Below are 576,716 nucleotides of genomic sequence, written 5' to 3' on the forward strand. Positions count from 1 at the left end.
CACCAGATCTGGATGAGCCGCATGTTCTCTGAAGCCAAAAGGACTCTTCGTGCTGATCCACTGGCCACTCATCCAGACAGACCATCACCATCTCACACGTGGCAGAGCAAAGGGCCAGAAACATACCACCTCCACCACCCCGATACCTAACGTTGGACGCCAGGAACACCGGTAAAAGACAAAACAGATCAGCAAAAAGGACACAGAGCAAGCTGTAGCTGCCATGGGGAGGGACCCTGTACAGGTCTGTGGTGGCTCTCCGTGCACAGCACAGCACAACACACTTCGCACCGGTGTGAGTGGGGATCCAGAGCTCTTTGGCCCCATCTCTCGGACCCGGTCCCTCATCTTCCTCACCACGGGGTGATGCTCCGCGGGGTAACCCCTCTGCTCCTGGCACACAGTGAAGGGGCCATGCCCGGCCCTCGGGGGAGCTGTGCGTGCACGGGCGGACACAAGTTGGCACATGTGACACCACTTAAAATAGCCAGACATACCCGAAGGGCTGCATCTGCCCCGAGGGCCTCCTGTTAAACTGTAACAGGAGTCCCGCATACTTACACAGGTGCCAGTATACAAAATGGTGATCTTTGAACAAGCCTCTAGTTAAAAGTAAATCTGATCTTTTGAATTTTTGACGTTTTTATGACAAAAGCATAGGCCAGCCTGGTCTGGCCAGGCAGGGGGTGAGGTATTCCATCCATGTTTTGCTTCTAAAATTAGCTTTGCATGTTGAATTTAAAATCCCAGTCCCAGATCATCCCTACCCTGGGCAGGGGACTTGGGGGAAGAAATTTGTGGAGGCTCCTCTCACGCCACCTGATTCAGGGCCCAGGATTTCGCCCTGACGGAAAAGGCTGAAGGGCTTCCTTTAGAGGTGGGACCCCGAAGGACATTGAGGGAAGGCCTGCGAGCTCTGAGCCATCACCCCTTCTTCCTGGGACATGTACATTCAGGCAAAATCATTGCTCTTTAAACAGTTGGTTAGTGCAGTCAGGAGACACAAACACTGAAGAGAGCTGATCTTCATATTTCTGTTTGTTTGGTTGTGTTTTTTTTTCATCTGCCTGCCTACCTGCAACCACCTTGCAGATGAATGACAGCCGGAAAAATCACGTTTTTACTGAACCAGCAGAACAGGATGAAAAACCCATAAGCCTCCAATCCTGAAGAAGTTTTGGAGGGAGGCAAACACTGTGGTCCTCGTGATTTTGTGATTTCCTCTTCTAGCACCTCAAGAGACAATGCTGATGGACAGAGAAAACAAAACCATGCTGAAACATCCGTGTGGGCTTCCTACCCTCTGCTGAGCCTCCACCAGCTCTGCGAAGCCGCAGCTGCCCACGCCTGCCCTGGGGAGGTGCCCGCAGCTCGAGGCCTCACACAGCTCCATGGTGGGCATTTACTGAGCCACCGCCAGGGCTGTGTTTGTCCAGCTGCCGTGGGACCTGCCCTGCTCCTGCGACGAAGGGCCAGGAGGATCAGAGCTGCCAAGGGGAAGCACAAACTCAGCCAGAAGCACAAGGAGGCCTTACCAGGCTGCAGAGCTGCTGGGCAGGAAAGAAGGTGCAACCCTGTTGTTTGGCTTTTTTGAGCTCCAACGCCTGTGAGCCAGTGACATCTGGAAGGAGCAAGGTGAGGGCAGCTGACCTTGCACGCTAAGGCTGATTTTTGGATGTCCTGCCTGCGGTCATCTGGAATTTTTCCTTTATTCACTCCCACTGTCCAAGCAACTGGTCCAATCCATCAACACAAAGTCCCCCTCCTCTGCCTCTGCTGTAAGCACGTTCTGACCACACGCTCTTCCTCCTGTCCCAGCGATTCCTTACCCAGCACACAGCCTCTCTCCCCCCATTTTCCCATCACTGGCTGCTGCTCTTCCCACTCATTTCTAAATCGAGACTGGGTACGCTCGCACTCTCCCTCTCCATCCACTGACACCGCTGCCTGTCTCCTCTCTCAGGACTCTGTCGCGCATTTGTCCAGTGCAATCTCTCGTCCTCCTGCCCAGGGCCTTCTCCAGAGCTCTCCCTGCCCCTGCCAGCCTTTCCTTCTCCTCCCCAGCATCTCCCACTCCTCCTGCCCAGACAACTGCTCCCCCGTGCTCGCAGACCCCAGCCGCCGCTGGTGCCGAGCGCAGCAGCGATCGCTCGGGCTCTGACCGGCGCCGGGAGGCTGCGGGACGAGGCCCCGCCGGCGGCCGCGGGGTCCCGGCATGTGCCGGGGGCTGGAAGGCGCTGCCTAGACGCGCACAGGGCTTGTGCCCGCCCGCGGAGCAGGGCGAAATGACCGCAGCAATGCCAGCGAACCGCCTCTGCGGTGTGCAAGCTGGCGCCGAAAAATCAGCAAGTGGACCGAGATCGGCCGACCTGCACCTTTCAGGGTACGGACACAGAGACAACGCAGCCCCGCGGGTCAGGCGGCCGGCTGCTGCCAGCAGCTCGCAGCCCGAGCACCCCCCGGGGAGCGTTTCGGCGGCGGCGCGGCCCCGAGCAGCCGAGCCGGCGCTCGGCACCTCTCCGCCCTCCCTCCCCTGGAGACCCCGAAGCGCTCGGCAGGGGGGGGGAAAGCCGGGGCGCTGCCGAGCCCCCCCCCCGCACCCCCGCCGCGGCTGGGATCGGACGGGGTCGGATGGGCGCGGGGCGGAGCGGCGCGGGGCGGAGCGGGGCGGCGGCGGCGGGGCGCGGGGCGGCGGCGGGCGGCGGAGCGCGGCGGGCGGCGGCGGGGCCGCGCGGGGCCCCCGCTGATGCCGCGCAGGGCCCGGAGCGCCGCGGGGCGGCGGGGCGGGCGGCGCCGCGGCCGGGGGCTCGGAGATGGGGCGAGGGACGCGGCCGCCGCTGCCGCCGCTGCTGCTGCCGGTGGCGGCGGTGCTGGCGGTGCTGGTGCCGGTCCTGCCGGCGGTGCTGGTGCCGGGCGGCGCTGCTGCTGCAGGTGGGTGGCGACCCCCCGGGAAAGCCCCGTCGGAAAGGAGGGGAACGGGGAGAGGGCAGAGGGACCCCGGGGGAGAGGGGTCCCCCGCCTGGCAGGATCCCCTGCCGCTCGGACGGGGCGATTGGGTGCAGGTTGGGGCTGCGACCCCTGGGGAAGCCGAGCACCAGCACTCTTCCTCACAAGGAGAAACCCAGCTGGGAAGCGGGCGCTTGGTCGGGCACGGGGCGCAAGTGGAACATCACAAGGCAAGCGTTGCTAAAATGCTTAGGCAGGAAGCATATGATTTTCCGCGGATGCTTTACAGGTGAGTCATGGTATTCGCTGCGTGCTCTTGCTCCTTACGGAAGATCCCAGTCCAGCAGCACGCGCAGGACAGAGAACGGGGGTATTTAGTCGGGCAGATGCTTTTAGTGCAAGTAAGGAAAAGCACCGCACCGGGGCTGTGGCAGAGCAGTCATGAGCTCGTGGCTCACGACGTGGAAACCTTTATGCTCTCATCTGTCTTTCTGCCAATTCCTCTTGCATGCAGCACTAAACTGGAAAGCTGTCACTTTCCATAGCGTGCGGTGCTCCGCGTCCGTCACGCGACTCTAATTCAAGTGAAAACAAACACCCTTTAGAGGGGGTTCCTTTCCCCCCTTCCTGCCCCGGGTGATGAGCAGCAGGGTCTGCGTGCCAGCAGCCTTCCCCAAATCCTGCTGAAGCCGAGGTCCCTGGCCCCAAATCTGGCCGCAGGTGAGGAAGGGACCCTCCCTCTGTGCCTGGCCCGAAGGCGGCTGCACTCAGTGACTGGAGCTGGAGGGTACCAGGAGCTGAATGCTGCTGGGAGCAGCCGAGTACCTTTGGCTCCCAGCGTCTTGCATGGGAATTCGGTAGCCAGCCCCCCTGGCACAGCCTTGCCCCTGCCCTGGGGACAGCCACCCCCCCAAGGACAGCCACCCTGAGCACTGGCACCACTGGGGGCCCCGGGGACCCTCCCACCAGCCAGGTCCTCCCTACTGCCTCCTCGCTGAACCCAAGCAATAACCTGGACCTGGCTCAGGGTGCTGGCTGAGCCCTGCTGCGTTTGCCTCTTCCCGAGCCCACCTTACGATCCCACGGCTCGGGGAACCGCAGCAAAAGCTCACCTATTTGTTTAGCGGCTAGCTGTGCTGCGTTACGTGTAGCCAAAGAATCTAGGAAAGCAGCCAAACCCATAAATTAGGCCAACTTGCGGCAAGCCTGATAACATGATAATAGCACACACTTGCCTATCCCTCCGGAGAGCTGTGTAGGTTAGTTAGTGTTTACACGAGGCTTTGAAAAGTGTCTTTGGGAGATGTAAGGGACATTACGTGAATTTTACAGTTACGTTTGTGTACTTTTCTGGAGTAGATGTGTGCTGCACAGTTAATACAGATCATCTCAGATACACTTCTACACGTAGTGCTTCTGTCTCTGTAGGAAGCTAACTTCACTGAGCCTTTTCTGCTCACTAAAAGCTTCCCGAGACTTTTTACCTGGAGAAGTCCAGAGACTGGAATCAGGAGTGCTTTGTGATGGGTGCATAACAAGCAGCGGTCCACATCTGTTCTGAATAATCGGCACAGAAAACCTGTATAGATCGATGGTGGTAAAAATGTGTTGTTTCCAGGGTGTTTCTTCTTAAGGAGCAGAAGGAGTGGGGAAATCTGTCAGGCTCTGAAGGCTTAGTCTTTGCTAGTGCATAATATGGCTTAATTGCAACTATGACACTGTAGACAAAGGCTGAATAAAGCCCAGATAAAGGATTTATTGGATGCTAAACTGAAACGACCTTTGGACATAACAAAAATGCCAAGAAGAAGCCATAGTAATTGGTGCACAAAGCTGATTATGTATGATTGGCCCAGTGATAAAGAACACATTATGCACTTCGGATGTTTTGGCCTGCCTGCATCCAAGTCATCAGAGCTTCTTCTTCTTCTTTTTTTTTTTTTTTTTTTAGTATATTAAACAGTTGCGGTTCATAAAATAAAGCCTTGGCCTCCTGCTATATTTATTAATGAAGAGGTGGAGAGCCCCTCATCAAGCGTTCCCGAACCAGGAGGGTTGCTGTGCAGAGGGTTTCACTCCGAACCCCACAGTGATTTTGTTTTCCTTCGACACTCTGACTGTGATCTTTAAACCGACAAGGCTTCCAGAGAAACCTGAACGCAGCCCACAGAGGCTCAGCTGCGAGGCAGCTTGCCAGCGTCATTTCAACCAAAGATTTATTCCTCCCCCCCCCCAGTCCTGCTTTACACACATTGGTGACAGGCTTCCCAAACTTCAGCAGCGTGCCGATTCAACCTGCGCGGCAGATTGGGACTGTGGGGAGATCTGGGGTAGGAAAGGGGGGGAGGGAAATGGGGGTGAGGATTTGGGGTCGCTGTTTAAAGGAGATGCTCGCAGCAGCTCCCGTGCCCCGACACCCGATGTGCCATGGTGAGATGGGGCACACCACGTGCAGCAGAAGCATGCCACCTTTCTTCTGCCTTGCTCCCCGTCCCCAGCACCGCCTGGGTCCCCTCCAGGGCCTTGGTGATGGGTGGCTGCTGTCCCTGAGGGCCTCCTCCCTGTCCCTGCCCAGCTGCCTGAGACAGGAGGGCGAGGTGCAGGCGTCCTCCTCCCGCCCTCTCTCTCTCCCTTCTCATCCCTTTACAATTCTTGCTAGGGATTTTCCCAAGCACAGGGAAGCCCTGAGGGTGGGGTTGCTTTTTTTTTTTTTTTTTTTTGCTTTGTTTTGCTGATTTAGATGTGCTAAGCTGCAAGGAGAGTGCTATGTGGCGGTGCATCTCCTGTGGGGTTGATGGGCACCAGGGACGTAGCTGTGCCCGGGTGGCGGGTGGCTGAGTGCGGCACAGCCTCGGGGTGGGTGGCGGGGCCCCAAAAGACATCCCACGGTCACTTCGTTTTCCTTCCAGGCCTGGGCAATGCAGCCGGGGTGGGCAGCCCGTGCGAGAAGGCCTGCAACCCCCGGATGGGCAACCTGGCCCACGGGCGGGCGCTGCGGACGGAGACGGCCTGCGGGCGCCATGCCACCGAGTCCTTCTGCGCCTACACCGAGGACGCCGCGCGTCGCTGCAAGCCCCCCGCCTGCGGTCGCTGCAGCGGGGCCCACGCGGGGCTGGCGCACCCCGCCGCCGCCATGGCCGACTCCTCCTTCCGCCGGCCCCGCACGTGGTGGCAGGCGGCCGGGGACGCCCCGCAGGAGACCATCCGGCTGGACCTGGAGGCCGCCTTCTACTTCACGCACTTGATCCTGGTCTTCAAGTCGCCCCGGCCGGCGGCCATGGTGCTGGAGCGCTCGCAGGACTTCGGCGAGACCTGGAAGCCCTACAAGTACTTTGCTGCCAACTGCTCCGCGGCCTTCGGGCTGGAGGACGACGTGGCGCGGAAGGGAGCCCTGTGCACCTCCAGATACTCCAGCCCCTTCCCCTGCACCGGAGGAGAGGTGAGTCTGCTGGGGCAGCCCTCTGCTCTGCCTGGGGCTTGTGTTGCTCGTTTTGCTGCGCCAGGCTCCCCCGTAACCCCATTTATTTCACAACGTGTGTTCCAGGTAATGTAAGCACACTCCTGCCCCTCACTTCTCCGGGCTCCTAGTCCCGCTGTTTTTCCCAAAAGGCTGCTCATCCCTCACCTGGTGAATGAACGTGGACACGGTGGGGGCTTGGGAACTGAAAAGGTCCAAAGACGTGTTCACTAGCTTCACACTTACTCCCGTGTGGAAATAATATGAAAAAAAAAAATTGCTGAGAGAAAAAATACACATGAAAAACGAGATATTATCAGTAGCAGAGACGGCAGGTAATAAATGGCACACCTGGAGGCGCTACAAGCAGAACCCTTCCCCATCCTGCTGGGAATTACCGGTAATGTCACGCCGGGCTGGGCACCCAGCCTGGCCGCTGCTCCCTGGGGTCCCCACCCGGGCAGGGTCCCCCAGGACCTGCGCTGGCCGCCGGGGCTGCTGCCTCTAGTGGCCTCGTCCCACCGACGGGGCTCAACGGCGAAGGAAAACCTCGCTCTGATGCCGTGCAGAGAGAGGAGCAAGCCTGGTTCGTGAATGAGGGTGCCGGTTTTCCACTGATTGTTGCTGATAAATGCTGTTATTGCGTTTTCCGCTGATAACGTGTTTTGAGGTGAATGTCCTGTCCTTGGAGACCAGCATCCACATCTGAGAAGAATCCCCCGTTCACAGCTTCCCACCCTACCCCCATCTATTAGGGTAACCTTCGCCATGCTCGGGGCATCTCTCTGCAGGAACACAAGGAGCTGCTCACCAAATTGCGTCTCTCAGTTGCATCTCAGGACGCGGCTGACATCCTGCTCTAGGAGAAGCTGAGTCGTGCCCTTGTCAGCTCAGAAACAAGGATCTCCAGACGTGCCAGACTGGCCCACTGTTGTTCCATTCGACTAGCAAAGGGTTTAGCTCACGTGGTGTGCAGGGGAATCATAGAATATCCTGAGTTTGAAGGGACCCACAAGAGAAAGTGATATCTTCTCTTCTTCTTCTCCCTCCATCCTCTCCTGCCCCCCAAAAGCAGGCTAAATAGAAGAATGTATCAGGCACCCAGAATGAGGGCTGCGTCTGGCAACAACCTGTGCAAATCCTGGCCTTGCGAATCCCTCTGCAGGTTGGTGCAACGTGAGGGCACAGCAGGACTGAGGCTCTTGTATGTCGAAACCATTGCCTACTTCAGGCAGGACAGAAATCTGGTATTGTTTGGTGCGTCTGCGGTAGCCTGCTGCAAAACAGGCTATGTACCGAGCTTGCTCCTGCAGGATCCCTTCTTCTGGCATTGCCTTAGTTTGTGTTATCGCAGAGAAGCTGTAAAAGTCAAGATCATTTAATTATTCCAGGGTTTAAACAAAAGTTGAGTCCAAGAGGCTGGAGCTTATAAGATTTTATTTACATGGCACACTTCAGTTCCCTGCACTTAAAAACCACTTCTATTTACCTGCAAAGTAATAACAGCAACTTTCTGGTGACCAGATGGCAAGCGTGCATGCTTAGCAAATATCGCATTTAATTTATTACAGTGTGCTACATTCCAGCAATTACTCCTAACTGCCAATAGCAACATGTATCTCACCTAAAGAAACATCGGAGTTTTGTGTTCTGTTCAGAGTTATGCGGTGCTTTACTCCCACTTCTGGCAGTACCTAATTCCAGACATATGGAAACAGTAATTTCACTTGAAACAGTGGTTTTAAATACGCATTCATCTGAAATGTCCAAGGGTATTATTTAATTGCAGCTCAGTTCCCACAGTTTTCTTTAAAGCACAAACATAAATTCCGTAAGTGCTACTGGATTTCTTTTTAAACTTTCGATAGATTTTTAGTGCGATGTAACAACTACAACCCATGATCCAGACTGTGTATCACACCATCTATATACCACTTTCTCCCACTTCAAACGTATCAACACCACATGTGCATTTCCAGGCACGGAGTCGGGGCCTGCAGGATCTGGCAGCGTTTTGTGGGACGGGGGGGGGTTCTGCCTGCTGCTGGCAGCTCAGTCGCTGCTGCCCATCCCTTGGGATGAGTAATTTGCAAAGCACAGGGGCGGCCTCAGGAGGTGGCTGCTCACCCCAAAAGAGCATCAGAGCTCAGCAGACCTGGGCTGGTGGTCCCTGCTTTTCACTGTCTGCAAGCTGCGGGCAGCCCAGGGAGGCGGTGGCGTCACCGTCCCTGGGGGAGTCCAAGGAAAGGTTGGACCTGGTGCTTAGGGACATGGTTTGGTGGGTGACATTGGTGGTAGGGTGATGGTTGGACCAGATGATCTTGGAGGTCTCTTCCAACCTTTATGATTCTTTGATCAACATTTCTGGTGCCTGCAAGCCCCATTTCAGGGCAGCAGAGGCAGAATCTCATTGTACTCAGGGGGTTGTGGCCTCTTTTTAGCAAGTCCTATGTGTTAATTTGGAGCAAAGGTATATCTGCTTCATTTTTTACTGTGTGCTTCTTTAAGAAAAGAAAAATCAGACCTTTTGCATTTCCTCTGCCCTCCAAGGACTTGGCAGTTCCTTTCAGGAACCCGAAGCCCTGGTTTTGGGTCTTAAAGGTTGTGTCAGTGGAATTAAGCACGTGCTTACAGGTAAGCGTGTACTCAGAGCTCCTGTGGTTCCACACGTACGGCCAGGCTGCCCCCTTCCCACACGGGCAGGAAGGAGGAGGAAACCCCATTACAGCCAGCCCGGGTTTCCAGCAAGCCTCAGGCACCTGCCAGGCAGAGGGGTCAGGCTTGCACCACTGTGAAAGGGAAAACAAACTCCTTCCCTGTCAGGGAATAATTTTGGATCAGCTGCATGCAGAGAGGTCACTGAAGACTCTCCTCATGCTCAATTTAGTGAATTGTTTCACAGCAGTGGCTCATTTAACCTAGGCAGGAACCTCTAAATGCCGACCTTACATTATCAGTGTTTTAAGAGAAAGGCTGAGGCCAAGTTTTAACCTGGATCTTACAAATGTGCCACAAACCCAGGGTATTTTTGTGGTTTTCCAGGGTGTAACCCTTCAGCCACATTACTTCAAGAGAAATCAGAACTGATTCATCAGCCAAATATAATCTGATCTAAGTAAACAAGACGCAGAAATAAACTCTTTCAGTGTTGTGCTCAGACAGGAATGCCATTTTTATTAGCACATGTAAAAGGCCATCTTCCCTCCCATATTTTGGATCATATTAATATTTCTTCCTTTACAGGCTAATCTTAAAACTCTCGTGGACTAGGGATCAGTGTTAAAGGCTCATCTAGAAGGGGCCCTTAGCAGATGTTGGTTCTTTAACTGTGAGTGAGGGTGACTGTCCACTCTGCAATGCAATTATCTCATTCACTTTAAATTCCCATCTGTGGTCAATTCAGATTAGCTCGCCTGAGTGTCCCCATTTAGACAAGCTCCGGGATAAAAGGACCTACTGAAGCAGAGTCTCCTTGACAAGATTTTAGTAAATTAGTAACTTATTTGAGTGTTCATCTATTCAGAATACGGCTAATAAATCACTTTGAGACTTCAGCCATTGTTACTATTTGCTATTAATAGGAGAGGCGTATTTGCAGCTCGACTGTTTTCCAGCAACAAACTCTACCACGCTGCTGACATGTGAAACATCTCATACCGCTCTTTTACTGTGGGGTGTGCGTGTGTGTGTCTTACTGAGCATTTTATTGATCTCATGTGCTTTCTGTAGCAGAGAAGCCTTCCAGTGCCTTGCCTTGCACTGTTACTGCATGCAGCCCGCCTCTGTTCCCCAACGATTTGCACACCAGCCCTACTGGTTCTACCTGAAATTAACTCTGTACAGCAAAACTTAAGTATTGTCTTGCTCCTCACAAGTTTGACCCTGACAGACAGCGAGCAATTTTAACACTTGGTGACACAAACAGGAGTTAAAGGTACTCAGTGGATTTTATTTTGGTACCCTAATTTTAGGTGGTAGGAACAATTTACTGTAGCCTAGGAGCTTTTGCCCACTTTTTGCCTTTTAGGCCTAAATAAGCTTGGTTTTAAACTTACCATTGACATCATTAACTGAAGGTAAATCTACATTGCTCTGGTCCTGGCTGGTCCTGTTCAGCGGTGCACGGGACAGGTGAGGGCACAGTTGCAGAAGTACATTTTCATACCTTGTCCCATCTCCACAATTTTTAGAAGTACATTTTGAAGGAAAAAAAAAGAAAAAAAAAACACTCTTTAACAGCATCTTCCTGATCATTTTGTCCTTGGGAAAATGCTCCTTACTGGGCTCTGTACAAAAGTGCTGCACGTGAAGGAGAGCCTGTTTACCCAGGAGTGATGGGGGTGATGGCCAGATGCAGCACAGCTCTTTGCATTGTGTCCATGAATTTTGTGAAATACGGGGGGCCTTATTTCATAAGCACAAAAATGAGGATTTCTAGGGAAAATATTAGTGACATGAAGTAAATTAAGTCAGGGCAGAGTCAATGATATGATGTAGGAACCTAAAAATCCCAGGTTTTGGTGGCTGATAGTTCAATGCGGGGCGGATTCAGGTGAAAATGGGAAACCTGAGCTTAGGTTTCATTTGTGCCCGAGAGAATGCAGGACAAGGACAGCTCCAAGCGCATGCAGAGATGAACCTTTGATAACCAGGGAATTTTGCCACGAAAGGCACCTGCCCTCCAGAGTTTGGGCACCACCAGGGGTGAGCAACAGAACAGTTTTCTGGGCACCGACACCTGCTTGTAAAGTTTTCCACAGGTGGAGGAGCAGGGATGATCCTGCCGGGTCTCTGGGCCAGGCTGGGACTACTGCGGACTGCAGCTCTCCTGGAGCAGTGATGTGTCCCTTTTCTGGGCCTCCTGGGGAGCTCAGCGCTGCTGGTGGACAAGAAGCTTGTCCCACCTGCCCAGCGATCCTCTGCTCGATTCCCCCTTTGCAGCCAGCCCGCAGGAAGGCCTCATCGTCTCCTTTTCTCCCTGGCTGTCCCAGGGTTTTTGGCACTTGGAGTTTGGCCCTCGGCTTGGCCAGCTATTGAAATGCAGCCACCTCTGGGATGGAGCATAGCCAGTGTTTAATAGTGCGTGCCGGCAGTCCCCTGTTTGAAACAGCAAGTTTCTAACTACTGCAGATCAGGGCTTCAAGATCGGCCTCCAATTATGGCTAAAACAAATTATTCCTAGGAGCGAGCTTGACCAGTCTGTGAAAGGGGATATATTGTCTATTGTCGGCTGCCAGCAAGAGGAGAAGTGGGCTCCAGGGCTCCAGGAGACCCTTTCCAAACTTAGGTTCTCATGTAGGAAGTAAAGAGCACCATACCCACGTGAAACAACAGGAATTTGGGTAGGGAGAATTTAATTCTCTAAATTGGCATCTGGCCTTGTTAGCAGGGTTATTGCTTCCCTTGGGAAAAGGGCCGCAGGATTTTAGCGGTGAAGCCGGGGCCTCTCTTCCGGCACTGCACCCCACTGCTTCGCTTCACTGCTCCTTGCTGGCATGGAGGGGAGACTGGGTCACTTGTTCAGCTCCCAGCTAGCTGGCTGTAAAGTGGGGCTGCCATATTTCTCTTTGGAGAAATCACATGGATACAAATGGCCACGTGAGAAGCGGGTAACCTAAAGCAGTGAATCGCCACATCTCACAAGTCTTGGATCAAAAGCTGATGGGGACTTAATCTGAGATGAATCAACATGCACTACAGGTACTGGCATGAGGTCTTCAGTCTAAAGACATTCAACATCCCACACGAATGTCAAAGACCTCAAATTCTGCCTGGACAACATTTCCAGGAAGAAAAGACGTTAATGTCCAAAGGAGACTTACCAGAGACACAAGCCATGGCTCTCCTCTCTATAACCAGTCTCTGTGCTGCATCCCCCATGTCCCATTGCCATTGTCAAAATCTACAGCTGTAGGTTGAAAGGGGGATGCTGTTTCTCACGGCCTTTTTGGCCATGCATATTTGCATACAATTCAGACAGATGTTCTTCATCCCCAAATTAACTGTAGCTCCTGGGCACTGAATGGCTTCCACTGCAAGAATAAGCAGCCAGCTCTGCAGACACAAAGCCTTTCCTTTATAGACAAAAGGAGTTGAAAAATATTCATGAAATTGACTTACACTTAGGCTGGAAGCGATCCCCTGGATCCCTAGCACTGTTGCAGGCATTCGTGCCGCCAGGCTAACCTGCTGCCTTGCAGGCTTTTGCAGCAACACAACGTGCTCAGAAGCTGTGAGGGGCTGTCCTGCGTCCCCGGGGAGCCAGCCAGCTGGACGAGCACGTCCAGTTCTTTCTCTGCCTCTTTGGATGTAGCTCCAGGTTTTCTTGGTCTTCCATACCCAAAGCAGGTACTGCTGGCAGGCCAAGGCAGAGCACGTAAATCTTTGTAGGGATAGGAGGTGATCTTCTGGATGGAAGAAAATTGCAATACCATCTTTCTTGCTCATCAGTCAAAGGACTTCATGTGGCCAGCTGAAAGATGCTGGTTTGCTTTCCCATGCAGGATAGCACAGCCTTGAAAACAGGATTCTGTAGATGAGAAAAAAGCAGTAATTCTTTTCCTTGATTGCGCATTGCCAATGATATCATGCATCTGAAGCGTTTTGTGAGCCAAGAAATGGAGCATTGCTACCTGGCTGATGAGTGGGAGTGGTGATGAGGCAAAATAAAGCAATTGCGGAATAACTTACCAGTTCATGGAGAAGCACTGTTAGCTGTGTTGAAGAAATCAAAACGTTTTGAGCTGCTTGCACTGGAGAGAGATTTTGGTGACGAAAAACATTACTTCTGTGATCATCACCTGAAAGAAGACAAGCATGACCTCACAGGGTTTCCTTTTCGTCTGATAAAATTGTGCAGCGGGATCTTGAATGGAAGCTGAGAAGATGGCCCTTGCCTGATTGATTATTGCCAGAGAAGTAAAGGATTCTGGAGGAATACTGGGGCTCTTGCCCAGTTCTCCCTGTGCCATTTTCAGTCCATCACCAGATGGATGCCATGTAGGAGTAGGAGCTTTTCCCACACAGCTTCTCGCTTTTGAGAATGGCAGAGCAATGCCTTGAGTTTTCCAAAAGACAAAAATTGCATTGGTATAAGTTAACTTGTCAAGGCTCCCACGGGGGACAGTTGTTTGAAATAGCTGGATTTTCTTTTGGAAGTCTCTGTAAGATTCTGTAACTCTTGGATGGTGAGGCAAGGGGTTATTTGCCTCATTTTATGTACTGCAAAAGATTGCAGAAGGGCTGTAGGCACAGGCCAAATGTTCCCCTTTGTCAAAGTGTATGAAATGCCCATAACTGCAGGAGTGCCATTTCTCCAGCATCTCTAGGGGCTCAGCAGACTGCTGTTGGTGGTGCACAGCAGGTTTCTGTGGCCATCGCCTGGGGATGTGGACAGAGCGCTTGACACTGTGGTCCAAAAGGCTAGTCCCACTGCTCAGTGCCATCTTAGTTTCTCTGACAGTCCCCTCTCTGCCGTGGCAAGACAGGTCCCCCAGTTTCTCTGACTGTTTCGTCTCACCCAGGTGATGCTGAAGCGCCCGCAGTGAATGTGCTTGTGCAGGGGGTGGCCAGACCTTTCCCCAAGAAACAGAGAGGCTCTTTCTCCCTGCAGTCCATGTGGTCCCACAGGCAGAAAAGCAAAGCTGTATGCTGGAGGAGCTGGTGGGTGCCACCTGCCTGGTTTAGGCTGATGAACTTCCCACATGGTTTGAATTATTTACAGCACCTGCAAAGAGTCTTTTTTTAGCCTCAGGTCATTGAAATGAGCACAGCACATCACAGATATGTGTGGGTTTCTCTACTGCTAGCTCTTTTTCTTGTTGTGGGGGTAATACACTGAATGATAGAGGGTCCCAGCACTGGGGTCCTAATGGCCTTCACAGAGGGAGGAGTCCACCAGGTTTGATTCTGTGAAGGACCAAGACTGTTTCTGTAAAGCTTTTAAGAGCTCAATGCTTTTAAGATATCTGTCAAGTATGGTTGAAGTTAGCTAGTAGTTTCAAAATTTTTTAGAGCGGACTGATAAGCAGCTGCATAGCTACACAGACGGAGTAATGGCACAAAGCCTATTTCAGTAGGAAGCTAACCTAAAAGATACAAGAAGGCTTCTACTGCTCTGCAGACACAGCTCTCCCCTCCGGGAACAGCCAAGGAAGGAACATGGCGGATGTCTCAGGTTGCAACAGGGGAGGTTTAGATTGGACGTTAAGGCGAATTTCTTCACCCATGAAGAAAATGTTGGAAAGAAACCACAGACCACTTCATGCAGTGTCACTGCTTTGGGTTTTATAACCAAATAAAAGCGTGGTGATGTTTTTAATATTTGTTCATTGCTTTTATTTATACTGTTTTACTTGTTTGTTGGCTTGTTTCCACGCTTGTTGACTCCCCCATCCACTTACCCGTTCTGCGTTATTTACTGCTGTTTATTGCTGTTTGCAAACCATCTCCTGATGCCTTCCAGGCTCGGGGTGATGAATTTGGGTCAAGGCCTTTGGGAAGCGCAGTGCACAGGGACAGGGCATGCACGCAGAGCTGTGGGTCCCTGCACCCTGCCTCTTCAGGTGCCTGTTTCTCCTATAGGTGTCTCTTAAACCTCAGGGGCGTTTCTGACCCGAAGAGCCCCCTTTATCGCTGCAGCCACGTGCATCTCAACAAAGGCCTGTGGCGGGTGGAGGCTCTGGTGGCCTGGGATGTGCCCGTGACTCATGTGGATGGCTTTGCTGGCGGCCAACCTTGCATTGGTTTTGTTGACTTCCTTGGGTCTCTATGACTTCAGAGCCTATTTTGTTGTTCTCAGCATCATTCATTAGCATTTTCCTTCCCACTGTGGATATATATATAAAGATGCCCTTTCATTGCCTTTCGAGTGTAAACATAGTAGGGTACTTCTTGCAAAGGGACTTTTATGTATTTATAAATCAAGGTCATTGTGGTGCAAGTGGTTACTTGAGTGCAGCATGCTCGTAGCCACCGTTTTATTTATATTCAGGGCTACATTTTTGCATCTGGGGAATGGAAAGAAGCTAAAGCTTCTTGCGCCACTTGAGCAAAAAAATGTGAAATAATCAACAGATCGAGATCTGTTTATGACAGAGCTTCCCTGTGAGGAAATTGAAATGCTGTGAAAATTAATTAGGGGGTGTCAGTGTTTCCGTGTGCCCAAACCGCAGGCAGCCTGGCTGAAGAGCAGCACGTTTCCAGCCCACTGTGTGCATGGGGTGCTCCCGGCCACCCCATACAGCCCCGGCCATCCCGCTGGGAGCCGGGCACCGCTGTGGGGCTGGCTGGGATGCAGCCCCCAGGACATGGGGAGAGGGGCAGCGCCTGGCCGGGGCTGGCAGCAGTCTCTGGGCACCACACAGCAGTGGCTGGCACCGGGACACATCGTAGGGTCGTGGCCTAATGCGGGGACTTCAGTTTGCATTTCCATTTTTTATTGAAAGCATTGCCTTTTCCTCAGACGTTTTTCATGGGGATGAGAATTCCTCAGCACCCTATCTGGCTGTGCAGAGACACTTCTCCCCCCACGCAGATATCCTTGTGCAAGTCTTAAATCACACCTCTATTGACATTGCTTCATGCAAACATCACATTTATGGACATGGGATGCAGCAGCACAATTCCACTTAGCCTCAAAGGAACATTACCCCGAAAATCACTTAGTATTTTGTTTTGAAGACAGTATTCATTTTGTTTCCCTCCTAGTTAGTGACATTTGCTCCTCAGATACAACCTATTGCTAGATACTTATTTTTAAATGGAAGCTGAGACGAAGATTTGGTTCCTGGGAATGTGCTTAAGAAGAATCCCAAACATCAAAAGATTTATAGTGAGCTCGCAGCACTGGGAATGAAAATACCTTTCTGATAGGATGTATTATGGCATGTGCAGCACAGAAGTGCTGTGAGTTTTCAATTTATCACTTCCTACTTGTTCTACAAAATAGAAATTTGTAGTAATGCACACACTGAACAGCTGCTGACGTAGAGATCCAGTCCTCCCACCTTTTACTATCATGTGCGGTGCTGACTGTCATGTGGGAGAAATCACACCATCTACCTAACATCATAACACTAATTTTTGGCATATTGTCAATAAAGCACTTACATGGAGGCAGGCAGGTCAGAGCTCTGGTCACCATGGGGTGCTTCCTGGTGAGGCTCATTGTGTGCAGAAAGCTAGATTTTGGTGCCATCGCTCCCTCTGCTGAGTAGGTGCATTTCCCCGTGCACGGTGGAGCACCCTCCATCCCTCCAAGGCAGGGGCCTTGCTGTGTGAAAACAGAAATGGCAACATTTATCAAAAAGGGTGCTGTCCTGTACCTCGCTGAGCTATGTATCTTCTTTGTGTAATCACGACATGGCTCTCTTTGGCAGGAGCTTCAGGCACGACTTCTTCCAGTGTTTTGCAATATGAAGAGTAGCAGACACAATGGCTTTGAAGGCAGAGACACCCCATCCAGGCAGCAGGAGGGAGGTGGCACCAGGGGAACAAAGGGCTTGCAGCACCCCGAGGCCAGATGTACATGCACGTAGGCAGTGCACTCACCTCAAATCCTGCCTAAACGCTTCCTTTGTGCCATTAAAACTATTTTGGTTCAGGAGGCCTCTGGCTTCTGGCAGAGCTGTAGGTGTGAAAACCCAGTCAGGTGTGCTGTGCAAGCCATGGTTCGTTCATACACGGGATGCTGCAGCCCAGGGCCTGTCCTTTCGGTGGGAGAGTTGGGCAGCAAAGTCCTAGGAGAGGTGAGAGCAGGAAGCCAGCCCCCACGTGCAGGTGTATGTGGGGCTGGGGTGCTGGGCAGCACAGGGGTGCGGGCCCACCGCTGCTGCATGAGGACGGTGTCACCCCCGTGATGTGCTGGGATTACTCCGGAGACGGGCTGGGGTGAATCAGCAGGGTTAACAGCTGAACAGGGAAATCCTGCTGGGAAACACGTCCTTGATCTTATTGTGCAGCCTCTAGGGGCTCCAGCTCAATCGGCTGGGACAGAGCAGAGAATTGCTATTTGTGTGGCGACTTACATGTTATAATGACCGTTTTGTATTTTATTAAAACAGACCCACTGGCATCGGAGGGTGGGGAGTGGGGGTGTGTACTGCAGTGGCAGGGCTGAGACCAGGCTCCCCCGTTGTTTTGTGCTGCTCGCAGCTCCGCCGAGCCCGGCTGGAGCGATGCGGGGCGGCCGGGGCAGCAGCTGAGAGACCGCTCTTTGCAGCCCCTGGGGACTGCAGATATGGCTCATGTTTAGCATCACTGTTTTCAAGCAGCCATAAAAAGACATGTTTGTAACAATTTAGGGCCAGAGCAGAAATACTGGCTTCATGGAAATCAGTGGTGTAACTCCCCCTGAATTCCACGCCGGCATGATTTAACTTCCTCAGCGCAAAGGCGCTCAGGATTATTGATTTCGTCTCTGTATTGCCTTTACCAGGGTTACAGGCATCAGTCGCATGTATTAAAATGGGACTGATAAACAAACAAACAAACAAAAAATAATCAGAAGAAAGTCTGTAGCTGCATCTAGCATAACTTGTTCCTGTTTTTGTATTTCCTTCACCACTCCCATCTGAATCAGGACAAACAAAGAGTTCTCTGAGATGCAATTTATGCTAGGAACCCAAAATGCTAGATTTTACAGAAAGTTCTCAGCCAGGCATTTTCCATCATCTCCACTAAAAAGGAATCAATGTCTCCAGTGTGGGCATTTTCCAGGGAATTTTCTTTCCATGTCTGAAAACATCTTGTGTTCACAAAGCCACTAGTGAGTATATGCGATCAGAAGGACACTGATGTGCGTTTGGGTAAATAACAAGCCCTGGGGAGAGGCACAGAGCCTGATCGCTTGGTTCATTTGGGTTTCTGTTCATACTGGCTCAATATGTATTTTAGGAAAGCAGGAAAAATGTCTATGCTCCTGAAAGAGAGGAAAAAGACACCTTTTGAAATGCGTTACTATTCGGTAATGCCCCTCATCAGACTCATTGCTGCCGCACGAGGGGCACCACTACCCAGCCTTTTAGGTGGTTTTAAGCCGCTTCTGGACGCAGTGCCTCAGCCCACGAGGCTGTGTCACGCTCAAACTATTGCCAAGAGCCTCATTTAACCGGTGCTTGCAAATACTGTAATTCATCACGCCTTCAGGAGCTAGTCAGCGGAGGGGTATTTAACTATTTAAAAAGCGCAAACCATAAATTAAAAGTTCTGGTGACTAATACATGTGTCATAAATGTGCCATTTCGTGTGAATGGCAGCTGTATGGATCACATGCTGGTTCTGTGTCACACTGCAGGCAGCCAGCCCAACAAGTTTAAAATAAACCTCTTAATGAAAATTAGTTATTTTTATCTAGTGCTCTTGATTTTCAGTTTGAGACAATATTTACCTATTCAATCAGACTGAAGTTAAACTAAAGACTGACTGATAAGTATTTGTTTAAGCCTCTGGAGCTCCCAACTTTTCATTCTTTCTTATCTTGGTTTCCTCGACTATCGGCTTGCTGTCACTAATTGCCACACCGAATCACTTCTCCACTAGGAAATGGCCCGGGACTGACAGGAGCCAAATATTTGGAAATCCAAGCTTTATTTGTTAAAAAATAAGCAGGGAGGGAAGGAGAGATGTCGGCGAAGACTCCGCAGCCTGCTGACCACCCACAGAGCTGCGGTTTGTTAATGGCCAAATTGAGGTTGGTGACACCACAGGGACCAGACTTGGTGCACCCAGGGACACGAGGGGACAGGGGACACGTGTCCCAGGGACGGTCCCACACTGCTGACACCTCCTTTCTGCGCAGGTGATATACCGAGCCCTCTCGCCGCCCCTCGCCGCCCAGGACCCCTACAGCGCGGAAGCCCAGGCGCAGCTGAAGGTGACCAACCTGCGCGTGCGGCTGCTGGAGCGGCAGAGCTGCCCCTGCCTCCTGCCGGCCCCGCAGGCCCCGCCGGCCCCACACTACGCCGTCTACGACTTCATCGTGAAGGGCAGCTGCTTCTGCAACGGCCACGCCGACCGCTGCGTCCCCGTCAGCGGGTTCCGGCCCGTCAAGGCGGCCGGCGTTTTCCAAGTGGTACGTACATGCACGCGGCAGTGGCTCCTTAAAATGTTAATGTTTCTGGCTCCCTTCTCACCCTGGATGCTAACTAGGGACAGCACAATATCTGACTGGTACTAAATGAAGGGCATTTCGATGACAGGGGGAGCAGAGCTTCCCCGATGGCAGCAGGTCCCTTGCGCTTGCCGTTGCTTCTGGAGCATCTTCAGAGACAGGGTTGGGTCCTTAGCTGAGGGGCGGGAGGGCTGGCTCTCGCTCCCAGGCTTTCCATTGCACTTTGCAATACCTTCTCTGGGTAAAAACCCTGTTTTCTGGTTTCCAGGGGACTCCCATCACAAGAGCTCAGAGCTGAAATCCCTTGGGACCGACCAAGACACAAAGCCCAGACGCGGCAGGCCAATGCCAGCGCCTCCCCAAGCAGCAGCATGCCTGCGCCCTGCCAGCCCGGGGACACCCCAATGCTCCGTTTCCTTTCTTCCCTTCTTGGCTGGCCCAAAAGGGACTGTCTGTGCTGGCAGAGAAGCTGTAGGGAAAGCCAGGGCCATTAAACATATTGCACTGAACAATGTGAAAAAGGGGAAGATCATAAAAATGTAAGCCAATTACTTGAGGTAAGGAGGTCTGGCACCTCTCCAGCTCTTCGGGGAACTCTCATTTGAGTTAAATTATGGTCTCAAACATGAAGCAGACATCATGTTTCCCTTCTAATAGAGCTAGTCTTGCAACATCTTGAAAATATACAAATTTGAAAGCATGCAGCGCTATGATTGATAAGCCTGTTTCATGTAGCGCAGCTCTGGTTTTCCCAGATGTTCCCTGAGTGAAAGCCTTTGAAAGGAGCTGTTTACTTGGGATTATTTCAGTGTGATACAATTGCACGGGAGTGTGCCCCAGAGCACTGCTGAGAGTTACAGCAGAGACTGCAGCCAAATACGCTTCTAGTACAGCTATAGCCTATGGAAATCACAGTGCACAGGTAGCAGGCGGTGCTGTGGGAAGGAGCCGCTGCCAGAATCACGCTGAAAAACAAAGCAAGAAATAGCAGCAAGCCCTTGCACCAGCCCCAGGGGACTGGGAAAGTAAACTCCAGTTATAAATGTGGCAAGAGTCCCAACAGTGACGTGTGTGCAGTCAGGCTGACTCATTCTGCTGCGCCTCAGAGCTTACTCTGCATGGCCCATGAGGCACGGGGCAGCCTAAGGGTGACATAGCCCCATGCTTTGCAGCAGGACCTGCTGGAGGGTCGGGGTGTGCTGAGGTGCCTCCTCGAGGGACGAGGTGTTTCCTCTCCCGTTGCCCCTTTTTACACCATAAGACCTCAGGACGCCTGAGGCTGAGCCCCAGCCGTGCCAGGGGCTGGCCAGCACGTTGCTCCAAGGTGGGAGCAGGGGATTGTGTTGCATCCAAGACAGCAACATGACATGTGCATACCTGTGTGTGAGCAGAAAGGTTGCAGGATCTGCAGCTGCTTTGCTAGAAGAAGTCAAATTTCTGAAAAGAGAGTAAGATTTCAGAGAGGGAGCATTTTGGGGCATTTCACCTGAAAAAGCCAGTTACATAAGTGACAATTCTGAAGAATTATGGTCAGTCATTCAAGCGTGAGATGTCCTCTGTATGTAACTGTATCTACGTGGGGTTTTAGCAGAACCTTCACTGTAAAACCGGGGACAGCAAAAGCTGGGAAACACATTACCATTTCCCAATGTGAATACGAAATCTGGCTCGGTTCTTGTGTGTGTTTTGACCAGAGCACTCCTGAAGGACATCCCCTAAATTAGACAGTTAGCATCAAATTTCATGAGAGTTTATGATTCCTCTTCTTCTCCAAAAAAAAAAAAAAAAAGAAACTTTTCCCAAAAAAAGTACGCACAAGTTTTCTCAACCCCCACTTGTTCTTAGCCTAGAGGCAAAATCCTAGCTGCAGGCTTATTTTCAGAGCCTGCTTGGCCAGCAGAAGAAGCGGATGTGCTGTATTTGTGTTTCTGCTGGGCTGTAAGCCGGCGCATCCTGGTAGCACTAGGCGTAGCTGCCAGGTCTCCTGAACCCTGAAGCATTTTGGCCACCTGCCCCGGCAGCGAGGGTGATAGAGTCTGACAAAGCCATGCGGGGATGCGGGGACGCTGCTGGCTGCTGCCCGGGTGAGTTTAGGGCCAGGGTGCCCCGCTCAGCTCGAGACCTCGTCCCGGCCCGCTGCTGCGGCATTCCTCCCATCGCATGAATTTTTCCTCGGTGGCTGGGCCGTCGTGTGCTGGGAATCTGACAGTTCTGAAGAAAAAATGTTCTGAATGGCTGAAGGGAGGCTAAAAGTCTGGCTTGGCCATGAGATAATACTGACCTAGGACATCCTTGGGTGCGGGGGTGGATGTGAACAGGGTGGCTCTGTGGATGAAGATCAGCTCGTTTCACCCCAGCAGAAGCAGGTCCAGCTCTGTCCACCGGGGCGGGATAGGCTCCTCTGGGATCCCTCTGAGTCAGGTCAGAGAAAAGGTGGGCATTGCAAACTCCTAATAGTTGCTGTAAGAGAAAACTATTTCACATTAGCCCCAACAGAAAAAACAACAGCCAAGGCCTGGCAAAAGAAGAGGTTTGTTCCTGTGCTCTGAACCCTGTCCAGCTGCAGACCCCTCTGTGACCCTCCTCTCTGCGTGGGCACCACGGAGCATAGTTTGCCAGCGACCCCCCCATATCCGTCCTTCCCAGCCCGACTCCTCTCACAGCAAAGGGGATTGTGGCGGGCCTTATCCTGAATTCTTCTGCTTCTGTGTGGAAGCGGCTGGTGCCATCAGTGGATGCCTCCATGGCATGTGCAGTTCCACCTGCTGGTGTGGGGGGGGAGGCTCAGGCAGAAAGGCGTACGGAGGGGTGCTTGTAGGTCTGCTGGGTCTAAGTCCATGAGAAAGGATTTGTACAGGAAAGCCCTGGTGTGCAACTAACAGCCATCAGGGTGGTACAGCTACTCTGCCTTCTCTTCCCCACCCCTCCCACATCATTTATTCAAAGGGTCACTACCCAAACCTTGCCAACATCCGCCCAATGCATGCCAAGAAAAAAATACGCATGGAGAAACACACCTCACACCGTACCATGCAATGTAGTTGGATTAGCGTGTGAGCAGGATTGCATGGTGAAATGACAGTGCGAGTAGAGAAAAGGATTCACAGACACAGGAGATCCCCCCCGATGTTCAGTGGCCAATAAAAGACAGGGTTTGGGGGCTGATCCATAGTGCAAGAGCTGTGCACTGAGCGATTTCAGTGCCTACTTTATCAGCTAAAGCATCCCAATGGCCTCCTCGCAACTACGGCAAGGGTCGTGAAAGAGATTGGCCTGGAGTCAGGCAGGATCTTGCAAGGCAGGATTCTGCAGTGGGGAAAGCAAGCGCAGAAGTCCCTCACCTGGGCTTTGCAGTTCAGTCTCAGGGTGAGGGCAGGGCTTCATCTGCCTCAGAGACCTCCTGGCCCTCCCTGACTGCAAAGTCCTGCAGCACCCAGGTGGTTTGCATGGTTGGGCTGAGTTGTTGGCCTCAGAGGGCTGTGTCCTTGCTGGGGGCCTCCTGCTTTTACCCCTTTTACCTGCTTTTACACAATACTGTAGCATCTTTGATCTGAAGAAAGGAAAAGGGAAACTACAACCTAGGGAAGAAGAAACTTCAACATGCTTAAGGAGTGCACGAAGCAGTTTGGTGTGGTGATGCCACCGTACCAAACTGGTACTGTTGCAGATATGCTTATACACATCTTTAGTAGTCCAAGGCTGCTGTGCAAAAGCCCTTCTGCATAGCTGGGCAGCGGGAATATCCCTCTCCCTTCCCATGTGGCCAGCCTGTGGCTGCTGTAAATTGTTGTCGTGTTCCTGACATCAAAAGATGCTGAAGGTCTTCCCCAGAGCCACTGACAGAAGCCTATTGTACAAGGAATAATAATAGTAATAATAAAAAAAAGACAGCCCCCACACCCTGAACAACAAACTTTGTATTCTTTCACAAGAGCGAGATGGGATATGAGAATTTTCTCATGCATAAATTTGGTTGTCTGGTGCTTTGGGAGACAATACCTTCCTGCGGGCGGGCAACAGCCAGTAGGCAGTTTCTAAAATTGGCACAGTGGCTTGAGTGCAACACGGTTTAGAAGCCATTGTTAGAGACTTGGCATGAATGGCATGGTTTTCCTCTAGGCTAACACCGTGCCCGTTCTCCAAGAAAGTAAAAAATGATAATAATAATACATTTTTAACGGTTCCAAGAAAGCAAGTCTATTAAAAACTGTTGCCCCTCCCAGCTATTTAGCCTATTTAGACTATCAGGTCTTTGGGACATTGATCTGCCTTTAGTGTGTGTCTGCTGGGCTCTGTGCAAGGCGTGAGTTCTCGCAATACGAATGAATCGATAACAGGTGACTCGGTGCGTTTTTTCCTCAGCGCTGCATCTCTTTCGCCCTGTGCAACATTTTGCAACGTGATAAATAGCGGGGGGGAGGCATTTTATAAGATCCGACCAAAAAGCCCATGTATTTGCAGTGTGAAAGGAAGCGCTGGAAGGTAATAATTCAGCAACAAAAGGCTATGGAAGGAAGCATGCCCTAGCAACTGTCTTTGTATATAGAAATCAGCCGCTCGTTTATCTTACAGAAGTCAACTTTTGTAACACTGTTTGCATTGTGCCCTCTAATGAGTGACGTTGCGACTGGGCTGTCAGGCTAAGAAGGGAAGCAGTGTGAAAGCGAGCGGGGATGTAAAGACCCCATGACAAAATGAAAAATGGTATGAAAAGGATTTTCTGCTTAAATGAGTCAAGAGCCGTGTGAATGCCTAAAGCGGTGAGACACACTGGGAATTGTGTTTGTATACTTAGCAATGCTCCGTAATGACCCCAAATGGGTACGCCTTACAGTTAAATGTAAATCGCGGTGAATGAAAAGGGAGGAAAAATGTGCTCTTTCCACTGTCAGCCCGTGTGGGTCACATCCTGCCTTCTGAAAGATGCCGAGATGCCAGAGAAGTGCCCCGGGCCAGCACTGCTGCTTTCTCAGCCCTGGCTCAGGGATGCTCAGGGATGCACAGGGCACCTCACCTGGCATCAGGCACTCGCGCACCTCTTACCAGCGTGAATTTTCACCCGGGGTAAACAGCCGCTCGGACGTTTTTCACCTGCTGCCATTTCTCTTTTCCCTCTGCTGCCTCTTCTCCTCCTTTCTTCTGTCCTTAGCTGTCACAGTATTTCTTGAAAACTCAAAAAAATACCTGTCTGCCCATGGGTTACAAGAAAAGGCTTGCTAATATGCAGCTCTTTTGTTGTTTCCGATGCATAAAAACCTTTTCTGTCATGCTGGAATTATGTAGAAGAAAAAAGAGATTTTTTTTTTCAATGGGATAAAGCTAGGATGGAGAGAGTTTTAAAGCAGAGCTGTTTTGGGGGGTAATCATTATAATGCTATTGAAAGAGAATAAATACATCAGCCTGAGGCAAGGTTTTTGAAGTACTTAGGTCTGACTTTCATTACATTGCTGGAAAAAAAGGAATAGGGAAAAAAGGTATTAACTAAACAGTGTCAGGTTCTTAGAGAGCCCACTTCCCTACCCTCCACACCCCCGGGCCCCTAAAACTGCCCTTGCAGTGGCAGGATGAAGCACCCCACCACAGACTGTTGGTCTTTTATTAATTATTATTTTTTACATTTGCACATCCTCTCCCGTGCCTCTCTTGCTTTGGCCTCACCCTCACCAAAGCACCGAGGGACCACCTGATTTTGACTGCAGCAACCTCTGGCAGCCTCAGGGTGCCTTCCCCTCCCGATCATGCACGTCCCGGCTCCGGTGGGTGCCTCTGCCCAAGCAGCAGGGCATGCTGGTGAGGAGCACGCTGCAGGGTTTGTCTGGCCTCAGATGTGCTTCAGGCTACCGTGGCCGGGTTGGCACTAACCACAGGCAATACTGCTTTAACAGATTTCCATTTCCATGCAGCTAGATGCTTTTGAAGTGTGTGTAAAGGAGCTTGTAACGTTGGCTTGGACTTTACCCGAAGCAGATATCAGAGATGGAAGTTTTGTGGAGGGGTGTAAATTCAGGGCAGTGAGAGTTTGAAGAAGGATGTTTAGAAGTGGTGGCAAAAATGAAAATGTAAAAACACGAGACACACTTCGAGAATTAAATATTCCATCGGCAAATACGTTTTGTTTCCTTTCTATATTTGCTTCTCATTCTTTTCACACGTTATCACACATTTAAGCGTGTAGGTGACCTCACTTGGATAAGCCAGACAGACCAATGAATATCTGCAGTGAGGCCAAAATAGCACAGAAAGCAGTGTTATCTTAGCATTTGCCACTTTAGCTCAGACACTTTTGCGTTCTGTCAAGTTCTGTCTGTATCTGTGCGTTGCTTACGCCGTCTAGTCGCTGTACTGTATTTTACTTGTCCCTGCTTCAATGATCCAGATATTTTAATAAGGCAGGAAAGGACCACTTGAAAGGTTTTCAAAAGGTTTCACTATTTGCGTTGCTGCTGAAAAGTCTTTCAAGGACTTTCAAGGCCAGTTTTGGAGTGTTATCTGTACTGGTTATTTCTGACCCCCGTGCAACGGGAGCTGAAATCTGTTCATGAAAAGCAAACAGCCACAAAGTCATCATTAGCCCAGAGCACGTGTGGCGTGCATGCGTGTGCACCTGCGCAGCGAGCAGGGGTTGTTTACTGGGTGCTCGAGCTCCTCTCCTCTGCCGTTTGCTGTTAGGGTTTCTCACAGGAGTGTGTTCGGGGTGGGTCTCAGCAGCAGCCTGTAGGTTTAGGAACAGCACGCCGGACCACGGGTCGGACAGCGTGGCTGGCAGCGTTTTGCAGCAGCAGGAGAAGCGGAGCACTTTGCTGCATCCCCTTGGCCGTGGCGTTCCCCGCAGCTGGTGAAGGAAGGGGCAGCGGGGTGGCGAGGCAACGGGCAGCAGAGGGGCTCTGGGTGAAACTGCACTGAGAAGCAAACCTCTTCTGGGGGGAGGTCAGGGCTCGGCAGGCTGGGAGTGCTGAGCCGCCCCGGGCTCCGGGCCGTCACGTCTGGGGGCTGCCGGCCGCTCTTGCCCTCTGGCTGCGTCCTGTTTTCTTTGCATTTGCCAGCAGCGCGATGAAAGCCAGCGGCTGACCGGGCAGCTGGCACCCGGCTTGCTATGCTGGCTTTTCATCTCTAAGTACCCCCTTGCACTGCGCTCTCTAGCTGGACAGTTGCCTGTCTGTCATGAAGGTATCTGAGTGTAGTCCCTCACGATCTCTGCGCTGTCTCCAGTTCTTCCCCGTGGGGCAAGGACGAGTAGGTATCTGTGTTCCTGGGGTTTTCATTTCTTTTTTCTCGTGCTTGTTGGTGTTGGCAATCGGCGTCGACATGGTGAGCACTGCTGCTGCAGCGTTGCATAGGTGTCTCACTGTCTGGGAGGGAGAAAAAGAGGAAGGTTTGACAGTGTTTCCCAAGGATACTTTGGACCTTGGCTTCTTTTAATCTCTCCTGGAAACTCATACTGCAGCTGGAAACTCTGCTGGTGATCTATTTAGATCAAAAAAGGATTACACGATAGTACGACACACAAACACACAAGTACTAATCTAACCGAAATTACACTGCAGAACTGCCTCTGGGCACCAGGACAGGCTCTGTGCTCGCCCCCGTCCCTGTGACACGGCTCCCCCCGTGCCCGGGTGCTGCCGGTGCCCAGGGGCGCGCCAGGCGCTGCCGCGGGTGACCTCGCTCTGTTTCCCCCCCAGGTCCACGGGAAGTGCATGTGCAAGCACAACACGGCGGGGCCGCACTGCCAGCACTGTGCCCCGCTCTACAACGACCGCCCTTGGCAGGCTGCTGATGGCAAAACCGGAGCCCCCAGGGAGTGCCAGTGTAAGTGGCCGGCCGGGAGCGGTGTCCCTGAGCTTCTGCAGGAGTGAAACGCTTCCTCCTGTGCTTCCCTACGTGTTTCCCAGAGAGCAGATGCTCGGGTGGTGAAGGGGCAGGGGGAGAGCCCATGCCACTGTGTGTTGGTGGGGTGGGGCGGCCCTGTTTGCTGGGACATCCTCACGTGAGTGTTGCGCGTCTGCTCGACCTCAAGCGCAACTCCTCGAGATGTGGTCTTCTGTCGCAGGCAGACTGCCCCTCACATGGGTGCTTTGGTGCCCATGGGGAGCCAGGCTTGTGGCAGGCACGTTTTGGGGAGGTATGGCCTCCTGGTGCTGGGCTGCAGTCGCACCTCGCTGCGGTTCCCCAGGGCAGTGGCAGTGCAGCCCTTACTTCCACCAGCAGCGTTTGGTAGGGGGGTGCAGTGTGTCCCACTTGGCTTCTGACTTCAGGCGTGTGGGCATCTGGACGTCCATCACCGCCAGCGAAGGGAAAAGGGGTGCTCACCCCCTCTCACACCTCCCCTCCACCTGTCTCTGCCCTCCGTCAGCTGCAGGACAGCTCCTGATGGCAGCCGGGTGGTGGAAGTGGCACGGGGCACTGCTGGTTTCTCAGGCGGTGTGAGAAGGATCCCTCCCAGCACTGCCAGTGAGCGTGGGAGGTTCTCCCTGCACTGGTCTGACCACCCTACTGCCCTCATACTGGGAAACAAGAGTCGAAGACATTCGTTTTTCTTGCATGTCATTTCTAGGGGGTGAATGAAAATGCGAAGATACTTCACGTATGTGAATGAATAACAGGTTCATAGGCCACATCTGCCATTCCAAAACACGGTTCAGGTTTTTGCGCCCCTCTCCCATGAACCAACATCTCTCACTGCCTTAACGAGTCTTTCTGTTCCCCCTGGCTTCGTCCCAGCGTGCAAGTGTAACGGGCATGCCGACACCTGTCATTTTGACATGGACGCGTGGCTGGCATCGGGCAACCGCAGCGGCGGCGTCTGCGACAACTGTCAGCACAACACGGAAGGGCAGCACTGCCAGCGCTGCAAGCCGGGCTTCTACCGGGACCTGCGAAAGCCCTTCTCCGCCCCCGACGCCTGCAAACGTAAGTCGGCAACCTTCTGGTAGTGAATTGCTTCTGCTAAGTAGGGTGTCAAAGGAAAGGTGAGATCTTCCTGCTCCCACTTGGAGCAGCCTTCTTGTTTCAGTGAGAGATGGGGAGCTCTCAGGATTTGAATTCCTTTTTGGTGATGTCCGCAAAAAGCAATGGAGAAGTCTGCAGGACAAAAGCCTGCTGATGCTGTTGATAAATCCCTCCCGAGGATCCCTGTAGCTTGGGGGTGGAGGGAAGAAAGGTGATTCATTGGCTCTCCTGCTATTTTTGGAGAGCAAGAGCTGCTTCATGTTTGCGTGCCTCCTTGTTCGGTGGTGCCGCGACCCCAGAAGCGGGGTGCAGCTGACGAGTAGCATCGCCCACGCAGCAGCAGGTGGGTATGGAGGGAGACATGGGAACACAAGCAAAGAGGCATTGCAGAAGGAATCACGTCGGTCTTCATTACTTTCGTAAATAATTATTTCATTGCTGTATTATGTACACAAATCTGTTTTTTTAGACCGTGAATGTCATTACTTTTTCAAGTCTCTTTACCTACTTGTGTACGCTGAGGTTCTGCGTCTCCTTATCTGAAACATCAGCTACTTTACCTCAGCAATTATTGTCAGAACTTATGGAAAGAATTTTTATTTTGGAATCTCATTAGTAAAAAACACATTTAAATCCTACACTTACACTCAAAGCTTGTGGGATGTTTTCAAGTACATCTACTTTGTTCCTCGTCTTTTTTTTTGACAATTTACAGAGCATAAAGTACTCAAGCATTTCAGGGAGGCAACTTGCCCCGGCATAAACTGTTTCTGTGAAGATGCAGGGAATATCTGGATGCTGTCCCTTCAAAGATCATATTGCTTACAAACACACAGATCATTTCTCTCTGGGCTTCTGAACCCCTCACAGATGTTCTCCTCCCTAAGACCCTTTTCAGTTTCCCTCCTGGGCTCCCACTGGCTGATTTAGGGCTGCCAGGAGGGTCCTGTTGCATCCATCCTGGTGCATGCTGCCTGCTGCCCGTGAGCCCTCTCACCCCTCGGGCTGCCCTGGCCAGGCTGCAGGGCAGGGGAGGTTTTTCTCCCACCACGGCGTTTTCCAAACCCTGCAGCAGGTTAGGGCTATTTACCGTAGCTCCCGCTGAACAGCAAATGACTAATGACTGTTAAATTAAATTATATGACTGATTACAGCCCTCAGCTGGAACATTTCCAAGGACCGTGCCGTGGTTTGCAATAACAAGGGACAAGGGAGATGCCCAGTTATTCTTTCAGGGAAGGCCACAGCGTTGCTTACTTGCTTCTGGCTCAAACCCCTGTTATTGCTCAACCGCGGAGTAGCGATGAAAATTTTAAAATACCAAGGTCAAAGTAAATAAAGGAGTTGTTAAGCCATAATCTCTAAGGATACTTTAAAGATTCTTGCAGGCGAAGAGTGTATATAATATTTGCTCAGGAGTAGGTGTGTACCAGATAGAACAAGACGTTCTGCTGTTTAAAAGAGCAATCTGATGACTCTTTCCCCCCGCCATACCTATCGGTCCTTTTCTTTATGTCCCCCATGAATTTTTAAGCCTCAGCTACAGTATGATTACAGACAATAAATCAGCTTTTATAGCTGCCGAGTTTATTTTTGCTTTTAAACTGTAGGTTTTTGAGGGTAAATATTTGTCATTTCCAAAGGCAAGCTGACAGCTCGAGAAACCACACCAGTATCAGCAGTTGGGGGGCGAAAGCCGCCCCTGCAGGAATCCCTCTCACCGCCTCTCAGTCCCCATCGGGGAGCAGGGATGGCCAGTTTTCCGTTCACATGGGCACGGAGGTCTCGTGCCACATGTATTGCAGCGGGGAAAAGTGCCATTTTAATGCTGCTGCTGCTTATGAATGGAAAGGAAAGCGACCAGATGGAGCTTGTGCAGGTTTTCCCTAGTCCCAGCCCAGTGATGCCCACCCCGGAGGGGTGCCAGCGGTGTGCGTGTGGGCACTGTTTCCAAGCCTCGTGCTGGCACTCGTGCTCTGTGCCCATGCATCCTCTCAGTGTCATCAGGACCAAAAAGCCCTAGCTCCCGGCAGCCCATGGACAGTGGGTGCATTTTCCATGAGGACTGCATTTTTCATAAGGACTTTTGTAAATTTAATGTTCTTTCCTCGCCATGGTGTTGTCACTACCATTAAATTTTCCATTAGGGAAAAAAAAAAAAGTATATGAAAAAGCATCGCCTGAAACATAAAAAGCACCGGCGCTAATAGGGCTGGGAGTGAAACAGCTGAAACTCAACCAAGACAGGACTGGATTCCCTCTCTCCAAGCACTGGCAGCATGGGGACAGGAGAGTGTCAAGGCTCAGCATTTCCCCCGGAGGGGCTGAGGAATGCCATAAATACCCACTGCATCTCGGAGGAAAATAGAGCATTTAGATACATGTGTCAGGTGTAAAAAACTTCACAGACTTCAGGAGAAAGGTATGCGACTCTCGCTGAGCGCTGTTGAAAACTATGCTATTAAAGGTACCAGAGTTCACTGCCTGCAGCTAGTTATGCAGTTTGTAGAGAGGCTTTCTAATCTTTTAATTTTATATAATTATATTTGTTTGGGAATGGAAAGGGTGGGGAAAATTTGGGGATTACTATGGCAAAGGTTTTGGAATCGCAGTCTCCTCTAAGTTGACTGCCGATATTAACTCATCCTTTAATATTTTGAAACTGCACTCCAGATATGTCAAAGCCCTGAAACCACAGACATGTCATCAGATCAAAACTAGACATATGTGCACAGCAGTAAGTAGTTTAAAAGAAAATGGGGTTGTGTCACACGCAGTGGCCTTTCTGCTTAATTGCCTTCACAGTTGCAAAATAAAAATATTTTTAGCATTAGGTGAAAATTTTCCCTCCAAATGAAATTTCCTCAGGAAATCCATTTTTTTTATATAAATAGAGATTTAGACAAAAGTATTCTAGTATTCCACAGGGGATTTTTATTTTTATTTCATCTTTTGGGTCGCCAAAATGTAATGATTTTTGAACGCACAGCAATGCCAGAGGTTTCGTGGAGCTGTGGTTTGCGTGCTCTGAGCGGCTGCTCCCCTGCCCAGAGAGGTTTTTCCAGCTGGGCTCTTTGCTCTTTTGCTGGGCTCGGGTGCCGTGGTCAGAGACCTGGTCCGGGCGCAGGATGATGCCACGAGCCTCCCCGCGTTGGGCTTGTGCTTTTGATAACCGTATTTCTGATTTTTAAAAAGATTAATATCTTAGGGGAGAAAACAGTTCTAGTTTTGCAATGGATATGAATTACGCTTCTGCTGAAAAAAAAATGAGAATCAGGCAAGGAAAATTTCAAACCACCTATTTTAGGGTATCCTTTCTGATTGGTGAGTGTGGTCATTTCTTCCAGCACATCCCAGTGCATTCCCAGTTCATCTCTCTGCGGTCAGGGCCACGGGGGAGGACAGGAGAGCAGTGGGCACTGTTCTGGGGGAGAAGCTGGTCACACATGCTCTGCAGACCTGTGCCCCATGCCTCAGAGCGTGCAGAAAAGCACATCTTTGGGCTGCCCGTGTCCCAATCCTTTTTCCTTTAATATTTTGAAATGATGGCTTTTAAAGAATATCAGACTTTAATTAAAACGACTGTTGGGCACGGGTTTCTTAACCTCCTGGCAGCCAGGGAGCCGCTGGTACTCGATGACTGATTCCCCCCGCGGTGTCCCCGCAGCCTGCTCCTGCCACCCGCTGGGATCGGCCGCGCTGCCCCTGGGTCCCCGCACCTTCTGCGACCCCAGCACCGGCGACTGCCCCTGCAAGCCCGGCGTGGCGGGGCCCCGCTGCGACCGCTGCCTGCCCGGCTACTGGGGCTTCGGCGCCGACGGCTGCCGGCCCTGCGACTGTGCCCGCAGCTGCCACCCTCGCACCGGCGACTGCCGCAGCGGCAGGTGAGTGGGGGGTCCCGGCCGCCCCCCGGCACAGGGCAGGCTCCTGCCCGGCTCACGTGCCATCTGAGAAATACCCGCTGCGCGAAATAACCACATCTGGAGCTGTCTGGGGTTGGGGGTGGAGGGGGCATTGGTGCTGCGGCTCTTCTGGGTGGTGGGCGCTGCTGTGGTGGTGTTGCTGGCGCTTGGTGCTGGTGTGAATGTAGTGGGTGCTTTCCGTACCCTTCACAGTTTCTTCCTTTTCATGAGCTTCAGGGAGACCTGAGCACACGGAGACCAAAGGCTCGATATTGTTGCTGTTGCAACTCAGCTTGCATCGACTGCTTTGGGTGGTCGAGCTCTGATTTCTAGAAGGCAGTGTGTTTGAACGATAGCCCGCTGCCTGGATCTCATAGCATGCTTTCCTACCATACTGGTGATATTTATAGCATGGAAATACCTGTAGCAGATTTTAAACTAAAACTGGATTCGTGGCCCACTCTGACAACCCTCAGTCGTCCCTTTCGCTTGTGTGCGTTTATCACCACCAAAGCTGCACGGGCTGTCAGTTACACTGCTTTCTGCTGGCAGCAGGAGGATGGCTGACCCTCTCCCTTTCCCCCAGCAGCGCGGACACCAGCTGGCACCAGGAAGCGCTTCCCTTCCCACCGGCGTTCAACGAGAGCGAGCCCGCCTGGGGCTGGGAGGACGAGCAGGGCTTCTCGGCGCTGCGGCACTCCGGTAGGACCAGGGCCCCGCCTGCCCCTGCCCCATCCCTCCGCCAGCAGCCGGCTTGTGCCCAGCGCCCCGCTAGGCCCCGCTTTGGCATGGGTGGTGCTGGGGGTGCGAGTCGCCGTTGCCCGGTATTCCAGGTGCAGACCCAGCTGGGGAGGCTCCTGCCCCATGCCCTGCTGGGCTGGACGAGGTGATGCCACGGCCTGGTGGCCGCTGATGGCCTCGGCCTCCCACGAAGCAACCAAGCAGGCAGGTGTAATTTCCTGCGTTTGCTGAGAGTGGCATGATAAAATCTTACAGATACGATAATCGAGTTAGTCGAGGAGAGAGCTCCATCGTTTGTCCAGGCAACTTAATTTGAAGCATAAATAAGTATATCATGTTATTCTTTGTTCTAAGATCACGGAAGTCATTAATCTGCCTTAACCTCTGCGACGTTTCCTTCTAAAATCGTGTCTGGTACATTACAGTGTGGAAAATACCACAGGGAAAGACATGCATGTTATTTGCATCCTGAGGCCACATAATAAGGCCTTTGTTTCCCTTCTCTTCAAATTGTAAACAAGGAATGATTGCCCTCGGACCAAGGCTGTGTGTTCAGCCTGGATCTGAAAACAGGGCTTTTTGCAGGGGGTTGTGGACCGCATGAAAACCCCCGACAGGTGCCGGTGATGTGGCCAAGCCCCTTCTGTAGCACAGGGGCTGTGTCTGTGATCCTGCACATCACAGCGGCCACCTCCGACACCTCCTTTTCTCCCCAGCCAGGCCCACATAACTCACCACTGGTGGTGGCAGAGGTCTCCTACCTGCTCGTGACCCCTGCAAAGCTCCCTGCTGGGAGGCATGATTCACAGCCATTTGCTTCATTTTCTTCCCACAGGTAAATGCGAATGTAAAGAGCAAGTTTTGGGCAATCCCAAGGTCTTCTGTGGGATGAAGTACACCTACGGTGAGTTGTGGTGAGGTGGTGGGGGCCTACAGGGAGGTCCTGCAGAAGTATGGTATGGTATGGACCAAACCTCTCTCTGCAGCTGGCCAGGGGGGAGCAGCATCCCCTGAGAGCAAACTCCAGCATACAGACACAGTCTGGCACTCAGTCACTGTTCGGGGGATAATGGAGGCAGTGTCCCAAGCCCCTGTATCCCCTAACATCTCTGCACGCACTCAGCAACAGAGCGTGTCAGCCCTGCAGTCCCATGCGGACAGATCTTTGTCCTTCCCAAGGAATACAGATACTGTGGTGCCTAGTCAAGCTGGGTGAAGCACCTTGCTCTGTTCAGTGCCCCTCTTGCTACCAAAGTACCCTTGCGCCAAAATCATGGGAAGGCAAGAGCTGGAAGGGCCCTGAGCACTGTTAACAAAAATGAGTCATTGAAAATCTCTGTATAGACCGGGTGCCCCACACGAGGTCTAGAAGCCACTAAATCTGACTTACACTGAATGGAAGGAGAGACAGGGATCACCACAGAAGACAACACACAGAGAAGACAGCTCTGGCAGCCACTGGGAGCTTCACCCTGTCAGCAGAGCTCGGCTGATGCAGTGGGGTGGTGTGGGCATTGCACGTTGGATCTGAATGAATGAGAGGAGGCACGTTGTTTCCCAAGACCTCTCTGGTCTGTGCCAGTGAACCACCTCCCTCATACTGCTGCAGAGCAAGGAATGTTTTGTGCAGCACTCCCTCCCGTCAAAGCCTTCCAGAGGTTTCTTGCACCTGTTTCATCTTGCACTAAAGTTGAAAATGTGCAGGGAGATAATCCACACCTCTGCAGGCTGCGGAGCAGCCCACAAAGGGAAGTTCAAGGGGCCGCGAGTTGTTGAAATATAGCTCTGGCTTAGTGATATTAGAAAAAATCTGATTTTGCTTTGCTTTGCTTCCTGGCTGCGATAGTGACTGTGTTTAATCTTGAAAAAGATAAGAAATGAAAAAAAAGGCACGAAAAACCCAAGTTCATAAATCTTATCTAAAGTGCACTCAGGCTTCCCACCCTTTCATCACTCAGCATGCAAAGGTGTCAGCTCAGCTGGAGAGACAGATGAATTATGGGGCTCATCACGAGTTCCAGGAGGCCATACCGTAGGAGGAAAGGTTTCCCCGTGCTTCATAATGTGCAGCGCTGAATAAAGCACCACTGGAGGCATCAGTGTGGTCCAGGGCTGGCTGATGTGTGGGACCTGGGCCCTGAGCCTCCACCACATGGGGACTGCTGGCAGTCACGGGGTGCGCCGCTTCTAACCCCATCCCACAGGGGATACCAAATGATTGGGGTGTGCCTGTGGGTATCCGTGAGCAAAAAATGCTCCATGATTTGCCTCAGTCCCCACCAACGTCTCAGTCTCTGCATTTGGATGTGGCGGTTCTTCAAAGCAGGAGGACCAAGGCAGGATGGGGACAGCCCTTCACATCCCTGCCTGCTGCCTCATCTGCCTGCCCAGAGCCCTGCAAAGCCTCAAGGCCCATCCCTAAAACCAAGGCTTGCTCTGGGGGAAATCTTGGCCCTCACAATTTTTGAAAATCAGGTCGTGGGACCTCTCCCGCTGCCTGCGTGGCAAGTCCAGGGGCCGTGGCCAGACCAGCGGGCGGTGTCCTTGCCCACAGGTGTGGGGACGTGGGCATTCCCCCTGCAGCTGTGCTCCCCAGCCAGGAGCATCCTGCTGATGCCAGTGTAACAAAGTCATTTGTCTCACCGTTTCACCCAGACCTGCACTAGACACAAAAAAGACCACTGTAAATTATTTATATATTGCTGTTTTCTAATTCCTATCTTCTCAGTGATAAAGACGAAGATCTTGTCAGCGCATGACAAGGGCTCGCATGCTGAAGTCAATGTGAAGATCAAGAAAGTCTTGAAATCTACAAAGCTGAAGATCCTGCGGGGCAAGAGGATGCTCTACCCTGAGTCCTGGACTAACAGAGGCTGCACTTGTCCAATCCTCAATCCCGGTAGGTTTGAATCCCTAGGAAGTACATCCCCACTGTATTCATACAGATTTCATCCTCAACCCTCAGTCCCCTCATGCCAATGAGTTTAAAACTGCAACCCAGTGCTCATTAAAGTATTGGCTTCTAAATCATTTGGATTCCAACAGCAATCTCTGTCAAATTTGAATTTTATAGAGAAAACCTTAGTTAATTCTGCAGACTTTTGCAAGTACAATTGCTCTTCCTGAAGCATAGTAACAGCATTACAGCTGTACCAGTCTCAGTGTGTTCCCACAGGGAGGTAGATGGATGTTGCACCATGACTATATGTCATATCTTTCCAAAATTAATGCTAATTTGAATCCATAAAAGCACAGTTAAATCTAATCTGTGTCATTATATTGTACTGAAGATAGAGTCTAATCTCAAGGGAAGATGTCTCTTTCAAACTAACATTAATTAGCATCTGCAAAGTTCAGAAGAGCCTCTCTTTCGCAGTGCAAGGGGAGCTTTGGCTTCATAGTTTTTTCTCATCTTTCACTGAAATGAAGTATAATCAGTTCTGGTTAAACAGTGCATGCAGTCTCCGGTAGGAGGGGAAATCCATAGTCAGGGTTTTCTTCAACAGAGCAAAACTAAGATACGGTTGACACAGCTTTCTTTACAGCGCCAAGATAAACCAAGAGTTACAAACTCAGATGAAGGATTTTCTTTCTCTAAGGTGCATACATTGCTTGGCAATCACTGATCAAAGCGTTGACTTCAGTACTGAGATTTCTTCTACATGTGCAGCATTAGGAGCTTCCTTCAGGGGGAAGGTGCTGTCTGCAAGGCTGAATCACACAGAAAGGTTACTCATTGATGAGGCATTTGCAGTCTTCTTTCATGTCCACCGGAGTATTTTGCTTTGAAGGCAGCCTGCCCTGATAGCACGGCTGCAGTTGGTCAGGTGCAAGGGTCAGATGGATCAGCAGCATTAGGCAGGACTTCACTGTTTAAGCACAGCAAGACTTTGGATAGTGGCAAAACACCATAAATCTGTAATGAAATAGATAAAGATGTTTTAATTTTCTGTATGCAGTGCAAACCCAAGTGAAAAACCCCCAGTGTGGCTGCCTTAACACAAACCAGGAGGAAAGCAACATAAGCTTTCAGACACTGACTGCACAGGGCAGCCCCACACCTGACACCCAGCTTTGTGAGCCTGTAAGCTTCAGGGAGCTTCCCTGATCTCCCCCAGCAGAGGAGAAGAGAGCAGCGAACACAGAGTCCATTAAGATCGCTGCTGCTTAGACACCAGCGGAGGAGTGGGGCTGCGACTGTCTTTATGTGTCTGACACATCGGGAGTTATCCCCTTCCTGGCCACTCACAACATCGCTGCCACACCACACGACCATCACCTCCATGATATTTTAGGTTTCTGCAGAGTGTCCACTGAGCTCTCTCCACTGCAGGCCGTTGCATTTTAGTGGACCAGCCTCTCCCCGTGGTGCAGCAGAGGAGCCTGTTTCTCTCTGCCAGCTGCAGAAGGAGTCACAGCAGCTGGTTCAGGGCAGCGGTGCACGCTGCTTGGGTCCCATCCCAAACAGGGAGCCCATTCCAGTATCTGCAATGTTGCCAGCTCTCACGACTTACATCGCAAAGCTTGATGTTTTCTTGAAATGCAGCTGCTGGAGTCCCATCAGCGTAAAGTTATCGCAGCTTTCATGTTAAAAAGCAGCTGTGAAGTTTGGAATATCTCTTGGTCCTGGTAAGAAACTTGAAAACATCAGCTGAGTGCACCTTAAAGAGTCAATCAATCAATCAATCACTTCAAAATGGAAAAAAAAAAAAGGATCCCAAATATTTTTTACAATCTCATGATTACCTTTAGCTACCACATTCATTACTGGGTGGTTTGCAATACCATATTAGCAGATTTAACCCTCTCTCAGAGTAGAGCTTGTGACCTCCGGATGAGTAAAGCACCACCAGCAGGATAAAAAGCCAAGCTGACATAAAGCAATTTCCTGACATATAGCTGTAATGAAGATCACATCTCCTAAAAACATAGAGGAGATTAAAAAAATATATAAAAGCAGAAGAAAGAAAAACAAATTTTTGTTGTGTTTTGCAGTGCTGAAGTGATACCAAATGGAGGACAGGCTCTTAAAGGTTCTGACACGAAATAAAACCTCCCTGCATTTATCAGAACTCCACGGGCTGTTTCAAGATGATAAATGTGCTGAGGTTCCTGTGAGAGGGTGATCACCACACTGGCACACCTTCCCTCACACACAGGCTCACTGGGGCAGGCTGGGTTTCTGGGAGGACAGAAAGATGCCAACATAGCTGTCTGCGGGGAGCAGGAGCCTGTCCAAATCTCAGCTCTGCCACACACACACACATGCACGAGCAGAGCGCTCCCTGCTAGCAACACAGGCAAAGCGCACAGCCTCTAGTGCTGGCTTGTGGCACCTCAGTTGCTCATTTTGTTTTGGTTGTACACTTCTGTAAAGTCAAATTGACAATCTAGGAGGCTGAATCTTCCTACAGAAAGAGAATCAGCAGCCAAAGCAATATTAGCTTTCTCTCTGAGAGCGTGTGCCACATTTTTCTCTCGAGGGAGTAGATTTAGGAGCCCTTGAAAAGCGATGTTTACAACAGCAGGATTGACATGGCCAAAATGAAGGTCTCACAAAGGCTATTCCTGCCATGCACATATCCTGTGTTTACTTGGCAGAAGAGAGGATGTGTGTGCCCAGAAGCTCAGATGGAGTAGATAACAAATTGTATTGAATTAAAGAAAACATGCTTGACCTTTAACTAGAGGACACTGTCCCCCCGCCACAGTCTTCCCTTATGAGCAGCAAAACAAAAACCCAAGAAAACACGAGCAGACTGCCTGCTGTGGCCGGGCTGGAGCTGGGTGACTGGAAGGGCCCTGGGCCCTCACCTGCCCCTGGGCGGCCTCACCCCATCCTCCCCCAGGCAACCTCTGCATGGCTCCAAGTGCCCCGTGAGCCGTGCCCCAGAGCCAGGAGCACCTTTCCACCCTCCCACCAGCATCCAGCTGGAAAACTGGGCTGGTACATTACATCCCAGCAGTGCCAGGGTGCGGGGAGGATGCTTGTGTGCCACTCAATATATACACACGCAGACAAATGCTCCAAACAGGCGCGATGGAAATCACTGGGAATGTCATTTCTGAGAAAATACAACGTACTTTTACAAGGAGGTTGAAAGGAAAGCTTTTCTCCCCTCTGTGTTCCATTTACCCCATAGCATCAGGAGGATTTTGAGCAGTACACAAGCATGGGGCCACCCTGCACAGTCACTGCTGGAATGAGCTCAACTGACCACTTTCCAGGTATTAAGGGAGGTCTGAGGCAGGTGGCTGCCAAATGAGTGCAACATCAGTTCGTAAACAAGGTATTGAAACTTTTCCTGCCAGCCCCAAGACCTCAACTTCAATTCATATTTAGATGCTGGCAAAATCAAAGCCTGCATATGGCATCTCTGTCACAGCTGCACCTCTGGGATTGTTTTTGCATAGGTACAGATGGAGGTGTAGATATACAGATACAGTTGAAAGTCATAAGTGTAAATATTTATCCATATAAGTGCTTTTTTACTCAGGACTATAAGTTCAGGCTGTTTGCCACATTAGTAGCCCCCCTGAACACAGCGCTGTGCAGTCCCTGACCACTTTGCTGGTTTGCAGGCTTGGAGTACCTGGTGGCAGGACACGAGGACGTGCGGACGGGCAGGCTCATCGTCAACATGAAAAGCTTTGTCCACCAGTGGAAGTCAGCTCTTGGAAGAAAGGTCCTGGAGATTTTAAAAAGAGACTGCAACTAGATGTGCGCGACCCCTAGGGCATTTCTTCATGCACAAAATGCAAAAGCCTTCACAGAGGGAAGATCTCTAGGATGAAAACTGGAACGTAAGAAAATAGTGCCAAAACGCGTAGCGAGGCGTTATGATTTGTAGGCGCTGTCTAATTTAACCCTTCCTGGTCAATGCCCTTTCACTCGCCTGTAGCTTCCTTGCGAGGCGCTCCCTGAGCCCGGCTCTTTGTTGCGTTGAGGGGAACAGAAGGAAGGGGGGCCTCTGGTCTGGCTCCAGGGCAGCGCCAGAGCAACACCCACAAAGCCACCCATCACCCCGACTTATATTTCCACCTACCGGGGGGAAAACCTCCCTGTGATCTGCAGCTGGGAAGCGAAGTACCGCTGCCAGTGCCACCAGCATGGATCTGGAGTCGCTCCCAGAGGCTCCCAGAGGGAGCTGCAGGGCAGGCAGGGCTGGCGGCAGGCGCCCATGGCAGAGGGTTGGGTGCTGCCTGCTCCTCACCTCGCCATCCCACTGGAGGTTGCAGGGGATCAACCCCCTGCTCGTGCTCATGCGGGCAGACCTGCCAGGTGGTGTGAATTCCTCTGCCCTCGTGCACGTGTGATGCAGGGCGGGTGCTGGCTCTCTGCCTTCGCTGCGGAGAAGAGCCGGCTCCGCTGGGCACGGCGCCTCTGAGCTCTTGTCCTTGAAGTGTTAAAATATGAACCCAGCCCCTTGTAAATATTTCATTGTATAAAGCACTTTACTACCTGCCACTTCACGGTGTGGAAGGCCGGATTGTGTTGGGGAACGAAGAGGTTGAAGGTGGCACTTGAGAAAACCTTCTTGAAACAGAAGCACTCCTGAAGACGCCCCAGCTGGACAGCGTTGACGGCATAAAGGGAACAGCCAGCCTGGCACTGGCCGCTCAGAGCATCCCAGGGTGCAGTCTGAAAGATAGTAAGCATTTGCACTGAAGTCCCAGCTTCAGACCAGCGCTTGGACTCCATGGGCAGGACTCCAGCGAGACTTGGCAAGCAGTACGAAAAGAAGAGACTTTGGAATAAAAATGCAATTGCCAGAGGAGGAAACTCTGCCTGCAGGAGAAGGAGTGGATCCGGAGAATGGAAAGGACTCCCATTCACATATCCCTACCCAGTGATTCACGATGGGCCTGGAGTTTATTTTATTTTTATGTTAGTATTTAAAACTGAATGTTTGATTTGTTTTCTTCTGTGTTATTGTTTGCAATATATATGGCCATTATACTTCCTCATTAACACCAGTATGGAATATAGCACAGTTTACTGCAGTTTTCAGCACTAAAGTATATCTTTTCTGTAAAGCATCTTTAAACCACCTTGCATAGAGTGTATTTTGTTCAGGAGTATGAGAGGAAAGAAAAGGCAGACTTACAACATCATAAAAGCTACAAGTCTACCAATCTGCTTTACGTATGTATTTTTCTTTCAAGGTCCTGTGGACTCACAAAAAAAAAAAATGATACTATTTTGGTAATTTGTTTTTATATCTCATCTATGTAATAAATATATTATGATTTCAACAGCTTCGTCTCCTGCTCCTGCTTATGCCACTGGCATTGTGGTCTTCATGCTACTGAAGAGCACAGCTAAGTGTGAAGAGAAGCTGCTGTGGGGCATATGTTCCTCCCTGGGGGTAACGTTTGCCATATGGTAAAAAGCCTAGTCACGTGGATGGCTCACAGAAAGTGAGCTTCAGGTCTCTTTGAGGAGTCTTAATCATAAGCCCCTCTCAAAAGAGGGGGAATTGCTACCTAAATATTTTCAATGCTGGCTGGATCCTTGCATCCGTACAAACCTGGTGGCTGATCTGCAGAGCAGTAACAGATAAATACCAAGTCAAGGACAGCTGAAATCAGGCTTGCTGCCTACATTTGAAATATTTGAAACTGTAAAGGAAAAAAAAAAAAAACACGCTGTAGGAAGCAAACACTGTGGCAAAATGTGTTCAAGAGCACTGCAGAGTGAAATCACAACAGGGCTAAGTCAGGGACTTGGCACACTACTGCAGAAAGGCTGACTGTACCTGCAGCGAAGGACGGAGTTGAGCCATCAGCAAAGCAAGAAAGCAACCCGACATCAGTAGTTGCCTCCATTCATGTGGGATAACCTCACAGCAGCAAGGTGGCCAGGCAAGCCCTTCCCAGCCAGAAAAGCATATTGGGACATAAATCTTCACAACTCAGTGAGTTTATCATAGAATAAATAGAATCATAGAGAATCATAGAGTGGCTTGGGTTGGAAAGATCCTCAAAGACCATCTAGTTCCAACCCCTGCCATAAGCAAGGATGTCACCCACTAGATAGGTTGCCCAAGGCCCCATTCAGTCTGTTCTTGAACACCTCCAGGGATGGGACAGCCACAGCTTCTCCAGGCAACCTGTGCCAGTGCCTCACCACCCTCAGAGTGAAGAATTTTCTCCTAACATCTGATCTAAATCTCTGCCACTGAAAGGAGCCTTGTGTTGCCTCCGAGTGTCACTGTTTCCAACACAGGACTAGAAGTAAGCAGGGCTGAGGTTGGCTGCCGCAGGTGCCATACTCCCATTCCCTGTCAGCACTGCAGGGATGACTCTCAGCTGGCAACATGTGCTTGAGTTGCAGGAGGTAAAGCAGGTGTTTTGGAGCCAACTGCCACTACAGCACAGACACAAAGCAGACACAGCAAACCCGGCCCACCCAGCGTGTCCAGATATGACCCAAACCTAAATTTTCCCAAGATACACAAAGGAGACCTCTTTGCTCTTTCTGGTATGTTCACCCATAAGCTCTTCAGAGAAGGGAGACACCCAGCCCTGCCAGCACGTGTTTACAGGATTTCAGTCCCTCCTTCCACCGTGCATCTCCAAGCCCAAATCCCGTGACATGAGGGTTGTCAGGACAACGTACTAAACTAAATGATCTGCTGAGCACATGGAGATTTCTCCACTGTTGTCTGCCATCACTGCTACCTGTAGAAAAAAAGCAGGACGAGCCACCCAGATTTGCCCATTAGTTTTCAATAACGTGACGCTCGGTGCTTGGAGAAGGCCGTACCCCCATGTCCCTGAGGCACCCCACGTCCTCCCTCAGGGACATGACGTTACACACACAGTTTCTTGCTAAGTAAAAACCCGCCAGCAGGGTGAGTTTTCCCCCGGCTCTGCAGGGCCTCCTGTGATGGGTGCTTCTGCAGGAAACACCAGGCGGTGGGTCAGAAACGTTTCACCTCACCACCTCTGATGTTATACCGTGAGCCTGCACCTTTCTGTCAGGACCACCCCACCAGACACCACCATGCCTACAGGCTGCGAGCACGAGGAGGAACGGGGGACAAGCCGCCTCTGGCCCCGGCCACATCCTGCCTTGCCACAGCAGCTGCCTGAGGGGGGCCTGCGCAAGGCGTTCCCCCACCTCCCAGGCACTGCTGCCAGGCCTCCCACGTCCTTCTCACCTCCCAGCCCAAGCACCGGTGAGCTGCAGAGCCACTGTGCCCTCCTGGCACCACCAGAGCCGTGCAGGGCTCGGGGCTGGGCTGGTGGCGCGTGCGCTGGGCCCGTCCTGGCCAGCCGGCGCTCGCCGCAGAGGAAGGCGCTCCTCCAGCCGCGTTGGAAAGTTACAGGCGTGTTTAATATAGACGTGCTGCGGGGCGAAACCTTCTGGGATGCGACCGTGCTGCTGAACGTGACTGAACATCTGGTACTACCAGACCGCCCAAATGGAGAGCAGGGCCCGTACGGGTAAACATAACAACTCGGGAACAAATAGCTGCAGTGTTGTTGTGTTGTCGGGTTTGCTTTTTTGTTTTTGTTTCGTTTTTTTTTTTTTTTTAATCTCTATTTTTAGTTATCATATTGACTTTCAGTATCAACAGTGGATAGAATAAACATCTCAGAAATGTCCAGTGGCTGCTGCCCCAGCATCCAGAGGAGCACTGGCTCTGGTACGGCAGGAGGAGGTCGGCTGCCTGTGGCCCTCCTGGACGGATGTGTTGATTTTTCGATGACGGTGTTTCCAAAGCATGCCTTTACCCAGGGGTCACCGCTTCTTGCCGCTCTTTTCCCACAGTTCAGCATGGAAACATTACGAATGCCTTTTGTTGATGCAAGGGAGGGCAGTGAGGCCTCGGCAAGACTCACAAGCTGGGAAATGTACTATATATGGAAAACTTGTTGGCTTATTGCAAATGTTAGCGTGGTCAAGAGGGTAACGTGCAGCACCAGGCACTGGGGAGCTGCTCTACGTGCCCAGCCCGGCTCCAGGCTGTGCCCAGCCCCTCACTGCTCTGTCACTCCAGTAGCTTGTTTAGGGCAAGAACAATGCTGGGTGCTCACAGATGTGATGTGTGCACAGACGTGTTGTACTCATGGATGTGATGTGCTCATGGATGTGATGTGCTCAGAGATGAAATATGCTCACAGGTGTGCTGTACTCATGGCGGTGATGTGCCCACAGAGGTGATGTGCTCAGAAATACGTTGAAGCCCCACTGATGCACATAGGCCAGAGAAGATGTTGGCATGCCCAAGTCTTGTTCCCCGCAGTTCAAGGCATCTCCAAGCTCTGTGAGGACACTTTCTGAGCAGTAGGAGAGGCGTACAAGAAGGCTGCTGGGAGGGGGTGTAAGTGTGGGTGTAGGTGGGTGCCGTGCATCCCCACAGGATCCTTGCTGCTGCATTTCCCCGATATCTTTTCTCTGCTCACATTTCTGAGCTCGCTGGCCTGGGCAGGCTGCTTGCACTGCCAACATTTTTTCCTTTTTTCTGTTCTCTCAGTGTTATGCATAGACTTCATGTGCACTCACTGAACACAGGACCTACATTCTAAGTCATCTGGAAAACAGGGCTGGCAAAAGGCCCTTGGATCTGTATGAAAATTAATGAGAAGAATAAAATTGCTTCCTAAAACATTAGTGACGTTTCCCTGAACTGATTTGCTGTGGATGTGCACCCCTTTCAGCAGGTGCAAAATCCAGTCCAGCTTCAGGCATGGGACACATGCTGAGGTACTGAAACAAAGTAAAAAGAGATTAAAATCAGGCATCCATCCATAAGTCTGGCATTAACCTCTAAGGACAGGAGTAAGGATCTTTCATCACTGTATTTCCCATGCCTGTATTTCCCATGCTGGATTCACACGTCTTCTCTATGTGGTTCAGTAGGAGATATCTTTAACATCATAACCTTAAAATATGTAGCTGTAGAAATGCAGTTGCTCTGTTTCTGCTCTTCATAAGAGCTGGTTCTCCTCTCCTTTGTTTGCATCAGGTGTAACTCGTGTTTGGACCTCAAGTGTTTGTATGGCCTCCATGTGGTCACATCTGCTGTGTAACCTTTATGTGGGCTTTCCTAACACCTGCAGAAGATAAGCAAAATTCATTGCACATACAAGGACAGGGACCAGAGCTTTGCCCCCCTGACATGAGGTGGCAGTGGCAGGTGCCAGTCACACAAGAATCCCCTGCACCCACCGGAGCTGTAGAGAGACCCAGGAGCGTGCCAAGAGGGGTGTTACAGCTGCCCAGTTCCCCCTGCAGAGGCAGGTCTGCAGGTCAGAAGACACAAATGTGCTTTGGTAGCTTAAAAAGTGCCACCAAGGGCACTCAGAAAGCAGAGCAGGGGGCTGAATCCACCCTCGCAGGGGCAGGGATGTTAAACAGAGCTGAAGCACAAGTGGGGACGTCAGCATGTGCCCGCACTGCTGCAGGCAGGTGCAGGGACGTGGGACCCCAGCCATGGCTGCCCTCGCCCCTTATGCTCCCAGGGCTGAGAGCTGCAGGAGGGCTTCCTGGCCAGCGAAGCGGGGAGGCCACAAGCTGGTGGCTGGTCACTGACGTGCACATGGCAGGCGGCCAGGCACAGGCTCTGAGCAGGCTCGGCCGGTCGGCACCCAGCGGCCCCCTGCACCGCCAAAGGCCCTCGGCCTCCGGAGCAGCCTGGCTGTGCTGGGGCATTTCGGGAATGACCCCGCGGTGGCCGTGCTGACCATTTCATGGTATGGCGGATCACGTGCCAGCCACCGGAAAATTTCCTGAAAGCCGTGCAGCTGATCCGCGTGTCCGTGCCTCCAGACAAGCAGCACATCCTGCCCCACGCCTTGGCTCTGGCCGTGGCTAATAGCTCCACAGGCAGGAGGAAAAAAACAACAATAACAAGAAAACAGAAGCCAAGTTATGCGGCCAAGGGGACAAAAATATTTTCCTGGTCACGGCGGGTGACCGGCAGAAACCCTGAAACGTGGTGTAAACACCATTCAACGTGACACGGAGGCGGCTGCCTGCAGCAGGCCGGTCTCAGTGCTGGTCTCCCCCTTTTCGGGGGGCCTGGGGCTGTCCCAGCCGGTGCATGGGGTCCAGACCCCTCACCCTGCCAGCAAGGTGGGGTGGCCAGCACCGCCAGTCCTCGGGGATGTAAACAGGACGCCCCACCCCGGCTGATACCGATCAGATGGACATTGCAGAGCGGGGAAAAGGTTGGGCCCCGCCGCCGCCACGCCGGGTTTTGTCGGCCCAGGTCTGTTCCCTTGCCCTCGCTCTGTGCTGGTGACTATTTAACTTTGACACATTAAAAGCAATAACTACCGAATGCTTCTGAGCAAAAAGCACTTATAATTGGATAATGGCCACAGAGCATCAGTTGCTCGGTTGCCTAACGCCTGAAGGAAAGCACGAGAATTTTTTTTCCACCCACAACCCTATTATGAAGCTGACAAGGTCCTGCTCCCTGCAATTCCCATTAATTTTACTGCTGGGCTTAGAGATTTATGACAGCTTTGTCTGACATTCGTGAGCCAGACAGGTATTGTTACATGCCGATATAACCCCGGCAGCAGCCAGGAGTTCTCCACAAATGACTGCGTCCCAGGCAGGCTGCAGCAGCGCTGGAAAACTCCCGGCTTTTGTACAGGGAAATACTAAATAAATGAGAACCGCCCTGAATTGCAGTCTCCCTTTCCACCCCCAAGGAAGCCCTACGCATGCCAGAGAACAGAAATCGCTGCTCATCCTGTGTTCAAACACTAAGCAAGCTTAAATCCTTAGAAATCCTTGAATAGCTGGCAGATGATGACATGCACCAAGGACATACCATACGTGTCATTTAAACCCGCTGTGATTTGGAAAAAGTCAAACACGCACCAGTTATACTACCCAGGAAGAGAGGAGGAACAACCAGCTGGCACTCTCAGACTTCTCCTTCCAGCACTCAGTTCTCTATAGATTCAAGGATTCTTTTTTTCTTTATATAATGTCCAAAATAGAGAGAAAATAAACAGAACTAATATAGCAGCAGTACAAGAGAAAATACCATTGGGGTTCCTGTTCACAAGCCTATCCTGGCATTTATCTGAAGCTGTTGACATATTTAAGAGCTACCCAGGCCCTGCCAGCTGGATGCCAGTGTTAAGCTCGAATACACAACCGAGATAACTTGGTGCTTCATCCTGCAGTTTGTGTGTGAGGTGGCAGCAGAGCGTATTCTGGGGCACGGCGCTTCCAACCAGTAGCACTCTCATGGTGAGGGCACCGCCGCACTCGCTCGCTGCCAGCTTGACACAGGCTTTGTAGGATGCTTGGAAGTCAACTGGGGTCACCCATGGAAAACCAAGGGTGCTGTGTGGTCTTACGTGTTGTGGCCAAGTGGTTTTGTGCTAATGACTGTCACGCTGCTAAGCGCGACCTCCAGTCCCGTTCTGTCCTTTCTGCTACCTGAATGAGCACAATCTTAATAATAATGAGCCACAAAGGTTACTGGCTCATCCTTTCTTTTTTGGTTAAGGAAATGAATTAGTCAATCATCTTAAGTATTGCATAAAAAATAAAATTAAATAAAAAAAGGAAAAAAATATTCCTGTCAAGGGATTTACTGCATTGCCCATTATAGGCCGAGAAACAAACCTCAGGTATTAGTTCCCAGACTTTTTTAATGTGAGGGGTACACAATAAAATCCATTTTGACTCCCTATCATGTTATGTGACAACAGAAGAGAGAACAAACACAGATAGTTGCCCTTACAATGCAAACAGCCACAAAATAACACAGTTTGTACATTTTTCCCTCAGCTTTGCCTCCCTCACATTCCCAGCCTTGGAGCCCTCTGCTATCTTTACCCGCTGATACAGTGGCAGCTCCGCACCCCGGGGAGGTGCCTCCTGGCACCGGCTGCTGGCGCGCCCTTCCCGCAGGACCACCGGCAGAGGTCCTTGGAGCCGTCCGCCTGGGACATTTGCACGGCAGCGGTGGTGATGGGGACACCCTGACAGGCACCCGGGCCTTCATCATCCTGCTGCCGAGCAGGGGGACACACGGCTCTCGCTGGGCATCAGGGTGCTGCAATGGGGACACGAAGGCGGCCTGAACTCCTCCTGCTGCTGGGGCTCTTCTCCAGCCTGGGACTACCGAAAACGACAGGGCAGGAGACGAGACATCCGAGTGGACAGAGCTGATTGCCTCAGGCGGAGACATCCCCCCTGTATGCATGAACAGCCTGTGGGGCACTGTAAACTTCTTAGAAGAGAGAGTGTAAAAATTTGCCTTTAAAAAGAGAAGAAAAGTGACAGCCATCGGTTGGCAATGAGGAAGAATCTACAGAAATAAATCAAATACAGAGGAAAAAAAAAATAAAGGAAGCATGCAAAACAGACAACCACTCGAAAAAACACCTGTCATCATCTCGCAGGAGCAGTACCCACGGGCTTGGGCACCTGAACGAGCTGAACACCCCACGCGGGGCTGGGGGCTGGCTGGCTCCTGGCCGGCCCTGCTGCGGGCAGCCGAGGGCAGCGCAGGGCTCCCGCTGCTGGGTGCCAGCTGGGGGCCCGCGGGGCGAGCAGCAGGCGCTGCCCACGCTCCCTGGGGGGTAGGGGATGTGCGGCCATCGGCCCGCAATTTGCATTTAAAGAATTCATAAAAATTCCAGCTTCTGCGGAGTTTATAACCTTGACATTTTTTTATCACCCCCTGGCTTGTTTCTTTTTCCCTTTGTGACCAAGCAAACCCGTACAAATTAGTATTCGAAAGTATGCAATTAGCAAGCTGCTCCTGCAGCTATGTGGCTCTCCTGCCACCCGGTTTCCCAACGGTGGAAATCAACAATAAAGAACAAAGAAAAGAATTTGCTGCCTCATATTAATGACTGCTTTGGAGGACAGCATTTGTATTTTAAATGAATAGCTTGCTGAGGACAAAAAGGTCAGAACTGCAGTTTACAGTGGCGATAGAGGAGCAGGAGGGCAGAAGAAAGGCAAAAGCTGCAAGCAGACAGGCAGAACATCATGCTTTGCTTGCTGGAGAGGCTGAGACCAGCAGCCAGCCACTCTGAGGCCACGCGTTTAGGGATCAAAATATGGGCATGGTCCCATGAAGTGCTGTGGAGGGTGGTGGGAGTGGAGCACGCTCACCTCCCAGTCAAATGAATGAGCCCTGTGGCACACGGCATGGTTTGGAAACACTCAGCACAAAGGATGTTGCTCAGTGATCCCCTCAAAATCCTTTCCCTATACAAAGCCACAGATCCATCGACCTACACGTAGAATTTTTTTATCAATGCTCATCTCTGATGCCCTGAACGTGCTCTGTCCCCTGAGACATTGTCTGTGGATGTGTCATAAAGACCCTGCCAAGATCCAGCAAGAAAGTCAGTGCCTACACGTTGAGTACAGCTACCTGGGAATGTGTCCTTTACTACCTTAACTTCTTCATATTGTCTAAGGGTAAGATGAATTGAGAAACCCAAATGAAACATGATTCTGGTTCAAGTTATACCACAAAAAACAGCCCTCCTCTGTGGGCATCCATCAGGAGATGATCTCAACCTGCTGGCTCTTGAAACGTGCAAGCTGAAGATGATCCAGCATGGGAATATTTTAACCTATAATATACAATGAGAACGCAACAGCCACAACACACATGGTGACAAAGCCAGCTGGAGAGGAAAGCTGAAGGCTCTGAATGGGCCCCGGGATGCCCCGAGGTGGACACCCGTTGTGGTGAGCGCAGGCTGTGCAGCCAAGGCCAGCTGATCGCCACCTTCTGCAAAGGTGCAGAGAGGACCGTGTGGCTTCTCCAAGTGCAAGGGGTTGTGCCACTCATCTTTCCACAGCACTCCAGGATAAAGCAGGCCCGTGACCCCCCAGGCCACAGGGACTGGCTGGATGTCTGCAACAGGGCCATGAAGCTCTAGTGAGGGCTGGACCATCAGCAAAAGCACCCTGGTGCACTGCTGGGGAGAGGGCAAAATCCACCCATCTTGGGCCACCCTTGGAGGACAGAGGTCCCTTTTGTCGCAGGCTCACTCCAGCACTGGCTCCAGGGCAAAGCTTTTCAGGAAAAATTAGGATATGCTAAAGCTGACTGACTGCTGAGCTCTCTTATTTACTATAATAAGAAGTAGAATAACATTTAATTAAGTGCATGTTTCTGCCAATGCAACAAGCCCCTACCTGTGATTGTGTGTGAAGCACAGATGGCCTGAAGGCATAGTACCTGAAGGAGAAATTCCAGTCCCTTGAATAACATATTAACATTTTTAGCATACATTCAAAGCATTTAATGCAGTAGGAAAAACATGTGTTCTGGTCTCAGTGTCCTTGATAAGAGACAAGAAGGAAGACTGTAGCTTTCAACCAGTAGATTCTTGGTCCACATCCCTTTTTGAAATGTTAGAGCCAAGAAAGCAAGCAGAAAATCAGCTCGAAAATGAGGCTGACCGAGCAAAGAAATGCACCTTTCAAACCAGACCAGTTCTGGACATACTCCTGGAAGGAGTGATTGCAAAACTACGAGCCAGATGAAACCAGCCCTCTGCCACCCTGACCCCCATCCCAGTGCTGCTGCTGCAGCTGAATCACCCAGTGGCTCAGAGCTTCTGGCACCAGGCTTGAGAGTCTCCCCTGGCCTCTTTCTAGGCATTTGGGCACTATCTGAAAAAATCTTTGGCTAGGAAAAGGAGTAGCTAAATAAGTATCTCTTTAAATAGGTGTTCTCAAGGTACAGATTAGTCCTCGTCTTGAGCAGAGCAGGCAAATAATCCTGCATGGAGACGTGGGAAGAGAAAAATTATTTCAGGAACCATCTGGTAGGACTGGCCATTCGTATTGTAGGTGTGATGAAGCTGGAAAGAAAAGGGTGCTTGGAACTGGACAGGGTGCAGGAGCACAGAGGGTGGCAGTCCCCCACTGCTTTGTCCTCTCTCAGTGGCATCCAACATGCTGAGCAGAGCCCTGGCCAGGATGCACCCACCTGAGCAGCCAAACAGCTCTCACAGCATCAGCAGCATTTGCTGGGTGTCCCCAGGTGTGGGGGACCACAGACAGGCAGGCATGTCCTGAGGGCAGGTTCCTCGCCTCTCTTCTGGTTGCTGGAGCCCCCTGAGAACAGGCAGCATCCTCTCACACAGCACTCCTTTCCTCCCCCTGCCCTGCCACAGGCTTCAGGAAACAAAATATTCCTGCTTTGGCCCTGCTTTTTAAATTCACGCAACCTTAAAATCACGACTCATTTCAGGCATGCACAAATCAGTAGGAGCAAGGTGCATTGGTACAGTTAAACCACCTGCAGAGTGCAACTTGCAGAGATGACTTAGAATTTTTGTCTTTTTTTCTGTGCTTGTACCAAGGTTTTGCCAAGCTACAGCCCAAATGCCTGACCGTAACCCCTCTAAATACTCTGCATAAACTGTGTTGAAGTTCAGCAAAACAAATTTGCCTGGCACAAACAGGAGAAGGGAGGCAGGAATTCTTGAAAAGGCCAATAATTTCTCAGACTTGAGCTATTTTTGCCCTTCTAGCTGGGAAATCATTCTGCTTAAAAAAGTACAGGCAGAGAGATGATGAAGATTTTTTTATCAGCCTAGGAAACAGTGGATGTGCATAAATTTTGTTCTGCTTCGGTGGCTTAGAAAACCCATTTAGCTCCCCCCTTTTTGTGTGTGTGTGTGTAGGTGAGCTTTACACTTTGCAGATTGGAAAATAAAAAGGTTGCTGGCCTCTGCTTGCACCATGAGACTCAGTAGTGCTATGGAGATGGAGACACCTGGCCTGCACCCATTTTACTCCGTGTTGCAGTAATGTGAACGATACACATTTGCAGTGTATAAATAGTGGACTTAGCGCTCCCACTCTGCTTGCATGAATAAGTCTTTTAAGCTCCCCTGCCCTTTCTGCCCCACAGCTGCATAGAGGAACAAAGAAAAGGCCTGATTATATTTGTGGTGGCTAAAATTAGAGGTCCGTGCTAAACCTGGTAAACTAAGCCTTCACGCTTGTTCCCTATCACTTTCAGCTCCTTAAATCCTTCAGCTGAGGCTCAGCAACCTCATGGGAGAAAACTTCTGGGAGAGTGTCAAACAGCAGCGGGGCGTTTGCCAGATGTGGTGCCAAAAGCCAACCGAGCCTCCCCGCTCCTGCCCCCGCTGGAGGTCCCCCCTCCAACCCCTTCCACCCACCCCAGCGCTCCCCACGTCTCCTCCTCAGCTCACCCTTATTCCCCCTCCCTGGGTGTTTTGGGCAACGTGTCCCTTGTCCCCTCCCTCCCCTGCTTTGTGCCCAGCAGGGAATGCAAGGCCTGGGCACAGCCTGACACAGTGAAAGACACGCTCAGGGGGGTACTGGCAGCCATCTTCAGGAAGGCCACGCAGGCCAGCCCTGAGCTGAGGAAGGCGTGTGGCCTCCCTCAGCCATGGCCAGGAGCAACAACTGAAATACAGAAAAAAAAATGCATTCAGCAAACTTGAGTACTTTAAGGCCGGCTGTCTTCAATGGAGAATGAGGCCTTCACTGTACATTTCATGATTGGTTTCCAACCGTTAATAAATTACGGGCCATGGCTATGTAGGTGGGTGAAAGTCCTGCACACCAGGGGACTGGCACCCTCTGACACTGGGGGAGATCTTGGCCTGAGGGCTCTTTAAAAAAGCCCAGCTATGTAGGTTTTCATCAGAGCCTGTCCTTGCTGCCAAGACACACTCCTACATCTTCCCCTGCTGCTTCCAAAAAGGACAGTCCTGGAGCTGGCCTGAGAGAATGGGTCCATGGGGCAGCGTCCGACTCAGAGCTGCACCTTATCTACGGACATCCCACCTGCGAGGCTGATGCCTCTGGGCTTCACAGCAAAGACCGAGGCTCACTGAGACCTGTGGTCCCAGAGCTGTGAAACCCCAGCTTATGGCAATGTGTGTCTTTCAGGCAGCTCTGCAGCACCGTGGTCACTGCTGGGTGGAGCTTGAGCTTCCAGGGGACACAGAGCTGGAGCTGGGATGTCCAAAGTCCCATATTGCTATCACCTGCCTATGTAAGATCTTGCTTCTCACTTGTCCGGTCCTCCCTGTAACCGCCTGGGCTTCTTTGTGCTGTACCCATCCTCTCCCCAGGAGATTGCTTTGATTTCTGTTGTGGAGTGGGAGAAACAGCAGGGGATGGACCTACAGCTTGGTGTCCTCAGTCACCCATAAAGTCAAGAGAGTCAAAATAAGAGTCAAAGTTACCCATAAGAGTCAAAATTAGGGGCTGAAGGGCACAGCAGGGAAGGTGCTGGAAGGGAGTGGGATGGACACCGTTAGCATGCCTCTGAAACTCTCAGAAACACACAGCTTCCACAGCCTGCTTCAAACTCCAGTGTTAAGAGATTTAGACACCTAATGGCTAACTGAGCTCTTTGCAGCTTTGACAGGTGCCCAGTGCTGCCATCTGCATCTTTCCCCCACAATTCCTCCAAATACTTCTCAGTTTAGTGCCCGATTCCAGCATATCCATCTGCCTCATAAACCTTTCCTTTTGCAAGCTCAAAGGAGTCAGAAGTTTCTGTAGACACCTGGTCAGTAGCACACTCCTGGCCACAAGCCTTAGCATGACTCTGAGGTGCTCAGCTCCCTGTCAGAGGAGCACAAAATAAGTTCAGCCCAATTTTTTATGTTACTCCATTAATTCCTTAGAAGATGAGACTATCTCAGTGGGTGGGCAAAGACCCAACACTAACACAGTGCTTCTTCATCTTTTCTGTGCTTACTGTCATTACAGCAGAAATGTTCCTGCTTTGCTAAAGGGATTAAAAATATCAGTACCCAGGCACTAAGAATTAAGAAAATACGGGTTAAAAATGCCATGCAGTTGGGTTTTCTTTTGAAATGTCTGTACAAACATACAAATGATTAGCATATAGAGATCAAAACTTCAACAGTAGCAAATAAGAAAATGGACTTGGCACTTTTTCTTAAACTAAAATGTTATGAATGTAGTGAAGTTTATTTGTAGGCAAAGACATTATCATAAAAATAAATAAATAAATAAAATAAACTTTTAAACCAGCCAGATATCTGGAATCATAATTTTGTCCTTCCTCATTAACAAACATCAGCAAATCTGTGATGTAGCCGTCAATATTGGGAAGTGTTGGGTACAGTGGCTTCTTTGTGAATGAATGTGCTTTCTCTGAGAACTGGACCACTGGTAATTAATTATCTCAGTGTCTTTGATCTATTTACTCCGCACATATTTCATCTGTTTTGGTTTGTTACTTGCATTTCAATGATCTCACATTAAGGACCAATTCCTTCAGTTGGGAAAATTGCTTTTCCCTTTCCCATGGGAGCGTGCCAGTGAACTAGCTGCTCCTCCGAGATGACAGATCCATTTTTTACTTCTGTGAGCATGACTGCACTGATTTAAGGAATCTGCCCGTATACAGCTGAGGAATGCCGTTTGCTCTTAGGAAGCCTCTGCGTGCATTTATAGCAAACTGCAGGCTCCCATTTGACTGTGAAACTATTGGCTCACTCTCTCACTTTGAATCTCGATTTTAAAGGTAAAATGGCAGACAGAGGTGACAAAGAAGCACTGTCATTAAAGATTGTCTTTTGCTCATCAAAAGCAAGATCACCTCTATTTCTAACTAATGGCTAAACCTTAGTTGTATTTAAGATGAGTAATAATTACAGTAAGACTCAGTACATATTTGTCTGGCCTCAGATTTTTCACAAGAACAATTTTATTAAATATTTCATGTTGTGTCTTTGAGCTCAAAATAAAAGAATTGCACTTTTTTTTTTTCTTGCCATGGTAGACAAAAAAAATGCTGATGGCATGGGGGTCAAATATCATTTTCCTTCTACCTCCTACCCTCCCAAAAAATCTTGAAATCCATGTAGAGTATTTTTCAGAGTATTAGTGTCAGAAGAGGCTGTGACATTTTTGATTCCTTCCTCCCACAAGCAGTTATTTCTGTGTATCTGGTGTTTTATCTTTAATAATTTATGTTATTACATTATATGTGATAGTAAAAGTAAACTTAAGGAGGGAATATTGATTTTTTTTTGTTCGTTTCTGTTCTTGAAAAAAACACATTGAAAAAGGCAGAGCAAAAAACCCTGAACTGGTGCTACCAAAACCAAATCATAGCTGATTTTGTGTCAGAAAACTATGGCAGAGCCCAGCTCTGTCTATAACCCTGCCTGTTTCTGTATTAAACTTCTGCCTCATCTCAGACAAAGTTAGCTCCAGGTCGAACTACGGTGGAGAGACTGAGTCCAAGACAAGGAAAAACTCAGGGCGTGTTAACAGAAGAGAGGTTTTTCATCCTGTCACTGCAAGAGAGGGACTGCTGGACTCTGCAGACGATGCTGATGCGCAGGGCGAGCGAGGACAGGGAGCAGCGTGCTCGCGAGGCAAGAATACCCTGTGCAGGAAACACCATCGGGCTTCACATACTTCCATGCCTGAGCAGCTGGGGGGGAAACACAGCTCAGAAGTTCATCACCAAATATTGGTAAGACAGGACAAACCCAGAATCAGCAACTTAAACTGGAATTGGGCCTGACTCAAAGTTCCTTTCTGCTTTTTATGATGCACTAAGCCAGATTTCACTGCCCTGGCTGAAGGACATCATTAATTTATGCAGTGGCACTTATCTAGCAAACACACACCTAAGGTTGCAGTGATTGTGTCAGATTCAACAGAGCTTTATTTTCTTAAAACCCGAATTATACCCTAAGTGGTTCTGCAGTGTTTTAGGTGCACGTGTATTGTTCTCCAAGATCAGGGGTCAAACCCTCCCAGTGCATGCTCAAACTTCCTTGCTCAGTAGGTTCAATAACATCACAAGGAGCTATTGCAGCTTTCCCAGTCTGATGGTCTGTTTTAGCACAGCCCAGAGGGCACAGCATTTTTGATTTCTATGAGATCAATTCATATCCTGGAGCTGGAGGCCAAAGCTTTGGTCTCCTGCCCTTGAGTGCTACTGTGGTTTGAACATTGAACCTGCTTCTGTGCTCCAGCATCAGTGTCACCAGCTGGCTCTAGTGTTGTCTCCCTCAGTTGTTCTTCTAGCAGAAGAGGCTGAGAAGGATTATTTTTACCCTCCAGGGTGATACTGGGACACAAACAACATTTGCTCTCTCTTCGTTTTTTAATGAATGAACAGCTGCCCTTAAGCTGTGCTATGAAGCAAATGTATTTGTTTGAGCTAACAAAAGCATGAAATGTACCCTGTATTTGATAAAGAGCATAGAGAAAGGATGTTTTTGCCTCTGAAAGTTTTGGGTTTTGGCTGAGGCACCATGATGCTCAAGCAAAAGAGAGAGGAAGGTGTGATATCACACCAGGACTCACAGCTCTGGAGCTGCAGCTCAGGGTTGCTGAAGCCAGCTTCAGGGTTGTGCTCTCTGCTGGCTGCCCCACCAGTCTCTCAGCAGCACCTAGGGAGGCAGCAGCCTCCACAGCTCTAATCTTTTCCCTTGGATTTACCTACATTTTGTGCCAGGGAATTGGGCAAGAATGGCAAGCAAGGGCTGAATTGTATTATGTATCTGACTGAAAGAGCGGCATCATCAATTTAAGGCGCTCTGTGAGAGGTAGCCAGTGAACGACGCTGTGGGAAGTATCCAGCATCCATTTATCAGGGGCTTATGCTTAGGGGGGGGCAAGTGCCTTGCCCAGCTCCACAGGAAAACAAGTCTGGACTTAAGGAGGATGAGATTTTCTCTTCCAGACCCCAGTAATCAGCCTAGCAGCAGGCAGCCTTTCAAAGCCCTGCACCAGGCTGAGTTTTTCTTTTCCGACATCAGAGGTTATGTGCACTGGGAAAAACTCAGCAGGAACTAGCAGGCTAGTGGTTGCCAGTCTGCTTTCGGCAGGACTCAGCCTCCTTGCCAGGGAGCAAGACCTGAGAGATCCTTACTAACGTTTCTCTGAAGATGCCACAGTAGACCACATAGTTTTTCCTGTGAAGAGACAATTCCAGCCCCATGTTCCTAGTATGAGAATATGACTGTACAAAGTTGAGTCTCTTTCCTCTGACTCCCGAATTCAAGACTCAGACATCACTTTATTTCTCTTCCAGGAAAGCAGGAACTCATTGTATTTACTGTAAACGCTCCCCTTTCACAATCATTCTATGCAACCAATTGCAAAAATTCCCTCTAAAGTTAAAGATAAGGCTTTGTTTTGAGATAAATCATTTATTTCTCTCTCTCTCTCTCTTTTTTTTTTTTTTAATAAGAAAAAATTGTCTGCCCAAGATAACTTATTGTGTGGTTATCTCAGGCTGCCCTCTTATGGCAGAATGTTAAACTGTAGGCTTTCTTATTTTTTTCAAAGGTTTTGCAAGTTTGGTTGTTGAAAACTCTTGTCTTAAAAATTACTGAACAATTACTGAACGCTGGGGAAGGCCTGACCACAAAAGTGCATCTCTCATTTAGGAAGAAGGTGACTGATGGTCTCCAAACTCTGCAGGACTTTCTCAAAGCCCAGGGACAGCTGCTGATGAAGCTTTGCTGAAGCTGTGGACAAACTCTCCCCTAATGCAGAAAGCCCCAGCAAACCAGGGCGGCAACATTGCTGGCCACTGAGATGATTCTAGAAGCTATCTCACCTGGCTGCAGATAAGCCTGTGGCTGTGAGAGAGCTCGGCACGCATTAGCAACCCCAGGGCAGCCTGCAGCCTCTTCCCCAGCCCCACAGAGCTGCTCAGCCCACTTGGGTCCTGGCTGCTCCTCCCCAGGCACCCATCGCTCCCCCACACGTGGGGCTGGGATGGGGTTGCAAGTGAGGAGGGTGATGGTACAAAGCAGTTTTTCATCGTTTTAGTGCAGGGGGAAGGAATTGATCTGATCTGTGGCTGCTTGATGTCCATTCAATGTACAAACACTTTAAAGTATAAAAATAAAAATAAGTGATCCCTTAGTTGAAACACTCTCTGAACCACAAATGGTAGAGAGAAGACTGAAGACCGTGCTTTTGCCATCACCTAAGCCCTCACGGTCCCTGCTGTGGTGTCTGCCTGGACACATGGAGCCTTGCAATGGTGGCACTCCTCACACCTCATGTTCTTCAGCTCTGAGGGCTGTTACTCTTGACTTTGAAGCATTCCCATCAGAGATGAAGTCTTGCAGCATCTCCCGGCTTTTCTGAACCCACCCACTAGAGGACAGCAGGATCTCAACGTAGCGTTTGTCAACGTAGTGTTTGTCACAGCCGGGCATCTATGGCTAGTGCACTCGTGTGTATAAATACATCAAAAAGAGAAGAAAGTGGCGTGTACGTGTGACTGCAAGTAACTGGTGACATTTTTGCAGTAAGGCCTGGCTCAGAGCTGCCCCAGGAAAATGCAGTTCTTTTGCTGGTTTCGGGCTTACTGTGTAATGAAGAAAAAAAACTTTTTAGGACAAAAAAAAAAAAAAAACAAAACTCTTTTAGGACAGTGCCCTAGGTCTTCTGTAGGTGCATAACTATGAAAAGGGCCGAGGACTTTGCCTGTAGCATACAGACCCAAGCAAAATGCTCAAACACCCAGGACCGTAGGGGCAGAGTTACTTGTGATACCAGTGACCTGGAGGAAAACCCTGTCTTTCATTTCCAACACATCAGAGCCATAGGTTATTTAATGCACAGATATTTACATCCTCCCAGAGACCAACAGACTCTGACGTAGAGCAACAACTTCTGCACTGATGAAAGGACATCTATCAGCTGCATGGCAGTACAACCCTCTGGAAAGAGTTATTCCCTCTCACAGATGATTTATAGATAGCGATAGGTGGAGCAGGTGAACACGTATTTTAGTCATTGACATATTTTGCAGTCCCATTTGGCTCCTGGCTCTAAGTGTACATTGCCTTGCCTGAGTTATGAAGTCTTGACATGACTGCTTTTATTTAATTAGCAATCTGGAAAAGCAATACCTTAGACTTTTGATTTCTAAACCAGGAGTAGCATCTGGTTTATGCATTTCAGTCCTGCAAGGAGTGAGGAAGGAGAGCATTTATACCACCAAACAACAATTTAAAACTTTTCTAAGGATTTGGCGTGAGAAACAGTTATATTGCATAAATGTCAGCAGAACATCTTCCTTTGAAATTAAGAGTATAAACAAGAAACCACTGAGTTGCCAGGAGGCCAAATTTCCAAGTATTAAACCACTAAGGAAGCAAAATAAATAAAGGTCTGGTTCCTTTGTAATGAGGAGGTGCCCTGCTGCGAGAGCTGTCCCCACCAGCAGATACCTGCTCTCCTGCTCATTCCTCAGCCGGGGAAATGGGTGGGTGAACTGCCAACATGCAACCCGCAGGGACCTGCAGTCGGTCGTTTCTCTTCCCCAGCCGTCTGTTTTCCTGTGCACAAGGTGGAGATGACAGTCATTACTTTTACTGCCTTTATCCACCTTGGATGATGGATTGAACGAGCATGGGGGCTTTTATGGGCTCTGCTCTGCTTGTGCAGGGAATATAACATTTCAGCCTCTGCTTTCCAGGCCGCCAGCTTCAGGATGTGCAGTCCAGGCTCCAGCCCCACCAGGCACCCCAAAGCAGGTTTGAACAGGACGTTGCCCCTGGGAGCCTTTCAAAAGCTCGGATGCCACCCTGGGGCTCCTGCAGGCACAGTGGCGGAGGTGCAGGCTCTGTGTCGTGACTTTCCCCAGCTGCTTTCTTCCCCCCGTGGCAGCATGATGTGATGTCTCTCTCCCTTTCCCCTTGAAAGAACGGCTGGCAGCCCTCGGTGGTGCCCAGGCAGAGCCCCACGCCTGCCTGCTTCTCTGGGGAAGGGGCCCCACATAAAGATAGCCAAACAAGGCTTTTAAATCACTGAAAATGTGAAATACGTGACATTGTTCCTTGGTTTCCATTCTCTTCCTGGTATCAGTGACCCACATCTTGCACTTTTGACACTAACATCCCAGGTTGGAAAGAAACACGAAGCCAGCGAAGCAGCACGCAAGCACACGCTTGACAGGAAAGGTGTTACCTCACTTCTCAGAAACCGTTTCCAAGTGGAGCCTGTCCAAACCTATCCCAAAGCTCAAAGAGAGCACGGGGCAGGCAGCATAGCCCCAGGAACAACCCCTAAATTCAAGACAGGCCAACTCAGTGTAGTGCAATTGCTGCTTGCAGCTTGCCCTTGTTCCAGGCTAACCTCTCCTCTGGTACGGGCCTGGTCCAGGCCCAGCCTCACCCACCAATGCTCAGGGATGTGCAGCCTTCTCACTCACGCCAACTTTTACATTAACCAACATTAACCAAAAAGACAGTGTTGTTTCCCCATGAAATTAAAAGATTAAAAACCCTGCTCGACCTGCACCGAAGGAAGGAAGCCTGCAGTCCTCGCCCGGCGGCACGCACCGGGGAGCAGGAGCAGTAGCTGCAGCCGAGGGCCCATAGGGGTCAGTTCATACCAGAAAAAAAGGGCAAAGTCAGGATTTCATAAAGAATGCTGGCTGGTGTTTAACAAAATTGCATGGGAAAAGAAAAAAAAAAAAAAAAAGGATAATCACAAGTATTTTTAAATTTAAAAATAGTGCTGTCAACTGAGGACACCATCTAAAAAAAGTGGATGTATTTGCAGCCACATTGACTCCTTTGTTTCCCATACAACAGCCTGGATGTCTTTGCAAATGCCCACAGACTCCTGCTGTTTTACCTTTCACTTTAAATGACTTCATTTTAAAGCTCTTCACTGTGGTTGCCTTCCTCCCACCACAAAAAAAAAAAAAAAAAAAAAAACTTACAGTGGTCACCACTGGAAAGCCCCAGCACTTATCAGCAGTTACCACACCATTTAAGGCCCAGTACACTGCAATTCACTCTGTGGGAGCAAATCAGCAAGTCTGTGTGATGTCGTGTCCCCCCTACACCCCGGATCATGCCCAAGATACCACAGCATCTATAATTGGAGCAGGAAATGCCTGTGGCATTGCCCTGGTGAGCACCACAAACAATTTCCTTTCTACTGCTGCTTGCAGAAGCTGTGCTGACATACCCAAGGAATTAGGTTTTCTTTTTGGGCCTAGTTGGTTTGCAAGAGCAGTGTTTTTTCCTCCATCTTTCTCCCTATTTTACTGCTTGAACTGTTTTTTGTTTTGTTTTGTTTTGTTTTTCTTGTTTTTTTTGTTTTTTTTTTTTTAGTTTGAATGTCTCAGTGGAGGGACCATCCTTTCGTCCTACAGGTGCAGTACCTATGGCCGTGGGGCACCAGTCCCTGGTGGACACAAAGGCAAGATAACTGCCCTGGGTTAGCAGTGTCCATCCTGCCCATGAGGCTGAAGAGCAAGCACTGACCACCCAACACAGCACTGCAAACCCGCTCACCATCAGGCTGGTTCTGCAAGTCACTCAGGTTAAAGCTGACTTGTGAGGAGGCCTCCAGTGCACATCACTGAGGCCTGAGCAGATAGCAATGGTGCGGAAGGCATGGGTTATACAGGAGAACGACTTCATAGTGTAGGAATTATCCCTCTATTTCTTCGTTTAAGCTCTAGGAAAAGAGGTTGGTTTGTTTGTTTGTTTAATATCCCCAAAGATGTCCTCTTCATAAAGATTAAGCCCCTGCAATGTAAGATAAAAATAACACTTATCTTGTTCTTGCCCCAAATTGCACCATCGGGTTCACAACAGTGGCTTTCATGAGCCAGACAGCAGAGAAGATCATGCAATTGCAGGCCCCTGCGACCACTTTGGGGAGCAGTCAAGCCACAAGCAGAGGTGTGAGCAAAATCCCAGCTCCTGATTCCCATAGCCCCAAGGGAGAAATGGAGAACAGCAGGACTAGATGGGCCCCCAGGAAACCCTGAACAGAGGCAGGGGTAAACCACTACTAGATCTGCTCTGATACAAATTAATCTTTTTTTAATTTTTTTTTATTTTATTTTTTTAATTCTTTGGCAACAAATCCATAACCAGTCACTACATTGCACCTCCTCAGCTAGCACTGGTTTGGCCAGCTTGGAGGGAGACACAAGTCTCATCCGTCTCTGCCCCATGAGAAGAGGTTCAGGGACCTGGGATGGTGCCTACGAGGGTGTTATTGAGGACAGGGAGCCAGGCTGCTCGCAGCCTGATGGGAGGCAATGGGCAGAAGGTTGAAACACAAAAGTTTCACATGTAGGATATAAGGAACATATTTTTCCTTGTGAGGACAGGCAAACAGGGCTGCCCAGAATGGCTGTCCAGTCTCTGCCCTTGGAGGTTTTCAGGACTCAGCTGGATGAGATCCTGAGCAACCCAATTCACAGCTGCTCCTGCTTTGAGCAGGAGGTTGGACTGGATGCTTTGAGCTCCAGGGAGGTTGGACTGGAGACCTCATGTCCCTCCCAGCATGAACTAACCTGTGTTTCTGTGAGGCTGTGATCCTCCACGTGACAGAAACAGATAGATATGCTGTATAAGCCATTCTTCATAGAGAGTAAATCTCTAAAGTAGAAATATGTTTGAAAAGAGGACTCCTAAGGGTAGAGGAGGACCCTCTGGTTCAGTGCTTTATTCCCAGATCTGCGTACTCTTCAAAGAAAGGTCTAATAAAGAAAGTCGATATTGGTGAAAAGCCTGGCAAATCAGAAAGATGCAATTACTTTGAAATCTAGTCAATTGAAAATAAAAAATCAAAGTGATTTCAAAGGTCTTGCGTGTCAAATGCCCTTTGCCACCGTAAGTGGTTTCACAATCCCATTTTATTGCATTACTTTCTCACTTTTATTGCACGGAAGTCTCACCCGTTTGGTGGAGAACCAAAAAAAAAAATGAACAATTAGAGAAAGGAGACAAGCAGTGAACTTCCCTAAACCCAGCGTGTCGTTGAGGGTTTAAAGTAAACAAACGGGAAATATGTTTCCTTGAATTGCTCAAGTTATAGTACACCGAGGAGGCGGCTGTTGCCGTATTAGGTGAAATATTTTCAGAACTGCGTTTCCAACTGGTATTTCTTAAAGTGACATCTCAAGTCTCTCCCTGCTGCTGCCTCCAAACAGCACAGCAGCCTGTAATGAGCTCTGGTTCCTGAGCCGCTTGGCAGCAGAACCACGACAATTGCAGCACCACCCCCTCCACGTAAACCACAGCGTCTCATCTGTTTTGTAATTGCAGCTTTCGTGAAACCTTGCAGCAACAGGACTGAGTGCCTCCACAGTAAACTGTGCAAAATGTCATCATTGTATAACTAGGAATGGTCAAAATCCTGGGTTAGGTTGAAAAGTCAAAACTTTTTACTTTTTTCCCCGTGAGCAATAAACAATGGAGGAAAGAGAAGCCTCCAAAAAGTTTCAAAACATGAAACAAATGAAAAATATTCCAATGCTCACATGTTTTGAAATATTCTTAAAATAGGATCAGGCATGTAATTAAAGCCCAGAGACAGTTGTTATATGTAGGAAGGTGTGCGTTCACACATGTATATGAAGTGGGGGCAGGCATTATGTTCCCCTCCTCTGTAGACTGCCTCCTCCACTCCTGGATCTGGCCAGGAAGGTATAACAGACACGTGCACACACACACACGTGGTCCCTGAGTCCTGCCAAAACTAAATCCTGAAGGCCACAGAAAAGAATTGCCAGACCGACAAGGGTGGAGAGCTGCTTTTCTTTGCCCCAGACAGGATGGTCCCACAGCAACACCTGAGGTGATCCTCACGGCATTGCCTGCCCCAGGGCCATCACAGTGCTGCCAGTGCCACCCTCTGCGTTTCCAGGACTGGGCAAGCCAACCATGACACTGTTCTCACCTCTTCCCATCTTGATGGCAGCCAAGGCTGGGTTGAGCAAGGGGAGGGACCCCCCTGCCAAGGAACCCAGCTTTGCCCCAACCCAGCCTGGTGGGCAGGCCCCCAAGGAAGTAAGTGTCCGTGGTGGGGGACACCAAGCTCCTCTTGTGATGTGACTTGGCCCTTCCAACTTTACCTCCAGCACTGTCCGGGAAGGGAAATTCCACCATATGGAGAAAACATAATTAGCTTTCCAGCATGTCTCCAGATGTTCATTATTTTTCTCTTTTCTTTACATGAGGGCTTTCAAAGAGATACCTCAAGTTTCGGAAAGTCAGCTGTCACCCAGAACTTGCTTGTACTTAGCCCCATGCAGGTGAAGCAGCCCAAAAAGCATGACAACTATCATAAATTAATGCCTTACACTTCCTCTCCTATCCCCTGTGTCTATGTAGTCAATTTAAAATGCAGGCTCCTCACTGTAGGAACTTCCTCTTGCTATGCATTTGTACCACGTCTAAGGGAGCAGGATGCTGCTGGCATCCTGTCACATCTTGCGAGAGATGGACTTACGTGGCTGCTTCCTCACATGTGGAGCAGCATCTTCTGCTTCCGCAGGGCTGTGCTGCAGCTCCCCACCTGCCCCATATCCACCCATGAGCCCCGCTATCCAGACACAGCAGTGATATACCAGCATTTTGGGATCCAAGTGGAGGGAGGTAGTGCCACCAGCACATCCTGGATGAAGCACATGCAGAGGGAGACCTGGCACCCTTTCTTCCAGGATCTACTGTCAGCTGCCCACTGCTGGTATCTGGCTGGTGCACACACTCAGACGTCAGCTCGTGCAGAAAATCCACTGTCAGCATCTGAGGCTCTTTAGCCCTGTTCTGATACAAGAGAAAACTCATCTTGCATGAGACACCATCACCCTTCATGGGTACGTGAGCATGCACCAATTCAAATACACAAATACAATGAAAAAAATATATATATGAAAAATAAACCATCTTTCAAGACCATGTCTGTGCTTCTTGCAAATCCTCAAACTCCCACCAGATTCAGCTGGAATTCAGCAAGCACAAAAAGTACACATTGTGTAGGAGATGTTTCTGTGTTTTTATTACTGAATGATGGTCTCATGTGAGGCAGCTGTTGGCTCTCCACTGTCAGTGTTTAGGCAGTAACAGAAAGGAAGCAAAACAAAATGTGGCCTAAAACCCTGGAAACACACAAGTAGATATTAACAGCTGGGATGGAAGAGAACCATTTTTTCTAAGCCCACGCTGAGATTTTAAGGTCTTTGCTTCTTCCACAGAGGGACTGCCTGACCCTGCTCTGGTGAGCGGCAAGGGGAGCTGGAGGCCCCCATCACACTGCGATCCACACCACATGACAAATGCGCTGTTGCGTTGCCTCCCCTCTTCTGTACCGTTCTCTTACACGCCTATCTTACATTCCAAAACTGGGCATCACGAACAGCAACCGCGCAAAACCACTGTTCTGCAGTCAGGGAAATGACAGAAAAATTCACTTTTACAGTTGGTTATCAGAAAGAAACTGCTTTTACAGCAACACTGCTATTATTTTATGTGCTGCTTTCACATTCTGTTTTTTGTTTCCTTTCGCTGTAATTTACTCAGCAGGAGAGAAGCATATAAATTTCCTGTGCATGCTCGGAGCATTTTTGCCCTCGAGAGACCAGATAAGCACGCAGTGAGCAGGGGCTCTGCAGAATTGACACAGGAGCGGCAAAATCAGCACTGCAATCTGTAGGAAGCAAGGAAGCAATGAAATTGCATTAACTTGTTACGGGTGTAATTTAGGAAATCTCTTGTTGTCACATACCTTGGAAAATAACAACCACAAGACCCACAATAAGTAAGAGTGATAGCAGCAGTATATAATGGCATGTTTACAATTCAAGTTCAAAAAAAAAAAAAAAAGCTAAAAAAGCCTTTTATTGTTTCCAGGGGCTGGTTTCTTGCAACTTGAAATAAAGTACTGGAGCAATGTAGTGTTCTCTTGGGGTTAATGTTACATTAATCAGAACTGACAAGCATGAAAATCATTCTTTGTTGTCTTTAAATTGCTAATTTAAGATTGAAATCTAAAACGCTTGAGCACTGATCGTTAACACAGACAATCTTCTCTCCAATGGGCCGCTACACAATTGTTTTACAGTTGGTTGAGAAAACAAATGCAAAGTCTGTAACTAAATCCTAATGTATCATTTAAGTGTTTCCATTCAAAGACATTCTTTGACTAAACTTCACCGAATTGTAATACAGTTTAATTTAGAAGGAGCATTTGCACAGGCATTTACATCTGAAGGCAGAAATACTGTCATTGTGTCACACAGTGTGGTGGCAGCAATAATTTCCCCAAATCCAGATTTTTTCTTTGTTTCCATTTACAGATACGTTTTGTTGAGCTCATTCTCTGCTGACTTACCAAGCAAAGGCTCAGATACTCAATAACAAACAAAATACTTTAAATGCTTACTGAAATAAAACAAACAAACAAACAAGCAAACAAATAAATAAATAAAACTATTAAAGGTTACAGTCCAAATTCAGTGCAATGTGGACAGGCACAAAATACAAGACAGGAGAATAAAGCACCACCAAACATGTGGATAAAAAACATAGTACCTAGTAGCAAAACAAATGGGATACCTTGTTAATGGAATTACAGATTGTGTTGAGGGCCAGATCAAGCCCAGTTTGAAATGTGTGAAAATTTGCAGGTTCGGGTTGACTCTGACGCAGCCCCCGTGAAGGCTGTAGACGTATGCACTCACAGAGATAAGCGGAAGCTCAATCTTCAGCTTGGCTGAAGCTCAAACAAACTCTGTGACCTAAAACCATTTCTTTCACCCCAAGCCCATCAGCGGATCTCATTTGGTGTGGCCCCACGCAGTAAGGAAGGAGGGCGGACGCCATTTTGGCAGAGCCCTGCTCTGGGTGACTGGGCAGGGGCTGCCCTGGGGCTCGCGGGAGTAGGCCGGAGGGAAGGCCCGGGGGAAGAAGGAAGGCCGTGGGGCAGAAGGCATGCTGTGCCCTCATTCCTGCCACCGAGGAGCAGGGGCTGCAGGAGCCGTGGCACCCAGCTGCCATTTATCACCGCTGAGCGCTCTGCCTTTCTCAGCGGTTACAGTGAAGCGGGGTTGAAGCGCGCTTACTGCATCCATTGAGCTCGATGGGAGATCCGCAGCAAATCCCGGGGCAGGACTTGCCTCACAAAAGATGCGTTGGGACACAAGCACTGTCATGCAGAACAAGCTCTTAGAGCAGAAGAAAAGGGCTCAGCATTTGGCCAAGGAGTGGGGTCATGCACCAGGAGTGCTTTGTACTCGGGGAGGACGGGGTGATGGCTCCCCAGGCTCACACCCAGCAGAGGCCGTGGAGCACAGGGTTCAAAGGACGGGAAAATGCAGAGATTGTGTGCAAGGAGGCTTTGGGCACCCAGCTACCAAGCACGAAGGTGCTCATGGGCAGTGCCTGCACCAAGGGGCGCTTCTCTTTCCTTCTTATCGACAGAGTAGGAGCGCAAAACTGCCCTTGGATTTAGAGGGAATCTGAGTAGCATTCCTTTCTTCATTCACTCCAAAATTATTAAGAAATTTGTGCATGGCTAGCCTGAAGGCAAGTCCAACATATGCACGACAAAATACCCATCATGTCTCGTGCTCCTTCACAGCCCCACTGTGTATAGCACTAGGGCAGGCCCCAGAAGTGCAGATCAAGGAAATATTGACAAGAGTGTTGTCACCAGAAGGACACACTGGATTCAGACTTGTAGGGGACTACTCCTGAGTTTGAAAACAAAAACAAAACAAAACAACAAAAAAATCACCATACAGATGTCCTGACAAGGAGCAGTAGCAAGATTCAATTTGGCACATTTTTGTCCCATTAAATCCTGTCTCTCAAGATTTGCTACATGTGTTTATTTGCTTTGTATGGAAGAGCAACAGGAAGAGGGTTTGAGCATCTTTAGTAACAGTATTTGCAGTGCAGCTGAGACTTAGAAGCTGTCCACCTGCACAGAGACAGAAAACCAAATGTGGAATAATGAAAAGAAACCTCCATCTAAGAGTCAAAAGCTATAGTACCTGCCACCTGCCTGAACAACTGTTTGTTAAAGTTCTGCTTTTATTTCAAGCTATTTAAAAATGAGAAAATATAGGGGAAAAAGAAGCTAAACTTTTATTAAGTATTTTGGTGCATTTAACATTGTTAATAGGCCTCAAGAGCCCTGTGCCCAAATAATTCCTTAATGTTAAACCGTTTCAGGTGCAGGGATGAGTTTGTCTTCATTCACCTGGACAAACCAATGTGAAGAAGCAAAAGGAAGTCAAGGGTGATAAAGAGAAGAATCAGCATACCATTAACTTTGTCAATATCAGATTTTCCTGAAATTAGTTTTAGAATGAGTATTTTCTGTTTTCTTGATTCTTATGTAGAAAACTGTATAAATTATTGGAAAAGTATCATAATGCCGCATTTACACATTTATTGACTGACTAGCAGAATTTTTGTTTTTGCTTTTAAACCTGGAGATCGTTTAGAGACTCAGCAACCCTCCCAGACATTCATCCCATTTAAGAAAAACATGTATTTGCAAAATGCATCTTCTACTTTTGGGCCCAACCCAAATTCAGTGAGGTGAGTAGAGGTGGGATCCCGTGCACAAGGCAGACACCCAAATTTAAGTACCCCCACACAGACTATGGGCAGGACTCGGTTGCCTAAGTATAAGGCACCCATTATTACTGAAGGAGCTGGGCTGGGGAGACCGATTCGTTTAAATAATCATCAGCTGTCTGCCTAGAGTTTGCCTAAAGAGATCTCCAGTTCATCTGTCCTGTCAGCCAGTGCCATCTGAGGGGCTGTCAGCCATCCTGTCTTGTCCCCAGCTGCTGCTCCAGAGGGACACCACAGTCCTGTGGGCCATGTGCCAAACTGGTCAGCCCAGTTTGAATGCCTCGCACATCAGAAGTACCTGAGATGTAGCCGATTCAAGCCCCACTGACTCTGATGGGAATTAAAACACCCAGCTTGTATGTACGTGTGTGTCTTCATCTCAAACTGAACTGCAGTCCAAGCTTCACAGATGCTGGAGAAAATCCTGTGTTATCCTTAGTGTCTCATGCACACAGAATTCCTCTCCGAGCCCTGAATCTGTTTATATACAACTTAAAGCATTTTGTTTGTATTGCGGAATATTGCAACACAACAAACGCCCAGTGCAGACATTGCATGAAGGTAAGTATGCAAATATTCCCAAGCAGTGTAAATATTGGTACATATATGTATCAAGCTTTTAGCCAAGATTCCCCTTTTTATGTACAGTTTTTAAATGCTCCCACTGCTTTAGAAAAAAAAAAAAAAAAGGTTTCTATTTATCATCTAGAGCTGAACTGGAAACCATCAAGCTGCTCATATCAGTCTATGTAATTTCGTGATTTATTATTCCGCCCCTTGTCCCATCTATTTTCTGTGCCTCAGATGTGCAATTAACTCCATACCATCAGTCCCATCTGCTTATGTCTGCATGGGACATGTCTGTACTGTCATAAAAGTGAAAGAACAAATTTTCTGATGACCAATATTCCTTAACTATTGCCTCACACTTCAGAGAAGATGACAGGCTCTCTAGGAATAGAAATGTCACATAGGAGCTTCTCAAACTCAGGACAGTCCTGGGGCAAGTAGTGGTGGTCCAGTGGCTTCCCTGAATGCCATTACAGTGCAAACCAGTATCGGTGCTCATATCAACAAGAGCAAAAGGTTGCTCCATATTTGTTTAAAGCTCACTTTTTGTTTAAAGCTCACTTTTCATTTCATTTTAAATTTCAGGCATTTATAGAAGTTCAGATGCTTCATTCAGAATAGCATCTTATGATGTCTTCGTCCGTCAAGCGGACTAAGTAAATATTTTTTCAGTAAGTGCACACACGCTGTGTATATATATATATATGTATATATAAACATAATGCTAGGGGACATTTAAAAATACATTAAAAGTCTTTGCTGTATTAGAAAGGTTTTAACATTTTGTCAGAAGCTGTGTTCTCCCCTCCAGAGAATGTTTTTCTATGTAATAGGAAGACATGAGGTTACATTACTTTTAAGGATTTATTACATTTGTTTGCTTCTTGACAATATCACATATATCTGGCATCCATTTTCATAAATACTCAATGAATTTAAAATTAAATTACTTTTAGGAAATCAATTTCTGGCTGTCTCAATAAATCACAAGCATTCTAGCTATAATGTCCCTGAGGATCCGGCATTCTCTTATCAGCCTTGAATGTTTTTAATGTGGCCATTACCTTAGCAGAATAAATGCATGACTGTGAGAAAGGCTAAAGGAAGGTCAAAAAAATTAAGTGGGGTGTCACTAAAGACATATGTGAGGCAGGACAGATCAGGTAAGAGCAGCACATAGCAATTCAGTGATTTACCTGCTTGGTTGGAGCCAAATCCCAATCCCAAATCAACAATTTGCAATGGATTAGCCAGCATGCAGGAAGAGAGATTGAAGGCTGCCCTGCCCCAGTAAGGGTCGCTTAGTGAGAATCAACTGAAGTGTTGTCCAATTAACATGGGGAACTGATGGGGAGAAAAAAAAAAAAAAAGAGAAAAGGAAATAAAAAGAAAGGGGGAACTTTATTTTCTCTTCATCTGTTCTATGTAAAATCAGATACTGCAGAGATAGCAGGCACGGCAAATCTCTGTTAGTAGAATGGGGTTTTGGAAGATAGGCACTGTCTGGTGGAGGGGAAAGAGGTAACACTGTACACTGGGGACAGCGATGGGTTGCCAAGATATAAAAACCAGCTTAAATGAAAATAAATTTCTGAGGGTTCTTTGAGGGACTTTGGGAATGACCGGTAAAAGGGGCCGTTCAGGGCACAAAGGAGGTTGGTTGCAAGGCCTCGGGCTGTGCCTGAATGAGTTAACCCTTGGCCCTGCGGTGGGCTTAACATCCATGTTGTGGAGCCACCGTGTTCTGCTCTTACTGCTGGCCTTCCCACGAGCATTTCAGGATCAAAGACCCCGTCAGACATCCAAGGAAAATGGGGCTTGGGATATCCTGAAGTGCCCCGAGCCTCACCTTGAGCTCACCACATGAGCAGAGGGCAGCACTGCAGCAGTGTGCTGGGGCATGGGGCTGAGGCAGCTCGGGGGTCACATCGAGTCCATGCCAAGACCACTTAGCTGACAGACAGACATGCAGCCAGGGCTGGACAGGGATACCGAGTGAGAGAGGCAAGAGCGATGCGTCATGGTGGGAGAGCTAGTTTCCCGGCTAGGACTGAAGGAAAAAACACTACTGGTAAAGATGTGGGTAGTAACTTGACAAAAATACATGTGGTAGCTATTTCGAAGTAGTGAAAGTTGTCTTAAAAACACCCAAGGATGTGTAAATACATCCACTGTACACAAGCAGTTGATTTTCATGTTTTGAGTAGACAACATCATTCCTCACATTAGAGGCTAGAAACGCATTGAAATCATGAGTGAGAAGCTTGGTGAGTTTACTTTTTCATACCCTGAGGGCTTCTGAGAGCACCACAACAAAGTGACCCTGAAGGAAAACCGAGCTGCATCGCTCAGCTGCATCCTGCTGCCTGAACCCCTGCAGCCGCCCTGCAAGCAGCGAGGGCTGAGCCCCGCAGCTGGAGGGGAGCGGAGACAGCCAGGGCCGAGATATTTCACCACACATTTTACACCAAAGCGCACTTTCCATGACGACACGAGCAGAAGCGCAGAGGCAGATGCGCGTAGTCTTGCTGCTCTAGGGAAAGATCCTGGTGGACACGGGGGGCTCAGGAGAGGGCCTTCGGTGCTCGTGGCCATGCCCCGTTTGTCCTGGGGGCTCGTGGGACACCACGAGCCTGCTCCGAAGCCCACTGCACCATCTTTTGGGGCACATTCACACAAAGCACGAGCAAACCCGCTTGAGCACGTATGCAAAGTGTATATGTGTATAGATATAGACCTGCCCAGTGAGCTTTCGCCAAGAGTTTATTCCCCCACGCAGCTCTCCCCACAACGCGGGGCTCGCTCTGCTCTTCGGCGCAGGGCTGACACCCGCCCCAGAGAGCCGGCAGCGGCTCGGAAACTCCACGGCGGGGGGCGTGTGGGGGCGGTGGGGCCCGTCCCGGGGCGGAGCGGGGATCCCCGCGGGGAGGGAGGGAGGGAGGGAAGCGGGGGGCGGCCTCGGCTCGGCGCTGACGTCGCCGAGGGGCCGGGGCGAGGCGGCCGCGGCTCGGGGCGCGCAAGATGGCGGCAGCGGCGGGTGACGGGTGCGTGCGGGTGCCTCGGGGCGGCCGGCGGGGGGCGAGGAGCGGGGGGCGGCAGCGGCCCTTCGCCGGGCACGGGCGGGCGCCGGCGGCTCGGTGCCGAGCGGGGCAGGCGGTGGGGCGAGGCGGGCGCGGCGCGGGGCCGTGCCCCGGTTTAGGGGGAGCTGCCCGCCGGTGGCCGCGGGGAGCCGAGGGGCGCGGGCAGGCGGAGCGGCTGGGTCGGCGGAGCTGTCAGCGGGGAGCGGCGAAGGCAGCGCCGAGGGGACGCGGGGCTGCTCCCGCTGCTGCCCCTGCCCCGGTCCCCGGTGCCCCCGCGGCTCGGCTGCAGGAAGCGTGGTGTCGTTCGCCGGGCTCCAACGGGGCGCCGTGCCGGTGGGGGTCCGCGTCTGGGCGGTGGTACGCACAGGGTGGCCAAAAGGGAACGAAAAGTTTCTTCTAAGAGTTAGGCGAAGACCTGTACGGCCTCAGGGAAAGGAGGCTGCGCGCTGCTGGGCGAAGGCTGTGCTACTGAAATGGGAAATCATCCACAAAGCTTCTTTTCGGAGCGCTGTGAGAGCTTTGGGTCTCAGTCTACAGGACTGCGCTGCAGCGTGGAGTTGTGCCCAGCGGTGTTTCGTTGGGTTGGCTGGAAAAAAGGTCCGTCCTAAGGAAGCAGGACGGCTGGCTTCGAGTTAATAACGTGCTCGTTATCTAAAACTTTCAGTTCTTGAGGTACCCGTGTTTGCTCTTGGTGCAGGTGTTAAACAGGTACTGAGCCCGGTGAAAATCGGTTGGTAAACTGCCGCCTGATTGAAGAGCCGGAACATTAATCACGCGCACATATACATACGTACGCACGAGCATCCACCCATGCATGCGAATACATCAGTAAAACTACGCAGTGGAGCCTAACGCTTGAGATACTGTTTGATTTTTTTCCCTATGAGCCGAGCAACTAATTACAAAAGTAGTGACTAAAAAAGAGATCCTTTTGTTTCTATCTGAGTTACAATTTTCAATTTAACAGCTGTGAAAATGAATCTCTTGTTTACACGTAACCCAGATGGAAGAAAAACATCTATGTTGTTGACTTCTGATTTCTTTTTCTTTTTTTTTTTTAGCATCGAGTACTTTTTCAGCTAATAAGTTACCCCGAAGTTTAGTTTGTCAGCCATCATTCAGTAAAACTAGCTAAAGAAATACACCGTGTCTCAGCCTTATCGGCGTGCTTCAGTGAAAATAAATATCATATTCTGTATATATTCTGCGCTAGTGAAATTTTGGCGCAAGGAGACTTTTGTATATCCGTATTTTCCCAGGCAGCTTGCTCCTTTCAGCCGCGCTATTCTGTATGTTGGTGCTTGTTTTCTTGCTTACTGCTTCTGCTCGGGTCTGTGCTAAGAGCACAGGGGGGCTTGATCTCTGGAGTGCTGGTCAATTAATTCACAATTTCTTTGTGTGTGTGCAGAGAACTGAGCCTCGGGAGAGAAGAATGCACAAGCTGGTGCTGAATAACTTTCTTTAGAGAATTTTAATAGTGTAGCATTTGCTTGAACTGTTTTACCCCAGCTGCAGTTTTCTACTAGGTGTGGCAATCAAGATCCAGTATTTTTTATGATATTTCCACCATTATCTGTTACTTTGATCCTGTTTTTTCCCCGACCTAGTCTATTTTGCAGATTATTTGTTCTAAGTTAATAAATTTTCCCGCTTGATTTAGTGTTTTAGTGTTCCACATCTTAAAACATTCATGCCGTCAGCGTGCTGCCCGACGTTGAGCTGAAGTTTTCCTGGTCTTGATTTGGCACTATTAGCTTTTTTGCGGTCTTTTCAGATATTTGTGTCTCTGACCGAACTGTGCGTTTTGCTTTCTTTACATGTTCTTCAAAGAAACTGTCTTCTCCCATGCCAGGCTGGTTCCTCCCCCTCCCAGCCCGGCTCCTTTCTCCGTGCATCGGCGGAGGTGGGAAGATGTCGTGCTGGCTTGGCTGCTGGCGGGGGGCAAGGGCTTTTAGGCTTTTCTCTTCAAGGCGTCGGTCTTGCGCTTTCGTAGAATCCTGTTGCTTTCGCATTAAGAGCTTGGTTGCACAACCCTGGCTTACGCAGCGCTCACCCTGAAATCGGCAGGCTGCTTCTGTCCTCTGTCCAATATACGCTGAAATTCAGCCATGTAAGTAGTATCGCTCTCAATGCTTTTTTTTTTTTCAAACAGAGAAAAAAAATACAATACTATGAAAAAAAAAGGAAAATAAGGTACCGAGTGTCTTTAAAAGTAAGAAAATCAGAAAGGGTTGATCTGTCAGACTCGCTGACTGACGGTATTGCTGTATCTGACAGCCCTGTGGGAATTTAGTTCGGTTGCCTTCTGGGAAGGACTGCTACTAATATATTTTGCAGGAGGGTCTGTCTTGGTTAGCCCGAAAACATATGGATGAATCTTGTCTCTTCGAGTTCTGTCAACCATTTTTAATCATCGCAGCAGACTTTATGTAAGAATTTCTCTAGTATTCCAGGAAGATTTAACATACGTGACAACTCTGGGATTTATGTAAGTTCCTCATATTACAGATATCAGTGTTAGAGAAGCTCAGCTTTGTTGGGGGAAAGTTGTGGGAGAAGACATGGGGTAAAATGAGTGGTCTTATTTATAAAAACAGGATTAAATAGAAACGTAGTATGGACATTTGTAAAAGAATCTCATTAGCAGCCTGTGAATAGACTGCCTTTTAGAAGGAATGAATGTTGTGGACGCTAGCAAGCTGAAAACCTTCAGCAGCTATTATTTTTGTGATCTGTTGACCGTGGCACTCAAGAGATCTTGACCTCCCGTACTACGCCAGGGTTGGTGCTTAGACTGGGAAGTACTGGGTGGGTACCCAGAGGCCACAGCGCCTGAAATTCTTCCCTGCAGTTAGTACGGACTGGCAACAACTCTCAAATAAATTGAATGGGAATGACGAACGTGTAAAACTGTGTGCACTTCACTAGTTTCACTAGAGCTAGCTCAGCCTTTTCTGCGTGACGAGTGATGAGACAAGGCATGCAGTGCTGGGTGCTGGTTTTGTGCTCAGAGCTGTTACAGCTCTTCGGTAACTGTATCAGAACATCTTAAAAGGCATTGACCACAGGATAGTTAACCAATCAAAGTCATTTTTTGTTAAACCTTTTAACTACAGATTTCATCCAGTTACCAGATGAAAAATGAAGCTACTTTCCTATCCAGCTGCTGCTTCTTCACCTGCTTGCCTTCCTTAGTAGTCATGTCGTCAGATGCTAGGATTCCCCCAGTATAGTGCCTGTTCTATCATGGACATTTTCCTAACTCAGTTAACCTATTCTTGTGCATTTCAGGACTATAACAGTGGAGAAATACTAGCGTATTGAAGGATGATAGCTGGAAATAGAGACCTTTGGATTCTATCCAGAGCTGGCTAAATCACTTAATTTTTTTGTAGCTTGGCTTACTCGTCTGTGAAGCCTCGGAGTCCTGGACATTGTACAGCCTAGGCAAGGTCCACAGTATGTATTTGTAATGGCAAAACGTAGGTCTTGCTTGGTGTAACCCGTGTGTTTCACAAGCGCGTGGTCCTCCTCAGGTGAAGCAACTGTTTCATCTGGCAAGTACCGCGCATGATGTGGTTGGTGCTGTGTGCTGTTTAGCCTTCCTAGTCAGTGACATCGTGGGCACAAACGCTCCAGATCAAACATAATCGCTTCCTGACACATCATCCGTCTCCAGATGGTATCTCTCAAACCAGATTGTGAGGTCTAAAGCAAGATGGCAAAAACAAAGACTGAATCACTGTCTCTTTAAGTCTGTTAGTCAGAGCCTGCCTATTTGGTTTAGGTAAATGCACCTTACGGGAGAGAGCTAATACAGCAGCTTTGAACAAATAAATGCTGCCACATAAACTTATAAAAGGATGTAAGCTGGTGTTAGCCTAATTTTCGAAGTGATTTTTTGAAGATACGGATTAGAAAAGTGTTGAAACTGCAATTTTTTAAATAAGGTTTTCAGCAAATTGAGCTAGATACCTAATAGTATTTCTCTCTTATGAAGAAATCAAAGTCTGCTTTTCCCTGTCACCCTTTTTTTTTCGTTTCTTTTTGTTTTTCCCCAGTGGTGCTAGGATGACATGTTAAAATATACATATCTGAAAGTATGTTATTGTAGAAAGCACTGGTACAATGGGCTTGCCTGAGCACAAAGGTGCAGTGATTTAATTAAGGGTGTGGCTTAATTAAGGGCTTGAGTTATACGAAGTCTCATTTGTCTAAACTGGTCATACTGTGTAAACATCATAAATTTAAGTGAACCTTGCACTCCTGCACCTGTGTGCTTAGGGATATAATTAATAGAAACATTTTAAATTGTGTTTCTATCCAAATTCTAGAACGGTGTATTTTAACTTGATCAGTGCTTCTTTGGGGGGAAAAATAAAACAAAAACCAAAAGAGGCCAGCATGCTTCAGTCCTGGCTCAGAAAGTACTGGAAATATGGACAGTGGCGTTCAGCCTGCCGATGGTAACGCTGATTGTGACTCCAGGTAACTGCCTGCCATTATGCGTTTGGTGGGACTTGGCTGGATGGAGATCGTGGTCCTGACCTCAAGTAGTAGTTTGGAATATTGACAGCCATCAAAGTGATACAGCTGGGTATTTGTGCACTGTAACTTAAAACACTTTTTTTTCAGTTGCAGATTGAAGTATCATGGACAGAAGATAGCTTGGACGATGTGTTGTGCTAGTGTCTCTCTGCAATTTCAGTTTTAACGATGGATAAGTGTAAGCACATAGGACGTCTGCGACTGGCCCAGGATCACTCCATTCTGAATCCTCAGAAATGGCACTGCGTGGACTGCAATACCACCGAATCCGTGTGGGCATGCCTCAGCTGCTCGCACGTGGCCTGCGGAAGATACATCGAAGAACACGCACTAAAGCACTTTCAGGAGAATGGTCACCCAGTGGCATTGGAAGTAAATGAGCTGTATGTTTTCTGTTATCTCTGTGACGATTATGTTCTTAATGATAACGCAACGGGAGATTTAAAGCTGTTGCGAAGTACATTAAGTGCAATCAAGAGTCAGAACTATGAGTGCACTACTCGTAGCGGGAGGACTTTGCGTTCGATGGCGGCAAGTGATGACTCCTACCTTGTGCATGACGGTGCCCAAGCCTTGCTTCGGACTCAGGACCGCATGTTCACAGCGCTGTGGCACAGGAGGCGTGCGTTCATGGGCAAGGTGTTCCGATCCTGGTTTCAGTTGACGCCTAGTGGAAAAAAGATTTTGGAGGAAGAAAAGCGTTGGGAAGAGGAGGAGGAAAGAAGGGACAAAGCTAGAAGGAGAAGACAAGAACGAAAGCGCCAGTTGAAAGAAGAGATGGAAAAGATGCCCCCAAGAAAGAGTTCTCGTTTACAAAACCAGATTAGAATGTCCTCAAAAACAGCACCCTGCATGCAAAAAGCATCACAGAACGTGGAATCTGTGGCAGAGTTGAAAGAAACGTATACCTCAGATGAAGTAAGATTGAAAAAAATAAGTGACTCCCCAATTAAACGAAGGCCCACAGTGACTCCAGGAGTAACAGGACTGAGAAACCTGGGAAATACGTGCTATATGAACTCTATCCTTCAGGTATTAAGTCACTTACTTATTTTTCGAGAATGCTTTTTAAAGCTTGATCTCAACCAAACTCAGGAACTGCTGGCAACAGCAGCCAGTGGTAAAACCAGATCTTCATCTAAACACCCTTCAATAACTGCCTCAACGTTACAAGTGAATGAGAACCAAGAGAAAGGAAAGGGATCATCTTCTGCAAGGCGGTCTAGTTTATCCTCTGGATTAAGTGGAGGAGCATCAAAAAGTAGAAATATGGAACTTATTCAGCCCAGGGAGCCCAGTTCAAAGCATATTTCTCTTTGTCACGAGCTGCATACTCTGTTTCAAGTGATGTGGTCTGGCAAATGGGCGCTTGTGTCTCCATTTGCTATGCTTCATTCTGTGTGGAGACTAATTCCAGCCTTCAGAGGATATGCCCAACAAGATGCTCAGGAATTCCTTTGTGAACTTTTGGATAAAGTGCAGCAGGAACTGGAGACTACGGGGACCAGATACCCAGCTCTCATCCCTGCTTCTCAAAGAAAACTTATAAAACAGGTTTTGAATGTGGTTAACAACATTTTTCATGGACAGCTATTAAGTCAGGTATGTTTTTATGATGATTTTAAGATGTGTAATGATTTATAGTTATGAATTTATACTGGTTGATGATCAGCACACTTCAAAGGTTAATAAATTTGTAATTACCAAGGAAGGATGGGAAGGGTATAGTATATACAATTTTAGAAGAAAGGTCATTTGAGTACTCCTAAAAATTTCAGTAGAAGAGTCACCTGATTAACATAAAAGTTATAAATTTGGTATTATAAAGCACATTCCTGAAGCTGCTGAGAAACATCTGACTGCCATTAAGCATCAACTGATAAGCAGTAATAAAGAATTTACGATTTCAAGTATCTAGTTGGCTATGGTGGTACTAGAGAAAAGGTGTTAATCTCGTCTAAATGGCAACTGTTTTTTGCAATGGATGCCAAGCAAGGAATCGTTTATTATTTCAGTAAATAGGTTGAATTTGAGATTCATTACTACAGAGTAATTGTCTGCTGTGGTGCTATGTACAATGATACTAATCGTTTCCATTACAACACAAAGATATAGAAGGCTCTGTCAACACAGGAATCAAATTTATAGGGTGGAGGCAGTGGTTGTTTTCCTCCTTTTACGACTGCTCTTTTTTTATTATTATTTTTGTTTTCTTCTTCATGGCTTCCCGCTAAGTACTTCAGTGTGTCCACATACTCTTAGGCACATCCCAGTTGTGTGTGCGTGTGTGCACAAACATCTGAGAACTGTCTGAACCAACAAATGCTGATTTCTGTTGAATGCATCAAAAAACCTAACCACATTACAACAGGAGCAGAGGGTAGAATGGGTAGATCGTCCTCTACCGTGTGTTTGGCCCAGCGTAAGAGCACTTCTGTTGGCATATTTAGTTTTCTCAGGGCAGTTAACATCTCTGGGGTAAGGGTTGTGCTGGTAGAAGAGTCTTTAATATCCTGTCATTACAGTTTTTTTGTTTGAAAATCACAATCCTCTCCAAAATAGTAACTTCAATAGGAAAAGAAAGTAATTGCCTAAGTATACTGTCATGGTTTGCTTTGCATTCCGAGCCTTTGTGTAGGAGTGATTTTCTGGAAGAATTTTGAAGGCTCTGAAGACACGTTACTTCGCTAGCACCACTCCTTTCACTTGTTTTTAGCTTTATGTGAAGAGGCTTGTGGCTAGAAACCCTCCCACCTTCCTGAAACTAGGGAGGGGAACAGTGAGAATTCACTCAAGTGTCATCAAGCGAGCCTGAAAAAGAACTGAACGCGTTCAGGCTATGCTGCGACTACAGCTCAGTGCTTTTACCCCAGCTGGTCAGTATCTGTATGCAAAATACAGCCCCGGTGAACTTCACAACGCCTAGAGCGAGCAGAACAGGAGGAAGTGCACGAGGCTGTTACCTGCTGTGATGTCTCCCTGGCTCCTGAGGCAGTTTCCACGGGTGGTGTCCAGTACTTCACCTTCTGAGGTTCCCTTTGTGATCTCTCTTGCTCCTCTGTTCCAGCCCAGTCTCACTAACGTTTGAACAGAAGGGATTTTTGAACAGAAGTGGTACTATCGCCCCGTCTTTGACAATGCTAACACTTTAAGGGATGTACTCTTTGTCCATAAGTGCTTAACCCAAGCTACCTGCAAGCTGCAACAGTATTACAATTTCTCTGTAGAAGATAGCTGGAGCTGTAGCCCACCGCCTTTATTCAAAAAATAGGGTGGGACTTTAGAATATTTTGAAATTACATCTTCAGTCAGTGAATAAGGGGCGTTGAGAAGCTGGTTTCTGTGTGGCAGTTGCCTTCCATTTTAGGATCACAGCGAAGCTGTTATACTTACTGCCCATTAGTACCGCAAGTATTAGTTAAAGATACTTGATTCCGTGAGATACTCATGTGCACTGAAGTCAGTCTACTTGACCTTTAAACCTCGGGAACTGCTCTTGATACAGTACACAGAGGATCGCTTACAATGCCGATAAGCTGTCTGTTTACTTAGGTTTTGCTTTACTTTCACGTGTGCGATAAAACACAGTCCTTCTCGTGGGTGCTCTGCCTTAGCCTGAAGGGAAGCCATGATCCGGAGTTTGCCATCAGCCTGTTGCTGCAGGAACGGCTGCCTGCTTCAGCGCCGTAACCCCGTGCAGAACGCGGGGTGAAGAAAGGAGGAGATGGGATGTGTGAGAATCTTCCTCAGGTTTCTTTCTGATAACCAGAAAAAGCTTTAGGTGATGTCAAAATTACACCTTTTAGATGAGTTTCTTTTTGTTTCTTTTTTAAAGTTCTGAGCTGATCCAAAATAAGTCTTCCCCACCTACGACTTCTTTTACTTCTTTATGGAATACAAAACTAGGTAATGAGTAACTCCCAGAATAGCGTGTGTGTAGACAATTGGATTGCCTCTTGGCTTTTTTATTGACTTTATTGACTCCAATATCCTTTGTAGGATTAGAGATTTTTGCTTTGCAGTATTGATTGTGAAACTTCACTTCCCCTAGATACTGTGGCTGTTTAAGATACAGCTACAAAACCTTTCCCCTCTCTTCTTTCCTTTTTTTACATGCTAGTCTTCCTCTGGTGGTTGCCTGGAGAAAATTGTACTGTGGTACTTCTTGGGCAAAGGAGCCTGTATCTTGTAAACCCATGCTTTCAGATGCAGATCTGCCAAAGCAGTGGCCCATTCCTCAGCCCCGATAGGACTGCAAGGAGATGCCAGTACGTCTATTAAAATACCAGTTATTTTCCATCCCTTCATGCTTGTACTCTTGTGGAAGAAAGGATACCCATTCTCTCCTGTCCTTGAGTGGAAAATGAGGAGAAGAGCTCACTGTGAAGTTATGTGCCAGGGGTAAACTGACCTCATGAACTGATCCACAGCTCCTTGACGTACACTTCAGGAACTGAAGTAGGTTAGCCACCATCTCTCTGAGTTTTTTGGCTTATTTTTTTGTAACGGTCCCAGCTAACTAGCATAGTATGCAACAGTTTTTAAAGTATGCTTATTTCATTTTTTTCCCCAACATTAAGCAAGGAATGGTTTTCACACTACAGGGTGAAAGCCTTGCTGTAGTCAAAATAAACATCACCTCTTCTCCACTGTCTTGGAGTAGCACTCTGACTGCAGAAAGCTGTCGGGTTGGTCAGGCGTGATTTTCCCATCCTAAATCCGCGCTGGCAGTTCCTAATCATCTTATCCCTTAGTACATTGGGAAATCTTTTCCAGGAATACTTGCTCCCTCGGCCTTCCCGCAGATGAAGGTGACAGAGAGCGGCCTGCAGTTCCCCGGGCCCTCCTCCCTGAAGACAGGAGCGACACTTGCTTTCTTCCCATCCTCGGGGACCTCCCCCAGTTGCCAGGACCTTGCCAGGACCTTCCCAAGGTGGGGAACAGCCTCGCAGTGCCATCAGCCAGCTCCCTCTGTTCTGCGGGGATAACTCCGAATTCGAGACGAGCAGAAGTAGAATAGCAACTGATATTCCCTGTGGCTCAGAAAGACCCAGTAAGGGAGGGAGGAAAATAGGATTTGTGTGAGAGCTGCTTGGGTACCCAATTCAATGAAGAAAATTGATGTTGAATTGTGGTTGCAGTGTTTCACTGAACTGGCACGCGTTGCAAAGCAGCCAACAGTTGTTGATTTCCCTACATTATGCTGTTGAATAACCCCAAATTTAAAGTGAATGATGAAAAATAGCTAGCCGCTGTAATTTTAAGATCTTTTTTTTTGAGGGAATAGGAACTCTTTTGAAACCATGTTGTTTGGGTATGGGTTTTGAAAGCCTGTTGTGAGGATTCCATTGCCTTTGAGTTTGGTGCCTCAGAAAAAGCTCTTGGCCTGGATTTCTGTTACAGCAGCTGCAAACACAGCAGTGGAAGTGAAGAGCGTTGGCTTTGCTCCTGTAGCTATGAGTTTCCTCTGCAATAAAGCTGTGAGCAGTTACCGTGTCTTCTTAGGACAAACCTGTCTTTGGGGAAAGAGACTCGTTACCAGTAATTACCCTTTAAATATCGCAACACCTCGTTGGGACTGGCTTTCGCTATCTCCAGACACCCTTAAAACCAAACAGGAACCGTTGGATAACTGCCTGACTATGTTTAAGAGGGAATGCGAGCAGAACTCCCCTGCTAAGCGCTGGGGAAGAGCAGTTTGCAGTGCTCAGGGAAATGAATATGCAGGGCCCAGAGAGTGAGGTCGGTTCTAACAAATGTAAATTATGTCTGAAGTTTCAAAAGGCACAGCCTCTCTGTGCAAGTCTTGCTCCATTTACTTGCTCAACTGGTGTACTTCAGGACGAATTGGCTGAGAAAAGGGGAAATGAGCAGTCTTCGGGTTGTTTGAAGGCCTGGGGTTTTGGGGGCCGTGCTGGGAATTAAGGTCTGGGGGAGAGCCCGAGGGTGCCTGTCATGCAGCGCTGGGTATGAAGTCTCGCACTGAGTAATCTGTTAAAGGCTCTGAGAACTTCAGGTCGATAATTGGAGCATTTACACTGAAACCAATCCACGACCTGTGGGCTGGTTTTTGTGTTCTGATCTCTCGAACACGCTGACTTCTGTATTGCCATCTACGTAGCCTGCTTCTCTCTGCTGCCGGAATCAGAAGGGGATTGTCAGTTGCTTTCCAGCTAGACGAAGGTGACTTTTTAAGTTGATCTCTAAGGAGCCGTTGAATCACAGACCGTGGTTTGCTGTAGCTTGGCTTGTGTTATTCTGTTAAATACAGATTGTTTTGATGACGGTGTAGTCAGCACTACAAGGTTGGGTTATCTTTGTAACCGAGGAAATACCGAGTGGCTGTGGTGGTGGAGGTCGTATTACAGAAGCCTGCTAGAAATCAATCCCCCTTCGATTACTTTGCTGCGGAAAAATTGCGTTGCTTTTCGTGTGGATGTCTCCTCTATAGTGGAAACTTCAGTAGCGGTGGAAGCCCAGAAATGGGGCTGTCCATCTCACTGCGCTTAGAGCAGGGGTGGTAACAGTTGCCTTTCTTCCATGCAAGTGTTGTAGGGACCATAAGCAAAGCAGAGTTGGCTCCTGCTGCAGCAATATGTTAACTATTTCCTTTGGTTGCATTTAGGCTGAGTGCCATCCGGGGCAGTGGCTGTCCATCAAATTATTGCGGGCTCAGTGATGCTTGTCTGAGTGGCCTCCATGCTTAGCTTGAATCAAGCAATCTGATCCAGCTCTTTTCAGTCTGGCCTTTGGCCCATGATTGAATGCTGAGCTTTAACCAAACAATTGTATATAGTGCCCGCCTTACAAGGCGGGAGAGGACGGTGCAGAGCATAAAGCAGGGATTTCAGCTGGCTAAAAACAGTAGTTCACTTTCTTTGCTCAAAATGGAAGCTTCTCCTGGAGTTTGTTATAATGACAACATTAAGACTTCCTAAAACAGCAATTACTGAATATAACAGAGAGGTGGGGTTAAACTCTGAATTTGTAACATATAGTAATGAAAAGTAAGCAAATTCACTTCCCTTTTACCCTCACGAATGCTCACACCAAGAAAAGTTGTTGGACAGATGCAAAAAGATTTTGCCAGCTCTTTGAGTTCATATTTTTCTTTGTTTTTTATTTTTTTTAACTCTCATCTGGTTCAACCTACTTTCCTGCAGTTTATACAGTTTTAATACTTTTAATGAAAAAAGGAAATGTGGGTTGTGCTGTGTGAATGCTGGTGGAGTGTGAGATAAAGGGGTCCCGCTGGAACAGGAGCAGAAGTGATGGGAGCATCACCAGAGGACTGGCGCAGGTGGCTTCCGCAGGAGGGAAGGATCCTCCTCCTTGTTGCACCAGGCCTGGCTAAGAAAAATAGTTCTGATCTTTGTTCCAGCCTCTATTTACATCTCATTTACCAGTGAGTGTGTGTGTGTACAGGAGCAGTTATTGCACAATGGCTGGCAGGGTTGGGTGTATGCTTACTCGAATACTTCGGGGTACTTGGCTGTTTGCGAATTTGCAAATCCCAGATAACTCCTAACAGTGCAGCTCTGCAGGGCTGAGGCGGGGAGGAGTGTCAGGGAGGAGTGTCTTGCATTTGAGGAAATAAGTGCAGCTCTGCATCGGTATAGAAGTCAGCCAACACAAATCAGCTTTGCTCACAGTTGCACAAGGGGATGAGAAGCAATACTGTTGCATCAGCTTCTCTTTTCTGAGGAGCAAAATTTGGAAGCTGAACCAGTTACATGTCTTTTTTACTCTGGGATAGCATTTATTAACTAGTTGGGAAAGAGGATCTTAAAATAACCTAGGTTATTAACGTGGCATGCTAAATTTAAAACCTCAGAGCTTGTTAAAATGATCCATTCTTTGTTCATGTGTGTACTTCATCCTAAGCCCATTAATCTTCAGTGTGCATTCAAGTTCAACAAAATCTTGCTTGAGTAACTTGTCAATCAAACAAACTTTTGGCTCAACAAAATCACCCATTTGTACAGCAGAAATCTATTAGTCATTCTGTGTTTATGCTGGAGTTAGTTTGAACTGTGGCCAAACATATCATTTTGTCTCCAAGTCTAGATTCCAGCTCTGAATTACTAATAGTTTGTGGCTTTGAAACGTTGCCAGATGTTAGCGCTTACAAAAGAAGCTCCTGTCAGTGTAAATTAAAACGGAAGATTCTCCTCTTTTCTGCCATGTAAGTTCAAAGTTTTGTTTTCTAAGAACAAGACAGAGACGTTTTCTTCTTAGAAGTTAAAGCAACTAACAGCTTTCCTAACTCTGGTGCTAAGCACGTGTGCCTGTACACAAAAGTCCATGTGCATTAGGAAACTAATGCATAGATTGGATATATGCATTATATAGCTATTGTGGCTAATAAACGTATTAAATAAAGAATTGCTCACAAGAACAGCTTAGAAGGAAAGTACCGTAAGGTGACAGATTTGCCTTTATGTAAATGGTCATGAAATAGCAAAGCAGGGTGAATAATTGTGTAACAGCAAATCTCCACAGGGAAATAAAGGAGCTCTCAACCCCAGCAGTGCATCTTCACATTTGTGTAAGCTTACTGACCTAACTGAAGAGACCTACCTTGAATATACGTCAGGCAGCAGCATTGAGGCATGCCTGAGTAACGATATTTGAATCCCTCATGGATCTCCATTCCTTTATTACTACGTCTTTGCATTAGTTGTTCCAAGCGGCTTGTGGTGTTTCCTGAAGTAGGAAGCATGCTTATAGCGATGGCATTTGGCAATTGTTTGCCCTTGTGGTTGCAAACTTGCATATTCCATTGATATTCCACTTACTGTAGAACAGGAGTGGTGTTGCTTCATCGCACCCAGCTGTTATTCTGAGCTGATAAATAACAGCTATCTCGACAGTAGGTCTGATACGAAAATTTTGAGTTCCTGTAGTCCTCCGTGGGAAAGTTCAATTGTTGGGAAGAGTTGGGAGCGTGTTGGATGCTTATGGAAGTTTTGTCAAAGCTATCTATCTGTCTGAGCTCAATGAAAATCCAGCTTGACACGGAGTTTTTCAGAAGGCATATTTTCTGTAGCAGTGAGGTTAGAGCTGCTGGAGCTGGTGGTCAAGAGCAGCTTTGAAGCCAATTAATACATTCCTAACAATAGAAAACCTCTATAATTACTCTTTAGGATTGTATTGTACTTTGACTATTGCATTGAACAAATGAAGGGGAACTTTTTAGTCTCTCACACTTAAGATTTACTGATATTTCTTTATAACCTTTATGAACTATGTTTGTTATCATCTATACAGAGTTTCACTACCACACAGTAGTAGTAGCTTCAACTACTCATAGAAATTACTTGTTCACATGGATCATAGAAAGGTGGAGGTCCATTGGAGGAAGAATAAAATGATGTGATGCTCTTCTATTAGCAGCTCAGGCTGGCTTTTAGAAGATTGTATTGCAAATCAAATCCTAGTATGTTGCCATTCTAGCTTAGAAGAGCTGCTGTTTTTAACTTACTTTCCTAAGTATTGAATGTTTTCATAGATTAATTTTCCCCATCTGAATTATCTGCATTTTTGAGGTTAACTCACTTCACTTCTTGATATTTTATTTATGTTGTCTTACTGCTTGTCCTTTCCCTAGTGTGACGATGGATCCACTTACTGAAAGAAGAAATAATTTATTTTTACCTGTTAATTTTTCTTTGAAGAAGTGTGCTTCCTAATCCAGGCTTCCCTGGAAGACTTACAAAGTAAGAAGGATATGACTTTAAAACCCCCAGCTGTTTTTTTTTTTAATTAACCTAAGTTATAGTTTCTTTCTTTCATATAATTTTTTGTTTTGGAGTATTTCTTTTTAGAGAAAAGATTCGTGTGATTCTACCAGCTGATTTCTCTTGGACAGTGCCAGACAGACCATTTTGACACTTCTTTTGTTTCTCAGTAAAACATAGGAACACTTAGCCATTTGTGGTAACACTATTGGACATGCTGCTTCAGAGAAAAGAAATTAGGTGCATCATTTTATTTTGTTAGATGACTCTGTCCTTTGTTTGCATCTGTTATCTCTAGGAAAAGAATGTGTATACATATATATATATATACATACACACACAGAGAATTTCATTGTTACAATGCATTTTTAGCAGAGTAAGCTTCTGAGTGTAAGCAATTTGTGAAATACTGTTTTACAGGTTACATGTCTTGCCTGTGACAATAAATCAAATACCATAGAACCTTTCTGGGACCTGTCACTGGAGTTTCCTGAGAGGTATCACTGCAACGGCAAGGAGATGGCGTCTCAGTACCCGTGTCTGCTGACAGAAATGCTGGCCAAGTTTACAGAAACTGAAGCTTTGGAAGGGAAGATATATGCATGTGATCAGTGCAACAGTGAGTAAAGGCAGTATGTACTCATACATATGTTCTCTGTGTAAAATATGATGTAAATTGACAGTAAAAGCATAGAAGTAAAATACTATGAGTCTTAAAAGTATGTTGCATTACAAGGAAAGTCTTTGCTATGTCCTGCCGTGGTCACTGGCAGCTATTACTGTCTAGAAGGGGAATTGTTCAAAGAATGGTTTAACGTGTGATGCTTCTCTTAATTTAAGTCTGAGCACACACTCATGGGGATCTTGCTACTCCCAGCTGAAGAACCCATCCATTTTTTTAATTTAAGAGAATAACCTAAGTGACCCCAAGTATTTCACACTAAAATCATAAAAGAAGCCTTGCAGAATGGATCTCTGAGTGTATCCTTTTTATGGAGATGCATTCAGTAGCCATTTAGGTGCACACAAATACGGTGGCTAAATCTTAGAATGAAATACAAGGCTGTTAATTAGCAAGATTTGTATTATGTAACTGTGTGTTTGGCCTCAGCAAAACGCAGGAAGTTTTCTTCTAAACCAGTTATACTCACAGAAGCTCAGAAGCAGCTTATGGTGTGTCGACTACCTCAGGTTCTCCGATTACACCTGAAACGGTTTAGGTAAGTACTACCACAATAAACGGTGTTGCAAATTGACCCATTTAGTCCTGCTCTTCTGTTGTTTGGGATCGGTCTTCTCCAACAGCTGATTAATTTTCATTTACTACTATGATGAGAAATAGAAACTTATTTTCCTTATTTAATTTAAATATCAATAAGATACAGTGTAAGTAGAGAACTGACCTTTTGGATTCCAACTACTTACTACTTTAATAGTAAAATTATTTTATCCTTCTTTTCAATCAGAATTTATTAATCCTGCTGTGGACTCTGTTGGTAAAAATAGTGTTATCTTCAACAAGAGTGAACACTCATATTCACTAATGTACAAAATGAGATTGTATTCAGTCAGATGTCTCACGTAGACCATCATATAACCAAGTACATCTAATTTAATGCATTAGCCTGAGAGTAAGGAAGTGAAGATTGCATCTCTGTGAACTCTTAGTCCAGGCATTGGCACAGAATCTGTCCTGAATAGGAAGAAAATTGAAAATGGCCTGGAGTATATGGGAAACACCAATGAGAGATAATGCGTGGGAAATACTTCCCACTTAGCATTACAGTCAGATTTTAAGATGTATCTTTCAGAACATGAGAATAGTAGGCATCACTGACATGTTCAAAAGGTCTCGAAATAAAGGAGAAGTGAAAAAGGAAGCCTGGGGGAAAAATATGCAAATTCACATTTATTTTGTGCACAAAGACAATAGCAAAGATAACTTTTTAAGAACGCAGCATTATGAATTGTTTTTTTGAAAAAATATAAGTTTTCATGTGATCTAATTTTCCAGGTGGTCAGGACGCAATCATCGTGAAAAGATTGGTGTGCATGTTAATTTTGATCAAATGCTGAACATGGAGCCTTACTGCTGCAGAGAATCCCTCAAGTCTCTCCTACCTGACTGCTTTATCTACGACTTATCTGCTGTAGTAATGCATCACGGGAAAGGATTTGGCTCAGGGCACTACACTGCCTACTGCTACAATTCAGAAGGAGGTAGGAACCAGTTGTGAATTAAGAAGTGCGGGAGAGGGGTGTTGGTAATTCTAATCTGGTAAATTTACTGTCTCTCAGAACTAAAAGGGGAGTTGCTTGTAGCTGAACTGCCTGGGATGAGAATTTCAGTTTTGTAGACCAACACAGTCTAATTTTTGTATTGGCTAGTTCAACTTGTTCTGGCTATAAACTCTCTTGTAAATCTGAGGAAGTTAAGGTGGGCTTTTAATACTTAGAGACAGATATACTAGATCAACAGAAACTGTATACTGTTTCAAAGCAACTCATGTTGAAAGGGACTAAGCACTAATTAATAAGTATAATGCAGTTGCCTCCAATCAGTGTCGTGATGTGTTTTTATTTGCTTGTTTCTGTGGTGTTTTCCTTCATTCTAGGATTTTGGGTACACTGCAATGATTCGAAACTCAACATGTGCACTATGGAAGAAGTATGCAAGGCTCAAGCCTACATTTTGTTTTACAGCCAACGACTTACTCAGGCAAACGGACATGGTAAAGTATATCCTAGCACAGCTGAAAGTCAGCAGCACACAGAATTAGCTGACTGCTCTGTGGACAACAGTAGCAGCTAATCCAAAGTCAATTAACTGTGTGTATGGTAAAGTTTGAATTGTCATAACTATATATTTTTAAATGCAAGTACAGTATTGTACTTTCTGACTTTGTGTACAATGTTTATATACTTTTGTATTAGGTAAAATACTCTTTACAATTGTTAGTAAAAGTTTTTATTGACAGTAAGTAACTTTTTAAGTAACTAGAATTTCAATACAGCTATTTTTTTAAGAAAAAGATTGCCATTTGCATTTAACTCTTACCTCAGGCTGGTTTTTTAAGCTGTTTTTGTATTTTGATAATCTTTTTGAATTGGTTTAGGAAAATGACTTTCAATGGACAACTGATGTTTCTCTGGTTAATTTTCTGTATATGCTTGTGTACATTTTATAGTGTAGTTTTAACGGTATCAAGACTCTTACTGTCTGCAGGAATTGTTACTAGGTCTTAGAATATTAACATTCACCTGCAAAGACTGTTCTACATGTCAAATAGAAACTGAACTTTTTGTAAGAAACTTTTTGTATGTTCTTCATGACTAAAATGAAATTTATTTGCAGGCTTCTCCCCAGGCTTTCAAGGGAGCTACACTAAAGCTACACTGATAGTTTCTTAAAATCTGAAATTAAGGAAATAAGCACATACTTATTTTCATATAAGTATTTAAGGAGGAGTGTTCAATAGCACAAGAATGCATGTTTACTAAGACTTGCATGTTTTAGCCTTAATGAGTCTGATGATTTAAAATTCAAGTGCCAAATCCAAAGTACTGATTTTGACAACCAGGGCCTTTTTATTCCAGTAACTTAAGAAAGCTTATTAAGAAAGATAACTCCACCCTGCCCAGTCATTGCGACAAGAATGTCAGCATCTCCTTTCTTAAATTGGACAAGCTTATTTAAAATTGTAGCATTTTCTGTTTTACAAGCCATTGAAAAGAAGCTGTAAGAGTTGTAGCTGGTGAAACCAGTCAGGTGCAAAATGCTTTCATGCAACTGCTGTACCTTTTCCATGGTCCTACCACTAGCATTAACAGAAACGTGCATTGAGGAGAATCTAACAAGCAGGAATCATCAGTCTTTCTCCACATGCTGTAGTTAATGCCAAGTAAATTTTAATTGTGAAGTTATTTTGCATAAGTCCTATGCAAATTGTTACCTCATCTTCTGCAAAGTTTATACCTCAATAAAATGCCTTGATGTGGACGGAAAGCCAGGTGTGTACTGAAATTGTTATTTGTTTTAAAAATTTTGTCTAATGGGGGTTGAGGCATTAACTACAAGACTGCTTTGGATATCTGATTTAATGCTAGTGCCATTGTTACTTATGTTACTGGATGGTGCTATATTTTAGCAAGCACATAATCACCTTAGATCTCAAACTTTCTTTGCCTTCTGCTTATCCTAATTAAGTGTGCAACAGCAGCTTGGTTCTTTTCTTTAAGCCTTTACCTAGAGTAAAGCTTAAGCACGATCTAAATCTAGCTGCTTATGTTCTGCCTGCCTTCATTCAAGTATTTTATGGAGAGCTCTGATGAGTCAAAGCCAAGTTCACTTTGCTTTTGCAAACTGCAGTCAAAAGCTTCCGTCTCACTGTGCTCCTTTTGCACAGGTAGAGAGGACAGGCTTCAACAGCGTCAAAAACTGGTAAAGGCTGCCTCAGGCTGGCAGCAACTGCTGCCCACACCGAGTACGTTGCAGTGCTGTTAAGGCAGTTGAATGCAAGGCAAAGCAGCTTGGTTTGGTTATTGTACAGTCAGAAAACTAGCACAAGACTGCATAAAGGTAACAGGAGACTTATTTGGCTGAAAGTATTCAAACAGACGATCAAAAAGCAGGAAGGAAAAAGCCAACCAGCCAACCCCCCCTCCCCCCCCAACAAGAGATGCATATGTGTTGAGTCTAAAATTAATCTCCTGGTTGGAAAAATCTTGGGCCATGCCTTCATCAAAACAAAACAGACCACATGAGGTTAAATTATATTCCCTAATGACATATCTGTCTCACAAAACCTGCATGAAAAGCAATGAACCCGCTGCTTCGACACTTGTAATAAATGTGCTCTGCACACAAACTATTGCCATTTCTGGTGCTGCACGGACTTGAGAAGCTTTGTGATGATGCCAATCTTCTGGATACTTCAGGAAGCCAGACTTCAGTATCTGACTCGAAAGTCTTTGATAAACTTCTGGTTTCATCAAGTGACAAAGACAGTAGTGTCCAGTTATCAGACAGCACGGCCAGGACTTTGTGATTACTTCCAGCAATAGGAAAAGGCAGCCTGAGGATCGTGAAAGCATAGAGGAATATTTTTTGTATGTGGTGCAAGGAGATGAAAATAGAGCTTGCTTTCACCTCTGGCATGTAAATGCAGAATGGGGACCAGCACAGGAAGCGTGCATCCAGACAAACTCAATTACAGTTAATGGAAACAAATAATCCTCATGTATTCTTCTAAGGCAGGGTGCAACAGATGCAAGCCATTTCCGCTAGGATTGGTTACATATGATATTTACTTCCATGTGTGGATTAGGAAACAGTAAGTACATCAAAAAGTTACAAGCCTAGACCCACCATTCCAAGTAATTCTGCTAGTCTGGATCTTCCTGTTATGTTCTGGGAAAAGAAGAGACAAAGGGAGGAAAACACATCTCTGATCTGCAGTACCAAGTGTTCTTCATGAAAATTAAAAAAAAAAAAAGCTTTAAACTGTAGGAACAAATGTCAATGAACTGCTAACAGACTAGCGAGAAGTCTGGAAGTAGTGGCTGAGAACTGAGGTGGGCTTGGCTCCCTTGTTTTTAGCAGTATCTGCAGTAACCACGCTTGTTACAAAAATAGGGTGAGTGAGCTGGAAACTGAATTCTAGCAGAAGCTGTTTGGATGGAGTCAAAAAGTGCAGAAGCAGCGCGGCCCTGTTAGCATAAATAAAAATAGCATCAGCCACCATATCCAGCAACCCTTTCAAATGCCAGTTTTTACTCTGTGATGTACGCGCACAGGCACTTGCTGGTGTGTGCTGGGAAGTTGAGAGACGTGCCCACACAGCTGCTCAGATTACTTGAAAGGCATTGCTGAGATGCCAATACTCCCACATGGCAACAACAAATACAAATTTCAGTATCCTATTACATCCGTTTTTACAAGCACTATAGTTTAAACAATATACAGAGGAAAAAACACATCTACTACGTTTAAACAGTAAACAGTACCTGACACTGAACTTCAGCTCCCATACTGTGGCTTTAAAAGATAACTGCAGCTTTTACCAAAATGTAACGGGGGACAGAAATGCTATTTCTAAAATAATATGAACTTTGTAAGTAGACACAGGCTGTCACTACAAAGGAGCAGGTGAAGTCTCCCTGTTTCCTAAGCAGTTAAGCTTAAGGCACTACTACTGACCTATTAAAGCAACTCTCGTTTTTGTTACCAGTAACTATGTAAAATTTTAATATAAAGGTGAATATACAGCACTGGAAGACATACTGCGATCTAGGCCTGAAGGGCCATGGGATTTAATTCAGGTTTGCAAATGAGACTCACCAGCAAACAGATAACGACCTCTCATGGCAAGGAAACCATGAATTATTCCGATCAGTTTGCTGTATGAAGTATCTTCCAACAGTCAGGGAAAAAAAAAGGAACATCTTCATTTTCCCCACAACTCATCCAATCTAATGTGTACTTTAAGGAGACAGGGAACCACATCACAAAGCCAATTTCACTCCACGCAAAAGGGCAAGCCCGTGACAAAGGATATAACAGGCTAGAAACGAGTACTCACAGGTAGACTTCAGCAAGAAATCGCACATTGCTGGTAACAGCAGCAGAGAGCACAGAATGCAGGCACGTTCCAACACAGAGGAAGTCAAAACTGAAGACTGGCACACTCAAAACCAAATTGTATCACACATCTCTACTTCAGTTGTCACGTTCTGTCCTGGAATGAGGTGGTAACTTATTGCCCTGAATCCCAGCACAGACAATACTACTCAAACAATTGCGGTGCGCTGACCTTGGGCAGCCACCAGGTACCCACCAAGCCAATCTGCCTTTCCTCAGCAAGGCAGAGGAAAACGCCATGAAACAACTTGTAGGTTGCGACAGACAAGAGGCTCTCAAGTTACACTAACACGCAAAACAGACTTGTCTTAGGGAAGATTAAATTAATTTATTGCCCAGTAACAGAGTAGGAGAGTAAGAACTACAAGCAAACTAAAACCACCTCATCCCCAGGCTCAACTTCAATCCCAATTCTTTTGCCTCCTCCCTCCCTGAGCAGCACAGAGGGATGAAGAATTGATGTTGCAGTCAGCTCGTAACACCTCATCTCTGCCGTTCCTTCTTGCCCTGCTCCATGTGGGGTGCCTCCTGTGGGGTGCCGTCCTTCACAAACTGCTCCAGCAGTGGGCTTCTCGTAGGCTGTAGTTCTTCACAGCTGCTCCAGCACAGGTCCCCCTAGGCCATAGTTCCTGCCATGAAACCCACTCCCATGTGGGCTTTCTATGGGCTGCAGTTTCTGCCAGAAGCCTGCTCCTGTGTGGGCTCTCCATGGGCCAGATCCACCTGTTCCAACGTGGGGTCCTCCATGGGCTGCAGCGTTGTTATCTGACCCACTGTGGTCCTCCATGCGCTGCTCAGGGACAGCCTGCATCAGCACGGTCCTCTCCATGGGCTGCACCAGCACCTGGAGCACCTCCTCTCCTCCTTCACTGACCTTGGCGTCTGCGGGGTTGTCTCTGATGTTCTTTCTCTTCTCTCCCAGCTGCTGCAGACTGGTACAGCAGTGTTGTGGTTTGTTTTTTTAAAGCCTTTCTTAAATAGCACAGAGGCACAACCAGAATCACCCATTAGCTCATCTTTGGCCACTGGGGGGTTCCCTTTCCATGCAGGTTGGAACCAGCTCTAACCACGATGGGGCAGCTCCTGAACTCTTCTCAAAGAGGCCACCCCTGCAGCCCCCCTGCTACCAAAACCTTGCCACAAACTGAATACAACGTTAAAATGCAGAACTTTAAATTAAGGCTAAGAGTTTCAGTTTCAAGACAAGAGAGTTCCAGTTTTGAGACAAAAAAATGGCAAATCAAGTTTGTAAAATATTTAATAGAGCAGTTTCCCAGCAGACTCCTGACCAGAATCATAACCAGACTTCTAAAAAGTATATATATTTTTAGATCTGAAAATTTGTCTTTATTTTTTTTTTTTTTTTTACAAAATGGATTCCAGGAAGTTTAAAAGGCAATATCATAGAGGACTTAGGCGCAGAAATCAGGTGTAGTCATTCAAAGCATTCAAGTAGGAATATGGTAATATAAATATTTGAAAAGCATCTTTTATCATAAATGTTCAAAACAAAATGTATAACTCATTCCAAACTAAAAATTGAGCTTTATAGCACATATTTCCCTGAACAGAAAAAATAAGTAACTTTTGAAATATTTCTAAAGGCCTGAAAGCTTTTTCCTTGGTTAGTTACATTAGAAGACTTGCCTTTAATTAAATTACTTCCTTTCCAAATATGGAAAGTATTACATCAGTCCACTGTTAAAACAGACAATGTGTTGCAAATTAATTCTGGTATAATATGTTCCAACAAAGCCTAGTGTATAAAGGTGCTGAGGTGGCTTTGAGTTTAGTAGTCATCTCCTCGGCTGACAACCTCTTTGCATGTTGGGCGCAACAGTATAGTGTGCTCAAACTGTGCTGTGTACGAGCCTTTGATGTCGCATAGGGGAGGATATGGATCCACTATACCTAAGTCGCACAGGTTCTTCAGTGCCATTAGGTATTTGCTCTCTCCCAGGCGATCTAGCCATCTGCGGCAGAAGGCAAGAGTACCAAAGTTTTCATTGATAACATTTAGCAAGTGTTTCGCTCTTGGAAGCCTAGGGGGAAACAAAGAAGAACATGTTTGAGAAGAAAGAGGCATCACCAACAAGCATTCACCACAGAAATAAAAAACACTGATTAAAAAATAGTTCAGGTTCCAAAGTGTGTTAGGACTGCGCAGTCCTGGGATGTTTTTCTACACCAGATAACTCTGTTCACAAAAGAAAATGCATTTTCCTACTGAGAAAAGACATCCTTCAAAACAAGCCTGAATGCTGCCAAGCACACTGGCCAACCATACCAAACAGAGGAAGTTTCATTGTGAACATATCGCCATCTAACTACCCAGGCAAGACGAAACGCAATGACAGGAATTAGTCTCTTAAATATTAAAGGATGTCTTTGTTGTTTTGTTTTTTTAAAGAGAAAAGCAGAATTCCGAGGTGGTTAATATTCTGAACTGATTTGGTAGTAAGCTCAGTGGTTTAAAATTCCCAAATTTTCCTTTTGAAGTCAAATACTTGGTAAGTTTTTCATTCATATTTCTTACAATACATGAATGTCAACATTAGACATTTATAGATAGACTAAGGAATAAACTCGTGTCCAAGTATCAGTGGTTCCTTTTCCAACCACTATGTTCAGTATATTCCCACCCCCTCTTTTTTCATATTATTAGATTGTTCTATGGAGACAGAAGTATCTGGAATAGCATCTCAGCCTGCTATGTTTCTAACCATAACAGTCTTCAGTTCAGAAAATGTCACAGTCCTAGAAATGCTAAAACACGTTTTCAGTGAAAACTGGAAAACAATGTGCCATTTCATTTTATAGCAATATACCAAGCCTGAAATTTAAAAACCACAAAATACCTACACAAACAAAAGAAGTGACCTGAATAGCTCAATATATTCTGGGAACAACACTAAGACAAAGATTATGGCACAAAACCATAATAAAGATTTTTTTTGTCTATACATTTTATATAGACCGATACACCAACAAGGTCTATACATTATTATAATGACCAAAATGCCTGAAGATCAGGCGTCTTCTCCATTTTCAGGTATGATAGAATAGTTCCATGTTGTTCCAGATTTACGATCTGAGCTCAGGTGCTTGTTTCAGAACACATTTCATAACAAGAACATTGCCAACAATACCCTTTGAATCCTTTGAAAGCATTATGAATTAGTGAAGAAACTGTATCTTATCAAATCTGAACCCAAAGAGGGTGGCAACAGTGGCGCAATATACTGAACAGCAGCAACAAAAAAAAAAATCCAACCTTATTGGCACGTGCCCAACATCAAAGTTCTTCATATAATGAGAACACTCCATGTCATCATGAACAACACCTTTTCCTGTGCTACCAAAGGTTTCTATAGCATATACTTCACCCTCCTAAGAAAGCAGAAAAAAAGGAACGTGTTATAATATGAAAATAAGCGACACCAGGCCATTCTGATATAACCATCTCAGTATAACAATCTACGAATACAAGTAATTAAATGCAAATAGACTCAATCACCAAACCAATTTAGAAGAAAAAAATCAATAAGGAGATTTCACATGGTAAATTTACAGACCCCTCCAAATAATCAGCTATTTTTATTAATACCATCTTATTTGTTTCAAGCCATAGGTATCAGCATGTTTCTAGTCACAATTTGTCAAGTCATTGCAGCTAAAATGTTGTTGAAGCATGTACCATAGCTATGAAACTACACTCTGCTGCAAAACATTTGCTGAGTGGGAGCAATTCTCCTTTGCTATTCAGATAGCAGTCCTAAGAAACGTATAGTTTAGACATAGCAAATAGAAGTTGATTACAAAGACTTACTGCACTGAGGAACTTTCTGCCCAATTTCTGCGAGAATTTTCTGGTAGCAGCTGCTAGTATAAACCCTTAACCTGCTCAATTCCATTCCACAAGATGAATTTCTTCAACAAATGAAGGTGATCTACATCTGCAAGGGCATTATCAAAATTCTAGCCAAGAACATGCTGAAATGCCTTTACATAAACTCCTTTATGCCAAGTGCATTCACATATCCTTATTTGCAGGACTGTGAAAGGGACACAAACAGGATAGGGCATCAAACAACTGGATTTTTTTTTTCCCCAATATATCAGACTACTTTGAAAATAAGAAGCCATATGAAAAAGAATAACACAGGCTTCAAATTAAATAAAAACTCTTAAAGATGTCACTGAATACTCAACTGATCTAATAAAAACAAAGACAACCTACTCAAAGTGTCACCAAAAAAAAAAATCACACCCACTTTTTCAGAATAAAGCCTGTCAGAGGCTGTATTCCTCTCTCTCACAAAAAACCTGACTGGGTTGCAGTTTGATACTATACTTAGCACAGTACAGTAAGAGCCTGGCTACGCTCCACATTCTTCACTGGCAAAACTCACTGTCTTTAGTGGTGTCAGACTGTGTCCTAAGTAACCTCCAGAAGCTGAAGAAATTAAAAAACGTCTTCTCCCCAGTGTCTGGATATGCAATTAAAGCAGCCTTAAAGCTCTGAAATCTTTAAGTAAGATTTTCTTAAAGAACACAAGTTTTATATTACTGATATACTGATGACGGATGATGATATGCAAGACCTAGCCATTCATAAAGCCAAAACAAGGAGAGCATGATACAAACAAGGGCTTTTTCCTCCTTGCCTTCCCAGTACTCTTTACCCTTTCTGCACAGTCCTAGAAACAAGATGACAGCTAAAGATAAATTTTTCTGCTCACAACATTAAAAAAAATGATAGAACCTTTGGGTAATGAGAGCAAGCCTATCTCAAAAACCAATGCTGTCCAGCCCATACTTGCTCCTATTTGGCTCTTACAAGTCTTGTTTACTGATAGGCTTACTAGTGATCACTGCTTATCAGAGGTCAGGCTTAGAATTAAATTAAAAGCTTCTTATTGCATTACCAATCTTTTAAATCAGCTTTCTCATCTTGTTAGAACACAAGCTTACATCAAAACAGTGGATAAATCTGAAATTATGCATCTTACTACTGTCTTTTTAATTGGTATAGCTTGCTGCATCGTGTACAATTCCTCTTCCTCGATCCAAAACACCATTCGAACAACACCTTTCACCTAACCTCTCGCGTTAACCAAAATATGCTCAGCTATTTCACATCTGCAAAGAAAAATATACTGGAAGCTTTTCAAGACAGGTATCATATCTAGCTGTATTTGAAAAGTCATCTATACTTACAACACTGCAGAAATATTTCCCACGAATTACCTAGCAAGTGGAAATTGTTATTTTGTCTTTTTTTTACAGAGCAGACAAGGAAAAAGTGAGTGACCAGCAAGTCCAAATATTTTCCGTGCAGCCTCTGGTCCCTTCCGCTCACCCCAGTCCGTGTTCCTGTCCTTATCCCTGCTCCTAAGCGCAACATTCCGACTAACACATACACACAGAAATAAACATGCACAAGTTTCCATAAGCACTAAGGCTGTTCAGATCATTTCTCGGTGTCTATTAAAAAATTAAAAACACAGTCACAAAAGCTATCACTCCATTACAGGAACACTACAAATTTGGAGTTTTCCTCTACAGCTATCAACCACCAGGAACACAAATATGACACATTAGGACCACACAGGAAATACTTATTCTTGAAATGACAGTTGGGAAACTTCACAAAAAAATTTACGAACTCTACTTACCTCCATTCTTGTGGCTTCTCCTCCTTTCACAATGGGCACGGTTTTTCCAGCATGTATCCTGTATGGCCCAATTGAGTGCCCGTTCAAATTACGAATTGGTTTCACTTTTGAAGGAAAATATTAGCATTACAGGCAGCTTCCTAACAAATGCTAAACCCTTCAATGCAATTTGATTTATTAGTCCATATTAAAACTACAGCAGTGCCCCACCATATTGCACAGAAACTAAACACAAAACTATCCATACATCTTGCACAAATTCCAGCCAGGTAAGACTGATTACAGCACAGAAAACTATTATTAAAGACTAGTGACTTCAATAAGAAAAGTTATTAATAAGCCGGACAGAAGGTATCACATTATTTCTATATTTTGAAACAGTTTCTTATCCTTCATCTTATCTACTAAAGATACAGTACTTGGAAGGACAAGCAAAGAACATTCCTTCAAAGTCCAACAAACCCAAGAGAAACATGTATTTATGCAAGTTACGCATACCATGCTTCTAGTAAAGAAGTCTTTTCACTATGATACAAACAAATCGGTGTTTATACAAACATCTATACATAGTAAAGAAAAGAACCTGCCTTGGTATGTTTTGCCATCAATTTCAACTTCGTAGGACTCCATCACTTCTTGTATGGCCTCCCCCACATCACAGAGACGTACGTCTATTCCTGCACACTGGAAATGAAGTACAAATATAAGTGGAAAAATATTTGCAAAGCTCACTGTAAGAGACTCAGTAGACAATTTGCGTAACAATCATACCTTTATTCCAGTATTAGTGGCATCCTTTACAGCTTGTAATAGTCTGTCATATTTTGGATTGAATGTGACTGTAAAAGCACAGTCAATAATACGACCTGAAATCAGAAGTTAATTAGTTTCACAGTTTTTGCATTGAAAAATGTTTTCAAAAATGTAATTCAAATGAAAAACTAACCACTAATATGTGTCCCAAAATCTATTTTGCAAATATCATCGTACTGCAGCACTGTTGGATCTCCAGCGTTGGGAGTGTAGTGGGCAGCACAATTGTTCAGAGAGCACCCAGTAGGAAATGCAAGGCCTGCATTTAAGCCATTTTCCTTTATCAGCTTACGTGAGCAGTCTTCAAGTTTTTCACTAAAGGGCAGAAGAGAAGGAGAAGAAAAAAAAGATGTGTCATTATTTCTTATGGTAACTTCAAATAAATTAAAGCAAGAACAAAACCTCAGAAAAATAGTCTTCATTTGAAATCTTAGAAGTACTTCTATGCTAATTAGAAAGAGACCCTAGACTGGAAAACATAACCACAATCATTACCTTCAACTGTGTTGCTTTTTCTACTCTTTTGTAGAGTAGAAACATCAAGCACTTCACTACTGTTTTTAATCCAAATTGAGAAGATGCATCTCTTATAAGCTACATTTTCCCTGTTCCGGAGTAACACTTATAAAGTTTGCCCAAACTGAATGCGCTACTTTTTTTCCTTAAAGTTACATCTTGGTAACTGTAAAACAACAACAATATAGTCTTCTCATTCATTAAAAAATCAAATTAAAGAAGGTCTGTATATTTATTTAACATTAAGGAATAACTGCAATAAAAATAAAACCTTCCAAGACTAGCATTTGTCCTTGGTTTTTGTCTACTCTCAAGTTTTTGGCCACTGGAAGGCTACAGATGGCTGTCCATCAGTGCATACCCCTACAGTCACTGTGAATGATGCAAACTGCAACTCGCATCAGTGCGGCATATTCTGATTTCATTTAAGAGAGCTATTCACTCAGAGCAGTCTGGAAAAAGAAAAGAGCTTATTTTAATAGGCAAGTCCCCACAGCCTTAAGTATTCTAGGAAGAAAAGTCATGTTTTGAGAAAATTATTGCTTATAACTAAAACAGTCAAACTACGTACTCAACATGACAGATTTGTTTCAGCCAGAGTACTGATTACTAAGGCAGCTGTCTGTCTTTCGCTTTCCCTGATGGCACATTATTTCCTTCCGCTACCCCTCACAGAGTTATCTTGGGGCTCAGCTCTGATAAGCTTTCTTACTATCTTTCCTGTGAGCACAGTCCTCTGCTGTATCAGGCTGAAAGCACCTGTATTTGGAAGCTAAACCGTCCTGGATTTGTGTAATACTCAGACAGAAGACATTCATTCCAGATAAACTGAATGATAGAGAAAGGAATAGTTGGAAGAGTCAAGAGAATCCATCCAGGCATATTATTTCTTTAAGCTTTACCTTAACCAAACTCATGTGTATTTTAACCAATTTGTTCCATTATTTTTTACCAACTGACAATAACACAAGTAGTGTTTCTGTGTTCCTCCAGAAACATTAGTCAGGGAAGATGAAATATAGATGAAATCCCCCTGCCCTGGACTGCACGTATACCTGTGCAGTTTCTTTACCTCTTCCCCAACACCTAGCCACAGACTGCACTTGGGCAATGCTTATCCAGATAACATTTCACTTAAAATTCTGGCAAAATGAGAAAAGCTACCGCTATCGCTGCATCTCTACACTGCTGCAGAACTTGCATGCACGAGTAGCAAGGGCAGAGAACAGTAAAATCAAGCTCAAAGTAACTGAGCATAAATGAAACCTGTTTGGCATTCAGTAAGATCTCAGGCCCTGTAAAGCTGCATAAGCTATGAACCTGCTATAAGAGGAAACTTGAAATAACCAGGGATACTGTTTGCATACTTCAAACCGAAACGTCTACAACACTCATGACGCAGTCAATTAAGCACAAAAAATTGAAACTAAATCCCTCCCCACGATGGAGAAAGAAGAAAAATCAGTAGCAGAAGTCTTTGAGAAGATCTATGTCCTCACCAGATTTCTATCATCGTCATTCCAGGTTTTATCCAGCTCATAACGTATTTCCTCACTTGTCTGTGTGCCTCTGCAGCCTCCCGAAAATCATTCCAGATTTCCTCACTGGCTTGGTCTAGTGCTTTCTTTTCTTCACTGGTTATTCTCCAAGCTGCAGTTCGCCTTCAAAATAAAGCATGTCATGAAAAGTTATTGCAACTATAACCACAGTAGAAGTTATAATTTCTGTCTAAACTGCAAAGTGTTTATTAACCAGTCAGGCCTACATTCTAGCTCAATAGAAGACATCACCATTTATACATTTTTCAGAATAAAGGAAGCCTATAAAAATTAATCAGCACCATATACTGGCACCTGTGAAAGGTATTAACCCTGCAGCCAGAAAGATTAATTATATATACATGTAAGTTTAACTCAGTTATACCGTGAACCAAATTACTCCCTTTTCATTTTTGAAAGCCTTACCTTCCAACCTTCCCCAAACCAGTATTTTTGAACGATGCATGCTGCTCTTCAAGGAGACGGAACAGGCCTATAAAATTCATACCAACACGCTCAATTGTACCTTGAGTTTAGCAGTACAACTCACTGCAACACGCTCCGCTCAGGCAAGAGGTTTCTTACTTGAATGATTTTGCTTTCATTCTAGCAGTGCTCGGAGAAGAATCTTGGCACAGAAGCTACTTGCCCAGAAACTGTCACGGACGCAGACAATAAGCTCCTTCAAAATTTAAAAGCCTGCAGTTTCAGCAATATTTTTGCCCAAGCTCAGAATATTTATGTAACTATACTTCATGCAGTGCATAGTAACGGTGACACCTGCCAGGAAGCTACTTTCTGGATTTGCTGGACTGTGAATTAACATTTGTTACGGGAAAATACCATTATCCTGGAACTTGGTCTCTTTGATAGGTTCACAGAACAAATACAAGAATAATTTTTAACACAACACTAAATATAAGATTAGTTCTGAGTATTTTTTTTTATTCTGCAAGAGACCATACAATTACAGTTCCAAGAGGAAAAAATAAAGTAATTTAAGCACTCTACCAGCTGTCAGAACCTAATTAAAGGACTACTTCTCTGACTATGAAATAGAGATAACCTTCAAATAGTGAAGCTGAAGCCCTGTAATGACAAAGAAAACCCTAACGATGACTCAAAGACCTTTGTACACCTTTTGCAGGAAGAGTACTACTAAAAACAATAAGCATCTGCACATCCTCGTAGGTAAGTCATAAAGGAAAAGCAATGAAGGACAAGATAGGCCAAAGATGCTGAACTATGCGAAAGCTTCTGAAATGTGAAATCAACTTTTACCTTTATATGAAGTGGGCTGATTCCAAGCAATTGAATATGCAGAGTTAAAGGATTACTTTTTGAAACCCAGAAGTGTAGCAACTTATCTGTTTCACAGATATTTAATTCAGCTCCACTGTCAGAGTTTTCTTCACAGCCAAAGAACAGGTAAGAGTGAGCAAAGAGACTCAAAGAGTTACAGTAAATGGGGTTGTATCAGCCTGGCAGCCAGTCACGAGTGGGGTTCCTCCACAGAGCTCCATTTCAGGGCCAGCTCTCTGCTGTGTTCTCATCAATGACTTACATGCAAGACTAAGCAAGTCTGTGGATGACAGTAAATTGGGAGGAGCTGCTGACTCCTTTCAGGGCAGAGGCCACAGAGAGATCTCAACAAATTTGAGGGCTGGGTGATCACCAACTACATGAAGTTTAACTAGAGCAAGTGCTGGATTATGCACCTGGGAAGGGGCAACCCTGGATATACATACATAGGGGGGGATGAGAGGCTGGAGAGCAGCCCCACGGACTGCACTGACATTTGTGGAGTTCAAGAAGCATTTGGACAATGCTCTCAGACACATGGTCTGCTTTTTGGGTGGTCCTGTGTGGAGCCAGGAGTTGGACTCGATGGTCCTTGTGGGTCCCTTCCAACTCAGGATGTTCTGTGATTCTGTGACTATGCCCTGCAATTTTGCTGCATTTTAAATGGAGTATTTATATGGTATTACAAGGCCTGCAATTCTAAGGAAGAGTTATAAACAAAGAAGGACGATAGGCTCTTCCACAAATTTCTTCTTATTCTGAGCAGAGAATCCAAATATTTTGAGACACTTTTGCTTGTCTCCCTTAAACTTCCTGCTCCTTTTCAGATAAAGCAAGAGCAGCGCAAGGGGAGAAATTCCACGGTCACTGTTCTGAGCAGTCTTCTTGCTCAAGCGAGCACCGCAAGTATTGCTCTTAACTCACAGAACTTGCCTTAAAACTGATAAATTCCACCAAAACAAGCAACAGGCTGCAACACCTAAGTCTGCTCGCTGCTCTTCGAAACTGGGCTACAGCCAGCACACTAGTCATGTCACACGAGATAGAAAAGGCACACTGCAGACAAATGATAGGGAGATGGACCCAAGGGTCCTTTCCAGCTGCCCCAGATTCCAGCAGGGAACACCCTCCGGTGGCAAGAGCTTGCTGCCAGCCTGGGCAGCTGCTCTGCCAACAGTCGTGGCCTTCAGTGCAAACTCCAGCAAACTGGCAGGAAACCGTTCTCACCCTATCATACTCCATTTCAGTGGACAGTCACTTTGTGTGAGACAACTAGGGGACAAAGTAACCTTTGCAGTTACAAGTATTTTATCAGACCCAACGTATTTTGCTGCCAAACTGCCACTGGGAGCTTAGGAAAGGAGGCTACTAGAAATCCTGCTCGGGCCGAAGCACTTCAGGACATGCGAAGGTGATAGGAAAGCATAAAACAACAAATAAAGATCAGTTGAACAGACAAAGGTCTCACATCAAATATCCCAACAGCTAACAGGTACAGGAGTAGATAACAAGCTTTTCTGAGGAGTTTCCTAATGTGCTGGCTACCACATAAATCAGCTTAAGAAGTTCACCTCCTGCTCCAAGCTGTTCCTACCTTTCACTCTAGTTCAGTCCCCAGTTTTCACTAGTACAACTTTTTATAGGATTGTGCTGTAAAGCAGATTTTAGTGATCAAAGATACTAATCCTACAAAAGGATTCCCCCAAATGATTTTAACCCAGATAATAGCATATAGACAGAAACAAACAAGGAGGGACAAGAATTTCTTATACCAGCTTTACCAAATCATGAAAAACTGCTTACAGCTTTCCTGCCCTTCATGTAGTCATTTCAATTCAGGCATCTTTAACAAAAATGCAAGCCTTCAAATAGAACTCAATATCTGAGATATAAAAACATCAAAGCTCTTCGTCTGTTGCCTATATAAAAATTGATTCTCTGCTACTGTTTCCCCTGAAAATTGAACGATACCCATTTTTAGTTCAACTTCCCGCACAAAATCCAGAATTCTAGGTTGATGAGGTAACTTCAGGAAGTACGTGACATGAAGAGTTAAGAGTAGAAGTACAGACCTTTTTTGAAATCAAAGACAAAACCTGGCTGACCTCAGCATGAATAGCAGAAGCGGCACAAAGATGCCACACCAATATAAAAAAAATATTATTCAGAATGGGAAATATTTTAGTGCTTATGTCAGCCACTAATTTAAGTAACTGCTTATGCTAGGAAATGCTGAAGTAGCACCGTTAAGATTTTAATATTTACATTAGGAATGAAACTAAGCACATTTAAGCAAATTATATAAAGAACCTAATTCAGGTTCCTTAGAAGAATATATTCTTCTTTCACTCTCAGAAAAAGAACGTTTTCAGTACAGAAAAGATGCTCTACTTATATCCTGCTAGAAAAGCTTCTTTCAAATGAACAGTAGCCAACCCAGAGCTAAACATGTAATCTTCAATAGCTGGCTAAGTAACCGAGGTGTCAAAATCGTATGTCGTTTGTTAAAGAGCTATGAACATGCTTGCAATGTTTATAATCCAATTTCCATAAGTACTTACACGATGCCCTTCTGAATGTGACATATGCACACACAGACAAACACTCGACTCTTAGGCATGAAAGAGTCATTCCTGGATCAGCCCTTCAGGACTATCCTGTGAAAGCCCTATCATCAGCACGCGAATACCGCGCATACAAAGGCAGTCATTTATAAATAAATATGAACATACCCTGTGATCAAATTGGAGTCATTAGAGAGAAGAAAAGGCTTCCTCAAAAAGATGTTTTAATTTCTTGAAAGTGAAGCCATATAATCTGTGAGTACCTGAACACAATTTATAGGATGTACTGGACTCTGAACTACATTGCATACTCTCTATAAAAAAATGGGCAATGGCTTTAAATAACTGTTTCAAATTACTTTTTGAAAAAAACACTCATTGAAAAATAACATTTGTATTTTGGAAAGCATTGTTTAATTACTGCCCTCCCATTTGTACTTGCATTTCCAGAGTTTTGATCCGAAGTCTCCTAGGAAGTTTGTAAAATCTTATTTGGTGTTTTCATTCAGATTTTCATGCATTTCAAGCTGATTGCCTTCCCCCACCCTCCATACAAATAAAAAATGACCTTCCACAACACTTTCCATAGGAAAAGTCAGGAAGCTTGCTCAAGCTGCTTTGTATATTCTATTTCCTAACAAAGCATAAGGCAACAGTAGCACCCTGTTAAAATTTAAGGATGCAGATCTCCATTCCAGTACACTACTAGAAGGTATTGCTTGTTTAGCAAAACTGCACATTATTCCCGTGCCACTATGAAATGTAAAAGACAGGGCAGGTTATAATACCTACGTATTCATACAAAGACAAGCAGTGCAGAAAATGCCACTTAGGCTTTTAAATTCAACTCTCACTAAACTTTCTCCTACTCCGTGACTGACATGTCTCTACAGAGAAAAAAAAACAACAGTGGACAAACTTACTAGGCTACCTTTTCCTCTTTAGTTTAGCCACAGATCCAGTTTGGGACTACAATTATTAGTTTTCACTATCTCAATCAAACAGCCAGATGAAAACTTAGGACAAACTATTTGTTATAAATCATCTTCTCCTTCGCTCATTCCAATAGTTTCAGTGAAAAATATTTTTACATTTTAAGAACATTTTTCCCCCTCCCATTTTTGAAAATAAAGTGTAAGAGGTCTATACATGGAGGAAACAATTATAAGGAATAAATTATATTAATGACAAAATGCTAATTAGCGACATAAGAATAGAAGTCCGCAGGGGAACAGTGAACTGACAGCATGCAAATTCACTGCTGTGTATCTGTTACCACCTTTAAGAGCTTAAAAATGGAAGCTATAGAGGCCAAGGAAATGACTACAGGGCACCACATACAGATCTTCCCTCTTTGTAGCGCACAGCAAAGACAAGAGAGTTCTACACATGAGAGGGATGAGTGTAGGAACTACTTTCAGCTGCCTGTTTGTGCAAACCAGAGCTGGAAATGCATATGAAAAACAGCCGTTTGAAAAGTGTTTTTACTGATCATCCCACAACCATTGAAACTCCCTTCTACACCAAACCTAAAGTTAGCAATTTGATGTGTGGAAAGCAAGACTAATAATAATAAAAACAATAAATTAAAAAAAAACCAAACAACTCAGTAAAAGTTCACAACTAGGAAGAAAACTATTAAGCGTTGGAGTACTTAGACATCCATACAGATGATCTGGTGGTTTTATAAAAAGGAGTATTTTGTTACATTCCTTTTATTTCTTTAACATGATGTGGAACACTTCATTTTTATTTATTTCAAATAGCCACAAAACATGTCCCATAAATTCATTTAATCAGGGGAAAAAAAAGGAAAACTGGTAGGAAGAATCCTGTTAACTAGGGACTTGACTTTGAGTTGGATCAAATCATTGAAACAAGACTTCCTTCTTAAGCACTGACTTACAAAGCAAAAAAACCCATAAAGTTTATTTTTTGTTTATAGCTATTAATATAAATTAATTTCATTAATTCTAACAATATAAGAGTATTTTCCTGGCAGTTTATCGCCTGACACATCACTTAGTACCTGCCAAGAGTCCATCTTTATTATTCACTTTTCCTGAATCCCCCAGGATTGGGAGCATTATTTAGCTAAAAAAAAAAATCAAAAAAATTTAGCCATTCTCCTAGTCAGTTAACAACAGATTTATTCACACTCCACAACTGCCACCTAAGACCCTCTATACAGTTTCTTCTCCCTCTGGAGTTCTCCCTTTTATTTCTTCAATAACAGGGGAGAGGGGGAAAAAAGAAATGAAGAAAAAAAACTAAGCATATCTGTCATACTAGGGATAGACTAGAAAGATGCAGTTATTTTATGATCAAAAGCTCTCTCCAACCTCTACCCTTAGAAAAGTCTCTTGCAAAACTATTTGTGTTCAGAAACTTTCACCTGAAGCCTTTGCTACTGGTGAAAAGAGTTAATATACTATGAAGAAAAGCAGTTAAAATCATATTCTACAGTTCAGTTAGTACTTTTGACTCTACAAGAAAACAAACTACAGGAGTTACTAAAATATGAACTTATTTCTGGCACGCAATGTGAGAAACTCTCCCCCAAAAGTGCTGCATAACTATCTCTCATCTAGCTAAGTTTCAAACCTTCTCACAACTCTACTTTATACTACATTTTTCTTGCAAGCTGTCTACAGACATCCTGTTGGTCCCCTGGTCTTAAGGTTCCCTGCTTCATGGCAATTCTGCTCATAAAGGCCCTACTTCAATTAAAAGGGCAGGGATGGAAGAACTTTCTGGTCTGAAGACCTCCATTCTATAAGTTGTTAGATGATCCAATTAAAAAAAAAAAAAGGCACATTACAACTCAATTTTAAATTTGTTCATTTAGTTCCACGTTAAACGTTTGCAATTCAGCACATCTAGATGACAGTATTTACTTTTTACACTTAAAGTACTCACCCATCTTGCGTTGGTGGATATTCACATTCTTCTCCCTTTGGGTATACGTTGCTGGGAAATAGCTCACATATTGGAATAGAAGGTGGATCCGTCTGGACCTTAGCTGTTGAGTACAATTTTTAGAAGTTTTACACACAGTACACTGGAAAGCCTAAGTATCTTATTTCAACCTTGAAAGTTAAAAAACACGAGTTATTTAAGATCTCCTTTCTAGAATTTGGGCTTCTACCCAGAAGACATCCCATTACAATGCCCTCATATGACTTTATTTAGCCAATGCTCAAGGTGGCATTCAGGAATATCAGAAAGAAGAGAACTCAGCCAAACAGTCTACAGACCCAAACCACATCCCAAAATTTGTTTCACTGTCAAGCACAGCACTTACACAGGCTTAACCAAAAATTTATGCAAAGTCTATATTTATTTTTGTGCTTGATACCTACGTCCTTTCTTCTTTTTCTTCTTCTTCTTCTTTTTCCCTGTTGCTCCATCTCCTTCACCCTCTCCATCTACAGAGAAACAAAGTGATGAACATCAAACAGCTTTAAAGAACCAAACAATTTTGAATGGCATGCAAAATCATCTCGGAAGTCTGGAAACATTTATTTCACAGATAAATTTAACAGATTAAAAATATCTGGAAGCTGCCACCAAACCATTAGCATTTTCAGTCCCTACACTAAGCACAAATGTAAGAAAATACTTCCAAAAGTTGACGACTTGAACATACCGCCAATCATGGGAAGAGTTCTTGAAGTCTTACTTCAAATACTGCTATTCTCAATTCACCCAAAAAGATGTCTGGGGTGGGGAGGGCATCAGAGAGAACTATTTTAGACACAACAGCTAACAACGAGCTAGGGACCAACGCTTCAAACACATCTTCTGATGCTTCAGCTAAAGGAACTTAGTGTACAACAAAACAAAAAAGCAGTAACAAGTACAGATGACAACTCCTGGGTCAGAAAGAATTCAGTCTTGAGATAACAGGAAAAGTCACAACCAGCACCGAGCTGAAGGCACTGATTGTGCATGCAAGCACCAAGACTCAGTCAAAACATATCACATTCGCATTTGGGAGTTAACAATGACCCTGCGGACCTCACATTTGCTACATCTGATGCTTAGTTACTTCATACACGAGGAAGTACTTATCTAACGTGATGGTATCTAACTAAACATTCTGGACCTACCCACAAGTTTATTCCAAAACGGTTAAGTGGTAGTCATTGACATTGAGAACATTTACTTTTATTTAAAGGGAAAAGTAAAATTGAAAGACCTTCTGGAGTCAATCAATTCAAAATGTTACTATTTTTAATGCACTTATACAGAAACTTGCATTTGCTCGTTTATTAAAAAACAAAACTGACCAGCTGTCCCAGTCACTAGATGTCAAGCCTCTCGTGATAGTCAGTGTCACCCAAATATTTATGTGGTAGTGACTGCTGTAATCCTGCAGATGGGGAAAGTCTCAAAAAACGTGTCTACCCTCAGCCTATTTTATCATCAAATAATTTTTTTTTTACTTTGAAAGTTAAAAAAAATTGAAAGCATGAATACTTTATGACTACAACGCAGTCCAGCCTAACAGATTCTCCATTAAGCAGTATTTCATATGCAGCTGACAATACTTAACAGTGCATATGTTATTTGTTTATAATGTGGTACATTTGCCACATTTCTTTCGACCTTGAGCTGTGCTCAAACCAAGAAACGAATTAGATGCGACTCTAGTTTAATCAGTGAATTTTTTTTTTTTTGATCCTCAGGCCTAAACTGCACAAACAAAATAAAACATTTCTTTCTTAAATGTTATCACTGTTGCTGTTTGCTTATCATGGCTTTTTCATACACCACTGCACATGAATCTGTTATTTGCAAGCAAAACTGACTGGGCCTATGCTTTCACGTCCTTGAAGATTGCTGCAGAATAACTGTGCTGCCAGAAACATAACTACCGCATCTGACTAATACCCTGTTTGTCTTCAGGTTGTTTAGCTGGTATTGAAAAAAAAATCTTCACCAGAAAAGCAATTTAAGATCATTGTGAAACTGAAGCCCATCCTTATGCTATTGTGGTATAGATATTTAATAACCTACTCTACCACTATGCATAAATGTTATCTATTCACTGCAACAGAAATCTGAAAAGCACTTCCTAATTGCTCACAGATTTCAAAAAGCACATAGGCTTATTTCTGAGGCCACTCAGTTACGGATTTTTTTTCTTTTAAAGAGGGTGTTATTTTATTGGTTTTGGTCTAATGTCTTCAGGAACACCTCTACAACTACGCTATTACTACAACTACACTATTAAGATGTCAAGTTGTGATTACCAGTACATGCAAGAACATGCAGTTGTCTTCAAAAAAAAAAAAGAGGGGGGGGAGCATTTTTCCCCCCCTTAAGAAATATTGTTCTTTCTCTAAAAATATATCCAAGTCTCATATGTGAAAAATAGGAAATTATTATTTCAGTGATAGCATCACTTTATATTTGCAGTTTTTAAATACTTTCTAATACTGTAATACTAATTGATAATACTGTAGAAAGCATAAAGAAATTAGTATCATTTGTTGAAAGAACATTAGTATTGTTACAGCTACATCTCAGGGAAATATTGTTATTAGTAGATGAAATACAACCTAAGAATTCTTTTCATTGGATGAAATTTTCACTATCTTCCTCAATACTGCCTACTTTAGTATTATAGCAAAGCACGTATCGTATTATCTTTCAATTCTGTAACCTGAAATATGGCATGAAAGAAATAATCCATCAGAACATTCTTCTCAGCAAAATTAGTTATATAAAATTGAACACTATATATAGTTTAATATGTTCAGAATATTCAAAATTTTATGAATGCCAACACTTACTTCTCTCAAAAAAAGTTTCTGCACCTGCTTTATTCAGTTAAACTCTGGAATGCTGAATCCCACCAACAATCTACTAATTAGATTTCTGAGCATGATATGGAACATTTTAGGGTGCTGAGACAACTTTTAATGCTGATCCACAAGAAGGAAACTAAATGAATAACTCGAGAAATGTATTTTCTTAAAAGTCCATTTCTATTTAACACCACCCATCAAAATGAAGAAAATACAGCATTTTTTATTATCTGATATTCCCACAGCCACGTGCATCCAGCCTGGATTTCAATATCAGACACTTCAGTTATTTGTTTAGAACATCACCAGTGTAGCACTGGCAACACGCAAGGTGTATGCCTTGCCTGTGCATTAATCTCTCCCCAGTTCAGTCCTAATGAAAAAAATCGGGATTACGGACCATGTGTGAAGTCACTGGTAAAGACATTAAAGTGCTCCCTTACAATTTTCTGTTTTTTGTTCTAAACCAAGAATAAGAGAGATAATTTTGGAACATAACTTTATGTTGCCCATGGTGATGCAAATAAGAGCAATTTATAGTTTGCCTTATCTTAATATTTCTCTGTGATAATAAGATCCTTGAAAACAAGATGCTTTAACAACGCTTGTGATCACTTACACGTATATTGTGATCACTTAAACATACATGCATGCATGGCAGCTAAATTGTTGCAAGAAAATTAAGAAGTGTATATATAGCTGCACCTCATTTTTCCCAAACAAAAACACAGACCTCTGTAGATTTGTTAAAATGGAAGTCCAGGAAAAGGCTGAAACTGGAAGCGTCACATGAAAAAAAAAGTTACACTTGCCTTCATCATCATCATCTTTGTCTTTGTCCTCCAGTGTTTGCTTATCCAATTGTTTTGCTACATCATCGAGGGCACCTTCCACTTCTTTATCCGTTTCTTGTCCTGTTTGTAAAATTAAAATATGGCTTATGGTACAATTACAGCTCTATGTCAGAAGGCAATAGTCCCCAAATATTTTCCAGAATTCTGTGCTGTACTCATCCTATGGATACCCTATGGATACCAGGACGTAGCAACTTATTTTTTTAAAGCAGATCCAGCGTGTAAGATCGCAGGGCCTGACAAGGACTGTTACTGAAACTCGTGCATGAAGGGCACCTTACCCAAACACTTCTTACTTTTTCCTGCCAGAGCTTAACGCTTGCCCCAGCCTGCTTTTGCGAGATAAAACGGGCGTGAGGCTTACAAACGCCCGACCACGGCGACCTGCCGGCCTGCTAACACAACCCCGGGCCGCGGCTCCCTCACCCGGAGTCGCCGCAGCTCGCGGCGAGCCGGGAGGGCGAGGCAGAGGGCAGCGGGGCTCCCCCCTCCGCCGGCACCTGCCCTGGCCCTGCGGCTCCCCCTCGGCTCACACCGGGCCGGTGCCCCCCCGACCCCCGCCCGCCGCCGCCGCCCCGTGCGAGGCCGCCAGCCGGGGCTCCGCGCGCCGCCCCCTACCCGCGGGCCCCGCTCTGCCCTTCTTCTTCTTCTTGCGCTTCTTCCTGGCGCCATCCTCCGCGCCGAGCCCCGCCGCGCCGCCCTCCGCGCCCTCCTTGTCGTCGGGCTCCGGCGGCAGCTCGCCGTTGAGGTGCTTCTCCGCCTCGGCCGCCTGCCCCACGGCCGCCATCTCGCCGCGGCCGCACCGCCTCCCGCACACGCTGCGAGCGCCCAGCGGCGGGGCCGGGCCTCCGCTCTATGGCGGGCGCGGCGCACGCCGGGAAGGCTGGGGGCCTGCGCCGGGAGGAAGAGGAGGAGGAGGAGGCGGCGGCCTGCACGTGCTCTTCCTCCTCCTCTTCCTCCTCATCTTCTTCCTCCCCGCGCACCGCCCTCGGTTCCTCCGGCGTGAGGCAGCCGCGGGCGGCCCCATGGGTCTGGGGGACCGCGGGCCCGCAGGGCCCCTCTTGGCCTCCCGGCCTTCCCGGGGGGGCTGCAGTTAAATCCGCGGGGGGCGCGAGGTGTGTGCACATAACTGGGTTTGGTTCGGGAGTGGAGTTAGGTGACGAGCCGGCTGCTGCCGGGAGGGAAGGTTCCAGAAGCGCAGCCTGAGAGCCAGCAGCAGAGCGTTACCCGGTCCCCCTCGGCACGTATCTCCTCGGGAAATGCAATAAAAAAAAGGAAAACTAAAGCGCTGAAAGCAGGGCTGGCCTTCTTCAATAGGAACATCTGCAGCGAGAGGTTTTACAGTGTTTATAGACACTATGCGCGAAAAAGTCCAAACATACTAACTATGCCACATGAGAGGGAACTTGCACGGAAAATAAAAATAAATAAATAAAAATAAAATAAATAAATAAATAAACTTGTTCCAAATCCCATGGATCAAAACAAGGAAAGTTCAAATACACAGTAAAGGGCACTGCTTTGACCCATATCCAGCAGGACCTAAGATGCTATAAAACCAAGGAAAAATACCCATGTTACCAGCATTCACTAACGGCTCATTAAATCAGCATAATTCCTAAACTTCTGACAGGTTTTCTACTGATACAACCACTCTCGCCAAAAATACAGTTCTTTTTTCTTCCTTAACTAGTATATTTTAACAACTGTTGCTTTAGCTGTATTTATAGTGGGTAGTATAACATAGTGTCACGATAATTTATAACACATAAAGGTCATAAATGAGCCTTATCCTGCACAGATGGGGTTTAAAAGGCTTTTGCATCCAGGTCTGTGCTTGGGAATAGCGGTAGTGCCTTGCTGAGGCACAAATTCTCCCCCCTCGGCCTCACTGTGACCGGCTGTTTGCCTCCACATTTCCCTCACTGCTTCCAAAGCAAAAGCTCCAGTGCTGACCAGAGGAGCTCCATCCTGGGCTGTGCAGGGGTCACAGCAGCATGTTCTCTGCTGCTTTTGCTTGTGAGAGCACTCAAATGTGGATGCATGCAGCTGGGCACAGGGAGTTACTTAAAAGTTAGATATCTAACACTTTGCTGCCGTTTTGCTGTTCTGTTGTCCAGTCAGATTTAACGTGGCCTGAGGCTGACGAAGAGAGCCATCGAGGCTTGGATTGGGTATTAGGAAAAGGCTCTTCACCGAGAGGGTTGAAACAGTCTCATATGTACCAGGCTGTTCCTCTTACCGCTTGCTATATCCCCTTTGGTGCTCCTGTCAGCTGGAAAGAGAGAATAGTCTGTGTCCCTGCTCCGTTTGCTCTGGTACTTGCCAAAACAGAAGGGTCACCAGGCCATGGATTTTGTTGATTATAGAACTGAAGTCACAGATAAAAGTGGTCACAAAGTCTACAGAATCCCAGGGAATTCAGCAGAATGCTGACCAGAGGTAGATAAAGGTAAAATACAGCAGGTGTGAGCACGTCTCACGCAAAAGCTATAGACGTGATGTCCGGAAGTAAGGACATCAGAGGAAAAAGGTTCATTAAAGCCCTGGGGCAACAAGCACAACATTTTTTTTAGTGTGATCAGCTGAATTGATGGAGCCAGGTTTCCCAGGGGGTTGTTTCACTCCTCCCCAGAACGACTCCAGCACCGTTCATAATCACTGCGGTACCCCAGCGGAGCGAGGGATGGCTTGTGCTGTAGTCATGCGGGTGCAGTTGGCTGCTGGCTGCAGAGTTTGTGTGAGCGGCAGGATTCGTGGTGTCCCTCTGCAGCTCGACTGCATACACCGAGCGCTGTGGCTGGACCCAGGAGCACTCCACTGTGTGCATTAGGCCTGCAGAGAAGAGGGCATGTCGGACGGAGCAAAGTAAAACACCTTTCAGGCTACGCTGCGTCCAGTCCCAGAGTTAGCGCTGTGCTCTCTGTACCAGAGAGTACAGATAGCCAGCAGGATGATTGCACAACAACCAATGTGCAAAAATGGGAATGCTGTATGAAAAAAAAACAATTTGAAGTTGGACTGGCTGCATTAACAAAGTGAGCATTAGCAAGGACAGACTGACAACTGAACAACATATTCGCCACCTGGCTGCTCCTAAGAGAACCTGGTCTCTTAGAAGCCAGGGAAGAGCACCATATCTTGTAGCATGCCCTTACCACTTCAGAAATTTTTCTGCTTCCATTACTGCCAGTCAGCTGATCCTAGCACTTAATATGCTTTATATTAATGAATGCTACATTTTCCAGTTTCATTCTATACCAGCCAGCATGATAGGAAGACAGTATCAGACATGTGGTAGGCCAGAGGAGGTGCATGGAAACTAATTTTGGTTGGAGAAAGATGCTGATTTTTTTTTTTTGGTTTTGTTTTGTTTTCTCACAGTAGCTATTCATTTTTATTTTATTTTTATTTTTTAGCCAGGCAGGCAGGCAGTGGCTGGGGAATCAAGGGAAGGGCTGAGTGCAGTCCAAAACCTGTGGTAACTAAGCAGCAGGAGTTGAAACACTGTCCTGAACGGCAACACAGAGGCTCACCTCCTATTCCTTTTCTGCCAGGGAAGCAGCTCCCATTGCACCATTTTCCTAGCAAAAGAAGTTATGATCTTCAGGAAAAGGCTTCTTTCGGAGTACGTTATGTGTTCCTTTGTTGTTTATTTGTTATTGTTGTTGTTGTTGTTTCCACGCTGTAGTATGTGTGTGTCAAGAAATGGCATGGAATAGAGTGGGGGAGTTGGTTGTCTCTGACAGCTGCAGGTTCATCCTGGAAGGAGAGGGAGGCAGGAGGATTTAGGCAGTAAGTGGCCTGCATCAATCCCGAGAAGAGCTGGAACATAGGGAAGTGATGTTTGTTTTTCTGTTTGTATTTCTGGGGCTACAGCCATTATTTATGTGTTTACAACACTTTAATACTCTTCTTCCTAGCTTAGGGCGAAAACTCGTAGCCCTTACTCAACTCTAAAAATGCACTGAAGTCAATGGGACAATCTTTCTGACTCAGGGTTTAATATCAGGCCTAAAGGCTGGATGAAAGCAAAGAAAAATGTTTCTTGAATGAGAGCAAAAAACCTTGTAAACTCTAGAAGGCAAACTACTCCCTCCTCACCAGTTGCTGAAGGCAGTTGTACTTCCTCTGCCGTCATTCGTAGCATTTACTGTGGGAATGACAGCTGTCACCAGTGTTTTCCTTAGCACGAGCAGGATAAAGGGCATCCTTACTCCTGAAACCACTCCTTCTCTAAAAACCTAGATGAAGTATCTCAATCAAAGTTAAATGTGGCAAAAGCAGATGAGTAATTCCCATTTAACGCTGTTTGCTGCGGAGTTCTTTTGCATCCCATGGTGATTTCCATTTTTTCCATCAGTTTGATTACCGCCTTTTTTTCCATCAGTTTGATTACAGTCTGTCAGCCATAATCCAAACATCCTGGCATGCATCAGATAGCGTCACAACATCAATGTCCTTCAGAGGACAGCTTTTCAAAGGATGCAATGAGTGCTTCTGAAAAGAAGCAAATTTAATCTGCCTTACTCCTTAGAGCTACCTTGAGAATCACAGACTCTTGTTTGTGCACTCAGACCGTGACATAGCAAATGCTCTTCAGTTTGCATGAATAGATGTATGCCGTGAAATACAAAAATAAGTCAGTTTATTGCCTCCTCTGAAGCTCGGTTTTTAAAATTGCCAGTAAGTGACAAGTTTCACATGAACAGAACAATCTGTTGCCTGGACCTGTGCTTGCAAAAGATTTATTACATTTCTGTGACAAGGAGCTATTGCATTAGGCATGTAGACAGACCTGTGTTAGGTTGTGCTACGGTGGGGGATGCCCCAGCAGCAGATCTCTGTGCAGTTTTGGTAGAGGGTGGGAGGTTGCACAGAGTAAGAGGTCACTGCGGTGGTATCTTTGAAATCCATTTTTTATATTTATGGTAGAGTCATAAAAAACCTTTTTTGAATAAAAGCATATTTGATGACAGTCACTGGGTCATACCTCCAGATGAAACAGTCTTCTTTTTCAGATAACAAATTAACTGAGACATTATCTACCATATGAAGTAACAGTAGGCCATATCTCATGAAGACACTAGTTTGGAGTGGTATGAACCTAAATAAGCAAAAACTGATACTTAGTTCTTCAGTTTTGTAATCAGCTTCATATAATTTAATCCCTTGACCTGTGAATGTATTGCCAGTCTTACAGTGGTGTTTCTTAAAATATTTGAAGCACATTTTCAAGGCCTCACATAGAAAATAATGGCTTAGCTTCACTGTTAGTGTAAAAAAAACATAAGCACTTTATTTCTCACAGCCTGTTGACGTAACTATCTTCCTGTAGGTGTGCTCCACCCCTTCCTCACCGAGGAAGTGATGGAACCAATACTTAGAGCAGCAGCACTAGAGGCAGCACCTGTATATTTCTTTGACTAGGTATTTTCTATCATTTCTAGGATATTCTTCTACTTCCCTCTTCACCTTCATACATCCTCCAAAGTTATGATGGAAACATTCATTTTGTTGTAGATTAAAGCTAGAACAAAAGAGGGGGGCAAGCAGATACCAGAAGAACTGTCCTCATATTTCAGTGTGCTCACTACACATCCTCATCCTGTAAGCTTTACTCCCAGGTAAATGTGTTATGCCAGTAGTGGTGGGAGCTAAGAACACCACATAATAGCCTTGTTCTGTTGTTTTGCAATGGACTGGACAACACATTGCTGGATGCAGAGTTCTGCAGATTTCATTAAGTTCACATGTCCTGAGTAATGCAGTGTGAGCCCTTGTCCACAGCATTCCTCAGGGCTGTGACTCCCTTGGATAACTGGGTTTTAAATTCATGTTTCATCACACTTACTTTAAAATGCTCTTTTTGTTCCAACAAGGAGGTAAAGAAACAGGGACGACAGAGGTGGAATCTTCTTAAGTTGACATAAAATATACCGTTAGGTAATCACCACTGCTGGTTCGCTAGCAAGTACATTACTACGTACATTTTCAGTTGTGTTATGTCTTATCAGCTTTTTAGCCTTTTTATTATTGATGTTTCATGACTTCTCAGAAACCACTTCAGAACTAGCTATTAGTTTTATTTCTGTCTGTGTGCAATTGCTGGCTAAAACATAGCAAGGTGACAAGAGTTAGAGAAGGATTAGAAGAAACTGATGGTGTTTTTAACCTCTTTCATACACAGGCTTCTTAAAGTCTGTAAGGAGAAAATAATGAAAAAATAAAAAAGGCATGGAAAAAAATGTATTAAAAATTCTCTTTTTTTTTTTTTTTTCCTGTACTGTGTGAGCTTAGCAATTTTAAAGATCCAATGAAACCCTGGTATTTAAGAGAAGAGAGTAGAAGTTGAGCAGCTAGGAGGAAAATTTTACTTGGAGAGTAATATTCCCAGAAATACCAAAATAACAAAGATATTGGAATTTGTTTGCATTGAGCTCTGTGCCCTTGAATGGCCATGTCACTTTTTTGACAGCCCTTTGCTGAAGCCATGAGCATCTAAGACTGTTGACAACACTGGTTTTGTAAGAAGTAATATTTTTATTAGGTATCTTCCAAAAAGTTTGTTATTTTTTTTTCAGTTATGAAAACTGAACTAAGAAAAACACAGCCTCTGCCTTCACACCTTGCTTTGCGTAGCTTGCTTTTGAAATTCAGATTTCAAAAATTTACTTCAGGCTGTTTTAGTCCTCGAACACATTTGTATGCAGTCAACTACAATAGTGAAAGAAGCTACTATTGAAACTGGAGGGGGTAACCATGTGGTTGTAGCTAAGCTTGTGTGTGTGTAGAGGCCTGAGGACTAAGACATTTTGTAAACTTCCTTTGTATTTTACATTTTAAAACTCCTAAAGCTTGTTAATAGATTTTCCACACTGGCAATCCTCTAATTAGCTTCTACAGTTTCAAATAAAGATGGTCCTCTCACAACCATGGAAGATCTGAGTTCCTGAATTGGGAAACAAAAACAAAAACAAAAAAACAACCACAAAACAAAACACAAAATAGGGTATGTAGAATCAGCCGTTACTGAAAAAGACTCCTTTAGACATTCGGTGTTTCATTACATCTAAAAGCTAAATGTCCACTGCATGTCACTTCTAAGCAAGCGAAGTCTTGTATTTATTTGATTTTCATTTTACTAAGGCAAGAACAAATCATTTTACATAGGAAAGAGGAAATCAATCACCGTGTTATATTACATGGCATTTCAGCAGGCGTACTCCTAAGCATACACTGTCAGCGCAGATGCTCCCTGGCGATGGCTGCACTAAATTGCCTCATGCGGCTCTGCGCAGACATTTCTGAGCTTGATCTAGGAATGCCTTCCTTGGGAGGAAATGTAGCTCAGTCTCAGCTGTCACAGGGACACTGGCAGCCTGTCCACATATGTTTGAGGCAGCAAAACTAGCCTGTCTGTGTTTTCTGTGTTCTTTAGCTGTTAGTGCTCTCACCGAATGATACAGCTGTGTTTTTTCTCCTCAGCCTGACTGAAAGCAGGAATCCCATCTGTACAAGGACATACAGAAAGGCAAGAAGATGGTTTCTTAAATGATGATACACAAAAAGAAAAATGTCCAGTTTTGTGTCAAATATCTTGTCATTCCCTGTGTAAAACCACTAAAGAGGACTACAAGCCAAAGATCTCCCAAGCATCTCAGATCCCGTAGGCAGATAAGGACTCGCCACCAAACATGTTGAATAAGTCTGCGGCTGCCAACATGTTACAGGAACTTGGAGAGAAGTTGCAGCTCCTTGCTAGGTATGAGACTGGTTTCCCACAGGGACTTGTGAAAGTGCTGTCCTACAGCTGGAGAGAACTCACTGGGCGGGCTGATTACTGTAAATGGCACCAGAAGTCCCTAGCCTGCAAAACTGTGAGATCCAGGAGAAGCCAAGCCTCAGAGGAGGTTAAGAGCTGTGCTCTGGCATCCAAATGTAAGGAGGGTGAAATCACTGTCATAAGAAAAGAATGATAAAAGAAAAGCTTTGCTCTGCCAGCCTGCACTACAAAGGCAAAAAGAAATCCTGAGACAGCATCAAACATGCCTTTAGGAAGTGAAGGTAATACAGTGCTGTATAAATGTGCTATGTTGTAATGTTTGGCCACAAAAGGAGAAAAGTGCTTTCTCTTAAGACTACACTCTCTATTGGCTGGGTAGACCAAAGTGCTTCAGTTTATAGGTTGATATACTGCAGTTCTCTGCAAAGCATTGTTTTAGGACATGATGAAATAGCTTTGCAGCTGAAGCAAGAGGTACAAACACTTAGAAGAACAAAGCTGGTGAAACTGGGCAATGTTTCAAATCATTTATCAAAGCATTTTTAGTCTCCTCTTTCAAGGTGAGTGATAGAGTCATAACATATTGCACCAGTGAAGAACATTTGCATCCAGAGTATTTCATTCAGCAAGTGTCAGTGATTCTCAGTGCAGAATCTTAGGTCAGGGACAAGCCTGTTCCAGCTCTCCAGGTGGTACTGCAGTCTTCTTCTTTAAAAATAAAAGAATTTTTGTCCTTAAAAGCTGATTCACCTTTGCATGTGTGCTCATAAGCTCACTCTGCTTTCCTCCTGTCTAGCTCCTGTTGTGCAAAATGATGCTGGCCAGTCACCCATTGCAATCAGCTTCTCACTCTCATACAGCATTTTTGAGGAAAGAGGCAAGAGTAGCAGGCAGCTCCTCTGAAAAGCTGGTGTTTAGCAGAGGTGGTTAGAATTATGCAGTACCTGGACGTGCTATTCTGGATGCCTGAATTAATTAAAGCATAGATTAGTAAGAGAATGGAGTAATTATCAAGAAGTAATACCCTGCTTCTTCAGTACAGTTTGTTTTTAAATACTCAGTCCTTCACTGATTATCTGTGATCATCCACCACTAAGGTTCAGTACCTGTTTGTTGTATGTAGCCACTGCAGGTCCACTACCCTTTGCTAGCAGAATACACTATCAGTCACTGCTTTGGGTTATTTTAAGCCAAAAATAATCTTTACCTGCTGGAAACTAACTGGCCACATGTATTTGAGTTAATAACTTTTGGTCTGAATGGCAACACTAATGCATCAACTGAAATGTTCGTCACAGGGTATTATGTAAGTTTTGCCTAAAATGTGTACAAAATTAAAGATCTGAAGGGAAGGGCTGCTTACTTTGCACCTTTTGTTGGATTTCTTTGAGAACATTGGCATGTGAAAAATATATAAAAAAATAAAAAATTATACATTGTTGAAAGTGCTGCAGAGACATCCAGCATCCTAGCATGGAAGAATAACTCCATAAATCAATATATAGGGAGAGTCCTATAACCTTTCCTGAAAATGCAGCATCCAATTTCTTCTGGCTGTAACAAAGCAACAACACTCCTGGACCATCAGGAAATGCTTTATTGTGGAGTTGCATGCCCTTGGTGTCACTGTGCTGTTAAGTTTGCAATATTATTGATTCCACCTTTAGCTCTTGGGTTCACAGGCAGCTTTATTCTGCTCAATGATCTCAAGATCATTGTTCCTCTTGATCATGCACACTTCCCTTCAGCACTCCACCAGAGGATCTGTCAGTGCACTGTACAGTTAGGCAGCAGCTGGAGATTTCTTAATCACAAATGAATACCTAAGGGGTGGAGATAACCAGCTTCCACTAACCTGTCTCTACCCTTTCCTATCACGGGAGCATTACACTACATCCTTTTTCAGCAGCAATCCTGCACTTAACTGGCTAACCAACTAAACAGTGACTGGAACTCAGATGGGAAGTTGGACATAGTTCGTGTCTATGTCTAACTTGGAATATATCAGAATAATGCAGTTTTCTGGATACCCACCCTCTTCACAGGCATAGATCTCTGTTTTTCAATTAAAGGCACCCAGAATACATGTTCCTTCTTTCTCCCATTGTTTTCTTCAAGGCAAAGAATCTGTATAAGAAGACAATTCCCAAAGTTCCATATGTGTTCATATGAATGAACCCTACTTTCCCGAGACACATACCATAGAACAGGGCCGACATTATCATCAGTCTTATTCATCTATTTCTAAGCTCTTATTCTGTTAGTCTAGGTTTGATTTTCCAGCTTTCTGACTCAAATCTGAAGATACTCATCAGAAGCTGCCTTATGTGTGGGCACAGGAGAGGCTAGAGCAAATTCAAAAACAAATGTAACTGATATTTTTACTTCCATAAACAGAGTTAGAATATATGGCAATGCTTTTACAAAGTAGGACATAAATTATGGGAGACCATTTAACCAAAACAACAAGCTAGTCTGGAGGGTGTTATTGCTCTGAAAACTCTGAGAGTTCATCTTAGCATTTCACTATTCATGAAAGGGAAACACATTGTTATCTTTGTTGCTGGTAATGGAAGATAAGAGTTATCTCAACAGAGACATTTTCAGGGATTAGTGGTGAGACAATATTTTCTGATTATGATTAACCTGCAGATAAACTTCCTGGTAGTTGTGAAAACCTGTTTGAATATCTTTTGCAACAGAAACCATGGCCCATTAAAACCATTTTGCATTTTGATAATATGCTGTGATCTGTAATCTGTTGTCTTGTCAGGGCCTGAGAGAAGACTGCCATAAGATGCAGAGGCCAGAATCAGGCCTTGGGCCTTCTTCATTCTGCTTGCACTAAACCTTCTATTTTTGCTCAGCACAAGATGGCCTTGCCATCCTGGAGGCTCCCCACAGAGAACTGGCCATATGTTTAAAGGTGTAGCAGCCTCCAAATTCATCAATCATTCTCTGAGTACCGACTCTAGTGCTAAAATAATATCAAGTGACAGCAGGAGATACCTGAAATAGCTAGGATCTACCCTCTCTGGATCAATTCTCAGAAGAACTGTTGGAATCTATAAACCAGGCTAAGTTTAAATGAAAAAGTCTTCTCTGATAACTTATTATAAGCATTAATTACTTACAAGGACAGTTATTAAAGTTAACCTGTATAATTTTGTATCTACAGCACAGTTCCTGAATTTCAGCTATTACATGTCCTGCTGTTTAACTGATAGCTCGTGTACACCGACAAAAATTAAAACCATACTCAAATTTCATGAAATCAGCATTGTATCTTAGGAGAAAATTGATGAGAATAGGTTTAGCAGCTAGCGGCTGTGCAAAATCTAACAGTTACCGGTGTGTAAGAATGTACATGCTACAATGCAGAGTACATTGTAAAACGGAGTACACTAGCACACTTTTCATCATGGTATAGGTTATTGTCACTGCTTTAGTCCTTGGGGAACCAAGTACCCCAAAGTCCAAGAGAATTGATACTGGAGCAAAAACTGGAATTGGGTTTAATTGACCAACCTCTGTCTGCCTCTGATAGCTATATAATGTGCTTGCAAAGCAAAGCAAAAGAAAAGCAACAAACAAGCTTAATATTTGAAGCTTATACTGGAAACATTATATTTTCTGATCATTTAAATGAACACTGTTGTCTTCCCACCTGTGAGACATACCATGTCCTATAATCACCTGTTTTAGGGAACACTCTAAAATGTACGTTACTTATTCTTCCGAATTTAGGACTTTGATATACCCCGGCCTGTAATTGTTAGGAACTAGATACAACTCATCCAAACACTGAGAATACCTTCGCGTATCTGTGGCACAGCTGTCCTGGGGTCTACCATATTACTGTTCTCAAGAGCTCTGCAGTCAGCAGACTTAGTCATCTAATTGAAGACAACATTTAAGCCACAAATAGGGTCGTAGGGTCTCCCAACAAGCAAGGTGTTCCCTTTCACAGGATCTGAGCGTGTTTTCTTTGCAGCATTTGCAGACCCCGTTGTCCCATCTGTTTGGAAGTAAAACAATGCTCCTCATCTTGCAGTACCCTGATGCTATCACTAGATTCCTGTGTCAGTGCCATGGGAGTTGGCTTAGTGTTCTTGAATATTTGTGCCTAGCCTGGTCAGCAAAAAGTTTATACTGAGCAATATTTAATGGCAAATTTGAAACAGCAAAAAATATTGGCTTGAAGACAAAAATGTTCTTTTGATTTCTATCAGCTAATGTTTTACATAATTAGCTTTCCTCAAAATTGACCATCTCTTTTGCTCATTTTTTTCCTTTAGTGGTTTCATTTGTCTACTGCTACTGTGTTGACCTGCATATTTTTATAACTGCTTAAAGAGCAGAAGTATGTATGCATTTACTCATATGTACGTGTAGAGGAGTACACATAAGAAGTCTAATTGGAAAGAATGTCAGCCAAAAATTGTCAGGCATAATTAGCTTTCTCCTAGGTTTGAGTCAACTCAGCCAGCCTCAAAGTCTCTGTGAGGTACTGGCCCTCACAGTCAGTGGATCTCTGCTGTGTACGTGTGTAGAGGGTTGGTGCAGTCAGTTCTAGTGCCAACTTAATCATGGGTGACTTGTGTGATCTTGGGCAACTGTTTGACTCCCGTCTATCTGAGAGTAATGCGTAATATTTATCACAAAAGGATTGATTCATTAACATTACAAAACTCCTCTGGATTTTCATGTGAAAGACAATTTAGAAGACTTCAAAATCCTATTGTTAGCTGTAAAGAAGTCCCCATGAAAGGTTATTGAAGAAAGAAAACAGAAATCTGCCACTTCAGTCTGACTGACTGGGGAAGGAATTGGGAGATCAGCAGGTTCTTTTGCATTAACTAGAAAGGAGAAGATCTAGAGGAGAACAAATCTTTGGGCACATTTTACCCATGTTGTGGCTGAAGATACAAACCTAATGACTTGCTAAGGTAATTGTAAGTGTATGATAGCTGAGACTTTAAACCAGAAATTTTCACCTGACATTCACACCGGCCATGCTGATCAGGTAAGAAGTCTGAACCTCCACACTATAGTGCATCTCATGGGCTGAATCCATTGTCAAAGCACTGAAATGTCCATGAAAAAAAACAACAGCCGATGGGCTGTTAACTGCTGTTTGGGAGGCTACTTGAATTCCTAGCTAAATTAGTGGCTTTGATCATTTCTATCGCAGCTGAGAAAGTAACGTATTAAGGTATGTTTTCTGTTTAGGTCAAACGTAATTCTAAATTAACAGAAATCTCACCCAAGGATTCTGCTTAGCAAGAACTAATCAGAGAGATATTTTTTCCTTCCTCGTGTAAACAGAAAAGAGCAAGCATCCAAGCTGAAAGGAGTTGGGTTTGACAAACCAACCGTTCTATGGCATTATGGTGATTACAGAGAAGAAACTTCCCCCAAGACATGGAAGGTTCAGGCTGGCATGACTGTCACACCAGAGCCGCCATATGGCAAACAGCAGAACCCAGTGGTCAAGAAAGCAGACACAGCACAGTTTTGCATTTTAAACAATTTTCAATTAAGATTTAAAATCAAACCCACCAAATTTACCTATACTGGCCAATCTTACATTACAGAAAACAAGCAAAAATACATACATAGAAAATGTAAAGTGCAGGCCTTAAATCTCAGGGTCTTGTGCTTCTTGCTTTGTCCTTGTAAATATCTATGCATTCATTTTCCAAAACCCAGTGAAATCTGAACATATCTTTTATTAAAGACTCAAATTCAGTATTCTTCAGTTAAGATGTGAGAGAACCCAGCAAACCCTGAACCATCCATGGTACTTCAAGCCCCCACATTCTCTAATCCCGTGTGTGCAGGGAAGATCTGGCTGCCAACACACAGATTCCACTTAAATTGTTTTGATGATGTGAAAACCTTTTCTGTGCATTACAAAATTTGTATCTTCTCTGCAGCATGTCACGTGTTATTTACTTGTGGGTAGATAAAAGATAATAGCATCAGAATATGTATTATCCATAATAAATATTAAGGCTAGAGACACAAAAATGTTCCTGAAACTTGTCAACTGAAGGCTGATAGATGAATACCATCTACATGCCATTTATGTTATTTGTTTCTTCTTTTAAATTTACAGTAGAATTTGAAGTGTTTTAGAACTCCTAGGACTGTAGTAGTAAGTGGAAATGGCATTAAAATCACAACATTTGACACCAGCTTCTTTTCTATTTGAATTATTAAAACAAGAATTTAACTCTACTCTTTTGTCCGTAACACAGGGATAATAATTTATACCTGCCTCACAAGCCTACAGCATGAGAAATGCTGGATGAAGGAGTGGATATGCAAAGTGGCTTTTTAATTAAAGACTCCTAGATCAAAGAGAGATTCTTGAATTGTTTAGGTTTTACTGAGATACACCAGGAAAAACAGGTTTCACATTTCTGCCTGTTTACAGCACTGCCATAACAGTGATGTTTAATCAGGAAGGAGGTCTGGTGACTAATAAAGATGAAGAAATGGTCAGAGAATGGAAATGGCCTCGGGATGGCAAGCTTGCCCAGCCAGTTATAGCACAGATAATATTTATTGCTTTATTACTATTGTTCTTACCTCTCAGCCCCCCACGTTTAGTCTCTCTGAGGTGTCTGAATTGCAAGGAACATGAAGCTTATGTTTCTTCTTAAGACATTTTACAAAGATTGGCTTTCCCGACAACTTCTACATGAGCTACCTTTTTTTTTACTCATGTTGCTCCTTAGGGAAGAAAGACAAGCAGATTGCCTAGGACTGTTCTAACTCAGGATTTCAATAAACAAGAAGCCCATCGTCCCTGCTAGATGCATTTTGGAAGAAACCTTTCTGAGCTTGTAAATATGAATGAGCTATTTCTCACTTTTCTTTTGGGTATGGTCAGTAACAGGCTACTGTTTGCCTGACTTTAGTCCCAATCCAATTACCCCTGAAGTTCATGAAAAGACTTCCACTGCTTTGTAGTTACCAAATCTGGGCCTAGCATGCTGCAAAAATACCAGAAATTAAAGTAAAACATTTGCAACCCAAGTCAGTAAGCATGCCTTCAGGCACAGAGTTTGTAAACACACCATTATTTGCTGCGGTTGGGTCAGGTGATTTGTTCTTTCTTGCTACTAATACAGAGCTACTGGCAGGATGCTTGGTATTCTATGCAGGGCATACATTAAGACCCAGACGGAATGACAGGTAGCCAAGTATATAACAGGTTTTCTTTTCTTGGCTCATGCTACCCAGGCTGTCAGCTGATATGAAGGAGTAACTTCAAACAAACAAATGGCAATAAAATTCTTACAGCTGACATTACTGTTTAATATAGATAAATATTCAGGGTTGGATATTTTCTGTAAACTGACCTTTGTTTATTCTATAAGGTCTGCAAGAGTTTGAGACTTCTGAAATATCATGCTATATCTGTGGTTTTGGCTTTTACAAAGTCTGTAAAGGTTATATCAGATAATTATCGAACAACTTTGAATTATCAAGTACGGATTATAGAATGTTATTCCAACTACGTGCTATGGTAAACTGATGTTCTTCAAGAGTCATGTGAAAGTGGCTATGAGTTTAGTAAAGTTGTGCAACATATTTTATTTGAATGGGTAGGAGTGTCAGAGACGGTGCAAACAGGCTTTTTGTTTAAATGTAAGATAGGAAAAGTGGTTCCAAGTCTCCTGCTTGGTGTCACTAGGGCGTTTTTCATGGTCTTTGTGCACAGACAATGCTAAAGGCTTTAGTGACCATGATTTTCATAAATTACATTGTATGTGTCAAAACGCTGATTCTTTACTGGTGGCTAAACTGTCCAAATCCTGCCTACTCTCACCAACAGCAGTAGTTAAAGGGCAAGCACAGACTAGCTCCTCATGAATCTGTCCATGCCTGACTCCACAGCTTCTCTGCCTCCACTAGAAGTAGATCCACTTTCCTGAGTGGTTTGAAATGTTTCTTGTACCTTCCTGCCATACAGCATCACCCTCCAAAGCATGCACAATCTCAGGATGCTCACTTTGGGCAGGAGTCATCCAGACAAAGTGCTGTCTCTGTCCACAGTTCATATGTTAGAAGCTAACTTTACAGGATTCAAATGAGATTGACCAAACTAAACTTGTTTGTAAGAGTAACTCTGATCATTTCCTCACCGATGACCAACTGTCTTGGATAATCAACTCATTGAGGCTTCTTCAGTTGGCCTCTTCCATCTACCATAAATACAAAAACTTGGTGGAGTTAGCAAACCTCCTTTGTTCTCGTTCAGGTTAATGAACACATCACAGTGAGGATTGCAGGGCGCTTTGCAATTAGCTTGGTCTACAAGTGGCAACATGAAAGTGTGTGCTTGTCTTTGTCACCGCTGCAGGGTGCGGCTCTTCCACAATTAGAGGAATTCGTATGTTGTAACAGCTACAGTATTGCATTCTACTAAGGACCTTTGAAAATATTATTTGCTCTGCAAACTCTGGAATCGATGAGCTTTCCTCTAAAGTACACTTTCGAACATAAGCACTATGTGCGGTGCTACAGAGTGATCAAGTAAGAGCTTCCAGAGGCTTGGATATTCATTTCCAGTGGATTTATGCTGAAGTCCACCTACTATAGATCTGGCCCAAAGTGAGGCATCTTTCCATGCGCTTAGGTTCCTATTTCTGCCTTTTTTTTCTGGCTTAATTTTTTAATGTATTTCCTGCTAACACCTTTTGGTGATTAAGTCCTTGTCACCCTACATCCCGTGTTTACTCTATAGGTGCAGCTTTAACACTTTCAAATGTTCATTTTTGCTCAGAAAGGATGGCTAAGTCATATCTATAATTTTCTAGAATTCTGTGGCCTACCAGATAGAATATTAAGTGCATTGACCCATCCCATTTTGAAGTAGTTATATTGTGCTGCAGATGTGGGTATTGAACGAAGCCCTAAGAAATCCTGATCCAAATCTTCCTTGTCTTCATTTCTGTACAGTGAGCTGGTTATTGAGCTGGGTTAATCATCCGGCCAATGCCCTACATCTTTGTGGCAAATACTCTCTTGTAGTTCAAAGTTGGATTGAAATATACTGTTGGTAAAACAGACTTTTTTTTGTGGTTTGGAGGTCAGGAAAAAGATAGTTATGAAATAGTTGTTGGAGAAGCAGAAGAAATCTATCATCCAAGTAAAACAAAAACAAAACAGTCTATGCTTGTTCAGAGTTTATTTCCTTCTTCCTGTTATATATGAAAGTATTTAGTCTAGAAAATATAAAAACATACATTGCAGGTCTGTAAGAGGCATGTATACACGTCATTAGTTTTAAAAGAAAGATTAACTCCTAAACTTCTGAGAAATTAAATTTGTCAGAGTTTTTAAATGGCATTTTGTAAAATCATTTCATTATGTGTAACTCATAGTCTTAGATGTTAGAATGCAACCAATGGAACAATTACAACTAACATCACCATATTAAGCAAAAAAAAAAAAAAAAAGTTTCTCACTCACTCTTATTTCTGCTTATGTGGGAAAGGAAACATTCTAAATGAGGGAACAAAAAAGTAGTAAATGAGCATATTTGAAATCTAACCTATTTCTGATTTGTTTGGAAACAATAATGATTCAAGCTATGTTTCATGAGATGGACCTTAGTTTTTTTAAGCAGTTTGTCAGTTCTTTGTTAAAAGAAAATAGAAACTCTTAATACATCCTTTAATACTGTATTCTAACACTGGGGTGAGAAACTATATCTTATTTCTTCTAATTCTAGGAGTGCCTGGGCTATAACAGAGATAGAACTACCCTTGAGTCCTTGCAAGACTGGTATCTGAAAGGCCACCAGAACAAGTCTTCCTGAGATTAATAACTCACTGGATATCTTTCTCCTGTGGAGTTGGAAGGGTCACTGCTCTGCGGGATTACAAGGAAATAGGGAGAATTGGTTCAGCAGGAGTCACAGTTTTGGCTCATTCACAGCCTTGTGTAGGTGTTTAGAATGCATACAATTCTCAGTTCTGACTTCTCTACACCCAGAGCATTCCTCAACAAAACACGGAGGTGGAAAATTTGACTTTAGGAGGATTTGACTTGAAATAGCTGACATAGCAAATTCCACCTGGATAAATTTTATAAAAAAGGTACAGCAGATGGCTAAGGTCTGAGTCAGAGACAGCCTATGTCTTCAGTTACCCTGCTGGCACAAGGGAGTGTCAGTGAAAACCTATCAAGAAGGTGTGTCCAGGAGCTTTTACTGAGTCAATTTAATCTGTTATGGGTCTTCACCCTCTAAGACTCTGCACTGACTCATTTAGAGACACCTCTGTCACATACACCAGATGTATATGGTGTTCTGCAATCATATTGTCCTCCCTCCTCCAAGCACATTTATTTCTCTTTAAACACTAGTGGGCCAAAAGAACTGATTATTTTGAAAGGCCAGACTTTTTTGAGAATGGATATGAGAAGGTGACATTTGCTTACATCAGTGTCAGCTGTAGTTAGTGGCATTTTAAATACTCGTACTTGTTATTTCATTGTAGATTAACTGACAACACCAAAAATGGTCTAAACTAAGAAATTAATGAGACCAAAATCTAGCATAGAATGAAAAATATATTTTACTCGTTACTGGAGAGAATCTTACAGCTGTGGAGAAAAGTGGGTTATCTGGTGTCTACTCCAATTTAGAACTAGGGAAACAAAAGTAAAACCACAACAGTCTGACAGCTCCCCTGTCTGAAAAAGAAAATCATGATAAGGGTCACAATATTGAAAATGATTATTGTGGATGACTGGCTGAATTATTATCGTACAACCCTAGGTCAGGCATGGTCAGAAAACAGCTAAAGTATGGTTTTATGAGCTTGGTTCTGTCTCAGCAGGTGCCACATTAGACTGAATGGTTCTCTGAAAGCCAGCCCCAGACTGACCATCAGAGAATCTAGACACTGCTGGCCTGAACACCAAACCAGACAGGAGGCCTACAGGCAGCCTGTTTCTCAAATCGGTGAGCAGGTACTTGCACACGTAGTTCCTCTGAGGTCAGCAGATATTTCTATGCTGAGCGTTTCCATACAGCGTGGCACCACAATTACCAGTCAAGTGCTGAAGAAGCCCCCTAGATAACTGGCAGAGTTCGAGCTGCATCGGTGTGCCACTGCGTTTGGACTGGCCAGTCCTGCAGGGACCAGGCAACTTAATGAAGGCCCAGCAGCGTGCTAAGGCACCAAACCCTTTGCAGGGCCAGGCTAGTGCCTCTGCGCAGTACTGCCCTGAGCCAAGCAGAACAACCTGTTGGGGGATCTCTGCAGTGAGGTACGTTGCGCTGTACACGTACCTTGATATTATTCAAGCTGACCACAGACAGTGGATTCCAGCCCTATGCTGAGGAAATTACTGTGGACGCTGGGGCAGGTAATGAATGCCCTGTCTGATTCCCTGCTTCCCTGATACTGCAGCTTTTGTTAGACTGAGACTGTAGAGACAGAGGAATAAAGGTTGGGAAAAGAGGAGGAAAAAAAAAGTGTGGAAGAACCATAAACCTCTTTGGAAGACTGCTCTCTATATTAATTAGATTTAACATTTATATGAACTGTCTGGTAATGTAATCCACTGCAAGTACATTTAACTCCTGACAGCATGAAAGCCAGACCTGGGCAGAAGGTTAATATAAGCTTGTTTTCAGCCTTGAATGGAATGAAATTGATTTAGAGAGCTCATGCTGGTGTATTACGTGCCATGAGAATCATTCTGTGAGTACTTGTTACATAAAAGCCTCCTTAATAATACAAACAAAAGCTATAAGAACATGTTGCTTTACTGAACGTGGGTCAGTGAAAATGGCACTGCCTGAATTCTGTATCTTTTCTGATTAATTTAGCAACAGATACATTCCATACGTTGGAGCTCTTTTATGGGGAAGACAGATTGAGCATCACCGTATTCCTTATATGGGATTAATTTTCCCTCTTCTACCTTGTTGACATCAACACTCATAATATTTTTCCTTGTGACTTGTAATCTACCCACCAGATAAACCTGCCAACCTGCCAATTAGTTATACCTAATCCAACAGTCAGGAACTTGTACAGGGCACGAAGAGGGAAGTGTAAAAGGCTGAGGATCAGATATAAGATCTACATGTGAGTTAAGACTTTGGCCTTAGCAGGTCAAAGGAGGTGATTTTTCCCTTCTGTTCAACATTGGTGAGGCCACACCTGAAGTGCTGCGTGCAGTTCTGGGTTCCCCAGTACAAGAGAGATGTGCTATTGGAGAGTCCAGTGAAGGGCCACATAAATGATTAAGGGACTGGCACATTTTTCACAAGAGAAAGACTGAGTGATCTGGGACTGTTTAGCCTTGAGAAGAGAAGGCTTAGGGAAGATCTCATCAACATATACAAACACTTGAAGGGAGCATGCAAAGGGACCAGGCTCTTTTTAGTGGTACCCGGGGACAGGACAAGAGGCAATGGGCACAGGCTGGAACACAAGCAGTTCCATCTGAGCATCAGGGAACACTTCTTCACTGTGTTAGTGATGGAGCACTGGCCCAGGTTACCCAGAGAGGCTGTGGAGTCCCCCTCCTTGGAGATCTTCAAAAGCCACCTGGACATGGTCCTGGGCAACCAGTTCTAGGTGTCCCTGCTTGAGCAGAGGGGTGGCGCAAGATGACCTCCAGAGGTCTCCTCCAACCTCAGACTTTCTGTGATTCTGTAATTCTGTGATTAACTTTAAATTTTTCCAGTTTGCATCATGCAGTAATTGAGTTACAATTACCAAATGAAGTTGACTCCTCCGTATGGCATGCAGCAGGAACCACGCTCTTATCCTCTCAGGTAATGAGGAGGGGAAAATGAAAGAACTGCTTTTCCCCCAAGTCACTAAATGGTTCTTTCATGATTGCTTATTTATGTCATACAGTAAGAATTTACATTCTTTTTCCATGTTATTATCAGTATTTCAGAGTCTTTTTTACAAACTCAGCAATGTCTGAAAATGAGCAAAATTAAAGGAAAAAAAAGTACTTTTAATTTCATATGACTTGCCTGTACCTCAACTAATGAAGTAGAAATACCATAAAATTCAAGTATTTTATTATTGCTAATAGTATCCTGAAACTCTAATCTTGTTTTACATACACGTGTAGCTGAAAACCAGAATTTTGCATATTCTCCTTTTGTTCATGAGATCATTTATGTTCTCTTTTCCATGATCCATTTATTTTAGATTTATTTCCATTTTCCTTCTGTTCTCTTCAGCACATATATTGTGGGCCTCTGCTCCTCACAGGTCTCTGTTTTAATGCTTTTCTCTTGGCACAACCATTTGGGGATTGATCCAATATCTCCAAACACAGCAACGATCTTTCTGCAATCTTTCTGTTAGCTTTGGAAGGCCTCAGGAGAGGCTTGTGGGTTTTAGAGCCCTTCCCTTCCCTTCCCTTCCCTTCCCTTCCCTTCCCTTCCCTTCCCTTCCCTTCCCTTCCCTTCCCTTCCCTTCCCTTCCCTTCCCTTCCCTTCCCTTCCCTTCCCTTCCCTTCCCTTCCCTTCCCTTCCCTTCCCTTCCCTTCCCTTCCCTTCCCTTCCCTTCCCTTCCCTTCCCTTCCCTTCCCTTCCCTTCCCTTCCCTTCCCTTCCCTTCCCTTCCCTTCCCTTCCCTTCCCTTCCCTTCCCTTCCCTTCCCTTCCCTTCCCTTCCCTTCCCTTCCCTTCCCTTCCCTTCCCCTTTCTTGCTGGTCCAAACCTTTCCCAGGGTTTTTTCTCACTGTGAAGAAGTTGCGTTCAGAGATAACATCACCCAGAGCAGTGTGGCAGGCTTTATTGAAGAAATTATGACTTCGCCAGAAGTGTGAAGGTAAGTCTCTGGATCTTGGCACTTGTGCTGCTTGCTTTAGTCTACAGGACCAAATGACCTACAGACCCCAACTCCCCCAAATGTCAAAGGACTTCTCAAACAAATTAGTTTTCATCACACCTGTGAAAGGCAAATAAAACCAGCACACATAGCACATATACCTGAATATGAAACGAGTATACTACAATCAGCTGTTGGAGGTGCCTATGATACCTTCAGATAGTCAGGGATCGTCCTTTGAAATCTGCTCTTGGCTACCACCAAGGCCTGTCTGTCCAGCCCATCTGGCTGAAGCACACCCCTCTTCCTCCCATCTGCTTGGTTTCAGGGGCTGTGCTTTTGCAGAAGCCGGCAGCTCCACAGAGCCCACATTGCATCAGACCTTAAATACCTGAAACGTTTAGAAGACTGCACACCTCAGATAACAGAGCGTGACTGGGCCTAGGCCTGTCATTTATCGAGGTGATTTAAAATGACTCTTCAATCTGTGCTTGATGTATTCGACAATCTAACCTGCTAACAGTTTCCCCTGTGTTTTCTCTTCCTTGAGACAGGAACAAGCTGTGGGGCACACCGCAGGCTGCTGGTCCTGCTGTGCTTCGAAGAATTATGGTGGGGGAGGAAGGGGAGACATGCAGGTGTAGTGGTCATCAGATTCCCTGCGTGTCAGACCTGGAGTACGATCACCTCATTAGCAATCCAGCGTCCTTTAAGGACAAAGTTATAGTGGTCTGTGCCTCACCTTCATGAACAAATAAGGATCCTAGTGAAGACAAAACAGAGCGGCTGTATGAAAGACAGAACAAACACAGGAGTATGCCTTGTGCCCAGGTGGGTTTTATCAGACAGTAGATAGTTTTTCTAACACATGGTTGAAAATCTTAAAGATTCTTTTGGGAATAATTTTCTATTTAGCTGGTTGCTAAAGTATATGAAAAGTGGTCTCAACAGAAACATCAAACTGGCACCAACTCCAAATACGTATTCTACAGGAAATTTAATAATAAAAACAAAACAAAAACTTCCAAAATGATAAAAAGTCGAGAAATCCTAGATTTTCCTGCAAAAAGGACATTTCAAAATAAATTGTTTCTGAAAATGGAATATTATTTGGATCCAAATCTTTGAAGACGGAGAAAATCACTATCCCTATCTTGAAGGAATTCCTCACATCATTCGTTTTTGTAGGAGAGCTGAGGGAGTAACCCTGAATAATCCCTCAAACTTTAATTAATAAAACCTAGAACTGAGTCTTGAGGGGCTTTCTCCCTCTGTGGCACAGTACCAGGGAACCCTGAGGCAGTGTGTGTGTTAAGGCTACTGTGGCATTGCAGGCCCCAAGGATTAATTACCCCAACAATCTATTGCACCGGTTAACCAAAAACCTGTGATTTGGTAGCAATGTGACAAAGCACTTTCTTTTGGGTTACTGTTGAAACATTTGGGCTTCCAGGAATCAGCACTCTCTAACAAAAATGAATGAAAAAGATTCCACACAGAAACATGCTGATTAAAAATTATAAACCAGCTCATTTTGATTACTGTATAAACTTAATGAGAGATGATTTAATGCAAGACTCAGTCTTCACATTCACATAGCCACAAACTAAGGAAATATACAGCAGAAATATCTTTGTGTAAGTCTGTGTTTAGAAGGACTGGAAATAGGACTAAGATAAAGTTTGGAAGGGCAAAGAAGTGAACTATAAGTAATACAATAAATTCTTTTATAGTAGAGAATGCTTTTTGTTTTAGTCCTCGGGATATTGTTTATTATTATAATTACGTTTAAAATTTCCCAATAAATGTAACAGAGGAAGTGGTAGTATAGACTCCACAGGCACTTTTACCATCTCATCATCTTAACTTTGTGGGCACAACAGTAAACATCAGTGAGTGCTGTATTCAAAATCTTCCCTTTGCCACTAGACATTAGTTGACCTGCACTGAAATTAAAATATTAAGAGGATTTGGGTTGTAGATGCAGCCTCAATTCCAATTAAGGCATCAAAATGACTTTTTTCAACGTGTCTTATTTATCCGTTCCTTCAGAAACTATTTATACAGCAGCTGTCATTTCTGATTTGTATTTGAAAAGTTAGCATAGAAGAGGTCAAACTGTGGCTTTCATGAAGTCTTTGGGAAAAATCTACGCATTTCAGCACTAGCAGGATTTTTAATCCAAGAAGCAGAGGCTAAATCTGAATTAAATATCTATATTTTATGTAAAGTAAGGTTTTATGAAAGTAAGGGTGTTTTCAGATCTAAATTTTCATATTGGTCCTTCCTCCTGAAAGCCTGGCCTCAAAACCCATTTGGGAAATGGGTGGAAAAAACACACGTGGAAAAAAAACCCTTGCGCATTGTCTCCTTGTCTCACCGTGTGGCGTCCTGCAGGTGGCCCCTGTTCACTAATGGCTTTTGAAAGACTCTTGAAAGTGAGGGTTCCAGAGGATTACGACAAAGTCATACAGAAGTTGCACAGCAACTAGCTACCACCCCCGCTATCATAACTATCGATCTGATTTTACAAATCAGAGGAGCAGTTTCTTTTGAGAGAAATAGACTCACAAATAGAAATGGAGAAATTGAGAAGCTCCTGTCACCAAATACATAGTGTGAAGAACCATTGCTACGTGGTCTGACAGAGAAAGGTAATTCAGCTGAGTTTTTAAGGACTTGTTTGGAAGGAATGCACTGGTCAGGCAAAATTGACCACCTACTTAATTATATAATTGTGCTTCCCTTCTTGCTTTAGGGTTGTCTGGATTCCTTTCGCCTCCTCAAATACGACATCGCCTCTGCAGATGCATTTACAGATCATAGAGGTTCCCTATTGGAACAGAGGCATAATGTGGCTCCTGGCATGTTTTTGGTATGTTAAAAACATTGCAGTCAATTATTTAACTTCTAATGCTATTACTGTGATCTGGTTACAAATGAGTGACTCTGGGATTGCCACATGTCGTGAATATTTGTGCCAGCAGGAGAGCAGATTGCTAGCCTGCCTTCTGCAGAAGTACAGGCTGTCACCCCAGCAGCCCTCACCCTTCTCTGTGTGTTAGCAGTTCAGGATTTACGATGCATCAGGTCATTCTCCTTCTACTTGCAAAGGGCAGGAAGCACATGCTACTTGCCACGGCATTAGAAAAGGAACACGATTTCTTCCCGTGGACTCCAGTAATTAGATGTAGCCATCTATGCACTTAACCCCATTTCTGCTTCATCTGTGGCAAAAAGTCTTCAAGCACATCACACAATGGTGTGTTTCAGTATTTAAAGCAACAACAACAAAAAAGCTTTAATTTTCCAACATTCTCAGAAGTACCTTTTGAAAATCAGGAAAATGTCTAAGATGAAGGATGGACTAAAGTTAGTTTTAAGTACTTGTATATCTTTCATATGCGGCCCAAAAGCATTAAAATTCCTTGCAAGTGTTTAATTCATTTTTCATAGGTGATTTGTTCCATTAAAGTTTTGCATGCAAAACATGGGTTGCTTGTCTTGAAATACATTATTGTTGTAACTCTGTGAGAAAAGGATTCTCCAGGTCTTGTTCACTTCTGTCGCAAGCTGTTATTAGGTTAAGAGAATGCAATCTTGTTTTGCATCTCACAGAATTGCGTTATAATTGGATTTTCATAATCCTCACATCTTTTCATAAACAACAGTACAAGTGCTGCTTTACTTGGTTATTTTAATCACTTTTTCCCGGTAGGAGAGAGTCCCCGCTCATTAATGTTTGATTATTCTTTGTCTACCTTATTAATAATGGTAAGGAGCAAGTACTGCTTCCTGTGTTTGCTTTATACCTTTGTAGCAGTGACCATGGCATTAGAAGATCTTTCAAATATCTTCTCATCGCAGCTACTGTAAAATTAAGGCTATTTCTGTCGGTTAGGAATGAGCTATTCCTGCAGCAGGAAAAAAATCTCTACATGAAGACACCCATCTGTGATGAACTTCTCTGTCCACTGGGTGACACCAGCAGTCCATCTGATATTGCTTAGCTGTGTATAAAACCACAGAATACATATCTGAAGAGGATTAAATTCTTAACCACTCAGCTTCTTTTATCCTGATAATACTAATAATGTTTTCATCCTCTCTGGTGGCAAAGGGATATAAATAATTAGAAAACGCAAAATGCGGAAAAACAAAACAAAACAAAACAAAACAAAACAAAACAAAACAAAACTTCTTCCAATCCCACTACTTGTACAAAGTGGGAAAATAGCCTGTAAAGTCACAATCAACTGAGGGTCTGTTGCAGAGAAGATAGAGATTACATTTTTTAGTATGAATAACCCACGATTGAGAAAGAGAATGATTGTTAGCAGCTCTGAGGATCTCGTTTAACCAGTTACAGAGGTGTACTCTGATTCTGTTCTGTTACCTTTTTGCATTCCCGTGTGGAAAGGATTTATTATTTTTGAAAGAAAAATCGCAATAATAAGTAATGTTTTAGGTTTCACAAACTGATTATCCTTAGGACAGCTCTTAACCTTCTTTAGTTTTAAAAACAGTTTAAAGACATCATATGGTATATATGCAACTTTTTTTTTTACTTCACTTTACTTTTAATTCACTGTTACAAAGATAAGACACCAGCATAAGCTCAATTTCTGTCAGTGCTCAGATACAGACAAAAGATATATGAGGAGTAAAACATGAAACCTAATTAGCCTGTTAGCATGGTCTTAATTACTGCTTTTAAAACTGATTGATAAAGGCAAGGTGGCTAGTTGTTCTGCTTGAACAAGACACTAACCATTGTTTAGGGAAGAATGGAGTTTGTTTTTAGAAGAAATATGTTAATAGGTTTTTCTTCGATACCACTAATGCCTCTCAGATGACAAATAATAGTCTGAGCAAACAAAGAGCCTCAAGGGCGTGAGCCTATTTCACTGTGTTACAACCCCTACAACATTTGAAATGGTAACCAAACAGGGAACATCCTATAAGGATGGAGCTGCCCTGGCTGTTTTTTCAATGGAGGGGGTCAACCCATCCTGAAGCAGGTCCCAGTCAGGTCCACCCAGCTGCTACCGTGCTCAGCCAGAACAGCTTTGCCCACCACGAGACCAGCAGCAATTCACAGCCGTTCCACGGGGCTGGCTGCGAAGGGCGAGACTTGACCAAAGCCACACCATCCGCGTACAAGCATCCTCTGTGGGCCACAGTGCACTGAGGAAAGCTGCCGGAGGCAGCAGCTCCACCTCTCCTCGTGTTGTCTGCGTGCTGCCTTGACTTGCAAAGACCATAAGGAAGACAAGAAGCTTTAAGTTGCAACTCTGCCACAAGTCACAAATCAGAAAGGGCCACAGCGTTTTACATAGTTATTTCCAGAGCACTTCAGAAGTAAAATGATAAATATTAAGAAGTTATAGAACCTATAATCAGCCATTGCTCTTTTTTACTGGACAGCAGCACTGGCTCTGCTGAAGATCCGGGACCAGCCTGCCTGCAGTTTAGAAGTAATAATTGATCAGAACGAAGTCACTACATTTAGGGTAGAATACATCTACACCACCACCACGCCGCCCCCTTCTGAAAAATCAGTTGTGTCATAGGGAACAAAATTCCAGGTCACACTCGCCTGTCTGGAATGCTCAAATCTAATCGCAGAAGGCTCCAGAGGGATCGTGCAAGGCCCAGTGGTTGATAGTCAGTTGTCGTATGACATTAGTTGTCAATAAATTTACATGGGGGGAAAGAATCGTAATTACTTATTCGAAGACGGACACCGTAGCTGTTAACACTAAAGTCTAAGATTCATCTGCAGGCATTTCTCTGAAAACTTCTGATCAGTCCTCTGCAGTGGTCACAGTACAAGCCGAATGTTTAGTAAAAGGGTGAATATAACAGGAAACATTCTTGAGATTGTGATACACAGCACGTGACTGTCTTCACCACATCTCAAGAAAGGATTTAACATGGAATGGCTGTTCATATAAGGAAGGACTAAATAGGGTAACTTACAAAAGGAACTGAGATGAGGTACAAGAAAGCTTTATGAAGAAAAAATGGTGTGGCAAAGGAATAAGAAGTAATTGTTCATTGTTTCTTAAATCACAGGCATGATCAAGCACCAATGAAAAGATAAGCAGCAGATTTAAACCAAAAGGAAATTCTTCTTCTCACAGCACATCATCAAACTGTGGAGCTATTTGCCACAGGATGTTGTGGAGGCCAAAAGTATAAATGTGTTCAAAATGGAATTAGATACATTCCTGAAGGTTAGCTCCACTGGCAGCTATCAACACGATGCCCCAGACACAGCTTTTGGTTAAGGAAATCCCTGAATTGTTAACTGCTTAAGGCTGGCATGAGTCACAGAGTAAGACTTTCTTATAAATGCCCTTCCACTCCTCACTCAGCTACCAGCCACTTGTAGCGACAGGATACTGGATGAGCTAGACGAGCTTTTGATATAATCCTGTGCAGCTGTGTTCATACCAGTATATGCGATGTTGTTGCTTTAATTTGGGTAAAACTTCAGTAAAAGCATTAAGGGGCAAAAATGCACAGAGACCATGAGAAGAAGGTTCTTTGCCTCTGGAATCATCTTCAGCTACATATATCAAACATTTTAATTTTGTATTATTTTAGGCAGCAAAGCTTCAATAAAGCAAAAGTAATGTCCCCAGGAGGGGAAGGTCTCTTTCAAATTGTGTAAAAGTAGTATTAAAAATGTACTTAATTTTACATGTTTTCGTCTTGAGGCACATAACTAATTTCCTCTGGTATAACACCCACGGGAATTTCCTCAAATGATCAGAAAAAAAAGATTCAAAATGAAACACAATTGTCCTCTGCATTTAATGAATCCAAAGGCTACCCCTAGTACACTCAGAAGGACAGAGTCCGTCCTTAATTTCCTACTAAAATAACTATTGTTAAACTAAATAAATAGAAGTGAGTTAGAGAGAAGGAATTCGTGGCTTCAAAGAAAAAGAATTAAGTTCAAGTTTTAATCTACATATTAGGCAAGAAGGAAATGTTGTATGACATTAACCATGTGCTTTTAGTCAGCTCTTATAGTCTTAGATGCCTCGAGGAAGTCATTTTACAGAAGCATTACAATAACGCACTTGCTCCCAGGGGCAGTTGCTTCTCTCTGATCAGGGCATTGACTTCCTGCCATACGGACAACCCCCCTCGCTCCCCCTGCCCCCATCTAAAGATCTATGGGCAGTTTCTGTGCCTTCAAAATGTTAGGAAGTTGTAGGTTTGAGGGGCAGGAGGCAGAAGGGAACCAAAGTTTTGTTGCTCTTTTTTTTTTTTTTTTTTAACAAAAGGTGGCTTTTCAACAGCATTGTTTGTGCTGGGTAAAAAACAAAACAAAACAAAACAAAACAACCAAACATTCCTGTTGTTTTCTTTCTTTTTTCTTTTCTTTTTTTTTCTTTTTTTCTTTTCTTTTCTTTTCATAGTATTTTCTTTTTTCTTTTTTTTTTCCCCCAAGGTGTAGTGTTTTTTTCTGTGTAGTTTACCAATTTATAATCATGCATCATTTGTGAAGAAATTACCAGGATAACAAACACGAACCTAACAATACCTAACAACAACAAAGCATGGTGTGCTTACATACGTACACTCACACAAACACACACTGCTGTAAGACCATCACATTCGAGTCAAAGAACAAACTTTAGCTGATGTACTTGCTTCCATCCATCAGTGCTGTACTGTGTGGAATGGCGGTTAAATGTCACGAGAGCTAGCTGAGGAAAACTAGCACTAAATGCTTAGTTCTAGCGCTTTTCTAGATTTATAATTAGCTCTGGATGGGGCTGAGCCGCAATAGCACAACTAAAAGGTAACGCTTCCCAGAGCAGGTGGGACCGACACTGTGATACAACAGAGGGGAGAAGGTAACCTGAGGTCCAGACCCTTGGGGCTGGGAATGTGCTCCTGCACTCGAAGAATGCCGGGTGAGCCACGGAAGTTGCTTATGCTCAGCTGTAGTTTTCACTTGCGCCATGGCCATGCAGCCACAGACTGAAGATGGACATTTTTGATGGCAGACTACGCTTATCCCAGGCAACAACACAGATAACTGGCCTGTCCAGCAAGAAGCAGTGCGCCTGGTTTGTGCCATCAGTAACTGTCTGTTAAGTGTGAAACACAGACAGAAGTCCTCTAAATATGCGAGGAAGACAGAAGAGGAAAAATAAAGAGGAAACAAAACAGGAAGGGGACAAAGCTTGCCCTCAGTTAACACCTGCTGGATTTGCTATTAGTGGTAAAACACATGCACACCTAAAAACAGACAGCCACAGAGAAATGAGCCATCCAAGCATAGGTACAAGGCCCAGATGAAGTGCAGGAGAATTCATGTTTTTTTTTTTTTTTTTTTTTTTTCCAGAAGACGTAAATATGCAGAAGACTCCACAAAAGTCAGGTGAAACCACAGTCTGACCTTAATATCTCCTGAACTTCCCCTTCCCCAGCCAGCATTCTGGCGTGCATGTTTCAGATGAAACAAAGAATTATTGAAATTCACTGGTGATGATGCTGTTGCCATTTCCAGACTGCTACAGGGTGAAAATAGTGAGGTAGCATAGTGGTAAGGGGCGTTGCACACTTCTAAGTGGTTGTGCAGGGCAAGTTAAACTAGCAGTATGAGAAATCTCACAGACGAGGTTTTCATAATTCTTGTCCCTTGTAAAATGGAATACTGTCCTGAAAAAGGTGAGGGAAAGTCACAGCGATCCATCTCATTCCAGCTGATCTTGAGATCCAAAACCTTTAAAGGAAGGCTGGGTTCTATAACTGCATTTGCCTTGCAGCTGACCGAAGCCTTGCCAGCTTCTTAAGTGCACTCATTATGATACAGGCTGAATGTTTTGAGCTGATTCTGCAGCTTATCAACAGCATGAAAGGAATTTGTGCTATATCAGGCCATTCAGTGAATTTGGACTTCTCTGGATTCAGGAGTTGAATGGGAATCTTCTGGGAATACCATTCAAAATCCTTTCTGCCATTTTCTGCTGCAGATAGTCAAGATGGCAACGTTTTTAGTATTTTTTTCTAGTAAAAATAGCATGTACAAAATGAGCTCAGGATGTGGAATCCTCTATTTATACACAGAACCAAACTTTAGCAACTATTTGTACTGTTTTCTGTTTCACAAAAGCTATTTTGGAAAGGCCGTAATCAGAAAGTTAAAGGATAATCAGCCTCTACTGCTCTTGGCTTCTTTGACTAAGAATGCTGGTTTGCTCATTGACTGGTGGTGATTTACTTGTTTGCTTATTAACAATCAAATTACTCAAGATCTAGTTCCAAATTACTCAGCCAAGCAGCCATCAAACAATACCTTTTTTTTTTATTTTTTATTTTTTTTACTGTCATCCTACTAACAAGTAGCTCTGGTGTTCGTATTTATTTAGGCAGACCTTCTGCAATGACAGTTCTCCGTTTCCTTCATAGTCTAGAAACAACCTCAGGAGGTCACCTAGCCTGGCCATTTTCACCAGTACACAATCAGCTGTGTCCGTGCTATTACTGACATGAGAGATGGTGCAATTGGAATAGAAATTCAGAGATCTACAAAAGAGACCTCTAGACCTGCATCAGTTTTCTAGAGTCTTTCATAGCCCCTGACGGGAAACAGGCACTTCCACACTGTGCATCATCTTCTTCCAGGGCATAATGGAAGTGGGTCGAATGAATCACACGCTGGAAATGCCAGTTTCTCTCCGTGGGATTCAGATGTAGGTGAGGTGAATTCAACTCTTGCTGTTCAACCTGTTTGTAAAGTCTCAGTGATAGAGAAGCCACGATATCCTGACAAAATTATACCCAAATGCTTTGTACTCTTATTGCTTGTCAGGTTTTCCTATTTAATTTTTCTTCCTGCAGTTAAAGCCCATTAGCTCTCGCTCTGTTTATCACAGACATGGAAAACAGACTGCTGGCTGTCTTTCTGTAGCAAATCTTATGTACCTTCTGTCTCCCATAACTATGCTCCCACAGTCTTCACTTCTGAACACTAAACAGGCACAGTTTATGCAACCTTTCTTTATAGGTCATATTTTCTGGAGCTCTGGTCATTCTCTGGGCTTCCCTGCAGATTCTTGCTGGTTGAAACACCTTGGCCACTCCAGCCCTGCTGAGCTTACAAGTTATACTTTGTATTTTACAGGTTAGATACCTATTTACAATGCCACAATGATGTAAAAATTGTATGTCATCATCAGCACAGATAATCTGTAACATGAAAAGGACAGCTCAACCATCTTGTTTGTCATTACCAGCCCAAGAAGGGCGGTACTACAAAGCCCAGAAAGATAACAAAGCCTTCATTAAATTTATTTCAGCTCTGGCAATTACATTTAAATGAACTTCACTGTGATCAATTCTTTTTTTTTTTTTTTTCCTTGAACATCTGAGTGCATATATACATATTCATTTGAATCAATAGAATTCTTTCCATAGTACAAATATGGGAAGGTTCCTAATCTGCGTGAAATATTCCTAGACAGAAGGAAGAAGGAAATTAACCTTGAGATTGACTGTCTCAGTCAAGAAAAGAAGGGCAAAGAGACCTTGTGGTAACTTGAAAGACAACCCCATTTCACTCCTTCAGTCAGCTGGAAAGATGCAGAAAGGCACATAAGGGGAAAAGTATGGGCTGAGCTCCCCAAACCCCTCCTGTGGATTGCCTAATGTCTGTGTTTAACATTTAAAAGTTTCCCTTCTCCAAAAGGTTAAAAGGAATCAGAACTGAGATACGTATATATGCTTACAAAACCAACCTACTGTTGCCAGTAACAAAACATTTTTTATTTTGACTTTTTTTTTTAATGTTCTGACATATTGCTGCTCTGAAGTTCAGAATTTCATTAGTATTTAAGTTCATCTTTGACCTTTCACCTTTTTATGTGGAATAATTAATCAGGGAGAAAAAAAACATTCCTCTTTGCCCTGGCTTGCTTATTATGACTCCCTCAAGAATTTCAGTCTGAGGCCATTTGCCAGAACTATGTTTAGCCCTGAGAGGAGGAAGAACCTCCCCCCACTCCAAAATGCAGCTCTCCAAATTTATCTCTTGACCTTCATCAAAGGTTTGAGTTTTATAATACTCTGGATTAAATTTACCCCAGTATGGTTAAATGCCCTTTGCTACAGCAGTTTATACCTATGGAGAGAAGTTGACCTTTGGAGATGCCTGCTCATGAACATTATGATTCTACAGTTTCTGTCGGTTTTAGGCATGAACTAAGCCACAAAGATACCCCATGGAAGATTAAATTCTTACTAATGCCATAAAATGCCAACCTAGGAAAGCGACGTGCTAGAGAGGCCATAAGAGTGACAGGAACTGGAAAAGCACTGGAAAACTTTGACTGGTAACGTTTATATATTATGCAAGCAAAGCAAAGTTGAAAGCAAAACAAAGTTGCAAGCACGCTTGAATTTTATGCTCGGAGGCACAAACTGATGGCTTGTGGTGGCAGGAATAACTAAATTCCTCCACGTCCTAACATCACAGAATCAGCCAGGTGAATTGCAGTGGAGGGGCTACATTCCTCTGACAGGGACGGTGACTGCCAGGGGCAGCCTTCTCATCTGTATTCTCTTAGAAAGGTTTCAGTGCATTCTGAATTAACGCATCAGGTCATCTTTGCAATAGATTTATCCACCACTCCTGTCAGCCTCTTTGTTTGGTACAATTGCAGAACAAATGTAGAAAACAGCAACATTATTTTCAGGCTTTCAAAGCCTCTATGGGCAATCCTGCAGTTGCAAAAGGTTCCTTCCCTATCTACTTGTTACAGTTTTCATTACTGGCCACACTGGAAGAGAGTCAGAGCTCTGAACCAAATAACAAAACTGGTACCTACCCACCGCGTTCGGGCAGTAGGACAGTGCCAGTGGTTACACAAAGCCGAGAGGAGAGGAGTGTTGTTTGTTGCTTCCTTATCAATCTGGCAGCGGGGAGCACTTAGATAAGAGAACACAATGTGTAAGGGCTTGCAGCAGGAAGAGGAAGCAAATTCAGGTTATTGGGATGGGGAACACGACGGCTGGAACAGACCAGGGAGAGGTGCCCAAACCAAAGCACAAATTGCTGCCGTATGAAGCCGAGGTGGTAAGCTGGGCTACAGGTGGCAGAGGTTTTTTGTTCTCTGTGCTCCCACCATGGACAAGGAAAGAGCATGCAGAATTTAGGGAGAACAGTAACAGAGACACAGAGGAGAAGTATGAGGAACTGGATGTCAGATTGGAAGGATCTATATAAGGAAAATACAATAAGGAAGGGGACGTGAGACCAGCCTAAGAAAGTCAGCTATGGGAAGCAAGATAAGGCGTTGATTATGAAACAAGTGAGAAGCAGGGCAAGAAACATATGTATAAGGCATGAGCAAGAAACTGAAATGAGGATAGGAAAATCAAGAGAGAGTCAGGAAAGTCAGACTATATGAAGGCAAAGTTTACCTCAAGGGGAGAACACACAGACATGGAGGGTTACAGCTGCAGAATCAGAAAACAAGACCAAATTTTATTGTCATTTCCACCTGCTGACATACACCCAAAACTTCACCCCAAGGAGATCTTATGGGATTCCCTTTCTTGTGACGGTGACGCTGCTCACAACATTTGATTTAGGCAAGGGAGCACAGAAATGAAGACCTGTATCATCACAGTGCAATGGTGAGCATGTACGAAACAAACCGTTCATTCCTTCTGGATTTGCCTTGCCGTGAATGCAGGTAAATAGAGCTCTTCGTAATAATGAGACAAGCTACTGGACTCAAAGAAAAATGTTTCGGTTATGTAAAATGGGGCTATTATAAGAACTTTTGCCTGGAGAATTGAAAAATGTTTGATAAAAAATGCTTGTTTCTCTATTACCCACACACAAAAGCGATGTTCTGTGTTATGTGCATTGCTGGTTTCATTATGGATGAACACATATTGGTATGATGAAGACAATTCAGTGGTCCTCTAGATTTTCTTCAAGTCAATCTATTGTATTGACTCGAACATGCATCACCCTGAAGTATTCAGAGAGTCTTGACTTGGAGTCCTGCGTACTGAGAGCTTCCATGGGCTGAGCCAGACGTTTCCAGTTGTGTGAACTGTGAACATCCCCCTACACAAGCAGCTTTGGACAGTACAATAGCTTAAATGATTCTTACCGTTTTAAATTCAGTGAAGCCAATTTTCACTTAACAAAGGCCCCTTTACACTGCCAGAACATTGACACAGGCCTCCATGTCAGCGAGAACCTGGCCCAGCTACGTCACTGTTTCTTTGCCGACTGATAAAAGGTTGACCATGCTCTCACCTCCGTTCGGTTTATATCTAAAACTTTGACAGGCTTTTCTTCAAGCCTTAATTTTGAGACCATTCATGTGGATGTTCCACACCTTCTATATCTGTGAGAAACAGTCTTTGCAACATGTTGAAAAAGTATTTGTCTTTTCTTGAACAGGCTCTAGCTGTTTTGAGTACAGGGACAAAAAACAAAGGTACAACCCAACAAACCCATCCAAAACCAACAGAAACACTAAAAATGCAGAAGGCTTTCTCCTTTCAGTTTTTGTGACCTTGCTGCAAATGCATCATAGATCTGAATTGCTTAAGAATTGTAAGTTCCAGCACAAAACCAAATTTGACTTTTAACATTATTTCATTGAGAATACCATGATAAGGTAGTCTTCTGCAAATGCCAGCTGCATAAAACATGCAAATGAACGAGGCGTTATGAAATATACCTCATAATCAAAAACAAGTTCAAAACTGGAAATACAGTTGAAAAATGGTTCTGGATTTTTCTGAACAGCTCTGAATTAGCTTTAGTCTCCTGTTTTACTCTTCCAGGGAGAGAAAAATGCTGTATTTTCAGATTTTGCCCATGTTTTCAACTCTTATGGCTTTGAACATCAGGCCTAGCTAGTTCCTGTAGGTTTAAGATCACTCATCCAGTGATGTTGCTCATCTTCCTTCTCTAAAAACTTGTTTCTACATGAGGTTTAGTATTTATAGTAAGAACATTCATTGCTATTTATGAAAGTTTAGAAGTATAACACACTGTTTCTACTCCTCCTTACAGTGTTGGGGAAGGAGTTAACATGTGGGTGGGGGAAAAAAGTGCATTTTTCCTGTGCCTAGATTATTTGTCTGTTTTCATCTTCAAATATGTCATGTTGGACATCATGTTGGACGGAGTGGATGGTGCTGGGTTTTGGTAGTCCATGGAGCAGTAAACAAAATGTTGAGTTATACACTCCAGATATTAGTATCGGTGTTTTGAAAACTTTGAAGGACAGGAAAGTTGTCTTAATTTCTTAAATGAAACTGAAGATTTTATTTAACAAAGCAATTCATGAAAGGTGAAAGCTGTATGCCATAAATCTGTTAGTCAGGCCTGCTAATAACTTTTTTGTTTGTTCCTCAATCTATCACCTTCATTTAGAGTAAGAGATTGCTCTTGCCAATTTTTTCTGTTTTTTTTTCTTCTCTTCTTTGGCAGATGTACATTCAAGGGAAGCTACTCTTTGCCAACTATATTTTCAATGGGTACAGCAAGTCAACTAAAGACCTTCAAAAATAAATAGCTATGACAAGAAGTCGTTATCGCATGGGATACTGTCTTCCAGCTGATTTCAGGTTCAGGTATTTTACTTTCCATCATCATGGTTTTTAATCACTTTATTCTGAGACCTTTGGCATCTTTGTTCAGTATGTTGACTATAAAGTGCTGTAACCAAAGTAGCAAGTGCAGCAGTTTCAATATCAAAGCAGTTGCACCTTTTTGGTGCATTTATGAGTTCTCCCTCTTGTATACTCCTTACTGTCCCATTCCACAGTTAGGACTGTTTAGTCCCAGCTGCTGAGCTACAGAATAATTTTAAGCCAATCCCTAGTTACTGGAAAGAACAAAATAAGAAAATAGAGGTGACAGTTCTGCGCATGTTCCCCATTCCTTTTGTAGTATGTTTGATAGACTTTCTTGTTTTAGGGGCTGTTATATTTACTTTTTGACGTGATCCATAAAAATTAAATTGCAATTAAAAATAATTACTTTAGTCAGGTGTCTTCTGGCAATGAGCTTCTTCATTTAACTAATAGTTGCAGGGAAGCTGTCGAAGCATAACCCTGGAGAAATAGCAGCAGAGGGTTAAATACTTCACCTCTGCATCCTGAGCTCAGGGAGGGAGCATTCCCAGGAACTAAAGCATATGCTGCAGCAGTTAGCTCTCTTGTAGAAGTTCCCAAAGAAGAAACAGAGACAGGGGCAGAAAGGAGAAATAAGTGCAACTTCTGCAATATATTTACTACAGAACTCGTGGGAGCCATACCATTATTTATATTTTAGTGGTGCTGCAAACCAGTAATCAAACCTGAACTTTGGAGTGCCTGGTGTGATTTAACCAATATCTCTTATAGGGTGTGATGCTGATGATCTATTAAACTCCTGTTAATAACCGAGAAGCAGTTGACAGCAGTGATAGCAAAGAGGAACACATGACATACTCCAAAGCGAAGTGTGCAGTCTTTTACTGAGCTGCTCCTAGCCAGCTTTGACAGGTCACGGAAAGTCTGTGCCTTTCTTTTACCTTAACAAAACAATGCATCTCATTTTTGCTGAGCAGCAGAAAATGGCACATGCTATACAGTCCATTTTTCTCCAAAGAAAACTTGTCACGTAGCATGTACACAAAATAATTACCGGTGTCGTAAAGAAAACAGGGCTTAAAAATGGCAGGTAATTGACAGCAGCTTTTTCAAACACGGTAATTACTGGCATGCTGTGGTTTCCCTCAAAGTCAGTGATAAGCCTTCTTGATTGCAGTCAGGACAGATTAGCTTTAGGCTGGGTGTTTTTGCAAATGCTCCTCTGACTGGAAATGCCGCACTGCCATGTGCAATTTCAAGTGCACGTTCTTGTCTACACTAGAATTTTCTAAACATTTCCCACTGTGGCATCATCCTTAAATTTAGCTTTACAAGGGAAGGTATGTGGTCACACAGATAAGCATTTGTCTAGCCTACAACTAAATATAACTGATGTCACAGGTAGTCAGCGAGCCGGGATGGTTATTCTGCACGCATGTGTCTGCTCCTTGCTACCACAGCACTGTGACAAGAAATCCTTAATGCTACCACCGAGACATTCCACGAGGTTCTTTTATGCACAGGCTGTGAACACACGATCAGGTGCAACTGGGGGCACAAAGGCACCTCTCCTAATGAAGGAGAGGGTGGTGAAGAGCCGGAGAGAAAACCAAGGCTAGGTGACATCGCTATTTCCATATACGCTACTATAATTATGTGGGTGGTGTTAAAGATGTGGTTAATTTCTTCCTTAAATCAGCATCTAATTACAGACCAAACAGTAGGTTCTCCAAGAACGGATACTCACTGTATTTTCTCTCTTGCCAGCCAATCTCCCAACCTCAAAAATTGCCGGATACCCAACAGACAGGTGTACGTGCATGTTCAGTTCACTTTATTTGAATAACCTGGGACCACTGTAATGGACCTGTGAACTCCTTCCTCCTCCGTACCATGCCATGAATTCATTAATATTGAGAACAGGGTTGCAGGCCAAGGAAGATCCTGCACTGCTAAATGGGGATTATTAGCAGTAAAGCTTTGAAGATTCCTCTTTTTCACTGGGGGGATAAACAAAGCACTGTCATTTCTCTGTTCTGTTCATGGAGTGATTTCTATGGGAACAGCATTTTCCTGCTTGCAAAATAGCTGTTTCCCAAATGGAAGTATGCAAACAGGTCCTGCCCTTCTTCAGTTTTTCCTCCTCACCCACTTGGATGATGAGTTAAGCATGGAGACAGCATAGAGAACTGACTGACTTCAGTTGAAGGCCACACTCCCAGAGAAAAAGTACCTTTAGATTCCCCTTCCAATCTTTGCTCAAAGCTTGCTTCACTCAAGAAGACCATTGATTTCTTAGCACGTACCAGCAGAAACCACCATCAATGGGACTCACAGATTTCATCTCTTTTTTTGTGTGTGTGTCTACATCTACACATTTTTTGTGTGTTGTTCATTTGTTTATCCTAGGGGTATCCCATTACAGACCTCTTCTTCACTATCTTATAAAAGTGTGGACTATGCTGCAAAACTACCCTAGGAAAGTTTGATATAGTAGACTAGCAGTAGCAGTATAACTGATTATATGTTGGGATCAGCGGAACAATGTAAAAGAGATCTGAAAGACTGGCTTTTTAAGACCAGTCTATCTCCCTGTCAGCCCGACCCACTACAGGAGACCAGGTTACCTGATACAGTACGAATATATTGCCAATATGAAGCAGCACAGTAGAAGGATGAGAAGAACAGGTTTTAATGAGCGAAAGGAGAAATACAGAGATACAGCTGATACAAAAAAGTACACGATATAACACAAGTGTCTAATAAATTAGCAGAGAACTTGAGAACAGGAAGAAAGGTTCAGATGGCTGAAGAAAGAGGCTTGCTCAAAAAGATACAATCTTAAGTCTTCATAGATATATATACATTCTTGGCAGTATAGGAAACGTACAGTTCTTACATAGAAAATATTGACTGTCTGAAGTGGTCGTATCAATTCCTGAAGAATATTTGCATATGGTACATTATGAAGAATACACACAGGCAATTTAGCATTCAAAAGGTCTCCAGGTAAAGAAAAACATTACGGACCCCTCTTGGTCGACAGGCTTCTTCTAACAGCAGCAATTGGATCTGTTCAGTATCCCATAAGAAAACAAACAAACCAACCAGGAAACAGCAAAGAATAAGCAAGATCTTTTGTACTACACAAAAAAAATGACGCACCAATTAGGCAGCAAGATTCAATACTTAAGAATAAATACTCTGGCCTCACACTCCGGCCTCACCAAGCTTCCCCTTGCCTTTCCAGATCAAATCATTTCCTTTCTTCCCCAGTCATCTCTGTGCATTCCTTCCTGGGGACATGGATTAGGTGACAGTGAGTCATACCTAAGTGAGAAGAGCCAGTGCAGGGAAAGTGTACAGGAAGAGATGCGCATCGGCCACAGCTCCTAACACCAGCAGAAACTAGCATTTGATCTGATAATAAAGCCTAAGCATTATGAGGGAGCCACAAAGCTTCAGCTAAAAGGAGCCAGCCTGTTGCCACTATTTTGGCACTTCTGAAGCATACAGGGGAAGTCTGTTTCTTAAGAATCATACAGATAGATGAGAAAAGGTAACTCGTGCACAGCATCTAAACCCAGTTCCTAGGTTAAAGATCTACCTGTTACTCTCCTCCTAAAGGCCCACCTCCCTAGCCACTTACGTGATGCTGAAAGGGATTTCGGTAATAGCTGCCACATGGCTGCACAGCATACAGGTCTCTGAGAGATCATGGGAAGGCGCAGCTGGAAGCATACGACACAAATTCTTTCTTCCATCAGCACTTATATAGATGAGGGTAACCAGTGTTCATTACTAAAGTGCTTATACTAATGAGCCAGCAAAATATACTGCAGAAACTAACTCTTGCCAAAATTACTTAAAATTAATTTCATCTTCAGGATGAAAGTGGAATTATAAAGGAACTTCTGCATAAAAGATCAAACAGCAATGCTGATACAACATTTATGCGTCCCTGTAAAAGCATTCCCTCTTCCATTCAATCATTACTAATCAAAGGATGGATAAACTATGTTCATGCCACCTAGATAAAGGGATAAAGGGTAAGGAGAAAAGGTCATACATGCAATAGCAAGGCAGATTTTTGTCACAGATGCTGAAGAAATAACAGCAACCAAAAATACTTTCAAAATTATTAGCTTTACAATTGAGAAGATGATTTCTGAAGTTGGGAAAATTCAGCCAAAAAAAAAAAAAGCTTAGAAATAATCACAATGGCGCATATCTTCAAATGTTTAAGAAAAGACTTAAGGTCCTGCTTCATATCTGTGGGGAAAAGGAAGGAGGTAAAATGGGAAAGTAAGAAAGAGAAACCAAAGAATTTGGGACGATATTGCAGGCAAGAAACCCTGTGGCAACGAAAGGGCAGAAGCCCAGGAGCACAGGTGGATCACGTCTTCCAGCTCTACACGCACGCCTCCAACCCCGAACTTTAGTTCTTGGAGCCTTGACACGGATGGACAGGCCCTAGGCTTCATACCTGCTTTAAAGTCCTGCTGATCTAAACCCGCCTGAGGCCAATTTAATCAACGCTGTGCTTAAGCAGTGTCAGCATCTGGCAGGTTCGGTGCAAGGAGGCTCCAGTGGAGCCAAACCACATGGGTTTTCAGCGCAGTCTGAGGAAAGAGACTGACATCACACACAGCTTAAAATAAGAAATATGGAGACTGATTTACATGCAGCTTGAAACACCGGCCCAGCAGAACTGAGGCTTTCTTTGGAAATGTCATGTAGATAAAATGTAGCTCTTTTTTAACAGCTGCTGAAGACTACTTGTCTGCTGAATGTTTCCGGTCTCCACACTGCAGAGGAATCGTAGATCCTTCCCAGCGTCTGAACTTCAGAGCCTGTCACGTGTGGTTTCCCTCTGTAGCCCTGCCAGAAGGCTCTCGCTGCAGTTTGTTCTTTTAAATGTTTCCTCTTATATTTTAGCTTTCATTTATTATCCAACTAAACAGCAGCTTATTAAGATTCTTTTCCCTGTTGCTTCCTTGGCAATCTAGGGTGCCCTTAGGTCCTACTTTGGGACATGTTACGATTCAGTAGGCAGGAAACACTCAGGAACATGTATTTGCTTACACATTTAAGACAGGGCAGAGGGGTATACAGGCACAGAGGCACTCACAGCAGCTCAGGCACGAAGCCTTGGTAAGAGAAAACACAGCTAAGCAGCTTTTCTAAGTAAGGGTATAAAATCAGCGTGCATTTCAAGTAACTCCATGCAGTCTGATTGGTAGAACAGAATTAATTTCTTTTGCCATTAGATAGCAAGAATTAAATCTTTGTCTATCTTCTGATTAACTGGAAAGTTTGATTTGAGAAAAATATAACTTCTTTGCTAGACAAGGCTTTCAATGTGATAGCCGGCAATATGCATGTACAGTATGAAGTATGTGCATACATATAAAAAAAAATATACACAAACCCCTGAAGTTGAGAAACAATCCATTAATGCTGCTAAATAAACATTCAAAATGCTTTGACTCAGAGATTTAGTAGCAATTGTGTTTTGAAAACATACGTTTTATGACAGCAGGAAAGGTTTAAGCACAACTGCCAGATCCCAAAGCTTCCAGAGCTCTGGGCCAGGCAGCTGTGATTCCAAGTTGGGCACATTGGTGATAAAGCAGGTTTTCAGCCCCTCCTGCAGCAAGAAGCGAGCTTATTTAGGGGAACTCAGGCTCAGCCTTAACTGTGCCACCTTCCTGTTGGAAGGAACAAGTGAACCTCAAGTAACGAAGAACATACGTTTAAGGCTCAGGCTTGCTGGTAGATGTTACCATCTTGTGATCACTGAGGGGTGCTCACTGGAAGTGAATGCTCTGAAGTCCAGAAAGGAATAGGAGAGCCAGGCTGAAATGCAGGTGAAGCTCCCTGGAAGGAAAGTCAGGACAGACAAATAACCAGCCCCAAGAATCCTGTTCATGAGCTTATGGCTGGGAACACACATCAGTGCCTCTGTGTGGGTTCCTTCCAACTTGCCATTTCAGCAGGTTTAGGCAGTGGGTTCAGAAACAAAGGGAGAAAGCGGCCAAGTTCCTGCAGAGTTGGTAGCAGGATGCTGGAGGAGAGCTGAAGACTGCGAGGAGGGAAGAGAGACTGCTGGAGGAAAGCAAAGACCTAGCTAAAACCGGAGCTGTGAAAGATGTTTGCAGGGTCAAACAGTCCCGGCTCAGCCCCCGGAGTCAGCCGTCTCAGAACAACTCTTGCCAGAGGTGGTCAAACCAGAAGAGTTTCTCTGGCCCTTGCCGGCCCAGGCCCCATGTCTTGTGGTGTGGCGAGTAACGCTCGTGCTGCTGTTAGGAATGTGTGACCTGGTGCATTACAGGATTGCAACCTAGGTGAGAAACTGGAAAAACCAAACCAAACCAAATCATCATTGGTTCGTGTGGCCTATGAAGAAAGCTGAGAAGGAAAAAAATGATTGGAATTGCATGACATGGGTGCTGCAACAGAGCAAGACAGAGACAAGGCCAAAATGCTTTTGAGCCTTCCTGCTCCTGTACAGGTTTCACTCAGTGCTGTTCTGTGGTGTCTGCAGGTCTCTACAGCCCTTGCAGACCTGAGCACACAGGTACACGCAGGCTGTGAACACTCACATCGGGATGCTAAAAGCCTCGAGCACAATTTCATACCGAGCTGCACAGCAACAGACAGCACGAACTTGTTTGCGTTTGGTCACCTGTGGCTTTGGATGAAAGATCCTGAGGACAATTCATAGAGTTCTGGCTTTTATCCCATATTACATTTAAAGCCTTTTATTATTATTATTTTTAGAAACACACATCAAACATCATAAACAGCCCTAATTTATAGTGCTTCTATTGGGATCAAATGCCTAACTGTTAGTAACGACAACTGAAAAATGATACTAAGCACTGACTTTTTTCTTTTTATTTATATAGGAATGGACCTCCTTTCAATAGCACAAAGTAATGGAAAGCACTGATCACTCTCTACTTGGAAATTCAAGATTATTTTGATTTCTCATCCATGCAGCTGAAGGAGGTCAGGAAGCAGTCTTTAAATATTAAGATTTGTGCACAGGTTGAGCCAACTAATGACAGTTATTTTGGGACCCTGTACTAAAATTGCAGTTATTTCTACAACACAGCCTGGTGTTTTTCAGCAAGACAGAATTACTTACAAAAGCCAGTACACACTGAAAATCTGTATTGCCATACATTATTAGCTCTGTTTTGATTGTAGTACTGCCCATTATGGCGTCCATCTTCCATCCTAGTTCTCAACTGGGAAAGCCAGGATACATTTCTAGATCAAGTCATTCCAATGCTGAAGATACAGAAGAATCAAGCTGTGTTACAAACACATCACAGAAATTGTGTATTTTAAAATCTGAAACTCTTACGAATGGTGATACAGGGAGAGGACTGTGGGTGACTTTTTTGCCAGAAAGGTAAAAATAGTAAGAAAAAAAAAAAGGAAAAGACATGTATGATAGTTTTAATTTTACTGAATTTTACTGGCAGTATAACAAACAATCCTTAGAGGCTGTATTGGGCATGACACAACAGGTCTTGGGTAGCCTAGGTCTGAAGAACAAAGTAGTCAAAATGAGTGAGGGAATTAATGAGTGGCATCATTCTCAATCAACAGAAAATATGGAGATGAAGCGACATATGGAGTTGACTTAATCCCACTTCAGTATAGACACTAATGATGTAATTCAGAGAGTGTAAACATTAATTCAAACTGATTGAAGTTCAGGCTATGGCATTTCTCCTCATCGCCAAGGCATGTATTCCCTCCTACTCCCCTGAGATGCTACCAGTGACCTTTCAACAACACAATTAGTTGAGGGAGCCAGCCCAGCTGAAAGTTAAAGCAGTGGCACATCTTCAGCCAGATCGGGGTCCTAAATCACTGAGTGGTTGCAAAAGCCAGCCTGAAGGAGGCACAGAGGTCACAGGCATGGCAGGACCACGGCAGCCTGGACCTAGATTGGCTTAAGCTGCTACAGAACTGCATCCCCTAAAGCAGACTGTCTGTGAGGCCTACAAGATTGAAGTCTAAGCACATGTAAAGGTCAAAATATGCTGATCGTGTGAAAGCATTCAGGTTTTGGTCCTATTCAACTCATTTAAAATAAGCCACTTTGTAACTGGGAAACAAACCTTTTTTTTTTTTTTTTTTCCCCTACTAAATAATAATCACTTATTCATAATCCTATGGTAATTTCAGAAAGTGTAAAATGGGCTAACAGGGCATTCAGGCTGTTGGATCTAATTTTATTCTGACAAACCTGCCAAGAACTTTAAGAGATGGCAGTGTGACAGGTAGGCAGACTATCGAAAACAGCTACATACTGAGTATCTGCAGCTCAAACTGTACTGCTTTAACTGTTTACAAATATTTTTTTTACCCCTACCTATGGCCATCTGATTACTGTACAAATTTCCAAGTCAAATCGAAGTGTATTTTTTGGCATTTAAAAATCAAGGTGATGAAATAAAAGCATACAGATGAAGGAATTAAATATCAGGAGAATATGAATAAAGCACACCTCCAAGCACTTTCAAAATGAGTCACAGAAGCCTTCAGTTTGACCTCTGATATCCATATATCCACTGCCATGTTTCTTGTGTGATAATCTATTTTGTGATACATGCTTACGCATCAAAGATCAGAACAGCTATGAAAAGTCAAGCTGAAATTTAAAGAAGTGTTGTTTGGCATCTTTAGTTGTGTTAGACCAGGTGGAAGCTGTTGGAAGATCACTTTGATTTAACAACTTCTTGTTTTGTTAGCAAAGAAAAACATTGTGGAACTGAATTCTGGTGACAGTGAATAAATAATTCTCCTCCTTCAGACCAAATCTTTTCATTTTTCATCGTAGTACCTATGGGTAAAAGATCTGAAAAGGTTTTGTTCCTAGATGGACTCAGAAATAGTTTAGCTGTTGATTTATGGGGGTTGATTATTGCTCTATACTCAGCACTGCTGACGTTACACCTGGAGTACTGCAGCACACTTTGGGCATTATACTTCACAACACAGGATGTATTTCTAAGGAGAGCAAACAAAAGGTGGAAAACATGACCTCTGTAGATGAGCTGACAGAAGTGGGCTTGCTCGGTTTAAAAAAAAAAAAAAAGAGAGAGAAACAATATTGACAAATCTTCTGGTTTGTAAAAGACTGTAACAAAGGTGAGCACATACTGGCATAGGAACTACTAACAATCAACCTAACACGAGACTGAAGAAATGTGTGGAAGAAGATTCCATCATGTTAAGCTGACAGCTGCCACCATTGGCTCAGTAAGTCCCTGAGACACAAAATGTTGGGACTTTGCTCATCATTTTATGAGCTCCCTTCTCCTACTCTCCCCTCAGCATCTGCTATTAGCCCCTGTCACAGACAAGATCCCAGAATAGTCGAGCCTTTTACTGACCAAGTGCCTCTCTCACACTGCCCTCTTTTTCAGATGACAGGCTACACAGAAGTGTTAATTCTAAATAGTAGTTAACCATAGGAACAACCCACTTGCAGAGCAACAGCAGCCCTTAACCAATCAATTCAAAAGAAGACAGACAGTTTAGTATGCTTGAGCCTTTGTTTCTGTTTAAAAAAGAAAGAAAGAAAAAAAAAAGGCAGACAAACAGATTACAAAGTTCAGTATAGGCCAACAATTCTACATACTCCACCATTTAGATTTTTTTTTTCCTCTTTTTTTTTTTTTTTAACTGGCAGAGAGATTAATAAGACAATTGCAAATTCTGCTGTCCAGATGCACATAAAATTTCCAATACTGTAAATAATCAGCCTGGTCACACAAATGTGCTCAGGGCAGAGTCTGAAACCTCAGTAAAACTGGCTGCTCTGCCAAATTTCATCCTGTATTTTTATAACGAACTGCAAGAGTTGGTCATCTCCAGTAATCCTCTGTCAGGAGTCAGCTGCCTCATGACTGAAACCAATAGCAGAAGCCCTCATGTTTGCTGATCCTGCTTACAACTGAATGTGACACAGGCGTATTCGACATTTGAAAGATTCTGTGTTGTCTGTAATATTCAATACATGCTTCCATTACACCAGTGCTACATTTCTGTCATGAAGACATACACTAAGAAAAGGAACAATTAATGTCTTTGTATCATAGATCTTCGTCCTCGTTTAAGCCTTTGCCCACCTATATCTGTAGCTGTAAAACCACGCGACATAGAAGATGTAGTGCTAGATTGCAATCCAACTGAAGAAGCAAATACTGTCTTTGGAGTGCCTTCCAGTTAGGTAGGAGAAAAATAAATTACTTAACCACGTATAGTTACTTGTTTCTTTACAACTTCACAGAGCTGCTCATCCGAAATGGAATATGCAGTTATTGTTAGCTCTGCTCTTCGCTCTTGTGAGGAACTCCGGATTATAACAGCATGTTTATATATATAGATAGAACCTGGTTATTAAAGGAAGACATGCTTTGTGTGCTGTAGACTGTTAGCCAAATTTTTACACAGAGAATACTAAATAAATTTAAATAAATGACCTGATAGCAGTTATATATAGATGTGATGGATGAGAGGGAGAGAGAGCAAGTGAACCCAGGTGTTCACATATACAACTTCTAAGACTGCATTAAGTAAGACTGTGCAAATCAGTTAAATTGCTTGTAGAAAATCTCTTTGTTCAAGTAGAATCAGAATTTGCTCCAAAAAGTCATACTTTGATCATACCCATCTCTCATGTCAAGGCTGTAATTTCACAGTACATTGTCATTGCCAGTAATGTAAATGCGAGCAATCCTGAGCCTCATGTCAGCAACACAATATGTGCTGATACAGCTGTTTGGAGGTAAATGCTGTAAATTGCATCATTACAATAAACAAGGTGAAAAATAAACACTAAAAAGGATGTGGGGTGTTTTGTTTTTTTTTTTGACCAAGCAGACTCAGTGGTCTGATTAATAACACGGCCACAAAAACTTGTGTTGACCCAGCTGATGGATGAAAACAAACAATGAATGGTGGATGGGGCTTCTTAGATCAGTTTCATCACTGAGACCAGCATTTTATAAAAATAGGTCCCATGTGAGCTGCCAAGGTCTCTTTTCCAGGTCTTTTGCTAAGGACTGAAGCAAAGGAATAAAGAACTAGCAACTCTTACAGAAGTTAAATCTGAAACCTATTTTAGTAGAAATGCAAAACATTCATGCAACTATTGATATTATCCAAAACTGTGAGGAGAGATGTAACTCATATCCTAAATCTGATGATGTTCCCAAGTTGGTATCATAGCCAACTACATTGTAAACTAAGATCTGGATCCTGTGGGGAAAGTTTAGATGAAAAAAGTATCAGTTTGGGGATACACAATATCAGATCATGGGATGTCCGTGGGTGAGCTTGTGGAAAAATGGTAATGGAACAAACAGGCAGCCAGAACAAAAAATATCTGGGCACTTAGTGAAGAATCAAGGATCTCAAGTCAAGGATGAGGAAGACTTATTTTTCAGAAGCACGGGCAACGCTTCAAACACCACTTATCCAAAACAGTTGTTCCAGTCTTGATTGCTTACCACAGAGAAAATAAAAAATGTGTTTCATCATCTTATCCTAACCTTTATGGATCTAGAGAAGAGTATATCCTACAACTAAAAGGAGGCTTAGCTTCTGAAAGTACTATGAGAAGCATATTCCCTGTCCCCCTCTCCCTAGCCACCATCCATTTAGCTTCCAGTCACTTACAAGTAATTAAGCGCACAAACATGGTTACTGGTTAATGAAGGATGTCAGAATATTCCCTTACCCAATCCTGTCTGTCAGGGGAAAGACAGGCATTATATTGTGAAAGAATAGCATAAATCACATACAACCTCCTCTATAAATTGATATTTTCCTATTTAGGGTTTGTGAAAAAAATATACATACTCAGAGTGTTCACACAAAATCACTAAGAGAAGAGAGGTTGAAAGAAAGCACACGTTTCCTGACATATGGTCAAGAGTCCCACCCTACCCTGCTAACCTTCGTTAGCTTCCCCACATCCTAAGACAGCATCCTAGTAAAAGATATTGCTCTGAACCACTTGCTTCTCCACACCCTGTATTCTATAAAATCAGCAGGCTCAAAGAGGCAATAAATACCCTAAGTAACTGATGAGGCATTTTGTGACTGGAAGTTTATCCAGGTCCACATACATACAGGTCCATACAAACAGGCTGTTCTCTCACCAACAGAGGCATAAGACCTTTGTGTCTGAGGGCAAAAGGAAGAGAAGGCAGTAAAACCACTCCCCGGCTCCTCTGTGAGGTGACCATCTGCCATAGCCACTTGTTGCTCCTCGTAAAACCACCTCAAAGAAAAAACAACTCGCATAACCTCATATCAAACATCCAAACTTAGGTGTCCACCAAGTTACAAGATACACCTTAGAAAAGTCTCGTTCTCTCATGGATCTTAATCACACAGGTTGTGTGACCCTTGTGATCTAAGGAAAAATGGAAGAGCATTAGGGAAGAGCAAATATGCTATTAAAATACCATAGATGTTGTCAGTTTTGCTTTAAGAAAATTACTTCAGGACATAAACAAAAATGTACAAGCAATCATTATATCAAAAATCAAATGTTATATTAAGGTTTAATTTATAAAAGGTTAACAAATAATTAATAGCTGTTTTAATAAATAGCTATTTAATTCTCATCTATTATAAATCCAACAGATAGCTTCTACCTCTCTATAGTACTTTCTACTGATATGCTTAAAGCCCTCCCTAACACGTACTACACCTTTCTAACATGAATTACAACATTTATTAACCCTTCATAAAATTCTCTATAAACCTTAATATGAAGCATGACCAACTTTATACTATTTCAGCCCCATGCCCCAGGACACATAAAATACTAGTTCTTCCAAGTTTTTACTTAAAACTCTACATTTTAGTTGGGAGCATCACTACCCATGGAATCACGAATGCCTGTGGTGGCTTAACCAACTCACTGCAGACATGAGAATTGGTAGAAGATGATCACAGGGAACAGCTCAGGTTCTTCCTTTTTTGTCGGAACTAACATATGATACCATGACAACTATACCAGAAAGCAAAAGACGGAGTCTGTTGTAATTCAATACATTGTTTTTCATTCTTTTTAGAAAATCAACAACAGCACGTTATGATACAAATAAATAAAACAGAAAACACTAAGGTAAATTCCAAAACTCACCACTAAGATCTTAAAAAGGCAGCAGCCGACTGTTTGGTGGATGCAGCCTACATTTGTCTTACCTTCAAATTTTCAATATACTTAGAAGTCCCATTTAGTGTATCAGACTTAGGGAACAAAACATTACATTTAGGTCTCCAATTGTTTTTTCCACCCAGTAATTTCATCTTAAAACCCCCACCTTATATTTCTTTTTCTACCAAATTGCCTGCTGTTGGTTTAACAAAGTTCAGCTCAGACTTATATTTTTCCTTCACTTTCAGAGCCTCTACCTTCATTCTCAAAACCTTCCACAAGGCCTTCATGCTCTTGCCTCTTCTCTTCCTCCTTTTCCTCCTCCTCTTCCTCCTCGTCATCATCTCCAAAAGTCTGTTCTTGCATTGTAGTAAAAGTGAAAGACCTGGCAGCAACTTGTGCAGCCAGACCAGATGTGAAGTTAAAATCTGTTGATATGTGGAGCTGAGCCAGCCTATGCTTTATTTTTGAATGCAATGCATCCTTAGAAGGAGGCTGTGAAACCTCTATTACATCCGTATCGCTTGGCTTGAGATCTTCAACTTCCCCTTCATACTGATAACACATTCTTTCTTCAGCCCCTGCAGAAATACTGTCTTCAGTAGTACTGTCTTTGTTTTTTTCCATCTCAGGATCTTCATACAAATATTCTGTCCTGCTTTTATCAGCAGCATTGACTTTTGGATTAGAGTCTATTTCTTCAGATTTATCACAACTTTGGCTGCAGTTCTGCTTTTCTGTATCTGAATTCATGTGTGATTCCAAATTACTTAGTAGCTTCAGCGATTCTACAGGAGACAAGGGTTTCACTGCAGCTTAAAAAGGGGAAAAAATGAATTGATAACTAAAAGCAAGGTGCTATATATAAATAATATTTGTGTTTGAAAAGGTGCAGGATTGGAAGAGTCAAAATGGATTGAAAAACCAACAAAACAAAACATGACAGTAACAAAAAACACAAATCAAAGAAAACCTAAAATAAATCAGTGTTTTCTAACCACAGAGCTGAAATGAAATGTGATAGCTGCTTGTCGGAACTAAGCCTTAAAATCTGTGATATAAAAAGATGGCACAAAATTGATGATGTTCAAAAATGGCATCAAACACAGACGATGCACTCAACGTTAAAGTAAAAACTACTGCACTGCATACAGATTTGAACTGTCTTTGTTTTAGACAATGGTTTACCTTATCCAATAAATACAGCTGGTACATGAAACAGTCCTTATGTGCAATATCTGATCTCACATCACAACATACAAATACAACATGTATTCATACAGCCAGGTAAGGTGTCCTCACAAATAAAGTGTGGTTTAATTTAGCCTCTCTTGAAGTTAGTAGCAGCAGCGAGTCCCATTGCCAGCAACGGGATGCTTGCCAGGAAGTCTCTCCTCCCAGTGTTAAGGGTTAGTATAACTCGGTACAATCACTTCTTGAAGAACAGACGTCTTTCTTTTTAAGAAAACGATATAATGTCCATTTCCAAGTAACAGATTCCCTAAACTGCAGTAGCTCCATTAGAGTAGCAGCACGAACATAAATGAGAGCAGCAACAGCAGATTCCCAAGTGGCATTTCCCTTTCTAATTCCATTCTGACTTTACCCCTGTAAGCAGAGATGAAAATAACTCTGGGAAATACGCAAACTTTTCACGGGAAACAAAATTTACGGTATTAGGATTTTTCCATTGCATCCTATTGCAGCAATATTTATTTTAGCTAGCTGAAGGCAGGTGCATCATTACGACTGTCACATTGATAATTATTTTCACGAGCACACTGAAAGACTGTGTCTTAGAATTTGTATTGTATTGTTTTAAAAACTCATATACTGAAGGAGCACTGCACCAGACTCATCTCAATTATTAACAGAACAGCTTTCTCCCCTTCTTGCTTAAAAAAATCCTAACAAACCAACAAAAAGCAAATAAAAACAAAATCCTGCCGCTCATTTCTGCCTGTTTGCTTGAAGAGGCAGGAATACACACAATAGTATTATCATTTGGGAGCAAATTTGTTGCCTACTGCCTCCAAAGAACAGTTCCAAAGCCAGAACTCTAGAAACGTAGATACTTCAGGTTGGCATCTGGGCAGTTGGTTGAATCGATTAGTTAATAAACAAGGTGGAATTCACCAATTCTCAGAGTATAGCTTTCCAAATACAGAGATGAGAAAAACTGGGAAACAGTTTTATAAGAACTGTTGCATGGAAAAGACAGCAGATGGGTAAACAGCTGGGTGCAACACAGCCACTGACAGAATGCAATTTTGGTGGCGGGCGAGGGGAGAAGAAAGACTAGAAGTGATTTTGCACCAGAAGAATGTTGTTTGATGTTGTCTGATAAATGAAAACAAATCCCCTAGTAACTTCATGGACCCCTTCAAAGGTACCTCTGTTTTTCTGGTTCAATGGGATGCCCAAGGACCAAAAATAGAAGCACATCAGCACTCCAATATGTAACTGAGTGCCCAGACTGTAAGCATTATTACCATGGTGCTAGGCTTGGGCACATTTGCCTTAGTCTGGTGTTTTGCTAAGATTTTTTCTTCTGGAATACAGCCTATCATCTGTAGTTGACTTCGTGCTGTGTTCTTTGGGCGTATCAACTTGTTGGGAACTGACCTCTTTTATGTAGAAACCCTCACCAGCCCAGCCCTTTCATCGATGAACCAAAAAACCCTTAACAAATCAAAATGGCTTGCTATGTGCCTAAGGCTTTAGCCTTAGCATCTTCCGGGATCTTTTTTCACAACAATTGCAAGTTAGGAGAATGTATGATTTCTGGAATGTGATCATCCTGTAAAAGCAAGATTTAAGAGGGTGATGGAAATGGGTCATATCAAAACCATCCACTGACTTGAGCCAATGCAGACAAGAACACAAACCTTTCTGGTTTAATTCTTATTAATTTAATTTAATTCTTAATTCTTCAAGATAATGCCAACCATCAATATGGGAAGCACAGCTCACAAAAATGTTTCTTAAAGGAATGATAAATTAAAGAGATAAATTAATGTCTGCAAGAGAGATATGTCGGGGTCCATCATGTCATATTTAACTGACTTGTGTTTCTTTTGAAGAAATAATGAAGAAATTCCTTAAAAACAGCAGAAGATGTTATGTCTGCTGTCCATATCAATATTTCAGATTAAGATATACAGAGTCTGAGACAAAAGGAGACAATATTAATTATTTTCACAAACTGTCCTTCCTCATATTTTCAACTACAACATGGAAGAAAGGAAATCACACTTTCCTCCCTCCCCACTGCAGAATCTCTAATCCTAAAACAACGTAATATTTATATGTGAAAAGGAAAGGAACCAACATGCGCCACAAAGGCTTTCAAGTGAATGGTTACTCAAGATCACAGGAGTCAGCTGACTCCTCTTTCAGCTGTTACAGCTGTTCAGGTGAGCCAGTCTATTAATTTCTAGAAAGCTATGGCCACAAATGGCCTGAAGATACACTGATGTGGTCAGGTATCAGCTGCTAACCTAGATAAGGAAATATCCTATGCAAGCTCTCCCGACAAAGAACTTTCTACAACAGTCACTAGATCTGTCAAGACTTGAACTGGAGGTAGGATTCCTCCCTTCTCCTTTCAAATGACATAAAGAGAAAAGTTGTGAAGCACATATTTTTGTGGGTTTGATGTCAAAAGAAACAGTCTTTGTTTCTTTGGTATGGTCTGTTACTGTGTGTTCCCACTAAATTACTGAAGAATGCAATCGATGGTCTTTTTATCTGGTAAGCACTGGCAGAGGCAGTGGATTTGCTGCCAGACTTGAGGGTTGCTTTTCTTAACATAGAACATGAAAAATTTTTAGAGGGCTCTTCCTAACCTGTCTGTAAGAGGAAGGAATGAAAATGGGGAAAAGAACAGAAAAAGGAAAAAACAAACCACTACCAATTTTAAAGATAATAAATCAAGCAGCTCAAGCAGCAAAGGCAATCAGGTTGTATCCAGTCTTGTTGCTGGAACTGAAACAGGCTGTCCTGTTGAGGCAAGAGAAATTTTCATTTTCTTATCTTCAAGTTCAAGTGGATGGAGCTACCCAGCAGTCCTCAGAATTGGAAAGAGTAATTTGGAAGAACTCTTCTTGTTAGTATTATTTATTTATTTTTAAATATATTCTGCATGCTCCCTCTTCCATGGAAACAAAAGCCCATCTTAGTCTTTTATGAGCCTTTAATATTTCGAAGTCCAGCTCTTCACTTTAATCTATCCATTTTTGTAAGTCTGGGATAAATTCTGATAGTTTCTTTAAATTCTGAAAAATAACTTATTTATGAATCCAATTTAAAATTCATGTTTACTGGAAAGCGATGAGAGAAAGTCAGTTCATTTTGTATGGTTTATAGCCTGACAGTTCTCTTTATGCTGTGCTTAATAGCTTTAGCTCAATATTTTTGTTTGAAGCCAAATTCACATTCTTTTGAGTTCCTTTCAATATATAGTAAAATGATTGCTACAAATAATATAAGGAGATGGAATAAAAAACTAAGGCCACACAGCTCTACCAAATGCATTGCTATAGCTGAGCAGTATTTGAATTCTAACACAGTCTGAAGTTGATGGTAAACAGACACCTACCCTTTCTTAGAAAGGCATTAATTTTCAAAAGCAATGCTTACCATGGTCGCTGAATAGCAGCTGCTTCCACTTCTGTCTTTCTGTTTCAGAAGCTTTAAAACCCAGTACAGATTTCAATTCCTGTAACACCCTCTTAGATTCTTCTCTCTCTCGTTTTTGTCTCTCTCTCTCTTCCTGGGAAAAGCAGTCAAAAGCTTCCCTATTATATTCATTGTCCATATCTGAATAATCAACATATGCTTCCAATTCCTGAAAAAAGAAAAAACATATTTTTAATCTTCACTTTCAGTGCAGACACTGTACTTCAAGCCAATGCATGACCAAGTGATCTCAACACAAGACAACTGCAGTAGAAGGATGGAGCCTTGTTTGAACAAAGCCAGTGTATCTGACACCACTCTCAGTTATATAATTTTGGAGTAAGTCCGCTCATTTAAGGTGGACTAAAAACACTACTGCAGTCACCCAAGATTTAGTTTCTTACACAAGAATGACCGAGTGATATACCTTGAAAAAGGGAGTCCACAATGACTGGTGGAAATAAGCAACGCTGATTTTTTTGTTTGTTTGTTTTGTTTTTATTTAATTCACACCATAAGCAATTCTTTCTCAGTCAGGCATTATGCTAATTTAAGTTATATCAATCATTATCAAGGAGAAAAGCAAAGTCCGCCTCCAAATTTAACTACAGTGAAGAACACTACAGTATAAAGAAAAATGAACTCCATTTATGTTATGATAGACAGCTGGTGAAGTTATTAGTTCCAGATCTTTGATATGGGGAAAAAAAACCTATAGAGAAAACAAGTGAGGTAGGCTTGATAGAAGGTGAGGGAGGGAGAGGGTAAGGGAGGGACAGAGCAGAGCATAGGTGTCGATCTGCTTGCAGAATGTATCTGTCACTCAGCTTTAGGACAGAAGACTAACCTCTCTTCAGGACGGCCTAACACATTGCATTACACAGAGCACATTACACAGCAGTTTCCCTGGAGTGGGGAAATGACATGAAGCTGTTCAGCATCACAGTCTGCTTTAGGTACCCAAAAATGCGGACACTATACAAACTGAAGACAGTCTGGTTTGTTCAGAAGCTTCTTCCTTGTGCTGTTGTGTCAGCTCAATAATATGCAAGTAGGACTCAATTTTATGTAATGCCTTTCAGCAATTCACATTTTTTTCGACATTACTCTGTATTGCTGCTCTCCTTTTCTCATTTTTTTTTAACAATATATACAAGAACAAGTGAATACTGGTGCTCTTCTTTCCCCCTCCCCCAGTATGGGAATACATCCTCTTTGATCATCAGAGGGAAGAATACATCAATTTTTTCACTGAGTGCATTTATGAAATGGCACTGGCTACCTACTTGACCTGCCTTGAGAAGACAAGAAAGTCACTGCACAAACAACTGAAAAAGGGATGGATATAGAAAAGAAGCCCATCATTGAAAATGATCCTTTTTTTTTTTTTTACCTGCTCTTCAGGGATTGGATCTCTGTCTTCTATGTATATGGTAGGCTGCATTAAAGGTACTGTAGTACACTGTAGGTTGTCACAGAAAGCTTCAAGCTTGCCTTTAGGGGAAAGGAAAGAAAGCAATGAAGAAAAAAAAAAGGAAAAATTTTGAGCGTTGAGTAATATTTTTGACTTGCTCAGGCAGGGTCCAGGCCTTTTCACTAGACAGGATTGGCACATATGAAAAAATAGTCAGAAGGTTGATTAGAATACATTGAAATACTATGTTAAAATAGCTAAGACACTTAAGTGTTCTCTGATATAAGCTGGGTCTCAATAAACTCACCTTGAACTATACTATTTCAACTAACAGATGTCAATTTTTTTAATAGGCTTTGAAAGACTGCAGAAGACAGACAAAAATCTGTAAAAACAGAAAATAGATTTGTTGCCCAAGTTTAAATGCAGAAGTAAAATACGAGATGGCAAATTATAGGCAAATCAGCTTCAAATAATTGGAAAATACTGGGAAAAAAAAATAAGCAAAACTTATAGAAAGCTACTAGGAAGGCAGCAAGGCGGTAAACGACAGCCAGTGTGGGTTTATTGAGAACAGAAGATGTCAAGACATTCCATTATCCTTAAAATAGAAAGAAGTCAAAGACATCCTGCATTTTGTTTCCAGTATGGCTTTTGACACAGTGTCAATACATACTTTTAAACAAAATACCTAGGCTAGAAGATTTGATACTAGGTGTTGTTTATCTCCTGGATAAATAACATAGTTACCATTTTCAGACAGGAACAATACACTTAGTGAGGATTTGCCCCAAGTCCAATACTCTTCAACATTTCCAACGGGTTAAAAACAAAAACAAAAAAACACCACACACCAGAAGTGTTTAATCTAATTAAATCTGCTGCCATAAGGATGACCTGCAAGGATATTGATGGGTAGAATAAAAAAATAATACTGGAAAATTAGAGACACCCCAGGAAGAACTGGATTTCAGATACAGAGTCCAGTGACAGTGGCTGTGACATTTTGTGTCTTTGAATAGTCAAATGCACAAATATATGACTGACTGGGTAGCAGCACTGAGAAAAAGATCTGAGGAAGCTAGTCAATTATACCCTGCTGCAAGCAAAAAGCCAGACTACATAATAGTACATATAAACAGCAGCACGGATTGTTAGACACAGGAAATCACTTTTCTGCTCTCCTTGGCACTGATCAGGCTGTGGATGGAACATTGTGCCCAGGCTGAGGCTCCCCCATTCAATAATCTTGTAGACCAGCTAAAGGGTGGCTGGAGAAAAACAGCTGAAATGATCAGAGGGCTACATAAAGTATAATCGTCATAGATTTGAAGGAGACAGGGTTATGCAGAGAAGACAGAAATGTTATCAGTTGTCTTCAAATATGTAAGAGAGGGCTATAAAGAAGAAATGGATTTCCATTGTGGGTGGATCAAAAGCACTGTTTTTTTAATTGCAGCAAGAGAGATTTATATTCAATACAAGAAAAAAACTTCTGCTGGTAAGGAGACTTAAGTGCTGGAATAGATGCCTGGAAATACTGTAAAATGTCTCTAAAGAGAAGTTTTTAAGAGCAGGCAAACATTTACTCACACATGGCACAAGTACTAATTTACCCCTGAGAAGAGAAATGGGCTAGGTAGCCTTGCCAAACCCCACCCACTCTTATTCTCAATTCCTTATCTATATATTGCATACTTCGGGATGGTATTCTGAAAGTAGGCAGTCACATTAACAATGACTCTACTGGTGCTCAGTTACCTGCTTTTGCAAACAAGGAAAATATTTAATTCCCTAGTTGCTTTGGTTGAGCTGCAGATTTGACACTCCACATGTATCTAAATGCAGTGATCATTTAAAAGAAAGGGGAAGCACATAGTGAAATCTGAAGTGGAAAACTGACCTGAGCTAATTATTTTACAAATATCAAGATGATTTGTCCATTACATAGCTGTGCCTTGGAATAAAAACATTTTAATAATAACAATAATAGCAACAATAAAAATATGCTTCTGAAGGTATGAAGACAAATTTTAAAGAGTACTATGAAAATTACCAGCAATAAACTTGCCTTCTTAAATCAGAAGAGTAAAACAGCTGCTCTAATATGTACAGGCTGCTGTATTTGTCGTCTGTATGGGAGGATAACATTTCTAAGGATATGTTTCAAGATCATGAATTCACAGTGTTTAACTAAAGATGCTGCTTTAGTTCCTCTCCAATGGATCAAAGGACTGCAAAAACCAGGAGCTTGCAACAGAGTACTATGGTACAAAAAATCTAAAAAAGTTATATACATTTGCAAATGTAGAGACAGTTCTTTCTTTCTAAAAGGAAAAAAGGATGGAATTTAAACTGTTTGAGGGCCATTATTTCAAAAACTGTTAAAACAACAGTAACTAGCCATAAAAGGTGTTCTGTAAAAGTAACGGCAGATCATTGTATGCTTGAATCATTGAGGCCTCAAGTGATAAATCAGTTTTGTGCGTGAAGAAAAGAGGTGAATGGATACACAGAAGCTGGCTGAAAGTCTAGAATCAACTAATGTTTAAAACAAGTAGAGATTGATGTGTTTCCATAAGTCTATCATTGCCCCATGCTTTCAAGTAGAGATGAATTCCCCTAAAGTTGCTAAAACACCACTTCCTCTCAGGCTCTGTTCTGAACGTGGCAGGATCAGTGACTAACAGGACTGGTGGTAGAAATACTGAAGAGTCCTGTAAACAAAAGTAGTCACACGACATTCGTTACTATAGTGGTTACTATACCATAGGCTACAATACATGCCAGTTTCACCATTCATGAAAGGCTGCTGGGAGTGTCTGAATGTTCAATCAGTTAGACCTAAATGTCTTTGACAGAGTTTAACAAAAAGAATTATTTAATATATCTGTAAGAAACCTGCTTTAACATAGAATGATCTAGAGCAAGAAGTATGAGATTCTGGACTGAGATCCATATGTTTACACAGAAAACAAAAATATGCAAAACTGCTCTGAAAATAAGCGACAGGCAGCTACCTAGGATGCCACAACTAGGACAGATAACAGTTCAAAGCAGTGGATGGAAACTTTCAATGCATAATTCAGCAAAAGCATTTTGATGCTGGAAAGAGCAGCGAGTTCCCCATTTACTCCTCTCCACGGAGCAACATGGGCCCTTGGCTGCTGCAGCTGGTGGGCTGTGTGCTGTCTACTCCTTACCCATGCTGAGAGCAGCACGAACCAAGAAGGGAAAGCAAAGCTACATTTTTGCTCAGTACATAATTGTGGTAAGATCCAAACCCAAGGAAATAGTAAATTTAAATACTGCATACCCTTTTCAGTTTCAGATGAAGAAGCAAAAAGGATTGACTTTGTTTTAATACTAAGCACAATTATAAGTTACTGGTAAAAATATTCGCTATTTATAGCTTTTAAGTTATGCAATATTTCCTCTCAAAACTGAATCTAAACCATCAAGAACAGCTCCTTCTTCATCGCTGTTCAAAACTGATGTTGAAAATGGCATTTCTACTGCTCTGCTATGGTTAGTTGAACTAAACACCATTAAATTTATTACACCAAAAGCATTGGGCATCCACTTGACACAAAGCTGTACTATGATAGGGTTCTTGCTACTGCTCTTGTAAAAATAATTCATTTGATTTTACATAACACTATGTAAAAACAAAAGATGTGCTTAGCTGTTACATTATTTCAGCAGGGAGGTATCTTCTTTCAAAGTGCTTTCAGGAAGCATTGAAAAAAGCCTCAGACATAATTTAATGAAGTAATTCACATAATCATGACCGACAGACCAGCTGTTAAGATGTGCAGAAAGAGATCAGAAGAATTATATCTGATTTCATGCACAGCTTGAAAAGTTCAACTCACAGAAGCCGAACTGCACAGAAATACACTAGAAAAGTCAAATGTAGCCACATAAAAACAATTTTCTCCAACCAACCTAATTCAAAAGTAGTTCATGTGGAGTAACTCAGTAAACCTGTTGCAAAATAGAGATTCAAACCCCACACATTTCCAGGAAAGTCACTGGAAAAAACAGAAAGTGAAAGATTTCTTTTTTTAATTTAATTTCTCACACAATCCCTTTTCTCTAAGTCATAGACTAAGTCATTTTTTATAAGACTTTAGAAGGACACAAGTCACAAGAACAGTCCCTGCTGTGCAAAGTCATAAACAAGGTAAAAACATAACTAAAAAAACTAAAAATACTATGGCATGTAGTCTAGAAAGAACATTTAAGAAAAGGGGAGAAAAACAGATCAGGGGAACTCCTGGTTGTAGAGGGCATCAACAAAACACAACAGGCTAATACACGCAAATGTATCAAACTACATCCAATATCTTCACTGATTGTTTTACAGAGCTGCGAGAGGAAATCACAAGACTGGACAATTAGGCAAAGTACACACAAATTTTGTTACACCATGTCTGGACCTGCATGGAACCCTGGTCTGTGTAGGCAGTAGACTCGCTAGTGCTCCCAGTTCTGATGAAGAAGGTCAGCTTGGACATCTTTTGGCCCACAGCAATATTCATCCACCTACTGGATACACCACCTATATATAATTAAGAGCTTAGCTCACTACAGTTTTGGATTTCTGTAGGTAACTTGCTGATATATCCCAAGTCATAATTTTCCTAATGTGTTCTCAATTACCAGCATTATTCAGATGCTGAGATGTACCTTTCTAGGCCAATAAAGACACTCCTGGAAAAAAAAAGATTAGAAATTATATGTTCAACTCTATGTCAGGAGAGCCTAAGTTCACTTCAATTACTTAAGCTAGATGTGATTCACAAGGATAACAGCATGGGCAGTACAGGGCACTAAGATGAGGGACATAAGGCAAAACTTTGGGATGTGCTGCTCACATGACTTCTAAGCACACAGATTAGCTCCCTCTCTCTGAGAGAGAAGGTAAACAGGTATTATATGCTCAATACATACTCTACAATTCAAAATGTTTCAGGAAACATCAGTGTCAATAAAGTTTCATGAAAAGGTAATTGTAATTTCAATTACCTTATTTTAATGTGATAAATACAAGAAAATCTCAAGGATGATTAATCAAAATCCTACCCATTCAACGTGTCATTCACCATTCATAGGCAAAAAGCTACTATTAGTCTACACTTAGAAATGTACAATCTGAACCCACATGTCTAACAGACAGCATGTTTATATTTTTTGCTGAAACAAAAGCTTCAAGGTCATCACAATGAAAAAGCCTGACACACATACAGCTTTTCAAACTGTATGGTTTTAAAACCTCTCTAGCTAAAATTCAGATACACAGTCTGAATGCAGTTTTTGATGCATTTGACCATTCCATCTCTAAAGTGTATTGCGTTAGTTGCCAAATTAAACTCTCATATTTACCTTTTTTATTTGGATTTTTTCCACCCATTTTTTCCACCTGAGAAATGGCTTCTTCCCAGCAGCTGTTGCTTGCCTGCATATGAGGCTGAATAAACTTTAGTTTTTGTTCCAGAACCTGATGGGCTTCCGTTGTCAATTCAGGCGTCTCCTTAGTGCTAACAAGTTTTTCAAGTTCATCCTCAAGAATTATTACCCTAAGTAATAAAATGAGCAAAAAAAAATAATAATAAATATTTGACTTTACCATTCTTCAAGCATGTAATCTAATTAATGTTATTTTATTCAGATTCTCAAGATCTAGTTTAGCCAACTCCTCAAAGATGCCCCACTGTTTTAAAAATAATATCCTCCACATCAAGATACACTGTTCACCTACACTCATTACAGTAATTCTTGGAAGTAAGATTAAAAGTGTAGAACAGTTTCAACTATTTCACCAAGGCAGTGATGAAACCTTAAAAATATTTACTAGATAGTTACTATGAGCTGAACTTATATAGCATTTGGTATGTTACAAAATCAATTAAAGATGTTTATTCTTTTTTTTTTTTCAAGGAAGTGACAAAAGCAAAGAGATATTAATGCACTGATCGCCTTTGATTTTGTCACCAGGTATCTAAAGAATAACCAGGAAACAATAGCAGATTCCACATTGAACCAAGGCTCTTTGACCAAACTCTATGTTAAGACACGCCTAGTAGGTGACATAGCTGAAAGTTCAGACACAGCAATAGGCAGAGCATGAGATTGTAAGTGGTGAAATACTTTTTCAAGCACTGTTGAGAGAATTCTACTGTCAAATAACATCTTTTAAAGTGGAGCTAGTGCCTTGGAAACCGACATCTTCAGTAGAATCAGTTATGAACAGAACAGGCATGAATTACTTGCAATGACTATAGGTATCTGCATTTTTTCTTTCTAATCTGGGATATAAACTGACAACTCAGAGAACTTGAGTTAGAAGCCTTCTTCCCACAGGCATGTTCTCCTAATTCATGTGTAAACTTACTCATTCAGCAGTGCCTTCAGATGAAGCTGCAAGCTGCGTACTGCTGTTTGAAGACTGTTCAACTCCCTTGACCTCTGCTTTGTTCTGGCTGGCCGCTCGAAACCCGACTGATGCTGAGTTTCAAAGTACCGATAAAACTCATAGCTTCGCTTTAGCTCCTCCAAGCAGGCAGCATGTGTATGAGGTAGGCCTTGAGTCACATCAGACAAGATATGATGAGGCAGCCGTTCAGGGGAGATCAAGGGCTTGGGGGACGCATTGGCTGGCGAGAGGAGCAGTACCAGCCTCCTGAAGAATTCTGAACTCTGCCCTACCCAGAGCTGAAACAGAACCTGTAAGACAGGGTGAGGTTAGCTCTGTGCGCCTGGAATACAGCCAGCTTCCAAAATACATGTACAGATATAGAATGCAAAAACATTCCTCGGCCCACTGCAGCAGCTCTGAAAAACTGAGAAAATCCGCTTCATGTTTTTGAAGGGTATCCCAGACCACGTGAGTTCAGATCTTGTGAACCTTAGGTGACTGTTAATTCTTTCATGAAGTCCATTACATGCAATTATCTTCAAAAGGTTGTCAGAGACCTACAATTTCATATTCTCACCAGGTAGTCTCATTATTTGCTATAATCTCCAAATACCCTACAGCTTACAAATAGCAGCCAAAATTCCAGTGGTAGCAAAGACATTTTTTCCTTTATAACACCAAGCTATCAGTTTTATGATCTACTTACTAACTACTGCCTTGGCCCACACCCAACCCTGAAACATGAGTCTAATTGCACTGTACTTCAACAAAAAACATTCTACTTCTGGAGAAAGCTGAGCTGCTAACTCACTTATTTTTGCAGCCAAAGTGAGAAATGTCACCAATGCCATTAAGGGAGGGAAAGACCCCACGCTATGTGAAGAGACGATTCAATTCACAATATTATATATGGTACAAAAGAGGTCAGGCAATTTGGGAACAAGCAAACCCACAACTTTGGTTTCTCAGAAACTTCCACTTCAAATGCAATGAAAAGATCTGTTTTCTTTGTTTATGGAAGACCATCGTCTTCATAGACCATGACAGAACAGTAGTATCTTATACCTCTAAAATAAAAGGATAGGTTATAACACTTTACTCTGCAATATCAGTCCTTATTGACAAGGATCAACTTCATCTAAATACAAGGTGTAGTCTGAAACCTATTCCCAAGCATTCCAGACTAAGGAAGACAAATTATTCACCATGCCTTTTTCTCTGCTACAGAATAGGACTAACAAATTACTTGTTCAGATATATACATATTTTTAAATCTACAGGACTTGCAATGAGATACGTACAACTTTGCACTCTTACTACTATTGACGAGTAATATTTCTTTTTCAGTGCAGAACAATCAAGAGCAAAACACTCAAAACAATAACACACAAAAAATAAATGCCTTCAGATCAATGCGGTCAGATATACCCAAAGATGTATCAAAAACACCTGGATGTGAAATGACATAATATTCCAGAAGGAAAAAAAATATCAATTAAGAAAAGATGTTTATGAGAAGAAATAACAGAGTTTGAGATGAACTGAATGAAGAGCACACATGCAAGAATGATTTGGCTAGGTGTTAAAAAACAACAGCAACAAAAAAACCCACCACAAGCCAAGTGAGGTTAGGAAAGTAGGGGGTGGAGGAAGCAAACAAATTGGCAGGAATTACCTAAGTGTCTCTGAAGGTGTGGTACCTCGGATAAAGAGTCAAGAGCTCAGGTTATAATGAACACAAAAGACAACTAAACCCTTCCTCCAGACAGAAGGTAAAAGCAGTGGAAAGGTAGCACACAAAAGTAGTGAACTTCAGGAAATGAAAACAACAACTCAAAATCCACCTGAAAAAAGGTACAAAGGATGAGAGAAAAGGCAATTCCAGATGTATTTCAGGTTGAAAATAGTTTGTTCTAGCCATAAATTTTGATGATTTTTATCTGTATTCAGACTTCACACAAAACATCCAACTGGCTCTTCACAGCTGGGATCAGTATTTATTTTCATGCCAAAAAATTTTACTCTTTAAACTGGTTTAGTTCAAGGACAAGGTAGCCAAAACACATAGGCTACATTGGTCATATGGCCTAGGCATGGGCTTGAATGAAAATAAAAATATTCATTGAATCTTATACATGTCTGTATTTTACCTTCATTTTAAAATAACGGAAAGTGCTCTCAAAGGAAAAAAAAAAAAAAAAAGAAAAAAAAAAGAGGACTACACGTAGATCCAGGGCTCGCAATACAAATATGCCCCAAGGTTATCTAACTATTTTGTTACTACAGTACAAATCTGCTTAGATTTATGTTAATTTAGCTTGACTCAACTACACCACACCCAGCCTACACCACTGTCATCAGTTAAGGCAAATTCAGATTTTCTAGTTGTGAGTTTAACTCTACCCAGAAAGTATTCCAACCAGTTTAATTAAAACAGATTTCAGTGAAATCACTGCAAATTGCAAGTAAACAAAGTCTTAGTTTACAAGCTTCGGCAACTCTAATTGACTTCTCGAGCTTAAAGAGAACTGGGTAAGTTGGCTTGTGTGACTGTAATTAGAAGTTCAGCTCATTAAAAGGCAAGAAAAAATCCCCAAAACATACATCTGATGTAGCACATAGCTTACAACCAATTAGACAAAACCTCAAAGCTTTGCAACTACTATTGCTGGTGCCATTTACGGTCAGAAGAAAAGAAATCAAGGCCTAGAAATTACGTGAATAAAATGCAACATGAGCCAACCTCATAAAAACAAAGAAGTCACATAATAATGGAATTTTCCATTAAAAAAAAAGAGTAAAATGGAACCGCCTAGGCACAGAACCACTAGAGCATAGAAGGTTTGCATTCAAATTAGATCTAATTGCGAACATTTACTCAAGCACATTAAAAATACTTAACATCTCAAAACAAAATAGATTAAAAAGGCCATTAAATGATTGTCATTCTGCTCAGTTAAACATCTTTTCAAAGATCAAAGAACTTCACTGGATCATGGCAGCAGGGGGTCCAGGCTTATGAATTATCCTTCTCTGTGTAGCCAAATGCATCTATTCCCTTTAACAATTACAACTAATTTACATCTTTGGATGTCTCTCTTTTTATTAAAGTCAAGCAATTGATTAAAAAGATTTAAGTACAAACCTGAAAAATATTTTATTTGTCTGGAATCGTGAAATCAAAGAACAAAAGCTCAGGTTTAAGAAGGAGGTTGATCAAGCTGATTATAAAACACTGACTTGAATTTGTATGATTGACAGAACAAAATCCTCGTGTTGTATTGTGCAACTTCTCTTCAAATACATGCAAAAAGAAATCATGTAATGCCAATACATGTAGAAACACATGATATGAGACAAATTTTACCTCCTTCCTCAGTTGACTGTGCTACTACAGGCTAGTATACACAAGCCAAATGGCCTCATGACAACTGAAAAAAAATTTCACGCTGAGCCATTGTGGATGTGCCTGTTCTTCTAGGAGAGATTACCTTGAGCGCAGGCAAGCTGAAGCCATCTGTGAGATTGTGTGCCTCCTCTTCAGACACCTGCTCTTCACTCAGTCCCAGACCCAGCTCCTTGAAAGGGACTACACAGATGTAGCTGGTCACGTTGTCGCTCTCAGAGTTCAGAGGGTAGGTTTAGCCAGAGTTAAGGTGGGTAGCAAAGCAACTTTTGCATTAAAAACAAAAAGGCAAAAAAACAGCTAACGTGGTTTCTTATTTCTGGTAATTTAAATGAAAGAACACGTAATCCCTGTTTAGTTGAACCCAAATTGAACTTCTAATTGAACTTCTTCCAAACTTTGTTCATTGCACAGGTTTTAAAGGCTAAGAGAAGGATGAGATAAGACCTTGACTAAACACCCAATAATACGATAATATTAATAATATAACACACTAAATACAACTACTTAAAAAGAAACAAATGAAAACATATTGATGAAAATCCCTGCATTCCTTTCAAGTTAGATTGCTTTAGCTTCAATTAGTAAATTCCCAACAATTAGATCATGTCAATCTCATAACAGAAATCATTATAACAGAGGAGAGAGGAAGACAACATTTGTGCAATTTGGAGTTTCAAAGGTAGTCTATGTTATAGACCAAACGTGGGACAACTGCAGGAATTCCCTGCAAGTGCTGCGTGTGGAAGGACTGCTTGGAGACCTTTGCAATAACTGCTCTTTGATATTTCAGATATTACCATGAAGAAGAGCAGCTCCCAATTGTCATGCTGTTAACTTCTCAGACACAGCAACCTGTACAGTAAGGTTTCCTACAGCCAAAGCTCAATTATCTTTAACATATTTTGTGAGGATACGTGTGCTAATATTCCCATCACTTTGCTCTGTGTGTCAGCAGTGACTTTGACACTTTATTGAGTAATTAGCTAAGAAAGTAGATGGAGTATGGCTTTGATCGCCATGCTTCGTTACCTCGTTTACAAAGTAGCTTAGTTAATTTAGGCCCCAATCTTGATAATTCTTAATGATACATACAATGCTGTTCGCCTGAGAAATCTCAGTAAATATGCATTTAATAGAACTATTCACACATAAAAAAATGAGAAAAAAACATGAGAAAAAGTCAATTCTTTCAATAGCACTTTTCTGCTGATGCTAGAATCATAAGACCCATGTGGTAATTTTTTTTTATTTAAAAAAATGTACCTTTCCAACCCTTAAACTGTGGTGAAATGCTTAAAAAATAGGAAACAAGCACAATATAACTCTAATGCCAGAGGAACAGATAAAAATAATCCATAGACTAGCCAGCATTTCTTTTAGAATAGTGCTAATTTTAAGCAAACCTTATGCTGGGGAAAGAGGAGATGGGACAGTTCAAGACTTCTGTAAATTGAGAATAAATATCCAGTCAAAAAACAGTAAAATTTGCTTAAAAAAAGAATTTATCACTCATTGTCATAAGCACACCTTTGTTCCAAAGGGAAAAAAAAGAAATTGCAAAGCATTCATGAAAATACTTTTAATTTAAACTATTTTACTTTTCTTTATGTTTCGATTTACAAACTGAATACTCTCATCTCTTGGGTCACATAAAGCCCACTAGAAGTACTTGTCTCTTGTCCAACTAATATGATTTCTGGGGAAGCTAGAAGTTCCACCCGCTTTCACTCCCAAATTTTTCACGTGCTAAACTCTCGTAGGATTGAACTTGCAATAGTGATTCGCTGAAGAAAATATTTATCACTTGAGTAGAAGAACAGTGCATAAAAGTGAATTTTTTGTGGCTCAGGAAACAGCAATACTACGTTTCCGGGCTCTGAACAAACAAATAAATTTCTCCCTAATTCCTCCCAAAAGTCCAGGAAGAAAGAAGCCTGTTGAGTGTCCTCCAGAAGCATGAATGCAGGTGAAAACCTGCAATGCAATTGCAGGTTGAAGCAATGCAAATGACTCAGGAACATAACATACTGTTGTCACCAGCTGCTGTTGTCACACGGTGTCAGCTGGGTCAGCTATTCTAAATTAACCTGACTGTGTGCCCAGCAGGTGGAGCACAGGGGATGAGGATGTTAACTCCACCAGAGATTGCAAAACCAGGTCCAAACCCTTCAGGACCAATTATCTTAGAGATTGATAATATTCTGCGATAATCTTTTTTTCCCCGCAACAAGGCATTTCCAAAGCATGAGCATCTTAAAAAGCAGTTTGGACACACGTTGATTTCTAAATCATGCTAAAAATTGCAAGAAACCTCTCAAATGGGTGGTTTGACCAAATGAGCCACTTATCCGTAGTACATCTCAACAAGGGATTCCCACCGAACTCCCATGTCTTCTGCCTTGTCCTCTTACTTCCAATCATTTTTGTTAAGAATATACGTGTATTTCCTTATTGCGCTTTGATCTAACCCATAAGATGTCTCTCTTTTTATTCACATTGAGAGATTAGCTAAAAAGATGAAAGTAGAGTAAATAAGCTTACATAAATTAAATGTTTCTGTCTTTGAGGAAGTACTTTAATCATCTGTTCAACTTATGTTCCTTATTAGCTTGGAGTAAGAGAAGACAAAGCTACTTAATAATAAGCTGTCAAATCCAAAATCAAATATCTGTACAATGAATATGTAACCTCTGCCAGGAGGCTCATCTTACTTATAAAAAAGCAACAGTACTAATGTACTCACGTACACAACAATTTCATATTAGCACTTTGCTCTTCAAAAGCACATTCCCGTCTAAAGATCTAATGAGGGCCTCAAAGTATTCCTAAGAAACCCAAGCTGCTCTCTCATAAAATTCTCACCCGTTGGAAGGGATGAGCAAAGCATGTGATGAACTGGCTGGTCAACAAAAAAACATTTAACTGAAAATTTCTCAAGTATCTTTGCTTAGACCTTCCAGAAGCGGATTTCCGAGTTAGGCTTTTACAATCCAAAGAGAGTACAATTATATATATTTAGCTTGTGTGAGGTTTTCTTGTGCAAACTCTCTTTCCCAAATGAAAAAGTGTTTTTCTAGCATTTCCTGAAGCAATAACTAAACTTTTTACAGAGGAGAAGGAACAAATTTCACTAGATTTACAAGGTGCACATTTACAAGTTTTCCCAAGGTCAGTGCATCTCAAATACACAGAATGGATTTTATATTCACTACACCATAATGAGACACCATTCAATTTAGAAATATTAGAATCACAGAATATTCTGAGTTGGATGGGACTCACAAGGATCACCGAGTCCAACTCCTGGCTCCACACAGGTCCACCCAAAAACCAGAGAAGGCCTTATGCTTAGAACAAAATTAAAGTTGCTTGAATTTATATGGTCAAACTCCCAGGTCCTATCTATCAAGTGAGTTGAATGGAAATGGAGTATCACACCATCTTTCACCAGCTGAGAATTAGACTGTTAACATCACCCAGTAACATAAGCTACACAATTTCCTCCATCCAGCTTGAGTATAATTAAATCAGTGCATAAACCATAGATTCTTATGGTGCAGAACCCACAAGGCTCTTAAGCATAAAAATATTAAATGACTGGCACACTGACTGAAGTATTACCTCCAAGTTATTACACAGTTCAATGGAGTGTAGTGCAGAGATTTGCTGCGCTACTAGTGACTAGTTTGCATAACATCCTGTAAATACTCAACCCAAAATATCTGATTTCTAGCTTAAGCTTTCAACCATTGCATCCTACTATACCCTTATTTTCCAGATTAAAGGAGAAATACTCTTTTCTCCTCTATAACTTTTTCTTCTGTGACTTTGAGCAATGTACTCTTCCGTGTACTCTTCCTGACATGAACAAGTCAGAGTAAGGATGGCATGAGAAAACACTGAATTGTTTCTGCAAGTTCACAGCCGTCACTTCCCATGAAATGTAAAGAATCCATCTCATTAAATACTACTGCTCCACTGAGTCTGACAGAAACACCTGGTATAAGCTAATCGTATATTTTTTCTATTTTACATATGAACACATTTTAATTAGGAAGATATTAATTTATTCCGTTCACTGAAATGAGCTAAAAAGTGGCATACTGGCCACAAGCAAACACTACCAAACTTCTAGTACTACTGAGTGAGTAATGATAATGTAGCAGGTTTATGCAATTTGTATTACATATTTGTATTTACATAGTAAAGCTGTGAATTAAGATTTTTAATTCTCTGTAACAACTTCATCAGACAGATCTCCTTCTTACTCATTTGAGATATACCTTACCATAAAAGCCTAATTTGACAGATATATTTAAATAGTAGGAATAATACTGATGGGTATAAAATCTACAATGAATGAATTAGCACAGATCAATGTATACCTTATTATTTAAGGTGTATTTAATCATTTATTTTTACCTTTCACTCATTTATGTCTACAGTTAAGATCAATACTTAAGTCAGCAAGTTTTTAACTCAGCCCAACACTCACCAGCTCAGCCACTCAAGTATATACTCTTCCTTGTCTCTCTTGAAGTTATACATAAAGCGAGTGCCTAAGGTTTAAAGCAGCTTCTCTTTGGCTTCCAATAGCATTAGTCTTACTGATTCAAAGTATGAATTTGAGGCTTATTTCAGAAATAATCAAATACATTAAAGTGTATGTAACAACCTACTTCAGTTACAAGTATTTCTAGTAAGTTCTGAACATATAAGAATGCTTTAAATGAAAACTTTCCTTAAATTGTAGTATACCTTTTACTACATTAGTGAATTTAGCACCATTTTCTGTATTACTTTAACCATTTTATGTCATAATAGACATGTCTCTGTTCAAGAGCTATTGTCTTAAGGCAATGATTATCACCAGATGTACGATAATTCTCAGTCTCAATTTTCCAGGTTCATTATAAGAAAGACAAAGATGAAAGAAAATAGGGCATTCTGCACATTATCATCCTTTTGTATCCACTGAACCACACAGAGGACCTAGACTGTGACTGTGACCTTATTTTGATAACTAGACATCACACAAAAATGACCTCTGGAGTCAGAGATTCACCACTGTTGTTGAATGACAAGCATCATCCCCATGTGACGATATCAACTGAATACTGTCAACCAAGGAAAGCAAACTGTAATATAGAAAATTATTTCCCATTGACACATGCTTCAAAGCTTGGCTCTTTTCTGACTTTTTTTTTTTGAAACATCTTATTTCAGTGTCAGACTCTCATGAAAGAAAAGCAGGCCGCAATATTAGAAGGTTGGTACAGCAGAAGAAAACGTAATGGATCAAATCCTCAAATGATGTCAATGCATACAACACTGTGGAAGAAGATGAATGGTGAGCATTTACATCATGTGAAGATCCAGTTCTACTTTCATATCCATTCATTCTCGTATCTAAGTGCTGTGACCAATCAGCCAACAAATTTTCAGTGTTATCTCTCTTCCCCCATGACGAACTCTCACATTGCATGTACTGTTTATTTGCTTATGCTCTCAAGAAATTACTACTTCCTTATTTTATAAAGAACAAAATGACCCTAAAGAATAATGTCATCTATTAAAATGGAACTAACCTTTGTTCCTTAGTATATTAGCTGGGAAGACTCAAGTTTTACTGTCTTTGAGGCTAGGAGGCATTTCACATATTGAATTTCTACTAAAAAATGTTTCAAGCAAAAAAAACAACCACAGTTTTTCACTTGCATAAATACAGAGATACATCTGCTCCACTACAGAGACACAAGCTAATATCCAGTAAAACACTTAAAAAAAAATAAATTAAGCAGTATTAAGATTAATCAGGAAAAAGGGGGTTTTATTATTTTTAAATATATAATATTGTTCCAAATAGTGAATATTTGGAATTTTTCTCTAATTTTTTTTCCTTAAATAAAGGTATTTTATTTTGTTGATTAATAGTGCTACTGGATTCATGTCTTTCATAGTGCTCAGAAAAAACAACTTTCAAATAGAAATTCATTAGTTCATATTCAGATACCCTAGAGGAGATTAAGTTGATAAAATCTTCTGATTTTGCACAAAGCAGAGCTTACTAAAAATAACCATAGAAGTCAGAATTGGGATCTCTTTTGGGTGGAAATTGCTTTCCTTTAATTTATCAACACTCCTTTCCTTCAGTTTATCACCTTAACCCTTTATTTAATCTCTCCAGTTCCTCCTTCCCCTTGCTGTAGGCCAAATTTGTACTAATGACATGATGATGGACAAGAGCATTAAGGTTGTCACAACTGGCAGGTGTGAATGCTTTTGACATGAAGGCATCTTTGGCCTCTCCAGCGTTAGCATACTATTTAATTGCACAAGGCAGTGGAATCTATTTGAAAGATGCTCCTTGCCATCAATGCCCATATAGTACATGGAGCATCTTCAGGCATTCACGATATGCAGGGAAAACTACAAATTAAGGCAACTGGAAACTACCTTAAAGCTGTTCTTAATTATTTTGTTGGGGAGGAGGAATCATTTACACACCTACCTCACATTTAAATTCCCTGCTTTCAGTTTACAAGCACTGCTGATTTGACCAAGTCTGCATCTCAACTCACACGCTGCCACTCTTTTTTCCACTGTGTTCTGCACGTATATTAAGTTTAGCAGTTAGAAAACTAGTGGACTGTCTAATTCACACCAATGTTCCTTGAACCTGCCACCTCCACAGTCAAAGCAACACACCTTTTCACAACAACTACTAGACCTCCTTTCTTCGTGCTGGAGGATATTTGTGAAGGCCATGTCAACCGATCCCACTTTCAAATCCCTTCCTGTGTTTTTAGAAGTGATTCTTGATTAATGCCAAGTTAGGTACCAGTTGCCTCTACCAACGTTTGAACTGGTCATATATTTTTTTTCCTTTATATCGCCAGTACACCTTAATCCTCAGTGCTAAGAGTTAAGCCTTGAGCTGAGAATGAGGATGCCTACATGAGTTACTACTTCGCAAACAAATACTTATTTCCTTCAAAGTGAGTGCACGCTCTCATAGCTTCATGTGTGCCTGTGTCACATGCTATTATTCAGTATTAATCGAGTATGTTCCAGGAAGGCAAAACAAGTTATTTGTCATGACAGATTTTCAACAATTGCATTACCATCAGCTTTTTTTTCCCCCTACATGAAGTTTCTCAGATCAGAAACATATCTGTTTTCCTTTTTGCTACAATAGAGGGTGAAGGCATTGTTATTTCCTATGTAGTGCAATAAACATAGTAAAAAAATCTTGAAATGCTAAACGCCGTTAAAGTATACAATTCACTGAGTAAATGTAGATGATGCTTCACAATATCGAACCTGATCCAAGTGTTCTAGTTTGGTTCAGGGTAGAAACTCCTTGCTCTTAAACGTGCCCTTTGGCTAATATCGTAATGAGAGTTTTCGCCCAGCTTGTCTGAAACAGAAAATCAACTTATCGTTGAACATGGGGACAATGAGCGAATGGGCTTATCAATCAGAGGAAAGGTTATTTTTGTGCAAGGGAAAACGATGGCTAAAAGTAATTTAAGAACAAAATCCCAAAGGATTCTGAAGTACTTCAGTACTTTCACCAGAGGCATGGGCATCAATAGTTAGAACAATGTTTTCAGTACATAGGATTTTATCTCATATTGCACAGTGCAAAAAAGAAGAAAATTAAGACTGTTCCAAACCAAGCATAAACCCAAATTTACTATGCTACCTTTCCTTTATCTCATTTAGATATGTAATTAGATTGTATGTTTCTAGACATGCCAACTGTAAACATTGGCACAACCACAGGTAGGTAACATTAATGGAATAACTGAACTGTTTTTTTTTGTTGTTGTTGTGTTGTTTTTTTACAAAAAGGATATTTTTTCAGCATGTATAGAGTAGCCAGTCTTGAAGCTCGAAAGTTGGCTCTGACAGATCGATAAACAGCTTTCCGGAGACCAATAAGATGTTGACTAGGATGTTGTCCAGCTTTATTAAATGGGCAAGCGGCACTGACCCTGTCAAGCAAACTTGAAAAGTAAAATGTGATACAACTGTACAGATGTCCTAAAGTATTTTTAAAGACAGTACATCAGTTTTTTTATTCCATTACTTAGATACTATTTCAAATTGCTCAGTAGCTATGACAGAAAAAAAAATAATAAAAAAAATCCATCATATCAATGACTTATTTAATCAAAATCTTAGATAAGCAGATAGGACTCCTCAATAGGCGGCCTGATTCTATTCTCATCTGAGCCATGGTAAAACTCCTGAGGACATTTGTCTTTTCCAAAGTGTTCAGAAAGAATATACTAAATGTAGGCAGGCCACAACATTATTTCTGATACAAAACTGTTACATGCCCAGTACAAGTTTTGGAAATTTTAACATGCAGATATTTAACATATACCTCTTTATATACAAATTTGCTCTTTAAACTATTTTTGCAGAAAAAGTGCGCTACTATTTTTTGTTTTCCATGTAAAACACTATTTTCTTTCAAGCCGTCCCTGCAGAATTCTTCTCTACGTCAACAGAAATATTATATAAGTGGGGAAATAGCTTTTACCAACTATGCAACGAATGACAGCAATGTTTTGTGGAAGCTAACACAGGTAAACGCATGAAATATATGCAATTAAATCAGCATATTTGAAAATACGCTTTGGTATTCATATATTCAGGTGAATATACAATTTAAAAGAAACTATGACACTTACTTATTTGACTATACTTTAAAATAGCTCTAGAATCGTAAGAAATTGCCTAATCTGGAAATAAACTGAATTGTGAACTGCGTAAACATTAAATACGTCCATGCAACACTAAACTGTAGATAAAGGAAAAAAATATTAGTTACTTCTGTTCATGTACAGTCTTGATGCCAAACCCATGACTGCAACACTGAAAATAGTGGACAGTTCACCCTTTCTACCTGCTGGCACCGTTTTTTACTAGAACCAGCTCAGGAATGGATATAGTGTGGTCAGCAAGAGTGAAGAATTGTTTGGGGACTGGAGCCTGCTTCTGCTCTCACCTTGCTCAGATTGCTCAGGCAACAAGGTGATTTCACATCTTCAGTCACATAAAAGGGAAAAGCATAGCGTGTACCTGGAAAGATGAGCGTGTTGCTGAACTGATAACTATTTTGTCTAGCCTATTTCCATCTTAACAAAGAGAGAGAGAAATAGAAAGGAAAAAACAGCTGTGGAAGACAACATCAGGCTGAATCTGCAGACCTGGGCTTGCTATAGCACAGTTTAGTTAAGTACAGCTAGCCAAAATCTGGATCAATATTATTTAACCGTCAGCTTCAGTATCTTTCCATTCACAACACAATTAATGCACAGTCCAGACTATGCTAAACTAGCAGTATATTCAAACAGCAGCATACGTATCATGGAATACGTATCATGGCTGTGCTACCTGGTTGAAAAACCCGTTCTTTCAAAGATGTAAAACAACATATTCATTAACTTTTCAGGTGCAACCATTTCTATTGCCATCAGATTTTCCCTGAACAAGCATCAAGACTTTGACAAGGTTACTACTGGTGAACATAGCAAACTGAGTTCTTCTAAGATTTATTGTAGCAAAATTCAGGAGAAGAAGAAAGGGTAGCTAGTTCTTTTGGATCATACATGAAGCATTTTGCCAAGCAAAGAACTTCACGGTGCTCTGTGCAGCAGCATCTCTTACATATATGGATGCAGGAAAGGACACTCTGGAGTTCGAACTTCTTCCAAACCAAAACAAACCCAAACCTCTATGACTCTGGCTTCTTCATACTGAACAATTATTCCAACGAGACTGCTGACACAGGCTGACTTCTCCCACTCCATCCACACGCAAAAATCTTTTGAAAAGCTTGCCAGAGTTTTAAGTAAAGAGGCTGAGATCAAGAACCAGCTTAAAGACCAGTCTGTTTTTTGTTAATCTGTTATCTAAGATATGTAGTAAAAGAACAAGGAACCAGCAATTTTGACACTGACCACAAGTTCGTTTGCTTAAACTTAGGAAAAAAACACCAATGTTTTCTCGTCTGTAATTTGGACAAGCCCTAACAATAATTTCTTTTAAGAACCCATCTGCAAAGATAAGACTGCCTATTGCTTAACTATATGTTTCTTCAGAAAATAAAACAAAAAAATATAGCTAGGCAGACTGAAGATGTGCTTGTGCATTCCAAAGGGAGAATAAAACATTTTTTCTACAAAGCATACTGAAGGCATCTCAAGCTCGAAAATTAATTCAAAATGCAAAGTCTACAGTTTCAATCTTGCATGCACCAACATGTACCTGAGAACAGTTCAGCTGGTCTAGCAGGAGCAAACAACTTCGTGGTGCATGCAGGGGAACTTTTTATTGGTTTTAGAAAAAAGTCAGCTGGATTTTAGTTGCTGGCATTTCCCACCTCCTTTAACCTTATGTCTAACTGACACAGGTACATTTCTAGCAATAGGTTGCTACTACAGAAAAGGATAGCTGGCAATGAGAACAGGCCTTCTGGGTTTGGGATTGTTGCACACACTGAACTAGTGCTAATGTCCTTTCACACAGCAAATAACCAAAAATAACCCAAATAGTTAAATTACCCAAAGAGCTGAATAACTAGGAAAACTTTCATAACTTAAGTGGACAGGAGGCAAATTCAAGAGTAAATTAAGACTCTAAACATCTTAACGATTGTATGCAAGAATGGAAAGGTGTAATTTTTTTTGAGGTGGGAAATGACCTCTGGATAGTCTTTGCTGATTGCTGGTTCTCATTACTTCAGACTGTTATTTAATGATTTTCATGTAATCTTGTTTTCTAAAATAAGAATGATTACTTGCAGATCAGTTTATTTACATGAATTTGATCATTTAAAGTACAAGAAACTCTTAAGCAAACAGCCTCTCAAATAATCCCCCCAAATGGCTAATTAAATTGGTTCAAGGTACTTAATATATTTCATTGCCAGCACTGCAGGAGACTTTCAAAGGCATAGATGCCCAGTTCACATTTGTGACACTTAATTCTCCTTCAGGATGCATAGTTTTAACAATGGGTAGTTAGAATTCATACTTTTATGTTGGTGAACATAACTGTAATTATACTATTTTATGAAAATTAAAAGTTTTCAGTAATATGCTTTTCGGCAATTTCACTTGTTCTAGGAGACAGTGCAATGAGACTATTTTTAAACAACATATGGCTTGAATGGATCAGTTTATTAAAGTGAAATGTAGACTCACAGGGTAAATCCTCTGGAAATTACTTCAGTCTCTTGAATGAGTCGTAGAGCTTTTCTCACGAGATTAGTAAAAGCTCGACTATTTGCCACTGTTTCTTCCAGCTGGACACAGTATTTTCGCAGGGACATTTGCAGCTTGGCTGTCCTCCATGTGCCCCACACTCGAAAGATTGCATACACAAGCAGAACTAGTCCCCATGGTAGCCACGACGATTCCTTCCACCATGAAGGAAGCATAAGCAGTGCACTTACAAAGGCAAGCAACAGCGAGACATCCCTGCAAACAGAGAAAGTAATATCAGCCATAGATTCCTGAAGCCAAACAGATGGGAGGTACAATGTCGGTTTCTTAAGCAAGCTGTAAACACCAAAAAAGCCAGCTTTTTGGTGGTATGAGTAGAAGAATAATTTACCACTCTGAAAGGTCAGTTTCTCTTACACATATGACTTAAAAACAACCACACAACCAAAAAACTGACTACTCAGCATTATAAGCCAGGGTGGGTAGGAACAGGAATATCTGTATGTCCAGGTTCAAGAGTGCAGTAGGAAAGGGCACGTTTTTTTTGGTAACAAAACCCTCAAGCAACACCAGCTTTATTTCTTCCAGTTTCTGACTTATTTAACTTGGACACCAACAGACCACTAGTTTTTAACACGTTTTTATAAGATGGCTTGAATAATCATTTTAAAAGATTTGGCAGCTTCTGAAAATCCTTAAAAACCAGAGTCATTAGTATCTCATTTCAGTTATTTCTCAAGGATATTTTAAAATCCTCGTAAGTCTGTTATTTTCACCTAGAAAAATTCTACAAAAAAAAGTAAATCCTAGAATACACAGTGTTTCATATGTAGTATTATAGTCGCAGTTCTGTAAAATTATGACAGTCTTCAGAGAGATGGATGGAATATGGGCTTGAAAGTGCATAAGGGAACTTTAATTTCTCCAGAGCTTTTTAAAGAAAAAACATTGTTTTTCTTCCCCTTGAAAGCTATGTATTCTGTATATTTAGCGTTGGAAATATTCATTAGGAACGTTTTCCCATTTTTAAAATAAAGCATGACCCTTTGTTTCCAGTTTCTGGACAGTTCTGTAGTCATATTTCAGTAAGCTTTACAAGTGTTAACTCCCCAGGGCTGCTGAAAGGTTTCAGCAAAGGTCCAGGGTTAAAATATTACAGATACGTAACTAATTTTAAAAAGGGCGCACACAGTCTGTATCTTTGTTGGTAACTTTGGAAAGAACAATCCCCAAAATGAAAGACTGGGAGGGGTTTAAGAGATAATTTTATTGATTTTCAATTTCTGGTTAATCTAGATCATCAGGGACAGACTGAAGACGAAAAAGAAGACTCCACAACCCACCTAGGTAGTTCTTCCAACTCATAAATATCCTTAGAGTTCAAAAGGTTTCCCCCATATCCAGTCTGAATCATTGGCAAATTAATCAAATTATTTTTCCTCATATCCTTTCCTTTTCTGCACAGGATAAAAATTGATGGATCATCACTTTCTTAGCAACTACCTTCTGCCTATCATAAGGCTGCTCCATCCCACCTTAATTTTCTCCATTTTGGCCAAACAATCCCAGTTCCCTCAAATGTTTCCAAAAGGTTGCATTTTCTAACCTCATTATTGTTGTTGTTCTGCTTTGGACTTTTTCTAAATTACCTATGCCTTGCAAGTTGTGGCATTCAAAAACAGATGCTGCAGTCTAACACAAGACTTGGGGAAACAGACAGAAAAGTAAAACACCCCGTATCCTGCATATAACAAGGACTCTGGAATGAGATTTGCCATTTTTTGAATAATTTGCTGACTGATTCTATTTATGCTCTGCAACAATGTGCAGATCTTTTTCTGAAGTAGTACTATCTACCCAACTATTCACCACTTTGTACTAGTTAATTTGATTTTTCCTGCCCAAGTGAAGTACTACACACTTGTCTTTACTGACTTTTCTATTGACTTCAAGGTATTTCTGCAATTTCTCAAGCTACCTTTGAACTCCAATCTGCCAAAACACTTACAAATTTAATGTCATCTGTAAGCTGAGCAATATTCAAAAATTTTGTAAGTGTTCTTTATAATCTGAACAGTTAAAGAAACGATGAATAGTGTTAGGAGCAGGATAATCCACTGGAGTAAGGTGACTTAAAAGTTCTTGTTTGACAGGGAACATCAATAATGACATAATACATCTTAATAATTCCATCTATTTTCCTAACATATGGATGAAAACATACCACTGGCCTGTGTCATGAGAGATTGTTATCTACTGATTCCCACCCATTTCTGAGTGACTTTTTCAGACTATCCATCATTCCTGTTATTTTTCAAATACAGGTGCTAGGTGCTTAGACATTGCTGTAGCTAGCTCCTTCAGTATTCTAGGGTGAATTTCACCAGCCTCTTCTAACCTGAATGCATTGTATTTAAATATTCTTTAGTCTGTTCTTCTAGTATTCTACAGCCATGAAAGTTAATTGCCCCCCATACAATTAAAGTGCTTTATAAAGACCACAGTGAAAAACACACTTTCCAATTCAGTCTACACAATCACATCTCATTTCTCAAAATCATCAGTGTATAGCTTTAGAAATTGATGAATTCATCCATGTCAGTTTTTCCTCATGGCAAGTTTGCAAGTATCCATTTATGTTTATGTAGCTATCTCAGATTAAAACTCACTCTTTCAATAAAATGCCTGAGGCAAAAATATGCTTATCTATAAATGTGGGGACTACTGGACACAAAGACCTGAGGAAAAAAAAAAACACACAAAAAAAATTACTATATTGCTACATTTTAAGTAAAGAACATACAACATTTTTTTCAGTTTAACAGTGAATATAGTTGTAGGTACTCTCTGTACAATACCAAATATTAGGAGTTGCTAGGGAGCGTAGTGTTGGAAGTCGTCCATTTTCCTGTTGCTTACACTGCCCTGCAGACAGGATACTTGGGTCAAGGAACTCAATCAGTTCCACATCCTCCTGCAGCAGAACTTCCTGTTGCAGGATGGTACGGAGTGTGTCAAATCGAAATCCGACATCCTTACCACAAACGGGCAGGAGAAAAACACAGGTATTAGTAAAGAACATGCAAACTCTTAAAATTAAGTTATTAGAACAAGGAAAATACCCGGACTCTCCACACTTCACTGACAGCTATCTCTTCCTGAAGATTGCCGAAATATTTCAGATATATCAGTAGTAGACTCCTCACTTTTATTAAACTTGTTAAAATTTAAAAATTCATTTACTACCTAACAATTCAGCCTTGCAGGGTGTATCACGCTGATTTTGTGATCTGACCTAGACAGTAACAATATTTGGTAAAATGCCACAAGTTATGCCAATACATTTGCAAAAGGATTGTAAAGGTATCATATCTATTAGAAGATTTCAATAAAACAGCAAACCTTCTTTTTTGTCATGACATAATTTAGATCATTAACAAAACAAACAAATTATAAAGAGAGAGTTTACAGCTCAGTCAATAAAAAGTCACCTGTGGACATTTAATAGGGTCAATGTGCTGGACTCAAGCCCCCAACCAAAGCAGTGAGTCTTCTCCTGCAGGATTCTGCGACCCAAGAGAGCTCAATCCAAACATGAAACAGCGTGGGCCTCTGAAGACTTCACACTTACTGAACTTCAGGGAGTTACTTAGTCATGGATCTGATACTACGATAAATGTCTGCTATTTTTCCCCTACCATAATAGCTCTTCAAGGCAATACGCAGATCTTGAAGACAAATATGTAAATCAGAGAAGACCCCCTGAAATTTTAATTTGCATATTGCACCAAACTATAATTACAGAACACTTCAAGTTGAGAGTGTTCTAACAAAACCCCAAAATGAGCACGTGCATCTTTGCATCTAGCTAGCCTGAAGGAGGGAGAGTATTTTTGTAAAACCCTCTAATAGAAGCTGTTAACAGAAGTTTGAAATTTCACAGTACAGAGATTATTTATGAAACTTTGCTCTAGCTAGTCAAATGTTTAATTCCATACGTTGATGTTACTCCAGATAACTTGCATTCTACATTTACTAAAAAACATTGTTTCAGGGCTGTGTTCAAGAGGAAACTCTGCCCTCCTCCAACACATCCTGTGTCATTTCGGTACCCTGCTGTAGCATGCAGCAGGAGAAACATGCTTTTCACATTCTTCAGTTGTGTCTCCCTCTCAAGAAATTAAAGCTAAAAAAAGCTTTGAAGATAATACCTTTGATTCACAGAGAAACAGAGAGAAAGAAAAAAGACAACCCAAGATCAGTAATGATAGGTTTCAGAGGAAATTTTGTCCTCTTGAAATAAGGGAGAAGCAATAGCAATTGGACTCACTAGAACTCTCTCAGAAATGGAAACCCCTAACTCACCATATTGCTCACTTCCCAGCTCCCCAAACTACATATAAAGACATCGTTCTTATACCATAGTAGAAAAAAATTAAACTTCTAACTTTCAGATTCTGGAACAGTCTAAAATGACATTTTCAAGCAAGACTAGGAACCTGAAACAGCTGGGTGCTAATTAAAGCAGATCTCGACCAACCCCAGGCTAGAAACTGAATTGTCTAGAACGTGGTGCTGCAGAGAACAGGTGTAAAGACAGAATAAAACTATTTTTACCTACCTGGGGTAGAACTATCACCCTTCAGTTCTACCCCACACATGCTGCCTTGGGTTCTAAAAGTTCCTTGTATGTTCTAGGAGTAGGACAATAAAACTTTGGGTGAGGCAGGTGGAGGTGGACACCCACTCTGCTTCTGAACTGCTGAAGTGTGGACATACAGGTAATGCAGAGCCTGATCATGCCTCTTCCTACTGCCAGGCTGCTACAAAGATGTCATCTGCTGTTAACGCATAACATCATTTTGAAGCATTATAATGGTGCTGCCTTAGCTTGCTTTGCTTTTCCCAAATGTAAAAGCACTGTGGAAAGTGCAGAGACATAATACATAACCCAGGATAGGTCCAGGGGTGGTAGAGCTGCACAAGCAGGTGCTATGCCTGAGCTAACAAGGTGAAAGAGGTGGTGAAGCAACAATTAGATGAAGCTCTAGAGCCTTCTGTCTTAAGCTGTGTCTGCAAGTCACTGGACCACCACTTGGGGACTTTCTCAGTGTCTCGCAGTGCCTTCCAGTGAATGAGGCAGATACAGCGTAGATTAACTTCTTTTACCTTTCAAGAATTTCCTTAATTTCTCATCATCTCTCATTCCATGTTTTGAATATCTTCAAGCTGGCTACTGATATTTTTTTTCTTTTTGGGCTGTGCCCAACTTGCCTGGCAACCTAACTCTGAAAAATAGAATCAGTATTACCAAAAGAGTTAAGTAAAACTCTCAGAACATACAACAAAAGAGACCAAAGATGGTGCTTGGAGGAGAAGGTACAAAGGAGGGAAAGACCTGTGGATTAAGAAAGAAAAATTAAAAAATAAAATAAAATTAAGTAATCACTTACCAGTCGGTGAAGTATGTCATCATCTTTCTTATATTGTGGAAAAGGAAACCAACTTCTGAAGAATTCAACTAGTTTTGACAGGATGCCTTGCTGAAGGGAACAGAAATTATTTCATTAAAAAAAAAAAGAAAAAAATAAATAACAGACAGACAATTCCTTTATTTGTGCATCTGCTTTCCTTGTTAACTCAAACACACGTACCTGTAAGGAAGTTTCGCTTATTCTATTTGGCCTAACTTCAGAGTATGCTAAGGGAACATCTGCTTCCGCTCAGTTTGCCTGTACACAAGGCCATGAAATAAAGCTTCATTAACCCCACCCATTCAGAGTGTGATGGATTGTTATGCTATAACGTTAAAAATAAATACAGCTAGAATTTGTTTGATCTCAGGTTGGCAGCTACTGCATCAACATGAAGGATTTTCTCTCTTCTTCAGCATAAAAAAAAGCAGTGAAGTTAAATGGCTGACAGAGACTGAACAGAAGGAAAAGACTGGAAGAGGAACAACCTCTCCTTGGAGGACCACCACAGCTTGAGGACAAGACTCTGAAGGACGAGTGAACAGAGGAAGGGAAGAGTGATGACAGGAACAGGAGCTGTGTCAGAAGCACACTGTCACAGCAGCACTTGCCATCAGGTACTTCTCTCTCCACACTGCTTCCCATGCAACCTGAATCCACTTTGATCTGAGCTGTAAACCTAACTTTGAACATCGCTAATTAGAGGGACTTGCTGGCATCACACATTTTACTCGCATATCCTCCTAAGAGATGATGCATGAAAGATCAGAATTAAATAGATTTTTATTTATTATATAATCTATATATCTATATATCTATAAATCTATCTCTATATATCTATATATCTATGTATCTATATCTATATATACTATATATCTGTAAAATAAAAAGATGATTTTGCTTCACTCTGCAGTCATTTCATGAAAAAGGCAGAGTTTCTGACAGACACTCTATAGCTACTTTCCTCAGACTGAATTGACAGGAAGTATTTTTCAAATGATTTACTTACATCTATTTCATGAATTCTGGAGCCTACCTCTTAATCTTCAAACTGCTGAGACATATTATAATTAATTGAAATGTATACCTTAGTTTATAAAGGATGTCTACATTAAATTGGCTTCTTCCTTTTCTCTCACTCTCTTTTTTAAGAAAGAGAAGTGTAAAACTGAAATTTACTACATACAGCTGAAAGGTCACTCTTCCCCTGAGCAACTGGTGCTGAGCTTCTGACCTCTGGGATTCCAGGTACAAACCCGTTCCAATACAAGCTACAAAAATGCTCATTTGCCTCTCAAAGCTGTTTGAGAAGAACAACACGAACTTCTCCAATAGGCTCCTAACTCTCCGGTTGTAAATGGAAGAATAAAATCAAACAAGTATTGAGCTGTGTGGCTAGCCCTGTGATTAGTCAGACCAGCGACTGGAGGCAGGACAGCCAGACGGATCAGTGTAACAGCCCTCTGAGAGGCTGCATGACAGAAGTTTGATGCACAGTCAGGGCAGAAACGCTTTGAATAACACCAGAAATTGTCATACATAAGAGGGGCTATCCCAGCAATCCACACTTTTCAGCCTACAGAATAATACAGATGAGGTTGTGAAGTATGTTAGAGGGTATACAGAATCGCAGAATCATCAAGGTTGGAAGAGACCTCCAAGATCACCGAGTCCAACCTCTAACCTAGCACTAACGAGTCCTCCACTAAACCGTATCACTAAGCTCTACATCTAAACGTCTTTTAAAGACATCCAGGGATGGTGACTCAACCACTTCCCCACTTTCATGTGCAATATTGGACAAGCTATCAAAAAATAAGAGGCCCTGTTTCTATACTAATTTCTATCATGATTATCAGTAATGCTGGTAAAAGCAAGATGCACCCCTGCTGTATGGGCAAAGATTCTGAAGTTGCTCAAAGGCACTGACGTCTAAGAGGAGAAGGGTGTCACAAACCGCAGCAGTAGATTATCCTCCAAGGAAGAGTTTCTTGTAAAGTGGTGCAAAACAAAGTTATCTTATTACAATTTGTGGAAAAATGAGATGAAATAAACAAAAGTCCTTGCCCTACATTTGAGTTTCAGACAAAGTATTTGTCTCAGTACAGTGAAGTGTAAAAGAAGTTGACCATTTACTATTTACAATGATGCCTCTTGGAGCCTATCATTTTCAACTGCTTAGCCTTCTCAAGTTCTTTAGTTTTTATCATAAGAATTTGAATCTATACCAAAGACAGTTTTAAACTGCTACCAGCTGACTAAACTTGATTATGAAAGCACTGAAAAAAGGCAGACTAATGTGCTATATAAGTAATTGTTTGGTTTATTTGCCATGTTTTCGTTTAAAAATAAAAATATGAGCTTGCATAAAGGCTCACCAGGCATGTCAGTGCTTGAAAACACAAAACAAGACAACCCACTGTCTTGGGCTGTGACCCAGTAGAGTGCAGTAACACATTCAATTATTCAGATCCTTGGAATAGTGTCTCACAGTCTGCACTCCCATTGGGAGCGTTACTGACAAGTAAAACAACTTCCATCAACACACAAGTCGGGTCATGTTGCCAGTGCTTCTGGAGTATCATTTTTACAACTTTAGAACACAAGTCAGTCAAATGATTCCTCTTAATAAGCTTACTAAATAACTATAATTATTATATTTAATTATAATTATAATAATTATTATTTAACAGAATTAAGCTTAATAATAAAGATATATAATGCCTAACATTAATAGAAAAAAGCATAGGACACAAACATTTTAGGTACATTCATTTGAACCTAAAATCAAATTTTTAAGAATGTTTCTCTTCTGCACAGGTTGAACTTGAAATGGCAAATCAGCAGGTATCTGAAATTCACATTGGCACCTTTCAGTTCTGTGCGCTTCAGAAAGATGACAGTACTAAGCATTACTGAGGATAGCCTCAGCACAATCCTACGTATCTGCCTCCAGCACCAGTGCCTCCAGCACTAGTGATAAATGATTGCCACATCTGAGCTGGGATAAGGTGTGACAGTAAAATCAATTTAGACACTCAGATATGCACAGCAGCATAGGAAAATGAGTGAGAAAGGAAAAATGCGAAGAAATACATTCCTTGAAGATCAAGCAGAATTACCCAAATAATTCTGGACTTAATTCCAGAAAACAGGTCTAGGAGCTCTTTCAAACAGTACCCTTGAGTATCAAGTCCTTGTGAGATCCGAACGTTAGCTGTAGCTTTGTCCAGAGATCGGTACAGCTAGGAGCACTCAACCTATAATTACCATGCTAAATCACATCTCTGTACTCCATCAACCCTCAGAACACAATCTTGAAGTACCTCTTTTCAGCTTTTCTGCTCAGTGTTCATTAAGACCATGCTCTCATTAAGAAAACAAAACAAAACAAAAACAACCACGCAAACAAAAACTAATTAAGATGTGCTTCAAGTTCAGCTGATGCCTTTATCGTTCATTAAGCCTGAAAAACACGCTCTGCTTGGCGGGAGAGCAAAACCGAGCAGCGACGTTTGTAGCAGTTCCTAGGAACCTCTTTATCTTCCAGATTTGTTTTTCCAGTCCACAAAGATCCCACACTAGATCTTTGCCTTGCCAAAATACGTCACAAGATAGTATCTGCACAGGGTTCCTACTTGACTGAATATAAGAGGAGTAAACAACTGCAACTCAAAGACAAAGCTATACTGCAACTTTTCTAAAGTGAGTCTTCCACTATAAGCCAGCTGACAGCCTAGAAAAAAAACAGTATTTTACTTTTCTATTCAGGAACATATCTGTCTCCTTTTCTAGCCAGAACAAATCCTATATCTAGTAGAATGGGATGAAATTGGAGAAATAAAGCAGAATCGGATGCTCCCCTTAAAGAGCTAACCAACCACCTTTTGGAAAAAAAAAAGGAGTATCATTTTAGAAGCCGGGTTGTTTTGGATCCAGTAGAAAACTTAGAGTGGTAGATGGACCATGATAACCTAAGAAAGCCAAAACTCTTTGTAAAATGCAGTCCAGAGGAGGTACATAAACATTAAAATACCTTTTAAAGTAATAAAGTGTTTGAGGCATTTGTAAACTTATTTTTCAAAACAGAAAGAAAACTATACATACATACCAGACATCACTCAACATGGATCATCATCTGCTCCCTGTGATTATATTATCTGCATTATGCTAAGCCTCAGCTAAAATCGTTTTACATTAGGACTGTGGGTAGGTACATATTCAGAACTTGGAAACCATTTGTTTCCCAGACATTTTATAATTTCAGTAAACTAGATCAGCAAAGGGTGAGAGAAGGGAAGTGATAATAGTCCAATGTGAAAATGAGGAAATGATTGCATGGGAATTTAAATGATTTGCCTATACCTCATACAGAAGTTTTAACAAAGTCTCAGATCCTCCTTAATCCAGTCTACTTCTTTAAACATGTGGCCAGCTGTCTCTCCCCCATGCTCTTTCCTTTTGAGATACCAAAATGGGACACGCAAACAGAAATCAAAGGACAAAACCAGACTTTCTGACACTAGGTTACAAAAGAAAAGTGTTACTGTTCCCAAACTACTACTCTATCAACAGCAGGAAGAACCAATGACATTTTCTCACTACAAATTACACACAGGTTTCTTCCTTTTTCCCACCCCATATCCTTGTCTAGACTGAGATGAGGCAGTATGAATGTCATGCTGGCGTTTGTAAGACATGTGCAGCCCATTTTCACACACCCTCTGCTGACGCAATACCAGAGGACTTCCTCCCAAAGCAATAAAATTAACAGTAAGATGCTTGAGAGGAATGAAAGGGGAAAAACAGAACACTTACGACTTTTAAAAGCAGTATGTCTTCATGCTTTTAAGGTTCTTATCCCCACAGCACTTTTGTATTAAATTCAGTAGAAGTCATATACATGAACACAGCATCATACTGCTTTACTAATTCCACAAAAATTAATAGGCAAAATAAAGTAATACAGCTAACAAACGTAGTCCAGGTATCACTTCACGGTAATGAACAGATAATCCATCAATGAAATGTCACCCTAATTTTCAATTAACAGCTGTTTAATTAAAGTCTTCCTGGATTGAGCCAAAATAGGTATGTTCAATGTCAACGTATCCACAAAACTGCCAATAGCTTTAAAGTGAAAATTTATTTTCAGTTGTTTTCGTGAGGGTTGTGGTGACTGCCAGCTGACAATTCTGAAAAGTAAAGGTAGTGGACATATAATTTCCAGGAATTCTTCTCAAGCTAGTTTAAATCAAATTTTGAGTTTAAGCCTGAATTAAATTCAGCCTTGCCTCACGAACACTGATAGAAGCAACCATTATTACTAATGTACTAGATATCCACATCAGTAGTAATTACAAGTCAATTTATTCATTAAATTAAAAAAAAAAATCTTACATTAGCGAAACCATTCAATGAAGTGTGGAGACGCTGCAAGAATCATCCCCTTCCCAGCTCCAGTTCACAGGCTAGACACTCAGTGGTCTAGCTCACAGGTCTGCTCAGTGGATCGTGCACCCCGTATCTCATCTATCAGAAGATGGGGCACGAAAGAAGGGAGACGTGGTACACCCCCACAGGAATACAAGTCTTAGAAACTGCGTTTCAAGGCTGTGAAGCAAAGCTCATAGTGCACCTGAGCCATCGGGTAAACACAAACAAACCATGACCAATCTATCCACAAAGAAAGACTCCAACAGGACTGAAGACCAAAACGTCTCCTGTTTTATTACCCTGCCCTTTCAGAATAATGAGTGTGTGAGGAAGGTTAGATAGTCTATGCAGACAGCAGTAAAATGGATACCATTATATGAAAATATGATACACCAACACTTCTCAGAATACCGCTAGATGAATAAGCTTCACACTGCAACTTCTAAATTTCCACTTCAAAGACTGTATATGCCAGTCCTTGCAAGTATACCATATTGTTATAAACAGTTTGCTAACTACACATTCTGTCCCCAGATCAGGAAAAAAAAACATTATCCACATCTACTCACACACTTCTGAATCCTACCCCACGTAACACCCCACATAGAGCAGAACAGATTAAAAAACCCATGAGACAAAAATGCGTCTGATCTAAAACAAAGGAGGAGCAAGGAGGACATGTTCAAAACTGATTTGTTGTTGAAATAAAGCCTAACAAATTGTGACCATTACTTGGCTAATTCCTTGAAGCATCTTGAGAACTATTTGAAAAAAGATCCTAAGAAACGCATCAGCTCACCTCATTTGCCACACGATCCCCCATGCACCACAACCTTCTGGAAAAGGGAGACCTTCTGGAGATCTCAGGGCCACTCCTATCACACTGCCTGTGTTTGGGAAATACGGGATGCTCCCCAATTCACTGCCTGCTAAGAGGAAGGGGGGAACATTGTGGAGCAGGGAAGCAACAGAGGTTATAAATGAGAGGGAAAAGGTTGCGAACCTCTCATCTGAAGATGGCTAAAGAGGTATAAAGCAGGAATGAACATCAAGAAAACTGCTCTGGAAGAAGGCTAAAAGCCACAGCAGGTGAGAGTCAGATAGCCTAAGATGCAGTAATGGTACAATGAAGCTACAGTAAACGGTGGGGTGAGGGGAGAAAGAAATGTTAATTCTTCAGAGACATCACCAAATCAGCCCACAAATGCTTGTTCTGGGCTCTTACCCAAGAGGTACTGCTCAACACATCCCCACCCTGCCCCAGCCTGCAGTGGCCAGGACAGAGAAGTCTGCACAGAGCCTCTTTTTATCCTCCCGGCTTAGCGTCTAACTAGAGCACGTCCACTGAGAATCGAATTCTACACTACAGTAGGAAAACAGGTAGGCAGAAAATAAGTGCTCTTAGCATGCTCCATCTAGTTGCTAAGGAGAAGACACAACGACTACTGAATTTTCTAAAACTTCCCCTTTTCGAACCAGCAAAGAGATTCCTACATCAGGTCTTCAGAAGAGGAATTCCCTCACCCACAGTACAGCTCCTCAGCTGAGTCACACAGCCTATATACTACCTGTGCGTAGACTATAGTAGGTGTTAAGTGGACAAATTAATGCTATAAAAACTATTTTATAGCATTGCCGTATTTTAGTAGCCACCAAGCTCTTAAATCGCAAGCACACTTTTAATACAAAAAATATTATAAAAATCCACAAGCCTTTACTTAAAATAACAGAGAAATAAGAGGTCTGAACTAATGAATCAGCTGAGCCTTGTCAGCTGTTACTGATACAAAATTGCTATAACTACAATTCTACTATCTTGTTCAGACTGGTTTTTGTATTTATACTTCCCAGAAATCATCTTCCTTAATTTTTTGTCACATAATAAATGATATTTAGGAAGTGAATGCCTGAGGTGGGCTGACAACTCTATAAATATCTTGTTCCAGATGATTACAGGTTTTGTTCACAGAATTTAATGCTAAGCTTACAGTAACAATATCCAGTAAATACGATTACTTACAACTCTCAAAAAATACACTATCAAAATGTTGTTTCCTCAGCTCTCATAGAAGCAAAGAAACACTTCAAACTACACTGGAAGACCATAAATTCCAAACATATTTGTAGACAACACATGACAACACTGTTATTGTTAAATTATTATTATTATCATCATTATCATCATCATCATTAATAATAATAATAATTGTTATTATTACAGTAAGAGTTTCACCTTTATACTATTATTATTATTATTATTATTATAGTAAAAGTTTCACCTTTACCGCATCCAATTTTGCCTACTGACAAAGCAATGCAGTTCTCTTTTGAGAAGATAAATACTAAGGAACAGGAAAACACTCACTTTCTGGACAACGTGCACAGTCCGCTCTTTCTGGCCTTCCTCTACTGCACATTGCTTTGCCTTCTGCGACACAGAGGAACATACTTCAAAATCTGTGTGTCCCAAATCCTGCAGATACTGGTAGAGTGGTGAATTCTGAAAGAAAGTTAAAAATAGAAAAAATTTGAAAACAAACAAACAAAACCAAACAAACAAACAAAACCCTCAAAAACTCAAAAACAAAAACCAAGGGTAAATGACATTCCCTATTTACCACAGAACATGACTACAGGATGCCAAAGCACAGTCAAACTGCATGATCAGCAATGAGGTATGCAACAGGAAAAAAAGAACATAGTATCACAGTAACAGCAAAGAAGCCAAATTTTTGCTTTAAATATCTTTCAAGTTTTATCTTAACCATAACAAAAGAGTTGCAAGAGAGTCAATATATGATACTGTAATGAGAAATAAGTATGCAACTAACCAGCTTTTCCTACAGTAATATATTTTCCAGGTTACCCGATTTTTTTTTAGCTTATAACTTACATGTAAGCAATAAATAAATCAAGTATTTGGCAATGTTTTTAGTATATATTTTTAGTATATATTTTAAAGCATTCTTGTGTGACTCTAAAACACTCGATGACACTAGTTTCCTAAAGTTTATAAAAGTTGAATACTTTGTACAGCTTCTAGTGAAACAAACTTTATAACTAGAGCACTTTTAAAACTTCAACAAATGAAGCCTCAGTATAACCTGATGAGGGACCTATGCAGTACTTTACTGAAATGAGAAAAAAAAACAGAGGATGGCTTCTGCTCTATTTGAGGACAATATTAACACTTTTGAAAGCCAACTCTCACAGTTATCAAATAAATAAATAAAATAAAATAAAATAAATATGAACAAAACTAAAACCAACCTTTTAAAGTTGCTGGCAAAGCTACTAATTCAGAAAGAGTCCTTAATGAAACTGCTTAGAGAAAGCAGGAGATTCTGATTGCCATGACATGGATATTCACATTTTTTGATATTTATTTACATAGGCTTTTGGATTTTCTTTCCATCCCTATCGGATGTCTACATTTACTTAACCATTATTTGCCGACATTTATATCTGTGACAGAATTGGCAGAAAGGATATTTACACTAAATCTAGTTCTACCCAGGAGATGTAAAAGGACTTTTTTTTTTTTTTAAGAAACCCTCTCAGTAATCAGTCTTAGATAGCCTAGTTAGTTAGGAATTACTTTTTACCTCTGAAAAAACTTTATCGACACCCCACACTAGTATGCAAACACCAGTGAACTGCATAAGAAGAATACAACTATTTTAAGAATTATAATTTACTACCAGTGGGACAACAGAAATACTAAAGTTAAAAAAGGAAAAGCTTTATAATAATGAGCACTCAATTGTGGAGGTTCACAGAAACACTGACCAATAGTACATCAACTACGAATCATTACATTAGCTATCATTAACTTGCTGATGCGAGTAGTGAAAAAGGCATCTACCATGACCGTGTACCAACATGGCCAAGTCTCAAGTGACTGCCTGCCATACAGTAAGACTTTGAAGCAATCATTGATTCTAGCTTAACAAATGAATTTGTTACTGCTAAGGTTATTATTATTATTTTTTAATCCTATCAACAAGGTGTTCTTTGGATCGCTCTTGCCTATCTAAAGCGTGCAAATGCACACTTTTGCATGCTCCCCGTGAGTAACTAACTCATAACAGATTCAGAGTCCACTCATTACCTGAAACTCAAACATTCATGCCAACTCACAGCTCTGTGCAGGTCCAGACAGTCCCCTCACCCACAATGACAGTGATTGTGCAAAGCACTACGCTACATTAGTGACTCATTTCCTTGTGGGAATTTTCCAGTGTGACACCATGATCCTATCTTTTTCCTAAGTGTCCTTCCTCAATGGTCAAATACTTTTTCAAATGCATAATTAAACAATGCACCCTAATTGAACAGTGCAATGCGCTGGACTGGCTGTAGGGACGCTATGTTTCTAAGTAGAACGTGTCTCTTTATCAGAATTACTAAATAAAATGAGAAAGGAAACATAATAGGCTAGAACATTTCTTTTATTTACACTAAAGGCATAATGGTTTGTATCAGGAACAGTGTAGCCAGCAGGACCAGGGGCGTGATCGTCCCCCTGTACTCAGCTCTGGTGAGGCCTCATCTTGAGTGCTGTGTTCAGTTTTGGGCCCCTCACTAGAAGAAGGACATCAAGGCCCTGGAACACGTCCAGAGAAGGGCCACGAAGCTGGTGAAGGGCCTGGAACACAAGTCCTGTGGGGAGCAGCTGAGGGAACTGGGGTTGTTTAGTCTGGAGGAGGCTCAGGGGAGACCTTACTGCTCTCTACAACTACCTGAAGGGAAGGTGTGGGGAGCTGGGGGTTGGCCTCTTCTCACAGATAACTAGTGATAGGGTTAGAGGGAATGGCCTCAAGTTGCACCAGAGGAGGTTTAGGTTGGAAATAGGAGACATTTCTTCTCAGAAAGAGCAGTCAGGCATTGAAACGTGCTGCCCAGGGAAGTGGTGGAGTCACCATCCCTGGGGGTGTTTAAGCAAAGGTTGGACGTGGTGCTTAGGGACACAGTTTAGTGGGTGACATTGGTGGGAGGGGGATGGATGGACCAGATGATCTTCGCGGTCTTTTCCAAACTTAATGATTCAATGAATGTTACATTATCTCAATAACTTCAGGACAAAACCTGAAATTGAATGGACATGCATAACCATGTCTTCTTAAAATGGTCTCCATACAGAAGCAGGCTGCATACTACCAGCACACCTGAATTACTCAAACCTGCACACACAAAAAGCTCTTGAAGTAACACAGAGGTTTCAGACAGAACCAGACCAAATTTTCCCTTTAGATAAAGGTGTGTATACAAAACTCTGGGGAATTACAGGCCTGTCAACCTGACCTTGGTAACAGCATCACACAGCACATACAGGACAACTGAGAGATCAGAAGCAGCCAGCATGGGTTTATGAAGGGCAGGTCGTGCCTGACTAATCCGATCTCCTTCTATGACAAGATGACCCACTGAGTAGATGAAGGAAAAGCTGTGGATGTTGTCTGCCTTGATTTCAGTGTTTGACACCATCTCCCAGACTATTCTCCCAGAGAAACTGCTGCTAGTGGCTTGGACAGGTGTATAGTTCACTGTCTGGATGGCTGGACTCAAAGACTCATAGTGAATGAAGTTCAACCCCATTAACAGCTGGTCACCAGTGGAACTCCCCTTGGCTTCCCCCAGGCTTAGTCTTGGGGCCAGTTCTGTTTAACATGTTTATCAGCGATGTGCATGAGGGGATCAAGCGCACCCCCAGTAAGCTTGCAGACGATACCACGTTAGGTGGCACTGTTGATCCGGTTGAGGGCAGGAAGGCTTTGCAGAGGGATCTGGATAGGCTGGATTGATGGCCAAGGCCAATTCCACGACAGTCAATAAGGCTATGTGTCAGGTGCTGCGCTGGGTGGTAACACTCCCATGCAGCGATACAGGCTTGGGGAAGAGTGGCTGGGAAGTTGCTGGGCAGAAAAGCACTAGGAGGTGCGGGTCAACAGCCGGCTGAACATGAGCAGTGTGCCCAGGGAGCCCAGAGCGCCAACGGCATCCTGGCCTGCATCAGAAGCAGTGTGGCCAGCAGGACTAGGGAAGCGGTTGTCCTCTGGTATGTAGCACTGGTGAGACTGCACCTTGAATATCGTGTTTGGTTTTGGACCCCTTACTACAAGAAGGGTATTGAGTTCCTTGGGAGTGTGCAGAGCAGCAAAGCTGGTGAAGGGATTAGAAACCTAGATTTATGAGGAGCAACTGAGGGAACTGGGAGTGTTTAGTCTGGAGAAGGGGAGGCTGAAGGGAAACCTCATCACCTACAACTACCTGAAAGGAGGCTGTAGTAAGGAGGGCGTCAGCCTCTTTTCTCATGTGACAACTGATAGAATAAGAGGAAACAGTCTCCAGTTGCACCAGAGGAGGTTTAGATTGGACATGAGGAAGAATTTCTTCACGGAGAGGGTGGTCAAACATTGGAATGGGCTGTCCAGGGAGGTGTGGGACTTGTCATCCCTGGAGGCATTTAAGAGACGCATGGACATGGCACTGAGGGACAGGGGTTAGTGATGGGACCTGGTAGGTCAGGTTGATGGTTGGACTCGATGATCTTAAAGGTCTTTTCCAACCTGTACAATTCTATGAAAACAGCGGATGAACATAGAATGTTTTATTCAAAATCATAGTTTTGATGCTCATTCCAGGCAGGACTCCAAGGAAATTGCATCCAGGTTCCTGGCAGACCTATCCAAGGGGTAGGACATCTCCAGGTCCTAATTGCAGGACACATCTACCTCTCTTTATCTGTCCAGGAGTTGGAGACCTCTTCCCCCCCCCGCCCCAGTTCCCAGCTCAGTCACACGGACCTTAATATTTCCTTGTTACAGCTAGTAGAGATGAGACCAGAACACCAACTTCACCACTGCGTGACCTAAGCAGCTTCCTGCGTGATGGTGTGGTGTTTTAACCCTGCTGGGCAGTGGAACTCCACCACAACCACTCTCTCATTCCCTCTCCTCAAAGAAAATGAGGAAGAAAATATGATGGAAAGGGCTCAAGGGTTGAGATAAGGACAGGGAGATCACTCAGCAACTAACGTCATGGGCAATACAGACTCGTCATAGGGAGATTAAAATAATTTACTGCCTATTACTAGCACATTAGAACAGTGAGAAACTAAAAGCAAACTGAAAACACTTTCTTCCCATCTACCATTTTCTACCTCCTCCCCCTGAGCAATACAGGGGAACGGGGGCTGCAGTCAGTCCCTAACCCTTCACAGTCACTCTCTGCCCCTGCTCCACATGGGGTCCCTCCCACGGGATGCCGTCCTTCCCTAACTGATCCTGTCAGGGCTCCCCACAGGCAGCAGCTCTTTAAAACTGCTCTCTGATCTGACACGGGGCAGCTTCTGGACACTTCTCACAGAAGCCACCCTTGCACCCCCCCTGCTACCAAACCCTTGCCGCATAAACCCAATACAGATGGGAAGTTCAAAACCAAATTGTTTTAACTTGAAAACAAACAAACAAACAAAATGTTTTCAGGCTCTTTCAGCTCAGTAACCTGGAAATCCTGCTTTTTGCTGTCTCCAGTTATGACTATTATCTTGTTACACACACTTGTTACAAGCATAACCAATCATCTTGATCATACTTGTCACAAGCAAGACACCTGAATATTCTTTTCTTTATTGCTACTCACCTAAATACAGACAGCTGTCAAAATAACTCAAATATACCAGGGTGTTTTTCCACTATTATTAGGGTACACCTTCTTGTTTTGGGGGCTTCTGTATTCTGCTCTCTCCACTACATAGAGACAGAAGGCTAGAGAGAAACCATCCAGGTACCCAAATAATGTTAGAGACAGGTGATAGTAACAGCTGTCTGTTGTAGAAATAAGGTAAAATTATTTCCCCTTCTGGGTCACTGCAGAAAGCTCAGGCAGCTGATGGCTTGTCATTACAAGGGATTCAAGCCAGCACCAACCAACTCAAGGGAAATGTAAACTAGGTCTTTGCTAATGATCCATCACAGAGCGAATATTCAGTATGAAAAGCAATCTGTTGGTGTGAGAATTAAAGCTGTGTTTTTGCAGTGTAAAATTCCACTAACTTTGCATATTCAAAAGTGATTTTGCAGGCATAACAGTGGCGTAACAGTGGGGAGTATGTTAAGTAGATAAGGAGACGGTGGAAGGTCCCACTGTCCCAAAATAAGGAAGATGGCTACGAAAAACAAGACAAGCAGTGCAAAATCAGTAAAAATAAAAAATCAAGAGCACTCTAATCACGAGAGAAGAAAAAAAAAAAGGGAAAAGGAGAAAATAATGGTTGGTCAAATAAAATTGTACATACATAGTATAGTAGTAAGTGTTGAGTAGTTTGTGAACCTGTAGCATTCAGCTAATGAGGAAGCAGAGGAATCAAGCGTCAGGTAATAGGGAATGTAAAGTTATGATATACTCTTGCTGTGCACTCCTGCCTGCAGGACGCCCTCCATTGCAATCACGAATAAAAATGCTGCTTCACTGAGATCCTCACCTGAGCCTGTGTAATTGGCTACAGATTGTTTCTCACAAACTGGGGGCTTGTCCAGGAGCCAGTCGCCCGCTGGGGATTGTTTCTCACATTGGCATTGCAGGAGAAGAAGAAAAAAAAAATTATTCTGACTGTGTGAGGTCACTTCAAATGTGCAGGGCACAGAAAGGAATGATCTATGATGAGATCATTTTTTTAAAAGCTGATCAAAAAACCAGTCTAATGCTGTTTAGATTGGTTCCATTTCCCAAAGGAATGGATGAAGAAAGGCAGACAAAGAGATGGAGAGGTAGCCAGAGAGATTCTGTCCACCAAACCCAGGATTAGCTAAAATCCTGAATGCTGTATTTAGTAAATAAAATATTGCAAAGATGTAAGGATGCCTGATTCTTACTGGTTTTTGGAACTATCAAAACCTTGCAATAAATTTTAAGTAGTACAATTTCTACTATCCAGAAATAGTTTTTTTTTTTTTTAAAAAAAAAAAAAAAACACTCTCTCTTCAAATGTTAATGAAACCTTAGCCCCTGGCTGTGATGAATAATTTCATTTGTTCTTGTAATCAAGGTAGAATACAGACACCTTACTAGGTTTTACATAAAATCCTTTTGATTAATTTTTCAAAGGCTTTTAAAATGTCTCCATTACAGTTTGGCATAGTTAGATTTGCAAATTTTTAATACTGCTGGGAACTGGAAAACAGTTTTCTGATTATTGAGTTGGGAAATGATAATTGATTAAAATTTAACTCAAATGTTTATCATATATTCCTTCACATAGATGAGTAGTGTCCTCTTTGAATTTCTTAGGAAGCACTCAGGCTATGACATCCCTCCTCTAGCACACTTTCTCTGGCCCCACTTTTCCTCTCCCCCGTTCTTCCTAAGAGATTACTAGCTGAACTTACAGTCCCCGTTGGAAAACCTCTTTTTTTAAAAAACAAACCAAACCAAACCTTAAATGACCGAGAACTATGCCATAACTAAAATACCTTACTCTGTAAATAAAATATTATTGTTCCTCTTTCTGAATCCATAAAGCCGTGTAAAACGTGGGTGCAGAAAGAACCGAGTAAGAACTGGGTTGAGGCCCTTTTGTAATTAGATGACTAAGAACCTTAACAATACTGATGATAAAATTCTTCCATTAAGAGTGAGTTCTCTTGTGCAGTGCATACAGCTTTACAGTTTGCTCACCTGTAAAATTTGAGGATTACACCTCCTTTTTATTAAAAATATTGATGGCATGTATTGACCTATGCTAACATAAAAACACTATTTATTTACTTATTATATTTAATGTCCTAGGTACCCTCTGACAAGCTTGTCATTTGCAAAGCTGTGTGGTCTGTATAACTCACTGAGGATTTCTCCAGCCATCTATAGCAAATTTCTCCCATGACATATGTCATGATATGACATCTGAAGAAAGATGACAAGTAAGCAATGGCTAGAAAATCAGTAAGGGAATATTAAAAAGTTTAAGGGTAGACTTCATGTATATGAACGTTCACACAAAACTTCCAATATCATCAAAGAATCATAAAATTATAATGTAACCACACAGGTGCAATATGATAACATTCAAATATGCTATATAATATACTACATGTTTCAATTCAAGAGACAGAAGCATTATACTTAACACAAAGCATCCTTCATCTTCACAAAGCTTTAAAAACAGTAATTTAATCTCATAATATGCATTATCTCCCATGAATTATAGCTTTGAATTTCTAGATTACAACCTTAGCCAAAATTCTCACTCTTAGTTGCCCTCATTCCCATTAGAAAATCACAGACATGCACATATTTTTGTGCACACACTTGTAGCCGTGAGAAAAGTTCCTTGGTTTCAGCTCATGCTGTCATGCATCAGTATTGCCAGGCTCAGCTGTTTTCATACACAAATGCCATGATAATAGTAAGAAATATACATCTTGGTTAGGTAAAATAGGATGCAAAAAAGCAGATCCTAGTTCTCCTTGCCTAGAATTAATGTCTTCCTTTTTTCAACAGTCCAGCATTAAAAAAGATTTTGACAGTTCTGTATATGTATTATAGACACTACAGTATTAGTTTGAGAAATTCTGGACATATCAGAAGGCCAGTAGGTTGTAATTTAGCCTTGAAAGAAATCTTTTAGGTTAGAATGTTAGGTAAAGGGACAGCAACACTGTTTCAGTGGATAGTCTGAACACAAAATTTAAAGATGAAATTTCATCTTCCTATTAACACAGCATCATATTATTCTAAAGGCATCTATTTTGTTGTATTTTTGAATCTTTATGTTTACATCCAACCACTCAACTTGAATACTAACTAGAATAGTTACTATCATTCACATCTGACAATCCGGTTCATTTATTTATTTCCAGTTGTCTCTGGTAGAGCAACATGGTAATGAATGATTTAGAAAGTAGAAAAGAAAAAAAAAAGTCATCATTCAGCTTATTGTTATATATTACCATCACAGTACCAGTTACTGATGGCAAACGCCATCTAAAGCAAGTGAGGATACCATGACAGGGTTTTTCAGCAATATGCTGTATTTATATCTGAAGTTTCTTCAAAGTTTTGTCTTCTAAGTCACTTTCTGAGATCACCTAGATACAAGAGAAAGGCATTGCATTTACAATCAGGGCATTTTTTATTATGCTACTTGTCAAAAGCGTGTGCTGGAAATGGAGAACAGTTCCAGATGACAAGATGACATTATTCTTTGATGCACTTCTTACAGGCTAGACAAGGAGAATATGGCTAATAAGTGAAAAGAGTACTGAATAGGAATAAGTTTTCTGAAGATTTTAAGAAACAGGGTTTTCTGGGAACTCAGCAGAAACTGACAACAACAAAAACCCACTTATCTTTGTATTTTCTAATTCACTACTGTCAGACACCCCACAAAGCCATCCAAATGTAAGTAGATGTTTATTGTATTGTATAGTTTTATATAAGCTCCTATGTCCAGAATCAAGAAAAAAGCCCTTCCTCCTCATTCACAACTCCCTGAGCATATGTATTTTTGACTCACACTACTAAAGACAGTATCACTCAAATACTTACGTGTAATTACAACTGTCTTTTTTCATTGTTGAAAGTGGTTGAGTCTCATTCTAAACCCAAGATGTATTACACAGGATTAAAGAACAGTCCACTGAAATTATTTTGGTCTTTAACCTTTTCTCAATGCTTATTTTAATGCCACTTATCATATAGCACTTTATTAGAAAAAAAATCACCTAAACTGAACCAAAGATCAAACATCTTGTTTGCAACTCTAAGCCTACAGTAAAAATAAATACAAAAAAACAAGCCAAACATTAAAAAATAATCAAACACAACACTATGCACTGCTATGTGATGAAAAGGTTGGCAGAGTAGAGAATTCCCTAGCTACAGGAAAGAGCTTACTTTTGATTGATATCTGCTCCAATATCTGTATCTATTGCAGCCCTGAAAGCACAAATATTACACTTTAATATAAGTCCTTTTGTGCATATTCGGAGAAAAGCCTTTGTAATCACAAAGGATATTATAACGCTGTTAGCTTTCATAGTCCTGTTACAATAGCAGCTGAATATCAAAGCCACACCCATATTATTTTTGCTGATGCATCATGAACTAAATGACTCAGGATTTCTCCATTAGAGACGGGGGCTTCCCACACCCAACACTCTTTATCACTCCATGGTAAAATTTACTACCTAGTAGTAAATAGTAAAAAGTACCCTGCTCTAGTTTCCAACTACAGCTAATGGAGCAGAATAACCTTAATAAAAATAATAAAAAAATAATATTTAATGTGATTGCACATAGCAGAGGGTTTAAAGATCTCTTCTTAAAATACAGAAATGGTTTTCTCAAAGCCAAGGATTCTAATGGGCCAGGAACACTGTGGGAGCGCAAACAACCTCCAAAATGAGTACAAGCTATGAATTCTCAGTTTAAAAAACAAAGAAAAATAAAAGATTTAGCATTTCTGACAGCAAAGCTTAGCAGATAAGTTTAACAGGTGGCAAATCTCAAAACAAAATAAACAGTATTGAAATCCTCCCCCCCTCAAAACACAGATTCGAAAAAGTTGAGCTAAAACTTACAGACAGCGCAAGCTTTGTCTCCTGGAAGAGGGCATTCCATTTTTCTCTTCTGTACTGTTCCCACGCATCTGACAGAATCTCACCCACCTCCCCGTTTCTTTCCACTCGTCCCTCCAGGATGACCCGAGCCGAGGATGAGAAGCAGCAGTCAGTGTAATTGCACCTGTGCTCCTGCACAGTAGCATTTTCCTGACAGCATCAGCGGCTGCAGTTTGAAACTTCCCAGGACTGTGCGATTTCTCCTGACTAATGTGGCTTTATAACTGGGGGGAGGGAGACGAGGATGACAGATTGCTAAAGGCTTTTAAAAAGATACTGCTAGAAAGAATTACTGCACATCGATCTTATATGAAGCCATTAATAAGACTTCCCAAGCAACAGTATTTAAAAGCCTTGGTCATATTCTCCTGGCCGGTAACCACCTCCTCCTTTCACTCGACTGACACGCAGCCAGCCACTGACAGGGCTAATATTAGACAATGACTTCGACAGGGGAAGAATCATTTAGATTTCTGTTCTGTTTTCACCGTCAGTAGCAGAGACCTCTCTTTCTCCAGTACTACACCATCACGGGATCTAGAAGCAGTTTCTGAGAACTACTTTGAAGCCATTAACCTCGTGTTGTTCCCTAATATTCTCTGATGCACAATATATACCTACTATTGCAAGCATCTCCGCATCCTGAAGAGCTTTATAACCCACATATAGTTCCACATCACTGGATCTGTGAAAAGGGAAAGCTCTTTCCTTTGCATTTTCAGCAGGAGGTTGCACATTATTGCCATCATGGAAAAGTCTCATGAAGAAACCTTACGTGCTAGAAAAAGCTCTGAAATTCGTTAGCAATGGCAGCCCTGGATTATTTACCCATTCAAAAGTAGACCTCTGAATACAGGTGAAAAGCTGAGCGGGACCTCTCTGACAAGGACAGCCACGATTAAGAACTGGAAAACTGAAGGTGAAAGTGGCAAACGTATCTTCCCTGCAGGACAGAGTAACAGGCCAGCCACGGACTGTATTGGGAGCTTTGGGTGCAGAGTTGCTGGTTGCGCAAGTCACAGCATTCAGCTGGCAAGGAAACACATAGTTTGTTTTATACTGGTCACTAATACTTGTAGACTTTGTCCTTCATTTGCGTGCTGGTAAACTCATGGAATATTTCTGAAACACTCTGGAAACTTCTCTAAAACAACAGCTCCAAAGAACAGTTTATCCATTACAAGTCATGTTAATTTTGACACCTACTGAAAACACAGTGCAAGCAAGCATCTTTTCTGAGCGCTAAGCATCCTAGAAATAAGAGAAACAGTCATGTTATGAGGACTAAAAGAACATGAGTGATTTTTGTTTTTATTTTAAACTCGAGTGTCTCAAGGAAGTTGGTTCATGACAAAGCTGTGAGAAGAGTATTAAGCCTCCTGTGAAAATGATGCCAGAGCAATTAGCACAGAGGAGGATGCCAAAATTTTTGGACCATCAGACCTCGAAAATTTACTGTGGATCATCATGTATTTTTGTCTTTGATTTCCTGTTAAAAATAATGAAGCTAGTATGGGTTCACACACCATATGGCCCATACAATACCTTCCTCTGTCTGCTTAGATAAGACATTAATAATATCCAAAAATGCCTCATGACTTTACTTGGCAGCCACAACAACCAGAAGCTTCTTTAGAGAGTCCTCCCCTTCCTCATAGCAGACTTCCGAGAAGATATCTGGATTAGCCCACTTGCCACTAGTTCGGCATCTTGCAGCAGAGGGATCTCCCCAGGCTGCAGTTACACGGGCAATTTAACCTGACGTTAACAGCGGGTGCAGATGAAAGCTGCAGTACCATTTTACAACACTAATGGTAGTATTTATGCAGACAAGTGGAGAGATGGAACAAGAATTGATCTGCCTGAAAAACATGAAATAGCCTTTCTTGTTTCTTTGTTTTCCTTCCTTAGCCACCTGAATTACAGTCAGGTTAGTCTCATGATCCAAGTTACAGCTCCACCCACGAACCGTAGTACTGGTGTACAGAAGAGGACGGGGGTAAGAAGGAAAAAATGAGAGAAGCCCATCTCTCTCTTCTGGCAACAGCCCGCACTTCAGGCAGACAAGGCAGTCTCAAATAGTGTTTTTGACTGAAGCGTATATTTAAAACTGGCTTTACTTCATCCAGGTGTATAAAATGACAGCACTACATCTTTATTCCACCCAATAATCAGTGAGAAAAATCCTGTTGAGGCAGCAATAGAGACACTACCATTGAGGTTGTGTGAATGTCCTTTTTCGTAACTTAAAACCAAACGATATTACATTTCTAACCCCACTACTTGACAAGAATGACTTTGTTTTGGAAGTCCTAAAGTTTTCAGGTGTTTGAATGATTGTGACTTGAAATTTTCATCACAACAAAAAGTTCTAAGGTTAAGTTTCCTGGGTTTTTGATTTGTTTTTTGCTTTGTTTTTAAAGCAATATATATACATATATATATAGAGAGAGAGAGAACAGCTCAATTTGGATGGAGAAACCATTTGTGAAAATAAACATCCCTGAGTGTTATGATAAAAGATAGATTTGGTTTGAAAGTGTACAGACAAGGATCTGAACATCTCAATTTAATGATGTACCAGTATTCTAGGCAAAGAAACACCATATTTTAGATACGTTTGGCTATTGTAGGTGTGCTGCGCACATGAGCTAAAGGATGTTCTGAACATGGCTGTTTTATGCTGGGAAACGGTGGTGCCTTTTGCTGGAATCTCTCAAATCTTACAGAAATCTGTATGCAAAAACATTATCTGTATGCATCCCCCATGCCACTCAGCCCCGGGCAGCACCTTGGATGGTTGCTCAAATATGCTGTGAGAGTCTTTCTGAGCTTATGACATCTGAATGCTTTATCACGTTGCCCAGAATTTCCCAAGCACTTTTGTCCTGTCCCTCCTAAAGGGACTGTTCCATTCCCACCTCCTCTCAAGAGGCCAGGCCCTGTGCCATTCAGCTGCCACCCCTGCCGAGCCCCGGTGCCTTCTCTTTCGCTCTCAGGATGGCATGCTGTTGGAGAACACTTCTGTATTGTTTTCAGGACTCATTTTTCACATTAACTTCATCCACTTTGGCAAAAAGACAGAACACAGACCACGTTTCTCTGAACTCTACAAAGGGTAGTTCCATTTCTGTGCAGTGTTATTTTCCAAGCGATGGGAATACAACTGCTTCAGTAAGGGTGGGCTGTGATATGAAAGCACCTGATATACTTTCAAAACCTTTGTTCTAGGTCTGTGGGTTCCAATTCTAGTTACTTAACCTGGTTTCAGTAGAACTGTGTTCAATACATTGCATGAATACAAAATCTTGGACGTGGACATGAGATTTTTGACTCTGCATTCACCCCCACCTTATCTTAATGTACAGATTTGTATGGATTCTGAGATGTGATGCAGACAGAGGAGCAAAAGAAAGTCTTACTTTGGTTATTTGGTATTATTTTCCCATTTCCACAAAATAAAGTTTGAAGTTGGGAAAGATGACACATACAACATAAATTGTATTTTTCAGTCTGGGATTGAAGGCAGAAACAATAAATCCCACATTTCAAAAATGTGGAGTCTTCCTACTGATCAGATCCTCTAGATCAGGAATGAAAGCTTAGATTCAACAGCGACACTATCACCATGCCACCCAGCCAGCCTTTAGCAGGACTATTCTTTAACAGAACTTTCCATTCGTGCTGAAATAGCTAGTGAATAGCAACATTAAGTAACTAATGTGGGCAGAAGCATTTCTAGGAAGGGCACAAGACCCGTCAGTCTCACAAGAGGTTCCATCTGCACATCAGGAAGCACTTCTCAACTGTGAGGGTGATGGAGCACTGGCACAGGCTGCCCAGAGAAGCTGTGGACTCTCCACCCTTGCAGGTACTCAAAAGCCACCTGGACATGGTCCTGGGCAATCTGCTCGAACAGGGGGCAATGATCTCTACAGGTCCCTTCCAACCTATGTGAGCACAGCTTTAATAACTACCCACATGGAACAAATGTGGCACAAGTTCATTAAAATATAGGACAAATGACTCAGCTGGAAGCAGGACACAGGAGCTGAAAATGCCCTTACGGAACAGTATTTGGATCACCTTCATCCCAGTGTTCTGAAAGAATGGGTGCACGAGATCAAAGATCCAGCACAGAAAATCTTTGATAAATCTATAAACTCACAAGTGGAAAATAGCAAACACGACTATACTTACAAGGAGAAAAAAGCAATATGTCAGTCCTACGAATCTGATCAAAAGCCAGCATGCTACTGAGAACAATTATTCTTTATTGCAAAATTCAAAGACAAAGAAGAAAACGGGTCACCAATGAGGATACCACACGAGGTCATCAGAGGTTGATTGCAACACTCACTTGACATCTTTTTTGGATAAGACAGCTCATTTTTCTAGATAATGGAAAGAGAGGAAGCTTAAATGGACTTCTGATACTATGCCATACGGGGTATGGACTTCTGATACCGCGCCATATCGGTTAAGAAGGGAAAGGATCTAAATAGGTAAATGGCAGAGATAACAGCGGGTTGTGCATAGGACGCTAACCTCATCAGAAACTATCACAGCATAGTGCACGCTGTACTTTAACCACAGCATTCTGTCTTGTAGCCCATTTTGGGCTGTAAAAACCTCATCTCAAGTAACTTAACATCAGATGTCCTCTATTCTGTCTTACTACCTTTTTTAATAGACAGACATTAATAAAAAGTATCATTCATTTTTTTCCATAATCTGCCCAACATTAAAGCAATTTTTAATTTGACACACTGCTGGCAGACAAACACATGCCAAGCACACCGGGGCACCTCTGTGTCTCTCAGGTTCTGCCCCCCTCCCCTAATATTTTGGGGTGCTTTCATTAAAAGAGCAACTGCAAAAACAAATGCAAGAACTGAAGTTAGGAGGTACAAACTGAAGTAAAGTAGAACAACTGCAAGAACTCAAACCGAAGATGACTATTCAGTTGGTGAATGAAAATCGGTGTGTTGTAGGAATTCATTTATAAACTGGATAGAGGATGGCAACACTTCTGGACCAGCAAAATGACCATCACTCATTGTCACTCAATCACGATAATCTGCAACAGCTCTTGAACTTCTGCACACGTAATACTGTTTTCCCAGGGCAGCAATGCCATCCCTGAGCTTGTCCTCCTTCAGGGAGATATTCACGTAACAGATACTTGATAATGAAAACGATGAATGGTCTTCAGAAGCTCATAAATATCTATCAGTGGGATGTCATCTGTTTGCTACAGCACAATTTGTAAAGCAGGTGGTTGAAATCGATGCCTTTAGGCCTGTTGGACAGAGCTATGACCTGAAAAATACGCAGAAAATAACACTGGACATAACTAATGTGGAACAGGTGAAGCATACCCTGTTCTGCTTCTCTTTTCTCTCCTACCCATTCTGTTTGGGCATGAAAAACGTGAAGGATCGCTTCCTTCCTGATCAGGCATTTGTTATCACAACAATGACGTTTCTTTAATGTAAGAATAGAGGTTGAGAAGAGTGCATTTACAGTCACTTCCAGGAATGCAGGAATTTTTTGAAAGCTGCAACAAAGACTCTTTTCCCCAGACTGGTATAACGGCATTAGGTGGTAGCAATCCCAAGCATAATTCTCAAGGACCTCCACTACTCCTAGCTACTGACTCAGGAGACCGACACGCTAGGCACTTAAACAGGCCCAGGAAAAGACTCAATGGTGAGCAGGTAGAGAACAGCTTTTGGCATGCTCTTGACCAAACGAAAGACCATACTGGAAATGCCTCGTGAACATAAGGGATCCTAGCAAGCTGAGTTATCCTGTTGTTGCATGCTAGTTTTCACGCTGTACTTGTAAAGGAAGACAGTAAACACAAATGGAGTGGAAAAGCATACAGATGACAGCTTCCAACAGGCAGATACCAAGGGCATTGCAAGAGACCACTGAAGTGCTGTACAGCTGCCAGACGCGTGGGGAAGCACACCAGCAGCGTGGCACAGTCAGGCAGTCTGCTTCTTCATGTCCACTACTGCATATGAGTATCAAAGGCTTAGGAAACACTGTGTCCAGCAAAACGATTCCATTTTTCATAGCTGAATACAGTATCACTGGCGCTTCTCCCATGCACAGGCTGTGGAACCTACAAGAACCTACACTCCTACCCAGGGCGCACACCAACAAACCCACTGATCACAAGCTGTGTTAGCTTCTCTCTCTGCCTGATCTACACTGGAGTAACAACGCATTCATAGTTTTCTAGGAAAACTGTCTAACTTCTCCTGGTAATTTTAGTGAGGTAAAAGAACTAACCAACTCTGAGTGCTCATTCTCTGGGGACAGCGACAGGACCCGAGGGAACGGCATGGAGCTGGGACAGGGGAGGGTGAGGCTGGGGGTTAGGGAAAGGTTCTGCACCCAGAGGGTGGTCAGGCACTGGGACAGGCTCCCTCCCCCAGGCAGTGGTCACAGCACTGAGCCTGATGGAATTCAGGAAGGGCTTGGGCAATGCTCTCAGACAAATGGTTTAAGATTTAGGTAGTCCTGAGTGGGGCCAAGAGTTGGGCTTGATGATCCTCATAGGCCCCTTCCAACTTGGGATATTTTGTGATTTATGAACTATTTTCACATTGGAAGACTTTACAGAGCAGTATCAACAAAAACTACTGCAAGATGCTTTCAGTTCCTGCACAAGTCACACTGAAACAAAAACCTTGTCTTCCAGTGTGAGTGAGCAGAAGAGACGCTGGGTCCTGCTCTTCTGGTATGCTGGTGGACAGAAAAGAAAGAAGGAAGAGAGAGAAATTACCAAAGGTATGAGAGAGAAGCAGAGGTGCACTAGCTGCTGAACACACACTGACAGCTATTTTCCTCAGCTTTGCAGCGATGGTATACGATCTCAGGAGCTGCCTAGTATCTTGGCATACTTCATATGCCTTTCTCAGTGCTCTTGCCCTCATGAGCTTCTCTGCTCTTCTAAAAGAGGCCTCAGACTCCAGGTTCTCAAAGCCAAAACAAGATGTCCTCCCTGCTTTGTCCATTTCTTTCTTGATACTAATTCCCATGTTGTCATCTAATGCGCGAGTATTTTCCAAGGAAACCAGCCAAAGACACTAATACATGATAAGAACAGAATGATTCGACTTAAAGCAAGCAAGAAATGATAAGAAAATGGGCTAAAACTTCCACAGTTGTTCAAAGAAATAAGAAGAGTTCAGCTGCTCTGAACAGAAGGTCTATCAAATGGCAGTTTTGCGTGGTTTGAAGGTATGTGTAAGTCAGGAAGGATAAGTGAGCACAACCTGAGCAGAGTTAATGCAACACACATGACTAAATTTATCACCGTTGCTTATAATAGCGTCCAACGCCTTGTTCACATGAGTGCCAGAAGCTCAGAGCTCACAAAAACCAACGTCTACATGCTGATGGTCTCCTTGCAATAGTGACTGCTGAAGAATAACTTGGGAAGCAACCTACTGAGGTGCAGAAAAAAACGTAGCTGCTTCCTATAAACCACAGATAACTGAGGAGAGTTTGTGGCCCGAGAACAAAAATGAAATAGTAATTAAAAATAAATACATTGCAGCATTAAATACCTGTGATGCTTTCCTCTCTCTGGCTCACCTGCGTGGAGGTTATTCGCCATTCCTTGTGGAGTCTCCACTTTGCAAGAACACCCCTGTGCACTTCTGAAGCTATTTTTTGTGGGTACTGCAAAGTACCCGTTATTATCAGCGGGTGCCTCACCCAGCTCTGCTCATCAGGGGTTTCCCCCTCCCACCACCAAAAAAATCAGTTGTTTTGCCTACTGTTTCTTATCTTGTTATAGTTGGAATTTCCTATATGAAACATAAATACAGCGAGTGACATAGTGACATGTGCTCGATACAGCAACGTGTCAAAGCACCTTTACTAGTGCAGGGAAGGCATTTCCAAAACACTACAAAAGCAGTCAAGTGAGCACGCACATGCAGGGAGATCTTTTACTCCCTACATAGCAGAACTTTTTCTTTTTTAGTCAAAATAGTAATTGCTGCAGTAACTAAAGAACCGTGGAGCTAATGGCCAAACACCACTTCTACTGAAAAACTACACACAGGGGGCAGGCGCTGCGCCTGTGAAATAAATTCTTGCCAAGGATTTACATCGCTTGAGGAAGTGGTTGGACCAGATGATCTTGAAGGCCTCTTCCAACCTTAATAATTCTATGACTACAGCAACGTAACAGGCTTTATCGATAGCGTGCAAGGTTGGCTGTGGATGAAAACTTTGTGGTACAGGCCGCGGCTGTGAACAGGGAGTACTGAGGTTACTCTGCATTCCTTATTTAAGGAGCTTTTTCTATCCAACACCACGCGCTTTGCCATTATAAATCATGATACTGAACTATAATGATTTTACAGACTGCTTCCTCTATAAACGCCTTTTTTGGGTACCCGAGAAAACGCGTGACCTCGACGGAGACGCACGCACGGTCAATCCCTGCAAACCCATCTGACTTTGTCGCTGAGGCGCTGACACATTTACCATTTCCCAGCCGCTGTACGCGACGCCCACACGACACGGTGACCCCCTTAGGGCCGAAGAGGGCCAATACCCTGACCCGGCCCGGCCCGGCCCGGCCCCCCCCCGTCCCCCAGCGGGCCCGGTGCCGCCGCACGAAGGCCCGGCCGCTCCCCGCCCGGCTGCCCGGGGCGGGCGCTGCCCTGAGGCGGCCCAACGGCCGGGCCGCGCGCCCAACGGCCGCCCCCGCCCGGCGCCCAACGGCCGCCGCCCAGCGCACGCCGCCCCCGCGAGGGGCGGAGAGAACCGCGGGCCCGGCCCGGCCCGCCGCCGCCGCCGGTGTCCCCCCGGCGCCCACCTCAAACACCACTTCTTCGTCGAACTCCGGTGTCATCCTGCCAGCGCCATGCCACCCCCCGCGGGCACGACGGGAAACGGAGTCCGCCCCGCCGCCGGCGGCACCTTCCCCGCCTCGCGAACTGAGCGGGGGGGGGACGGGGACTACAAGTCCCAGAAGGCGCCGCGAGGGCCCGCTTCCGGCCGGCGGGGGGGGCGAGGCCATCCATGGAGGCGGGGGGCGGGGGGGGGTCATATATGGGCGTGGCCTCGCGGCGGGCCGGCAGGTGGCGCAGCGGGGGGCCATATGGGGGGCATGGAGGGGGCGTGGTCACGCCGAGGGGGCGTGGTCACACCGAGGGGGCGTGGTCATTGGGGGCGTGGTCATTGGGGGCGTGGTCACACCGGGGGGGCGTGGTCATTGGGGGCGTGGTCATTGGGGGCGTGGTCACACCGAGGGGGCGTGGTCATTGGGGGCGTGGCCGTTGGGGGCGTGGTCACACCGAGGGGGCGTGGTCATTGGGGGCGTGGCCGTTGGGGGCGTGGCCTCGCGGTGGGCGCGTCCCGGCGGCGCGGTGCCGGCGCGGGCGTTATGCGGGAGCGGGCGCGGGGCCCAGGGGCTCCTCGTGCCCCCGGCAGCCCGGCGGGGCGGGACGGAGCGCAGCGCCCCGGGCACCATGAGCGCCGCCGGTGAGTGCGGGGACGGGGTGGGGGGGGGGGACAGGGGCCGAGGGACGGGCAGAGCGGGGTGCCCCAGCCGCTGTCAGTCGGGCCGGTTGGCGCCGGTGGGGCTCTCGGTACTTTCGTTCCCCCACCGGGTGCCTTGGCGGGTCCCTTCCCGAGGCTGCTGGAAAAAGGAGGGCAGCGGTAATTCGTGCGTTGGAAAGCCGGTTGTGAAGTTGTGACACACCGGCTGGAGACGAGTCTACGCGCGGCGCAAACCTGAAGCGGCAAAATGCTTCCTGCGGGGGCTCGCAGGGGGGCGAGGGGAGGGCTGTTGTGAAGGGCGAGAAATGCAGCCTCCGAGCAACAACGGCAGCCTAATTCTCCGCGTTTTCCTCTCACATATAGATCAGTTTATTACCAAATCTAGCATTAACTAAGTTATCTAGTCTCTCTTAATCAGAGTTCGTTGGAAAACAAATATCTACTTAATGCGTCTTCCTGCTCCGTTTCATACGTTCCCGTTTTCAATATGATTCCTAATTTTAGTATGATGGAGCGAATTTGCTGAACTCTGGAAAAACACGTAGCAGAGCGGTACGTCAGCTGTACCTAACAGCTGTATCGCTTGTTCCTGTTATGTAGCAGCGCTGCTGGAAGTACAAGTCGCTGCTGCTTTTTATTTTATTTTAAAAGTTAAGCAGCTGTACAAATAAAAGGTCTGTGTTAGGGGGTGCTCAAGAGCTTAGGGCTGCTCAAGTTAAATTCAGTACGGTACAAAGTTTTGGGAAGCGAGGGAGATTCCCAGTACCGAGCAGTTACCGCGGGGCTCCCGGAGATCAGGTTGTGCGCCCCGGCGGGACGGGGCTGAGCCTCTCCGCCGCTGCTTTTGGTTGTTTGGTGGTGGCGTTTGTGGGAAAGGTGAGCAGGAAGGGGCTCCTGTGAGCAAAGTCGCTTAGAAAGCAAAAGAGAAAGGGATGCTGAGGAGTATCAGTAAAAAGAAAGTGGGAAGGCTTCGTGGAAAATGTGAATTTTCGCACGCGATTTGAAGGGGAAGGCACAGGGAGTCCAGTCTGGGTGGGCAGGGAGCGGGGAGCTGAGTGATAGCGTGAGATGGATTATGTGAGCGTAAGAAAATAAATGGCAAACAGGCCAAACGGGATCAGGGAGTGAGGATCTTGTTGACAGTACCGTGACAGCTTTTGACAGTTCAGATAAGGAGCTCACAGGCAGGGTACGACCGAGGAGTCCGAGGCCTGGGCTTCACATCTGCCTCCTCGTATTGCCCCAGAATTTGGCTCCTGAAATACACAGACATGCTTTGTCAAGCTAGTGCTCAAATAAAAACTTACCGACTCCTATGTTTTAGTTTCAGCCCAGTGACCTATAGGAGCTATTTCTTGTACTGGAATTATTTAGATTGCTAATTCAGTTATTACTGTGGGTTGTGAAATAGCTTTCTCATAACTGCTTGATAACGCAGCTTTTCATGAAAAATGTTGTCACGTGTGAAGACTTCAGGTGGAGCTTGAAATGCCTAGGTAGCCTTCTGCTCTGCACTCGGGTTAATTTGGAGGGCTCGAGCGTCTCTTGTCTTGTTTTAATGCACCTCTAGAACAATCCTATTTGGCAGAGCATCATCAGTACTGCTTTAATATTTGTAATTATGATTTGCAGAGATGAGCGACCTCAGATTGGTAAACAGGACTCCCCGAAAGAGAGATTGTGCTACTTGAGGGAACTATGGTGGGGAGAGAAATGCTGAACACAGCTTCAGTCCATTGCCAGAAGTTGCAGAAGGTCCACATTAATAGCCCAGCCTTAACTCCACTCTAGCTTGCTTTTTGCCTTTCTAAATGATACGATGCTTTTTCAGTTTGTTGCTGCAATTCTTTTCTACTTCCTCTGCAAAATTGTGTCAGTTAAATCTCAGCTCAGAGTTGGGTGTTACTGTGTGACAGATGAAGCTGTTCTTTCATAGCTGCTGCTTTCCTCTACAAAAACGTGTATGTAAATCTGTGCTTCTTCATAACTCAGAAATGATAGCGCTTATTTAAAATACTCGTAGATAATTTATGAACAATCTTACTGTAGTGAGCAACCTGTGGGTTGGTTTTACCTTTCAGCTATAGCTAACGTCGCATTGGTTTCTCATGTACCACGTATTATTTATATATGATGCTGATGAATGCGCATTTACTCATTTTCTGCCTGGAACTATTGTGCTGTCTTCAAGTAAAGGCTTTGCCTTTAAAAGGGAAAAACAAAAGCTCAGAGTTACAACTTTGACGTTTATTATTTCTTGCCAAAGGAACAACCCTTATATGTGAATCCGTACAGATTACTTGGTGAGGGCAGAACATATAGCTCAGATTCGAAAACTGATTTGACAGCAGCAATGAGAACTATGTACTGCGTTTTTAATGTCAAAAATGTAAATCAAAGGGGAAAAAATCAGAGCAATAACAGAATAAACAAAATCAACGTGACTTTTCCAATCAAACCTCATTGCTTTCAAGCACTGAAGAAATGAGGCCTCGAGGGTTTAGTGCCCCTTTAACCCTCTGATATGTCAAGTCTTGTTAGAGTTACTTGGCGTTATCTCCACATGTGATCTTCAAAGGTTGTTTATTCATCCCTTGCACTTGCTCTAAAGTTATCCCCAACTTTCCTGTTTTATTTCAATACGTTGCTGAACAACCCGCGATTTTGAAATTAATGTTTTCCTTTTGCAGTTTGTTTAGGATGTTTTCTAAAAATGTAGTGGCTGGAAACCATCATCTTCCCTTGTATTTTAAAAACTACACGTGTTATCTTCCGGGATGTCGTGACTCACTCCTCTTTCTGTTTACTTTTTAACGTTGTGGCACCTGAAAAAATCAGAGCCTCTGCATAATAAAACAAACACGCATTCACGGGAAATAAATCAATGCACTCAGAATACTTTTTTGAGGTGTGCATCTAACGAAACCTTTCTGTAACTGAAAGCGAAGTAATTGAACTGAAGTGTCTTGTTGTTAGTTGTGAAAACATAGGCTGTCAGAGAACTTGAGTTTTAGAATAATGTATCTGTTTCTCCGGCAGCGTGCTCACTGCCATCACGGTCATCTTTGAATGTGTCCTCAGCATATAGCAATAATTATCTCTCCCTGAAAGGTCTTTAAAAGCCTGACCCCTTGTATACACACGGTAAGATAGGAGTAAGTGTATGGTCAGCTACTACAGAGTGGCTGTTTCGTTAAATTCACGCCTTGGCTTACCCCCATAGGAACTCGATTGGGTACCTGTACCCTAAATTTAGGCCCAGCTGCTGTAAAAATCTTACCTCACTCTGATTGATTGTTTCACCGCCTTTCTACCGTTTCGTGGTTCAGAAAAGGAAACAGCCTTAGGGCGGGTTGCAGGGCCCCAAGAAGGGTGGCCTCGTGGGTGACCGGGGCCCGTCCCATGGAGGACTCGGTCCCAGGAGTGGCGCCTCTGTCTGTGGGGAGCTCACAAAGCACAATATCCAATTATGGCTGCCCGACGGCCTGTGCTGCTCAACAGGCTTCTGTATTCATTCAGTAGCCTGTTAGTTTGGTTGTAAAGGAGGGCTGGGATGATCGATCGTGGATCACAGGCTTGTGTTCCGGCAGCTGGAACCTTTCGTCCCCATTTTCTTGGCCAGGTGCAGGTGAACATCATTTTTTTCTTGTTCTTTTGCTGTGCCCAAATGTGGAAGTTGTTTTAAAAAGCGGGCATAAACACAACCTGGGAAAATGTTCCCTTAGCAGTAGGTTTATTGCAGAAGAGGCAGTGATATTTGAGTTTTTTTTTTTGCCAAAGTTCAACTTCATACAGCTTCTTTCCCCTGTCCTTTTCCTTCATACAAATGCTGGGTGGGCATGATAGCACGGCGTCAAAATCCGAGGAGAAGATTTACTGCTGTTTTGTAACAGTTCTTTAGGGCTGCATTGTCTTACTGGCTTTCCTGTGCTTTCCTGGTGTTGCGTAGGAGAATAGACACAAGCCTTTTTACGTGGGGCCCTCAGTTGCCAAACCCTATCGTCTGAGGAAGAGAAACAGGCGCTAAGGCCAAAGCACCGAGAGCGCGAGCTGCTCCAGGGTGTTCCCATCCTCCTGTAAAGCACAGCGAAGGTAGGACGGGGACACGTGTTCTGCCAGGCACGGCTGAGGGGCACGGAGAGACTCAGCAGGATGGGAATGGGTGTAACTTCTTCCTCAGCACACTGGAGGAGATAATTCGCCCCAGGGAAAAACGTCCAGCCTGTGCTGTGACCTGCAGATGGACAAAGAGGGAGTGTGTGCATCGGCCTACAGTGCTACTGGCTATTTATTGTTAGAAATATAATGCCCCTTTTAATCCTTTTTTTTTTTTTTTAACAATGTGTGTTTTGGTATTTTTAAGCATCATCCTTTTTTTTTCCTTTTTTTTTTTTTTTTTTTGTCCCTCCAGCACTGGACATAGTGTTGGCTGTTTACTGATAAGCAATGGATTTCCTGTTGGTGATGGCAGGTTTGTTACTCACTTTATTTATGGATTTCTTCCTTTCCCTAGTCAAGCAAGCCAGAGGATATCTCTGCCCGCTTCCGTGACTCCTAAACATTTAATCCCTTTATTCAAGTATAACTTTGTGTTTTGTAAAAAAGCATTTGGTTTTCTTACCGGTAGCCCTTGATGCTAGCCTGGATGCAGGGATCCTCTGAGCAATGGGGTAAGATTGGAGGGAAGTAGGGGGGAAGTGATAGTGATTCTCTGTTCTCTCAGTAACTAACACAAGCTGGCAAATCCAATGTTCAGCCCAGAATTTCCTCTGAAATTACTACACATCTCAGAAAGTGAGTTTAGCTTGACTGTAAGCACTGGTGACTCCACAACAACCCTAGGCAAGGTGTTGCTGTAGTTAATTATCCTTGGGCCTAACGATAACTGTCAACTCTTCTTTCTAGTTTGGCTGTGGGGTCTCTGCGTGTCTTTGTTTCCTGATTAAAAAGCCATCTATAATCATAAAACTCTCACGTGTGCATGCGTATATATGCTATCACCATCTCACTTCTTAAATTCTTGGCTAAATTAAGCAGGTTGAGCTTTCCTGGGTCTTGATGTATGGTTTTTATACTTTAGATACTTCTTATAGTTATTTCTTGAATTCATCCCAAGTTCTCCTGTAAGACTGCCAGAAGTGACACAGCATGCCACTAGCAGTCTGGCAGGTGCTGCATACACAAATATTTTCAATGCCTGTAATTTTTTTATATTTATCTCCTTGTAATCTGGAGGATTATTTACCACCCTAGCTGCAGACCTGCATGTAGCTCATACAAAATAGTTATCGACAATGATTTATTTCCAAATTCTCTTCAGTTTCAGCTCTCTTGATTATAACCAACAGCCTCTGTTCTTAGGTGAACAGTTTTATTTGGCACCAGGAAAAACCCTGTCATCCAAATAAGTCACCTCACTGGGCTTTTCTTGTATAGCGTTTCCTTGATTATGTTTATTGCTTTTCACCAAAAAGGCTTGTTTCCACTTGTCACTTTAACAAAAAGTCATTCTCTCATGACTTCTAGTCATTCTTTACACCTTTGTATATAAGTAGTTGCCTCCTACTTAGTTTTCTTTCTTTTAAGGATGGTAAAAATGTCCCTTTTAAAGCACTGCACTATGTCAAAATGGTTTGGATTCCCATACTGTGAATTTAATTAGTTGATAATCAACAGAACTTCAATTTCCAATTTCTAATCTAATACACTTTTACCCTCACCTAGCTGCTGTTATTTTTTTGTTTGTTTGTTTAGGAGTTCATCACTTGTATTTTTCAGAAACTTGAATATGTTCTGTTGAGGAAAATTATTGGTGTGCATTCCCTTCCCGGATTCTTTACTTTCTCGTCATAAATGTACTTTGAAAGGGCTTCTCATTCAGCTGTCTCCTGCAGATCCGTTTTGGTATTGAGACTGTCACGTGCCTGTTAATACATTGACCCCCTATCCATTTTAGATGCAACTGGCAATCATGTTAAAGCAGATAGTGGGGTCTTTGTTACACCATGCAATTTGTCTGTCTCTTCTGCCTGTTCCAATGGCTTTTAACATTGAAGTCATTTGAAAAATTCTAGTAGGCTTCAGAAATGTTACTAAATCACACTTTTTATCAGGAGTTAATTTTACTGGCTCTATTCATTATCCAGGTTTCCAATATTGGCATATAAACAACTGGTTTGTTTTCTTTGCATCCATTTACATCTTAATGTTTTAGTTTTGAATCTCATGGTCGGATAATAGTAGTACACCGTACCTTCTTGGTGTCTTCCCTAATGTATGCTATTTGAAAGCCCTGCAGGCTATTGCTATCTGAAATTAGGCAGTTCACGACAGAGGAAGAATCTTCTGAGGTTGGCAGACTTTGGCTTACGGAGTGGGACAACTAATCCATGGGTTATCACTTACCTCGCCAGTGTTTAATCTCCTGTATCTTCTGCAATCTGCTTCTCTCATTTGGGGATCAGGAAGGCTTCCCAGGCAGACTGCCTCTCTTCTGTTTTCAGGGAGCTTTAACAACTTGATAAATATTACTGAGCATGGCGCAGGACTACCACTGTGCTGTGTTCTGTGACAAACGGGTCATCCTGTCCGGTCATCTCTTTTTACTGCAGAAAGCAGGGTCCTCTGTTGCCATCACTTCATTCCCCACCCGAACGGGCAGTTGCGTTGTCTGAAAGCAGCGTACAAAAAGTTTGTCTTCTGCCATTCGGGAACAGTGGTTGCCCATCCAAAGGGTTAATTTTTTCCCCTGGCAAGCTACTGACTTGCAGTTCAGTGTATGGGAAATCCCTGTTTTTGGAGAGGAAATCCAAGGTGGTACATCCTTTGCAGTAACTGACAGTTGGGTCACTGTTGGCCGTCATCTTTGCCTACATAGAGCCACACCTTTCAAAAGAAATTGTGCGCTCCCGCTTGCAAAAAGTCTCAAAAATTGTCTCTGCCATCACGTTTACCTCTTTGCTAATAGACGTGCAGCAAGGGCAGCTGTTATAAGCCTAAGCAGAATCAGTCTGGATACCATTTAATGATTCATGTCCTAGAAAAACATCGTTTTCCTGTTTCTATAGTGGAGACATTGTTTCTGGCTGTCTGCTTAGAGCAGTGGCTTAGTGTTTGGGAAATGCTTGCATCTGAATGCATCTGCCTTTTTTTTTTTTTTTTTAAACTATCTAGACAAGACAAACAGAAAACAGAAAAAAATCCCCAGGACTGAAACTTTATTCTTATGTTTCTAGGCTAGGAATTTGGATAGAGTCGCACATCTATAATAATAACTCACCATGCCCAAAGTTGAAAGGAGTATTTAATCAATGGCTTAACCAATCCCTTTGTGTGTGTTACATCAATTATCATATTTTCTTGACATTTTTATATAACACATTTATGACTTCCTGAAAGTATATAAAAATATTGTTCAAAACACAGCAAATAAATACAGAGGTAGTACATTTAAAAAAATAGAATGAGAAACTTGTTTGTTAAGTCAGTCTTCATATGTCAAAATCCCTCTGAGCACATAGAAATTATTATCCAGGATATGCACTGGTCATAAATTATCTGCTGCAACATGAAAATGCTTCAGGCATATCTTGGAAAAAAAAAAAAAAAAGAGTGGGATCAGAGCACAATAGTCTCCACGTTCCTCTTGTGCTCCTTTTCCTGCCCTCTACTCTCTCTGGGCTTCGTCATCCACTGCAGTCAAGTGGGTCATAAGTCATAGCAGTGGTGGCTGTTTCTAGGTCACAGTAGCATGCTGGGAAGAGTAATTTTATAAGATGCACAGAAATAACGTTTTACTCATACAGCAAGTCAGGAAAACACTGACTTGCTGCAAATTGTTGCACTAATTTCACACCACAGGCTCATTTCACTTCACGGGTGGTGTTGACATATGCTAGTTTTACAGTTGGTACGGCAATCCATCTAAATATCTAAATATTGTTTGAAAAGAAGAGGAAGAGAAAAGGGATTTTTAGGTTACACGTTTCCAAAGGGAAGGGACTGAACTGTCCTGGCAGTTACTCTGGCTCTTCATGGCTTATTATACACTAGACGCTTAACAAATTTGCAACAGTTTTAAAAGGTATTACTATAGTTCAAACTTCAAAATCAGGCTAATCTGTCCTGCTTTCATTAGCATCATACTTTGGTATCTGAGCGGGGACATGCATTCTCATAAAGTTAAACTTATTTTCAACAAACGCGATACTCTTGAAGACTTCTCCCATCACCCCTTGATTGTGCCTGTTAAAAAGAAGAAAAGCAACTAGTAAAAAAAAGGCAACATTAGGGAAAGGAGGCATGCTTTTAGGAGAAAAATACATATATATACACACCAGTGTCCTGCAGAGCACGTGATTTAAATGTTACAAGACTTAATAATGCTGTGATGCAGGTGAAGTTGTTCTGTGGGCTGATGGTGACTAACGTCTTTGTTTTCCATCCTTCCTAGAAATTAAGAAGCCACCTGTGGCCCCCAAACCAAAATTTGTGGTAGGACACAAGGCGACACCTCCACCTGTTGCACCGAAGCCTGATGTTGTACTTTCTGGTGTTATTCAAGCAGCAAAGAAAACTAAGCCAGCGATTGCACCAAAACCGAAGGTTCTCAAGAGCTCGTCTATTCCAGAAGTTAAGCCTCCATCCTCTACAAGGAAAAGTACCAAAAGCTTTGAGGAACACAGAGGAGATTCTTCACAAACACTAGACCACTTGAACTATAAAAATGAAGCCTCGGAAGGGAATACAGATAACACAGCATATATTCTACCGGTATCGTCTTGCAAATTTGGATGCCTTCATAAGCTTGGAAATGGGGAGAACACTTGTAAAACTCAGATCATTCTTGAGCACTTTGAAAACTTAGAGAACATCAAAGTAGGTGAAAAAACTGTGCTAGCTCTGGGGGATAGTCCCAATGAAAAATTGGCAAATAGAAATCAGGTAGTTCTGAAAGCCAGCATCTTGGAAGAGAAGCTTAAAGATGTTCTAACTCACGGTGTATTCCCCAACAGCAGTCCTGTGAGGCACAGGTGTGCAGACAAACTTGACAAAAGGGATGGCAACAGCTCCAGGGATGATGTTAAAATAGAGTTCACGGAACTTGTACAGTCTTCACCTTCTTCTGAGGTAGCTAATGGGAGGCAACAAAATATTAACATTAAGCGCACTGTTGAAGAGTTTCAGATGTCTGAAACTTGTCCTAGTTTGACTGAAAACCATCACAGTTGCTCCTGCCCATTGGACCAGGAAAACCTGGAAAATGAACATTTAAGTAGCAATAGTATGTTTTCAGGTGAAATGGGTATGAAAATAGACACTGATAAAGCTTCCTCTGAAACATGTTCAGTCCTGTGCTCAAAAACGCTCCCTATCCCTAAGCCAAGAAAGCCACGTGCTGCATGTCTAGTTCGGCAGGATGGCATAGACGCCATAGGAGAAGGAACAAAGGAACCGTCTAATTCAGAGAATGATCCCGTTGGGTCTGGTGAACAAAGCCTTAAAAAGCCAGCAAAAATTAATGTCCTTGGTCAGAGTGTTTGCTATAACAATGATACAGAAGTGCTTCATCCTGAAAAATCTGAGATAACTCAAAGCATTGCAGAGAAAATGCATCCAGTGAAGGAACCTGCCGATACTGAAGAGTCAACATTGCAAAGTCTTTTGCCTCAGTTATCTCACAAAACTTCTGATTTGGTGGAAAATGTTGAGTGTTCTTTAGATACAGACCATGACTTAGGTAACTCCATGGATAAGATGAAAGATGATGCTAATATGCTAGATGCAGTGGACAAAAGGACTAATTTTATCAGGTGTGATACTTTGTCTATGAGTTTGCCAAAGCAAATCAAACTAACTGGCAGTCAGCACTCACCTACTTCTAATAGCCTTCATGTTTCCCTACAAAAAGTGGAAGATAAAGAACCGAAAATAAAGGATGAAAGTTCTCCAAAAGTCATTCCTAAGAAACCACAGCGGCACAGCCTACCGGCTGCAGGACTGCTGAAAAAAGCTGCATCGGCAGAGCTTGTGGAGAAAAGTTCTTATGCCTCCAGTGAAGACAAATCGAAAAGCCTTTTGGAAGGATCTCACTTCACACACACTCCAGTCAAGGAGCAAGGTGCATTGTCGTCCTGTGACATACCTAAACGATCCTCTGAGAAACCTGTCTGGAAGTTACCTCATCCTATTCTTCCGTTTTCAGGAAATTCTGAGTCATTAAAAACTGCTGGTGTTGTTCCCAGCTTCAACCACTTGACGGTTGTGACAAAGCCTAGAGCCAAATCTCTCTCTTCTGTGGACATGGAAAGGACAGACAAGCCTTGCAAAGACCCGCAGAAGAAAAATAGTTTGAAAAAGTTTCTCAACATGAAGCTGTCAGTTTGCTTAATGAAAAGTGACTTCCAAAAATTTCTGTCCAAAGGCAGCCAGTCAATGGATAGCTCTGTTGCTAACCTTTCCACTGGAGAAGGATGTGGGAGTGGTAACAACCGGCATATGGCATCTGCAGGCAGTGAAAGGAAAGCTAAGTCTGCCAAGGCACATTCCATAGAAATAAGTAGTCCAGCAACGCAGAAGAAGAGGCAGAGAAACAGAAGCCAGCCTGAGATGCGAAATGCCCAAAGGCTGGAGTCTTTAGATGGGCATGCACTGTCGGGAGAGATTTTGTCCCAAATGCATTTGAATTCTGTAACCAGCAGTTGTGCTCCAGAATATGAGAACGTGCGTCACTATGAGGAAATACCGGAGTATGAGAACTTGCCTTTTGCTATGGGTGCTGGTAAAAATCTGTGTTTGGAATGGCAGAATTCCAGCAGTGTGGAAGACCAGAGCCCTGGCTTGTATGAGGTGGAGGAGACTTTTCAAGCTGCAAGCAGGCGTGTGAGACATGGCAGGTAAAATGAAGAGAAAAGGGAGGTTAAACATCTCACTTGCAGCTCTGGTGGTTGTAAACATGTTTGGGGGATGAGCTGAGAGGCTGTACCCCTTTCATTAAATGTCAGCAGAACGGTCATTAGTGTATATCTCTGCATTTGCTTTTGAAGTTCTGAAACTGCACTTGGTCAAGAGAGTCAAGAGGAAAAATAAGCTATTTATTCCTCATTCATGATCAAAATGTGGGAATTGCATGCGTGTGCTTTACCAGTTTTAATTAAAGCAATTAGATACAGTCATGTTTTTGTATTCCAGAATACTTAAATAAGGAGGAATGAACCTTACCTCAATGTCAGGATCAACTTGAGAAAATGTCCATAGAGCGCAGAGTCGCTAGGTTTGCAGGAGAAATAAATATATTTTTAGATCAGCTGACGCAGCTGGAAAAAGCAGACAGGCTTTTGGGTATGCAAGTTCTTCATCGGGTCTTGAAAGTTTTTCTGGTGTAAGATAAGATATTACTTCTCCCTGAATACACTGAGTCTTCTGTGTCTTCCTGTGCCCAGAGATGCAACAAAATTAGTGGAAGTGCATGAGTTCTGTGTGACCCATACAAAACATTTCTGAAAGACAGGGTTTTGTGACACAGTAGGTGAAAGGAAGCACTTGCTGCAGGGCAGGGAGCAAACGGCTGTTATGTTGTCCAGGGAGGTGGTGGAGGTAGATAGATAGTTTCATCAGATTCAAAAAGGAATTGCCCCGATTCACAGATATGTCCAAAACAGATGCTAAATGGAATAGGCAGGTGCAGACCTCGTAACATCTGTGGTGCTGTGATTGTGGATGCTGGCAGGAGGAATGGGCCACAGGGAGGGGCAGGCTAATATGTTCTCCTGAAATAGCGTTTCCTACTGTGTCTGTCAGAGTATGGTAATGGGTGAAGCATTGTTTTGACCCAACTTGGTATTATTTAACTAATTAAATTCAGCAAATCAGTTGGTCTTGCAGATCCTTAAGCGTTGTCTCAAACCAGCATTAAGGATTTAAACAAAATACCCAACTTGTGTATTTCATAGTCCCCAGCAAGCTTCTTTACACTCTTGAGAGTATTTCCATATTGATGAGAACAAATGAGATAGAAATCCTCCATAAAAAAAAAAAAAAAAGTTACATGTGATTGTAAGCTAAGCTTCATTTTGGATGCGTAAGCAGCAAATGCATGCTCCAAAGAGCCTTTTTATTCTCTAGGGGAGCGTGTTCTCTTATAGAGGAGGAGAGATATTTTAAGTGGCATCCTTCATTAGTAATTGTTTATAGAGTTGATATTCTCAACTTTGGACTGTTTGACGGAAAGCATGAAACTTTATTGTGGGAAGTAGGATCTCTAGTTATGGGCTTGGTATTGGTATATTTGCTCATATGCTTGTTGAGTATTTTTCTTGTTTACAGTAGGGTGCTTCTTGTTTTCATCGTGGAATTCTTTAAGTGCCATAAATTCCAGACTGAGTGTATGCTTTTTATATAAACCTAATTTTGGGGTATCTTTTGGGGCTGTTGACTCCATTCTTTTGGTGTTTCCTTGCTTTGGTTTACTGAAGAAGTTTGAGTCCAAACTTAAAGAAGGATATATTTTATGTATGTTTGATTATTTTGGGTTTGTGTTGTGGTTGTGAATCAGGGGAGTGTTTCTCTTTGTTTTGGGAAGAGGAACGTTTTGCTGAATAAAGCACAGTAGGCATGAGACTGCAGTGGCTGCTTAGTTTTCTCACCTGGCTGAGTGTATGAGATTTATGGTTATTCCCTCTCCACGGCATCCCTCCTCAGTACCGACAGTGAGTTAAGGGTTTAAGTGATTCTTGCACCCTGGCACATCTATACCTGTAGTGCTCCCTAAGCTGGGTGTCCTTGACAGAACTGGGTTTGTGTTGTGTTTTTCTTTAAAAAGCACACATAGAAAAACATAACCAGAACACTTCATCTCAGTGTTTATTTCAAACCACTATAGAGTCACAGTCAGAAACTACCGTAGGAAATTATTTACGCATGAAGTTACTTCAGTAGATCTCAGGGAACAAAGAAATCCCAAGGAGAAAAAGGAGACACACGGGGGGCAGTGGTCTCCTGAGACAGACCAGCTGGGGCTGGAGGAGCAGGTGCAAGGGCTGGTTTTGGCTCTGCCTGGAAGGTGCCAGGATCCTAGCCCAGCCGAAGCCAAGCAGGCAGCTTCTCTGGTTTTCCCATCCGTTGTTTTCCTAGCTCCTTTTGTAGCCTCTTTATCAATGCCATCTTCCCTTTTCTGCATAGCTCTTTAAGAAACTTCTATCGTTCCCGGTGCCAAGTGGTATTATAAAACTGGTTAGAGAAACAGTGCCATGTTATTGTAATAATTACTGCTAGCATTTTCCCCAACCTGTCAGAACATGTGCTTACCTCTTTTTCATAGATCACGGTACATAAAACTTCTGTGAGGCACTGCTAATGGGTGTCAAAGCAGGTTTTCTTATGATAAAAGCCAGCGTACAAGTGAGATTTTTCTTCTGAGAAGTTCGTAGACTGATTGCCTACACTTCTAGTCATAATAAAAGCATATATGCAGTATATTAATCCTGAACACAAGGTTTGCCGTTACTAGAAGAGCTCAGTAGCATCTCCCCAACGTTACATTTCTTTGTAGAGGAAGATGTAAAATCTCCGTAAGGTATCCAGTGCTCCAGTGGCTACTGAGAAGCTTTCCCTGATCCTATCTGGTAAAACCAGTAGGCTTTAATGGAGAATGTTAATAGCTTCTGATGTGCTTAGCCTAAATTTGTAAGTTTTATTAAATTCAGATAATTTTTATTTGCTTTGGCCTTCCCACAGGAATTTAAATCTAGAATGGCAGGCCTGGATAATTAATGGTGTGGGTACCAGTTGTCACTAACCACTTGATTTTTGAGTTATTTGATGTCAGCTTCCCTTCTGCTGATGTGGGGCTTGGCTTTAGAAGGAGGGGACTGAGTGTCCTGGTGTGGGCTGTGAACCACAGAGCAGGGACAGAGCCTGACAGTGGGAGCCTGGTGGCTCTTCTTGATTATCAGCACATCAGCTGAATATGCTGAATAAAGACGGTGATGACAGAACCTTGATAGCAGATAATCCGTGTTTTGTTTCCACTGTAGAAAAAAAGTCTCTTAAACGGTCTTTAAGGATTGTTTATTTTGCCCTAGTCTACCTGTTTGACTACCAAATTAAAATGGATAATGAAAGTGCATGCATTGTTATGAGGAATCTGCAAACAAAGGGAGTGAAGAGAAGATGCTGTGGGATAAAAAAATGTACAGCTAAATGTAAAATAAATTTTAAATATCACTAGCTACTTGCAGGTAATAACAAGAAAAACAGCTTTTTTTGAGGGTGTTACTTTTGAGAAACTTACAGTCCAGGCCTGAAATCTGAGGAGAAAAGTCAGTGCTGCTGGTACCAACACAGCAATTGCTTTTAATATTATCAGAAACCAGCACATCGAAATGTTTATATTTTGAAGTAACATGATTTTTAAAACCTACCAGTAAAAGAGAATTATTTATACACGTTATCCTTCTATTCCTAATAACTTTTTTTTTGAAGAAGAAGATGACAAGATCTTCATTATAACCAAAAGTAAACTTGAGTGTACATATGTCTGGAGGAAAAGCAAAAATTATTTGGAACATATGTCATGCTGCAGAAAACAGTAACTTAAACTTCTCTGGATCTCATGGACTTCCTTTTTGCATTTTTTTTTTTATTGTTTGAGGCAAGAGAATTGTTCTTCAGGTTCAGGGAATCTGTCCCTCCACCCTTCAGGAATAGCATACTGTATTTACCAGCTACTTTTGTTGCTGTACCTTCAAAGTTTTGCAAGTGTACATGATTACTAATTGATTTGGATGAAATTTATAGCTGTGTCATCGTCATTGTATTTCCTGCTAGGATTTTCCTTTTGAAAGGGTTGGAGAAGGGGGAGTGCCATGTGACAGCAATGCTTTGAGATCTTAATGTTGCTTTCATTATAGACTACTTCCTATTTTCCCCGATCTGTGCAGATTTAGTTTAGTCCATTGATTTTCCAGAAATGAACACCTCAGTGCAAAATGTAAGTTTAGTTATCAGGACTAAATTCTGATTCAGTGACTGAGTCCTCAAGAGGTCAATTGTGTCTTCATGACAGCCTTCCTGGAATAGTGAATTTAGTACTGAAATATGTGTGATTAAGCACTTGGCTTTGATAGGTATTCCTCTTTGATGTACTGAACTTCATTAGGGTTGAGGCATGCTTCTTACGAGCAGTGTTAACCAGATAAATGTGGTACTGTTTAGTCATTGGCTATGTTAGTGATTTTTTTTTTCTTTCTTTGGGGGTAAGGGATTTTTTTTGGGGGGGCAGGTGGGGTGGGGTGGGGTGGGGTGGTGAGGACAACTTCAAGGTTCCTGTTCAGAAACTTTTTAAGAGAAATATTAAATTGACAAAATACTGCAGTGTCCAAATAACATTTTAAAACATTTTTCGAACACACTAAGATTTGAATGCTTGAAATACATTTTAGGTATTGAAGGCATTATGTTTGTATTTCTGTGTTTAAAGAAAACTATGGTAACATTGGTAAAAATATCAGTGTTCAGACCCGAAGACTTTAGGAAGGATTTGGGTGTATCTAGATGCTGGGACCTTCTCCCTGTGGCTGTACTCCACTCTGGGAGCATCTTCTCTTTCCAGAGGGTCAGCTCAAATCACTGTCTATGTGCCTGGAAATACTTTATTTTGTATTGTTGAGTTAATTATTTTATAATGCTAGGGTAGTGCAATGAAACTGCATGAAAGACTTGCAGTGAATTTTTTGCTTAAGAAAACATATGTGGTATGTTGTCTTTTTCTTTCTTTTCTTGCAGGAATCTTTATGCAAGTCTTTGTCTTCGTGGCCTGATTTTCCAATAGCAGGAGGAATTTTCCCTAGTATTGGGGTGGTTTTCAGTCACACGGGTTTGTAATTTAGGCTGCTATACAACCTGAAATAAATTCATATATTATAAGAAGAAGATACATACTCTAGGACAATAAATGAATCTTGTAACAGTCTGGGAGAAGTATACCAAGCTTTTATCTTTTTTCTTTTTAACCAGAAAAAAATAGGAACTTTTTTGCTTTATTTATTTATTTGTTTGTTTGTTTTGACACATGCTCATGCAAATGTGTTTGAAATGTGCTGGTTTCATTTGTTTTGACATTGGAAAAGATTCTGTGGTCCAGTGCTTTCTTGTCACCTCCAAGGGAGAGAAATTAATTGGAAAACTGCATATTTCCAAAACCAAGTCCATCATTCTCGTATACAGTCCAGTTTTGAAAATGTTAGAAAAGTGTTATGAAATGAAAACAATTGTGAAGATCTCCAAAGTTGTCATGAAATAGAGTTTTTGTCTTCTGAGTGGCTTTGATTTATCTTTCATCTTCTTTCGAAGGGCTCTTGGTCGATAGAAAGAAGTGTTGAAGCAAGTTGACCTAGATAAGGTGCATGGCATTTTTTTTCCCGGAATTAGAAAAGCAGTAGTAAAAGATTTCTAATGTATCAAAGTTTATAAGTGCTACTTAAAAATAGATGTGGTTGAAGTTCCTGACATTCTCATTTTGCAAAGTCCAGCTGGGGCTGGGTGTGTTTGCGTGTATGAGGGGAGAAAGCTGGTGGTGGCAGCTGAGACAAGGCTGGCCTGGTGGGGGACAATTGCTGGTTGCTGGGCGAATCCCTCTGCTGCTTCCAGAAAGGCTTCGCGTGGTTCCTTGTGTCACTGTTTTGTACGGTCTAGCAAGTTACGGTGTGTTAAGCTCAGAGCACCCGCCATCCGTATGCGTTAAAAGAGCCATTTTGAGCGTAAATGCATTATCTGTTATGAAGTAAATGATAAACTGCATTATCGTTCATTTCCCATCAAAGCGGTGCGCGCTGCAGAAGGCAAAAATGTCATAGCTGTGCTGTTCCCATCGATCCCCGGTACAATACAAGGATGTCCTCGGCCTTCCTCCCGGTGACGGTGACGTTGTGCCAGGCGAGGCAGCGCAGTGAGGTGTCAGGAGGAGGCCGGGGCCCCGCAGGGCGCGCAGCCGCCTCCTTCGGCCTGCGCCCTCTCCCTATGGGTACATTTTCACAATCTCTAAGGGTTTCTTCTTTTGTTCCACGTTTGCTTTTTCCTGATTTCAGCATTCTTTCTACATATTTCCTGTTCCTCCAGAAGAGGGAAGCCAACTCGGCGTGTTTGTCACCTAATGCTGGCCTTGCTCCCCGCCTCCAGCTTGGGCCTCCCTGTCCCCACTTGCCGTTGACGCTACACGCTGCAGGTTCCTGATGCGTAACTTAAGAGAGTATCTCAGATGGGAATTGATGAAAGACCCATTTATGTGCTCAACAACAGCCTTTTCCTGTGGGTTATTTTCAGCATTGGCTCAGGAAATGTGTTTGTGAAGCTCCTTAGTACTCTGTTTTGTGTGGTGATATTTTAACTGCAGCAAGGACTAATTTAACTGTACATGTAAAACAGTAGGGGGTTTTGGCATAAAATAAGTGTTGGGAAAGAAAAGAGTCATAATATTAACTTCAGTTTTTATTTAAATGCCAACAGTGATATTATTATGCATCATTTACCCCACATTCATATTTGTTTCAATGAAAGTAGTTTTAATGAGTAGACTTACAGAACTGTATGCAGCTACGTTGTCTCAGTGCCCTAGACATTGAGGTTAAGGACTTTAGGTTAAGGAATGCAGGTTTGTTTTTAGATACTAGAATCTAAGAAGTTTCTTTTAAAAACTTAAAGTTTACACAAGTTTAAATTTTCCTTGAGATGATTATCTTTGTGCTTATGTGAAACTGTTTCACCCAATCAAGCAGAAGTGGACAAAAAAAAACCAACTCCTGTTTATGTGGGTAAACAAAAGGAATTTTATCAAAACCACCAATTCAATAACTACAACCTGAGCCAATGGCTTGGTGATTTCAACTGCACTGAATTCAGTTGATATATATCTATATTTCTACTGGCGTTCCTGGGGGTCAGATGTTCTGCATTGATTTTGAGATGAGCTGAAAAGTTCAGCAAAAGCGTCTAAATCCCATTCTTCGTCTAATTGATGCAAAATACCAGAGGAAGAGAGCACAAGTCCAGTCTTGAGAACTGCTCGATTACTCTTTGCAGTGAGCATGTGCTGCTTTCAACCAAGCTACTTCATCCACTGTTTTTCAGCAGACTGGCCAGGAAGCTCTGCCAGCTAACGTGCATGCAGACAGCCGTGTGTTTAAGAGTTAAGTCACTCTGTGTTTATTTTAGCTCTAAGTCACTAGCTTTTGAGTACTCTGATATTTAGCTTTCTTTCGTCATCTTCTAAGTATCTGACACATAAAAATTGCAGTGCGATGGGCTGTGCGTTATTTTTAAATTGCACAAGCAATGTTTTGAAGAAAACCATTACAGCCCTGATCTCAGGGATAAAGTCACCAAAAATTAATAAAAATAATGATCAGTCAATACATAAGGTTTTAGGCCCTTCCATTGACTTTGGTCTTAGTGGATGAAAAGTAGTTATACACTGGAATTTCACGGTAGTCCTGGCAAGGTAAAGTCAATTTTGCTTGAAATGGGTATTAATAGGAATTTTTGTTCTCACTTTGTTGAAGTTCCCCCTTTCCTAATTGCTAATGCATGGTTTGAGATTTTGTCATATAGTTTTCTAGAATTCTCTTCTGGTCTTGCTGTCCTTTCCCAGTAAACACTTCTCACTGGGGGGAGTGAAGAGTTAGAGTAGCAGGTCCTGATTGTAAATGAACACTGTTTGTTCGTGGTCCTTCTCCGTATTGTTTGTTAGCACTTCCATGCCAGTTTTTCCAAAGGTTTTGGCCATGAACATTCTGGATGTGCAGCTCTCCCTATGAAATAGGGCTGGAAACCAGCATTAATGATCAGGGAAGGCAAAAAGCTGTAAACTCTGCAAAGACTTTATACTTTTACCTACTTCTGAAGGTGTGAAATCCCTCACATTTTTGGGTGGCGTTGAGAAGAACTGGTAGAGTCCTTCCCCTTTGCAAGTTTCAAGGCAAGGGTTTAAATCCATGCAATTTGCTGCCGTGTTTCACTTTGCAGTACTAATGCAGAAGGCCAGCCCATGGCATCAGCTTGGATTCTGGCTTGTTAAACCCACATGAAGTCCTCTGGTGTGCAGCAGTAGCTCTGGCAGAGGCAGGGCAATGGGGCCGTGTGCTCTGCTCTTCGTGCCCATGCCATGGCGCTGGGCAGCTGAATCGATGTGCTTGCTGTACACCACCTGCGGCGTGGCAGAGGTTGCTTCAGTAAACATATTGACGTGATAAATAAATTGGGTCAGAGAACAGTTTTCTCTGAGACTTTTAGAACTGAGACCTCTTTTTTTATTATTATTATTTATTTTTTTTAAATAAGGCTTTTCTGTGGTGAGTGTGGAAGCATCTGAAGCATGCATGTGTGTTTATGCTGAACTTTCCAGGGAGCGGGGGAATTGTCAACAAACGGTCCAGCAGAGCAGAAACTGAGACAGGCTGCAGTGCCTGCGGGAGGCTGCCTGCGGCAGGAGCCGGTCTGGCAGCTGCTGACATCGGTGCTGGATGTGGCAGTGGCCTCCGAGCCACGCTTTTAAAGTTGTGCACTAATGTGCGTGCACAGTGAGCGGTAGAGAGCATAGCGTGCCTGAAGTAGGGTAGCTGAAGAATGGGTTGAATGGATCGGTTTTGTTTTTTTTTTAAAAAAAAAAAGTACAGAACTGTAACTGTGAAACACATAACAAATGCCTTGCTTATTTTTACTTAAAATGAAAATCAAATTATTTTTTTCATATTGTTGAGGAGAGCAATAATGACTGTCTTGACTTGAGGATAACAAACACAAAAATAAACACTTCAGGCTGCAAATGCTGGGATTGCCTGGTTCCAGCAAGTCAGGTGCTGCAGTTTGCCACGTGCCCAACCAAGTGCAGAACTGCTGGTGTCACAAGCTGAATGCAGTGCCAGCTGTCAGCAGGGCCTCTGAGAGCCCCTAGCCCAGAAAATCCAGGTGTGAGCAGGGGCAAATCCAAAGGTAAAGACCAGGACAAAGAGGGCGGTGCCTTGCATAAAACATTTTCCGTTTGAGTTGCTCAGCTGGAATCAGGTGGTTTCTGTTTGCTGGCTGTGCTAACTGAGGAGTGTTTATGTTGGTAATTCTATCCTTAAAGTTCCCTAACCAGCCTGGAGAGAATATCCCAGAGGAATTATAAGTGATGCAAATAATCATAAATTCATTGGTCTAGTTTGCCTGATATTTGTTTTGTGGTGCCTTTTTTTTTTTTTTTAATATATGTCTGATTTTTTTTCCCTCAGCGATGTCAACTATGGAAGGACAGCTCACAAAAATAACTAATGGATCTTAGAGGCACGGTCTGTTCAGTGGTCGTAAAAATAAAATAAATGAAAGAGAGATCAAGATTAGCTGTCTGTCACATTCCCTAGCATCGGACCCATGAAAACTCCCAGTCTGTTGTCTTTTTTTTTTCTTGCTCTTAGTCCCAGTAACACCGAGAGCTTATTGATATCATTGTGTTGTCCTTGTGGCAGAACTTTAAAGCCTTAAAAGCATAACTTTAAAGCTGCCTTGTAAAATGCTGTTTGAGAGGACATCTTGCCAAGTGGCTCTCACTGTAGAGAAGCACCGTTTTTGGCAGAGAAGGTGAAGCCCCGGTAGCTTGTCTGCAATAAGGCACCCAATGCCCAGCGCTGGCAGCCAAGCTGGCACCGCCAGAGCTGCAGCAAGACCCATGAATGTTTCTGACACTGCCCTCCGCACTGGAGAGGAAGGTTGTAGTCTCAGCTTGAGCTCTTCCAGCCGTGCACCTGTCATTAAACCCAAGATGTGACTGATGCTGTAGGAATAACTAAGAGAAGTAAGCCAACTGGTCCATGCTGCGTTTCATCCTCATATGCGGGTTGCTGGTCCGGTGTGTCTGAATGAGATATGGAAAGCAGGGAGATGTGAAGAGGACGATATGGGAGGGAAGTTCAGTAACAGCTAAAATGGTCAATAGTTGCTGGCATCAGAGAACCTGAAGTTTGAATAATGAGGTTATGATGGATTAGGGTCCAGAAAAGGAAATATAGGCTAATGTTGTCTTCTTCAAGATGGTTGTGGAGCTGAGGTATTGAAACAAAATGTAATGTGTCCAAAAAGCACATTAATTGATGCCTTTATTAATCTTGAGATGATCACTAATGCCTTCATAGATTTCCTTAAGACTTCCACAGGAGCTCATTAGTGATCTTGGCTAGTATTCATTATTATCTTTATGTTTTGCCAAGTATGCTTGCTTTCTACAGCTGATTTCCTTTTTTCAAAACAAAAAACAAAACACACCTGCAGCAAATAAATGTGAAAGACATTGAAGTATATTAAATAAAAAGTATCAAATTAAAACAAAAGGAAACTCACTAAACAAAATGCAGCAATTTTTAATTAAGCAATAATTTCCCTTCTGCTTTGGCATTCCGAGAGCGTCTTCTGCCGTCCTAAGTGCCCAGATCATATAATTGCTTCTTAAACTGTCAGAAGTGTACACCAAGGATCCAGTGAGGGGTCAGTCAGCGAGGCATGCTGCCATACCTACAGCTATTACAAGTATGAAGTGTTATGAAAAAATGTAACAGCCTTATCAGCTCTCTCCTCCGCAGGTCCACAGACAGTCAATATGCTTTTAGGTCATTAGAACAAACAAACAAACCACACTGCTGAACATTCCTTATTTGTTGAAATCGATTGCGTGGGCTGGAGGTATTTAAACTAGAAGTAGATAAAGAGCAATACGTGAGATGAAAACAACTGTGAAAGGCTTGTGAAATGGTATATCAGTAGAAAAAGGATTTGAGATGAAATATCCTACTAGCTATGATACTAAGCAATCATATCATATCATGATAGCTTATTTGCTCTCTTATGTTTTGATGTGTATTTTCTAGTTTAGTGTAAACTGAAGTTTGTGTAATTTTTGCCTGTATGTTGAAGGCTTCCTTAAAAATCAGATGAAACAACAACAAAGCAGGAAAAAAAAATACTGGGGAAAGAGACAGAAGTATAAATATGTGAGCCACTCCTGCAGAAAGCATGAGAGATAACTTTATGCTTTTAGCAGAGTGTTGTGTGCTAAGTTTGTTCATTCAGCATTCCTACATATTTGTGATTATTTACTAGAAATAGAGAAACCTCTTAAAATAAAGAAAATCCTAAGAAAATGTATATAAAGGAGCAGTGTGGATGAATCTATATGAAGAAATAATTTGGAGCTGTGGAAACTTGCTTTTATAGTTATGGTGATTCTGCATATGAAGTTAATTCCAAGGTACTGTTAACATACTTAATGTTGGGGACATTGCATGGCAAAGAATCTCTCTGAATCATCTCAGTTGAGCTTAAAATAACAATTGCTTTCTAAATGATTTGGGAACCAAGACTGAAATGTTTATTGTGACTTCAGGCTATAGTGTCCAATGCAGTGTCTAAATCAACAATGCCTGAAAGCAAAGCCTCAGGCTTGTTTGGGCATTCTATAGTAATACACATAAACAGAACAGCCATCAAGTTCTTCCAGCTAGAAAAATAAATCCTATCCTGATCAGCATAAAAAATGTGAATCTAGGGTTCCAGTCTGGCAGTTTAACCAATTTGCTGAAAAAAAAAATAATAAAAAATATGATGCTGGTGGTTCAGGTTTTGGAAGTTTTTTGCTTGTACAAGCCTCACTGAATACCTTAGTTTATAAAGCTGCAAACAGTGAAGTATTTTTTTACATGAAAGAAATACATGTGGAAATAAACATTTGCAGTTTTAAGTTACAGTATTTGAGCTAAGGTGTTTTGGTCATGTTTTGAATACAGTAAGGATTTTTGTGGTGCTCAGGATAGGATTTATTTTTCTGTCGGGAATAGCTTGATGGCAGTTCTTTATGTTATGAAAGTTTTATCTTGTTTGTCTGACTAGGACTGGCATGTTTAGTTTCATTAGTGTTCTGCTATTGCATTAGGAACATCCAGCACGATGTAAATGCTGCACCCCATAAACTGCTTCATTCCAAAGCAGATTGACACCCCTTTAGTTCTGTGTGTCGAAAAAGCCCCGCATCTATATTTAGGTAGGTTGCTCACATGGTATGACAGGGTATTCTTACTCAGTGGGCAGTAGGGTGAGCTGGCAGTGATGGTGTTTCACATGACTGATAATGCAGAAGTTTCTCTCAGCAGCGCAGTGGGTAGGACAAGGAATCGTGATGAAGAGGGAACAAGATAGAGGGAGGTATTTGTGGTATATTGTGCACTGTCAGAAGAGGTGCCAAAAAAAATAACCACTACTGCGTGCCTGTGGTATTTTGGAAAAGGAGAATTGATATGTGGGGAAAAAAAACCTTCTGTTTATTTTAAGATTTACTATTATTTCCAAACTCATTTAGAGGCTACGAGGAATTTCACTTAGTCTAGAGATAATTATAAGTGAACTATATATACATTTGTGATATAGATGGACTAAGAGGGAAAAGTACAGAGAGAGTGATCAGTATATACAAAACCGCTTTCTGTTTTGTCAGAAAAGCCGTGGTGTTTATGACGAAAGGTTGAGGCAAAAGGTGCGAGGAGAGTGACGTGTTCTCCCACGCGTGGCTGATAAAGGCCGGTCAGCGCAGGGACACTGTCACAGCCGCCTCTGAAGAGGAGTACAAACCCGCGGGTTTGCATCCCATCCCTGAACACGCGGCTTGTTTGGTTCTGGAAACTGGGCAGGTGTGATGTGACTTTTGATCATTAGCCATCTACTCATCCATCGTGGATCTGTTGTACGAAAAAGGAAAAGAAAACCAAAGACAAGCCCAGAACGCCCAAAAGCTAAACGCACCACGCGGAAGAACCTGAGGGATGCATTAGGCTGTGAGCTGAAGGAATACAGTATGAAGACGAGTAGCAGTTGCTCTGAGGTGCTTTGGCTGTGGGGGCAGATGCTGTAAGAAAGATTTGGTGGATCAGTTTCCTTTATGGGAATAGCACGTATAGCATGGGAATGTGCATACATACCATGAGTGCAAGAAAAGGAGCTCATTCCTTAAACATTAATGTAATTCACAGGAATAAAAAAATATACTGAACAGCTCTAATCTGCAGATACTTGCTAAACATCCTAAATCGATAGTAGTTAATTACTAAAAACTTCCATTTTTTCAACTAAATGTTTCTGGTAAATAAGCAGGTTAATCTTGCATTTAGAAAATTCTTCACTCAACACAGGCCAACTAATTTGTTCCTCATGCTTCAGTGCTGACTAGGTTATGTTTGTGCAAGCAGAATACAGCCTCACCTAGAAATATGCTTGTTTCTGACTTCAAAAAGAGCAGGTTTTCTACAAGTTCATGTGTTGGCACTTGTCTGGAAGCATTTAGATGGAAAATGGTAGCAAAATCTGAGAATATTCCTGTATCATGTGCTTAGGCAAAAGATCTATGATTTCACAAGTGTGAAAGTAATATTTTTGTGGTGCGAAGAGATCCTACTTAAAGTAAATTAAAGCACCAGTTAATACTAAGGATAGGAAAAAAGGCAAGAAGATGTCCGTTAACAAAGGTAAATATTAATGAATAGGAGACTAAAAAGTGAATTCTGATGTGGTTAGAGATAAAGCTCTTAATGCACTTTGCAATGGAAAAAGTCATTCCAGATCAGTATAGATTTAGTGCTTGATGTGAATGGTAAAACTATAAAAATAATTACATAGAAAAGAAAGAAACAGCAGTAATTAGTTCTTTAGATTCTCAACCTGCAAGCAAAGGGGTAGATCTACCCTGTGTAATGTCACAGATGAAATAAAGATGGCCGTCATCTATAAAATAAAAAGATAGGAGATGGCATCTGCTAAAATTAAACATTTTCAGGCCAACAGGTCGTTGGGCTGTGAATTAAATGGACTAGACGAGGAGTTTTCTGAATTGCTGAAGTTAACAAATAACTGTGGAAATATTAGAGCCCCGCTAGTGCAGCTGCAGGAGGGAAAGCCTCTTTTTCTGCTTTCCTGAAACTCGTGGAGCCTCTGCGGGAGCCGTCCCTGGCATCCTCAGTGCTCATCTGTTCTGCGTGAGGCTGATCGTCTCCAAACTGAAATACCTGGGTGTTTCCGTGCTCCCAGGGTGCCACAGCCTCATCTCAGTCTCTCGTCTGGACCCAGTGATGAGCCTGCAAGCTCTTCTCCCCCCCAACCCAATTCGGCTGTGGGAGACAATAAGTGCTTGGGTGTTTCCCTTGTCCTTCCTGTGTTGCTTTAACAGAACCAAGCTATTTTGGTCTTTTCTACGTCTTATGGCTGACCAAGGTCTGCCCACAGGCCAGCTTATCTTGTCTTCATCTCTAAATATCTTTCCGTTTGCGATCAGCATTTGTTTGCTGTTTTGTTTTTTCAGTCTCTGCCTTGAGCACTGAATAATCACACCTTGCCGTAGCTGCCAGAGCATCCTCACACAGTTGGTTTGGTATTCTTCATTTCAGCTATTCAAAAAAAGGTGACTGGCAGCTGCTTCCCATGGGATCCACACTGACATGTTTTCTTTCTGGTAGCTATCATGTTTGGAGGTGGTGGGTGTAAAGAATTGCCCTCCATCTCTGCTTGCTTGTGAGTCAAGGTTAGGAAAAATAAAAGATAAGTCCTAACCATCCCCTGTGTAGGGAGGCACAGGGCATCTGTGGAAAGAAATATGTAGCTGTGAGAGATATTAGCTGCACAAAACTAGGTGTTGGTCAGCACAGTAACATCTGTGCTGGCTACAACAGCTGTGGGGTAAGGGTTTCTGCATTTGCTTTTGGTTTTGTAGAACAGCTAATCACTTTTGTCTCATATTACAATAAGCTTGTGGCATCCTGGCATCTTTCTGTAGGCCTTGAGCACAGATTTTGTGAATTTAGACACTGCTTAAGTGTGATATGAAGTTATTAGATATTCTTAAGGATTAAAACTAGGAGCACAGGGATTTGCTATGTTTCTATATGACTTTATCAAAAGTTCAGGCTCTGCTTCCTCTAGTCATTTTGTTTTCTTCTTTAGCTTTCCCTAAACCACACCCCACCCCCATTTTATTTTCTAGAAATGCATTTCTTAGATCTGTTAAAGTTGTCAAGGCTAGTTAGAGAATGAAGGTCGTGTGCCTGTCTCATGCAATTTCTGTGCTGCAAATACAGCTGAAGCGAATGAAAAGAGACCTCTGTAATCTTTGCACAGCAGCAGAACACGGTTATATTTTCTGGCTGACAGCTACCTGGAAGGTGTCTGTCTCTGGGGGATAGGGGTTTTAAATCAAAAGATTCTGCTTTCTTGTTTTTAAGAAGTATTGGGCAGAACAGTTATAATATTGCCATCCCTGATGCGGTTGTTTAGCTAGCTTCAATAACATCGATAAATAGCCTTGTATATGCATCTAAAATTTCAGACGGAAAGCTCCAGTCTGAGCACTGCATCTGGAACAGGTCCTGTTGTTACGAGAGAGAGGGAAGCAAAAAAACCACGATGTTTCTTTATGTTTCTGGCACACAGTACAAATGTTATGCTATATGTGCGTGTAGCAATAGGGGAACAGAGTTATCATATTTGTTGTCAGGTAAACTCTGAAGGACAAGAATAACATAAATACTCCAAAGGTCCCAAGGCTTTTGGCTGCTGTCAGTGAGCGTTGTACAAGTACCAGCTTAGATAAAGCATTGCAGAGTTGTGGGTCCGCTGTAGAAAATCCTACTGCCGTCATCATGTTCAGATTACACACTACTGTTCTTGATGCTTCTGATACCAAGCACACCAGTTACTGTGGGGTAAAACAGAAAAATCTTTACTTAAAGTATGGTATGTTTATCGACTGTATATATTTTAATTTTAGGTCCTTAGAAGAGCACCATGATCATCCTGGCATGGTAATGGGAGATCTTCAGTCAGACGAAGAAGATATCGTGAACAGTTCCGATGAAGATGATGACACGAATTCTGATTCGAGCAAAGGGGAGCCTGATTCTCAAGATCAGGTATTTTTTACATCCTTATCTTTTGGAGCTATTCCTCCCTCCTGTGTGCGCTATTTAAAGAGACCCTGTTGGGATATTTTCAAATAAAAGGCATTGAGTCAATGTAACTTTATGTATTCCATACCTTCATTCTTATTGTTTAGTACATTTTTTCCAAAACTTTGACTTGTGAACATTATACTAATATTAATAGAGCAAGTTTAAAAATGTGCTATTAGAAAGTGCTGCTTGGCACATTTGTTCTTAGTCTTTCACTGAGTTGGTGAGCTGCAGACTTCCCTATCATGCTCGTTTAGTAGTTACACGCACAGATGTGTATTCAGAGATCTTCAGTTTTGAAACGGTCAGGCTTGAAAATAACTTGTTAATGAGGCTGTCTATTCCTCATGGATCCTAGAGTGCACAATGTGTCTGTCTCATGCCCATTTGATTTGTCAGCCTTGGTGAAACCCAAGGAAAGGGATCAGGTGAAGGTTGCAAGGTCTGAGGCGCTGCTTCTGGAAAATCTCTTGGAAGCTGTAGTTTTGCCTGGATAGTCCTGTTTCAGGGGGTTGGCCATGCAGTGTGGGCTGTGTTCCAGTAACCACGTTGTCTGTGCAAACGGCTTTCTTGCATTCACGTGGTCTGCTAACTAACATGTAAGTGGTCGCTGCATAACACTGCTTGGCACACAGGACATATATGACCAAACCAATTTTTAATTCTTCCTTTTCAATGGACTGAAAAACAGGAGTCTCCACCTGCTTTTCAGTATTTAGGTTCCTTAATTGACTCCTTTGGTGCTGAGGCCTGTCATTGTAAGGTTGCAGGACCACTTCTATGGCCCTTGGAGGGAGTGTGTGTCATGGTCAACTGTGTGAAGGTCAAGGTCTGCCTTTCTGTTAGCTTCTGTGAATGCCAGATAGGAACGATTTCCCCCTCTTTTAATCTTATTTCTTTCCTCTTCAGATGAGGAACAGGGGGACAGTGCTAACTATTTAAAATGAAAATCAGGGGTCCCATCCCTCTTCTCACAGAAAAAAACCACTTGCATCTCGAAGAAGGATGTTTTTTTTTAGTCCTGGGAGCCTTAACACCAGCATGCTCATAGAATATTGCCTCTCCTCAGTACCAGCTCTGGTGGCACTTACCTCCTTCCAAGTGGAGCTTTGTTTTCTTTGATGATAGACTTGGTTCCTTTCAAAAAAACAAGACAAAAAAAAAAAACCACCACCATGACCACCAACAAAAAAATACTGCAGTGAGACTTCTCAGTGCTGGAAGGGAAGATTAGATGGTGTTGTGTCAGGTCTGAATTTCACTTTACTAGATCTTCTGAGAGGAATAAATGTGGGGAGGGAAAAGCTTATGTCTGTGTTACTTAGCAGAATTGCATCTGTACAGAAGCTAGCTGACCTGTGTGCCCCTAAAAATGCCCTCAACCTTCTGTGACAGAAGTTTTGCAGGAAAAAAGTCCCTGTTAGGAGGGTTCTCAGACAGGTTTTGTGTGATGTGTGCTCGCCACCAAGTAATTCAGAGCTTGTTTTGAAGCATCTGCTTGTCAGCTTGCTCCAGCCAGCCTGTGGCACGTGCAGCCGGCAGCTGGGGATTAGCAGCGACCTGCTCTTGCTTAGAGCTTCCTCACGGCTCCTGCAGCTGTGGAAGGGAATGAAGCAATCAATGCATCGGTCCTCAGCTGGTTTTGTTTTTGTTTTTATTTTTCCCTACCACAAGCATCTGGCTGTTTTGATGCTTTTTGTCCATTAGTGGAGTCACAAGGCTTCTTTCCAAGAGAGCATCTGAGAGGGAGCCCAGTCCATATCCTTCACGTCTCCAATTTAGACTCTTTTAGGCCCGGAGGATCTTTTGGCTGAACAAATGCAAAGTGGCCTTTTCACTGCCATCTGGTACGTGAAAAGTCTTTCAAAGGGGGTTAAAAATGGACTGTGATGTTTCGTTTTGTAATTGTTTTGCATTAGCATCTTGTTCTCAAAATACTAATTTTCATCTGATTTGCAACTCTGAGATCCACCGTGATACCTTGCTTTGCATAATGGAAGCATTTGTGAGTTCAGTCTTGGAGTCAGTGTTATCAGCTGTGCTGTCTAAAAAGGCATCGAGGCCTGAGGATGGGTGTTACAACCTTGCCTGCATCTGATTGACCCTCACTGGGCGGATCTAAGTACTTTTTGGAAATTAGCTTAATTTTAGAAGTTAAATCCCAGCTCTGTGCATAGTTGTATATAAAATACATAATGTATTTTGAATGTGTGAAGTGCAACATTGAATTATTAAATTTAGAAAATAATTATTTTCTAAATTTAGTAATTTGGGACTGTCAATTGAATTAAAATTAAAATAATAATAATAATCTGAATTTATTGAATGTTACAATATAATTAAAACCAACCTATGAATCTCATCAATTCCACTGTTTGATTCCTAGCACTAGAGAATTGTTGATAGGTTGGGAGAAGAACTAAAACTGTAGATGAATTTTGCAGCATTAGTGCTCAAGATTCATATGTGCAATGGCACTGATACCTCATTTTCAAAATAAGCTGTTCAATGCCTATGCTTACTATATTCAATACAGTGTCCTCAGGGCTTCGATTGCATTTGTCTTCTTTATGATGTTTTATTCCTCTTCATCCATGCTTTTTCTTTGCAGCCCATTGAAATGGAAGCCTGAATATGTAATAGATGTAGTGACAGCTGGTAGCAGAGAGGCATATGGCAAACCATGAGAGCTGTTATGGAAAAAGGTGTATTTTAACTGAGGGAGATTATACATGGGAGTTACTGAGCAGAAAAAAAATATTTGCATCCTGACACCTACCCCCTTTTGCTTTGCTATATCTGTTCACTTCTATCTGGTGTTGAACAGTAGCCTTGACTTTTGGAAGCCATATGTGTGTACATAAAAAACCAACATCATCTAAACAGTGTCCCAGGTAGATTGTGAAGCTCACACTTGGGTAGCTTCACAGTATGGTTGCTATGTATTCCAGCAAATCTTTTAGTAGATTGTCAGAAGTTGACTTTTCTGTTCTGTGTCATATTTTTCTCCTTCCATCTTTTTCAATAAAGTCTCTGTTTCTTTTAAGATATTTATGAAAGCCATTTGAGTTTACTGCAAATACTACTGATGCTGTAATAATCAGGAGATAATGAATAATATACACACATTATCCACACTTCGCTACTTTCACTAACCAATAATAATCACTTCCTAACGCTTCATCCATTATGGGCACTGGTGCTTCCTGTAATAATTAAATAGAAAGGCTGATAGTTATATAAAAGGCTACTGTTCGCTATTAGTGTTATTTCTAGCTAGAAGCTATATTGATTTTCACACAGATCCTGGAAAGCCAGGAGATTTCAAAGCAATATAAAACACTTCTATTAGAAATAATTAGTGATTAATTACATTGGATTTGAGGAACTACTAGCCTGAAATGATCTTTACAAGAGTTTTATCGGGTGCATAGTATAACATATAGTTTTATTTGCAGAGCAAGGCATCTGGAAAGAAGACAAAAGTTTACCATATTGCCAAGGAGATCATGAGCTCAGAGAAAGTGTAAGTGTCAATACTAAACTTAAAAGCTACTCAGTTTATATTAATTGGGCAATTGAAATATAACTGTGCTTTTTCTTGCTTTTCTGATAGGTTTGTGGATGTGCTAAAGCTCTTGCACATTGTAAGTACAAAAAAAAAGCAAGTTTCCTCTTCTGTTTGTTTAATCGCTGTTAAAGTTCTATGTTTTGGTTTTATTGGAGTGAATGTGTTCTTTTTTTTCCTCTGCGTTTTCTGTGTATTCAAAATACAAAAGTTAATCTAATTCAGCAGAAATTTAAAGTTCCAGATTTTTCATAAAGGATATTTTGGTGGTTCCTTATGGGGCTCCTTTATTAATGTATGCAATCTTCCAGCTGAGATGGGGATACTGCTTGAATATTAAAAATGGATATATATCCATTTATGTTAATCGGCACCATATTTATAAACCAACTTGTACCATAGCAACCAAAATAAATCTTTGGTTAGAATAACTTTTAAAGTCGAGAGGAGAGGAAGGGATCAATTTACCATTAGAAATAGTAAATAATAATTAGCTCTTATGTTGCATCCATCACATGGCGTTATAGTTTTTTAGACTGCAGCTTTTTGACAGATGCTTGCTTTCTGATAACAGCTGTGACTGCAGTACACACAACATGATGTCCACAGCAAGGGTTAAGCATTTAGTCCTTGGTTATGCACACCAATCGTGTGTTACACGTGCTGTGTAGAAGATGATAAAATAGGAAATTAGTTAGCTTTGCTTTCTCTAGCTTAATTTGGTGGGATTTCTGTCAACTTCTAAGTGATATGCGTTTGTACCATTTTATCACTCTGTGAAGTGCAAACATAGTAATTTTCCCTTGGACAGTGAAGTAGCTCCATTGCAAACAGATGCATTTGTCCGTGTTGCTCTCTGGAGAAGCGTGTTCTGTGAAACCGGAAACAAAGACTCTTATGTATGGATGTATACAATGCTGTAATATGGAGATCTTCAAGGAAACAAAAATTCCCACACCACTTGCTGATTCCTCTTTTGCCCTCCATTTTAGTAATTGATTTTCTTACTTTGTTCAGGCTTGATTTTTAAATGCTAAATCAGGCAGTTGTGGCCAATATATAATTTATATTCAACATTGTTTCTGGTACAAAACTCAAGTGTAAATACTCATTAAAGGACGAGAATCATCCTAATGAGTATAAACAAGTTTTTAAGCTATATGACTTAAATTATCACATATTTCTGGCACCAGTTTATGTCTTAAAGGTGTCTTCACTTTTCAGTGTGCCAGTCCTTGAAAATATATCTTGAGATAACGTGTATGGTATTTACAGGTTCAGGCTTCCTAGCAAGGTGGTTGATGCCCCACGCCTGTCAGCGTACAAAAGGCATCTGGATAATGCCATTGGAAGCAAAGGCTGTCAAGTGCAGAGGTCGCAGGCAACCGGGAAAAATAGGGGAAAGGGAAGAGAGTAGGGAGTTTAGGAAGTTTCTGTCATAAGCTTAAGGTTGTCCACACATTGTAAATGTGCGGTGTTGTAGGATGTGTTTTGCTTTGTTTTAACGGGTAACTCACATAAAGCCATTATGTAAGTTTCTAGCAAACAGGTTACAAAAAGTTGTGTTGGCTGGCAGTAACAATCAGCACATCTTCAACGTAGTCTAAGAGGGGATGCTAGGCTGTTACCAGCTTTGCCATTGTTCTGTAAAGGTGAACCTCGGTAAGCATCTTTGCCAGAGTGGGCACCAGTTTCAGGCAGTGTGTGAGTGCGGTCTTCATGGAACAACATTGCTGTACCGGAGAAAGGTTACAGAAACTTTTTTTTTTTACAGTGTAGTGGGTCTAAGAGCTGTTGTTTGTTCATCACAGATGTTATTAAATTTGTTTATTTTGATCATATATTCTTTATGGATAAGATATAAATGTTGATAAAACAACCTATCAGACTTCATATGGACTGAATCACACTGGTTTACTAGCTTCAGTGACAGGATTACTAACTGTCAGTCAAGCAACCTGTGGCAGATTTATGAATTAAAAACGTAGACTCTCCCCGTACTGGGCTACTTCACCCATAGTAAAGACTGGGCTGATCAGATGACTCACCGTTACACCTTCTGAACACTCTGGCAATGGTTTTCCAGAGTAAATACCTGAAATGTAGTGACTAATTCAATTAGTGAAGATTTGAAGTTAATAGTACTCTGTCCAGTCTGCATTACCAAAGCCAGTTGTGCAACAAGAGTGTTGATGTAAGAGAAATGTTTTAAGTTGCTACTGATGAAATGGAGCCTAAAGCAGTTGAGATGGTGGAAATGTGGTTGTAAACTGGTTACAGTTTTTGGCGTTTTTTTCTTTTATGTTAACACAGTCAAGTTAGGTGGTGCGACTCCTCAAAGACATCAGGGTGTCTGCCTCTTTGGACACTGTCGCACTGTTTAAGTACGTCTGACTGCCTCTGCTGAGACAGATTACAAAAGATGTCTAGAAAATTCTAAACACTTGGAGACATTTCTATAGCATGAAATAAGCCAGTCACAGTAGAGATAATGTACTTTAACTGGCTTTGGACAATGGTGCTCTCTCAAATGGGTTTGCTTGAGGCAAATCAAACTTGAGATGCAATCTTGAATTCTCTGTATTTCTGTAACTATTGTAAATCTGTTTTAGTGGATAAGATTCCAGTAAAATGCTCTTAGAAACTCCTGAAAACAAAGGGGCTTACATCAAACCAGTTCCGTGTATGCATCTTTGTGAGATGGCCCGTGTATGGTTTCTACAGGGTAGATGAGGGTTGAGAAGATGTGAGAAATGGTATTTCTTCCCTAAGGGCACTTGGAGGAAAAAAAAATAAAAATGAGAAGGGGGGGAGCAGGACCTGTGAACTAGATGTGAAATGTCAGGGAACAAGGTATGTTCCTGGGCAGGAGTAAGGCAGGACTGGTGCCCTTTGTGGAGTCTTTGGACATGGTTTGCTTTGCACAAATGAGAGGGCCTCCTCAACAGCACCCCAGCACCCTCTCACTGTAAGAGTAAGCTGGGTAAGCTGCCTGGCTTAGTTGCTCTCAGTTCTTTTATCCATTTTTTTTTTTCTCACCACTCTGTTTTTTCTTCCTTCCTTTCTGATTTTTCTCCCCTTCTGCTGTGGTATGGACGATGAGGTTTCTGGTCCAGCAAAGGAACGTGCTTTTTTGGATGGTCTTTCTGCTTCGTGTGTGACTTTGTGCTGCACGAAAAAAGGAAAGGTTAGGCTTTTGCCTGAGCCTTAAGGTCTCCGCATCTGACTTACACCCCAGCTCTGTCCTTATTAGGACTCTGAGAGCCAGACAAAGTTGTCAGGAGGCACCTGCAACTTTTCTGCAGGCACAAGATCACCCTCTTATTGCAGAAGGCAGATCAGAGGTCAAACATTTTTCTTTTTTTCTGTTGTGTGTCCTTCCATAGGCACTTATAAGACTGGGAAATTCTGGCTTAATGTTTCTATTTTCAGAAGACATTTGCAAAATTGTGTATTAAAAAAAAGTAGGCCTTCTGTATATTAAATTGCGGTCAAATATTATGACAAATAAATTATTCATAATAGATTTGGGAAAAGAAAATGTAATGTGCATACAGAGAAATAAAATAGCTGTGGGTTTTGGAGTAAAGGAAGTCCTGACCTCTGGTTCTGGCTTACTACTTACCAACTGTTTGGCTGTGAAAAATTCTCTCAACCTCCCAAGTCCTTTTTCTCCAATTTTAAATGTCAAAATTTGACCAGTCTAAGGTAAAAAAGTAGATAAATTCTTAGTCTGTGAAGTGCTTTAGAATTTCTGATTTGAGGCACCTGACTATGAATCACAGTTGTCATTACCTTATTTAAAAGGCTAATGAAATAATTTTGGTTTGGAAGGAAGCATTGGTCTATGACCCACTCTATTGCTTGAAATAACATTCCCAGAATATATCACAGTCAAATAATTATTGTAAAAATTAACTATATTATGTTATTAAACACTTGTAAATGGTTTTACTGCCTGAAAAAAGGTGTGGAATTCCCTGTCAGTTTTCCAGAAGTGATTTCATGGGTTTGAAAAATGTCACAATCCGCATTTATTCGCGGTCTCTATTAACTGTAAAGTTATAGTCAAGACTGCCCATTTGATTTTTTGCTTGAAATAATGTATTTGTGAAATCTTCTGTAAGTGTATTCCTGGCAGCCTTGTTTACAGTTTGTCGCGGGCCGGCAGCCTGGCTGTTTCCTAGAATGTGCAGCTCTCCTCTTCTCCTCCCCCCATAGGATGTGTGTGTGTGTTCCTTGAAAGGAGGCCAAGCGCAAACATATTTTTCTCCTTAAATTAAACTGATATTTGAGCTATCTGCAGGTGTATTTAGCTGGGAGTTGTACCTCAGCGGAAGGGATTATGGCTTATTTTTGCTTTGCTGATGGTATGTTCTAGGAGAACGGATCCAAGATGAATATTGGTTGAAACCTTAGGAGTGAAATATGTGGCTACATTTAGATCGTGTCTTCCAGTTAAATGTGTGAGGAGGTTTAACTTCACCCATTCCAACTTGACTTCATTCAGCTCTTAGGTACCTGAAGGTGCCGTTAATCCAGTCAGCAGCTGAGTGAGCGTTCGGTCTAGTCAGGACCTTCTGTGGTGCACACCTAAACTTCTTCCTTTGCTCCCTAAACTGGGGTGGGGGCAAGCTGCTCGGCATTGCACCGGCAATCCTCCAGTGGAAAGAGAGGATTTGTGACTCAGGGCCTTTGCAGAGGGGAAGTGTGTGGGCTGAGCACGGATGATTCACGACGGGGTCAGAATTATTTCAGATATCACGGCCATTTGCTTGTTTAAGGAAACTGCATTAAAGGAGGGGTGGGGGCTGGGAAGGGAGAGCAGCAATGGTGGTAGCCGTCCTGAAATGCTGTTTAAAAACTGAACAGCCCTGGCGGGACTGTGTACTAATAGAATAAATAAAATTCCCTAAGGTATTTAAGTTGGGAATGTTTAATCAGGCATTAATTCAGCAACTGTTTGTACTCTGAGAAGCCTTTAAAACTGCTTGAACCAGATTTTGATATGGACAAGTACCCAGCGAGATGCTGTCTTAGTCTAGAATAAACTGAGACTCTTTCTGGCACGGAAAGAATGTGCTTTCCAGAGGTGGTGATGAGGCCGTCTTCAAGTCCCTGTGTAAAGGCAATTGTCTTTGCCTAAGCAGTAAAATGCGGTATCAGAAGATTACTGTTGGACCAGAATATAATGTAGAAACTGTAACCCAGCACTTCAGAAAGCAGTTTTCAGAAAGTATACAATAGCCTCTCTTCTTCTGATAGGAAAAATTATCCTGGTAAGAAACTGAGATGATTCAGTAGAGCATAATTTCTTGGTTTGTGTCACACAGCATATGAAACATTTTGTCTAGAGTTGCAAATGGTGGTTTTCAGTGAAATTAACATATTAATTCCAAAGCATGGCAAGTTTGTTTATTTCTTTGTGAGTATTTGAAAGACTAATTATAAAACCTCTCTTTAAAATCCACTGTGATGGATTGCTACATTGCTTTAAATACAGTATTTTGTAGGACAATTCAGGTGACCATTTCTGAACAGACTGAAGAAAGCAGTGCTTTTCGGCAGTGTTATATAGTACTGTATGCTAAACATCTTTGCGATATGACTCACTTTTTGCAGGTATTTATAGATATCAGAGCAATGTATATATTATTTGCAACAGGAGTTCTGGTTTTATTCAGCAGTGAACAGATTTAGTTTCAGAAGGAATTAGGTGCTGGTGCATTGAATTGGTATTACTGTAATTTCTAATTTCTAAGTCACTGCCCTAATTTTGTGTGTGTGTGTGTGTATATATATACGTATATAAATATATAAAAGTTCCTTGTCTGAATAGCTTCTGCTCTTTGGAGTAAAATTTCAGGTTTTACTTGTTAACATGCTTTACGTTTAGTGATTCAAATAGACCCATTCTAGGTTCTAGTCCTTTTAGATAAGGAATTCCTTTCTCAGAAGGCCAGTACCTTGAAGTGCAAGCTCTGTTAGCTGTAACCTTGCTCCATTTGTTTGGCTTTCCTTCCCCCAGTCCTCAGGCAAGGGCCCTCTGCCTTCACCTCCTAGTTTTATCTCAAGATGAACTTGGCATGACAGTTACTTCACATGCACTGCCGGGTTATAAATAAAGCTTAATATGATTACGGTGACAAATACGTTGCACTGCCTCTGTAGTGAAGACTTGATAATTCCAAAAAAGAAAGGGGAAAAAAAAAGCGCTGTAGTTTATCGCCTTTGTTGTTCAGCAGTCTGTTTTGCATCATTTGAAATCTTCACGTTATCTTTCTTCCCTCTGTTTCCTCTCTGCAGGGCTTCCTCCCTTTGCTCAGTTGTGGCAGGGGACGCAGGGGGCGATGAAATAAAGTTTGGGTTGGCTGCGTTTGTGGCCACTCTTTCATAGCGTGATCCAAAGCCCAGTGAGGCCGATGGACTTTGGATCAAGCCAGTAGAGAAACCAACCCCCCCTGCATTTGGAAAACATCCTGCAGGCTCTTTGAATGCTATATCTAGAAGTTAAATAAATGCTCTTAACTACAAGTGACATTCCTGTCTTATCTCCTGGTCCTTAAACCTGGCTCCCTGCTCTCCTTTCATTGTGTGGTCAGGGAAAAGCTGGGTTTGTTGATTACTTTACAGACAGCACTGCTGTTCTTTTCGTTGTACAAGTAGCTTTATTACACTCGGAGAAAATTCTTGTTTCATCCCATGGCAAAGCATATACTGTATATTGTGTGTGCATGAGATTTGGGGGGGGTATTATCATAATATGATGATGCATTTTGCATGAAGCTCTTCAAAAAGCCCCATTTGAGCTTTTGCCATTGTAATGCCATGTATCATTTCAGTGTTAAGCAATGCCCTAGGGTCAGGAAAACCCATAAGATGCAGCTGGTAGTTAACCTATGTGTCACTAGTCTGCACAGAGGATGTAAAACAGAGCATTTCCATATGAATAACGCCATCTGTTTTTTAACTCCCTTGCATTTAGTTCTCAGCCTCCCCCCATCGCAGCCATCGCCCTGTATCTCCTTTCAGTTTCTTGTCATAACTCTGCCCCGGCGCAGCCTTTGCGACCCAGGGTCACAGAGCAAGAAGCTGTCTGCAGCTCACTGATGTAATGAGGAGAGGGCAGGAGAAAGTTGAGACTGGAGTCTGACAAACCCTAAATAGTGCCAGATGCTGGGCTGATGAGACAGCCAGCGAGACCTGTAGTAGAAGACTTGTGAGTGTGTGAGCTTAATTTTTTTTCCCCACCTTTAACCTGTGGGCCCTACAAACTTTCAAAGGCAGGTGTGGACCCCATGCATATTTAAGATGTCTCATCATCCCACGTAGGAACATGCTGTTTGGTCACCTTTTTCAGGCCACCTACAGATTGTGCATTCATTATCAGGTTTCAGCAGACTGCAGACTAAAAAGAGCTGTTATTTGGTGCCTGCTTTATGCCCAAATTCAAGCAAGAGATGACAATACAGCTAATTTGGATTTTCTTTTTTTGCAGTTTAGGTAGTGCTATGTACTTGATTATTTTTCAAGGGAAATGCTAAATTACTAACCTTTTTGAAAATTTTGCTTGCATATGATCAGGGAAGATGCCTTGCCTAACACGTACCCAGCTTCCTTATGGGTGCAGTCCTGGCCATATTGACTTGTATGGGGACAAGGTTTTAATTCTAAATAGTTTAATGAGGACCAATTAGGTTGAGCCCTGTCCCGTTGAGAGCTGGTTATAACATAAAAATGCCACAAGATCCTTCAGCGATAAGTGCGGTTTTCCTCCTCCCTGTAAATGTTTTGAAGGTACCAGTGTTGTTTGGATGATCATTAACATTTGAAATCTCGTGGTTCCGATGTGTTGTTACAAAAGCTTTTCGTTAGATGGTCATTTTCCTGTAAGAGCTGCTACATACAGTAACTTTTTGTGACACTACATTTTTTTTTATCTATGCAGCATGTCTTCCTAGAAGGCACTTGTAAACCAGTGTGGTTTTAAAATACAGTATTATGATTGCATTAGCTGATACAACACTTTTGCTTTTTGACCCAAATCTTAGCAAGAAGATACTCAAGGCTACCAATACCTTTGCAGATAAGAGCTTTTTTCCCCCCCTGTAGTTTCCTTACGTATAGTATCAGCACATTTCTTAAGGGTGTGGTATAAAAATAACGAATGACTTCCACAGCGTGCATATGGAGCAAGAGAGCAAAGCTCCAGCATCAAACCAAGGGGATTAAGGCTGTCCCACAGGAGTAAGTTGAAGCTGCAGGGAAACATAACCCAGATGGCACCCTCCTCGCCTTCAGTAATAGGGAGCAGGGCCTGGGATGTCTGCAGAGAACGCGCTCTTGTCTGCGCTGCTGCTTTGAAGGCTGCTGGCTCATGGTGGGGGTTTCTGTCCTCTTTGTACTCCGGCAGGATTTCCGGGACGCGGTGGCACATGCCTCTAGGCAGCTTGGGAAGCCAGTGATTGAGGACAGAATCCTGAATCAGATCCTGTACTACCTACCTCAGCTGTACGAGCTCAACCGGGACCTGCTGAGGGAGCTGGAGGAGCGATTGTCTCACTGGTGACTATCAGTGAAGGAACACCACTCCTTTGATGTCGTTAAAATTTATCTGTGGGGCTTGAGGGACTCCGCGTGACCGCGGTTTGACTCTTGTTTGTTTTTCATGGGCCTTGTTAAATGGCAGGGCTGACTTTGCAGGCACAGGAGATAATTTTCTGTTTAGCTGTTTTATTTGGCATTTAGGTGCATCCAGAAGCTATGCCAGCACATGTTTTTAGCAACCACACTTTTTTTTGTCTAAAACTTCAGTTTTAATTGAAAGCTCTTGTTCCTACATGTGCACGGGCATGATAAATGGACTGCCTTCATTAAAGGAACAGGAGGCTGTTCTGAAGATTGGTTTGCATTTTAAAGGTAGCTGAGATCTATTAACCAGCCACAGCACTGATTGACAGCCACGGTCCCATTGAAGTCCAGTCTCAATTACGCTGGTGGGTGGATCTAAATCACCTAAAGAAAGCATACAGACAAAGGCACTGAAATGGGTAAATGCTCTAATCCCATGCTTCCTATTAAGGGATAAAGACTGCATTTTGAAGTTTGGAGATCCATTTCCTCAGAAGTCCAGCTCGTGTTAATGTGTTCAGATGGTTCAAGACCTTTTTAAACAGACTGTATATCAAGTGGTTGTAATCTAGCCTTAAACTAGTGTGTGGAGGTGTGCTGGTAAGATTTTTCAGAGTAGCTAAAGAGCCCAATGCCTATCTGCTGGGCTGTAAGCTTTTTGTTCAGAAATAAACTGGCACATCTTACTGCTAAGACCAATGTGGTGCTGTAAGGTTAGGATGTACACACTTCTGTGCTCTTACTGCTCTGTTCTCGTTTCTAGGCTTGAACATCAACGAATTGCTGATATATTCGTAAAAAAGGGTCCCTACTTGAAGATGTACTCAACTTACATCAAAGAATTTGATAAAAATGTTGCACTGTTAGATGAGCAGTGTAAGAAGAACACAGGTTTTGCTTCAGTAGTGAAAGACTTCGAGGTACTGTAATCTTTTTTTTAAAGATATGTTCCTTTCCAGCAGTTGTAATCTTCCATAAAGCTTTAGACAACATCCTCTATTTTCTCTGAGCCTTGGCTTGCGACTTAGGGTGAAAGTGGAAAGAAATTCAGATTTTGTAAAGTAACTAATGATGTTGGCTACCACTGTGAGATACAGTAAAGGACCTTGATTTTCAGAAAATTCATCACTTGCTACAATTATATCAAAGGCATATTAACAAAATCACTAGCTGCTTTTTTTTTTTTTGGTTTTGTCTTCTGATTATACTATGCAATGATTAACTATCTTATTTTAAGCAGGTTGATCTCTCCACCACATTATAGGGCAGTAGCTTACTCACGGCAATCATATTTCATTTCATTTGGAAATACAGAAAAAGGATTCTTCTACTCTGCATATTTCTTGAAGCTTTTAAGCCTAGTCCATGTAACAATCAGATGAAATCTGATTCATGTCACTAAAAGCATTGCCAGATTTTTACATAATTCCCTTAAATCAGAGGGGAGGTGCAAGCTTCCTCAGAACATGATCCACACAACCTGTGAATTTACTTCCTATAAGGCTAGTTTCCCCTTGGGTAATCCCTGCTCTGTTTGCTTACAAGTCCTTAAAAAGGCTACTTACAGTAGGCAAAGGAAGAGCTTTAGGTAGAGTGAGCAAGTACAGGAAGAAGAAAAGAGGTCTTTTTAAGGATTGTGTTTCTGATACCCATTATTTTGAATGCAAATTCAAGATAATTAAAAATTTTGAAGCGTGGGTCTTTTTATTCTGTGTTATCTTTAGAGGTTTGGATTAATTAAAACTTCTTGAGTGAACACTGCTCTATTCTCTGCTTATCTGTCTAATGGACATCAGCAGCGGCTACAAATGAGCGAAAAATGGCGTTTCCCTTATTTCTGGGAAGATTCACCCTTCTTCCTCATAAGCAAAAGAACCTGTTTTGAATCCACAGAAAATATGAATGCTTATTGATGTCTTTTAACTCATGATTAATTTTGCATGCATCTTCCACGCAGGGAAATGCTTGTTGTTTGGTGCAGTGTGACACTACAGTAGTCACACCTTTAAGATAAAGCTTATCTGATATTATCAGTAACTCTTTGTAGTGATGTTTTCTTTTACTGGAACCCTTGACTACCACAGGATTGTTGCTTATTTTGGATATTTCTTTCAGATGAGCCCCCGCTGTGCTAGTCTGGCCCTCAAGCACTATCTGCTCAAGCCAGTTCAGAGGATTCCCCAGTACAGACTCCTTTTGACAGGTAAAGTCAAACACATTTACACGCTTAAGCCAGTATTCATGTGTCCCAGGAAACGTGTTTTCAGGCAGTTGTATCCATCTGTAAAGCATGTTTATCTGACTTCAGATACGTGAAGCTTTTTTTAAAATATGTCGTGAGTTTAAAGCCTTTCTTTGTTAATACTGATTGCAACAAGGTACACAAGTGACATGCTAATATTCCCAACACTGGTGTGTGTTCTCTGATGGTACATTTGGCGCTACTTGGAAAACATGAAAGTGTTAGTGGTTATTTGTTTGTTTGTTTCTGTAGTAATAGAGCCAGTAATTTCCTTAGAGGGTTGGTTGGAAAGCTCCTCTTTTTATTTATTTTTTTAAAGAAGGAAAAAATAATATGGAAATCTAGAACTAGGAGAAGGAAGTGAAAGATACATCTACACAACTGTGAATTTCTCCTGAAAATAGCTTTTCCATTTTTCCACTGCTCAGGTGTTTAGTCTTTAAAAACAATTCTCTTGTAAAAGCAGAAAGTGTGGTTTTAGTATACCTTACGGGTAAGTGCTTGAGACTTGTTACAGGAGCATTGTAGGCTGAAGAGCTGGTTTGGGACTAGGAAATCTGGGCTGGCTCTATATCCTGCTTTGGCATTGGCGTGTTTGGGTGACCTTGAGCAAGTCATCTCCACGATGCACTACTTTCTTTTCTGTAAAAGAAAGGCAATGATACAGGCCTCCTTTGTGAAATATTTCGAGATGCGTTTGTTGGAAGAGGGGGATGGCTCCTGTAAGGATTTGGAAATACTTAAGGCATTGTTTTTGAAAGCCATTGCTTTTTGATGAGCTATTTAAAAATAGCCTCTGTTTGTGTAGTAACTGCAAAATAAAATGCTCTGTGACCCTTTGTTTGGCTCTAGCAGCTTGTTGGCATTTCCCCAGCAAGTACTTAGGCTAGTGATGCTGTGGGAGATACAGCCTGAAGTGTTATACAGAAGTTACTAAGTTATTAACCTGGACTGTTTTCTTTTTAATCATCTCATGAAAGTCTTAGGTGGGGGGAAAAAGGGTGAAGAGCCTTTATCAAATGGACTGTTTGTAGGGGAAAATCTTAATGCCTTTTAATTGATAAAATAAAACCATGAAAAGGCAATTGGTGAGTTGCTTTATTTTCAAAGGATACTGACTCAGGGCATTGTGTAGGCTTGTTATATATTCCTAAATCAGTGCAGATGCTTTGGATAAGTTCAAAGGCTTTAAATAAAAAGGCGGAACAACAGAGCAGGATGGAGTAAATGCCTATGTCAATATACAGAGCAAAGCAAGAGACGTCAGAGGTGAATGGCACTGAAACAAAACTATGAAGTAGAAGGGGAATTCTTCGTAACTAACTGTCATTGTGGCTGGAACCAACTGTTTTAGACAAGTGACAATACGCCTAAAAATCTCATCCTGTGTTGATGGTGGTTGTGTGGAAGACCGCAGTCCTGCAGCCCTGTTTGTGGAAGTCCGCAGTCCTGCAGACCTGGCTGTGGCTGCCCAGCTTTAAGTACATCTGTAAATACAAGTGCTATTGACATGAATTGGATTGCAATGCTGGCTGCTGATTTAGAGAAAATAATTTTGTCTTGTCCTGTAGGAGAAATAAAAGAGATCAGACTAAGAATTTAATTATGCTGGGCCAGGGGGCTATTATTTTGGATCTGCTTCATTTTCACTCTGTTCAATCTATCGTGCCATTTCATGTTGTCTTCTGTATTCCTTGAGATTCTCACTCTCCTATATCTCAGTGGACGACCTGTCTGTTTCGTTACCTTCAAGCAGCTCTGTGTAATATTGAGTAATCTCTGTATAAACTTGCACTGCAAAGCCTTTGGAGGATATACAAAATATTTGGATCTCTTGTTGGAGTGGGCGAGACAGCAAGTAGGCAAGCAAAACAAGAACGGGCAAGAATTGCAGTATTGCAGCAGCAGTCCCAGCCAAAGACAATGGGCGTCTGTGGGCAATCAAGCAGGGGGCAGTGGGTAAGAGTGGAGGAGTGAAAATAATCCAGGAAATGAAGCTGCAAGGCCTGAGTCAGCAGGGATTTCTTCCTATTTAGATGCTCTGTGTCAGTGGGACAGCTTTGTACTAGTAACCTGCTGCTACACAGTCACATCACAAGATGGTTGCTGTGCTTTGAAGTGTAGTTGCTTTTATGCTAACAAAAGCAGGAGCAGGTGGACTTATAAATCAGGCAAGGAGAGGCAGAGCTCAGCTGTATTTCTGTTTAATTATCCAGCTTCTCCATTCCAGCAAGCGAACTTCCACTGTTCCACATGCTAAGCCTGATCTCTTCTACAGCAAATATTAGATGGCTTGTTGGGGAGGTTAATAGAGGCCTCTGGTTTTTAACAGAAAGAAATGAAGGAGAAGTGATTCTCTTCTCCTGAAAATCACTGATTTGAGTTGAAGAGACTTGTACAATATGAGCAGGCTCTTCATTGTCATATGATAAGCCTCCTCTTTTTTGCAACGTAGGATTTGCAGAGAGAGATAGTGTCTTTTATTATCCTCGGCTGAGGTCTAGTGAAGGGAGGCTGAGGGAGGCTGAAAAATTAGCTTTTGAGCACACTGCTCTTTTGCAGCTCAGAAATAGAATTGTCAGACTTGAGGCCAATTACATGTTGAGAACAATCGCTTTGAGTTTAACTTAATTAATTCAGACGATTTGAGACAAGAAGTAGTTGGTGAGGCAGAATAGAATTTTTATCAAGAGTAGAAGTGATAGCCACTGGCCCCCAGCAAGAAGGAAAAGAGAATTATGGGCCTCCGTCAGGAGGAAGCATGGCAAAGGAACATTTTGTAATAAATCAGTTCTTGTGTGCTTGTGTGTTGATTTTTGCTGTGTTTTGGGGTATCTAGCAAAGTCATGAATTTTATTTTTTAAGTCTGCCTTTTTGAATATTTAAGGTCTGCCCTGGAAAAAAAAGGAGTAGTGGGTCAGACAAAAACTGGTCTGTTTTCTATTAAAAATCCTTCGTTTGGTAATGTGGTTCTTCTGTTTCTCTTGAAGTGGTTTGCGTGAATTAGTCCTGGTACACAGCAGCGTGCTTGTTTACGTGAAGCCAGTCATTGTGTTGCATGAAATGCATTATTTGGGTAACCAGTGGTTTTGGATGGGTTTTCTGTTATTGTGGAGATGAGTTGATAAGTTTTGTATTTGTTTCTCTGGGATGGCCTATTTGTTGTGTTGTGATCAATGAGAAACTCCTTTGATTGTCCTGCAGCTGGGAGGTTGCTATCAGTTGCTAAACAGAGACTGTGCCTTGCTTAGGTGTTAGACCTTTGTCTCATTTACAATGTTGTAACGCTCTTTCAGCACTCTCTAATTTTAAAAATCTTTCCACTTATTCTCCTGCACAATCTCAACTTTAATTTTAGCATTATAACGGTTGTACTGGTTTTTATTTATGGATCATCTCTTAGTTCTGTGTTATATTAAAGCAGATCCTTTCTTGTAGCCTGCTGTCATACTTGTCCCCCAGGCATACAGTTTATCTCCTTTATGTTTAAACCAACAGAAGGAAAACTCAGTGCTAAGGGTATGACAGTATCCTTAGCTTTATTATTATTATTATTACAGTCCTCGCTTTATTCTGCAGTTGTGGAAAGCTGTTGGCAGCATCTATGTATCTCATTTATGTTTTTTATTCCTTTTGCTAGACTCAAGTCAAATAGTAGGAAACAGGTGAAAAATTAAGGTTCTCTGTTATACATTTACACTACTTAAGTGGAATTTCTTTTACTGGTCACTTTTTTTTGTGTGTGTGTGTCCAAGAAACCAGTGTCTCTTGTAGAATAACTTTATCTTTGAGTAAAAAGTTTGAACAACTAAAGTACATTTCAGAGGAGGAAAAAAAAATTGGCAAAGACTGCAGATACCATTCCACCTTAATATTTGACTTCTGTATTTGTTTTATTAAGGAATATTTTTGCTAAATCTTTACTGTAATGCTATTCATGTCTGTGAAATCCTCTTGTCCACGTAGTTTAAGCCAGTACCTCCAGAAAGTTGTTGCAAGCATAGAATTTCCAGTGTGTGTATGCACAGAAGAGACTAAAATAATCTGTTCTGTTGCTTCTCTGAAACTGAGTTTTAGCTATGAACTGAGGTCAACTTACCAGATAAATAAAAAAATCAAAATTATGTATTTATCACTTTCAGGATTTTACAGTTGCAAGGTTGTTTATTTTTTCTTTTTTTTTTTTTTTTTCAGTCTTGTATACAAGAGCTGCCTTCCTTTTTGAATACAGAATTTTAAATGAATGCAGTTATGTTAAAATCTTTCTAATCTTCCCTGTATTATACACTGATGATATGATTTAAAGTGCTAATATATACCCATCGGGGGGAAAAAAAAAAAAAGGAAAGAAAAACTGAATGATGTAAAGCATTGTTCCTTTGGAGAATATGTCATAAGGCCTGAATATGCCAAGAAACAATTAGTTCTCGTGTTGGGTCTCTGATTTTAAGTTTCCAGTGCTGTTACTTTGGATATTAAATTGGATGTCTCCAAGTACTAGAGACAGTTTCTTGGGATACCAGAGGTACATTTGCAGATTAGTAAATTGTACCCTCCTGACCTCTTGTTCCCAGTTTGCAGAGAAGTGAGTTCGTGGTCGTCAGCTTTAAGAAGCTGTTTGTGTACAAGCTGTAGGGACTCATCCCTTTATACTGGGAGGTGTCTGCTGGAGTCCTTTCTTCTGGCCCTGATGATGATTGAGTTGCAATTGTAGAGCTTTAACTTGCCTGCTTTATGGAGGAGCCCCGAAGATGCTCTGCCCGGGTAGTAATGCGCAGCTCCTACCTGAGGGCACTATCGGCTGGCAGGGCAGGAGAGGGCAGCTGCTGGTGTGTGTGTGAAATGGGTTCCTCCAAGTTAAGCCAAGTTAAAAACAAGGTGAAGTCTTCTCAGTCCATTTTACAATACCTCCTGTTGATTCTTCTCTTATGCCAGTTTGTTACAAACATAACCTAAGGTGATAAAAGGTGAATTCTTTTTTAATGGAATATGTGTCCACCTAAATACCGCACTTGAAGGTCTGGTAGCTCCTACAGCAAAAGATTTGGAGACATGTGACAGATGCAATACTTACGGAGTGTAGAAAGGTTTTGTTGCCATGTCAGGCTTTTATGAAAGACCAGGCGTTGGCCGGTGTCTGATAATGATCAGCCAAGACTTGAAGTGGAGCAGCAAGCTGTGGGTGTTCCCATGGCCCAGCCAGGCAGACCTCCCAGCGCTCCCACCCCCTGCTTCCTTGCAGGAGACCCCAGCAAGGCCCTGCTCCTTCACCCCAACCTGTTCTTCGTGCTTCTCTTGGATCCTCCCTTAAGTCCTTGCCAAAAAATAAAACATCAGTGCCAAATACTTTTCTTCCTGTAGTTCTGTTTTTCTCAAAGCTTTCATTAGCTGACAAGATTTCTCACTCTTCGTAGTGTTTCTATGGCAGAAACATATTTCATAATTCCCTTTTTTGCATAAGGAAACCATTACAATATGCTGAGCAGTCTCTGAGGGGCATGCATTAAGCAAGACGTCTTATGAAGGCAGGAACAATTGGCTCCTGATCCTTCGTGAGCGAAAGGATGAATCTGGGTAGGGCAAGCAGATGGGATCGAATTATTTCCCTCCCACTTGAAACTTGTACAACTGCTAAGCTAGAATTGAAGGCTTCCTAGATCAAGTATGATCAGTTTTCTCTAGATCTGCCAGAATCTGAACACCACATTTAAAAGGTAATTATAAATTAGTATTTGTTGATATTATCAATCTAACATCTGAAATTACTTTGAAAGTTTCTGATTGTGTTTCTTTCAATTTTAAGTAGTTCAGAGCTATGGATTGAAGGGAATAGATTGACTTTTTACTGAGGATATATAGTCGCCTTTGACAGGATATGGTACTTTCTGATGAACCGGACACTGGGCCATGGAATGGAATCTCAAAGGGAATGTTTTCTCATACAGTCAGACATTTGGAGTTAATTTTAGATGCGTAAAGTAGATGGAAAAACTACCACGACTTGGGTGGATCGAGGGTGCCATCTCGTGGTTGAGGAACTAAATTTAGATTTGAAACCAAACAATGCCTATTTGAACATTTGAGGTGGGCTATAATACCTTTTTTATTGAGAAATATTGATCATAATCAGATTTGCTGTATTGGGCTACTTTTTTCAGCTCCTGTAGACGAGTTAAGGCTCAGGCAAATATCTATAATCTTTAAACTTTCTTGTGTCAGCTTAAATGTAAATGATTGCAAGTATGTACTTGTCTTTCACCTGGTTGTTTTGTTCTAGAATAATATGTGCAACATATCATTTGCCTTTGGAAGCAGGTCAGTGCTCCTGACTTCTCTTCCCTAGGCAAGATATCATTATATACTTTCAGTGTGGAAATGCTAGTTTTCCTCATGCTATTACTTGGACAAATTTAAAAGTTTAAGTATCATAGAACCATAGAAGACCTTTGTGGCATAGGTGTGTCTGAAAAGCAGATTGCTAGGAAAATGTTGGTTTTGACTGATTTCCATTGCAGTTTATTTCTTTTTTTTTCTTTTTACAGATTATTTAAAGAATCTTTTAGAAGAGTCTGCAGACTATAGAGATACTCAAGGTAAATGTCTCTTTAGATTAAAGAAATAACAGGTCATGTAAATATCTTAAAGTTTCTAAGTTTTAAATGTGTGCAAAACACTAAACTGATAAGTAGATATGTTTTCTGTTTAGTTCTAAGTTTCTCAGCAGAGATACTGAAAGATTTAAAACTTTTTTTTCAAAAATGTTTGGAGCTTACAGTGATAAGTGGTATCAGCTCAAAGCAAGAGATAAGAGTGAAGTTCCCGAAGCAGCTTAAGCAGGTATTTTGGGCAGCACTACTGAAGGAGACAGTCCTTGTATCCCTCGGCCTTTCATGACAGGCAGTCCGGTCCCCCAGCTGCTCTCCCGAGCCCTCTGAGCCTTTGTCTGTCCCCCTTTGCTTTTGTGCCAGGACAAGTGCTTGATAAAAAAGATCAGGGAGTTCCGCTGGCTTATGTTTAACTTGAGGAGTTCTCCAGTTTGACTTGTCACAAGTTGCACAAACACTTTTGCTTGCACGTGCAGGGAAAGATGATAGAAGGAAATGAGAAGGAACAGTTGGAGATGGAGGAGAATAAGTCTACATGATTCATGCTAATTTGGGGTTAAGCTGGTTTAACTCGATAGTAGCAACGCAGTGCACATTCATACTGTTTTCCGTCTTCCCTGTGTGCTCCTCAGCAGTACTAGAAATGCTCCCAATGTTTCCATTTCATTTGTGTGAGCCCCTGTCATTTCTGTCATTTATTTCATTCTTTTTGGTGACATTTGTGCAAACCCTTTATCTTCAGGAGGATTGCGCAGATCTAGCTGGTTGGACTGCACTAAGTGAGTGCCTTTGATGCACTGAGTTAGGTTCACTTTCTTACAGCTATCTCCTGACACAGTACCATAAAAATAATGAATAATGATTCTTCTTAAGACCTTTCCACATATTTGTTTATTAGATTGCAATGAAACTATAAGCTGAAAATGCTTTAAAAGGTAACTTCTTCACAGACATAAAAGTTTCTCTTGCACATCGTATGGCTGTGAACAAGGTAATGCTTGCGCTGCATGGTAAACAATTAACCACTTGAAAAGTGAGCAACTTAAATATGTTTACATCACATTTTCTTGTGCATTCTCCAGCATCTGTGTTTTTTATAGTGGTACTTTCCATATAATTTTTCTCTCTCTGCATATATTGAAGATAAAAGCAGAAACTTAGTTTTAACAATGACAACGTTAATTTTATGCATTTGACATGTTTGGTAGTCAATCTTTGAAACTGAGTAAGTAAATCGAATCTTTACTCACCAAAATCTTTCTTATGATAATTAAGTTCCTTCAGACTTTGCTTTGTTGTGTAATTCCATGGAGGGAACTTAAAAAAATAAAATAAAATAAAAAAAAGACAAAAGTTTGGTTATGATTAGCATTCTTGGAAAAAACAACACAATTCTTCCTGATGACCTTCATTTTAATACGTTACTCCAGCTAAGTGATATAAAAAGTGGAATGTTCTTCCCTTCCAAAAAGCAGTTTTGTTTATGGACTTTTTGACCCTATAGATTATTTTGTTTTGTTGTTTAGATTTGTTTAGAATCTTGGCTCTATTAGTAGCCCTGAGATCTTGTAACTTTCCCTTGAGTAACCAGCAAATTTCCTGTAACATTCTTCAGTCTTTTCGAAGTCAATGAGTACAATTTTAAGTTTTAATAGATATAATAGCTGACAGATGAAGGAAAGTATAACAACAACAATAAAAAATCAGGTACTCATTCCTATCTTGTGAATTTAGCTAAATTTCCCTTAACTTTATTTTCTTTCAAGCTGATGGGAACTGGAGACTGTTTTGGCTGGAGCAGCTCCAGCATTTCCTAATAGGAGACCACCAGCTATTTTTCAGCAGACTCAGTTAACATCATGACATCTATATCTAAACTTAATTTTTGATCAAATGCTTGATATGTGTTGTGGCTTTTTAACTATTTGACTCCTATATTTGCATTGTCTCATTTCATGAAAATCTTGAACAAAATTTCTACTTAGATTGACTTAGGAGGAGATTTTTATTCACGCTTTGGTTTATTTTTTTATATGGCTTCATGACCTGAACCCTTCAGTTCAGAAATCTGTATCTTTTAAACTAATTTCTTTCTTAATATGATCTCAACAGTAAGGGAAGTATGAACACTCTAAAGTACTAATACTGTAAAGATATTAAAAAAAAAAAAAGTGAGGCTTTGTTTTTAACTGGTTTGATAGGCTTCTCTGAGTACTTTAAAGTAAATGTACTTCCTTTTTTTGGGGTGTTTGCACTTGAATTACTCAGAAGGTGCTAAATGCTGTAGAAATTACATTTTATCAGAGCAGCTGTGCTTGCTTTCAATTAATTGAGTCTTTTTTTTTCCTACATAAACAAATTACAGGTTTTTGGATAAGATCCTTAGATGGGTTCTATGTAATATACACAGTTGCTGCTCAGTAGCTTACATAATCCTTTTATATAACCCCTTTTTGCAGTTGCACTTAAATATGTATTTCAGTTGAGTTGCTAGTTATTAAATATCAGTACTTAATAAAAATCCCTCGTCTTTCATAACTCTTCTATTTCTCTTTTGCTTCTGGTATTGAAAGTTTGAAGTTTAGAAATTTGAACTTTATCCTGTTACCTTGAAGTGCAACAAAACTAAAGGCAGATGAAAGAAATCACAATTTTTCTAGGTAGCTTCTTATGACTCGCACTGGAGGCAGTTGTGTAAAATGGAAAAAGCTTAGTTAACTTTTGTATAGTCTCAGTTAAAATGTTGTTTATGCTTCTGCTGTAAGCAGAGACACTGAAATTAAAATGATCCTTTGTGTGAGAAACTACAACTCGATTTTGCTTGTAGACTGTTTGGATGAGCTATAGGAAATGATTGACACTGTGACTGTTAGCTGAAGCAGTAACTTGCTAGGGCACACCTGTAAAACCATGATTGAAAGCTTCTGGGAAGTATGGGAAGTGTTCTTGAATGTAGTGACTTTTCAATCATGTCCTTGAATCTTGCCATAGTGTCGAAGGGGAATATTGTACTTTTCCATAATACCAATTCTAACTGATCTGTATAATAAAAACATTGTTTCTTCATCCTTCAGATGCTCTAGCTGTTGTCATAGAAGTTGCAAACCATGCCAATGACATCATGAAGCAGGGAGTAAGTATTTTGACTTGGGAAGCTGGCTGATTAAAGCTTTTTCTATTATTTAAAAAGAAGAAAAAAAAAAAACAACACATGAATTCAAGGGCAATTTCTTATCTTTTTGCCTTTCTTTTCTCCCTGCAGGATAACTTTCAGAAACTCATGCAGATTCAGTACAGTTTAAATGGACACCATGAGATTGTACAGCCAGGAAGGGTAGGTCCTCCAGATGACCTTAAAATGACTGTAATAAAAGTGCAGTACAGATGATATGCAAGCAAAGTACAGAAGCTGACACACATTGAGGAGAAAAATGGTCCATCATTTAATTATTTGATGTTGACAGTGAAATGATTACTGCCTCCCCATATGTATAATTTTATTTAGTTATTTTTGGGAAACATTTTTCTGATGAAAACTTATGATTTTTTGAATATGATTCTCTGCAAGATCTTGCAGGCATTTTTTTTCCCTGAAGCTTAATGTTTTATTTGTCGTGGTTTCAAGTACAGCATGGAAAACTAATGCAGCTAGTTGGTCTTTCTAGCTTTTAGAGAGACATAAAGATGAAGAGCCTTTTTCAGGAAGGGAACCATGAATCCCAAAAGTTCTGCAGCAGTTCAGGTGTAAAAATTAAAAATATATATAATAGTAATAATAAAAAAGAAATGCATCAGCTGATTTGGACAGCTTGTGCCTTGAAAAGATAGGTCTTGAATTGCTTGTTTTAATTTGCTAGGTATTTTTGAAAGAGGGAACACTGATGAAGCTGTCTCGGAAGGTCATGCAGCCACGAATGTTTTTTCTGGTAAGATGGTGTACATACTGCTCTGTGCCTAATGACGGTGTAATTTTAAGTGGTTGAAAGGTTGTACCGCAAAGATAAGTAACTAGCAACTTCAGATAGGGGAAAAAAAAGACCATTTGTTGCTGTTATACTTCTTCAGTCCAGTTTAGGGAGATCATCTGTTGCATATACGATAACGTTTTAATAGAAAACAAGTTTCTTAATAAAAAGTACTGTTTTGACCAATGCTTGTTTAAAATTTGAGCAGGTTGTGAGAAGGCGTTATCTGAGGTATTGGGAAAACTACAACTACTCTATCCCAGTTAGTTATACCAGATTGTAAAACCTACGGTTCAGCTGCTGATACTGCACCTTCCCTCCTTCCTCTTCTCCTTTGCTTGCATCCCAAGCGGAGCATAGCACTGAGCTGGAAATGAAGTGCTAGCTTCTTTTCCTGTCCCTGCTGCTGTTTTGTTTTGAAACCTTTGTGCCTCTGAAGTTTGTTTCCACTTCAACCTTTTGTTTTTCCTCTATTTAGATAGTAAAGCAACTGTTGCTGTATGTAACTTGTGGCATTATTGGCCCACAGTCTTGCCTGAAATCTGGCTTTTGGTTACTGTAGTACAAATATTTTCCTAGGCAGTCTCAAAGTATGTATTCTAAGCTTGGAAGTGTCTCTCTTATGCTCTGGAGATGACTTTGTAGCACACAGAGCACTGATATATTAAGCAGTGATTTTCATAGGTCATGTTGTGAAGATGTAGTAAGACTCATGAAACCTTTGATTATTTTGCAATGAAGCTCTTAGCAAAATCTCATGAGACAGTTCAGTCTTCAGGTCTGTGTTTATGTTCAGTAAATGAAGTCTGGATCCACGCATTGAACAACACAGGAAATAAAACATCTTAATAGCTGTTCAGTAAGTGTATCAAATAAAGCCAAGTCTGGTAGAACAGCAAATAAACAGTAGATGCACGCTTGAATTGTTTTCATTCATATGGATAAGTTTGTCCATATAATCATAAATTGCTAATTTTAATTCTGCCATCTCCTAGTTTCTGGAATGTTTTTCTTTGTTGGAAGGGTTAATTCTAATATACTTTAAAAGTAGTTTGTTATACAATATAGTTGTGTACACGAGAAACATTTCTGTCCTTTCTGACAGCCTGTTCTTTGACATCCGTGCACTGTTTACTCATTGCCAAATATATATTTACACAAGGAAGGATATAAATAGACACCTATTGTTATCTAAATTAATAACATGAAAATGTTTCTTGGGTTCTAAGTGGAATAATAGGATGTAGAAGATGCCCTCCTGGACAGTTGATATTAGTGCTGTATGAATTTTATATTTTCTGTAAAATGCATCTGAAATTATCAGTCTCTAAATAGTCTTTAGTCACTAAAATGTATTGCTTCTACATTACAGTTTAATGATGCCCTGTTGTATACTACTCCAGTTCAGTCAGGGATGTATAAACTCAACAACATGCTGTCCTTGGCTGGAATGAAGGTGAGTCGCTTGCTAAAATAAGTATTTTTCTAAATGTATTTAAACTGAGGTCTTAAATTTTTGAAAGGTAGCTATGTTTATTGTTGGAAAGTGGTGTTAAAAGATGCTTATGTTACAGAGCAGTCCTGCAGGCATAAAGTTTCTTGCATAATATCGTCTGTGGGATTATTGTCTGTGCTTCCCTAAACAACTCTGTTGTCACAGCATCATCTTACATGCCTTTCATCTGATGCTGGCCTACTCAGAAGTAGTCTTGCCTACTTCTGGTTTTGTATTAAACTGCTTAGCTTTTGCCTTGCAAATGCTTTTTCTTGTCCACGCCCAGAGATTAGGTATCTCTGTCTGATAACTTTGATCTGGTCAATCAAATCTCCATGGTTTATAGAGATCTGTTAACCGCAAGGGAAGATACGGCTTTTGTTTCTGAGCCTCTGTGAAAAGCACCAGAATTAAACCCCGAACCCCTCTGGGTAGTGACAAGGAGTATGCATGCCGCGTGTTGACATGGTCTCTGACATGACAGTTGCTGGGAGAAACAAACCATCGCCTCAGGAATCAAGCATCTCATGTATCTCATCTCTGGTCCTGTCAGGGAAGAGCACCAAATCCAGCAAGAGCACAGATCTGGCGCCCAGGCCTGAGCTTTCACAGGAGGAGCTGCAGCCTCTCTTCTGCCAGCAGATGTCTTGTGGTGGCTCAGATCCACTCTTAACTTTCCAAATCCTCTGTGTTTGAAATGTGGTAGCTCAAAAGGATCACCAGGGCAGTCTAGCCCATGGAGATATGGGGCAGATGCCCATCGTGGAGCACACCAGTGCCTATATTTTGTGGTGCGGTGTGCTTTTTTGCGTAGTTGTAGAAGAAACTTACAAGGCATGCTGAAGCACAATGGGAAGTGTCTGGTAGCTCCTGAGCTTCATTCCCCTGTACACCTCCAGTGTTCCTGTGGTGCCACAGTGAAATAAAATGGTGGGCTCTGTGTAATCGTACTGCAGCCGAGCACTACAGGCTGGTGTATGTTCTCCTCACTGCGAGATCTTCTCTCCAATTTACCCCTTCTACAGTAAAAATCGAAGAGACCTTGCAATAAATAAGTAAAAAATAAAGCAGCATAAACGTACCATGTCAGTTTGAATATAAATTTTTCTTTCTCAAATGAAGGTTAAAAAGCCAACCCAGGAAGCTTATCAGAACGAACTGAACATAGAAAGTGTAGAGAGATCCTTCATTCTTTCAGCAAGGTGAGTCTCGCAAATTAATGATTTTAAAAGTATGTGATTTCAAACAGGTCTCATAAGCTTTTTAATTAATATCTTCATAGCTTGTTTTGCACATACATGATGAAAAGTGACTCCTGGCTAGAGTTACTACAGAAGAATAGACTGACATATGGTTTTCTGGAAATAAAGTAGGCTTTGTTCCAATTTGCTGTTGTTCGTATTTAAAATTTGATTTTGAATATTTAGCCTTTTTTAATGGGCTGGCAGAAAGGAAGCCTGCTTGTATATAATCAGTTTCACAGATACCACGTGAATTTGTAGTCTGTAATACAGTTCACTCTGACCTGTAAGGAAGACTCCATGTTGTAAAGAGATGGATAGAATCACAAAATCTGTAGTAAATGTGTCTGCTATTTGAACAACTTGGGCTTAAGGCTGCATCTGATAGGAGTTTTGCTGTCATCAAGAGAGTTAACTGTTAATCAGATGGAACAAAAATGTTGATTTTTCTTCCTCTTCAGCTTAGCTACGCTTTTGAAAACCTTAAGTAAATTGAAATATTATACTTTTACTGCCTTTCTTTGAGAGGAACAAGAATTAAAATTAAGTTTCACTTCAATTAATTTTAGGCTTTGATTTTTCTCTATTTTTTTTTTCCAGAATTACTGATATTATCTGTCAGTGCATTAGCAGGACAGGATATGAGGCATAACAATAATACATTTTGACATTATTTTTAACTGATATAAATTGGAAAGAGTCATTGTGGTCAGTCATCTAGCTAAAATAACAGTGCAATTGAGATAAGAAATGGATCTCAGTGAAGTGCTGAATGGAACATGAAATTATAGAAACGTCATGAATTACAGAAATGATGTTTGTCTTTACCAGAACAAAAAATTCTCCCTGTAACATGCACTAAAATGGAGCAGTTCTGGTCTGCCTTCACTGAGCTGCCTCTAACAAAGACCTGGTTTTGTGGATTGTTGTTTTTACTGCATTTGAATTGGAGTTTGATATGGTCTGTCACTTGTGACAGTGCTGATATCAATGAATAAGGACATGTTTTCTCTTTTATTTAGCAAAGCTGAGCAAGGGCAGACTGCTGCTTTCTGTGTGACCTTGTAAATACTGACATTAGGATGTCTGCTCAGAGATAGCAGTATCGTTAGCTGAGGGGTAGACCAAGGTTAACCTTGTCAGAGTAGCCAGAGGAAGCAGCTCAATTGTGTCTGAGCAGTAGTTATTTATAACAGGCTTGAAAGGAATATTTATGTATTTTCAAAAACAAAACAAAAATGCTTCTTATGATTCTTTCGTATATTGGGAAAAAGATGCATTTTGTAATTTAGGGTATGGTTCTGTACTGCTATCATGTGAGCAGGTCTGTGCTGCTCAGGTGCCTTGGTGACTGGGTGTTGCACAAATACATAAAGATATTTGTGGGATTGTAGTAGCTAGTGTGTTTTTATCTTCACATGACTTGAAACAACAGTTCTCTTCTACTTCAGAGTTATTAAAAAAGTAATGTAAAAAGATTAGTTGGAACTTGTGAAAAGATTATCATCTTGAAATACAACCTACATATTTTCTACAAAACAGGATAACCTCTTCTTTCTGAGGAGCTGATTAATTGTTAGATTAAAAGTAACTCCTACAAAATACATGCTGGTGCATGGGGCAAAATCTGTTAACATTCCTATCCCTCTGAGTGTCATTTGTGACATGCTTTTGTCTTGTCCTTGAAATTACTGGAATTACCCTCACGTTACCAACTAAAGCTGCTCTGACTTGCTCGTTCTTTTTTAGTGTTGTTGACCTTGCATCTTTGGAGAACGTTCATCTCTATTATTTTTATACTTATTGGAAACGGTGTGTGCAAGAGCCCAAAGTTACACAACCGTGACAGAGAGAGGTTGCATTTGCTTGGGATGAAAGAGATGTTGGGGGATCCAGGTGTAAATGAAGATTTTTGTCTGTCTGAAAGCAAAACCTGGGTTTGCTGTGGTATAGGAGGGAAACAAGTGAAAAACCTACTAGCAGTAGGTTTCTGCATATGTTTCTGATGCTGTTCCTATTGATAAATAGTGCAGACAGAGAATCAGTATCTTGTTAATACAGACTGCATCTTCTCTTTGATACCCCATGCTAACAGCTCCTTTGCAGTAAAAATCTCAATTACAAAGCCATAGAAGAGATTTTGAAATGTTTCTGGGGGCAGAGTTGGGGGAGAGGAGCAATTACGCTGGTGAAAAATTGCTAGTAATAACATGTAAGCCAGTTAAAACCAGAAGCATAGATTAATGCCTAAACAACGTCTTTCTTGCTTCAGGTTTAGTTTTGCTGATTGCATTAGCATTCTGCTTTATCTAGTCTGGGTTGAGGCTTCAGTTTTCTTGGGTTGTCCGTAGGGATGTGGATTGTTTTGCATGGTACAATGTGGTATTGTACTGGAAATCTCTTAATTATAAAAGCAAGCTAGCGCATCTGCATGATAAAGCACTGTGCAGAAGTAAAGCTTAGGTCCTGAAAACAACAGCCATGTCAGCCTGATGTGGTCTGAGGCCAGCTGGCCTGTCTCCGGCAATAAGGCTGGCTAACGGCCACCCCAGGCAGGGAGCTGTATTCCCCTCTTAACACAAGGATAGCTCATGCAAGACTAGCTCAGCTGTGAGAGGTGCCCTGGGGCTCTGAGCCTGCAAACAGCAGGGCCGTCCTCCTCTGAGCCCTCCCGGGACCACCTAACAGCTCGGCTGCATTGAGCAGCTGCGACTGTGCTCCTCGCACACACGGCTGCCAGAAACAGACATTGCTGGGACTCTCTGCGGTCCATTTGAGATTTCTGCTGATTTATTAGCTAAAATCTTGTTGTGGTTTAACCCGGCTGGCAGCTAAACACCACACAGCCGTTCGCTCACCCTCCCCCCTCCCTCTCTGGGATGGGGGGAGAGAAACGGGAAAGTGAAGCCTGTGAGTTGAGATAAAGACGGTTTATTAAGACAGGAAAATAATAATAACAATAATAATAATAATAGTGATAATGGTAATAGTATTAACAATAATAATGTGTAAGAAAACAAGTGATGCACAATGCAATTGCTCACCACCCGCTGACCGATGCCCAGCCTATTCCCGAGCAGCCGGCCCCCCCACCCCGGCCAGCCACCCCTATATATTGTTTAGCATGACGTCAGATGGTATGGAATACCCCTTTGGCCAGTTTGGGTCAGCTGTCCTGGGTCTGTCCCCTCCCAGCTCCTGCTGCACCCCCAGCCTGCTCGCTGGCAGGACAGAGCAAGAAGCCGAAAAGTCCTTGGCCTGGTGTAAACACTGCTCTGCAACAATTAAAACATCAGCATGTTATCAGCGCTCTTCTCATCCTAATCCAAAACATAGCACCCTACCAGCTACTATGAGCTACTTAACTCTGTCCTAACTGGAACCAGGACAGATATCCACCCCTTATTCCATACCATTTATGTCATGCTCAGGTTACACTCTGTCCAATACATTCTAATTAATCACCATTTTCATCTATGATATATAGCAATCATGGTAGTGATGACATACATTATTATATAATAATTAACATACTACAATTCAACTCATGGGCTATTCTCACCCAGTATCAAATCCCCTTGAGGTACACACCGGACCTCCCCATTCTTTTGCATTACCCACCAAGTGCATCCAGGTCCCTGAGCAAAAGCAATTCCACGAATAGGTTTGCCTTTTCCTGAGGCAGGAGTAGCCCAGACTGTTTTACCCAGCATGTTTCTTACGTGCACTACAGGAACTTTATCCCCTTCTACAGTGCGTAACAGGTTTGATTGGGCAGGTCCAGCTCGGTTGGCAGACCCCCTGGTATTGACTAACCAGGTGGCCTTTGCCAAATGTGTATCCCAATTTTTGAATGTCCCAGCACCCATTGCTTTCAGTGTAGTCTTCAACAGTCCATTGTATCGTTCAACTTTTCCAGAGGCTGGTGCATGATAGGGGATGTGATACACCCACTCAATACCATGTTCTTTGGCCCAAGTGTCTATAAGGTTGTTTCGGAAATGAGTCCCGTTGTCTGACTCAATTCTCTCTGGGGTGCCATGTCGCCATAAGACTTGCTTTTCAAGGCCCAGGATAGTGTTCCGGGCGGTGGCATGGGGCACAGGATATGTTTCCAGCCATCCGGTGGTTGCTTCCACCATTGTAAGTACGTGGCGCTTGCCGTTGCGGGTTTGAGGGAGTGTGATGTAATCAATCTGCCAGGCCTCTCCATATTTATATTTCAGCCATCGTCCTCCATACCAAAGAGGTTTTGACCGTTTGGCTTGCTTGATTGCAGCACATGTTTCACAGTCATGAATAACCTGTGCTATAGTGTCCATGGTCAGGTCCACCCCTCGATCACGAGCCCATCTGTAGGTTGCATCTCTACCTTGATGGCCTGAGGTGTCATGGGCCCATCGGGCTATAAATAATTCACCTTTATGTTGCCAGTCCAGGTCCACCTGAGCCACTTCAATCTTAGCAGCCTGATCCACCTGCTGGTTGTTTTGGTGTTCTTCAGTAGCCCGATTCTTGGGCACATGAGCATCTACATGGCGTACCTTTACAACCAAGTTCTCTACCCGGGCAGCAATATCTTGCCACAATGCCGCAGCCCAGATGGGCTTGCCCCTGCGCTGCCAGTTGTTCTGCTTCCATTGCTGTAACCACCCCCACAGGGCATTTGCTACCATCCATGAATCAGTATAGAGATAGAGAACTGGCCACTTTTCTCGTTCAGCAATATCTAAAGCCAGCTGAATGGCTTTTACTTCTGCAAACTGACTCGATTCACCTTCTCCCTCAGCAGCTTCTGCAACTCGTCGTGTAGGACTCCATACAGCAGCTTTCCATCTCCGATGCTTTCCCACAATACGACAGGACCCGTCAGTGAACAAGGCATATTTCTTCTCATTTTCCGGTAGCTTGTTGTACAGGGGGGCTTCTTCAGCACGAACCACCTCCTCCTCTGGTGATATCCCAAAGTATTTGCCTTCTGGCCAGTCCATAATCACCTCCAAGATTCCTGGGCGACTGGGGTTTCCTATTCGAGCCCGCTGAGTAATCAGTGCAACCCACTTGCTCCATGTAGCATCAGTTGCATGATGCGTAGAGGGGACCCTTCCTTTGAACATCCAGCCTAGTACCGGCAGTCGGGGTGCCAGGAGGAGCTGCGCTTCAGTACCGACCACTTCCGAAGCAGATCGAACTCCTTCATATGCTGCCAATATCTCCTTTTCAGTTGGAGTATAGCGGGCTTCAGATCCTCTGTATCCCCGACTCCAAAACCCCAGGGGTCGACCTCGAGTTTCCCCAGGTTCTTTCTGCCAGAGGCTCCAGGTGGGACCATTCTCTCCGGCTGCGGTGTAGAGCACATTCTTTACATCTGGTCCTGTTCGGACTGGCCCGAGGGCTACTGCATGAACTATTTCCTGCTTAATTTGTTCAAAGGCTTGTCGTTGCTCAGGGCCCCATTCAAAAGCATTCTTCTTACGGGTTACTTGGTAGAGCGGGTTTACAATCAGACTGTAATTTGGAATATGCATTCTCCAAAACCCCACGACACCTAGGAAAGTTTGTGTTTCTTTTTTGCTAGTTGGTGGAGACATAGCTGTTATTTTGTTGATCACATCCATTGGGATTTGACGGCGTCCATCTTGCCATTTTATTCCTAAAAACTGGATCTCTCGTGCAGGTCCTTTAACTTTATTCTGTTTTATGGCAAAACCGGCCTTCAGAAGGATTTGGACTATTTTCTTCCCTTTCTCGAAAACTTCTTCTGCAGTGTCACCCCACACAATGATGTCATCGATGTACTGCAGGTGTTCAGGAGCTTCCCCCTGCTCCAGCGCAGACTGGATCAGTCCATGGCAAATGGTAGGGCTGTGTTTCCACCCCTGGGGCAGCCGATTCCAAGTATATTGGACTCCCCTCCAAGTGAAAGCAAACTGTGGCCTGCACTGTGCTGCTAGAGGGATGGAGAAAAATGCATTAGCGATATCAATTGTGGCATACCACTTGGCTGCCTTTGATTCCAGTTCATACTGGAGTTCTAGCATGTCCGGCACTGCAGCACTCAGTGGTGGCGTGACTTCGTTCAGGCCACGATAGTCCACTGTTAGTCTCCACTCACCATTAGACTTTCGCACTGGCCATATGGGACTATTAAAAGGTGAATGAGTCTTGCTGATCACTCCTTGGCTCTCCAGTTGACGAATTAGCTTATGGATGGGACTCAGGGAGTCTCGGTTGGTGCGATATTGCCGCCGGTGCACAGTTGTGGTAGCGATCGGCACTTGCTGTTCTTCAACCCTCAGCAACCCCACAACAGAAGGGTCCTCTGAGAGACCAGGCAAGGTAGACAACTGTTTAATGTCCTCTGTCTCCAAAGCAGCTATGCCAAAAGCCCAGCGGAACCCTTTTGGGTCCTTGAAATATCCTCTTCTAAGATAGTCTATGCCAAGGATGCACGGAGCATCTGGGCCAGTCACAATACGGTGCTTTTGCCACTCATTACCGGTTAGACTCACTTCAGCCTCCAATACAGTTAACTGCTGGGATCCCCCCGTCACACCATAAATACAGATGGGCTCTGGCCCTTTATAGCTTGATGGCATTAGAGTACATTGTGCACCGGTGTCTACCAAAGCCTTATACTTCTGTGCGTCTGACGTGCCAGGCCATCGAATCCACACAGTCCAATAAACTCGATTGTCCCTTTCCTCCCCCTGGCTGGAGGCAGGGCCCCTCTAGTCCTGGTCAGAATCTTCATTTCTGTGTTTAAAGGACTGCCTGCTGGAAGTTGGAGCAGCAAACCTTTCAGAGAACTCCTTTTTCCCAATTGTTTTCCTTTGCAATTCACGTACCCGTGCCTCTAGGGTCGCAGTAGATTTTCCATCCCATTTTCTCATGTCCTCTCCATGGTCACGTAGGTAAAACCACAGGGTGGCGCGGTGTGTGTGCCCACCATATTGTCTTCCTTGCATAGATGAACGTTTACCCCTAATAGCTGAGACACTGGTTTGTACAGGTGGGGAGAAAAATAAACTCTCTTTAAGTTGGTGGATCTCTTCAGAAAGTTTCTCCAAAGCATTCTCTTTTAGCTGGTGGACACTGGTTCGTTCAGGTGAAGGGGAAGATAATCTTTCTTCAAGTTGGTGGATCTTTTCAGAAAGTTTCTCCAAAGCATTCTCTTTTAGCTGGTGGACACTGGTTCGTTCAGGTGAAGGGGAAGATAATCTTTCTTCAAGTTGGTGGATCTTTTCAGAAAGTTTCTCTAAAGCATTCTCTTTTAGCTGGTGGACACTGGTTCGTTCAGGTGGAGGGGAAGATAAATTCTCTTTAAGTTGGTGGACCTCTTCAGAGAGTTTCTCCACAGCTGAGACACAGGCCTTTAGGGAAGAGGAGAGATTTCCTTCGTACTGCCGGAGTATTTTAGTCACTTCATTCACTGTGGGATTCTCCTCCGTTTTCCAGGCTAGTATTGCCAATGAGCTGGCATATGATGATGGGGCACTCCGTACAAACTTCCGCCACATGGGTGGTGTACACTGGACTGCATCTGGATCTGTGGATGTTTGTGCGTCATCTAGGTCCTTATAAATTACTTCCCGTACGGCCAATTCCCTCAGGTACTGAATTCCCTTCTCCATGGTGGTCCATTTGCTTGGTAAACATACAAGTTCTTCCTTGAAGAGATACCTTTCCTTCACAGCTGACAGGAGACGCCTCCAGAGGCTGCGAGATTGTGCTCCATCTCCAATTGCTTTGTCAATGCATGCGTCCCTAGCAAGGGATCCCAGCCGCCTGGCTTCCTTGCCCTCCAGTTCCACATAATTGGCTCCCGTGTCCCAGCACCGGAGCAGCCAGGTGACAAGCTGCTCGCCTATACAGCGACCAAAATCTTTTCGCACATCTCGTAGCTCACGCTGGTATAGAGTCCGGGTAATTACTGTTGATTTTCCGACATCCTCATCCTCATCTTCAGTCTCCTGCACCTTTGATGGCTGGTATGGAGTCCGGGTAGTTACTGTTGATTTTTCGCCATCCTCATCCTCATCTTCAGTCTCCTGCACCTTTGATGGCCCAGCCTCGTCTTCACTTCGCCCAGACTTAGCAGAAGACTGTCTGCGTTTTAAACGACCTGAGCCTCTATACCATTTTTTCACCTTGTCTACAGGGGCAACTTGCACTGCTACAGCTCGTTTCTCTGACCCAGCCACAGGGTCTGCCACAGGGGTTGGAATACCCTCTGCGGGGTCAACTTGCACTGCTACAGCTCGTTTCTCTGACCCAGACACAGGGTCTGCCACAGGGCTTGGAATACACTCTGCGGGGTCAACTTGCACTGCTACAGCTCGTTTCTCTGACCCAGACACAGGGTCTGCCACAGGGGTTGGGATACCCTCTGCGGGGTCAACTTGCACTGCTACAGCTCGTTTCTCTGACCCAGCCGCAGGAGTGGGAGCAGCTGCACGAGCTGGAGCTGGAGTAGCTGCAGGAGCTGGAGCTGGAGCGGCTGCAGGAGCTGGAGCGGCTGCAGGAGCTGGAACTGGAACGGCTGCAGGAGCTGGAGCTGGAGTAGCTGCAGGAGCTGGAACTGGAGCGGCTGCAGGAGCTGGAGCGGCTGCAGGAGCTGGAGCTGGAGTAGCTGCAGGAGCTGGAACTGGAGCGGCTGCAGGAGCTGGAGCTGGAGCTGGAGCGGCTGCAGGAGCTGGAGCTGGAGTAGCTGCAGGAGCTGGAACTGGAGCGGCTGCAGGAGCTGGAGCTGGAGCTGGAACGGCTGCAGGAGCTGGAGCTGGAGTAGCTGCAGGAGCTGGAACTGGAGCGGCTGCAGGAGCTGGAGCTGGAGCTGGAACGGCTGCAGGAGCTGGAGCTGGAGTAGCTGCAGGAGCTGGAACTGGAGCGGCTGCAGGAGCTGGAGCGGCTGCAGGAGCTGGAGCTGGAGTAGCTGCAGGAGCTGGAACTGGAGCGGCTGCAGGAGCTGCAGCTGGAGTAGCTGCAGGAGCTGGAACTGGAGCGGCTGCAGGAGCTAGGTTGCTAATAACATCAATTGCAGCTCGATAGGCACAAGCCAGACCCCAGCACGCTACAGTGATTTGTGTCACTTTGGAACTGCCAGAGTCATGACACCTTTTTTTCAAGCATTCTGCCAGCTTTTTAGGATTTTGCAGTTGTTCAGGGGTGAATGTCCAAAACACTGGAGGTGACCACTGCTCTAGAAACCTGCCCATATCCTCCCACACTCCCTGCCACTCGCAACTATCCCGCCTCAAGACAGATCTCCGGATGAGATTCCTAAGTAGTTGTTTAACCCTCCACAAAATCTGAAGCGCATTCAGGAGACATAACAACAAGAGCAGGCTGGTCTGAGTATCCCAAGGATATTCAACATCTCGGAGAACCACCGTAACTAACTCGGGGGATAAGAGGGTGGTGGTGAAGGAGAAAGGGAGAGTGAACAGGTAGGGAAACATGTCTTCCCCTGTCCCCTTCACAGATTGGCTCCCTAACGAAAACAGGCAATAGGTGTAATTGCTAATAGTTTCCGAGATATGGGTTCCAAAGTATAGAGTCGACGTCAGTGCTGAGTACAAATACCAGGTTAAAGTCGTGACCAGATATTTCATCATTTCATAAGCCATTGTTACACCGCACAGTACCATAACAATCTTAAACCAGGGCCCGGAAAGGATAAACAGTGCAACAGGGAGCACATACAGAAAGTAACGCACCATAAAACTCAATTTGGAATACAGGTACAGCAGACTGGAGATTAAGGCAATCAACATCGTGACTAGCAACTATTAAGCAGGTCCAATACTTATACCAATTTTAGTTTAACACACTCTGGTCAGATTTGTCGATATCTCAACCCTTCGGGCCCCACGTTGGGCGCCAAAAAGACTGTTGTGGTTTAACCCGGCTGGCAGCTAAACACCACACAGCCGTTCGCTCACCCTCCCCCCTCCCTCTCTGGGATGGGGGGAGAGAAACGGGAAAGTGAAGCCTGTGAGTTGAGATAAAGACGGTTTATTAAGACAGGAAAATAATAATAACAATAATAATAATAATAGTGATAATGGTAATAGTATTAACAATAATAATGTGTAAGAAAACAAGTGATGCACAATGCAATTGCTCACCACCCGCTGACCGATGCCCAGCCTATTCCCGAGCAGCCGGCCCCCCCACCCCGGCCAGCCACCCCTATATATTGTTTAGCATGACGTCAGATGGTATGGAATACCCCTTTGGCCAGTTTGGGTCAGCTGTCCTGGGTCTGTCCCCTCCCAGCTCCTGCTGCACCCCCAGCCTGCTCGCTGGCAGGACAGAGCAAGAAGCCGAAAAGTCCTTGGCCTGGTGTAAACACTGCTCTGCAACAATTAAAACATCAGCATGTTATCAGCGCTCTTCTCATCCTAATCCAAAACATAGCACCCTACCAGCTACTATGAGCTACTTAACTCTGTCCTAACTGGAACCAGGACAAATCTTAAACATAACTAGGTAAGCAAAGCTAAGAGAACTCTGTGATTTTGGTGAACAAAGCAGCTTTTGGAAGGATGCAACAGCCGCGGGACCTGCAGCAAGGGAAGTGGCAGAGCTGTGCAGCTGGGGGAGGGCTGGCAGGGACAGCAGAGGAAACGCTGCCTTCTTTTGCTGCTGGAAACCTTTACATCAGTTTGGTTGCTGATGGAACCACCTTTGCTCTCAGGCTCTGGAGGTCTGTAAACAACCCTAAAGGCTCGCACCAGCAGACCCACCAAGTGCAAGCTCCCTAGTAAAATGTGAGGGCCTAAGCCATGTAGCTCGCTGTGTGAGCAACCCCATCTGCAACAATCCCCACGTGACTGGGGGATGCTTAATCTCCAACACTGAACCAACTCTAATTATTTAATAATAGTTTTAGGAACTTAATTAAATGTAACCAGATTTTGAAAAAGCCAAAGGAGTTGATAGGAATTAAGAATGTTATGTAGCTAATGCAGACAGTCCTTCTTACCGGATGAGGAAGCAAGGGTAAATAAACTGAACAAAATGTTCCACTCAGAGTGTGAGATATTAGGACAGACAATAATACATTGCTTTGCCCTTGCTTGTATCTTATTTCCTCTCCTTTTGTTCTGATTTTATTGCTGTGTGTACTAGATCGTGTTTTCCTTTGTGCCTCACAGGCTTCTCCTGTGTTTGCTGTATCAGATTTGTCCACTCTGATTCTATCCAGTACCCAATTTCATCCAGTTCAAAATGTCAGCTCAAAATGTTTTCCTTAATGGTTCAGAAATGATCAAAGCTTCTAATTTCACCTACAATGGCCATTAAGTAATAACTGGTGTTGCACACCTCAATCATTGCTTTCTTTTTTTGCTAACTGTCCTTTTTATATATGCATCGTGTTAAATTCATTGGTTTAAAGAAGAAGAATAGTTTATGTGATACTATTAAAGAAGTGGGGAATAGAAAATATTGTTGGTAGCAACTTCTGGTTTAGATTTCAGCAGCCCTTTCTAAGCTGGCGTTGCATCTTAAACAAGCAGTCTAGCAATTCCTCTACCGCAAACTGCTCCTTCCTCCCTCCAGGCTCCCTCTCCTTTGTGCTGGCACAAGTCATTGTTTAGCTGCATGATGAGCCCAGTCGTAAATTGATCCTGAGGAAGGGCTGGTCGATTCATCTCTTCAGTACGAATTTGTTTCCAGGTCCAGTTCACTGCACATAGAGCCCACTCTGTGGCCACGTGTGTGTTCTGGCACAAGGCAGAAAATAAGACCCAGGGTCTGAAAGGTAACGCACACTTTGCCGCAGCAAAAAGGGGTTTGTATTATATGCAAGTGGTCTGCCCACAGCCTCAGGAAGTACTGCAGGGTAAAGAGATGCAGTAAGCTCATTGGACAGAGAACCATTTCTCTCTTTGGGCTAGCTAATCCGATGGAAAATTTTGGCAAATATATTTTTTATATATATATTTTTTAAACAGCATAATTATTAGACTTCATAGGAACAAACTGTCAGGAGAACGAAGCTGGGGAATAAACTGCATTTTTGGGAGAAGAACGTTGGGGTTTTACAGGACTACATATAACATACTGCACCAGGGGGGAATGCTTGCTGAAATTTCAGATTCCTTCTTATGTGGAAGGGCCCGTGCCTGTGTTCTTGGGAGTACCGTTTACATGGGTGGTAGTCAAGCATTTCATGGGTCTGAGGAGGAGGTGGAAGTAACAACATCAAACCTTGAAACAATCATACGCTACTTGGGGAGGAGGAAAAGGAAAGAAGGAATCCATGTTATGACAACAGATGCAGAATCCTTTTTTAATATTAATCAACGCAAGTAACTGACACCATGCAGTGTATATAATTTATGAAGGGTAATACAAGTTTCAACAGGAACTAGAGACAGTCTGTAAAACTGAAAAACTGCAAGAGTTAAATCAATGTGTAATAAAGCTAATGGAATCTGAATCAACACTCACTTCTTAGTTTTAAATGCTAATAATATATTGATTTTTTTAATTATTTTTTTTACCCCAACAGTTCTGCCACAGAAAGAGATGAATGGTTAGAAGCTATCTCCAGGTCAATTGAAGAATATACAAAAAAGAGAATTACATTTAATCCTAGCAAAAGTCTTGAAGAGGTATATCACACTGTTATTATTGTTTTGTTTTCTTTTTAAATATAAAGTTTCTTAGCAGATGTCTAGAGACACAAGAGGCATTTCATGATGAATAGCAAAACAGAATAGTAATTGATAAGAGAATAGGTGATGATAGAATACAATGATGTTTCATAACATTATCTACTTCAGAAATTTAAAATTACTTCCAAAAAATCCAAACCAATTTTCTCAATTCTCTCGGTTACCCTGAGAATAGAAGGATAATATGAGAAGATTTTAAAACATAGCAGCTATCTATATAAATAGGTTGGTAAAGCTTGGTAGTCACACAGCTTTTTTTGAACTAATTAAATACAGCTCTGTCATTAGGCTTGCATTATAATGATCACTGGTGAAATAGAAGATGACATTTAAGACCATGACAATTTATCAGAGGGCTTTCCAACATTATTAGAGTTAACGTATAATCACTGATAAGTGTTTACCTTATTTTTCATCTCTGAATATAATGGTATTCTGCCTGTGTTCTCTTAGGCAGATCCAGAGAAGCAGGAAGAAGATAGCCCGCTAGGATCAAAAGCTCCTATCTGGATTCCTGATACTAGAGCCACTATGTGCATGATCTGTACGAGTGAATTCACGTTGACGTGGAGAAGACATCACTGCAGGGCATGTGGAAAGGTTGGGCGATTTTGTAATTACCTTTTATGTTAGTCATTCCGGTTCTTTGTATGACAAATACAGACAGCCTGGTTGCACCACAGCTACTGTTTCAGGGAACACTGTACTATGAAACAATTGTATTGGTCAAAAGCAGCATGCTTTTTAGAGTAAAGTGTTATGAGCGGCCAATTAACCTGGTGTATGTTACTTATTTTGCATTTGGGGATATTATTTATGTTTGTCTCCTGCTTCTGCAGTTGTATAGTACAAACCAAGAACGTTAGTTGAAATGTTCTAAATATCTTCCTCACTAATTTTTTAAGATAAATAATAAACTTTTTTTTAAGTTAGTACCAAACTTATTTTATATTTTACTGTTATGAAATGCAGATATATCTGATGATCCTTTGTTTTCTTGCGTTAACGAAACGGGAATACAGAATTGAATGTAGTTCAGATACCTGTGTTGCAGAGAAATTTTCAAAAGAGCAAGGACTAGTTTTAGTTATTCCTTTAAAAGCTTTTGAATGTAATAGTTAAGTAACACAGTATGCTTAGTCCACTTTTCATGGATTATTAACAATGACTTATGATTTGTGTAATTGAGTGTTTTTTTCCTAAATTTTCGTAGTTTAGAGGAGGAAAGAGCAGCATGTTGAACAAAAGAACAAGCCAAGGCATTAAACCATTTTCAGTGTAAAACAGTGCCTGTTTGAGGTTCTGTTATGGGCTTAACTACTGAAGCAAACATCTTCGAGCATTTACAGGTGATTTAGAGGTGCATATCATGTACAGTAATGGGCTGTAATGCATTTATTTGTTTCCAGATTGTCTGTCAAGCTTGCTCATCAAATAAACATGGTTTAGACTATATGAAAAACCAGCCAGCAAGAGTATGTGATCATTGCTTCAGAGAGCTACAAAAACAAGGTAAAGAAAATCTGCACAAACTGTCTCATCTCTATGCCCCATTTTAACATAATATGAGCGTGCCTCATCTTTACTGCTGGATTTAGGTGCCTAGTTCTTCTAGGGCCTGAAAGGCTATCGCCATCTGAGGTTAGAGGTTACAGTAGCCCAAACAAGTTTCTGCAGAGTAAGCTAGGAAATGAATTTGCAGTACATTGGTTCTTCCTTTCTTTTTTGAGGGAACTTGTGCTACGTTGTTTTTCATTTACCACAGGATACAAGTTCACGTTGAAGTCCTTGCAATATATCATGGCCTCCCAGTGGATTTGCATGTACTTTTGCCCTCTGTAACTTGTATGCCGTAAACTTCTTTTTGGAAGCAAAGCTGCTAAGATAGCTGAAGTTCTGTGGCTGTACAAAGACTTCATCCTACCAAAGCTGAATCTCTTCAGCCTCAAGCCTCAGCTTATCTCAAATTCAAGAAGCTGGCATGTCTGCACCTCAGTTCTGAGGGCAAACTCTTATGAATGACCCCAAGCATGCCTACAGCACACCATCAACATAAAACACCACACCTAGAGCTATTTTAACTGAAGCACTTTCAGGGAACATGGTACTGTTGATGCATGCTTGCAAGCAAGGGGGTTGGCTAGCCTGGTGGTAATAACACTCAGAGAAGAGGTCCGGGATCACTTTCTTTCTCATCATGAGTGAACTCAAATCCATCTCTTTGAAGGAGCTTCAAATCATTATGCCAAAACGAATATAAAATCAGTGTGGGCACCTCCCAGTGAGGTGGGTACCCAGTCCCATCTCTCTTTTGAGATAAATTATTGTATTCAAAACAATTCTGTCCAAAGACTCCAGTATAGGTTACACAAATCAGGCATGAACAGGGACTGGAACAGCTTGCTGCCCACCCCTCTGGCAGAAGCCCCAGGTCAACGCAAGCTTTCTGGGGTGTCTGAGGAAATCAATGATGCCCTGGTGAAATAACCAAGCCATGGTTTCCAGCACGCTGGCAGTGTCAGTTGTCACGGGGAAGTGGGAAGCAGCATCAGCAGCCCTCGGGGCGGTGGTGGTGGGAGCCTGTGAAGGTGGATGGGGCAGGTGGATTGCCAGGGCCGCGTGCAGGTCTTTGCATTGGGCGCTAGGGGCTGCTGTGCTGCAGGCAATTACAGGTCCTTCTGTCCGGGAAAACTGCTGCTGAGCAGGTGCAGTACAGCTGGCAATGCAATCACTTTTCTGTTCTGCTTGTTGAGAGCCTGGCCACGTTCAGGGACAACTCAAGAAGGGGGATTAATGAAGCTTAGGGCAGCCCTCCTCCCTCCAGGCTGGGCTGGAAAGTAGTGGTGTGTGTCCGTAGAAAGAGGGGTTTTAAAAGAGTGAAGTGTTGTAGAAGTCTTCCGAGAGAAGTGGAGGAACTGCCAGCTGCTGTGGAGAAAAACACAGCACATGTTCTGGAGATGGCAATGAGCTAGAAATGTGTGTGTGTGTGAGAGATAGCATAACGCTGGAAGAGAAGCCCTACAGCATCCATATCATCTATACTGGGGGAAGAAAAAAAAAAAAAGCAGAGGACGATACCAGGTGTAGAGAATTGGAAGACAAAGAGCTGGGGAACAGAGGTAAAACACGGACTTAGCTGCAAAGGACATCCCTTAAAAACTTGGTGTGTTTTTTAAGACCTGAACTTTTACTCTGCATGTGGGCAAAGGCATTTCAACATCAACAAAACAGACTTTGAAAACAAGCAAGACCAATCTGTTTAGTTTTAATTTTCTTTTTTTTCTTTTTTTTCTTCCTGATGTGGCTTTGGGGATTCTAACTCGTGTTGATGATAACAGTGAAAAGTTAATTCAACACTGAATTTAATGTGATTAGGTGTTACATTTGAAACACTATGATCAGAATAAAAATATCAGCTGATTTTTTAGAAAATAGTCATTGCTTCTGTTCATTCATCTCTGATATGGAAGCAATATATTCATCCTATGCATTTCAGACAACCAATGCACTCCTAAAAGCGGATCCCCAGTCAACCATAAATCTCCATCAAGTGCCTTGTCTACAGTATTACAAAGTATTCCCTCTGGAAGAAAGCAGAAAAAAATTCCTGCAGCCCTCAAAGAAGTAAGTGCTTTATTGATCAAAAGTAATTATATCTAAAATGTTAACAACAGAAAATAATCCCATATTTTAACTGGCTTTAGAATCCAAAGTCAAAAGTCACCTGTAACAGTGATTTGGGCCTTAATTTTACACAGACAGGATCCTGAGCTATGGAGCAGTGCATAAACTGCATAAGACTGTGATTTAGATAGTCTGGAATTGTAATTTCTTTCTTGCTTCCCTGTGTTTCAAAGAACTGTGATTTATCTCTGCACCAAGAGTAATTTAGAAGACTCCCACACCAACTCATCTGTCAGCTTACAATTAGAAAAGATAGAGCTAAACTGCCAGCCTACTTCAGAGGTCTTGGGAATGGGAGGAAGTAATTTGCCTCCTTATATAGGAATGTGTGTTCTGCAGATGTATGTGGGTCTCAGTGTTTCAGCCCTCTCATCCTGTTGCATCCAATTTAAGTTCCAGTTCTTAGTGACTGCAGAAAGCTCTCTTCCAGGCTGAGAGATGGTGGCCGACAAAATTGCTTTTCTTTCAGCCATCTGAATTAATTACCAATATTAACTTGAGATGAGGATAGAATTTGTGTCTTCAACAGGACAGGGTTCTGAAGATCTGTTTTTAAAAAATCTCTACTGGAAAAACCTGGACAAATGTATACATCCTCTTGAGGTTTCTTTTCATTTCAGGTTTCAGCAAATACAGAAGATTCTACAATGAGTGGCTACTTACACAGATCTAAGGGCAGTAAGAAACCATGGAAACACCTATGGTTTGTTATAAAAAACAAGGTGCTATACACATATGCTGCTAGTGAGGTAAGAGATGACCTCTTAGAAATCAAATATCCAGTGATAATACTGTATTTGTAACAATCAGTTATTTTTATCATCTAGAAACAGGCTATAAAGTTAGGTCGCCTAATAGTAATTGATCTGATTGCAATATAGTATTTTGAAGAGGCCCATTGAGCTTGGTACAATAATAAACTAGTAAAGCTGTGCTGTTTCTGATTCAAGACTTAGCTTTGAGTACCTCTGCACTGCACACCGTTGCTCGGTTATAGGTATGTTCTGAGTCAGTTGAATACATGGGAGCCTGTTTAGATGCATCACACTGGAAGAGTGGCAAAGCCAATATTATAAAACATTATAAAAGCATCTGGAAATAGCTTGTTTTGTAGTTCTATGAGGTATTTTGGATGCATGGAAAATGAGCAAACTAAACCTCTTGACCTGAAACCGTCTCCTCCAGCCTGAAGTTATTTTCTACTGCAGCACTGTATATTAAATAAGAAACGCATCTTGTCTAATGGCATTTGCTTATTTATTTAGAATGTGCAGTTCTACTACAGTACGGAATAATGGAATAATCTAACCAATATATATAAGCTCTGCACATCCCAGCTTGTGCTGAGGGTGCTGTAGTTTTGTCACATCTTATAATGCTTTACAACCATATATGGATGTATTGTATAGCTGGAAGATCTTGTTGGTTTTTTTTTTTTTTTTGTATTATAAGGGATAGCTTGATTTTGCTCTTGAAAGCTGTAATATACAAACCACCTGTTTAAAGGTATTGCTGTCCCTCACTTTTGTTAAAAATGGTAAGGCCCAACCTATTCTGACCACGTAAAGAATTACTCTTCACCCCCACTCCAGCCCTACTCTGTATTTTTTCTGGTTTGAGCAGGCATTTGTGTTCAGACTTGCTACTGGGTTGCAGTGCTCCAGTGCAAACCTTTTTTTAGCATTTCTGAACTATGTTACTCCCACCAGAATATTAGCAATAGTAAATAATCAAGTAGTTCTAAAAATATCTTAATTATGTACAAAGTAATTACTTTTGCACAGATTTGAAAAAAATATTTTGGAGCATTGTCTCACTTCTGGCAGTTAAAAAGGAAACCTCAGCAACTGTGAAGACAGGCATATTAGTCCGTGACAGTCATCTTAAAACATTTTTTGCTTGACTTCCCCTGAGACACCAGCCTTCCAGAGTTGCTTCAATTTGCAGCTAACAATCATAAAGTTAGCTCTTTCCAATTTTCTTTAAACTGAGAAATATCCGTCCTTTTTCTTCATTCATTCCAGCAAGGCGGTTATTTGGAGAGTCTGAAGGGCCGGTGTGGTGGCTGGTCCAACATAGTCTTAGCCAGGAAATCCCACTTAAGCCACTTTCAGTGATTCCAAGTGATACAACAATTAGTGGTAAAAAGATCACTTTTCAGTGGTATAAGGATATAGATAGGAAAATAGATTGCCTTACTTGACTGTTTTCCAGCTTCAAGAAATGCTGCTTTCATAGGATACTGCTGTTTTAGTGTAAAGGCCATTACCACAGTCTTCACCTGATGTATCAGCATCTGTGCACATTCTTTGTGTATTTTCTCTATAAATTACAGGTAGAGAAAGGTCCTGCAGAAACATTGCAGGACCTTGCCTAGTTACAAAAGAGTATTTTGGAATTTGCACGGGATGAAAATATTTCTTTTCCCCAAAATGCTGTGCAGTGTCTTTATTAATTAAAAGATAAGAGTATTAAAAAATGAAGTATTTGAGACGAATGAGGAAGGCAAAAGGCTGCATTTTAGCCATGTTTTGAAATTAAAGGAAGAGTAGCTAAAAGGAATAGCTTCTGTTCTTACTCTTTCCTAGCCAATCACTTTTGAACACTGAGCAACTTCTTTTTTTCCATCCTTTTAATTTTCAGCATCAGAAAGCAAAATAAGTTTAGCCATCAAAACCATCTGGAGTGAGACTACAGTACTTGAGATCATAAGTTACATCCGTTGCTCCTCCATCTAGCATGCTCCGTGCAGCTAAGAGCACCTCATGTCCCTCTTAAGACGTGAAAACTTACTAAGGTTGTTGGTGGAGTGAGTATTAGGCTAGATGGACTTTTGGTCTGCAGCCAGATGGTGCCCGATCTTTTGATATAAGAGGTCCTTACCGGGCAGAATAATGAGAGTATACAGTGACAGACAAGGTAGATGGTATCAGAAAAAAAATGAGGAACAGCAGTATTGCAGTCTGGGAGGTTTTGTTATTTTCCTGCCTGGAGACTATTCAAAAAAAAGCAGCATTTTGTGCATGAGTATTTGTAACAACTTGTTTGCTGTATAATCTGTTGCAATGGTAGGGTGCATGAATATTGTCTAAATGCATTGTTTAATATATCTTACCAGCTCTAATTTTGTCTTGTTCAATTTTTTTCCTCCATAAACTAGGATGTGGCAGCGCTAGAGAGCCAGCCTTTACTGGGATTCACAGTCAGTGAAGTCCGAGATGAAAACTCAGAGTCTAGAGTGTTCCATCTATTGCACAAAAACACTTTATTTTACATATTCAAAGCAGATGATCCCCATTCAGCTCAAAAGTAAGAAATTATTTGAATTAATTCCTCTTACGTTTTCCAGGAAAAAAATGTTTTAAAAATCATAAATGTTAATATTAATGGATTAAGCATATGTACAGTAGGTGCATATTATATAAGCAGATTAAAAAAAAATAAAAATTATTTAAACACAGGTCCTGGTTTCATTAGCACTTCTGAAAAGGCAATCAAAATGGAGTGGAACTGGGCAAAACATTGTGTTTTGTTTTTGTTTTTCTTTAAATGAAGATGCAGGCTTCTTAGACCCAGAAAAGTCCAAGATAAAATACAAAGTCTTTCTTTTTCATAGCCTATTCCATGATCTCTTTACCTGGTCTGCTCAAGTGAAAATGGAATGCGTTACCTTTGTAGAAATCTTCAAAATGTGTTCAAAAAGCTAACTGGTCTGTCCCTGTTTTTATTTTATTTCCAGCTCTAAATTTTGGTTATTTTTAGTGAATATATACCTAAATATAATATACCTAAAAAGTAAGGTACAGAAGTGTGAACTGTGTATGCAGATGTGCATGAGCATCTAGGCTTGCTTAACATGCTCAGATGAAAAGCCTGAATGCAGAGAACATTCACACAAGCTGCTTTAAGTTCTGCTGCTGTGTCTGAATTTGGACTCATATTTATCAATTTATATACTGTGTTTATTTTATATAAAATAACCTTGAAATGTGGTCATTAATTAGTAAAAATAAAACAAAACAAAAAACCCCCACACTATTTGCTATATGAATCATGGAGTAAACTAGAAATGAGCACGCAAGCAATACATTTGTCTTGCCTACATACCTAGTGTATCTGATGGATTTCAATGCAGCTTTCCCAAGTGAATTTTACATTAATAAAATAGATTTCATTGGCCAACTAGTCCATTATTACTACTTAAGCATTCAAATTGCTGTAGGTATAGTTTTGTGCAAATAGGGATGTTCAAAAAAAAACAAAGTACCCATGACAACTGGAAATTTTGAACAGCGGAGAACATACTTAATGGTACTTCTCTATACACGGTCTTCATTAGATTGTTGGGGGAGTATTTTGTCTTGCAGATGCATGCAAATGTTTCCTTTTCCATTAAGGCAGTATTTTCTTGTTTCCACTGTCCTCATTTGCACTATACAAAACAAAAGTTGTTTTTTTTTTAAAAAAAAGAAAAAAAAAATCCCAAGGCCTCCAATAGCTTTGTTTTCCAAATCAGACGATGGCTTTTGCAATCAGAAGGAAAAATTGTAATTGAACGTGGTCTATTTTACTGAGGCTAGGAATAACATTACCTTACATTGCAAACTCTCTCCAAGTAGACTTAGTAGATTTATGCTGAACTTGCAAAATAAATGCTGTTTTGATAGCATTAAAAGAACAAACAGCACTCTGTTGGCCTGTTTTCATTAGGGGACACTATGTTTTTTTCTCTAAGAAATATCTAATGTATTTTTTTAAGTGCAGTAATAAATTTTAATGGATGTTTATTTTTGCTAGGCTTTGAATTTTTTTAGTCCAGTACTACGTTCAATGCTGAAACTGTTTATGAATTTGTTGTACTTTTATTCCATGGAGCATTTTAGTTATTTTTAATGAATATATGACAGTGGAAAACATAGTGAGCCCTAAAAAGTAACGGATAGCGATTTGAGCTATCAGCATTTGTTCTATCATCAGTATGTGGGCCCCTTAACTTCACATGCACACAATTCAGCCCTCACTCAAAAGACAGAATTATTAAGTTTTTTACTGTATTTGTCAGTGTAGTATCAGAGTGCTTCAGAAACATTGATTTTTCCATCAGAAACATTGATTTTTTGCAGATTGTGCAGAAGGTGAGGACATCTATCACCCTTGTAATCAAGCAGGAACAGCCAGCATATCTGTAAAATAGATAACATTCAGACACTTTTACTTTACTTTTAACTTGGAAGTTCCAGGTTGAGGCACCTGGCATCAGCAGTCTGGGACATCCCTCCCTTACACACACTGGTATTTTCACAGATAAAATGTGCAGAGTATCTGTTAATATGTGGTTTAGTCGTAGTACATATTGTGTGTGTGAATACAGGGGAAGTTGCTTAGAAACTCTGTCATCGTGCGAAGGCAGCGTGCCTCCACTCAGCCCATGTTCCCCGCAGCTTCCTCCCTCAGCCCCAGTAGTCCTTCAGGATTGTCCTTGTACCGGGGGCAAAAGCAGCAGGCCTGGGCGATGCAGGCAGCTACCTCAGCTCCTGTAGTGCCCTGATTCATCCTAGATCATGTTTGAAGTGATATCACAGAAGGGTATATTGCCTTTTTTTTAAAAAAAAGGTATATGTTATGAAAGCCATGTTATTAAAGTTGATGTAACCTTGGCTTTTCCTGCTTTTTGAACACTTGATTCCCCAGCTTCGTTTGTTCTTTATGCATGTAACTTCAGTGTGGGAAAAAAAAAAGTCATCTGGCCTTGTACTGATACTTAATGTTTTTAGCAAGCCCTGTGGTAGGTTTGAACTCATTGGATAGATTTCTGTCATTTGCACTAACAACAACCGGTAATGGAAGTAGGATGTTACTTGCTGTGTGAATCTGTAGGGGATGGGCAGCGTGATTTGCGGTTTTACCAGCAACTTCATAACACTGTTTAATTTTCCAATAGGTGGATAGAAGCTTTTCAAGAAGGCACAATATTATAGCAGTGTCAGCAAGACTGAACCAAAATGTCCAGGGATGATGGTAAAACAGAGTACAGCAACTGTTGCAAGAAAGTGAATCCTGCCATGTCAACCTAAAAAAAAAAAATGTATATTTGTCAGCATTAGGGTTTGATGCATTTTTAGCGTAAGGTAATATTTTTTAAAAGAATTGTGTGTATTTCTATGTTGTTACAAAATGTGTTATTTATTAAATTCCGATGTTTACTTTAATGGTCAAAATTGTTTGTGAGGTTTGCATTGAGGTCCAAACTTCCCTTGTTTTCAGAATGACAGGTTGGTGAGTCAACATACTCCTAAAGTTTGTGCTTTTTACTTTTTTTTAAAAACAACAATTCATTTATTGCAATTGTGTAGTTCCTCGTGATTTGTATATAGGTTTTGAGTTTCTGATACTCAGCTTGCAATTTAACAAAAACAGATCAGAATAGGAATTTAAAAGATTTTGGATATTTGTTGGCTATGTAAACTCCTTTATGAGAGGTTGTATGATAAAATGCTGCTCCTTTTCTTGAATGGTAGTTGAAATCATGCATACTGATTAAAACAGTACAATAAATTCTGTATCGCAGAAGCAATTACCTAGTACAGTTCAATTATGAAAAAATAGAAAATGGACAAACATTTTAAAACAGACTTTGCAATTACAAAGAGAAAGCAGTAGAGCTTTTACAGTACTACAGATGCCAAAGAGACTAAATGAGCTACTTTCAAACAATTTCAGGGTATATTTTCTTGTATGTTTCCATTAGTAATTTAAAGCAGAGTAAAAAAAATACATTTTTGGCGTACAGGGAAAAGATTAAATACATTGTTTCAAAATTGTGTTGAATGAGTTCTGTATGCCCTATGAAAGACTGTGTAAACTATTGTTCAAAGAACACTAAACAAATATATATGGACCCCATCTCCCAGAAACTTAAACTATTGTATATTTAAATAATATGCTTGAACTGGAATTGCCATACCCAGAAAACACAGCTTCTTTTTTCTTTTTTTAGTGCAGATGGCAATGAAATTGTATACCATTCTTTGAAATACCTTTTGTTTACACTATGATTTGTTCTGTTTGACACTTTACAACACAGTTCAGTTTTAGTTTTTTTTTTTTTTTTTCTTTAAGAAAATTGTCAGTATACCTCATTAGGAAATACTTGCTGATGATTCTGGTGCGTTTATTCTATTTAAGTTTTGGAAAAGATGTTATCACTGTAATAGCATAAATGGAACTAGAACTATGAATGACACATGAAAGCAAGCCATTTTTATGTCAAAAGCGATGCACATGTAGCCAGTTAATTTTACTGTATGCAACATTTTTTGGTAGTCCTCTTAATCAAACTAGTTGTGGAAATGGGATTAAAAGCAATTAAGTACATGTTAATAACTTTATTAAGGCCTGACAAAGGAAAGAAAATGATGATAGAATAGTAGTCATCACATAAAGACCATGAATGAAAATGCAAGCCAAAATTCTTGTATGCCCTCAAATACCTCAAGGTCTAAATACTAACATAGACAGCTCTGAAGAGACTTGATTTTCCTGAGCTGCTGTTAGGTTAGTAGTAGGCTTTGGAGCCTAATGCTTAACATTGAGTATCTGAGTATAATTTCATTGACTTCAAGCATTTCAGTAAAGAACCTTTCTGAATCAGGGACTTCAGGCTGTAGATCCGGCTTTTCTGATGAATGCTAGAGATTTGACCAGTGTTTGAAATTCAGTGGGAGTTGGATCAAAGCCTTTATTCACTCTTTCTTTTAATGCAAACATGATAAATAAATATTCCTTTGTTATATATAAAGGGCTTTTACTTAGTTTTTCAAAACCAGCTGCTGACTGAAGCCAAGTAAGCTATTAATTTGTCTCTTCAGGGTGATTTCTGACATGGTTTTTACTGTATCCAAAATAAATCTGATACTAGTGTAACATAGATGTGCCGTAGCTGTTCCAGTTGATGTTATCAAGGAGAAGAGCTCCTTAATATTTTTATATGGACTGCACACCAACTAAGATGGGAAGCCATGAACTGGCAAATAAATAAGAAATTTGAGTAGGAGCAAGTTTCATTTAGTTTTAATTTATGGTCTGATATTGATCTCTGTGCTGCAAAACTGAAACAGAGCAATAAAAGTCAAAACACAGGCTGAGTAAGGTGCCCAAATTCTGCCTCCTGTGTGGCGACAAACTACCTCTCAGTGATTAGTTGCAGAGCAAGAAAATAGTGTAGAAGTCAGAGGACTTCTTCCAGAAGCAGAGATCAATCAACAGATTGTCTGTGACAGGAATGGATTTGAACAGAGCCTTAAAAACAATAGAGCACATATTGCTGTCTGTGTGTGAAACAAATGAAATAGTCTTTATGAGCATGTTTGAATATTTCTTTTCCCCCCTTCTCCAGCACCAGTGCTTTTTATCACGTGAAGAGCCCCAAACATAGTTTCTTTCATAACATTTTCAGATGGTTGCTTTTCAAAGTGTTACTTTATTTCTCCACCTTGCCTCCCATTTTAATTCTTTACCATCGGAAGTAAAGTCGCTTCTTGATTTGACCCTTACATTAGAAAATTCACTAAACAACCAGTAGTTATTAAACACCTGGCTACCTCTTGTTATATGCATCTATTGTTGTTAATTTAAGATTGGTTAGTAGAGTATGAGACGAACATTAGCATTGAAGATTAGTTCTAGCATCTTTGTTCTAGGATAACTGAAAAGTCTAGGATCCTGAATTGCTTTTAAGAAATCTTTGACTTAAAACTTTCTTTTATCCCCAACGGACTTGAAACAAAGGGATAGCTGAGCAACTTTGGAAAACATTTTACTACATATTTTTTGTGTGTGAAAGTCGATTGCCAAATTATGTTTATTGCATCATAATGTTGTTGCGGTTTAATCGAAACCAGGACAAATGTAAGGAGAATGTTTGGAAAGATACATTCAATGCATGTTTGCCATAACTGCTGTCCCCTGTTTTTTACCATCTAAATATGCTTTTATTTGGAGCAGTCACAAATTGTACTGTCTAAATGAAAGAATGGAATCTTTATTTTGTAAATGAAAACAACTTAAAGTTGTTGTAAATATTCCTGTGGATATGTATCATTTTTGTATAAATAAATTCACGTTAGTTGAGTCTGTGTTTGTTTTTGAAATATTTTCAGGCTTTTGTGTGTTGTGTAACTCATTCATTCACTGCTTTCCAGGCAGCAGAATTTGCTGCCATTATCCTGCACATCTGTCTTACTTGGAAGTCCATGCTATGCTTTGCCCTTACAAACAGAAAAAAGTACGAAAAGGTGTAAGCTGTGCACACAGACCGACAGCTTGCTGCTGGATCTGACCACCTGATACAGCGGTTTTAAGTGGTCCTGCTCACGTCAGCCAAGACACTGCTCACACTTACTACAAAGATGATGTGTTTGCCGTGAAAATTATTTCCACCTTCCTGCCCTGCTGTCTTTCCTTAGCTACCTCTTGCCGTGTAGTTCTTGGCTTACTGTTCCTTCTTCCCCAGCCCCTCGAACTAAAATCCCGCGAGTTCATGATGTTTGTTTTCTATTGAGGCCAGTTTGCAGGCAAAATGCAACAATCCAAAAATTTGCTCCTGCGCAGTCCCACCTTGTAGGACACCAAGTAGTGGAGCTTTGTCTCCTGAAGCCACCCCCAGCCCTGGGGAATGACAGCCCTGAGCTTCATCAGCCCAAGGCTGAGCGAGGCTCCCTCTGCCCATGTGCTGCAATGCAGTGTGATTTACAGGGATGTGAGCAGAACCTGCAGCTGCAGCAACAGCTGACGAGGATACATCAATCCAAAGAGAAAGCACTTCATTAATGGAATTGTCTTGAATGTTTATTGGTGGAGATAAGTCAGTTCTGGACCACAGGATGCTAAATAAAAGGGCTATTCTCCTGTCTTACGTTGAAAATTGCTCAGAAATCATTTTGTCTCTTACTTTTGTGAGGACATAGGATTTTTGTCTCCCCCTCTTCAGTCACAACTATGTGAATTTTTCCTGGTGCTGTGGTCATGTTTATTTTTTGCAAAAGAAAGTAATTCCATCATCCTACTTTTCTTGCTGGTTACTGCATCTGATACTTGAGCTTTGTTTTGAATTTGTTGAAATTAATTCTTCAGCACATCGTTATGAATAGACATACTGCTGGCAAAGAAAGGATCCTAAGAAACAAGCATCCTAAAGAACTAGGAGATTTGCATCTATATAGATGAAGGGTGTTGCATTAAAAAATGCAAAATCCAAATTTGCAAAATCCAATTCTGCTGCATCTATTAAAGTATGCCTGAATCAGTTTCTGTTCGCACAAGAATTGCAGCAGGGCCTGTAAGGGAGAGATTTTTCTGTCAGGTTAGTTATGCTGCCTCCTTGTACATCTCTGACGGATGTTTGAAAGCAGTTCTTTTGGTAACTTGCAGTAACAGCATAAAGGATTTTGCTTCTACATATTTTTGATAGGGATGTCTCATAATCCTGGCTGACGCAGCTGCATGGGCATGCCTTTCTAATACGGACCAAGCATGAATTGGGTCACTTGCTAAAAAAAAATCAAAACATTTTTCACTGCTTAGTGACATTTCTGCTCTATTGAGAGTATTAGAATGCTTGTATGAAATGAGCTTTGGTGCAAGCTCCTTGGCATTAAATTAAACTCCTGTAAGCCTCATTTAGAAGGTGGACGTGCGAGTCAGGCTAGCATGGGAATTGACAGGTACCATAAATTGAGAGTGGTGTAATATTCTACACTTTCAGGAAATGCTTAGCAAATTAATTGCTCTAATTTAACATTTTTCCATAAAAATTTTGGCTTTTGTGATGTGTTTGATCAAAAAGCGAAATATGATGCTTGCAAATACTGAATTAGCAATCTTGAACTGGAGTTGCTAGATGCAACTGTAGCTGTGGGACGTTGGAAGGAAAAGCAGTGAAGGAACTGGCAAGGTAAGAGTGTGAATGATGACCTTATTGCCCTCTACAGCTACCTGAAAGGAAGGTGCAGGGAGCTGGGGGTTGGCCTCTTCTTGCAGATAACTAGTGATAGGACTAGAGGGAATGGCCTCAAGTTGTGCCAGGGGAGGTTCAGGTTGGAAATGAAGAGACATTTCTTCTCAGAAAGAGCAGTCAGGCGTTGGGACGGGTTGCCCAGGGAGGCGGTGGAGTCACCGTCCCTGGGGGTGTTCAAGGAAAGGTTGGGCCTGGTGCTTAGGGCATGGGTTAGTGGGTGACATTGGTGGTAGGGGAGTGGCTGGACAGATGATCTTGGAGGTCTTTTCCAACCTTTATGAGTCTATGACTCTGTATCAAATTAGAAGTTACGTGGTGTCTGATCATATATTTCTGCTTTGGTTGATGTTTATGTCATCTGATTCGGTAGAAACCGTGTAAAACGGTTTGAATGCATAAATGAGTTTCAGAACCTGAAGCTGTGCATACAGCCTCTGTGATCCTTAGGTTCCAGCCGCTCTGTTAGCACAGCTATACAGTCTTCATTAAACAGATGGAAAAGGAAGAAGAAAAAAAAGGTTCATTTAAAAAATAAGGCTCTTTAAATCGAGGTTACTAAAGTAATTGGCGAAAATTAAGCAATTAGCTGTCTCCAGGCCAGGCCCCAAGAAGGCAGACACCCGCAGAAGAGCAGCGCTATGCTCCTCCAGCGCCCCTGCGGAAGCCTTGGGGCGCTCGCCGCCTCCCCAGAGCCCACCCGGAGCAGCGCCCCCCTTCCGCAAGCCCCTCGCTTTGTGAGGGCCGGGGGCGGCCCTCAAGCACCGAGGGCTCCTCACGGCGCCACGAGGCGCCCCCTCCCCGCCCAACGGCCGCCCGCGGCCCTGAGGCGCCGTTAACGGCCGCCGGGGGCGGGGCGAGGACCGCCCCGTCCCGGGGGGCTCTCTCCGTGCGCAGCCGCGGCGGCGGGGCGGGGCGGGGCCGCGAACTCTGACCCCCGGCTCGGGAGCCGCCGCCGCCAAATAAAGCCGCCGGAGCGCCGCCGGGCCCCGCAGGTGAGGCGCCTCCCCCGGCGGCCGCGCGGTAACGGCCGCCAACGGCCATTAACGGCCGCCGCCCTCCTTCCCCGCGGCGCCGCCGCCGCCGTCCCGGTGCCGTCCCGTTCCGCGCCCCCCGACCTTTCACCTACAGGAACCGCTTGTGCCGCCCGCATCCGGGCAGCGCGGCCCCGCGGCGGGGAGAGGCGGCCCCGGGAGGGGGGAGCGGGCGGCCGGGTGCTGCCCTGCCCTGCCCGCCCCGGCCCGGCCCCGCGCAGCCATTTTGTGCGCGGCGTGACGGGGCGGCCGGCCCCGGGCGCCGCTCCGCGCCTCGCGCCCTCGCTTCGTGCCCGGCGGGTGCCGCAAGGCCCCGAGGCACCGCCCGGGGCCTCGGGGTGGAGCTGGGGAGGGGGAGGTGGGCGAGCGCTGCAGCCCGGGGGGGAGGCTTTTTGTTAGCGGTGTTACCGCGTGTGCGGGCACGGCTCTCAGCTGAGTGGGGTCCTCTTCGTGCGTAAAAGCCCTGATCTGGAGCTGCTAGTAAATGACAGGGTGGATTTGGAAGGGTGGTGTGGTAGGCAGAGCTGCTTCCCTGCCTGTCATGGAGAACTCAGGTGGGCAACAATTCCCATAGCCTGGTGTTGGAGAGCCTCCTGTGTTTTAAATCAGCCTGGTGTAAAGAGAAATAAAAGTATTCAGTGGGGCTGTGGGGGAAGCAAAGCACCACATTGCTGTGCTGGGGAGGCAGTGTGTGCCTGCAGGCTCTTGTTTCTCTACTTTATAATTTTGGATGCTTTTTTTCCTATAACAGTATTTTGTGAATGAAAATAACTCTATAGATTTTTTTTTTTTTGCCTGTTAGTCCATGGAGGCCAGTTGTGCCATGAGATGTCCTACTCCCACAGAGCAGTTAGCCTGCAGCTTGCTCCTTGCTGTGCAGCTATCCTTGGGGATACTTGGTTGAGGGAAGTATTAAAATCTGAAGTGCTTGACTGCTTCTGTCTGTAATTCTTCACCAAGAGACATTGCAGACCCTCTTTTATCACAGGACCAGATATTTTCGTGTGGTGGTGGTCAACTGCATTTCTGGCAATGTAAGGAGCATAACCAGCATTTGACGGGGTGCACAGTCCTCAGCTGCTTCTGTACCCCAGAAGTGGGGAGCTCAGCTATGTACGAAGGGATAGAGCAGGGTCAGGTTGTTAACTTGTACGTGTTTGTTCTACTGGCAGGAGTAATGGGTTTCAGCTGTCAGCACTATAGCTGGCAGAGGGTACGCATCCCTTTCCTCCTTCATCCTGGCTTAAGCAGTTTTTCTTAGTAAGCTTTGTCAACCTGAGTTATTTTGGTTGAAATGGGTCGGGGAGCTCTCATGTGAGTATCTGCTTTCACAGAGCAGAGGGGATGTTAACATCCACCGTGAGGAAGTGGTGAGCAGCATCAGTGAGGCACCACGAGGCAGTGGTGAGCAGGGCGTGGGTATGGGGGTGGCTGTTTGTGATGGGCACAACGTTTTTGTGTGCCCCTGCTTTTTCAGTGTACACACACAGGCTGTAGCATGCAACTCACCAAGGACCATCAAGAAAACTGAAAAATACCGAACCTAGGTGCTGGTGATACAAAACGTCCTTTTTTTTTTTTTAAACAGTTAAATGTACTGGTTTTTTCTTCAGTGCTGTTGAAAGCTGCTTTTGGCATTTTAAACTTGTGCCAATGCCTTACTGGTGTAAGGTAAGCTGCCACAAAAGAGAGCTTTATAAGCATGAAAAATGACGGATGAAATTGCAGAGGCGCAGTTAATCAAATTCTTGCTCTGTCCATATTCATACCTCCCAGTCATCAGCCTTTTATTCCAGGGATGCTGCATTAAATTCTACCAGCCACAGTCTCAAAGCAACAAAGGATTTATCTTCTGAAGAATTACTCTTCATTTCCAGTTCTTGGAGATTAGAAGGACTTGAGCAAGACCCATGTATCTTGTGATACAGTACTGCAGACTTTGTAAGGAAGGATGAGCCTTTCTGAAAATCATGGTGTAAAAATTGCCTTTCTGTATCAATACTTAAATTGATTTTATTGGTTTGGCTGGGCCTTCTGTGAAAGGCTGTTCAGATTTTAACTTGAAATGAATTTCTTCAGCTTAACATCAAGACAGGCCGGGCTAAGCTAAGTATTTGCCTTTGTAGGAAGTTAAACCAGTAACTTGAAAAATGCAAAGCACCAAAAACTAAAGCCAAACCATCTTGTTTTGTCATATTAGCTTTAATTAGCAGTTATTTCTTTCCCAATAAGTTGAGGTTGCTAATCATAGCTTGGAAGTAAATTTGTGGTGTGAAAGCTGCCCCATTTATTTTGGTAATGATTATTCTGGAGTATGAGTAGGACAGTGTAAGTGTCAACGTGACTAATGCTTTCACTCGTCGCTGCTTAGTCTGAATGTATTTCCCAGAGCGCTTGACATACGTGTTCATAGGAATTTAAAAAAAAAAAAAAGCCTGCTAACAAAATCTAATCCTGTGATCCTGTAGAATTGATGAAGAAAAAGAAACAGCTCAGGAAGAAAGTGATGATATTTATGATATTTATAAAGGGTTGTTTTTTTTCTGAGGCTGTCAACACCGATTTACTGGAAGGATAAATTCAGTCCTTTTTTTTTTTTCCCTGAAGGAAGGTTCTGCAGGCAGGAACGTGTGCAAGTTGTGAGGGGGGGAGTAAGTGGTACTACTGCTAAATAGGTTTGCAAGTCCTTTCTGTAGCGTGCCTTCGTTTATCAGCTACCTGTCTGTAGTTGTGTGGATGCTCCAAGCAGGCATGTCACATCACATTTCATGACATGCTGCTGTCACACTGTGGTGGGCGTGTTTTGAAAGAAGGATTTGTGCTTGCTGTGTGGTGGTAGCACAGTCTTTGCATGCCAGGTAGGAGAAGTGACCGGGCTGAAACTAACCCAGTGAAAGGGGCGGAAGCGTTCAGCCAGATGCACTTCCTGATGGGGTTTGTTGTGCGGCTCCAGCCACTGAGCCAGCGCCTTTGTTTTTCTTCCTGTGACAGCACAGGGTTTTGCCAGCCTCGGGGGAGATGCAGTCCGTGGTGGGAGGTGTGCCAGGCAGCTTGGCCAGCTGAAATGGCCGTCCTGCACCTAGCTCTGGTGCTTGGCCAGTGCCAGGTGAGCTGGATCTGCTTGCAGACAGCCCCTCGCCTCCCCTGCTCCGTCCCATGAGCTGCTTCAGCTCTCGGGTGCTCGGGCTGCTTCTGGAGGTGGTGCACAGGCCTGCAAGTGAGACTGTCCCCTTTCGGTGGCCTAACCTGGAGGAGGGACTCTGCAATCTCCTTAAAATTCAGCCTAGCGATGCTCTTTCCTCCCACTCTAACTCTTGCTTACATGAAAAATTAAACATAGCAATTTTAAAGCAGCAAGAGCAATAATTCTAAATGAATTGCACAGGCACGGCTGCCAGTGCATCTTTTTCTCTATTGCAGTGTGCCTTCTAATTATTCCCTCGAGCATGTACAAGCACCTCATCTTCCCTTGCCTACAGGTTTAGCTGCTGCAGTTTCCTGTGGTTCCGTCTCTTACATACGTGCTTGCTAAGTCCTGATGTCTTGCAAATTCAATAAACGCTATCTGACTGGGTGTCAAGAGCCACATAAATATTCCTCAGCTCATCGACGAGGAGAATATTACTCCTTTGAGCCTGCCAACTGTTGTACCATCTTGAGCAATATGGCTTATAGTGTGATAATCCAAGAACAGATCATTTAGGTTCATGTGTTCATTGAGCTTTTTCACATGTGAAGCATCAAGCAGAGTAGTGTCGTGTGTCTTACAAATGTGTTTGGATTCCTTGGCTTAGCCGACGATCCGCAGAGCATTGCAGAACGCTGTTCCAGAGTATCACGAACTCGGTTCAAAACAAGTAACAGAACCTCCTGGCTCTGCCACATTTAATCACAGAGGGATTAAGTGCTTTCCATTTTATGTGCAGATATTTATTAAACAAGCTTGGCATCGGTTGTGCTGAATTCTTAATTAGCATGTGATGGGAAGGGCAGTGAGGCCTCGTTTCCATTTTGAGGTACGGAGCAGCTGTGAGCCCGGTGTGATGACCTGGGCTAAACCAGTATATCCTTAGTTTGTTTTCTGAGGTTTGTTGAAATCATTTATTACTGAAGCAGTATGACTACAGAAAGAGATTAAGGCAGTTTCTTCTAAGAGGGAATTATTTTCTAGCTTGCTTTCCATTCTATTAACCTTTTGAGCTTTTCAAGACCAGGAAGTAAATTTCACATTGCCTTCTGCAGTCATACCTCGTTAGCATGCCTGTACAAAGCTCTTCTGTAGCTATTAGTTCAAATGTGCATCTGATCTTTTACAGGTGTATCTTTCTCAGGTGCATTTGATCCAGAAAAGACCCCTGTATTAACACCTTCCACATGTCTGTGGAGTCATTACTGCAATCATTATGCATTCCATATATATATTTTAATATACGGAGTCAAACTGGTTTGACAGTGCCAGGAAGATAGTTAAACCATTTCAAATTTTATAAGCATTGTGTTTGCAGCAGTAAAATGACTCTGGGTCAGGCTTATGAGTATTTTTTGGAAGTAATCTGGAGATCTCTGGGCTGAATGCATTTTTCACGTGCTGTATCTTCATACCAAATGCAGTCTGTTCTCGTTCATCTGAAGGGTGCTAAAGCAGAATCAAGATAATTTATAGTGGGGCAACTATACCAGTAATAAAATGTAACTGAACAAGAGATGTTACCATTTATACTAAGTGGAGAGTCCAAACATCAAAAAATATTCTTACTGCAATTGCTTTTGACGTCCTTAGTCTACCCTGGTATAATATTTTGGTGTGCTATTAGTCGGAAACTTCCTGCTAAGATAATTAAGGTCGTGTAACTTTTGTCCCAGGAGAAGGATATGAGTTACCCTTTGATGTCTTCTGGGTGTAGCTGTACCAGCAGAGGGATTAGAGGCTGTCAGATCTGCTGGCTGGTCTCATGGGAGTGTTTCCTACCCATTTTTGTAGGAGTAAGCCAAAAGCAAGCAGTTTAAATAGTTCTTTCCTGAGTTATTTTGACAAGAACATTGAGGAAACTACAGCACATACAAGCTGAGGAAGTGGAGAAGAAGAGTGGCTGAGTTTTAGTGCAAGATAATGAACATCTTCCACCGACGCTGTGGTGCATGGAGTACTTAACTAAAGTAGTGATGGAAAACCATGGGTTGTGATGCCAGCTTCAGTGCTGACAAGTTTGGGCTGACACTGAAGACAGTGATGTATTCAAAAGTAATTTTGATTCCTCCTGCCAGGAAGGTTTGCCAGCTTATTTACTAGGGACATAAAGTAATAATAATTTTGTAGGATTTACACACAGAAAGAGATTAAAGTTGCATTTCATTTGTGAGTCTGAAGATTAGAGAGATGCAATAAATGCCACGTAACTAGTAGAAAAGCGGTCTGATGCCTGTCTTCTGTCAAAATGCCTGCTTTTTAGAGGCTTTAATAAATGGGGCTGGTGGACTGAGATTTTAAAAAGAAAATAGTTGGATATATTATCTCTCTGTGGGTTAGTTTCCTAGATTTTTGGAAGTGTTTCCCTCTTTGGTTTTAATTATATGGAAAATATTGTCAAGCACTAGAGAAATAACTTCAAAAACAAATGCAAGGGTTTTACTTGTAAGGTAGATCTAATCAGTGTAAGTACAGCTGCTAATACTTCTGTTACTCTGTACCTAGATGAAGAGAAGAGTCTTCCTGTGTTGGGTATCTACCCTTAAGCAAATGATTTGTCCCTGGCCTCAGAAATTTACTACTAATGACAAAATGTGCAGACAGATCATCATAGATTGAGGGTACAAGGGTACAAAAAGAAAGAAAATAGAGGGTATTAAAGAGAGGTAGTGATCTAGTCATGTTGACAGTCTAAATGTCAGTTTTCCTTAAGCAACACATTTCCTTTAAGGAAAGCTGAAGGAAAGTTACATATTCGTTTCAGGGAGTTTTAGACTGTCTCCAATCTTAATGCTAGATCTGTAAGAAGTTAAAAGAGGTCATTTGGGAGCTTCAGCAGAGAAGTTATTTAAATAAATGGTCGTGGGGCAAAGCATTTCTTACCATTTCTTTTATACCTTGAAGGTTCTGAAAAATGAAGGCAAGAATCCTAAGTCTGATGTGAAAAAGGGAACCCAGTAGAGCAATGAAGCAGTAATTGCAATATTCACTAGTTGAATCGGTGAGTAAAGAAAGTAATTTTTGCAAGAATGTTCAGAAGGAGATATGAATGAGGTAAAAAGTAATCGGTCCGTGTTTGCAAGCAGCTTTTCTTAGTGTCTGATGTATTGGCAGGAGTCTTGGCTCTACTGCTTCCCCATCTTTGACTAATGCTATTAGAGTTTGCAGTTCACTTTTGGATATATTTAATTGAGAAAGGCATTTTAAAGAGGATTCCAAAAGTATTTGCAGCTTTTTTTGTTGTCTTGTAATCTCTTAGAATCCCGGATCTCATCTTTCCTAGTTAGATTGCTCATCACGTTTATATTTCTTTCCTAAAGCTGTCTTTAACTAGTATCTGGATAAAGTTTGGTTTATCTTGATCTGTCTCATTCCCTTTGCAAAACACTCTCAATCAAGAACCCGTCAATTATTTGAATCAATTTACTTTTCTATCTGAATAATAAAAAACATTTCTCATGCTGCCTGATGTGTGCTTTGAAAGTGTGTGGTATAATTTGGACGGGAATGGAACAAAGTATTTTTGAAATCAGGAGGATTTATATTAGATGAAAACACCCTGGATTTTATTTCCAGTTACTGAAGATCGAATCTCAGACTGAGAGACCTATTTTGAATCTTCTGTACTGGAAAAGTAATATTTGTATTAAAGTCCTTAAAGAACATGTCCCAGTTTTGGATAGCTCTGAGTTTAGAATACTTGTTATTTTACATGAATCAGTTCAGCCTCTTGGATTTGTTTGCTGGAGCAATTTCAGGAAAGCTTTCAAAAGGATGAAAGCTGTGCTAAACTTGTAAGTTTATATAATAAAAGGAAAAACAGCTAAAGCATTTTTTCTGTTCAGTTGCTTGCAGGGATCTCTAAAGAGTGATTGTGCACACCTGATGTGAAGTATAACATAGGTACCTTAGGTAAGCGAAAGATGAAGTACAAAGCGCTTCACATCTGACCCAACTTCAGCTTAGAACTTGTCGGTAGCTGCTTCTCCGTGACCTGTCCCGACTCCCCTGTCTCCAGTGTCAAGGTGCACAGCCTGCCAGGTGGTTACTGATCAAAGAGGTAGTCCTGCAGCTTCGCAGGGCTGGGAATGGTGCGTGTCTGATGCCACAGTGAGCTGCATCGGACAGCCGAGCAGGCCAAAACCGAAGGGTACAGTTTCACGGTGCAGATGAACTGAATTAACAGTTCTCTGTCACCAAAAGTGGGAAGGGAGTTCTTCCTCCTTCCTCATCTTCCTTTTTTCTCCCTCTCCTGACTACGAACCACGTGTCCTCTTGCCTGCTGTGGAATGAATCCAATTGCAAACTAAATTAGTTGAGTGTGCTTGCATAACAGATGTTTGGTGCTTTTCTGCTATTTTTCTGTCTTTTTAATGAGTTGAATTGCTTTATCACAGTCAGCAACGCCAGAGCTTGGTCAGGACCGTTTCCCCTGCGTGAGCTGTAATTCTGTTCAAACTGCCTTTGAAACTATACCCTGACTTCACAAATAAGAAAGAGGCTTCTGCCAGTCCAGTTCTTTAAACTGACTGCTCAGAGCATTAGGTGTATACCAGTGTGTAAGCACAAGAAAGAGATTAAATAAAGCAAAAGTGGGGCAGTGGGGTCGGAATGGGTTTCAGCTAGCAATTTTCACAGTTGTGCTGTGACATTAAATGGGGCCTGACAGCTCATAATTTAAGCACTGAAGCTTGTGGACCTTTTGCTAGTGTAGATGCTCAGAATAAAGTCATGTAGTTCATTGGAGGTGATTTAAGATAACACATTTCAGCACAGAGTACAGTCGTTAAAGGTACTGGATTGGTCAGTTAGGTCCCTGGTGGTTAGGATCACTAAGTTGAGGGGGGAAGGAGGGTTGGCAAGACAAAACAAACCAACCCCAAAACACCCATTGCTAAATAATTACACAACGTAAAATGGTATCAAAATACAAGCATAGATTAATCTGTAAATTCTCAAAAATACTCCTTAATTTCACATTTAAAAAAAAAACATACCAAAAACATACAGGAATAATCCTGTAAAATGTATCACTTTTACATTGTATGTAATTAAAGATCGCACTGATTACAAAGGATGTTTGCAGTGGAGGAGGTTGTACACCAGTGTGAGCCATAGCTTGGCTTATGTCACATCAGGTAAGTGAGGGAGGAACCTGATTTTCATTAGCTTATATTGTAGGATGCAGTTGAGGGTGACACTTGCAAATCACGTTTTTTTCTTAATGTTCAGCTCCTCAGTCCAAAATTCAGTTTCCGTTCTGAAGAGCTGTGATGCATAATCAAGGACATCAGTGCAACTCCTGACAAAGTACTCCTAGCTCTCATCCCACCTATAATACACAGATGGGCAAGGTACAGCTGAGCAGTTGCTGAGCATTGCTGTTTGCTGCATGGTGTTTTAACACAAACTTCAGGAAAATGCGTTACTCTTTGGTCATTCAGTGAATTCAGAAGTAGCTCATCCACACGTACACCTGGAGTGAGGAGATGATATGGAAGATTAATTCACTAGGGCATTCCAAGCTATGGGGTGTCTGCTTATAAGAGCTGTTAAAGTGTTTCAAGACTGGTCACTTGCTTCTGAGAATTTGAATCGGTGCTTTACTGGCAAGAGCTGTAGTGGGACTGAGATACTGATGACTAAGGAAGACTAGTCTGCAGGTTGTTCTTGTGTACACAAAGACATTCCACCTGCTGAAGTGGAGCCAGAATAAGATTGTACCTTCATTATCAATGTAGCTTCACAGATCAGGCCTCATGTACATCAGTCTTAAGTCACAGTTTAAAAAAAAAATCCCTATAGGGATATAGTGACATTTATCCATTTTAGACAGTCTTCGATTGTTTACAAGCTTGTTTCTAGCACAAAAGTTTAAAAGTGCAGTGTTACAACAACATAAGTGCACCAGTACACTTACTGCTGTGATAGGACTGTCTTTAACTTTGAGCTTTGGAACTTAATAATTTGCAACTCAAAGCAATTAGTTTCACAGCTTTTCCATAACTGATGCAGCATTTATAAATCAAGCACTTGACAATTCTGCAGTATACCCTCAAAAACATGCGATTACAAGCTCAATACTCTCAGAAACTGAATATGCAATGAAATAAGTAAATAAGTCTTTACCAGAAGGATGGTGCTTCATCCTGGAAAACTCATTTATGTATTTTTTCTTATTTAGCAATGGCTTTGAATGGCAAAATGTCAACATAAAAATGTTAACAGCTAATAAACCATTCTTCTTGCTCAAGTGACAGGTTTTCTAAAAGAACAAGTTCAAGAGGATGATGGTTGCATCAAAAGAGGCTTCAAACTGTTGAGTTCTTATAAGTGCATGAAAATGCAGAAAAACTCAATATATTTTACCAATGCATAAATTATAGTTGTAAATACTAATTAAAAAAATGATTGCCTAGCTCTTTCATGATGTAAGTCATCACTTGGTACTATTTTGAAATGTATCTAGAAATGAACCCACTTAGTGTGTTGAGGATTTTTTATAATTGTGAAGGTACGCCAAGAAATTGTCACCTCAGTAATCCCACCTAACCCCCCAGAATACAAGAAATATATATGCACGTGTATGCACTCACCTCATGCTCTTGCAATTGTAGCTGTTGTATTTTCATGTAATGTTTTCTAGGCAACTGATCTCTGTGTGTGGATTATAACCACTACATGTCAAAGGTGGTTTACTTGATATTTTTACTGATTACCTACATACATTTCAGGGCTGTCATCTGCTCTAAGTTGCCAAGAGCCAACCTCTATTGAGAATTTTTCTATTGCTACTAGAAACACAGTTGCAACAAGAAGGATACTAATGGCTATTAAAATTTCTATTTAAGCAGTAGTGTGAGCTAAGGGAACAACAGATTGTCTAAGCAAACTCAATTTTACGTAGCAACTCTGAGAACAGTAGCATTTGGTTTAAAGGAACTAACTAGCTGCAAAGCAACTCTTTAAACACACACCTCTTGATTCTAGAGGTCATTCTTTTTGTTTCCTACTGCAGAAGTATCCATCTGAGCTGCGGGATGATTTAACTAGCAGCACAGAATCACTGGATGAGTAATTTAAAAGCTTTTATTTCTGTGTCTCAGCAGGTTGGGGATGTTGTTGTAGTTTAGCCCCAGCAGGCAGCTCAGCCCCACACAGCTGCTTGCTCACTCTCCCCAGGTGGGATGGGGGATGCAACTCAAATCGTGGGTTACAACAATTTAAGGGTATATCCATCGCAGTCTCCACCCCTCATCCCTTCAGACCAGGCTACAGGGTTTAACGTTGCAGTGAAGTCCTTCTCTTGCCCGTGGCTTGGCTAGCAGCAAGGGGTTCCTGCTGTAGCGTTTCCTGTAACATGCAACTCAAATCAGGGGTTACAACAGTTTAAAGGCCATCACAGTCTTCACCCCTTGTCCTCTTGGACCAGGCCACAGCGTTTAGCATTGCAATGAACTCCTTCCCTTGCCCCTGTTGCAGCCCGGGCTTGTCCATTGGCCACAGTCCCTTAGCGGTGTACCTGCTGCAGCACGGCCTTACCTGCGAGCCTCAGGCCCTTCAGAGGTTTAGCTGCTGTGTTGTGGACTTATCCATGGCCACAGATTCTTCGAGCTCCGCCTGTTCTAGTGTGGACTAATTAGTGGGCCACAGCCTCTTCAGAGGTGTATCTGCTGCTGCATGGTGTGATCCACAGCCACAATCACACAGTACACAAGGTGTACCTGCTCTGGTGCGGCCTTTTCCATTGCCCACAGCCCCTTCAGACACCTGCTGTGTTGTGGTCTTATTCACGGCCACAGACGCTACGAGGTACTGTGGCATGGCCTTGTTCACAGACATGGAGACCACAAGGTGTACCTGCTGCAGCATGGACTTCTCCATGGCCACAGATGCTTCAAGGTGTACTTTGCTCTAGAGTGGACTTACCTGTGGCCACAGATGCTTCAGGGTGTACGTACTCCCGTGTGAATTCATTCACAGGTCACAGTCCCTCTCGACTCGTCCCAGACTCGAGTTCAGTCTGGAGTTGCCGCCTGTCCACTACAGCAGCACAGGAACAGCAGCGATGTTCTGGCCGTGGGCCAGCCCAGGCTCATGGCCGTAGCTGTTATCAAAATGTTCCTAGCACAGCAAAGCAAAATGATAAGGAGCAGAGCAAATGGTAGAAGCAAAAGCAGCCACTAATAAGCACTGGATTCTGGCATACAGGAAGGCAGGCACGCCCCATAGCAAGCACAGGAGCCTGCCAATTAGCAGCTAAGCAGCTATAACGTATATAAATTTGATCTAGCGCACTCCACACTGAAATCAAATCTGTCAGTCATCTCAAACCCTTTGGGGCCTACATCGGGTGCTGTTGTGGTTTAACCCGGCTGGCAGCTAAACACCACACAGCCGTTCGCTCACCCTCCCCCCTCCCTCTCTGGGATGGGGGAGAGAAACGGGAAAGTGAAGCCTGTGAGTTGAGATAAAGACAGTTTATTAAGACAGGAAAATAATAATAACAATAATAATAATAATAGTGATAATGGTAATAGTATTAACAATAATAATGTGTAAGAAAACAAGTGATGCACAATGCAATTGCTCACCACCCGCTGACCGATGCCCAGCCTATTCCCGAGCAGCCGGCCCCCCCACCCCGGCCAGCCACCCCTATATATTGTTTAGCATGACGTCAGATGGTATGGAATACCCCTTTGGCCAGTTTGGGTCAGCTGTCCTGGGTCTGTCCCCTCCCAGCTCCTGCTGCACCCCCAGCCTGCTCGCTGGCAGGACAGAGCAAGAAGCCGAAAAGTCCTTGGCCTGGTGTAAACACTGCTCTGCAACAATTAAAACATCAGCATGTTATCAGCGCTCTTCTCATCCTAATCCAAAACATAGCACCCTACCAGCTACTATGAGCTACTTAACTCTGTCCTAACTGGAACCAGGACAGGTGCCAAGAAGGACTGGTGCGGTTTAGCCCTGGCAAGCAGCTCAGCCCCACACAGCCACTTGCTCACTCTCCCCAGGTGGGATGGGGGAGAGAATCAGGAAGGTAAAAGTGTAAGAACTCACGGGTTGAGGTGAGGACAGCTTAGTGGGTAAAGCAGAAGCCGTGCAGAAGCAAAGCAAACCAAGGAACCCATTCGCTGCTTCCCATCGGCAGGCAGGTGCTCAGCCACTTCCAGGAAAGCAGGGCTCGTCACGCAGAGCGGTTCCTTGGGAAGACAAACGCCATCACTCCCAGCGTCGCCCCTTCCTCCTTCTTTACCCCAGCTGTATTGCTGAGCATGGCGCCACACGGTGTGGGACATCCCTCTGGTCAGCCTGGGCCAGCTGTCCTGGCTGTGTCCCCTCCCAGCTCCTGGTGCACCCCCAGCCCCTCGCTGGCAGGGCAGCGCAAGGAGCAGGAACGGCCTTGGCTCTGTGCGAGCACTGCTCCGCAACAACTGAAACCATCCGTGTGTTATCACCACTGTTTTCATCAAAAATCCAAAACACAGTGCTCTCTCAGTCTCTATGAAGAAAATTAACTCAATCCTGGCCAAAACCATGACAGATGTATGTAAGATGTATACTTCAAGCTCACAGCTGGTGAATTCATGACTCTAATCAAGAATTTATGTAGTTTCAAGATGAGTTTCCTTCTTATTTTTGCAATATTTATAATCACTTGTAGGTAAAAGAATATATGGATGAGTTTGGTTTTTTTTTTTGAGATGCACTATAAGGTGCACGAGGAAGCATTAATATTAAAACCAACATTCTTAAAAGCTGTCCTCATGTGGTGGTTGAAACCCATAATTATGGACACTTAAGTGTTTGTTAGGCTTTTTTGATTTTTCTTTTTTTTCTGAGAGCTGTACCATGTGCAAGTCATTCTCTAAAGATTATAGTTGTTGAGAAAAACCTTGAAAGTTTTGAATGGAGAGATGACATTCTTGAAGTCTAGAAAAAGCTGTGTTTGAAAACTCTTGTAAACACAGATTTCTCTTTCTTTGTTCTGAAGAATCACATCACAAATAAAATCTTTTGGACCATTAAAATTCTTCTGAGTGGGGAAAGGTAGTAGCATCAGTTGTGTAAGGAATAGTAATCTAGTCAGGCTTATAGAGTCCATTGTAATTTCATTAGGTTTTTGTTTAAAAATCATCACCTTTAAAGCAGTTTGGTTTTTAAACAGTTTGTCAAAGGATTTTCTTAACCACTGTCCCTTGGCTTTTCTTCAATTTTGCTCATTTTTAGGGCATTTAGACTGTATTGCTACAGTTGAGTACATCGTGGTGGTTGTGATTGCATAACACACAATTCTGTTCCAAATTACTTCCTACTTTTTTATCATCTGCAATTTAGAATTCCTGCCAAAATAATGTGTCAAGACAGAATCTCTTTAAGAGAACCTCTTCCCCTGCTCTTAAGAGTAAAACAGAGTATACTTATGTTGCTTATAGTGCCAGGAATAAAGGAAGTCTATGGCCACTTCTGGATTTGGGAGAGCTGAATATTTTCAATATTTTATTAGCTCTGTTTGATAACACTGAATTAATAATGTAAAAATACCTCTCTCTTACAGCCTTTCATCTTGCTCACAAGAGAGGGATCCTGTTACAGACAGGTGTTAGCCCCAGTACAGAATTCTGTCGTAACTGGTGCAAATTCTCGCCATGCTGTTGGTGAGTATTTGACAGTATGGCCAAAAACATGAAGTCCACGCTTCACATTATCTGAGGTGACATATCTTTAAATAGAGACATCCACACCAAATCATCACCTTTGCTTATCAAGTACTTCAAATGCTCTCTTCTTGGAACTCAGTCAACAAAGAGAAATTGATACGAACTCCTACCACCCTCCCAAAGAGTGTGCTACCCTGAAGACATGTCTTTTTCAGGATACAGTCAACACCTCTTATGTTAAATACAGCCTTTAACACTAGTGGGAGTTCTCCTCACAAGTATATAACATTTTGCATATACATAGCTCAGTAATTATGCTGCTTTTTCAGAGCATGCAGGTGTGGTGGTCTAACACCAGTAGGTAGCTAAGACCACAGCACCACTCTCTACCTCCCCCTCCTCAAAAACACAGGCGAAGAAAATATGAAGAAAGCTCACGGGTGAAGATAAGGACAGGGAGATCACTCACTGGTTATTGTCATAAGCAAAACATACTGGAGCACTGAGAACTAAAGCACACTAAAAATACCTTCCTCCCCATCCCCTGCTCCTGCGTGGGCTCCTCTCCACGGGCTGCAGCTCCGGCCCGGGGCCTGCTCCTGCGGGGGCTCTCCATGGGCCGCAGCCTCCTCCAGGCCACATCCACCTGCTCCACCGGGGGCTCCTCCACGGGCTGCAGCGTGGAGATCTGCTCCGTGTGGGACCCCTGGGCTGCAGGGGGACAGCCTGCTCCACCAGGGGCCTCTGCACAGGCCGCAGGGGAACTGCTGCTGTGTGCCTGGAGCACCTCCTGCCCTGCTGCTGCACTTCATTTGGGGTCTGCAGGGCAGCTTCTCACTCCTCTCTGTCCCCGCTGCTGTAGCACAGCATTTTTTCCCTTTTGTTAAATCTGCTGTCAGAGGTGCAACCAGCATGGCTCACTGGCTCAGCTTTGGTCATTGGTGGTTCACTTTTGGAGCTGTCTGAAGCTGGCTCTTATGTGACATGGGGCAGCTGCTGGGCTCTGCTCACAGAGGCCACCCCTGCAGTCCCACACTACCAAAACCCTGCCACTTAAACCTGATACAGCAGGTCAGTCTGCTTGTCAGCCTATAGAACATTATATTGGCCATGAAAGCACAGTTTTTTTCTGGGTGTCAGCTTCCCTGGACTTTCTGTTGCAGAGCCATTTATTTTCCCGAGCCTTGAGATTACCAGAAAACTCTGAATATTCTCAGTTATTTGGCCATGCAGATTGAGCATACCAGTTCTGGTTTTGGTATCTGATAAGCTTCCTTGTTAGAAACCAGATCCATTTATCTTTCTGGGAGAGAATGTTCTCCCAGCTGAGCTTTCCTGTATTTGGCCGGCCAAATGGTGGCAGGTGAATAGTACTTAAGAGAAGCTATGCTACAGAAGTGCAGAATATACTAATGTGTACTAGGAATGACCTCAAATTCTTTGCCAAGTTAATGATTTTTTGTGTGTCCTCAACAGTGGCATGTATTTCATTTTAAATAATTCCTGCACATTGGACTTTTTGGACACATTGGACTGTGAGAAATCTCAGACTCGAGTTCATGGAAGAACTCCAGTTTATGGTTTGCTCAGGAGTCTGCCCTGTGAGTGCTTCAGCAAACTTTATGGAAGTCGATGAAGGAAGCAATCATAATTCAAAAATAACAAGTAAGACAAGTCAAAAATTGATTAAATTCAGGTCGCCTTGTTAAGGTGAGAACAAAGTAAATGGAGAAATTCCAGTTACTTCAAAAATCTGAAAAGAGAAGGACACTATGGCTGTAGCTACATGAGGTGAGCTGGGGGCTGAGGGGGACAGTGGGACAGGCAGGGTCATGCTGTCACCAACACGGACAGAGCCCTTCAGCACCACCAGCACCACCAGCAGGGGACGGTGGCAGCGACTGGAGGCAGTTACAGATCAGGGATCGCGAGGCAGGTCTGCGGGGGTACAGCTGGGTGGGGGTAAAGCTGGGAGGCTGAGGCTGTGGGTGAGGATCATCGAGGTGCTTGCCTACCTGCAGCACGGCTCATACACGGGCCCAGGGTATGAGGTTAGGTGCAGTCTCCAAGCCAAGTGGGGGGGCCACGTCAGGCTTGTCACCAGTCTGGCTCACGCCACAGCAGTTCCCCAGCAGTTGGTCCAGGGCTGCTCGAGGGGGCTCCATCTTAGGGCTGGCAGTGGGCACCGGCAGCCAGGCCCCTCAGGTGAGGGGAGGAGATTGCAGAGTTTCTTGAGGCAGTTGCAGTCCTGACACATGGGGGATAAGCTTATGGTTCTAGTCGGTATCCAACTGTAAAGTCCAACATTAAAGTTGATTTTAAGGATATCAGTGACTGAAGAGAATAAAGTTTTGTTCACTTTGCATTGTACAGAGTGAAAAATAGCTCCTACAACATTGAATAATTGATGATCATTTGATAAAGATATTACAGTGCTTTAATAGTTACATTCTTCTTTGAACCAGGATGACAGACTTCTCACCACTTTTAGCAGTGTTGCATCATGTTTGATTCAGTTGCCCGGAATCTTAAGAGTATTTCTTCTATGCATATGAAAGTAGTGAGCATGGTCAACTGAAGTTTGCAACACACAAAATGACTAAATAAGAGCGCTTTATTTTTTAATTTGGTAATTTCAGACTTTATAAAATAGAACTTTTCTGTGTATATATGTTCCAGGGCAGACAGCCCTTAACACTGTATGATTCTGTGACTGTAAAGTAAACCGAGCAAATACTTGCATTAAGAAGTAACACTGAAGCTGCAAAAATGTGGAGCAAAACTTAGGTTCCGAACAAAGATGAGCCACTGGTTAGTTCTGTGTTGGGACTTAAAAGGTCAGTATCTACTAACTGGAGGAATAACACCTACTAAGAGGTTTAAAAAAGTCTGTGCAAAAGAGTATTTCACTGGCAGAATAAGAGGGTTAGCTGTAAATAAACTCACCTCTGAAACTTTATAAATGCAGTGCTTTCCTTGCCTTGTTTTTAAGTAGCTTTGACTATTACAGTTCTCATGATTATGAAATATTATCCTTGCTAGAAAAAAGGAGTGGGGCAAGAAGGTAGATCTCTGTCAGTCTCCTGATCCTACAGTACTTTATGTAACTTGTGTACTACGAGTCTCTGCTAGACCACTTCACCATCCTAAGTGTTGCCTTTTTTGTCCTTGGGGATGTATGTTGCTTCTTTTCATCCTCTGTTTCTTGTTTCTTCACCAGGTTCATCCATAGGATCGAAAAATAAAAACTCCAAGGCTCATCTCACAACAGTTTATAGAGCTGTGGGAAAATATGGGAGACTTCGGATGGCTTAAGTGGATGTAAATTCTCTTGCTGTGGAAAACGGTGACCCTACAATTTCACTCCACCACTGGTGCAGGAGTAGCATTTGTATGGTAATGTAACAAGTCAAGTCATTCACTGGGCTGCAGACTAACACAGAATAAAATAAAACTTTGTTGTTGGCTGTGAGGTCACAGATGTACCAGTGCTGGCACCAGGGGGAGGCAGGAGGCTCAGGCCAAGAGGTAGTTAGGGCTAGCCCTTTTGGTGACAAAAAGGATTTGCAGAGGCCAGTAATGAGTCTGCGACATTATAAAGAAAAGACCTTTCCACCTTGTCAAGGCGGTGGACGAAGTAATCATGGAGGCTTGGAGATAATAGATCTCTCCATTTTAAATTTACTCAGTTAGTGACAAAAATATTAATGTGTTGCTAATTTAACTTAAAGTAATTGTATGACAGAGAATCTTTAACTATAATTTTGAAGTGCCACAGATACAGTAGGTAGGATTTTTTTTCTTACTGTCTGAGTCAATTTCTGTAAAATATATTTTTCCAGATACTGCTTCCTGTGCAAGTTCATTATGACTACAAGTTTTTCACAAGACAAACAATAAATTAAGCTTTTCCATTCACTCTGCAGTGTTGTTGATTTCCATGTGCTGCTGATTTGGTGCACCAGCTGTAGCAGTAATTAGTATTCAGTATTCTTGTTAGAACATGCAAATTCTGCAGGCCAAAACACGAAGAGCTACAGAAAAGCATTAAGAAAACTTAAAGTAACCGTAGGCTCTGTTGGTAGATGTGACAAAAATTGAGAATGTCATAAATCATGCTTTGTTACGGGAAGGATTGTAGACCTAGCTTTTCTGATGGGAAAATGATATTGATGTAGTCGAATTTCCTTCAGGAAAACAATGCAGAGAATGCTGTAGACAATGACTGTAGAATGGAAAATGTTACTGCGATCTCAAAAGGCTAACGTAGGGGAAAATGTATTTTCCACTTGTACTTAACCTTTGTAATTACTATTGGTGGATAAAATTGGTTTAAACTGTTCAAGATAAGCTTTCTTGTGCATAGCTATTTAAACTAGACACTCAGTGGAATAAAACTTTAAAAGGAGGTAATCTTATATTGTGTCCTTGAAAACACCTGCACAGTGGACCTCCACCAAGGTAGTCAAAAGATTCTTCACTTAGTTAAGGGGGAATAATTAATGTTCAAACCAAACTGCTTTCAAAATATTTTGAGGTTTTTTTTTTTCCTAATTGCAATCAACTCTTACTGTGCCCATAACTAAGAAATTAGTATGTTTTTTAATTGTAGAATATTGCAGGCAGGAACAGGCCTCAGGAGGTGTCTATTCCAAACCACCACTCAAACCAGGGTCAGCTATGAAATCAGAATTTCAGATTTTTATTTGCTCTTAATTTTTTATTTAATTTTTGGCAAAATATTGTCATATGCGTAACAGTTCTGGTATGTCAAATTGTCACAAAACAGTAAATTCTTCCTCTGAAATAACTCTGCAAACAGTCCATCCGTCCTACCCAAATGTGTCTTTCTTACTCATTGGTTCTCTAATATGCTTTTAAGACTTTTTTCTTTTTTTTAGTAGTACTAATTTCTGGTACAGTGTGCATAAGCAGTGCAATATTTTGTTGCTAGAATTTTACATAGAAGAAGAAGACTTCTGATACATTGTGTTAGCTGACTTGAAAATGTTTCAGTAGTGATTGTGCTGCAGCTCACAGTATGCAGAAGTGGGTTAACAGAGTACTACTGCAAAGATGCTGATACTTGTTAGATCTAAGGAGAGAATACTTTTCAACATAAGTTTCACTCATGTTTTTTGTGAATGTCTGTCATCTTTTGTTTTAATTTAACTAACAATGCAGTATGCTAGTGGACGAGAAAGAATTGTCTACAGGGACCAAATGTTTCTGTACTCTTCCCATCCACATCATCCACTTCCAAAGACTGTGGTTCTTGCCTTAGTCAAAAGATACCTCTTTTTCCAATTATAAGAGCAGACAGGACTTCAAAATGATTTACATTTTTATTTGCAAAATTGATTGAGAAAGGTTAGAGATCACTGGGGTAGGAGACAGTTCCTAGAAGTTCTAGGAAAGTAAAAGAGTGAAAATCAATTCATTTTGTTTGCTATATATTCAGTTTTACTACATATATAACAACTTTCATCAACACTTTTTATATGGTTAAACAGCACTATTCATGCACATAAAATAAATAAATCTTCTATGTTGTGTAAAAAATCCTTTATACTGGCACCATTTATTCATATGTTCATACAGTATGTATGTATGTTGGTATTAAACATGTTCATCCTTCTGTCTGCAATGAGAAAGCTGTATAACCCAAGTATACGGCATATTTGAAGCAAAGTAAATTGTGTATATAGACAAATCCTTTAATGTAAGAGTACAGTCCTGTATTTGTATACAGGTTTGTGTAAGATAATGTTCTTATTACAGCTTTTGTCAGAAAAGTAAGTATAGTGCTTCATAGTTTGTGTCTGTTCCTTTTACAGACTGCCTGGCAAATATTTCTGTATAGATACCCAAACAAATAAACAAGGCATACATCTGAATACTTAATCCTGCTTTAAAGCAGTGTCTGTAAAATCATACAGAATTCTTCTCATGAAGATTCGGACTTCTTACACTGTAACTACAGTATTGATGGGAAACCAAATCTGTTTTTAGGAATAAATATTTTTTGCCTCCCAAGTAGGGCCTCACACAAATTACAAAATTGACCTTCAAGCGCTCCTGTTATACTAAAGGATTAGTATGCATTCAGAAGAAGTTATGGTTTTTGCCCTTGCTTTGCATCAACAAAATTCCAGTTTTTAAGATGTTAATTATGTCTCCGCTGATGTCAGGGCCAATTAGACACTTATATTCCCACAAGGAGCTTATTATTTTGTTGCTCTTTGTGAAAGCAGCAGGGGAAAAACACATCTCTGTGAGTTGAGTTTAAAGACACAGAAGTTTGCAAATAAAAAATAAATTATTAATTTATAGTATAATTAAGCTTTAAATTCTGCAGGGATGTCACCTTCATACAACTAGGAATGTGCTTTACTTACCTGGAATATATTTTCCCCAAGATACTCTTACTATTAGAGATGTTAAGCATCTTCTTTCTTTTTTTTGACAGGAAATTCTGGTGATTAAAGATCATGGCAACCATAGAGGAACTGGCCCATCAAATTATTGAGCAGCAAATGGGAGAGGTACATACATTTTGAGACATATTTAAGAAACTTTGAATATTAAAATGTACAGACTGATAAGTAAAAACCAAAGTTACAAGAGAAAATAAGTTTTAGTACACCCAAAGCTTCAGGAGACCCTCCCATGGAAGACTAGAAGATCTTACTGTGTCCATCTTAAAGTTATACAGCAAAATCTTTCTTGGCCAAAGTTTGCCCCACAGAAATGAAGCTAAAGAAAATCTAGCAGTATTTCCAGTAAGTAACTAGCTGTTCAGCTGTGCCTTTTGGGCCTGTAGTGGTCTTCAGAGAGCTGTCTGGTTGAGCAAATTGCTTTGCTCACTTTCACTTACAAAAAGTGCAATCAAGGGAATTGTCATTATATAGCTTTTACTTCCCAACTAAGCAATTACTTCACTTGTTGTCATTTGTTTTTGTAAGTAAAGGTTTGCCATGCTCATCACTGTAAAATATTTGTTGGTGTTTAGTGTATGTCAGGGGGAAGATCGAATTCTTGTTTCTGCAGACTTCTGTTTTTCTTTTTTTTTTTTTTTTTTGGTACACCTGTGTACAGAATCTGTGTGCTGCAGCAAGACAACTTCCAGAGACGCACAGATAGTTTGCGAGTGTGGATAACTCTATACATACATGCTTATCTAGAAAGTTCCATCAGTAGCACTTCTCTAAATAAGATAGGAGCAGAACAATTATATCTTTTAGCTTGAAATACCCACACTCGGTTTCTTGTCAATATCATACATAGAATCACTTTTCAAGTAATTTTTGTTCCTCTACATCTTGAATTGAAGTAGAAAGGTTGGGGGGCAGGATGGTTAATCTATCCTGTATAAATTCGTGTGGGTTTTGTTATTGTAGCATCTGAGAATTGCTAAGGCTATATCACAAAGGACACTGGTGGTGTATGTGATGTATCATTTTTTTCTTTCTCCCTGTGTTTACAGGTGGGAATGGTGTACCTAGCATAGTTTTGTTCTGTTAATATAATTCCCTGGGGAGGCCTAAGTAGGGCTGTATTACCTGTTTCTTTGTTTGGAAACTGTGGGTTAGTCAAAGCTAGATGATGTGTATGTTCCACTCGGAAAAGAGGATGATGCATTCAAGTGATGGTGTTAGCCTCTGTGAGAGTTGTTCTCAATTTCCTAATGTGATTTCCATGAGACAGTGAGCTTATCTGGTGTCTCACTGCAACGGGAAAGGGAAGGTCCTTTTTCTGTTTCTTACTTTGTAATCAGCTAACTCAGTTTCTCCACCAGCCGATACAAATGGAAGTTTTTCTGCTGGGTTAATGAGTTGAGTAGGATCAGAGAAGCATGAAGCCTAAAGGAGGTGACTGGTAGCCAAAGGAAGAGAGGCAGAGGAGGAGGCAGAGGGAGTGGAGGTGTGATAATGCTGAATCTGTACGCAGGGAGCTGTTGGGCTGTTTCTTTCTTTGTGAAACTGCAGCCTTACAGTTTTCATGGAGATCCTTCTGTCAGCATGTAGGTTAGGATTTGTCCTTTAGTGGGTTTAGTGTTTTACTGTGCCTGAGACTGTCGTTTCTTATTTTGCGATGGTGTGTCTTAAGCATTCCCCAGTCCTCACTTAGCCACTTATTCTCATGCTATGATAAGACTATCATAGACATGTTCATGTGAGTTCTCTTTGTCCTTGTGTGACACAAAGGTAGACAAAACTGGAAAAAAAAATTACAAAAATGGGATAGTGGAGGACTCTTTTTCCCCTGGGTTGTGGTCAGTCTGCTTATCTGGTACAAGGTGCAGCCCAGCCTTGCACAATGCAGATGTATTTAAAAAAACTAAAAAGAATAACCTAGAGCTGTGCAAGGTGGGATTACATAAGTGAAAATTACTGTCAAAGAAGCACACTGCCTGAAAGGTGCGGTCAGCAAGGAAAGTCCGTCTCACAGGGGCTTTCATGTAGTATTTCACATCCCTACCCACCACTGATCTACTAGCTGTAATCTGCTTGGTGATGTGCATACTGGATATGAGCTTTGAAAACCATATTTAAGCTCTATGGAACTTCAGTCTTTTAGCTAGCATTTGTAATTCTCTGAAATGAATGAATAGTTTAAATTGAATTTAAAAGAAAAATTTACATTAGTAGAACATAAGGAAAAACAACAGGTGTTCCCATTCTGAAGAAAATGTAAAGTGCTCCTGTGTTTTATTGCAATATAATAGTCAGGAGAGTTCTATGGTGTGTTTTGATTTCTTTGTAATGTTAATTCTTGATATGGAACATTTTAAAATACAAAATTATCATAAATGATTTTATGATGGCTTTCACAAAAATGTGTTTTTGCCAGTTGGGGACTTTCTTTGCATAAAACCAAAACATTAAAAAAAGAAGGTATAGCCTTGCCTAAGTGGAGCATTGTGCAATGTCTATCTTTTCATACTTCTCATCAGATTTTGCTAAGTGTGAGATAATTCATATTTCTACATGAGAGTCATATTACTTAATTCACGTAGGGAATTTGTTTGTCAAGAACTTACAACAATCTTCTTTCTTTTGTCTGTGGTTCCGTACGCTAGATATGTGGCAGTTTGTTTCCACAGATCTGGCAGGTACCAGCAACAGAGGAAAGTTACACATTTTTCTAAACAGAATCTATCATATACGTACAAAATGTATTTTTTAAACAAATTCTGTGGTTATTCTGATCAGTATTTTTTTTAAACTGCAATAAAAACCTTTATTCTGTATAGAAGCAAAACTGTCAAGCTGACAATATTTTGTGGGGATGATGAGCAGTTTTACTTTATACCACATGTAGATTGCGACACTGTAACTGTAAAGCAGTCCTGGAATACATAGCTTATTTTGTGTAGTTAATACAAGTTCGCATAAAAATCTGATTGCCTGTAAGTCACCCATCGTGCATGTCATTTGACAGAGTATTGCAGAATTTTTGTGCAGCAAAGTACCTCTTTCAAGCTCTTAATGTTGATGTATAGTGGACACTTCTTTCTCCTTTACTTAAGCAAAGTGAATGAATCGTTTAACTACTGAAACTGTTCACATTCTTGAAAAATCCAGTATTTTTGGAAAGCAGTGTTCCAAATGTCTTGGTTTGACAACGATTTCTTTTGATGGTGCAGGCGGCTCTAGTAGTCATCATGTCACCTTCCCCCCCCCCAGCAGCTTAATCCTGCTGTCTCATTTACTCTGATGCATTTGCTTCTGAGCATTGTGGAAATCTGGATTGAAGGTTTGATCTATGCCAAGAACAGCCTATGTTTCTCTTTTGCTGGACTATTTTTTGACCTGCATCAATATCCTATTCCAGATCACTGGATGACTAAACAACCAGGCTTACCTACCAAGCTGAAGGGACAGAATCAAGTAGGTTATAAGAGCTGAGACCGGTGCCAAAAGTAATGCAGTTTGGGGTGAAGTTTCAAAAGCAGTTTAGGTTGATTGGAGTTTGTATTCCTGCTGTAAGGGAAAGTCTTGCCTAGCACTCCTTCCTCCTTCTCTTGCTCACCTCCAGCTGTGTCTTCTTGCCTTTCTTGTGCTGGCGTTACCACTTACATGGTGGTGTGGTTGCAAAGTCAGGAAGCAGATCCAGGAGGAAGAAAAAAGCTCTCGACCAGTCATGAAACAGTATCTTTATGGCACATAGAAGTATATATTACTTAATTTAATCCTTGGGAAAAAGACACAGTTGAATAGTAGCATTTTTAAATGGTGTAGAAGCTAGGAATTATTATTAGTACAGAAACTGCAGGATGAAACATTTTTTGATCTGTATAGTCATGCTGCAAAACGTTTGGGAAGTTCCTGGGGAATGTAAGACAAAAAATTTAGTCTGAAGGTTTCTAAACACTGTGAAGACAAATGACCTTTGTACTACAAAAAGTCCTGCATTTTGGACCAAGCCTCTGTACATAGCAGCTGTACTTCTCATTTTTTGTGAACAAATAATCGAGTGAATAATACCTATATACGTTTGGTGATAGTATGTTAAATTTTTTTAAAATAGTGATAATTATTAAAGCACTTCCACAAACTATCTGAGAGCAGAGGCTTCAATTTGTTTTCAGATACAATGCTTGCTGAATTTGTCCATTTCATTGATCTGCTCTAAGATTCTTGGTAGTTCCCTGGTAGAGAGTTCTTTGGTTTTGGTTTTATTTCTTTGAGGTTCAACAGAACAAAAAAGGCCAATTGCTGTGTTTTCACACCAAAAATTCTCTTGTCACTTTATTTAAGCCGTTAAGGTAAAAATAATGTTAGTTTAAATGTAACACAACTATAATGAAAGGTATCATGTTTAGTTTATGAACGTGAACATCAGCAGTAATAATTCAGAAAATAGTCTAATTGACTGAAGTGGATTTGCCAACAATTGATTGTTTTACTTAGTGTTTCTAAATTTCTAAGTGAATTTCTAAGTGACATGTCATGAACAGAATTTTCTAACTAGCAAAATTAAGCTATTAAATTAGATCGCAAGCATTTGAATTCCTTATACAGCAAGTGTGTCACACTTTTCATAACCTTGTGTAGAGAAGTCAGAAGTTGGTAAAACTTTACAGGAGTTCATCCATTGAATTGGTATATCAGTCCTTAAGGTAATATATCCATTGTCAATCCATTACATTTGTTTATTCTTTCTAGATTACCCATTCCCAAGGAGCTGTTACACAAACACTAATGGATGGGACAGCACAACGAATACAGATTGTACCTTCAGATTCAGGCCTCTCTTTACCACAGCGTATACAGGTATGCTTCATCCAATATATTTTAAAAGCAGTGATGAGCTATTTATTTCCACCAATTTTCATGTATTGTTCTTTTTCATTTGCCTCATGTTATTTGCTAGAATGTAAATATTCAATCCTGGGTGCCAGGGGTTGTTTTTATATAAATAGAAATAAAACATTATTCCAATGCTTTCTTTTTTTGTTTTTACTCCAAAGAATTTTAAGATGTACAAAAATTATAACTGCTGAATAGAATAAAGGTTCCCCCCAATACCGTAATGATACTGCTCTTTAAAAACTGTTTTAAACTTTTGAGATTTGTTAATTCAACTAAGTTGTTGGAGCATTTCTACAATTTGGAGCGGGGATGAGGGAAAATACTGCATTATATTGTTGATACAAGTCTGAGAAGTGTGTTAAAGGATGCTGGGTTTGGGCCATTTCAACCAGTGTTATACGTCTCAGTAAGCTAATTTATAGCCTAGCCAGGTAATAATCTCCAACTCAAGTGAATGCTCTATTTTAAAATTTCCTCTTGGAGAAAAATATTAACCACAGCAGAAATTTTAAAAATATTCTCATACACATGTAGTTGCACACAAAAACACTCCAGTTTGTGAGCCAACTGCTAGTATAATCTTGGTTGCTTTTTTCTTTTCACTCTTCAGTATTTTTCACTGTTTTTTTTCCGTTTCAGTGTATTGCATTCAAGCTTTGTCCTACCTTCCAAGATTCTTCACTAGTGCCCCCATACATGATGTTTTGTTTTGTTTTACCACTGCCTGTATTCCAGTCCTGGTGTCAGCCTTATCTATGCAGTAGATCTTTATTCTTTCAGCTACCTCCACTCCTTTTCTATGCTTTCTGTACAGCTGTAACTTTAATTAATTTGTATTAATCAGTTAACTCATGTCTCTTTATCCTGTTTTCTTCATCAATATCTGTATGCTGTAGTGGGAAGCCATTTAATATAATTTCAGTATCAGGGTCTGAATGTAGGACAACATATATGACCACAAGCCTTTGAACAGCAAGACAGTTGTGTTGATTCAGAGCCAGTGGCAGATGTCTAAACCCCTTTGGAGGGGGTATAGGGGGGAAGAGAGAACTAATTTCAGATAAGGACTGTAGCTACTGCAAATATGAAGAACATAGAAGAACTGTATTTCTAGGGGTAGTTTTGTTCCAATGACCTTTATATAGTTTTTCATCATCTCAGGTAGCTGAAGTACCACTTGTTTCTGTTCCACGTCCTTCGCCCCTTGTCTTTTTTCACCACACTCATCGATTCTTGCTTCAAAATGGATGGTGAGTGCTTTCAGATAGTGGTTGTCTCTTGTTTGAGACAGTGCTCAGAACGGCATCCTTCCTGCAACAGGCATCTACAAACATGGCAGCAATATAAGTAATAGTAACAAATTAGATGTGGGATAGATGTTAGTAATGAAAACTTTCCACAAAGAAGAATTCATAGTGGGAAAATAAAATAGATTGTATGAACAAATACATTTCAGTGAAATGTTCAAAAAATATAGTAGATTGGTTCATTTTCAGCTTATCATTTCAGTTAATATTTTTTGCTTTGTTTGTTATTATTAAGTGCACATAAAGAATTTTCTGAAATCTTGAAATACAAAATCCTGATTAAAAATTGTAAATGTTAAATTTAAAATGTTCTTTAAAACATATTTCACTAGTCACCCTTTTTAGGGAAAGTTAACATTTCGTCTCTGTGGTGGTTTCATGCCAGTAGGCAGTTCAGCACTACCACACTGTGCTTTCACTCCCCTCTCCTCAGAAGGACAGGGGGAGAAAATAAGATGAAAAAAAGCTCATGGGTTGAGATAAGGACAGGGAGATCTCTCTCCAGTTACCATCACAGGAAAAACAGACTCAACATAAGGGAGTTTAATGTAATTTATTGCCTATCACTGGCAGACTAGAGCAGAAAGAAACTAAAGCAAACTAAAAACACCTTCCTATCCATCCACCCTCTTCTACCTCCTCCCCCCAAACAACACAGGGGAGCAGGGGCTGTGGTCAGTCCCTAACGCTTCATCTCCTTCACTCTTTCTTGGTCACTCTCTGCCCCTGCTCCACGTGGGGTCCCTTCCATGGGATGCCTTCCTTCCCGAACTGATCCTGCAGGGGCTCCTCTCCATCCCCCAGGAGCAAACTGCTCCAGCACGGGTCCCCCACGGGCGGCAGCTCCCCCCAGACCCCCTGCTCCTGCGTGGGCTCCTCTCCACGGGCTGCAGCTCCGGCCCGGGGCCTGCTCCTGCGGGGGCTCTCCATGGGCCGCAGCCTCCTCCAGGCCACATCCACCTGCTCCACCGGGGGCTCCTCCACGGGCTGCAGCATGGAGATCTGCTCCGTGTGGGACCCATGGGCTGCAGGGGGACAGCCTGCTCCACCAGGGGCCTCTCCACAGGCCGCAGGGGAACTGCTGCTGCGTGCCTGGAGCACCTCCTGCCCTGCTGCTGCACTTCATTTGGGGTCTGCAGGGCAGCTTCTCACTCTTCTCTGTCCCCGCTGCTGTAGCACAGCATTTTTTCCCTTTTGTTAAATCTGCTGTCAGAGGTGCAACCAGCATGGCTCACTGGCCCAGCTTTGGTCATTGGTGGTTCCCTTTTGGAGCTGTCTGGAGCTGGCTGTTACGTGACACAGGTCAGCTGCTGGGCTCTGCTCACAGAGGCCACCCCTGCAGTCCCACACTACCAAAACTCCCCACACTACCAAAACCCTGCCACCTAAAGCCAGTACAGTTTCTATAAAAGTTGAATGTCACATTGTTAAATGACATTTCTGTTCAAAACCAGCAGGTAGACTCATCCTTTTATGTTTAAACGTGCCTTTTTTTCCTAAAAGAGGAAATGAGAATTATTGAGATATTTAATTTATTGAAATGATATTGAAATGAAAGTCAAAACTTGTTAACAGACAAATCAATAAATGAAATGAAAGAAAATACTATCCTCTGTTATCATCAGGACACTTAAATACGTGGGAGAAATACATTTTTAGGCAGACAATCCTGAATTAATATATTCCTGCTTTACAGCATGATCTCTTTGGCAACACTGAATTTCAGATTATTCAGAAACACAAATTGTTGTCTTTGAGCCCTGATGTGTTTTCTTGAGAAGATAAGTGGTTTTCTCTTTCCTTCTGATTATTTTCTCTTATCTCAATATTTCGGTACTGGAAGTTGTTATAAAGTTGTTATACTTTGATGGAATGCTCCACTTCCAAAGTCCCTTTGAGATTTAGGTGGAGCTTTTGCAGCCATCTGCCCATAAGGATTTAGCTGCAGACAGACTGCTCTTAATTGTTTGAATTGCTTTCTGTTACGCCTGTGTTGTCAAACGCTTGAGAGCTGCAGAGAACATTTCTGCAGATTGAATAGCTTTGTATGGATATTAACATTACATTGTACCCACTATGTCATGCAGTGAAAATACCTACCTTTTAAAAATAAGTGTCTGGACTATGATAATAAGTAGATAATTTAGCATACATATCCAAAAAATAATTCCAACCTTAGCTCAAATTTGTATTGTCACTGGAAAAATGTCAGGTTTTGAGTTAGCTTTATATTATACTTCGTATAAACCTAACTAGATAAAGTATATGCCTTCTTTTGATGTATACAGTTGCACTTTTAAGTTTTGATAGTGACACAGATTTTAGATTAGTATCTGTTAAAGAATAAGTCTGGGTATTCAAGAAACTGCACAGTATTCTGTGTTTGGCTTTTGTATCTTTATGCACCCAGTTGAGGATCAGATGCATTGGATTTCTTCTAATCCCAGTGAAGTAGAGGTGCTTGGAGAGGGGAAGGGGAAGGGAACGTCAGCTACTTTGGAAATAGCCAGAAAGGAGACAAGAAAAATAAAGATTGTAAAATGAAGACAAATGGAATCTAAGGAGAAAGTTAAGGGAAGAAGGGATGTAAAATGGCAAGGAAGTTTTGCCTTTTAAGGAATCATAAAGGAAATGAAAGAAGAAATAAAGGACTGCTGTAGTCATTTGTGGTCCTGGGTATGTGGATATGTTAGAAAACTGAATGGAAAATACTGTATTTATCGTCTTGGTAACTTCTCTGGGGTTTTTGTCCTACCTTCCTACCCTGCCCCCCAGATCTCATGGTAGTTGATGTTTGCTTTGTATTTTTAGCCTCTGATATTCTATAATTACCTGGCCTTCTAGCCTAAATAGGTCTTAATTGTGCTTTGCAGAGAGAAAAAAAAAAAAGTTAGATGCCTGAAAGTTAACAGCAAAATTAATTGATCTGTAATTCAAAAATAGTTTGCAGGAAATAGTCATTGTATAATGGTGGTCCTTAATCTCTAGAATAAACCAGGCAGTTCTTGGTATAAGCTTTTGGAAAGAAAGGCAAGAAGTGACTAAAAGTGTTATGGTGGAAGACAGATGGAGTCTTGATTATTTACTCCAAGAATTATAATCTTCTGACAAAGTTGGCAAAAAATGAGTTTACTGGAGGGCTTTTTAATAAAAGTCTGCTGTGTTTGTGCTTGAAAATAGGAAAAAAAAATGGAAAAAACAACCTGTAGGTCTCACTTTGTTTAAGTAATGAAACATGAAAATCATTCTTTTCCTTAAAAAAAAAAGAAAAAGAAAAAATGGCAGAGGCAGAGAAAACAAAATTTTAACTTATTTTATTTAGGAACATACATGTAAAAAACAGACCGAAAAAATGAAGTATAAAATGTTTGTACAGTTGTGTGAAAATATTATTGCTTTTCTTGCTGTTTGATGCTTTCTTTTTTCACTTTGAAGTCTATGGTTGTTGTTTTAGGATGTTTCTTTTTAAGCATACAAATACAGGAGGTGCTAAGCACTTTGCATGGTGTGCAGCAAATTCAAAAGTTAAAGATTTCTCAGAAACTTATGGGCCCTAGGGCTGAGTTACAGACACCTCAAATTCTGGATGCTAGAATTGTCAGGGGGTTTTGGTAGTTTTGTAAAAGCATGGGCCATTTGTAAAAAATAAAAGAGAGAATTCAGGTTTTGACTTCAAACACAAAGGTGATTCAAGTGCGTTAAAAAGAAAGTGAAAATCCAAGGTTTTGCCTGAGTTTACTTAACTCTTGTGTGACAGAGGGGAGGACAATCCTACTTCACAGTTGTCAAAGGCAAAATTCCCGTTTTCTTCGAGAGCCCAGATTGGGCCCCAAGGGTGATTACATTACCATAACAATTTGAGATAAATGTATTATTAGATTGTCACAGATCAGCAGACGGGCCAGAAGATTCAGATTGTTACAGCACTTGATCAGAGCTCAGCAGGCAAGCAGTTCATCTTAACAAATCATGATGGCTCTACCCCAAGCAAGGTGATCCTTGCCAGACAAGATTCCACTCCAGGAAAAGTAATCCTAGCAACTCCAGATGCTGCAGGTGTCAACCAACTGTTTTTTGCATCCCCTGATATATCTGCACAACACATCCAGGTAGATAATCCACTTTATTTCATACTTTTCGTTCAAATGGGATAAGAAGAGATGTTTTATTTCCAAGTATGTCTGTCTGGGTTCTCCTTTTTCAAGTTCTTTTTTTTTTTTTTAATGCTATACTTTTTCTTGCATTAGGACTCATTGTGGATACTTAGAAATTATGAAGAACACATTTTTTTTGTGAACTTACTGCTTTCAAAATTTATATCCATTTATATCCTGGCTCATGAGATTAGAAAGAAAAGTGTAACTTTTATTGTCATTTCCAGATGTACCAACAGTCCTTCTCTATTGCTACTTCATTGATTCTCCCTCTGTTTTCATATATTGTTGAAAAAATAATATTTTCTCCCTTGTCCTCATAACTTAACATTTCCTTCTCCTTATTTTCCTTTTCATACACTTGTCGTAACTACTGTTCACTGCTGTGTGAATTGTACTCCAAGACAATTTCTTAGAGAGACTGTTAGTAAGGAATGGCGGTGGGAAAGTAGCACTAAAGATTCTGCATTTACAAAACCCAAAATGATGTGAGATTGTTAGTAGTGAGGGTTGTAACTCCCTAAACCGGTCCCCAGTGCTCTTTACTCCACCACACATTGTATGTGCCACTTAGTCCTTATGCTCCAACTTCCAAGCCTTCTGTCCCATATCCTCCACAGATGAGCATGTGATAGCACTGATTCCAAGAGTGCAAAGAACATGCCCGGAAGACCTGGGAGATACAAGATCCTTCTACATGAAGGAGGAGATTACTGCACTTCAGCTAAACCACAGTTATCACGTGTTGATTTACCCGTGTACATTTATTCTCCTATTAAATTACACCAATGTGGCAGTCCAGGCAACATTAGGATAGCTACAGTCCATTTAGTCCAGTATCTTACACCTAAAAAATGGCCAGAAACAGGCCTTTCTTGTGATTTGTGATAGACCATTTATGTTTTGGCTGGTATAATAACCTATGGCAGTAAAAACTGTATAGTAAAAATAGTAAAAATTGATTCTTTTTTTTTTACAAATCACTATCATATCCTTCTTCAAATAATCTATTTTCCCAAATGAAGACTCCTGATCTTTTTAGTTTCTGCTTTTCTAGGAGCCAGGCCACTACTCTGATTTACTACCCACACGTGCAAGCAGTAGCAAAAGTCAATCCAACTGAGAGGAATTTCAGCATGTGTGGTGGTATCATACATTTCATATTTTAGGTAGGCCTCAACAGACATATAAAGCAGTGGGATATGATTTGAAGTAATCCTAATAGAAAGGTTTTTTTCAGAAGACAGTTTAAAAGATGAAAAGTGTCCCACACTGGTTTAAAGAACAAGATTCGGGCATAGGGGAAGTCTGGACAAAAAATTAAAAGCTCTAGTTGTGCTTAGGCAGTTTGGGCAATGTAGCTGAGTTTGAGAGGCAACAACATACTCTCTTACTTGAGTTAGATTGTTCTATTGTCAGCAAGTATGTAGTGGCAGAGACTGTTTTTGTTCTCCACTGAGAGTCGGTGAAATACAGCGTACCATTCATTTGTTGTTTAACTTCATATTCTTTGGCCTCTTTCATGTTTTCTCTCCTAAATGATCTTTCATCTGCAGTTTTGTCTTTTTTGTCGTTCTTCTGTAGCCTTCACTTGAAATGCCTGTTCATTTGCTACACAGAAAATCTCTCCTTTATTACATCTGATTTTTACATTGATACATTTTGCAAAACCCTTTCTCCCATCGTCTGCTTCACCTTCAGTGGCTCTTCTTCATTCTAATAATCAATTTTTATTCTACATATTCAAGGTCAGTTGATGAGTTCTCTGAGTCTGGGATTTTAATCTCCTCCTGGGCCAAATTCTGTCGTCCTTCCTTATGTGGAACTTCCAGTTTCGGTGCAGGTTTCATCTATGGAAGGACTTAAAATTTGTTCGTGTATATTTTATATCATGTCATGAATATGCATAATGGTGATGATAGAAATTAGGAAGGAATGAAAAGTTAACATTCTTTTAACCCGTCAAGATTATTTTTCTTAAAAGGATGCTATATTAAAAGAAAACTTAATAGGCAAGTCTCTGAGACAGTGCTGTTAACAGAGACTGACTAGAAAGAAATGGACTTCTTAAACATTCCCATATGTAAGTCTGTACTAGTTTCCAAACTTTGAAAAATGTGATTTTTAAATTTTCTCTGTAGAAGATAGGGTACTTTCTTCTTTCAGTAAGTTATCTTTCTTCTTATCAAAGGTCCTTTTTTGAATATGCAAAACAAGAAAGAGAGTGTCTGAATTCCTATTAAGACATTGCAGAAGTCAGAAACTTGTAAAACTTCTAAATTATATCACTTTTTAGTGGAAAGAATAATTTTCTCTTTTCTTCTTTACATTATTGTCAAGATGGTGTTTGGTTGTTACTTACGTGATCCTTTGGGTTCTTTCTTTCTTTGTTTATTTATTTTAATATATGTCATTTATCTTAGTGGGTTAGAGTTCTTAAAGATCAAATAGAAGGCTGTAGTGCCAGCATTGTAGTGCTGTGGTTCTAACATGTGCTTAACGAAACTTTACAGGTTACAGAAATAAATTAATAAGACAAGACACGAATGCAGAAATAATGTCAAACTTACTGAAAGCCGAACTATATACCACTTGATAATTAATGATACTGTTCAGAATATGTTTTCTGTTGGTCCTCCATTTTATTGTTAAAAATGTGTATTGTAAAAAATGAATCAACAATTATGAATGTAGAAATAATAGCCCTTTCAAGGCTTTTTTTCTTCTGTTTAATGCTTTTGCCTCTTTTGTACTATGATCAAGTCATTAAACTGTAAATCCAAAATTCAACAAAAGGTATGTATTCAACAAAATGAGTATGCAGATGATAAATGTTTTTCAAAACGTCAGTCTATTCTGCAGAGGTAATACTTAGATAAAATGAAATCTTGAAATCTCACTGGAAGTATTACAAGAAAAACTTTCATTGCATCCTGATTAGGAGCTCAGTGGCATGGCAGGTAGCTCAGCTCCTTTTTGTCTATGAGGACTGTAAAATGTACTCAAGAAAACTTCATACTTTGTAGATTTAGTCCCTTGTCTTAGAGGAAATCCACAAGCATGAGATTTATTTTAATCTTTCTTAATGGTAAGAAAAAGAAAAATGAAACTATTTCCTATTTTTTTCCAGATTTTAACAGACAACTCTCCCAATGAACAGGCCCTAAATAAAGTGTTTGATCTGTGTGTTGTATGTGGAGACAAGGCATCAGGTATTTAACTTTTTTTAAGGTAGTACAATTTTATAAAAGAAGTTTAAAATTCTTCTTAAGCTATGTAACACTTGGAATATGTATAGATATATGTAATACACAAACAGGAAACATACACTCTTTTTCATAGCAGAGAGTTACACTAAATATTACTCTAGGTTCTGTGGGCGGAACTTGTTTATTGCTGTTTTACATCAAAAATTGAATATGTTTCCTACCGGATAATTTTTGCCCTTCTTTCTTAGACTAACGCATTTTAATTTCGATTATGAATATTGGCTGATAGAATAACTTAAGTGACTTGCTCTTAAGATTTTTTTCTTAAGGTCATGCAGTGAACTGACTATGTTATTGTCAGATTCTCTTAAAATAGATGAAAAAGCTGTTTGTTATTTAAAATATGAAACCAGTAGGCAAGGAAGACACTGTAGGTATCTGAAAAAAAAACCTACTGGCCTTATGTTTATGTGGGACAGTTAGTTATTTGAAGAAGCATGATTAAAACTGTACAAACGCAGTATAGTTCCAGTTAAAAATAAACTTAAGAACAGTAGAGTTAGTTAGCTAAAATTAGACTAAGTAGGGAAATGATTGCTCCTTCAGAAGATTCTTGTGGTTTGTCTGATTGAAATCTGTGTGATGGATCTCCAATAACATCAAAATATGGGAATTGCAATTAAATACTCCTTTTTGAAGGTGATAGAAATAGAGTGTATGAAAATGCAGGGCAGGGGAGGGAAGTAGTTAACATTAGGATTTCATCATGAAAGGTAGTAGGATGTAGAGCAAACTGCCTAGAAAATGAAATCACCTAACATTTCTACTGCAGCCAAATTTAGCATAAGAATTATAGTTCCTAGAACTCTAAATGTATGTCAGATTTCACCCACATCAAAGGAAATTTATGCCAAACAAACGTAAGGTGATCTAGTTGGTCTGCTCCAACCGGGAGGACAACTTTGGGTCCCCGGTGGAGGACCGGAGCATACCTTGAGAGGCTGGTGATCCCAGGCGCTGTTCATCCCGGCCTGCCCATGGATACTGAGCCCTGGTAGTGAATGTGGGGACAGTGCCATATTTCCCTGTGCAGCTGTAGGTGCTGCGGAGCCTCCCATCTGGCAAGAAGTGGTGTGCCAGCTGCTTTGCGGACACCTCCAAACTGAAGTGCGAGAAGCTGCATCAAAGAGCAGGGGAAGAAGCAGCCCGAGTGCTTTGCTGGATTAGGTATTCATAAGCCCAGCTGCTATTAAAATGTTATACTTAGTGATACTTAATAGGTACGATGCTCTGTAAATTTCACATTTGGTAGTGTGGTAACGTGGTTGTGATAATGGACTCTAGAAAACCTAGAAATCAGAATTTCTAGAAATTTCAGGCAGACAAGATTGATGTATCTAAAAAGAGTTTGAGAAGAATGAGGAAAGAATCTAAAAATATATTTTCCCTTCAATTAGTTCATATTTGAGATTTATTTCCGTAATATGCCCTACTTAGTTCAAAGAGGAGCCTTGGTGCCTCTGCAGTATGTATGTTGAGTGTTTGTCAGTGATCTTGGGTTTAATTATTTTTTCATCACAGGTTGGAATTGCCAAGTATAACTTAATCAGAGGTAGTACTTTTTAGTAATATTTTTATTTTGTGCTATAGAAGAATCAAAACAATTTACTTCAGAAAAAATAATTAAACTTTTTTCTGTAGTACATCCAAGCAATTTTTATATGTTAGTATTAGAAATTTCACAGAACAGATTTTTAAAAATCTGTTCTATTTTAGTTTAGTTCTCTCATTTAAGGTTTTTACTGAAAGAACTAATGATATAGCATTATTCTGTTAGGAAAATGAAAGGTGAAAGTAGAAGCCATACGTACTGCTGACAAATGTGATATTTGCAGTTTCCATTAGATACAATGCATAGAATTTCTACAGCTGAATTTGTAATCAGCAATAACAGGATTTGACTCACTACAAGTCAATTATTATTATTATTTTTATTTTAAATGTTGCTAAAGAATTTGTAACTTAAGAGTTTCTTCTGCGTTCCTGATAACCTGTTTTCTTAGCTTTTTTAACATCGCTGTCAACAGATTCAGCAAGAAATTAATAAGCTCTTGGTTAATTGCCTGTTTGAAAAATGTATCCTGTTGAAGTGCTCTAAACCAGAAATGTGTTTCAATTACATTTTTATGTTGTTCTGTAGCCACATGATATATTTTAAGATCTGTAACCTATGGGGAAAAATAAGAGTAAAGAAAAACTGTAAAGAAGAGGTATTAGAGTGTAAAACTAATGTCATGATTTCTGTTGTTTTGTAAATAGGGCGTCACTATGGAGCAGTAACTTGTGAGGGATGCAAAGGATTCTTTAAAAGGAGTATACGCAAGAATTTGGTTTATTCATGTCGAGGAACAAAAGACTGTGTTATCAACAAACACCACCGGAATCGATGTCAGTACTGTAGGCTGCAGAGATGCATAGCATTTGGAATGAAACAAGATTGTAAGTCTGAATAAGTGTAAATCATTTTAGCTGGCAACTGTGTTAAAGTTTGTGCTACAAGATATATACTTTATAATATTACAAGATTGTTATCTCAGTTTTATATTTTTATATCGTATCTTTTTCCTTCAAAGAATTATGCAAGTTTGGTGTGATCAGAAGTCTGAAATGCTTCAAGCATATTTATTGCTTGACAAACTTAATAAACCCATTACATGAGGTAAAAGAGAATGACTTGTTGCTCCTAGGCTGCAAATGTCAAGCACGTCTGCACTTTTTGGGCACATGCAATTCAATTTTTCTATGTGTAGTTTAAGCTACTGAACTTCTTAAATCCCTCCACCTTCTTGTCACTTTTGCCACAACTTGGGTTGCTGGCAAAGCTCTGCAGAGACAGTTATTCACAAGGCAGAGATCCATAGTGATCTAGAGTGCAGTCCTTACCAGTTCCTACAGATTCCAAGTTACTTTTTAGGTTTCCTTACATTGGACATAATGATACCCTAACACCACCGTAGTATCAGAATACTAAATATGCCAAAAGTAAAGCAATACAAGAATACTTCAGTGCAAATACTACCACACTGCTGCTATACTCATGGTATTAGTCCTGTGCTCTGCTCTGTGCTATCCGCCTGTGTTTTGCTGACCCTTTTGAACCTCTGTGGACGTTGTCCACCTTGCAGCCCCTCATCTGCCAGCAGAAGCCAGTAATGTTTTTCCAGCACAGGGGAAATGACTTCAGAAAGGGAGGAAAAGCTGAGGGCATGAAGTGTATCTCCCCGTTACACTCGAGTTCAGCTGGCAGGACTTTGTCCCTCCACGGAGTCCTCAAGCAGAACAAAATAGCTAGGGCTGGGGGTCAGAAGGCACAAAAGGGAACTCTGGGTCCTGGCGGAAGACTGCGTGGAGGAGAGGATTGTTCTAGGACATGAAGTCCTAGGTCTCGCCTAGGAATGGGGAGAGGAAAGAAAACTCAGTACTGTCTGGTGCTGTAGCTTCCTCAGTGTGGTTATTTGTCCCTTGAAGAAGGCTTGGCCCTTTTTCAGCAAACTCGGATCCAGCTAGGGAGTACAGGGTTAGCAAAGGAAGAGCAAGACTTTTGCCCACCCTTTCAAAGCACCATTCACGTATTACAGGGTAGGTTTAATGGCATTGTAAATACATGATGATACTGTGATGGTTGTTTTTGTGATAATTATCACTATAAAAATTGAAATAGTATCATAGTCTACTACTAACTTGAAAGTTTTTAAAATTATTTTTCTGTATACATTTTCCAAAACAGCATAACTTAAGAAAGTTGTTTTTTTTTGTCTTTGTTTTAAAAAATAATCAACATTCAGGGTTCTCTCTGTAGGTTTAAACTATTTCTATGTGCAATACAATGTTAAAGAGGCTCTGCTAGTCATTAGCCAGTGCTTATCAGGTTGGTGAATTGATGCATATTTAAAATTATGTACAGACCAGGTTTATAATTTTTCCAGGATCTTAATTCATTCTATAAAATTACTTGTACCATTTTAAAATTTGTAGAAGAAAAAATCCTTTTTAAAAAATAAATTGCCTCTTTGAAAATACCTTTTATTAATTAAATTCTACAGTAACAACATTGTATTAGTTTGTTATTTTTCCAGAAATTTGGTTTTCCTTTTACTGAGTTTACAGTTTGATTTTACAAGCTTTCCCTCAGCTTTATTCCTGAGAGCTGGAGAATTCACCATGGGGTATTATACTTTAAATTTCACTTTAATATTCTCTAATTCATCCAAGACAAGGTGATGTTTCTATAGGCTAAAGCACAGATTCATTCCACCTAATTTCACTGAGCTATTCAAATTAAAAATATGTTTGTTTTATTACATAATTGATTTTGGGTCAAGGTCTCACCCAGATCTTGAATGGTCTGAATTGGACTTTGCGAATGTCCCTTTCCCCGTCTATTTTATAAGCTCCGAACTTGGTAGGCTTCCATAAGTGTACGAAGTCATGTGGTTCAATGACCTGCTGTCCTTTAAAAATGAACTGAGAGCGTGGCTAGTGAAATTGAGAGAGAGAAGCAGTAAGCCTCCCCTTAAAGACCCAAATTGAACATAAGGTATAACGGGATTTCTGTCTTAACTGTAACTTGAAAAATTTTTCAGTTTGTATATGTTTGATATCAGACTTTGACTACTACATCATTTCATTAAGAACAAATCAAGTGCATTTGTTGTTTTTTACTCGAGATACTAGTTTACTGGTTATATATATATTTTAAGTTATGATCTCTGTACATACTCAGAATTGTTATTAAAATTGAAGAGTAAGTAAAGAAAAAAGGATTATTTCTTAGACTGTAATTTGTGATGTAACATAATAGTTTCATACTGTTTTATTAGCTGTGCAGTGTGAAAGGAAACCTATTGAAGTGTCAAGAGAAAAGTCTTCAAACTGTGCAGCTTCTACAGAAAAGATCTACATTCGGAAAGATCTTCGCAGTCCATTAGCTGCAACTCCAACTTTTGTAACAGACAATGAAACAGCAAGGTATGTAAATTCTACTCCAAAAGCAGCTGTCTCTGTTTCTGGAAATGACCCCAAAATTAAAATGCATGCTGTTTTGTGTCAGGTCGACAGGTCTGCTGGAATCAGGAATGTTTGTTAACATTCATCAGTCTGGGATAAAAAGTGAGCCTACTGTGTTGATGACTCCAGATAAGGTATGTGATGATACGACTGCTATGCTAGGTGCTGATTCATATACTTTTTGTTTGCTATAATGGTGCATGTAGGGATGGAAGGTTGTTCTGTTTTGTTGTACCGTTGTTTTAATAAATTCATGTTTAAAACATTCATTTACAATATTGCCCAGTGCTGTAGATGCCTTCTCTTCAAAAGAATGCTTCTAGCTCTGCGTAGTAAAAATGCTAAAAACTCTGCAAAGCAAATGCCTTCCTCCCCCATTTTTGGAGAGCCTTAAGGGCCACCTTATTTTACTTTGTCTGTGGTAATCCGGACACTTGGAGATTGCTTTTCTTCCCATACAGTGAGGTGTTTGTAAAACCTCACATGGCTATGGCATTATCACAGTGCATTTCAAAAATACTGTTAGTTTTTCTTTTTTTTTTCCCTTCATTGCTAATATTTTTTCAAAGCTAGTAAGAGCTGTCTGAGCAACAGTTTTTGTTTCTGATATATTTCTGAGCTGGTTTTCATTTGTTTCCATTTCGTTATGCATACCAATCCACTAAATTGATGTGATAATGTCCCTACACATGCACAGTAGGAAGCTTCTGTATTTTTCTAGCTGATATTAAATTACCTCACACTGTTTATGTGCATTTTTCCTCGCTCCGTCTGCAAAAGGCCCCACCAAATGTTGTTTCTTCCATTTAATTTTTCTGGCACTATCTCTATGACTAAGTGGGTTAAATGACATGTAGCATGCTGGTTTTAGTAGCAGCTTACTTGCCTGTAAACGTGCATTTTCCTTATTATTTATTTATTTATTTATTGTGGAGTAGGGTGGGAAACATGGCTTAACTGCCTGCTTGAAGTACTGGTCACTACTGAAACAGCTTGTTCCCTTGCAATTAAATAAAGTTATAACAAAAAAGGCTGCAGCAGAGTTATTTTCCTGCTTGCTTGAAGGTGACTTTTTGTATGTTCCTCCTCTTCAAACATTCTCCTATTACTATGATATTGTTTACATGAGGAAGGAAGGGAAGAAGGGAGGAAGGAAGGAAGGAAGGAAGGGAGGGAGGGAGGGAGGGAGGGAGGGAGGGGAGGAAGGGAAGGAGGGAGGGAGGGAGGAAGAGAAGGAAGGAACGAAGGAACGAAGATAAAAATGCAATCTAGTTCAGCCTCACAGTCCCAGTTACTGACCAGTGAGTGGATATGCTGAAACTTCTGCCTGCGCTTGCTTGCCATCTGTAGCATTCTTTCTGAAAGAAATAGATACCTATTACTTGTAAAAGTAAATGTCCAAATATTTCATATTTTAGAAGCAGTGCAGGGTCTAATTACTACATTATGATTACACATTTAATGAATACAATAATTTTCTTACAGGTCTATTCACAAGCTCAGTTCATTAGTGTGGAAGTTAGATTCTGATATTACAAGTTATCTGCTGCCAATATGAAAGAATTAAAAGCTATAATATTCCCTTAGGTTGAAGCCTGTCAGGGAGATTTAAGTACACTGGCAAATGTGGTGACATCACTAGCAAACCTCGGTAAATCCAAAGACATGTCACAAAGCAGTACAGAGCTATCTATGATTGAGAGTTTAAGTAATGGAGATGCGTCATTATCTGAACTCCAGCAAGAAGAACAAGCTAGTAGTGATGTTACAAGGTAAGGTGCATTAGACTTGAAAATATTACACTTTTCAAGAATGTCTCTGTTCATTCAGAGCATTAATTAAGTCATCACAATGTAAGTAATTTATCTGCATCTAAAATAATAGCAATAAGAGCATGAGCTCATGTTGAAGATCAAGCTTGTAAGATTATTCCAAATTAAATCATAAGTTAGGTATGAGAAATAAATACAGTTATTTGTTCTTGGAATTAATTTCAATGTAAATCAGCTGATTTTCATACTTTTTTGTTTGTCCTTAATAACGTGTGTTAGATCTTCTACTATATTCATAGTACTTTGTATCATCCTGGAAAACTGTTTCTTAACGATCGCATACGTGTAAGTAGTTTAATGCCCATAGCTGTTAATTGCCTTAAAAGCTTGAAAAGCATTTTCTTTCTAGATGGGAGAACTCAAAGAATGCTCACTGTCAGTACAAATGCATTCATTATATATCTTACGAACTTGTGTCCTGCACTGGTTTTAACTGAGCCATTTTGGTGAGCATACATGTGAGGTATTCTGTGTAGTAGTTATTCCTTCAGTCAGAATCATGTTCTTCCTTGATTGTCATTCCATGCAGGCTTCTGACAATTGTCCCAGCAATATTTCTTTACACCCCATCTATATTATACATGCTGTTTTGAAAATGCATACGTAGAGTAAATCGATCAAGAAAAAAAGATTGGTATATAGTAAAGTAGTTTGTACTGACTCAAATACATGATTTCCCCTATACTCCACCCTACTACTCAGTATAATTGCAAGCAGAATGCATTTGTTCTGCTTCTTTCTTCGTATGTACTACTTAGAAAGTCAGTGTGACCTTTGCTGTGTTCTCCTAGGTAAAGAACATGAAGTGTAAGGAGTGTTGTATATGCTGACAAACATCAGTCAGTGATATGGCTGTTCAATAAGATGCAGTAATAAGGTTGCATGATTACCTGTTACTTGTTTATTTCCTGGCACTTTCAGATGCTTGCTTTTGCCAACTTCAGTGTTTCTGTTCAGTTTTAAAAATCTTCTACAGAAATCCATCAAGTTCTCAGCCAGCGAGCTTGAAAGAGCTCTGACTCAGGTTAACGTGTACTCATGTCTAGCAGGTCACCTAACAGATCCCCAGTAGGGAGTTTCAAAGAAAATATTCCTGCGAAAGGGAAGTTGTTACTCAAACAGAAACTAAAATTTCTGTTGAAATCTTTGATTTCCATGCCAGACCTTGTGCCAGCTTGATCGTATGGACACAGGTGTTCACTGAGGAAAATGATTTTAAGGGGTTTCCATTAGCAGGTTTTATCTATCAGTGTTTTTCATGTATTTTATTATATTCCACTGCTTGCAGCTACAGAAGTTAAGCTTTCAATTTTGCTGACACAAGTTTAGCGTATAACTTTGTTGCTAGTATTCCACTGCTTTTATATTGTAATGTTACATGCTTTGTCCTCTAATGGCTTCATTATCTATGTTCATATTTTACAGCTAATCAGGAGTCCTGTTATATATCTGTTAGTGGCTGAGCTCGACGAAAAGAGAACCAAAGTTGTTTCTAACAAAGGGTATCAATATGATGTATTTAATGTTGATAATACATTTTTTCTTACTTTGTGAGCTGGTTTTTGTAACTTCAAGGCAAGCTCTGGTCTGGATTCTCTTTTCCTTGGTGTTTTAACTTGCAACCATTGCTCATGTTGAGACACAATACATGAAAAGGACCTACAGTGTAGAGCCATTAAGAAGCAGAACTTCTGCTTACTTTTGCAGGCTTTCTTCTGCAGATTTATGATATAGGAGGCAAAAGATTTATTTGAAAGCAGACATCCAAGAATAAGTTGGAAACAAAGTACCATGGGAAGACATGGTTAGCAGGGTACCTGCCCAACATTATGTAAAAAGGATGCTGTAACCTAAGCTAGAATAAAAACAGAGTTGTAGCAGAGGCATATAACGTTACCTGTTGGAGAAAGGGGAGATCTTGTTCCTGGGTTACATTTCTGTCCCTGCTACATGCGAGAGCTCTGAAAAGATCCTATTTTCCTAAGCAGCTGCCATTGAGCTACAGATTTTGCCTTATTATACCTAAGGCAACCAAGAGGGAGCCACACAGGACCTGAAACTCAGATTTGCCAGCAGGAGAAGGACAATATAACTTCAGAGCTTGCCTCTTGCAGAGAGTGCACTCTGTTTCTGTTCACTTTCCATATATTTGAGACGAAAACTTCCCAGGTACATCTGTGTAGTCCACTTGTGCACTCCCCAGTCACTCTCCTGTGTACACAAAAAGGTGTGCAGGCTAGATCCTGGGCTAGGATCCAAAACTGTTCTGGCTAATTTACCGTCTGAAGCCTAAGGCAGTGTCAGCAGCTAGTTTATTGTGTTGTTTCTTTTGGTTGTAAATGGTTATGTTGAACACAGCATGCACTTAGGGTGTTTTTTTTTAGTATATTAATATATGTAGGTAGCAAAGGAGTATGGAAGAAAAGGTAGGCAGAGTTCTACTTCAGACTTGGACATTAAATCAGTAATTTTAGATATTGTGGCAGTAAACACGTCTGTACAAATTGAGAATCACGTCCACGTAATCATCTTCTGTAAAGTTTTCAGATCTCTGCGTGAGTTTTTCATGTGACTTTGTACAAATGATACTGTTCTCAGGATATGTCATCTGTCTGTAGGTAGTAATCAAGCCTGTATATTTGTGACTGTAGATGTATCAGTTTTGGTTCTCAGGTGTGTTCGTGCACACAATGGATGTGTTATCAAGCAGGAAAATAAAGAGTAATACATCTGTGCTCCTCCTGGCATCTCCCCAGTAATGTTAGTGCACATGCCTTGGTCTTCACAGGAGTCGCTGCCCCACCTCAAGGGATACTAAGGATGGTATTGAAAGCATGTGAGTGCTTTCTCTTACGTATTTAGAAGCTGTCTTCTCAAATTAAGCTGAATAAACTAACCACAACTCATTGCTTATAGAAGCTTATTCCTTCTGTTTGTGCTTGTTAGCAGCAAAAATCTGTAAAATTTACACGTGCAGTAAGTTGTTTTAACAGCAGCCTGATGATCATGTGCTCAAAATGCTTATGCCAGCACTCTCAGTAAACATCACTAAAGAGATCTTGAAAGGCAAACTGTGATTCAGCAGCACAATCAGTATGTCAAAACTGTGAATTTGTTGGCAACTAGTGCGAACAGGATCTGCTGCTAATTTTTTGCTTCAGAGACACTGTAAGTTTGAGTTTTCAGGGATTTTGTTTTGTATAGTGGCAGGAAAAGCATGTTAATGACTTTTATTTTCCAAGTCTTTGTTTTTATTTTCCTTTGGTTATTTGAAACAGACGTCTGAATACAGGTTTCAGACATGTGCAGATTCCTCCTAAATTGAAATGGTCTCTTAAGATGATTTTTTTTTCGTTTTATATTTTCGTGATCATACAGGGCATTTGATACCCTTGCAAAAGCATTAAATCCAGGAGAGAGTGCAGCGTGCCAGAACTCTGACAGCGTTGAAGGCAGCGTCCAGCTGATCGGGGGAGAAACAAGCATGAATATCGTTGAAATAGAGGGGCCACTGCTCAGTGATGCCCATGTAGCATTCAGGGTACTTAATACTCTTTATTGTTGGCTGTTTATAAACATTTTAATTTGGTGGTACAACATAATTAATGATCTGATTACATTTTCTTTTGGATTTCTTTGAAGAGGAATTATTCAGGTATCAGCATTCATTTCCGATGAATGCACTGCTTTTGTTCACTGGTTAGCTGTTTGCTTGGTAAAAATTAACAGCTCTCAGTTGTTTACTTGAACTGTTTGTTTTACTGTTTTTTACCTGAAAAATAGTAGGTAATCAGAGCAAAGGGATTTACACGGAAAACTTTAACAGCTAAGGGAACATATAGTTGCTTTTTTAGAGAGGCAAATATTTTCTGACTTCATTTCTCTTTTTATGAGCATGTAAAAATTACTCTTTTTTTTTTCATCATATTGTTATTCATGGACAAATCAAAAATCTTGCTCATCTTTTAGATTGCATTAAATGTTGCCTCTCTCAACAACACAGTTTGGTCACTAAAATAAACATATCTCTAATGTAAATGTCAGTTTTGTTTTAAATTGTCTTAGCCAAACCATTTTATTACAAAATTTTGATTTCTGAGGATAAAACTAATATGCTATAATTAGGAATTTCGGGTCAATTCCCAATTTCTTTACATACACAGGTGAAAGTTACATATTTGTCTATATGTAAGCATAAGCAACATCATTCTAATTACAGTGGTTCTTCTAAAACTTCTGTTCTTTACATAATGCCTCCAAAGTTGAGTTTTATTTGGGATTTTTCATCCCCAGGGTTCCCAGACATAAATCTTTATCTAAGCTAAGATTCAAAATTGTCATCATTTTTGTTGCTTTGTAGTCACTGTGGGATATACACAGTGTGGCTAGTAAGCCAAAAAACAGTCATTCAGTTTTATTTCAGGATTATCTCACGTTTATTTTAAAAATAATGTTACTTTCTTCTCTTAAAACCCTGGAAGGATTTTTTCATATTATGTTTTATATGGAGAAAGTAAAATAATTGACTTGCACTTATTTTTTTTATTATTTATTTTATTTTCTGGCAGCTCACCATGCCTTCTCCTATGCCTGAATATCTTAATGTTCACTATATCTGCGAGTCTGCCTCCAGGTTGCTGTTCTTGTCCATGCACTGGGCACGTTCCATTCCGTGTTTCCAAGCTTTAGGGTAAGTGTTCAATTACTCTATTTGCTCATGTTGTGAATACACGCTTTTAAATTTATTATTTGTACTGTAGTCTTCAGGGACACTTAAAAATATAAACCAAGTTTATTAAAACTGTTCTATAAATCTTCAATATGAAGGTAAATATGCTGAATCAAAACTACTCACAGCTTCAGTTCAGTTCAAGTATTTGGTTGGGTTTCGAAGAAAAAAAGCAGTAGATTCATAACGATCAAATGCCTGCTCGGTGCCTCTTCTTACATAAATTTTCAGTAAGTAGGACTTGCTATCATTTTTGAATATCTCCCTCCAAAACTTAAGAAGCTTATCAGGCAGTTGCCAAAAAGAAGCCCCTTTCTGAAGCTTCAAATACTGCTATCTTTATAAGTGAGGTAGTAGTATTTTTGCCTTCAATAAACTATGTGAAGAACATGCTTAGCTAGGTTCAGCAAGCTTTAGGATTAATTTGTTGAGTTGTAGAGGATTTTCCAAAAACAAATGGTTGCAGTAGCCAGAAAGTAATTTTTATTATACTCTGTAAAGTTTGTGTAACATCCTGTTTTTCCAGCAAAATTCAGTGTATCGCTTAACATTCTCAAGCTAAATGTAGTAGTACATTGCTGATCATCGTGAGAAAACAACTCAAAACGACACTGGGAAAAGTGATGTATGTTACTATCAGAAACCAAGATTGTGAAGACAAATCAAATAAATCAGCTGTGTTAAAATATGATACAAATCTATCGGCTGTGATACAAATGGAGTATAAAATCATGTTTGTTCCTCATCCAGTGTTTTTTTCTTGTAATTCAGTATCAGAATAGTAGTAGCAAAGAGAATTCCTGTTTATAGTGAGGGATTGTCTCCTTTCTTGTCAGAAGCGTTGATGATCTGTGTTTACTCAAATGTTTAAGCCGAATTACTCTACATTGTTTAAGACTGTGCACTGTGTGTAATTAAAGCCTGTGTTTTGAAGAAGGAAAAAGTAACATTTTGTAAAACTAAACAATAGCAAGGAGGGAAAAGTGGGTAAATGTGATATTTTAGTAGAAATTGTTGTCCTGCAGGATTTCAAAATACTTAGCAAATTAACATAGTGAACTGCGTCCTTGTACATTTTAAAAAGTTTTTTGCAACAGAGAGACAATGCAAAGTATTGTTACAACAACAAATAGGAATTGTTTTCTTAAAATAAAATCTGCAAAAGACCTGCCTATCTAAAAAGATTTAACAAAAATGTGTATAGAAGATCTGCATTTTTTGAAATGTGTCACTTCCCAATATATTTGTCTGTTTGAATAAGAAAATGGAGGAGTAGGCTTTCTGAAAGTTGTTAATACTCGCCTGTGCTGACATTTGCAGTCCCAGTCAAGATCATGAGCAACAGTGGAAGCTTATTTGATATTAATGAAGCTTTTTAAAGTTGAGGACATTATGTGCTGTATAATTTTAACTTTTAGAAGGGTGACTCATATTTCATTTTTAAAATGAAGAGAAATTCATGGTATTAGCAGTTGAGAGGAGTTGATGAGCCAGAGCAAAGTGCTAATTGTTTGGTAAAATAATTGTATCCAAGTGGTTCCCTCCCCAAGCGCTGTTTTCCTTAGTCTCGGCAAGATAGTTGGCTTAGACATACTAATTTAGGTAACGATATCAAGATACTGCTTAGTTCATTTTCCTGCACAAGAATCTCTGTAGGCAAAAGGGATTCCTACTGAAATGTTAATCAGGCTGGTTACAGCCACTTAGTTTTTTGGGGCTACATAAGTGTGATCAGCTAATTCTGGTATAAGTTTGATCATCCATAAAGTAATGTATTAGCTTTAATATGGAGAGCTTTAAATATGCTTTTCTTCTTTGAAAATCCTGTGGTTCTTTTTAACTTTCATGTGGTCATGTGGTTCTTTTAACTTTCCATTATTTATATTTACTGGCTCAAACTGTGAAACATGGTACTTGAATTTGACTCCTCAGTGGTAGGATTTCCTTTTTATAAGGTACTGAGCTCTTGTTAAGCCCTACAAGTTAGAGATGCTTGGCATCACGGGAAGTTAGGTTACTAATATGGAAGGGCTGAATATTAATAGGCCTAATTTTAAGCTTCAGCATTAAAAAAAATTTAAAAAGACTTAGAAATTGCACCAAACTGTCAGATTTCAAGTTAAAAAAATAAAATTAAAGACTTTTGAGTCTATTCTGCAACCACAATACAGCAACAATGCAAACTTTTTTTTGGCCCATGCATATAAATCTTACCTAAAAATGAGTGTGAATCCTAGGAAAACTAGCGTGATGGAAATGATGGAATATACTTAGACAGTTGTCATTTACTGTAACTTCAGCTTGCTTTTCTGGTAGAGATCTGTTGCCTTTTTGATCATTAAAACAAAAATGATTTCTTTACGAATGTCACTTTAAAACGTGTTTTAATCCTAGCGTTTTAAAATAATTTAGTGTTTTAATTTGTTCTGGTACTGGCTGCAGTGATTGAATTAGATGGATGTTTTATGAAGCGTTCTTCAAACTAAAAAAATGTAAAGCCAAGTGGCTGGTTTTATTAAGTGAAATTAATGTACTTTTTTTTAATAGACAGGATAACAGCATATCATTAGTAAAAGCCTGCTGGAACGAACTTTTTACGCTTGGTCTTGCACAATGTTCACAAGTTATGAACGTGGCGAATATGTTAGCTGCATTTGTTAATCACCTTCATAGCAGTTTACAGCAAGGTAAGGTGAATATTGTGCACGTTTGCAGACTTGGGGAATTACATCATGGTTTTTAAGTTTTGAATTGAGCAGTTTATTACTTATCTGTCAATTGTTAATGAAAATTTACTGTTCATAAAATTTAACAATTGGTATTGACTCAAAATAATACTAGAAAATACAGTTCTCAAGATGACAATTTTTGGCAATTTTTCCAAAGTCAGCTGTCAACTATGCTAATGCTTCCTTTCCCCCAAATTAAAAAAAAAAAACACAACTATATATATATATTTGCCCATCTTTGTAATGCAGGTTAGCTTTTACTGTTTGTTTTGGTTTTTAATCATGTTTGATATCTGTGTGAACTCTAATAGTGTTCTGCTGTTCTGTTGGTGTACATCAGCTCAAAATAGGAATATTTCAGGCAGCCTCAACTTTAAGAACACAAGTGTACTGTGAATATGATTCCTCTCTACCAAGGGTGTAAAGAAGAACCCAACTGTCCTTGCTGTTCATAGCTGTGAAACAAAGCAGCCGAATGCCACCTTCGTGATGTACTTCCTGTACATAACTTGGCTTGTATATTAGTTTTAGACTCCATACAAGTCTTCCAAGCAGATTTACACTAAGTATGCCTCCTTCCTTTTTATCCTATGTCCTGCATCTTTTGCATGTTTTACATTAAATGAAGTTGGCCTTCTCTTTCATTTAGTCTACAGTGAAGGAAATGTTCTTGAGTGATATTCAAACTGAAGTAGGGGAGTCTTTTAGTTAAAATAAAAATCTTTATCTGTTCATAGTCTAGCACATTTTTTAAGTTAGATGTACATACAAAAATGTTAGCATTTTCAGGTTTAACTAGATTTAGGATTATTTGCTGTTACTCTCTTTAATGCTATGCAAAAAGAGATCGGTAAACCATAGAAAAATAAGTCTAAATTATAAGTTTTTCCTCTCCTTTTATGATGAAGAGATTAAAGAATTCATTCCTAGGGGTTTTCAGGTTTAAACAAATATCCAAAAGATCCTGCTTTAAATAAACAATAGTTTGTAATAAAAACAAATTGATTAAACCACTAAACATAACGGATCAGCTAAATATGAACAAATTGTGAATATCTTTAGGAAGGATGCAAATGGAATTTGGGGACTTACGTCAGTCTACATAATTTATAAGCGTGTTCACCAAAAACTTTAATAATCAATGATGGTTTTACCTTTACTATAAATGTATATTCTTATTAATTTGGGAATTCAGTTTGAATGTACAAATCAGAAATTTATATCCAATGTCTTCCAGTTACTGAAGGGGAACAGCTCTGCACCAACATTCCCAGGAAAGGTGTATAGTGTACCTTCTTTTTCAGCAGTGGCATGGTCTTTGACCAACTAAAGTAACCCATCAATATAAATACTGCACCTGACTCTTAGATGTACACTGTAGATCTGCAATAGCAATGTTGCCTTTAGTTATAAATAGTCTTTCCTTGATTTAGTCCACCTCTGGTTATTGGAAACTTCAGTGACAGAAACTGTTGTGTAAAGATTATTTAGACCTAGTATGTAAGTTTATAGATGGCATAGATTCCCCACTGTTTGATCTAATACAAATGATTAATGTTTTTAAAAATCCAGTGTGAATACATTTTTGCACGTGTGTTGACATTGGGGTTTTTATATTTTATGTATGTGTCAACTCAGATAAGCTGCCAACAGACAGAGGAAAACTAGTAATGGAGCATATCTTCAAATTGCAAGAGTTCTGTAACAGTATGGTTAAGCTTTGCCTGGATGGATATGAATATGCATATTTGAAAGCAATCGTACTCTTCAGTCCCGGTATGTAATTATTCTTAATGTAAACATTTATTCTTTTTCTACAACTATAGAGACTTAAGGTGTTAAAAGTCAGTTTAAAAATTCATAGAATCATTTCAGTTGGAAAAGACCTCTAAGATCATCAACCTTTAAAAGAATTTTCTGTGTTTTCCACAAGGGTATATTTCAGGTAAGCTATGGCGGAGGGGTGGAACTAGATGATCTTTGAGGTCCCTTCCAACCCAGGCCATTCTATGATTCTATGATTCTGCAGGTTTTAGGAAACAAATAGTTCATATTTTTTTATTTGCTTTTTCGTCTGATGCTATTATTTTTTTCCCACAAATGATATTTATGCATACAATATTCCAATAAATATCAGTGTATTGGAACAATGCTGTTCCATGCAACACAAAGAACAGAGATATATCATAAGGAATGATGTAAACATTGCAAGTACTGCATTTATTTGAACTCTTCAGAATGTCTGGTTGTATTATAAACAATGAAGTAAAACACCAACGTAGAGGAAAAAAATAAAGAGGTAAAGCAGCATCCTTCATTAAAACTGTTGGAAAACTTGAAGTTGCTACAGCTATCAAATAATCATTTCAGCATGCTTACAAGTAGATAATCTGTATGGATTTTAAAGCATATTATATGGAACAGATATAACAATATAGGGTGTCTTTCAGATCACTCAGGTCTAGAAAATGTGGTACAGATAGAGAAATTTCAAGAAAAGGCTTACATGGAGTTCCAAGACTATGTAACAAAAGCATATCCAGATGACACTTACAGGTATGTAAACTTACATGCTTACTTGATTGATTCTCTTTTCAGAGCACCAACAATATTGATATGTACAGTATTTCTTGTAATAAATATGTGCATTTTATTCTTCTTAAATGTAAAAAATTACCTTTAGGGCACTTAAAATAGTATGTATATATTCATACATATTATGAATATAATGTATCTACTTATTCATTATTATTTTCCAAAAAGAAATATTGTAAATAAAATAAATGAAGTATTTTTTTTCTTTTTGAATTGCACCTATGTAGAGTATTTTGCCATTTAGTCTAAGTCCAAACATTGTACAGCCCATGCACATAGACTTACATATTTGCATTTTTGTACTGTTGAAGGCATGACTAACTATATACTCCACTGATTTAAATATCTAAGCCTATCATGAACTAGATATAGCAAATTTTGACCAGTATTGTTCCTAGTTAATTTTTTCTGTTCTCTTACTGCTACTTGAACAACACCGAATTGTGTGACCAAGTAACACTTTTTACCAAACTTACTTTCCAGACTGTCTAGACTCCTTCTCCGATTGCCTGCTCTTAGGCTGATGAGTGCTGCCATCACCGAAGAGCTGTTCTTTGCAGGACTAATTGGAAACGTTCAGATTGATAGCATCATCCCATATATCCTGCGAATGGAGACAGCGGACTATAACACTCAAATAATTGGTCATGCCGTATAAAAGTAGCAATCAAGGATTCTGCACCATGGCAGTCATGGTGATGTAAATGCATACCCTGTCTCCAAGAGATGGCAATAAGCCTTCACATGCACCTATCTAAAGAAGGCTAATATTCCTCCTTTCCAGTACACTTGGGAAATGTGGTGGAGTGTCTGAAGGAATATAGGATCGCTTCCTATTTTTCATCTGATCTTCAAGGACTTGTAAATTAACTTGATATCTGAAGAAAGTCAAGAATTGTCCATCCTATTTTTGTAGATAGATGAACTTGGAATATTTGTTTATGAAGTCCAGGCTTGTGAAGAAATTGAAGAAGCTTTGACTGAACTAAGGTATCTCAACTTAGTTTGATGTTTTAGGCAAATAAATTAACTTTCCTCTCTGAGCTGTGTTTTCAGTCTTTTGCTGCTAGTTCCTTCTCACTGAATAAATGGAAAATACATGATCAAACATTTTGAAAAGGCCAGTATTTCCATGGAAATGAGACCTTTATAACCAAACTTAGATTTTTGCTGTTGTTTTGAAGAAAAAATAATTTCTTGTTGAATGAAACAGTGGATACCATTACAAGTGAAGGGAAGGTAGAGGAATTTCACATTTTAAAAATATTCTGCTGACATTTTGATGCAGTTGATCAAAAGTGAAGCTGCAAAGGGTCAGTACTGACTGCTGTGTAGATGCAAGGAATACTGTGCTGTAGTAGTATGTATTGGTAGATGTCAGCTGTTTTATACTATGAAAAACGACGAAGTATTTACTGCAGGTATTCAAAGAGCAGCCTCCTGCTTTTTCTGGTCTCACAAGTTCAAGCTTTTTCACGCTACCCCGCCCCCTTTCATATTCAGCACCCAAGGATGGAGGCATTCGAGATGCCTCTTAACTTTATTTCGGCCATCGCTCTAAAAAACAAATTGTGTTTTGAGTTCTGTGCATGTGTTCGTGTCGTTATTCCTGCATAGGATTTGGAAATTAATTTTTGTTGTTAGCCTTTAGCTGTCTAGCTGCCTTTTTCCAACCAGTCTCATATGATTATTTTTAAAATTTGAATTAGACAAATTCAAGTATAACAGGCTCCCTGTAGGAGCCTGGCCTCTGCTGCTTTTCCTTTCCTTGTTAGAAATGGGTCTAGATACTTTATATGTGTTGACTGAATCATACTCCATGGCTCCATCTAAGGGTGGATTCAAATGCTTTTCCCTCTTGAGGCATGTGCCTCATTGTCAAGTAACGCTCTAACATACGGTTGCTCCTTGCTTCCTTTTGCTGCAGGAAGCTGTACATCCCTAGCACATTTAATATCTGTTGGTTAAAATTAGAGAAGGATCCTAGTAAAAGTGATAGTCTACTGCTGACACTTGGGATTATCTAAATCTTGGATCAAGGCCCAGTTCTATTTACCCAGAACTTTTCTTTCTCTGGCAGCACTGGGTGAAGAAGAGCCTCACCCAACTGCTTAGCCAAAAGATCACCTTAAAGGGAGGCCTTTGTCCAGCCTGTACCAGCCGCTCCAAGACCACCCTAGCATTGAAGGACTACTAGATGAGGCTTTGGGTGAGTTCCGTGTTTTTTCTCAGCATCTGAGGATCTCAGCCATCCAAAAAGAATCAGAGAGCAGTCACTGACACTGAATTATTGTGATCTTTTTAATTCCACTAACTGATTTGTTTGGCTCTTCCTCTGCCCAAGCTCTATAATCAGAGGCTGTTCTACAGGCTCAGCCATGTACAGTACCACAGACCATAACACTTGGTGCTGAGGACCCCTGACGGGGTGGAACCATCTCCCCTGCTCGCACGTGGCACATGACAAATTCTTGGAGGACAGCCTTCAGTGCTGGAGCTGGCCATGGTGCCTGACCCTTCCCACGTTCCACCTTTCGAAAGGCGCGGGATTAGGCTCTCCTTTCGTGTTCCCTGGAGTTCATGAAGAAGGAAGACGTCTTTTCTGTATCCCAGGAAACGTGCCTCACTGTCTATGAAAATGTGAACGACAACTGCCAATACGCTGTGCTTGTTCTTGTCCCAGCGGTTACAGGCTCACCTTGCCATCTGTAGGACCAAGTTGCAGATGGGACGTACATCATTCTTCACTTCAGCTTGTAGAAATTTGGACGCTGTTTTCCAGCCCCATGTTATCCCTAACCCACTCCTGGCCCTAACAGGGACAGATTTACCTCTGTCAAGCCTTTTAAGGAGGCTGACAGGAGTTTACTCCTGAATACTTTGGAGGTGTTTTCCTGGGCATTCCAAATCTTGGAAGAGTTTTATGGCAGTTTCCTCCAGCTTTGTGTAGCCCAGATAACAGCAAGATAGAAATAAAAGCTTGTTTTCCTTCTAAATGCAGTAGACTGCAAATATCTCTCAGATCCTTGCAGATTTTTTTACTCCAGAGCTTGAGCCTCAGGCATGACAAGCAGTTCCTTGTCTACAGCTGCCCAGAAGAGTCGGCTGATGTGGCCTCTTGCATGATATTGTCTTGCTGCAGAAACAGCTGAGAAAATACCAGTGTTTATATAGGTGTAAATCTTAAGGGATTGAATTCCTCATCATGTATATCTTTAACAGAGCAGTGTCTTGGAGAACATGGCCACAGAACCTTATTTTCTCTGGATTTCTGTTCTTGCTTCGTCTGTGGCCCCGTGTGCCCTAGTAGACAAGTTAGCCCTACTTCACCAAAATGCAGACTGCCATCACCACCGACTGCTGGTTCCTTAGGCTGTCTTACCTCAAAAGCACGAGAACCTCAGTCATGTTTTACATCGGACTTTCAGGGGTTTGACATGTGCCCTTGATGTTCTTTTTTGATGCCTGTCACCTCTGCCTGGCAGCAGAAGATCCAGATCCCAGTGGCTGACTTTTTCCCCTCCCACATCTCTTTTAGTTATGTTCCTGGCAAATTCCAGGGCTTCATCTAGGATTTTTAATAAGTAACTTAAATCAGGAATTCAACCCCTTTGTTTTTCTTCTTAAATCCTGTCTTTCCAGATCTGAGTCTACCCTTCCTTCACATGTTGGGTAGCAAGGGATTGTCGTCAGTCATCTTGCTTGCATGTGACAAGAGACTTTCATGTATCTTGAATCTAGTTATCTTGACCAGATGAGAAATCAAACAGGATGGCCATCTCCAAACCCGGTAACAGACGTTATTACTTCAGTGTGAGAACAGTACAGTCATGTCACCATCAGCAATCAGGGTATCGCAAACTACAGTGGGGGCTTTGCTCAACAATACCTGTATGCATCGTTATAAAAAGGACAGTGAGTTCAAGAAATCCTCAACCAAATTGCCAAGAAGTGTCTGCCAGCCACCTTGTTCTGAGAATGTGGGTAGAGTTAATTATGTGTTGTGTGGCCCCGTATATATGCACGTAAAGAAAAGCTGCTTATCCAAAAGAGAGTCCAGTTACTTCTGTTGTCCACACGTGCGATAACCATACACCCTCTTCCTTGCTATGTGAGGCTGACAAAATACGTAAGCTCTGTACTTACTGCCAAGTGAAACAAAAGGGGGAGATCTGATTACACACCTGCAGTATTGTGAGGGCCCCAAAAAAATATTTTATGATCTTGGATACCTGATCTGATGTTTGGACCTCTGTAGAGATAATGTGCACATATGCAAGGCGTTGCAAAGGGCTCTGGCTACTGGTAAGTAACTTGTTTTTTCCCCCAAAGTTTCTTAAATTTTTTCATCATAAGCTATCATCAGAAGTTCAGTACTGGTTTAAACATAGGGTGCAGGCTGGTCATTGCTGCCTAGCAAGTAATCTCTCCTTTTTTTGTGATGATCAAGAAGCTGAATAGTGCTGGTTGTTGCTTCAGCATTATTCACTTTTCTTATCAAGATTTTTTATGTAATCCTTTTGGATTCTTAAACTATGAGTTCATGCTTTTGATAAGGAATGAAACATAACCGGGATTTCTTAGAAATAAGAGCTATAAAAAAATGAATACAATATGAAGATGCATTTTTCTTATTTCTGGCTCTTAACCATTGCAGTTATCTCTGAGAATAGCGTGGCATCTTACAGAAAGTCTAAACAATGAAGTTCTCGTTTGGTTTGGTTTGTCTGAAGATAACTGTTGCTCAGTTAAATGGAGCATATTAAGTTACCTTCAGCTCAGGCTGTGAACATTTCGAACAGCTATTTTTTATGATGACAGGATCTCACATTACCACCTGTGTGATTTATTATTTTTAGTCCTGCGAATAAATGTTCTGTGCTACTGAACGAAAGGCTGGCAAATATTACTGGTTTCTCATGCTGTTAGTAAGATTGTTGTTCAGCTAACAAAAATGTAGCCAATGAATCTCACTTCACCGTGTATGTTAAAATATCTCATTATTTTTGTGGCCTCCTCCTTTCTCCCTTTTTTTTTTTTTAACTTTTTGATCTTCAGCATTCTGACAATGTTCATACCTATTCAGGATTCAACCGAACTGTGGCATTTACTAGCCATAAAAATAATGAATTTCTTTGCCAATGAAATAACAAGTTTAGTTTCAATAGCTTTAAAATTTTCAATGTTAAGAGCAAGAAAATTCATTTTAGTATAAATCACATGAATTGAAGAACTATTTTATACATTTTAGAACCCTGTCACTTCAGATGGGAGCAACGTTACACATAATGAATTGACTAGTTCGAAACATTTTCCTTGAAAATGTATGTTGTAAATGTACACATGGGTTTAGGTTATTTATTTCATACTGGTGGCGTTCCTGGTACAAGTAATTGTTATATTTTCACTTCTTTTTTTTCTTTCTCCAAAAGTACTTTAATTGCAATACTTTCTGCAGTTACAAACTTAACCTGTCCATACATTTTGTCTCTTCTGTGATTGTCAGGGTCCGCAAAAGTCAGTCACTGGTCTGTTATTTTGTTCAGCTTCTATGGTTTCTAGCACATCAGTTTCATTGTAAGCATTAGAATGTAATTGTCTGCTGTAGTGTAACAAAATCACTGTAAATGTCTTGAAACCTGACTAAATTTTGAAAATTCTATTTTGGGTGTATTTTTTAAAATAAATTGTAACTTTCTATTATAGAAAACAATTGTAATAACCTATCACTTTGTTAGTGTTTTATACAGATTCTCTTATAGACCTAAAGCAGTGTATGATTACAAAGAGTTTGTGGATATTTCACTTCTGTTATACAACGTAGTATTGTCAATTATATTCAGTCTCTGGGATTTGTGATAGCTGCGATATCTTGCTGTTTTCTAGCTCTTGTTCCTATTATCTCTGTTTCTGTGCTTACTATTTTCTGCCCAATGCATTTGAGTATTTGAAAATGTAATAATTTATTATAAAATTTAATTCGCCATCATTTTTTGCTTTTAAAACACTACATACAAATGTGCTGTAATGAATTCTGATCACAGGTCTTTGTGTCATATAATGCAATAACCTATATTTGGAAATGTTTACTCAATTCATTATGGATCAGTTTTAGGTTGGAAGTTAAAATATGGTTGAATACATTTTTTTTTATTTTAACATAAATACAGACTTCAGGTGTTTAGGTTTAATTACCTCAGTTTTAAATATTATTGGATAAATAGTGAATTTGTTCTTGTTCAAATTTGTGAAAATACCACAAGTTTTGGTTCATTCCAGAATTGATTTCTCAGTGATAATTGAAAAAGTGTGATTTTTTTCAGTCTTCTTTTATAAATGATTGTGGTATTTGCATAAATGTGCATATAACCTATAAGCGCATTCCAAATGAGAAAAGAGCTACCATTCTTTCCATGGTTCAATTCTGAAATGTCTTTATCATGCAGTAAATGGAGTATCATGGAGAAAATGAATTACCCACTGATACTGATGAAAGATAAAGCTTGGATAATGCAGGGAACAGATGACTTACAAGAAGTAAACATTTAGACTGCCTTCCCCATTAGCATTTACTCCAGGATCTCTCTTGCTTCTGTTTAAAAACTTACCTTTCTCAGCACTCCTACAGTGTCCTGTTCTCCAGTCAGACTGCAAAGTATTCCCTCCTTCTCATACCAGTAACTTCCCGCAGCCTTTTGGTCACCTCTGAAGGAAAAGGGAAGAGGAAAAGTGCTCTGGTGACAAGTGCTCTTCCGGTAAATAGCACAAAGTCTGGGAACTCTCCAGCTTGGTTACTCTGGGGCACCTCCTTTTCTTCTTTCTGCTCAACAAACATCCCTAACAGTCCTGCCATTCCTCCTCTTACTTCTGTACGAAATAACCCCAAAGAACATTTATATTTCATCATACGAATGCTTCTCTCCTGAGCTCCTCCGTTTTTCCTCGTATACGTATAAAGTTGTGTTAACACATGGAACAGCCCCGTTCAGCCACCTCAGTCTTCCTTTTACCCTCTGAGCTCTCAGGTGCCACCCTCACTCTGGTATGTGGCTGCTAACATATAATATGATTTTCTAGTACATTAATCTTTTATGGGAAATCAGGGTTGTGTCTTTTGGCTTGAGTGTAGGAACTGAATGTGTCTTCCAAGTCACTGCGGTGGAGTTGAAGGCAGGTCATGTGGACCGCTAGAGTACCACTGTGTTCAATACCATTACCTCTGGACACGTAAGGTTTTTGTGGCTGTTGATGCATTTCCTGACTTATTTATTTATTTATTTGTTGCAATTGGATCTTGTAGCAATGCTTGCTCAAAAACATTTTCAAGTGAATTAGGCTGGGGTTAGGGGAAGGTGGATGAGGTGCTAATAAGGAGGGAAGAATATTTTGTGGCTTGGTTGGAGTGACGGTGGAAAAGAGTATAGCACAGGAGCAATGTTCTGGGCACCCTTATCTAAACTTCTGTGGTGGAGTGTCTGTGATAACAGAGACGCTAGACGGACCTGCTCCCCCATAGGTTCGTCTGAATTAACACAGCGCACTTCACTCAGCAGAACCGTTCACTGGACACCCAGAGGACCAAACTGCCATGCGCTGAGCCTCCAGGTAATATCGGGTTGCTAAACACAAAAGTTTGTTGGCAGGAGACTGACCAGCAGCCAGCACTGTGGCTTTGGTCCTGCCCGTTTCTGGCGCTCTGCAGACTGGCAGTCTGTTCCCTGAGGTGCTGTAAGAAGCTGTTCGTGGGTTGTCTCGAGCTCCTGTACAACAAGGAGCTTCAGTCCTGCTTCATCTTAGAGTTAGAGGCAGATTGTGGGGCAGATTTTCAAAAGCTACATAGTCTGGTCTTATTTGTTTGTCTTATTTGTTAGGCTTTCATGTGTTGGATTTGCTTTATGTTTTAATTACAAGAGCAATTCCAATTAATTATGCAGATGTATGTTCCGTAGTTGTGAAGTCATTGCAGCACAGATCTGTGTGACTTTCCATACAAAGAATAGAGGGAATAGCAGAGGAATAGACAATAAAAACAGTTCTAAGGTAAAATTGGTTTACTCTGTAGGTTGGTTGATTTTTGCACTTTCTGAGAAATATTTGAATTTAGGTTTTTCAAGATCAATTGTATCACTGAATAAAGCTCTTTAAATAAAAACTATAATATGTAGGATTCGGGGAGACTTCTGTGCTATCATTGAGTCATTTGGGAAATGGATTTATCTTCAAAAAACCATGTTCTTATTTTACTGTGACTCTGTATTAGAAAAAAAGCAATTAACGTATTCAGACTTCAGCATTTTTATGCCTGAATTACATTCTGTCACTAAGTCTGTGCAATTTACTTGGACCACAAGAAAAAAAAACACAAGACAGCATTAAATGTGTTTAGCAAAAGCTTTTAAGTCAACAAGGTTCAATATACTAAACTTTTGGGGCACAAAAACAATATATAATGGAGTCGTAGTTTAAAATCTTAAAACTGGGAATTAAAAATTACTCATGGGACTTATAAGTTTTACAGTCAAGTGAATGCTGTCTCCCAGAGATACCCCAAGAAGTTCTTAGGAAGACGCTATACTTGTGTTTGTACTCCACATTATTCAATTGTGACATCTGCACTGAGTTCAGGGAGAATTTTGAGCAGAGTAGCAAGACAAATTTTTCATGCTTAGTGACCAGACATTAGCAAAAACAGTGTAAGCAGATGTGATAGTGACGCGCGGAAAAGACTCCACAACCACAGGGTTGTACAGTAGGTATACTCTATTGCGGTGCACCGGGCGCACTGGGAATAGCTTCCCTCAAAAAGTGCGCACCTTCCTGGTCGTCTCCCATAGTTTTATACATGAATACTGTTACATATTACATGAGTTCTAATACATATTCATTCTTTTCCCCAAAAAGGCGGACCTCTTCCAAGTACTCATTTCCATACTCCCTGCCCTTAGCTCCTCCCAGTTGCGCCTGTGCAATGGTTGTCCAAAGCCTGGTGGTTGCGGGCAGGGGTCTTTCAGGATGAAGGCAACGAGGAAGAGGAGGTTAAACTTTTTACCTTTCTGGACTTTGACCTTCTGTTGGACAGTATTCAGAAGTTTTTTGTTTATCTTTGCCTTGTTTCCTGCCAACAAGTTGTTCATCCTTCCCTAATGAGTTGTTTGTCCTTCCCTCATCCGTTGGCCTTGAGCAATATCTTCCTTTTTACATCTGCTTCTCATAAGGTTCTCATCTACATCCCCGATAATTAGGATATTTTACCATATATGTAGCTAAATATTAATTCAGACAAGTTTTAGCATCTTCCCCATCTCAATAGGACTAGAGCAGTTAAGAGCTAATGACAATGAAATTCTCAGTGGAGATCTTACTTGACCCAATCAATGGAGAAAAATAGTAAAAGGAGAAATCAAAATGTAAAGATGCTGTAAGATTCCTGCTACTAAGAGTGTAGTTCCATAAAATCTTCTATAGGATGAAAGTCACATTAAGTTAATCACTTCTCTCGGCTTTGTATTACAAAACCCTACCTTCTACAGTTGTCTCAACCTAACTGCAAGAACCATGGTGTCACGTGGATCAGTGACGTGATCCAGAGTTTGTTCATTTTAACCCTTTGAAAATGAATAAATAAATAAATAACCCAGGTTATATCACTGCCAGCAGAAAATATGTTCATGGAATTATAGTCTTAGCCAATGAAGGTGATCCCAGTTACATGAATAGGCTTAGAAATTGGTTCAGGAGTTGAACCTATTTAATGCTTCAAAAATTGGCAGACCTCATTTAAACTATTTTTCTTTCATAGTTTTCTTTGGTAGTTTATACCAAAATAAAGGTTTACATATATAAAGTTGCAACAAAACAAGTTAAATTTAACAATGAATGTGCCTCCCCTGTTTTTCTGCCTGCTACACGAAAAATTGTCAGAGCATATTTCAATAATTTAATAAATGTTATAAGAGTTTTGATCGTGAAAATGCAAATAACCTGTTGCAGGTGTGCTGAAGCCTGAGACATTCCATGGAATAAATGCTGTGGTGACATGACAGAGCACTGGATCAATCATTTGTGTTGAAATTAAGTAAGTAAATAAATAACAGGACCATTTTCACAAGGATTTACAACAGCACGATAGTTTTTCTCTCCTCAGTATGAAGCAGCTGAAAAGCACAGACTGGCATATAGGGAGAGCTACAGTAGGATTGTACAGGAGCTGTACCTAGCAAAGGTCTACCTGGGACACCAGGATTCTGCTCAGGCAGGTTGTCACGATGGCCATGGACATGTGCAGTTGGAAGGCCAGGCTGGGAGGGAGCTGGGCACATACAGCCTGGTTAAAGGTGGGCAGGGGCGCGAGCTCCAGGGCCGATGATCAACTTGGTGGTGACATGGACAGTGGGATTGAGAGCACCCTCAGCACGTTTGCTGATGACACCGAGCTGTGTGGTGCAGTTGACATGCTGGAGGGAAGGGATGCCAACCAGGGGGGGCCTGGACAGGCTCAAGAAGCAGGCTTGTGTGAACCTCGTGAAGTTCAACAAAGCCAAGTGCAACGTCCTGCATTTGGGTCAGGGCAACCCCAAAGAAGAGTGTAGGCTGGGCAATGAGTGGATTGAGAGCAGCCCTGAGGAGAAGGTCTTAGGGGTGTTGGAGGACGGAAGAACTTGACACGAGGCAGCAATGTGTATTGGCAGCCCAGAAAGCCAACCGTATCTTGGGCTGCATGAAAAGCAGTGTGGCCAGCAGGGTGAGGGAGGTGATTGTTCCCCTTTACTCGACCCTCATGAGACCCCACCTGGGGTGCTGCATTCAGCTCTGGGGCCTCTAGCACAAGGACACGGAAGAATTAGAATGAGCCCAGAGGAGGGCCACGAGGCTGATCAGAGGGCTGGAGCATCTCTCCTGTGAAGACAGGCTGAGGGAGTTGGGGTTGTTCAGCCTGGAGAAGAGAAGGCCTCGGGGAGACCTGACAGCGGCCTGCCAGTGCCTAACGGGTGAGTCCCTTCCCCCCACACCACTCTGTGAAGCTGTAACGCCCGGCCCACGCCACGCCCGGTGCCCCACAGCAGCCGCGGGGAGCTGCCCCAAGCTGTCGGACGGCCGCACCGGCCCTTCCCCGCCCTCCTCGGGACGCGGCCGGGACGCGGCGCGGGGCGGGCTCGGGGCCGGCACCGCCCCAAGATGGCGGAGTACGTGCAGCTGGTGAAGCGGGCCTTCAAGCACCTCGGCGGCCACGGCGGCGTCCGCGGCGCCTTTTGGCAGCTGCTGAGGTAACGGCGAGCCCGCGGCGCCCGGCGGGGGCGGCTCCCGGCTCCCCGCTCCCCGCTCCTGCCCCGCCGCCCCTGCGGGGTCACCTTGGCGGAGGGCCGGGCCCCGGGGCGCCGTGCCCGCGGGGCGGGGAGGGACGGGACGGGACGGGACGGGACGGGGTCGTGGGGACAGGGTCGGCTTTGTAGCGGGGGCACGGAGCAGAGGGAGTGTTACGGGTCTAACCGCACGGCCAGAAAGCTGCTGCTGCTCCCTTGTCAGCAGCGGGGACGTAGGAGTGCAGGGTCGTGGGGATTGCCGGAGGTAGAGTTCCCTGCTACGCGTCAAGGACTCATGCTAGGACAAGCCAAGCTGTATGAGCCTCCCCCCAGTCATCATAATAGCTCTTTTTCTGTTGTTTCTTGTAGCTTAAACTGGTTGTTCTGAGCAGTTACAACACTTTCTACAATTTCTGATTAGGCCTCATCAGTGTTTTGGTACTGTGGGTTTTGTACATGCTTGGTTTGCGCACTGAAGGTGCCTTACCTGATAAATCCTAGCATCAGCGTGTGGGTTTTTTTCTTCCTCCATGTCACTTAATTGGCAGCTCGTTACTGCTCTGTGACGTCCAGATGCTCATCTTGTCCTTACAATCACAGTGCTTCTGATTTTATTAGTCTCCACGTGCCATGACCTTGTATGACTATCACACCACTGAATTTCCTTCTGGTGGCAAAAGAAAAAAAAATGTTTAAAAGTTGGAGCAGGTTTCAAGTGAGTGCCTTCCTTAAACTCATCTTAATGTCTTGTCAGGGAGCTTTTGTGAATCAAAGGTGTCAGCACAGCCTGCAGTCTATCTGCTAAGCAGAAAAAGGGAGTAGGCAGCGCAGGAGGCAGCACTGTTTCTTTTTCTTTTGGAAGAATGAGGTTAGAAGAGAGGTGTGCTGGGTGCAGAATCATACTTGTTCTTCACAACTGCACCAGCTACAAATGTTTTTGCTGCCTCTCCATCAAGTCATTGAATCCTCAATCCCAGCTCATTGAATACTCAATCCCATCTCCTTTCAAGTCATTGAATCCTCAATCCCAGTTCAAGGAATAGAGTTGACACGTACTGGAGGAGTAATCAAGATGCATCTTTCTTGCAACAATTATTATGTATAAGAAGTAACAGCTGGTAACTGCGAAAATGATTTACCAAAGTCAGAAGAATCTTTCTCTGCAGGGGTTTTATGCTGAATTTCCCTGCTTTTCTTTATAGGCATCCCACTGAGGAAAGTAGATCAAATTGTATGCAGTAGAAGTTGAATTATTAAGGGGTTTTGTGGCTGGAAACATTCTCCTTACTCAGGGCTCAGGGAAATTGGCTGGGAAAGCCATTTTCTGCTCTGGAAGCCATAACTACTGCTTAGTGTTTGATAACAGTATTGAGGGCATGAAGTTGGGACAAGGGTGTAAGAGCTCTCCCAAGTTAGAGAAGGGAAGAAGGAAGGGAGAGCAGTATCGAAATGTCCGTTCTTTTTCTGAAGGTAAAAGCTCAGGCTTGAATAATGTAGAGACCGCTGAGTGTTTCCTTGGAGAGGAGAGCAGTGGCAGAGGATAATTCTTTCTGGGAGCACAGAAATTTAAAACAAGTCCTGGGTAGGCTGATGATTGCTTGCATGTACTCTGGGAGAAAAGGCAATGGACAGCTTTCTCAGGGGGATGCAGTGGGTTATACAATAGTTAAACTTCCAACTAAGGAAACACGTGTGTGCGCGTATGTTTTGTCACCTGGAACTGAACTGAGAGTGCCTCTAACACTACAAGCAGCTAAAACTTTCGAGTCAATTTTACCTTGTGTGATTCTGCCTGGGATAAATGTTAGTAAAAAGGAAGAAAAATGTGGATCGAGGGGTGAGAACTTTAAAGATTGTATCAAGAGAATACAAATCACAGGTTCAATTTAATTTTCAATATGCGTGGTGATTCTAAAATATGTTGTACATAAAGAGTTGAAGCCAGAATATACCTTATCTGGGTCATGGAAAGTCTCAGGGAGTGGCAGGGTAAATTCTTGCTTTTTTTCATAGTTATCTGATAGCTAGAAAGTAACTATTGTAATTTTGGGCTTTAGCATGTATTTGTTAGGCAAGCAGCAACACTGGAGGTCAGTGCCCACACAAAGGTTCTCTTCTGCTACTTGATGCTGACCACTTAAACTCCAGGGCAGTTTAAGCTGAATTTGTAGTAAAAAAAAAAAAAAAAAAAAGTACTTGAGGACTATGATAACATCTTCAGCTAAGTAAATTTGCGTGTGTCTGTGGTACTTCCTTCACACGTTATTTTAAGATTTTGTGGGTGTTAAAACAGCTCTACCATACAGCACAATTTATCTTTTGCTATAACAAGCTTCTAAATAGCCCCCTGAGCCTTTCGGTATGACTTCTATTATTCTGTCAGTGGGACACGCGGTTAGGGCATGCTGGTATTAGTTGCAGGAATTGGTGATTGTTTTGCAGTTCTTAAGCCTGAATAGGCTGGTGGATTTTTTTTTTTGCTTTGCATACATGTATTTGAGTTTTAATTACAGATTTTTAATCAACCTCTTGGTAAAAATAATACTCCAATTTCATTCTAGGACAAAGTCAATTAAAGTTGTTGTTTTGGGAATTCACAGGGTCAATGATTTGAAGACTGGTACGCTGGTAGGAGTTGACAAATATGGAAACAAATACTACGAAGACAAAAGAAACTTCTTTGGTACGTGTGGTAACGTGAACACCTCCTGAATGGCCATCCAACGTTGTACGGGTTGCTAGCGAATTAGAATTTATTGCCTGCCCAACTTCCGTGCATTTACTTGTGTAAGTCTTAGAGAGGGGACTTGTAGAAATGCCTTGACATCCTCTGCTTCGCTACTGCTTCCCTCAGTTCTTTTGCAAACATATTCAATCTAACTTTATAACTATTGAATATATCTAAGCCGGTCAGGTGCTTTACATGCAGGTATGTCTTTATAATAACGTGACTGAGAGCTGGATTTGATCCCTGACCTAAAAGCTGGAAGCTTACCAGGTGGGGGAAGAAAGAGAACTGCCTTTAAAACCGCCTCACAGCTGGGCTTGCTTGGATGATCACTTCAGGGCAAAGAAGCACAGGTTAGCTTGAACTTCCTATTACCTTAAGCAAGGGGTTCCTAAATAACATTTGAAGAGTTCTTCAAAAGTTGGCACCAGCAGCAACTGAGGTGGCATGTAAGCAATTGATACTGGTTAGGCACAGCTCTGCCTACTGCAGGGGTAACTGGGGAAAGCAGAGCTGCTGGTAAATGTTGCTATGCAGTTTTGTGTGGCTGAAACTTTAATCTTAGGTTACCAATGGCAATCAATATCCTTTTGGAAAAGGCTTTTAATGGGACAAAAAATACCTAACACACACACCAAAAGCTTTCTCTGTCTGAAACTCTTATAAGCTCCTATTTCCACTTACTTACACAATAGCTATATTTGCGTTGCTGTGCGAGCATTACGTTCAGCCATATAAGAATACCGTGACAGTAGAAATACAGAGAACTCAGAGGGGAAAAAAAAAAAAAAAGCCTGATCTGCTTTATGGTCATAGCTGTGCTAATCTTGAAATGAGTGCCCATAATGGTAGATATTTTTAGGCAAAATACTTTGCCATCCATTTTCATGAATTCTCTGCTTTATATGAAAATAATTTATTTTCTTAAGCTAATACAGCATTTGTTTGTTTAATTAAGGTCGACACAGATGGGTCATATATACTACTGAAATGAACGGCAAAAATACGTTTTGGGAAGTTGATGGAAGCATGGTGCCCCCTGAGTGGTAAGCCATTTAACTTAATGTGGGCAAATTGTGTAACTGCCTGTATGTTTTCTTGTATTACAGAGCAGAAGATAAGAAAATACCATTTTTTGATAATAAGTTTTCGTGGATGCCATTATCATTATGTATGAAAAGAAGGCTGCAGACTGGTTAATTTTAATTTAGAAGGGATTTTCTTGGATGTTTAAAGTTGTGGAAGGAAGGTACCATTCAATAGGGTGCTTCCATAGATGAAGAGGTTCTTCCTTGATTAAAACAAATATTGGTGTAGATATTCTGCGATTAAACCATTTATTGGTTAATGAGTGATAGGAGAAAGCTAAAACCTACAATGCTGTTAGCTACTGTGTCCAGGAGTGCTCTGTGCAGGTGCCTGTTCTTGTAGCTTGTTACGTCAGCACAATTTCTAACAGCTTTCTTGAAAAGGGGATGTTCAGTATTCAGAAATGGCTGTTGCAACAGGCACTGGATGCTGCCATGGGTAGGTTATGCTCTAGAAACTGGCAAGCAACACAGCCCAGACTTTTGATTTATTTTGTACTCCAACAAAAGCAACAGAAACAGTGCAGCTTTGAGACGCTGTAACTGAACTGCAAAAAGTTCCATATATGTACAAATGTCTGGAATAGTTGGATTTAAATGATGTGGGCAGGAGAAAAGAAATGATGTGGGTCTCCTTAGAGCATTTGAGAAGTGCATGGGTAGGCTGGCAAGGTAGTCAGTTTTGTTTCAAACTCTGTCTTTAAATTATGTTTAATGCTGTTAACACTTTCTCTTTCATCTCCAGTGAGAGTTTGATGACTTTTTTTTTTTTTTAAAGGTGACATTAAAATCTAAAATCATCACAACTAGCAAGTTCATGCCAGTCCATGCTGGTCCATATTGACTGCATAATAACTGTTTTTAGGATCAAGTTTTTATCCTTCAAACTATAAGACTGTGCCTGTTCTCAAGTTTATCCTAATCTTGACGTGCTGTTAGTTTTTGTTCTATCTTGTGTTTGTGTGTTGCTACTTGTATCCTCACAAAGCACAACAAAGCATTTCTTCCCGAGTATCAGTCATGTTTCTAGGGTAAGCAGTCCTCCATTCCAAGATATTTTTGTCGGGTTCCGCAGGACCTCTTAAAAATTGATGATAAATTCATATATCCCATGGCAACCTTGGATATTTATTCTTATGTAGGAATCCTAGCTTTGTGGTGCATGTAAATCGCTGGCCTGTAATTCTACACTTTTTAGATAAGTTTTTCAAAATTGAAGTACTTTAACTCGTAATAAACATCTTTTAAATTGTATTTTTTTTTCCATCTGATATTATACTACCATAGGCTTTTAACATGGCACAGATGTCTAATTTGAGACTTAATTCATTGTAGGAGTTGCTGTGCAGGGAGCTCTGGTGTTGTACAACTGCACAGGAAACTGGCTTTTTTTTTTGAACCCCCAGATTTGTTGGAGATTGGACTGTGTGAAATTACTTCTATTAATACTTTCACTTGGTCCTTAGTATAATATCTGTTCTGCCAGTTTTAAAAATGTTTGTTTCTCCAAGTGTTAGCACTTCCCTTCAACAGATGGAAAATTGAACGTTTGTCACCCTTGGGTCAACGAGGAAGTACATCGAGTACGATCCTAACAGTTGGGCTGTGATCTGAACGCTGCTTCTAAACACTGATTTTTGACTCTACGTTTTAGTTAATTCATCTTGGTGGAGCATTGCGTGGGTTTGCTGTTGTACCCTCTGCGGGTGGAAGCAGGTTTTATTGCGTTGTTTATGCTAGTGTTACTTTCAGAAAATATTTTGCAATTGTCGTGACTAAAGATGGCACTTCTAACAAAAATCCTGGTTTAGGACCAAGGCTAACCTAGAGATTTCAGATTTTCCTTTCTTTAGTGGTAATGCTAGCTAGTTTATAACGATTTTTCAGCATTCTTATAAAAATCCTACTGTATGCCTATGTATAGCCATGCTGTTTTATTGGGAAGAATAGAGTGCACAGTAGATATGCAGGAAAAACATTTTCTTCTTTTATTCAACGTAGGTCATACTACAGGTAGTTTTTCTCCATGTTTCTGGTTGTTGAGACACCATGCCGTCCTAAAGGCTGGTTTTGTGGTCAGTGATGTGCCTTCAGGATTATGGAACATGAACAACTGTTGAGATACAGCCAGGTGAACCTTGCATTTTATGCATGATGAGTTGGGAAGAAGAAAAAAAAAGAAAACACGTTGGTATATTGGAAAACTGTGAAAACAGCTGTCTTGGAAAAAATAAAATAGAAGTTAATTAAGCCAGCATTTACATTCCGTCAGGTATTGGAGAAAAGGAAAAAGCAGCAAGAAGCATCATCTCATATGTAATGTAGTGTGGCACCGTTTTTGTGAACTACTGAATGTTTTCAGTATTCTGAAATAATTGGTGTACGATCTTTTGACAATGGATGCATTGAAATCACAGTGTGAAGGAAATCAAGAGTTGTTTTGACATGATTTCTGTACAGGGAATTGGGACTGCAGCTGTTCTAAAGTTGCCTTGTGGTTTATTTTGATTTAATTTATCTTATTTAGCCTCTTCTTTTACTCTGGGTTTTCTTATCAAAATCAAGATGACAGTATCTACTTTGTTGGAGACAAGTTAATTAGATTTTTTTTTTAAATCCTTTCAGTACTCGTGGAATGATTAGTATTAAACTTCTCGTAGTGCTGTGCAGCATATTGGGCATTTTTTTCCCTGAATAAAGATGTCTTTTATGCAGTTAGGCAGCTTTGAAAACTAAAGTCTTCATCTCCTAATGGACAGAGCATGTTGTTTGCTGGAACTCCATTTTTTTAACATGCTGTTCATGTGTTGTGTTCTGTGAACATACAACGATAAAGTTGTATCTGCTCATGCCAGTGCACAGAGGCGCTGTATTTAGTGCTTTCATAGATGGTGCCATTAAGAATTGCTCTAATTGTTGTCCTGTGTATTGAGCTCATTTCCATTTCATTTCTTTGTGATGATAATCCAGCTTGCTCTTTTCTAAGGCAAGGGTTATCATCTCTGCTAATTCCATCCACCCCCAGCAGAAGCTGGCTTGGATCAGAGGCAAGCTGAGGCCTGGGTGAAATCTGCTGCGAAGAGCTGTTAGTAAGGAGGTGTGCTTGAAGCAGTGTTAGCTTTTCCTCTTTCTCCATTAATCAAGGGCTGCACAGAGGGGTGAAATAGTAGGGATGTAAAATACAGGTGAACGAATCAAAGAGCTCAGTGCTGCTTTTTTATGGATGTTATTACCGGCTGCAGGTTATCTGCACTTGTAAGTTTGGCAGAGTAGCAAGTGGCGTTGTCTCACTCTGTGATCACAAGGGTGATATTTTTCGAAGGTATGAAATCATGTGGTCGGGTGCAGGGACAGAGGGCAAGACCCTGCTCTCCTGGCGCCAGCAGCCACTTACTTTATGGCATGCAGGAGAGCAGCTGGCAGTGCTGCAGGATGATCGAGTGTTGGAGGGATGGCAGGTTGAGTAAATCCCCATTATCATACTGCTGAGAAAGAAGTGTGCCTTCCTGAGGAGCAGAAAGACTTACTGCCTGCCCTCATGCAAAACGACTCTTCCGTTCTGCTTAGTACCTGGAAGACTTTGTGTAGGATGTGGTGTTCAGCTCTGGGTACCGTGCTCTTCTGGGGAGGAGGCAGGATAGGGGTTTATTTGTTTGAAAATACACATAATTTTTTAAAAAGATTTTATTAACCTAAGCCGCAAACAAGCAAACTGTGGACCAGTGGAAGAAGCTTAGGGAAGAGCAGCGAGTACAATCAGACCTCCAAGGACAGTTGGAAAGAATTCTTTGCTTAAGAAGGAGAGAAATGACCATGGATGTAACCTTTAAGCATTTAATCTTTTGCAGAGGGGAAAGGCACAGGCTGTCTTCCAAAGATAAATGGGTAGAGTAGGAAGTAGTAGGTTTAAATTGCAGAAGAAGAGGTACAGATTGGTCACTGCTATCCTTACCACTAAAAACTTCTGCTTATCTTCACTGGTATAACTTGGTTTGGGAAGATCAGTAAGCCAGCGTCACATCAGTTTTGTAACAACTTCAGTAGGTATCTGCTGCGAGCAATGTGGGTGCAGCTGATACTTCCCTGGATCTAGAGTGTGTGCACAGTGTTTAAATCCCTTCCAGGCTTGTACTTCTTGATTCTTTAATTCTCACAAATAAGACATTTTTGGTTATTTCCACTGAAACAAGGTGAGGGGAGAGGATCAAGTATCTCACTGTCCTTAATCTGTTTGGGATCAAAGAAGAGAGTACCATTATTAATCTCCTCCCACAAATTCTCTGCATCACTCCTGATTTTCAGGCTATGTTCACGTCTCATGCAGAAGTTCCCTGCGTGTCTGCTTGTTCCTGTGATGGATAGCTATTAACTGTTCAGCGATCAGCATACTCCTGTAGCTCTGGCTGGAATTTGGAGGAGCACAAGTTTGCATTTAGGGAATTCTGGAAGGCTCAGATTGAGCTCGCTGAGGGGCAACTTAGAACCCAGTTTTCCAGTTTCAACAGGGTTATGTTGTCAAATGAGGCTTCTTTTTAAGAGTCTATAAGGTCCATGCAAGCTGAGGCCTGCTATCCTGCTGGATGCTGGAGGTTTGATTCCTTTGTATCATATTCAAAGTGTTTCATGACTGGCTGCATGCTTTTTTTAAACCATTTTCCTGGTTAATGTAATTTGAATTGTGTTGGATTTATTCTTTCAATATAAGTTGTGCTGTGGAAAAAGCAGCATCTCAATTGCAGAATAGTTTTCTCCTTTCTCGGGAGCGCTTTGTTTTGCCAGCATCGTTCGTTGTGTGTGTTCGTCCAGTTCTTTGATGCTTGTTTCCTCATAGTGCAAATCTGACATCTCTGGAAGGAGCTATAGGAGTACTAACTTCATACAATGAAACTTCAAATTTAACTTCATTTTAATAATCTACATCCTCTTTGTTAGCTGATCTGACAGCTGAAGGAGGGAGGGATGTAGCATCTCAGTGCTAGCACACCAAGAAATGTAAAAGAGTGTGCTACTCTCTTGTAAAACTGCTGTTGTTCAAGAGTGCCTGCAAGGAAAACAAAAAAAGATTGATCAGGAAAGGAAGGAGGGGAGAGGGAAAATAAGATTTTCATCCCTTCAGTAGATTTACAATAAACTTCTGGATTTTATAACTAGATTAAATGCTGGTGTAGTGGTTTTTAGGTAAATGGGTTAGTCACATTATTGTCCAATGGTATCTTAGGGTAGCTTGCCTGAGAAATCAGCTATCTCCCATATGTATACAAACAAAAACGTTCCTTGTCCTTTTTTCCTCCCCTTCCAATACATGGAGTTGGAAGAATAAGCGAGGACCCTCTTTAATTTAAAAGAGCCTCTTATGATGCGTATAATAGAGTTAAACCCCTAGTTTCTTGCTCACTTAAAGTACTTGGGAAAGCACTAAAATACTTCTGCCGTTTGACCATAACACACATCTTCGCTTCTCTTTTGTCTTAATGCAACACAGTTAACTTGCTGGAGAAGAAGTAGATGCTAACAAGTTGGCAAGCTTCCTGAACTTACGTAGACAGTGCCTGAACTTTGCAGATGCACATATGGTAGTAGCTACGCAGTTTGTGTAGCATCGGTTCTTGTTTGACAGCTTGTACATCAGATAATTGGCTCCGGTCCCTTGTAGCTTCAGTTTGAAATCTCCTTGCTTTTAAATATTTGTCTAAGACTTGGGAGAAGATTCTGCACAGAGCATTTGAAGGTATGTTGATGGGCGTCTCATCTGTTTACCCAAGCAAAAGCCCAGAGGCTTTACTAGCCTCAGACTGCTTGGTAGTTACTCTGCTCTGAGGCTCAGGAAGCTGCTCCAGCCTCCCCAGAGCTTTATCCTCCTTATTTTCTTTGCTCTAAGTCATCTGCTTCTTTTGTAGGTTTTAAGTCATTAGTTGCTTTTGAATGCTATTTTTCCACGTGTGGATTTATGGGTAAAGTTTGTATAGAAATCTGGCCATCTGCAAGACGTCAAATCTCTTCATTCATGCTGTTCTGTGGAGTGCATGAAAAGCTTTTCTTGAGCATCTGGGAGTAGAGTCTATGAGACACCAGGGCTTCAAAGGACTCTTTGAGGGAAGTTGTCAAGGGGAAAGTCTTCCCAAAATAAAGCTTTCAGTTCTTGTTTTGCTTAAATGAGGAGTGGGCAACAACAAAAATCTCTTCTGGAGATAAGTGTTTCAGTACCTGTGACTATACTGCTGTTTCTCACAGGTAAGCAATTTTGTTTCTACTTTCCAGTGAGAAAGTGGGATTTTAAGGGGGCTTCTTTTGCAGATCCTATTAAACCTGAGGTCAATTTCCTGTTGATGTTTTAGTGTCAGAAAATCCTGAAAGCTAATGTAGTAATATTTGGACTACTCCAAAATACTGTGTGTTAAGAGACTTCATTGATTTAGTCTTAGAAAAACTGCAAAGCAAAGTTTAAATTACAGAATAATACTACTCTGTCATCCGGTTTAAATGGGTAAATAAACTCAGTATTACAATAATTACTTTCCCATTTCAAGGAGTGAATGTATGCTGTATATACCCTTGAAATGAAAGAAGTGCTAGGCATCAAGTAAGCTTGAAATCTAATCAATTTAAACTAAGCTTTCATACGTTTCTTGTGCTCCACCTGCCCCAGCCTATCTTTCAGGGCCTTTGTAACTGCATTTCTAGCCAAGAAAACAATTTTCTTTTTTGTCCTGGTGATTTGTATGGCTCTCGAGGGAGTGGGAGGCTTGGGAGGATGGTGAGGCTTGGTGACAGGTGCAAAAATAGGTTTTTGCTTGCAGGATTCCTATCTGCTATTACCAGAAATGTCAGTAGGTGAAGGTGTACGTGGTTGTCTCCACATGTTACGGTAAGCGAGTTTGAAAAGCTGAGTGGAGTGATGCAAAGCATTTTGATATGCAGTCAATAGTCAGTGCTGGCAGGATGTATATGGGCACTTGGATCTTGTCCCTACATCCTGTGCCACAGGTCTGTTTCTTTGTATTATCAGTGGAGAGCTGGCCTATAGGGTCTATGATCTCACCTCTTTCAAATTAGCTGTTTTACAGTGCTTTTGCTGACTTTGGTGCTGGTCATCATGGGACAAGTGACGTCCCGCACAGTGGGAAGCCTGCTAGCATGCAGAATTCTTTTAATGGATTTGATCTGGTAGAGTGCCTTTACACAAAGCTCTGACCTTACGTAAGGTGGCCAGGGCACCCTCGGAGGCATGCAATACCAGATCTAAAATCAAGCAAGGCCTGATCCTATATCCTCAGGCCATAGCATGGTTGCTGGAGATGCTGTGGGGCCTCCTCCTTCCAGACAGAAATCATTACGCCCGATCTTTATTTTAATAGAAGCAGTGGGACAAATGTAGTTCAAATCATACCAGATTTACAAAGGGGAGTTGGGGAAGAGAGGGATCCTCCTCCTATCCATGTTGCATTGGGTCACTTTACCTGAAATTGTGTATAATCTTCAAACTCATAAGTGGATGATTTTTTCCCATGGGAGGTGGTTCTTTACCTCTGAACAAGCTTTTATCTTATTTTCAAAGGATCTTATGGTTCCATCCAGTTTTGTGTTCAAGTCAGTTTCCTGGCAGTTGTTAGCCCTACAGTGTGTGCCTTTCATTTGAGGTTTTTGTTTGTTTTTTTTTTCTTATAGAATGAACATATGGCTGACATTTTTTTTACGTGAAATTTTGTACTAAAGTTATATCCAAAGTTGGGATTTTTTTCTAAATAAATGTTTAGAAGCTACTTGACTGAAAATTATTCAGCCTTCTGTAGAGCTCTTCAGATTAAGAATATACTTGTCAGTCAAGCACATGCATCTATTTCATGTTACTTTTATTGTGGTTTTGTATTGATGTATCAATGAAAAGTTTGCAGGAATGGTTGTTAAAGGCTGAAGATGTAATTTTTAGGCTTTCTAATACCTGAAATTAGAGGGCTGCTTATTTTTAGATTGTCTTTGGCAAAAGCTGATTAGCAGAAGCTTCTTTTAATTCCACTTCAGTAAAAATATAGATATGCTTGCAAAAAACTCACTTCTGTCATTACGTGTACTTCATGCTGCGTGCATAGTTAACTGGCGTATAATAAAAGTGATTCAGGTTTGAAAGTTGCTTTGGTCACTGAAATAGAAATGAGGTGAAATCAATTCCTGCTGTTTTGTTTTAGTAAATTATTATGGAAAATACTTAGTTTGATCATTAATGTTATTTGCACAGGGAAGGGTTGACCTTTAGCTCATAGGTAAAGGATAATGGCTGTAATCACTTCGTAATTACCCCATTGGTATTACACACTTCATTGTGGAGTCAGTAAACATTTACATGATTGCTTTCGGTGAATTTGCATCATTAGTCCATATATCCCGAGTGGCAGCCTCATGAAGGCTTTGGAGATGGGTATTGAAACTGTTGTACAGAATAGTCTTCTGCTAAAAAAAAGTTTTGGTTTTGCCCTTTGTAGTGCCTGCCTTGCACTAGCTGGCTTGTTAAGGCTATACAGACATGTAACAACAAAATACTCCCTGCCCAGAGACCTTTTGATCTAAGCCTACAAGGGAACAGGAAATTCAAATTCAGGTGTACTTTCACTTCCTTTGAAGCAGAACTGTTATTTGTCAGTTATATTTATGTAATTATTTTACATCATTATTCTGTAGCATCGTTCAAAGTTATACTAGAATGAAATCAGCTCCCTCCGGCTCCCATGAAAATAAATGTTACTTTTCAGCGGAGAGAACCCTTGGGAGTCAGGAGGAAGGCTTGTTGTAGATCATGTAATGCTCCTTAATGTGTCTTAACAATGTTTCTTTTTCCTCTTAAGGCACCGTTGGCTTCACTCAATGACGGATGACCCTCCAACTACTCATCCACCAGTTGCTCGTAAATTTATCTGGGAGAACCATAAATTCAATCTGAGTGGTACTCCTGGACAGTATGTACCTTACTCTACTACTCGCAAGAAGATACATGAGTGGATCCCACCCACAACAGCCAGCAAATAACAGCAAAAAAAGGAAGTCATTTGCCTCAACTTTGGCTTTCAGTGTAAATTGTATCTTCATTGGTTTTGTTTAAAATAAAAACCTCCTATAACTGCTATGGTTTAGTTTATTGAGCTGGGGGGGAAATCAAATGAGAAAATACTGGGAAGATGTAGAGGACAGAATACATGGCAAGTCTTAATTTCAACAAGATACTGGGCTTTTTGTCATATTATCAGTGGCTCTTGTCTTTACAAGTGGTTCTCAAACTTTTTTTAGCATACTAATCATTCCTGTGGCAGTTAGTTCTCATATTTGTACCATTCAAAAGAATACAAATATAAATTTGAAATACATGATTTTAGTCTTTAGCCTTATCCTATTACATTCTTTGCATGGCATATAAATGTATCATTCCTGTACTATTTTAGGAAGTAGTCTGTTTAAATATTTGCAAGTCAAGTTAGATTAAGGCCGATCAAGGATTATAGCTTTTATTCACAAATTCTTTGTGCATGGGTATGTGTTGCTGTATTTTAACATGGTGTGTTAGGTAGTATGAAATGTGTAAGGCTACAGTAACCAAATGATATCTCATTCCTCAAGAAAACTCAACTATAAGCAGGCACAAAAGCTGTTCCCTGCTTCTGAGCATCATCCCTGACCACTCAGTGCACTGGTTTTGGACTAAGACCCACGAGCATTGTCAGTAGAGAACTTGCTTAAAACTGCCTGTCAGGTAGACTTGTAGGGGGGTTTGATTTGTTGCTGTATGATTAGCTGGTGTCCAACCAGCAATCCTGCTGACTCAAGCAGGTGCAAAGATTGGATCCCTGTCACAAAGATCTTATTGGTTGCTTCTGTGTCATCGGGTTTCGTTAGAAGATGTTCTCACAGGGGTGTGGGATGGGATGTATGTCCTGCTGTGACAGGACCTTAAGGGCCTGTGGAAGCTTAGGACTACATACTGTGGGAGATTGAGAAGCAAAGTATACCAGAACCTATTCTCAGAAAATAAGCAATTGGCAAGTTAAAGAAATTTGGGACTGTGGCTTTTTCCTGCATCTCATAGTTTGATTCTTATGCTAGCTCTGCTAGTATTCTTCAGCAGAGCTGCCATCACTGCAAGGTTTCCTCTATCTAATGACCAGGCCTGTAGGTCACTGACTGGTGACCAGCCCCTGCCTCCCTCTCCTCAGAAGGATGGAGGGAACAAAATGAACGAGCACGTGTGCCTAGATAAAGGCAGGGATATCACCCACCAGTTACTGTCACAGGCAAAACAGAGTTGAATTTAGTTTATTGCCAGTTAATATCTATTTGAAATGAGAAAACAGAAGTGAAGGCAAAAAATATATATCAAAACACCATCTTCCCTCCTGCCCCTGCTTGATAGGCTTAACTTCACTCCTTCGTTCCTCCACCATTTCCTGCCCTGAGGAACATCTGGGGAATGCCTGGTTATGGTCATTTTGCAGGTTTGTCTCTGATAATACTTTCTCCTCGTGCTTTGCCCCTGTGCTGTGTGGGCTCTCTACGGGCTTCACAGGAATCTCCTTCACTGTCTGGAGCACCTCCTCGCCTACTTTCTGACCTTGTTCACATTGCTGCTTCTCACCGTTTTTCCTCTCTCTCTGCGCACTGTTTTCCCTTTCTTTCCTGTGCTGTCACTGAGGCGCCGCCATCTTGGCTGCTGGGCCCGGCCCTGCCCTGTGGTGGGGCCGGCAGAGCCTGGCCCTGGCCTCACCTCACAGGGGAGCCCTGCGGCCCCCTGACAGCCAACACAGTCACTTCTTTTATTGCTGTAACTGGTCTTTATAGAAACCACTATTTCTATTAGTGGGAAGTAGCATTTTGAGATCTCCTAACGTAATTGAAAAGGATAATGTTTAGTTTATGTTAAAAGCACAGAGCACAACTGAGAAGCAAATCATGCTGTACTAGGAAGGACTCGTTCAATACTTTCACCTTGGGAAATTAGTTGACCTCAAGAACCAAATTTCTCCCAGAGTTGTCTAAGACCTTCATTACCAACATTCATCTCTATTTGTCCTACAGGCACATGCCTGGGTAGAGCAATTAACTCTTAATAGTTTTAGCTCTACTCTTTTAATGCGTTTTTACCTATTTCATGCCTCTTCCTTCTCTTGTGGGTTTTTCTGATTGCAACCTCAACACATACCAGCATGTGCAGCTGGGAATATTTTTCTGCATTTAGGGAACAGACAGTAATGTAGTAACTTTCTACACCTTCTCTTCTGAAGAGACAGACTCAGAGGTGGTACAGGTGTTTGCTGTCATCTGGAACTGAAATGTTAAGGGAGTGCAATTTTTATAATTTTACACGGCTTCGTGTGAAGCAATGTTCTAACAGAAAGGAACAGCAGGAAAACAGCTTTCCCTCCTGCCCTGTGGAGCTGAACTAAGCCCAGGATTTGGCTGTTCAGTCTCGAAAATGCCATCAGTCACGTTTCTGAAGAGCACAGAAACCTGCTGGTCCTGCTTTAACCCACAGGGACCATATCTGTGGGACTTCAGAAGCAGAATTTCACTGGTAGTGCCTGTAACATTGCTTCCTCAAGGTAGATTGCAGAAAATATGTACAGGAAATAGAGTGAACATATGAAGGAACAATAGCAGTCCTTCACAGGACTCTCTGTAAACACTCCTGTGATTGAGCCTTTTTATCAGCAACCTCCTTCATTTGTGGAAGTTCACCTTTGCTGATGACATCTGTCTCAGTAGGTGGAGGATGCTCAATTGCTTTCTGGTTTAAATGACATTTTAAATGCCAAGCTGGCTGAGTGCTGCAGCAGATGGTGTCTTCAGTCAAGTGCAACTGAAGCAATGACAGGAACATTCCCCTTACACTAAATGTGACTTTAAAAGAGGCAACGTTTTGACTCACAAACCACGTCCCATTAAGAAGACAAGTACCTCCTTCAGGAGCAGCAGAGTGTTGAAACTTGCTTTTATTTTGAAGCTGTGTCTTTACGAGTACCTTTGTGCGTCCCCACAGTCCTGGCCAGCCTCCCATGTGCCATGGCAAGCCAGCAGGTGCTGTACGTAGGACACCTCCCCTGTCCCTTTCCACCGCAGCGACTTGTGGAGTTGACCATGGCCCTGTTAGTGCAACAGGCCAGGCCAGCACTGCGTTCCCATTAAAGAGTTGCTCCATTGACAGCATCCACCAGCAGCACACTGCTCACTGGGCCTCTGGATTTTCATCTTAAGGACCAAAAATCGCCCTGGCTGCGCAGCTTTGGAGCAGGTGGAGGTTGCCTTGCAGACAGAGGTCCTGTGCTGTGGGTGAGTACCAGCAACACTGTCCGGTGCTCTCCTGGGACTTGATATTGGCTCTGATGCTGGAAGCAGATAATGAATCTGCAGTAGCCCTGTTTGGCAAAATGTGTCCTCAATAGCAGGGAGGCTAATGGCAGCTCAGGTGTCCAGATGTGCCTCAGCGAGCGGTTAGGGAAGGGAAGCGCTCTGCTGCTCGGCCCTGCTCAACCTGTGCAGGGGCTGGGGTCCCCGGGGGCCTTCCTGATGCTGAACAGCTGGCACCAGAGCCAGGCCTGGCCATGTCCTTCCCCTATGGTTTTGAGTGCCTTGAACCCACCTAATGTCATGGCCCAGAGCAATGGATTTTGTAAATGCTCAGGAACGCTTCTTGGCTTTGTTTACATGTGACAAATACCAAGGGCATGTTTTGAGAAAAAGGCAGTGGTTTTTTTAAATTTATATATGAAATAATTACCTTTTATTTGTTATTATTATTATTTTTAAATAGCCCTGTAAGACTTACATTTATTATTTCCTATATGTGTTTTACTAAGAGGTTTTGGTTCAGGATTTTCCTCCTGTTAAATTTCAACAGACTGAAAAAAAAAATCAGAGCACAGCTACAGGTGTGCTAATCAATATGTGTATACATAAATATGCATAGATATATTTTTACTAGGAAAAAATAATACCAGACTTAGCATAAAGATGATATTTAGTTGTAAATTTGTACTAAAAGTTTCTAACAAAGCTAAACTTTATGAAATTATGAAGCTATGTAAAACAAGTTAAAAGCTGATATTTGAATCAAACCTTCTTTCTTGTTAATTAAAACCACAAATCACTTAAATTTATAGAATCATAGAATCATCTAGGTTGGAAAAGACCTTTAAGATCATCAAGTTCAACCATCCACCTAACACTACAAGTCCACTGCTAACCCATATCCCTTAGTGCCATGTCCACACATCTCTTCAGTACCTTCGGGGTTGTTGACTCCACCAGTTCCCTGGGCAGCCCGTTTCAATGCTTGACCACCCTCTCCATGAAGAAATTCCTCCTGATCTCTAAGCCTCCCTTGGTGCAACTTGAGGCCGTTGCCTCGCATCCTATCACTTGTCACCTGTGAAAAAAGCCCAACACCCTCACTGCAACCTCCTTTCAGGTAGTTGTAGACAGTGATGTCTCCCCTCACCCTCCTTTTCTCCAGACTAAACAACCCCAGTTCCCTCAGTTGCTCCTCATCTATCTTGTTTTAGATCAGTTTATCCCGCACTACAAACCTGGTAAGGCAGAAGACATTGATGCTGCAATGAAAATTTTCTTTTGTGTTCAAATGAGTGAAAATAGGAGTTATGTGAAGCGCTTGTTAATTTTTTTAAGTAGGTATTTAGAGCAGGAGCAATGATTAAAGGACAGCTTCACACACTGTTTCTAAAATCCAAAATGTTTTAGAATTTGTGCTGATTAAGAAAGATATGCAGCAAATTAAAATTTTAGGAGCTTATCTTTTACTTTATGTAAATTACCCACAAACAACTGCATTAAGTACTTAGTGTAATCTAATCTCTGTAATAACAGCAGTGGATACAGAATCTATTTAAATGATCTGTACTACTGTCAGCACCACTTACGCAAATTGTAAATCAAGAGACTTCTGTTTTACATTGATTTATGTTGCTGGAATATTATACCTATTTGTTTCTCTTTGTCTGTGGGGTAATTTATTTTCCATTCCTCTAATGGACTGCTTCATTTTTACCTAAGATATATATTTTAAATATTAGTTTTAGATCAAGTGGTTGCGGGACTGTTCTATTTCCTTCATAGCCCAAAGGATTTTTAGTTGATGGAACAGCAATCCATCAAAACACAGCCTGTATTTAACAGATGAAGTCTCATGCGGTTGAGCATTCAGACACAGGCCTATTAATAGTTTGTTTTTTGAGGGTAACCATCCATAAAAATTCAATGAGGCAAAACCAAATTCAGCAATATCTGTCTGTGTGGCGCTTCCCTCATGCCTTGCAGCAAAACAATGTCCAGAGAAAGCAAGAAAACACTAATGTGTTTTAATTTGAGGCAGCCGAGTTAAAAAAGAAAAGAGCATTTGTTTACCCTGGGTATTTGGGAGTTTGTGGGGCTGCTTAGCTTTTTTCTGTGGAAAGTAAAGTGCAAGCGTTGTAGAGCATGAGCCTCAGGTACATGTCACTTGTCCACCATGCAACTGTAAGAGCATGGTTGGCACAAGCAGCAAGTTTCTGTTTTGTGGCACCTCTTGACTTAACCTTGAGCATCTCCAGCCTGAGCTCCAGGTCTCTCTGGGCCCCAGCTGAGGGGTGCTTTGGCCGTTTGGCACAAAGCCACGCTGGGACAGAGCCCCCTCTGCCTCTGCTGGGGGAGGTCACCTCCAAACCTCAAAGTGAGCCTCATCAATGCAGGTCTGCATAAGGTGCTGAATACCAACAGCCCTCCTGGCCTTCTGGATATATTAATTTCTGGATGTCTGTGCCCGGAAAGTCCATTAACGTGAATCTATTCAGAAGGGCAATTCTGAAAATAGAAAATTCAGCAAGGGAGTGGTGCTATCTCCAATGTCATGGGCGTGAGGTGACACCAAGAGCTCTGCCCGGCATCTGGGAGCCGTGGTGGCTTCAGAAGTCTCTCCAGCTGGAGCCTGGCCAGGCAGTCAGAAAACAATTTGCTCCATTCAAAAATTCTCTATTTGCTGTGAATAGCTATTAAAAGGGAGAAAAACCCACATCCGCTAAAATAAGCCTGTTACAGATCCCACAGAGGGAGCATGTACATTGAGGGATAAAGTGATGTTTGCATAGTTAGATAGCAAGAAATTAAATCACAAAAAGTGAAGCAACATTTAGATTTCTTACACTGGGGTGTGAAAAACTCAGAGCTTTTACACATTTAAAAGAGGAAGAGTAAGGGAAACACCTGGCTTTATTTCTGCTGCCTTAGAGAAAACTTTCTGGACTGACCCAGTCTCAGCTGTGAGAGTTAAAGCCCTGACCTGGCAGATTCATACGGAGCTGATACCAACTCAGACACAGAGATGAGATAAAAGCCATGGGCTGTGGATCAGGACACAATCGTAGGCAATCTGGAAGAGCTCAGCCTGAAGGTGTTCATACTATTTTTTAAAAACAACAACAACAACAAACTGTCAGATTGAAAGCTATTTGGCTTTCCTATAATTCTCGTTGTTTAGCTTGCATCCTCCTCCAGCAGGACCTGGTTTCATCTTTGCAAACGAGCGGTTTCAGTTTGGGGCTCTCTGGCCTGCTGTGCTGTTGCTGTAAATGCTATCAGGGAATGGTAATTTGGCTTTTATGATCTTCAGAAGATTTCTGAGGGACTTCAAATGGTGGACTTCAAATGACTTCTGATGGATATTTTCTGATTTTTTTTTTCTCTTCAAAATAATGTCTTACCATCTGTTGGTCTTTGGGTTTTAAAGCGCGGTTTGGCCATTACAGTTTACATTTGAAAAACAGCAGCAGAGGCAAATGCATGCTGTCAGAATCACTTCAAACAGTGAAAAAAAGAATCCATGATTAATTTAGTTCTTCAGTCATTTCTGCTAATTGGTAGCAGCAAGACATAATTTGGCACTGGATGAATTCCTGCCCTTTTCAGCTCCGTGCTGTCCCACGCATCACAAGCTCGCTTTGGCCGGTGCCGGGCATGGGGCCGTGACTGCTGGCGGTGCCCCTATCACCCACCCGTGCTACAGGACAACATAAACTGGTTCCAGAAAATGAACACGGAAACAGCCACATCTCCCTTGTGGCCAAGCACAGATCGGATTGTCCAAATCCAAGCTGCGAGCGCAATTGTGTACCTACAAAAGCAAAGCGGTGAGCAGTAATCAATTTGCACTACAGCAGTTGTCAGATTGCATTGAGTAAGCTTTTCTTTCTTCTAAAAGCCAAGTGGGATCTTACCCGGTTTTGTAGCTCCTATTAGAGGGGATTGTAATTGCTGTTGGTACTGGCAATAGGAAAGCACGAGTCGTAGCTGACAGTGTGCCAGCTCAGGCCTGATTGCGGTGACGGCTCTTCTGCCCGCTTGTCTAACTCCACACTGGGCAAAATGATGCACAGCTACTCGTGCCCTCATGTCACAACACATAATCATACAGTATAATTAACTTCGTGCGCTGCAATTAACAAAATAGCATCTTGATACAGAAATACATCAAGGAAACAGACAACTTTTATCACCCACCATATGCTGCCTAGAGTCAGACATGTAAGAGTTGCTGCAGATTAGCAGTTGCACATTATAATTCACGTAGGTCTTTCGGAGAGGATGATGCTTCACAGGCATACAGACAATATCGTTCCTGAGGCAGCTTGCCAGTACTAACAGGGAGCTGTGAGTGAATTTGTACCACCATCCTGCCCTCCTTTCTGCTGTTCCCTTTCTGCCCTTCCTCTGTGCCTCAGTTAAAAAACATGAGCAAACTCTCCTAGAAGAGACTGACCTCCTAAACAGAGATGAATAAACATGCATACCTTTATGTACACAGGGAATGTGTGTGCCTATCCCCTGAGCTGCTTGAGCCTTCAATTGTCTTTTGGTAGCTGTACATTTCATCTACGGGGGACCTGATCTCACCTCCAACTTACCTGCATCTCCACTTCCCCCCCAAAAAACATGCCAGGGTCAAGGGAGCTGAAGCCGGGGGGGAACATAAATGTTTTGCCCCTATATTTTAGTGAAACTGTGAAGAGCACTGAAAAGCTTTTCACTTGCTGTGCTGGATTGCTCGAGGAGCGGCTGAGAGCACTGCGGCAATGGCTGGTGGCACCCAGGAGCAGCCTCTCGGTGCACCTTGTGCCCCAGCAGGGCACACCGCTCTTGCAGGGATGGCTTTAGCAGGCTGTGGGGGGCTGGTAGCACTTGTGCTTGTAGTCACTTCTGAGATGAAAGCAGGGGAAAACTACAGTTAACTGTTTTGTTTCTCTCCAAGCAGTAGATGAGCTGCTGTGCTATTGCTCTGAGGTGGGTCCGTGCATCTTTCCAGCTTCCCTCTCGTTTCCTGCATGCTGTCGTGAAACTTCCCTCCCGCTCAGGGCAGCTCCTCTACCATCCTGCCTCGCTCCACAGGCCGGAGCTGGAGGTCTGTGTGCTGCCTCAGAGCCATCCCCCCCCATCCACAGCCAAGGGCTTTCGTGTCACCCCTTGCTTCCCGCATCAGACTCTGCCCTCCCTTTTCATGCCAGTGGCTGTGTGCCTTTTTTGTTTTGTTCTGTTTAAACAAAGTGATCATTCGGTCTCTCCTCCTGGAAATGATTAACTTGCATTTATTTTCTCGGGGCAGTATGAAACGTCCCAGGTTTGACTGAAGAATACCTACCTGCAGAGCATCCTGTCTTGTTCTATAGAACCGTCTCTCCGTGGTCATGTGTTGTAATGACCAGTTGCCTCCACTGTTATAAAACTGGACTGAATTTCGAACTTAATTTGCCTGTGTCCAGCTTTCAGCCACTGGATCCTGTTGTTGTCTTTCCCTGCAAGCTGAGAGAAGGGATGACTGCCTAGCATTTTCTGCCTGGGAAAGCACTTGAATGCTGTAATCAAGTCACCTCTCACTTTTCTTGTTGACAAGCTGAACAGCTGGAACTCTACATCTGTGACTGAAAAGCAATTTTCCCTTGCCATTTTTGCGGTTCTCTACCCTCCCCAATTTTTCATCAGCCTTTTCAGAATGAGGATTATCTATCATACCAGTCCTGCACACAAAGTGTAAAAAATCATCTTTCTTCTGGTGCTTGATTTATTCCCTCATGTGCAGCAAGAAGTCAGGGACGTATTAGCCCCTTTTTTGCTGCAGGATTGTGCAGGGAGCTGTGTTTGGATTACTCTTCCGCCAAAACCCCCCAGGCCCCTCCCGGAGTCACCACTTGCCGGTCTCTGTTTTGCAGCACAGCCTGCACCCTCCCTAGAGGGACACATTTACTTCTGACCGTTCAAAGATGGGTATTCTGTACACAGAACCCAGTTTACAGGGTATTTCAGACAAAGCCACCAGGTGGCTCATAAGAAACCTCTCCCTTTGGCAGCGACTCTCCCCCTGTGCAATTACACTTCGAAGTCTGTCAGTTTGTCCACTTGTTTCCGAGCTGGGAAGCAGCGAGCGTGCCCTGAAGGCAGTGGGTGAGCGGGTCACACCTGAGAAACTTTGCTGTGGTTTGGCAGTTCCAGCAGCCACGGGCTCCTCCGGCTCCAGCGCCCTGCACTGCCCACCCTGCGCCCCAGATCTGCCTTACATCCTGCCGATCCCCTCTCACCCCTGTCCTGCTGGTTGTCTGCTCTCAGACACATCCCCCTGGGTTAAGAGTTGCTGAATTATACATTAGCAAACCCTGAGAGGGAGGACACGATGGGACATACTGTTGAGTCATAGGGGGAAGAGCCAAATAGAAAATAAATTCACGGGAGCTGCTGAAGTAACCAGTTCTTAAACCAAGTAAGTGCTTTCAGACGTGGTATAGTGCTAACTTTCCATCAGGTTTCACACAGTACAAAATTCAGCCCCTAGGTGCCTTACGTCTCCATGTTTACCTGTACAAACCTGTAATCTGAAATGAGGAACTAAGATCTCTCTGGCAATTCTCAGAAAGTCACGGTAAGACGCTCTGTGCCTACCATCGGTTCTTTGAGTGCTGTCACCCCCTGTTGTCCCAGCGGTATGTTTTTCCACACTCCTGGTCAGTGTTAGGGTGTGTTTATGGTTATCTATTTTATATACTAGCACAACATAAATAATATTCCAGTCTCCTGCAGTTTCCCCAGTGCCTCCAAAATCAAGACCGCTGAAAAAGAAGGATCCTCAGCCAACTCTTTCACCGCTCTCGGGGTTCACTTAGTAGCGTTCATCCCAAACATCCTCCTCAGTTACCAACAAAGAACAATTTCTCTCTACTTGATATAAATACATAATCCTACTTCTTTCCAGACACAAAGTAAATAATTAGCACTTGTTAAATTAGCACTTAGTAAATTATTAGCACTTCTGACATCCAAATCTGAACCATCTAGTCCCCGAGATGTTTTGCTCTTCATGTCCTTCTGTATTGGCCTTAGCCTCACAGCTGGCATGCAGTCCTCAGCGGGGACTGTGAGACCTTTCGGTGTGACAGTGAGGAGAGAAGCACCTGCAGTGCTCGCGTTGCCACACCTGAGGAGAGGGGAAGACGCTCTGTCAGAGGTGCCACAGGGCTGATGACACCTGTGGGGAAGAGCAGGCTATGGAGCAGCCTTCAGTTCGCTGCCCATTGCTGATGTCTGTTAATATCTCCAGCTGATGATAACCTGCTCACAGGCTAATGCAGGTTTTAAAATGATCGATGACCAGCAGTGCTCTACCTGGTAAGGACAAGCACTTTTTATTGGGGCGAGTAGAGTCTGCCCCACACTCAGATCGGTGGGGCTTGCCTTTCCAGATGATTGCTGGGTGCCTGATGTGCTTCAGCTGCTGTTGCTGTGCTCTGCCTTGGTCTAAGCTTAGCCCCACGAGCAACATTTAGTCCCTGCTGACCAAAGAGCTCTGTCAGGCTTTCGGGGAGCAGTGTGACCTACGAGAGTGCACGCACCTTCTGAAACAGGCAGGACCCACAGGTAAAGGTATAACCAGCCCCGGGCTTGCACCCTTTCGCTCAGATCTTGGTGCTGACCTGCGGGGCTGGGAGATGCCTGCCTGAGCCAGCTTTGCTTCAGGCCTCCAGAACTGCGTACTGACTGGGTTTTTGTACACACCCTGCAGGCAGCGGGCTCCTAAGGAACAGTGGGAACTCCTGCTTTGCTTTTAGTCACTGAGCGTTCCCTCTTTTCTCTATTTCTACCAACACAAGAGCTACGCAGGGACAATGTTCCCTGATCACCAGGGAGGACTGCGATCGCTCTGGTCACCATCCATTTAAAATCAAACAGGAAATTAGAATTACAATGAAATAAGAAAAGATCAAAGCCGGGATTCTCATTAGGTTCTGTTTCCTGTGATATTTTCCATATTTCAGGTTTTATTTAAAAAGAGTTTTTTTCTCCTGTTGCATTTTTTTTGTGGTAATCTTTTTAGAAGGTTTACTTCTAACTGGCATCAGCAAAAACTTAAGGGGATTGCGGGTCTATTTTTCTTCTGTGTTGCAAGGCTGTAGCAAAGCCAGAGCGTAGGAAGCAGCGAATGCTAAAATTACACCTTGTTTGTATACTTAGCGAAAAATTACCCTGCAGGCTCCAGACACCCGGAGCGTGAGCACTGCTTCTGGAGGCAGGACCGGCGCTGGCGGCCTCCCCGTGCCCAGCCATCCCCAAAATGACGGGGGGGGGTTGCACCTGCTGTTTAGCATTTGGGGGGCCCTGAGAACATGGTGCTTTATAGCTGTTTGTCGAAATTCCCAGCTAGGTGACGCTGCCAAGCCCTGTGCGTCTTACGCGGTGTGTTAGGCCGCGCTGCCTCAGTGGCACCAGCTCCCTGTCGGTCCTGTTACTCTAGGTGCGGCCCGTCGTTCCGGAGTTTCTGAAGGAAACCAAGCCACCCTTCCCCAGTTTCTGTCTGGCTAGGCTACACATTAGGAAATTTTTATCACCACCAGTGCTTCCTGAAATATCGGCTTCCTGACACGTGCGCCCTATGAAGAATTTGGTGCCGCTGCAAGGCTGTGTTTTTTTTTTTTTTGTTTGTTTTTTTTTGCTTTGAGGATACCATGGCTGCTGCTAATGGTTTCACATAGAAAAGTATGCTGCCAAGCAGAAAGCGAGGTGTGAAGGTGCCAGGGATGCCTAGCCCCTGCAAGGTTTGTACACAGTAGCAGCTGGGTGAAGGAGAACTAATTAAATTAATTACTCCTTGTGCTTCTCTACAGCGCTTCTGCAACAGGGTTTGTGTTCACCTACGTTTAACAGCTGACCTATGGAAAATAAACCAAACCACAAAGTGAAAGGTTGCCTTACCATTACCAGTTCTCCATGCTGTCCAAGATCCCACCTATTTTTTTCTATTTAGAAATTAAGGACCTTCTATGGCTTGACTGAATGTCACTGCAGTAGGCACGTGTCCTTTCCCTTCCCTTTTCCTTCCAGCCTACAAGAGCCAAATCAGTTTAATATGTGCTGCCACAGAAGATTTATTTAAATTTGTTCGAAACAAGAAACCATTGGGTATAGTAATTGCTAAAAAAACAAGCAAAGAAAAAATCCTATGTCAGGATACATTATATATTGAACTTGCAGTTCTAGCATTAGATTTACCATTCAACAGCCAAAATATATACAAACATCTGCTGTGATATGAAATGATTTTTGTATGATGGGTTTTATGAAGGAGGAAACATTATAGTACTTGCCTTCCTTGGCTAATTCAAAGCAGCCATTCATGGCTTTCCGTATTGCTCTGCACAGCCCAAATGCCACTCATGACATTCTGGGTTGAGTTACAAGACAGGAAAATGCCAACTAATAAAAGTCATCTTTCCAATGTCTCAGTTTTGAGTGCACTAGCTCTTGCGGTCTTCAAGCTGGTCACAGTTTACATTGCTCAGCTTTAAATGGAGATTATCTTGGTGAAAGCCTTTTTAAGTCCGAGATTCCATTTTTGTATTGAAATACCAGATGTCATCCTGAGATTTAATATATTCTTTCCCTCTAATCTACAGCAGACAAACTGTTTGATCTGACACTGCGTGCTGAAGTTATATTTTTTTCCATGCTGTGTGCTAAAGATCACTTAAAAAACCTGTCAGTGAATGCCTGACAGCTTTATTTGTACTTGCTAATTAAGGGGCCCAATTTGATATCCAAATGGCTCTGGAAAACATTACATTTTCTTTGTCAGATTTGTATTTTATACTCTCATTACTGCTATTGTCTGAAGTATTGTTTTCTCTGTTCTGCAGGAAGGGAACTGGCTCTAATTATTGGCTTGGGGTGGGCAGTTGAGTGGAGGGGACATTCACACTACCTATTTTAAGTAAATTTACCTAATTTGCCATTTAAAGAGCCTCCTCTAGGCAAGGTAGAGGTAAACAACTTCCCAGCAGCTGAGCTAGACTCTGAGCATCTGTTGTGTGAATACCCACCAGAAGATACACAAACTGGGAAAAGCAGAGAAATACTTCTCGATTCAGCCTGACTTGCTATGTTCACAAGGCCTTGCTGCTAACAAAAGTAGGCTGCTGTTACAACTTTGAAGTGGAGCACGATGCTTTACGTACACCAAGTTATCCCATACTTAGAGTTTTGTGCAGACGTACACACCTGCTCAGCTCTATATCCTTTATCATTATTACCAAGAGAGGATCTCTTCCTCAGAATATCCTCCACGTAGTGAAGGTAATGGTAGTGGATTGTGAAGGAAGGCAGTGCGGGAATATTTCTAAAACAATGTGTCTTCTACAGAGGCAGTGGAAAGCAGTGTTGAGGAAGACATAAAGTAATTTCAGGAGACTCTAGTGCTGTATAACATAAGCTCAGGAAATTGTTTCAATGCATACTAAACTTTAAGCACTTTAAGCAAGTGCTTAAGGGACTCAAGTATATTATTAAATGCTTTCCTGAGTCAGAACCAATATCTTATCATTTAAATAAAATTTAGAAAACTGTAAGCGGAGGCAGAATGCAAAATCAAAGTCAAAACCCAGCTTGATAAATGATGTGCAGCCCAGACAGCCTTCCAGAGTGCAGGCACTCTCAAATGTCAGTGTCAGTTAAGAGATGCAAAATATTTCCTTGTTAGAGTGTGCAGCAGCACCATATCTGACTTAGGCTTGGACTTATTTTTATAGCAGTTGGGGGAGAACTACTTTATCTATAGAGTAAGTAAGGCCCTGTGCAAATGTATTTTTATATATTTTAGAAAGTCTACAGGCTAGAATCAGAATGGCAATTATTGAAATTGTTGCCAGTGCAGCTGATGTGCTGAGTTCAACTAAATTACATTTAGATAAACTTGCAAACAGTAGGGTTAGCTACCTGCCATGTTGCTGGAGAAGAAGGTGCTGGAGAAGAGCAAAAATTCTGGCTGAGCTTGTTTCCTTAGCCACAGGATAAAGTATTTCCATTAATTCTGACCTGTCCCACCTGACTAGAATATTTTGTTTCTTTCAGTAGGTTTTTAGTCCTTGAGACTACCCAAGTGCCTCAAAATACTGACTTATGTGGCTTGGTTGGTCTGTATTTGCTTTAATAACAACCAGCTGGATGCTGGTACTAATGCTATCACTATAATAATTTTCATCTCAGGACTGGGTGATGATATTGAAATAGTGATATTGAATGTATGTCTTTGTTATTACTCCTTTGTCTTTTTCTGTTTTGGGGGAAGTTATCCTTTTATATCAGCTATCTTACATATCTAGATCTGTCTATCTATCTGTTTTTAAAAATATATCAAAACAACAACACCGTAACCAGTTATTTAGCTACAACCTTTTAATATTTATTTCTCCTGTGAGTAGGCTTGTATTTTAAATGCGGTGCTTATTTCACAAAGCTGATCTCTTTCATCTTACATTATTAGCTCAAATGAAAATATTCCCACGTAAAATTTTCTAATCCCTTATAACTCTCTGTGGAGGAAGAAGAGCAAGGGCAGATTCAAAATCTCTGCTGGACTGAAGAACTCAATTCCTGACTGTTAGGCAGTTGGCTAACTCATCTAATTCAAGTACGCGAAAGGGTGAGTAAGCAATAAACCATTTCAAATCAATCCATCTGGCAGTAGGTAAAATAGCTCTAATGAACAACATGTTTACAGAGCACATTTCCTACTCAGTCTAGTCATTTGCAGGATTCAGGCCACAGATGTCACAGGTTGTCTGAGAAGCATTAGATGCAAGGAGATGACTGCATGTGAAAGGGGAGTTTGAGGATAATTTATGGTGATGGATGTTTGCTGTTTATGCTCACTTCATTAGCTAAGTCAGTCTGGATAGCAGTCATGGGACTACTCTGCTTCCCCTACTGCTTGCTGATGGCCATTTGCTCTGGAGTTCATAGGTGAGTGCACACAAGCATATGTTTTTGGCTAGATGATTTGCTTTATGATGACTAAGGAATGCACATGGCATCTGTTCTGGAGTTGTTAGAAGTTGCCCTGCCCTTTGGTACAGAAGCTGGGAAGAATATACTGTCGTATTTCCCTCTTCTTCAGACAGAGGAAAGGCACAATCTCTAAAGTTTCTGTTTAAAATAAAGCAATTGCATTCTGACTTCAGATGCTCTAGGAACTAACAAGATCCTAAGTCCAATCTTAACGTGAGAAGCTTTGTATCTGCCTCAGCCAATGCTATCAGCATAATGTCTTGGCATTATGAATCTTTGGATTGCCTTAGGTGGGAACACGTGTTCATAAATAATAGCAGGATTTGGCTTTTTGTACATAAAATTATTAGGCAAATCAGTAGGAGCAGCAAAACCAACCAAATAGCTGTCTGAAAAGCGAGAACATGAAGTGCTCTATAATGAGCCTGAGCACAAGACAGCTAAATTCACAGCGAGTTAAAAGTTACACTGCAATTGTGGTAGCATACTGTTTAGCAAGGATGAGCCAATTCTTTTGTCTTGTGAATGAGGAATACCACTAAATTTTTCAGTCATAATCAGATTCCTGGTGGATAAATGGACATATGGAAGCATTTATTTGGGCAGGAACAGTTATTTGATTAACATCAGATACCTTCCAGATTTCTAGGAACAAAGGGCACTGCAAATAAATACATATTTGGAATTGTATCTCTCCATTCTGAGTGACAGCTCCCAGGAAATCCTGCAAAGGACAGCACTGAACAGTTAACCCACTCAGGTTGCTTTGCACAGCTTGAAAAGTGCAAATAGCGAGAGCTGAGAATATTACAGTAAGATGAAATATTGTAAGTGACAAAGCAAGCCCCCTTTATAAATTCAAATTGCTGTTCCACCATTTAACACTGTCATCAAGGCACCTCTGCAGGTGACGCCAGATAACCAGTATGCATCAGAAGGAGCTGAGGCTGCATGCCCATGGCACAAGCAGTTCAGTAGTAAAACCACTTTAAAAAACGTGCTCCCACTTCCTTCCCAACCCTCCTTCCCCCACATGTTTTTTCCTTCAGTTATGCTGCACATAATTACATCAGCTTAACAAATTCAGCAAAAGAACTGAACTGACAAAATGCTCCGAGCTTAAGCACAATCCAAGTGCTTACATTGGAAATACTTGTCCTTGAAAAGAAAATTAACTATCCTGGTATAATTGTCCTTTACCAAATAGCTTCCTTATTGTACCTGCATTTTTTAAGCTCGGATAGCTGCAATAGAAAGTGCTCATACTCCTAACTGAGAAACAGAGCTAATAAAACTGTGATGCATAGAAAAGGCCTCCAGACCTCCTTCTATGTTTATTTGGAAACATCTTCTTTCTCCTTGCTAGAGTGGTATGATTCACACTCTGCAGTACTGGGCATCTCTTCATACCAAAGTGGGAAACTGGTGAGGCAGCAGCCCTGGTTGGTCCTCAGCATGCCGAGCACTTGAGTGCTCCAAGCCCTCCTCAAGCTCTTAAGGACCACTCCCTCAGACTTCATGATATCCAAACGTTTGGGGCTGAAGTCTGCTCAAGAAACTCCTTGTGCTTCTCTGGCTATTTACGTCATGTGCATGAGCAAACCTGTTGCATCTCTCCTGTTCCTAGGATTTGCACTTCCCACAGGACAGAATTTCTTAATGTCTCTGCAGGATGGACTGAGCCCAGGATCTGCCCCCCTGATCCTGAGTTATTACCGCATGTGACACCACCCTGACTAGCATGAGAGACACTGAGGTGTTGCCATAACACAGGCCATCACTGTTTCCTGCTTTAAAATTATTGAACAAGGTTTGGCTAATTTTAAAAAGTTTAGTTAAATAATGCTTGTGTGAGACCTGAATGTAGGCTGATCTGTAACTGAATAATTTATGTCACTATAATTTCCTATACGCCTGTAAGAACCACAAAGCACAGATCATTCCTCTATATTAGATATGAAGAAAATAACTAGGGCGATACTCAAATTTTAGTTCGTATTTATGCATATGTTGTTATTTTATTTTTATCATGGATCTTATGAACGCATTGTTACTTCCTTTCTCCTATGGACTGTCTCATAGTTTTAAATTGACAGCTCCTGGAGGAGAGAGACAGCGTGTGACATGTGAACAGAACCGAAGATTGATAAGGGTATGCATTCATTCATTATAATGATGAAGAAGGAATGAAGATTGACAGTTCAATCATTCATTAATAAAGACTTACGGTATTCTCATTCATGAATGTGTTAGTCAAATTATAAAACATTTAAAAAAGATATTATTATTATTATTAAAGTTTGACTTAGTGCTTTGTCCTTACTTGACAGTGTAGAAAAATCCCTATCGATAAACAGAATTTTAATTAGTCTGAAAAATACCACAAAATTACTGATTTTTTTTTTTCATTTTTGGAAATACCTTTTCTATTACAGATTGACATGAGGCAGGACTTAAATACTTGATTATTGTAGTTTAACAGACTGCTAAACCTCAGCTGAGCCAGAGGACTAACGCACCATTCCAGACAAGACAGGCACAAGCTAAGTTACTTTATTTTGAATCTGCCCTGGTCAGAGGTCTCAGACTCCCAATGACTGAATTAAAACCTCAATGACAGAGACTGATGACAGAGTCCACTGTGAAGGACTTGGCAGAACAGGGTGCAAGCCTTGTCTCACAGAGCATCTCTGTCTGCAGCCCCCTTTCTAGGGGCTGCTGCTGGATCTCGGGCTGGTCCGTGTTCCTGTGGGGCAGCCGCACACGGCCCCGCTCCCTGGGGGAATCCAGTGGCGACCTCGTCTCCCATGACATACTTGGTTGGAGTTTGTGTGAGAGCAGCCTGGCCACCCTGCAGTGCGATGGGAAGCAGAGCTGCTGTCTCAGGGTATGTGGTGCCAGCTCAGGGAAAAGCTCACGGACACATAAAAACAGTCTCAGTACAGACGCGGGTAAGGGAGGCAACCAGAGAACCACGTTAAATCTCGTCCTGTTACAACTATTCCTCTTCCAAATTCTTTGAGCACCTCTTCAAGCAAATGCTTCCTCTCCCAAGTTAAGACTTAGATTTGTACAATTCACATTTTAACAGCTTCACACCCATTTGTTTCCTTGAATTCATTGCCAAATGGCATTGATTTTTCAGTTTGTGTTATTGTCTGTTTGTGTTCTACAATAAGATGGCAATCTCCTTTCCCTAAAAAGACCTTCCCCCCCCTAAACCCCCCTTTTTTTTTTTCTTTTGGCAGTGAACAAGTCATATTTTTTCACTGTTTGCCTGTGAAAATGATTATTCTCTGTTTCATGTTGACTGATTAAGTGAAGTGCAGATATAGACCATCTATGATTTAAAAGAAAATATCCTCTTGGTTCAGCTGATCGGGTGGAGAGAAGGTTTTGTTCCCATGGCAACATTTTGCATTTGAGCCTGCAGAAATGAAGCTGCCTAGAGGCATTTCAAACATGCTGCATTCAAAGAGCTGCTTGCACTCTACAGTGTGTTTTCATTTTTTGTGTACGACAATTGCTTAGCAAACACCAGCGAGACAAAAGGAAAAATCTTTGCATCCCAATACGCTAAACTCGAGCCTGCTGATACGAGGTACGCAGCATTGTACTGAGACAAGCATTGCTCGAACTGCTCCTGTAATATGCACACAGCGAAGCAACCTTGAAGCTTTACTATCAGCTGTCTGAGCAGACGCCACAACTTCAGGTAAAAATCCGTCCAAAGCTCAGGTGTCACTTTCGTAAGAGTTCTTCTCCCACCTTCATCTGAGACAATGCTGAGACATGGCGTTGTGAAAAATAGCTTGGGAACTGGCTAGTAGGCTGGGAAACAAAAACCCCGTGCAGGAGATTGTGTCTCAGAGACACGGGGCTGGAGCACGGGAAGGGCGGTAGAATGCTTGAAGAACGGTGAGATGGGGTGGGAGAAAAAAAGCCTTTCCTAGCACAGGGAGGTGCCGAAGGAAGGCATCAGTGGAAAAAGAGTGGAGGACAAATCCAGTTTAGGTTCAGGTCTTTGCACTTCATACTGTAAAATTTGACCATACACTAGCAGGGGTGATTTTTGTGGATACAGAAGAATGAATTAGACTTCAGTGGTGACAGAGGGACAAGACAAGGAACAGATTTCACCTCAGGACTTTTGGTTTATTTGTAAAATACTAGGAAAGAAGGACAGGACACAAGAAATTCAAAGAAGTCTTTAAGGGGGGTGGTAGACATTAGCCCTTCCTCTTTGGCTACTGTCTGTCTGTGTTTCACCAACCAAACCCTCCCACTCTGTACAAATCTTGTTCAGGCAGAACTGGAAAATTCCATGTTCTTATCCAAGATTGAACAAGATTGTCTGGGAGGGACACAGACCAGTGACACAGAAGCACGTCAGCACAGAAGCACAGTAATTTTTTCCAGGAAAAAAATGATGGAAAGTCACCCAGGAGCACAGAACTGCAAATGAAATGCACACATAGAATCAATGTTATGGTATTTTCTGAATTATATTGTTAATAGAGAGTGATACTTTAATGGGAAATTCATTCACCTTTTGTGTCTGTCTTTGGACACCAGTAAGCAAAGTAGTGACATTAGCAATATTGGTGTTATTGATAAATACTTTAGAGGGAACAGGTTGACAGAGCACTGAGGTGTCGTAGCACCATTTGGTTGGTAACATAAAACTGTAAAATATCCCCAGTATCAGAAGGCAGTAAATTGTTACCTAAAGCTTTTTTGGGGGAAGGAAATAAAAGCAGAGTGGTTTCGGAAGTCTTGTGGAAGGAAGACACCTCAAACCAGGAAATGTGAGTGAGACAGAGGAAAGAAGAAGACAAGAGTATGAAGAAGGCAGACAAGGTTACGCTGAATGCTGGTTGTTCAGTTACTCTCAACCCGAGTTCATCTGAGCTGACCAGTAGGGCTGGAGTAGCTAGCTGTAATGCTGTGATCAAGTGGTACTATCGTGCGTGAGTAAAGCTCTTTGAAGACCAGCAAACTAACATGGCTTTTTCAAACCACGCTTGAAAGTAACAGTACAATATGAATTTTGGAGAAGGAAGTACATCTGTGTAAAGATAAACCGATCAAGGGTCTGTTCGTGGAGCTCACAGATCAAACCCACCAAATCATGCATTGCTTCATGCCCAGACTTCCTCTGAAGAGGCCTCGTATTGCACGAGCAAGATAAATGGGCTAAAACTGTAGGAGAAAACTGGCACACGGGGTGACATAACGGGGAGTGTGCTATGGAGGAACGCAGAGATAGCTTACGGTAACACGGGCAGGAGAAAGGGTGGGTGCCAAGAGCCATGCGGAGTCAGAACAACTGATGAAGATCACAAAAAAAGAAGATAGTGATGGGATGAAAGAGTGGAAACATAAGCAGTGCTGAAGCCTTGAAATGATATTATCTCAGACAAGACAAGACAAGTCAGCAAAGGTAATTATTTACTGCTGGTTGGCCAGATGGTCCTGGAGTTGTATCAAGAATCCCTGCCCACCACATTTCTCTACAGGTCTGGAATCCAAACTTTTCATCTACCCTAAAATGTGTGCGTTTTCAAAATGAAAGGATGGACTCAAACTTCTATAGCTCCAGGGGAAAAAAAAAAAAAAAGCAGAGGTCTACAGTGCGAGTAGTGCAAGATGGGGGCAGCAGTATTCCTGCTGTTATGAGAAGACAAATAAAAAACACACCCTGAGGTGAGAGATCTAATACAGCTTTTGAAAGGTATGGGCGTAGGGGTCTATCTCCAGGGCAAATGGCTCAGCTTTTCACTTTCAGAGGACAAAAGCTCTGGCTTTGAAGAGGAGAAACAGCTTTCCAACAACCTGTTGTTAGAGATTGGGAGGAGGCTGCTCTATGGAAACCCATGGACGGGAGCCAGCTTTCAATGGGTTTTGTCTCATCAGGAAGGTAGATTGCTATGAAACCTGTTCTAAGACATTGAACACTCCTAATGGATAAAAAGCAGAGGTACTGAGGACTGGGGTTTAGGGTACTCTAAGAGCCACACACATGGATTTTAAGCATTACAACACTCACATCTTTGGGTTCCAACCGTCTTTAAAGTAGCCTCAGAAATCTCCTTCAGAAAAGAAGTAATTTGAGAGTGTATGTCTGTTAATGAGTGTAACTACAGAGAAAACAACCCAAATACAAATACAGAGAAAACAATCCCAAATGGATTCCCAAATACCTATATGGCCATGGTCCAGGATGATTGCTCATGTTCTTATTCCTCTTGACTACCCAGTTTCATTTATAGGTAAACTAGTAATTTTATCAAGCTTACACAATCAGTCCTCGTGCAAGAAGGACACTTGCACTTCAATGAGAAAATGTCTGGAAGAAAGGAAAGCACAGACCGGGATGACAGCACACACATTGAGAGGGGTTTGTCCCTTGCTGTTTTACACTGGGCAGTGGATGAGAACAGTCAATGACTGTAGCAGGTAGTGTTGTTGGAAATGCCACAGACTTTGGTGAATAATCACCATAAACTCTGTATTAACCTGCCAGCAAATATTCAGCCACTTAAGCTAGACATCTCCTGTCCAACTACAAGTGTAAACGTAATGACAGTTTGATCTAGCTTCTTTGCTTTCTACTTACTAAACAGCTTGCTGAAAATTAATTTACCATGGATCACTATGCGCTGACTGAAGTTTCATGCGTGTGTGAAATCTGTTACTTGAAAACTTAACAGGGCACAGGGCAGAGCTGGAACAATGGGTTGCCATGAGGTAAGGCACCAAGAGTAACACCCGAAAGGATGGGGAGCGCCTGGTTGTGTCCCCCCGAGGCCCAGCACAGCCTGGCCAGCCGCCGGGCACGCAGCTCGCCCCAGGGTGCGCGGCTGCATAGGTGCAGGTTCAGGGTGCTGAGCCGTGATTCACCTCCACGCTGGGCAGCAGGAGCCTGGGGTGCTTGTGCTTAGCGTTAATACAGAGGGTGCGTTATAATTAGCGCTGAGTACCCCTCGGGATCAGCTTCTATTTTAGCTCGAGAACAGCTTGTAACTCCGACAGCGTACTACAGCTTGCAGGGAGAGTGAACTGCTGCTGGAACAGGTGTAGTTTGCTTTGGGTGAGACTCGTTTTGCTGCCGGACCAGCACCAGGATCCTGCCAGCAGAACGAAGCCCTCAGCCCACCCCCGCCCGGCGAAGCCCCTCCTCAGCGGCTGCCTCCTGCGGCCCAAACCACGCAGCCGGGACCGCGGGGCGCCCAGGGGCTGAAGGGACCCCGGGTGGTGGTGGTGGTGGGGGGCTGAAGGGACCCCGGGAGGCTCGGGGCTCCCCCCGCGGTGCCCGGGGAGGGCTGCGGCTGCCGGCCGGGCGGGAAGGGGCCGGGCGGAGGGGGCGGGTGGGCCCGCGTGGGCCCGGCCCCCTCACGGCCGCGCTGCCTCGTGCCGGCCGCCAGCCGCGGCGCCGCCGCCGCTCCGTGAGGGCGAGCAGCGAGGGGCCGGGGGGTGGGGGGGGGGCTCCGGGGGCCGCGCCGTGAGGGACGGGCAGCGCCCGGCGCCGCCTGCCCGGCATGCAGCGGAAGGTAAGCGCCCCGCCGAGCTGCCCGCCGCCGCGGGGGGCCCCCGGAGCCGGGGGGCGACGCCCCGAGGGGCCGCCAGGGGGCGCGGCGGGACGCGGTTGTGCCCCGGGCGGGGGCTGAGGGGCGAAGCTTGAGCCCCCGGGGGGGGGGGGGCGCGGCGGTCCGGGGGTCGGAGCCCCCGGGGGGAGCAGAGCCGGCCGAGGGGGCAGCAGCTCCCCGTCTGCACGCTCGTGCCGCGAAGGCGCTGCTGGAAGCCCTCAGGAAATCAGCCACAGGTCTGAGCCGGGAGGGGGAGGTCGGCACGGCAGCGCCGGAGCTGCCCTGGGGGCCGAGGGCCGCTGAAGTCGGGCGGAATGCTGCTCCCGGCGGAGCGGGGCGTGCGGGCAGACCTCCCAGCTCCCCCCCCCCGGCAGCCCTCCGTAACCACGAGCTGCAGGTGTGTGCGGAGCGGGGCCGCAGCCACGCGAGCTGGCCGTAACGGGGAGCTGGCGGAGACACGCCGCGGGGGACCGCTCAGCCCCCCTGTCCCGCCGCCGTGCCTGCCCTGCGCTCCTTCCGCCTCGTTTCCACAAACGTCGCCGCCGCAGGCTTAGCGCTGCTCGCCCGGATCCGCAGTAGCTACGACAGCTGGGGTAGCGAGGCGTCCCACCGGACTGCCGCTGAAACACGTGCGGTGTCTCTGGCTGCTCTCCGTGGCGAGCGCAGCGGTGACAGCCCGGTGTGCCCGGTGTGCCCGGTGTGCCCGGCACGCTGACGCGGGGTGTGGTGGCTGCACCTCGCCTGGCGGAGCCTGAGCCGTGCAGCACGAACAGGGAGAGCTAGGGTCGCTTGCCTTTGTCGTGGAGAAGAGCCCTCCGCTGAGCCAGGCTGCCAAAACCCGGCGTTACTAATCTCTTTACAAATGTTCCCGGAGCGCTGTGTTGTACTGTTGGTGTTAATTATTACGGAGTTATTACACGGTGTGGGCAGACTGGGGAAGAGGAAACTGATGAATTCTGTCCCAGCATTGTGAATAACGTGGAATGGATGCTTCATGTGAATTTTCCTTCTTCCACTGCCCACCACACTCCTTTGCCTGCTAGGAGGAGGAGTGCAGAAATCATCGAGATCTGAAATTGAGGGCTTTGTAAAGGTCAAAATGACCTCAGGAACCGTGGATATGAGATATCTGAGCCCTGTTTCTTTTTCATACTTAATTCGTAGGCTGCCCAAGGGCTGATTCGCAGTTGGAGGGTTGCTCTGCCCGGTGCCCTCCTGCTCTGTGCTGCATACTCAGCCAGTCGCCCGTCCCAGGACAACCTCTGGGTGAATTCAGGGCTGCCTGTGCTGAATCCCTCTGCTGTATCAGAAGAGCAATACAAAGAGAAGTTACACTAAGCTAACTTTAGGTCAGAAACGATAAAAATAGTAATTCCTAATTCTTAGGGAACACCTTGGGCTAGTGAAGGCTGGATGAAGAATCTTCAAAGAGAGGGAGGCTTCTAAGAGGGAATCTTCTAAGAGAGGGAGGAAAAAGTAGCAAGAAATAAGAACAACAATTGCAGACCTCACTTTGGATCACAAGTGCCCAGATCCTGTTTTAGGCATCCAAATGGAGAACTTTCTTACTGGTTTGTGGATCAGGTCCTTGGCATGTCTTGGTAAACCAGTAATCGTGTTGGCAGCCAACAGATAAAATTAATTTTGTGCCACGGCTGAGGCGTGAAACCACAGTGTCACACTCTTTATTCTCTGCAGTTCCAGGAGGTTCTTTCATCTGTGACATGGGGTCCTCATTCTGCATTTTATCTGTTGGGAAGGGGAGGTAAAACAGGGAGAAGCCCTGGTTTTGTTGTTCCTCTGTTGCTTGGTTTTGCGGTAAGAAGAGGAAGCCTCGCATTTGGGACCTCTCTGACTGTGCTGTCACTAAATGCACTCGGTGTTTCATTGATTGCTTCAAAAATAAATTAAGCTGGAGAGAACTGGGCCACTGAGTAACAAAGCTGAAATGCTTGCGCGGGGTTTAGTGCGGGTCAGCGGCTCAGTGTTAAATCCACACTTTCAGTTTAGATCGAGTTTTCCACTGCCATCTGTGCTCGTACTGGAGCAATAAATAGAAAAGTTGTTTCGAACGTCTCGGAAGCATAGTGAAAAACCATGCTTCTGCAGCTGAGCTGTGTGTGGGGTGACCTCTCCGTGGGGCCACCCCTGGCTCCTGGGGCGAGCCGATCTGCCTGGGGAGCCTGCCTGCTCCCCGTGCTTCAGCCACCGCAGCGGGGCAGGGGGACCCGAACCCTGCAGCGCTAGGCAGGTGCTGGCCGGCACCTGGCTTCCAGGCTGAGGTCTGGTGCTGCGTGCGGTGGAGAGCTGTGCGGTAGGGACGGGAGGACACCACGGGGAAGGAGAGGCAGTAGCGTGACGCTGTTAGTCTGCTGCTTTTAGGGCTTTCTGCTGAACCTGGAGCCTAGCCGAAGCAGCTCTTGCTGTGTGCTCCTGCTAGGGAGCAGCTGAGATGCCTCTGCCTGCCACCTATCTCCTTCTGCACCGCCAGCTACACCAGCTTAACGTGTTCTCCACGAAGGTTGTGCTTTCCGGATCCTCTGGGTGTGCGTGAGGTCAAGGTTTCCTAATTCTCCTAGTGTCTTATTTGAGGTGCTTTACGGGAGTCTCACCTTTCCAGAGAACGTGTCTCGTATATTGCCTCTACGCAGTCCCTTTTTAGGCTTGAGAGACACGATGTACAGAGCTCCCAGGCCAACACTGCTTTTCCTCCCTCCTCAGGTGGACCAAAATAGTTAAAGATGCCCTAGGCATTTCTTCATACTTTCTTGCTTATACGAATACACATTTTTAAGAGCTCCATTGCTTGGCATCTAGCTGCAGCAGCAGGATTTATAGCTTAGGTTGGTCTACTTGATTTCGTTCCTAGTGGAAAGCCTGTTGCTTTTTCTCCCGTGTGCCCCTCACTTCTCACTCCGTTCTGTATTAGTATGGAAATACCAATGCAAATATAAGCAGGAAGAAAATCCCTGAGGTTTTCTCCTGTTTTTACAGACCTCCCCCTCCCCACCGTTCAAATAAAATAGATTAGTGCTCCTGTTAACAGAGGCAAGCTGCTGTTAGACGGCGCAGGGAGGCGGTAACAGGTAGGAGAGGAGATGAGAGACTGCATTTCCAAGCAACGAATGGAAAACCAGTCCCTCAAACCTCAGCATTCTTACCTCTTTGAACTTGTTTCTCTTTCAGCTTCTTTTACCAGATGTACCTGTCTTAATTTATCATATTAGGAGGTAATTTATTCAGCCTAGGCAGTCTTTTACCAGATCACTGAAGTACATATTAGATACAAATTTGCATTTGATGCTTTTATTCTCTGTTTGAATATCACCACTGTGTATCTTGTTCGTTTTCACTGGGGAAAACATAAGCCCAATTCACCTGTCAAATTCCGCTGGAGCTGCTTTTTCAGGCATGATGTACCTGCCACTGGAAATTAGTGGAAGTCTAACACATCAACAAGAAATTAGTATTTAGGGACAGCGAAAGGAAGTCATTAGCGCAGTGAGAATATACTGAAAATCCGAGCTAAATAAAATGTGTAACGAAGGTGAATTTGTCTGTCACTTTTGTTTTTATTAGGTGTAATTTAACGTTCTTAGATTTTTTTCCTTTTTTACCTCTGACCCTCAGTAATCATGTGTAGCTGTGCTTGTAGGTACGGATGAGGGGGGGAGGAGAACAGGCTGCTTGGTGATGCTGTTTAATTCATAAGGCGGTTAGGAGGGATATACATATCTTGGCAGGTACAGATCAGCGCTGCATCTTGCTATAGGTTTTAGTCACTGGATATTTGAGCAGAATGAAAGTCTTATTTTTAACCGAGTTGTCATTATCTTTTCTCAACAACCTGTGCAAAGCTGTACGTGCTGGGACAACTTGGGATAATGGGAGTGGGTGGCTCTGTAGCTCTGTAGCTGTAGGGGAAAGAAGTGTCCTTTTGGTGGTTTTAGTTGCTCAGAGATTGTCTTCAGAGCACTGCCAGTCAAAAACGACACTTCAGGGTTGAGGTAATAATGAGGTTTTCCTTATTCAGCTGTTTTGGAGGTTCTGCTATGTTGGTCGCCCTCGGGGAATGCAAAATGTTCTGCCAGATAAATCCATGACAACAGGTAACTTGCTTAAGCATTAGGTTTATCCCAGCTAACATGCAGGCCGTTCGACTGGGTAGGATGCAGGGCATCCCGGACTGAGGGAGCACCGAGTACATTCGTGCTCCAAGCGCAGCAGTGGGGATTTCAGCACAGGTCTCCTCCTGCCTTCTTGCTGGGCTGCTGGGGGAAACGGGGCAAATGGGCGATCTGAGATTTCCCCTGGAGCTTGGGCAGGCTGTCACTGGGAGGGTTTCAGTGTACTTTGGCAATTCTCACAGTGAAAACGGAGCTGCCCGGAGGAGTTTAAGTGCCTAAAAGACTGCAGGATTTGTGTGTGAGGATTTCAGTGGGACATCAGTGTTGGTTTTGAAGGACTAAAGACAAAAAGATTCCCTACCTTTACCTCCAGTACCTCTGCTAGCTAAAGAGTTCAGCTTTCCCATCGCTGGTTCGTTTTCTTTTTTTTTTCCTTTCTTTTTTTTTTTCCTTTCTTTTTTTTTTTTTCCGTGACTCAACTGATTAGCAGCTCTGCCTCTCTACCAACAGTGAACCAACAGTGAACATGATGCAAATATGGACGTGTTTGCATGCATTGGGAAATTCTTGCCTGAAAAAGCAAAGGCTTGAAGCAGGAACAAGGCAATAAGGGGGACCAAGGCAGTGAAGCTGAGGCTTCAGGTTCTGCAGTAGTGTGTGCTGTGGCGGGCAGCAGGCGAGAGAAAGGCGATTCGTTCTGCGCTGCAACGTGAGTGGGGTGTTTGAAGGGTAGGCTGGTATTTCTGCCAGTGTCAGGGACCTGAAGTTGGAAGTGTCATAGTGGTATACGTAAAAGTTGCTGGGCTGTCTCAAAAGTATCTGCCATCTATTTAAAATGCTTAAAATTATTTTCTTAAGATTCTAGAGTAAAATTCTTAAAAGTTGGGCAAAAAGGAGCCACTGTCTGATGGAATGACAGTGAGGTTTACGTATTGTAGTCCCCAAGTTTGCTTTTGAAAATGAGATTTAAATGAGTGGCATGCTTTTCATTGTCGTCTTACTGGCCATACTGTTATCTGCCACCTTTGTTGGGAAGCAGAGGGGAGAGCAAGGAGTAAATGGCTTGGAGAGGAAGAATTCAGGAGTGATTCAGTACTGTTTCTTTCTTTCGGTAGAAGTTCCGGGGGCACCAAATGAAACTGTCAGGCACCAGGTTCAGAGCAGAAGGTATAGCTGTGGAGCTCCTTCCCGCTGGGTGTTGTGGAGGGCGTGAGTTGCCCTAGATTAAAAAACAAAGCCAAATATATTCAGAAAGAAGAGTACTTCAAAACTCTCTGAGTACAAAGTTAACACTTCTGGCTCAGAAAGCCCTCGGCCTGCAGATCCCTAGCAGCTGGCAGGTATTCTAGGGAGCATCATCACACCGTTACCCTGGGCCGGGAGCCTTCCCTAAGTGTCTGATGTTGGCCACTGTTTCAGCCAAGATACAGGTACGGATTTAATGTGAGCCAGCGCCACAAAACTGAGCTTTGTTTTCCCCAAGGGTTGTTTGTGAGATGCTGAACCCATTGGAGTCATACTGTTGGTTAAGCAGGTCAGCTGGGAAATGCTTTATGGGTCTAAGTTGAGAATGTGTGCATGACTTAGGGCTGAGGTGGTGGGAAAACAAACAGAGGAAGATTAAAATCTTTTATGCATATCAGCTTAATTAAGCTAAAAACAGTAGGATTTTTTAAAAGTCATTTCTTGTGTTAGTGGCCTGGACCTGACTCCTATTCAGGGGGATGGAAGTCAGAGTGTCTGGTTCCGGGTTTCTCTATAGGCTACCCACACCAGGACCAAGATTTTCCTGGCTTCATGTTCTGAGCTTGTGACAAAGCAGAATTTAGCATGAAAGGTACCAAAAAGGGCAGTTAATACCTTTTTTTTGTAGAAGTTCCCCAGTGCTGGAGTGTTGTCCTGGTGAGAAAACAATAAAATATTAACTTTTAAAAATATTTATGAAAAAAAAATCTCCAGACATGGAAGAAAATAAAAAAGGGACAGATGTGTTGATTTACCTTTTTGTTTGTGAGGGTGGGGGGGCAAATTTTGCCTTCTTTAACAAAGTGTTTTGTTTTTTTTTTCCCCATTTCCATTGCTTGGGGGCATGCCTATGTTGGTTTGAGCGGCCAAATAAATGGAGTTAATAGGTTCACCTTGGTGTGAGTTCCTGGTAAGTAAGCCACATGTCACTATGCTTTCCTGTCAGTCTTTCCTGCAGTAGTTAGCAATTAGTGCAAAAATGGATTTCTCCAGTCTAACACACAGCAGAAGTACATTTAGAAATTGGCATTGATATTTTGTGTTTCTGTCTCCAAGGCTGCCTGTTTCCTCTTGGAGAAAAAATGACTCCTGCTCTGGTCAGAGTGCTGCCTGCTGGGGCTGCCCAGCGCACCAAACACCAGCACCCCCGCTTCCAATAACTCAGCGGAGATTGAGCAAATCTGCCTTTGTCCTGGAATGCTGCAGGGATGACCGGGTCATTTGATAGCGGATCCCATGTGGTTTGATGACAACCGAGGTCTCCTTAAATTGTAATACGCACCTTACAGATGTATTCTCTTGCCTGCTTTGCGGTAGGACTTGTAGGCCAAATACCCCAAAGGTCTCAGAGCAGAGGATTTTTGTGAGCTCTAAACCTGTACTGACTGGTTTTCAGCGGGAAACGGCGCCACTTCTCTGTTCTGTGCACCATTTTCTGTAGCCTCAGCTATGTTTTGCAAGCAGTGCCAGGCATTCAGGGTACCTCCTCCACATCACCCGAGGAGGCATTTTCCCTCCTTAGAGGACAGGTTGCACCAGCCTGCCCTGGGTATAACGACAGCCTCCCTGACACAGGGCTTGCGGCTCGGCGCACGGGGCCTTGGGCTTGGTTTAACAGGTACTCTGTTTTCACCGGGTAGCTGATCTGATGTGTGATTTTTAGGCAAATTTATTTCATCTTTTGTTTTATCTCTGTGGTCTGTCTTGTACGTGTTGGTGAAGAAACTTTTTCTCTCATTGAAGAGTAAGTTAGACTTTCCAAAACCTTTGATATTCTCCAATTTTAATGCGAAAAATGGCTAGGGCTCACCTTTTTTGCCCTGCTGTAACATCTGCGTGTGCTCTGGCAGATCTCATGTGGATTCAGGACACACAAAATGAAGACAACGGCTCTTTGGTCACTTTTTTTTTTCCTGCATTTGAACAACTGGTCTTAAGCTATTGTGTTTAACGTAGTGGAGCATGACCTTGAATGCCAAAAACCATTTTAAGAAAAAATGCCTCACTGGTCCACATTATTTTTGTCAAAGAAAAAAAAAAAAGCTACTTGCAGAAAATGTATTTCTGCTGAAAATATAGAATATTCCCTGAAAAACTAACCCCTAGTTGAAAAATGATTTAAAGCTCTTAATGCACAATGGAGAGTCGAAATCTTTTCCAGAAGGGAAAACTGTATTTTTCCCCAGCAGCAACATAGTAATAATGCTTGCTAGTTTGATTTAGATATTCTACTGTTTTGTAAATAAGTAAGTATTTACATCTGTTTTTTTCTTTTTTATTATTATTCATCTTGGACATTTGGTAGCATGTAATTATTCATACCAGTAACTGAATTTACAAATCCCCTCGTAGTTCTCTATCCTTTTCAGATTCAGTAAAAGCTGTTCTGTTAGATGTTCTCTTCATCTTTTTTTTTTCTTTTTTTTTTTTTTTCCTGCTTATTTCTGGAGAGATGAATAAATGTACTTTTTAATGCATTTCAATTACCTTACTTTTTGTTGAGATATATTTTCAGGTAACACAATTAATTAAAACTCCATTAACTGTTTTAAAATGAAATATCCCCTAGTGGCAGGTCTTTGGTACTGGCCTACTTGAGTTAATGATTGCAAATGGATGTATAATACGCATTGACTCGCTCAGAATTAAAAGAGGATTTTTGTCCTTTTTCTTGCTCTTTGATGTATAAAGGACGCCTGAATAAGTTTCCTTTGCTTTCTACCATTTAGATTCACTTAATTCTGGTCTTCCTGTGAGTTAGTTTTTAGGGCTAATTCGTGTTATTTTGTTGAAAGCAGGGCTGGTTGTACAGATTTGGCATACCGTCTGAGCAAATGGATTCCCTCTGACCTTTAATAGCAAAGAATTAGGGAACGTTTTCTAAGTCTTTTGACATTTGCATTAGCTCTCAGCTGAGGTGCCCAGCCTTGCAGTGGAGAAGCTGTGTCCGCTCTCGGATGCTTTTTTCCTTTTGCTGTCGGGCTGATCGGTGCCCATCTCCTGCCATGTTCTCACAGCCTGAGCAGGCGCTCACGGAGGGTGGTTGTTGTGTCTGTGGGGAAGCTCGGCTAGACCGAGTCGTTTTTCTAACTGCTTTGTAAGACGAAGAAAACCTTTCGGAGAGGTCTGCTTTAACCACGACTCGCTGATGCCAGTTCATCTAACACAGAGGCAAGCTAGGTTTTTGTGCCTTGCAAAACACCTGCACCGGGAGGCCTTCTGCAGCTGAGCACAGAGGCTCCCTTGGCAGGAGGAGAAGGCGGGAGGAGGGCCCTCCTGCAGTGGGGTGGTATATTACAATACACCTCCCAGTATATATTGCAGTGGGGTATGTTACGATAATAACGTTTGGTTTTTGTTATTACTGGGGAGAACTGTAACAAGAGAGCGTTCTAGACTGTAACTGAGCGCTGTCATTGCAGTGACTGTGCAGAATGAGTTGACAGTATGCAAAATGAAACATCCCCAGCCTTGGGTGATAACAGAAGCTACGTTTTCCTGGCACATTTAATCTCTCTCTCCTTTTAATATGTGATGCAAGAGGGTTTTCAACTTAGCCCTACAACAGGTGACTTTTTTCAGCTACTGTTTGCTGATCTTTAAAAGTAGGAGTGCGGCTTTAGCAAGCAAGAATATCCATCTACATACATAATGCTCTGGTAATTCACACATGTTGAGAGAAAAATGCAAATTTACATCTTAATAGCCTGGCGTGCCAGTTCTAGAGGTGCGAGTGAGTAGTCAAGACTTTTGTACGTGACATCTCTGCTGACAGACAGTACAGAAATTGGAATAATTCAAGAAGAAGGTAAAGTTACTTTTGTTAGGTATGTCTGTTACAGAAACACGGGGATGGTGGAGACTAAAGGGGTTAGAATCACTGGCAGTGGATAGTAATCTAATGTAAGTCCCCAGGCAGGTGAAGTTAGCTCGTTCTCGGCATGCTGCCCGGAGTAGGGTGGGGGGAGGGATGGGAAAGGATGAATCAGCTCTGGTGTTTTGCAAGATCCTGCCTTCTAGTTCAATATTGTCTTGTTTTCTTTGCCTGAATTTATTCCTGACAGGTGGTGACAGAATGTTTTCATAGAAGATATGCTTACACCTTGTTAGAATCATAGAAACCAAATAAAGTCTCCTGTGGCAAACTAGAGTTCACGCTGACAAGCAGACGGGTTCTCTTCACTACTTCTTTACAGCTTTGAAAATCCTCATTGCTGTACAACATCCCTTTTTGCTCAGCCCTGTCTGAGGAGTCTGAGCAAAGCCAGGCTAGAGGCAGTTTCCAGTTGGTTTTGGTTCACAGAGCTGCCACCTCCAGCCTGGAACAAGTGCCCGGTGTGCAGACTGGGTTTGCTGTGCTCTACGGTAACTAAATTTAGGCAGGATATAATTTAGAAATGAGAGGCACAAATCACTAAATTGGAGGGAAGCATGGCATTGAATCAAATGAGGAAAAAGTAATACTTTCCCAAAGCTAAATATCAATCATTAGTTACTTGATTTTAAGCCCACATTGATTTCAGAAGCGCATTTTCTTCCTTGGCACTGCTGCTGTAGGGGTTTTAAAGGATATGTGCGTTCTCAGATTTTCACCGTGCCTAAGAACTGCAGTGTGAACTTCACTCGTCGGACTGGTTGGTTCCTTCAGAGCAGCGGTCAGCTTTTTGTCCCATGGCCAAACGGTTTTAGAGGTGCTGATATGAGGTGGTAGAAGCGTAGAGATATTCAGGGTAGAGATGTAGCTACCACAGGTGGATTTATGGTTGAGTGCAACACACGCAAAAGTACATTAATCACTGTAGGGTAGAAATGAGTAGGATGAATTAAATTTTTCAAGCGAAGCATTTAAACTATTTCTAGCTGTATATAATCCACTCTTTTGAGCAAGAATCTTCTTTCATAAATAAAATGCTAAGGTAGAAATAAAAGCCTATTTCAGTACTGTCAACTTGAAAGGTAGCAGAAATGTTTTCTTAAACATTGGTCATTAACCATCATTCAAGTCTTTAATATATAACAATTCTAGAGAGGCATTGGGAGTAATATCTTGTAAGACATTACCTTAGGTATCATGAAGAACTAGGACACGGATAATTATGTTTCCTTTCTTATCAAATTAAGCTTCTGCATACTGACATAGCCACGAAACAACCCTCCTAAGGTAATGGAAATGGCATAAAACTCAGCAGTTTTTCCCTGCTGATTTCCTTGCCCATTGCAGTCCAACTGCTGTGCGCACCACAGGCCTGAAACTGCGCCTTGTGCTCAGGAAGGCTGACCAGGTTCATTCGCTCGCAGTAACGCAGTTTCAGAAGCTCTAAAGGCTGTATTTTTTTCTGTAGGCGTTGCTCCATGATAACCTCTGCTTTCTGCTGGCACTTCCCTTTCTCCCTACTTCTAAGGAGCTGCTCCCCAAAATACTTGGAGCCAACCCACCAAGGCCACCTTCTTTCAGACTTCCTTGTCCTGCCTGAGACCTGACAGCTCTGACTTGCCTTAGCCCTGGTCCCCAACTCCTGCGATATTGCTTTTGTTTAGCTCTTCTCGCTTCCCTCCTTTGTTCCCTTCTCTGGGTGCTGCTCGGTTTAACCTGCAGTCGCTGGGCTGGAGGGGGTGCCAGACATTTCCCAGCCCCTCTCCTTTCATTGAATCCCATTTCTTGCAGGAGAGGTGCCCTCCGAGTCAGCGCCTTTGCAGTGTTGGCCTGTCACTAGTGCTTTGTGTACGTGTCCCTCCGAGCTACGTCGCACTGTTGGGATGCTTTTCAGGCAATGAGCGAGGAAAGAGCTAAATGATTTACTCAGTCTTGTAACTACTAAGAGCTGGCTTAGGTTCATATATCACCTTTAAACCTGTCTTCCTGAAAACAGAGCAGAAGCGGATGTCCCAGTTTTCACTCACGATCTGTTTTTAGACTTTTTCTGTTAGCAGGATGTGCTGGTACCTGAGAGCCCGTCTCCTGCGATGCTTTTGCATTGGAGCTTTCCTATGAACACCGAGTGACTGGTTAGGGAAACAGTGCTCTGTTCTCCCTGGATTTTGATTGTGCATCCTGTGGTTTTGTTTCCTCTCCTAAGAACGCCAGGCAGATACTAGCAAGGTGATTAGTGAGTCTGGTGCCCTGCTATTTTTGTGTACTTCTGCGTTTGAGATAAACACAGGGGAATTAATTCATTCTGTGGAGTTCTGTGCAGGCTGTCACGAGGATATAAAAAGGAGCTGTGTGAAGGCATACGCTGAGCTCACATTGTTTGAGTGTCTTGCATGGCTACAACAGATTAAGGATTAGTAACTTCATGCTACATTTCATAGTACTAGTTTAAACTAATTGAGCTGTGTGTGATTTGCCTTCTGGGCTCCCACTCCTACTAAAACCGACTGATAATCAGTGCCAGCGTAAGTTAGACATTAGTAAAATGCTGTTCAGCAAAACAGCTTGAATAATGTAACAAATGGTGCCATTTTGCATGCCTTTTTCAAAGCACAGAAAATCAATCTACTTCAAAAGCTGGAGCCCTGCCACTTGATTTTTGGTTTCAAGCAGTTTCAGACATAAAGCAGTTTACCTTATAGTTAGCATAATCATGCTGTCCAGTCATCAGCATATAAACTTCATGGATTATGTTAGGGAATGGCATTGTGGAGATACAGATGGATCTGTTTGATGAGGAACAAACCCCGTTTTGCATGAAATTTATAAACCTCTATTATCCACGTGCCACGAGGGACAAAGAATAATTTTGATAATCAAGCTTTCAGAAAATGGAATGAATATTCAACATGATAAGCACTAAGAATCATGACCTCATCTAACACAAGACTTGGATGACTGAAGTGCTTCTGTGTTGGATTCTGAGTGTATGTAATGCTCGGGCTCCCGTTCAGTAACTGTTATTAGTATCCAGCTCAAAAAGATCTGTAAGAGCCAGCTAGGTCCAAATGCTCCTCAGTGCCACTGGTAGTCTTCAGTAAGCTATTACTGAGGACAGACAATGAGAATTTGATAGCCTGCTTCTCAAAGAAAGGCAATGTAAAATTTTACACAGTATATCTGCTGACTTAAAAAAAAATAATAAAAAAAAAATAACGGGCTTGATTTTCTCTGTCGTTTTTTGAAGTTAAATCTCTCTCTCTGCTAAGCTTTGGAGCTTAGAATGCTTTGGAATATTTTTCCTGCTCGTTTAGAGTAAATCCTTCTTCATTTGTGTTAATTACTGCTCCTATGGTGATATTTGAAATACAGACAATCTATCTTTGATGCTCAAAAGAGGAAAAAAAAAGACAAAAACTCATCATGAATGTTACTGATAGAATGTTATTAATTCTGCATACCGATGTTCACAAATTCCTGCCATTCTCCTGCCTCCCACTGTCTCCACGTTTTGTTCAATAAATCCACGGGAGGTTTTTCAGACAACTCCAGTGTCTGAATATAAGCAATCCTTTCATAAATAGTAGATATTAAGTAAAAATTAGCTGAAATGCTACACATTGGAGAGATCTGTGTTTACATTCTTGATGTGAATTAGCATATTCTCCTGTTTGAAACTCCGGTAAGTTTATAGTAAAGTAATTCATCTTAATGTTGATGTGGTTGGGCCATTCCCGTGACTCTCCATCTGTTTTACTTCACTGCTTTACGTTGTGCCAGGCTGTGTATAGGCGTGTCCTCTGCTCCACTGTCAGAGTGAATAGATGAATGCAGACAGGTAGGGGAGCAGATAGATGAACAGATGTTGGTTTTCAGCTGAAATGCAGCTGGGTCAGTCCTTTGGCAGTCGCACACCCCTGAAGACAGTCTGTAGCTGACACTACTGCGTTACTCCACCATGTAGTGCTCTTGGGAAGAGGTCTGTGGCTGACCATTTACCATTGGCTTTTTGAACACTATGAACAATAGTCAAAAACAATGCTAGTGCAAGGTCACTACTGGGATGTAATGCTAGATCGAAAGTATTTGTGAAGAAGAAAATGCCGACGCCTGGGCTCAGGTAGTTATGCTGCCAGTTCCTAGTGTGTTCTCCTGCATAGGATGTGGTAGCTGGAGGTGGGCAAGCCATGCTTTGTGACAGAGACTGCAAAAATAACAGCTCTTCAGGAGCTTGCATCTTCATAGCAAAGGGCTGCCTGAAGCTGAGGAGTTCTTTTCAGTGCAAGCGACCAGCTGGATACAGAAGATCAAGGGAGACCTCAACTCGTGGCCTTGATGTTTTTAGATCAGTTGGGTTCTTACAAGAAAACCTTCCAGAATGTTCTTCAGTTGGTAAGCATTTATCTTCTGACCCATTCCTTTTCCTTGCACTGTAGATAATTGGCACTGTACACTGTCACACAACCAGTGTCTCATCCTCTGTGTGTGCACAGGATATGTGGCAGATATGAGCTGTTCGGGCGGGGTCCTTATCTTTGAGTTAGCGAAGATTTGCTACGAGTGACAGTCTTACACTATTCCCATACAGATTGTCATCACCTCCTTCCTTCTTATACCTTCCTTTAGGTCCCTTTCACCATTCATTTACAGTGGTGCCTGCTCTACTATGCTATTTCACAACAGCAAATTAGTAGCACAGGGAATCTCTGTAGTTCATTTTACCATAACCACTGTTCATTTCCAGAGACTTCCAGTTGCTGTTGCCCTGCTCACAAGCCTACTTTCCCAAGCTCTGTGCCAGTCTTGTCCTGCACATGAGAAGTGAAAGAGAAAATTACTTATTAAAGTGTCTTTGTTGGATGTTAGTGTGGCACAGAAAAGGAACAGAATCTTTATTGTGCTATGTGCCAGAGGACAGTCAGTTGTACAAAGCGTGGGAAGGGGAGGTGGTGGGTGAGGGTGTTACCCGTACAACCACTTTGGAAATACACTTTGAAATTGGAGGTACGGTATTTGAGCTGAAGTATCCAAGACATTTTGTTTTTCAGGATAAAACTTAGCAATTTAAGAGTAAAACAATATATGTGAAAGTATATATGCCAATAATATTAGCCGTCACTATACTCCGAGTTCTGAAGGATGGCTTTATTCCCTTGATTTCAGTGGGAACTGTGTTCTTTAGAGTGTAGATAATAGCAAGTCATGGAAAATACTCGGAGGTAATGTTTCAAAGCAGTGCCACCTAATGGCACGTTTCAGAATAGGAATGTGTGGCCTCCCACTCATGCAAAACATCGTGTGTACATACATAGCTGGGCTCTCTAACTTCCTTAAATAGTCACCTTCTGTGTTTCCTGATCACAGGAGGCAGTAATGACCTATACCTATCCCTATTAGGACTAACTGCAGGGGAACAAATCCACTTAATGTCCTGCTTCTCAAAGAAGAGCCGTTCCCACTGTACAATTAACCATCACACGGGCAAAAACTCCTGCCCCTAGGTCCCTCCTTCCCAGCGTGCCTGCAGAGGTGCATGTGCAATTACTGTTTAGGACTTCAATTTCTGCAGAGACGCTTTGCTCCAGCCCAGTGTCACGATCTATAAGCCAAGATCACTTGACCATGTCTATGGCAGCCAGCTGTTTGCTGCAGAAATTTAGGAAAGTGAGATGTTTCATTGTGCTAAGGGCCTAAGGCAAAGAGAGAAGGAACAATATGGAAAATAACTTGCCCTCCACGTAGTTTTGCTCTACAGGCAACTGGCTGTAAGGCTGGCTTCCCAAAAATGAGGTCTTTCAGGCTGTGGAAACTAAATGAGCTACTTTTCCCCCCACCTTCTGCAGGCTGTGTACTGGGCCACCGTGGGCTTTCTCAGCCCAGCAATGCCTAGCAAGTTTAGGGTAGAAGAAGAGAAGAGTGCAGAAAACCCTTCTGCTGTTCTCCCACCAAGACTGACGGTCAGAAGTGGGGGTAGTTTCTGCAGCTGGGATAGAGGAGGTGGAGAGGCTACTTGCAAGCTGAAGAAAGAACAGCTCTGATCAGGCTGCTAGCCAGAAGCTGGTAATATCAGAGACACAAGGGTATCTTATGAAGCCTGGGAAGGGAGTGTTACTGGGAAAGCATGCTTCATGAGCCTTTCTCCTCCTCCTTCTTCAAAAAAGCACACAGACTTACGTGCCCTTAAAGATCTCTAGCTCTTCAGCAGGGGAACCTGGTGCTCTTGAGTTCAGCATTTCCAAAAAGTAACTAAGCACACATTACCACAGGCCACACTTTCATCCTGAACACTGTGTGAACAAACAGTAAAAGTACTAACAGATAAAAGGAGTATTTTAGCAGTGTTTCTCCTTGTCATTTGCTTTGGTTTCTGCATTCAGCTATTCTTTAATGTGTATGCCTGTATTTGCCCTTCTGAAAACCAAAGAAAAACATTTTATGTTTAGTATACCTTTCTGAATAATGCTTCCATAGGAAACTATTTCCAAAGCAGTTCTAACGTAAGGGTGAATTATTATGGCAACTCATATGTTGCTTACTCCTGAGACAGTGTCCCAAGTGCATGCTCTGCTGTCATCCTGCACCTGCTCAGGCAGCAGTCATGCAGCTTCTTCCCGTGATCCAGCTGGGACAGGGAAAGTTTTCCCAACGCTGGATGCAGCGTGCAAACAATAAAAGCAGGATGTTGTTAAAAGTCCGGAGTAGTGGACAGTGAAACAAACCTCCTTTTTCTCATTTAGAAGAGACATGTAAGTGGTGGCAGATTTATGATTTCAGGCCTTTCTGAATCACTCCTTGTAAACTAGTGACAGATGCCACCAAGAAATGTAATGGAAAATACTCCTTTCGGCTGAGTGCTTGAGAAGTCTGATGCCAGAGGTAGAGAGTAGGGGGACAGTTTCTGTTGGTTACCCTGATGAAATTCTGGTACATGCAGGAGTCGTCAATAACTTTTCATTACTTGTGTTGATGGCATTTTCTTGACAGCTGCAGCCCATATTCATCATACCTACTCCTGCAGTCCTGTCGTTCACACCACAGTAAATAGTTGCTAACTGGTCAAGAGCAGGAGGAAAGGTTTTGAAGTGTTGCAGCCCTGCTGCTCACCAGTGCCCAGATCCCTGATCCTTAGGCAACATGGTTTCAAAGGCCTGGATGGGACACTGCACCAAGGGAAGGTGATCTTAGAAAAATCCTTGCAGAACAAACTGGTCTTAGAATATCCTGAGTTGGAAGGGACCCACAAGGATCATCGAGTCCAGCTCCTGGCTCCACGCAGACGCAGGATCACTCAAAAATCAAACCCCGTGTCTGAGAGCACTGTCCAAATGCTTCTTTAACTCCATCAGGCTCGGTGCCATGACCACTGCCCTGGGGAGCCTGTCCCAGTGCCCGACCACCCTCTGCCTGCAGAACCTTTCCCTAAACCCCAGCCTGACCCTCCCCTGTCCCAGCTCCATGCTCAGGTCCTGTCTCTGTCCCCAGAGAGCAGAGCTCAGCGCCTGCCCCTCCGCTCCCCTCGTGAGGGAGCTGCAGGCCGCCATGAGGCCTCCCCTCGGCCTGCTCTTCTTGCTTTTGTTCCAGTTTCTGGCAGGACTAGCTGCTGCCAGGATGCCAAAAGCTTGTCAAAACTGTTTGGTTGTGTGGCTGCACTGAATTCTCTGAGAAGTCAATTACAAATTGGCATATGCTCATGTGTTAATTACAGCTACTGGTACAGCTTGGAGACCTCTTTTGCCTGCAGTAGCCATAACAGCTTGTATAATTCTGGTTAGCCTGAGAGAAAAGGGTCACTGAATTACACGAGAAAAGTCCTGGGGACACTTTAATTAAATTCTAGGTTTGAAAGTAGCAGTTTCTTCCAACAGCTGCAATGCATTAAGGCCCAGAAGGTGAATTAAGGAAGATGGGCTTCCTAGCCACCCTGCTGAATGCAGAGGAAAACCATTTCATGTGGAGATTACTGTCTGAACTGGAATGAGAAGCGGCACAGGCCTGTGGCTGGAGCAGCTGGGGCTTATGTTAAACCATTGCTGCAGTGCTGCTCAGTGCAATCTGTCACCCGGCACCATCACTCTTCTTGGGGTCGACCTGCCATCAGTTGCAATGTGGGTAAAGTAAAATACAAGCTATTAGTTAGGCTTCACCTAGCCTCTCTCCGTTGGACCAGTTCATTTGTTTCCAGTCCTTTCTTCTTCCTTGTAGGTACATTGAGTGCACAGCAGCTTCACCAAGTGCTACAGAGATGGACAGCACAGCAGGACAGCACTGCTAAATTCCCCCTCAGATTCCAGCAACAGTCCCATTTATCGTGGATGACAGTAAAGCTTAAAAATAAATACCATTAATATTAGCTTAAATATAGCTACACAGTTTGCAAAGGTGTATGTGTTAAGTCCTGTGGCTACAGAGAACGCTGAAGTCAACAGATTGTAAATCATCCTTCCTTGACCATTAAAGGAAATCATTAAGTTGTTCCTGAGAAGGGGAGCTAATGAAACTCAAGTTTCCTATGGTCTTGAACACACTCACTTCTAGACGCTTAAAAATTAAATTATACTATTTTCTGTTCTTGACACATACCCTATAAAATTCCCATCCGTTCTCATATAACCTTTCTTCCGTCAAATATTGTGATAGCTGTGTGCAAGCTGCCTCATTTCACTGATTTGGTGAAGAGGATCAAAACCTTGGCCTTTCCTTGCTCTAGTTTTAAAAAACACACAGAAAGCTCATCATGTTTCAGATCTCTTGTACTGGTCTGAAACTAAAAGTTTACTATAGATACATGCACAGACTGATGCCGGCAATCTGAATTCCATAGGAACCAGGCCAGCTAAGCTATGTCAAGAATATGGGACTTAATACCAATGGGAGATAAAAATGAAAATGATGATCGTAAGGAGATACAAGGAAACAGTCCAGAAATGAAGGTCATTCTACTCTAGCTGCCTTGTAAGAGCACCTGAAACTTCACTGCTTTCCATGGTTTGGGGAATATTGCAAACTTTGCTTCTGAATGTCTTGACTTCTTTACTGGGTTCATCTTCTGCCTGGTAATAAATCGTTCCAGTTTTGCTGATGGCAGTTTCATACTAGCACATTGCTGAACACCAACTGAGGAGGAGTGCATTTTGATCTTGAATTGTGTATTTCCTGAATTGCTTCAAAAGAACTGTGCTGCTCTGCCCTGGGGCAGCCATAGCAACTTTATACACCGTACTGATTTGGCAGGCCTTTCTGTAATTTACTTTTTTTTCTTGAATTTTTTTTCTATATAGTTGATACTTCCCTTTCATTGTATTAAACATTTTTTAAAAAATCAAATGGTGATTGTATAGAAAATATAATAATGTTATAAAAAGATTTATCCTAAATTAGGGAAGTCACTGACAAGGAACTTCACATGTTCATCTGTGCCCTTGACATAATCTTTCAACAACATTGTCTGTTCAGAATGTATATTCTCATTTGGATACATGATGGGTTTATGGGTGTCATACAAACTACTAGATATCTGAATGATGAATGACTAGGGAATTAAGGATCTGCAATGCTGGAGAAGTTCCCAGTAGATAATTTCAGTCCAGATTCAGGTGAGTTGTAGCTACATATGGTAGGTCAAACAAAAATTATAGGATAAACGAACATGCCTGTGACCATGCATAGCTTGTCATATCAACCTAGCACTGCAATTGCAAGGGCTGCAAGTGAGAGCTCCCTGCTCAGCAGGCTTCCCTTGAAATACATGTGTAGTCATATAGGACCAGTGACTCACAGGTGTCTAGTGCTGATTGTGTTCAGCAGCATGTGTATGGTTGCATTTATGCACTCTCACTCTTTGCAGTATTAAATAAATTGAATGGTTTTACTCTTCCCTTTCTTTATATGAAAGGGGTTTAAATTTTAGGCAAAAAAGCTGACTTTGAAAAAATAAGTATATTCTCATTAATGATATTAATGGAGTAATTGTTATAGCTTTGTTTTGAAGTCTCATTTGACTTCTTAGCATTTTTAGTGTGTAAATTCATTTTGTTTTATATATTTTAGAAACCGCAGTTGTTAGTTTGACTTTTTCCCTGAACACATTTTAAGGCGAGACAGAAGATCAGTTTTATAAAGTTTTTCTTACCTTCAATATTATGTTGCTGAATTTGAGAAACAAAGAAACAAGACTTTCAAAATTTCTGCCAGGTTCTTTAATGTTAGGTATGAAAGAAGACATTTAGAAAGGACTAATGGTTGTATGAATAGAGAAAGTTTTTTTTTGTTTGCTTCTGAATACATCTTGCAGAGGCTGTACAGCTGGCCTAAGCCAGGTTCACGAGTGCTCACAGCTCTAGTGAGACTCGTGCCCTCAGCAAGCCAACGCTGGTGAGTGCTCTGTGGTGCATTTCCACAGAGTCTTCTGGTTTTCTTACATCCTTCCCTTCCTCTCCCTAATTTTCTTACCTCAAAAACAGTGGGTATTTTTGTCACTGTTGTTTGTTTTAATTTTCTCTGGCATGTATGGTTTCAGGTGTGAAGTGTGACACACTAGTTTTCAAATCCTCCCATTCGTATTCATGTCTGGATTTAAAGATGTGCTGATCTTCAGTTGCCTCCAACACTATGTGCAGGTTTATAGCATCTCTGATTTTCAGATCACGAATGTTTGCTTATACTTCACATACAAGATCTCACTGTTACATATGTAGTTGAATATTATTTTATTTCTCTACATTAGAAAACCTCTCAGCTTTGTGCAAGATAAGAAGATTGAAACCCATACTGTGTTTTTTACATCTGTCAGAGCATTGTTATTTGTGACACCTAAACTGTGATCAGCTTCTAGCCTAATTGCACCGGTGGTGAATATTCTTGGCATACCTTTATATTGTTTATTTTTAATGCATTTGAAGCCTTTGTATTGTTCTCACATTTTTAGCAAAGAAAGATTTTTTTTTTAAATTGCGTCATAAAAAGAATCAGTGTGCCTTTCTCTCCCTTTTTACCTCACAGATGCACAAATACACAACATTTGCGCACAGTGATTAAGCAAGCAGTGCACAGAATGATGTACTGTAGTTGTTTCTCTTGTGAGTACATTTTCTTGCAGTTACGCTGTTTGCTGTATCCCCTGGAAAATTATTACAAATGCTACAAACTGTATGGAAAAAGCAGTGCTGCTAAAGAGCATGGGGTAATTACTGTTATGTAGGACTTCATGCTTGCCTGGATCCCGCTGCAGAATCAATGTGTGATGTAGGTGTGAATTCGCGTTAGAAGCTCAGCCTGTGAAGTGGAAGTGGCAGGCTTAGGGGTCTAAGATGCAATATAAAGCTTTGTCTTTCAGTTTGTTTTTCCAAGCTCTGCAGTAAGTGCTACTGCTTGAATACTTTCCTCTTGATTTCCTTTCTTAGAGGCCCTGCCATGCTCAGCGGGAGTGCATCAGAACTGAGATCTTCCGGTAGCTGAGCTTTCAGCCTCCTGTTCTGTTGTGTCCTTCTAACACAGCACTGCAAGAGAAAAAGAATTATTTATGAGAGATCATACTAGGAGCTAGGCTTCCTGCAAGAGACAGGTTAACCCCATCTCCCTGCAGAAACAAAGCATATATTTTCCTGCATCCTGAATTCCTCTTGTACAAAATGACTTTAAGCTGCCACAAGCTCTGTGTCTGCTGATGCAGTCAGTCTCTTTTGTTCCTGTACACTCAGTTTTCAGAGGTTTAGGTTTTGTGCAGCTCTTGCTCTCCAGATCTGAAGTTTACAAGAAAGCCATGAGGTACCCAGTCACTTCGGTGAGCTCTGGGTCCCAGCATAACTGATGCCTGTCAGAGGGCCAAAAGATTAGAAAGAGTTTTGAAGTAGGTAAATCAGCAGGATCTCTATGCGAGGTACAACATGTGAATCACAATCTTCACCTATTCTGAAAGTTACTGCTTCCCCTCAGATTAAGGAATGTGATTTCATACCAAAACTAGTTTGTGGTGTGAGAAGGTGATACAACTTTCTGCTTTCTGTATGGTTATATATAGCATACATAATGTGTAAATGTACATGCAGTTGCAGTAAGACTTTGGTTACCCAATTAGCCACTGAAGTCAAAAGGAGTAATTTTTTCTGCAGTCTCTAACATGGTTTTGGATCAACCCTTTACGAGGGTCAACAGTTCAGGGTTGTCCTAGGTGCAAGTTTCTTGTTAACAGGGGTGTGTGTCTCAGCCCACGTGTGACTACCAGAGCAGGAACACCAGGAAAAGATCCACAACCTCCACAGGAGGGGATTACTTCCAATCACACATTGGCAAATCCCTGTGTAGGAGGAGAAATTCAAGGGACCTCAGAAGATGTTCAGCCCTAAAATACAAGCAGTGGCTGTTGAGCGGACCGGGCTTTCTCCAGGCTGCAGCAGCTGGGAGCTGGGAGTACAGTTCCGGACTGTGGGGCAGGAGAAGGCTGCTGGAGGCCAGGAGGAAGGACCAGGGGGGTCCTCCCGGCCTACCTTTGGGGCCGGTGCGTGGTCGTGCCTCCCACGGCCACAGGCAGTTCTAGCAGGTGCCGCGTCTTGCTGGCCAGAAAATCTCACCTGCTCAGGGTCCTGCCATGTGTCCAGCCCACCTCAGCTCATCACATTGCTTTTACCATCACTTGCTAGACCTGTCCTCAGGGGCGGATGTAAGTATTCAGAGAGGTGTAAATAGAGGTTTCAGTTTAAAAATGCTATGAACTTGTAAATTCATACGGTACTTATTTTGTAAAAATAACAGAATCACATTTATTTGATACAACAATAAGTATATACAGATGAGAAACCCATGTGTTGTGATTGTAAAGGGGGACTATAAAGTAACTCCTCTCACTGTAATCATCTCTCTGTTTCAGAAGATCTGGCATGTCAGTGAGCTCTCACCCCTCCTTTGTCCTTTTGCGTGGGTCCTGAGATCAGTAAGGCAGCAAATATTTGTTTTATTCCTGCTCAAAGACTCCTCTGGTAGCACAGAAAAAAACAACAAAGGTGTATGGGGAAATGCAGTGCTGTTCTGTGGTTTTGGCAGTGGGATTTTACTACATTCTTAAGGCAATTTCAGTTCTGGTCTGTTCAGGTCCATGCAGAGACCTCCAATAACAAGGCTGTGTGGATAGGATTCAGCTCCTTCTCCCTGTAAGCAGCAAGCGTGGTGCAGAGGTGTGTGCCCAGTTCTGTGTTTTTTCCACAGCGTTTAGTGAAAACTGGGGCCCTCGTTTTATTTGCTCCTCCGAGCTTACTCTGAAGACCATAGCCATGATTTCCCACCTCGGCCTGTGCCTTTCAGGCAGCTGCAGTGAACTTGGCAGCTACGTGGCCCAGCATACCGAGGCCCACCGGTCCCAGCTTGCCGTGGGCACACTGCATGGCCGTGTCACCGCCGTGCCCCATGGCCTGGGCCGCGTCTGGGCCACATCTGGGCTGTGTCTGGGCTTTATGGAGGTGCCCGAGGCTGTGAGGGGAGGCTCCTGTGAGCGCCCTCCGTGAGGTAGCTCCCACCTTGGCAGCAGCTGCCGCCCGTGAGGTGAGAGAGCAGCTCCTGCTGTGCCCTGCTAAGCGCCAGCACGTGGCTTTAGGGGCTGGAAGGGAGCGGTGGCCGCGGCGAGAAGGAGCAGTAGGTGCTGTTGGCTTCCCTGCCTCTCGTGCTGCCCCATCAGCTGCCCTGTGCCCAGGTGGCGGGTGCTTTCTGCCGCTCTTCGGCAGTTTCTCCTGCGCAGTGAAGTCAATGGGAGCTTTGAAATCATTACCCGGTTTTCATTTTTCTGTTTTATTGTGGTCCCAACGGGGCTGTTGAACTCTCGCCCAGCCCAGGCACTGAGCTTGCATGTAATTACCCCAGCCGCAAGCCTGCTTCGTTAAAAGAGACACGTTCCCCAGCCCTTGTCCTCAGCCTGTGAAGAGGGACGGCCACCCCAGGGGCATGGCAGCCCGCAGCCTGCTCACTGAGGCCCGGGGCTGGGAATGGGTCACTTCTGAGTGTCACCATGCTGTGCCTTCCGGGAAGCCATTCCAGTCTTCTGTGTGTTGTCTGCTCCCCATCCCATGCAAAGAAGAGTGTCATTTAATTGGCTTTGCAGCGTATTTTCATGTCTTTAAACGTAAAACAATCTACAGAAATGAAAGAAGATCTGTTTATATTTAGCTACGGCTGAAAGCCTAACCAGTCTTTTGAGTTTCACTTACGATACAAAATTGCTGGTGTTTTGTTGCAGGTCCAAAAATATGAGAGAATAAAACTCCCAAGGTCAGCTAGTTTGAAGGAGATTTATTTTATTTTGAACAGTATGCATCTTTTGAAACCATTGTTGACTAGGGTTTATTCTGAACCAGTCTCTTCAAGTTTTGGATCTAATCTCACCTTAAAAGCACAAGGTTAAATAATTCTTTACACCTGTTTGTGGAGTTCAAGAGAGGCTGCTTCACAGTTGCTGTTTGATCTGATTTCAAGGTCTGCCAGCTTGCAAACAGGGTTATTATTATTATTTTTTTTTCTACCTCTGCTGAGGAGTCATGTGAGGTTTTTTTCAGCTGTTGTTTCTTCATTTGAACAAAATAGCAACAAAACCTTCAGGTACAGCACTCCTGTCTGGAAAAATGTTCAAAGTCTGCTAAGTTATCAAAAAAACAAGCACCTAGCAACAGATCGCTTAGGATTCGTGTGGATTCGATGTGATTCACTAATAAACAACTCAGCAAACATTGCCAAGTGTTTTTTTCTGCACTACAGGACAGCAGTTTTAGCTCAGGGTCTGAGCCCTTTGATTTCTTCTTGTTTTTTTGTGAGTCACAGGTGGATAGTGATTTTAATTTCCTATAGCTAGTGAGGTTTCTGCATGGTCTGAATAGGGGAGGATCCCGCCAAATTAAAGTGTTCTGTGGTTGTATCAGCAACGCAGAAGTAGAGCTAGGTGGTGAAATGTGCAGAGCCAAGTTGCGTGCTACTGGGTAGCCACCGGCTGGCTCGAAGGGGAGGGCTTCATCGATCTCTTTGCATCGATAATCAAGGATTCAGGATTCAAGAGGGCTAGAAAGGTGTAGAAAATTCCTCGCTTCCCTTCTTTTGGCTGAAGACTCTCGCTACAATCAGTGGCAGCAAACTGTCCTCACTAGGACGAGTGGTTGTCGGGCTTGGCCGAGGACGCGGACCCAACAAGCGGGAGGGCTGCAAGCTGAGCTGAGCCTTGCCCCAAGCCCTCTCCATTATCCCGATCTCTGGCGAGGTTTCCCAGTGGCTCTGCCTGCCAAAGCAGGAGGAGCAGCCTCTGAGCTTGGAGGAGGGCTGGGAGGCTACGCACATTAGCGCTGGAAAAGCCCAATGAAATGCAATTGAAATCAAAATACCATTTGTTGTCTTACCCATTGGAACAATTCACAGCAAATATTTCCCTTAGAAGAGGACAGCCATTTATTTGAAGATGCGTTTCATAGTCATGTTCTTAGCATGTTGTTGAAAGGACTTGCTCGTTCCTGTTGTGGTATTTCTAAGAGAGATTTGGCAAATGAGAAAGGGGAAGTGCTGTATAACAATTGCATCAAAGGCACAAAGTAAATTGAAAACCAGACAGGCCATGCTATTGTTTGTTAACAGCTTTTGCTCCAGTGAACTTAGAAGTTGCTGCAACTATAGCAAGTAAAATTCAAATCATGAGTGTGATATTTGTGTGCCTTTAATGAGGTAGTTCCTGCCCACATGGTGGCTGAGAGTAGCTGAAGTGTTTTATTTCCTCTCTACTGTATGGCTTAAATAGACCCTTTTTAATAGTAAGAGCATTAGCTTCCATTTGCGTATTTATCTTGGGTCTTTTTATCAAGCTTGTTATATTAAATGATCTAGAAGAAACAGCTAAAAACTCTGAAGGTACATCCCAGTATCAGAAAAAATAGGAAGAAAACTAAGTTGCAGCAAGTACCTCAGCATGGTTTTTAATCCTAGATGAAATGTTACATGTTGTTTGCAACTGCAGAAGCAAGTTTTACAAGATATGCAACATTATTTGTCCTCACCACAGGGCCAAATACAGACTTAAGGTTGAGGAAAGGGAAGGAAGGAAAGGGAATAGGGACTGGGTGGTGGGCTGGCAGCTCCTTCATTGTGAGGCTGGGATTGCATACCAGCCCAGGCAGTATTGCTGAGGGTTGGTGCTGCCTGTGGCTGTCTGCTTCCACTTTACCTCGTAATAATTCCTTCAGGACAAAAACAGACAAACAAACAAAAACTTTAAAGATATAAAACAAAACAGATTTTTTTCCAAGAGAAAAAGTGGATTCTGTGGCATTATCGCATTCCATGGGCATGGTACATTAGTCAGAGATTTTGTTTTGAAAAGCAAAGGTATCATTGCTTTTCTGTAAAATCACCATTTAAAAATTTTAAATAAAATTACAATTTTAAGCAATAATCATTTTGCCGAACATGAGAAAACTTTGAAATTTTTCTTTTGCTAGGAATTTAGAAAGTGCTCATTTTTGCTTTGTAACAGCCAAATAATCTTCTGAGAAGAAAGAAAAAAAGGAACAATAAGAATCATTTTGTCACTTACAAATGCCATTAAATGCTATGTGAGCAATAATTTTTATTCACTTGTTCCAATGGCAGAAGCTAGCTCAGGGACATGCTGCTCTTGTCTGAGACCTAGCAGTCAAATTTTAGGGGGTTCTGTGACAGATATGGTCTCTGATGTCCCTCAGGACCAGCATACAAGGCTGGATTTTTCCAGAATGATCCCTGGTTTCAGGAGGGCCTTTGGTTGACATCTCCAGGCAGAGCCCATCTAAAAAAGTCAAGGCAACACTGTCCATGAGCTAACCAAGTTAGCTGCATCAATGGTTGCTTATTTTGAGCTCTTCACCTTGTGGTAATGGTTTCGTTTCCTTTTGCTGAGCATTTTGCTCAGAAGCTACTGCTTCTGTCAGGCAAGCAACATCCAAACCAATTAAACCTAATTTTAGATGCGTGTCCAAAATGGCATTTCATCTTCGAAAATGAAGCTTGGTGTGGTTTTGAATATGTGTTTTGGTCTCCCATCAGTGTTTTAAATGCACGTCTCAGAGTTTTCAGCAGGCTCCTCTCCTTCTTCCTGCAGAAATTAAGGGAATAAGGTTTCCTTTAGAAAAACGTCGTATCAAAATGTTCCTAGCTACTACAGTCCTGTTCTATTATCACTGTGTGTGCACAGATGTGAGAGTTCATAAATAGCTTTTGCTGTGCTGTACAGCTCAGTACAGCCCAACACGCTGTGGTAGAAGAGCTGTAATAGAGGGGAAGGAAAGAGCACAGCCACACGTGTTGTGCAACGCACGCAGGCACAGCCTCAGCTATGGTTCCCTTGTAGTGTACGTGTATCCTGGCTGTTGGGAGCCATGAATTTTCAGTCTCTAATTCTAATTAAGATGAAGGAAAGAAAGGATGGGATGAACACCACTGTCATCTCACAGTGCTAGACTGTATGACATAAGGTAGCATTTGCTTCTTGGTGACAGACAGAAAATAAAAGATACTGAGAAAGGTCTGAAGTGGGTCATTTTGTCTAATTAAACATATTCTCCAAGCTCTGTATTTAAAATGAATTAAGCTGAAAAAAATCAGTTCACCTATAGCCTTTTCTTTTTCTAGACCTTTTTCAAATGCCTTACTTTTGAATTGTATTGTTCTTGATTCCAGAAAATAAAGCTTTCAAGTCATTAGTGCTAAAATTTATTTCTGAGGTCTTACCGGCTTTTCTTTTCATATTTTTTTTTTTTTTTTTTTTTTACAAAACATCTAAAAACCACTCCTGAGGCACAGAAACGAGGTTGTTTGATTTCAGTTTTGTGCGAACTAATTAACTTACCCTCTTGCTTTAGCTGTCATGTAATACTTGGTATTCTTGGTATAAGCTCTACAAGTCCTTGCAGGAAATATTAAAGAAAACCACCTTAAACCTGTAATTTGGAGAGGAGAGCTGTGAATACTGACCATGACAGAGAGCTGTGCGAGCTGAAGGCAGTGTTTGTTTATCAGTGGTGATAGAGCTGTGCGACTGCCTGTGTACTTTCAAACCACTTTTAACCTGGATTATGTGGTAAAAATACAGCTCCAAGTTAAAGCAGTAAAGCCAGTTTCGGATCAAGAAGAATGTCTGTCAGCTCCTCAAATAGCTGTTTTAAGCTGAACTCATTAGACCTGTGTGTAGGCAAACAGATGTGTGCAGATGGAGTCCAAACCAGGCAGATATGTCAACAGGGGCTTACAGCGCACCCAGAGAACCTGATTTCTCTGTCCTTTGCATCCTATATGTTTCTTTTCACAGCTGTGTGAGAAGAATGACAGCGTTACTGAATTTACACAGTCCACGAAGCCTCCAGTCCTGCAACCCTGGTCCTTTATCTTTTAACAAGCTTGCACTTCGTTTTCAATGTGTGTATTCAGGCTTCACTTTTTTATATCACCAATCAGATGAAACGCAGAGCTGTGGACTGCAGTCTGATCCTATTTATAGAGTCTTTCTTCTAGTGTAACTGGACTGAATTTACTGGAGCCAGTCCTGATTTACACTGAATATAAAACAGGGCCAGATCCTTGCTTTTTTCATCTTTCATCTTGATCACTCAGATTCCATTTTTTTTTTTTTTTTTTGGTAAGAAATTACTGTTGTTGCTTACACATTTTTGAATATAATGTAACTTTTCCCATCCATTTCCCCAGCTGTGTTTCCAGGCTGGATTAAGATACTGTCTTTGAGGAGGGAGCTGAGCTTGTGCTGCTGCAGAGGGACCACCACGCCATCCCACCCCACCACCATGCTCAGGCAGTCAGCACTCGGTAGGTCAGAAGGACCAGGATGTCTCAGACAGGAGAGATCTGAAGCAGGAGCTGTAAGGCCACTAAACTTTCTCTTCTGTTTTTTGTTTAAATTGCCAGTGCTGCCTGTTAAGAGCAAGAGCAAGGCTTGCTTTCTCGTACTTTCACTCCCTAATCCTTTATTCCAAGATGGCATGACAGCCTGCTTTAGTCCCTGGCAACACTTAATATGTAGGTGTGAGCAAAAATACCTAATTTGTGGTGAAATGTGCTGCCAGCTACAGGCTTTGAGAAAGTCAGGGAGTCCTTAGGTTCCCTTAAACCTACTGACAGTCTGCATTATCACACGTGTTATCAGACAGTGTTCCCATACTTAGACAAGCACGTATTGCTCTAGACGAACCAGAATCCATCCAACGATACGTGCTTTTTAAGTACGTTGGTAATACCAGGGCTGAAAAGGGGGAAGTGTTTTTTTTTTCAGTGCACCCAAGCAGAACCAGGGTGTCCCGCAGGACTCCCTGCGTAGCCAGCTCCCTCAGCGCCCCTCATCTCCACTACAACAACCACCACAGCAACACTTGTCTCCCTGCCAGGTAACCTTGCTGATCTCTAAAGCACACACGTGCCGTGAGGTGAATGAAGTGGAAGGCCGAAAGGCTGCTCACTGTCATCTCTCTGACCACAACCAGGTGGCAGCGTACCTCAGGACATCACTGCTGCAGCTGCACATGCAGCTGGCAAGCCATTAGCTGCCCCATCTCTGCGACCCCGCTGGCTGTGCTCCTATGCGGCCCCTACTGCTGCAAGAGCAGCCCTACGCGTGCAGGAGCCAGGAGAAGAAACCTTGTTAATTATAAGTCTCTGATACTAGTGGCCACATCCCGCTGTAGGTCTTGAATGTAAGCGTCAAGTTGTGTGGTGTGTGCTCCCTGCTGGTTGTCCTCCCTGGCTCCTGCGAGCTGCTTCATTCCCTTCCGAACGGGAGGCTGACACCAAGGTGTGTCAGCACTAGAGAGATGAGGAATGTAGGACTGCTTGCTCCCTTTCTGAAGATGTCTTCACCAGTGTGTTGCAGAGGAGCAAGTCTTTGGGCTTTTTCACTCTGAGTTTGCTCAGCTGTACGTAAGCCCATAGATGTATATAAAATGGAGGGCAAATATCCCTACCAGCTTGTAGAGGTAATACCAGTTTTTGGTAAAAATAACCTTTGTTTGTTGCTTTGCTGGCTAATATACGAGCTTTTTGCTCCTTGTTGCATACACAGTGTCCTGATTTACGGCGGGGTGGGGAGGTACCACTGATTATTTTAGTTAAAACAAGATTCTTATCTGCGATGTTTTTGCTTTCAAACTTGTCAGAGTCAAGATACCCACTTTCCACTGGAATTACATTGTTGTTTTACTTTTCAGCCTCCTTTTGTGCTTGGATTGAATTTGGCTGTTCTTTCGCAGTCCAAACAAGAACATATTTCTTCTGGTATTTTTGCTTCTGAGTTTTGACTCTGGGACTGTGTATGAACAGACACAAACTTCCTGAAAGTACTTTTGGAATGGAACAAGCTTCAACTGGCGACTTAGTCATACAGCTTTTTCTTATAGTTGTAGAAATTTAGCCTCTTAGCAAGTGGTCCTGCAACTTCAGAGGTGTAATGATTGCAGAGCTGGATTCACGCTTGAATTCATCACAGGTTCGCTGGATTTATAGCAACTTTTGCTGGTTGTAAATCCTGTCACAGGTTTTCAGGATTCAATCAGGAAGGTGAAAATTTTCTCTGCTAGAGCTGTCTGAGGGAGACAGCCCTGTCTGGAGAAAGGTGAGACTGGAGCGTGTCCACCAGAGTTTTTCAGCAGCTTGCTCTGAAGGACTGCAAAGCAGAGGTAAAGCTGTTCTCATTCCTCTGGGAACACAAGGAGGCTAAAACATTGGCTAATCTTTCCTGAGGGAGGTGTTTTGTTGGAGAACACTGGTTCACAGTAAGCCATTTCTCTGGACGTCTGGTTTCACATTGGAAATAATTCATGTCTGGCCCACAGACTGGGAAAAAAAAGTGGGCTGTGGTAGATGATAAGTATTTTCAGTCCTTGGCTGAAACGGGTATCTGCGATCAGGTTGGAAAGCAGAGACATCAGTCAAAATGTGACAAGTTCTGGGACTTGCGTTTGTTAGTTCCAGGGTATATTTCACTGCTTCAGACTGCTTGCATAGCATCAGGAAATAAAATTCAATTCCAAGGTTCAAAGTGTTTACTCTGTGAAAAATCCTCTGAGTTGAATCTTTGTTAGAACATATGTATGATCCAATGAGAATTAAACCTTAGCAGAAGGCTTACGAAGCATGAACATATACATAAACAAATGTATGTACCTGGGTATGCACAGCTGCACACGCTGCATCAAAGCCCTGCTTAAAAGAAAAGAACAAAACATTAATCGGCTCAGAACTGCAGAACTGAATTTAGTTCCTTGAAGTAATTAGGGCAGCGTATGTGGCTTGTGGAGGAGCCATGAGAGTTAACTTTTGCAGATCAGTACAACTGTATGAAATAATAATTCCTCCTAAGTTTCTAACTCATTAAAAGATGAGGTGTGTGTACTGGCTCACTTGTTTCAGTGGTGCTCAGGGAGGGAACTTGAGCATCTTGTTGAATCAAGGCTGCAGCTTCTCCAAAATACAGTTGTGGTTCAAATGGGACTTCCCAAATGGTGTTTCAAACTGATCAGCACAGCCAGCTGCTTTGGAGATCATCTACAGCTGTGAAGGAGGAGGCAGCAGTTGCTCTGAAGTGGTCTGCGTAGAATGGGATATGAGGGGGCTAATAACATGTAGTTCTGGTTTTAGTACTGCTTGTATACTTTTTGCACAGGGAGAGAATAATTTAATCCTTTGTGGAAATCTTTCACATCTATCTTCTGTCTTTTTCCACTTGAGGGGTGTGATGTTAATCCTTAATACCGTCTGGGGAAAGAATCCCTGTCTTAAAAGGTTTGCTTTTACCCATTTATATTAGCAGTTATCAGCTTTTTGTGGCGTACTGTGTAAAAGATGCTGCGTGCACAGTACATGGAATGGGAGCAAAAGGTAAACTGGACTGGAACAATAGGCAGACTTGGGGGATCTAGAAATACTAACACCATTGTGAGCTAAATTGCTAACACGTACTTTGCAGTAGACAAAAATTATATTGGAGCAATTTCTTGGCATTCAAACGTATCAGAGAACAACTACTATTATAATTCTAGCTTTATGCTCCCAATGAATAGAATCCAATAAATGTTACATTTTGTTCTCATTTTCCTTACACAGACTTCAGTTTCAATTTGCATAAATCATATGCTGTGGACTGTTTTGCTGCTTCCTCTGTTTTTCATTCTGTGTATATTCCTGTACATGGTAATGCTTTGAAAAGATTTATAGTCTTTGTGAGGCATACTGAACTAGGAGACTTATTCCCCGGATTTATTCTCCTGGTATTAATTGCCTTACTTTGTAAATAAGTCCAGCAAGCCTAAGCCAAAATATTACAATTTATGTTGATGATGATCGTCAATTGGCAAACGTACAGGTCCTGTTTATCCTGTGCTTCTTGGTTCTTGTGCTGCCACAGTGTTCTAGGTTATCTGTCTTTGTCATCAAATCAAAATATCGTAAAAGTTTGCTTAGACCATGTTGTGCTTCTGAATGCTTTTATTTAGCAATATATGCAGTGCTTGGTAGGGTGGGAGTCTGATTTTAGAGAATTTCTTGATCTACAGTGCAGGGGAATACAATTATTTGAAAGTCAGTTCTGTGGCATTTTTTCACTTTCCTGCTACTTCTGATTGTTTAACAAATGTACTTTCCTACAGTTTCTACTAATCCTTGGTAATATAAGTATTATTAACAGACTTATTAACAAAGAAGAGAAGTATAAGTTTTAATTTGAATTTTAGATTCCTTAAATGTGGTGCCACAAAATAACTTCATGCAAAACCTAACAACCCGTAGGTATTGTTCTCACTTATTACTTCCAATACCTGGACTCTGTAGGCTGGTTTGTCTTCTGTCTGAATCTGTTAATATATTTATATATTTAATATATTTTTTAACAGGAAAAAATTAAAAGGCTTAGCATTCTCTCAGAGACCTAACATTGTACTAACCAGTAGCCTCCATTCACATCCTAATTTTGCAGTCGTAAAATGGAGTAGGAAAATATTTCTTCCTGAGGTACAGTTTTGTTAGCTATTCAAGAAAGAGAACTTGTGACCATCTTGTGTTTTAACAGGAGGCATAATTAAATCATTGGTAACCAAGAAAACAAATTAAAAGTTCTTTCGCTAAAATACTTAATTTGCAGTGTTAATTCGCAAAACCCTGGGGGATGGTGGGGGCTGATCTTGTGAGGGGTGTTTAATTTGATGCTTCTGGTGCATGCAGTGCTCTAATCCTAATGACTTTCAAATGCTGGAAGAAATGAGTTGTGTTCGTCTGCCTTCGTCTAAGGATCTTGCTTGCATATATCAAATGCTGCAATCAGTTGAGAGGACCGATGGAAAATCACAGCACATAGTCTCATTTCAGTGAATCTGTATGCTCTCGGTAGGTTATTGCTGGGTTTCTTTTGATCCCAGCAGATTCTGCATGTTTCTCTGTTCTGTAATTTTTCAGACCTCCTTCCCAAACCTGTATCACCCATGCAGCTACTACGCGAGGCAGCAGAGCTGACTAACGGGGAGGAGAGCTGGGGAGAAAGAGACAGAAGGCCTTGTGGTCTCCCCCATCTCCTGTGCCCTGTGAACAATATTCATCTTGTAGTCATAAAGGCTTCATATGGCTGTGCTGGTAAACACCATGAGAAAGAAAGTTGTTTTTAAAATTTACCAATGTTCACTTATATTTTATTTCTTGGTTCATCCCTCATTTGTCCTTAAAATGTTCATCCAAATAGAAAGCCCATAAGGAAATTTAATTTTGTGTATTTGACTAGAAGTGTACTGGTGGCAAGTATATAATAAATATACTGCTTTACGCCGAAGGTTGAAACCCTTCTCTTTGGCCCTACGGCGACCTGAAGGAGGGCTTGTGCTTGTCCTGCAGCCCAGGCGTGCGTCAGTAGGGACTGGGAGATGGAGAGGCCTTTGTAAGCGCAGTCCTTTCTCAAGGCTAAAGTGGTTCTGCTTTCCTTATCAGGCAGCAGTATCTGAAGCAAACAAAAAGGGCCTGCGAGCCAGCAGATATTTTGTATGACATGTATTCATACTGAAATTGCCGTGGCCTCTGGATCACCTTAGCTTGTGTAAGGGAGGGGAGGGATGGCGAGGCGGGAGGAGGGAGCCCGCTCCTCACCCCACGGAGGAGCCGTGGCACCAGGCAGGGCAGCTCCGACATGAACGCAGATCAGGGGTGGCAGTGGTGGCTGGCCTGTGACCAGGAGGTAGGGCCCTTTCGGGCTGGTGTGGGGCTTTTCCTCACCGTGTCCCTGCCCTGGGTCAGGGAGCACAGCCAGCCCCGCGGCCGGGCCCTGGCTGGAGAGAGCAGGCAGCTGCCGCTGTGGAGAGCTGGCCCACGGCAAAGAGGCTTCATGTTTTCCTGAAAACAGTGAACATAAAATGTTTTCAGAGGCAGTGCGTGGTAGCCTTAACTTCCTACAGGCATTGACGTTGAAACAGGGATGGTTGATGTTCTCTGGTCAGAGGTAAGCATACCTTCTCCGGACATTTCCATAACTTAACTCCTGAGGAGCTGAGGTTTCAGAACCAGCACTTAACCTCTCTCACTCACCTTCTCCTCAGGTACAGTGTTTCCCCTCCCAAGCATTTAGTGAGCTGAAATCACGGGTTATCTGCAGCATCTCTCAATAGGAAAATGTCGAGGCTAATCTATTGAATCTCTCTGTTTTTCACATACAAGTGCAGTACAACAAAGAAGCATGGGTCCCTGTGAAGTCCCTTTCTGCTTCTAAGACATCTGCTGCTTTTGATTTCAGTGTGCCCGGTTGATACTAATTAACACTAAAAGAGATGCTTTTATATTTCTTTCAGAGTGCTTTTGGTGCTAGAATCACTGGTGAGTGCATTTGGACCCTGGAGGACTGTCAAATGCAGGGTTTTCTCCAATTAGCAGCAACTCTTTCTCCACTGGCTTGCTTGCTTTGTCTCTTTGAGTATGCCACTTTCACTCCTCCTTCTCTTTTTCATCTGTTTTTTTTTTTTCTCCCTGTCACTTTGAAATAGAAGCTGTAATGTCACTGAACCGCTGCTGTGCCTCCCTGTCCTTTCTGCGTCAATCAGTTCATCTGGGACAGAGAGAAGAGCTTCGAGGTCATTCTTTGCTCTGGCTGTACTAAAAGGTGTAGGCAAGGAGTTAAGCCGTGCTTTGAGTGGGATGATTTGAACCCTGGGCCTTCTTTGGCCACTCTGTGGCAGTCCGTGCTTCCTGAGAAGTGCGGTGCCCACGCCGGGTGCAGCACTCATGCTGAAGCATTAACACCTACAAGTAAAACAGAAGGTTTATAGACTACAGTGTAAGGTTTATTTTAGGGTCATCATTCACGTGTCTGTTTTGCAACAGAATGGCATGGATGCATATTTATGACCCTATCTATCTGCATATCCTTTCTGGTGGAACTGCTATGTATGTACCCTCTCTGCATATTGTGTTGTGCAGCCGACAGCTTCTTTTCAAGTGTGCTCTTCTTCACTTGTTCTTACTGTATAGCATGGTGTTTGGAATTGGTGGAAATTCCACCGATTTCTCAAATCCTTTTAAATTCTAATTCTGTCCTCCTGTGTGCTCACAGCCCCTTCCAGATGCTATCTGTAATGTGCATAGAAAGTGGATGTTCTCTGTGTCGCTATCCCGTTGGAGACCTAGGAGAATATCCCAAGGCACATCATTCCTGTTTGGCAGTGAACCATTGAGAAGCGCTTTCTTGCTGGAGATTTGTATTGTGAAAAAGTGCAGAAAAGCTGTACATTAACTGAACATGCAGACAGTCTCCTCTTTCTCTTGTACCAAGGAGGGCCTTTTTCCTGCTGTTGGAGGAAGACTGACGTGGTCTCTCTCTGATAAACCCACATTATCTTTTTCTTAACACTGCAAAACCTTCCGGGTGCTTGCAAAGACAGCTTGCTTCCTCCACTGTTTCCATGTTTCCTGTGAACTGAAGCTGAGTGGGGTCAGGAAATTACTGATCAGTTGGCATATTTGTTGTTCCCAGAAAGACAGCAAGTTTTCTGCTGAATGGAAATTCCCGAGCACAGTCCACCACATCTCTTATGTGGAGTTAACTAGTCATCTATTTCATTCCGATTTTTACAGCAGAAGACCAGAATGATCTGCATTTCTATACAAACTGTCTTTTCCATCTATACTTTTGATGGAAGGAAGATTCCTGGCAAGCTTTCGTTCAATAACCACTAGTGAATACAGTGTCCTTTATTTAGTGAATTATTATGGCAGTGAAAAATGTGGTAGTCTACTTTTCAAAATAGGGGGAGTCAGAAAGCAGAGTCCTCAACGCAAAAGGATTGATCTGTCTGTGGTTGTCACTACAGGGAGTTCTAGATACATCAGCCCAAATTAGTTCTGTGTAGCTTTAAGTTTTAAATGCTAACTCATTTCTCTTTGCACAGAATATAGAGAGCACTCGGGTAGCAATTTAGGTACCACAGTAAGATAAAACAAGTTAGGTGGATGAACTCAGGCAACAGAGAGCAACTAAATGCATTTGGAAGTCAATGATTTACTGGGCGCATTGATGCAATCACTTAACCTCCTGAAAAAAACATGGAGACCTCTCTAAAATTGGAATGCTCTGAGAAGGTCTCTATCTGTAATCAGTTTGGGCCAAAAATATAATGACTGTGACTATCCAGAATGCTGAGACTAAGAAGACAGGCTGATCAGCCAGCTAATTTAGGTCGTGATCCAAATTGCACTAAAATTAATGGGTGGACTGTGACCTCATGAGAGCCGAATTGAGCTCTAATTGATAAAGGAATTCGCTAAGCACGAGGCACTTCAGAATGTTTTTATTGCTGTTCAGAAGTCATACTTAGTTTAAAAGTTTTGAGCCTCTTTCTTAAAATAGCATTTGCCTAAGGTGAACTGTAAATGACTGGTCTGGTTTGCAGCAGAGCAGGAGTTAATGAAACCTCAGTCTGTTCTCGTCTGTCCTCAGAATTTTCAGCTGGCAAATTTTCGGTTACCCTAGCAAATATAAACTCCTTCAACGGTTACCTTGGTTATATTTTTCACATTAATATCTTGCAGAGATTCAGCTCGCTGGTTTTAGAAGAGAGATGAATCCAAGTCAGGTAGGTTGGACAGGACTGCTGGATGTCTCTATTCCCTCCTCCTGCTCAAAGCAGACAGAGCAGGTTGCTCTGGTTCTTTGCAGCTGAGTTTTGAGTATCTCCAAGGATTGAGATTGCACAGACTTTCTGGACAGCCTGTCCCACGGTTTGGCCAAAACAGAGCTCTGTTGAGCAGGTGACATCCAAAACAGAACTCTGACAGGCTTTGCTGTGATCTCCACGTGCTCCATCCTAATACAGCCTCAGTTGGGATCTGACTAGTGTATACAGTCTGTGATCTTGTTGGAGTTTTTCCAGGCAAGGAGAAAACCCAGTCTTAACTTGGTCACTGTATTTACCATTACGTTTTTCTGGTTGTTTTTCTTTGTTTTCTTTGTTGTCTTCTATAGAGGCTGCATTTTAGGGTTGTTCATTTGGATTGGTGAGGCTGTGGTGGACATGGAGCTGTCTGAGCTGGCTTCTGAGTTCTTTACCTTGATCCAGTCACTGTGGTGCTTTCTCTGTGCATATTTGGCATTGCTTTAGTTGAAAGCCTGTCTGCATGCCAACGGGAGGGAGAACATCAGCTCTGATAGCCTTTCAGCAGACACTTGAACTGAAGTCTGCCGTGATGCTAGCCTCCATCCACGCTGGCGTGATAGCCTCCATCCCTGGCAGCTGCAAAAATCAGTTTGAGGGGATCAGAAAAGGCCAGAGGAACAGTAAGGCCCAGCTGTAGAATTAAAGATGACTCCTCTCCCGGCCAACCCAAGCCGGGAGACGCCAGAACTTGCCTCTTTCAAGATTTAGCTTCCTAATTTCTTGAGGCTGGGCCCCACTTTCCCAAGTGGGACTGCAGGCAGCTGCCTCCATCCCTTCCCATCCTGTGAAGGAAGCTCTGTCTGTAAGGCTGCGGTTGGCATTTAGAGGGACTGAGGTTGCTTTTTTCTCTTGCAGCCTCCTGGAGATGCATCAGTAAATCATGTGCATCATGTTATGGGAAATATTGAATGCAGTAACTTTATTACAAGATCCATTTTTTTTTACCCACTGAGCATCATGAAGATTGAATGTATCGGTTGAACAGATTGGCTGTCTAACTAGCAGCGTGCACCTACAGGGACACTCACTGCGCTGTGCTGGTTTTAGAGTGACTTCTTTTTGGGGTGATTATACTCAGTTCTCACCTTTACATACCATTTGTAGTTTCTCAAGATACAGGAAAAAGCTGGAAGAATAAGAATTAAGAGACCAGTAAACCAAAAGACAAAAACATTGGAAATAATAATCTAAATAATATCTAAATATCTAAATAATAGAAAAATAATCTAAGTAATATCTAAATAATAATATAATCCAAAATATCCTGCATGTTTTCTTGAAACAATGTCTTGAATCTCAGGGACTGCCCTCAGCCATTTCTCAAAATACTGATATTCTGCCTTGATTGGCCTTGCTGTGCAGCTAAAATTTTTTTTGCATGCTGTCTAAAGCAGTTGAAACCAACCTTGGCTTGGGCCTCAAGACTCAAATGTTAATATCACTAATTAACTTTTGGCGTGTTAAAATGGCACGAGTATTAAAATAGATTTTCATTTTGTTTCCCTGTTTTGACTGGTTTGTTTGGATGTCATTAAGCTACTTATTTCTAGCAAAAGTACAAACGTTGTACTGTGAGCAGTGCAAGTAATTTATGGCTTCTTAGCTAGAAGTCCAAATGTGAATTTTTGTTACTGTTTAAATTAAATGACAGCACCATTTTATTCTGTTCTTCAGTATCCAAATAAATTGATTACACAAGTGCAATTAAGACAACAAGCTTAATCTTTCCTTTTATTGTGCAAGTTGGCAGTGCCAATATTAGCCTGCAGTCTTCTTGAGTTGCTTATAAATATTTTACATTGCTTTGCAGTCACTTAATAAAATTAAACTTCCTGAACTGAAGAAAAATAGTTCAATTATTTTTAGAATAATAGACCAGATGTCCATAGCATGGAGGTAACCATCATATTTTAATCAAAATACATCCTCAGTAGAAGATATTTTGCAAAACATGTCTCAGTGGAGGCAGTATTTAATCTCACTGTTGCTGCTGGATTTTAGGTACGTGATTGAGTTCATGCTCCAGCACTGTCTAAGACAGTGGTTACGCACGATACAATGTCCTTAGGTTGCAGATCTCAACCCTTAACTAGAGCAATGCCTTAAGGAGCTAAAAGGTCCTATTATGAACAACAAAAATACAGAGAAAACAAATCATGACAGGAAAAAGTTAGGAGCAACCCATCCCTTCGAGCAGAGACTGCATTATGGACTCAGCATGTTCTTCCTGCACCAGAACTCAATTAATGAACTTTTTTTTTGTGCCTACAAAGACCTCAGCCTTACAGAGCTCCTGCCTCCCTCCCTCAGCCCTGGTTTTTAGCTCTTTTCTCTCTTGTTCCTCTACCTCTGTAAAAGAATTGCACTGTAAATTTGTTTGACAGTCTTTGGAGTCTGTCTCCAGAACTTAACCATTGCTGTAGATTTTTTTACCCTGACAACTGAGTTTGTATTCTCAGGTCGTCCCGTTGTGGTTTGATAGCTGTGGAGCCACTCTAGCCCCTGTGCGTGGAGATCACGGCGCCTCCAGGGATTTCTGTAGTCCCATGGTCTTTAGGAGAAATACCGGTGGGTTGCACAGCAGCCTGGGACTGAGCTAAGAAGAGACTGTCAGTCCCTGGAGCCTCAGTTTGGTTTGGCATCTCCTGCTTCCACCCTCACAGCCAGGGCAATGCCTGTGCCAGGAACTCCCCTTGTCCCTTTTGTTAGCAATACCTGCTGGAAATAGACGGGCATGTCAACACGAACTCTATACAAGTAAATCAAAATGGGCCGTGATGCTGTCGTCCACGGTCAGTGCTTTAGCATTAATTGGCTGTTACGTGTTAAGAGTTCAAGCGAGGGAGTGCTCTGCAGTGTTAATACGCTTTGGACTGAAGCAGTTAGCAAGGTGGCTCCTAGCTGGAGAGTAAACGCAGCACTTAAGTCATTATGTCGCCGTGGAGTTAAAACCTGATTAAGACACCTGACAGAAAACAGCACAGGGAATGTATTTACAGGAAATAGAGTTAAAAGTACTTCTAAAAAGGGAAATGTAGTTGGGTAGGAAACAGACTGAAAGTGCTAGTGAGCTAAGTCCCGTTGGTATGTTTTAGCTGTCACTCAGAGTCTCCTCAGTAGGGATTACGTTTTGGTGCCGGTTTGTGGCTGGAATGCCAAGCAGTTTGACAGAAAGCAGATCGGATCTTCTGCAAGTCTGCTGGTTTTACAGAGCGCAGAGAAGGGCTCAAAAAATTGCAGGTGTAGGCAATGACACCATCTTCCTTGGTTGTGTCCCTGACTAATAAAGCTGAAGGAGTGCAGGATAGGGGAAAGACCCTCTGCTGTGTTTGGGGCTCTGGTGACAAACAGTGGAGGAAGGGAGCAGGGAAGAAGAGAGAGTGAGCCACCACCCAGCTGTGCTTTCTGTTGCTCTACTGCACTTGTGTATTTTCCTAAATTTGAGCAATATCCTTGCTGGAATTTAGCATCAGCTTTATCGACTAGCTGGGTGTGGGTCTTGGGATCCTGGAGTTTTTATTTGTTCTCAGACTTGAAGAATGTTAGAAGTGTTTTTATGGTTTAAAATGAAGAACTTGGGATCTAAAGTAGAAGTCCATTTACAGTTTTATAAATGTTTTCATTTATCATACAGTATGTGCTTAACGAAATCCTCTGCGTAGACTTAAATATAATTCAGGGGAAACGGAAAAGTCCTGAGGCTTTCTGTGGCTGGGTTTATGCAGTATGGGCTGGCTGGTGAGCATAATAATCTTCCTGGCATTAGTATATATTAATTCAGATCATGTCACTTATTAACCGTTCATCTTTTTCCTCTTCTTTTTTTAGAAGAGGTACTCACATTTTTGATCTGTTCTTAATGAGGTGGCTCCGTTTGATTTCTTTGAGTAATTGCAATTTGTGCACATCTGCAAGGAGCAGTTTTGAGTTTTGCTTTTCATTTCTTCCTGTTCCAGTAAATCAGTCGCAGGAGAAAGCATGGAGACATCTGAGTGGAAGATCTAAGTAGCCTGCCAGGTCGCCTTAAGATCTGACGTCTAGCAGACTGGACTAGAAAGAGCAATGCCATCTGGACATGGAGACAGCTCTGAAGATGTCTTTGCATCGCACGGGGTTATTTACATGGTTAATGTGCTGCAGCAAAGCCTGTCAGAGATCTGATAGCAGGTCCATGCACTTACCAGCAGCTGTGGGAGTTAAAACTCCCAGGACTAACAACCTCCAGTTTCACTTTTGTTCGCTCCTCATGAGTTTCAGTTCTCACTGAAGTTCAGTTCCTAGACAGTAGGACTACTTAAATCCAGTGAGACTTCTATTTATTATTATTTTTGGTTCCCTGGTATGAATCTGTCCAAAAGCTTTTTCACTGACAACAGCTGAGACATCCTGCTTTATCCAAGTTTAAGCGAGTGCTGGGATTCTGGGATGACTGCTTGGCCACCTACAAAATTCAGCTTTTTAACTAAGACTGTTCTCAGAGACTCACAAAGCTGTTCATGCCTGTTCTCCAGACATGTCTCTAGCAGACACCACAACTTCTTATTCTTGTTACAAACTACCCCTGGAGATGGTTTAATTCAGCCGCTCACCTAGCAGAAGCTCAGCCGACCCATTTGGTTAACATGGCCAAGGCAGCCTGGTTTCTGTAGCCAGCAGCCCGCAGGAGGCCTGCCATCGCACGTAGCCACACTGCTCAGTGCAAATAGGCATTATTTGTGTCTAGGGTGCCTGGGACTGGGCGTTGGGATTGTCCTGGTTTTGGCTAGGATAGAGTTGGTTTTCCTCCTAGTAGCTGGTAGGGTGCTGTGTTTGGGGTTTAGGATGAGAATAATGTTGATAACACCCTGATGGTTTAATTGTTGCAGAGCAGTGCTTACACCAAGCCAAGGACTTTTCAGCTTCTCGCTCTGCCCTGCCAGCGGGCAGGCTGGGGGTGCAGCAGGAGCTGGGAGGGGACAGAGCCAGGACAGCTGGCCCAGACTGGCCAAAGGGATGTCCCGTACCTTATGGAGTCATGCTGAGCAATTAATACGGGGGGGCTGGCTGGAGTGGGGGGACCGCTGCTCGGGGATGGGATGGGCATCGGTCAGCGGGTGGTGAGCAATTGCATTGTGCATCACTTGTTTTGTGCACATTGTTATTAGTAGTACTGTTATTGTTATTTTTTCTTTCTTTTCTGTCCTAATAAACTGTATTTACCTCAAGCTTTCACCTTTTTCTGATTCTCTCCCCCATCCCGCTGAGCGCGGGGAGGGTGAGCGAACGGCTGTGAGGTGCTGAGCTGCCGGCCGGGTTAAACCACAGCAGGGCCGCAGCTGGAATAATGTGTCAGCTCTCAGCAGGAATGAGATGTCCCATCAAGTCCATCGCTGTGTTCAGTGCCTGGTATTTGTTATAAATGGTAAATCATTATTTTATCCCCTGTGCAGCTAGCAGGACCAGTTTTTCAGAAGCTTCCTCTCCAGGTCTGGAGGAACATGTTTGATCTTAACCCCTCTGAACTGAGGAGGGGTTATACTGCATCCGGTAATTCAGCTGCTCTCTCTCTACCCTTCAACAGCTGTGTTGGCTTTGGGGAAATGTAAATGATTTCCGCAGTGTTCTGCTAAGCAGGACCTTTCCAGGAGTGAGTCCAGCTTAAATCAAAATGTGATGAGAGCGAGGTTGAAAGGAAAAAGGCTTAAAAGCCAGCCTGTGCAGTAATCACCCCATGAACCTTTCCCCCCTCATTTGGGCTCCTTATCCCACCTAAGGAAGCTGAAAATCAGACCAAGTGCAGATGTTATTGAGTACGGTTCTGTATCCTGTGTGCGGAGCTCTGTGCCGCCTCCTGACTGCTCCATTTTTAGCTGCAGAGTAATGTAGTGCTCTCATGATTTATTACACAAAACATTCTGGCAGCAGAAAGGATCGAGAGTAGGTGGGTCCATTACAGCTGTTATCTAATTCCTTTTGAATGTTAGAGACTATTTAAATAAAAAAGCCTTTTTTTTTTTTTTTAAATGTATGCTCCAGGATTTCCATTTGATGTTTGAAAAGAGAGATGTATCTAATAGCCAGTTGACCCTCATTAAGCAGGATAAGATCTGAACACTGAATATCAAGAGCAAAATTTATGATGTTTCCAGTAACCTCAGGAGGGACAGGGAATTTTAATACCTGTGATGTGACTACAGACGAAACTTCTCCCTGGTCTCTGGAGGGCAGCCTGGATCTCTCCCCTCCTGTCTGCATGTGCTCCTGCTTTTGTGGAAGTGAAGGCTCAGCTCGAGGGGAACAGGAGCTCCCTCCTGCTTGTCCTGCTGGTGTGTGACCCCCTGGCTTGCACAGCAGGCTCCTCTGGACCTCTCCCGATCATGGTGCAAGTAAGGAGAGAGTAGGCAGGGACAAATTCACAGCTGGTAGTAAGCCTCTTCACAGGCTGCTGTCTGCAAAGGGCAGCCTGAACAGCCGAAATGGATGTAACAACAGTGGCTGAATAAACAGCGTCAGTCTCACTGATGAGCCGGCAGCTCTGTGTGGTGCTCCGGGGAGTACGTGTTTGCTCTGTGTGAGTGCAACAAATCCACCTGAGGACATGAGGAGGCTGGAGAAGTGGTACAGCTACGTGGGGTGTGCCTCTTGGATGCAGCTAATGCAGGGAGCAGGGCTGATCTGGCCGGGAAGATAAGACCTGGAGGGTTTTGGAGAAAAAATAGTCTGATAAAAAAGAAAAACAAAGACAAGCCGCTGGTTGTACTCCTCCAGAGAAGCTTGCTCCTCAGTGCAGCACACTGACAATTGCCTTACTCTTTTGTTTGATCTAGAAGTGCATTAGTCAAATTATAAGAACAAAAGAATAAACTGAGTAATAGCCTGAGAGTGAGACACAGCTGGTCTACCCCTGTGAGAGCTCAGGGCATCTGCAGTCTGCGAGCACTCGTGTCTGTCGGGCTTTTCCTCCAGCGAGCGGCTGTGTGGCTGGGTAGGGAGGAGGAGGAGCACAGGGCTTATCTTTCTCTCGTTGGCCTTACAAATCTTGCAATGGAAATTCAAACCAGTCTACATATTTTTGCAGGCTTTTTAGTGATGTTTATGAAGAAAAAAAGCACAACTGGAAGTAGAGTAAACTCAGCTCCTTCTTGCAGTTTCTGCCTCCAGTGTGCTCCTGCTGGGACCCCAACCTTGTCACTCAGCTACCAAAACTCTTACAGGAAAGGTTGCTCACACGCTTTGGCTCTGAAAGAGCAGCCTTCAGAAAAAGTGGAGGCACTGCACGTCCTTGTGCACCTTCTGCACGTCCTGGACAGCCGGGGCGAGCAGGCTGATACCTGGTGTCAGCTCGGTGCTGGGCAGGACGTGCTCCAGCAGCGCGAGAGGCTTTGCCTTCACGCCCGCTCTGTGTGTGCAGAGGAGTCTGGCTTTGAGGAAGACTCTCGGGCTATCTTTAGCAGACAGACCACGGCTGGGTTGCACTTCCAGAAACTGAAGCAGCCCTATCGTCTCAGCTCACGCTTTCATTTCTCTCCAGGGAATAACTCATACAAGCATTACAACCAGGCTGAAAACATCCACCTCTCCAGCAGTTCGCCGTGGTGGAAGAGCATTGTCCTTCTGGACTGCTTAGGTAATGCTGTTGGCTTTCGGAAAACAACTTTTCTCTATTAGATACTGCTTTTATCTGCTTTTCCAGCCGCGACTAGGTGGTCTGCTGCGGTGGTGGTCTGAGAATCAAGATGTTCTCCAGATCCTCCAGCAGCTTTTAGTCTGACCGTGCCTTCTGCCCTTTTAGAGCAGCCTTACTCTTTGCCTTCACACGTGAGCCGTGCCGTGTGTGTGCTAAACAAGCAGTAGTCAGCCTGCAGAGGTGGCTGTTACGTAGGACGGACTGTGTTTGCATCCTGACTGTCAGGCATTTGGCAGTAATAGCTGCCAGTGATTAATGGTATGACACGAGCTGTATGTGATAATACCAGTATTTACGGGAGTTGCTGTACTTTTGAAGTTCATGCAAGATCAGAAAATAGGTCAATCAGCATTGCTTTAGTCCTTGTTTGCAGCACTTACTGGCAAATGCAGTAGTTTGGCTTCATGTACCTCACAATTTTCCTTCCATTTGGAAAAGCAGAGAAAGACTTGCATTTACGGTGTTCTATATGTATTTGTCATGTTCCTCACTCATCTCTTGTTTTGCAAGGGCTAGTCTTGAGCATTCATTGCTCAAGTTAGCGGTTGACTCAGCTTATAAATCTGTTATCATATTCTTTGGAAAAATTGGCCCAGGAGACCAGTTTCACTGGCACTGACTTGAATGCCCAGATACAGAACACAGTGTGATAAATGAGCAAGAAATTTATCAGAGTGGGTCTTGGCCTGTTTTATCTAGTACTAATTTTTAAAGCTGGTTAAAGTCATTTAGAGTTATTGATTCCTTTTAATGTAACATTTTTTTGTTCTGATACCTGCTACAATAGTCAAGATACCCCATTTTTATTGTATCGATTATAAGAGAAGACAACATGACATTTCTTACTTCAGAAAGAGAACATACTTTGGGATTTAAGGGCTTCTTTAAATCCTGAATAGCAATTGACAGTACAGTAACCTGGTGCTTCAGGGGTGGGGGTGTTGTTCTGCGAGACGGAGGGAGGACACTAACTGAAAGTGGAACAAGTTATTTCACAGTATCCCCTGACAGCATGGTCACATGAAGTAAATGCATTTTGTGGGTGGGAAAAGGCTGGTTTTTTACAAGCAAACCCGAAGAGGAATAGGAGTAGTTTACGTGAGCAACAAATGCACTCAGAGGACAGAAAGCAGCTGACGTTAAGTGAGTAAGGGCTGGGAAAACAATTCAGGTTTTTTTTTTCCCAATTCAGGGAAGAAAACCAGAATTAGAGAACACACAGGCAAGCAAAATTGATTTTGAAAAATATTTTATTATTATTTTTTAAATGCAGAACAGCGAAGCACTGGGAGCTGGGAAGCCCAGTGGGGATTCCTGCTCCATCCCAGTATCAGTTGGGGTGCACCCGGCCTGACTTTCCATAGCGGGGTCTGAGACAGGGACAGCCCAGGTCAGCCCTCTCGTGGCCACTGGTAATCAAGGGGATTTTAACTATGGCCACCTTGCAGTGTTATAAATAAGACAACTTCCAATCCGTTTGAAAAATAAGACAGTTTGCAGCCTCTGGGTTGCGTAGGTGAACATGCACAGGGTAGTTCAAACGATCAGGTGAGGTGGATGTGGGTGACTGACTTCTGGGAGTGCAGGAGCTCTTTCCCTCTGCCAGTGTTCAGGCGTCAGGCTGCAGAGCTGTCGGTGAAAGCCTCGAGCACCGCAGGGATGGCTCACGGAGGCCCCTGGCTGCTGCTTCACCAAGGGCAGGGCTGTGCCCGCTCCTCCCTGCTCCACCTGGGGCCCCGGGGAACGTCTCCTCCTGCTCAGGCGCTGCTGTCACGTGCGTGTGTAAACGTGTGAGGAGAACAGCAGGCGTGTGAGGAGAACAGCAGGCGTTGCCTACTGCTAGGCCTCTCCTCGCTCTGCCTGTTCCCCGGCTGCTGCCCGCGGTGCAGGTGGGATGCGGCAAAGCTGCCCTGCTTCCTGCACTGTCAGAAAGCCCGGCTGCTGGGTAAGCTCCAGCGATCAGTCTTTATTTCTGTGGGGCATGCTTGTTTTCCTGGAGTTTGTCTGAGTGGCCTGGGTGAACACAAGTGAAATTTCATGGGGGACACGTGCAGCGCTCAGGCGAGCTTCCTGCAGCCCCTGCAAAGTGGATGGTCTTCTCCTGTGGGTGGGAGGGGGCAAACAGCAACGGGGTTACCTTACTGTAAGAAGGAAAACTGCAAGGTCTCGTTTCTCTCTTATGCCATCCAATAGTTTTCTTAGTATGAGAAGATTTAAGAAATGGGATCCCAACCTCCCCGGAAGGGATGATTATCTGTAGCGACTGGTAATGCAGCATGCATGTTAAAAACATATAGGTAAAGGGAGGCTATCAAATCCCTGGGGAGAAACTGGCCTGACTTGTGCTTGGATTTTGAACCTCTTAAACATAGTGTATTGTAATGGTGTGATTATTGCAAATATCAGTGAGCAGTTGCCCTTGGCTTCCCCTGACCTAACGTGGTTCCTCTGGGGAAGACGGGTGCTGTAGCATTTGCATCCATTTCAGCCCAGTTTTTGCCAGTCACGCTGCCTGAAAGGCAGCAGCTCCCCTCTGGCTTCGGAGCCGTGTCCATAAAACTGTGCATGAATTGATATAAGTCCTGGGGCGAGAGGTGTGCTGTTCTCCAGCCTTCTACTGCTCCAGTCTGAGATCCACATAACGATTTAAGTCAGGAATAGTAACAGATTGGGAGATTGGCCTTCTCCTCTGAATTATGCACCTCGGAGAGCCTGTGCTGGGAGGGAATTACGTTTAAGAGAGTAAGAGGTCAAGACACGAAGTGTGAGAGACCTTCCCAAGAAGCACAGGGCTTCACTCCTGTTTTCTCCGTGGCACCTCCAGTCTGTCCAAGCAGGTTAAAAACGCCGGGAGTGGGTGTAGACCAGCCTTTGCGTGAATCAGAGTCAGGCCTGGGAATTAGTTAAACTGCAAATGAGTTGAGGTCAGCGTTCAGTCACGAGGCTCGGGAGAAGTCGCCTCTCCACCGGGGGGATTCCTGGGTGATTTCTGTGTCCCATGTGATGCAGCAGACCAGAGCTGCAAGTTGTGGCCTTCTAAAATGTCTCTGCTTATGTGAGCCAGGAACCAGTGAAAAGTGGTGCAGTTGTGTGTAAGAAAAGCCAGGAGACCGCATCGGCACTGGGTTTAATGCAAGCCCTTATTTTGCCCTGTGTCTTGTTAATTAGATGCTATTTTGAGTTCAGCAAGGGATACGATGTTAACCAGACCTTTGTGTTGCTGTTACTCCTTTAAACAGTTATTTGTGTTGCAGGATTTGGTGTCAAGTTATCTTCATTATTAATGGCTTTCACCATTAGAGTATTTTTAGCCTTGTGAGAAAATACCAAGGAAAAAGGAAGGAATCCACTAGCAGATACCCAAGACTTAAGTATGGCTTTCCCTTCAGCAGGTTTTCTTACTGCTTTTGATTCTGGCTGTCTGGAGTGCTCGCAGGGAAACGTCCCTGGGTGACCTAAGCTGGTGCCTGTCTTCTTGAGACAATCAGTTCAGGTGCTCTTGCACCTCTGTCAAAGTCGGACCTTTTTTTCCATTAGGACTGGTAAAAGGCAGATAAAGAAGAAGACTGAACTGATGAATTTTCTACTTGACACCCATGTGCACTTGTAGCCCTCTTCTGGAAAATTAAAAGCGTAACACAAAACGTCCCCCAAAATGTCAGCCACTCAAGCCTTGCAGATTTTCACCACTCCTGAGCTGTAAAATACTGCTTTCCTCTTGCTTTCTGGCTCTAGGCTGTGTTACTTCCAGTCAGGATGACTTGGCCAACTAATCCGTGTCCTTACTAAACAGGAGGCAGAAAAAGGGAAGTTTGTAAGGGGGGAAATACAGAAGAAAGAATGGCTTGTGCTTTTTGGAGCCGTAGGATTTAGCTGATGTCGTGCATAACTGAGGTATTGCACTCCGTGTCACTGGCAAAATTTTCATTAGTGAATAGGATGGAAACAAAAATCATGGTTACTTCTGCTCCTTTCAGATCATTCTCAAGGTCCATTGACTCTTTGTGTATTCTAGGTAGATAAGTTCCAGAAAGCAGAGGTAACTGCACGCACTCCAAATTTACCCCTCTGAATGCTTTCACCGCGAACCTGTCACACTTCATTCTAAATCTCCCATTTCTAGATTATTCATGATTTTGCACCCAGAACCTTCAAAAGCATTGGTTGGTTCTTCTACTTTAAAATACAGATGGTGTACAGTGTTTTTTTCTTTCCTCTCAGTTTTATGACTACTGCTTTTATAGCCATGTCTCTGTGTAGTGACCTGAGTTGGATTTCATTACCTCGAACAAGAGACCTCTGCCTCACGCCCTTCCTTTCATGCACAGCTGAGCTGAACATTGCACACATTTACTTCAAATGGAAAATGAGAACGTACATGCTCTGAGAAAAATGTCTTTTTTTTTTTTTTTTTCAAAACTGGGATATTGCAGTGTGATTGCATTATTAATGGGTAAAGTGCTTTGGTTACTTTCTTTTTTATATGGTTTCTGGATCAGATTCCACTCCCTGTTAGTTTTGTCCTTGTGAACCGAGACTGTGATGTCTTCAAGCAAAGTTACTGTGTGGTTTAGTTGTGTCATGGGAAAAAAGTAAGGGCAGTTATCTTTCTGCAGCTGACACATTAATTGGCATTGCTAAGCCTGTATATAAATATGTCCGAAATCTTCAGAAGAAGAGAGAAAAGCTTTCCAGCACCTGGCTTTTAGAATACGCTGGGATTTATGGCAAAGTGTGTAAATGGTTGCAAAAAAAAAAAAAAAAACCAAAAAAATGAGCCCCTTCCCTCAAATTTATGGCCTCATTTGAAGTCCAGATGAATTGTGCGTTTCTGGAGACTTCAGCAGGCTTTGGATCACGCTGATATTTTTAAAGGAAAGCATTTATCTTCAGGGGACACATGTTAAGAGGCAAAATAATAATGGAAGCAGTAAATTAAGAGAGAGAGAAAGCCCCTTGTATCATATTCTTCATTACCGTGACTCCACGATGAATTTCCCTGTGGTATTTATGTGATTCTTTTCACATGATAGCAAATCACTTCAGTAATGAAGCTTCTCCCAGCTGCCGGAGGAGAGCAGTCCTCAGTGTGACAGCGCTGACTTCCCCGTGCTCGGCAGCCATTCTCCCTCCCTCAGCTGCAAGGAAACCCTTGAGAGCAAGGGGTTGCAGCCTCTCAGCGTGCTTTGTTCCTAAGTATTATCCTCTCCCCACTCTCCCAGGCTAGCGGTGGTCAGGGGCTGCCTTTGCCTTTTAATTTGCTTTTCCAGCCACTTCTGCCAGAGGCAAAAGGCGCTGCGCCAGCCCCGGTGCCCCCCACCTGCATTGCCCCTTCTGGGTGGGTGAACTCCTCGCAGCGCTTTGGGGGAAGGAGGGGTGGCACTCCCAAACTGAATGACCCGTCTCCCTCCCAGCAGCACGAATAGCTGCTGCTGTTGCTAATTTTATTATAAATATCACTTTTGTTTGCATTTCTTTAATGACTGGGATCGGGCATAAGGCTGTGTCTCTCCGAATAAAACCCCCTGAATTATGTATTCTGCTTAGTGTTCGTATTGTGCCAGGCACAGTGGGAGCTTGTCCTAGGCTGGAAGTGGCACTGCGTTATAAGTAATAAATAATAGCATCTAACAGTAATTGTTTCATTACTTTATGAGTCAGACCCTTCACCGGGGGATTTGCTCGCTGACAAACATGTTGTTCGGCTCTGCATTTCCATTAGGGAGACCATACCCGGCTTTTCGGTGTCTTTGTTCTGCGATGGAGACTTGAAGTCATTCACAGTGTTTAAAAAATACATAAGAAATTAGGCAAATACATTGAAATTCAGCGCTTAATGGCGTGCTTTAGGGTTCTCCCAAGTGCTCCATGCTGCTTGTAGCTGGTGCCTGGGGTGACCGGAGGCAGGGTGGCCCAGCCGTCCCCGTCCCTGTCCCCGCAGCGTGCCAGCCTTGCTGCCCTGCGCACAGCCCCGTGCCCCGGGGCCAGCTCCAGAGCACCGAGGGGCAACCTAGGTGTAGAGCCGAGCAGGGGCCTGATGCTGATCCACAATTGGAAGTTCTCCTCCTCATTCTGCCACAGGCTTCTGGTGATGCCTGCAATGTGTTGCTTCTTTCCTAATTTCCAGAGAACCACGGAAATACTAATTTCCCTGCACCTTGCCCTGTTTCCTCCCACAAATGTTTTTTTTTTTTTTTTTTTACTGGACGTTTACTGATTAAGAGATGTTTGCTTAACTTCTGTCAGATGACACTGAATCCACAGCAGCGACCTCTCAGCGATGCGACAGCTCGGCCGTCCCTGCAGTGCTGCTCTGCCCTGCTCGAGAGCTTTGTGTCACAAAAAGTGGGGCAGCGGTCCTGCCCGGGCAGGGCTTGCCTGCAGATACTGCTGTATTAACTCCGTACCGCACAGATGATTCTGAACAGCTTGTGAATTGTTTTTCAGCGTTATGAATAAATCCTCATTTGAGAGAGGAATGCCACTTTTCTCCATGATGTTTTTCAGTGCATTTTTATCTTTCGTGCCAGTCGCAGATTGGTGTCTCTTCACATTTATTAATGGCGCTGAGTGAACGCTGAGTTGATGGGTTAGTCTCTGCCATTACTGTAACCTGACTCTCCTCCAGTAAACTGGAGAGCGTGTGATTTTTTTTTCAACTACAAGATGTGAAGTGGATTGAAACGAGAGGAAATTGTGCCATATGGTGCTCACACTCCTTAACTCGCATTTCTCACTCTGCCAGCTGTGACTCTGCTCGTGTCTCCAGAAGGTGGTTTCTGCGGGCAGCTCTGCGTGCAGCGTGCAGGCAGGGCATGGCCGGAGCCCCGTCCCCACCGGAGGGACGATCACACTCTCTCCTGACATGGGTTCTGGTGTGCAAGAGAAAAAACGTGGCGTTCATTTTCTTCCTGTCATTTTGGCAGCATCACAACATTTGTAGCTCTGATTTCACCCTGCTAAAGCATAGGAAGGTAATCTGCGTTGGGATATGGACACAAAAACCAGAACTGATTGAATTGCTTTCTCTGGATTCATCCCTACCTGGCAGCTGAGCCCTGGCAGCTGTGTGTGCGCCTGCTCGAGGCATGAATCTCGTGGCTTAAACCAGAGGACTGTGCCTTCGTGTGGGGCACGCTGAGGGTGCGGTGCTTTGTAGCTGGGGTGGCAGGGAGTGTGCACACAGCCAGTCGTGGTAGCACAGCTGCTGCACTACAGCCCAGTGAGCTGCAGGCCGATCACCTCCCATCTCATGCCCATGCTCTGACGTTTCCCCAGACTATTTAAAGATGAGCTATGTGGCAAGCTGTAAGTGGTAGTTGGGTGCCACGTCCTCCGCTCTGCACCGTGCTTCAGAGTGGATTTGCTCATTTTTGTAGCCAAGGGTCTGAATCACCCTGTGCAGGCGACGGTCGAGGTGGGTGAGCTGGGCTCGGGTGTGCTCAGCAGGCCCCGTGTCACCACAGGTCTCTGGGGTCCTCTGCCCCAGCCAGTTTGTCCAAGGTGAGGGCTCTGTGCTGCGCCCAGAGCTCGAACACAAGTGCCGGGTATGCCGATGCATCCCACAGCTGTAAGATTGGATTTTATATTTAGAAAAGGTTGAGTCTGTTCTAAAAGCAGTGGGTGCGGGCTCAACCTGTGGGCACTCCGCTTTGTACTAACCCGAGCAGCCTTAACCTCGGCTGAGAAGGCTTGGCCCAGCCTTCCCTTCCCCTACAAACGCCCAGATGGCAGCACCAGCGTTTGGGTGCTATTGGTGTGCCCGGGTCAGCCAGAGCAGTGTTACTTCGGGGGTTGTGCTGAGGGACACCAGAGCCCTAAGGACCGGGGAGCTGGAAGGCACCTGAACCTCCTTGCACATTTTCCACCTTCCCTTGGTGCCGAGCAGAGCTCTGGTCTAGTGCCTCGTTTTCTTGTGCTCACATGCCACCCGTGAGACTGCTCAAACCATGCTAAAGAAATGGCAGCACGCTGAGAGATCAAACAAAGACAATTGTTAGGATCAAATACATCCACATTTTTCTTTGCACCGAAACCTGTTTTACCACAAAGTGCAAAAGTCTCCCTTAAACTCTAGCTGAGCCAGAATTCACAAAATGAACTGAAATACCAGTTTTAAAAATGTTAACTGTAAGCTGTATTTAAAAATGTTTGAATGTCGGTAAATCAATTGTCTTGGAAGGAAGAGGAAAGTTCAGATCAGACTGATAAAAAATGTCCTTTTGTTTTGACCTCTTCTTTTGCTTTCCTAATCTCATAGCGTAAGCTAACTCAGATTTTGAAATGTAGAGATGTTAAAGATTTCTGTAAATGTCAAAACTGCATAGGTTGAGCATTCCCATTTTTTACTCAAATCAAGATTTGCCATAAGCCAAGCATTTTATGAACAGTTTAAGAAATCCGTCAACGAGAAAAACCCTTGGAAAAGTAAATGGTATCCCACTTTTTAAACTATCTATCTTTGATAGGATAAAGACCGATCAATAAGACTGTCTAAGTTTTGCTTTCCAGATTTTATATATATAATGTATGGTCCTTATCATGGCTTAATACTGACTGCTTCAGAAGCAATGAATTCTGCCTTCTCTGTAGGGAGGTAATATATTTAAAGAGCAGGAAGCCACATTTTCCAGAAAGGCTAACCTTAAGGATAGAAAGAAAGTTCATTCCCCACCTAGAACTGGGACTCCAGCCCCCTGATGCCCAGCTCGGCCGCTGGTGGTGAAGCTGTCCTCGCCAGGCAGGCAGAAAGGATAAAGGATCGCCGCTCCTTTGGGAGTGAATGCTTCCAGAAAACCTTCAGTGCCAAAAGTAATGATGTAGCAGTTTCTTTTTAGTCACGTTGACTAAATGCAGATGCCGTGTTATTCACTGTCCAAGAAACAGATTTCACATCTGTCTCAGCAAGCAAGTAACTTCTTGCAAGAAATACCACAATGCGCTCATGCAAATAAAGTTACACAGGTGCAAGAATGCTTGCAGGACAGTTCTCAAAGAGAAAATGGTTCTGACCCCGCTTACAAGCTGAAAATAACCTACTTTGTAACCAAAAAGGTTTTTAATTGAAGTCTGACTCTCACTGGCAACTTCTGGTTTTGTTTTCAATGTATGCCTTTGTGCACAGTGATGGGACAAAAACTTTCCATGAGCAGGATTCAAATGTGCCGTTACAAACTCATGTAGTGGAAAAAAGTCTATTAAATGTGATACAGAAAAGACCTTTTTTCATATTCAAATTTTAGTGGGTACAAGGAGGGAGGTAAAATTAGCATTTATTCATTTTTTTAACCTTATTTTTTATATTTAGGACTAGCTCTACTTGTAATCTATTTATTTTTTTACTTTTCAGAGTGCCACTATAGTTAGAATCTGAAGAGGTGGTATTTTGGGGCAAATAACTGAACTGTTAATGTCAAGTGTTAAAAAAAAAATCCCGGGGCAGCAATCTTTGCCAGACCAGGAGACTGACCAGAAAAACCCAGCCAAACAGAACAGGCTTTCTTCGTTTGTCTTTCGATTTCTGAGCCGTCAGACATACTGAGATCACATTTCACATTTTCTCTAGGAGAGCTAAAAACTTTGAAGCGCTGCATTGTTTTATTCATGCTGCTGTACTCATCTGATGACAGGGATGCAGGAGCTGGGTCCTTTAGCACTGGTGTGGATTCATCACAAAACCACGGGCGTTGGAACCGTGCGCTGCAAGGCTCGCGTTCCTGTGCTAGCAGCTTTGCAATCCTTTGAGTGTTTGAGCGGATAAGATAATGCTGAGTATCTGGCTCAGGATGAATACTTCATCAAGAATTTGAGAAAAAGAGCATCAGTTCATCTGTTTTTAGGGCAAGATTAAGGAGAATAGTTTGGTATTATCTGTTTGCTGGTCTTTGAGACCCTTTGCTTTAAAACACAAGCACGGAAACGCAGATATCCTTCTCACCCCTTACCCCTTGCTGACCCAAGGGTTACGACAGTCCCTGGGTTGTGCTGATGACTTTATCTTCCCCTGAGGGCAGCTAAGCGCCAGACTGCTTGCTCCCAAAAGGGCCGAGGGATGCTCTGCGGCATGCTGCTGTGTCTGGCCTGGAAGGAGGAGGATGAGGACTTCTCCTTTTTCGTGCAGGCAGAGAGCTCTAGAACACCAATTTTGGCCCCAACAAGCAGACAGGTGGAAGTCAGTTCTGGGAAAAGCTTAAATCAGGGTTCACAAACACACCAGAGTTCAGGGAGCCAGACTTCAATCCTGCTCCTCAGAGAACTTTCTGTCTCCTTAGAAGATCTGCAGAATAACTGAGTGAGCCTACTGCAAACCATACCAATTAGAGATGCACTTTACAATGTATTAAGTGCTGCAAAGTGCAAAGTTCTGTACAAAATGAAACCAAAATCGGTGGATATTATGGCGTTGATATTTGTGTCTCGTTTTCCCTCCAGTAAAATCGTACCCTGTTACTTTCTAATGCATTTGAGATAACTCTAGGGAAGTTTGAGCACTCAGGGAGTCTCATGCAGTAATGCCCTCAGAGAGATGCGCGGTTCAGGGATTGAGTGGTGACATTAGAAAACGAGGAAAACACAGCTAGAATGCTAGATGAAGAGCAGCGATGAATGCCATTTTCTTCATTCAGATGACCGGTGCAGTCACTGCCCCTATTTCCCTGTCCCTCGGGGTACTGCTGTTGCGGTGTGCCCCGACCAAGCTCCCCGCGGGGCAGGCTGTACCCCAGGTGGATGCCGCACGCCTGTTTTGCCGTCCCGGGAAGCGTGGCAGAGCGTGCAGGTCCTGCTTGCCCAGGCTTACTCGCGTGGCTTTCCAAGACAGGCTTTATCTGGCTGAAAGGACAGAAGTGAGACGCGAGGCGGCCAGAAGGCACGTGTGTGCTCAGCTCTGCTCCTCCCTGCGGGGTGCGGGGGAGCCGATGCGTGCGTGCTCAGCCAGCCCGGTGGAGCTGCACCAGCTCCTCAGTCGTGTTTCTGTGACTGGCTGGGGCCTGGCACTGCCTCTCGGTTAGCAGGGCAGGAGAGCAGCCAAGCGCTGGAGAAGCTTCCCTGTTTCAGGACATGATTTCTCACTTCCTCCTTACCCAGTCTGTGATTTTCTTCCTCCTCCTCCAGCTCCTCTGCAAGGGCCGACAGTTCTCCTGTGTTTCAGGAGCACCCTCTTTCTACAGTGTCCCAGCAAGCACACTTTGCTGCTCTCTCCCATCTCAGGTTGTCCTTGGTCTCCTCAAGCCTCCCTTTCCATTCCTCCTCCTCCCCGGCAGGCTCTCCGCCTGCCCCCGGTGCTTCCAGCTCTCCTCCCCTCTTCCCCCGTGCAAAGAGTGCCATGGGGCGCTGCAAGCCTCTCCTCTCCGCATGTCGTGCCTTGTGCCTGCACCACCAACCAGCGGATGGTGATGCAGCTTTGCTGGAAGCGCTGGGGTTATGCTGCTGTGCACTCACTGAAGCTCTTGCTAAGCAGGAGACACGCGGAGCACAAGAGCTGGCAACAGCACCTGGAGGAGAGGTGGGAGCGTCGTTCCCGATGGGGCGGGCAAAGCTGGGGAAGAAGGTGTGCTGTGAGTTATTAATTGTGCGTTCGCTTTAGCCTGCCTCATCCCATAAGTGAAGTCTGGCATGGTGGAGCCCAGGGCTGAACCCTGGAGATTACTGAGCAGGGATATTTGTAGGTACTTTGGCACTGGTGTTCATTTCAAGAGCTATTAAAAATAATGAGATGCTGCAGCTTTGCTAATGATTTAAGAGATTCTCCCTGCATCTCAGTATGAGGCTGATCTGATGCAGCCATCTTCGTGATAGCATCCCACAGTGTTTTGTCTTTATGAGTACATCTTGTTCTGGCTTGTTTCAGAAATCTGCTCTTAGCTCTAAGGTCTGCAATCATTGGCCTGTAATTAGTACCAATATTACAATGCTATTACTGCATTGGTCTGAACTGCTGGCTATTTTTGGATATGACGTTGTTCAAGTTTTTGTTGCATAGCTTGTTTCTCTCATCATGAATCAGCAGGCCTCTGAGTATACAATAACACTGCTTTTTAGAACAAGTTGTGCAGACTTATGTAGATAACCTGCTAGCCAGTATTTACGCAAACGTATCTTTAGATGGAGACCATGGTCCAGTCCCAGGCTGAGGGGGACTGGGGTCAATATTCCCTTCTGGTGGCTTGGTTACTGAGTATCTGCCTTGCCTGCGGGCCAGGTAGTTGGCTGGATTTGCATTTAGTTTCACAGAGATCAGACACTCAGTATGCACACGGGTCATGTAGGTGGCATTTACTACAACTGAAAATGTGAACTGGTTTTTGAGAAGCAAAATAGTGCTGATGGCTTACTGAGAAACAACCAGGCCTATGCCTTACAGAGGACTGATAACAGGAACCCCAGTTTCATGAAAGTTTGGGTAAACACTGGGACATGTACTGTGTTCGAACCCTGTAGCTAATGTCTGAGGTCTCTCAGCTTGTACCTTCTCTCTGAATAGTAAAATGCTAGCCCGCCGGTGCCTGTAGTATCTCCGAGTTGCAGTTAGCATTAATCAGAGGTTGTGTAGCTTTTTTAAATGAGTGGCAGCTTCATATTTTGGAAATCTTCCTTGAGTGCCCTTAGGTTTTATTCACAAATAATCTGTATTCTCGTTTTCTTTCTCAGCTCTGTTGTTAAAGAGCACTTGCTTTCTGTTACGCTTCTAAAGCACGACCAGGAGATGCTCGGAGAAGCCCGCTGAGTCTGGTTCAGAAAAGGAGCCGTGCGGTGTTGGAGGTACAGTCACTGATTCTGCAGCAGAAACTTTTAAGGCTGTAATACCCCAGAGGGCAAGGCCACTCTGCATAAAGGCTCAGACTGAGCGAGGGGTAATTAAAGCTAAATGAGAAACAGGCAGTTTCCATCTGTGATTTGGGAATCCTAGAAAATATTTACATTAGAAAGGAAGGCATCAGAGCACAGAATTAGAAAAACAGAAATCAGGAGCCTACCTCCAACACAGATGTTCACTTTCCATGTGTACTGAGCAAATCGTCACAGAGAAACACAGAAACGGGGTCAGAAAACAGAGTGAGTCAGTCTTAAAAATGTAGACCTGGGGGGAAATTTTCATAGAAAGAGAAACACTTGTAAGGATTAATTTTGAAAAAATCTCAGGATTGAGAGTGTGCAATTAATCATGTATGACATCGCAATTAGTATGAGTTACTCTTTATAATTTGATAGCATTCAGAGATATCAAAACCAAATCAGCATTGATTTTTTTCTACATATTTCTCATTGTTTGACCTATACTGGCTGGCTAATTATTGTTTAAAACTCAGTCTTACGAAGCTTAATCCATTAATGTGTTTAAAGAGCTTCAATGCTCTGCACTAAAATATGGCATCAATGCAAAAATAATGATTTAGCACTTACATTTTAGTATCATTTCTGGATTTTGCTAGCTGACAAATTGCTCTAGCGTGTTCCAGTGTACGTTATGAAAATGTACATGTTTTCAGTTTCAGATCTGGATGATATGTACTCTGCTCTAGTCTTTTACACTATCTTTGAGAAAGAAATTTAGTGATAGTTATAGAAATCGAATTTCTGCACGGTGGCATTGTAAGCCTTACTTACATTTCACGTGAGGAAAACACATCCCGAGGTACAGCTGACCAGAGCTGAAACCAGAGCTTATCATGAGCAGACAGCATCTGGGACAACACGTCCGTGACCCCGTGGCCTAGAGGACTGCTGGCAGTGTTCACTGTGGAAGGTGTAAGTTCATTGTGTGGATGGAGTCGGGACATGTCAGCCCTTCTGTAGGTGCTCCATATCCAGATATCAGAACAGAAGACACCTCACGACTGGAGTGCTTGAATGTTGTGACGTTCAGTCACAAAAACCAAGGGGCTTTAAGCAATCTGGAGAAAATGGGGTCAGGACATTCTTGAGCACCTCCAGTAAGCGCGATCGTGGCCTCACTCCTCCAAGTGCAAACATGAGCCTCTTCTGTAGGTAAATATGAGGAATTTATAGCACTGATTAAACTATCTTGTAGACACGTATGCACAGCCGTGAGATGCTAACGTGGCTGTTCACCAGAAGGAAAAATCTCTTCATTTAAGTAAGAGGCTGCCACTGACAGGACAGCAATATTTCTCAAGCCAATTTTCCTGTCTGACTACTGAGCAATCTGCTCTCCACAGGAAAGCAGAAGAGAAACCCTCTTAAAAGTTTAAATTTGGTTACTAAATTGAAGTCTATTTTTTTGTCCTTTTTGTTTATTTCCCCCCTTTTTTTTTTTTTTTTAGTTCTGAAGTTTTATCTTTGGGGAAATAAATATATCTTTATTAACCTTACCAGGAAATGCTGCCAAAGATCATCAGCTCCTTTTAGCATCTCACTTCTAAATGCATACATGTGAAATTTCTAGGCCTCACTGAGCTGTCTCGGTGCTGAATATATCTCCTCACTTCGCCCCAGCGCACACCGTGCTTGTTTTAGTGAGCTGACTGCAGCAGTTCTCTCCAAGCGCTGGGAGGTGGGTGCCCCAGCTGGGCAGTAAGGGGTTCCCGTACCTCCTGCTGCCTGACCCCAACTTGAATTGCAGCTGCCTAGGTCCTTCAGGTAGTGCCTCTCTTCCCCTTCGCCTACTTCCATGGTTGTGTTCGGGAGGGTGGGAGGATCGGGATGGCTTCACGGGGACCACACACGCTTCCCCTCCTTGTGCTGCCCCATGTCCTCTGCTGCAGCTCCTGGCTCCCCAGGCTCGCTGGGCTCCGTCCCTGGGAGGCCCCACGCTCCTCTCGCCCGCTCTCTCCTCTCCGCTTCCTTGTGCCCTCGAAGGGCCTGCCCCCTTCCTGCCATGGCTCTGTCTGGAGAAGCTGTTCCTTTGACGCCAGATCTTGCATTTTGGATTCTTGCCTTTCCTGGCTGTTGGAAACCCTCAGGAAGTTGCTAAATCTGGGGAAAAACAAGAAGTTTCTCGGAGCCTCCGATAAGGAGGGAAGGCTGCTGACTCCTGCTGGGGTGCTGCAGGCTCTGGAGTTGAATACTGAGCACTGACAAATCCATCTACCTTTGCCTGGAGACACAATATAGCTTGGGGATTAATGCGGTGCAGAGAGACAACTCCAGCTGCTTCTGATTTCCTCAGTGGGAGCCCAGCTGTCTGGCTGCCAGGTTGTGATAGAGTTGTACTGCTAGGTGCATTGACTCATGCTCTTTTCCTAGCGATGCACAGAGATCAATTACCTAGATGTTGCCTCCAGCGTGTGTACGTGCCTTTCAGACCACCCCTCCTGAGGGGGTTATCGACGTTCCTGTGGAGCGTGAGAAATGGAGGGGACTCCTGCAAGCAGCCTCTCTACTGATCTGTGAAGAGATCCCGAAGGGGGAGCTGGGAAGTTGTTTCCCTCCCCTTATATCATTATGTGATAGACGTGCGTATGAGTCCTCTCTAAACGGGTTTTCTTTTCTTCTTGATTTCTTCATTAAAAGGTGTGCCACACGTATCTTCTTACTATTGCTTGTGGCTACTATGCAGCCGAGCGAGTTTTTCGGTATCATGTCAAGACTGGAAAACAGAGGAGAGCGAGCTGGCTCATTCTCAGTGCAGATAAAACTGGCTTGGGAAAAATACCCTGAATATGCCCGTCCTCTTTACCCAGAGGCAGTGTTAACACCCGTCTGCCACTGGTGGCCTCAGTTGGACTCCCAGATAAGGAAAGGTTACTTTTAGGAGGTTTGTTTTGACTGGACACAGAGACATATAGGAAGTAACAGGACTTTCTGTACAAAAACTGAGAGTTATCGTTCTCTGTCTTAACCTAAATTGGCAGAAGCAAGACTGTGCTGCCGAACTTAGCTTTTGCAGCGTGTTGGACTTGGAGTATTTATTCATGCTTAACTTGAAGCTTCTTTACAGGGACATATTCACATTTCAACTCATTTATGCTGAGCAAGTATTTTAAAATGCTACATTCTTCCCTAATTTCATTTAGAGCTGGAAAAGCCCTTACCGTGACAGAACAAAAAAGAAAGTTCACTGATAGTACTGGGGCTCTGTCTTGTGGGGAAATGTGCTTTCCAGCAAGCACAACAGTTTCACCTTTGTGCTTTGCCAGGTCAGCAGTCTTGTAAGAGATGACGTGCTTTTAAAAGAACCGAATTACACCGTGAGGCATACACGGCATGTAAATAAATGGCACATAGGAATTTCCACTCTGGATCACAGTGGTAGGTCACCAGCTCTAGTTGTGATCACAGCCAAGTGCATCAAAGGGAAGGAAGTATAATGAAATGTAGCATCCACTGTACCTCACAACTTGTCTCCACAACAACGACCTTCTAAACCTCTTCTATCTGCTCCCTTTCCCTCCCCCAGTTGTGAAGACTTACTTTCTAACATTATTCCATTTTTTTATTATTTGTAACCTGCACCGTTCTTCATGGGCTGTTCAGATAGAGAATCGTTGGGCACACGAGTCCTGTTTGAAGCCACTTCCTAACCATGAAGATTAGGCCCAGAGCGCCTGTGCTGATTCAGGTGGCAGCCGGTCCCCAGGGAGCCACGGCTCGTACAAGATGTCTGAGGGATATCTGTGAGGGGTGGGGACAGAAAGAGACCCTGCGGGGGAGCCTAGGAATAAACAGATCAGGAAATAACCTTGAATAGCAACACCACCACGTATCAAACCAGGCAGGATGGAAACTTCTTTGTGAGTTGTTGTATTCTCGGAACATAATTCTGTCAGATGGCCATGGGATGTATCGCAGGCTGAGAGGAAATAGCTTTTCTGCCTGATGTTCCTCTGGAAGTCCACCAGCCTCTAGCAACCGTTCGCTTGCCCGTTCATGTTTGCCGATCTGGCTGTGGTGCTGGCTGCCTGTGGGCCAGACGGTCACAGCACAGTGCTGACATGTCACACCGTCCTGTGAGCCCAACGGGATCTCAGGGGGCTTGATCTCACCCAGACCATCGGACAGCTAAGCATAAAGGCTGTGAACTTTGTTTCCTGCATCAATCGGATATTGGATTGTGCATATATCGGCTGGTGACAGCAGAGCGCTGAAACCTGTGCTGCTGCAGGAGGCACCCGTACAAGACGTGAGGCTGGCTGTGCTGCAGAGGCTGTGCACGTCAACCTTTCCAGCTAGGAGGAAAAAAACAAACAAACTGAAACTGCAATGGAGTCGGGTATTTTTGTACATTCTTGTAAATAAACAGAATGGCATCCACATCCCTCTTCCCTGCAGGCCCTAGGAGCCAGTGACTCAAGGCAGGGCCCCTGCTCCCATCACAGCACCGGGGCCAGCCAGCAGCTCCCGCAGGCTCTCTGAAGTCTTCATCTGTCACCTCCTGGTGCACTTGTGCTGGCATGCTGGAGGTTTCTTCTGGTACAAACCGTCTCTCCGGGCTTCTCGTACTCAGCTGTCACTCACATAGGCGTTTCTGACTGAAGCTTTCATTCTCTGCAGAGCTTCACTGCCCAGAGTCCAACAGCCTTTGGCCTTTCCCTGGTTTGGGAGGGGTGTGTGAATTTCTGTCAGCAGCCATCAGTCCTGCCAAGGACTGTGCAGCTGGCTGGTCCCCAAGGCAGGACCAGCTCTGTCTCTTTCAACTCTTTCACTTTTTTTTAGGTTTCTGTGAATTGTGCATTTTCTGGATTTTCTTTTAATCTCTAGGAGAGTAACCAACTACTTGCCAATAAGGGGATGTGATACCACCACCCCTTCATTAGTTTTGTGGAAAGCGTGTAACTTTCTTGTGAACTTAGCTGGGAGAACGAACACTCCTAGATATAAATACATTAACTGTTTTACAAATAACTTACCTAATTAATTTCAACCAAAACTTCTCAGTGAATGCTGGCTCATTGCATCTTTTCCCAGGTGAACTGAAACTGCACTGTTTTTCTGCAAATGAACTTTTTGTTACCATACTGACTCAGGCTTTCACATTAGTCTACTGTCCTGTTTACAGTAAGTCAAACCCAGCTATGTTGTGATAAAATAAGCATGTTTCCTATGTCCTGTTATCAGTTTCCACTCCATCATGGGGACACTACTCTGGAAACGGGGGAAATACGTGCATCTGTCAGAGCTCCAGTTTGATTAGAAAGGCTGAGTATCATCAGGTAAAAGAGATCTGTGCAGTGGTCACTCATTAGGAAACTTAGGACTGCTCACTGAAAGGTTAATTGAGCCAGGCATGCCATATCTTTTCCTATTTTTCTTTTCACAGAGCAAGTAGAATAGTTGGATGCTATTTCCCAGACAGGGGCATCTCGTGAATGAATCCCTAAAATCCCTTCCTTTCATAAATATACAATAAACAGATTCTATCTTTGATTAAGATGTTTCCTACTGTCTATTTTGGTATTACTGAAAAAAAACATGACCATTGAAACGGCCTTAAATGAGGCAGTTGTATTACAGCTGAACAGCAACAAAACCAGAACAGTGTGCCTCTAACATATACCCCAAACACTCGCATATGATTTAAAGATATTTCAAGGACCTAGTTAAACTGGGCTTCTTTAATAGGAAGGTTAACGCTGAACTGTACTAATGCCACAATTAACTTGCACTGTTACTAATGAATTTTCTAAATCCATTTTTATGCAAGTTGTTACTATCCAATTGCTGGAGGCAAGGGAGTGCTGGGGAGCCCTGCAAGCAGTTGCAACAATGTCTGTGACTAATTGCATCTTAGGGCTTGGCCGTGCCAAATTGCTCAGTTTTTCAGCTGCAGTGATTTCTTTTCACAGAACCAGAGTCAGAAAATATGAAAGCAATCAAGTAGTTTTGCTTTTGAAAAGCCTCATTTGTTGTTCGTTTTCAGCGAGTGCTGAGACAACGATCTCCTTGGGCTGCTGTAGAAGGAGCCCAGCTCCTGGCTTAGCTGGACTTGTAACTTCGGTGAATTGTTTCAGCCAAGACGCTCCACGATATTAATGAAATTTTTTGCTACATCAGATTTTGGGGGCAGGATCCACAACTGTTTGAGGCGGTGTTTAGCTGTACTACGTCCCCCCTGCCAACTCCTGTACTGAGCAGCCATGAGTCAGACCTCCCAAAGCAATGAGATTACAGGTAGTGACTTTTTTTCTTTGCCATCTGTTTTATGAGTTGTCAGGTGGCACTCCTGACAGATTTTTAGCTTCTCTTTGTAATCACAAATTTGCACTATTAAAAAATAGGAAAGCTGAGAATCTCATGGAGTTTTATCATTCTGGGATTGGGAGCTTTGGGAAACTCTAGATGTCAGGAAATTTGGCTAAAATCATGGATGTTGACAGGGCTGCCACAGGACAACAGAGCCCTTGCCAGGATCTGCTTATGAGCCTGCTGAGGATGTGCACGCTTCTCCCAGGGACATCAAGGGGTCAGTGCCTGCCGACCCAAAAACCCTCTGGGACAAGAGGAGACCAAAGTTACAGTATATTGTTTTTTTGAAGCCTGGGTTTTCTTTTCCCCATGAGGCTGAGGCTTGTTATTGTGGCAGGACACAAGCCAGGAGCGGCTGATGAGTAAATGACAATAAGGAACCACAGAGCAAGAGCGTGGTCTCCTTTGAAGGGTTCTGCAGGATCCTAGCCACTGCTTGCCCTTGTCTTCTGAATTGTTAGCTGCATATGGATGAGGAGCTGAGGATACCTCTTCCTCAGCTGTACTCAGTCCCTGTCAAAAATTGATTACTTGGCCCATGCGCAGCAGTATTGTAGAGAGAGATGCTCTTTGCCTACTTCTTTTGAGTTACGTGCCATGAGAAATCCCACTCTTGGTGTAGGGAAGGTCAACAGTGCAATGTTAATCTGCCCTTGACGAAAAGAAAAGAAAGTGATACCTGAATTTACTCTTTGGTAGTGAGTGCAGGGATTTACTTGTTCATAGACAACTGTGCAATGGAAGAAAAACAGTGTTTACAAGACAGAGCTCCTTACTGCATTCAGAGCTGCTTTCCAACTGTTTGTCAAAGTGACTGCAGCCTGCGCTACAAGGGCACAAGAATAAATCCTAAAATTAGCAATAGGGGTTTGCAGTTGCCCATGCTGATCCCTTAAGATTTTGTAGCTGCCTCCAGTAAGAAACTCAAAACAGAAGGTCTGTTAACCGTGGGTAATTCTTATGCGGTGGCAAAATAGGAGAATGATTAGAGAAAATGTCAAGACAGAAATTACTCTTGTATTTTACAGAAATAAAGCAAAAAGTGATTATCCTCCTAAATTTCTACCTGTTGGCATCACAGTTTAAATTGTTTTTTCCTACCATGATTTAAATAAGTTGTTAATGTGCTCCTCTGATCCAAAAAGCTGATTATTTTATCCTAAGGAAGATTTGTGCATCGTTTTGTGACGCACGTTTTGGGAGCTGCCTGTGTTCTGCTGAGAAGTCATTATACAAAGGATGAGGAATGGGATATATTAGAAACGCAGCAGTGTAATTATGTGCAAGAACTCTGTTACAGCCTTTGTTGATAAACTGCAGTCTAGATCTAGTCCTAGAGGATCCAGACAGTATTACCTTGTTGAGTTACTTAGCCTGACTCATTGCTGAAACTCTTCTCTGTAGTCTTACGCTGTGTGGGGTGTTCCCACCCTGTGGGAAATCTGAAGGCAGTGGCCAAAATAACACGTCTGTGATCAAACCATTTCCTTTCAGTATTTGTATTAGTCTCACATCCTTTTTCTGGATGTGAGCAAGTGAAAGGTGTCAGCTTTGCACGCAGGACTCAGATATACTCTTTTTAATCAACCAATCTAAAAGATGGTGATACGTATTTAAAAAGCCAACCATACAAACAAACAAAAAAGCAGCCAAGTATCTGGTAGCGTAGTCATTTTGGTTATGAAGTACACATGCTCCTTGATCCATCCAGCCCTGTGGAGTCCGCAGCCTCTCTTCTGGAACTGGGGGAAGTTGAGAAATGAATATTTAAAGCAAGATGTGTTGACCGTACAGAAAGTTTGATCTCCCCACCCCCAGCGACACTTTCGCTTCGTATCAGCCCTCTTGCTTGTACACTATGTATGTGCTGCTCCTGTGGCTCTCCGTCGGCAGTCTGCGTGCTAACAACCAGGCTCTGCGTGGCTCTTATGGAAGTGGGTAGGCTAGACGGAAGGATGCCCAGGGCAGGAGGCACGAACCACACTCAGCGTGCAAAGAGGGAGTGAGAGGAAGAGGCAGCTCATTGAGCTCTCCTGCTTCAGTTCCACCAGATGCCTTTGGTCAGACGTGCAAGAAATTGCCTTTTTTTAAGAATTTGAAGGCTAAGGCAATGACAGCTTTAATGTTATGAAGGAACTGAGAAGATCTGGACCTGTGCTGAGATTTGCAGTAGGTATCATATTTGGTGTACGCGTAGAGGAATATCTAAGTGGTAAATTATATGTATTTCTCACTGACCCCCGTATGAATCCTGTAGCGTGGAGAAGATAATCTGATTTCAGAAGACTAGAGAAAATTCAGAGCAAAAATGGGAGAATTTGGCAAAACAATGGGAGGTCTGTTGGGCTGAAGGAAGCCAGCTTTTTCTCAAAAAAAAATGAGATACCTTTAGATAAAACCAGGAACCAAACCTGCTACAGGTAACGTTATTTTTGATGTTAAAATTGACATGGGTTTTTTTGAAAGTGGCTGGCAAACTTATCTTTGTTCTCAAACCTCTGTGGAGCTCAGTAGTCACTGGCTGCCAAGGCTGGTAAGAACAGGACCTGACTTTTCTGGATATTTTAAAGTATTGAAGATCCCCCCATTTTTTTATTTTTTTTTTTTATTGGATTGCTTTAGATGTGCCAAACTGTCTTGAATGTGTTAGCATTCTGTATTCTGAGGTGCACTGGTTATGAGACAGGTCCTTGACTTTTCTGAGCTTTAGTTTGCAAAAATTTTATTTTCTAAGTTTTACTTAAAATTATATATAACTGATGACATTTATGTAGCTGTTTTTTTTTTTTTTCTTTTTTAATGGAACAGCGATTAGTCATTTTTCCTTTTGTATTTGATTTGCTTATGTAAAGTGCAAACAACCTTTCTTGAAGCTGATTATTTTGGTAGAATAGCAGATGCTCCTCTATGATCTTCATCAAATGAAGGATTGGGGAAGAGACTGTGTTAACTGCGTGCAGGTGAAGGACTGTGTTCCTCCCTGTCCCCATACCTAATTCAAAGAATCCTGGCAATTGTCAAGCTGGTGAGAACAGACAATTTAACAATTCAGATTACACTTTTTTTTTACACACCTTTTTTTTTTTTTTTTTTACAAGATGAGCCCAGGTCACAGACTCAAAGAATTGCACCTGAATTTTTTCATTGGCTCATCACATGCTTATTGGTAAACCATCTGCCAATAAGATAATTGACTGTAATTTGGGGTATCTCATCTGAAGACCTCAATCTCCACCACCAAAAATGAGACTAATGCATACGACACAAGGATATTGTGTAGAATGACTCCCTGTATCTAACTACTGAAGAGCTCTTTGCAGTTGTAGAGTGCACGTTAATGGCTAATTAGCATTATTTAACTGTACTTCCTGACATTAAAACTCCACTGTCCCAAATTAAACCAAGTCAAGCTTTTATTCTAACCTGTACATAGAGAATATTTTTTCCAGCCATAACTGTGTGTAACTTGCCATTTGCTTCCATCTGATCCACTTACAAGCTCTTGACAGCAACTTGAGTTCAGCCTCATCTGACTCAGTTGAGGAAGTAGCTCAGGTGTTCCCAGACCTCTTCCAGAACATCTTTGCACACTGGTGTGCATTAAATCCTCATTTTGTTTAATGGGATGATTGTCCCATTTCAAGCAGTTGAGGGGTAAGAGTCCTATTCAGAAAGTAGGGTTGCAAGTTAAAAAAAAAAATCACTATGTGCCAAACTCAGCAGGGTGCTGTTTGGAGTGGTAGAAGCAAGATGCAATGGTCAGTCAGGAGTATCGCAAAGCTGCAGGTTGCAGAGAGCCTTTCTCCAAAGAAGGTACCAGTTTCAGGTATATCCAAAAATGGCACATGCTTCGTCTCTGCACGTACCAAAGAAAAACAAACTAGGATAACACAGTATTTTCTTTCTTCTTTGTTTCAGTAGCTGGAGTCAAGTTCATTACTCATTTGCTCAGCACAAGTGTCAGAGCAGGCTGTGTGAAGTAGCACAAGAATACCAATCATTATCTGTAATTTCACTGTGATGCTTATTACCGTGTTTCTCAAAAGTGATTGTCTTTATGAGGCAATTTCATGCCTTACTATTTCCTAATGCATCTTGCTGCTACTTTCCATGACTGGAGTGCTGCAGTGGATGGCTACAAACTCTTCAGAAGGGATAGGTTAGGAAGGAGAGGCGGGGGGGGTCGCCCTGTATGTTAGGGAGTGTTTGGGTTGTCTAGAGCTGAACAATGGTGATGACAGGCTTGAGTGCTTATGAGTAAGAATCAGGGGGAAGGCCAGTGAGGCAGATGTCCTGGTGTAGTTATAGATCACCCAAACAGGCTGAAGAGGCAGGCAAAATATTCTATAAGCATTTGGGAGAAGTCTCACAATCACCAGCCCTTGTTCTCATGGAGGACTTCAACGTGCCAGATGTCTGCTGAAAATACAACACAGCAGAGAGGAAACAGTCTAGGAGGTTTCTGGATTGTGTGGAAGGTAACTTCCTGACACAGCTGGTGGGTGAGCCAACTAGGGATGGTACCCTGCTGGACCTTTTGCTTGTTGACAGAGAAGGACTTGTGGATGATGTGAGTGAAGGCTGGAGGCCATCTTGGGCATAGCAATCATGAATTAATAGAGTTTTTGATTCCTGGGGAAATAAGGAGGGGGGTTAGCAGAACTGGACTTCCAGAGGGCAGGGGATTGAGTGCACCCTCAGTAGGTTTGCAGATGACACCAAGATAGGCATGAGTGCTGATCTGTATGACGGCAGGAGGGCTCTGCAGAGGGATCTGGATAGGCCAGACCGATGGGCCGAGGCCAACTGTGTGAGGTTCAGCAAGGCCAAGTGCCGGGTCCTGCACCTGGGGCACAACAACCCCATGCAGTGCTACAGGCTGGGGGAAGAGTGGCTGGAAAGCTGCCTGGCAGAAAGGGACCTGGGGGTATAGGTCGATAGCCGGCTGAATATGAGCCAGCAGTGTGCTCAGGTGGCCAAGAAGGCCAACAGCATCCTGGCTTGTATCAGAAATAGTGTGGCCAGCAGGACTAGGGAAGTGATTGTCTCTGTACTCTGCTCTGGTGAGGCTGCACCTCGAGTACTGTGTTCAGCTTTGGGCCCCTCACTACAAGAAGGACATCGAGGCCCTGGAACGTGTCCAGAGAAGGGCTGCAAAGCTGGTGAAGCGTCTAGAGAACAAGTCTTGAGGAGTGGCTGAGGGAGCTGAGGTTTTTTAGTCTGGAGAAGAGGAGGCTCAGGGCAGACCTTATTGCTCTCTACAATTACCTTAAAGGAGGCTATAGCAAGGTGGTAATCATGTCTTCTCCCAAGCACCAAGTGATAAGACAAGAGGAAATGACCTTAAGTTGCACCAGGGGAAGTTTGGGTTGGATATTAGGAAAAATTTCTTCAGTGAAAGGATTGTGAAGTATTGGAACTGGCTGCCCAGGAAAGAGGTTGAGTCACCATTCCTGGTGGTCTTAAAAAAATGTGTAGATGTAGAGCTCAGAGATGTGGTTTAATGGTGGACTTGGCAATGCTAGGTTAAAGGTTGGACCAGATGATCCTAGAAGTCTTTTCCAACCTAACTGACTCTATGCTTCTATAACTCTGTGGTTCAAATACACAGTTTTAGAAGATGTTTCCACAAAACCCTTTTCAGATTCTAAATTAAAAAATTCTCAATGTACTCCACTGTGAGTGTCATTAGGCTTTAGAAAATACAGATATATTGTGTTTTCTTATAAATTTAATTCCCTGTAAGTATTCAGTTACTTAGAGCAATGAGTGATTGATGATCCTGTAGTCTGGTGAACCCAGTTACTTGTTCAGCACAAATTCATTTTCAAGGGGTCACAGAGGGAACACATTATCTTAGAAACAGTTTTCAGCAGTTTCCCATTTTCTTCTCCTTGCATGTACCTGGGATTTGTTTCAGCACTGGTTATGCTGTGCTGGAATCCTGTCTCTACCGGCTTGGTTCTTGCTCTGGGTGCATGGTGTATTCTCACTCATACCCTTCCAGGTGCTGTGGCTGAGCTTGCCTTCTAAACCAGAGAGCTTTACCCAGAGCACTTTGAAATCAGATTTTCCCCTTGTGCTTACTGGGCTTCGCATGGAGCCTTGGGTTACCAGCATCCCCTGGCTAACTGCAGAAGCAGCGCAGCCCTCGGCCTGGGTTTCCTGAAGGCAGGCAGAGGGCAGCTTGGCTTAATCTCTGTCATCCTTCTGCCGGTTTTCTTCAGTTCAGCCTGAGTGCCTGCTGGCTGAAGTTTCTGCCACAGGACACGTGTTTTTACAGTACCCAGGGGCTGTTTTAATTTCCCCAAGGTAAATTACCTGTGGGGAGGAAAAAAAAAAAAAAAAGAAAAGATCACCTTGAAAAATCCAATTGCACTTATTAGGTCATTCTGAAGCACAGCCATGAGCGTGTCCCATTTCTGAGCCGTAGGCATGTGGCAGAGCCCCCTACTCTGCTCCGGAGCCGGAGGCTGCTCTCAGCACACACAGCCTGAGGTGGGTGCCCGGGGTGCCCCGCGTGGCTCCGGCCGCAGCCCAGGCTGAGCCACCGAACGTGGTGTGCCTGCCGCACCCTCGGGCCTGGGAGGAAAAGGAATGAATTGGATGCTCCTGGAGCTAAATGTATGAATACTCAGCACTTTGAAGTTTGTCTTAGTGGGGAAACGGGAATGGTACACGTGTGTCAGAGAGTGAGAGAGACAAAGGAAAGACAACTTCACTTCAAAACTTTGATTCATTTAGCCTGGAGAACAAGAGACTGAGGGAAGGCCTCATGGCGGCCTGCAGCTCCCTCACGGCACGGAGCTGGGCCAGGGGATGGTCAGGCTGGGGGTTAGGGAAAGGTTTTTCAATGAGAGGGTGGTCAGGCACCGGGACAGGCTGCCCAGGGAAGTGGTCATGGCACCGAGCCTGACAGACTTCAAGAAGCGTTTGGACAATGCTCTCAGACACATGGTCTGATTTTTGGGTGGTCCGTTGTGGAGCCAGGAGTTGGACTCGATGGTCCTTGTGGGTTCCTTCCAACTCAGGATGTTCTGCGATGCTATGATTCTGTGATTCACAGTAACTGGAAAACAAGAAGCCAAAAATCTATACATTTAGATCTGATGCTAGTCAAATTTAGTAGTTCTGACTGGAAAGCTAAAAACTCCCAAACCTAAATATCTTTGTGTTGTTGTTAGTCCTGCCAGCTGTACATGTAAATCAAACAAGAATTTCTGTGTCCTCAGTTGAAAATAAACCTGTATAAGTCCCCTCACCCCTTCGTTAAACATCACTTTAAAATTTTCCACCCTTGAGCTTCTAACTGGGAGGAATCTGGAAAGGACACTGCGCTGGATCTGCAGTACCATTTGGCCATGTGCACACGGTATAATTCTATGGCACGCCAGACAGGAGCTGCTTTATGTCACCCCGATTAACAAATGGCTGCTGAATCAATAAGCTACTGCCCATCATGATGTCAGTCTGCACAATGCCGTTGATTTGGCAGACTTTTTAGATAAAGAATTCTAACCTCTTTCCTCTTGATCACTTTATTAAATCCAGATTGATCTCTCCTCCAAAATGTCAAGGAATCTGCTAGCAGCTTAGCAAGCAGAGAGAAAAATGGCCTGCTGTGAAACAAACAGCTGTGGTTTAGAAGTACAGGTCATGTCTGCATTGGCCAACGAGATAAAGGTAACTTTTCTTCAGCTGTTATTAATTCTCATCTTTAACAATTACTTAGATACTAGGAGGAGTAGGTCCCTGTTAATTGCAGTTGAACTCCGGCTCCTATCTGAGCGCCCCTGAGGCCTTTGCTCTCCAAAGGGGCAGCTTATGCTAAGGCTGTGGTACTGCCCCTGGCCCCGAACATTTCACTCCGCCCTGTTTCAGAGATTCCTGCCCCTGCTGTGAGGATTGCTCAGCTAATCATACAGCAATCATTGATCTGCTTAAATCGTAGCTGGATGCACTGGGAAAGACCCAGACTGTCATCAGTTTGCATGAATACACCAGACCCATAGGGCATCTCCCTCACCAGACGCTGAGCTAGTTTTGCCACGAGGGAGAGAAGCATCTAAAATGGGCAGATGGTTAGGGCAGAAAATTCTTCTAAGCTTCCCTAAGCTGAGCTCAATCTACTAATGAGCCAGAGCCTTAATGCCCAATGAATTAAACAGATACTTCCAGAGGGCTTTGTACTTGAGAATCTTTATGAATCCAGTCCTTAAATTCCTGAGATATTTTGATGGTAGGACTGAAGCTCCTAAATCACTTAGACTTGTGCAGTGTTGTATCTAAAAGACTGTAATTCCATGTAATAATTCGCACACCACTAATACAGTCTCCAAAAAATGTTCTTGATCAAAAAAGTTGCATGCTCCAAGAATGAGTACTGTTTCTGGTTCACAGTTATAATTAAAAGGGTTTTATTTTAAAGGCTAAATGTCTTTTATTTTTGAACAAACATGGAAGTGAAACTGTTTCAGGTTAATGTAAATTTTAACAGCACTTCTACTTTCCTTTCATGTTGACAAAAGCCATGTTGGTAAGATTTTATGTGACTAAATGATAAGCAACATCCCCACTACAGTACTAGAGAATGTGGGTAAAAGCACAGCTTAAGTCAGAGGCAAAACTCTCATTTTACTTGAGTGAAATCAGAATTTTCCTAGTATATATTCCTAGAATATATTAGTTCGTTATAAAACTTTTTGTTCTTTCCCTTCTAATAAAACACCAGAATCTCATAAGTATATGCAACAACAAAAGCAAAAAAAAGTTTCATCAGGTTGAAATCCAGTCAATTACAAAAGCAGAGGTAATTGTTTCAAGGATGATGCTTACATGTATCATTTTTCCTGTTTTTTATTTCCTAATTCTATTATTTAAAAATAACCTGTTTTCTATTTTGCTGTGGAAAGACCCTACACAGAGAAGAGAGAGAGCTAGAACTCAAGTTTTGCACAAAATGGTGTTGAATGAAGGAATGAGAAAATGAGGAAAATGAAAGTTTTTCCCCTACCTCTATGAAATCTAGTAAAGGGTGAATCTAGTACTGGTGAATTTAAAGCTTGGCCATTTAACTTGAAATAGAGCACTGAGAAACATGGGCTTGTAGCAGGGAATTTCTGTAATTTGTGTAGCGTAAGCCTACTTCTCTGCTGAATTGGTATTGCTTTGCGGATGTCCAGTGTAGTAGCAGACATCTATTTTGTACCTTGTTGCATGGAGCTTCACATCCAATTCGGATTATCCAGCATGTTGTATTTAAGTGGTGGTTGTGTTTCATTCATCAGCTCATAATTCTTTTTATGCACACAAACATGACAAAAGGCATGCCAAAATATCTGCATTTGGATCAGAATGATTCATTAACATGAAAGACGGAGAGATATCAACATCATTTGTATGCTGTATACATGCATATGTTAACTAATTTTGTTTTCAGAAGAGGTATGTCATGGCTCTCTGACTCTGAAATAATTACAAGCCTCAGCAATGGCTGAGGTGTTAGTCACAGTGTTTTAGCTCTGCTGGTAATGTTGTGAACATACAGAATATTAATATGGTGTGGGGCAGCTGTAGGAAAGAGGAATCTGTAGCTGTGCTGGGTGTCCACCTTTCCAAACAGCAACACGCATCTGTCAGTCAGTACTGGCACCCATCCCTTGGTGTCAAACTGGGAAATCCTGTTAAAATCAGATCCTTTTGTTCAGGGAAAAAATGTTTTTAAAAGTGGCTTTCTAAAAAAAGACAGCTATACTCTTCAGTTTTGCAAGCCCTTCTGTACCTGTTGTCATGCCCATCCTCACGTGCCCTGGTGTCTCTGTGCTCTCAACATGTTCAGTACTGTGCTTAACGATAAGACCAATATGTGCCAGAAGCATTTTACTTTATTACTCTGACTATATTGTTTTGCTGATATTTTGGTTTCCTCAGCCTTTCTCAAAATAGCCAGCACTCACAACTTTTATTTTTCCAGTGATATTTGCAAATACCAGGCGTATCTGGAAATGACAGTGCAGGTAACTAAAATAGGGATTCAAATAAGCTTAAGTACTTTGTTTGGAAATCTTTCTGATTGACTTATTCATAGACAATGATTGGTCTGAGCACCAAGTACTATACAAACTATGATTAAGCTACTTTTTTTTTAATGAAAAAAGAAAAAGAAGAAAGATTTCCAACTGAAGACGAAAAAGCTCCAAGATTACAGAGCTTGCTCACCACCTGCAAGTATATGTTCTCTTAGACTGAGGCAGGTTGTTGTTCCTCCTCTTACACAGGGCAGCAAAGAAAGGCAGAACAGCAACCACATCCTTGCTGTGCACTTTGTGTTCTGAGCTGTGGCATGAAGATAACCAAACCACCAATTCCTCATTCGGCAGAGCCTCCAGCTAGCTTCACTTTTAGGATTTCTGCAGCCCCAGCCTGACCAGCCCCTTGGCATGCCTTGCTGCAAGTGGGGTGCTGCAGCCCGTGTCCTCTCCGGGCTTCTCCTGCCTGCCTGCAGAAGTTACCTGAATAGCGATGGTGTCTGATCACTACAAATACAGAGCGAGGCTTTTTTTTTTTTTCTCTAACAAAACATAAGTTTTAATTTTAGCCATTCTTCCACTGAATTTTTCAATGTTTCCTCATTTGGGTGAGTAGCAATTTACTGAATCTCACAGTAGATGTTCAGTTGTAGCTTGTAGCAGGAGAGTTGATGATGCATCATCATAGAATTGCATGGTAACAAGTGAGTTTTTCAGAATAAAGTGCAAGGACAGCAAGTTTCCCTGCATTATTTTTCATAATTAAGGAAGAGAAGAATACCTGTAGGTGGCAATAGCGCAGTAGCTGTAGCCACATACTTTTTTTTTTTTTTTTTAAATTAGTAGGTTACCATCAAGTTAGCTTTCTGCAATCCCAATTCAATAAATAGCACTGTTACTGGAGACTGGCCCTAATGTTGGACTCCAGAATGTGCCAGGTTCTCCCTTCTCCCAGCACTGCTGAGCTTAAGCAAATTCATGGATGGTTTTAGGAATTTTGTTTCAATGTTTATCTGTTTATTCATTTATTTTCAACCTGGGGCACCGACACAGATTTTTAATGCTGGTGCTAAGGAAGATGTGTCACTTTTATCATTAGCATTACTGCAGTGCGCAGTGTGAAAAGCTGCAATGACACAGTCTGAAATGAAAGCATTCTCTCAGTGAACCAGGCTATGCGCACCTGAAGTTAGAAAATGACGTTGGCAGGCCCAAGTTCTAGCCTGTGGATGCTCTTTCAAGATCAATTTGTCATGCAGATGGGTACCGGCAACATCTGGGGAGCATAACAACACCTGTGCAGCTTTGAGAGGGCGGCCGAGGGAGAAGGGCTGCTGGGAGCGTGAGCAGCAGTGCGGGGCACCCTGCCAAGGCCAGCAGTCAAAGGGCTGGTGCGCTCTGGGTTTCACGCAGGTCGTGCAATGCCTTTTGCAACTCACTGCTTGAACAGCAACGCATCTGAAGTGTCAGGAGTCGCTAACTCAGTTGGTCATTGCACGGCGATGCGTTGGATATATCAGTGTTGGTTAAAGACCAGCTAAGGTTACAGAAGTATTGCAAACAACTGCACAGATAGGAAGCAATACAGAGTTCTTAATTTGCAATCTGTATCAGTATTTCTTCTGTATCATTATTGTTACTTGGTGGGCTGTATAAATGCCTACTGAAAATTAAGTAAGATCTTATCTTGACACAAATAGTATGCATTAAAGGAGGCAATGTTAATGGAACAGAAAAATCTAAGCTCTATTTGTGGCCCATTGTCTATAGTGGTATTTTTCTTAAATTTCACAAAGTGGGGAAGCAACATATCCACTCAGAGCTCTATATGCCACTAGAATAACTATTTGTCCAGAATGTTGTTTTCTGGGGGACTCTAATTTATGCATTGCAAGTGCTTTGCTGGGTGGCAGTAGTTCAAAATAAAGGATATTTTTTGCAGAAATGTAATCATTACCTTTAGCTGTAAATCCCCATTACTCAGAGAAAATTGTCGATGCTTATGTTCCTGTAATTGCACTATCATTTTAACTGGCATTTTAATTAAGGCTCTTCTGCTAATCAACTCAAAACTGGGGGCCATTTGTTGTGCACCTGAATTCACAGACTAAAATGAACATGTTGGAGAAGTAAACTCTGTGTAGAATTTTGGAGAGTTATTTAAAATAATGAAATAGTTGCAAGTGCCAAACTAACATGAAATCAAAGCCACCGAGAGCATGCCTGTTGTGGCTCTGGGAGCAGCAGGTGACGACTCAGTGACCTACTTTGCAGGCTTGTTTTTTTGGCATTAATCCTCCCGGTAGCTGAGAACCAGAATTCCACATCTGATGATATGGCTGCCCACATGCTTGTAAGGGGAAGTCTGTGATGGCAGTTTTAAGCACAGTGGTGATTTAGGTCTCTGTAATTCACTGTACCTGACTCGACTTGTTGTCCTTCTAAATAGGAGGTTGGTGTGTTGTTCTCCTCTATGTATTTTATCCCTCTTTTTCAATTCCTCTTGCTCTGCAACTTCAAATAGTCCAGACCTTTAAGGAATCCTTTATGGTGGTAGAACTCAGCAATGTAATGTCTGGGAAAACATAGTTAAGACTAAGCTTGCAACTGGTGTGGTTAGAGCTTGTCTTGCATTTAATTATCGATCCTAAGTTATTTGAACTATACAGTAACATACGTCTGCTTGCTTGGGAGTCTCAAAATTCAGTCTTGCAAGGAAAAAAGTTACAGCCTCCAAAGGTCAAGAAAAATGAGCAGCCAACACAGATTAGAGGAGTTTTATAACAGTAGTGGTTGGTAGAAACAAGGTTTAAAATCTTTCTGTGAACCACATATCAGACACAGGTTTCTATTGTCAGGACTGGGAACTCAGTGAAGGAATGATGACCTCAGCTGAACTTAATTATCTTGTTGTATAATGGTCATAAAAAAGGGGAGAGGCTTAGAAACACTTCCTTTGCTGTTCTCGTATAAGTGCTGGGCAAGGAGTCATGGGTTGAGGTTTTTTGTGTGTACGTGCGTGCTTCAAATCTGTGCATGCATTTTCTTTTTTCATATGATGTTTTAAAAAGATTGTGAGAGAATTTAAATCTTGACTTGATTACACAGGTTACTTAACTGCTGAGGAACATGGGGGCCACCCAACCCGTGATAATTGTGCTAGACAATATAGATCAATGGTTTACAGACCAGCTGTAATGTTCTAAGAATAGGGCAGCTTCTCAGTTTTACAACACGGGCAGAGCCTACGCACATGCTGCTGGGTTCATGCAGGACACCAAACAACCTTCCAGCAAGTCACAGAGTTCATGTTTCCTATGAAATGGTGCCGCTATGTCTGCCTGGCTTCTCTCAGCAGTTGCGTCTTCCTTGGAGAGCTTCACATGAGGGTGATGGTGAGGTGTTTTAAAAGAAACACGGAAACATGCTTGTTCCTCTGAAAAATGCAAGCAGCCACTGCTCAAGCTTTCCTGGTGTCCTCTTTTGGCTCATGTCCTCCTGCTTTCTCCTGCCCGTGCATCCAAGATAATGGTGCAAGGCATGGGTTAAATGTAAGACTTCTTGAATGAGAAGAGTGTTTACAGCAACAACACAGCAAGCAAATATCAATAGAAGTGGATTTATGGTTCACAGTTTCATTAATGTTTTCAGCTTTAAACTGATTTAAGACTTTTGCGAGGCAGATGACCCATGGCAGGTTACATAGACATTCCAAGTTACATAAAAATGTTAAGGCATAGTCAAGTGTTTGTGCAGCCTTTTGGGGATTGAAAGGTTGCTTCAGATTTCTGTGTTGTTTTTTTTTTTTTTTTCTGTGTATTTTATTTTGATTCTTGGGTTGTATGGATGGAGGCAGAGGTAGCAGGTTGTTCAATAGGCTATCTGTGGAGCAGGAAAGCTTTGTCCAAGTGTTTCAGGTATCCTCCATCCTGTGCACAGCAGACACCAGACGCTGTGTGCTCTCCTGTCTGTCAGCTCCTTGCTTGGGACTCTTCTCTTTTTTTTTTGTGTGTGGAGGCCTCCAGAGCAAAGCTCAGCAGCCGATCCTGTTCCCCTGCCCTCACCACCATCCTCATCTTGTACAGATGCACCTGAAGAACGGTCACCAAACCATGTTGCCCCTGCCACTGCCAGCGCTGTCCTCCCAAAAAGAAAGGCCACAACCACTGGCATAAAGCCGGAGCTGCTGGCGCTCCACTTGTCCTCCCCAGGCAGACCGGTGCAGATCGCTCCTTTCCGTGTGTTCATCTGGAGGAACCGGCACTGTAGATAAGGCCGGAGGCGGGTTTCATACAGCAAAACCCAGCCTGAGGATTCACCACGCCACGTGGAGGACGTGTGGGAGCGGGACACGCCTGCACGCCGGCTCCTCAAGGGCAGGGCGAGCGGCAGCTGCCCCTGCGGGCCCTGCGCCACAGGGCAGGCCTGGCCCGGCCGAAAGGGGCCGTGCGCTGCCTCGGGGTGCCGCGGGGTGCTCTGCTTTGGGCAAAGCAGGGGCTACAATTCCTACACGGCAGGATGGTTTTGTGGTTTTTTTAGGCTTCCAGTCTCCAGTATAAGTGTTGACAAATATAAGCAGCTTGTTTACATTGAATTCTCTCACCTCGCGGCGAGTTTGAAACCCGGTACCGTTGCATTACAGCGTGCTGACAGATGCGGTGGATTGTCTCAGGCAAGCTTTCGTGTGTCTTGCAGTGTCACCTGCACAGCAGATTGCTGGGTGGTGTTGCCATGCTGTGTATTAGCTATAACTTTCTCGGTGCCCACATGCTTTTAACTTCCCTTGAAAAGTGGCTGCTGCCACAAAATAACCCAATTTCTGTTATTATTATAACATTTAAATGACAGAGCACGGTCAAAACAAACCATCTGTGCTGACAAGAATTTTCCACCCGTACACAGCTGAGGCGTCAGCCTTCAGCAGCAGAAGAGACCCAGCTAACGGCATCCATCTCCTTTACAATTTATTTCAAATTCATCCGTCGGAGGCATCCGTCCACTGCCTTCCATCTTTCAGAGAGGCTGACAGAAATGAGATTAGTTGGAAACCATCTGAGGGGTGAAATTCATCCTGCACTGACACAGAGCATGGAGCCCGCTGCGAGATAGCTGCAGAGGGATTCCGCTCTTGGAACAGTGTCATCTGCTTACCACTGGGGTATAGCTGTCTGTGCTGTGCTAAGCATAGAAGAAAATTTTATACATATATATATATATATAAATTAAAATACCCTTCAGACTGGTATTTGAAGGATCCCTGTATGTGTCAAGTCTTTCAAGAAAGCCACGAAATCAAAGGACGCAGAAAGATCAAGGTTGAATATTAATCAAGGGTTGCAGCAGGAGGGCTTTCAAACTCCCTGGGTAGTGGTGTTAGTGCTGTGGCTATGTCTGAAAGTTAATGCCATGTGTTTTTTTTCCTTGCATGTGTGTGTGTGTGTCAGTGCCTCACCTCCAGATCTTCAGGAAAGACAGATTAGTAATTAAGTAAAAAGACCAAGTAAATTATTCAGGGAAAGTTTAGTTTTAATAAGTGATTTGTGTACTATAGCCCTGAGTAATTCAGTAAAATACCAGTTTGCCTTTGAAATAACCTCATGGAAGAGGCATTGGCCATAAATTAAGTCAACAACTTGTATGTGCCCATTTTTAATACCTGGAAAATAGAGAGCTTTCATGATGTCTCTCAGGTACCGCATGATCTGACAAGGTCAGCATATTCTTCAAAGTGCTTGCATAAGTACATCGGTGTCCTTGCAAAACTACGTGAAATTCAGAGTACACAGAATGACTCCTGAGCATCCATTGCAGTAAGTGCCTCACCTACCTGGTAAATCCTGCCACGGCTGCTCCGGGGACTGACGCTGATCGGTGCTGACAGCGTGATCTACAAGCTCTAACAAAATTGTGGCTTCTCATGCGTAGGAATCCCTGCATGTCTAAGCAGCAGCGCTACTATGCTGATCAAATCCTTGACAATCAAAATCACTTTAATTACTGTCATTAGACTTGAAACAGAGGTAACATACATGCAGAAACCTAGGATATATTTTTGAAATTTCTTAAGAGCAACAAACTACTGTCATGTATATGGCCTTCAGGTAGCTTTTCTGCACTCCTTCAGTTCAATCCTAAATGACTGTCCTGCTGGAAGCGATCCTGCCAGCTTGCAGGCCCACCTATAAAGGTGGTTTTCTCACTGACATAACAGAACACTGTAGTTGCTCAGTGTTAAAAATCAAGTTTTCATAGAGTGTCTCATACTTGTGATTCAAGAAATGGTGCTGTGATCTTACAACTTATTGCATATTCTCTTTTTAATAAGTATATATATATACAAATATATGTATTTATGATTATATTTACTTGAGATATCTAGATCTGTACAAATAAGTCTGACTGAGGGCTCTGTATCCAGCATTCAGAGGTATCCATGTGTCCCAGAATTTATGGTGAAAATTACTTTCAAGTTTACTAAAAAACAACATTTTACTGCATGTCTCCAGCAGGGCTTTTGTAAACCACAGACCCTAGTGCTGCGTCTTATTTGAATGGTTCTGCAGACCATGAGAAGAATTTGTTCCAGTTACAGGACTGATTTTTTCCGTGGTTTATTGGCTGTCCACACTTTGCTGAACTAAAACCCATTAGCGGTAACAGAAGAGATTTGGAAGGATCCTTAGCTGGTGAAAATTGGTAATGGTTTCAGAAGTCAACAGGTTTGTCCCAATTTCACGACATTTTAAATAATCTATTGCAATAAATCAGCTCAGAAACCCCTACAGTCAAGCCATACCATGCAGAACAAGTCCATTTATTCTTTTTCTTGGGGTAAATGCTCTCTTTGAGTCTGCTACGCCCCTCCTGAAGCAGCTAACTTTCTCCCCCCTGCCCTATTTCACTATTTACTCTTCATCTAACGCAGTGCCCACTTGACAACTGCTCAGACTTGTGGCAGACCGACGTCAGGAAGGCACGATGTGTGTGTTCCCCTGCACGCTGCCCTGTGCCACAGCTGATCTGCTTGCTCTGCCTGTGAAGTGCTGGTAGTCCGGGGGAGGCATAACTAAATAATGTGTGTTTATAGATGCGCGTGTCTGTGGAATGGCTCATGAACAAAGAAAAGATAGCTCGAACAACGTATTTTTAACCTCGTCAAGTTTTCTGTCTAGTATTTTTCTTATTTCTGAGATTACAGTGCAGAATAAGGACCTGTTGAAAATAGTGGCTGTTCATGTGCTACTTTAAGCATCCTTCGTGACTGCTGAGGAACACTGAAAAAAACTAGGGGTGGGGGAAATGCTCACATGCAGGTGTTTATCTGCACACGCTTACCTGCACATCCAGGTGTGTGTAGGTCGGATGGTACAGAAGGAAACAAGAGGGCTCTATCTAGAAGTTTTGGGGGAAGAGGTGTCAAGTCAAAATGAGGTTTGTCGCAACGCAAACAAGGTGCTGAGAATTTAGCTCTGTGCATGCAATAAGGAAAGAAAAAGCTTTCCGTAATTAGAGAACGTGCCTTCTAGGGGGGGAGAGGGGGGGAACCTGATGGTTTAGGGTCTGTTAATCTCTTCTGTTTTTAAATCACTTATGATCTTGATAGATGGGTTGAAGATGTCTTGCTGAGAACAGTTACTAAGCATTTGTTTGTTTTTATTCTCATCTTGAGAAGAGGACTCACTTTAAGGATTTTAAATGCTCAGGGACACTGTTTAACTTTCAGATGTTTACTCTGCTGCCTGTCCACATTCACTACACAGGAATGCAAGAAATCTCCGCTGATTTCATTGTGTTCATCTGCTTTTTTTCTGCGTCAGTGAAGCTGAGTTGTGTACAGATGTGCCCTTGTTTCTTACTATTGGATAGAAAAATAAATACCTTATGGTCTGGGGGACTGACCAGGCAAAGTCCGGATAACTAGAGGAAATTTCTGTATCAGTAGCAAGAGTAAATTTTAGACAGATTTAGTGAAGCATCCCCAGAAGATGACACATTCTTAGAGAACACAAGGGCATAGTTTTCCTGCTGGGTCATTTATTTTGGTTATGTAGAGAGTCTTTCCCTTTCCTTGCAGATCAGAGAATTGTTTGAACTATTACCTTAGATGTTTTATCTCCACAGATGTTTTAACGCCACATTTGCATTTTCCTTAGTCCTTCAGGCAGTCCTGTTAGTTTTCATCTCTCCCTCGTCATAACTTCAGCAGCTGGTATTATGATACCCAGAGAGATGACTCTTCCAGATATGGTTGCTGATCTCAAGTTCACCAGAAGAGTCACTCTGAAGCTTCCTGCAAGGTTTTTGCTTGGATGAAGCTGCTTCTTGTATTTGTAAGGCCTGAATGTACTACACTATTTTTGAAGTTCTGTTAGAAAAGGGGGAAGCAGTCCATTTTGGGGTGCCCGTGCTTGTACAGCTCTCCATACATAAATGTTAGATGGCTTCACACTTGTCTGTATCCCCACGCCGTATCTTTTACAAGGATCTTAAATCTCTATAAAGATCCACAGTATACTGATGGTAAGGGTCTGGATGCAAATATACTCAACATGCTGCAACACAACAGGAAAACATGGCAACTAAGAATGTGATTTCATGACCGATTTAAACCCTCACTTCTGACTTCTGCTGGACCCTGTATCCTGCCCTCAGGCTGCCCACTTGCCTAAGTCAGCCCCGCTGCTTGAGGAGCTGTGCAGCCAGCCAGATGCTGGAGCTAATCAAACTAATCTCTCTCTCTGTTGCGAACTAATAATTTACTTTGTTTTGACAGAGGTGGTTTTCACCTGGACCAGCTCTCTGACCTGCTCCACATTGTTGTATCCAAATTACACCCCAGCCTCAAGGGTAAGATATTAGACCAAACACGAGCATTAAAGGTATACATCCCTCTGCCATGACAATACGTAAGTATGTAGCATTACAGGGTACTGAAATGATCATTTCTGCATACTAACTCTGAAGCAGGGTCACCCAAGCAGTCACTGCTTTTTGTTGCAGCTTAAGAGTGTGATATAAATACACCTCCGCCTGTGTTGTTGCCCGAGGGCAGCTTGCACGCGTTTATTCCATGTCTGTATCAGTAATGGGCCATTTGTGTTTATGGCCCTGAGGCCTCTGATACCATCCCGTGCCTGTGGTTTCAGGGCCACTGATGTCATCCTGCTGGGAGCACCCACCTGGAGCTCTGATCGTTCTTGGGCAGGCAGTCTTTATCTGCGCAACGGTGGCATATATATAGCGAGCCCTTTTACAGCTGCGTGTTATTACTCTCCGTGCAGTTCCAGCAGCGCCGCAGGTATGTTTCCCAGAATTGCTCTGCTTCCCAGCCAAGGCAGAACGGTTCCTTTCAGCCTAAGCAAGTCCTCAAGCCATGCCTAGAGTTTCAACAGTGCAGAACAGAACAGAAGGAAAATGGTAGGTTTTTTTATGAAAACTTGTGACTGCAATGAAAAATATTTTATTCTCTTTAAAAAAAAACACTCTCAAGACTATTTTCTCTGAGTTTTCAAATGGTGGAAAGTTTGTGCTATGTATTTTTAAAAATGGAAAACATAAGAAAATACTTTGTTTAGAAAAAAAACAACCTCTCATTGTAAGAAATGCAAGATTTTGGTGAGTGTTAATGAAGATTATGTTGCTTCATTTCATAACTGTAGCAGACCTGTTTGTCTGAGATGCTGAAAATTGTTGGATTTGTTGAGTGTCAGAGCAGGTGGTGAGGTACGCACACTTTCCACTCATACAATAGGTCTTTGCAATGCCCGTTGCTTCTGAATAGTTTGTGTTTATTGTTGTAATATGACTTGTCCTCAGCTCAAACTGCTGGTCAACGAGCTGTCTTACTTTGTCATAACTTTTATTTGCCTGGTCACCAGAGCTCTTAATTACTTCTGATATATGCCATGTTGCTAATAGAGATTTTATGTTGCTATTAGAGTTTATATATTGCTTCAATGCTTTCTACTAAGACTTGTGATTACAAACGTTTCAAAATCTATATGTAATAATTAATCTTCATTAGCACAATAGGAAAGTTGGAGTATTAAATTTCTCCCCTCATAATAATTTAAATAGAATTGTTTATAAGGTTGTGCATGTGAGGCACACAAACAGAAATAAATTCAAGGGAACATTGTGAAAGAACAGTTTTACTAATAAGTCTCTAATTATTTTTAATAATTTTCAGTTTTCTTCCGTGTTTTGATTTGTAAGCATGTGCCTGTTAGATTCCTGTTGATAAGGTCATGCCTTTATACTGGGCTTGAAAAATCTGTCTGACATCTGGAAAATCACTGCCTGAGGTGGTTACAAAGAAGAAGTGGGGAGCTGCTTGTAGCTCGAGCAGAGGCAGTTACTTGCCATCGTTCTGGATCAGACCAACCCCAACCCTGCTGCCATTTTTTTTAAAAATTAATTTATTTTTTTAAGGCAGGAGGAGATACAGCTTCATCTTTCAGAAGCTCTTGAGGCTAGCTGGTGTTGGACAGGGCAGCAGCTCCGTATGCGCTGGGCACTGGGGGTGCAGAGGGTGTTCGGCTCTTCCAGGCACGGAGCTGCCCGGCTGCCGCGTGTCTCCTCTGCTGAGCTCTGCAGCGGGGCCAGGCTTCTGCGGGCAGAGGGGCTGGCTGAGCTTCTGTCCCTTGGCATTGCTTCGCAGAAAAGTGCTTGATCGACGTGGCTCTAGTGGGTAAAAAGGTCAAGAAAAAGAAGTCCCACTCCTCATGTAACTTGAGTAAGAAAAGCTCAATTAAAGTTACGCTGGGGAAAAAAAAGAAAAAGGTTACTAGTTTTGTTCCAGAAAATTATGCTCATAGATGAATGTTGTATCCCCACCATTCCACTTTCAGGTGATCTCACGCATAACATTTTCCTTTCATGGAACTTCAGGGGAGAACTCCCCTGAAATGCTAGGATTGTAGCTTGTGTTGCTACAGTTTCCAAAAACATTGCAAAGTATGCTTCTGTTTATATAGTCCTGCTAAACTCAGGTCTCAGGGATTAAAAATAAACCAAAAAACTGTATGATATCTCATACATTTTATTTGTTGCAAAAGAACAAAGCAGAAGAATTCAACCTTTCAAAAACTGTCGCCAGATTTCATAACAAATTATAGCTCATGAATTTATGGTTTTGAAAGGTCAAAGAGGGCATGAGTAGACATTAAAAGTTCAGGTTTTTTTTTTTCTCTTAGAATCTGTATTATCTCACAGACTATTCTGCAGCATCTGCCAGCACCAAGAAATTTAAAAATAGAAATCATGTTATATCTTGATCTAAATCATAACTTCAGTACTCAAAATTATATAGTTCCGATCCAGAAAAGTATGTATACAGGTGCTACAGTTTGGTGTTGTGAAGAATAAATACTCTTGGAAAATTTATTCCAATTAAGAAGAACGGCATTTTGGCTCTTCTGCTTAGTTGAGGTTACTTCACATCCTTGTCATCCAAATCAGAGATGAACGTCATATGTTTAGGTCTGGCACATCAAGAAGTAAACTGGAAGGAGCTTTCTGTTTGTATTACGCTTAACCATAGTGTATTGATGCGTGATACCCATCAGACAACATACTTAATGCAGTTCCCTGAGCAGGTGATTTTAAAGGAGAGCTTTCATGTTGCAGTGCAAAAAGATTTAGCAGAACCACAGTTAGAGTGAGTCATAGGTGGTCGCCTGATAGCAGCGAGGAAACTTGAGCTTCATTCTGGTGTCTGTAAACAGAGTGACTGTAGTGAAACCCGAAGGGCTGCAGCAAGTTTCAGTGCTATATAACAACACTCACCAGGAAGAGGTGTAGTCTTACTTGTATAATCATTAATTTTTCTGTCCTTTGATAACCCTTCTGTATTTTCTGGTTGACTGGCAAAGAAGTCCTACTCCAGCATTTGACGTTGTCTGTTGGTATGGAAATCACTGATGCCACACATTTAGCGTGACATAACGCATACAGAGTCACAGCCATGCAATGCGCTTCGTAGGCAAAGAGAGCCGACAGGTTCCTACCCAGCACGATCTCTGTGTGCAAGCAAAAGCCACAGATTGAGCTGGGGTGTCTGTGAAGCTACAGCCAAAAAGCAGCAGGGTGAAAGCTGTGGTGCTCTGGTATTCACTTGGAGTGCCTTTAGGAGCCCAGATGCCAGCTACCCAGCTACACACAACTGCAAGCGCTTCTCTGAATGGTGGGCGGAGGTGGCATGCCCTGAGAGCAATTCTTGTGCTCATGGGCTATATCTAGTCCAAGTTTTTGCCTTGTTTATTTTAATTTGGGACAGTAGATCTCACTGATATAACCATCAGGATATGCAGATATAGGCTATCTACATTCTGGCTGCAGTCTGAACGCTTTGGATGCAAGTTCACATTCACGTTTTGGAAGGGGGCACACCTTTACCTGCCAGCCAGCTGCAGCCTAGGTTCTGCAGACCTCACAGCAATATCAAGGGGGCTGATCTGGGACAGACAGGTTGGATATGCTCATATCCAGCCATACCCAGGTGGGCCCCAAATTGCATGCTGTGAAGCAGAAAAAGCATTGTATGCTGATGAGCAGCAGCCGTTCCCATTGCCCAGGGGAGGCTTCTGTGCTTGCCTCTGCAACACAGGTCATCCGTACTGTAAATAGCTGGGTTCCAGGCAAGCTCTTGGCTGTAAAGAATGGCTGTTATTTACGTCTGCTAAAAAGGTGGCTCTTACTCATAGCACTTAAAATGCAAAACACTGCCACCATCCTGCAGGTAGTTTGCACTATTGCTGTCACTGCCAGCAGCAGCAGAGGGCAACTATGCAGCGTAATTTCCTTGTCTGTAGAAGAACAAGAAAAGGACCCGAAGGAGCAAGGGACAATAAATAGTAAGCAGGGGAAGGAAAGAAGAGGGAGGACTTCTGCTACCCCCAACTGGAATTTTTCACTTGCTTCTCTGTCCTTCACCCTCTATCAGCATGCTGCACTGATAGGCCAAGACAGGGAGCTTTTTCTGGTGTACAGAATGGGTACTCACTGCATGTACATGGCTGTTACATCCTGAAAGCTCATAAAAAAAAACCCTCTTGATGAGGAGAGGACAGAGAGGAGAGGAGCTGATTTAAAATTTTAATTAGATACCTGAATGTTTGTCAACATCAGATCTTCTGAATGAACGTCACAGCCTGGCAATGCAGCCTGTAAATCTCAGAGTGATCCCCTGGCACTTTGTGTTGGCACACACAGAGTATCTCCTTTCCTGTGGGTGTGAAAGGCTCATGCTTTGGCAGAAACACTGAGAACGGTGACCGTGTGCTCATGGATAACTGCAAGGCCAGCGTCGCTCAGCACTGTCCCATTTGCTGTCAGATTTAGAAATGGTGCCGACAGTCTCTCATCACGTAGGACTTTTCCCTGGAGACTGATTGTGACAAGCTTTTGGAAAAAGGTTTGGAGGGCACGTTAAAAAGTCTCCCATGAAAAGCCCCAGTATCCTGTTTAGCGGACAGATGTTGCCGTTGTGGAAAAAGGGACCTTTGCCTTCTTCCTGAGTGTGCCTTGGCCAATATATACTTAGTGCTGTATGTATCAGTTGTCCCAACAACATCAGAACACAGCATTTAATAATAGCATTTTTAATTCTGGGAAGCTCAAGGCTCTCCACAGAAGAAAGGTGATGTGGTTCTCTTCTTACAAACGTGTGCTCCCAGATGGGATTGGCTGCGTCTGGTGAGTAGGGCCATGGAGCAGGAAATGGATGACAAAGACGCAGCTCATGCAGGGGGTGTGAGATGGGAGTCATCCGTAGAAATCTCAGGCCTGCTTTGGTCACTGCCTCTGCTGCCCCTCCAGGGATCTTATTTTCCCAAAACAGGACAATGGAGGCAAACCCAGCACTGACGTCTGTCCCACGGAGAGCTGCATACACCGGTGTATGCCCTTGTTCAGCGATCCTAAGCTTAATCGGACCTTCAGTAATTTGCAACATTTTTTAAAAGGTCACTTCTTAGAAAAGGACAACAAAATGATGTAGACATCAGGAGTTGATCACTGTGGGTGGTGCCAGTGTCCTGAAGTGAGGAAAGGCACTGGAAAAGGATGAAATTACTCTGTGCCTCTAAGGACAGCTGGGAAGTTGATGATTTTGAGAAATCTGAACTTCAAATTGACACAATGGATGGCTGGGATGATATAACAGTTTTATCATTAACTTAAACCGTAGAAATGGGTTTAAAAATTACTTTGTCAGAAGAACAAGGGATGAGAGAATTCATCTAGGGGCTGCCACTTCTACCTGTGTCACTTCGAGCTCAGCCTCAAGTTCCTGCCAATATTTGGAAGTCTTTGCCTTAGTGGATTGAAAGTTCAGTTGAGAATGGGTGCAGTGTGTGGTAAGAGCATTTATTCCAGGTCTGTGGGCTTTTGAAAATAACAGTGAGAGGAAGTATCTGGTGAGGCTGCCAGAAGTACTGTGCTGTGCAGTGTTGTGCCGTGGTCGGGCAGTCCTGTCTTTTGGAGTGGGGAAGGAGAGCTGTGCAAACCAGCTCTGTGCGTGCGAGGAGGGGAGTTGTCTGTGCTCAGCCAAACAAAATGAAACGCGTTCAGCAAACGTGCTGTAGGATAGCAGTCATCCTGCTCCAGCTACAGACCTGGGAGGACCTAGGTGCACAAGGGTGAGGGGGAAAGAGTAAAGGGAAAGGAGCAGTCTTCAACTGGACGGATGATTGCGTGGCACCACAGTTTGGTGTACACTGAACTTGCATTTGGAAGACACAGACGATCGATCTCCAACATAAGCAAGGAGCCCTTTACTGTAGATGCTTGCAAAGAGCGGCACCTGCAGAGGCTGCTGAGATGGCAACAGCTTCTAATTCAGCTTGTGGGGAAGGGCTCTCCTTACCTGAGGGATGGGTGCTTCTGCCCAAGCTGCTGTTTCTGCTCCACAGCAACTTGCTGCTGTGCCCAGAAGCTGTTCTCAGCTGCTCAGCTGGCTGCCCCGTGCTCAGAGCTCCTCCGGGAAGCCCTCAGTGCTGGGGCTGTCGCTGCTGGCACAGCACACGGGAGCTGCAGGAGCTGGTACGCACGGCAGGGACTGCCACCACCGACAGCGGTGCCCGAGCAAACGAACCTGACTGGAAGGCACGCCTAATGCCACACCTGGGTCTTGTGAGACTGACTGTGTTATCTTTTCTTCCTAGAAGCTGTGGCAGAAGAGAGTGCTTTCTTTGTTTATGTATTAGTATACGTGTTAATACTACTTTGACCAACCACACACAACTTCCTCCTAAATGTATAGTACACACCCCCATCTCTTCGTCTTGGAGGAGATATTTCATGATCTTCTTGCTAGCCTCAGGTATTATTTAAATAAAGCTGACATTATTTAAATAAAACTCTGTTTTTGAATCAACTATGATTTATAGTAAGCCTTGTATTACTCAAAAGCCAACCAACTGAAGCCTTTTATGTGCCTTTTTTCCATCTACCTGTCCTCTCTATGCTTTGATCAACTACGTCTGGCAAGGCTTAAAAAAAAATCCTGAAAGTTTCTGAGGAAGTAAGGACGTTTCATCCTAGGTGCTGGAAACTGCACAGTCCTCTTTGGAAATGTGCAATTATCACTTCAGTGAAAACCCCAAACCCACAACATCTGCCTATTTAATTTCTTACTGACCTTTACCTCCAGAGTTTCCCTCCTTCTGGCACATTTTGAGTCATGAATTAACTTTCATGTCTGAGCTGAGGGACTGAAGAAATCCAGTTCCCATTTTAAAGCTTTTTCCCGACATCCTTCCAGCTTCAGCTGTCTTGTTCAGCTACAGAAGTATGGGAAGAATGGCAAGTCATCACTTGCGTGCAGGCATCGTGTGTGACTTTGGTTACGTGAATACTGCATAGGGCAAATAATGCTTCCCTTGGTAAACCCACTCCCTACTTAATTGGTCTTTGAATTTGGAGAATAACATCTGTAAAAATAACATAACTTTGTAAAAAAATGGTGTTAGAGTTGAAGAAGAAACACCTGCCAAGAAGGTTAGTTCTAGGATTTATTTTTTTCCTTTGGAATGTCAGTTCTTTCATTTCTGAAGACCTCATGTGATGAAAACAAGGAGGCCTTTGTGTCAGATAATTCCCTCTGATAGTGGTGTTATCTCGGTACATGAGATTCCAATAAAAATGTAAATAGTGGCAGGGATTTTTTTTTTTTCAGTTGTAATCCCCTCCAGGGTAGTTCGCTGTGTTGATATGTACATATGTTTATACACGCATATGCCTTGGGACAGTTGCTGTCTCCACTAGAGAAGAAAGGCGGCGTGACTCATGCACGCGCATCGTAGCAGCTACCTAAAAGGTGAAGGAAGTCCTGCTGCTGCTGCAAGGGAGGCAGTCTGAGGGAACCCCGCGTTCACTTTGTGTTACAAAGAAGTGGTGACAACTATTATACTTATTCCAGAAAAGGGAAAAGTACTTCTCCTGTGCAATTTGGTGAATGATTGTAAAAAGAGTATTCAGCTTGTACTTTTCAAGAGTTTAACATGTGTTCAGCGTTACTGAGTTAAATATATTTCTTGGCATAGGTATTCTGAAAATAAATGCAAAAAGAATTCTGCTCAACTCTTAGGAATTTAAGCAGAGGCTCATGCCCTGGAAGATATGTTCTCCTTGGTGTTCACAAGTACGGTTTGAAGCTCCCGTATGCTAGCACACTGAAGGATTTATCTCGTATGTATAATGGGGACTGAAATGTCATCGGTTGTCATGCTCCACCACTTTGGAAAATGTGAGCACTGATTATTTAGTTGCTTTGACGGAATTTGTATGCTTTGTGGAAAGCTCTGCGTATGGGGGACTTCCCAGGTGCAGCACTCGGCCTCACGCTATTCCGAATTGTCAAAACCTTGCGCTGATACCGCCCCTGAACGGCATCGTTAGCACTTGTGCTTCCTTGCATCGGGTTTCTGAGCCCTTTGGGTTTGGTTGTGCTTTGTGGGGCTTCACCGTAGCCACGGGATCTGGGTTAGTGGAAATCTACCACAGGAGTACAACTCGAGGTGGCCCCTGGACTTCATCTGGATGGTGGAGAGCTGGAGCTTTCTTGAGAAGCCCGAACCAAAGCGGCAGGAGGCCGGGGGCTGTGACCACCAGGTCAGCTGTACCTCACGAGCTCCCCCGCGCCCCCTCAGCCCCCAGCCGTGTGAGGGAGGCGGCAGCCGCCCTCCTCCCCGTCCCGGTGCGGAGGGGTTAAGGCGGGTGTGCCGGCTGAGGAGCAGCCGAGCCGCTGCCGCCGCCCTCCGGGCGTGCCCGGCCCTCCCGCGCCGCGGCGGCAGCCCCGAGCCCTCAGTAGCGCGGCCGCGGGGCTGCGGGTTGGGCGGCCGTTAGCGGGACCCTGCCGGGACCCCTGCCCGCCCGCCGCCATGCCGGGCAGCGACACGGCGCTGGCCGTGGACAGGACCTACTCGGACCCCGAGCGGCACCGGCGCCGCAAGACGCGGGTAACACGCCGGGGGGGGGATGCAGGGGGTCAACCGCAGCTCCCTCAGCCTGACGGCTCGGTCGTGGAGCGGGGCTGCTGCCGTGACAGAAACTCGGGGGAAGGTGGGAGGCCGGGGGCTCACCCGCCGGTGGGTTGGTGGAGCGGCTCCCTGCCTAGCTCCCGGTGGGTGCCGGGGCTCGGGCTGCCTTCTCAGAGTTGCTGTTTACGGAGCTGCGCGCCGGGTGGCTTTATCCTGCCTCACGGAGCGACTGTGGTTCCCGGTGCTGAACTTGCGGGGAGGCAGGGCTTGAAAGGAGTGTCAGCGTGTGCTGTGGGTAAAGGAAAAAAATCCTATATATCCCTGGCATATAACTTTATGGGATAGTTGTCTTATGGTCCGCTGGCGCGGTCAGCTTCCTTATTATTTTGATGCTTTGCTCACAGAGTACGCGATAACCGTGTATAGACAGTGCTCGTGACCTTATCGCTTATTTAGTAGTCTTCGTGGTGAGCGTCTCGCTGAGGAAGGCAGCGGGCTCTCTGCTGTGTGCACAGCCCTCAAATCCTTACCGAGAGGCTCCGCTCCGACAGGTGTAAGGCAAAGGGCTCCTTCAGCCCCTGCGCTGCAGCAGGGCGCGAGGCAGAGGGACCTGCTCCGGCTGCCTCGGAGTATCAGCAGGAATCCCCCGTTGTCTCTTCAGTGCTAGGATGAGATCCCGAGTGCGTCAGTAACTGAGCTTCACAGTCTGAAGAGTGGGGATTAGCTATCTGTGAAGAAAAATGTTGTTTCGTCTTCCTGCTTTTTGTTGTACTGCACATTAGCCGTTCTTCCCATCCCCTCCCAGCTCATTAACTGAGAGCGCCGAAAAGGAGGCGGTGTGCCTCAGGTTGTTGCTGCATAATGCCGTGCTTTAGAGTCAGCAGCTTTACTACCCGACCTTTAGGATGTTCTTCGTCCTGCAAGCTGGGTGCAACAGCCATAATGCAGTTAAGAATTTTATGTGCTGCTTTTGTTTTTCTCTTAACGAGTTGAACTAGTTAGTTCCTCTTCATTGCTTTTGCTGAAAGAGTAATACGCTATCTAACTTAATGTGGCCATGGAAGAAAGTTGCTTACCTTCAAGGCTGATTTTAAATATGCTTAAGAGTTGAAACAGAAGCCTCCGTCCTATAGTATAGTTGATCTGTTTAAAAGCATGAGGTACCATGATTAACATTCAGTATTGTTCCTGTGTATTGAAAAATAAATCTCACTCTTAAGACAGTTTTATGAAAGTATTGGGCTTCTGTTTGGTTTTGAGTTTATTTTCATCAGGTTTAGCCTCTCCTTCTGTTTCTGCAGCCATGAGAATCAGAAATGTAACTCACTGAAGAGTTCCTAGAGTCGTATATAATTGCGTTGTTCCAGGGTCTAGGCTTTACAGGTTGTGCCAGATCTCATGCAACCTGTAATATAATTGGCAGAGATGGTAGCAGCAGGTTGTATATTCCAGATGATGGCAAGAGCTTGCACTAAATCCATTTGTGCTTATTAGGGACAAATAGGATTTTTTCCTGGGTAACTTCTACATTCCTCTTAATGCCTTAACCAAGGGGATAGAAGTGGTCAGGCACCGGAGCGGCTACAATCGGTGGTATTACGCAGGAAAGAAGCAAGAAAGCAGGATGCTGTTTCTCTCTTAGAGACTGAATAAAAAGCAGCTCAGCAGCTGGAGATAAAGCTCCTGTTCTGAAACATTCATGGCAAAAAGCAACACAGAGAACGAACGCGGCAGTACAGAGTCGGTGGGAGGACGCTCAGGGAACCCAACGCACCTGGGGGACCTGCCAGTGTGAAGAAGGTCTTGGAGTGGGTTTTATCAGCATGGTGGGGACAGCGTACAGTAAATAGGGCGAGATGCATTTAATATAGCTTGGGGGAAGGAGCGGCAAAGTAGTTGTTGGGCCTCATAGTCTGCATAAAATAAGCTACTGAGTCTAGTTTTTGCGTGGGAAGATTTTGAAGGACCACTCCAGCTCTGTGGCTTGCTGCCTGTGTCCTTTATGTGCCCTTCTAAGGATTTTTCTCGTGAGAAAGTAAAGCCTTCTCTGTGGATGGGGAAGAAGACTGTGCCACAACCGTAGGAAGGCATCACCAGATTCAGTTTGCAGAAGTGCTAAAGAAACTTACTGTGAATGTAGCCTTCTGAGTTTGTAAATATTGGAATCTGAGGGGAAAAAGATTTTACAATTCCTGCTGCAGTTAAAAACCACCTCCAGCACAATGCAACGGGTCTCTTCAGTACCTTCCTGTTTAAGGCCACTTGAAGCATGATTTTCTGGGCTCTGCTAACAACTCTCCAATGAACCACGTTACATCTTGTCCAAAGATCCCAGGGCCTGAAAGAAAGAAAATACTTTAGTGAGGGGCAACCAAGTCGTTCGTAACGTGGGGGGATTTACTGCTGCCTAAGGAGGTCAAGTACTTGGAGGGAGAGGTCGGGCTCCTGTTCCCTTCCCGGGCCAGGCTGTGCTGCGCGTGGCAGCACAGAGCAGGGCATAAAACGTCTGCCGTTTGCAGTGTAATGGTACTGGTGCCTTCCTGCTGTGCTGTTTCTTGGTGGGTGTGTATTTGGGCTAGGCTTGTTACCTTGGTTCTGGAAAGCCATCCATCCATCCCCAGCTGTAAGGGTGCCCTTCTGGGGCACCGTTCCTGCCTCTCCCCCTCCCCAGAACCAGACGGGTCGCTGCAGCTCGCTCTGTCTGGGGCACAGGTGGAAGCAGCGCGCACGTCGTGGTGCAGAGCGGTTCAGCTCACCTCTGCTAATAGCAGCTGCCGTGGGCTGCAGCTTCCCTGCACTTGGCATCCACTGCCGGTCAGTTCCTGCAGCACTCAGAAAACTAACCCAAATCTTTCAAAAACAACCTCAGCCAGGAAGTAGAACGAGATATGGGAGCAACGGCTGCATTTTTAGATGGCGTGTACCAAGTCCTGTTCTCACTTGAACGTAGCCTGCAGGACAGCTAAGGAGTGTCTTGGTGCTTTCTCAGGGACTCAGTTTTTTGCAGCAAGTACTGCAAAATGAGACCAGAGGTGCTCAGATTCTGTCCACACCAGGCTTCTGAGGTGGCAAGTCCGTGCAGAGGTCTGTGCTATCGCAGTACCAATGCTCCTGATGCTCAAACTAGCTTCACTATGCTAATTTATGCCTTATTGTGTTAACCTGTGCTTCAGGACCGCCCGTCAAGGCCATATTAAAGCTCTCACCTCTCAATGCTCACCAGCTTGTCCTATTTAGATCTCGGAAGCCTGTGCGCTGAATTTTTTGCTGCTGGTCAGGGCATTGCTCTTCACTCTTGATCTCTTAACCCTTACAGAGCAAGAGTCCTCCACAATGCATCAGGGTTATGAATTTATACATATGGTCTTGTAGAAGAAAGGTCCTCTTCTAGCACGACTAAAACACGAGTCCCTTACTGCACCCCGTTATAAGTCTCTGCAGTGATACAGCCTGCTTTTAACCACTGCCAGGTGCTTGAGACAGAGACGCAGGAAGTCCTAGTTAGATGATTCCTCTCACGCTGGAGCATATTCAGAACTTTTGTTAGTGTTTCATCTGAAATAGTAAGAATTGTTGCTTTATATATAAAGAAAAATCTCACCTGGAACAGATGTGGATGTGCTATTCTTTGTAATCAACAAATGGGGATTCCTATTTTCAATCTTCTTGTGCACTCAGCCTTAGTGAGACTCGCAGTAGAATCAGTGCTTTGTGGATGAGCTGATTCTTATCCAAACACAACCAAAAAAAGGCTTACATTAAAAAAATACAGAAATCTGCTGCTTTTCTTGTATTCTAGTGATGAAAAATGTCCTCTGGCCTGTCTCTTCTAATTTTCCATGTCTCTTTTATGATCCCTCCCATTCATCTTGTCTATACACGAGGCAGTCTTTTTAATAATCTCTCCTCGTATGGAAGCCTTCCTAAGCCTCTAATCACTTTCATCATCTGCCGAGGATTCCCTTTATTTCTGGTAATCTTCAGTATATTTAGAGGAAATAGCATAAAGAGCCAGAGGAAGATTATTACTATTATTTAAAAAAACAATGAAAACAACAACAAAATCCACCACAGTTTCAGGAGAAATTGAGATTTAGTCTGTATTTCTGGTGTTCTGTAAATACAAGGGTCACTTACGTTGAAGAAATGTTTGGTCTGGGCTTTTGTGGCTTCTAACCAAACCTCCAGATACTTTGTGCCCAAAGAACCTATGCATGCTTCTGTCGCCGTTTCCTCATTTTTTTGACATAAGAATATTCTGTCTCATCACATTATCTTCATCTTAAGTATCAGCTTTAGATCCACAGTGTATCTAGAAATGTGCGAAGCCTGTCAAAGGGTAGGCTCTGTGATGCAGGAGTATGGGGAGTAAGAAAGGGAAGCATCGGTTGTGGTTTTAACCCCATGAAACAGATCAGCTGCATAGACCTGAAGAAAAGCCCGTTCATTTAAAACAACAATCCTGTTTTTAATATTTTGTCACTGTAGAGCTGTTTGGAGAACTGTAACAGTGTTTTTTCTAGTGCTAGAAAGGACTGTTAGGAAGTTTACAAAGCAGCTATCCTTTCTTTTGTTGTTTTTTTTTCCTCTGTGTACTTTGAGTTTTGGGATTAAATACATCTAAATGCTAAAGGTCAGTGTGAGGTGTAATTCGTTGCTGTCAAACAAAATAAAGGGGGCAAACGCTGCTATACAGCTTTGTATGGCATTGCTGTGCTCCCCCGATCCTGCGGAGTGAACCGACGTGGTAGAGTCATGAGCCATAAATATTTTATCTTCACCCAGTCCACCTTCTTCCTTCCAATCCAAGATGTAAACAGCAAGTGAAGGTGGGGATTCACGTTCTTTTCAAGGTTTAAGATGGCTTCTAGGTTTGCAAGTTTTGTACTTAGACCTTTCATCGCTTTTGGTCTCTGCCTGGAAACGTAGTGTCTCTGAAGATCGTCTCTCCTTTCCTCTGCTGTGCTTCTGGTTCATCCTTCCTGCAGTGGCTGGCATTGCTTGCAGGGCTGGGGCACCTACTGGCAGCTCTTTAAATGTTAGGTCTGTTTAAAACAAACAGACCCCCCGACTTAGCCACCGGAGGGAAACCTCCATCCTCTTGGCTCGTGCTTTTATGAAGGACATGCAGTTGCCCTCCCGCCAGGGTGCCAGTGGTGGTGCAGGGGGGTGCAAACAGTTCCAGCTCCGTGGCTTGCCTCTCCTCATCGTCTGTGTAGGTGAGGCTTTAGCTAGGTGCCACCCGGCACAGGGTCTGCGTTGAGGCAGAGCCTGCGAGCTCTTGGCTGTGCTGGCTGTCACTGCCCAGGCTGAGAAGATTGCCGCTGCCCCTTGTCCGCTTTTAGTGGTCTTGGCACCACAAGCAAGTGTGCAGCTTTCCTCGTCGCCCCTGGAGCTGAGTGGTTTGGGGAGAGACGTGGGTGGGAGAGGAGACTGTGTAGTGTTGGGGAGGGGTGGAACACAATTCTCATTTTTCTTTTATATGTTCAGGGAGTGCCACTTTAGCAATAGTGCAAATGCTCGTTAGCAAGGAGGGTTGCATTATTTTTACTATCGACATTTTCTGCTCTTCCCTTGGTCCAAAGGAGGAACGGAGTGTTAATATGCAAAGCCAGAAATAACCCTGCTGCTCTAAAGCCTTGACATATGGGAGCTGGTATGCAACTGGGGTGCGTGTGCCTGTGCAGCTAGCCTTCTGCACGCTCGCTCAGCAAGTGACAACTCTGCTGAGGCAGTTTTTGTATCGTCCTACGTAATCTAAGCTTTAATTTAGGGACAAGAATGGAAGAGGAGGGCTGTCCCTGCTAGCTGAGCTATAAAGAATATCTACAAATTGCAAGCTGCGATGCTATTACTGTGGAAAGCTGGAATGAGGCTTTTTGTTCTGTTCTTCTTTTTATTAAAAAAAATAAGGAAAGAAAAGAATAATAGCGAGACTAGTCCCACTTTATTATTGTCATGTTTTAGTGTTGCAAAAGCATAAAATTTGAGAGGATGGAAGCTAGTAGCAGTGCTTTCTTTAGTATTTTCTTAGTTACATTATATTGGATGCTCAGACTATGGAGTGCTTTAGTGGGCCTTTGATATAAAATATTCGGCATCTTGATTAACTGTTAGCGCAGTAGGCACCTCTTACTTGTTTTATCTGTTTGTAATGGTTTAGTAACAGTTACCTTCCTTTATACATTTCGATTCGGTAGCCCTGCCTGAAGAGGTTGCAGGGGATGCAAAGCACTAATGCTGTGCTATTGAATCGAAATCAAAACGTGACGCACGCCGTCCTGAGCTCCAGCGGGACCTTGTCATTGCCATCAGTAACCTATGGAACTCGTCCCAGATGAATTAGAGCAGCCTTACGGAAGATTTTCTGCGCATTAAGCGAGCGCCCTTTACAGGATAGCAGGTGCTCCTGTCTGTTCGGATGCCAGTCTCATCTGGCTTTAGTCAGGATGGGTTGGGTGGGTTTTAGTCTTCGGTTTTGTTTTGTAAATAAACCATCTTGTAGCAGGCTTGGCTACAAACGCGTGGAAGCATGTGTGCTTTCTGGCAAAGGTTGTGACGAAAAGAGCGGCCTCTGTGTTTGTCTATCTATATAAATAAGTTAAAACACCGAGGACTGCAACAATTAAACATTAAGTAATGGTCTGTGTCATATGATTTCATGGAAATAATAGGGCTGTGCCTTTCAAAAAGGCTACTCACATCTACAAGATACTACACTACTGGCTTCTTAGGCATTAAATAAGATTTTTTTTTATTGACTTGCTAATGCTGTGTTTAAAGCAAGCGTTTTTAGCTGAGGATGAAACATTGTGATGGAAGCTGGTGTTTTAAAGATTGGGAAGACTGCAGTGCTCCAAAATCAGTTTATGTGAGCAAAAGGTGTTGATTTTCAAGGGTGATACAACACTTAAGAGCAGAGCTGGTAGAAGTGTACATCCTCCTTTCTCACAATAAAAAACAATGTTGCCTACCCCCACCAAAAAACCCCCCACCAGATTACTTATCTGGTTCAGATAAGTAATACAGCTTGGAGGAAACGTGAGGAGTCAGTGCTATGGGGTCTGTGGATCATCAGTCTTCAAACCTAAGCGGGCTGTCAGTGCTATACTTCAAGCCGTACTGTGACAGGAGGAGAAGCCCAGTTAGGGTAAGTCGATGCAGCAAGTTTCTCTGGTTTTACAGCATTCGCTTCTCCTTTTCTCCCGAGTTATTCCGGTACGTTTAATCTAGACGTTGCAATTAAGCAAGGACTTACTATTCAGATGCAGAGTGCAGTGAATATGCAGAAAATGCGCTGCTCTGTGCCACCGTGCCTGGACACGAGAGTGCCGCCCAAAGATGAGGCCGGCGGAGCAGTTAGCGCTGACCCCTCGCGTGGCGCGGTTCAGTGCGGTACCACCTGGTAGCAAACCGTGCCTCGGCGGGTGCTCCGGCTCCACGCCTTCGCTCTCGCTTCCCAGGAGGTCTCATCCCAAATCCAGTAACAACACCCCTTACCCTAAACTCGTGCCTTGTCCCAGGGCTTCCCTGGGGAGGCAGCAGCTGGCCCAGAGTTGGGGGGCTGGGAGGGAGATGGGTGGTGGAAGGAGGGCTACAGGTGGGACTTTGCGTGCTGTGCCCAGAATGTAGCCGCTCCCGTTTTTTCTCCTCCTTTATCCCTTTTTTCCTTTCCTTTGGGGAACTGACTATGTGCTGTGGGTGCACCCTGGACACTGAATTACCAGCCTTTTATGTAAGTCTAGAAAGTGTGTGAATTCAAATCTGAAAGCGATGGGAAACAGGAAAGGACAGGAGAAATGCTTCTTGGTGTTGGGGCACACACAAGCAAAGGAAGAAAAGGTAATAAAATGTGTGAGAGTGGCTAAATCCAACAGATAAGAAACATGCGTTTCTCCTGAGGTACATCTTTTGTTAGGCATTTTGTTACAAGAAAGCTTGGTTAAATGTCAGCTTTCGGAACCCTTTCTTCTCTTGCCTGTACCAGTTCTACTGTTTCCCAACAGTGTTCTGACACGTTGTCTTATGAAGAAGATGCATCCTGCATCACACGCCTTTGGATTCTCTTTGGCATGGTAAAATAAATTTGACAGCACTTCTTGAATTATGTATCTGGCTTTTTTAAAACATTTTTTGGACTTGAATCACTCTGGAGAATATGCAGTGTGTTAAAGAAACTGTGACAAATGTGGATTTGGCTAGAATCACACTAAGAACTTATTCCAAAGGTCAGATGTAATTTTCTTGTATCCCTTTTTGACACCACACGTTTATAAAATAAAATGCTTCGGTACTTGTTATTGCTCCAGTTATCAATGTATGTGCATAGTATGGGCGTGTGGCTCATATTATGTTAGGAATCTGTTTTACGAGAGGTTTTGGCAGGAATAACATGATTCTGTGTCATGGTTGTCCCTGATATTTATTGCCGAATCTGCAAAGTACCTCTCCGCCTCCTCACCAAGTTTCTGATTTCCTTCCCCCCCCCTTTTTCCTACGATGTCCATAGAAAGGGGCTATCTCTGTTCAGTTTTTCTCCATTTCTTAAAAAAAATCTGACTACATTTTATCACCTGTAACCAGTCCTGTTTTGAGCAAATTCTGTGATACCAGTTTTGATGATCAAAGGGGGAGTGACAGCCTGCTCCTCAGAATATATCTCTAACTCTTATCTTAGGAGTCTCTTTAGAGCCAGGCAGTGAATGGCAGCAGACCGACTGAGTTGCTGCCAGGCTCCTGCTGTGCTAAAATGGGTCCAGAAGGTTCACGGTGAGTTTGCCATACTCCTGAGTTGTCTTCCTCCACAGCTTTTCGTGAGGGTCTTTGCAGTGCTACCCTTTCCTTACACATGAATTCATACAATGGGTGACCCTCAGGCCCTTCCGAAATACAGCGTTGTCACAAGCAGGTGCGGCTGGCCCCGATGAGAGCCCGTGACCAGTGTGTACTCCTCCTGTCCTCTGCAAGGGGACGGCGTTTGGCAGACTTGAGCCAGAGGCATGGGGTGGCAGGGGGATGCAAGAGTGTGCAAGCATTTCTTAACGAGGTCTGAGCAAGCCTTAAGAAAAGGAGAAGGGTGAAGACAAGGAGGTCTCTGACAGTCAGTGAGAGTTTCTTCTCTGTTTGCCAGTAGGTGTATCCAAGAAACTCTGAGGCTGTCCTTGTTGACGCCTGCACATTTTGTTCCAGAAACTGTATGGATGCAGTCCGTGCAATTTGTTGTGAAGAGTACCAGGGAGCGTTGCTGTCTCTAAGAGCTAGATGCTCGCTGCTGCTAGTCAGGGATGTGTGCCACTGTCAGGTTATTCTGTTGTCTTCCCAGTGCTGACTCCCATGGTCTTCTCTGTCTTTAGAGCGCAGATAGATCCCATTAAGCAAATCTGTTCCTGATATTTTTGAAACCAGCTTCCTGTGCTTTTCTACCTGAGAGGCGTGACTGTCTCTTGCAACATAAACTTAATGTAGAAAAAAAGATGCATCTTTCTTTGTGCTTGGTTTATTTATTTATTTAGCCTATGAGGAAGACTTCTTTTAGTTTTATTTTTTACATATACCAAAGCACTGGAAGGGCTTAGGTTGCATGTAAATATTCAGGAGTATGAATAAGAAATGAACTGGCAAAGCTTGATCTGAAAGTGATCAAGTGGCATCTCTAGTGACACCTTATTTATAAAACTTGGTATCTAGCTTTGTTTGTGATTTATTGGTGCAAGAAGCTATGATACCCGTGTTCTTTTAGATTTGGGAAAGGGCTTTGAGTATTGAGTTCAATAGTTTACAAATTGTTCTTTCAGAAAATGTTTTGACCTGTGTTGCCACTTTTCACGTGCACCTTAGGTGGATTTCTCATTCACTAATGAATGTGTACGTTTCACTGAAGCGCATATATATATATATATATAAAACTGCTCTTTAGTTTTGAAGAAGTACTCTTGCAGTGAAGTTACACCTACCCGTGGTGTTGAGAAACAAACAGCCAAGCCCTTGTTTCAGTTATTCTTGTTTGGACTTGAGAGCATCAACCAGGACAATCTGTGTGCTTTGTGCCATTATGTGGCGTGGCACTTATGTCAGAGAAGGTTGAAGCTCGGTGATTTGCTTGAAGATAATCTCTGGTTTGAAATGAAGTGTAGAGCAGCGGTGACAACATCAGCCTAAGGCCTGCAGACACGGGTTCAGCGTACTGCGGCAGCACCTGGCCCTTGTGCAATGGTGGAGTCGCTTCACCCCTCCCAAGGTGGTGTGATTTCACCCAGCGTGCGCAGAGTGTAACTGCTGTGCAGGGTCCGTATTTCAGTATTTCACAGTCACTAGTCATCTGGATGGCTATTTCTTTTTTTTTAAAGGGGAAGAAGGGAGAAGGGGACAATTAAACAACAAAACCAAATGAAACCCAACAAAACAACTTTTTTTTGACGCTCCAAGAATATGTAGCTCATGCACTTTGCTGCTTTCCACATGAGGCAGACTTTAAGGATGCTACCTGTCATAGGTGGCTCTTCCCCAGAAATAGTGTACGCCCCGTGTAACTCCAGGGTTGCCCACCTGCTCCGAAGGCGGTTGTGTGGGGCACTTGTGTAGCTGAGAGGGGCCCAGCTCCTGCAGGTGCCCTGTCTGATCTCTACTGATTTGGCAGAAGCTTGAGCTAAATCATGAAGCTGGGCATCTGAAGCCGGTTTAGATTAAATCCGCTTGAAACAGCTGTGTGGCAGTGGATACTGCAGGAAAGATGCAAATTTCACCGTTTTTCAAGTATTACAGAACTAGCTGTATGTAGCGAATATCCAGGCCTCTATGCCAAATCGCCTTGACTCCTGAGTGGGAGAGTCCTTAAGGTTCTTGTTAGGCCGACAAGCAAAGCGTTTTTTCTGGCTCTCCCTCTTTCAAGGTGCATTCTTAATAATTCTGAATGTTCATTTCACATGTGCTTAATTATACTGTTTTAGGAGAACTTCTCCTCCGCAATCTCTGTATTTTGCCAGCTTTGTCATTATGCATAGAAACTATTGCTCTCAGGTCGCTCAGACTCTTGGCAGTACAGGATGTTACCTTTCCTTTTCCCCTCCTCTCTCTGTTTTGGCTCAATTATGATTATTACAGAGTGCTCCTGTTGTGAGCGCTGTACAGAAATGCACGATTTTCCTCTGTGTAGTTAAGCCAGAATTAAATTGTGGATGGATTGCTTTTTTCTTCTTTTTTCCCCGAGGAGCACAGGTGAAAGAATACCAATGTGTGACTTGGAAAGAGAGAGAGGAATGCTGGTTTAACTTGTTACTGCAAGAAAGTGAACGATTGCTTCTGTAAGTTTGTAGGGCTCTCGTTACTTCTGGCAGCAGCACATGCTGCTGCTAACGTTAGGTTTGGCAACATTTGGCGTTTTGTTAGCGGTGCGTTAAATTGGAATTAGATGGGTACTGCCTTCCACTGGTCGTCTTTTGCTTCTTCTGGGTGAACATGGTGTCTTTGTGTATATGCAGGACTACTTTGGGTTTGAAATATTTATTTTTTTTCCAGTAAAAATTCTTCTGTTGGTTTAAGGAATTCACTTCAGCCTTGCTTAACCTACGGCAAAAGATGTAACGGTAGGGTAGGGTGGTTAGCCCTCATCTGGCTGCCAAACAGACCTCGGTCTCCTCTAAACTTTGGGGCAGGTTCTGCCAAGTTAAAATGGATCCTCCCTGAGGAGCATCCCTCAGATCTTCCCTAGGATACGAAGATGTACAGCAGTTGAGCATATGCAGCAAGCCTTCCCGACGCGGTGAGAAGTGCTGCGCGGCAAGTTTTCAGTGTCGTTGCTGCATGTTGTTCACGTGAGGCTGCTGTGTGCCGGGCCCGTGGCAGGTTTTCCTGCTGTCAGCTTTGTTCCACAAGATTTCTCCGGCTGAAGGAGGAACCTGTGCGGCACAGTGGCAGGGCAGAAGGGCACACAAGGCTGAACTCTGAGCTCTGCTGTTATACCGAAGGACGTATAGGATTTGTAATCAATTGCTCTGTCGGAGGTCCAAAATAGAGGCTGCCTGATAAAATACATAACTTCACTTGCACAAACCCTGGCCTTCAGAGGAAGTATGATGCTGCATCTTAATTCCTTTGAAACTTAGTTTTCATGATGGTCTCCTAATTGCTTCTGTTCCAATCCTCAGAGGAAGAATGCAGTCGTTCCCCGTATAAGTGCTTCTTCAGCATGATCTGTCCATGAATCCCCCAAACTGCTGTGTCGTCTTTTCAGAACGTGCCCCACAATCTTCAGTATGTGACTGCTTTTGCTGTTGTCGAGTAGACCTTCCCATCTTGAAGAGAATGGGGTAAAGGAGGGAGATGGGGACACCTTTCTGTGCTTCATCTACAGCACTGTGGCTCAAGAGGGTGTTTGTGTTAGGGAAATTTGGGTCTGACGCTCATCACTCTTCAAGTGTAACTGTGTAGATGATCACTGGCATGTGACTGTGACTGACGGTGCGTAGGGAGTTGCAGCACTGGTCCCTGTTCCTGCAGACATACGCCTTACTTGTCCTTTTGCCTCACCTTTTCTTTCTCTAGCAATGAGAAGGCAAAGGTTGTTCATGCATATACTGTTTCTTCGGATGCTGAACTTGTACTGAAGTTGTTAATATGGAAACTGAATTCTTACTTGAGAACTTGAGTTAGGATATGCATTTTTAAAAGTAGAGAAAGTTCTGTTTTAGGCATATAACTTCTGTCGTACTGCTTTGTTCCTTTTTAATGTATTTGTGACTGATTTTAGAAAAATAAAGGGCAACAGTTGATTTAATTAAAGAAAGGGCTGCCCAAGAAGCTAACTTTACAATGTCACACCATTAAATCCGTTTTATTACTATCCCTTGCAAATTGCAGTAGACTCTTAATGTCTATTTTTAAGAAGAAACTTTTGTCTCTGATTACATCCAGTGTAGCTTGCTAATTTTAGGGGCGTGAACTCCTCATGATTTAGTGAGACGAAGTTTTAATAGCTGTGTCTGAATACTTGGTTAAAGTTTATCACTGTATGTCTCTGTGTGGGGCCAAACATGTTGCTTATGCTGCTGCTGTTTTGATGACTAACAGGCTGAGTGATAAATATATGCTTTTATTAAAGGTAGTGGAGTAGGATGAAATTCTCATTCTGAGATGATTTTGAACAGTTTCATGTCTTAATAAACTGAGTCATCGCACCAGTGTGTTTTAACGCCAGAGTTAGAATTGGCATGAAGGTACGGCATTTGAACTGAGTTTTTGAGATTTCCATCTTAGTGGTGGTGAACTTGACGTGTATTTTGCTAGCAAACACACAAAACATTATCTTTATCTTCTGTAGTAATTCTCCTTTGCTAAATTTGGAGAAGCTTTAATTTTAGAAGGGTAGTGCCTGGTGTCATCCAGTGCTGTGATTAACATACTGGGAAGATTCAGTTCGAGCTGCTCCAAGACTCTTGTAAGTAAGTTGCGTCACTCTGAAATGTTTTTTCCTCCTGGGGCAGACAGGTCTATCTGTTGTCATTATCTTTGCAATAGCAATAAGATTTAGGAGACAGTCGTGTTAACAAAGGTACAAAGTGTCCTCAATTCGGCAGCTCATTTCCAAACACACAAAAACTCAGCATTGTCACAGCAAATGTGCTTGCTTTTCTGAAAGTTGAATGCTCAGAAGCATTCCTTAGGCTAACACTATGCTCAGCTTTCTTCTGCCTGAATAAGTTTTGTATAGTTTATTCAGCCCTTGTCTCATTTTAAAAAGGAACAATGACTAAAGATGATGCCCATGCATTATTTGAAATTTTAAGTACATGTTATGTATTCTGCAACATTCCTGCATAGCTTTTTTTCATGAGTGAACAAATTTGACAGTGCGAAAATATCACAGTGTTCTGATATTTGAATGTCCCAGAAGATGCACTTCTATTTTTAACTTCCTTATTCCCAATTATGCCAAGTCATTCCATGTCCCCACCAGAGTAATGAGCTGACTCTTTGCTGTGTAAAGCTCTTCTCTGGCAAGGTGTGCTGTTCGTGCAACAGAGCACTCTCAAGAAAACTTTTTTATAAAGTTATGATTTACCCGGACTCACAACTCCATATCCTTACTATACTGGTATGCTAGATATACTCCATATACTTAGGATACTCTTGCAGGTGCCAAGTGGAGCTTCCAAATTACTGGACGCTAATAAAAAATGACTAAGGTACTATTGGAAATTGGAGCTATATTTCATACCAGTTCCTGTAGTTTTCCATCTCTGAGAACTTTGTTATGAAAAGCTGAGAGAACGGGGTGTGACGGCTGTGAAGATTGGGAAGCTGCTGTTAAGCATTATCGATCTCCAAGCCACCACAAGTAGAGCAATTTTATTGTTGTCGGCTCAGGGCATATCCTCTTTCGGGGTTTAATGGCCAGTGTGAATTATAATAGCAGTGCGTATTAATTATTCGTAAAACATTCGTACTCCTGTGGCTAAAATGTGCCTCCTCCTGCGTGTGACACCATGACTTCAGCCACAGATCTCGTAAGCTGCGTTGCCCGTGGTGGTTGTAGTGCCGCCAATACTTGTGTTTGGTAACAAAGAGCCTGTGCTATTGCGGCAGCAGGGATTTTTCACAACATTAAAGAAAACCCAGAAAACCCTTTAACATGAGGATCTTTTGGAGCTGTTTTAGCTCTAAATCCTGTCCAGAGATTTATGAATTTGATGCATCTCTTTTCAGACGTTGTAGGCTTTTTCCACTCTGAGAAATGCAGATTTCCTATCGCCTCCTATACTAACCTTTCTCTTCTCTTCCCTCTGCATCCATCTCATCTTGCAGTAATACGTTTAATGCTCTTTGGTCTCATTAGGCTTCATCTCTCTTGGATACATTTAAATTGTTTATTAAGAGACTCAAGCACGCGTTTCAAAGGCATTTTACTTCTTAATCCCTTGGAACTAGAAACAGTATGTTCCACCATGTAAATAAAAAGAGTAGGGTAATCCCCCAGGGGAGATTAACTGGGAATGAAGTTAGCCTGTTTGGGTATCTGCATAGATTTCTAAATGGTTAACTTGGACCTGGGTATCCAGCAAGGCGCTCCTGTTCAGTGGAAGAGTGGAGGCAGACCAGTTAATCAGGGTGTGTAGAAATGAGAGGTACTTGCAATCCAGGTGAAAGTAAGACACGGAGAACTTCTCAGCTTTGGTCTTTGTGCTGGAGAGTCAGTGGGGCTAACCTCCTCCAGGAGAACAGCCAGCATAGCGTGGGACCTCTTTGGGGAAGAGAAGGGGATGTTCCAAGTAAGTAAAACCCTTGGCGTCACCCGAGTGACATGGGGGGGCTTGAAAACAAATGGATCCCTGGGCAAATTTTCAAGGAGAGAGTAATTAAGTGCTTAGCTGAAGGCTTGGATGTGAGTAGAAGATGAAATAAATTTAACTTCTGGGTTAACCAGTGGTGGATCCTCCCAGTTAAAGTGGTCTGTTACCTTAGCAAAGGTGAATACCGTGTCTGCTGAGTTCCCTTTGCTTAGGAGACGAGAATATGCAGCCCTGAGTCAAACAATTGTTATGATGCCGTGGGATAAACAGTGCGAGAAGTTGGAGACTTCATAAGGGAGGGGGGAATAGAAGAGAGATGGAGGTAGAGGTGGTTAATAGTCTTGCAGAGCATCTGGTATAATTCCCCTTTAAGCAAAGAGAAGTTTGTGCTATTAAATGAGCTGTCGTTTAATGTATGGCAGCCTGTGCACCGGTACCAAGGAGGAATGTTTGAAATCAGGTTGGGTGTAGAAGAGACAGACCTAGCTGTGAGTAAAGCCAGGGTAGGAATCAAGATGAAAAACTTATCCTTGGGAGTGATGGTGTTCTGAAGTTGCTTTCCTAACTTGAGTAGCAGGAAAAATACATAACTTCTTTTGAAAGGAAGCCTGGTAAGTTTATGAACGTAACTTTTCAATGTTAGGAGCCAGGAAGTTCCTTTAAGTCCTTTGTTTCTGCGCTGGAAATAATTTTACTTATTTCCTGAGGCTTCTGCATTATTCAGATCCTTTGAAGTGAGTGTATTCTGCCCATTGGATTTGGCCTGGCTTCAGCCAAATTTGACAGGAGAACAGAGGCTTCAAAGGTAATGAGCACAGACATTTTGTGAAAGTAATTTTTCCATCTCCTCACCAGGTACTTATCTATTCTTTTAGGGCATGAAAGCTGGAGATAATTTGCCCGTTATCCACTTGCTGGCATGCTGTCTGGTCAGTAGGTAGATAAATTTAAGATTCTCCGTAGAACATGCCCTCTTGCCCACCTGCCAGGCCAGAAAGCTTATGGCAGGGACACTAACAAAGTAGGAGCTGTTATTATAAATGACTGTTAAGGACACGGGAGCAAGCAGAAAACACTCTATAAACTTTTAGGGGCATAAGAGACTCTTGAAGGTGTTGAGGTGTGGGGAGGGGATCTGGGAAGATACTGCAGGTGCTGTTGCTGTAGGAAATGAGCGTAAGGGCCACGTGATACCATATTTCCTTGATTTTGCTGAGCAAAACCCATGCTTTGGCTGGGTTGTGGGGGTTTGTACAGAGACTGGCCCAGCCACTTCTTCTCTATGAATTCAAATGTGTCAGGGGAAATGCAGCAGCTGTGCTGTGCTGCCGGTCGCTCAAAGGCTCAGATCCCGAGGAGGCAGTGGACGCATTTGCGTTGTGGAACATTTTCAAAACCCTTCTGTGGTAGAGAACTGTCAGGTCCCCCATCTCGCACGCTCATCCACACACACATTGGCCAGTTAAAATGAAATGACTGTGTTAAACTGCTCAAATAGCTGTCCAATCCATTTAGTGATAGGAAAGCCTTAATTTTGCTCAGGTGTTAAACTACAACGCGTTCGCTGCAGCACTGTCTGTTAGCTGCTGGTCTTGGTTCCTTCCAGGTGTGCTGGAAAAAGGAGCGTGGGGAGATGGGCAGTTTGCTGCTGGAGATTGCAGCCTGGGTCATTTAAGCCAACCGCAAATTACTGCTTAAAAGCAGTAATGCTGTGTTAACAGAAAGATGGTCCTGCCCTCAGTGCTCGCCAGTTCAGGAATTAAGTCACAGTGGAACAGAAGATTTATGTTGCAGGGCATCCACTCTATTATTTAAAAAAGAAAAAGAAAAAAGCTAGGGCACGTGTGGTTTGTAGCCGTGGTTTAGGGATGCTTATTGGAAGTTGCACACTGTGTCACAGGAACTTGTTCTTCTGGCAATTGTCAGGTGCAAGAGAGCTGCGCTGCTCTTGTCTTTAAAGCAGTTACTGATGTTTGCCTTCGAACTGTAGACAACTTGCATAATGTATAGGCTGTGCTTAGGCATGAGATTTCCTATTTAGCACCTTTGGTACCTCCAGAGGTAGATGCCTGGTCCCGAGCACAGCCTGGCATCGCTGCCCGTGCGCTGTCAGTTTGCCCGTAACCAGCCCTGCAGAAGGGTTCTTTTGTCTCTCTGCAGAAACAAATTGTTAATTATCCATGGTGTTATTTGCGTTGTGTTGCTAACAATGACGGCTCTCTTCAGGAGGAGCGTGGAGTTATCCACCTGCTGGTAAGCACACGAGGCACTGGTGCTTATTCAGGCCCAGGGCGGGTGTAAGGTGTGACCTCTGCCGGTGTCCACGTCCGTACCGTGGTGCTCTCTCACGAAAGGCAGCTGTACACGCTGACTTGGATGAGGCTGTTATATCAGCCAGTAACGAAAAGTTGACAGAGTTGATAGTGAAAGCTCTGGTAGTGATCTGCTCTGAATGGTTGGGCGGATGTGCTCCAAGGCCCTTGGTGTGTCACAGGGCAGTGCAGAAGGGGGGAGCGGGCTTGCCGGAGGGAGCTCTGCAGAAGCCCTGGGAAGGCAGGGTTGGCAGAGCACAGCTTCATGGCCACCTCCTGTGCTCTTAGCAGCAGGCTGGTGGCCAGAGAAAAGCGCTGTGGTGAGGGAAGGTAGACCGCTCCGTCATGGGGCGGTGTGCCTTTGGGAAGGCAGGACGCGCCGGGTGAAGCGGCAGATGCTGACAGCAGGCCGCTTTGCTCTGGCGTGGTGCTCGGTGTAACTCGGGCAAAGAGCTCCCAGCCACAAACCAAATGCACGTCTCTTCTGCCCACTGCGTTGTAAAGGGGCCGTTTCCCATCACGCCGCTGCTTGCTCAGACAGCAAGTGCCATAGGAAGTGGGTTCTGGGTTTGCGTTGACACAAATGGGACCCGTCGTTGAAATGTTAGAAAGAGGCAAGTTCACTTTTCTGTTCTCTTTGACCTTTCTCGTGGTTACAGTTGTTATTGGAAATGGAAATTTTAGGTTTGGTTTTAATCTGTCATTGGTCTTGTTTATTATCATACATGTTTCATGAGTTAATTTAAGATTCACAGAAAACGGATGTAACTAAATTTGGGCACATGCTTTATGTGGCGGGGCATATAAAGAAAGCTGTCAATCCGCGTTCTGAATTCCGTTTCCAAGAGCATGGTGTGTTCACTGCTGTTTAGTGTACTGGGATTTTTGTTTGTTTTCATTCATTGGGTGCACTTAATTATTTTTGACTGTTTCACTCGCTGCAGCTGCATGATATTGTGATGTTCCTGATCATTTTTTGGGGAATCTGGTTTCATCCATGCTTGAAAACACAAAAAGCAATTGGTTAGTCGGATACTTGAAATTCCTTTCTGCTCTGTGTAGCTGCCATATAATCTGGAATAACAGCCTTTACTGAAGGACCTCTGGTTGCTGCTTCTGAAGCTCTAGATCTAGGGGCCTTGACAGAGCTCTAGAGTTTTTAACTGTGCTTCATTGTTGTGCATGGCATGAATATTTCACTTTCATGAGCACTCAAGTAAGAAAATCATGACCTTCATTAAAAAAAAGTTGTTTTTTTTTTAGGGAATGGATTGTTGCACAGTGTCTTACCAAGTGTTCAGTGTTTAATGGCTTGTCTACATGTACTGCACTTGCATTAAAAAAATAAGTTCTTGCTTTTTATAAGCATTTGGTTTTGCTGCATACAGGGTTGGATATTGCAGGTAACTCTTCAGCTCAGATTCATTTTTTTCTTGCCAAATTTTAGGTATGTGTGTTAATATTCATAATCTGAGAACTAATGCTTAAGTTGATACGGAAGATACGGAAATCTTGTTTTCCAAATCTTCCAATTACCTTTTCTAATACCTGGCATATAAAGCAGGACTGCCCAGGAATGTGTTAGAAAGGATGTAACCTCTTTTGTGCAGGTATTTGCTGTTCTTTGACTAACTGATGAAAATCTTTCATGAATATATTTGGATGGTAAAAATAAAATGAACAGTGTTTTAAAATAGCATGGACTGTGCAATCATAACAGTTGATTTTTTTCAACTAACAGCTTGGGGTTCTTGAGTCAGGAGATGCATGCAGAGGAATCTCAACAGTGACAGACCCTTGGTGCTTACTTCAAACTGGAGTGCAATCACCGCTCTTTGGTGGTGAATTATTTAGCTGTATAAGTCAATTCGAGCCTACCATGATTTGAGAGGTAATTGGATGGCATTACTTGTGTTATGCATTTACTGGAGAGGTAAAAACAGTGTATGGAGATCAGGTTCAGCCCGCAGTCCATTTAAGCGCTCTGGCTTGCATACAATCCCTATTTTCAAGTTCTTACTGTCAATATCAGGTAGTGATGGATGTGGGGTTTGGTACACTCCGTTCTGGTCATGGTGGGAAACATTACGGCACGATGGTTTTTTAGTTGGAGAGATGTGTGGCTCAAACGCTGCTGACTAGTAAAGCACTGAAAAATTGGTCCAAAATACAGTTTAACAGCTAGAGAATAAAAATCAGACTCAACATGTTTCATGGAAGTTCTGCAGCTCGAGCAAGCTGCTGCCGGAGGAAGGAAAGGAGTCTGCTGGGCACCTTGTGCGCTCCCTGATGTCTTGTTCGAGCTGCTGGGGTGCCTGCGCTCCTGAGGTGTGCCGCCCCATCGAGTCCTGGGTGCCTCCTGCAGCAGGTGGCCCCACGCTGTGGGGGCTCAGGGCAGCAAATTCCCTGCCGAAGGACAATGAGAGTGCGCCCGAGAGCACGAAGCGACATGGTTGAGTGCCCTCTTTCAACAACAACGTATTTCTTCCCGACACGCCTGTGATGTGAGCATAGTGTGCCCCTCACCGGGGCACATCCTCCCTGCCGAGCTACTGCCCCACTCGCTTGGGTAATCTCTCTGCAGACCTCGGTGTGCCGTGGACAGGGTTCCTCAGGAGAGGAATGCCATCACCTTAGCTATCAGCGTGGTGCTTGGGGTCTTCCTTCCGCAAAGCTGAGTTAGAACACGTCTGAAGCTGAAGAGCGCCTCGAACCCAACTCTTACTTCCTCGATGAGTAATCCTAACTGACAAGGAAGTCTACCCGTTATTTTTCTCCCCTGTGCCTGTTGCTGAAGACACACATATATATGTGACTAAACAAGTGATTCATCTTTGATGGAATATTTCTTCCCCCTTGGTTTCTACAGTGATGTCATGTTACTTTGTGCATCTAAACTGATTCCCCTGGCAATAGATTGTGATATCAGTACTTCAGCTGGTAGACTGCTATGAAGTCACTGCAAAGAAATCCCTGAGAAAGGAGAGAACGAACTCCTCAGGAAAATATTTTTTTTTTTTCAGCATGTGAAATAATAGGAAAAGGAATTTGGGAAATGACCGGCTAAGTGCATCTCGTTTGAAACAGTGACATTTGCCTTAGTACAAAGTCTTCAGACTACCTGCATTAGTTCTTGTAGGCCGTTTAGAATCGCGGCTGTTCCAGTTAGCTGGAGCTGCTATTGAAATGTAATGTACCATCCTTCCAGTCTTTGCTCTTTGAGTGTCACAGAGAGAGAGAAAATGTTAAATTCAGCCCTGTTGTATCTGCATAATAAAAAGAATTGTTCTTTTAATTGCTGCTGCAAGCATTTAAAAAAAAAGTAGCTAAGAAAGATAAAAAGTATGTTTTAGAGTGCAACTGAAATTGTTTCTACCTCATGCAGTGTCTGCAGGACAGCACAATGGTAGGTTTTAAAGCAGATGTTATTTTGCTTGACTCCCAAGCAAGTGGCAGCCTGGTTAGCCATGCGAGTAGATTATGGCATGTAATATCCTAGCACTTACAATGCAGGACAATACTGAAAGTTTGTGTTCTTCCAGGTTTGGGTTTGTTTATTTGTTTTTAAAATATACGATCCCTCTGATATATCTTTGGACCTTAGGTTATTAGAAGTGCAGACATGGGAGAGGAGAGTTTCTTCCAGGTAGTGGCAGCCTGATGGGGAAGGCTGCCTGAGTGTCAGAGCTTGTTACGTGGCTTACGAAGCTCGTAGCTCTGCATTCATGCTTCTTAGTTCTGCAGCTGCATCATATTGCTGCTGTTAGACTCCTAGAATCAAAACTGCTGTTGCTTCCTTGTAAAGCTACGCAACTAAAGACTATTTGCACACTTGATAAGGCATCTTTTTGAGAGACTGGGAACGACCTATTAGAAAGATCATGCTTGGAGAAAGGTAGATTCTCTTCAAATTTCTGAAGAGAACTTACGCTTAACTGGTAAGCTGTGATTTGAAGCAAAGTCCTTGTGTGCGGCATCCTCCTATATGCCAGGAAGGAACAAAACAGGCCCTGCAGTGTCTTCCCCAAGTTTAATACCGAAAAGTTCCGGGCCTTCCTGCTTCACCCAGAATAGTGACTGATTCAGCCTACCCCTGCCAAGGTGGATACCATCACCGCCAGTGGATGCCATCCATGCCAGGGCTGAGATAAAGTGAGGGCAAGAGTCTAGGCTCTGATTTGCAGGTAGCAGAATCACTGTTTGCAAGGTGTCAGATGCCTGTGGTATCAGATTGAGAATGAAATTTCATCTGAGGTGGCTGCAGGAGCCATGTGGCATCTAAATCTAAGCATGGATCAAGTGTCTCTGGTTGTCAAAGCCACACTTTGTTTAATTTTGGCCTAGCAGGAGTCCTTGAATGTTTCAGCAGTGAAAGCAGTTGTGCCACTTGATCTGCTGTGGGCAGGAGATCACAAATTTTTCATCTTCTGAATTTATGCTGAGCAGGTTCAGGGGGCAACGCTGACAAAAAGGGAAATAAATAGAATGTGTCTTAATCCTTGGAACCTGTGACCGGCGTGAAGAAACAATGTGGTGATTAGATTTTGTTCCTTTCATCTCAGGCTCGAATTCCACACCCTGTGTGCTTTGAGGGGAGGGGGGAAGACAAATTCCTATGGAACAGATCATTGAGTATATCTGGCACGACTATCTCAAGGCAAGCTTTGAGAAATAACTTCCCACTGGAACATCTCTTGCATCTAGTAGAGTTTTTCCAGGGTTGGCCTTTTTGCGGGTGAGAAGTACTGCCCAAACCGTTGCAGCAGGTCATTGAGGAGACAGCTGTCTGGAGCTGCCAGCTCTAACTTCTAACTCGTACTATTCCTACGAGAACTTTTAAGAAGGTGATCAGGAAGGCGTGATACTCCAGCTCTGATAATTCTCCTCTGAAAACGCTTTGACTGGGCTAGGTTTGCTCACTCAAAGGGATGCCGGCAGGCTGCCAAGTCTGTCTGCAGCAATGTGTACGTTCACGCAGGGCAGCTCCTTACGCAGCCGGTCTGTGGTCGTGTATCTGCTGAAGCCCCGAGATTCTCTTTTAGTTGCACCGTGAGATCTTGTCTGACAGCAAGAGAGCTGCTTGGAGCTGGGGCTCAGCAATCCAGCCTGCAACAGAATTTCTCTGGTCGGGTTAAAATTTACGTAGTGCCTGCAGCGTTTTTGCTACGTATAATGAAATTACTTACTTCCTGGAGCAAAGCTCTTCCCAGGAGGTATTTCTAGGAAGATTCCTTTCCCTACAAATAATGGTAAAACTGTAAGAAAACTTCAAATCGGTTCTGACGTAAGACGTTCAACCCCAGTACATTAGATAATCAAATATCATAATATTATACTGTAAACATGGTGAGACCTTTTCCTCTTATCTATTCACTTCATGTGACCCAGAAACCATCTAGAGATTTCAAGAAACAGAGGTAAAGTGCTATAAAACTTGTATTACACATCATAAGGCTCTTAATTTATTTACGCTCTGCTGACCCACAGCCTCAGCCCTGCATGCTAAATAAAAATTCATGCGTGGCATTGTGCACAAATCTTTTCAAACTTGTACTGTGAAGTCAAAACCAGTAACTAAACGTGACCTACTTCACAGGAAGAGGAGTGAAACTGCTTTTCAAGTAAATAGCTAAATGAATGAGAAATAGTTGTTTTACTGCTCTATTTTAATCAGCTTTAAACATGCTTAAGAGTTGTTACATGCATGTTCTGCATTGTGGTGGACCCACAATGAACTAAGCAAATCTGGAACCATTTGAACATACACCTTTTTTTTTTTTTTACTTCGATAAATCTTTGGCTTTCAGGTAACAGAAAGGTTTAACAAGCTTTTCCAATATTTTTAAGGTATCTTTTTGCTTTTAGTCTATATGGCTATTGTCTACATATTTTTTAATTATACAGAGGAACATAACACCTGGCATATTTATTTCTGTACTGACCTTTGTTTTTATAACACCTGTGTTAAAACAGTAAATGAACAAGAAAGATAACCAAAAGCAAGTAAAAAGCCTACAGAGCAAAGGGGACAAGTAATTAACTGCTTCAGTCTTTCCATGAAGCTAAAATGATGGAAGTGTTGCCTGGGTAGTCCCAGCACCATATATACAGACAGGCTTTTAAAGTCTAAGTTTGGAGAGTAGATCAAGTCAAGAAGGGACTTGTCATTTGCTCTCTTGTTGTTTTGTGTTCTGTGTGTAGTGTATTTTTGGTGGTGGTGTTTTTTTCAGGAGTGGGGTTGTTCCTTGTGTTTGTGTTGTGTTGCATGAAAGGTTTGGGCCTGTGCAAGTCATTACAGCACATTACAGGTTCCCAAAGCACTTCATGATTGTTTGCAAATCTGCAAGCTTCCTCGCTGGCTGGCATGGAATATAAGCCATTCGGTGGTACCCTCTGACTGGCTTGAACGTTAGGTATTCTTGGCTTTGGTTTACTACCTACTTCTCTTTCAAACCTTGTTTATTATAAGCAATGCTAATTTAAGCCTGCAAGAGCTAATTTTTAAAGTATATTTCTGTATAAACTTAATGCCAATAGCAAGTACTTTTCTCAGCTTTGGAGAATAGTAAAATAATCTTCTAAAAAAAGTAACTGCATTGAAGTCAAGGTGTGACAGACTCCTGGCTGAGCAAGGAGCAGTGGTTGAAGAAAAGAGTGGGGTTTGCTTGAGGAACTGTTGGCACCATGGGCTTGTGAAGGAGCTGTGGTGTGATTCGTGTGTTTCTCAAACGTGTCGAGTAACTGACTACAGAAAGTGAGGGTATTTGTCAGCCTGTGTCTTCAGGAAGAATATCTGGAGATTGTTTTCTCAGTGTGTAACAGTGTAGGGTATTAACTCACTCTACGGAAGTTGTAATTAGTTTAGGGTTGTCTGGCTGATCTCGCAGGAGGGATATTTCTCAGGGTGTGTGGTGCATGCAGAGCTTCGCCTGCCTGTCGAGAGCACTGAATGCTTTATTTATAGGCTGTAGTTTATGCTGCTTAAATTACTCCACGGACGCGACCAAATGAGAGATGAAGAGAAAACAACGTTTAGACAATTTCCTACCGCCTTGATCTTTGAGAACCAGCGCTGTGTTTTGGGTTTTTTGCTTCTCCGCCTTCAGCGGCGTGAGGTCTCCTGCACCGGGTGTTCAGCTGCTCCCTCCGGGCGCCCGCGGCCGGCAGAGCTCCCCGCGCAGGTACCGCGCCGGGCTCGGCTCCAAGGACAGCGGGGCTCTTGTCTGCTTCCTTTCCCGCTGCGCTCCGCTTTGTTCCTTTTTTTTTCCTGTGCCGTTGCTATGACTGAATATGGTAATATGTTTATGAATCTTTTACGCCAAAGCCAGCCGTGTGATAAAGCCATATCCCTTTAGACCGTCTGAATAGAAACTTGAGAGGGAAAAAAAATATGAATCTGTTCAGAAAGCTCAAAGGGAGAGGGAGGCAGGCAGATTAGAAATGAAGCCACAACCAATATTCCCTTCCTAACCAAATCACGTTGGTGAATAGGCTGTAAACATCCCCACAGCGCTAAAAATAGAAAAATCTAATGCAAGTTTAATATGTAGGAGCCAGCGTTTTGGAAACTGGTGTTTATGTCTATAGAGCATTGAGAAACGCTCTGTGTTTACCTTGAATGGATGCTGAACACATGCAATTTTCTGTTGCTAATGTGTGTTGAACACTCTGAATTAAGATTACACTCTGCTTTAAAGAGACCGTCGGGCTTATTGCAGTGCTTAATGGCTTAATAACAACATATCGGGAAGGTGGTACAGAATCACCCGACTGAACTGCCGTATCCCGCTTTAAAGGGGTGTGGTTCTGTTGGGCTGTAATGACCAAGAACACAGGCAACAAACTTGGAGTTGGGCAGCCTGGGGCTTTGTCCTGACGTGTTATAACGAGATGAGTGCAACTGCACCGCTAAGCTGTGACAGTAGCTTGAGAGATGCTCTGCTAATCCTCTCTGGTTAGGTTGGGGAAGTGGTGACTTTCATTGACCCGAAACTTAACCATTAAGAAAACACTGAGCGTCTTCTGTCACTTTCATTCATTTCACAGAGCGGCTGACTGCGGTGCTCTGTGACTCGGTTCCTGGAAGGTGTAAGTCGCAGGTGGTGAGCGTTTGTGTGACGAGTTGACCAGACTGATCTGCTCTTGTTTCAGAAGTACGTGCCTGACTGGCCTGGCTAAGAAAGGTTATGGCTCTGTGAGAATCTGTAAAATCTTCATGTTAGATGTAGTATGAATAGCACCTATTATTACCATTTCTGCTTAGACAATATAGGTAGCTTTCATTTTCTTACTAGCAAACAAAGGTTACTTCCAATACTGGAAGAGATTCTCTGGTAAAACACAGGTCTGTGCTAATGACAAACTTGAAAATTGTGTCTTACGCATTTTTACCACTTAACAGTCACTGGCTTTAGTAATAGATGCTACTGAGGACGTAGCAAAACCTGTTCTCTTAGGATTGTGTTTTGTTATTAAGCTATATTATGTTGTTTCAAATATCCATTCAAATTGAAACATATGGATTGCATAAAATCATGTGCTTTGGATCTTGTAGTATCCAGAATTAACACTTGTTATTTGTGTAGTGTAATGTATGTAAATCATCCCTATCCCATCCTTGTTAAAAAGCCAGATTGTTCTGTGATAGTCTTAATTTCCTATATCTCCTTCCATGAAACTCTTAAGAGACATTACTATGTAGTTCAGCAGTTTTTGTAACTTCTGGCAAATCCTGTGCCAGGTAAATTATATTCCAGATAAAAAGCGTGATTAAACTTAATTCAGATTAGAAGATGAAATTGTGAATATGAGAGCACAAGCAAGATGGTAAGTGGAAAGACAGAAGAAAAATGCACAAGTTCAGAGCATGAATAAGCATGTTACTGTCGTCAATGGAGATATTATTTCTGTAGCAAGCTGTACTTATTTTTATTTCTGTAAAGTCATTAGAATAGCGCAGTACAGTCAGCAAGTACTGGGGGTTTCTCTTCCAACAAATCTCTTTGGTCAGCCCTTGGTCCTTGCTAATACGAATTGGCAAGTTTGCCAGTTTTGTCTTTAGACTCTAAAATAGAGTTAGTATGGCGCCTGGCTGTACGAACATCTTGGTGAAGTAAACCTCTCCGAACTTTAATTATGTTTTATCAAATATCATTTGCAGAAATCTTATCACTACCTCAGAGACATTATCCCAGGACAATTACCTGTTGTGTAGCATTGCCCTGTTGGATTGAATAAACAGTCCTCTGACACCACCACGTCCTCTGGAGGGCTAGGGTGAAACAGCCACGATATCCGTAATGATGCCCAGATCCAAACTAAAAACACTGAACAGGCCTTAATCCCCTCTGTGCTTCTAGACAGAGTTTTTAACAAAAATAGGGAGGCCCGAAAGGCCTTGAATATGGCAGGGTCCTGCAGCACTTACCCGAAGGCAAGAGAAGGCAGGGAAAGCAGCACAGGCTGCAAAGCCGTCGCAGCTCATCGTTTCTTTCTGTGACTCTTGACAGTGGGCTGTTGCTGCTGTTTTCTTAGCCCTGCTGCCTACTATGGTACGTCTTGACTAAATCTGTGCTGCATTGAGCGCAATTTCACTTAACTATATTAATGTAGCAAAGAAGCTCCATCAAATTATTCTATAATATCTTATCGACCTTCTCAATTTCAGTATCTATGATAAGTGTTTTTAATTTCACTGTATTAGCTGACTTCTAGATGAGCAGCATGGCTTTAGCAGATTAGGAGTGACCAATCTGGACACCATTTTTTCCACTGCATCTATTTTATATCCTGCTCTGTGCGGTTTCATGTGCTGTGTAAGCTCAGTTTCTGAGCCCTTTCCAGCAGTCTGTTAAACAAAGTCGCTTCTGTTCCGTGCCCCGATCCTGATCTCACAGCCCTGTGTCTGGGAGTGGGTTTTGTGCCGGGTGGCAGGGAGAGGGCAGGGTGGCATGGCTTTGTCTGTTCGGTTTTTACAGAATTGCTGAGCACTGAATTTGTGCATACGTTTTGCGCTCTGCGTGTGTTTGTACTACAAACGGAGTTGTTCATGGAACGTGCCTCGCAGCTGGGGGGTGGAAGGCAGCGAGCTTTGTAACGGGCCTTTGGTATCCTCGGGAGCTCCTTCCACCCCGACACGTGAGATCTGGCCAAGCAGAGCGAGATGTGTGTTCGGTTCGTGAGCATCTCAGCAAGGAAAGCCGGCATGGGTTTGCCTCTCCTGCCCAGGCAGCGCGTAGCAGTCACAGCTCGGGCCTCTTTGAACCAACACAGGAAACTTTGTACCATCTCGCAAAGTTCTGTGAATCGCAGTTGCTTAAACAATAGTTTCTTCCTTTATCCCTGAAACTTTAAAAGCTGTGATTATCTCTTTTTGTTAGAAACAACACAGTGGCATAAGTATAATTAATCCAAGTTTATCTTCTGAAATTGTCTGAATCGCTATCTCCAATTAATTCAGTTCAATAAATCTGGCTAATTGGGGATGTGTCCTCTCAGGATATGAATATTTTTGAGACTAGATAAACATTTTACTGTAGGGTTTTATTCCTCTCTAATTGGGTGAATCTCTTTTGATTTCCTTTTCAGTCAAACGGGCCTTCTGCATTTCAATTTTTTTAATTAATTGATGTTATCTACTGCCTTGTAGAACTTCTCTGCCATCCAGTTTCTGTTACAGGTTGAGATATCTTCTGTAATGTATGTTAGTATTTGAAGTGTATGGTGTATACAGAAAGGAAAAAGGAGAAAAAAAAAAAAAAGCAACATGGAGATGACCCGTCACTTAGCACTAGTAGCGGGTTGTTTTAGTTCATGAGATTGAATATCCAATAAAATTGATATAATGGTCTTAGTTGAACTTGGTTTGGGGAGAAAAGACTGACAGGAAAGCTTTTTTTATTTACAACAACAACAAAAAAACAAACCAAAAATACCATAAACCTTTTATTGGACATGACTCAAGCCAGTACAAACTGATAAGTGTTTTGAAACACTGTGAGAGAAATTTGGCAAAATCATAAAATCATATGCCATAAACAACGTTTTAATGTATGGTGGTTCTTTCCAGACACTTAACCAAAGAGTTTAAAACTTGTTGTAGGCTTCTGCGAGGGTTTTCTCCCGTTGCAAGTACCGAGTAGGCAGTTAGTGCAGCGAGTGTACTGAGTGACACCTTGCTAGTTGTGGCCCGGGTGTGGAATCAGAAGGTTTGTCCTTGTATCGCCCTCTTGGCGGTCTATATGAAGTCAGCAGGATGATTTCCATCATGGCTCCCTGAAATAGAGTTGTTTGTTGGCTGATAATTGTCATCTTCGTCACTTTAGAGCTCTTTGTCAGTTCAAGTAAAACTTCCTGAATATCTTAGTGCAGTAGAAGAGATTTAAGTCTACAGAAGCAGGAAGGTAGAAGTCACTGCCTACATGTGCCTAGGAAGCAAAGGAGTTGCAGAGTGTGTCAAATTCAGTGCATTTATCACCATTGGGGGATGCAAGCCCACACAAAATGCTTCTGGAGGATGCGTGAACCCTAGCTGAGTTGGTCGTTTGCTCTGTGGTGCTGTTGTGTGCTTATTGAGCCCCTTCAAAAAGAGGGATTCAGGAAGAGCTACTTGTAGAGGCACACTTATCTTTAAAATGTGTGCTATATCTTTTTTGTGAATTCACGTTTAGTTCAGACCACTTCAACTGATAGGGTGTAAAGTTAAAATACCACGCCAAGGGCAGGTTCTCTAGAAGGTGCACATCAGCTGAAATGCAGGTTTAATTTTTTTTGAGATTTTCTGCGGACTAGTACTTGCTTATAATAACAATTTTGTCTGTAGTATGCATATTTATAAAATATTTATAAATGCATACTTACACGTCTCATTTATATAAATGGATGTGTATAAGCATACAAATAGTATTTGAAGGCACTTGCTCAGGAACAGTTGAAGCTGCTCTCAAAGTCTGACTAGTTCTCATAAATGGAAATCATCGCTTGTGACCCTGCTTAGTAGCAGAGTCACAGCATCAGCAAACCTTGTTCCATTGTATTTTTACTTTAAATACAAAGACCACCACATTGTTTATGTTAACTTGGGGGACGTTTCATATTCCTCCAGGAAGGAGGCGTGCAATAAGCACTGCCTGGGGGAGGAACTGTTGCCGTGTTGCCTGATGTTTTGTACTGCCCCATCGGAAAAAGGAAAGGACAAGATTTTGGCATCTTTAAAAAAGAAACATGAACAAGAAAATGCTTTAAAGTTCTGTTGTTGTGGTCTTCAGGAGACAGAAGGTTAAATTCTGTGGAGAATGTTGGCACTTACAGCGCTGCAATTAAGATGTTTTCTCCAGAGTTTATTCAGAGCACAGTTCAACAGTTATGTATAGTAGCTTAAAATGCCATTTATTGCACAGTGTGTTTGAATAACGAATGACCCATGTAATAATGCGTCTCTGATTCCAGTTTTAGCTGTCATTATCATGCATAATGAAATATATTTTTGATAATAAAAATTATTTTAAAAGCTTTTTAAAGTAGGCTTTCAAATAAAGTCTCGTGTCTCTATTTTCTGGGGCTGTCTCCCCCTTTTTTTCCCCCTTTCCTTCTTTCAGCACAGGTAGGTCATAAAATGTGGCCCAGGCTCTTGAATTTTGGTGGCTCAATCTCCCTGCAGTTTTGAGGCCTCAAAGCCTTTGGCCTCCCTTACGGTACTGGGTGCAAATACAAGCCTTTGATAGCAGGCATGGGAGCACAACTGAAGAAATGTTCTTCATGGGTGTGTAATGTGACAGATAGCGAAAGCTTACCTGTGCGTGTAGGTAAGTAAGCTTTCAAAAATAAAGCTACTTCATCAAGATGTGTACTAATTATTATGGAGAGGTAAACAGCATGCTCTTTAGAACAGGGCAGCCTGATGTGTAAGGGCAGGGGTGGGACGGGGAGACCTTCCGGGGCTCAGAGAGGCTTAGCTGGCCGCTGCTGATGCGTGGGAGGAGGACTGCCAGCTGTGGGGCTTGATGGGCAAGCGCTGCTTAGAGCCCCTAATGTCTGAAAGTCAGAGGAATATCTGATGTGTGTGAATTCTTCTTAAAGCGGGGATTAAAGCCCCATCTGTAAGCTTTCCAGGAGCTCCCATAATACTGAAAACTGACATCGGAGCTTTTCAGGCAGCTGTCAGTCACTCAGTGCAGTGACGCAGACCGAATCTTGTGATTACACCTTCACGTGGAAAATGAACTGAAAGCCCTCTGTATAGGCAGAACGGCACACGTAACTAACGTTTTCCTGAGGTTTTTACTTCATCAGCCCAGCGTGCTGAGACAGAAAGGAGGGGAAAAAACGGAAGAAAAAGCAGGCTCCTTTAATTAAGTGGCTCGGTTCACGTACAGGACAAGATGTGATTGTTTATATGCTCAGGATGTGCTGCTGCAACATTAACGCAAATGAAGAGATCTCATGCGTGCTGGAGCCATTGTTCTATTGTTTGTAACTGGAAGGTTTGCGGTGGTTACAACAAACAAAATACCCACGTCTTGGGTCTTTTGCACACCATGCTCGTTCTGTCTGGGTTTGAAGTGTTTTGTCTCTGAATGGTGGTACTGCCAAATTCCCTGCTACTGCTCAGTCTTGATGTTCCTGTGACAAAATAGGTTTTATGTTTTATGTTGCCAACTGAGAGCAATAAAAAATCATGAATTAGACTTCCTAAAATGAGTGTTGGATTGAGCTTTAGATTTTTGTGCATTTGTAAATCACTTTTTTTTTAAATTTCCATAACATTGTCTGTGTTTTGGGGGATGAAGGACTTTGTTGGTCATTGACTATTAAGTTAGATGTGGAAGTTAGTTTCTTGTCAGTTAGAGAGAAATTTCAGTGATATTCCCTGAGAGTATCTCATACGACTGAACACTTCCAGGAGCCGGGATTTCAGGAAATGCTGAGGCAGTGTGACTAGCAGGTAAATCAAAAGAATTGATTGTCAGCAGAAAGACCCGGGTAGGGGGAGCAGGTGACCTGCTGTCGCCTCCTCCACACAGAACAGATGAGCTGTGATGTGAGGGAAGACGCACTCTAAATCCCCAGAGGTGGGAAATCAGAAGGACGTGCTGAGCTCTGAGAAGTGGGTAGTCATACAGGGATGCGCCTGCCTTTTTAGCAAATTCTCCTTCATAGCGAAGGATTTAATAATTGGACATGTATAGGGGCTGGCTCTTCACTGAGTATTTCACAATATTCAGGGAAAATCTAATTCTTGCCACCTGTTTGAACGCTGTTAGAAAAGGGAGGTAATTATTAAATGGGAGGGGAAGAAAATCTACAAGAGCTAGTGGTGTGTGTGTGTGGGGGGAGAGGAAGCGCTTGTTAGAAACACTGAAACTGAGTTGAATAATCAGCTCAAAAGAAGAGATGCAGACTCTATCTCATGCATCATTCTTCAGGAGCCTGCCACCCCCTGTGGTTTGTGCTGGCTGTAACATGAGGGACGTGTGTGGGGTGCAAGGCACCTCCTCCAGCGGGAGCAGGACTGTGGGGTGGGACCCCCAGGCGTTTCCTTACATTGCTACAGAAACCTGAGAGGAAAGGAACACGCGCACAAGTGTCGCTTATCGTAATTTAAGAAGTTAGGAGAGAGCATTTTAATGACTATTTCTTTATTAATGGTGCTTAGCTAAAGAGTTGGAATGACCTGAAGCAAAGTTGGTAATTATGGGGTGTGGAGCCTACCTCTTGCCCTCGTAGGAAACTTTATGAGCGTAGTAAATGTGAGTGGTTGTTCATCACTGTGTTCTTTTCCCTAGGCAGGACACTGACTTCTGAGACAGCTGCTGGGCAGTCAGTGGAGAGTGGCTTCCTTTGCTTTTATTAAAAAAAAAAAAAAAGCCCCTTGAACTCGCAGTGTCTGGGCATGGAAGTTGTTTGCGTTGGCGCTGCTTTGCTCGTGGCAGTTTTATGCTGCGGAACAGCCTGGAACAGGACTCATCGTGGGTCACGAAACAGGAGACTTTTCAATGGATGTTGCTGTGTTTTGAAGGATTTGGTGTTAGTAATTAAGCAGAAAGCTGCCTCTTCCCTCCCTTGTTCCCTTCTCGCATTGTTGGTTTAATCTGAAGTAGTGCTGTATTTAGAGACTTAGCTACAGCCAGCAGTGACCTAGCTAATTTGGCTTTAGTTCATTCCTTTAATTATGAATTAGAAGAATGGATATTTTGTGCTGAGCAAAACTTCTGAAATTACCAAAGTTGCTGGCTGGTTTCCCTCTGTGTGGTGCTTTGCTCATGAAATGGCCTCGGAGCTCCCCAGCCTCTGAATGTTGAAGCACAGGTAGCTGCCAAAGGGTAGCTGGGACTACCTTGAAAATTTCTCTGCTGAACCTAGGGATTGGAGAGGGGACACAGCAAACAAATAGAAAAACCTGATGTTTGCATTAGTGCCAGTGGTGAGTCTGTTATTGCCTCAGCATCTCTCCAGGTCCGTTTAATTCTTTAAGGAGACAAGTTGCATACAGCCTGGGCAGAGCGGCGCTTCGGGTTGCGGTGTTGATGGGACCCGGGCTGTGGAGAAGGACCCACTCTTTGAAAACCACCTGGAGTAAACCCCGTGTGCTTTGGTGAGAGATCTTTACAGCTTTCATGTTCTTGATAGGCAGCAGAGGAACTGCTGGTGGTAAAGGAACCGTCTTCATTGCTATTTGACATGCTGAGCGTAGGTACTTTGCAATATTACTATTAAGTATGTCTTTTAAAAACAAACAAACAAAAACATTAACAAACATGTTAGCGAAAGGGGTTTTGCAGTGACCTAGTGTGCAACAATAATTTTGTGGGCTGGTTTTATATGACTTAAAACCTTTTATGATCACTAACCCTGTTTTGAGCCTTCTGTGAAGGACTCATCTGTGGATTTTAAAAGAAGCAGTGAATTTGTAAGCAGTGGTGAAACTCCCTTCCCAAACACAGTTCTGCTTTGATAATACACTGCAAAAGTCAGAAACTCCAGTGTGTGCCGTTTTACCCATTGGGACCCCTGTACCCTGTACATTGGGACCCCTGAAAGTGTATGTACACTTTCTGACAGGAAAAACAAGAATTAGCCCTGATTATTGTTGCTGTTTTTGCTAAACCCTGAAAAGCTTTAGAGCTGCTTTTATCCTATTTTATGTTTCTTATGGGCTTTTTTCCTAAGCACTGACCAGATACCCCTGTAAAGGTCGTAATAGATGTACATTGTCATCATAAACTTTTGTTTAGCTCGCATGGCTATGACTGGTGATGAGGCTGCTTGGCGAAAGGCAAACAAACAAAACCAAGGCTGTAAACCGAGCCTATTTGAATGAGTAGATCACTTGTGGTCTCATGGTTTGCTTTCTGCAGCCTGGGGTGTGTGTGCCATCAGTGACAGTCTTGCAAGTGCTTTTTCTGTCCCAATCTTCATGCCCCTTCTAAAAAGAATATAAAAGGCACGCATGAAATAAACAGCAGGGTTCAGTTTGACACCCAGCCATGGGTGCTGAGCTCTCGCTTCTCAGTGGGAAGCTGGTGGCACAGTCGGTGGGGCAGAGGAGGCGACTGAGCTGGGCGGCCAGCAGCTGGGTGCTGGGGGGTGGGCTGCTCCGGGGGGGCCGCATGCTCTCCGTGCTCTCTTCACTACAGGTTTCTTTCTCCCAAGTGGATCCCACCTGGAGCTTGGTGGAAGAAGTAACCTTCTAGTCCTCTTTGCATGTTGCAACCAGAGGTTATAACAGCCGATCTGCGCAGGCTTGAGGCACGGTGTTCTCACCCATTCTGCAGCTCCTGTCCGTTTGGTACCCTCCTCACGGATACCTGCAGGTTCAGTCTGACCTGGGACATTTGGCAGGTTCCCTTCCACCCAACCCTCCACGTGGTATTTAAGACAAAATGTTCCCGGCAGTGCGTGCCCAGCAAAGGGCTCCTAGCAGTGCACCTGTGTTCACCACACCAAGCCATTCCTGCGCTATCCCTCTGGAAGCACTGTGCTCTGGCTTGGCGCGTGCTGCGTGCGCAGCCCAGCAGTACTGTCTGTGGGATTTGCCCGGCCCTCAGAGGAGAGACTGGGGCAGGAAGAAGTTGGTTTACCCCCAAGAGGTGCTCCAGTGTCCTCTGTCGTGCCTGGCTCTGATGCAGGCAGGGAGCCTGCATTGCTCTGCTCCTCAGTCACTGGTTTTTAAGGAGCATAAGCTTTACAAAGAGCTCTCTGCTGGGCTGAGAGCTACTAACATTCGTGACCTGCTCCACAAAATCCAGCGGTCTCTAAGCCCCAGGCTTCCTTCAAGCTAGTATTAGCTATGGCAGTCCCAGTAACCACGGTCAAATTGTTTTTTCCTGCTTTTCCTAGAAGCTAGGCTCTGGACACGTCTCTTGTATTTCCTTGGAAATTTCTGGGCTTTTCTCTTGTTACCACTTGTCTCAGGACTGCTTGCTCTCCTCTGCTGCCAATCCCCAGCTCCTGGTTAATTGTTATTGTGATAGGGGAGATGAATGGTGATTGCATTCTCTTTTCCTTTGTGCTTCTCACTAACACGGGGTAATTCTTCTCAACTCAAAACAAGGATGCTGCAGCAAGTAGGATTTAGGATAGAATTTGCAATTGGACCCGTGGCGTCTTGGGGTAACGTAGAAGTTGAGCTACAGAACAATCACAAAAGGATCTTTGCCAAGCTGGTCAACCTCATCACTGGAACAGAAGGTGGCAGGGCACTTGTCCAGAGCTACCTGGGTCCTCCCTCCAGTGTCTGCTTGCTTCAGATTTAAAGGGGTGGGGAACGTTTTACATCAACAGAATATTTCGAGAGCTTTTGTTGCTACAATAACCTGGCAAAATGATGGCAAGAGCAATCCTGCTGCTTTGGCCAAACACACTCGGGTAGGTCTTGGTTATATTTCTTCTGTACCCTTCCTTGCAGAGCTCTCAATCCAATACGATAAAAAAGCGGTTCTAGCAGTGTTTTTGGAAATCCAGACAATTATTTTTCTAAACTTCACTGAAATTAAACTGAACCTACAATTGATGAACCTACAACTGGTTTTACTCATTTCAGAAGTAGACTTACCACGTGTTAATTGATTTTCTCAGCTCTACTTATCCCTGCCTGCAAAAGCAATGAAACTTTCAGCTGATGTAATCCTTTGACAGCATTGTTCTTCTTTCCCCTATTGCTGTTATGACCTTGATGTTCCAGGAAGGCACAGGGTGCACGAAGGTGACAGACCTTGCCAACCGCCGGAGACTCCAGAGAACATAAGGGACTTAAGGACTCCAGAGGACATAAGGGAGAAGGGATCTGGTTTGGGCTTGTATCCAACTATTACAATATATTTTTAGAGTATTTTGTACTAAGGAAGTAAACACTTAATGCTGTGCAAAGGTTAGAGATGGACCCACCCATTCCTGGAAGTATGTACAGCTTGTCCTGAGTAACACCAGCAGTGGAGCTGTCTCGTGTGTATATGTGATTCAGTGATTTATTATAGTACGCTTCGGGGCCAAAAAGCTTATTCAAAAATGTCTTCAGTTGTTTCAGGAAACTATTGTTTTATACTCAGCTTTTTCTCTTTACTGAATTTGTCCAGGCCTAGTAGATATATTTAAAGAAATGTCTGCAATAGGAGTACAGATCTAGCGTCTAAGCTCTTCAGCTGACTGCCTTGATTGCTTTTCTTACCTGTGTGAGTCTACAGAAAGGTCCAAGTATCCCATATGAAGCTATTTTTGCATATTTTAGCTGTCCTAGCAGAATTATGATTGTTGTCACTTTAAAAAATGATCTGCAAAAGCTATTTTTTTGCCATGAGTTACATATTTAAGACTTGTTCTAAATAAGTATATAATTTTGAGCCACCTGTGATTTTTGTCACTCTTCATATTAGATCTAGTAAATATAGAATGCCATCCGTGTCATATCTGTGCTATGTACAAAAATGAGATCCCAATAATGAGGTGTCTTTCATATGAAATGCATATGATCTATGATATTAAATCATATAAATCTCATATATGTGTATATATATATATGATTTGTATCCCTTTTCAATAAGCCTGCGGCTTAATATTAATCCTTTTAATCAAACTGGTGAAGTGCAGAGCTAAGGCTACAGCACTGGTTTAATCCTTGGAATAGACGCCTAGTCTTAAATGTCACCGTTAAAACAATATTCTCTAGAAGAAATTGTCAAATCTAGAGCTGTTCAGTTTGCATTTTTCAAGTGTCCATTTATCTCAGAGGTTGGTGAATGTGAACTTTTACGTTACCTGCTTTTTGTCACTGCCAGAATCCTGGCTCTGCCAAGGGTCCTTTCCCAGCGGCGATGCCGCGGTTGGGAAGGAAGAGGCAGACTGTTCCGCCTTCGTAGATTTACACAGAAAAGGGTTAGCCAGGAAGGTTTTTGGTGTTAGACCTTGAATAATTTACTGTGATACCACAATAAATTAGTATTGTGGTTTTGTTGTCTTGTGTTTTTTACTAGCTACTTGTGCAAGGTTTGGTGAAATGCCTTTATTTCTGAAGCAGATATTGCTGGCTGGGGCCAGTTTGGTATCCTGCATTCTTTCCTTACAGATAAATTTGTGAAAAAAAGGCACAGAAGAAAAAGGAGACTTACAGACTTTCAGGCAGTTGTAGGCTGTTGCTTTAATGAGTGCAGTAGCAAAAAAAACAACCAACCCAAAACCAAAAAACCTAAACAAACAAGAAAGAACCCCTGTAATCCTCTATAATCCTCAGTAATATAAGGATAAGAATTTAAAGTAGGAACAGAGATGATCTTGCCTCTGAAATGTTCAGGCAGAGATCCAATTTGTGGCTGTGTTTGTGACCCACCTCAATGGTTCTCGTGATCAGTCTGTGCATGGTGCATGCCACTAACAGTAGGATGCCGCGTGTGGACCCTGAGGCTGTATTTTAAGAGGAGTGGAAGAATGCTGGCAAGAATTCCCAGGAGGACCACCAAAACTGTGTAAGATTGGGAAAAGAAGTCTTACAGCAATGTTTAATGATATCTTTATGTTCTTAATCAAGGAAAAAAAATTGAATGGTGATGACTGGACAGGTATGTGTGTGCAGGTCTTGCTGCAAGGAGGTCTACAGTACTACAGAGAGTAGCAAACGCCATGGTTGGAAGTCGACCTTTGAATGTTCTATGTCAGGCCTTCTGGAGCAATGAGTAGCTAAACATTTGAACAGCATTTCACAAATGCATCTTTAAAAGATATGCTTTAATAAAGCTTCTGTCCTGTTTCTGCTTCGTGTCTCGCTCAAGCAACTGTATTCGATCCCCCTGGTGTTAAAACTCTGAAAACCCATCATAGCCAGAAGTGTGTTAAACACTCTCTGTAGGTGTGATGTTGCAGCAGCTTTAATGAAGTGTACCTTCTTTGTCAAGGAGGCTGGCATGAGGTGGTAGAGATGAAACCATTCTGGTTAGGTCAGTCTTGTCTCATGGATCCTCTGTGGCTCTGGCTTTATAGGAGGAAATACTCTGTATGTTTTGTATCAGACCATCTTGTCTGTCTTCTGAGAAAGGTGAATAATCTGTTGTGCTGATGATGTGTCCAGGTTGCCTAATTGTTTTTGCTAGCTCTCTTTTGCTAAGAGCATTATTAAGGTGTATGGATCCTACACTTAAGTGAATACATTTTTTCCCCCGAGTTCCTTTCAGCAAAACCCACTCAGTTAATTTGGTATTAAAACAGACTTGGTCACAGCAGATCGAGTTGTTAGGCACCTTCATCAAGTGTGGAAAGTCAAATATGGGCCAGTTCTTTCTCTGTGCTCTCTGCACTAAAAACTAGCAGCTGCTTCCTACTGAAGTATATAGTAATCTTCCAGGATCATTCAGCTAGGTATGTGAAATGTGATGAATTTGGATCATAGATGGCTTGGGTTGGAAGGGACCTTAAACACCACCCAGTTCCAACCCCCTGCCATGGGCAGGGACACCTCCCACCACACCGGGTTTCCCCAAAGCCCCATCCAGCCTGGCCTTGAACGCCTCCAGGGATGGGGCATCCACAGCTTCTCTGGGCAGCCTGTGCCAGGGCCTCACCACCCTCTGAGTGAAGAATTTCCTCCTAACATCCAATCTAAATCTCCCTTCTTTTAGTTTAAAATTATTCCCCCTTGTATGCTGTCATTATTTGACTGAGCAAAAAGTCTTTTTTCTTCTCCAGGCTGAACAGCCCCAGCTCTCTCAGCCGTTCTTTGTAGGAGAGGTGCTCCAGCCCTCTGATCTTCGTGGCCCTCCTCTGGACCCGCTCTAACAGCTCCACATCCTTCTTGTGCTGGGGGCCCCAGCCCTGGATGCAGCACTCCAGGTGGGGCCTCACAAGGGCAGAGCAGAGGGGGACAATCACCTCCCTCCCCTGCTGGCCACCCCTCTGTTGATGCAGCCCAGGATGCAGTTGGCCTCCTGGGCTGCAAGCACACACCGCTGGCTCATGTCAAAACCTTTCATCCACCAGAACCCCCAAGTCTCTCTTCTGCAGGGCTGCTCTCAAGGAGTTCTCCTCCCAGTCTGTGCTCACCTCCGGGGTTGCCCCGGCCCAGGTGCAGCACCTTGCACTTGGCCTTGTTGAACATCATTAGATTCACATGGGCCTACATCTCAAGCTAGGAGCATGTATCAGAAACAGATTTGAACCTGGTAAAATATACTGTTCCATACGTTACTGCCATATAATGAAAAGTCTGTTTGCAACTTTATCAGTATTTGACCATTTCTAAGAGAACAATGGTGATTATCAGCTGTGAACTCTTTGAAACTCTTCATAGTAATGAAAAAATATGTAGGAACACTTTCTAACTAGGCATTGTTCTGATTTTGTAACTGTAAGTGACTATGATTACCTGCATAATTTTCACTATTATTAGTCTTGCTGCTTTTTTTTTTTTTGAGACAGGTAGTTCCCTCATCTGTTTATCAGCCCGGGGAAGTTGAGAAAAATGCTCCTTAATTTCAAAGAAAGGCTCATTCTATTTTACTGCAATAACCTACCTTATATTCTGTATTTGTTATAATTATGTGCGGTAATGGAAGTTGAAAGCTGGATTTCAAAAATAAAACTCAATTTCTGTTTCTCTTTTCTGTCTCCTTAGGTGGAAAGACATGACATGAATACTCTCAGTTTGCCGCTTAACATTCGCCGCGGAGGCTCTGACACCAATCTCAACTTTGATGTACCAGATGGGGTCCTAGAGTTTCACAAAGTCAAACTCAGTGCAGATAGCTTGAAACAGAAAATCCTCAAGGTTACAGAACAAATCAAAGTTGAACAAACAGCTCGAGATGGAAATGTGGCTGAATATTTGAAACTGGTAAACAGTGCAGACAAGCAACAGGCGGGGCGCATCAAACAAGTCTTTGAGAAAAAGAACCAGAAATCCGCCCACTCCATTGCTCAGCTGCAGAAGAAATTAGAACAGTATCACAAAAAATTGAAGGATATTGAACAAAATGGATCTTCCAAAAGCACTAAGGATACTTCCAAAGATAGCTTGAAGGATATTCAGCATGGAAAGCCTCGTACCTCCGGGCATGGACCAGAGAGCAGCAAGTCGGGTGTGCCGGGTGTATCCTTGACACCACCGGTCTTTGTTTTCAGCAAGTCAAGAGAGTTTGCAAATCTGATCCGAAACAAATTTGGTAGTGCAGACAACATTGCTCATCTCAAAAACACCCTGGATGAATTTCGGCCAGAATCGAGTTCTAGAACCTATGGGGGCAGTGCCACCATTGTTGCCAAACCCAAATACGTTAGTGATGATGAATGCTCAAGTGGGACCTCTGGCTCAGCAGACAGTAATGGGAACGCTTCATTTGGTCCTGCTGTGGCAGGCTCCCTGGACAGCCAAGGAAAGCTCTCCATGATTTTGGAGGAACTAAGGGAAATCAAGGAAACGCAGTCCCAATTAGCTGATGATATCGAGAATTTAAAAACACAATTTAAAAGAGACTATGGCTTTATTTCTCAAATGTTGCAGGAGGAAAGATATAGGTATTTTCTTTTAACTGTTCTCTTGAAATGACTTGTATGGGCATATGAGCGTTTGGAAAATGTAAATGTGTGTGTGTGAGAGAGAGAGAGAGAGATACTTTAGAAACAAAAGGAAAAAATAATTCCAACCGGTATCTGGTACCAAAACATTACTGCTTCCAATAACTGAACATCTATGCATAACATTGCCACATCATTCGATAAGAAACATTAGCTCTTTGCCTTCAGACTAAGGCCTGTCAGAACACTCCGTCATCTGATACCGTAGTGGCATACTGTGAATACTGCATATAGGAGGTGCCAGTTGTTTTGTAGGTGGTGGAAGGAGTCTGATCTGTAACGACTTGAAAATGGCAATCGGTCTGCGGTGTAACAGCTGCCTTACAGCTGCTAAGTACATCCCTAGTCCTGGGTACCTTGTGCAAATGCTTCTTGGACACGTTACTATCTAGTGGATGCAATGTCACAGCGTACCCTGGTGTAGTGTAATTTTCAGTTGCTGTAGCACAACTTTCTCTTGCATTTCTTACTTGTAATTAATTCCTTTATCATCCACTGTGGAAAGTGAGACATTATGCAGGGGGTTTGCACCTGCTGTACCTACATGCCATTTGTCCTATCACTTGTTAAAGTAAGCATTGATTCCTGAAGTCTCTACTACACTAATGGGCAAAACCTCAGTATGAAACAATATTTAGTGTTTTCCTTGTTTACAGATGTTGAAATACAGGAAAGGCTGGATGTCAGATGGTAACATGAGAGAGGAAAGAACAGAGTAAATGTCCTATTGCTCTGAAGACTTGGTTCCATGACAAGGCAGTGGCCTTTTCTGACAGCTCACTTCCTGAGCTGTCAGGCCTTCTGCTGCCATTTCCACAGCTAGACAATCTTGCCTCCATCATTTTTGTGCCAACTGCAGCATTTCCCTATTTGCCTGCTAAACCAAATTACAAACTGACCCCAAAAAAAGGGGGAAAAAAAATAGTTTTCTGGTGGTTTAGTTGAACTGGTTGACCATGTAGAGATGTGCCAGAATGGGCTGTCTGATTGGCAGGACCTTGCAGTTGTGTGTGAGAGGGGATCCAGGGAAATGTTCATTTCCTTTCACTACTGGTGAGTTGTTAACTGGATCAAGTTTGCCCATGAAACCGTATTTTCTTGACTGAGTGAAGAGTGAGAAATGGAAAAATGTGAATTGGAGACCTTTAACCATTGGTTTATAGTTCATATAATTCACCAATGATATACAAATATTTGCTCTTTAATACCCACTGTCAGGAAGGAACATTCAGAAAAGGATTTGAGTTTATTGAATAAATGCTTATGGAATGTTTCCAGTATTTCTAATGATTTCTCTACTGCTTGGTAATGCCAGTCAGATGAATCCATAGTACACTGAGAAGTTGCCTTTTTAAAGTGTGTAATTGTTTTCATGACCTAGCATCGCTGAAATAGAAAGCACTAAATTTAGACCTTTTTTCCTGAAAAGATATGAAAGATTGGAAGACCAGTTAAATGACCTCACTGATCTTCATCAACATGAGACAGCAAACTTGAAACAAGAGCTAGCCAGCATAGAGGAAAAAGTGGCGTATCAGGCATATGAGCGATCACGAGATGTTCAGGTACTTTTTTATGCTTATCAAACTTGTAACACTTGCTATAAATCGTGTACTGTAAAAATATTGTACTGTAAAACACTTGCAGCTTCCCACATCTTTGTATATAAAAACATGGGGAGACACTTAAGCCCATGTTTTCTGTTTTTTACGGTGAAACTCGAGCACCTTTAAGTCAGTGACAGTCTCCATTTGTTTCAATAGACCCAGAATTTTATCTGCTGCAATTGATGATAAAATCTAGGCAGATTTGTGGGTGAAGAATGGACTGTTATAATCTCTTGCACGAGAGGAAGAAGGATTTGAATCTATTAAGTGTCCTAACGGAATCCTCTTGCCCGGACTTTCCCCAGTATGTAGTTGTATCACATGACACGGTTTACTCTAAATTGTGTTTAAGGTAAAAAGTGTGAGAGAGACTTGAAACAGATGGTTTATAGTCATGTCTGTCTTCAGGCAAAAGCCAGTAATGTCTACAAGTTTGTCCTGAACAGCAGGTAGTTATGTACTTCAATATTTACGTACAATATAAGCATCAGTATAACGCATAATGTTTCTACCCAAAATCTGAGGAAGTGGTGAAAATATTGTTTTGCCGTACCTTTGGGTTTGCATTCACTAATGACTGAGGAATGCTCAATGACTCTCATCTTATTGGCTCAGATGGTAAATAAAAACTTTCCATCCAGTACATCCCTGTGCTCAGATTTCTAACCGTAGAGAGCAGAGGCAGCAGGCCAGCAGCAGGAAGATCAAACCCTTTCCTGGCTGGTATGAGGGTTAGGAAACCCCTGGGAATAGTGAGAAATGGATGATATTGAATCTAAGCATATCAGAGCTTCCTTTGTAGGTTTAAAGAGATCTGAAGTAAGTAAAGGACTCCTTTCTGTGTAGGCATCTTGAGGACGTAAATAAAGAATGAGACCTGAGCTTTCCAGTAGATGGGCTGTGAAATGTTTGTTAACTCATTAGCTAAACCCTGAGGGGACAGTCAGCACTTCGGTTTGTTTTAAAAGTCTCTCAGTTGATACAGGCTTGCTTCTTTTATCTCTCTACAGTTGGGCCTGTTTAATCTTATCTAATTTGGGGTTTGGCAAATAAGCTAAGATAGAGAAAAAGCATTCAAGTTGTGGATATTTCATGTAACAGCCGAACTTTGGAGCGCTCTGACCTTAAGGGTTGGGCAGATGAGTTTTAAAACACTGGCTGGTCATGTGGTAAACCAAAAACCATGGAGAATTGGCCCAGCCGAAGAAAGCTAATAACTCCTTGTGCAGTGTCTTTGTTTGTTTTTACATAAATACTGTATTGAAGCAGTTTACTGTGTGATCAGGAGAGAATACCTGCCAACCCAATGAAAATGGTTGGAGGTGATCCATCTCCTGAAACTAGCCTTACGTGGTCTCACCCAATGGTGCCCAAGTCACAACTCGAGCACAAAGTGGCATTTTGGCAAGTTAGTGAATTCAGCAGCTGGAAATTTTTCCACGTTTCATTTTGTGAAGGTTCGAGTGTGGGGTTAGTGATTCAGCTGCCATTTTACAAAGGCCACTTTGAGCTCACCCTCGAGCAGAAGAGGAAGGCCTGCTTTCTTTGAACAAATGGTGAAGTGGAACGTATCCTGAGAGAGAGAGAATACCATACAGGCATCTCTGCAAGGTGCCCGCTTGGGGTGCAGGTGAATGAGCCTGCACGCTGACAGAGCAAGGCATCAGCAGGACACTGAGAGCTCTGGCCCCGCGCTGTGGCTTTCAGAACAAAAGTATTGTAGACCAGAGAGGTGGTGCAAACCAAATGGTACATGTTGCACGGTAGATTTAATTAGTATCACAGCGAGTCATTACTACTGTAACGATTTCTGTAGTGTATACAAAGAAACCAACTTCGGTGCTGTTTTAATGCAAGGGAAGTTGCCAAGGCAACAGCTTTCCCAGTATTTTATCTCATCAGTATGTGCAGGAAACACTATCTATCGTGAGCATTACAGCTATGATACTTTTTTTGAAGCATGGAAAATGGAAATACCACATTTTGGACAGTGTTGTAAGACTTAATTATGCCTGGGCAGGCAGTGATACATACAAGTAGATAAATATGTGCATTTATTTTTAAAAGAGTTGGTGGCTCATTGAAGTTTGAGGAGTCTAAAATAAATTACACTTTCTAATGTTAATGATGGATGGTCCTGCTGCTAAAACAGGAAGTGTTGTGTGGAAATACATCTGCCCTGATTCTTGTTTTCCATCTCCAGGAAGCCTTGGAATCGTGCCAGACCCGTGTTTCGAAGCTGGAGCTCCATCAGCAAGAACAGCAGGCACAGCAATCCGAAACAGTTAATGCCAAAGTGCTCCTGGGGAAATGTATAAATGTTATCTTGGCCTTCATGACTGTCATCTTAGTGTGTGTTTCTACTATTGCAAAGTTCATTGCTCCTATGATGAAGAGCCGTTTTCATATCATCTGCACTTTTTTCGCAGTGACACTGCTGGCAATATTTTGTAAAAACTGGGATCATATCATTTGCGCCATAGAAAGGATGATTATACCAAGATGAAGCTGCTGGTCTGGCTGTTCTGTTTTTGTTTTCTTTTCCTCCCTATTTTCAAGTGCTGTGTATATACAAGTTTTTTGTCAGTTTAAATGTGCAGACTGAATGAAGAAGGCTACAAAGACTCTTGGACTTTAAGGGGGTGTAAATACATAAATGCGTAGTAGTTGGCAGTCAGACTGTTCAGTCAGATTGTGTCTAATTGGGTATGTCTGTGATGAACTGCTTGCTTATGTCAGTTTTCTGCCTTAATCCCACGGTTTTTCCACTTTACAAACCTACACCCACAAAAGATGGTAGGATGCTTTGGGAGGGATCCAAGAAACTGTAAGTGTAAGGTGTGCTTTTTACTGGACTGGAGTGCAAAGAGTGTGATGAGGAGGGAGTACATCATGACGTGTATCACCTATATTAGGCAAATTATCTCTTTGAATCCAGCTAGGATGGTAACTAGAATTATACAGTCAGATGTATTAATAGTTTCAGACTCTAAATCAATGGGTAACTGTATAGGGGGTTTTCAGGACCAGCAAAACTGGATGCTTCTGATAGTAACCCTTTGCAAGAAGAGTTTATTGTTCAAAAGTTAAACCACTGATGACTAGTGACCACAGTTAGCAGTTGTTCTATCCTGGCGCTGTTCCTTATCACACTCAAGAAAAACATAAGTGCGGCATAAAGCTTCCAGAGATGAAAACTGAATTGAATGACAAGATCTCCAGGCCACTTCAAAAGGGAGCAAAGGAGCAAGTAACTGGTGGGTGTGTTGTCACGCAGACCAGAGTGCTCGCTTGCTTCAAGCATTGCAACCTGCAAGGAGGAGGAGGTAAACAGAAAGGCAACACTTAAGTAAACCTTTGTTAGCACTGAATTGTTGGGATTCTCTAACTGAATGGAAAGCAGATAGGTGGTGGGACTCTGGGTACGGTGGAATTTTTTCTTATGTCAGATTAAAGCATGCAGAAGAAGTATGAGGGAACACATCCTTAGGGGGGAGCAGGGAGTTAAACTTCTGTAAATATACAAACACTGTGCAGACTCTCTAGACAAACATTCCTGAAATACTGTATTAGCATACACTACCACTACTAGGAGACAGGTGGTCTTGTTTTCCTACTAGAACTTATTTTAAGAAGTGCAGAAAAAAATCCCTGAAGTCCTCTGCTTGGCTCTCAGTCATGATGTGAAACAATCTTTAATAAAAAGGAAATAAATGAGAATTCTCCACCACTCTGTATTAAATGGAAAAAAAAGGTCTCTCTCGTTCTTTGGGGTTCAGTGTTACTTTTAAATTAACTGTCATGATGGATTATTTTTTTTTTATTTATAGTATTTGTTATGCTGGTTTTACAGGTGGGGGGAAGGGGATTATTTGATGTGGGGGGGTTGCTTTTTTTTTAAATTGCAATAGCTGGTGTAGGGATTCAGAAATCCTTATACTGAGGAAGGGGGGGAATAGGGAGGGGAGGCAAGGGAAGAACTTTTGACCTTTTCCCACTATTGGATTAACAGTGACTACAGTTACCTTTTGTAGCTTCAGGGACTGAAGAAAGGACAGAATTAACTGCGTAAATAATTATATGACTCAGCATTTAGAAAATTAAATTAAAACACTGTAAAGGTCATTAAAGAATTATTTGTGTGCGCTGCAGCTTTGAACACAGATCAGGAAGGATTGTGCCTGGCCTGCAGGCGCCGGAAGGGGATCAGCTCAGGCGCACCCCTGTTATCCTGACCCAGCACTGCCCCATCTTTGGAGGAAGGTGGAGGGGAAGGCAAAAGTCCTGCTGCAAGTGGTATCATGGGATAAAGCCCAAACTCACCAGTAGCCTTTTCCGTGGCTGTGCCAGGAAGAATTATTGTATAGATACGTTCTTTTCCTTGATTTTTTTTTCTCTCTGTCTTTACCCCCTGTATTCCTAGTATCCTTTGAAGATGGCAATAGCTATTGTAGTTTGTCTTAACTCTTGCATGTGCTGCTGCTGCTTGGTTCAGGAAGACCTTTCTTCCCGTGTGCTTAGCCCGTTTTGGCACTGTGTGCATGCCTAGCACCAGGCCTGCACCCCCACCTTCCCAGTATCTGCCCTTGGCCTTCTTTTCCAGCCAGCTGGTAAACTAAGATTGCTTCCCTGATACAACTCACAAACTTATCCTCCCAGGAAAGTCTGTTCCATAACACTGAAGAGATTGAAAGGAAAAAAGTACACATTTTTTTCTGTCTTTCACATCACAAGGAAGGATTTCCCTTGGTTTCTTTATATGCCCTTTAAGTAACCTGAGGTCCTCTTGGTCTTTTCTACTGTTTTAATATAATTTGTTCCTATTTTCATTTTTGAAGAGGCATATAATCTTTTTTTAGTTTGTACTTTCCATTTCTTTAGCTAATGAATGCACTTCTATTCAAATTCAGAGTCCATTGTTTCTAAAGTCTTCTTGCTAAATTCCACCAGCTACTTCACTAATAATGCCTAAGACTGATTTTTTTCATTTCCTGAAGCCACAAGATTTTTTTTTTTTATTTAAAAAAAACACATAAACAGTTGTGGGAGTGATCCTCAGAAATCCGTGACTCTGTAGTGCTCTCTTGCCATCTTTATTATACTCTCCATTCTTCTACTTTGTTTGCACAGCCCCCTTCTGGTTTGGCCACTCAAGAACGCGCAGTTCGTCTAGCATTTTGTTACATGGGTTCAGAAGGGTACGCGGGCAAGAAAGGTATGTTAATTTTACTTGAGAAATTCCTTTGCCTGTTGCATGATCAAATGTTTAAAGAGAGAATCCTCACAGTGCTGGTGTACGTAGTTAAAAAAGTAATGTCAGGTAGTCGTCAATTCTCTTATGCCACAGGAAGTTGGTGTGGTACAGCCTGGGAATGTGAAGGCTTCTGCTCCAAGGTTATCCTGTTACAATGCTGAAAGATGTCCTCAGTGCAAAATGAAGGTAGAACATAAAATCAATGGGCCTCTGAAAGATTGCTCTCTGCCCTGATAAAATCTGACTGGGTCCAAATTGGAAACAGAAAGGCCTTGCATTTCTGTATTGGCTTTTATCTGGCAGAGGACACAGAGAAAGCTGTAAACTCTGAGTAATGTTACTTATGCAAATTAAACCTTAACTGGTAAATGGGCACAGCACTTTGCTAGGTTATTTTCCATGCTGTATTTAAATCACTGGTTGATATGACATGCATCAAGAAATTAAGATGTGAAGGGCAAAAGCCTGCCTTTGGGTGAAACTGCTGTAGGTGTGCACGCAGAAGGGCTGCAGGGCCAGGACCTCTGCCAAGCTCGTTCCCACCTGAAGGGGAGGGAGATCTCCCCTCCTGGCTTCACCCATTTCTTACCTTGTGCTGACACGGGTGTGTGTTGCAGCCTTCCGTCTGTTGCGTTGGCTCACTGGGCTGGCAGAAAACTGAACCAGCAGAAGAGGAGGTAGTTCTCCACCATACCACAGACTTGAAGGGGCTGAAGGAAAGGTCTCAGATGTGCCAGCGCTGGCAGAGGAAGCGGGGACAAAGAAGATGTGCTGTTTTCCTTTTTTGATTCAATGAATCATTAGCTGCCCCTGAAACTATGCTCTAGGCAGCTTCCCTAGCAGAGTGATGGCACAGCTTCAGCACCGAAGGCTCTTCCTACCTTTTGCCTACGTGGAACAGACACAAACAGCAACAGGACTGGGTAGCGCAGGCTCACTGGCTGTCTCGGTACCCAGCATCAAAAGCAGGCTGATGGCCAGGCCGCTGACTTCAGTATCAGCATCACTTCCACTGCTTGGGCTGCGATTTCACGAGCGTGCCTACCTGGACTGCGGTCAGAACTCTGCTGGCTGTGAACGTATGCTCAGGCCATTCTGAACAGTTGCAAGATCTCTATTAATGAGAACTTTAACTTCTCCATCAATTAACCACGTCTGGTTGGGATAGTGTTTGCTTTTGTGGTCTCCTACAACACCTCAGGTGTCGTTCTTAGTATGCTTGTTGCACTTAACTCATCGTGAGCCTCTAAAACACTCCCACTCAACCAAAAAATTACCAGTGTCTTCTCTGTGTGATACTGCCTGGTAATGAATTATTTCTCTTCTCTTTGTTCTCTAACTAAAAAGTTCCTTCAGTTAATATTAATACCTGACCTATTGGCATTTGGCAGCTTTTTGCTTAGAAGCTTCTGGAGACTTAGTTTCTCGTGAAGCTTGGCACAATTTTCCTGATCTCTCCTATCTAGGCATAAAGGTCTAAAGCAGGGGTTCCTCTGAAACCTGTGTAATGGCTCCCTCCACTAGCTTTAACTCTAACTCCCTTACTGTTGTACATTGAATTAGTCACTGTCAACACTGAAGTTGTCAACACTGAGACCCAGTTTAAATTCCTTCTCATTTCTAGTTTACGCATTTCTAGTTTATGCATTGGTACAACTTCCCATTTTGCTACAGTCCTAGGATGTCTCCTTGTTCTGAATTTTTAAAAGAGCCCTGTCAAATATGACTATTTTCTGCTTTAACATCAAAATGCCTGTGTTACGCAGTGCCTCTGCACAGGAACATCACATGTAGACCTGATATCTGTGCTGTATGAAGGATATTTAAAAGCCAATGTTTTTCTTTGAACAAAATCGTGAATGCTTATCTGGGGACTAGAAAATAATAGATGAACACAACTTGCTGTAGCAAAGATACAAGATCCAGTGACTAGTCTAGTGTCTAGTTGAAGCTAGACAAATCCAATGCAAGTACAAGCTTAGTTTAGTAATCATAAGGGTTGTGAGCGTATTATTAGCTACAGAATAAACAAGGACTTGAAAATTTTAGGCTAAAGTTGAACGATGTTGTTCAAAGAGGAATCAGTCCAGGCTTATGCTTGATCCAAAGTCAATTGTATAATCACAGGCAGTGCTTTCTGGAGTTGCATTCTATGAACAAGAAACTTTTTGGGGGGTGGAGGTGTTGTAAGATTGTGGTTCATTTAGTTGGCATGGAATTTTGAAAGCCAAACCCATTTCTATCGTGATATAGACATTTTATTTCTGGATTCAGTGGTACAGCAGAAGGTAAACACAGATTAATGTAATTAAACACTTTAATTTGGATAACAGAATTTAATCTCTTCAGAAAGTCCATCTAGGACTAGCAATCAGACAAGTTTGCTCTCCTCTTTATTAATCAAGCAAATATCTATCAATTGTCTTGTTTGTTTCCATTTACCATCATGCCAGAACGTGTCCTTTAATTAATTATATTGCTCCCTTTAAAAAAAACAATAGATTATAAGATTTGTTTTCAAACAAAGTTTGAACGATCTCTTTGATGCTGAGTAGAATGCAGGAAAAAGAATCAGACAGTTTCACATTACAGCAATGAAAGACTAGGCAAAAATTAATTTGAGTTAATGGACTTGTATATTATCCCGGAAAAAGCAAACTGAGTTGATGCTGTATATAAAGACTGCATGAGGACTAGTCAAACTACCTTGTATGACTGATTTGCTGTATGTTTATGAAGTTACACTGTTGTTGGAAAGTTTTGCACAAAGTCATCTTTCCTTTTTTTTTTTCTCCTAGGGAATTTGGGCCTGGTGTAGTATTAAACTGTACCCCAAATTGTCTGTTTTAATTGACGAAAGTTAATTGTCTCAGTGTGTAATCTACAGTGTTTCTCATAGCTTACTCATTTTGTGCATTTTGTGGAAAGATGCAAATACAAATATGTAATTTTTGTATATTTTGTTCTGTAGTCATGACTGCCTTTAAGGTGTCATTAACATTTTTAAAATAAAAATACTTACATTTATTTGATGATGTAAGTTGTTTCTTAAACTTTGTCTTATCACTCTGACCCATACCAGTTTCTCTTTGTCAGTAACAGAGTTATTCAACTGAGAGAAAACCCCAGCTTTAAAATACTGGTAAAACAGGATTCTGCTCTGTTGCAGTTTTGACCAAAATCAGTCATGTGAATTTTATTTACAGCTATGACATAGCGGAACTGCAAACATTAAACGAAGTATCATCACTGCTCTTCTCCAGAGCTTGTGTGAACATGCTATGCAAACATTATGTTAGTGTGCCAAGCAGTTGGACTCGCTTTGGATTACTTTTTTTTTGGAAAACTGAATTAGAAACCAAAGCTGATTTTTTTACATGATTGTCAGAAATCTTGGTCATGTGCCAAAAAATTGAATATAGGCATGCATAACAGCTAACATAGCTGACATAAAGCAAAACATTTGCATTTATTTTTCACAAAACAGAGCTCTTGTCAGCTGGCACCGGCAGCCATTAGAAATGATTTTATTTTTATACCAAGAACAGAGTAGACAGTGCAGTAACAGCATTTTGCTTTGCACTCATGCTGCCTTTCTTACTTCCTCCTATGGAAGCAAATGGCACACAGCAGCTCCCGTGTCACCTGCAGACAGGTCGTCACGCTGAGTTTCTCGCAGATGCCTGGAACTCAACTTCTATATTAAGGTCAACTCAATTCGACAAACAGCAGGCTCCCCCTAGCTGCTAATAACATTTGCCCACTTCTGACATGGGCTGCATAACCCCTGCTAACACACTGACAAACCTGACGTTAAAAAGGCATCTGACTCATCATCGGTTCTGAGTTGCTTGTAACTGGTTTTGAAGAGTTCATAATGCACCCTGACAAGTGTTTTCATAGCACTGTCAGATATCCCCAGTTGGAAGGGGCCCACAAGGACCATCGAGTCCAACTTCTGGCTCCACACAGGGCCACCCAAGAATCAGACCAGATGTCTGAGAGCGTTGTCCAAACTCTTTTGAACTCCCGCAGGCTCCATGCCATGACCACTGCCCTGGCAGTTCCAGTGCCCGACCACCCTCTGGGTGCAGAACCTTTCCCTAACCCCCAGCCTGACCCTCCCCTGTCCCAGCCCCATGACGTTCCCTCGGGTCCTGTCGCTGTCCCCAGAGAGCAGAGCTCAGCGCCTGCCCCTCCGCTCCCCTCGTGAGGGAGCTGCAGGCCGCCATGAGGCCTCCCCTCAGCCTGCTCTGCTCTGGGCTGAACAAACCAAGGGCCCTCAGCCACTCCTTATACATCTTGTCCTCCAGACCCTTTACCATCTTCATAGCCCTCCTTTAGACACTCTCTAATAGTTTTATGTCCTTTTTATACTGTGGCACCCCAAACTGCACACAGTGCTTGAGGTAAGGCCGCACAGCGCAGAGCAGAGCAGGACAATCCCTTCCCTCGATCGCCTGGCGGTTCTGGGCCAGATGCACCCCAGGGTACGGGGCACTTTTGGTTGCCAGGGCCGAGTGTTTTAGCACCCAGAAAATAGAAAGGCAGAGAGGAAAATACAATGGTAATGCCATAATTTAGCATAGGAAGAGAAGTGTCATGCATAGCCAAGCAGTGGTTTCCATACAGCGTTGACAATCACTGGATGAGACATTTGACAAATGACCCTTACCATCACTGTACACCAAAAACACTTCATGGTGGTGCCCCTAATAAATCCGAGAAGCAAAATTTTACAAACGAACCAGAAACCAGCTGAAGGCACCCAAGACTCCATCTGCTGTTACACTAATCAGTAACTGCAGCTCATTTAGACACATCAAAAATGCCCTGAACTAGCCAGGTAGCTGCTGCTATCAGTGCAGCTTAAACTTAGAGATAAATGTTTCCTGAATGCATGTGTGCCATCACTGTACTTGTGCTACTGTGTATTGTGTACAGCAATCAAAAAGTGGGTTTTGCCTGCCATGACAACTAGCATAGAGTTGTTATCATTGAAAAGAGGAATATTCACATTGTGCCCTCCTGAATTTATATCTGGACTGTTGATGTAGGTGAAAACTACTTAGTTTTACAAAGTTACCTAGTGGAGCAATGTTGTGTTACTTTTCATGTGCAGCCTACAAGGCAGAGGATCCACCCTCCCCTGCCTTAGAAGAAGCTTGAAGCAGGCCAGTGCTGAGTTGCTGAAAGAAGCATCGATACTCTTTGGACAAGAACTCTGGGAGCTGAGCTTGCATTGATGCAGTCCTGATGGCTTCAGTTAGCGAGTGACAGGTTCTACTCACCCACGATGTATGTGTAAAATTTGGAAAAACTCTTTAGTTGTGGCTAGAATGGAGCCAATCTAATGGAAATAAAAGCGTAGTCAGAACTGAAGCCCATAATATGAGTACAATGTACTTAAATGTGATATCTCTTAGCAGACCAATAAATTCCATCTGCATTTTTTTATTTTTATTTTTTTTTAGAATACCATTTTAATAACTTGGTACTCATCTGGGAAATATCTTTTTTTACCATAGCTATAGACACGTGGTTAGAGGGGAAGGAGGCAGATGATCAGTATTGTATAAGCAAGAGTCTATGTACATGCTGAACAGAAAACTAGAGAACACCTCTGTGCAATCACTACTGCATTTAAAAGCAATTTCATCTTCTGATTTTGCAATGCCAAAGTATTGTTTTTGTCAGGCAATTTCCACACAACTACGTATGGTTTTAGCTCTGCAATACAAACAGCATGCTACTTGGATACAAACGTCTCTGCCACAATTGTAAGAGATGATGATACCATTTGCATGCTTTCAGACTCTGCTGACTCAGAGGCTGATGGTGCTTGCACTCCTAGCACTAATCCCCCCTTTGGCCTCTGTCCTGATAGGTTGAATTCAGGTCAAGGTGACAGAAACTAAGCATGGATTAAACTACAGGTATGAACAGCAGCATATGTGCATAACAGCAATATCCTTCTCTAAAGATATGCCACTGGGTGACAGAAGACGAGGATTTATCTAATCTAGCAATTATTTTCAGCTTCCTCAAGTAAGCCAGAAAGGAAGTCTAAACAAGCCTACAAACTCAACAAGACACTTTCTGACCATACTTAAGTATTATCTATCTTTCTCCAAAGAGTATATCTGCAAACCACTTCTAAATATTTTCCTGGGGTTCCCCACTGATTTAACAGCTCTTTGTATGTTGTTTTCTTTGTGTGAGGATGAAACTTGCTGCTGTGTGAAATGCTGATCTACCCAGAACTAATTTGAGGTGACATGTAAAGAAACACAAATAACCTCTAACAGTATCAACCAAACACCTTGACGGTCTCTAAATGAAATCTGTACTTTTACTTGAGCCTCACAGTGCATTTGAATGGTGTATGATAGAGAATTTACTTTTTTGGAAAATAAGCTATTGACATCTGTAGCTGCATACATTTCTATTCCTATGAAAAACCTGGGTGTTGGGTGATGTTGCCAAGAGGTGAACTTGCTACTGCCTGAATCCAATATGTTATAAGGGTGTTTATTATTCCTGCTTCCTTTAGGCACTGACTTCATTAGCAGAGTCAGACTGACACAAAGAGAAAACAAACACACACCGATATGTGTTTCCCTCTTTCCCCAACAGTTAGTTTTCCTTTCATATTTACTTATTGATCTTTATGTTTCTCATTTGCCTTGCAATATATAATTTTCATTTTCTAGTTGTTTCTCCCTCTCGTTCTCTAGGCTCATCTCTTGTCTGACCCTCTTGCCTCTCTGCTGTGTTCCTGAGTCCCATGCTTGCTAGTTCTTCTTCCCTCAACCATCTCCTCTTTGTGCCCTTGGTCTCTTGCTTTCACTCTCTCTTCCCCTGCACTCTGCAAGATTCCCAGGCCAGGCCCATCTGAGTCACTACAGCAGCATTATAGTAAAAGCAATCAGAGGTAGGAGCAGGTTTTCAGTATTGCTTCTTGCACAGCTGTGAGACGGGGAGAGAGATGGTCACTGTAATGTTATTCAACAGCTTTGCTGGTAACAGACACCCAACCCTGCCTGCTGATTTTAGTTACCTAGATAATTTTGTATTTTAAAAGTTTTTTTCCTATGTGTCCTCCTCTGAAATTCCTGAGCTCATACTGATTCCTGACTACATTTCTCATGAAAATTGTTTGCTATCGATGACTGCTGTGTAATCCCGATGTGCAATCCTCGTCACCCGCCGACCTCGCCCTGCAGTTTACAGGCGCTGTGACGGCAGCTAACCAGGGCTCCAGATCCATGCACAATGCTGCCTGCTTTAACGCACGGCTTTTTTTATTTTATTTTTCTCCTCTCTCTTTTTCCTGCCGGGGTCATCGGTAACACCCACGCTCCAAAATACCAAGGAAGCCATTTCTAATCCTTATCAAAGGACTGCTAATCTCCTTAGAAGAGTGCCCACGCTGGTCTGGATGCCCACGTCCCCTTTTAGCCACAGGGATTTCACAGGGGAACGGGTGACGTTTCCCAGAGGATCACGGTTATGATATTTCCACTCTTGCTGCCTGGTTTCAGTCAGAAAATAGCGATCACCACTGGAAAGAGGTGAAGGCGATGTAATGCATTTAACTCCATGTCCACGCAAAGCGCAGTGCCCGTCCTGTCAGCAGCACCGGGCTGCTGCTGCTCAGCTCCGCTGAGCGCACACACGAGGGAATGGCCTGAAGTTGTGCCAGGGGAGGTTCAGGTTGGAAATGAAGAGACATTTCCTCTCAGAACGGGCAGTCAGGCGTTGGGACGGGTTGCCCGGGGAGGCGGTGGCGTCACAGTCCCTGGGGGGGTTCGAGGAAAGGTTGGGCCTGGTGCTTGGGGACACGGTTTGGTGGGTGACACCGGTGCGAGGGGACCGGTTGGACCAGACGGTCTGCGGGGGGCTTCTCCAACCCCAAGGCCCCCACGCACGCGCGAGGCCGTTTCCCCGTCCCGCCCCGTCCCGCCCCGTCCCGCCCCGTCGCGCCGCTCCCAGGACGCCCCGCGCCCCGCGGGCTGGCGGCGCCATTTTTAAACGGCTCCGGGCTGAGGGGCCGCCGGGCGCAGGGGGAGCCCCGCGGGCCCCGCGCCGCTGCCGGTCGCCGAGCGGGGGCTGCGGGGAGCGGCCGGCCGGCAGCCCGCGGCGGAGAGCGGCCGCCCTCGCCCGCCGGTAACAGCCTCTGCGCGCGGCCTGTCAGCGGCCGCCGGGCCGGGCCGGGCCAGGCGCGGCTCTGGGGGTAGGCGGCGTGCCTCCTGCCCCGGCAGCGAGCCCGTGCTGGGCGCCGCTCTGCGCCTTCGGGCGTGTGACACCCGCGTGAGTGCCGCGCGCTGCCCGGGCTGCTGCGTGCATGGTGGTAGGGAAGGTAACGGTGACAAAACGTCCTGGGGGCTCCTCTTCCTCACACGGGCTTTCCTCGCTTTGCCTGCGTGGGCCGCACGCACAGCAGGGTGAATCTTGCCGTGTTTGCCTGCAGGAGGTGTGTAGGGCACGTAGGGTAACGTGAGACAAAAGTCCTGACTGAACGCCTCTGTTTTTAAGTCAATATGAAAAGTCACTTGTCGACGGCAGGGGAAGGGTAACTTGGGTTGTGGGCTGTACAACTGTGTGTGACAAACAGCGATCTGTTGCATCTCTGTGCCCAACTACAGTTTTGAATGAGATTTTAGTGAGGAGTTTCTCATCTGTATCTAAAGGTGTCTCTAGTCGTGGGGAAAAAAAAAAAGAGAAACCTACCTGGTGTATGTAGACAAATTGTTCTTGAGTGCAGCTAGGAGATCTACCAAATGTAACTCCCATGAAAAGTTTCAGTTTGATCAGGCAGTGCTAGCGGCTTGACTTACCAGTGTATGTGGCTGAAGCAAAAACTTTAATCCTGGGTTAATTTATAGCCTTCTTTGTTGTTCTTTATCTAACAAAAATAACCCTATCTCTAGTGTAAGACAGAAATAGCACAAGTAATCCCGTGTGCCATGCATGAAGATGGGCACTGTGAAATCATATAGCACAGAATGGTTTGGGTTGGAAGGGGCCTTAAAGATCACCTGGTTCCAACCCCCTGCCGTGGGCAGGGACACCTCCCGCCAGACCAGGTATACCTTAATATGCCTGATTGTTGACACATGTGCTTTAAACAGCACTGTGAGAGAAGCGACAGTTGAAATGAGACTGATGTCTTTTATAAGTTATAAATCATAGAGGTGTTCTCCAAAATTTCTGCACTTAGGCACGCAGAAGTATTAAGTGTTTATTTTCACTGGATTCTCAACAGTGACGTCTGAGCAGTTACCCAGATTATAGAGATTCCTATAATAAAGGTTTTCACGTTTTGCTGATTTTTTCCAGTATATTTTGTTATTATTTATTTTATTTTTTATTTTTTAAATTGTGGTTATTTTGGCTATTGCAAGCTGCTGGATTAGTAAAATGTAAACTGTTAGAGCAGTATACAATCTAATTTCTCAAACGATACATAACTTTGCTTTGCTTTTTTTTTTTATTCGCTTGGTTTTCACGGGAAGTGTGACCTCTGGTGTGTTGCATAGTCATTTAAGGTAGGGTTAATTTAACCTAACTTTGTCAAAAAGCCGAGTGTCTAGCCCAGGGCTGTGACCACGTGAACATCTGAACTCCTGATGTGACAGTTCTCTGCTCCTGGAAGAAGAGAGGCGTGCTCCTCCTTCCACCACCTTATCTGTCTCTTTGTTTCTTTGTGCAAGCCAGTACCAGTTGCCTACTTTCACTGATTCTGTGGCTTGTTGGTTTTTTCCATGTGCTGGAATGACTCACTGGCCTCACCAAGAAAAGAATCTATTGAGTGTTTTCCGCTTGTTTAACTACTGGCTTCTTGAGTTAAAGCAGTTCTTAGAAGGGTCTAGTGAACGGCAGTTCCAGGAATAAGGATGAAGAAAGGAGGAAGGCAACCTCCCATTCCTGCTGACAGGGAGCTGTCAAGTGGGTTATGGTTTCTCATCAGCTCCTTATCTGCTCAGACTCTACAGACCCTTAAGCAGAGCAGTAGTGTCTGGAGTCACTTGCGTGAGGCTCTGCTGCCTTTGAGTGTCTCACTTATTCTTCCAGACAAATAGTTTATTGTTCCATGAGACTTTGCAGCAATCGTTGCAAAATTCCATTCAGAGTAGCATCTAATTTAACTGTTTAAAACAATGTTCAACCACGGTAAATTTGTGTGTGTTAGCATGGCCGTGGTATGGAAAGAAGAGCTGTGAGCAAGTTGTGTCACCCAGGCTGGTACGTGCTGGAGTCCTGGAGCCGGGCTATGCCAGGGAAGCAAGAAGGAGGCCGTGGTGTTCAGAAATTATAGTGGCGTCTTCGTGTTTTTCTCTAAATGCAAGTTTTCTCACCATTTTAAGTGCTTGTAGGAAACAAAATTTAAAATGTTATAGCTCAAAAATCTTGTGAAAGAAGAAAAGTCCGTTCATGATGTGTAGATATAAAGGAGAGAGAGTTGTGAGGTAGGTCTTTAAACAATATTTCTTTCTGTATGAAAATAGCTCTTTGGAGAAGAAAGGCAGAACAAAGGTGGCTCTTGGAAATGTAGTCGAGTTACTTCACTTAGCTGGACATTCTACCAAAGACATTAACCCATATTTATATATTGATATATGCATATTATGTAATTTCAGGTATTAAGTGTGCAAAACCTGGGCTTCAGGACTCTGCACCAATGCCTTTCCTTGTGTACCTGCACAAAATGATGTTAAGGTTGCATAGTATGGATTTGGGGCCGTTGATACAAGTTTGCAGTTTTGTAAATTTACCAAGTCTTGTTATGTTGTAGGTGGAGAATTAATTTTAGAGATGCTGGGGTTTTAGTTTCTTTCAAGTGTGCTTTATGGTTCTCTACTTCTTGAACAGGTCTACAAGGGAAGAAGGAGGTTTAACTAGTGTTCCTGTAAAGTATTTCTTAAAAAAAATTATACGTAGTCCTGCGTAATTCTGAAGAATGTTTTAGGTCTAATCATCGACTATGAGAAAGTGCCACTAGTACAGAAGAGATTCATGGTAGTAGGGTACTCACCCTACTTATAGGGCTGAGACAATGTTGAGTGTTTGCAGCTCTGTGAGGACTTACTTTGTTTTGAAGAAAAAAAGAAAGGTATTTTATTTGTAAGAAAGTGTGTAGGCTAAATATCACAAGTTGCTGTCAATGATTTCAAGGAAAGAGATCTTATAAAGTAATGAAATTTCTGGTACCGTAGTTTGTCTCTCAATTGTCACTGGGAATGTAAATCATGAAGTTTGCCACTAGATGTCCCTGCAAGCCCAAATAGTTTTGCTCCCTTAAATGCATACTGCTTAGGTTTTTGCATGTGTGAAACGGATTTGTAAGCCACGTTTTTACCCCCTTTCTTCAGTCCTCTTTTATGTGCGATCTTTAGGCAGGTGCGCACACGACTGGATATGTGTTTTGCTTTATAATCTGTGGACTTCTTGATAGTAGGAAAAGCTGTGAGGAGAGGATGCATTTCCCACCTTCAGCAGCTTGGGGCTGAAATTACAAACGGTTGCATTTCCATTTATTGTTTTCTTGTAGTCAATTAGTTGTCAGAAAACTCCATGTTTTTTGGTCTTTGTAATGCTGCTTCAGAAGCATTTCCTCCTCATCATCCTCTCAGCAAACTTGAGTAAAGCAGGATAAAAGAAATCGCTGTTGTCACCTTGCTTGTGCTGGTATAGGAACGCTTTCCACTGACCTTTCCCCATCATGGTAGTGGAGGAGGAAAATGGGCACTAAACGTGCCGTGCTTATTTATCTATATGGAAGATAATTCTCATCTTGCCTGTAGTTCAGGGGTTTATAGAATAAAATGGTAAGTGCTTAAGGTAGGCCCATGAGAGATGTTAAGAGTAGGATACTAGAAAGCATTATGTGCTCAACTATGTTTGAGAAGGAGGCTAGGTATTTGCAGTGATGCTGGAGATTTAACATTATTTTTTTTTGCATACCACTGCAAATACGGAGTTCTTAGGCACCAGTCTAGTACTGCCAAAAGCTAAAGTGGCAGGCTAGCTGGTTTCAAAGCTTTTATAACTTCCCTAAAATTCAGTTGCAGTCCTCCCTCCCCCAGATCCTTTAGAAGCACCAGCAATAACCAGCCTAAGGCAGTGCCTCGTTTCTAATATCGAAAAGCACTGATGAGGCGCATGTTACAATACTTCCTCATTTCTCAGCATCTGGCGATTTGCAGCTTTCTCACACCCATCTGAGATTGCCACATTTGGCAAAACTCTTGCTGGAAAGGTCACAAGAAACCACCAGAAAAACTTCAAAAACTAGAAGTGACATGTATCAGTGATATATTTCAGAGATAAACTTTGGACAATCTGGAAGATACCAGCCCATGAAATCATAACTCTTCCAGAAGTGGCTTGATAGGAGCTCAACAGTGAGAATTATCTCTGGTTCGAGGTGATACGATGGTGTGTGGAGCAGTGCATTGTGTTAGGATAGTACGACAGACTGTGATACAAACAGCTTTTACTACTTCATATCTGATGTCTCTGACCCCTGCTTGAATCCTAGTTAACATGGCATAATTAACATCAGGGTTTGATTCTCAGTGTGCAGCATAAGTAAAAATAACATTTTGTGTGGCCTGGTGGTTGAAGATGCTTGTGCTTATTTTGTATTGACTCAAATAATCTTCAGATTTAACTTTATCCTGTGTCCCCGGGACAGCTACTACATTTCAGGGCAGGTAGAATGAGCAGAGGAGAGTGGCCCTTTCAGTAGGGGATTTCGAACGTGGGTTATGGCAGAGCTCGGATTCTTCTGTATTGAAAGCAAAAGTAGCATGTGAAGTCTTTGAGGTGTGAATGTACTTGATTGCTAATTACATAGGTTTGTTTTTCTGTCAGGTGACCTGGTCTCCTGGGATGTCAGCTGAAAAGGTGCACGGCGATGTAGATTTGTTATAAGTTCTTTTTTTTTGTCCTCTCAATACTCATCGTGAACAGTCACCATAAAATGGATGCTTTGGGCAGTCTCCTTCCTCCCATGGTTGGAAATGGCGATGTGGCTAATTCACAAGAATTACAAAAACTTCTGATTGATGAAAAAATGCGATGTGAGCACCATAAAGCAAATTATCAAACTATAAAGGCAGAACATATAAGGTATAGTAATGTAAACAGGTTTCTTCATTACAGCTGTTAAAAGATGAAGCAAAATGTTAGGTGGAAGGGAGTTTGTGTGTGTTAGCTATTTGTGTATTTAAGGACATATTTGAGCATTCTTCACTTTAGAAAAAACAATTCAAAATACCTTAAGACATTGTAGGTGAGGCTTCTGAAAGACATATGTTTGTAAATATGGGATAAGTTTTCAATATGTTAGAGAATGAGGGTATTAAATTCTTAGTTCTAACTTGATATTCTTATTTTTGTGTCTGAAGTTGAGGTTTCTGAGCTTTAATTGGGAGGGTAGATATAAAAAATTTATATTTTACCTTGCAGGTTACAGGAGGAATATACAAAATCACAAGATGAACTGAAGCGGTTGTTAGTTGAAAAGCAGACTGTACATGAAAAATTCCAGTTTCTTCTTGCTGAATATAGAGAGGAATTGTTGGGTAAAACACAGGAGCTGGAGAGACTGAAGATGCAGGTGAGGCAATTTACTGGTAGAGCTTAATATGTGTTTCAGTCCTGGAACAGGGCCATGTTTGTTTCTGTTTGTAACAGGCATACACTTGGCTTGAATCTATTTCAGGTATCTTGAAACCTGCCCAATCTGAGTAATGCTTCTTCCTTAGAGTGCCTGTAGGATGAAATTGTTTTGTTTAATTGAATCTTCTGAATTCTGTTAGGTACTACACTAATAGTAAACTCCTCGGTCTGACCCTCAGTCTCTGTCCATGCATGTTCTTTTCCTGTTACGGGGAAAATCACCTGCCCTGTTGGATAACTTAGATGCCTGTTAGCATAAGTGATTACAGAAGTAGGTATTTGTTTCTCTTCATGATGGCAACTTTCTTCATCCTAAAAAGGAAACAAACAAACCGAAAAAAAAATCCCTACCCAAAACATTTAAGATCACTTGGATGACATTTTCTATAATTGCTTGTTTCCCTAAACTAATGCAGGACGTAGTTCTTAGGAAACAAACACAGCATCTAACAAAGGATCCCCAGACACTGATTGACATTTGTATTGCTTCTACCAGTGAATGCTGACATTTTAAATGTCAACATTATTATCTTCCCAGAATATTTTTAGATTGCTAATATCACATTTCTTTGCTTCTGTAGCTACCATTGAAAAATTCTTCAGAAAAACAGAAAATTAAGCAGAATTCTTAAAGCCATACTTGAAATACTTTATTCCTGGATATTTGGCCTGTCACACTGTAAATAAATGAATAAGACTGGTTATTAATGATACGTTTCTGTCTTAAGGTCCTAACTCCTCAGAAATTAGAGCTGTTAAAAGCACAAATACAGCAGGAATTGGAATCTCCTATGACAGAACGTTATCGGAAACTAGAAAATGTAAGTATAGAGTATTTAGTAGTATTTTATTTCATTTAGAGTGGTGATAACCAGTTTGCAATTGTTCCTAAAAACCTTAGGAAATTAAAACTGAAGGGGGATCAAAGTATGACTTTCCTTTGGCTGGCTGGTACTGTTTGCCTACTGTTGCCCTAGGCAGTGGAGGTTGGAAACCCTAGAAAAGGGAGGGGGAGGGATTAATGTGTACAAATGAAACTTACGAAGTGGCAGGAGCATTGCATGGATGTTTGAGAGGAATAAAACTGAAAACTTTGGACTGATTTCTTTTTTGTCTAACTCAGGAAGTGGAAAAATACAGAACAGAATTTAACAAACTTCGTTATGAACATACTTTTCTGAAATCAGAATTTGAACATCAAAAGGAAGAACATGCACGTATTTTAGAAGAGAAGAAAATAAAATATGAGGCAGAGGTACATAGAATGTTATGTTAGTTTAAATTGTATCTGATGACAAAACCACTTGATGGGTTATCAGTTTGACACCATTTCATAATGTAATATTTGTTTCTGATCTTGTAATTCTTAAAACGCTTTTATGAATTAACCCTAAGGCTGTCTCTGTAGGCTTGTTTGGTGATGTGTTGCAATATCATTTGTGCTATTAGAAGTTAGAGTAGACTTGCCTGCTGATAAATGACAGCCAGTAGCTTTGCTTAAATGCTTTTTTAAAATCACATTTTTGATAGGATTTGAGATACGAATTAATAAGTTATGAGTGACTGATAGAAATTTAAATTTTAAATTGAGGAAGTCAGGCAAAAACACCAGGAGGCCTGCATGGTTGAACAAGGAGCTCCTGGCCAAACTCACCCAGAAAATGGGAGACCTGGATACCCAGAATATGGAGAAGGCTGAGGTACTCAATGGCTCTTTTGCCTCTGTCTTCACTGGCAATAGCTCTGGCCACACAGCTTAAGTCCCAGAAGGCAAAGGAAGGAACTGGAAGAATGAAGAACTGCCCACTGTAGGAGAAGCTCAGGTTTGGGACCATCTAAGGAGTGTGAAGGTGCACAAGTCTGTAGGACCTGATGAGATGAATCTGCAAGTCCTGAGGGAACTGGCGGATGAAGTTGCTAAGCCACTGTCCATCATATTTGAGAAGTCGTGGCAGTCTGGTAAAGTTCCCACTGACTGGAAGAGGAGAAACATAACCCACATTTTTAAAAAGGGGAAAAAGTTAGACCCAGGGAACAACAAGCCAGTCAGTCTTACCTCTGTGCTTAGCAAGATCATGGAGCAGATCCTCCTGGAAACTATGCTAAGGCACATGGAAAAGAAGGAGGTGACTGGTGACAGCCAACATGGCTTCACTAGGGGCAGATCATGCCTGAGAGATTTGGTGGCCTTCTAAGATGGGGTTACAGCACTGGTGGATAGAGGAAGGGTAACTGATGTCATCTACATGGACTTGTGCAAAGCATTTGATGCTCTCCCCTATGATATCCTTGTCTCTAAATTGGAGAGACATGGATTTGACAGATGGACCTCTCTGTGGGTAAGGAACTGGCTGGATGGTCACACTCAAAGAGTTGTGGTCAATGGCTCAGTGTCCAAATGGAGATCAGTGGTGAGTGGCATTCGTCAGGGGTTGGTGTTGGCACCAGTGCTGCTTAATGTTTTTGTCAGTGACATGGACAGTGGGACCGAGTGCACCCTCAGCAAGTTTGCCGGTGATACCAAACTGTGTGGTGTGGATGACGCTCTGGAGGGAAGGGACGCCATCCTGAGGGACCTGGACAGGCTTGAGAGGTGGGGCTGTGCAAACCTCATGAAGTTCAACAAGGCCAAGTACAAGGTCCTGCATCAGGATTGGGGCAATCCCAAGCACAGAAAGAGTCTGGGCGGAGAATGGATTGAGAACAGCCCTGAGGAGAAGGACCTGGGGGTGTTGGTTGATGAGCAGCTCAACACAAGCCGGCAATGTGCTCCTGCAGCCCAGAAAGCCAGCCGTACCCTGGGCTGCATCAAAAGCAGTGTGGCCAGCAGGGCAAGGGAGGTGACTGTCCCCTTCTACTCTACCCTCGTGAGACCCCACCTGGAGCCCTGTGTTCAGCTCTGGGGCCCCCAGCACAAGGACCTGGAGCTGTTAGAACGAGCCCAGAGGAGGGCCACGAGGCTGATCAGAGGGGCTGGAGCACCTCTCCTGTGAAGACAGGCTGAGGGAGTCGGGGTTGTTCAGCCTGGAGAAGAGAAGACCCCGGGGAGACCTGACAGCGGCCTGCCAGTGCCTAAAGGGGGCCTACAGGAGAGCTGGGGAGGGACTCCGTGCCAGGGAGTGCAGTGATAGGACAAGGAGTAACGGTTTTAAACTAAAAGAGGACAGATTTAGATGAGATCTAAGGAAGAAATTCTTCACTCAGAGGGTGGTGAGGCCCTGGCACAGGCTGCCCAGAGAAGCTGTGGCTGCCCCATCCCTGCAGGTGCTCAAGGCCAGGCTGGATGGGGCCTTGGGCAGCCTGCTCTGGTGGGAGGTGTCCCTGATTATCTTCAAGGTCCTTTCCAACCCAAAGCATTCTGTGATTCAATCTTTGATAGATTGTTCAAAGGATACTAAGAACTTTGGTATCTTTATTTCAGTTGTGTTAACTCTTGAATAAACAATCCATAAGTTCTTTGTTTCAGAACTGGACTTTGAAATATGTAGCTAAATAAATTGCCAGTTTATTTGTGTTTTAAATATATGCAGCAGTGTAAATGAGTGTTGCATATGTGATTTGCATATTCATTTAAGTACTTGTCTGGGAGCATATCTCAAGATGCTAAATTAGAATGTATTAGTCCCAACGTGAGGCACAAATCAAAGGCAATCATTGCTTTCAAATCAGTCCAAATTCACAAATGCGGTGCATCAAAAACAGAACACTTGTCCTTCACAGAGCTAACCCACCATGCTGCTCTACACCCTGCCTCTCTTGTGGGCTTGCTGGGTTTGTGCTAGTCTGCTGCTAACCAGCACACTTAGAGAACATGGAATTACCTAGATGGAGCCCAGGGCACAATGTAGTCTAGTTTCTCTCCCTGATTTAGAACCTTCTTAACCTCCCATGCTATTTAATGTAAGGGTACTACAAAAACATCCTAATTCCTAAATGCTGTCTTGGGCATGTCATGTAGTAAGTCTTCAGTCTGCTCATGAAAGGGATTCTGAGGGTATATGCTGCAGAATTTGGCATTGCTCCATAGAAATCACTGATTAAATTTATAAAAACAGTGCTGCAGATCAGAGTTGGGAATACGGTTTCCAAATAGGGAGAGAACTCTTTTGTACTGTACTTTCTTACTGTTTTGGCTCCAGTCTGCACAGTACATTCTGTCTACGTAACTTAGTTTGAAACTCTGGGATCTATATATTTATAGTGTTTGTTAGTTAGAGTCTCAAGATTAGTTCATACTATCACACTGCCTTGGGAACTTGCTTTGTTTTCTGTCTGACAGGGCCAGTTCATGTTGACTATCTTGGATTCTGGAAACAGTACACCAGGTGTGGTCTTAAAACAGCTGGAAGAGTGCAGAAGATCATTTCTGGGGACCTGCTGGCTATTCTTTTCATAGAATCATTAAGGTTGGAAAAGACCTTCGAGATCATCTGGTCCAACCATCCCCCTACCACCAATGTCACCCATGTCCCTAAGCACCACGTCCAACCTTGAACACCGTCAGGGACGGTGATTTTGTTAGTCTCCAGGAGTGCGTTGGTTGTCTTTGCTGCAAGGGCGCTCTGCTGCCTAATAGTGCAGCTGTCCACAAGGACACCCAGCTCCCTTTCTGTGTAGCTGCTTCCTAGGTAGCTGCCCTCAGCCTGTACAGTTGCAGTGGGTTACTCCATCCCAGATGCATTGCTGTGTACTTGCTCTTGTTGAACTTGAGGTTCCAGTCAGCACATTCCTTCAGTCAGAAGAGCAGTTCTGCTTTCAAGCATATTGACCATTCCCCCGAGTTTGGTGTCGCCCACAAGCTTGCTGAACATGCAGTCCTGTCATCCAGGTCGTTGATAAGGACATCAATCAGTATGGGACCCTATGCTGACCCCAGAAAGGTTCCATCAGTTACAGGTAGTCAGCTGAACTTTACATCGCTAATCACCACACTTTAAGCCATCCAATTTTCCACCCAATGTATCATATGCTTATTCAGCCCGTATCTCACTAATTTGGTGAGGGAGAGAAGATTATAGGAGATCGCATGAAAAGCCTTGCTAAAATCAATGTATACAAGATCTATTGCACTCTCCTTGTCTGCAACGCCAGTCCTAGAAAGGAGAGAAGTAAGCTGAGCATGTTTTGACCTTGATAAACCCTGATTTCCATTGTCTTGTCTTTCATGGGTTTAAAAATCAATGTTAAGAGGATTTGTGCCACAGCCTTCCCAGAGGCTGATGTGAAGTTGATTGTCCTGCAGTTACCTGGGTCCTCCTTCTTGACGCTTTTGCCCTTCTTGATGATGGATGTGCCATCTGCCTCTTTCCAGTCTTCAGGAACTTCTTGGGTTGCCATGACCTCTCAAAGATGATAGAGAATAGCCTTGTGGTGATATGAGCAAGTTCCTTCAAAATGCTTGGGTGCATTCCAGGGACTAATGTGTGTCCAGTGGGTTAAATGATCCCTAACATTTTCTTCCTCTACTCTGGGTACTGCTTTACTTCCACAGATTGCTAGGTGGTTCGCGGACATCTGAGGACAAGCCTTATCAGTGAAAATTAAAGCCAAAAAAGGTGCTGACTACTGGGCCTGTTGATTGTCCTGTTTTGAGAGAATACAAATGCAAATATAATTTCTTAATTTTTAAATGCACGCTCTGCACTTTCCTGAGTTGTCAATCACTGTATTTGTTGCTGTCTGACACGTAATCAATATAAAGGCTTTTCTTTTTCCAATTAACGATGATCAGATTGCAAGGCTGGAGAAAGATAAAGAAGAACTCCATAATCAGCTGCTCAGCGTTGATCCCACGAGGGACAGTAAACGTGTGGAAGTACTCTCCAGAGAAAAGGCACAACTCTATCAGAAATTAAAAGGCTTAGAAGCAGAAGTAGCAGAACTAAGAGCTGAAAGAGACAATTGTGGTGCACAAGCAGAAAGTGTTCAAAGAATACAAGTCCGACAGTTAGCTGAGATGCAGGCTCTGACAAGGTCTCTAGAGGTAAGATTTTTTTAAATTTTTTTAATTTCGTCTCCTTGTAGACAGTAGTGAGAATAACACTTAACCTATTAGAACTGTCACTGAGGTCACTGATAATTTTGCTATTGAATCCACAATTTGAATTTGTAAATTTCAGATTTAAAACTAAGGTGCAAGTACATTGCAGTCTTACTACCAATTTAGCTTTGCAGAAGTGGAGAGCTTACCTGAGAGATTTTAATAGATCTTCCTTCTAAACATGCGAGTGATACCATATATGCAGTTAAAAAGGTGTTCAAGTCAGCACTTGTCACTTAGTTGGAGTTAGAAACTGGTGACAAGATGTTAATAATCTGCTACAGTAAGTTTTTAATTTTCAAAAATTCCTTTTGTTTTTAATCTTTTTACCTGTGTCTCTCTGTTCTCCAACATATTACCATAATTATTTAGTTTTTGGCTTTTGCTTGCCCTTTGAAGAACCTTTGCTATTTCTGACCAGTTATATTTCCCAGGGTTCCTCTGCATTCCTCGTTTGTGGTCTTGAGGTCTTGCTGCCTGTCTAAGTAGTGAGTCTTTCTGTGTAGACTTCTTAGATAGCCGCAACATACAGATGCATGGTTCATTTTCCTTTTTACTTTATAAGTGCTATATACACTTATTACAAAATGCTGTGGATCTCTGTCAAGTGCTCCGATCCCAACTTAAAAAGTGTCACAATATTCTTCATTTAGAAAACTTTAAAAGACCCTGCCAGAAATAGGTAATTTAGCTTGGAAAAATTAAGGTGAAATCCTAGGTTATACTCCCTTTTTGATACTTCAGTAAATCTCACGGTCTTGAGCCTATAATACTTACACACTGATGATACTCGTGTTTAGAGCCGAGTAGGAATTTACCAGTAGGAATATGTGCTGCCTCCTAACTAAACTCTGCCTTCTCAAGTAGGATTGACAATGTGGGTGATTCTGTGCAGGCAGTGTTAATAAAAACTGTTGTTACTTCTGAGTAAAATACAAAACCCCTATTATATTGGAACGTGCTGTTGACATACTTGTTAAATATTTTTAGGTGTAATTATTATAAAAGGTCATTAATATCCTGAAGCTCAGATCAATTGAAACATGCAGGTCAGTAGCTAGAAATAGCCTTTCTCCAAAAATGTAACAAACACCTCCTTTATTCAAGGCAGAAAAGAAGTCAGCTGAACAACAGATTGATCGAGTTGAGAAAGAATTGCAGATGAGTCATGAGCAAAACATTCTTTTAACGAGCAAACTTCACAAATCTGAAAGAGAAGTCAATTCCTTAACTGCTAAAGTAAGTGCTATTATGATATTCTAATATACATTTTTTTTCATATCATGTTTAAGTTTCTGTTCGTATTTTACATTAAGAATAAAGTAACAACATTTTTCTTTGGTGACTTAAAGTAGGTTTGGAATTTTTTTTTTCCCCAATTTCACTTGGAAGATACAGAATGTGACTTCACAGGAAAAACTTCATCTCTAGGAGCATCTCTAAAGATTGAGGTTATACTCTTTTTATTTTATATTCTAGGTCTTTTTTCTAAACATAACAGTGCTCAAAGAGGTGTATTCAGGTTTTTAATACTCATGAAGATAGCCAGCCTTATTTGACTGCAAATAAAGCATTTCTAACCTATAGAAAGTTTTTTTTCATAACCTCTGTAAAGTGCAATGGAACTCTAAATAGATATTTTTTTCCTTTCTTTAAGCTGAGGTATGGCTTGTTGACTTATTTTATTTATTTTCAAGTGTCCTCGGACCGGGCTATGTTAGCTACAGGAAGCAGTCTGCATCAGAATCACTGCTGAGATCTGTTACAAGTGGGACAGTTGTGAAGCCTTCCCCTTGGGCTAATGCCAGCATAGCTTGTACAGAAATGTTTCTGTACAGCGCTGCATTGTATCATTTTAAGTGGATTATTGTTTTACAAAGTTTGAGTATCTTAGCTGTTGGATCGGCACCATATCTAAGGGATTTTGTTTTGTTTCTATGCTTTTTTTTTTGACAACTTGGAGAATTTTTTAGAAAAGCACTTCGGTGAAAATAAAATTCAAAGGGCTTCTAGTATAGAGAAAAACCTGAAAGTGCTTAATAAGAAACTTGGCATCACTGTTTAGTATTTCAGAATAATTAGATTGGTATGGATGCCAGATTCAGTTTTATCTGGATGCATCTACTCCTCAGCTACATAATGTACAAAAGACAGACCTTTATGTAATTTTGTATGTGGTTATTTGAATGAATAAGCAAAATTGAAGCACTAGTAAATTGTTTTACCTTCAAATGTTGCAGAATAGTTTTATTGCTTTATGTAAATCTGAGTCAGCATACTCATATTTCATTCCTAATGAAATAGGTACCAGGATAAATGTTTAGCATTCTGCTGTTTCTCATCCTGCCCTTTCTGGAGAAAATGTTGGATGATCATTTTTAGCACATTTGTCAGTTCTTGGTAGCAAACTTAATGTCCTGTGTTTTCTCACTCTTTTAGAAAGGCTTTAGTTATTTCTGAACTGACTGTAAAGCCAGTAGCTTTGGTCTTGTATGTATAGTTGGATGCAGAACTATTTTAAGCTCTGTGTTGACTTAAAGCTATCCTGCATTTCTAAATATTCTCCAAATTAACACTGACATGTGCACTGTATGGGTATGACGGACAACATAGGCATAATATATCTCAATATATCTCAAAAAAGATACCATGCAGGAAAAAAACCTTCGCCTTCTTCCATAGTTGTTCTTCAGCAACCTCGGATTTCATTCAAGACACGTTTTACATTTATGAATGTGAAGTATTTCATTTTGGTCCTTAATCCAAAAAGTTCAAATTTACCATAAGAATAGGATATGCTGGTATTTAATGTCTCAAACTTGTGTAACACGAATAATAAATTGGAGGAAGAAACTTCTTTGTTAAACATTTTTAAATCAATGACCTATCAGAATATCTAATCATCACCAGTCTTTTTGTATCAGCTGGTGTTCTCTACACACCTCCAGAAGTAGGAGAAAATGATGATGTTTCTCGAAGGGATGAAAGTAGAAAACAATTTCTATATACTAACATCCCCATCCCCCCAAACACTTCTGCACCCACTCAAACTCATTGCTGAACAGAGGGGCACGCATTTGTGTTGCGAATCTTGTGCCTTAAAAAAGCCACCTTAAGTCTTTCCAAGTTGCCCTCAGATGTTCTCAACATCATATTTAAGCAACCAAATCCACCATGTAGTTACTTAATAAGCTACTATGTCATTCTTAACCTTTTGCCACTTGCATGTGCTAGCAGGTTGTAATTACATTTGTCACTGTGAATGGATTTTCAATATAAGTGCTTTCCTCTAGGTATTTAATTCTCATTGACCGTGTAATTACTGTGTACGAATGCCTAAACTATAAAAAAAGTTTTTGTGCAAGCAGTAATTGTCTTTGATTTGATATTCTTAAGACTGCTTTTATGAGGCTGTTTGATGTGTATGTCATAGCTGCAGAGAAGTATTTAATTTAAAATGCACTTTAAATCTATGAAGACTTCGACTTTGAAAGTAGTGTAGCACTCCAGGAGGTCAAGGGTGATTAAGGGATAAGTGGTTATCAAATTTAAATGATTCAGGGGAAGCAATGGATACCCTGGTTTTGCATACCCCTGCTTTGTTTTACTCCAGGGAGATTACATTTAACTTTATTTTAGTTTGACTCAGAGATTTTTAGTCGGAAGTGAGGTATGAGCAAACTGACATGCTAATGCTTGAGTTAGTGAGGCGTCGGGGTCTTATGCAATATTGGTTCAGTGTCATAGTGAGAGAGTTCGAATGAATAGTCTTCTCAGAAATACGCCAGTGGTCACAGGCTACCTTGGGGAATGTCTGGTGTTTGCTCAGAAACAGTTTTCATAGGCAATCCTGAACGTTTGTGTGCAAATCTTTGTAAAGAATATCTTCTAGACTTGTAATAACGTGTAATAAACTAGCTTGTAATAACTGGCTGGTTAAAGATGAAATACGTGCCCATCGTCAGAAAGCTTGTTTCCCGGAACGGATAGTGTAGTTGGGCGCTTTAATGTCCTCGTCAGGGAACGTGCAAACCTTGTGTTTCAAGAGAACTGATAATACATCCATTAGTTTTCAGTGTCTGACTTAAGGAAGTAATAAAAGCCTGCAATGATACCAATCATCATTTGGGGAACCAGATCATGTCAATAGATGTAGTGCTGCAGTATCCATATAAGCGCCATTTAAAAATTATCTGCAAGACTGGATATTCTAGAATGGCTTTCAGAAAAACAGTGGATGGAAAAATATATACAAAGGTGTATTTAAAATAAGGGTAATTACTGTATTTCACAGATCTTCTTGTTAGCAAAGTATCGCCTGAAAAACTTCAAGTAAAGCTGCAAATACATATGTATTTATTTTCAGTGGATTTTTTATTTTTCTAATTCTTAGGTAGAAGAACTTAAACATTCACACAAATTAGAAGTAACAAATGTCAAACTGGAGGCAGCAAGAACAAAAAGTGAAGCAGAAAGAGAGAGAAACAAGATTCAAAGTGAAATGGATGGTAAAATGTGCAATTAATTTCTAGTGGTTTCTTTTGTAACTTTCAGTTAGAATACTACAATTATTTTTCCTCTAAACATTCCCCGGCAATCTTTGTCTTCTGCTTCTGGTCTAGGTGATAGAAAAATTAATTTTTTTATCTGAAATAACTGTGTCCTATCACTTGATCTATCACACAGGTTATGAAGGACAGTTACAGAACAACTTGCATTTATGTAAATTAATGGATTTGTGATACAAATTACACATAATCTGTTTCAAATCACGTCCCTTCTAGGGCATTTTTTTTCCTCTATTGTCTATTTCTACAGCCCTTTTGCACTGTGCTTGAAACCTTAATGTATTATAAGGCCTCAGTGTTTTATTTGTTTTCTGCTTCTGAATCCATGGAATGGAAAAAAAATGGGTTAGGCTGTCATGTGAAACAAAATCTAGTTTGTTCTTTAAATAAAATAGGCAATGGTCTAAACTACCTAATACATCTGAGCCTGTAGGCAATGTGTAATAGTCTTCTATAGTGAAAAGAACAAAGCTTTCTAGTAGCAGTTGCTGATAATTTAAATCACTGCACAGCTTTTAAGTGGACTGTCCTCACTGATTTACCATAATCTCAATACGGTACCTTCTTCTTCCTGGAACAGTTATTTCTGTTGGTTTGTTTTACTGTTAAGTATTCCAAGAGCAACCAAGTGCTGATTTCTGTATCAACAGTGCACTTAGGGTCCAACATTGTTAGTTTGCATTATGAAGTATGAAGTGAAGTACAGACAAGATTTGAGCCAACCTGAAGCTGGCTGTGGAATCTGGTTTGTAACACCGAATTAGCTCAATAACCAGGAGTTACTGTTGTCACTTGTCTACCTATTTGCCTGTGGAACACAGATGCCTTGGTTACGAGTTTTATCGTGTGCATCCTTTGTTCCTTTGTGTGGAGTCACAATTTTAGAAGTGAACAGTTTGGTAGCATGACTGGATTAAAATGGAAGACTTGCTGTAGTCAGGTTATTAATTTCAATGGTAGCCTGTTACTGGTTTCTGTAAATGTAACGTCCTCTGCAAAAATAACACGTTGCCTGACCTTTTCTTAGCTATTGTGGGACTCTTTTTTAGCCATACACAACTGTGTACTAGAAATAACTTTTGAACTTAAATCTCTGATAATACCAACTGTTACATTTGTATATTAAAATAATAAGCCCTTCTTAGACAAGGATTCCAGTGCAATGGTTACTCTTCAAAAGTTTTCTGAAATGTTGCTGTTATACGAAAGGTCTTCTGTCTTTTGTCTGTCATTTCATTTCTTTCATTCATTCACATTCAATCATGTGAATTCTGATTTTTAGTTCCCTTTTTGCAATTTATAAAGTTATGCTATTAATGGATTTCATCAGGTTAATATCAATAATGACATTTTAACTCTTTTTTTAATGTATACTGTAGGATTGCTGTCAGACAAGGAAATTCTTAAGGCAGCTGTTGAGCGTCACAAGGTGCTTTTAGTAGAAAAGGATCGAGAGCTAATTCGTAAAGTGCAAGCTGCTAAAGAGGAAGTTTTTGAAAAAATTGCAGCCTTACAAGATGAAAAGTATGTTTGTTGATTTATTGCTCAACTTCTAAAAGGGCTGGGAAGAATGTTTTGAGTAACTTATTTAAATGTCATTCTTAATAATAAGCTCTTGGCAGTTAGTCATGTTCTTCTGTAAATGTTGTTTAATATCTCAGGTTAGAACTTGAGAACAGATTAGCTGATCTAGAGAAGATGAAACTGGAACAAGATACTTGGAGACAAACTGAAAAGGATCAGTATGAAGAGAAGCTACGTGTTGTACAGCTGGCAGAAGAATCTAGCAAAAAGGAACTTCAGCGTCTGCGGTAGTGGTTTTTCTAACCTTAAAACAAATTTCTCAACTTTTTTTCTTAATTTCTTTACAGTAGTCAGTATAAAGGTTAACTATTTACAGGTGCAAAAGTGTTCATTATGGTAAATAAAACAAATGATCTTGTGCAGTGTGTAAAAAGATGGCAGTAGAAAAAAAATATGCTGTTTATAAAAAGTTAACATTTTTCATCCAAACCTTAACAAAAATTACAATTTTAATTAACATTTTTAAGAAGCAACTTTGCATTACCTTTGTTAAAATTTGGTCCACGTTGGCTGCTCGGAAAAACCCAGTGTTAAAATGAACTGTTTTTCTTTCCACAATAGCACTATATCATCAACTGGCAAACTGGGACCCTAATATGATATCTTTCTGAGTTGGCTATTATAATTCTCATTGAAGTTGGTTTGCTACAGTATTTATATAAAGATCAGTATGAGAAAATGAGTAAAAGTCATACTACAAAAACAAACAACCAACCTATTTCTTACTACTATATGAAATCTAATAATCAATAAAAATAGATTTTTAATTACTTAATTTGAAAGGCTGCTAAATATTTATACCATATATTTTGTTGCCAGGCTGATTTGTACTGACTTCTAACATCAATATTTTAATTAGATTAAAATAAGTGTATTTTATACAATTTTTAGATTAAAAATTCAACAGCAAGCTATGCAAGCAGAGGAGCTAGAAGAGAAGAAACGTGAAAGTGGCGATCTAAAACAGGTAAGAGTTCTACTACATTGTAATATTTTATAGAGAAATACAGTCTTTCCTGCAGTTACCATGTCCAGTATTTGAAGATCAAATTGAAATCTTAAGGCTTTTTTTCCCCCAAGGGACAAAATGTATTCAACGGATATTTAAAAAAAAAAAAAAAAAAGGTGTACAGGAATCAGTCATGCTTTTGTGGGCCTTAATAAATGGATTACAGCTTTTCGTTTCATGCATTTTTTAGGTATCAAGGATTTCAAAGCTGAATGTTTATGGACTGGTATATTGAAAACGGTTATGCACTGTTTAACTGGAGATTCAGTTTCCATGGAAACTTATAAATTGTTTCTAGGTAATGCTCTGCATTTATACTGCATCTCTCATCTGAGGTTCTTCAAGTGCTTAACAGATGTTTGATAAATGAATAAACTAGTGTAAAGTGGTATATTTCTATCACAAAGTGAATTGATGGCAGTGTTGGAAATAAAACCTAATTTTTTTAACTCCTGCTCACCCATACTGTTACCTAGTAGGCAAGAATATAGGTGTGCATTGAAGTCATCTGGAACCTGGGTGCACCTGGAGGTCAATTTAATATTTTCTTTTCCGCCCTAGAAAGCAGGGTATCTGTGAGTGGGGAGAGGAAAAGAAAAGGGGAACAATCGGCCTTTCTCTGTGCTGACTGCAGAGATTGGACTTCTCAGACTCTGTAATTACTTGCTTCTGTGAACCGTTGGTACAGCCATTGAGGGCTGTAACACGGTTGGAGTCAGCATTGTGTGTTAGGAGAGAGAAGAGTCTGGGTAGCTCCAAAGCCAGGCTGATCAACGTGGCGTGGTGCTCTACTCCTGTTCAGCTCTAGGGTGTAAAAGATTCTCTGAGTTCTAGGGGACACGTCAAAGACTGAAGATTCCTGTCTCCCTTTCTCCTTCTTATTTCAACTACAATAGAAAATTTCTTCCTTGTCTAATAGTAATTTATTGTAAAACTTCTGGAGAAGCCGTTAAGTAAGAAGAAAGGGAACAAATGAGATAGTTTCGTGTAAGTCAATGCAGCCAGTTCGTGTCTGCATTTTGTTCTCAGTATCTCAAAATTAATTGTTAGTTATGTGCATATCTTCTCAAATGGAAAAATTTCATTTTTATAGCAAATTCAAGACATGCAACTCCAAGTTGCTTCACTTTCTCAGTCAGAAAATGATTTGCTGGATTCTAATCAGAAGCTGAAGGAAACAATAGAAAGACTGAGACAAGAATGTCAAAACGCCAGGACTCAGGCAGAAAAAGCTCAACTGGAAACAGAGAAGTAAATTTTATTTCATTTTTGGCTTTACTTTTCATATTGCCTGTATTGCTTTCACATGGTTTACTTAGTATGGATTGTGGATTCTGAGTAAAGTCTGAAATTAAATGTGAACAGGAAATACTAGACAATTGCATATTTTTTTAAAGTCTTAGCTTCTGTTATCTGTTATGCAGTATATATAAAAGCATTGCTTGTGATAACTTCAAAAATAGGAGTTTGTTTCCATTCGTATTTGTTACAATTCACTATTGACTAATGAAATACACAATTTAATAGAAATAGGATCTCATTTTATAAAGAGTGAACGTCAAACTTATTACTTAGAGTAGATCCAGAATTTTGCACGTACTGTTTTAAGAGTGTTAAGAGTGTTTAAGCGTGAAGAGTAAAAAACAAAAAGTGGTTGTGTGTTATATTATGCTTTGATAAGATTTCAGGGACCCAGTCCATATGTGTGTATATATGTTTTTTCCCTTTCACCACATACTTTTAGCTGATATGAGGCAAAAAAAAAAAAAAGCCTATTGGGTGTCTACTAGTTGCTCCCATCAAAATGAAAAATAATCATTTTACTTTAGTACACACACTTGACCACATACAATCAAAACATGCTAAAAAATGCTAAAGGAAACCAAATCTTGTCCAGAGCCAGTCCAGTAATGAATGTTTTCCTGGAATTTAAAGATTAATTTGTCAGTGGGTATGAAAGAGCTGTTCAGTATTTCCTAGCCTAATAACCACACAGCTGTGTGACTTTTAATGGGTTATTGTGTTGTGGGTGTTTAAGAGAGTCAGTGTTCCAGATCAAATAGAAAACTTCTAAGAGGTGCCATGTGGTATACATATATATATATTTTAACTCCTCCTTTGCTATGGATTGCTATTGCATTTGCACTCTTGTCACTGGTTCAAGTATTGCTTTTCAGTTTAACATTTGAAGAGATTGTTGCATTAGGACCATAGGGTGCTGTGTTTTAATGCCATCAATTCAGGTGTTGGTAGCATGTTAAATACTTTGGATGTTTACTTCAGGAAGGAGTATCCATATTTTGAGTGAGACCATCACTCATTTACACATTCATGGGATGTAGATCTTTTATCAGTCAGGAGTCAGTTTTCCTGGGAAGGCAGTGACGGGAGCTTGGCAGTCCTCCGAGATGATTTTATAAATCTGTAGGTAATGGGAGATGTACCGAGTCCAATACTGCAGAAATTAAGAAGCTTTGCAGCCTACATGCAAGTCCTCCCAGTCTTACCCCGGGAGCCTTGGTACATTTCCATTTTTCTTCTGACTCTGTGGGTGATGCAACTTCCTTCCTCGGTTCAATAATTCTTTTGAGCTTGAACTCCAAGGGTAAAGTTGCATCAAAACAACATAGCTTAAAGAGGAAGTGAAGTAAGGACCAAAAGATAAGAAGGCCCGAGATATACAGTTTCGGATAAGTTGAGATAATGCTAGTTGGGCCATGAGTAGGTAAAGCAGTTGGCTGTGTCTGGCTTAGGCTTGGAAATGAAAATGTGAAATGAGAAAAAGCCAAAGGCAAACTACTAAGACCCACAAAGATGAGAGATGAACTCAAGCAGGCACTTGTTTAGTGTTTCAGGAACAATATTAGTGGCATTTCTTTAAACAAACAAAAACTCAGGGCCTTTTTAACTACCGTCTCAGCTGAAATTCTTTTAACGTTAAGCAGTGCTTTTTGAGAAAACTTTTGGGTTCCTGGGTAGTAATAATTACCTATAGTCAATAGGAAGATACAATCCCCACTGGATCTGCTAAAAGAACTATTATGGATATCAGCAGGGCCAGGATCCTGGTTCTGGTTTGAGAGTGGATGACTCATAATAATTTCACTGCAGGGAAGGTAAAGGATGTTTGGTGAGAAATGTATGGAGATTCATTCAGAGTCCCTGCAGGGAAACTGCATCAGCCCAAGACCAGAGTGGTGTGGATGCACTGATACCAATCCCTGGACTGCATTTCTTAAAAACTGCTGCACAGAATCTCACCATTTGATTTTTATATAATAGCACAGTCAAATAGGCAGTTATTTCTCTGCTTTGACCCACAGTGCAGATAACCACAACAAACAAGACGAGAAGCTGGCTCCTTTCCTTTGCACTTGTAGAGAGCACAGCCTAATTTTAACATGTTTTAACCATGCAAAAATCTAAACAAATTACGGATTTTGGTGGCAGTGTAGGTTCAGCTGGGATGTTGTCTAGGAACCGTATCTGTGGGAGCTTCCTGTTACGTTGGTGTTTGTTCTGGTCGGGAGCACACAACAGTCAAGTCTGTACTTCTCTGTTACAGAGGAGCAGAGCACACAGGGCAGCAAGCTACTCTCTTAGATCTCACCTCCCAAACGCAGAAGGCAGTTGTCAGCCCTTGTGACAACTGACACTTGGCATAGTTGTCTAACGTTGTGCTCCAGTGTGATTATTTGATTTGAACTTAGAAATGTTCTCTGGACAGTTGGGCAACATGCCAACCAAGAAGCAGCCTACAATTAACTCGCTTACTGGAATTAGTTTTCAGAATTTGCCTCATGGTTGAACGAAACCTAGGATTACGTTAATGCACAGGTTCAAATTTGGTGAATCTTGGGCACAATCAAATTGAAATCAGAAGCTTCAGTATATAAACGTAGGAATTGTGAAAAGAAGCATCTATTTTAAGAGCATTAAGGCCATAATCCAAAACACTGCTTTTTCTATATAACGTTTTAATCTTTTTACCTGATTTTTCTAAGGACTTTAGAATACAAACGTATTGAATGGCTGGAGGAGAAGCACATGCTTACTCAGCGCATCACAGAGAAAGAGGAGAAATACAACGAAGCGAAGAACAAGCTATGTCGAGCTGCTGTTGCTCAGAAAAAGGCATGTTGGCTCTTCCTTTATGAATGGTCATGTTTATGAAAAGATCAGCATTGCTTTGGCCAGCTAGAATTGTTTTAATATTACAAGTCTATTTGCAATCTACTGTGTATAACAATAAAGTACATCAGGTTCTTCAGGGTTAGCAAAAAACATGTCGAAGCGATATGCAAAAGAATATTATGACTGGCAACTTTGTTTTAGTGCCATCAAAGATCTTGTGAGGCTTTCCTGTGTGTATTTAAATGTTATTTCTGTGTGTTATTTTAAGGTCGAGTCCTTGATTAGTAAGGATGATGTTTCAGGTATCAGATGGATGTTGTTCTCCTTTTCCTTCATTATGTGTGACCCATCTGTTCTGTGTTGCAGTGTGGTACCCCTCATATTCTAAGCTTGCTTTTTATGTAATAGCTTGAAACGAAGAAAATGATTAATTGTTTATAAAAGCTCAAGATTAGTTGGCAACTTTATACGTTGTTCGTATACTGATTATGAAACCTACAGCGAGTTTCTAAGCTCGTTAGAAGTTGAGGTCAATATGAGCAAAAAAAAGTCACAGAATAAAGTGAACAGGTTTTTTGTCATGTTTATACATGGTCACTTAAGGAATGATTCTTGTAATTACACAGCCAGTGTGTGTTAATACAGTTAGTCATCGACCAACGAGTGACTTACTGTGCATTTTTCAGTCATAGCTCTGGGTTATTTCCCATCTCTTTTGTTTCCTATCCTGGGGATTCAGAACCTCCTAAGAGCATAGCACTGCTTAGTAAGAAAGGAAAATTCCTAAAAACTGTCACAACATTAAACCACGTGCAGTCTGGATTTAATTTTTACAGAACCTCATATACCAAGGCGTTACTTAGCTTTGTTTGAAATGTCTGTTTGGCAGAGAAAGACGCTCAATGATAATAAACAAAGGAGGATGCAAGAGAAACTACAACTTTTGGAAGCCAAGATAGAAGAACTAGAAAAAGAAAATCATGTGTTAAATAGGTAATAAACATTCATTTTTCTTACCTTGAAAAATTATTTATGGCCCAAATCTGACTTAGAAATATGAAGTACCTACGCCACTTAGTTTACTAACTGGAGCCAATCTAATGGCATTTTCAGCATTAGAATTCTTTGGATGGAGTCCATCTATGATGGTTGTGTTTGTGGACAGCTAAGAGTTTATAAGACAATTGCAGGGCTGATTCTTCAGGCAGAAATGGAGGAAAAATATCTGAAGGGTGTATAGATGCTGTTGCAGGAATCCCTTCAAAAGAAGGAATTAATGTTTAAAAAAAAAAGAAAAAGGTGTGAGCCAAGCAGTGTTGGAGTTGAAAGCACAGTGTGTGAAAATAAATGGAAGACCGGAAAGAAAAAAAGACTTCAGAATGGCAAGGGAAAGAGACTTACCATCCTCCTTGAAAGACAAGCTCCCTTTCTTTTTTTGTTCATTGAGCAAGCATGGAGGGCATGATTCAAATAATTAATTTAATGTGGCTCACTACTGTGAATGCTATTAAAAGCTTAATTTATTCCATGTAAATTCCAGTCTAATGCAGCTGGTAGGTTGGTGTGTGCAGGGACTCTGAGATGTTTAGGCTGAATATTCACAGATCTTCCACCTTCAGGATCTTCCGGTATACAGTTTGCCTTCATAGGGACAGTGAACAGCAGAGTGCTCATGGAGGGGTACGCTTCTGTGGTGTGATAATAGAGGTTCTGAGCAATAAGACATCTCTTATTCTGCAGGCAGAACGTCTCCTATGAAGAATATGCGCGCCTCCAGAAGAGACTGAAGGACTTGCAACGTCGACACAATGAGTTCCGGAGTTTAATTTTGAATCCTAACGTACCATCGCTCAATCCAGCCAGTGTAATGTCATCATCTGCCTTGCCTCCTGGGCCCGAAGTGTCCTTCCCCCTCCTTCAGGTGGTGACGTATTACCACATACATGTGAAAAAATAATATGACAAAAGAGGGGTATTAGAACAGTCCTTCACTGAAGACCTTAGTCTTAAGGAAGGAAGGAGCTTTAGCTATTTGAAAAGAGGAAAACTCTTCGGAATGCATCTTTTGGTGTTCCCTTCCTCACAACAGGAAGGAGTCCTTTAAAGACAAAGGATACATTACAGAATGCCACAAACAGGCAGTTTTAACCCTGCTGTCTGTAGTTTGTCCTTCTCCTGAGAGGCTTTAAATGGCGCCTGTCGGACAAGATAGCCCATAGTGTTTGTATCATACCATCCTTTCATAATTAAACACCAGTATTGCTGCGCTTGATTTCTTGTGTGCTTGAAAGCATTTTATTTACCCTGGTGAGCTTCTGAGGGCAGAAAAATCTCTCTAATTGAGGCTGGCCAGGCCGACTTTACTGATTCTTGGTGAGGTAAGGCCTCAGCTTAGTGTGCATCCTCATCCGAGAGAAGGAATGCCTGCGCTCATTTCTTGCTGCTGTTATTTGTCTTGAATGTCAGAATGATATCCACTAAAATTTGGGATGGTGGTGGAATCTAATGAGTAACAACATTCTGCCCTTCACAGTTTTTATTTTAAAACCATTAATAATAATAATAATAAAAAAATAGTTGCTCATTTTGGTTGTATGTAGGTGTGCAAAACGTAATACAGCAACTTTTATTGATTTTAAGGAGGAACAGCATCAAAGAGAGCTTTCCCTGCTTCGCAAGCGTCTGGAAGAACTAGAAACCACGCAGAGAAAACAGCTGCAAGAGCTTGGACCATCTAGAGAGCGAGTAGCAGTGGGAACATACAGGGACTTAGCCAGAAATAAGACAGCCGAGGCAGGTGGTGCACAAGGTGAGGACTCCAAATAAACCCTGTGGATTCTACATAGTGTTAGTCTTCAGTAGCTTATCATTTGTACATGCTTTTGGTATTCTGCCAAACCATGACTGTATGTGCCTGAATTGCCTAAAAAACACTCTGCGTAGTTTTGTATTTATTTTTGATAGACTGTTTAAATTATCAAATACAGTGTTTTCTAAACAAAATCATTGTAAGAGTAACTGCATTTTGAAAATATCTTTATAAATGGTTTCAAAATATTTGGAAGTCAAAACCTGAAATAATCTTGTTGCACAAAACTTTAAAAAATATTTTAGCAATATTTTAGCTGAAATTTTGACATTTGAAATATAAATCAAGATCCAATTTTCTGGAAAAATCCTAAAATAATGTAGTTGATAATATCTTCTTCCTCCTTTGATGTAGAAGTTATTGTATCAGTGTGGAATTTTGCTGGGTTGATATTTGGATTGTTAACCAGTTGCTATAATCTACATTTGGAATGTTATTTTGAAGTTCCCATGCACATAGACAGGATGAAGTAAATTGAAAAAGCGATGAAAACTTTTCTTTGCTACTCTTGTCAGTGTGCCTCTTGTACTTTTTATAATGGGCAGAAGCAATAATCGTTTTTTTAATAATGTAGTGGAGTTACGTATAACAAATTGCCTTCACATACTGAAAAAAAGTTTGTATTTGTTGTTGCTACTGTAATTTGTTTACTCCACTACAATAAAATCTATTTATTCAAGGTTTATTTGCTTTATTTTTTTTCCCTTCGTTATCAGTTTAGTAACAGAAACCTGTAAAGGATCAATTAGTTTTTATGATTTGATAGTGAAAACTTTTGTGGGTGTAGAAATTTTATCTGCTGTTTTTATGAAGATACTGCAATGAAAATGTATTAGTGACATATGAAGTACATTTTTAATAGTGTAATCAATATTGTTGTTGGACTGTAGTACTAGACAGCTGAGGAATAAAATTACGTATAGTGACATTGTCATTAATATTGATTGATATTTGCTTTCCAGATGCAGCATTTTTTATTTTCCATGCCATATGCCAATATAAGCATGGTATTGCATTTTCCTGGGGAATTTGTTAAACTGCTCTGAGAAAAACAGTGTATTAGCCTGTAACCACCAGAAGCAATGGAAGGTGCTTCTGTCTCCCGGAGGATTAACCTGGAAAAGGTAACGCTCTGTGTCTGAGCTAACCTTGCCAGACGTTAGGTTCGCCAGTGCTTACCATTATGTGGTGCACTGTGCATAATGGTTGCAAAGAGCTAGCGCTCAACAACCTCGTTTCTGTCTGTGACCCTGGATACGTGGTGTTCTGCAGGACTTCTGCACAATGTCAGGGCATGGGGAAGGGGATTTATACAAACTAGGGAAGCCTTGGAGGGTAGAAGGCGGCTAGTAACAGGAGGAAGGATGATGGTTAGCCACAGGTTTTGTGGGCTTCCTTTCCCAGTTGGTCCCAGGCTCTCTTCCCAAGAGTTAATTCCTCTCCTGAAGTAACGGTTATCAGGTTATCCTCATTTTTATTTTTTTAACTTTTTTTAAAAAAACTATCATCATCCTCAGAGCCTTGAAGCAAATGAAGCTGTGCACTGCATCTTCAGCCTGCTGATGCTTGCCTGGGGCTGGGAGGCTGCAGGGAATCCCCCTCCACGTGCCTCCTGCCCCAAGGCCCCGCAGGGAGGCTGCTGCTCTGTTTCAGGCCAGTGATTCCCACCCCCGGCACCACCTGATACTGCACCAGGCCTTCCTTTTCGTACTTCCCAACTTCAGGGTAACTGAAGTGGCTGTAAAACACGGT

At 42.6% G+C, this 576,716-nt stretch overlaps 9 protein-coding genes and 2 long non-coding RNA genes across 60 annotated transcripts in view; 9 read left to right on the forward strand and 2 right to left on the reverse strand.

Moving 5' to 3' along the window:
* The first annotated feature begins 2,177 nt into the window (after positions 1-2,177).
* Positions 2,178-41,365, forward strand: NTN4 (netrin 4). 4 transcript variants are annotated; one of them, XM_083823180.1, is made up of 10 exons: positions 2,178-2,383; positions 5,856-6,385; positions 19,203-19,475; positions 27,198-27,324; positions 28,237-28,425; positions 32,132-32,348; positions 32,953-33,068; positions 33,943-34,011; positions 35,836-36,006; positions 39,690-41,365. In XM_083823180.1, exons 2-10 carry the CDS (start codon positions 5,912-5,914, stop codon positions 39,824-39,826), a joined length of 1,773 nt encoding a protein of 590 aa, XP_083679306.1. In that variant the 5' UTR covers positions 2,178-2,383; positions 5,856-5,911; the 3' UTR covers positions 39,827-41,365. The 4 variants fall into 4 exon arrangements, with proteins under 4 accessions (XP_083679306.1, XP_083679303.1, XP_083679304.1 ...); XM_083823177.1 differs by lacking the exon at positions 2,178-2,383 and adding an exon at positions 2,700-2,931; XM_083823178.1 differs by lacking the exon at positions 2,178-2,383 and adding an exon at positions 2,701-2,931 and having other exon boundaries at positions 32,956-33,068.
* A 30,617-nt stretch (positions 41,366-71,982) lies between these two features.
* USP44 (ubiquitin specific peptidase 44) lies at positions 71,983-90,421 on the forward strand. 4 transcript variants are annotated; one of them, XM_083806876.1, is made up of 6 exons: positions 71,983-72,091; positions 76,769-78,277; positions 86,836-87,034; positions 87,527-87,635; positions 88,430-88,635; positions 89,031-90,421. In XM_083806876.1, exons 2-6 carry the CDS (start codon positions 76,844-76,846, stop codon positions 89,225-89,227), a joined length of 2,145 nt encoding a protein of 714 aa, XP_083663002.1. In that variant the 5' UTR covers positions 71,983-72,091; positions 76,769-76,843; the 3' UTR covers positions 89,228-90,421. The 4 variants fall into 4 exon arrangements, with proteins under 4 accessions (XP_083663002.1, XP_083662999.1, XP_083663001.1 ...); XM_083806873.1 differs by having other exon boundaries at positions 71,988-72,091; positions 76,763-78,277; XM_083806875.1 differs by lacking the exon at positions 71,983-72,091 and adding an exon at positions 72,268-74,237 and having other exon boundaries at positions 76,763-78,277.
* A 3,874-nt stretch (positions 90,422-94,295) lies between these two features.
* Positions 94,296-113,102, reverse strand: METAP2 (methionyl aminopeptidase 2). The gene is made up of 11 exons (XM_083806913.1): positions 112,755-113,102; positions 112,095-112,196; positions 108,829-108,894; positions 108,386-108,488; positions 101,562-101,723; positions 99,680-99,861; positions 99,505-99,599; positions 99,321-99,417; positions 98,734-98,837; positions 96,330-96,445; positions 94,296-95,097 (listed from the first exon to the last, which is right to left on the reverse strand). The coding sequence occupies exons 1-11, from the start codon at positions 112,921-112,923 to the stop codon at positions 94,845-94,847; spliced, it is 1,449 nt and encodes a 482-aa protein (XP_083663039.1). The 5' UTR covers positions 112,924-113,102; the 3' UTR covers positions 94,296-94,844.
* Positions 113,103-113,371: 269 nt separating this feature from the next.
* On the forward strand, positions 113,372-161,326 carry LOC310884752. Of its 7 annotated transcripts, none has more exons than XR_014574373.1 (8): positions 113,372-115,764; positions 117,587-117,763; positions 119,625-120,203; positions 125,251-132,739; positions 134,310-134,586; positions 136,514-136,630; positions 148,247-148,389; positions 150,160-161,326. It is a non-coding gene; the product is annotated as an uncharacterized lncRNA (long non-coding RNA). The 7 variants fall into 7 exon arrangements; XR_014574374.1 differs by having other exon boundaries at positions 117,660-117,763; XR_014574376.1 differs by lacking the exon at positions 117,587-117,763 and adding an exon at positions 136,153-136,409.
* Positions 161,327-161,481: 155 nt separating this feature from the next.
* Positions 161,482-221,324, reverse strand: VEZT (vezatin, adherens junctions transmembrane protein). 7 transcript variants are annotated; one of them, XM_083806815.1, is made up of 13 exons: positions 221,145-221,323; positions 202,039-202,173; positions 194,217-194,306; positions 191,622-191,797; positions 191,433-191,501; positions 188,743-189,018; positions 185,383-185,532; positions 177,603-177,750; positions 174,088-174,419; positions 173,079-173,272; positions 167,670-167,770; positions 166,238-166,445; positions 161,482-163,204 (listed from the first exon to the last, which is right to left on the reverse strand). In XM_083806815.1, the coding sequence occupies exons 1-13, from the start codon at positions 221,178-221,180 to the stop codon at positions 163,182-163,184; spliced, it is 1,938 nt and encodes a 645-aa protein (XP_083662941.1). In that variant the 5' UTR covers positions 221,181-221,323; the 3' UTR covers positions 161,482-163,181. The 7 variants fall into 7 exon arrangements, with proteins under 7 accessions (XP_083662941.1, XP_083662937.1, XP_083662936.1 ...); XM_083806811.1 differs by having other exon boundaries at positions 161,482-162,411; positions 185,383-185,520; positions 221,145-221,321; XM_083806810.1 differs by having other exon boundaries at positions 161,482-162,411; positions 221,145-221,320.
* A 325-nt stretch (positions 221,325-221,649) lies between these two features.
* Positions 221,650-302,081, forward strand: FGD6 (FYVE, RhoGEF and PH domain containing 6). 2 transcript variants are annotated; one of them, XM_083806963.1, is made up of 22 exons: positions 222,124-225,922; positions 226,242-226,301; positions 230,283-232,725; positions 248,655-248,796; positions 252,294-252,361; positions 252,452-252,482; positions 260,817-260,968; positions 261,798-261,954; positions 263,150-263,237; positions 269,819-269,869; positions 272,956-273,014; positions 273,144-273,215; positions 273,739-273,807; positions 275,219-275,302; positions 276,464-276,543; positions 289,103-289,205; positions 289,722-289,868; positions 290,678-290,780; positions 292,765-292,892; positions 293,573-293,701; positions 296,113-296,261; positions 298,894-302,081. In XM_083806963.1, exons 2-22 carry the CDS (start codon positions 226,277-226,279, stop codon positions 298,928-298,930), a joined length of 4,317 nt encoding a protein of 1,438 aa, XP_083663089.1. In that variant the 5' UTR covers positions 222,124-225,922; positions 226,242-226,276; the 3' UTR covers positions 298,931-302,081. The 2 variants fall into 2 exon arrangements, with proteins under 2 accessions (XP_083663090.1, XP_083663089.1); XM_083806964.1 differs by lacking the exons at positions 222,124-225,922; positions 226,242-226,301 and adding an exon at positions 221,650-221,812.
* Positions 302,082-304,130: 2,049 nt separating this feature from the next.
* On the forward strand, positions 304,131-356,831 carry NR2C1 (nuclear receptor subfamily 2 group C member 1). Of its 22 annotated transcripts, XM_083807004.1 has the most exons (21): positions 305,047-305,477; positions 306,611-306,668; positions 311,089-311,185; positions 318,746-318,845; positions 320,325-320,513; positions 322,069-322,244; positions 325,318-325,393; positions 330,020-330,127; positions 335,352-335,582; positions 338,758-338,839; positions 341,156-341,335; positions 343,717-343,864; positions 343,947-344,037; positions 345,491-345,675; positions 348,524-348,571; positions 349,114-349,276; positions 350,304-350,425; positions 353,012-353,151; positions 354,832-354,969; positions 355,644-355,749; positions 356,272-356,831. In XM_083807004.1, exons 7-21 carry the CDS (start codon positions 325,340-325,342, stop codon positions 356,444-356,446), a joined length of 1,971 nt encoding a protein of 656 aa, XP_083663130.1. In that variant the 5' UTR covers positions 305,047-305,477; positions 306,611-306,668; positions 311,089-311,185; positions 318,746-318,845; positions 320,325-320,513; positions 322,069-322,244; positions 325,318-325,339; the 3' UTR covers positions 356,447-356,831. The 22 variants fall into 22 exon arrangements, with proteins under 22 accessions (XP_083663117.1, XP_083663121.1, XP_083663128.1 ...); XM_083807002.1 differs by lacking the exons at positions 305,047-305,477; positions 306,611-306,668 and adding an exon at positions 304,810-304,958; XM_083807003.1 differs by lacking the exon at positions 306,611-306,668 and having other exon boundaries at positions 305,368-305,551.
* Positions 356,832-366,919: 10,088 nt separating this feature from the next.
* On the forward strand, positions 366,920-380,017 carry NDUFA12 (NADH:ubiquinone oxidoreductase subunit A12). Its single transcript, XM_083807189.1, has 4 exons — positions 366,920-367,052; positions 369,689-369,771; positions 370,775-370,862; positions 379,742-380,017. Exons 1-4 carry the CDS (start codon positions 366,964-366,966, stop codon positions 379,920-379,922), a joined length of 441 nt encoding a protein of 146 aa, XP_083663315.1. The 5' UTR covers positions 366,920-366,963; the 3' UTR covers positions 379,923-380,017.
* Positions 380,018-390,675: 10,658 nt separating this feature from the next.
* On the forward strand, positions 390,676-397,503 carry LOC310892694. The gene is made up of 3 exons (XR_014578311.1): positions 390,676-390,827; positions 394,784-394,881; positions 396,613-397,503. It is a non-coding gene; the product is annotated as an uncharacterized lncRNA (long non-coding RNA).
* A 5,190-nt stretch (positions 397,504-402,693) lies between these two features.
* TMCC3 (transmembrane and coiled-coil domain family 3) lies at positions 402,694-544,098 on the forward strand. 4 transcript variants are annotated; one of them, XM_083820827.1, is made up of 4 exons: positions 402,694-402,799; positions 533,252-534,150; positions 535,640-535,775; positions 538,021-544,098. In XM_083820827.1, exons 1-4 carry the CDS (start codon positions 402,788-402,790, stop codon positions 538,321-538,323), a joined length of 1,350 nt encoding a protein of 449 aa, XP_083676953.1. In that variant the 5' UTR covers positions 402,694-402,787; the 3' UTR covers positions 538,324-544,098. The 4 variants fall into 4 exon arrangements, with proteins under 4 accessions (XP_083676953.1, XP_083676955.1, XP_083676954.1 ...); XM_083820829.1 differs by lacking the exon at positions 402,694-402,799 and adding an exon at positions 446,829-446,851; XM_083820828.1 differs by lacking the exon at positions 402,694-402,799 and adding an exon at positions 485,383-485,499.
* A 4,985-nt stretch (positions 544,099-549,083) lies between these two features.
* Positions 549,084-576,716, forward strand: part of CEP83 (centrosomal protein 83) — a 28,135-nt gene continuing 502 nt past the window's right edge. The window contains exons 1-16 of one of the 7 annotated variants that reach the window (XM_083821504.1): positions 549,085-549,240; positions 554,050-554,208; positions 554,548-554,698; positions 555,489-555,581; positions 555,884-556,015; positions 560,492-560,743; positions 561,908-562,039; positions 565,194-565,308; positions 566,748-566,892; positions 567,030-567,179; positions 567,844-567,919; positions 569,055-569,212; positions 571,966-572,095; positions 572,985-573,088; positions 573,836-574,016; positions 574,736-576,716. The exon at positions 574,736-576,716 is cut by the window's right edge and continues 502 nt beyond it. In XM_083821504.1, the coding sequence (XP_083677630.1) occupies positions 554,060-554,208; positions 554,548-554,698; positions 555,489-555,581; positions 555,884-556,015; positions 560,492-560,743; positions 561,908-562,039; positions 565,194-565,308; positions 566,748-566,892; positions 567,030-567,179; positions 567,844-567,919; positions 569,055-569,212; positions 571,966-572,095; positions 572,985-573,088; positions 573,836-574,016; positions 574,736-574,921 (2,154 nt within the window). In that variant the 5' untranslated portion in view covers positions 549,085-549,240; positions 554,050-554,059 and the 3' untranslated portion in view covers positions 574,922-576,716. The other 6 variants (XM_083821506.1, XM_083821507.1, XM_083821509.1 and 3 more) reach the window with 6 other exon arrangements.

The sequence above is a fragment of the Anser anser genome (genome assembly GCF_964211835.1).
Source record: "Anser anser genome assembly, chromosome: 1".
In the NCBI taxonomy this organism is placed as follows: Eukaryota; Metazoa; Chordata; class Aves; order Anseriformes; family Anatidae; genus Anser; species Anser anser.

Excerpts from the sequence above, each read along its gene's own strand:
- NTN4 (XM_083823177.1), top strand. The coding sequence starts at position 2,814 with ATGGGGCGAGGGACGCGGCCGCCGCTGCCGCCGCTGCTGCTGCCGGTG. Across the intron at positions 28,426-32,131 it reads CGCCCCCGACGCCTGCAAAC|CCTGCTCCTGCCACCCGCTG; the intron begins GTAAGTCGGCAA and ends GTGTCCCCGCAG. Across the intron at positions 34,012-35,835 it reads TGGGATGAAGTACACCTACG|TGATAAAGACGAAGATCTTG; the intron begins GTGAGTTGTGGT and ends CTATCTTCTCAG.
- USP44 (XM_083806876.1), top strand. The coding sequence starts at position 76,844 with ATGGATAAGTGTAAGCACATAGGACGTCTGCGACTGGCCCAGGATCAC. Across the intron at positions 87,636-88,429 it reads TTACACCTGAAACGGTTTAG|GTGGTCAGGACGCAATCATC; the intron begins GTAAGTACTACC and ends CTAATTTTCCAG. Across the intron at positions 88,636-89,030 it reads CTGCTACAATTCAGAAGGAG|GATTTTGGGTACACTGCAAT; the intron begins GTAGGAACCAGT and ends CCTTCATTCTAG.
- METAP2 (XM_083806913.1), bottom strand. The coding sequence starts at position 112,923 with ATGGCGGCCGTGGGGCAGGCGGCCGAGGCGGAGAAGCACCTCAACGGC. Across the intron at positions 108,895-112,094 it reads CAAAGATGATGATGATGAAG|ATGGAGAGGGTGAAGGAGAT; the intron begins GCAAGTGTAACT and ends GTTTCTCTGTAG. Across the intron at positions 99,600-99,679 it reads TTTTGGGACACATATTAGTG|GTCGTATTATTGACTGTGCT; the intron begins GTTAGTTTTTCA and ends TTCTGATTTCAG.
- VEZT (XM_083806810.1), bottom strand. The coding sequence starts at position 221,180 with ATGACACCGGAGTTCGACGAAGAAGTGGTGTTTGAG. Across the intron at positions 194,307-202,038 it reads CTGTGCACGTTGTCCAGAAA|CAAGGCATCCTGTCAAAACT; the intron begins GTGAGTGTTTTC and ends TGTTCCCTTCAG. Across the intron at positions 185,533-188,742 it reads ATTTCCAGAGGATTTACCCT|TTTGCTTGACAGGGTCAGTG; the intron begins GTGAGTCTACAT and ends TTACTTTTCAAG.
- FGD6 (XM_083806963.1), top strand. The coding sequence starts at position 226,277 with ATGGATTTCCTGTTGGTGATGGCAG. Across the intron at positions 261,955-263,149 it reads CAGTAGTGAAAGACTTCGAG|ATGAGCCCCCGCTGTGCTAG; the intron begins GTACTGTAATCT and ends TATTTCTTTCAG. Across the intron at positions 275,303-276,463 it reads TGTCCTTGGCTGGAATGAAG|GTTAAAAAGCCAACCCAGGA; the intron begins GTGAGTCGCTTG and ends TCTCAAATGAAG.
- NR2C1 (XM_083807002.1), top strand. The coding sequence starts at position 325,340 with ATGGCAACCATAGAGGAACTGGCCCATCAAATTATTGAGCAGCAAATG. Across the intron at positions 343,865-343,946 it reads ACAGACAATGAAACAGCAAG|GTCGACAGGTCTGCTGGAAT; the intron begins GTATGTAAATTC and ends GTTTTGTGTCAG. Across the intron at positions 354,970-355,643 it reads AATCGTACTCTTCAGTCCCG|ATCACTCAGGTCTAGAAAAT; the intron begins GTATGTAATTAT and ends GGTGTCTTTCAG.
- NDUFA12 (XM_083807189.1), top strand. The coding sequence starts at position 366,964 with ATGGCGGAGTACGTGCAGCTGGTGAAGCGGGCCTTCAAGCACCTCGGC. Across the intron at positions 369,772-370,774 it reads AGACAAAAGAAACTTCTTTG|GTCGACACAGATGGGTCATA; the intron begins GTACGTGTGGTA and ends TGTTTAATTAAG. Across the intron at positions 370,863-379,741 it reads AGCATGGTGCCCCCTGAGTG|GCACCGTTGGCTTCACTCAA; the intron begins GTAAGCCATTTA and ends TTTCCTCTTAAG.
- TMCC3 (XM_083820830.1), top strand. The coding sequence starts at position 493,464 with ATGCCGGGCAGCGACACGGCGCTGGCCGTGGACAGGACCTACTCGGAC. Across the intron at positions 534,151-535,639 it reads TTGCAGGAGGAAAGATATAG|ATATGAAAGATTGGAAGACC; the intron begins GTATTTTCTTTT and ends TTTCCTGAAAAG. Across the intron at positions 535,776-538,020 it reads AGCGATCACGAGATGTTCAG|GAAGCCTTGGAATCGTGCCA; the intron begins GTACTTTTTTAT and ends TTCCATCTCCAG.